The sequence below is a fragment of the Rhinolophus sinicus genome, chromosome 14 (genome assembly GCF_057876585.1).
Source record: "Rhinolophus sinicus isolate RSI-liver-muscle chromosome 14, RSI-T2T, whole genome shotgun sequence".
Taxonomy (NCBI): Eukaryota; Metazoa; Chordata; class Mammalia; order Chiroptera; family Rhinolophidae; genus Rhinolophus; species Rhinolophus sinicus.
This window is the reverse complement of record NC_142514.1, coordinates 13,989,493-14,556,235: the sequence shown is the minus strand read 5'-3', so window position 1 is coordinate 14,556,235 and position 566,743 is coordinate 13,989,493. Positions and strand designations below refer to the sequence as shown.

Here is a 566,743-nt window from a genome sequence, read left to right as displayed (position 1 = left end):
AAGAACGTGGCTTTGAATCGCACACCGAGCTTTGAGTCCTGGCACCATCAGCTAGTTGGATGGTATTGGGAAACTTACTAACTTCTCTGAGCCACAGTTTCCACTTTTGTAAAATGGCAAATCAAGAGCAATCGTACCTCTCGCGAGGGTTTGTTAGGAGGATTCATTGAGCTGGTGCGTATCAAACACATATGGCATCCAGTGGGTGCTCAATGATCAACTTCCTTTTTGCGCATGCTTAGTGAAGCCAAGACTTTCCCTTATGTGGCCACCAGGGGGCGACGAGGGATCACTTACCTAGACAGTTGGGGCTGAGTCCCTTCAGCTTGGAATGAGCTCACAGTGCAGTGCAGTTAGAGTGACATGGGTGCACACGAGCAGGGGGCCCAGCCTGGATGAGGGAGGCACGGGGGGAGACTGGAGCAGCGGTACCTGAGCATCCTGGAAGGCTTAGGAAAGTGTCCCTGGGGGAGGGGACTACAGATACAAAGGTATGAAGGGGAGAGAGTGGAATTGGAAAGGTAGCAAATGGCTCTGAACGATGGGAAGGTGACGATGGAGGGGACAGGGAGATGGATAGAGATGAAGCCAGAGGCCACGTGGACTCGAAAGCCAGACCAAGGGGCTAGGACTTTGTGCTGAGGGCCCCGGGGAGCCGTGGAGGATTTGAAATGAGTGCCATAGAAAGAGAAGTGGGGTCTGCTGGTGGAGACTGGACTGTGTCAGGGCAGGGAGGGGAAGATTAGGGAGACTGTTGGGGACAGAGGGGGGCCTGGAAGGTGTTGGGAGGTCTTAGCATCTGGATGAAGGTCCTGGTGGGATGTGGGGCTGAGGGAGGAATCGAGGAGGCTCTCAGGGGTCCAGCCTGGGTATTTGGTGAATGGGGGTTGTCTTCTCTGATGTAGGAGGATGGGGAGGAAGAACAGGTTTGGGGTCAGTTGGGGGCTATTGGGCTTGGGGGTCGGCACAGAATTAGATTCCAGTGGATCAACCATGCCCTGGCCTTCCCGACAGCTTTGCAGTCACCCTACCTCATTCCCACCACTAGTCCCCACACCCTCCCCAGGACAATGCTGAGTATCCCCCAGAGGTTGCCATGCTTTTCCTGACAGTGCCCTTCTGTGACCCTCAGATGTCTGGGGCCACCCAGGGACTGTGACTCACAACCAAACCCCTGCTCCACCCACCTCAGTTTGGCTCTAGGCTGCCCTGGGCTCAGTGGGTCCCCTCCTAACCCCAGTCCCCTCCCCCGCTCAGCCTCATCCCTGTTTTCTAAACCTCATGCTCTCTCCTCGGTCCTGGTTGTTCAGAACTCTTCTGCCTTAGTCTCTCACCTGTCCCCTCCCAGCCCACCCCAAAGGGGCAGCAGCCACAGTTCAGCACCAAGGTCAAGAGCTTGGCTCTGAGGTCATTCACCGAGCTCTGTGACGTTGACTCTCTGGGCCTCAGTTTCCTCATCTGTATAGTGGGAATGATAATAATCCTGACCTTGGTACTCTGATGTGAGGATTCAGTGAGGTGATACTTCATAAAGTTCTTGGTGAAGCCCTGGCCCATGGTGAGCACCAAAAATAGAGTGTAGGGGGGCGGGCGGTGATGAGCCATGACTAAGGAGCACATCCATAACCCACATCAAAAGGTGTGGGGTCAGCGCTCGGGGTGGAGGATGGAGTCACTGGTGCCGGCCCGACCCAGACCTCTGATGTAGGCTTTGGGATGGATGATTGTCAGTTGCTTCCCTGAGCTTCAGCTCCCTGGTTTTACTGGGTGTGATGACCCTTTTATGAAAGAGCTCGGGCACCCCCACTTGTATCCCTTTACTTTATGATATGCCCCATCCCCCGGCTCTGACCTGCAGCGGAGCCACCGCTCCGGGGTTTGTTGTGGCAGCTTGGTGAGCAGTACCTGCCTTTGCCCAGGTTGTGCCAGTCCCCACTATGGGAAGGGCAGGCCTCTGGCTGGGTTCAGCCCGGGCTCCCCCTTCCTAACCCTTCTCGAGGCTCCAAGGTGGGGCTGGGGGAGGCTGAGGACGAGTCTGGCCTCTGGGATCAAAGTGTCCGGTGCTGTTTCTCTTGTGCCCACGCCAGCTCCATGCTCGCCCTGGGTTCTGAGGTGGGGAGGCGAGCCAGGACACTGCCCCAAGGCTGGAATTAGGGCTTGGGTGGGGGGCACCAGGTTCCGGAAAGTGCTGGACTCTGCTTAGAAATAACTCTGGTGGTGGAAACAGCAGCCAGAGGTTTCTCTCGACGCAGGAGGCAAGAGGCCTCCCGTGAAGGGACTTGGGTGCCAGGCTGACCCGGCATCTCCATCTCCCGGCGTCAGAGCTGGGACCTGTTCCTCCTCGGTAAAATGGGGGCAGCGCCCTACCCATTGCTATGAGGAGGCTGTCGTGGTCTCTAAAGCACCTGGCATAGAACCCATGCCCAATAGGAGGGGTCCTCCCCTGTCTCCCCACTACCACCACCAGCTGGCTTGTCCCTGGACATCCATGGCTTACCCTGGGGCCACTTTGCCAAAGAGACAGCCACAGGCGCAGGCCCACCCAGTACCAGGGGACTGGGACCTGGACGTTCTCTGCTGCTCAGGCCACAGGGGTGCTTAACCAGGGACCCTGGAATGTGGAGGTCCCTCCCTGCACCCGCCCTGCCAAGGGGACAGCCAGGGACGGAGCCTCCTGAAATAACCAGATCTGGTTAGCGAAGCTAATTTTAAAAGCCACTCTGGCTTCCCCATGGGCCCTTCTGGGAAGCCATGAATGTCCCTGTGTTTGCCCCTGGGAGGCAGGGCGAGGGGAGAGCAGCAGGGGTTGGGGAGGACGCCCACCCCTGACCACCAGGGCAGGAGACCCCGAGCTGACTCCCAGGGCCTGTCTGTCCAGAGCTCTGAGCCCCGGGGCCCAGCCTCTGCCCCGATCCACTCATGGCAAGCCCTGGTGGGCACTTGGGACATCAGGTCTCCCTGAAGCAGTTCTGGGCAGGGGTCCCTAAGCTCTCTGTCTCTCTCTGTCTTGGCTCTCTCCTACTGTCTCTATCTGCTCGTTCTCCCTGGCCTTTTATCTCTGTCTGTCTCTCTCTCTCTCAGTCTCTAATACACACAGTCCTTCTCTATAGCTGTGGCTCTGTGCCCCCCTCTCCCTGGGCCCATCATGCAGGAGGCCCAGTAGCATTCTTGACAGTCCTATAGGCTGGACTGCGTATGCCAGATGGGGGAAGGTGTCCACCTGGGAGCTAGGATTGCAGGTTGGGCACGGTGGGGGGAGGACAGAAGTCCTGGGGGCCAACAGGAGCTGCGACTGGGCAGGCAGGGGCCATGTCCAGGCACGACCTGGGCCATCTGGCCAGGCCAGGTGACAGAAGAAATGAGCTCTGGGGTAGGGTTGCCAGATTTAGTAAGTAGAAAACACACGGAGCCCAGTTCAACTTGAATTTCAGATAAACAAGGAATAATTTTTAGTTTAAGTATACCTCATGCAATATTTGGGACACACTTAAACTAAAAATTATTCCTTGTTTATCTGAAATTCAAATTTAACTGGGCATCCTATATTTTATCTGGCAGCCCTGTCAAGGGAGGCTGTGGAGTGAGAGGAGAGGTTTCTCAGGATCGTCAGGTTTTCGAGCCGTGGGAGCCCAAGCCTAGTGGGAATGTCACAGCCATGCCCTGGGGAAACCCAAGTCTGATGGGGGAGGCACAGCTTCTGCCTACAGGGAGCTTTGTTTTCCAAGGTGGGGCAGCCCTCGGGGGCATGGAGGGGCACGTGACACACAGACACCAGTCACCTCCTCAGTGGAACCATAGACATCAGGAAGGAAGGTCTGTGTGTGTTCTCTGCTGAGCCCTAGTGCCAACCCAGGGCCTGGCACATAGTAGGGGCTTCATCAATATTTGTTGAATGAATGAAGAACCTTCCCTACCCGCCCCCCATGGGATGGGGGCCACCTGGCCAGCAGGGGGCTCCACCACCCCACCTCCCAGGCTCCTTGGAGCTGATAGGAGAGTGCCCTGCCCCACCCCAGGCGCCCCCCAAAGTGAGATGCAGAGGGGGAGGAGAGGGGCAAAGGGGATGACGAGGGGAGACCGACCAGCTTCTTCCCTATCCCACCCCACCCCAGACCCCAATCCCAGCTTGGAGTTCCACCTGGGCAAGGTTGCAGGTAGGGGTGAGGTCTGGGCCAGGGTGACCTCTGGCTTTTCTGGTCAGGACTAAGGGGGCGGGGGCAGGCCAAAGAGGTGTTCTCAGTGGTCCTTCTGGGGGAGGGGAGGAGGGCATTTGGACAGCCAGGGGGATTCCTGGGACCCAGAAAGTTGGGGATCCTTACTTTGGGGCAGGTAAGTTGGGCTTTTTCCTGCAGGCTGTTAATCTCAGGAGTCTCCCTGGAGGGGGCAACTGTGGAAAGCCCTGTGGCTCGCCCACCTCTCCCCAAGGGCAGAGTCCCTTTAACAGCCTTTTCATTCATTCATTCACTCTCTTACTCGCTGACTCCCTCACTCAAGTGTCACGGCTCACTGAGATGACCCCGCTCCAGACCTCGTCTAGTCCCAAGAGGAACACACCTGTTCCAGGGCCAGCATTGCCGCTGGCTCCCTGTGTGACCTTGGGTAAGTCACTGACCACTTAGAATCTCAGTTTCCCCTTCTCTGTGGGGTTGGGTGGCCAGATTTAGCAAGTAGAAACACCTGGGACCCAGTCACGCTCGTACAGTGTGTGGGGGGTGTACAAAGGCAGCTCCCTGGCAGGCCCCTGGGAGAATGAGAGAGTATGCCTGCCCACAGTGCATGCTTCAGAAGAGAGAGCCGTCATAATATTATTATTGCTATCAGTATCATTTCAAGGCCCCCGTGGGTTGGGCAGGGAGTGGCCATCTGGCCCCAAGGCCCTGGCTCCATGGCTAGTGTCACACTGAGGCCATTCTGGCAGGTACCACTTCCTCTTGGGGCTTCAGCCATGTCAGCCTCCATCCTTCCATTTCAAGGAATGTCGGCTCCTTCAAGGTGACTCTAGCTTCTAGATGCAGCTCCTTCAGAGAAAAGCAAGATGTGGGCCAGAGCGTGGAGTGGCCCGCAGGAGGCAGGGCTTGGGCCTGCCTCCGCTTTAACCTGCAGCTTGTCCCCTCCTGCTCGAGGCCTCAGTTTCCCCAGTTGTACAGCAAAGGAGCAAGGCTGGACACCCTGCTGTGCCCTGGAAGGGGCCTCTCTATGTCATCCTGTTAGTAACGGTTTAGCTCTGAGCCTATAATCACATCGGCCCTGGGAAGAACTAACACAGCGTTTCTTTAAATTGGGCTCTAATTGCGGCTTTTAGTGGAGTCAGATGCTCCCCCATCTCCCAGCTGGTCTGAATCAGCGAGGTTGTCCCTGCCTGCCCTGCCAGGCCCAGGAATCCCCTGGGATTGTTCTGGCTCCCATGAAGCCAATGATGAGTTGGGGACTGATGTCCCTTGAGGACCTACTGTGTGCCGTGCCCGAGCCAGGCACTTTCCAGGGGACTCCAGGTCATCTCACCACAGCACTGGGAGGCAGGGACTACTGGGGCCATTTTTCAGAAGGGGAAACTGAGGCACGGAAAAGTGAAGTCACTTGCCCAAGGCCCCTCAGCTAGGATATGGCAGAATCCAGATCTGTTTGATTCCAGGGCTTTGTTCAGCCTGAGGCTGAAAGCTGTACCCCACTCCAGCTCAGTCAGACCTCCCCCTTGAGGGGCTCTGAGGGGGTGCCTGGGATCATGTGAGCCTCCCAATCACAGCGTCTTCATCTACACGTGACCACAGCCATTCTGCTCCTTCTCCACTGGTCAAGTATGGAGAATGGGGGGTGGTGTCGGTGGAGGTCAGAGGCAGCGCCCCTCCTGGGGTGTGGCCGGAGGGGGGGTGTTGGGGGAGGCTGCGGTTTATTCTGTTTGTTCTGGAGATCCCAGCCGCTTCCCTGAGGAGACAGCTAGTGGTTCCCAGGCCACAGCCCCTCGGGCGGAGCCAGACCACGGCTGGCCAGCCTGGGAGCACTGCCCGCCGGCCCCGCCAGGCTCCACCAGGCCCTGGCGCTGGGTGGTCTGGGCAGAGGCCAGGGGTGTCGGGGGGGGGGGCTCGATCCTGGCTACAGGGTAAGAGCCATGACTGGAACCAGACTCAAGGCTGCCTAGCCAGGGACCTAGAGGGGTCCTGAAGGCCGAGGATCGGCTGGATGCAGGTGGAGGCAGGCCTGAGGTAACCGCTGCCTTGGGGGGATTCCTGGAGGAAAGACCTTAGCCCCCAGTTCCATCTGAGGGCCTCGAGAAACAACCCCGCCTTCAGGAATGTCACTGTTGGATGGTTTCAACTCAACCACTGAGTTGGTTCGGATAGGAGCCCACCTTAGAGGCTGGTGGAGAGATCAGACAAAGTACCTAGATCCCAGCCCTGCCCTTCTCTGGACCTCAGTTTCCCAATCTGTACAATGGACAGCGGACAGAAATCCATGCTCGACAAGGCCTCTTTCAGCTGGACAGGCTATAGTTGGGAGGTGGCAGCCCGCGCTGGAAGGATCTTAGTTGTTCCCAAATTCATTTTCAGGGGCTTCTCCTTGCCCCCCAGTCTTGTAGCCCCCCTATACCTCAGACAAAGCCCCTTTGTTCCCAGCTCCCAGAGGTGAACACCTGCTGGAGTGGAAAAAGCTCCTATGGGTTTGGGAGTCTGACAGACTCCAGTTCAAAACCTGGCCACTGGCTTTCTTGGGCATGTCACATCTTTCTGCCCCATAGCTTCAGACACCATCATGACCTTCATCTTTCTATCTCCAGCTTGGGCTTCTCCTCTGAACTGCAGACGCCTTTTCTTCCTGATTCCCCACCAGTATGTCCACCTGGAAGTCAGTGGGCATCTCCAAGCTGACGTGATCCAAACAAACCAACTCTATTTTCTCCCTGAATCTCCTCCCCCACATCCATGAACGGCACTTCCATCCACCCAGGTGCTCAGGCCAAACACTTGGGGACATCCCTGATTCTGCTCTGTTCTCTGCTCCCACATTCAGTCCATCAGAAAAGGCCCACTGGCTTCAACTCCCAAACATGTCTGGGATCCAGCTCTTTCTCGCCACCAGTGCACCAAGCGGGTCTTAGCCACCACCACCTCCACCCCAGCAACAGGAAGCCTCCAGACTGCCCTCTATTGGAGTGATATTTCCAAAGCATAACCTGATCCCGTCTCTCCCTGCGTCTAATCTTCCAGTGGCTTCCCCTGACAGAAGATGCGGGCCGCTGTTGTGCTCCATACGATACAGCTCCTGTTCACCCCCGACCCACCCACAGGCCTGTGGGGACAGAGCCCCAGAAAGCAGTTTCCAGGCTCTCGGCCTCACATAGAAAGCTGCTGGCTCAGGTAGTAAATGGCCATCAGCTGTGATTGCATGGCCATCAGCTGTGGCTAGTTGGCCGTCAGCTGTAACCAGTGAGCCATTGGCTACTAATATAACTGCCGTGGCTGCGCTAGCAGAAAAATAGGGGCTAGCAAGAAGATGGTGGCTGAGCTAGCAAGCGCGGGTTGCAGCTAGCACGGCGGATTGTAGCTAGCAAGGAGAGTCCGTCGGTTGGCAGAAAAGCGGACAGTAGGTCGCATGTCCTGTGAACCCAGCTTCCAGTGAGACTATAGTGGTGTGACTCCCCTACCTATGGCTCCATGGGTGTTCCTTTTTGGCCTCACTATATCCTGCATTCTTGTGTGGGGAGTGGGAGCTGAGACCCCGCATGACACCCCGCGTGACAAATGGCGCAGCGAGCAGGGTCTCCCGCACGACAGGCCCCACCTCCTCTGGGCTTCAGACACATCACCTTCTGTCCCTCAAGCCTGTTAAGCTCATTTCCACCTCAGCGTGCACTTGCTTTATTCCTGCTTGGGAAAAATCTTTCCTCCAGCTCTTTGCAAGGCCACCATCTTACTAACTGGTCTCAATGCAACTATCACCTCCTCAGACAGGTCTTTCCCAACCACCAGCTACAGCAGAGCCCTCAGTCACTTTCTTGGTTTTCTTATCTGTAAAATGGGGCCAGCACCAGTGCCCTACCTCTGGTGTTAAGAGGGTGGAAAGACAGTTGGGGAGTGGGGGCTGAAGTGCCAGTACGAGGCAGACACAGTCCTTGTAAGTCCTCCTTTCTCATTGGCACCCACAGTCCCAAGACATGGCTGACCTGAAGTTGGCTGAACCCAGGGTCAGGAGGCTGTGAGATTTTTTTGCTGGAGGGAGAAGCTGGGCTCCTCTGCCCATTATACTGTGTGACTTCAATTTGGTATCTGACCCTCTCTGGGTTACCTTCTTCCTCTGGCCTCCAGAAGCCCAGTCCAGACTGAGTGTGGGGACAGAGCCCCAGAAAGCAGTTTCCAGGCTCTCGGCCTCACATAGAAAGGTGCTGGCTCAGGTAGTAAATGGCCATCAGCTGTGATTGGATGGCCATCAGCTGTGGCTAGTTGGCCGTCAGCTGTAACCAGTGAGCCATTGGCCACTAATATAACTGCTGTGGCTATGCTAGCGGAAAATGGGGGCTAGCAAGAAGATGGTGGCTGAGCTAGCAAGTGCGGATTGCAGAGAGGCGGGTGCCGCCAGCGAGAATATAGTGATATGACTCCCCTACTTATGGCTCCGTCGGTGTTCCTTTTTGGCCTCACCGTGTCCTGCGTTCTTATGTGGGGAGCAGGACCAGAGACCCCGCCAGACTCCCTGCATGACACTGAGCTTTGTCTGGGGAACTGTGGAAAGAGGGTTGTGGCCCAGGAGAGCCCTCAGGAGTGGAGGGCTCAGGGTAGACAAAGGGCCCATCCAGCTTCTCATGCCCTGAGAACAGGCAGCAGCTGTTCACGTCTTGGCCCAGGATTCTGGGAGGAGAGAGGTGAATGATTACATCTCAAACCCCTGATCCTGCCCCAGGGCGCTCCATTTGCCCTGACCCAGCTAACTGTCTGCAGCTGCCATTGTTCCCCAACCAGGTGACCTGAGTGGGCAGGAGACTGATGACAGGGCCCTCAGCCAGAGTGTGGAAGCCCAGGCTGACCCCAGAGACCTGGGAACCAGCCTGCCCTGGTTTGGGCAGGTGGAGGCCACTGGGCGTTCCCACTAAGACAAGGGCACAAGCCCAAGACTAAAGGATCTCCGCCACTGAAGCCCCACCCCAGCCACCTGAACCTTTGTAGAGTTACATTCCTGACTCCATTTTGCTCCTTACCTTGCTCTACGCCAAAGGACACAAAGGCAGGATTAAATCCTGCTCTCGGGAGCTGCACGGCTTTGCTTCAGCTCCTGCCTCCCGCTCCTGTTCGTCATGTGACTTCCCACAAGTTACCACATTTCTCTCCACTTCCATTTCTTCACCTGTGAAACGGGGACAGTAACAGCCCCTGCCCCCTGCGAGGGTTGGGAGGCTAAATGAGTTCAGTGTGTTGTGAGTCACTGGGAACAGTGCCTGGCCCTCGGGGGACCCTGAGAAATGCCCATCGTACCCGCAGCCGGTGTTCCCACTGCCCGAATGATTGTAAGCCTCATGCCAGTGGGCAGGACAGAGAAGTGGCACTGGCTGATGACAAACCTCACCCAGCCTGCCCTCTACTTGGTTGTGGGGGGAGCACGTGTGTGTGCCCCATCCTGAGGTTCTGAGGTTCCAGTAAGGATGGCTGAGGAACAAGAAAAGGGCCTGCTGCTGGCACTGGGATCAAGGCAGCCTCGCCAGGAGGCCGCAGGAAGCCACACAGGAACTTGGGAGCCCAAATCCTCTTCTGAGAACTTAATCCCCACCCCCCATGTCTGGTGCTAGATCTCAGTGGGAGGTCCTGGGTTAGCCACTATGACTAATTATAAACGCAGCTTGGGGCTCTCACTACTCCATCAAGGGCTTCTGTGGCTGATGGATCTGGGTTGTTTTCCTTGGAAAGATTAGCATCCCAGAGGTAAGGCTGGTGGGGGCAAGGAGGGGCATGGACTGGGAGTCAGGCAGACCTGGGTTCAACTTGCCGGGGTTATTTACCAACCACAGAGCCTGGGACAGGTCACTATGCCCTGCCAAGCCTCAACTTTCTCATCTGTAAAATGGGAATGGTATTGCTCAGCTCACAGGATGGTGTAGGAGTATGTGTGGAAAATGTACCCTCACGATGGCAACATCACTGACTTGTCTCAGGTGCTTAGCAGGGTGAGTGGTGCATAGTAGGTGTACTAATCCCTCCTGCCCTCAATCTCAGAGCAGGCAGTTAGCTGACGATTTATCCAGTCATGTGCTGGTCCAGCTTCCTTCTTGCCAAACAGGAGCCAGGACTCTCAGGCACCTACTTGGGGCTTGTTCCCCATCCCAGTCTCCATGGACCCAGCTTCTCCTGCCTTGTCTATTGGAGCAACCTCCTTCCTAGTCTCCCAGCCTCTAGTTCCTCTTCTTGAAGTTGTCCTGAAATTGGCTGCCAAGATGATCTTTCAAAAATGATGCTCATGCCCCAGCTCCAGAACATTCCATGGCTCCCCAGGGTCTTTATGGTCAACTCCCGGTTTCTTGGAATGGCATTAGAGGCCCTTCTGCCCATCTCTCCCCACAGTGATTCCTCCGAATTCCTTTCTGTATCCTCACACCCGGCCCAGTCCCCCTTGCCTTGTCAAGCCCCAGCTCACTCATTGCTGTCTCTGCCTCTGCACCCACTCCATTGTGCCCCCAGCTGGTTAGATGCCCCCCCCCCCTTTGCTTCCCTGGCTCCTTGTTTCGTCACCCACCGGGATAGCATATGGCAGGCTCTGCCACGAGATGTGGGCTTCCTGAGGACCCAGCCTCAGGCCTGTTCACTGTTGTCTCCCACATATGGCACAGTGTACAGCAGGGGCCACAAGCTCCATCTCCACCAGGACCAGGCAAGTGACATCTGTTCCAAGGGGCTTAGTGTAAAAGTCCAGGGAATGCTGGGGACTGTGGCAAACAGGAGAGCTATATGCCAGATGGGCAGCCAACTCTCAGCTATGACTGACCACTGTCTTGCAGAAATATGGGGCAATGCCAGCCACACCTTCCAATTGTTCAAAAAATGCAGAGATCCAAATCATATGCGAAAGTTCCCAATATTTTAAAAGACTGTGAGGATACCCCATCCTCACAGACTGGGAGTACGTGAGTTGGAAGGTGCCCTGAGTATGAGTGAAGCTGAGATAGGACAGCCTGTTGACCAGTCAAGCTTCCCATGCCCCTTTCTTATTATAGAGCGGAGGTTCTCAGCTGGTTGGGGAGCATGACTTTGCCCCCTAGAAATCCAGTTCTCCCAAACATCCTACAATACCCAGGACGGTCTTCACAACAGACAAGTATCCAGTCCCGAGTATCAACAGTGTCCAGGCTGAGAGCCTGCTACAAAGTTCTTGGTGACAAGGAACTGCTTAATCAAAAACTACATTTCCCAGTCTCCTTTGCATCCAAGTGGAATCATATGATTAGTTCTCACCAATGGACTGTGAGTGGAAATGATGTGCCTCACTTCTGGAAAGAACTGGTTTTAAAATGTCTCCTTCCTTTGCATCCCTTCATCAATGTTTGGTCATGTAGAACTTAGGAGATAGAAGGTCAGGTTCGACAGAACACCTGGAACTTAAGAGGCGGGAAGAGCCACAAGGTGGAAAGAGCTTGGATCCCAGTCACCTGGCCAGAGGCACCACCGGAGGTTTGAAATAGAAATGAACTTTCATTGTGTTAAGTTCTGGATTTATCTTTAACACAAGACAGGGTTACTTGAATAAACTGAAGAGGATGTATCAGCTCATTCTCGTGCTTCCTCCCTGAGAAAGCATCTGAGGGCCGTGGAAACCCTTGTGCTGTGGTACTGTCATCCTTAGTTTCTAGTCCCATGGCAGCTGATGCCTGGAGCTGGGACCTCTGCCTCGACCCGTGGCTTCGATTAGGACTCAGAACCCACCAACAGTTACAGTAAAGGGTGATGAGTGACCCGAGGGTACAAGACCCCAGCCTGGGTGAGGAAGGCCTGGGGAAGATTCTGGAACAGTGGGTGCCTGAACATCACTGGCTCTTCTTGAAGGACCCATCGGCCCACAGCCTGGACTCAGGGCGGGAAGAGCTCTTTGTTCCTAGTAGGATCCTAAGTGCTCACTCTACATTCAGGTGTAGGAATGGAACATCAGTGAAGTCAGAGAACTTGCCTGAGTTCATAGAAACAAGAAAGCGATGGAGCAGAGACATGAACCCTCATCTCTCTGACTCACTGCCCGTGCTTTTTAACCCCATCAGTGTATCCAAAGTTTAAGATGCTGTGGGTACCCTGTTTTTATCCTTTGAGCACTTAATGTTCCAGCACATGCCTGAGGGCTTTCTCTCAGCCCTTCCAGGGGCAGGTTGGGAGGGCCAGGGTATTAACCTTCCTGGGAGCATCCCTTAACCAATGAGGGATGAGAGTTGGAAAATAAATCCAGCTCCTTCGCTCCGTGGTGGGATGGCTCTGCGGTGAATCTTCCACCCTGTCTCCGGGAGGCCCATGGTGGGATTGAGCCCTACGTAGTTGCCCATAATGGCAACCTGTTTGATAACACCCCCTTTATCAGCCTCCTTCCCTTTCCTGTCTCACTTCCCGATTCTCTGCCTCCTACTTTCTGGGTTTCTTTTACAAACCACTTGTAAACAAATCCTTCTCAGGTCTGCCTCTGGGAAACCCAGCCTAAGACACAAAGTATGGTTTGCACACCCCAGAGACATGTTGATTCCAGGTGGGACTGGTGAACTTTTTAAAAATGGACTGCTCAAATGTGAATTGAAAGAAGGGGTTAGAAGATAAGAGTACAGAGATATGACAAAAACTGTGAAGATGGTATAAGAATGACACCTGAAAACACAGTTCGCGATGACTTAGCTCTTTGTCCTGGCAAGAAGGTAGGCATGAAGTTTCATGTTTTATTCCAGCATCAGCTTGGCTGTACTTACCTTTTTGCCAGGACTGCTAGGAAGCTCACACAGAAACCTGCTCAGTTGCATTTTCATTCCCGAAGGATGCCCCACTTGACATATGGTTTCTCATCTTTTGGAGTTCATATTTAACTGGTAGTGTGTTATGGGTCATTAGTATTGGCTGCCTCTGAATCTGGTTGGCAGGAGGTTGGAAACACATTATAAATAAAGAGTGTTATTAAGTGGAGGAGCTTTCGAATTGGATGACTCTGGATTCAAACCCCAGCTCCACAACTTGGAGGATCTTGGGCAATCATATCACCTCCAGCACCCTTCATTTCCCCGTCTATAAATGTGGATGGCAGAGGCTTACTTCCTGGTGAGGATTAAATGAGCTGAATCCATGTAAAGCGTCAAGCACAGAGCTTGGCAGATGACAAATGACCAACATTGTTATTGTAATAGGGACTTGCATGCCACTGAGGCAAGAGAAACACAGTCGGGGAAATCTGTATCCCCCCAGTGTCAGGTACCCAGGTACCCAGCACCTAGGCTTAACAGTCAGGAATAGAAAGAGGTCACAATCGCTGAGCTAGGCTGAAGCTCTCTGATGGTAGGCAGCCTGTCAGTGTCATTCGCCATTAAATTCTTCAGACCTAGTACAGGGCCTATCACATACTCAATATTTGTGAGTGAATGAATGAATGAATGAATGAATGAACGAATTAGCAGCGACAGTGGGCCATGGTATGTAGCTCTGTTTGTGGGCTCCCTGCAGCGAGGGTGTCCTGGGGCTCTGGAGGCCTTCCTGCGGTGGGTTTCAGGGCACAGAGGCATTCTTTTTTAATTCTCACAGCACCCTAGAAGTGGGCTGCCTACCATTTTACAGATGAGAAAACGGAGACGCAGAGACACAAAGCAATTCGTCCAAAGTCACCTAGGTAATGAGTGTTCAAGCCCCCAGGCCAGGAGGAGACCCCTTCCTTACCCCCAACCCCACCTCTACTCCTGGGTCCTGAGTCCAATTCTTCCCAGAGAAATGAGCTTATTTCTGTCTTTTCCCCAGTGACCACAAAGACTCAGTTCTGTCCTCAGAAATATTTGGAAAGTTTTATTTAAATGTTTTGTGTTTCCTTTTAACCAACACCAAAAAGAGAATTGTTTTCTTTTTTTGCCGTTCCAAACAGGAGAGTCGTTTCAGAGAGGAGCTGGCATGTGTGTTCGGAGCTGGGAAGCATCTGCCCTGCCAGGCTGCTCTTCCCAGCCCAGGCGACCCTGGGGTTGGACAGGCAGTCCCAGGAGCTGACTTCCTGGGAGCCCTGAGCGGCCTGGGAATGAGTGAGCGAGCAAACCCCTGTCCTGAGGAGAAGGATTTGGCCTCCCCTGCAGGTTGGGACATGAGCTACGGTGGGACCTGGTGGGTTCTAGATGGAAGGAGAGGGGAGTGGGAAGGTCAGACCTGGAATGTTCCATAGAAGCTCCAGAGCCTCCAGGTGTGGAGAAATCTGTTTGCTAGAAAAATAAGATGCTTTGAGAATGTCTGCAGTCTGTGCTCTCTGCCTGCCCAAGAGAAATCTACCCTATTGGCCGAAGGGGCATAGGGGTGGGGGCAGAGGCAGTAGGCCAGGAACTGGTCCGGCCCAAGTAGAGAATTCCAGAGGGAAGCGAGGTGGGCAGCAGACTTTGGTGTCCTGGGTCCCCTTTCTGGCAGCTGCAGAGGCTGTGGAGGCCCTCGCCTCCTTGCCCCATGAGGTGTGGGCTGCCAGGCGATACGCAGCGCTGGGAGAGGGAGGCTGGCCATCTGTCATGGGCTGGTGGGTGCTCAGGCCCTGGGCCCTCAGAACAGGATGCCCAGGGGAAGCAGGGCCAGCAGGAGCAGCAGGGGGCCTGGGGAGGGGCTGCCCGATGAGCTGGCTGAGGCACAGTGGTCGCGGTTGGCACCGATGCAGGCCGCATAAGCCATCACGTGAGGGATATAGTTCTGCTCGTGGACGCCATGCAGCAGGTGTGCCATGGGGCCCTTGGCAAACACAGCCACATCCTCCCCACCGTGGGTCTCGTGGCGCAGGGGCACGGCAGACTGTGCCTGGTAGTTGTTATGAGCTGTGGGCCAGAAGAAACATTTGCTGAGAGCCTACCAGGGGCCTGGCGCTCTACAGAAGCTTTGTCATGCCCCTTCCAGGCTGGTTCAAATGCCCCCATTTTATAGAAGAGAAAACTGAGGCTCAATGTAGGGAAGTCATTTTGCGTAAGGCCACAGGATTCGGGCCTGAATCTGTTCTGACACAGAAGCCTGCACTCTCAACCCCCAGAGGAGAAAATCAGCCTCATCTGGGCTATTTGGATTAGAAAAAGTCAACCGTGGAGAACCTCCTCCCATTGGCTGCACCAATAGACCCCCCAGGGGCCTCTGTGGACATCAAGAACCAATGAACATTCAACAATATGAATTGGATGAACACATTGGGAGGGCTCATACATTGGACTATTATACAGCCAGTAAAAATGACAGTGTAATATAGCAAGTACCTACATGTGCCAGGCTCCATGCTAAGCTCATCAGACCTAGTTAGTCTTTCAGACAACCTTGGGGGGTAGAACCCTTTGGTGGAGGAAACTGAAGCTGAGAAAGGCGAAGTTATGGTGCCCCAAGTCCCAGAGCTACGAAATTGTAGGAGGAGATTCAAATTGGGATTGTTCTGACTGAGTCCTGGCTATTCTGAGATCCCTGGCCCTTGACCACAAGCCTACATTGTGTTCTCAGGCCCATCCCCGAGGGGTGCCCTGTCCCCTCCCAGCCCTGGGGCTTGGCGGTCTTACCGTAGTCCACCATGGAGACATTCTCTCGCTCGCCGCCCACCACCTTGTAGCCAGGCCCATTGCCGTACAGGATGGAAGTGAAAGGCTTCTTGTCTGTGTCGCTTACCATGGGGGCGAGACCTGCACAGGAAGGCGTTGATCCAGGGGTCACATTGGAGCATCAGAGTATACAGTCCCTTTGAAGGGCCCCAGCCCACCTCTATGAACCCACCTTCTAAACCTGATTTACTTCCAACCTACCAACCATCCTCCTCAGTTTTCCCTGTGCCCACATCCCTTCCATCTGTCAGTCCATCCATCCATCCATCCATCCATCCATCCATCCATCCATCCATCCTCTCTCATTCTTCTATCCATCCATTGTCCAGGTAGCTGCCCATCCACTCCTGCACTCACCTCACTCTGTCCCTTCATCCTGCATCCCCCACCAGTCAGTACATTTTCCTCCCTACCCACTTCTCATTGAGTCCCATCCGTGCTGGGCACTGACCTTGCTGGCTCTCCCACCCCATTCCTGCTCCCCGATGGGCAGACAGACCCTCGGGATGCCCAGTGCCCACTCCAATGGAGGCCCACCTACCAAAGATGGAGTTGCCACGGGGGGTGTACCCGCCAAAAGTGAAGACATGGGAGTGGTCAGCAGTGACCACGGTTATGGTGTCTTCCAAGGAGGTCATGGTGCCTGCGTGCCCGATGGCCTGGTCCATCTCCACAGCCTCATGCAGCGCCTGCTTGGCCTTGCCTTCATGGTGCCCGTGGTCAATCCTGCCTCCTTGGGACACCAAGGCAAAGGCCTCAGGTGAGGGGGAGGGAAGGAGTTTGGCAGCCCCGAGCCCGCCACACTGCTGCTGGCTTCCCCTTTCTTTGATGGGGAGCTACCGCGTGCCAGGTACCTACCACACCAGGCTTTTACACAGCCATTCAGCCTTTACAGCAGCTCAGAGAGGGCGAGTTGCTGGGCCAAAGGCTCGTGCATGGAGCATGCAAAGCCAGGATTTAAAGCACATCCACCTGACTGAAAAGCTTGCTCTGCTTCCACCACCCCAAGCTGCTCGTAGGTCCTTGGAGAGGCAGGGAGGGAACCGACATGCCTGAGTGCCCACTAGTGCTAGCCATGACAAGCTGATGTCTTGTTTCCCCTTCACAACAGTCCTGGGCAGAGACGGATACAATCAGCCCCACGTCCAGATGGAGCAAGTGAAGCTGAAACTGGGCAACTAACGTGCCCAAGGTGGAATTTGCTGGGATTTGAATTCAGGTGTGACTCACTCTAAAGCCCTATTTTTACATCTCCACTTTGAATAGTCCACTCTGGGTGTAAAGCACAGTCTGAAAGGGTGGTGAAAGTCCCCAGGGCCTGGGCAGGGCCCACGGCAGGCTTCCAGAAAGGCCTGTGGAAGCTGCATCCCATGCCGCCTCCTGCAGGTGAGCACAAGGGGCTTGGCTTGGAGCCTGGCTTAAAGGTTATAGTTACGGGCTGTGTGACCTGAGGGAAAGCCTCCTGCCTCTGACAAAAAGGTGCTACCTCAGTGGACACTTCCAACTCTGAGGGTCCCAAGCCTGGGCGCCTGGCTGCCCTCCCTTCCCACGAGCCTGAGCCTCACCACTCTGGCCTGGCAAGCTGGCAGGGTGGGTCCTTCCTTTGTTGTGGCTCTGGGAGCAGCTGGCCTGGCGGGCCAGTCCTGGCCCTGCTCACAAAGAGAACGGCTCCCCGGGGAGTCGGTGCTCACCACTGCTGGTTCCTGGCTGGTTCCTCGGCGTCAGAGGCCTGTTCGGGGCCAGGCCGAGACCGAGACCGCCGTGCTTGAATGGGAACCCCGGGGTTTGGCAAGAAAGCAGTCAAGCCGGGCTGGCGGCCACTGGCCTCTGGAGGGCTGAGGGGCCTGAGTGTGTATGGACGTGTGGTGAGAGTATGTGTACAGATGTGTGTGTACATGCAGAACATGGAAGACAATGGCTGTTAGAACTTTGGGAGATTCTGGGAACTTTATCACGCTTCAAACCTCCTATTGTTATTAACTGAGCTGTTGTATAATCATACTAATGGTATTAATAGAAACACTGAGGATGTATTGTCTGCCGAGTCCTGTTCCGAGTACTTTATGCCTCTGAACACAATGGATGCTAATAACCCTTCTCTGAGAGGGGGACTATTTGGGGCCTCGTTTGACAGAAATGTACAGGTAGAGGCTGCACAGCCAGTGGATGGCAGCTTGAGGACAAGAGCCCGAGAATCAGATTCCAGGGCCTCACAACAGTCCTGGGAAACCCCATGAATGTCAGCATATAGCACTGTTGATTCCCGAAGGGTCTGGCTCTCCCAATCTGGGGGACTCCAGGATATCTCAGGCCCTCCCGCAGACCTTCTCTCAGAGATAGGACTCATGAAGCTGACCTTGGCCCCACACAGCCCTAGTAAGAACAGGTGTCTGCCATCCAGCTGCAAGGGCTCCCACAGACCGATGGGCATGTGTAGAGGAGGGTCCTAGGACCCACCAGGCAGCTATTTAGAGTGCAGATGTCTACTGGGGACTGCTGACTTGTTTTTCGGGAGGAGTGAAGCTGAGGGGGCTTCATGCCCCTTGGGAACCAGACCTCAGGGAGAAACTCCCAGAAGGAAGAAGCCTGCCTCCTCTTTCAGGAAGCCTTCCTGGACCAGTAAGCCTGGTGTGCCATCTTCATGCTCAAAGAAGAACATCTTGTTGGGCTGGGATCTTAGCACCATCCACTTCTCCCCCAATCCGCCCCAAAGGAATTTCCCCTGGCATCCCCAAGCTGGACAGTTCTCTCGGAGAGCTGGGTCTCCCTGTCTCCTGACCCCAGGGCTGTTACCCAGAAGCTCCCAGGGAAGTGACCCCATAGCCAGTCCTGGGGTCTTACCTTCCACCAGCAAGAAGAAGCCTTTGGGGTTTTTGCTCAGGATCTTGATGGCCACGTCCACCATTTCGGAGAGTGAAGGGTCAGTCACGTTGTTCCTGTTCAGCTCGTACTGCATGTCCCCCGGCTCAAAGAGACCTGGGGAAGATGAGGATGGGGAGCGCTCACGACCCTGCGAGAAGGACCCCAAGGAACCTGCAGTGTCTCAGGTGCCCCCCACACACAACTTGGGGGCACAGTGGGGGGAAGGAAGCTCCTCTGGATGGCTCTTGCCACGTGTGCCAGGTGCTTTGGGAGCGCTGCCTCTTTTCATCCTTATAGCCACACCATGGAGAGGGGTCCCAGAGGAGACTGAGGCTCAGGGGGTCAGGACTTGCTCTTTGCAGCTGCTAAGTGGGAGTTCTGGGATTTGAGTTCATCAGCCTCCCCTAAGCTTGAAGGGCCCAGGACATAGCACCATGGCCCACAGGCAGAGGAGTGTCTTGGACTCGACAAGGTAGCTTGGAAGTGTGTTTACATGTCATTTCCAGGTCAGGATATGACCTGTGCAGTGAAAGAGCAGAAGATTTAGGGTCACTGTCCCTTCTATTCACCAAGTTCGGTTTTCTCACTTGTGAAATAAGGAGAGGGATCCATTCCTTGCCCATGCCTTAAGATTCCACGTATACCACGTGGGTATTTTTGGTCACGGCCATCGTTCCAGATCACTGGGGCTGCCATGAGTGTGTGTGCAGCCAAACAAGAACGCCAATGAACAGAGTGCTCATGCTGTGCCGCGTGCCACTCTAAGTCCTTTGGAAACAGGTAGGTGCCTCCAAGATGGCGCCCCATAAGCCATGCTGCTTGGAATTCATGCCCTTGTGTGTGTCTCCTCCCACGCTGGCCTGTGTATCCAATAGGATACTGCAGAAATCCAGGCCAGGGCATAAGACACTGCAGTTTCTGCCTTGCACACTCTTGGATTTCTGGGGGGAAGCCAGCAACCATGTTGTGAGGACACTCAAGCAGCTCTACGGAGAGACCCATGTGGCAAGGAACTGAGGCCTGCTATCAACAGCCTGCACCCACTTATTAGCCATCTAAGTGAGCCATCTTGGAAACGCCAGCCCTAGTCAAGCCTCTAGATAACTACGACCTCATGAGAGACCGAGCTAAGCTGCTCCCAAATTCCTGACCCAAAGAAAGTGTGGGAAATAATAAAGGTTTACTCTTCTTTTAAATTTTTAAGTTTTGGGATAATTTGTGATTATCCACACAATGTATTAGCTCATTTAATCCTCATGACAATCCTTAGGTAGGCCCTGTCATCGTGTCCATTTTATAGAAGAGTCATTATTCCTACTTTATAAAAGAGGAAAAGTAAGGCACAGAGAGGAGAAATCACTTGCCCAAGATTGCACAGCTCACAGGTGGCACGAGCTGGACTTGAACCCAGCACTCTGGCTCTAAGATGCACGTGTGGAACTGTCATGCTCCCTGGGTGCACGCACAGCTCTATACAGCCTGTGTGTGGTATGGGGTCTGTGCCACGTGACTCAGGTAAGCAAACGCTGTGTGTATATCTGGGGGATCCTCCAGACGCCCAGCTCTGAGCCCATAGTCTCTAATGACACACCTAGCACTTGGGAGCTGAGCTTCTTGGGAAATGTTTGCAGGAGATTTTTGCCACCACTTGCTGGGCACAACAGCCAATGGGAAAGAAGACCCAGATGTCTGCATGGTGGTGCTCAGGTCTCATTCCACCCAGCCTAGAGTTGCCCTTGGGCCCCCCGCCACCTGCCTGCTCCCCACTCCCTGGGGAGGAGGGGCAACCCCCAGTCAAGACCAGCAGAGACAACCTGGCTGGCTTCTTCCCTGGCCACACAGCAGGGTGGGCTCTAGGTCCCCCTGCTCTGCGGCCTGAGATCTGCGTAAGTCCAGTTCCAGCCAGGGCTCAGACTCGCCTGGGCATGCCTCCGGTGCTTCCCGTTTCTGAGCTTCAGTTTCCCTGTGTGCTCAGTGGGGCTATTCACCCTGCACAGCCAGCAAGTTTCAGGCTGAAACCCTATGAACCAGAACCCCTTCTTCCCCCCTCCCAGGTCCTGGAGCCCGAGGGCAAAGGTCCCTAAGTAGGGGGACAGGCTGGGGGCTAGCCCCCAGGTGCTGGATCACACAGCCCTGGCCCCAGGGCACCCAGCCAGGCATCCTCCACTCCAAGGTCCTGACCCCCTTACCTAAGAGGTAGTCCACGGTGTTGGGGTCGAGGGCCAGGAGTTCGGTGCGGTTCCAGACGTAGTGAGAGTGCTAGGGGCAAAAAAGGGGCAGGCGCAGGTCACACGCGGCCTTGAGTGCTCACTGCGAGGTCTGGGCTGTGTGTTCTGGGGGCCGTGGAGAGCCAGGGAGGAAGAGAAGCCCTAGCTCTGTCCTGGAGACCCCATATAATGGGGCAATAAAGGAAGGGCTGCCCTCCCAGGGCATAGAGGCCACAGGAAGAGGCTGGTTGGCATGCCTGGAGATGGCACCATTCAGGGCCTGGACTGGGGGTCCTGGCACAGCCAGGAATCAGCTGCATGTCCTCAGGGGTCCCTTGCCTTCTCTGGGCAATGGCAATTAGGATCAGTGGTTTTCAACCTTAGGGGCTGTTGTAGGAAGGAGGGTTGGGAAGGCTAAGAAAGTGGGGCTCTGTTCCCCCACTCCCACCCCCTCCTTTGCTTCCCTGAGGTGTGTTATCTCATTTAATCCTCACATCAATCCTACAAAGTAGGTATTATTATTCACATTTGATAGATGAGGACACCGACATATACAGATGATATAGCTATTCAGTGGTAAAGGTAAGACTCTTTCGAACCTACTCTTAAGGCATGATTTTCAAGGAATGGATAGCCTATCTGGGACCTCACAGGGATACCTTGTCCAGTCCGCTGCTACGGGCCCTCTCCCTCCCTCTTGGCATCTAGACTGAGCTCCAGGGTAAGCACCCTCATGGGCAAAAAAGATTAAGCTCTGGCCCCATGTTCCAGGTAGAGAAACTGAGCCTGCGAGGGGTGCTGTCTCTCTGGCTTGGGTGGGGAGGGGCTCTGGCCCAGCCTGAGCTGACTCAGAAGGAATAAAGGTTCCAAGCAGCTCAGTCCCCCCCCACAAACCCTGTGGGGGCCGTTCCCCAGCCCCTGCCCCCACCTCACTCTTGGCCCAGCCCCATCCCACAAGCCCTCCCCCAGGGCCAGTCCTGGAACCCTCAGAAACCCAACTCCAGAGTGACATCAAAGTGGCTGCCAGGCTGCTCCCCACTGTCTTCAGCCCCAACCACAGTCATTTCCAGACCCCAGCTGCCCCAGGCCCAGCGGCCAGCAGCACAGATTTAAAAGGCCCGAGATGCCCCGGGAGCCAGAGTTTGGGTCCTTCCCACGCTCCAGCCTCCCCTCCCCAGCACGTGTCCCCACCATGGCCAAAACCAACTCATTGTAGAGGGGTTCTGCCTCACGCTCTGCTACCTCTGCCTGCAAGATCCCCCCAGTACTGCCTCCTCTACTCTCCCCCGCCCCCCCGTCAGGCCTTCTTAGCCCCTCCCTGTGGTCTGTCCTCTCTGGGTTCCCACAGGTCCTGGGCACCCCGCCATCCAAGTGCACAGTGTTGCATGTTTCTTTGACCATTCAATTCATCCTTTGGACCTCATGACCATCCAGGGACCCTGCACACAGTAGGGGCTCAGGTGGACAGAATGTCATGCAGGCTGTTCCTTGGCTCACCCTCCTCCTTACTGCCTGGCCCTTTCCGTTGCCCTCCCCTAAAGGAAGGAATTGACTGATCACCTACTATGTGCTATTCATGTATCTGCTAGACCATTTGAGCCCTTTAAGGTAAGAATTATGACCCCAGTTTAGAGGAGAAAACAGATTCAGAGGGGGCTCACCAGCGCCACCCCCACTGCAGGCCACCCTGCAGCCATCTGGCCCCTGAACGGGCTACCTTGTGTCTCGGTTTGAAGCTCTTCCAGATGTCAATGAGGTTCAGGCCATCCAGCCTTGTGCCCCGGGCCTTCTCGTCCATGTCATATTCCACGTCGGTTCTATTCTTGGGGAACATGTACTTCCGGCCGCCCCCCATGATCACCTTTTAAAGGGGACAAGAGCCAGCAGTAAGTACCCTGTGGTTCCAAGCCATCCTGAAGCCCCATGGTGCCCACCTGGGGAAGGTGTGGATGCTTCTCTAGCCTGACAAGTCCTGAGTTCGGTCCACCCTGCCCTCCCAGAACTTCCATTTTTCCAGCTTGGAGAGATGACATCATGAGTCTCCCGGGACTGTGGTTGGGCTTCTGGGTGAAATACTGGAGCTACTGATAACCTCCCTTACCTGTCTTTCTAGAAGCCTGACACATAACTCCCGCTTGTGGAAAAATAATACCTTCTATAGAGCGCTGTGCGTCAGGCGTCAAGCATTTCAGACACATTATCTTAATCAACTTTACACCAAGGCCACAGGGAGCCCGTGTCCCTGTCTTCCAAACAAAGAAATGGATGCAGAAATGTGATTTCTTTCCCCCAAGGCCCCACAACCAGTAAGGGGCAGAGCCAGGATTCGAACTCTGGCCCTGCTGTGTCTGCAGAGCCAAGGATGAAGCCTCCAAGAGCCTCCTCTGCCCACAACGAGAGGCAGAGTGACTGCAGGCCAGAGGCCTCCGCCAGGGAGGTCTTGGGGCATCCCAGCTGGGAGCCTGGGCAGACAGCAGGCCAGGGCTCACGTCTGTGTGTCACCGCCAGGCTAATTTTACCCACCGCGCTGCCTGCGCGGGCGGAGGGACGCGGGACTGTTTGTTTTCCTTGGGAGTCCATGTTTGAAGTCCTGACTATTTTTAAAACGCGGCCAAGAGCATAACAGCTGCCGCCCACAGTTACCACCACACCGGTGTCCTCCTGTCACCACAGGCGTCAGCCCAGGCCACCGCCCCTGGCTGACACCTTGGGAGAGCAGAGCCCAGCTGTGGTGGGACCCGGGTCCACTGTCCCCGGGCCCGGCATTTCAAGGCCCCCTTCTCTACCTTCCACTCCATTTTCCTCCTGGGAAGCCAGGTTCTGGGGAGAGTCCAGGCTGGTAGTCGAGGTGGGGAAGGCGCCCCAGGACCAGCCTGGATCGTGGGGAACTGGAGAGGACATGGCTTTGAATCCTGACTCTATGCCTTCTTGACCAAGGGCCTGTCACTTATCCTCTCTGAGCCTCAGTTTCCTTACCTATAAAATGGAAAGAACACCCAGCCACAGGACTGGCACAAGAAGAAATGTAGTTGTGCAGTGCGGTGCTGGCACCCGCCATGGAGGGTGCTCTCACTGGCACGAGGAGCTGGAAATCAAAGTGTTTCCATGAGGGCAAGTTCCTCACTGCCAGCTCCAGCCAGGAGCTCTGGGGGAGGGGCAGGCCGTGAGAGGGCGGAGGAGAAGGGGCCCCGGGTCACTGGCCCCTCGCCCCCCTACACTGTTCCCACAGAACCTGACCCCTTGGCATTTTCAGAGTGGAAATGAAGCCCCCAATCTTCTTGCCTGGAGCCTCCTCATTTCCAGCCCCAGCAGAGACTTCACACGGGCTCATTAAACTCCCAAATAACAGACTTGCTGTTTGGCTTTGGGGTTTGGGTTTGTGTCTTTCTTTCTTTCTGTCTTTTATTTATTTATTTTTTTGTTTTTTTAGCAAAAGATATTTATTTTCAGGGCGGACACCAGGATTTTTGTTTCACGTACAGTCTGGGGGCCGGGGGCTTTAGGATGGTGGTGCTACAGGGCAGATGGGAGAGACAAGGACGAGGAGAAAGTCAAGGGAGCAGAGGCAGGGCTCACCCGGGCCCCACCTCCTCGTTTGCACCCTCACTCATCCCCTAGTGGTCCCTGAGGATGCCCCCAGCCCACCCCACCCCTCACTCCCACTAGAGAAATCTTCCCTTAAGCTCCTGCCCTTCTCTCAGGCTGTTCCTGCCAAATCTCTCTGAAGAGCAGTCCCATAATTATACCCTGTGCTTGTACAACAAATGTTCTCACATCCATGACCTCATCTCGGCCTCCAGTGGCCCTGCGAGGGGGCAGGCGGGGCACTCTGTTCTTGTACAGGTGGGGAAACTGAGGCTCAAGGAGGCAAAGCGACTTGTTGCAGGACACGAGTCAAGTGGAAGCAAAGTCAGGACGGTGGCTTTGCCTCCAATACACGCTGACTAGGAGTGGTCAACAGGGCTGTTTGTCCTGAAAGGGAGGTCCAGTCCACTGCTTGGAAAAGGGAAGTCAGGATTGGTAGAGGAGCCGGGTGGCACTTAGAAATTGGGCGGAATGCACGGGGACAGAGGGTGGGTCTGGGAGCCAGGGAGTTTGTCTGGTGGGGTTAGAAAGAGAGGGAAGGAGTAGGCAGGACCTGGGGGCTTCCTCTGAGCCTCAATGAACCCCCATTCTAGGCTCAGGGGGCTCAAGTCTCCTTGCTCCCTTACCAGACCCTGCAGTAGGTAACAAGAGCCTGGAAAAGAATGAGCCAGAGGTTCTCATTTAAGAAAGGAGAGTGGGGATCCATCTGAACATCTGGTGGACGATCCCTGGGCTGTGTGTACTCAACGGTATACATGAACCTGCTCGGTATTCAAAGCTTGTGTTTCGGGGCTAGGATACGTGGCTCATGCCCACATACTACTCACTTGGTGAGCTCTCACTAGGTGTCAGGCCCTAGGCTAAACTCTACAGGGATTATTTTATTGAGATCTTACAGATCTTTACAACACTTCATAAAGGGCCTGTTAGGTAACACAGTTGGCAAACAGTAGGGCAAAGATTTGAACCCAGGAAGTTTCAAGTTGAGAGCTTGTGCGAACCACTGTCCACACTGCCTTTCCTCTGGGTTTGCTGGTTGAGTACATGAGACAGGCACCTGTCCGTGCATGTGGGAATGTACAGGGCAGGTACTCCCCTCAGGTGGCCACTCTGCCACCCCTACCTCCCTGTGTTGTGAGGGTGTAGCACTAGGTTCCAATTATGGAATGATCCCTAGGCGCCTGGCTCTTGAGGTGTGGTGGAGGCCACATCAGGGTTTATCCCTCAGCGACACCACAGAGAAATCCTACAGAGCCTCCCTGCCCCAACCACAAATCCCCTAATGGGCTGGGCGCCCTCCCAGGTGTGTGGGGAGCCAGGCCAAGCTGCGTCTCCCATGCCTCCTGCACCTCAGGCCTCGGGCCCACCAGAGGCCCTGCCTCATCAGCCTGCCAGTCCCTGTTCTGGCCACATCCCCCAAACTTGCCTCGATGTCCCTGATGTTGTGCATGAGCTGGTAGGCAATGTCCTTGCAGCCCTGGTTCAGAGCCTCCGGGGGCATCTCATTGTCCGAGTACCAGTCCCGGTCAGCAGAGTGGGCGTAGGCGGCACTGGGGGTGGCGTGGTTCACTCGCGTGGTGGTCACGATACCCACAGATTTCCCTGAGGTGTGGGAAAGGAGGGGTTGGCTTTGTCTGGAGGTGGGGTGTCCAAGCTGCCTTCTCCCTCCTCAGCTAAAGCCTGGCCTCCCGTCAGTTCCACTGGCTGCCTGGGCCTCAGTCTCCACCTTAGTCCTAAAGTGGTGATGGTGGCTTCTGAACCCCCAGGCAGCTCAGACACTTTCCTCTGACCCGCCCCCTCCGGTGGGCCCTTGAACTGTGGGCTGGGGTCCTCTCCTCCATGTAGGACACCAAGAACACCATTCCTACAGGAGGCACTCCCTCCCTCCCCTCCCCACCGGGTGCCCTGCAGGGGTCCCTCCTAAGGGCTCTCAGGTGTCAGCCAGTGTCTGTCATCTGTGTCAGCCAGTCTCATACCCTGACTCTGAAGTTTCTGGGGGCATGGGCCAGGCCCTCCCAAGTCCAGGAGAAAGGGAGGAAAAGACATTTACTGAACCCCCATGAGACTGGTGCCGGGCTAGGCCCCTTGCCTTCCTCACACTAAGCCTATGAGGGGGCTATGTTCTCATGCCCATTTTATAGACAAATGAATAGGCTTAAGGAACTGCACCAGGATGCAAACCCACATCAGAGCGGGTTCCTAAACCACCAGCTTGCCCTGTCCTAGATGGGATCCCATGAATATTTCAGACTTCCAGAATACTGGAGCTGGAAGAGCCCCAGAGAACATCTTTTTCTACCCATTGTACAGTTGGAAAGACTGAGGCCCAGATAGGTCACAGAGCTGGGCCCCCTTCCACCCTGCTAACCCCACTCACCAGCGTCCTTGGCCCAGCGGAGGATGGAGGTGACCTCGTTCCCCTGAGTGGTGTTGCAGTAGGAGCGCTGGGTGGCTGCGCTCACCCCCACGGTGCCTTCGTTGGCCTTCACCCCACACAAGTAGGCAGTGGCCGTGCCTGCACTGTCAGGGACCTGAGCATTGGTATTGTATGTCTGCAGGTGGGGAAGGAGGGTCAGGCAATGGCCAGGCCTTGGCTTACCCTGCTGCCCAGCCCACTCCCACTCACACCATGGGGCCTGGGGTATGAAGGAGAAAGAGAGGCCTCCCACATCCTAGGCTGAGCCCTGCTACCCATGTGCCCCACACTCCCCCAAGCCACAGGATCACCTAGCCGCCTGCTTTCTGCTCTCATTCCCCTTGCCCTGGCAGCCAGGGCAGCAAGAAGGGCCAGAAAGGCAACTTTCCAACACATGGAAACATTTGCAGAAAAGTGGGGGCTGGGTCAGCTCAGGCCTTTCTCTGGGTCTGGAGGCTGCAGGAGCCAGCTAAGGGGAGGGGGAGGCAGGTGAGTCCTGGAGAAGGGAGAGAGGGGATTCTTGAAGGAGTGGGCCAGGTGGGCTAGGGGAAGAGGGAAAGTAATGGGGAGGCAGGATCTAGAATGGGGAAATGGGGATGAGGCCCTCCCCACCACCACCAAACCCTTCGGACCTCTAGTAGAGACCCTGAAACTGTCTCCCTTCCCCCCAACCTGAGGCACAGAAAACATTGGAGTCTCTTCTGTTCCCCCAGAGTGTCTAGAGGATCTTTATTACAGAATGCTACCATCAACACCACCGGTAACAATAGCTACCGCTTTACATCAGTAATCTAATTAACTTTCCCGAACCACCTCGGGAGAGAGTGAATACAACAGAACCTCTAGGGGAAGCATATATACTGATGATTCCGTAATTTATATCAAGTACAAAAGAAGGAATATCTCATCTATGGTATTAGAAGTCAGGGTGGGTAGGCAGAGGGCTGGGGAGCAGAGGGGCACTTGGGAAGACCTCTGGCTTCTGTCATGTTCAATTTCTCCACCTGGATGCTGATTATACCAACACGGGCAGTGTGTGAAAATTCAAGCTGTGCCCTTGTGCACTTTTCTCTGTGTATGTTATTCTTCAAAAGATTTTTTTTAAAAAATCAATGAGCTAAAACTCTCCAAGTCGTGGGAAGTAGCTGCAGCTGTTCTCATTTCACATTGGGGCCACAGAGACCCCGGAGGGCTGACCACCTTACCTGGGTCTGTGGTAGCTTGAGAGGTCTAGCAGCCCCCACACCTGCCCTTTCCTGCATGCTGTCTAGCTGAGAAGCGGGAGGCTTGGGCTCGGTGGGATAAGGGCTGGAGCTCACCTTGGAGAGGGCCACGTAGGGGAACTTGTCCATCTCTAGCCTCGTCTCCTCCCCGGGGCTGTGGTGCAGCTGACCCTTCAGGATGCGGGCGGCCGTCACGGTGGAGACGCCCATCCCTGTGGCGGGGAGAGGGAGGCCTCAGTCTCTTGGGCTCCCTGCCACTCCAGTCAGCCTTCTCGGGCACCCATACCTCTCTAGTTTGGTGCCAAGGCAGGCTGAGCAGTGGGCACTATAAGATGTCTCTGTAAATGTGATGGTGCAGCCACTCTCTCTCTTCCCTCCCCATACCTTTGCCTTGCACAGCAGACCTCCTGGGTCCACAGCCTGCCCACCCCCCATCCTCTTAAACATGCTCTCCAGGGTCCCGGGCTCTTCAACACAGCCCCCCTTCACCTCCACCTCGCTCCATGGGCCCCTTTCCAGGTGCCCCATCCTGCCCATCCCTCAGGCCTCACCATCTCCCAGGAACATGATGACATTCTTAGCCACGTTGGTGTTGAGATTCTGAAGCCTCAGGGCGTATTTCAGGGTCTGCTGAGCTTGGTCTCTCCAGTACTTGGGGTCTTTCTCTTTCTCTGTACAGATAGTGAGGGAAAGTTGTTTGGCAAGTGGTAGGGATAGCTTCTCATCCCCAGACTTACAGATACCCCCACTTCTCATGCCCAAGGGCAGGGCACCAGGACTTGGGGAGAAAACAGTAGTTGCCGATCTGATAGCCGTCCTGTGGTTTGTAAACATACACCAATCTGATCTTCCAAACAAGCCTGTGGACCCTGGGTCTTCTCTCCATATTTCAGAATGAAGAAACCAAGGCTCAGAGACACCGAGCGACTCGCCCAAGGACACATAGCCCTGGCAGACACTGGCACAGCTGGGCTTCACGCCAAAGCCGAGGCTCTTTCCTTCCACCCAGTAGAGAGACATTCTGCTAAGGCAGCAAATGAATTGTGCGAGCGCAATTAGGAGGGTAATGTTTAAGCCGTTCAAGGGAACAAACTATTTCCAACTGCAGGGGTCCCCAGACGTAATCAGCCATCAATTATAAACTCTGCTGAGCTTACTCATTAAAGCAGGTTCAGCAGGAACCTGACTTCGTGACAACGTTAACAGCAATGATGGAAAGCAAGACTTGTCTTTTGTTTAAAGACTTGCCTTTTGTTTAACGTACCAAATTTAAAGTAGCCACAGAGAATCCCGTTAGGATAAATTAGTACGTTCTGTATTTCTAATCTTGAGATAAAACGGGAACCAGCAGTGCTCTCTTCTCTCTCTTTTTCTCTCTCCCTCTCTCTTTCCCTTCCTTCTTTCTTGCCCTACGTATCCAGTAGGCAGTCCTCCAAAGGAAAGAACACAGCTGTAGTGTCTGACAGACCTCAGTTAAAGCCCCTACTGTGCCGAGTGTGGACAAGTCACCTCCCTGAGCCTCAGTTTCCTCCCCTTCAAATACGGTTGTTTGTACCTTCCTCTCGGTCTTAGGAGGACTGGATTAGATAAGGCAAGTGACACACCTAGCCCACAGCAGAGGATCGAAATCTCCCCTTTTCTCCCCCTAGTAATTCCATCGCTAGGCCTGGACCCCCTCGTTCTTCTAAGCAAAGGCCCAGGATCCATGTCCAGGGGATCAGGGTCCTTCCCACTGTCTGCTGTACTTGGGCCCCTCAAATCCTCTGTACTTAGGCCCCTCAAATCAGAGTACGGAAGCCTGGAGATGGAAATTCCCTGGCAACTCTCTTTCTATGGCCTCCCATTGCATGGAAGGGAAGGCTGAGGCCAGGAGGGGTGGGAGGGTCTTATCCAAGGCCGCGTTGCATGCCCATGAGCTAAGGACATGATCCTCATTCTTTGGCCCAACGCAGGCCCCGCTGCCTTTCAGGACAGCTGTGGGTGAAGAGCACAGCTCTCCTTTCTCACAAGCACGGTTTCCAGGTAAGTGCCAGGTGCTTGCCATGCAGCAGCAGCTCCTTCACCTCCCACACTCTGCACCCCTCTCCCAAAAGGCCTCACCTTACGTTATCCCACACTCAATTCTTTAACCCTCACCTTCACCCTGGCAGCCCTCAGCAGCACCTGTCTCTTCTGAAGCTGTCTAATTTCAGACCCCACTGGCAGAGTCCCCAGCTGGAGTCTGGACAGCGTCAGCCCTTCCAGCCAGCTGTGTGTCTACAGGCAAGTTCCATGCCTGGGAAAATGGGAGAACATAGCTACCTACTGGCAGTTTTAGGATTAAATGAGATAAAGCCTGGGAAAGTGCCCGGGCCAGTGGTTTTGATCAGGGCTCCCACTGGCTCAGGGCTGGTTCCCATCTCCTTCCTCGTCACACACCACAGTGCCAAGGCTTTGGCCATTCGGGTGCAATCCGGGTGGTGGTGAACTTCCATCCATCCTGACCACCTACAACCTGCCCTCCCCCCAGCCCTGGGCAGACGCCCTTCCCCACACGTCAGCCAGCCCTGTATCTGTTACTTCTTCTCCACAAAACCTCTATTACCAGTTTGCCGAGTTCCCTGCTGTGTTTGCTCCCTGCAGAGCCCTGTCTTTTCCACCAGAGTCATCCCAGGGCCTGTCCCCCAGAATGGCTCAGAGGGTATCAAACTGACTTTATGGTCAGAGAACTGATTTAAGCAATGATGGCTTTGCACAGCTGAGTATCTGGAGGCCATTGTTGCCGGAGACCATTAAATGACACTCACAAATGCTCACGATGTAATGCTATGTAAAGAGTACTTTTCAGTATGTACTATAGGTTTCCATTTATACGAAGTTCAAAAAGACAAAACTCATCTATGGTGGCAGGAGTAGGCCTAGTTACTTCCTTGGGCTTGGGGGTAGGGTGTGGGGTTGGGTGGGAGGGATACAGGAAGCTTTTGGTGTTCCATCACTGGAAATGCTCTTTCTTGATCTGGGTGGTGGGTACATGGATATAAAAATACATAAAAACTCATCAAGCTATATATGTAAGATTTGTGTACTTTAGTGTAAGTTATACCTAATTTTTCTTAAAAAGAAAGAAAACACAATGTACTACCACCCATCAGAATGGTTAAAATGAAACAGATACAAAAAGACTGAGTTGCTGAATATTTGAGATTTTTCATTTTGTCCCTTTTTCATTCTTTCCAGGGACTCAGTTCTAGGATACACACCATCTCTAAGGATACACACCAAAACGCACCACAGCATCGCAAAGGAAAGAATGACCTGGGAATCCAGTAGCTCAGGTTCTATTCCCAGAACTGCTATTGACTCCCTGTGTGACTTGGGAGGGCCAGTCCTTCTCTGTACCCCAATTTTCTAAGAGCCCCCACTCCCTGCCAGACACTATGACTGTCCCGTGTCACCCCCACGACAGTCTTAATTATTATCTCCACTGAACAGATGGAGACATGAAGACTCAGGGAAGGCAAGTGGGGGTGTCCAGCCACATAATGGGTTAAGCCAAGGAGGGCTGCCCTCTCCAACTACAGATACCAAAATACTAAAAACAAACAAACAAAAAACATAAAAAACGGTCCATAGCTTGAAAAAGGAAGAAAAGGGGGAAGGGCTATCCCCAAGATCCAGAAATTAAGAGGGAATTCAAAACCAGAGATAAACAGGAGCTAATGCTGAGGGGCCCTTGGGTTGTCAGACTGGGTACAGGTCTAGGTTGAAACTCATTTAATGTACACATTTGACCTTGGAGCTATGGAAGGGATGGGGAAAGAAAGGCAGTCATGAGAAACGTGAGCTCAACTCCAAATTTGAGCCCGTCTAAGAGGGGTCTGAATTTATAACATAAGAACCTCAAACTGAGAAATTAACATAAAAACGTATCATCTAGAATTAGTCGAAAAATCAAATACAATACTGCACTGTAGAAAGACTTCCATATGAGTCCCCAATATAGAAAACAAAAAACAAAACAAATTCCTATTGAAAATGAGTTTGCAAGCAAAAATTACAAACCGCAAGGAAATGTACTACTGCATGAGTTAGGCAGACAAAACCAACAGAAGGCTTTGCATACCAAGACTTGGAAGAGTTTCTAGAATAAGTTGTATTTCAGATTATTGGAGAGAAGAGAATCCCTAATTAAAGAAAAGGGAAATATAAAAGGGGAAAGAGTGACCTACAACCCTAGCACATTCAGTAGGAGAGCTGGGATTTCCCACCTTGACCATTTGTTTCCAGCTCTTAAAAACTTGGGATGGTTCTATGACCCTGAACACAGACACTACCCTCATTCTATCCCACCTGTACCAAGTCTCGCCATCCCTCCTCCTGTGCCCCCCAATCCTACCTGGCACTAAGGAGGTGGTAAGGCAGGTGCCAATGGCCAGCACTAAGAGTGGTGAAATCATGGTCCACTCCAAGACCTGCTCTCTCTCTGGAGCCCAGAGATGCAATCGACGTTTGTGGACTGGCTGTGGTCAAGCGTTAGCTGATGTTAGCTGATGTTCCAATCCTAGAAATGAAAACGAGAAAAGGAAAAGAAAAAAGACATGTAGGGCACAGCTCCAGAGTTCATTTCTTCATTCCCTTACGTGTTCGTTCATTCATTCATTCATTATTTGTTGAGCACCTACGGGTATTATAGACCAGGTCTGAGGTTAGCCATCGGGATGCAAACGAGGTGGCCCTCCCTCTGGAAGCTTCATCACACAAACGGTTGTAGAAGTATAAATGAGCATGATGCTCCAAAGGCGTTCCTTCCCATTTCCCAAGTGAACTTCCACTTTCAACCCTCTGAAACCCAGAACCCACCAATTTTGGTCTTCCCGTGAAGTGCTTCTCATTGTAGCATGCATCAGAATCTCTTTAATAAGAGAGCTTATTAAAACAGAGTCTACTCCCATCCCCACTCTCGCCCAGAGGCTCTGATTTCGTTTCCAATAAGCACCCAGCAATGCCCCCTCCTGCCTGGTGGACCCCACAGTGAAAAGCACTGATCTACAACATCCGTCTTCAGCCTTTTAATCCCGTATCCCAAGCACATCAGAGACAAAAAAAGAGTTCCCCCTTTTTTAGAGGGATACCTACATTTGCTACATTCTCTTCTAGAGCTTGTGATTTATGGTGAGAAATGTAAAAACTATAGGCGTGACATACAGGAAAAGATTGGCTGGTAAGGGTGGCCATTTCTGGACAGTAATATTACAGATGACTCCGATTATTTTTTCTGCATTTCCCAGATTTTCTTCTGTGTTGAGAGGTTACCTTTATAATTTTTGGAAAATGTTATTTAAAAAAAAAAAAGACTGGAAGGAAATACACCAAAATGTTAACTGTGGCTTTCTCTGGGCAGCAGGACGGTGAATGATTATTTCTTCTTTTTCATTTTTATTTTTTTGAATTTTCCAAATTGACTAAAATGAGCATGTATTAATGGCATAAGAATGTTTTTAAAATGTGGTCATCCTGTTTGGTTCACAAGGGGTAATAATCCCACTGGCAGCAGAGAAATGTACTGCCCCTGCTGTGTATAAATGCTACCGGAAGATGAGGAATTTTAAATGGCAAGAGTTTTACTGGGAAATAATGTTATTATTTCCACCCAAACTGAGATAAAAATGATTATTCCATTTGTTGTGAGTGTGAACCTAAAAATTAAAGGTGAGAGGCAACAAGCATTTATTTGGGATCCAAAAAGAACTGCAATTCTGGGAAGCACTGATTCAGGCAGAAACCCAAGTAATGTAAAGGAGGTGAAGGCAAGGGGTATTTATGAGACAGGGAAGGGAAACAATTACATGAATAGAAGGAAGGAGTTTCTATGAGTGCAGATAAGCTAAGGAAGGAATTTCTCTATAGGTGCAGATAAACTAACACAGTGATGTTAAATCTAAAGAATATCATTAAGGTTCAGTTACAGTATCAATCATAACATTTGCTTTCCTGTTATCTTTGCAAACAGTTGTTTGGATACAAGGCTGCTTTAGGTCCCGTCCAAAGGCTATGTTGCCCAGTTTTAACATTCCAAAGGTTTGAGAACTAAGACATGCAAAGCAGTTCCTCTGGGGTGACAGCTCTGACTCCACGGTGAAGTGGTTCCGTTTATATTATTTTTCGCATGAGAAACAGCAGTGACGGACAACATTCTACTGTTAGAGTCTCATGGTAGATAAGAAACCACTCTACCACCGGAAGTCGTGATCTTGATTCAATCTTAAAAACATATATGCTGCACTCCAGTGCCCAGAGGTGAGGGTTCGCCTGAACCACATCCCACAAAACATCCGGCGTTCACCCGACGTGCCATCCAATTGCACAGCTCTGTGCTTTTCCACCACCTTCTTCATCCACCTGGCTCCTTACAAACCCAGCTTGGCAGTGGGGGAGGGGAGAGTGGGACTCGAAAGGAAATACCCTACACCTAACATCTGTAGCACTTAACTCTGGTGGGATTTCAGATGATTTTTTTTTTTTTTTAAGATTCTACTGTACTTTCCAAACGTTTCTAGAGTAAATCCTAACATCCTAAAAATGTTACTAAATTGACATGTCATATCAATACATTAAAATATTATTCAAAATAGTTTAAAAACTGAAGTCACTTCTTTCAGGACGCCTCCAGGATGATCCCTCGTGACCATCTACTACCTCTGGACTTCATACCATTTCAATCACTGCACAAACCTCCCTATTTTGAAAGTAATAATTCTTTCCTGATCTGTCTCACTCACCACACTGACAGCTTCTAAGAGCAGGGACTTTGCCTTGTTTGTCTGTACTGCAGTGCTTGGCACAGTAAATATTTACATCAGCTGAAAGCTTGGGCTCTAAGGGGGGAGGTGGGAAAAGGGAAGAATCACCCCAAATCCTTCCTCTGCGTGTGTAGAAAAGTCCAGTGTTGGCAAGAGTATCCGTGCACTGCTGGTGGAGTGTCGATTGGTACAACCACTTTGGAAAACTGGCAGCATCTACCAGAGTTGACACCATCCACATGCCCTCCAACCCACTTATCTCCAAGAGAAATGCGCACGTGTTCACCAAAAGCCATGTACCAGTACATTCACGTCAGCCCCGTTCATGATGTTTGTCTTCAACAGGACGGATGAGTACATTGTGTGGGTTCACAAGATGGAAATCCACACAACAATGAGAATGAATGATCGACAGCTCCACACAACAACATGGATGAATCTTGTGAAGGTGAGGTTGAGTGAAGGAAGCAGACCCAAGAATGCATATAGTGTGATTCCAATGATACTAAGTATAAAAACTGGCCAAGGGCAGTAGAAGAGAAGATAAAGTCTACACTGCGGGGTGTGGAGACTAAAGGGGCACAGGGGACTTGTGAGGTTGGTAAAGTTCTGTTGATTGGTCTGGGTGCTGGTTAATTGGGTGGGTTCAGTCTGAAAACCCAACAAACTGTCGGACACTTTTCGGTACGTATGTTATACTTCAACAAAATACAAACACAACTTTCTGGGAGATTATAACAACCTGCAAAGCACACAGACAAAGTGAAAAACGCCTGTGTACCGCACATCCCAGTTTTAAAAGATTGTCATCACGATTTCTCACTAGTAACCTATGACGTTGACAGACAAGGACTTATGATGTCCTTTGTAGATGAGAAAACCAAGGCATTGAAAGGAGATGTGACTTGCCCAAAACTACAAGCAAGAAAGTAGCAACGCAAAACTCTGACGAAGGACTGTTGCTTCCAGAATTAGCAAGGGGGTTACCACTGGTGACCCGCCCAAGGATGAGCCTTCTGATTCCCTAACTGCAGATTGAACATTCCGAAGTTTAACGTGTATAGATTTGTGTCACCTCCCCCACATCAGGATACAGATGGTTCTACCATTCCATAAAAGTCTCTTGTGCTGTCTCTTTGTAGTCACAGAAGCCTGCGTCCAGAATCCTGGCAACCCCAGCTCTGTTCCCTATTACTATGGTTTGATTGGTATTGTGTTTACATATTTGCAATGTTCAGTGTTCCAATCATGACCACAGTGTATCTCTTCATGCATTTAGTTCTTCGTAGTCTTCAACATACAGATTCTGTGTTTTGTTAGATTTATATGGCTGTATTTCACTTTGGGGGGGGCCACTATTATAATATCATTATTATAAATTGTTCATTGCTAGTATATAGAAATACAATTGATTTGTACGTTTTGACCTTGTAGCCTGTGACCTTGCTAAACTCACTTATTACTTCTAGGAGTTTTGCGTTTATGTGTGTGGATTCCTTGCCGTTTTCTATGTAGGCAATCATGTCATTGACAAATAGGGACAATTTAAATTCTTCCTATCTAATCAGTATGCCTTTTATTTCTTTTTCTTGCCTTATTGCACTGGCTAGGACTTATAGCCCCGTGATGAATTGGAGAGGCAAAAGTGAATATCCTGGTCTTGTTCCTGATCTTAGAGTGAAAGTATTCAGTCGTTCAGCATTTGGAGTGGTATTTTCAGGTGTGAGGTAGAGAAGATTTGGTGGGGAAAATAAGAAACATGGTTTTGCACATGTTGAGTTTGAGGTGTCTTTTAGAAATGGAGAGGTCAAGTGGACAGTTGGATATACGCATCTGGCATTTGGGAGAGGGGTCTTGGCTAGAGGTATACGCTTGAGAACCCTGGGCACATAAGTGGCATTTAAAGCCTTGATGAAACTTGGCAAGATCTTCTGGAAATAGAGAATGGGAACATAGACAACTATATGATAAAAGCCCTCAGAAAACCAGGAATTGAAAAGAATTTCTTTAACTTAATGAAGACGTTGTACCAAAAACATACAGAAACCATCATACTTACTGGAGAAACTTTTGGCATATTTTTCTTAACACTGGCTTATAAGAATTTGGGGCAACCTCTCTGTACATAACTACGGAAATGAATTAATAAAGCGTGGTGGTGGCAGTATCTACGTGGCAGTGGTATTAAAATCAGAGTCAAAACAGTAGCAGGGATGGAGCATAAACACACGATTGAGTGAAGGATGCAAAGAATAAAGTGCAGTTCTCTGTATGTAAATGTAAGCCAGACCCACATACAGAACACAGCATAATTTACAAGGACACATACAAATTCAAGGGCTTATTAAACACATTAGCATGAAGACCTTTGGGGAGTGGTGGGATTGGTCATGGGGAGCAGAGAGCAGGGATGAAGGGGAAAATGAATAAATAAAACAAGAACTGAGCTCATGATATTACACCATGCACTGAGAAATATGACTCTTTGCATTTAGGGTCCAAAACAAATAAGTAATGAGGAAAAATAAAAGTGAAGGGTGCCCCAGGAGATCTAAAGGACTCATCCAGCCCTACATGATTATGCTTATTTGTTTATCTCTATTCTCTGTTAGACTGATGCTTTGTGAGAGTGAAGACCATCTTATCCATCTTTGAATCTCTAACCCAGTGCACACGGAAGCAGCTCTGTAAATACTGACTTAAGGAAAGATCCCACGGTAGTGGCTGGAATGTTCTGAATTCTGGCCCCAGGGATGTGGCATTGCGATGGGCTTGTTCTGGAGACTGACAGGTACCTTCTCCCATTGCCTCTACTTGGAAAAGGAGAGGGGGTGGGGATCCAAGAAACCCTTCAGAAGCCATAGTCTCCCTCCTCAACCCCCACCCCCCATTCAAAGGCTGTTCTCTGGCAGCCCTGGGTGATGGGCTCTGTGGGGCCCACTCTGGGGCTGCGGGGCCCCAGCTGCCCACTACCCTCTGCCAATGCTCTACCAGCTCAGAATGGAGCATCCGGGTGCATGCCAAGCCCATCACCCCCACCTCCCAGCCGGATCGTCTCTGCCAGTCTCTCGGTTACGTGCCCTGGTTATTCATGACAAGTGTGCAGAAGCCCTGGCCGGCTCTAGCCCCGGGAGAAGGAGCAGCTATTGGCAGGTCAGGGGAGGGAGCTGAGGGGCTGGGGCTTGGCCCTGAGAACTGAATCAACATCCAGGGGCAGAGGGCACAGGAGCCCAGGGAGTTTGGCAAAAAGCCATCCATGGGCTGGGTCTCAAAAGGTTCAGGACAAACGACAGAATAACAGAACTAATAAAATCACTACCATTTCTTGGGTACTCTTGTACCAGCTCTGTGCTGTTTACATCGGTGAGCTCACTTAATCCTCACAAATGTTGTTAGCCTTGTTTTACAGTTTAGAAACTGAGCAAAGCCTCTCAGCTTATCCACAGCCAAGCGCAATTCAATCCCAGGCTGACTCAACCTCTCTGGGCCTCAGTTTCCCCATCACAGAGAGGGAGAGAGGAGAGGCTAGTCCCCACCCTTTCACCATCCCACAAGAGCAAACAGAAGCCAAAGGAGTTTAGTGCAGGAGAGATGGCAGAGGAGGGAGTCAGACCAGGGTGAGCTCTCCTACCTGAGCGGCCTGGCCAGGCGGCAGGTGAAGAAACACAGCAGGCTCAAGACCATTAACAGGAAGAGGAGGCTGAGGGCTGCTGTGAGGACCATGTCCAGGGCGGGAGACAGGAGGGCCATCTTGGGGCAAACAGGGCTGTTAGGAACGGCCTCCACACCCTGCACACGCCCAGCCACACGAGCCTTGCATGCCTGCTCCAAAGCCCTGGGTCAGTGGCCAGTGACCTGGCTTTGTTCCCAGGTTAATCTTTGGGGATTAGCCCAATAAGCTCCCCTCCCTCAGCCCAGTCCTTCCCCACCTGATGTTTGTTCACTCACCTTTGTTTATTCATTCTTCATTACCAAACATTTACTGAGCGCCTGTTGTGTACCTGGTTCTGTTCCAGGTACTAAGGATTCAGAGGGAACAGGACAGACACAGTCTCTGTCCTCTTGGAAGTTCCTGACCAGCCAGGGTAGAAAAAGCCCCTACTGTGTACCAGCGTTGTGCTGGCACCTTGTGGGATAAAAGAACAGCAGGAAAGGAGCCTCTGGCCTGGGCCACAGTCAGTTTTTCCCCAGCAGCAGCAGCGGCTGCTCCACCCCATTTACAAGCCGAGGAGTCTGAGCCTGCACTGAACCAGCTAGACGGGTGAACACATGTCCTCGAATACAAGGAACTGTCTTTACTGAGTATCAGCTGTATGCCAGGCCCCACATAAGCTAGGTACCGGTATCCCCATTCACAGATGTAGGAAACAGAAGCTCAGAGGTGCGATGGTGGCGTCGGAGTTTGAACCTAGCTCCGCTAGCCTCCACAGCTATAACCCCAGCTCCATCACCTGGGGACTGGGATGATAGCAGCCCTGCAGAGGAGCAAGGAGGCTTCAGTCAAGTCTCCGCCTGGCGTTGGCCCAAAGCCAGTGGTCACCTGAGAGTCAGAAACAGCCTGGAGGTAGCTGAGCTGCCACCTACCTGGAGGGGCCCTTTCTGCTTCTGAAGTGCCCCCTCCCCCTTTTCCCTTCTCTCTTGGGTTCTGACAACACCTCATAAAGTCAGGATGGTGATTATGATTCCCATCTTACAGAAAACTCAGAAACTGAGGCTCAAAGAGGTGAAGCCGCTTCACGCACGCAAATCCTGGAAGCAACCGCAGCTGTGTGCCTGGGAGGCCAGGCCTGTCCCGATCACACTTCCTGCCTCCTGGGACACCTCAGATCCCATTGTACAAAGTACCAAGATTGGAGGAGCTGCTTTTACCCCCTCGGTGCCAAGGGACGTCCCCAGAAAGGCCACACAGGTCACCATGACAATAGGAAAACCAGCCACTTTACTCCATTAAACCTTTTTCTTTCTCAATAATCCCTTCACTTGAATTGAGTCAGCTCCTCACAATGTCCTAGGGATCCAAGGCAGGGTAGGGCTTATTAGCCCCATTGACATCTGGGGAAATTGGGGCTTATCAGTGAAGTCATTCGGTAGCTGTCACATAACAGCAAGCCTGGTCCAAGCCTCAGCTCCAGCACTTCCCAGCTGTGTGATGTTGGGTCAGTTCCTGAACCTCTGAGCCTACCGTCTTATCCATCCAGCACCCATCTCCCATTCTTTCCCATTCAGGAGAGCACCTACGGTGTGCTAAGACTTAGCTGACCTTGTTTTAATCCTCATTAACCACCTGCCCGTATCTAGCTCTCAGGTGGTTAATGAGGATTAAAATAAGGGAGTGGAGAGGAATGGAAGCCCAGGGGGCTGTGATGGAGATGACCCAGGGTCACACAGATAGATGGAAGGTGCTGAGCCAAGCCCTGCACAGGGCCCCACCCAGGGGTCACCCCTGTTCCAGGCTTCTCTGCCACAGGGGTGTTCCCGCACCACCCAGCCCCCGAGCCTGGACACTCTCTAAAGCTCCACCCCCACCCAACCTAATAACTCAGTGAGACCCAAGGAGTGTCACTTTGTGCTTCATAGCCGTCCCTGACAGGGTCAGAGGGGAGTTATTTGTCATTAGGGAACCCCCAGTCTAGAGGTCACAATCCTAGAATGTCTGGGCTGGGGAGGGTCCTTCAAGCAGTTTTCCCCAAATATACCAGACCACAGAAATCACTTGGGGTGATTGTGGACAAAGTCCTATTCCCAAGTGGTTAACTGGGGAGGGGTATAGACTGAGAAGTGCCTGAGGGAACTTTCTGGGGAGATAAAAGCATTCTTTACAATGACTTGGGAGCTAGTTAAAAAGTACATATACTATATGTAAAATTCATCCCGGGGGCCAATAACCCCACCCTGCCTATATCTTTAGGAGTGGTGAAGATCTGATAAGAATTGAGTTAAGGGAGTGTTGGGGTGGGAGAATTTAGTTTAAGGAAGTGACTGTATTCAAATTTTGAAAAAGAAATTGAAGAGACATAACAGCCCCCCAAAGAAATTCGTGTTCCCCCCCTCTCCCAGATCTACTCAGTCAGAATCTCCCAGGCAGACTGGGGAGTCATACTGTGAGTAGATTCACCTGGGAAAGTTCACCTTACATGTTATCCCATTGCCCAGATGGGAAGACTGAGGCCCCAAGAAGAGGAAAGACTTACCCTGGGTCTCCCAGCTCCTACTTCCCAGAGACACACCCAGGGAACAGTCAGAATGGGCCCAAAGCCAGGAGCCAGCTGGGAACCAGTTCTTTGGGCTTTCAGCTGGGCCTTCTTGGCTCTTCTAAGGAGCTGAGGCTGTAGAGAAGCGTGGAGTGCTCCCTGTGCTCTCTGAGGGGAAATGGGATGGGAGTTGGGGGCTCCTGCAAGACCAAATGGGCTGCAGCAGCTGTCCAGGGAGGGAGCACTACCAAAGAGCAGCCCAAGAACGTCTCAGCTACAGGGTCAGAGACAGGGGACATAGAATCCCTCTCTCAGCCAAGCCCAGTGTCTCTGGCAAGCCTTGCTGGCCGGGACTTTATTCATTTACTGTGGGAAGTTATTTATGGCTGCCATGAAGCAGCCTCTGGGTGAAAGGCTCAGGAAGGAATGTGTGGTGGTCAGAGTGGGCTGCAGGTCAGACCCAAGGAGGGACTTCCCCAGGGGGCAGTGGGCCAGTGCTGGTGACAGAGCACAGCTCAGACCTCTAGCTGCTGACAGCACCCCATCCTGGCAGAAAACAGACGTGGGGGTGTCTAAGGAGGCTTGGTGTCAACCTGCTTGCTGCCAAGCCATTGCGTCTTTGGGGCTCTGATGAGACACCAGCTGTCCCCTGAGCACTTTCAGCCTCAAGACTTCTGCACACTGTGTTCTCTGGTGTGGAATGTTCCCTGCTGTCCGCTTGATGAAGTCCTGCCATCCTACCTTGCCCTCAGTTCTGCTGGACTGCCCTGCACCCCAGCCCAGGCGGCAGTTACGGCTCCTCCCGAGCTCCCAGAACACCCCCAGGCAGGTGCTCAGGGTCACCTCCTCACCATGGTGTGAGCTCCTGGAGAGCAGGGATTTTGCTCTGCTGATGGCGGCAGCCCCTCGGCTGGCAGAGCGTGGCGCAGTGCTGGTTGGGTGGGGAATGACCATAGGTGGGCCAAAGGGTGGCGGGGTCGATGGTGAGTGGCTGCAGAGGCTGTTCAGCAGCAGTAAGGCCGAACTCTGGAGCCAGGCCTCCAGGTTCAAATCCTGCCTCTGCCAAGTTCGAGCTGAGCAGCTCAGGGCCAGTGACCCCACACCTCTGTGCCTCAGGCATCTCACCTGCAAAGTGAGAGACTAATAAAAGCCATAGGACGTTGTAGGGATTATATGTGTCAATATATGGAAAGGCTTAAAACAGAGCCCAGGACATGGTCAGTGTTCAATGAACGTCAGCCAGCTGCTATGATTACGTGGCAGGGGAGGATGGGCTGATGAGTAAGCACGGCAGATGAGGGGCTGGAGCTGAGAATGGACAGACCCTTCTCTGCCCACTCATCAGGCAGCCCATCCCCCCTGGACTCCCCAACAGACCTGCTCACCTGGACCCCACAGGGTCTTTCTAGCTCTAAGACTCTAGAAACAAAAAGCTCACCTGCTTGCTGTGCGCCTCCACTTGGTGGGGGTTATTTAATTAAGGGGTAGAGGTCCCAGCTCTTACAGTCAAGGAGGTCTGTTTCCTGAGAGGACCAGATGTGTATGTCTGTTTCTTTCTCTGTCACACACACACACACACACACTTGCATGGGACAAAACAACCCAGCAGGCATTCTGACGTTTTCTTTTCCTCTTGAAGGAGAGAGAGAGGAACATCCAGGGTCAGCCCGGAAGGTTCCATGGAGAGGGTGGGAGGACAGCCCAGCTGGAAGCGTTGAGCTGGAGAGAGAGGCAGGCTGCTACTGACAGGAGGACCCAAATGTGCAAAGGCCAGGAGGCAGGAACACAGGATTTCGAGATCAGGAAGAAAGGCAGCAGCTGACAGCTGGTGACGGAAGACAGAGACGCAGCCTGGACTGACCGTGAAGGGCTTTGCTCCCTGAGCTTGGCCTGGTCAAGAGCAGGCCCTTTGCATGCATGCCCTGTCTCACTTACAGGCCTCATCACCAGCCCATTTTACAGGTGAGGATGTTGACGCTCAGATGGTCTGCCACTTGTCCAAGGCCACACAGCAGAGTTGGAATCGGAAGCCCCAAGGGGCTGGGTTCTGGAGCCAAAGATTTTCCCAGGCTCCCTGGGGTGCCTGGACAATCTTGATACCACAAACTAGCTTTGAGGCCAGAGGACTAAAGCCAGTCAAGATTCAGCTGGTGGGAGGAGAGCTGGCAACAGAGAGGTGGGGGAAGCAGATGGCCCCAGAGACCCGGCTGAGGCCTGGTGTGCCGGGAGCACCCAGGCAGAGGAGGGTTAGGGATGATTGTTCTTTGGGCACACAGGCTTCCACCACCCCATGGAGAGGACATGTTCTGTCCCAGGCTACCTCACTATGGGTCAAGCCTGGAAGCTAAGTGAGGTGGGGGGTGGGGCATGCACTGTATTTCCCTGAGAAATCGGCCACCCCCCCCGCTCCCCATACTCTGGTACTTCACTCAGCACCCCTGCAGCAGGACCCTGTCTGGTACCAGGAGATGTGGCTGTCCCATCCTTGCTCTCACAATCCACAATAAGGAAGGCCCAGAGAGGGTACATGACCTCCCCAGGGTCACACAGCACATCAGTGGCAAGGATAGGTCTCCCCACTAACCAGGATTTGGGGAGCTTTTACTGGAAGCACAAGGCTGTCTGTGAGGCATAGTCTGGATGCTAGTGTCTTGGAATTCTACACATTAATGATTTGGGTCAATTGAAGAGAACATTTCAAACAAACTATTCTAGAAAAATCCTTATTTACACATTTTGTCATTGTATTCTTAATAATAGCAAAACTTTTCATACCCCTTACTATGTGCCAGGCATTGTTCTAAACATTTCACCTATATTAACTCATTTAATCCCCACAACAACCTGAGGTAGGTACTATTAGTCCCATTTTACAAAAACAGAAGCACAGAGAGGTTAAGTAGCTTGCCCAAGGTCACACAGCCAGTAAGTAAATGAGCCAGAATTCAACATTACTTGTGAATGTTCCTGTCTCCCAGAGCCAAGTATAAACTCCTAAAGCAGGCCACCCTGGAAATGAACCACATTTGTTCTCTATGCAGTGTGTATATTATGTATTTGTAGATGAATGGATCACATAATGGATGAGGCAAATGAATTATTTGACTCATACTTACTACACACTCTTCTCAAATGTCGTTTCACTGTATGTGCATCACAGCCCCCTGAGGGAGAGCTTCCCCTTTTCCCTACTTTATAGAAGAGAGGTGAGGTGACCTGCCAAGGTTACACAGTGTGCAAGTGGCCAAGAGTCACATCTAAGAATGACTGAGTTCAAATCCCTGAGCTGCAGAACCACCTGGGACTTGAAGTGGGGAGAGGGGAGGACCTTCAACTCAAGACCTGGCTCCACCCCTGGCCAGACCAGTGACCCGGGCACAACCCCTCCTCCCCTACAGTCCCCTACTTCAGCTGGTCCTCACACAGGACACGGGGCCACCACGGCTCTCCCTACTTTCCGCCCCCAATGCCCCACACGCCCTGGCTGCCCTCCCCCAGGAGGGCCTCCATTGCACAGATAGCCCCACATGGGCTCTGGATTGTGGGGAAATGGGCCATGAACTTGTAACCTACTGGGTAGTTGGACAGCACAAGTAGCATCCCTGGGTGGCGTATGCAGGGATCTTGTAAACGCCCTGCTCACGTCAGAACGGGGAGTATACTGATGTTCCCAGAGATAGCGCTCATTGCAGCTGGGTCCACGGATCAAGGCGTTCCTCACATTCCCAGAGAACCTTCCAGCCGGCAGAGGCTCCTGGCCGCTCTTGTATTTGATGTTCTCAATGACCGTGGAAAGCAGCAGGGCAGGAGCTACGCCCCAACCCCCAGACAAGAAACCGAGGGTGCATAGCTTGGCAGAGCCCCTACGGCTTACTGGCTTCTTCACCTTGGGCAAGTCACTTCACCTTTCTGGGTCTCAGTTTCCTAACATGCCCAATGGGGATAATCACAGTAGGTGCCTGTCACTGTGCTATTGTAAGAAGGAGAGTTCAACAATGAGATAGAGGTTCAGGGTTTGGCACGTAGTAAACACTCAATAAATGTTTGTTAATAGTGACATGGTTCACGTGCATTAGTCTAACCCAGGGGTGCCAACTGCAGCCCACAATCCATTGTTAATTGGCCCGCAGCAAATTCCAAAAATATACTTAGTTTACTTAAATAAACCAGGTGAGGCAATATGTACTCCACCTTGAGTGAGTGGCCTGGCTGTTTGTGTATTTTACCGCATATGGCCCTTGGTGAAAAATGTTGAAAAAAGTTTGGACACCCTTGGTCTAATCCTCACAACACTACGTGGTAGGTGCTAGCATCACAGTTAAGTAACTTGGCCAAGGAGACACAGCTATTAACAGGACATCATGAAGGGGAAAGAGGAGAAACTCTTAATGGAGCACCTACTATGTGCTGGGAGCTTTTTGTTCAGCTTTTCAAGAACCCAGTGAGGTGGGAATTATCAGCCTCGGGTCAGAAGAGAAACCTGAAGCTCAGAAAGCGGAGGTACAGGGTCACCCAGCAACCGCATGGGAGAGCTGGCATCTAGGCCACGCCTGTCTGGCTCCACATCCAGTGTGCTTGCTACCTCCACTGCAGTCATGCATCAACCTCCGTCACGGATGGCAGACCTGATGTCTCGGCTGCCTCAGGTACAGGGAGCCCTGGGTCAGCATGCCGGGTCCCGGCCGTGAGTGCTACTAGACTCATTGTGGTATGCCCGGCTGCGGCCTCCTGCCCAGTCTTCATGTCAGGCTGTTCCCTCCCCCAGACCAGCTCCTCCTGGGCTTTCACGCGATTGTAGCCTCCTCAGGACGTCTCATATCTGGACAGAGCACTTCCTCCATAAAGGGAGCGGCTTCAGTCACATTGGTTCCTACCCTCCCACGTCAGCCCCTCTGGGTTTCTAATTCTGCACAGAGAGGCTGAATACTCAAGGGCTGAGTCCTCATCTGTAAATCAGAGATAATTAACACCATTCTGCCTCCAATATCGGCTTCTTCCGGGGAGGAATTTTGCACACTGTAATGTGCTATGCAGATGTTTCTATGGCTTTCCACTGCTCCCCCTCTGATGACTGGAGTGGATATTTGTGGTCATTTTTGGCCACTCAGAATCCATTCCCCCTTGCTCATAACACTACCAAGTTTCCTTTGGAAAGCGACCGCCCCCCCTTTCAGCCATGTGGTTTGGGTGGGATTGATCCCGCAACAGCAGCCCAGGTGGGTCCTGATTGGCTTAAGCTGGATGTCTGTCTCCATCTGGATGGTGTGTTGTGAGGGTGGCGGGGAGGGCATCATATGGAGCCTGAAGATGAAGCAAACCCTCAAAAGGTGGACTAGACAGATGCAGAGAATCTGAGTCTTTGGTGACATGGTTTGAGCCCCTTGATGCAGGGGGCTCCTTGCATGTCTGAAAGCCTGTCTCTGAACATCACAGTTACATGAGCCAATTAAGTTCCCTTATTGTTCGCCTTGGACTTTGTTACTTGGAACACAGAGTCTCACCTCAGGACTCCAATTCAGCTAGTTTTTCTCAGCCCCTTGCATTGTAAGCAAACACAGCCAGCTCTTGCTACCAAAGAACAAATCTTGCAAACAAGCTAAAGATGGGTTGATCAGTTTCAAGTGCATGGTACAGTAAGAGTCCAGCTGAATACAAGTTAGGTTTTCTTCTTGGAATCTTGTAGAACTGTAGGAGGTCCTTGAGTGGGATTTGCCTAACAGCCCTGCTCCGTGTGGGATTTGGACCCTCCCCTTCCATCAGCCTGTTGTCAGTTGAGTTTAACAACTGTTTGAACACAGGTTCTAATTGCCTACTGTATGCCTGGCCCTGCACTGGGGGCTATAGGTACAAGCTCTGCCTTCTAGGTCCTTCAGTCTAGAGATGATTGGTCATGAGACACATTTTAACTGGGTTTTACACAAAAGCCCTACGAGGTGAATGTACATGGATAATACTTCTGCACCCATTTCAGAGGAGGAAACAGAGCTCAGAGAGGTGAAGTGACTTGCCCAAGGTCCCTCTGCTAGAGGGGCAGGGCCAGGACATGCCCACGGATCTATCTGGTTTCAAACCCAGTGCTTCTTCTTCTAGCCTTTGTGGCCCTGGCCATTTGTCTGAGATGGTCTCTTCTGCTTAGGAGCAGTGTGAGTGGCTTATAAGCTAAAGAAAAGAGGAAAGCCAAGTATCAGGGTTTTCCTGTTTGCCCGTAGGTCTTGGCTCCTTGAGAAGCCCCAGTTTTCAGGCCCATCCAACTTTACTCTCCTACAGGACTCACCTTTTAGAGGCTGTGGGATCAGGTAAGACTCTGAAATTCAGGCCCCAAATGCTTTCATGGAAAGCCGTTGGCACCCCAAATGAGCTGTCCTGGTCTCTCTCGTGCCTCTGCCCTCCATCTCTAGGATGCAGCTGACACTGATTCACCATCCCCCATGCACTAGAGCCTTCCCTGTATGTTATTCAAGCAACATTTGTTCGACCACTGTTTATTGAGCATGTACTATATACACCAGGGACTGTTCTCGGTGCCGAACAAAATAGCCCCATTCCTGCTGGTGGGGAGACAACAAGAAGTAAAATCAATAGGGTGTCAGGAAGGGTAAGTGTAACGGGGGAAAAGAAGGCAGGGAGGAGGATGGGGAGGTGAGGCACTTTATACAGACTTAAATAGACAGGTCAGAGAAGATCTCACCAAAAAGTCATCCCTGTAGCCTTGCAATCATCCCACGCAGCCGGAAATGTAATTCCTAAACTGCAGATAAGGAAACTAAAGTTTCAGGATTAAATCTCAAGTCTGTGCATGTCAATCTAACCAGCTGCGGAACTGAGATTCTGGCACAGGACTGCCTGTCTCCCATGTCGTCTCTCCCTTAACTGTAACAAATGGTACTAGGAGCCCTTCGGCAGATGAGGAAGCTGAGGCTCTGCAAGGCAGTGTCACATGCCCAGACCCACAGGAATACATGGTGGGGCCGGGGTTCAGCCTCTTGGCAAGGCCCTCATCGCTGTCCAGCTTCAGCTCTGAGCTCGTTGAAACTCGATCCTCCTCTTTGCTGACTCTGCGAGCTCCAAAAATCCTCCTCCCTTTCCCAGAGTCCCTTTGGCTCTCACTCCCAGGTCACGTGAGCCCCTAATTGTCCAACCCACCCTTGCTCTGCCTCTTCAATTCACTTCTGGCCCATCACTAAACCCACATCTGCATGAAACCTACGAAAGACATCTTGTGTCTGGCCAAGGGCAGAGAGATCACTGGAGTACACGTGTAAGGGGGCGAGGTAGCTTCTCCCTGAGCTTTCCCAACAGAATTTGTTCAGTAATCCTCAAACCCCCGTCTAATCTTTCTGGACACTGCAGTGTAGTGGAAAGACCTTGGCCATGGAGGAGGTGGTCACAGGTTAAGTCCTGACCATGCAGCTTTGAGAGTGACCTTATGCCTGGGGCTGCAGGTTCCTTATTTGTAAAACAAGACTAGTCATCCTTATCTTGCAAGGTTGTTATAAAGATAAAAGGCAAAGGAGAATGTATCTGTTAAGAGATAAAATTTAATAGACTGTATACTGAGAAAACACTTAGCAGAGCTTGGCAGACAAACATCAAGAATTTGTTGAACTGAGTGGAGAAATCTGTATAATGGTGAACAACCACCAGCAGCCGAACAGCTGCATTCATTGTGTTCCTATACTCTGAGGTAGGCACTCTTAGTGTCAATCGCATTTTACAGAGGAAGGAAAAAAAGCACAGGGAGGTTAAGTCACTGGCCTACAGTCACACAGCAGGCAAGTGGCAGAGCTGGGATTATGAACTCAAACTGTCCAACTCCAAAGTACAAGCTCTTAGGTTAGTAAATTGAGGCTTTGCGAGTTGAAATAACTGCTCACTGGAACACAGTGATTAAATGCAGACCCAGGAGGGGATCATTGCCAGCCCCATTCCAGAACCTTTGTTTTTAACCACCCCACCAGCTGTCAGAGCTAACAGGGAGGTACTCTCAGAATAATCTAGCACTACCCAACAGTCTCATTTTTTTCCCCGAGCAGGAGCCTGAGGTCCAGAGAGGTAGTGTGACTTGCCCAAAGTCACACAGCCAGTTAACTGGAAGACTCAGGACAAGCACCCTGGTTTCCTAACTCTAGAACCTTGTGCCATCACTGAGTATCACACTGACCATTAGGGGCCATCAGGGAAGGAGTCTTGAGAATGCACAAGAATTTTTCCAGCAGAAATGGGGGGAAGACAGTCTGAGTAGAAGGAGCAGCCCATGCCAAGGCCTGGAGGCCATGAAGGTCTCTTTTTAGAGAACAGTGAGCTGTAAGGTGTGTGCAAAGTTTGGGGCAGGGACAGATGATGAGGCTGGTGTTTCATATTGAATATTTCCTTTTTTTTTTTTTTAACACTTTCTTATCGTCTTATGTTGCTACTGTCTTTCCTTATTTCTTTTGCATGTTTCTAATGCTTATTTAAAATTCTTGGTCCATCTCTTCTAATATCCCTGACTCCAGGGGTGTCTTGAATCAGTTTGCTGTCATTGTGCTCTGGCTGATGATGCCGAGCAGGAGGGGAAGGGGCCACACACACTCTGCCCTAAAACTAACAATGAGATGAAGTTAGATGGCTCCTGGACCCTCTTCCTCAAATCAACCCCAGAGTAATCATAGAGCAAAATATCACTACACCTAGGAAATTATGGAGAAAACAGAATCTCCTGGGGAGATAGAAGGAGGTTTTCAATTGGTATGTGTAGGGTAGGAGGGGTGCTGCAGCCAGGAGAAGGGGCAGGACACCGTCTTTAGGGTGGTGGAGAATACAGTAGAAAAGAATATCAAGGCTGATTTCTGCTCTTCCTGCCTCTTTGCATCAAGCCTTGCCCAGCAACCCCCTCTCCCCCCCAACACACACACATGCCCGCTGCCCTGGAACAACCGCTCTCACTTAGACATCGGCAGCCCAGGCAGGTGGCACAGGTGTGTACGGGAATAAATTCAGGGCAGTGCAGCAGGCAACGTGGAATTGCATGAATCAAAAGGGAACGGAAGCGCCTCCGCAGTCACTCTGCGACCCCTTCCCTCCCAGATCTCCAGGCTGGTGGATTCTGACCTGGCAGACAGCCCCTCCCCTGGCTGCTTCTTCCTGGGGTGCTGAAAGTGAGGCCCAATCCGGTGCAGTTCGTTACTTTAGGGTGCGAGGGTGGCGATGCCAAACCCAGTGAGGAGCTGTATGTTTCTAGTGCCTATGGGTCTCCGTTCTGGGACTGTCATCCCCTTGGGCTCATTGGTGCTGACAGAGACTGGGGTAAGGCTTCGATTCTTACCCCAGCACCAGACAGAAGAGCTGAAGCCCCCCAAGAAATGAGCTCCTGGGTTAAATAAGCATTAGAAACACTCAAAAGAAATAAGGAAAGATATTAGCGATACAAAACAGAACAAGAAAGCATTAAAGGACCCAAGTGGAACTACCATATATATATGAAATAACAAACATAATGAGTAGCATGGACAAGGTAGCTAAGGAATGAAACAGGAAACAGGTATATCAGAAAGAGGAACACTTCTGGAGGAAGGAGGGGTGGTCAGGAAGGGTGAAGAAACAGATAAGATGAAAGAAATGGTGAAACAGTTAAAAGTTAAAACATCAACCCCAATTATGCCATTAATTTGGAATGGATTATAAACCTAATTATAAAACCAGAATCATACAGCTTCTAGAAGAAAACAGAAGAGGATATTTTCATGACTTTGGGGTGGGCAAGGAGTCCTAACTTCATAAAAGAAAAAAGTGATAAATTAGACTTCATCAAAATTTAAAATTTCTGCTCATCGAATGATACCATTAAAAAATTGAATGGAAAAGAGCATGCACAGCACATATAGCTGACAAAGGACTTGTATCCAGTAAATAAAGAACTACCAAGTTGACAATAAAATGATTAACACTGCCTCCCTTGCCCCCCTGCACACACAATGGACAAAAGACTTAGCCACTTCAAAAAGAAAACATACAAATGACAAATAGTTCACGGAAAGGAGCTCCACATCATCAGGTAAATGAAAATTAAACAAATTTCACACCCACCGGAATGACTAAAACCAAATCAAAATTACCTGCAAATCAAACATTGTCAAGAATGTAAAAAAATCTATTAGTCACATATGTCACTCAGGGGAGTGTAATATACAGTACAGTAACTTTGGAAAAGAGTTTGGCAGTGTTTTATAAAGTTAAACACACTTATCACATGATCCAGTAATTCTATTCCTAAGTATTTGCTGAAAAGAAATGAAAATATTGCTACACAAAGATTCATACATAAGTGTTTATAGAGCTTTATTTATAATACTCTCAAAGTGGAAACAGTTTAAATGTTCATTAACAGATGAATGAAAACACAATGGTGGTATGTCGATAAAGTGGAAAACTACTTAGCAAAAAAAAAGAAAAAGTGAACTCCTGACGCAACAAATAAAGGTGAATCTCGCAAACATGATGATAAGTGAAAGGAACTGGACATGAAAGAGCACATGCTATATGATTCCATTTATATGAAATTAGAAAAGACCAAATGGTGAAAGAAATCAGAACGATGATTGCCTTTGAGAGGCAAAGTGGGCCAGGAAGGGGTGTGAGGGCACTTGCTGGAGTGATATAAATATTTTTTTAAATCTTGTTTTGGGGTCATGGTTACAAGATAACATACATGAATTGAACACTTAAGATCTGTGCATTTTATTGTCTGAAATTCTACATCAACCAAAAAAGAAAGAGATGGAAGTATAAGTGCCAACATATAGATAAAAGGAGTCCCAGCAGAGGAAAATAAATCAAAGGAGGACATATTTGAAGAAATAATGAAGATAGCCTTGGGACTAAAGAAAAATTAATCTCAATTTGAAAGGGGCCCAAATATATCAAACAGGGCAGATAAGGAAAAATGCGCACTTAAAAGTATTATAGTGAATAGCAAAAGACAACAGACACATTCTAAAAGTCTAGAAAAAAACAGATCATTTACAAAGGAATAAGTATCAAATTGAATTGACCAAAGTACCAAAGGAAAAGAAATTGAACCGAGAATTTTATATCAGCCAACCTGTCATTCAAATGTTAAAGGCTAATAAAAATCACAACATTCAAAAGCTCAGGTTTGTACAAAAAAAGACCTCTCTCCACCCTCTCCCCCCAAAAAACAATTTTGAAGTAACTACTTACATAATAGAAACAAATTCCACAGATGATATTAAAGACATGTGAAGGCTGAGCAAATAACTTTTAGAGTTAAAAAAAAAATTCCAAGATCAAAGAAAAGAATAAGGAGAACATATATCAAAAATAACTCTGAACTAAAAAATCCTGAAGGGCATGTTGATGAAGAATAAGGGCTGAAGGGGAAGAGGGAGATCAAGGGATCTGAGAAAATGCTAATTTTATCTTTGTAGGGAAAAGCTATAGCTAACCATTTTTTAAAGTCATAAACATTAAAAATAAAACAGAAAAATCAAGGTTAATTAAAATGAAAATGTAAGATGATAGAAACAAATTCATGCACATTCTTTTTAGGAACATAAAAACATTTTAAAAATCGGTCACATACCAGGCCATAAAGCAAGTCTCACATTTTAAACAAAAGGTTTTGTTTCACATAGTTCACATTCTCTGACCATGGTACAATTAAGTTAGAAGTTACATTTTTAAAAGGACAATTCCTTATATACTTAGAGATTTAAAATAACTCAATAACTCAGGGATCAAAGAAAAGTCATAGTAGAAATTGAAAATTACTTAGAATCGAATGATAATAAAAACATTACATATCAAAAATTGTGGAAGTTTGCAAAGAAAAGCTAAAAATAAATGAGCTAAGTGTCCAACTTAGGAAGTTAGAAAAAAACAGAACCCCCCCCCCAATAGGAGATTCTATAGAGAAATCAACCAAACAGAAAACAAAGATTCAATTGAGAAGATCAAAGCCACGAGTTGGTCCTTTAAAAAAGTCAATAAACTTGAGGCAAGATTAATCCAATTAATTAATTAGTTAATTAACTAGAGAGAGAAGACACAGTTATTATGGAGATGAGGACTATAATAAGAACATGCTACAAGCAACCTTAAGCCAATAAATTTGAAAATGTAGATTAAATGCACACATTCCTAAAAATATGACTTACCAAAGCTGACCCAAGAAGAAACAAAAAACCTGAATAAAAAAAATTTAAACAGTAATTAAAATCCACAAAGAAAACAACCGGCTGAGTGATGTTACAGGTGAATTGTATCAGATGTCAAGAAACAAACTGTCTCAAGTTTACCTAAATTTTTGCAGCGAACAGTAAGAGAAAATATTACCATCTAATTCCATAAGGCCATTATAATTGCAATACCAAAGCAGAAAAGTACAATTAAAAAAGTGAAAATTAGAGGCATATTTTATTCATGAAAATTGATATAATAATTCCAAACAAGGTATTATCAGACCATGACCAAATATATACATAATGAACAAGTTAGGTTTATCCTAGGAATACAAGGATGGTTTAATATTAGAAAATCTATATATGTAATGACTAAATTAACAGATTAAAAGAGAAAAACCATACAATCATTTTAAGATACCTTTTGAAAACATTTAGTACAATTCAACACAAGTTATTACTTAAAAAACAAACTCTCAATAAGTTATAAATAGAAGAGAGCTTCCTTAACCCAAATAAGCAACTTATTAAAAATCTGAAACATATGTATTCTAAATGGGAAAACTTTAGAACATTCTCTCTACAATAAAAAGATACTTAGTATCACTATTTTTATTTAATATTATACTGGCAGTCTTGGATAGTGCAATAAGATAAGAAAAAAGGTTAAAAGCATAAAGTTTAAAAAACACAAAGAAAACTATCATTATTTGTAACTGATTGTCTACATAGAATTTACAAACAATTGGAAAGAGTTTAGCAAGTTAGCTTGATAAGATCAAAATGGGAAAAAAAAGACTATTGCATTTCTATATATCAGCAACAAAGAGAACTGGAAAATATAAGAAAAAATGGGTATCTAGAAGAGGAAAAAAAATTGAATTGGATCCCTACCTTACACCATACACAAAATCAACTGCACATGGACCAAGGTTTAATGTGAAAACTAGAACTTTAAAATGTTTAGTAGAAACTGTAGGTGAATAGCTTTCTGACCTTGGAGTAAGGCACACTGTCTTTTAAACAAGACCCCAAAACACTAACTATTAAATAAAAGGTTGTTAAATTAGAGTATATTAAATTTTAGAATTTCCACTTCCAAAACTCAGGAATATAAAGAACTGTTACAAATTAATAAGAAAAGGACAAATAGAAAAATGGGCAAAAGACATTCCCAGAAGAGGATTCACACACATACTCATACACTTATTCAATCTTATTGGTAATCAGAGAACAGTAAATCAAGTCTACAATGAGAAATCGTACACTTACGTGGTTGGAAAAAATTAAGAAGTCCAACAATATTGTGTATTGTAGAAGATGCAGAATATCAGGACTTCTTACCTATTACTGGTGGGAGTATAAACTGATACAATCATTGTGGAAACCAGTTTGTTCTTATTTTGTTATCGACTGAAAAAATTTTCATAGACCCCATGACCCAACAATTCCACTTCTAGGAATATGTCAAGAGAAAAATTCCTAAATGCATACATTAGAACGCATGTACATGAATATTCCACACTAGCAAAAACCTGAGAATAACCCAAATGCCATCAACAAGAAATGGAATTAGTAAAAATTGTGGTACAGTTACCCAGTGGAATATTATACAGCAGTAAAAAAGAATTACAACTACGTGCAACAATATGGATGAATCTCAGCAATATAAGAGTGAGTAAAGGGGCAGCTGGTAAGCTCAGTTGGTTCAAGCGCAGTGCTCTTAACAACAAGGTTGATGGTTTGATCCCCACATGGGCCACTGTGAGCTGTGCCTTCCACTACTAGATTGAGACAACTACTGGACTTGGAGTTGATGGGTCCTGAAAAAACACACTTAAATAAATAAAAGTTAAAAAGAAAAAATTGCACAACTTGAATAAAAAAGAAAAAAGGAATGAGTGAAAAAAAGAAAAAATAATAAGTCCCAGGAGATTATGCTGATACCCTTTCATATAGATATATTTTTTCATATATATGATCCACTTATATGATTTTAAATTCTAATCAAAATAGGCACAGGGAATGAGAAACTCCAGATACACATATATGGTACATCTATATGTGATACTAATGTTAATAAAAATATTAATCAAAATCAAAATTAAAAAATATGAATCAAAAAAGGCAAGTGAATGAGAACCCCCAAATTCAGTATAGGGGTTTTACCCCATGTGAAAGGAGGTGGGTAGGAGAGGAATGGAGGAGTCCAGAGGAAAATGTCAATTACTGTCAGTATCCTAGTCTTCTACTGGATGACAGTTCATAGATATTTTAAATTTGTAATAATGGACAAGAGGGCCACTATGGACCAATATGAGATGGCTTGAAACAAGGATCGTGATTAATCCATTTATAGATTGCAGGGTCCAGAAAACAAATGAAAACAAAAATGCTCAGTCAATATTCAGATTTTGCTTGGCAGAGTGTGCTCCATATGTATTACATCTCATTGAATCCTCAGCTAGAAAGCATTAGAGTAGTCCCCCTTTATCTGTGGTCTCATTTCCCAAGGTTTCAGTGGCCTGTCATCTGACCGGGTCATCCCTGTCAGAAAATATTAAATGAAAAATTCCAGAAATAAACACTTCAAAAATTTTAAATCGTGCACGGTTCTGAGGAGTGTGAGGAAATCTCGTGCTGTGCCACTCCGTCCATCCAGGAAGTGAATCACCGCTTTGTCCAGCGTATCCACGCTGTAGACACTACTCGCCCATTGGTCATTAGTAGCCGGGTTATCACATCAACTGTGGAGGTATCACAGTGCTTGTGTTCAAACAACCCTTATTTTACTTAATAATGGCCCCAAAGTGCAAGATTGGTGATGCTAGCAATTAGGATATGCCAAAGGGAAGCCAAGAGGTCCTTCCTTTAAGTAAAAAGGTGAATACAGTACAATAGGATACTCTGAGAGAGAATCTACATCCACTTAACTTTTATTACAGTATATTGTTATAATGGTTCTATTTTATTATTAGTTATTGTTAATCTCTTACTGTGCCTAATTCATAAATTAAACTTCATCAGAGGTTTTTGGTACTATCCACAGTTTCAGACATCCACTGGGGGTCTTGGAATGTATCCCCCATGGGTAGGGGGCACTGCTATAGTACTAGCCTCATTTTATGAGTAAACTGAGGTTCAGTCACTTGGCCAGCCAGGGTCAGTCATAAGGAACCCTGATCTGAATGACCCTTAACCAGGTCCCTGTGTCACTCCGAGCCTTATCTTCCTCCTGTCAAATTGGGCAAGGTATGTAACTTTCTTGGCAATCAGTAAGTGATGAATTAATGTCCGGCTTAACTCAGAAGAGCTATCTATGTAAGCATATTGGAGAGAAACTGGTTGTTTTCTAGATCGAGTCCCACTACCTCCCTTTGTGACCTTGGGAGGCTCACTTTCCCTCTCTGGGCCTCAGCCAACCCATCTATACCTGGAGAAGGCCGGAGTGGCAAGCCCCAAAGCCATTCCTGCTCAAACTGTTTTTGAGGGGCCATCCAACAAACAGGAGGTCACCCTACCCTTACATCTCCTGGCAGGTCCCTGCTCTTCCTTCCAGAGCCAATCAGATGTCGACAAGCCCAGGGTCCTGCCCACCTTTCTGACATCAGCCCTTAGCCCTGCCCCTCACCACGCAGACCTTCCGGGTGCTCTCTTCTCTCAGGGTTTGTGCACTGGCTGTTCTCTTGCCAGGAACACTTGCTTGGCTCACTGCTCATTTTTCAGCTCAAAGACCACGTTCTCGGAGTCCTTCCCCGCCCAGGCCAGAAGCAGCAGCCTGCTCCCCACCCCCACAACACCCTGGTCCCTCACTATTTCACAACCCTGTTTATTTTCTTCACAGTGCCCATCACTGTCTGCAATTTAATGTCTTTATGGTCTGTCTCTTCCAGTACAATGGAGCTCCAGGAGGAGAGACTGTGTGTGTCCTTCCCTGCTGGAACCCCAGCATCTGGAACCACACTCTGCTATAGAAGATGCTCAGAAAACATTTGTGGGAGAAAAAACAAAGATCAGATACCGCCTCCTCTAGAAACGCTTTGCGGTCATTCTGCCCAAGGTGTGATTAAGTGGCCTCCTCTGCTCCCACTGCTCTTGCACTTTCCTTTGCCCTGTGTCACCTGGGACTCTGTATGGGTCTGTTTACACAACCATCTCCCACACACCGGATGCTCTTTGAAAGCAAAAACTAGACCAGAGTCCATCTGTGAATTCCAGCACTAGCCTTGGGCCAGCAGGCAGTTGGGCTAAGGAAATGTTTGTTGGAGGAATGAATGAATGAGTGAATTCATTCCTGCACCCTTCTCTCCCCCTTCCTGACTTTCTCCTTTCTCCACCCTGACAGGTGCTAAGAAACAAGAACCCAAGTGAGCTGACCAGAAAAGCCACTCCAGCAGGAACCTCCTAGAACAGGGGCAGCCCCTTTCTTCTCTCAGCAGGAGCAACTTCCTGGCAGTGAGGGGACGAAGCCCCAAGGCCAGGGTTGCCTCTGTTACAGGAATCATCCGCGTCCTGGCCTGGCAAAGCCAACAGGACAGGCGGCTTCCCCATCTTTTGCCCTCGCTGATTGGACGAGGAGGTTGGCAGGCCTGCCTTGGAGCCCCAGCTAGAGGCCTTGTGCAGCTGAGCTCCGCCTGGCCAGGGGCCACTCAAGAAACACTCGATTATTCAGATCATGTAGCTACAGAGGAAAGGATCCACTCCCACGAAAAGGGGAAGTGAGTCAGGCAGGCCAACCCAGGTACTTGAGTGTTGAAAGAGGAAATTTCAGAGCAAAGTTGTCACATAAGTCAGCGTGCTGAGATTTCCCACCCCAGGAAGACACTGGAAGCCTGAGATAGGAACCCTGGAGGGTCAGGCCCGAGGCCAGAGCCCTGGACTGAGGTTTCTGAGTTAGCAGTGGCTCCAGCCAGGCTACCGTATTTCCCTGAAAATAAGACCTAGCCGGACAATCAGCTCTAATGCATCGTTTGGAGCAAAAATTAATATAAGACCTGGTCTTATGTTAGTATAATATTAAGACTGGATATAATATAATATAATATAATATAATATAATATAATATAATATAATATAATATAATATAATATAATATAATATAATAATATAATACCAAGTCTTATATTAATTTTTTTCCCAAAAGACGCATTAGAGCTGATTGTCCAGCTAGGTCTTATTTTTGGGGAAACAGGGTAATTGCTCTGGCTTTCCCCTGCCCCCCGGTCCTGGAAATACCAGGACTGCCTTGCTGTGTCCCCCACATCCATCTCTCCCTTACCCCAGGAACCGCACAGGGGACAGATAAACTGCACTCCACAGTTCAAGGTGCCAGGGAATGTCACATGAATTCCTGCTTCACTTCCCCTCCCTGAGTTGGGCTTCGGAAAACCATCAGGTTCAAGAAAGTGTACACATCTGGCCTGCAGAGATTTATCTAATATTAAGTGGTTATGGGTCCATACTTTGGAGCCAGGCTCCCCAGGTTCAAATTCCAGCTTAACATTTATGAGCTGCATGACCTTGGGCAAGTCCCTTCCCTTCATGCTTTTACTTACTTGTAAAAACAAGGATTCAGTACCTGCCCTGTGGGAGATTAAGAGGACCAAATGAAAAAGGGCATAGAAAAAACTCACTTAGCAGGCCATACATAGGGATTCAGAAATGACAACTCTTACTATTATTGTTAAACAAATTAAGGTTGTTTGGAAGTAGACCTGGATCTCTGGATCAGCCATCCCCAAGACAGACACATCCTCCCTCACCAGAGCCCAAACCAGTCTGCTTAGCAGATTGGGAGGCAGACGGGAAAGACTCCAGGCTCTGGATTCAAATCCCAGCTCTACCACCCCCACCAGCTCTGTGACCCAGACAAGTTACTTAACCACACTGAGCCCCACTTCTGCCTTCTATCTTCTATAGCTCACAGCCGTACCTCCCTCAGATCTGTCATGGACCTTCCCATCTGGAGGGGTGCTAGTTCCTGTTGCTGTTACCCATGGGCAGTGCCAGAGAATTAGAGAGCTAACACATGTCGAGGCTTCCCCAGACAGGGACAAGGTGACAGATGAGTTTCCCTTCCTAGAAACCTCTGTCTGGGTCCAGCCTCAGGGTGTAATGTGCAAGTTTACCAAATGTGTACTAAGTGCAGACTATGCACCAGGAAACATGATACATACAGATGAGTTACTCTATGTGCAGTCATTGCTATTATTATCAAAGAAATTAAGGTTTGGCACTGAGGATACATCTGTGAATAAAACAGACAAAGAGACTGGTCCAAGGTATGATGTTGGGGGAACTCACACCTGACTAAGGTCCTGAGCTGTCAATAGGGAAACTGGCTTGTCCTGCTACAAACCCCTTAGGAGATGGTGTCATCGGTGGGGAGATGAAGACACCTGTGGAGATCTGGGAATGGCAGCTGGGCTCAGTTTGGGGAGGCTCAGGTAGCAAAGCCAGCAGGACAGAGAGCCTTCACAGGTTTCTCCATGGTAACCAAGACCGAATGGGCTGTGGGAACCCCTGCCAGATATGGCAGCCCTTCACTCCCTCAAGGACATTAAACACTTACTGAATACAGGCACCCGGTTAGACACCGGAATTCACGAATGATTCCCATAGGCTTCTTGGCCTTCAGGAGCTCATGCTCAGAGCCAGGCATGTATGTGGATAATCAGATTACAAAGGGCTCAAGATTTTTGAGCAAGATCTACAACAGCAGCCATGATGCCAGCTGGCATCCCAGGCAGGGAGGACCCTGCAAGGGAGGGAACAGCAGGTGCAAAGGCAAAGATGCAAGAGGCTGGGGACACACTGAGGGAAGACTTTAGCCTGGGATCCTGACCTGAGTTTGAGGGCTGGTTTTGCTATCAATTTGACCTGCGTCTCAAGCACGCCCTGTTGCAAAATGACGATAATACTTTCTTGGGCTGTTTTAAGAAATCAGTGAGTTCATGAAAAAGAAAGGACTTTAAAAACTGAAAAGTATGATAGAAGCCTGGAAACTGAGGTTGGGAGTATTAAAGTGACTCATCCAGGGTTGCATGGCTGATTAAAACAGGAACTAAGATTGGTCCATCTGGGATGGAGGCGCAAACCCACCCCACCTCAGCTGCAATACGCGCGAGTTCGCCTGGGCCATCTGCTCAGCAAGGCCCAGGGAACAGGTAGGACATTGAATTCTCTGGTGCAGGGATTGCCGTTTCTGCATTGTGTGATCTCAGGCCAATTTTCTAACCTGCAAAAATGGAGAAGCCGTTGGCTGTGCTACTCCACGCATACGTGGCAGGCTCTACGTGGAAGAGCACTTTCTACAGGCAAAGGAGTGTGACGGCCACGAATGAGAAATAATGATGGTGAGCTGAGGAAGAGGAAGGCCAGAGTGTGGCAGTCCCCGCACTGAGCAGGGGAGGGGAAGTAGGTTCAAGGTTGGACAGACATGAATTCAAATCTCAGTGGTTCCACCGGTTCACCAGCTGGGGCAAGTCAGGCAAATGACTTCACTTCTCAGTCATTTTCCTCACCTGAAAAATGGGCTGTTATAGGGATTGAAAATATGAATTATATAAAATATTTAGCAGAGTGGCTTGAGGCATCATAAATATTCAGTATATGTTAATAACTCTTATTATTATTGCTACTATTGATACTATTACAGAGGGTGGGGGAAGGGGTGAGCAGAACTCTCCAGGAGGATGTGAAATCAGCCTCTGCCTTTTCACTGTTACTTTAAGCCTGGGTTGTGACCAGCCCCAGAAAGCAGAGCCTCCCTTGAGGACAGAACATGAGCACAGCAGGGGTGAGATCTGACACAGACTAGCTCTGGGTTCCTCCTACTTTCCCAGACAAGGACAAGAAGACTGAGAAGCACGGTGACACTGACCTTGGTTCCACCCTGGGGCTAACCCTTCTCCACCCCTGTCCACACAATAATTAAATCTAATTTAGTTCTGGGATGTCCTTCAATCTGTGTGCCAACTCTAAGTAGTTGATGATGGCTGCCTGGAGGACTGCATTTAGAAGGAATTTGAGGTTGAGAAAGAAAAAGAGCAGTGGTTGATTAGTGATGTCTGACGTGAGTATAGGACAGGGAAGTGGCAGCATGCGTGCCAAGTATTTGCCATACATGAACTAGAAAAGTCCTAAGGCCTAGCGTCATTCACTGTAAGCCATGGTTGTCAGGCAGGGTAATTGAAAGCCAAAAAAGGGAAAGGGACTTGCCCAGGGTCATACAGCTTGAAAAGGCAGGCTGGGATTTAAACCCAGCCCCTCTGGGTTTCTGAGGATGCTTCCTGCTAGGATTATTCTCTTTTTTCTTGACTAGAAGAGGAGGCAACTAGGCTAAGACCCATTGTCTGGGAGAACAGATGCTGCTGCCCAACCAGGAGTGCCTATGCTTGGTCCCCTCCCTCTGAGACCTCCTACCACACATCACTTTGCAAACCCCAGAAACAGACAGTTCCACTGAAAACAAATGTATACAGTGAGGTCCTCTGAGGGTTTGTAGCCAAGCATAAAAATGTGAATCCAGATGCTAATCTGATTGGGCAAGAGAGCATGAGACCTGGATTTGGGTCTCATCTCCACTTTCCAGCTGTGTGACCTTAAGTTACTCAGCTTCTCTGAGTTTCCGTTTCCTCTTCTGTAAAATGGAGTGGATAACAAGTTAAGTACAAAAAGGCCATTCAAAGTGATTAGCTCAGTTCCTGACACAGAGTAAGCCCTTAAATGTTAATGATAAGGATTAGGGCAAAAGGAAAAATTAAAACACAGCGTTTTCACAAAAAATACTCCGGTGATTCATGCAAGGGCTTGAACGAGGTGTTGAGAACCCTGTTTATCTTTGATATGTTGATAGACTGACGCTGAAATATGAATTACTATACTCGATGAATTCAAAATAAATAAGGAACTGGATTCTTCTAAGAAGTTGGATTGTGTCATTCATGTCACAGAGAAGGAAGCAGACTTGAGTGGGGGAATTGGCAATGGTAGGCGACAAATGGTATGTTTCCCACTTCCCAGCTGGGTCACTTTGTGACCGTTTCCTGTAGTGTGGGGATAACAGCACTAGCCACATAGAGCTGCTGTAAAACTAAGCAATTCCAGGTGAGGCACTGAACACCACACCTGGCATGGCAATGCTAGCAGTGGTGTGTGTAGGTGGGAGGGGTAAGCAGAGAAAATAGAGCAACTGTACACGTGCCTAGCAGGAGTGAGGGAGGGGAGCAGGGCTCAGAATCAGCTGAGACACTTTGTACCCAGAATGATGGCAGATGAATAAGTTATTAACTTATATTGTAAGAAGCCGGTAAATCAAAGTGGGGACAGGTGGAGGGAAAAAGACACAAATGACATTGAGAAAGGCCAAGCCTGATACAATCCAGTGACAGCCAACAAAGAGGCCTGGAGGATGAGGACAGAGACCTGGGAACCTCAACCTGAGATCTAAGAGAGTACCCACCCTGTTGTTTTGTAGACGAAGTAAAAGGTAGATCAGACAAAGCACGAGCTTGGCTTAACCAAAAGTCACATGGTAGATCCTTTTAAAGGTTGGATTGATGGTTTTTTCAAATAAAAGCCACCTAAACACTTTTTCAAAGAACATGCAATGTTTGCTGAGCTTTTTCCGGCTGCTGGCAGACCTGGCCAGATGAAGTTCACCCACCTGAATCATGAACTGAGCTCTGGAAGGAGGAAGACGCTTGTATGCATCAAGCTGGGATGAGAACCTCACTACGGGGCTGCCAAGATCTACTCCCAGAAATAATCTCCCAGCCTCCCCTCCCCTCTCCTCGCTTCCGTGGGTCAACACAGGATGACAGAGGCCCCTAGGAGAGGGATTGGAACTCAAGGTGTCTGCCCTCTGAGCCTCAGTCTCCTCACCTGCAAAAGGCAGGGGGTGAAGTCAGTGAGGATGAAAGACAGGCTGAAGGTGCCTGGTGCCCGTCGGGTGCTCACTTCCCACAGGCACATTTCTGAACTCCTCTGCCAGCACCAGGACAAGGGACCTGTGGTTACTATCAGGAATCAGAGCTCCCCTTATTCATTTTGGACCCCCAGAGCACTCTGTGAAGACCTAGAATCTCCCGTCTAGGCAGCTGCCTCCCAAGCCCCAGCATTTAACCAGGAGGGTTCCTGGCCTCCCACGCTGCCCTTGATGTTGGTCACGGCAGTTCAGAGCTCTGTGCTACAGCTGTGGTACCTGCTGTCCTCACCAGGCATTGGCTCCTGGCAAAGGGGATGGAACAGAGTTGTGGGTGTAGAGGGCAAGGTGGTGTTTCTTGTCTGTGAAGTGGGTGAACACCAGAGCACAGGGCTTTGGGGAGCAATGGGGGAGGCGGCAGGTGTCAAGGGAGTTTCTTCCCTGAGGGAGCTGCATAATCTCTAGACTGAAGCACCCAGGGCTGCCTGTCCTCAAGGGGGTAGGCCCAGCTGTCTGAGCCCCGACAGGCTGATGTCACCCCAAAACCTCTAGAGCCCATAGACTCTTCCTGGGGACCACCAAAGCAGGAAGGAAGCTCCCTCCACCTTGCTGACATGTTTCAGAGACACTGCCGGGCCACAGAAGAGAGACGGATGTCCGTGTGTGTGATATTCCTGCCCTGAGCCCCCTGAAGGCTGGCCCACGCCTCCTGCAGTCATTCGGATGAGGTCTGAGCCCCCCTTCCGTGGCCTCACAGCACCTTGCCCAGAAATTGCAAACTCAGAAAGTAGGCAGGTAATGTCAATGAGGCAAGTGGGCTGCATGGGAGAGGATAGGGAGTGGTGGGGACTCTGGTAAAGTGGACGGAGTGAGGGGCTATTTCGCTCCAGCCTTGGTGGCCAGGCTGGCAGGTGGCCCACTGTGGCCATGCCTTCTGATTCTTTCAAGAGAACTAAAATGAAATTCCCTAGTTTAATAACACCAACAACTAAACCAAAGTTTTAAAATCACTGCAGGAGTCAATAATTCATCACACCAGCCCCCTGCTGCTGTAAGAAGGCAGTTTGTCACTGACCTGCCATAACCTAAGCCATAAATAACTGATTGAATTAGACCCATTCCAAGTGTTAGGGAAGTCTCACCCCCCATCCCTGCTCCTCAGGCATCTTGGCTTACAGACAAGGAAGCTGAGATTCAGAGAGGGGAAGTGACTTGCCCAAGAACACACCGCTAGAGTCTCATCAAGTCAAGGACTTCAACTCTGCTTTCCTGAGCTGAAGATTTTTTTCTATCAACCCAAACTATCTGCATCCTCCCTTGAATGATTCTGTATTTTCAAAAATAGGTATACTAAGGATGTACTATGGAAAGGATACACACCCAATTTAAGACAGTGGTTACTTTTGGGAATGTCCTGGAGTTCAGAGCCGGAAGACTGAATTCCCAGTCCAACTCTGCCCTAAGCAGTTGGGTGGCCCTGGGCAAGTCGCTTCCCCTCTGGGACCCTCAGTCTCTGGGGTCTGCAAGGCAGTCAGTTGACAGAGCCAGCTTCTCAATACCTTCCAGCTCTGAAATTCTAGGCATCTATGAGGTCTCCTCTCTGGCCAGTCCTCTGTGGCCTCAGATGAACATAAAATAGTAATAATAATAATGGGGAGGGCGAGTCCACACTAGCCAGGAAGGAACACTACAATTTTTCGTGAAACCTGACTCCTGCTTACTGGAATTCAGAAGGAACGATGGTAATACTGGGGCAGTTTAACCACCATCCTGCAGTTAAACAAAAACACATCTGGTTTAACTTCGCTTTCCTCGTCTCCTCCCCTCACCCCCTACCCTCATCTCAAATTTTACCCCTTAATTTGAGAAGTCAAATTAAATGCAAACAATTGATTTCATGCCACAGTGAGGTTGAGAGTTTCAGCATGGAAAACTTTAAGCATGAAATTTTTCTGGGAGCAATTATGAAATGTTGGGGGGTGGTATGTGGAGGTGGAACAAGATGGAGACTATTCTTGAACATTCTTTAGACGCTGAGCGTCATATTCAAGTTGCTGAGGGCCTACTAGGAACCTAACAGAGAGGTGAAGTGACTTGCCTCAGGTCACACAGCTAGGATTGGAACCCAAGATGCTGACCCCAAAGCCAGCATTTTCCTTGCTGTCTCTAGGCCTTTGTGACCTGAGCAGGGCCGTCCCCCCTGGTCCTTACGGATCACTTGGTCATGGTGAAGGAAAATTCTGATAAAACTAGGACTATTACTAATTTCTCAGTAACAATTACCAACACTGGTTCAACCCAGAGTTGAAAAACGATGAGTATTTATAATCTTGCTGGCCCCTCACAGCAACGCTGCAAAGTACATATTAACCCGTACGATAGGTGATTTCCTCACCTGACGCTCAGAAAAGGGAAATGACTTGTCCAGGATCACACAACAGTGCTGGGTATGAACCTCCAATCTACTGCCCCCAGCTGCCCTCTAAAAGCGAGGACATCTCTCGAAGGAAAAAAAACAAAACAAAAAAATACCACACAGCGTAGCTCCAGCCTGTGCTAGGGAGCTGAGTCAGCATTCCTGCGGCCACGCAGAGATTTCTGAGCACTGGTTCCCAGCCCAGCTTGCTCATTCTCCCTGCAATGTTCTCTTTGAGCTCTGGGGTTTGTATTCATAATTCCAGTTTCTATTTCAAGGTGAGAACTCCCAGTAATGCCGTTGCATCCTACCCCTGGATTAAGAGGCCTCATTCCCAGAGATGGGTACAACACAGAGATCCCTAGACTGGGAATTCTAGACACTCAGGCTCCATCCAGCCCCAGCTCCCAGGTAGCATGTGTGTTCTTGGACAAGTTGCTTCTCCTCTCCAAGACCTATTTCTTCACTTGTAAAGTTAGGACTACATCTAGCTTCTAGGGGATGTCAGGTGTGTAAGCCATAGGTCAGGCAAGGGTTTGAGTTTGGGTTTGCCCTATATCCCAGCTGGGACACATCAAGGCACAAGAACAGGCAGACAGCAGAGGCACTGAGCTGTAGGCGTCACGCCAAGGCGGTGGCTAGGATAGTTGGCATCTGAATGTGGGCAAAGGGGGCAGGCCCCAGGCCACCCTACAGCACAGTCCATCAAGGAATGAGAAAAGCCTAGACGAAGGTGGGTTATGGGTTTCCAGGGTTTAGGAGCAGTGACATAAGCCTAAGCGCTACATTTTCTGCTGAGATTAGAGCTGATGACAGCCAATATTTTCTTAGGCACAGGCACTGCCTGAATACTTTGCCTGCATTAATCTAGACCTCACCACACAGGTACCATTTATTGATCTCCTCAGCCTAAAAGCACAACAGGGGACACAACTCATCCCCAGGTAGACAGCTAGGTGGCCTTCTCTATTAGTGAGGACCAAATGTTGGCCGATCAATTTTACATGTGTTGTTGCATTTTAATCTCCTTCCTTGTGAATTGCTTGATTCCGATTCTAAAATGTAAATTTCAGAGGTGAAAAAAGTTTATTATGCAAACGTCCGAATGCCCACTCCGCGTGAAGAGGGCTTTTGTCTGCTTAATTTACTGCTGTATTCCCAGCACCAAGAACAGGAACACTGTTGGTGCTGTTAAATGAAGATAGCATTTGGCTTCTGGCCTCAGTTCAGTTTTATCCCTCGCAGCAGTCTTATGGGAGAGGCATAGTCCCCATTTTACATGTGGGGCCACAGACACAGACACCCAAGCCTGTATCACCCCAGGAGCTGGGAAACGGGGAAGCTGTGTCCAGGGGTCTCTTCTGCTTAGGGAATTTAGAGGCATGAAGTTCAGGAAGAAAAGCGGAGGCAGAAGGGCAGGGCCAGCGGCAGGGAGTGGAGTGGGTAGGGTGGGGGCAACACAGGTGGAAAGGGCTAAGGGAGAAAGGTTTGAAGAGGGCAAATCTGGAGGGTAGGGGGAGGCAGGACTGAGCCCTGGAAGTGTGAGAAGGAGGAACCAAGCCTCAGCCCCTCAGCTCTTGGGCAGTGGCGTGGAAGTGGGAGGCTAAGATGGTAGGGTTCAGAGTCTGGGTTCAAATCCTGGTCCTACTTTGCTTAGCTTCTTTTCTTTCTTTTTTTCTTTTTTTTTTTTTTTTAAGGAGGGCACAGCTCACATTCACAGTGGCTCATGCCGGGATCCAACCGGCAACCTTGGTGTTATTAGCACCATACTCTAACCAACTGAGCTAACCAGCCACCCCTTAACTTCTTAACTACTTGCTTAAGTCCTCCAAGCCTCACTTTCCGCGTTTGTAAACAATACGATGCACGTGAAGTTTTGGAGACGGTCTGGCACACAGTTGGCACTCAATAAACAGTTGCTGTCATCTTCACTGGGGTGGCAGCCAAGCCCTGCCTCCCTGGGAAGACCCATCCACCTGCAGAGTCTGAGCTCTTCTTAGGACCCAAAGACCCTTCCCCAGCCTGAGAATCGCTCTGTCTTTGGATCTCCAGGATTTCCCTCCTCCCCGCAGCTCCATTATATGTGGAAAAAAGAATCAGAAAGAGACAATGTTGGGGAAGGATGGTTCTTTCCTCAGCTTTCCACCCCGCCCCCCAATTGTTGACCATGCATTTAACCCTTTCTTATCAAGACTGGGCACAGGAACTGGGCAACCCTGCACATGCCGAGATGGGTTGCACGCTCCCTGGGCTTCGAGGGCTCCAAAGATTTGCCCCATGGTTGCTGTACCCACCCCGACTCCCAAACAGACACCGACAGGCCAGATGTTCCCTTTCCCCTCCCCCATTGATTCCAGGACCCGAGAGTTTCCCTCCCTCTACTGCTCCCAGCTCTGGCCCCAACTACTTTAGACCTCCACAGAGACAGACCTGCGTCCTCCCCTGGCGGCTGTAGTGGGAGGCTTGGATGGGCGGCAGGCAGGGGGCTGGGGTTGGCACCATACGGGCTGTTAAGTTATCGGGTACCGGCGGGGGTGGGAGGAGGTGCTTGGACCGAGGGTGGGGGACCCAGGCAGTGGTCCAGGAAGCAGGAGACCCCAGTGCTGCCTCGGCGGTCCCTTAGCTTGCGGGCTCCGCTGGAGCCACGTCCAACCTCCAGCTGGGAGCCTCGGATGCGCGCGAGTACCAGAGCGGGACAAGTGGCTGGAGGTTCGGAATGCGCTACTACGGGCGGTGTAGGAGCGCGGAGGTCGCTGCCCTGCCATTTATATCCCTCGCCGCCCATTCCAGGCGAGTGGAGGATGTGGGGTCCCCAGGAGCCGGGGGAGGCGTCGAATCCTTACCTGCGCAGAGTTCGTGGGTGAGGGTCTGTCCTGGCGCAAGTGACGTGGGGTCGGTACGCTGAGACCGAGGGCACGGGGTGGCGGGAGAGCGATGCTGCCAGGGCCACCTCCCACGCGGGCTTATAAAGGCGACCGCGGGGCCGGAGCGCCGCCGGGCAGCCCTCCCCCACCCCGCCCCCGGCCCGGGCCCCGGCCCTCCCCGCCCCCGCTCCGCCCCCGGCCCGGGCCGGGCCAGCGGGTCTGGCCACGCGGCCAGGGCGCCCCCTGCCGGGCATCGGGGCGCACCCCCTCAGCCCCGGCTCCGCACAGGCCCTGCGTGGGGTTGGGGGTGGGATGGGCTGTCTCTGCTTTTGCGATCAGTCACTCCTGGAGCTCTCCGGCCCCCTCCACCTCCCGGCCTCCCCGGTGCATCCCGCCACCGCTCTCGCCGGGAGCTCGGGCTCTGATTCCGGTCTCTGCGGGTGTTGTCTTTATCTTTGGCTCCAACTTCGTTCTGTGTCTTTCTGGCACCCCTGATCTATTTGCTCCTCTCTGTGTATCTGTCTCTGTGTCTGTCTACCTGTGGTTTTTTTCGTTTTGTATTGTTTTTTGGATTTCTGTCTCTATCCATCACTGTCCACCTGTCTCTGACTCTCTTTCTTGGCCTCTCTCCTTCCCACCCCAGACCAGACCGCTAGCTTCTTCCTCTCTTCCCTGCCCCTGCATTGTCTCCCTGGCTAGGGCTGGAGGAAACCAAGGGAGACCTAGGAGGGGTGGCTTCTGGAGGGGCGCCTCCGCTGGACAGGAGCTATTCCCTCTTTTCCCCTTAGAGAGGAAGGGGTGTCCCAGCTGGAGCATCAGGACATGATTACCGGGTGACCTGGGGAGGGAAATCACACTTCTGGGGCAGTGGAGTCAGCCCAGGTTCAAGACTCCACGCTGGTGTCCTCGGGCAAGTCACTTGACCCCTGTGGACTTGCCTGCCCCTTGACAGGCAGACATCTCCTCTGGCTGCCTCACCACGTGGTAAGAGAGTCACATGAGAGGGTGGTTGAACACTGCACAGGAAACTCAAATTTTAGATAAATGGGGGCGGAAGGAAGAACAGGAGGGGACTGAGGCCAGAGGGGCGGGGTGAAGGTGTCAGTGCCAGCAGAACCAATACCAATCTAGAATTCTTTCTTTCACCTTCTCCATGCCAGCTCAGGGCCACGCATCTCACATCCATTATCTCCCAACAACTCCATTTTACGGAGGAGAAAACAGAGGCCCAGAGAAAGCATGCAGGTGACTTTTCCGTATGATTGGAACCAGAACTGAGGACTGGCACCAAAAACCAAGAATGTCTTTGTATTTATTTTTCTTCCTTTTTGTATTTTTAGCAATTGATACTATTTCTTTATTTACAGGAATGATCTAAAGTTTCCTTTTTGGCATAAGTTTATATTTTTAAAAAGCAAATCAAAACATTGAATAAATATTTATGTGTTTAATGGGTTCAGTTATTATGGCAAAAATCATGGAGGTGGTAAATGAATGAAGTGTAGGAAATACAACACTTTTGCATATAAAATTGTGGGTGAAAGCATCCAGAACTGAGCCCCAAACCTGGGAAGGGCTCTATAATTGCTCACAAATTCCAAGGAAGGGTTTAGGGGTACAGGAGGCTTGAGATGATGTCATCCTCAGTGAGCCAGGAGCAAATCCCCAGGCATAGAAAGCCTGGCTGTCTCAGCCTGGGCAGAGGCCTGGAAGCTGAGCCAGCAGGGAGTCAGTGGGACCCCATTCCACCAATTACAGGCCCCCAATACATGCCCCTGATTTTTGATCTCCCCAAAGCTATGAGGGATGGGCATTTCAGGTTGTGCCACATGGCCAGCATGAGCCCCCTGTGTCTGGGTGATTTTTCTCTAGGTAACGCTCCCCACCCCACCTTGGGATTCCAGGGATTGGTTATCAGCGAGAGGGACTGCTGCCTAGCCAGCCCTGCCACCTTCCTCCCTCACCCCTCACCCTGCTCCTGGGCTCTGCCTTCAAGGAGAATTCAATTGAGGCAGGGGCACCCAGCAGCCAGTGCCACCCCAGCTCCCAGGGTGCCACCCCTCCTGGTGGTGTCAACACAACAGGAAGGAAGCCTGGATCAGAAACCAAGAGCCCTACCTTCCAGCTCTGCCCTAGCTTCCTAGGTGAAATGAGCAAGTCACTTTCCCTGTCTAGGCTCAGATTCTCTCTGGCTGGTTGGACTGGACAATCTCTAAATCCAGCTCAGATTCCAGGATTCCAGGACCACTCAGTTGGTAGAAAGAAGTTCATTGTAGTAAGTTTCTCTGTGTCTGTACTTACTGTACATACTTTGTCTCTGGGGCTCCATTTCCTTATTTTAAAAAATAAGCAAATTGGACTGCTTGACTCCACACTCCCTTTGCTCTAAGAGCTGATGATCTTATTTGATTCTCGTAACAGTTTTGGAAGGTGGACAGAGGAGGCATTTATAATCCCCACTGGAGATGAGGGAACCGAGGGTCAGAGACATTAATTACCTAAAGGTCAGGGTCAGAGCTGGGGCTTTTTCTACTCATTCATTTCTTCCATGTTTATTAAGTACCCCCTGCCTTGAACAATACCTGAAGTTCACCGGGCATTAGAAGCTAAGTTAGAGGTGAGAAGGCCAGGAGCCCTGAAGTTTTAATTCTAACTTCCATGACCCCTTGGGAGTCTCCTGCAGTGAGAAATGCTGAAATGGCAAGCACAGGGGCCTCAGTGGTGAGGGATGGAGGAGTGTCAGGCCCTCAGTGGTGAGGGATGGAGGAGAAAGGACCAAGAAAGAACAAAACTCCAAGGCCTGTAGACAAGGGGCAGCACAGAGCCAGCTCTGACAGGTGAGGGAAATAACAGCCTGAAATGTAGGTAGATACTTCACGATGAGGAGTCTGGAAACCCTTTGTCTGTTTCGACCCCTGGTTTGGAAGGATCATTTTATCTTCCAATAAATGGAAGTCAAAGTTTCAGCTGTTTGACTCCCAGAGCCACTTTCAGCCCCACCTTCAACTCAACGAAACAATGGAAAGGACTAAGAAAACGGAGGCAGTATCCTTACACCAACAATGACACTGCCCAACGTTATCGAACCCCGACACCGTATGAGGCCCTGGTCTAACTGTTTTGTACATATTGACCCATCTAATCCTCACAACAGCCCTACAGAGTAAGTACTTTCATTTCCACTTTACAGATGAGGTAACTGAAGCATATACGAGCTATGATTTGCAGAAATGCCCACCAGCCTGGTGCAAAGCTCTTTACGGTGAGACTGCATTCGCTCCTCTCTGCAACACCGAGAATTCATGGCGTCCTCTCTCTTCAAATGAGGACTCTCTCAGCACAGAGAGGCTTAACAACTGGATTCATTCAACAGCATTTACTGGATGCCTGCTCAGTGCCAGGAATTGTTCTAGGAACTGAGGACACAAGCAAAACAACAAAGATTATCTGTCCTCGTGAAGCTGATGTACTAGTTAGGGCAGACAGATAACAAACAATAAACATTATAAGTACGTAAATTATATAGTAAGTTAGAAGGGAAAGGATAAAGAGCCAGGGCAGATAGAAGGGGGAACAGGAGTGCCAAGGGGGGGGGGCAGTTGTGACATTAACTTGGGTATTCAGGTGAGAAGATGAGATTGGAGTGAAGACTGAGGGCGAGAGAGAGCCTGCCTGAGACCACCCAGAGAGTCAGGGAAGAACCCTGGGCTTTTGAACGGTGCACACATGCCCTCCCAGGAGCAGCTCTACCCCTAAGCCTCATCCCAGCTCTGGCTTCAGCCCCAGTCCTGGGTTCACCCCTCTAATCCTGCCCCAGCCCCTGTCCTAATCCCATCTGGAGCCCAGCCTTCGCTGCAGCCCTCATCTTCTTTGTATTAGTCCTCTCGCTTGATAGAGAAGCTGACCCAACAGCTCCATCCTCAGTCCCAGCCTCTGCCCAGCTGTCAGTCCTGTGCTCAGTACCCTAAGAACTGGCCAGCCCCTGGCCCAGGGGGTGCCCTCCAGCCCCAGCTGCCATTAAAGGAAGCCCTCCTGACAAAGGCCTGGGGACCCCGCCCTGTGAGAAAACCCCATTGTCCAGGGAACAATGTCCCCATTTTGTCCTTTATTTCTAAAGGGATTTGTGGGCAGTCTCCAAGCTCAGAGAGGGAGCATGTTATTTCTTATTCTCAGCCCTGGAGAAGGCTGCAAGCTAAGTGGAAGGGTCAAGGCCTTCTGCTGGGGGCTGGATTCCAGAGGCCAGAGCAGATTCAGGCAGGCCCGGCCTTAGCAGTCCGGTGGCATTTCCAGAATGGAGTCAGGAAAGAAGCCATCCCTAATAAGTAGGAAAAGAGCTTAGCTGTACCTAGGATGGCAGAGAAGATCTCCCCCACACCCCTTCATCCAACACACACACACACAGACACACACACAGGGCTTTCATTATCTCTGATAAAGTCTTCCCGAGGATTCATCCACCCTCCTGCCTGTGTGTCGGCCTGTCCATCCATCTCCCTGTCTTCCATGGATACATGTGAGATGGGCCTTGGAGACGCTCCCCCAGGGGGCTGCACCCCATTAGCATCCCACTTCCTGTTAGATATAAATTTAGGGACCTGAGGATGCTTTAGGGCTCCGGCAATGCTAGATTGATACTAGCCAGATTAGGGATCACTTCAACAATATTCTTAAAGGCTTAGTAGGTGTCTAATCGACTTGCTTCCAATCAAATACACAGAGATCTTGCCACATATTTGTGTTCAGAACATGAGTTGGGGATATCTATCTCCTGACAACCGGCCTTGGGCTCAGTGCCTCCCCTTGCCCTGGTTTCATGGATGTACTTGACCGTGGCATGTCAAAACCATGGCAGGGGTGAAAAGATATCGTTCATTGGCCTCTTGTCCACAGTCCTGCATCTCAGCAGAAACGTGAGAGTAGGAGTTGGGTCTGCTTGTCAGACAAAGAATGTTTAATGAGATATGCTTGGAAGGGACCCGAGGGGTCTTCAATTTTATATCCTGCTTAGTCGCCCATTTCCTGGCCTCTGCTTACACTAAATATAACTTGACATAGGACTCACCATCAACTTGGATTGCAGGCCTCAGGTATAAAGGGCCTCTCTTAGCAAAGCACCAGTTCTTCCCTCTCTCCTTTCAAAGAGGCCCATTTTAAAGGAATCATGTCTCTTTCTTGTAGGAATTTACTGATGACAAAAAGAAATGGCCAACTCTTCCAAAATCCTGAAAATTTCCTACAGGTCTCCTAAAAAGCAGCCTGGCAAGGCACCTGGTTTGAATTCCAATATTCAAAAGACTACGTCATAACTGACTCCTTCACCCGTGGCTATTTCAGAATGGCCACCCTCCCAGCCAGAAGCCCGGAGTCCACCCATGTTCCACCTTTCTCCTCAGCCTCACCAGTTCCGCATCGTAGGATCTATTACTTGCAACATCCCACTTCTGGTCCCAGTTTCGCTATTAGTTAGCAACTTGTAAATAACAGAAAATCCAACTTCGCAAACTGTTTTTAAAAATAATGGAAATTTAAATGGCTCATGACATGGAAAAATCTACCTTCAGGAGAGGCTTTTCCCAGTGGCTCCGTGATGTGATCAGGACCTAGTTTCTCTCTCTTGCTGTTTCTCAGCTCCTCTTCCTCCCTCTTGACCCAGGTAGAGGTTCCCAGGTAACATGTGGAAGTCTATTTCCTCAAATTAAGCACAAGTATTAGAATGGAGTGTCATGGACTAAACCTCCATCATGGGCTCCCTAAGCCAGCCACCACCATGATTGACTTAAGCCAATCTAGGCCCACCAATGGAGACCAGATAGAATCCAACCCACCCAGTCTGTTCCAGAAGAAGAAGAGAGGAGTGGATGCTGTGGAGTCAATTCACAAATATCCTCCTCCCAGTGGCTTTAGGATTTGGGCAAGTACCCACACTCTTGTATTTCCAAGCTTTATGCTGGCCAAAGCACTTTGAAATAAATTATAATAAAAATATTTTATATGTGTAAAGTACAATATGTTTTTAAACATATAATCTACGTTCATGGTAGAAAGTTTAAACGCATAGATACAGAGTAAATTAAAATCTCATCACACAGAGCTATCCCATTGAACACCTTAAGTGTTATATTTATCTTTCCAGATTTCAAAACAAAACAAAAACACTAAAAGAATGAAATGGTAGGATACATATTGAGGGTCTCTGCTTTTCTCAACGCATACACATTTTCCTCAATCACATCCAGGTGTTTAAACCCTCTGGATGCATTATCTCGTTTTCCCCTCTGGGTAGGGGTTATTACGATCTCCATTCTACAGATAATGAAAACGGAGGCTTGGAGATCAAGTTAAGAGCAGGCAGCCAGCACGTGACCCCCCAGCCCAGGCCCTGCAGTCTCCGTGTGGGACAGAGGATGTGTTGTTGCTCGTTTGTAATGTGCCCAGCAAGCGCTTCTGGAAGGTGAGAGAGACACCTCCAGAACAGTCCAGTCCCCTTTCCAGCCTCCTCCTAGGTGGTTCCAGAGGTCTCTTAATATTTACCACCCCAAAGTGCAGTGTCATGGAAACCCAGGGACTCAGGACTCTCCCTCTACCTCTGGGGGTGCTCAGGGCAGGGTGGGCAGAGGGCAAACACTCTACCTCAACTGCCAGCTCCTCTAGTTTTCTGGGTGGGTGCAGGACTCAAGTGCACATGTGACGGGTGGGTTCAGAAGGCCTGAGCCCCCACCTTGCAGCGCTCTAAACCAAAAAAGTTGTAGTAATGGACAGTGGACCAGACTCTGAAGTCAGACCGCCTGGGTTCAAATCTGGCTCCACTAGCTGTGTAAACTTGAGCAAGTGAGCCTATCGGTGCTTTGATTTCTTCAGCTGTGAAATGAGAATCATAATACCTACCCCCTAGAGTTGTTCAGAGGTTTAATAAAATAATCCATATAAACCCCTTGGAAGAGTGTATGGCACAGAATAAACATTCAATAAATATCAGCTATTGCTATTATTATTTCATTATGTATCTGGATTAATAAAAATTCTAGTTTCAGGTAATAGGAAACACTCCTGCTGAACTAACAGCAAAAAGGAATTTATTAAAAGGAGGTTCGTCCATGACAGCCCAGGGCAGGGAGGCGGCCAGGCTCCAGAGAGACTGGAAGCGGAGATTTGATCAGTCACTAATCCAGACCATTTTCTATCTCTAAGTTTCTATTCTCTGCTCCTGCTTTATTTTCCTCTCCCTGCAGACCCACTTTCTCCTCCCAATCTTTGCAGCAGGACGGGGCCTCCCCAGAGCTGCCTGGCCAGTCCAGTGGTCAGGAGAGAGAACTGGATTGGCCTAGCTGGGTTACATGTCCACTCCTTGACCAATCAATTATGGATGGGGATGGGGCCACGCAGCGCTAACATGGCCGCTTCTAAAGAAGAGATTGGCCTATGTAGACTGGAAGCCCAGATGATGAGACTCCATCATTCCATTTCCTGCTGCCGCAAACCAGGTACATGCCTTGATTCTCAACCTGAGAGGACTCACTCTCATCTTTACCACCCTCACTTACTTGAAGGGCCTCCCGCTGTTGTACCCAACACTCTCGGCAGCCCTCACAGGACACCCCTTCACACCCACCCCTCTTGCCACAGCCGATTGGATCCGGTTCAGCCAACCCCTAAACTTGTCTCCTGCTGACACAGTCAGAATCCACAAACTCCACAAACTCTGAGGGGAGGGCAGTTGTTGACCAAGAGAGATTAAAGTTCAGATTCTCCTGGGTACCGGGGCCACGTGGAGCCATGTGGAATCTGAGGAAATTAAGCATGCCAGCCGAGAGAGAGGAGAAGATAGCAGCTGCTCAGAGAAACTGAGGCGAGAGTGAGCTGCAGCCCCAGGACACTGAGCAAGTAGCTCCAGCCTCCGACTCCCCAGTTCCCACATCCAGCACTAGAGGGCGCTGGCCCGTTCCTGCACCTGGGGAGACACCTGGAATTCCTAGTTACAGCCTCACAATCCGTCTCCACTCAAGTTTTTGTTTTGGGTTACCAAAATACCCTACCCAGGAAAATGCACTTCCTTATTTCTCTCTAAAATGAGCCACAAATAATCCAACTTCCTTACTTCTTTAGGAAGAGAAGGCATAACCAACCCACCCTCTCATTTCTGCTACTGAAAGCTCATGGGCCTGTGCACATGTGTCTGCCTAGAGCGATCACCAGAATCACATCCATTTAAGGACACTTTAGAAGCTGGTTGGCAACACAATACCTCCCTTGTCTCGATATCATCTGACTTCCCTCAGGATGGAGGGGACAGAAAGCAACTTGTTCAACATGTCTTGTAGAAGCACCATGGCCACCAGCCCCATAGTGTGGGCACTGCATCCCTGAGGGCAGTAGGGGAGGGTCCCCAGAGTAGGATGGGGGGGCTTCTTCAGGCCTCAGAGCTGGGCTGGTCGTGGCATGTCAAAGCAGGGCTAGAGTAGGACTTGCAAGAAAATATTTGCTCCAAATTACTTAGATACAGAAGCTGTTCAAAGACCAGGCAACCATTCACTGGGAGGGAGGAGGGTTAGGTTAGAATCTGCCATGGATGCCACCTGCCAAGCTCTCTTTCCCACACTATCTCCCCACCAGGCCTACAATCAACCAAGACCTGGCTCCACCCTCTTCTCTCCTCCCATAAATCTTCAACAAATTACATTAAATTACATACTTAAATTACATATGCACTAGTCCCCCCTTTGCAGGAACCACGGGTAACACTGAAATTTTATTTCCTTATTTATAAAATGATAAGGTTGGACAAGGTATGGTCTTGGGCCTCATTCTGCTCTGATGGACTAAAAACGGGGTGTCTCATAGCTACTGTGTGTTATGATAATGGACAGTAAACTGTTTTATTCCTTATTCCTGCACGGTTTATACACCTGTGTTTCCTGATCTCTCCATGTGCTCAACACAGAGCGTCTGTGTGGAGTAAACTCTGACAATTGCTTGCTGAGAATCCAGCTGATGCCGGGGAGACGGGAACGGGTTCCTGACTGGCTGGCTGAAAGGCTGATGTCAGACTGACAGCACACCTGACAGGTGACATGTCAACATTCTGGGCCTGGGCTTACTGGCAGTCCCTGGGCTGGGCCTGGTCATCCTTCCTCCTTACCTCCACCCTCCCGTAGCAACCAGTAGTTAGGCTGAAAAATGTGCCCAGGGCACCACGAAAGTAGAAGAACTCCAGAAATTCAAACAAAAGTTCATTTTGAGGGGCAGCCAGATGGCTCAGTTGGTTAGAGCGCAAGCTCTCAACAACAAGGTTGCCGGTTCAATTCCCGCATGGGATGGTGGGCTGCACCCCCTGCAACTATAGATTGAACACGGCGACTGGACTTGGAGCTGAGCTGCGCCCTCCACAACTAGATTGAAGGACAACAACTTGGAGCTGACGGGCCCCAGAGAAACACATTGTTCCCCAATAAACCCCAATAAAAAATTCTTTTTAAATGTTCATTTTGACAATCTTATTTTGCAATCAGTGAATTTTAAATCTGGAAGCATAAACTAGTTTTAATTTTGGCAGACCTGTTAGATATGTATTTGTGCTTTGATGTTACTTGTATTTCAGAGTACATGGAAAGAGGTTGGTAAGGGGCACGACAGTGCCCAGGCACATCTAAAGGTCTACAGTGGGCCCTGGTGCTGGGAGGCAGGTCCCCAACCTTAGAACTGGTGGCCTCAAGTCATCACCTCTCTCTCTCTCTCCTTCTCTCTCTCTCTCTCTCTCTCTCTCTCTCTCTCTCTCTCTGTCTGTCTCGGTGGGAGGCCGTGCTGTTTTATCACTGTCCTTTAAAATAGCTTAAGACCTTAGCTGCAAAACAACACTCAACTCATCCAATGTCAACTGAATCCAACTGGTTTTGTTTATGTTGATTTTTTCCCCAGGGGATGGGGTGGAAGGGAAGAAACAATTTCTGCAGAAAACAATATCAAGGTTGTTAATTGCTCTTTGATCCCAACTGACCCCAGGCCAAAAGGAACATCTTCTCATCTCTAGGGCATTTTGGAAATAGATGGGATGGGGAATCCACAGACAGTTGCAAGTCTGTGGCACCTGGTGGGGTGTAGTGTGTTTCCTCTTAACTCTAGATAGTTGTTGGCGTGTCCCCGTGCCACCACCTGTACTTGGTTGATATCCTTCTTCAAGAGGAGACACTTTTTCTCTTTTTTAAAAAACTCCAATGGATTTGTTTTAGAATGAAATCTCTGTTGTAAATGGAAAACCAATCTCATTTGCCATAAATAGAAGGTAACCATGACTATAGAGTCAATGAATTCTAGCTGGAATCTGTTCCCTGCCAAAGGCTTTTAGCAAGTGGTAGGGAGGTGTTGAAGATATATTAGCCCAGATCGGTTGAAATAAAATTGAAAAAAGAAAGCCTTCTCGATATGTGATTCAAGGTTAAGACCCATCTGGTACCACCCCAGATAGTTTTCTACTCTGGATTCTGTGAGGCTCTCTCCCTGGGGGAGAGAGATGGGTGGATGTCCTCTGTTACCCACTGAGCACCTAGCCAAATGTCTTACATACATTGAGTGCTCAGTAAATACTTCCTTTATGTTGGGTGCCCTGTGTGCCACAGGAGCCTGCCAGGGCCGAGACAGACCCAGCCGGGGGCCAGCTTCTCCCACAGACCTCTGAGTTGGTGAGGGGTGAGGGGAGAGCCTGTGGATGAGGGTGGGAGCAGAGCTTCACTGCTTTGAACTGCCGCGGGTCCTGGGGTCTTAACCCGCAAGGTGCGACTAGGGTGAAATTGCTCTACTTGCCTCCCCTCAGTCTGACACAGAGGGCTCTGGAGAGCAGGGAGGAGGCAGTTCTCTTCTCTGGGAGAACAACTGCCCAATGCAGTCCATGATTTGGCCCATTGATATTTGTAATTCTAAAAGAACAATCATTTGTTGCCACTTCCCCACGGCCCTCAGCCATGGTTTACTTTCTCCCTATTTTCAGCATTCAGTGCTAATTACCTTTTGGAGCCAATTGCCACATGTTCAAGTAGGATGTCATTATTTTCCCAGCTTGAGAATTTTATCCCCTGCCTACCCAGGAGGGGGAGGTACTTTGGAAATTGAAATTCAACTTTGGCAATTCTGTCAGCATCAATTTCACTTTTTCAAATTCCTGACACCTGGGAGCTTCAGAACAAAGCTTGACCTCTTCTGCTACCTAGATCCTGTCTTAACTGTAGTGGAAAGGGCTCAGGCTGAGGGGTTGGATAGCCACATTGGAATCTTGCCCCTGCCACTTACTGGCTGGGTGCCCTTGAGCAAAAGTACTCCCCTCTCTGATCCTCAAATGGGAATTCATTTCCTCTTCAAATTAATCTAGTAATTAAATCCTCACAATAGGCATAAAGGCCTAACACAGTCCCTAGCACATAGCAGATACTAATAAAATTTCACCTTCCCTTTCCTTTTCGTCCCAGCACCTGGATTTTCCCAGTGGAGGAAGAGACCACTATTCTTAATTTGACCCCTGAATCTGAGGTAGCCAAGAGGTGGACAAGAGTAAGTGGGTAAAGTATCCTCTCCATGGCCCCCAACCTGCAGGTCCTGGGCCAGCCTCGGCAGAGGGTCACTGGTTACTGAGCACCTACTGTGAGCCAGGCACCACCCACTATCAGAAGGGTGGCCGCCACCCAGGATATTTTTGTACTCTCGGGAAATTGTTTCTTGGCTTCATTCTCGCTGGCTCTGCCTTCCATATGAGGTGTGAAATTGCTTCCAGAATGCCCAGACATCAATGCTCCCAGATCTTAAGCAATGGGGTATTTCTAACCACCACCCCCAAACCCCACCACACACATACCAGCTGGAAGTTTCCTCAGGAATAGTAGGTGTTCAGCCCTCCCCACCTCATCCAGCTGTCTGACCATAACCAGTGCTTTTACCTCACAGAACCTTGGCTCTTTCAACTCAAAATGGAGATGTGACAGTACCCAACTCCTCCCCCACCGTAGCCCCGGTTCCCTCTGGAGTTCCTGTCTCACTGGCACTGCCTTTCATCCACGGCTCACACCGGAAATCTGGGACTCCTCCTTGTCTCTCCCCCCGCATGTCTAGACCACCTTCACATCCTGCTTGTTTTACCCAGGAAATCCCTAAATATTTCTAAATTCTGATCACTCCCCTCCATTGCCATCACCACCATCCTGCACCATGGGTCTTCCTTGCTCTTGTGCTAAAGACCTGATTTCTAACCGTGGCTGACTGGGCCTTAGACGGCTGGTCCTCACCATCTTCAGCGCCATCTGGCCCCTTGCTGTAGCTACCTGGGTGTTCTTTTGGTTCCTTGAATGTACCCTGCTCTCTCTTTCCTGCCACAGGGCATTTTCATGTCCTATCTCTTCCGTCTGGAAAGTCTTCCTCTGCTCCCTAACCTTGCCTCATTCTGTCCTATTTACTCAGTTCTCAGCTAACGGGTCACCGCCTCTCAGTTGCCCTCCCTGATCAGAGGCCATAGGAGAGTGAGGGCCTTCATAATACCCTCTCAGAGCACTGGGTATGTCTTCTTACCCTTACTCTAGTATTTGATTAACACCCACCTTCCATGGGTGACCTTCGTGCAGACAGGGACAGGACAGAGGCTATTTCAGTTCACATTGTTTCTCCAGAGCTTAGCACCTGGCCCACAGTAGATGCTCCGTAAGCATTTGTGGAGTGAATAAATGATGGAATGAAGGTTGTTTTGAGAATCAAATAAAGAAGAGAGCGGGGGAAATAAAGAGAGAATTATGTTTAGTAGGTGCCCACATGGTACTAGGTGCTTCAGATATATTACTCTAAATATTTTCATGAATGACTCATTTTACATTTGAGAAAACTGAGACTCAGGGATATTAGGTAACCTGTCCATAGTACACAGTTAACAAGTGGTAGTTAAGATAAGAGCAGGAGTTATTTGGCTCCAATGCTCATAATCTCCCCACTTCCTCAGTCTGCCTCCAGTTAAAAAAAAAAAAGGGGGAAAGGAACGTGTTTTGTAAATTCTTAAGTTGATGTAAATATTAGTCCTTTATGACCATCTCCAGTGCTACTGTTACCACAGTAAAAATAGATGTTGAGGGAGGTAAGGGAGTGGCTGCAAAGAGAAACTTTCAGGGGCAATGAATATGTTCTATACTTTATGTGGGGTGGTAGTAACACAGATGTATATATTCATTGTAATTCATTGAAATGTACACCTAAGATCTGTGAATCGCACCATATGTACATTTTACCTCCAGTTCAAAAACAGCTATAAAGGGCATTACTGGTAAAATTGGAGAAAATTGAATATGTCTGTGTCAGATAATATTATTGTATCAATGCTTACTATTAAATTCTTAGATGTCAAATGTTAACCATAGAGTTACCATGCGACCCAGCAATTCACTCCAAAGTATATACCCAAGAGATTTGAAAGCATATGTCCACTCAAAAACTTGTACGTAAATGTTCATAGCAACATATTCAGAATAGCCCAAAAGAGGAAACACAAATGTCCATCAACTGATGAATGGATGGATAAAATGTGGTTTTAAAAAGTGTATAAAGGACATTAATAAATAATTTTCAAAGAAATAAAATCTCAACCTGAAAAACAATAAAATGTGGTATATGGGATATTCCACATCTAATGGGATATTATTTGGCAATAAAAAGATATAAAGAGATGCAAATCCCTACATTAAAAAATAAGAACGATCTCAACTCAATAATCTAAACTTCCACTTTAAAGAACTAGAAACAGGAGCAAACTAACCCCAAAGTGATCAGAAGGAAGGAAAGAATAAAGACTAAAGTGGAGATAAATGAAGGAGAGAATACAACAACATGAGGGAGGAGAGTCCATGAAACCAAAAGTTGGTCCTTTGGAAAGATCAAGATTTTTGTCAAAAGGCTGATAAAACTTTAGCTATACTGACCAAGGAAAAAAGAGAGGAGACTCACATTGCTAATATCAGAAATAAAAGTAGGGACACTACTACCATCCTTATAGAAGTAAAAAGGATTAGAGGAGAATACTCTGAACAATCGTATGCCCACAAATCAGAGAACATAGATAAAACGGACAAATTCCGAGAAAGACACAAACTGCCATAACTGAATCAAAAAGAAAGAGAAAATCTGAATAGACATGTAACTAGGAAAGAGATCGAATCAGTAAGCAAAATATTTCCAGCAAAGAAAAACCTAGGGCTAGATTGCTTTACTGGTGAATTATATCAACAGTTTAAGGAAGAACTAACACCAATCCTTTCCAAAACTCTTCCAAAAACTAGAGGCGGAGAGAACACTTCCCAACTCATTCTATGAGGCCATCACAACCCTGATATCCAAACCAGACAAAGATATTATAAGAAAACTACAGACCAACATCCCTTGTGAATATACATGCAAAAACCTTCAACAAAATACCAGCAAACCAAATACAAACCAAATACACCATGACCAAATAGGATTTATACTAGGAATACAGGATTTGTTTAACACACAAATCCTGTAACACCATATTAATACAATAAAGGAACAAAACCACATGCTCATCTAAACTGAAAAAAAAAAAAAAAAATTGAAAAGACCCAACATTTTTTCATGATAAAAACACTCAACAAACTAGGAAAATGAGGAAATTTTCCTGAAGCTGACAAAGGGCATCTATGAGAAACCCACAGCTGACATCATACTGGTGATACTTTGCCCCTAAAATCAGGAACAAGACAAAGATGTCTTCTCTCACTACTCCACATTTTACTGGGGGTTCTAGTCACAGCGGTTTGGCAAGAAAAAGGAATAAAAGACATCCATATTGGAAAGGAAGAAGTAAAACTATCTCTATTCTCAAATAATATGATCTTGCATATAGAAATTCCTAAGGAATCCACTAGGAAACTATTAGAACTAATAAATTCAGCAAGGTTGAAGGATACAAAATTGGTAATATATTGTATTTCTCTTCAGAAAGCAATAAACAATCCAAAACTGAAGTGAATAAAATAATTCTATTTACATTATCACCAAAGACACCAAAATACTTGGGAATAAATTTAACCAAGGAGATACAAAACTTATACACTAAAAACTATAAAACATTGTTGAAAGAAATTAAAGAACCCCTAAATACATAGAAAGATATCCCATTTTCATGTCCCATGTTCATGGATTGAAAGACTTAATATTTATAAGATGGCAACACTCCTCAGATTGATCTACAGATTCAACGGATCCCCTATCAAAATTCCAACTGCTATTCTGCAGAAATGGACAAGCTGATCCTAATATTCATATGAACACGAAGGAGACCACAAATAGCCAAAACCATCTTGAAAAAGAAGAACAAAATTTGAGCACTCACAATTCCTGATTTCAAAACTTACATAACTCAAGACAATGTAGTACAGGCCTAGGGACAGACATAAAGATCAATGGAATAGAATTGAGAGTCCAGAAATAAACCCGTAAATCTATGGTCAGTTGATTTTCTACAAGAGTGCCAATCCCATTCAATACGGAAAGCATAGTCTTTTCAACAAATGGTGCTGGGAAACCTGAATATCCATAGGCAAAAGATGACACTTACCACACGACATATACAAAATTAAGTGAAAATGGATCGAAGACCTAAATGGAAGAGCTAAAACTATAAAATTCCTGGAAGAAAACATAGGGGTAAATCTTCATGACCTTGGATTTGGCAATGGATTCTTAGGTATGACCCCAAAAGCACAAGCAACATAAGAAAAGGTAGATAAGTTGGGCTTTATTAACATTAAACACTTATATGCGTCAAAGGACACAATCTAGAAAGTGAAAAGATAGCCCACAGAATGGGAGAAAATATTTGCCAACCATATATCTCATAAAAGTCTTGTATCTAGAATGTAGAAAGAACTCTTACCACAACAAAAAGACAAACAACCCAATATTAAAATGGGTGAAGGACTCGAACAGGTATTGCTCCAAAAAAGATATATATCTATACACACACACACATGCAAATGGCCAATGAGCATATGAAATGATATCTGACACCATTAGTCATTACGGAAGTGCAGATGAAAACCACAGTGACATATTACTTTATAACCACCAGGATGGCTCTAATGAAAAAGAAAATAACCCTCACACATGGCTCGTGGACATGTAAAATAGTGCCGTTGCTGTGTAAAACACTTCGGCAAGTTCCTCAAAAAGTTACACATAGGATCACCATATGACCCAGCAATTCCACTGCTGGGTATGTAACCAAGAGAATTGAAAAATAAATGTTCAAACAAAAATTGTCCATCAGTGCTTATAGCATTATTCACAATAATCACGAAGTGAAAAGAACCCAAATGTACATCAGCTCATGCATGGATAAACAAATGTGGTGTATCCATACAACGGGACAATATTCAATCGTAAAGAATGAAGTACTGATACATGTGACAACATGGGGGAACCGTGAAACCATTATACTAAGGGAAAGGAGCCAGACATAAAAAGCCACGTATTATATGATTCCATTTATGTGAAATGCCCAGGTCAACAAATCTAGAGGAACACACAGCACATTAGTGTTTGCCAGGGGTTGGGGGAATGGGGAATGGGAGTGACTGCGTAATGGTACATAGATGGACCTTAAAAACATATTGTTAAGTGAAAGAAGCCAGTCACAAAGCACTATACATTATATGATTCCATTTGAAAGGCACATCCAGAATAGGCAAATCCATAGCAACATAGAGACAGAAATTAGATTGGTAATTGCCTAGAGCTGGGTTGCAGGTGGGGGGAAATGGGGAGCCACTACTAATGAGTACAGGTTTCTTTTTAGGGTGACAAAAATATTCGAAAATTGATTGTGATGATGCTTCCACAACTCCGTGAATACATTAAATAACATTTAATTATGCACTTTAAATGGGTGAACTATATGGTAGGTGAACTATAGCTCCATAAATGCATTATAAAAAAATTTTTGGGTGTGATATTGGTACCCTGCTTATGTAGGAAAACGTTCTTGTTCTGAAGAAATGTAAACGGAAGTATTTAGGGGTAAAGTGTCATGATGTCTGCAACTTACTTTCAAGTGGTTCGGCAAAAGTCAAAGAATGTATTTACATGGAGATGTGCTGCCCAGTACAGTAACCGCTAGCCTCAGGTAGCTCTTTATGCTTACATTTAAATTAATTAAAAATAAATAAATTAAAAACTCAATTGCTCAGTTACGCCAGCCACATTTTAAGTGCGCAGTAACCACATGTGGTTAGTGGCTACAGTATTGGACAGTGCAAGTCTAAAACATTTCCTTCATCGCACAAATGTCTATTGGCCGGTGCTGATATATACAGAGAGAGAAAGCAAACGTGGTACAATGTTAGCAAATGGTAAATCTTGGTGAAGCATATATGTTTCTTGTATTATTTTTTCAACAGAGGGATAGTAACATGGTAAAGAATTCCCAGTGTGCATTCCAGGGGCCCGAGTCCCATGTGAATCCAGGTTCTTTGGAAACTTCCAGATCCTTGTCTCAACAATCTGTTCTGCTTGTGGACACATTGTTTCCAGGATCCTTTCCCTAAAGGAAGGTACTCACGTAGTATGCAATGCCCTTTGTACCCCTGTTCTTTCACATTTCTTGGAAAGGTATTACAGGGTCGTAGTTTGGAGCTAGACAGACTCAAGTTCCAACTCGATCACTTAATTAGATGTATGACCTTGGACACGTTACTTAACCTCTGAGCCATAGGTCCCGCATCTGTAAAATGAGGTTGTGAACAGTGATTGCCTCTTGCATTACAGAAGGCACTTAGCTTTGATCCTAGCAACAAAGTGTTTATTACAGGCAGCTAAGATTGTTCCAGGGTGAGGGAAAGATGAATTGGCTGATGCTGCAGGTGAAGTCTGTATGGCTTCTCACCTTGAGAAGTTTCTAGTCTAAAACGGAGGTCAGCCAACTGCTTGGGGACCAGGACCCCTGTGTTGACGATGGAGGGCTTAATTTTGCCAACAGCAAAAAAAACCCCCAAAAAACAAGTATAGTGACTATTTAATAAAGTTAAGTATTGCCACTATGCTGGCGTTAAAATGCCCTTAATTTCTGGAAAGATGGAACTAGGTTGCTGGGAGTTGTGGTTTTTTAAATTCTGTATCAGTCCCTGTGTCACTTCTTTTGACACTGAAAGTCTGGGAACCACAGACTCAAAAGACACTTGAGGACAGGGTGATGGGCAGAGACAGCCAAGCCCAGGAATCAATAAATTGAATTCCCTGGGCATGTGAAGGTTTATAACCAGTCAGCAAAGCAGTAGACATTTGCCTGTGGGAGCAAGTTTCTGAGAAGGCATTTGCATCATCTTTTGCTCAATTGCTTAAGCAATTGTTTCCCTAGGATTGGCATTTTCTTCCTGTGCTTGCCTGCTCCATGTAACCCAGATTTGGGACAGAGTAGAGCAAGGGTAAGGTGAGGCTTCACGTAGCAGGAGAGCGGCAAGGTCAAAGGAGAGTAGGCTAGGCTGGGCTGGCCCAAGGGCACTGGATTGCCTTCTTTCAAAGGGATTTTGCAGGATGGCTCAGAATCCTATCTGGCTACCTTCTTGCTTTGTGACCCAGAGCAAATCACTTCACCTCTCTGAGCCTCCATTTTCTCATCTATTAAAATAACACGCCTTCCCAGTGGCAGATAGTTTCTGCTCTTCTGACTATGTTTACATTTCAGACTCAGTTTTCTCAGCTGTGACATGGGCATAAAAACCATACCTGACTCATGGCATGGAGGTGAGGATTAACATTTAGCACAGTTCCTGGTACATAGTAAGTACTCAAACGCTAGCTAATATTGGCCATAAGCTATGACTACAGATCTACCATCCCTTATCTGCCATCTGAAATTCATGAAGCTCTGAAAACTCAATGTGTTTTTATAAGTTTACCCCTAAAACTCATTTGATGGCAAAATGAGTTCAGGATCTGAACTGACGCCAAGCTATTTAGGGTCTTCATGGGATGGCTCACTGATTGTCAACATATGAATGTAGATGATTACTAGGCGTGGCCCCAGAATACGCACCAAATCTGAAAAATTCTGAATTAGGAATCACCTCTGGCCCTGAGAGTTTCAGATTGAGAACTTTGAGCTTAGAGTAGGGGAGATGTGATAGAAGCATAAAATTATAGGACTGTGGTTAAAGTCAGGGCTTGCTGGATACAGGGAGTTGGGGAGACCCTTGGTGCTGCAGGAACCTTTGGGGTAAAGAGAGGGAGGACCAAGTGGAGTGGGTCTTAGTTACAACAGAAACCAACTCTGGCTGATTGAAGCAGCAAGGGAACTGTGGAAAGGGTATTGGGTTCATGCCAGGGTATTGGGAGGTAGAGAACCAGGCTTAAAGGCCTCAGGGCCAAGAAGCCACCAAAATCACCCACTGATCTACTCAGGTAAGAATAGCTGAGCTCCACCACCACAGCCTGCAGTGCCAATCCTGACCCACAACTGACACCAGACGAGGGAGGTCACTTCCAGCCCAGCTGCTGCTACCCACATAGGGCACAGTCTCTCTGTCCTTGCTTCAAATGGAAAATCGGGAGTGGGACCATCTGATTGGCAGAACCATGGTCACATGACCGTGTTCAGGCTGCAAGGAAAACAAATATATGGAGAGTTTTGCTTTAAAAGTGGGAGGCAGTTCTGCCTCCATCACAACTCCTAAGGAAGGGATTTCTCCAGAATAGAAACAAGGATTTAGTTGTCAGGCAGCCAAAACAAATAAGAAGAGGCAAAGGCTCAGTAGCAACTTGTTGCCAGAGGAGGGGTTGCTCCTATCTGGGCCTTAAAGGATGGTCAGATTCAGGTTGGAAGGGGTTGTTGAATGAACTCAAAAAGAGACTGGAGGCGTTGGCTAGAAATAAGTGGTAAAGATTTATTCAAGGGTCCTAGGGTTTGCAAACCAGAAGCACAACTAGGCAATACTCAAAGAGTATTCCAAAGAAGAAAAAAAAGCTAAGGGTTTTTATAGTAAAAAGTACATTCTTGAGAAGAACCAGTCCTGCATTCTTAGCTTCTGGATTTGTCCAAAATAGTAATACTCCAGATGACCAGTGGTCTGGATAATGGGTATCAAGAGGGCTGAATATATGAACATTCTTTCCTTAGTTCTTCAAGGGGTAATCAGAGGTTTGATGTATATCTGCAGGTTTGATGTATACCCAGGTATTAATGCAGGACTAGAAAGTTCAAAAGTTTAAGTTCCCAGGCTAGTTAAAATAAAAATAGAATTGTTTCCTCATACCTCCACATATTTATTTTAGTAATTTAGCAGTTTGACTATAGTGATTCTATTTTGTTTCTTCAACTCTATTCCTTGGTTGATGAAGGGTGGCGGAGTTCCGCCTAAGACAAGGGCCTACGTGTCTGGCTAGAGGGTGCCTACTAGATGACAGTCACTGAGCTAAACACTTTACTCCCATTTAATCCTCACAACTCTAGGCAGCAGGGGAGCTATTATTAGCGCATTTTTCAGACAAGGAACCTGATAATCAAAGAGGTTAGGTCCATTTGTCCAAGATCATACAAGCTAGAAGGGGGCAGAGCTGAGATCTGAATACAGGCAATCTGACACCTAGCCCATAACCCCTACACCAAACAGGAAATAAATATTGCATGCCTACTCCTATCAATTGATAGTGGCTGCCTGGAGTCCTGTTTGAGAAATATTCTGAGGTTGTCTCTGATATATAATGTAAGAAGGGCTATGATCAATTGGAGATGTCTTCTTAACAAATTTGATCTGAAAACTCAAAATTCACATGCTTTTCAGTGAACATGCAACATTTATCAAAATTGACGGTATACTAACTCATAAAAAAAGATTTAACACATTTCAAAAGATTGAAATTATTCAGATTATATTCTCTAACCACAAAGGAACTCAACTACAAAGCGAAATCAAAAATAAAGAAAATCCACAGCTGCCTGGAAATTAAACATTACAGTGGTCAAAGAAGAAATCAACATAGAAATCAGAAAACATTTGAACTGAATGATAATGAAGATACGACATATCAAAACTTGTGGGATGCAGCTAATGCAGTTCTTAGAGGAAAATCTGAAGCCTTAAAACGCATATATTAAAAAAGGAGAAAGGCTAATGGATGATTAGAGTGTCCATCTGAAGAAACTGAAGAAAGAACAGCAAATCAAATACAAGGAGAAAAAAAAGAAAGAAGCAAATAAAGAGAAGAGCAGAAATGCAAATCAACAACACTAAAAGTTGGTTCTTTGAAAGGATGAATAGGTCACTGCTGCCCCACTCTCCGTACTCGCAGACAGACCGGCCATGATGGGCTCACTGTTCAGGGAGATCTTATGGAGTCCCACATCCTCAGCATCACTGGCTGCGACAACATCATCCAGCACCTGAATAATAGCCACAAGAACTGCAAAGAATTCAAAGACTTTTTAAAAGAAAGGGCATTGGCCGGCCCGGTGGCTCAGGCAGTTAGAGCTCTATGCTCCTAACTCCGAAGGCTGCCGGTTCGATAGCGTGTCCTCTCAACCACAAGGTTGCCGGTTTGACTCCCACAAGGGATGGTGGGCTGTGCCCCCTGCAACTAGAAACAGCACCTGGACCTGGAGCTGAGCTGCGCCCTCCACAACTAAGACTGAAAGGACAACAAATTAAAGCTGAACGACACCCTCCACAACTAAGATTAAAAGGACAACTTGACTTGGAAAAAAGGCCTGGAAGTACACAGTGTTTCCCAATAAAGTCCTGTTCCCCTTCCCCAATAAAATCTTTAAAAAAAAATAAAAATTTAGATCCTTATAAAAATAAAAAATAAAAAATAAAAGAAAGGGCATCAATTGAAGAGAAATGTGGCAAAGACCTGCTCAGCCTCTCTAGGAAGAAGCCATGTGGACAGTCTGAGATCAACACCCTAAAGTGGTCCCCTGAAGTCTTCAAGCAGCTCGGGGTCAGTGTGGCACCACGTCATATTCAGCTTGCACAGACTCTTAGAGAAGAGGCCAGGAAGACAGAAGAATTCAGGGAAAAGCAAAAGCTACAACGGAAAAAGACAGAGCTAACCATGGATGCTGCCCCTACACCAAAGAGCTTACAATTCAAGAAAACCATGGATGTAAAGAAGAACTATAAGCAGAAATGCCAAGACAAAGATGACGCAGAGCAGGCTGTCCACTGAAGTGCCACCTGGTAAGCCCACAGCAACAAGAAAAGCTTTCTGTGAAATTGGCAACTTCCAAGACAGCAGCAGAGGGCTCAGACGAGGCATGGATGCTGCACGTCAATATGCTGGATAAGGGCCGAGAAGAGCGGCAGAGCGAGCACATCAGGCCTGCGCTGTGTTTGAGGCTGGAAGAATACGAACAAATAAACGTCTTTGGTTACACGAGAATCAGCTGTCGAAACAATGTGTCACAAGTGATGACATGTATAAACAAGACCGTAAGAGTTTAGAAATGTGCAGCATTGAGAAGGATTTTGAGTACTTTGTGAAGCAACAAAAAACCGGACAGACTCCATCAGCACCCATCATGTCTGAGAATTTCTACTGCGCCCAGAAGAATGCAGCCCCACCAGGAAAGGCTACAGGGCCTAACTTGGCAAGGAGGGAACCGCTCCCAGTTCCCAAAAGTTACCAGATGACCCAGATTATTCTTTGGTTGATCAAACTACGGTTTGATCTACCAGGACTATCAGTGAAAACAAATCTTTTTCTGGCTGGTGCTTCCATGGCATGGAAGGAGGTACTCAGAGAAGCAGAATGTGTACAAACTATGTCAATCGTGAAGACTTTGAAGCAAACACTTGCTGTCATTTTTTTGATATTTTAAAATTATGGTAGACATTTAGTGTAACTTACACTAATGGAGTTCTGTGGTTTCTAAAACAAGTTTACAAATTGCCCCAGATTGAAGAACGATCCTTTCCTAATCGGTTACTAAAATTGTGAATGAATTGTGTTTTCTACTTGATCCAGGACAGTCTCTGGATTTGGAGCCTTGGCACTTGGAGGGTGAAGGTCAAGGACGGCTGCAAAGGAGTCTGCGCCATCACCGTGCACAAGAAGCTCCTTTGGCTTTGCAGCAGCGTGCTATGGCATTTCCACAGTGACACAGGCTCTCAGCGGTGCAAGATTTAAAATGACCTTCCTTTTGGCTGGAAGACTTAGAGGCCTGAGATCATACTTTCTCATTTTACAGATGAGGAAATGAGGCCCAGAGGTGTGAAAGCAATTTCCTCATTGTCATCCCAGCTGATTGGGTACAGACCCAGGACTAGAGTGTGAGTTTATGCCACATCACCATTCTTCTAATCTTTCCTGAAGCTATGATGCTCATGTTGAAATGTAAGATGTCAGATGTTTTTTGCTGGCATCTACTCAATTGGGAAAATGACCAGGGTTGAAATGTCAGATTTATTTTTATATGGCTTACTGGTGTGGACTGAAATACAGAGCAGCGTATTTAAGTTAACCTAAGAAGCATTGATTGTAAAATACGCCATTATTTTCTATACCACTAAGAAAGTTGGGCGGGGGAGAGCTGACAATTAACTTGTGGCTGTTAATGGCTATGCCCATTTGAACTTGAGATGCTAAAGTGTGCAAAACAAACAAACAAACAAAAAAAGTACTTCCTAGGATAAATGAAATATGGTACTTCAACTCTATTCCTGAAGAGAAATTTAGAGTCACAAAGCTAGTCCTTAGTCCTGGGTCTTAGAGAATCTTGCCTTTGCTAGATCCTGGAATCTTTAAAGTGTCAAACTTACCCTTTCACAAAAATTGGGGTCTTCCTTTTGTCACCCACAAAGAGAAGGGAGATTATGTACTTTTTGTACAACATTCACACACCATGTGAAAATGGTTCATTTTAGTTCATGACAAGTTAAAATAGCACTGTCGCAAAAATAAAGTAAAATAAAATAAAATAGCACTGGCACTTATGTTGTAAAATTCTATTACCATGAAGAGCAAATATTTTCCTCTCCTGCTCTGTGAAATAGCTTTCCCAAAACTATGGACAAATTGAAAATGTCCCCTCTTTTAATGTAAGGCACTACTGAAAGTGGCAGCTTCTTGTCACAACAGGAAACTTGCATCAGTTGGATGTCCTTTCGAGAAAGTTTACAAAGGGCCATTGACTTCCCCAAATTGAACAGACTCAGGAAATTTTCCTTCAAACTCAGAACATTGTATTTTTAAGTACTATTTCATTTCTTGTCGGCAATTCCTCAGAGATATCACTTTTCTCTCTGTTAGTGTGATTGATGTAAAAGTGTTTTATGAATTGAAAATATTTTTATTTTATTGCTCTTTCAGTTTGCTATGAAATAAGATAAAGGTTTTTGGTGATTTGGATTTTTTTTTTAAAAGAAAGGATTAATAAAATTGAGTAAGTCATACCTAACACAGGCAAGATGTTGAGACCTATTCTTGGAACCCTCTATCTTTTATATGCTATATGCTCAAAAAAGTATTAAATTGAATTTGAGCAAGGGTAGACAGACACTGAATGTTGAAGGGATGGTGAGTAATTCAGTTAGGTTGGAATTAAAATGCTGTAAGGGAGATGAATTAGTCTGGATTCTGCTGTCAGTGACAGGAGCCCAGATCTAACTGGCTTAAGCAAATGAAAAACTTTGCTTGCATAACTGAAAAGTCCAGGGGGAATTCTGGCTTTAGGCACAGGTGGCCCTAGGTGTTCAAATGGTGCTGGAAAAAAAGCTCTTCATGGTTTTTTTCTCCTCTTCTTTCTGTATTCATGCAATTCTCAGGCAGGTCCTCCAGCCGAGGCTGGAAAGGGCAGTGGGCTCCTTGGGTGGTTTCATGGTGATGGCAGAAGGGCAAGAGGACAAACTGAACAGCACAAGCACATTTTGGGCATCAACATATCTCACTTGTTTACACACTATTGGTCAAAGAAAGTCACATGGCCACGCCCAGAGTCTAGGGATGGGGGAATTCTCTCTGCCCATTCTGAGGTTGTCCATTCTGACAAGGATAGAGGGAAAGATTGGCATTATTACTCAGTCTACACAGATAGTCAGTGTTGGGCTTTCTGGGTCACAGGGTGTATGCGTGTTTCATTGCATTTACATACTTCCAGATTGTTCTCCAGAGTGTCTGCACTACCCATCAGCGATTCACAAGGGTGGGTCTTTCCCTAAATCCTCACCAATGCTCAGAAGTGTCCACCTCTTATTTTTGCCAGCTTGATGGATGAGAAACGGCATTTCTCTGATGTCTTACTTTGTGTTCTCTGATTACGTATGCATTTCCGCATCTCTTCACATCTTGTTAGCTATTTGGATTTGTTTTCTGAGTTGCCTGTTCATAGCCCTTGCTCATTTCCCCTCATGTGTTGGTTCCTTTTCTTGTTGATTTTCATGAGTTCCATGTGTAGTCTAGATATTAATTCTTTGTCAGCTTTAGACATTGAAAACATATTTTATAATTCAGCTTTCCATTTGTTCATTTTGTTTATAAGGTCCTTTACTGAACAGAAATCTTTAATATAATCAAACCTAGCATTTCTTGTCTCATGGCTTGTGCTTTTGGGGTCTAGTTTAAGGGGTACTTTTCCCATCTCTAGATCACAAAGTTATTCTCTTTCACACAACTGGAACCCACATTTGCGGTGGTGAAATTAGGGAGCCTGTTTTGTTTTGTTTCCTGTATAATGATCCCATTTTCCCAACAGCATCTACTAAAAAGCCTTCTCCTTCCTTCTTTGATTTATGGTGCGAGCCCTGTTATATATCAAATCAATCAATCAATCTTTATATTTATGTATCTATCTATATTTATAGATCTGATAAAACAACTTCTCCCATTTAGGTCTTCTTTTACAGATTGACTTAGTTGTGTGGACTTCATTCATCCACATATAATTTAGGACAAGCTTGCTGAGTTTCTCTCAAACAAAACCTATCTAGAATTTTGCGTGGGATCGTGCTGAATTTGTAGATCGATTTGAGAAGAACCACCAAATTTATGATGTTAAGTCAGCCCAACCCCAAGTAGGGAATAGGTGCCTATTTATGGCTTCTTTTATGTCCTTTAATAGCATTTTTAAAATTTTTCACCTTAGGGATCTTTTGCATTCCTTAAATTGATTTCCAAATAGTTTAATGTAAACTTCAGGTTTTTAAAATTTTCGAAACAATCTCAAACACACAAGAGAGTTGCAAGAACAATTCAAACAGGTTTTTTTCCTGAACCATTTGAGTGGAGGTTGCTTACCCTATGCTATGATCACCCCCACATACTTTACTGGGTAACTACAAACAAGGATGGTCTTATATGTAGCCACAATGTAATGGTCAAAGTTGGGAAATAAGCACTGATACATTATTACCATCTCAACTCAGACCTCATTCAAGTTTCAGCCTGTCCCAATAACATTCTTGAAAGCAAAAGGAATCAAGTGTTCAGACCACATCTTGCATTTGGCTATCATGTCTCTTTTTTTTAAATTTATTGGGGTGACAATTGTTAGTAAAATTACATAGATTTCAGGTGCACAATTCTGTATTACATCATCTATAAATCCCATTGTGTGTTCATCACCCAGAGTCAGTTCTCTTCCATCACCATATATTCGATCTCCCTTACCCTCATCTCCCACCCCCCACCCCCCACCCCCCTTACCCTCTGGCAACCACTAAACTATTATCTGTGTCTATGAGTTTCGGTTTCTCATTTGTTTGTCTTGTTCTTTTGTTGTTTTTGGTTTATATACCACATATCAGTGAAATCACATGGTTCTCTGCTTTTTCTGTCTGACTTATTTCGCTCAGCATTACTCTCTCAAGATCCATCCATGTTGTCACAAATGTTCCTATATCATCTTTTCTTACCGCTGAATAGTATTCCATTGTGTATATATACCACAACTTCTTTATCCATTCATCTATCGAAGGACATTTTGGTTGTTTCCATGTCTTGGCCACCGTAAACAAAGCTGCAATGAACATTGGAGCACACGTGTCTTTATCTCTAAATGTTTTCAGATTTTTTGGGTAGATACCCAGGAGAGGGATTGCTGGGTCATATGGCAATTCTATTCGTAATTTTTTGAGGAACCTCCACACTGCCTTCCATAACGGCTGCATATCATGTCTCTTTAATCTCCTTTGGTTTGAAACATTTCCTCAGTCTTTCTTTGACTTACATGACCTTGATACATTTGAAGATCACAGGCAACTTATTTTACAGAATGTCCCTCCATTTAGGTTTGTCTGATAGTTCCTCATGATTAGATTCAGGTTATGTATCTTTGGCAAGAAAATTACAGAAGTGCTTCTGCATTCTTCTCATGGCATCCTATCAGATGGAACACAATTTCAATTTGTCCCATTGCTCACGGAGTTTACTTCGATCACTCAATTAAGGTGGTATCTGCCAGGTTTTGCCATTGTAAAGTTACTCTTTTTCCCTTTATAATTAAAAGTACTTTACGGCACGTTTCTTTAAAATTATGTAAATAGTCTATTTTCATCAAACTTTCAACTTATTTCAATGATTTAGTATTCATGCATTTATTTATAGCAATATGGACTCATGTTTTTTTTTTAAATTTCATTCACTCTATTACTGCTATTATTTGTCTTGCTCTCAAATTGTCCCATTTTTGACTAGTAGGAGCCCTTCCAAGTTGGACGTGACTTTTCGATATGTGCCCATCATTTTTTCAGCACTTGTAACAACATACTCTAGGCTCATTTTTCTACTTTCTCTGCCCCAATCGTGGAGTCAGCCATTCATCCAACAAGACGTGATTCCTTTTGGTGGAGAATGGTATTTAGAAGCCAGGTATTTAGGTGTGCTCATTGCTGCTGGAATATCACTGCTCCACCCCTGGCCCTCTCAGTGGACAGAACTAGAGAATATATGTCATTCTCTTTACCCTGCTTGGGCTCCAATATCTCATGCCAGGCTCCCCCCATGCTGGATGCCCTCCTCACCCCCACTTGGACCCCAACACTCCACATAGGCTGCCCCTCCGCACAGATGTTATCTTGTGCCCCATCTAATGGCTTTAGGACTAAATTGGGGTGGGGGAAGGGAAAAGCAGGAAAAGGAAGAGAAAGCTAATTTCCTAGCTACTTTAGTATTTTATTTTGTTTTGAATTTTCCAGTTGGCTATTGCCAATATGGAAAAATGTAATTAATTTTTATAGGTTAGGTCTTTTACCTGGTAATTATTGCATAGGTCTTTCTGTGTAGATGACTATATAATCTGCAAGTAAAGACAGGTTGACGTCTTATCTTCCAATCCTTACACTTTCGCTTTTCTTTGTAATGTCAGCTAGAACCCCAATGCTAAGTTAAATAGCAGCAGTGATATAAGGCATCTGAATTGTGTCTGATCTTAGAAGTACCTAGAGTTTGTCCATTAAGAATATATTTGCTCTAAATTTTTGGCGTATAATTTTTATCAAACTTTGTAAGTTATTTTCCATTCCTAATTTGTTAAAACTTTTTAAAATCATAAATTGTTGCTGAATTTATGAAAAGTCTTTTGTGTGTTTAAAATAATCGTATGATTATTTTTCTCCTTCAGTCTATAATTAACATGAAAAACTTAATGGATGAATTTTCTGATGGTTAATTCTCCTTTCTTCTCTGTGATAAACCCCACTTGGCCATGATTAAAAGACAAACAAACAAATATAGGATTCAGTTAGCCAATGTGTTTTAGGATTTTCATCTTCACAACCATAGGTGAAACGAACTTGTAATATTTTTTCTTGTCTATTTTTCCAATTTTGAACGTAAGATGAGACCACCTCATAAAATGTGTCAAACAACCCCCCTGTTATTTCTGATCCCCTGCTTTAGAGTTGAGATTGCGGTCCCCAGAGAGAGGGATGGATCTGACCAAGATCACACAGAGAGTGAGTGACATTTTCTGTCCTGGAAAAGATCCCTTTTGGAGGCGTCCCCCAGCCTGAGCTCTGTCAGGCAGAAGTGCTCCAGCCACTGCGTGGTCACCTGCCTTGAATGCTGCCAATCAAGGAAAAGCAGACTGGCGTCTCAGGTTCAAGTCCTTTCTTTGCCGCAAGGTTTTGCTTCTCACATTCTGCACTGGTTTCTTCCTCTGTCCAAGGGGGCGAGGGATCAGGCAACCCTGAGAACTGGTCTGTTCCTGACAATTGAGGCCTTTGTCATTCTCAGACACCCTCCTGGGGTTTTAAGCCAAGCTTCAGGGCACAGATAGAACCTGGTGAAGAATGGAAATACCGGTGGTGGCATCGGCCCCACAGGCAGCCATGGCCTTGTTTGTCATCCGAGTCTTGGCTGTGCTTGCAGCCTTGTGTGGCTCTCCCTGTCTGAGAGAATAGGCTCTGGGTGGTACGTCCACTGAGACAACAGGCAGGGGAGTGAAGGGACCTGGGAGAAGGAGGAGGAAGAAGAGGGTCACTTACCACCGACTGGCAGGAGAGTCGAGCCTGGTGGGGCCCTGGCCCTTCAGAGGCCTCATCTGGACGGAGGAGGATTTGGAACCAGGTGAGGCCAGCTCAGCCTGGCTCCCGCTTCTGAATCCAGGACTCTCCCGAAGGCTGTGCCTGAGGCCCTAACTCTCCCAGGGGCTTGACTGGTTCTCCCCACCCCCTTCCCTTAGGCCCCCTCCAGGTTCCTCTGCCCCTGCTCCCAGCTGCCAACTCTGCTTTCTAACTGCCAGTCTGCAAAGCCCTACCAGCCCACTTCCCTCTCCAACTCCCAACCCCAAATCTCAGCCCGAACTCTGCCGTTTCAGTCCCAGCACGATTCCCTCTCCCTTCCCCCAGACTTACCTCAGCAAGGTTCACTCTTAAGCTGCACCAAGTTCTTCATCTCGTTCTCCCCAGAACTCCCCGGTCACCCAATGCAGGTCTGCTTTGGGCCCAGGGCAATAGCTAGTATTGATCTATTATTCCCCTCTTGACTCATCCAGGCTGCTCTGCCCTCTGCGCATAAAGCTGTCCTGACTATTCCCAGACACACTCCATGAGTCTTCACCAGCTTGCTCCCTGCATCACCTGAGCTGGGGGACCCCGCCCACTGCCCTCCAGCCCCCCTCATTACTCCCTTGGGTACCACAACCTGAAGGCTTGCACCAAGTCCCTCCCTGCGTGGGCATGCTGCCCCCTGCTGGTCAGTCCGTTAAAAACCCGAATCCTTTTCTGGCCCAAGGATGCCAACAGAGCTGCCACCCCCCCTTGTTATGCTCTCGCCACAAGTAGTAAGCATTTAACACGCCTCATCTAATTGAATCTTCACAGCAAACTTAGGAGGTAGGTTCTGTTATTATCCCCATTTTACAGGTTGCAAATTAAGTCACTGAGATGGTAAGCCGCTTAACGAAGGGGTAAAGCCAGTTTTGAACCGAATACAATTAGTAACGAGAATGAGAGCAGCTCATTAACCCAGCTCTCCCTGAGTGCAGAACTGCACTGGGCTCATTGAAGCATCGTGTTCTTAATCCTTCTCTCTCACTCTCAAAACCTGGTATCAAAGCTCTCCATTAGCCCCACACCTCCAACACCCCATCCACACAAATGCAGCCTTCATAGTCCCCTTCCCTCAGCGGGGGACACTCAAACTGCCCACAAATGGTGCAAAACTCCCCACACCTGCAGCCTTCCTCAACTTCTCTCTACTACCCAGCACAGACCAGTCTGCCCCTGTCCTCTGGGTCCTATTCCTTCCTGTCTTCAACTAATTACCCCTCTCTCTCCAGCACATTCCACTCCACCCTCTTAACCAGACCTTTCCCCAAGACATTTAATATGCTTCAGTCTTTCTCATCTTAAAAATATGAGCAAACAACCCCCCCCTTCAGCTCTAGCTACCCTCCTATTTCTCCTCACAGCAAAAGTTCTGTCTACACTCACCTCGCTTCCATCTCCTTCAGCCGAGGCCCTTTTTGCCTTTGGCCCACTGCTCTACCCAGGCATCCCAGGGTCACCTCTCGCTCGATGTTACCAAACCCAGGGGACATTGTTCAGACCCAGGACACATTATTTCTCTCTCAGCAGCACTTGATGCCGTTGGCCACCCTCTCCTTCTGGAAACACTCCCTCGGTGTTGTCTCTAGCTTCTGGGTCTCCTCCTCCTTCTTGGGCCTCTCGGCCCCTTTGGATGGCCCGTTGTAATTTATCTGGCCATTAAATGCTGGCGGTCCTCAACACTTGGCCTCAGATCCTCTTCCCCCTCCGTCCCATTCTCTCTCCCTAGGTAGTTTCCCCAGAAATAAGACCAGGTCTTATATTAATTTTTGCTCCAAAAGACACATTAGGGCTGATGGTCAGGGGAGGTCATGCTGAAAAATCATGCCAGGGCTTATTTTCCAGTTAGGTCTTATTTTTGGAGGAAACACGGTACCCACAGCCCAGGGTATTGCAACTGAGGGCAGTTTGGCCCTCCAAAGGACATTCAACCTTGTCTGGAGACATTTGCGCTTGTCCCAACTAGAGAGGGATGCTACTGACATCTGGTGGGCAGAGGCCGTGGAGGCTGCTAAACATCCTACGATACACAGGACAGTCCCCACGACACAGAACGACCCAGCCTCAGATGTCATAATGCCATAAATAAGGACCTCATTCTAGCCTAGCTTCTCCTCTGGACCTCAGGTCAGTACATCCAACTGCTTGTTCTGCGTCTCCACTTGGGTCTCTGAAACATACCTCACACTGAACCTGTCCACGTTGAACTCATGATGTCAACCTGACCCTCTAACCATCTTCCCCACCTCAGTTACACCCGATTGCATGAGCCACAAACCTGGGAGGCACCCTGGAAACCACCCTCTCCCTCATCTCAATACCCAATCCATCACCAGGTACTGTCCTTTTTCTCTCCTCAACATTTCTCTAACAGCCTCCTCCAGGTACCATCATCTCTGGTCTAGGCTTTCCTAAAAGCCTCCTGTCTGGTCTCCTGGCACTTAGGACTCCCTCTCCAATCTTTTCAGCTCATAACAGCCAGAGTGGTCCACATCAAAATGCAGATCTGATTAGGACATCTTGTTATTTGAAACACTGGTGTCTTCACAATGCTCTTTGGATCAAGACCCAAAACCTTCCACAGCCTGCCAATGTCCTACTGGCGCCCTACTGGCCTCCTGGCATCACCCCCCTCTCTGCACTCCAATTACCATGGCTCTATTTTCCAGTTCTTCAAATACATCGGGCTCCCTCCCACTCCACAGCCTTTGCATATGCTGTTGTGTCTCCTTCCTGCCTCGGCCCCCTTCACCCAGTAAACTTCTCTTCATCCTTTAGGTCTCACCTCAGAGGTCATCTCCTCAGGGAAACCCTACATAGTCCTAGTCTAGGTCAAGTTCTATGATGAACCCTCTCAAAGAGCGATGTCTCTTTCCTACGGGAAACTAATTCAGCTTGTAATTCCTTTGCTCATCCAGGCGATGACTTCACTGTCTATCTTTCAACTCAGTGCCCTCCAGGGCGGGACCGCGTCTGTGCTTATTCACCAGCCCCTACCACAGGCCAGGCACGTAGAGGAGGTCAATACAATCTTTGAAGGATAGAGTGAGTGAGATCTCATCTTTCTATCTGGCCACACCAAGAAGCAGCGTCTGAGTCATCACCTTTTCTTCTCCCCTGGAAAGGCATTTCTTCCATTCCTTCCTTATTAGCAATGGAATCCATGCTCACTGTGGAAAACTCAGAAACGCAAACAAAAGGACCATATAACCCTACTGCACCTATTATGTTGCAAACTCCTTTTTACCCTGAACAATAGGTCGAGGCGCATGTCAGTAGCAACATTTCCATATTGTTTTTCCTGCACAGTGTGCCATCATGGATGCACAGGGTGCAGATTCTTTCCCAACGGGCCGGCTGCATTAGAATCCCTGGGATGCTTTTTGTGTGTATGTGTAAACTTATTTATTTTAAGTGTGTTTTTCAAGGACCCATCAGCTCCAAGTCAATTAGTTGTTTCAATCTAACTGTGGAGGGCGCAACTCACAGTGGCCCATGTGGGGATTGAACCGGTGACCCTGATCTTAAGAACACCATGCTCTAACGAACTTCCCAGGCCACACCCTGGGAAGCTTTTGAAAGTACAAATTTCAAGCTCCACACCAAGGAGGTTCTAATGTGGGAAGATTTAGATGGGTCCTGGGTATTGCCAATTTTTTAACTTCCCCTGGAGATTCTGATGGGCCTGCCAGGAACCACTGATGGAACCAAATCCTCTATTTTGGGCCACAAAGGGAGCATCCAACATTTCGTTACTTCTAGTAGTGCAGCAATGCGAATCCTTATGCCCTCGCAAATGGCCTCACTTATTTCAGAGAGTCGGTTCCTGGGGTGGCCTTGCACATTGGTGAGGCTGCCTGGGCTAGACTGCCAGACTCCTAACTCCGAAGGCTGCTGGTTCGATTCCCACATGGGCCAGTGGGCTCTCAACCACAAGGTTGCCGATTCAACAATTCAAGTCCCACAAAGGATGGTGGGCTCTGCCCCCTGCAACTAAGATTGAACAGCGCACCTTGAGCTGAGCTGCCTCCTGGATGGCTCAGGTGGTTGAAGCGCGGGCTCTCAACCACAAGGTTGCTGGTTCGACTCCCGCAAGGGATGGTTGGCTGCGCCCCCTGCAACTAGCAACGGCAACTGGACCTGGAGCTGAATTGCGCCCTTCACAACTAAGACAGAATGGACAATAACTTGACTTGGAAAAAAGTCCTGGAAGTACACACTGTTCCCCAATAAAGTCCTGTTCCCCTTCCCCAATAAAAAACAAAACAAAAAAAAACCCCTAAGTTAGAGCAAGACTCAATCCAACTCAGGACACTCTGATAACTTCTTGTCATACTTAGGATGAAATCCAAATCTTAGGGGTAGCCCACCAGGCCCCACTGTCTCCCCCTCCCACCAGGCCCCGCATTGTCTGCCCCTCCCACCTGCCCCGCCCACCAGGCCCCACATTGTCTGCCCCGCCCACCTGCCCCCGCCCACCAGGCCCCACATTGTCTGCCCCGCCCACCAGGCCCCACATTGTCTGCCCCGCCCACCAGGCCCCACATTGTCTGCTCCGCCCACCTGTTCTGCCTCACCTCTCTCTGGGCTCTGACAGCCCAGGCCTCCGTGTGACTCCATGAGCGGAGCTTCCCACCTGAATGCCTTCACCCATCTCTGGAACATTCTTCTCACCAATCCTCACTACACCTTGGCTCTCAACTTGAATGCCTTTTTCCAGAGGGGGTTTCCATGACCTAATCTAGGGTAGACTCCTCTCCATCTTCTCGCATGTGCTTCTGTATAACCCTCAGCCACCCTTTGAAACCACGTTTCAGGGTGGGATAACTGACTGGTGTTGGCTTCACTCACTGGAACATAAGCTCCCTGAGAGCAGAGACAGACGTGGCTGTTTGTTCCCTGTGAACTCAGCACTAGCTCAGTGCCTGACACACAGTAGGTTCTCAGTACACAGTCATTCAAGAGGTCAAAGGAGCCAAACTAAAGGTATTATTCTCCTTGTTTTAAAGGGGAGACTGTGGGGACAGCGCCCCAGAGAGCAGTTTCCAGGCTCTCGGCCTCATATGGAGGGGTGCTGGCTCGGGTGCTAGATGGCCGTCAGCTGTGGCTAGTTGGCCGTCAGCTGTAACCATTGAGCCATTGGCCACTAATATAACTGCTGTGGCTACGGAGGGAAGAAAAGCAGAGTCGAGGAGAGTGGAGGAGAGTCGTCGGTCGGCTGGCAGAAAAGCGGACAGCAGGTCGCACTTCGTGTGAACCCAGCCTCCAGTGAGACTGCAGTGGTATGACTCCCCTACCTATTGCTCCGTGGGTGTTCCTTTTGGGCCTAGCCACATCCTGCGTTCTTATGTGGGGAGCGGGAGTAGAGGCCCTGCAGGCCACCCTGCACGACACCTGTGTTCTTGTGCAGGGAGCGGGAGCAGAGACCCTGCATGTCACCCTGCACAACAAAGACCTTTAAACATAAAGGGACTTGCCTGATGTCACCCAGCAAGCGAGTGGAGCTTGGGGATCCCGGCTCTGCAGACCCTGGATACAGTGCTCCCTTATCATCCTGGCGGCTCGTCCTTTAAACTCACCATAACACAGAGAGGAAAGCTATATTCTCCCCATTTCACAGATGGCCCACTGAGGTCACGTGACTTACCCAAAGTCACCGGGTGAACAAAGCAGACTGTAGATTCACACATGGCTTCCTGCATCTGTTCTTCCTACAACAAATTACAGTCCACACATTTTTATTAAGTATCTATTAAGTGCCAGGCACTGCGCTGGGAACGGGAGAAGCAGAGTGAACCAGCAGACATGACCCTGCCCATCACTGTGGGGGGACACAGAGAAAAGCACAGTCATTGTTATGAATTCTGATATCAGCCTCTGAAGCTTGGCAAAGTGTCCTAGGTGTCATCCCTGGCAATCCCTTGTCTCCAGGCATCTGGAAGTTTCTTCTGCTCCCAATCCTTTCCCAGGGCCTCCCTAGCTCGTGGGCTAATGCCTTTCCCTTCCCGGGCCATCCCCTCCACCACATTCACAGGTGCTCACTTCAGATTACCACCAGAGGGCAGTCGTGCTCCATCTCAGATGTTTTTCCCGCTATCCCAGCGTCGACCTGTTTCCAGCAGAATCTCAGGTTTAGGGAGTGTAGTGAAAGGGAGAGAAAAGGACTAAAGGACACCTCAGCCTCCCCAGCTCGGATGTCTTAGGGAATCAGCTCTGTTCAGACTTTCAAAAGATTTTCTCAATTGTTTTTCCTCCCTTGTCTTGTTCCTACTTTATCATTTCCTCATTCAGTCATTCATTCCATAAACTTTTTCTTTTTTAAAATTTTATTGGGGAATGTTGGGAAACAGTGATTCTCCAGGGCCCATCAGCTCCAAGTCATTGTCCTTCAATCTAGTTGTGGAGGGCACAACTCAGCTCTAAGTCCAGTTGCTGTTTTCAATCTTATTTGCAGGGGGCACAACCGACCATCCCATGTGGGAATTGAACCGGCAACCTTGTTGTTAAGAGCCCACGCTCTAATCAACTGAGCCATCTGGCTGCCCCGTTCTATAAACTTTTTAAATAGTTTTATTGAGTTATAATTTATATATCATAAAGTTCATATCTTAGAACAGGGGTGTCCAAACTTTTTTTAACGTGTTTCACCAAGGGCCATATGCGGTAAAATACACAAACAGCCGGGCCACTCACTCAAGGTGAAGTACGTATTGCCTCACCTGGTTTATTTAAGTAAACTAAATATATTTTTGGAACTTTCTGCGGGCCAATTAAAAGTGGATCGCGGGCCGCAGTTTGGACACCCCTGTCTTAGAATGTACAAAACAATTATTTCTACTATATTTACACAGCTTTGCAAACATTACTGTAATTTAATTTCAGAATATTTTCATACCCAAAGAAGCCTTGTACCCATGAGCAATCATTCCCCAGCCCTTTACCCACTGTTCTTTTCTCTCCTCAACCATAGGCAACTACTAATATACTTTCTATCTCTGTAGATTTACCTATTCTGGACATTTAATATAAATGGAATCATAGAATATGTGATCTCTTGTGACTGACTGGCTTCTTTCATTTAGTTGTGTTTTCAGGACTCATCCATGTTATAGCATGTGTCGATCCTTACTCCCTTTTTTTTGCTGAATAATATTCCATTCTATGGATAAACCACACTTTATTAATTAATTGATGGACATTTGTTATTTTTCTACTTTTTTTCTGCTAGGAATAATGCTGCTATGAACATTTGTGTACAAGTTTTTTTAATTGAGATATAATTCACATATCATAAAATTCACCTCTTTAAAGAATACAATTCAGTGATTCTTAGTATATTCACAAACTTGTGCAACCATCAGCACTAATTCTAGAACATTTCATCAACCCCAAAAGTCCTGCTACTCATTAGTGGTCACTCCCCATTCCCCCCTCCCTCTAGCCCCTGGAAACCACTAATCTACTCTGTCTCTATGTATTTGTCTGTCCTGGGCATTTCATGTAAATAAAATCATATACTATGTGTCCTTCTGTATCTGGCTTCTTTTACTTAATATGTGTTTTTAAGGTTTGTCCATGTTATAATATGTATCACTATTTCATTCACTTCGTTTCTTTCTTTCTTTCTTTTTTTTTTTTTTTTGGCTGAATAATATTGCATTGCAATGATATACCACATTTTATTTATATATTTGTCAGCTGGTAGACATTTGGGTTAGTTCCACTGTTTGGAAATTATGAATAGTGCTGCTATGAACATTCATGAGCAAGCTTTTGTGTGGGTATGTTTTCATTTCTCTTGTGTTTAGACCTAGGAGTGGAGAGGCTGGGTCAGATGTTTAATCTTTTGAGAAACTGACAAACACAAAGTGCCTGCACCATTTTATACTCCCACTAGCAGTGTAAAAGAGTTCTAATTTCTCCACATCCTCACCTTTGTAATTATAACCGTTCTAGTGGGTGTGAACGTTAGTTATCGCACTGTTCACGTGATAAACTTTTACTGAGCACCTGCTATATGCCCAGCCCTGTCCTAGGTGCTGGAGATTCAGCAGTGAACAGAACACAGATGGCCCTGCTCTCATGGGGGGTGGGGGGTGGGTAGGGTCAAGACCACAATGAATATTCTGACAAGACCAGTTCAGGCAGTGGTAAGTGTTGTGAAGACTTGGAGCAGAGTAATGGATGGGGGAGGGGCCATCGTGGTGTTGCTGCCTCATCCAGGGGCTCAGGGGAAAAGGCCCCTCTGAGAAGGTGACATTTTGTGATGAGACTTCGCAGGTAAGGGAGCCTCCCTTCTCAACACTGAAGGACAAGCATCCCAAGTAGAGGGAGTGTGGCTGGAGCTAAGTGAGCAAAGCGGGAGGGGAGGAGAGGAAGTGGCAGAGGTGGGAGATCACGCGGGCCTTTGAAGGCTACTGTGAAGGGTCTAGATTTAATCCTGGGCTTGGCTTGGCGAGAAGCCACTACAGTTGTGAGAGCAGACTATTTACACTCTAAATACTGGGAGACTGGTGAGAACACCACTGACACAGTCCAGGGGAAGGATGGTGGAGGCTGGGAGCGGAGGGACTGGGATGGACATGCTTTGGAGGTAGAACAAAATGATTTACTGGTGGGTTGGAGGAAGGATGGAGAAAGGAGAGGCATCGTCTTCTTTCTGGCTCCTCTTATTCAGCAAACATGCAGTGAGGCCTGAATGCACTGATTTCACCCAGCGGACCCACTGGGACCAGGACAGATGTGTCTTCTGCCTTCAGCCTGGAGACTCAGGACACTCCCCACGCAGGAAATGCCAGGGCAGGAGCCAGGCTCCCACAGGCTCCTGTGCCACCCTCCCTAGGTCCTACCCTTGGCACTGGGGGGGTTCAAAAGAAGACCTGCACTCCTGCCCTCTGAGTTCAAGCCTCATGCCAGCCCTGCTCTACCGACTACTGGTCGCCCGGAACACGCTGCCCAATTCGTCTCCCTGAAACTGTGCTCCCACTGGCTCACCCCCTCTCAGAGCCCTTCCGTAGGTCCCTGTGTCCCTAACAGTGTTCCCCAAACTTGAGTAATACATAAACAGTTCCCCCAAAAGGAAAGAGATCCTCCCGGCCAGACAGTGTTGATTTGAATTGTTTTTATTACGTTCTTCCTTAAAACATAAAGCTAGGGACAGAGTCCTTGGGCTCCTGTATAACCATAAAACCAAGTTCCAGATGAAATACAAACACAACTACAACCCAGATAGCATTCAGAGGAGACGCCATTCATTGAATGTGCCAATGATGTCATTTTGAGGAATGAAAAATCACCCCTTGCAATTAGGAGGGTTTTACTGGCTGGGTCAGTCTGTTGTTTTTGTTTGCGTTTTGTTTTTACTTGGAGCTCCTACACTAATGTGAAGGCTGACTCAATTTGCTCACTTATTTCCCCACTTGGGCCAGGATAGACCTCTCATAACGTGGGCACAGAGGCTCGTCACTTGGCCTCCCTTATGTGGACATGTCCATCCTCTGTCTGAAGGACTTTCATGGGCCCCAGCATTCTCACCTTGGGAGGTTCCAGCTCACCCCTTGCCAAGCATACTAAAATGTACGCACACTCCACATCAAATATATATTTTTTTGCAATAAAAAAAGGATTTATTTTTATAATTCTGCACTTGAAATGATTTCAATGAACAGGGTTTGTGTGTGTGGTTTTGGTTGTTGTTGTTATTCCTTTCGAGTCAGAAAAATTCTTTTTTCAGATCTGAAGTATCTCCTAGGCCCTTGGAACTCTCCCAGACCCAAGGGCTGAGCTCATGGCACCAGAAAAGAAATCAGCCAAGCGGAGGCCTGCTTCTTTCTTTCCTCATCAACCCGAGACAATTAAAGTGGGGCAGAAGGCGCCAACCTGACCTTAAGTACAGACCAACATGGGTATGAAAATAGGGTTGGCGGCTCGGGTTATGAGGCCTGGGCCATTCACAGGAGTCAGAATACACTCACACCCATTGTTCCAGATAATCACTGAAATGAAAGTCCCAAATTATGAAAATCATAGGGAAGCCAGATTGCTGGGGACACACCTGAGGCTCCCGAGAGGCCAGAGACCCAGTCTCTGGCCCCATGACCTTCAAGGTCTAGTTGCAGCAACTTGGTCTGGTGCACAAATCGGGCACAGTGTGTGGCCAGCAACCTTTTTCAGAGGTTTTTCTTCCCACCACTGCCCTCGCCAGTACTGAAATGTGCTAGGACCTTCTCCACAGCCAGCTTTTGATTCTACCCAGAATGCCTTCCCTACAGGTTTTTTAAAGACTCTTTCATTGTTTTTAACTGTTTTAAACCATTGCACAAGTAATATATGTTCATGATAGGAGAATCAGAAAATACAGATACAGGAAAATAAAAATAATCAGTAAACTTGTCCCATAGAAATAATCATGACTAACTAATATTTGATACATATATATATTCCTACATATTCTTTAAATTTCAGTTTTCCCCATGCATGTTTATATTAACAAAATGTAATGAGTGTTGTTTTCAAACGAAGTGTTGTAAGCAATAAAACATAGAGAACACGACTGTAACACACACTCGTATTCACAACCAAGTTTTGACAGATCTTAACATTTTTAGCATGTTTACTTCAGCTCTTAAAAGCAAAACAAAACAAAACAAAAACCCTAACAGATATGGTTGGAACCCCCCAGATGCTCCTTTGCAATCCCTTCCCTGTATCCCCACCACCACCAGCGTCAATTTGGGGTTTATCATTCCCCTTCATGTTTTGGATATTGTTCAACTTCAAATGAATGGCAGAGTTCTGCATGTATCCTTCTGCAACTTGCTTTTGGGTTTGACATTGTATTCCAAAGGTGTGTTCACGTGGATTCACGCCACCCGAGTTTGCTTGTCTGTATTGCCACTCACGACTCCATGGAACGGACAGGCCATAGTTCATGTACCCATTCCTGATGGGTCACTGATGGTTGCTTTTGCAAACTGTGCCACAGAACATTCTGGAACAAGTCTTCTTGTGTATGGGAACATGCATTTCTCTGGGATAAATACTCAAGATAGAACTGTTGAGTTGTTGGGCACATACCTTCCTTTTGCTTAATTCAATCACAAACAATTTCCCATGTCAATAAACAGCCTACATCCATATGTTTTTAAGGGCTATGAAGATTCTGCCAAAAATTTCTCCACATAATTACGATAGGCATAATTAGTTTTTATTAAAATCTACTCTGTGAGGGAATATCTTTGCAGCTTTATTTTTGTGCATATCTTTAATTATGTCGGTAGGAGAAATTCCTAAAGGTAGAATTTCTGGATCAAAAGAGATATATGTTTTTAATTCCAACTTCCCCGAGAATTCTTGAGCCAACTGCTCCTTCCACCGGCTTCCACCTCCTACAAGAATGGAAATTTCCCCCAATCTGGCCCACCTGCCTCCTATAAGCACTTACTTATCTCTAGCAATCTTACCTGTCCCTCCACCCTCACCTCTCCTGACTCTTCTCCTTCAGCCAAACTCTGGGCTTTGGACTCCTACCGCCCTTCACAACTCTCCCATGGCGTTCATCACTTTCTCATTTCCTCTACAGCTGTTTTTGTGGGTGATTTATCTTTCCCTCCAGACGTAAATGTTTTCACTTCAGAAACTCTATTTTCTTTGTTGTTATTCTGTCATAATTTATACACCACCAAGTCATAGTTGTAACACCCACAGTAAACTACACACAGAGACTGTTTAAAAAATATATGGAGCCCTGGAAATATTTTATGAAAATATTCTGAGTCCATGAAGTTACTGCATTTCCATTTCATTCCACCCATCCGACATCTGCTGAAAAAGCTCTCTGGGACAGTAGCTGTGTTGGGGCCTGGGGAGCCAGAGGTCACAGGCCCCAGTCCCTGTTCTCCAGGAATTTACGGGCAACCAAATGCTCCTCTGCGCATCCTTTTAGCCAATGCAAAAAGGGACACATGATGCATTGTTTGTGACCCATCATTAAAGACTAAAGGCCATTTCAGCTGGGAAAGACTTTTTACCCTGGTGATAAGTACAAAAGAGATTTGCCACGTAGGTGGTGCTGCCATTGAACTTATGTGTTGGACAATCTCTTTAGCAGCCTTTTAGGAACAGTGCAGAAATGCCCCACTACGTGTGGAGTTAATCCCTTCATAACCTTCCAGGGCAGCATACTACTGAGGGAGTATGATGAAGGCATCATTCAGTAAGGGTCCTTCTGGGGAGAAAGTGTTCTGCTGGTTTTATGTCAACCCCAGAGGAGGGCAGCCGCTGGAGGCCTCACACAGGCTCCCAAGCACTGTGATTAGCATAATATGAGGCTCCCACTGGCGCTTAAGCACAGGCTAATTCAGCCAGCATTCATTTACTCATTCATTTTATTGAGTACTTACTATGTGCCAGGAATTCAGGCTAAATCCCGGTGCTAGATGGGTAAATTTTAAAAGACGTGGTGCCACCTCATACATTGGTGGTAGAAATGTACAATGATGTAGCCACTTGGGAAAATAGTTTGTCAGTTTCTTAAACAACTGAACAAATACTTAGCACACAACCCAGCAATTCCACTCCTAGGTCTCTGGGTATCTTACCTTAGCAAAACAAACAGGTATGTCCACACAAAAATGTGTAGGCAAATGTCCATAGCAGCCTTCTTCTAGAGACAAAAACTGCAAGCAATCAAAACATCGAAATGGTGAATGGATAAAGAAAACATAGGCTATCCACACCATGGAACACTAGCCAGCAATAAAAAGGAACAAACTATTGATAACATGCCACATGGATGAAGCTCCAAGACTTTATGCTAAGTGAGAGAAGCCATACACAGAAGACCACGTCCTGTGTGATTCCATTCATGTGTCATTTCCAGCAAAGGCAAAATTAGAGAGACAGAAAGCAGATCAGTGATTGCCTGGGGATGAGGGTGAAAGCAAATGGGTGTGAGGGATCTTTTGGGAGTGAGGAAAGTCCTACAACTGGACTGCGGTGATGATTGTGCAACTCTGATTTTACACTTCAAAGGAGTGATTTTTGTGGCATGTAAGTTATACCTCAATTAAGAGACATGACAAAAGCAGAAAGACCAGGTCCCTACATGCGTGGGCTTTATAATCTAACTGGGGAGAGAAACAATAGATAAGTAACCAAGAAACAAAATACAGAATTATAAATTCTGACCAATAAAATGAAGGGAATACAGTGAGTACGGTGATGGGAGATAAATAGAAAGAGGAATCTTCTTAGAGATGGTGGCTAGGGACCACCTATCTGAAGAGGTGACATTTGGACTGAGATCGACACGGAAGAGAGATGGGGAGGGCAAGCCAGGGGAGAGCTGTACTTTTACACACATTTTGTAGTGTTTCAAAGAGGTGCGGTGACCTGCCAAGACCCCACAGCCCATGAGTGATGGGGCGGGTGTTTAAAACAAGGTCTGCTTGTGCCTTAAGTTGGCATAAGCCTCCCTGCAAATGTGTTCTTGCAGCCGACGCAAACACCAGTCACACACAAGCTGCCTGGCGTGTCCACACTGGCCTGCCTCTGCCCAGGGTTTGAGGCACAGCAGGTAGTGGAGGTGCCTGGGCACGTGCTAGGCAAGAAGGTGGCTGAGGTGTGGGTGACCTCATGCCGCCCCAATAGGCGCCCCACCCAGGCTCAGGTGACCCAGGGTGCCAGAGGAGCCAGAGGTTCCAAGTGGACCTGCCTGACCTTGCCTTCTCTCTCCCTGCCCCGGACCACAATGCTACTTCCTAGCTGTGTGACTTGGACTTCACTGGGCCTTCTCATCTGCTGGATGAGGACGCTGGAATAGCTCTGCTGGAAAGAGCAGCTCTGGGGTTAGAACCACATCCACTTGGCTCTGAAGCCCTCGTCTTTCCACCGTGCCAGGTTGAGTAGCTTCTCGTAATGGGCCGCACTGAGGTGCTTGTTTAGCATTCTCAGTCCTGTCTGTACATCCAAATGACCTGGGAGCTTTATATATTTTGGAATCCACCCTTAGAGATTTAGGTTTAATTGAACTCAGGTGGGGCCCAGGCACCAGGGAGTTTTAGAAACTCCCTGGATGATTCGAATAGGCTGCCAGGGTGGAGAGTCACTGATTCAACCTCTTCATTTTATAGATGAGGAGCCTGAGGCCCAGAGATTCTGAGTGACTGTCCCCAACCCCAAGGTCCCCTAGCCATTTGCAGCTGCAGTCTCTAATTTCTCCCTCCGAGTGAAAGAGCTGTAGTGAGGGCATATAAGGCCACACTTAACAGCAGGAGCTTTGAAATCCCGTAGAGGTGTGTTCAAGCCTGAATTGCCCCTCATAGGCTGTGTGATGTGGGACAAGTCACTTCACCTCTATGACCCTCAGGCTCTTCAGCTATGAAAACAGGAGTTACGTGAAGGCTAAACAAGACAGTGCAGAGAAGAGGTGCTCATTAAACAGGTCGCCGCATCCCCTAGAAGAGACCAGTGCAGTTTGATAGCCATTTATGGAGCACCCGGTACAGGCTGGTCCCTGTTTCTGGGGCGGCAGAGCTGGGGCCGAGCTGGACTAGACAGAGTGGAAGGTGCTGCATTAGCAGCAGTTCAAGGGGCTGGGCTGTGGAAGCACAGATGCGGAAGTCCTAGTCAGACTTAAGATGTGGCGGGATGTGGGGTGTGGGGGTGGCTGCATCGTGGGCCCATTTCCTACTACCTGGGTTTGGGGAATGAACATTTACTGAAGAACTACTTTATGCTACATCTTTTGCTTTTGTAAACTCACCCACTCGTCAAAACACCCCTTTCAGGGGGGTTGATATCACCCTCATTTTAGAAATGAAGTTCAGAAAAGGAACCTTGCCCAGGCTCCCTCTGCTGAGGCCAGAATCCACTCAAGGAGTCTGAGTCCAGAGTGGAAACTCATCCCATGGTCCCAGCCTTAGTCAGATGAGGTCTTTTGGGGGTCCCGGCCCATCCACTGGCCTGGTTGAAGCCCTGAGTTTTCATCCTTGGCTCTGACTGACTGGGCAGCCCCTGGCGAGTTCCCATTTGAGTCAGTGGAGCTGAGCAGTCTGGTTCTGCAGCTGGCTCAATGCCTTTCTCCTGCCCTCACCTGCACCCACAGCCCCAAGGGTGTAGCTGCACCATTCCAGGGTGCCCAGGAATGGGGAACAGCCACTGGCCTGGGACTGCTAGGCCCAGCCTTCTCCCTGAGGCCAACTTCCCAGGAAAGCTCCCGAGAGCATGAATATTCAAGCCTCAGGATGAAAGCCACTTCCCTGAGTGGCAAGGCCAGGCATGGCTCTACCACCTTCCAGCCCAGCTCACCCACTGCTCTCACTGGCCTAGATTTCGAAGCCTCTGGAACTGTCTTCTTGTCCTCCTGCTCCTTTCCCATGTCTGGGTCTTTGCCGGTACCTGGACCACTCTTCCCTTCTCTCTTGAGCATCCCTGACTTCCCTACCAAGTCGAATACCTCCAGCACCAAGCACCTCTTCCTCGCGTGACTTATCACCGTTGCCAAGTAGGTCTTAACACCCTCTCTCGCCTACCTGACCCACCTTCCCTACCATGGCCTGGTCCTATACCCTATACCGTTCCTCTACCACCTGATTCTTTCTAGCTGTCAACTGACAAATTTCACATTACAAAACATTTTTGTTTATAATCAACATCTCCTCCATTTACGAAAAGGCAGCGAAGTCGCTGCTCAGTGTTAAAACAAACATAAGACATCAATTGGAAAAGAGAGATTGAAAGCCATTAAAAATAGATGGGATGAACTCGGTCAGGCATCTGGATTGAATTAGTTACTGAGGTTTAATGTGTAACTTATCAAAGAGCTTCCCGGCAGCCAAGACAAAAGGGGGAAATATACTGGGTTAGAGGGATTTGGTTCTAGGGTGACTTCGTCCCTTGGAAAAAAACCCATCCTTATTGCTTCGGTTAAGAGGAGCTGTATATAAAAGAGCCACTATTGGCAAGGAAGGCCCTTTCCACTCTCTCCTGTCCCCTCTGGCTGTCTCTCTGTGCTCATCCCAGCTAATTCTCAGGCAATTTTCTGCTTCACTGCTCCAGCCTGGCCTACTTTCTCAGCTATGTTTGTTTCCCTGGCTCTGGGCTCTGCAAAAGTAGCGGGTCTCCCATCAGCAGAGGTGTTGGGCCAGGTGACTCCTGCGGGGGAAACTGCAAAGGAGATTCATAAACCCAAAGATAATTTTTCATGTCTCGCTAAGGTCCAGCCTTCAGGGTCTGTCAATTTGCGTCTGGGTAACGGAGATGCTATCTGGATCCCCACCACAATTCCAGCTCTTATACGGTCCTCCAGAAAAAAACACAGCTGAGTTTGAATCCCAAGGCACAACTTAAAATCCAGGCATTACCCTGGATTAGTGACCATGTCCCACTCACCTTCAAGTTCTTAATGTAGAAAATGGTGGCAATCCTTACAAGGAATTGTGGGGTGGATTCAATGACAGTGCATGACTTTTATTTATGTATATCCCTACCTGATCATAAGCAGGAAGGGATTTGAAGCTGCTTACAAAAACAAACAAACAAACAAACAAACAAAACCAAATAAAACTAAACAACCACATTTACCAGATTAAAATAATAGATGTTATCCCAGCTTCCCCACTTGCTGGCTGTGTGATCTTGGGCAAGTTGCTTCACTTCTCTGAGCCTCAATCACCTCATTTGTAAAATAGGATAATAGTAGTACCTACCACTATTGGGCTACTGCAGAAGTAAATAAATTAATATGAAAGGGTATTTAGCACAATGCCTGGCATAAAGTAGGCAATATATTTTAGTAGTTATTATTATAATGTAGTCCCTTTTTTTGTTTATAGAAAAGTAATCTGGGTAAAGCTGAGCCACCTAGAGGCCAGTCTCAGATCCCTGTTGAATTAGAAAGAAACACTAGTTCCTCCTCCCCTCCAAAATACATTGAAAAGAAATTTAAATATTTATTCAATTCCTTTGAAAATGTTAAAGCAGATTTCATTTATAATCTCAACAATACGTCCTAATTTTCCTTTTCCTGTTTCTTTTTTTACCTTCTCTCCTATCCTCTGCACATAGCACAGCAGCCCCCAATCTGGGTTCTGAGTCCCTCAAATGCTTCCTCAAAGCTCAGCCTGCCCTGGCTCTTACCTCCTTGGCCCTCTTCCCTAGCCACTCCCATTTTTTCTGCCCAGCAACCTCTGCCCTTTCTCTCCTCGCTCCCCCCCCCCCCACTCATTACCCAGATCCACAGGAAAAAGCCAAGCTGAAGCTGCGTGAACTGCAGTTTCCTTCTCAAGGAAGGAAGGGAGGCTATGAACAGGTGAATGTTTTTCCTCTCACAAAACAGATACACACCTCTTAATAGAGCTTAATGCAGAATACATCAAGAAGTTAGCTGTGGTTAATATCCGAGGAGTGGATTATGGGGACTTTTTTCTGTTGTAATCATTTTTGTATTGTTTAGTTTAGTGTTTTACAGTGAGCATGTATTAATTACATTGGAAATCAGAAAATAGATTTAAGTATGGAAATCAGTGCAAAGGGAGAAAACAGTAGAACAAGTAAAGCAAAAGCAGGAACAATGTGAGTATCCAAAATGTATCCCCTTGATCCTATATTTAAATCATGTAAAGTGCCCAGTATGGGGCCCAACACACACTGGATAAATACCAACCATAGTTGGTCAGGACTTAATGAACTTCCATCCCTCACAGAAACTCAAAACTGTCCAATTGAACCAGAGTAGCTGGTAGCCCAAGGGGAAGCAGGTCAGGCTAGGACATGCTGATCTCCAGCCCCACCCCAGGCTACCTCTCTGCAGCGTTGGTCTAATTGGGTGTGACAAGCCCTGCCTGCCCCCTCCTCCACCAGCCTCCTCATGGGCTCCTTCTATGCCTTCCTGACCATATCCTTTTAGACAGGTTGGTGTGCGTGTGTGTGTGTGTGTGTGGGGGGGGGGGGGTCTGTTCCTAGAGAGTTTGGAGATCCCCCCGCCCCCTCCACCCTGGAGCTCTAGACTATAGTTTCAGTTCAGTTATGGAAGAGGAAACAAAATTAAAAAATTAAAAAGCTCTTATAACGCCTCTCATTCTGCCTGCATGTCTGTGGGCTGCCCAATTTGTCCAGGCGCTATTTGACTTGGTATGTGGCACCAGTCTAAAAAAAAATGTATCAGTCAACCACTAAGCCATGAAGGTTCTTTGGGCACCTACTGTATACTAGACATTCCTGAACATCCCTTCTGTACAAGATGATGATGCAGGCAAAGCAATGGAAAACTACCAATAACAACCCTTGCCATTTACTGAAGGCCTGTGAAATGTAAGCCACTCCACAAATCTAGGGGATTCTTCTTGGACCCTGGTGAATTCTGAGGCTGGATCAGCTAGAAACCAAACCTAAACTCAAATGTCAGCTATTTCTGAGGACGGCACTCTCTGTAGCTGGGCCAATCAGAATCCTCGGCCACAGTAATTGGCTGAGGAACAGCTGCATGTCTCAATAAGAGCCAATGAGACTCAATGTGAGAAAGGAAAGTTGTTGAAACTGCTGAGAAAAATGAGTCTCTATTTCCGTCAGGAGTTGCCGAGAGACTCGGATGCATGCCTGGTGCTGCTGGCAGCTATCTTGTGATCATGAGGAGAGAGCCTGGCATTGAAAAGAGGCCAGCAGAGAGGGAAACAAAGAGCATGACATTGAATCCTGGCGACATCAGCTGAGCTCCTCAAGGCAGCCATGCCTAAAGCTAGCTCTAGCCCTGGACGTTCCCACTGTAAGTTGCGTTTTCTGCCAGTTTGAGCCAGGGCAATCCAATGGAGCTATCACTGTGCCCAGAGACCTGAGTATTTGGAGGAAGCCACCCGTCACCACCCCAACGATGGGGCTCTGACAAGGGAAACATGTTCTCTTGCCTCACAACCACCATGCCTCTGTCAGAGAGCACAGTGAGCCCACAAATGCCATCAGAAGCAGCATGAGGCCAGCATAGGAGTGAATCCCTTTAGATAAACTGAGCCTCCTTAGGGAAGTCACTTTCCCTCTCTGAATATTATTTTTTTTCTCACTTGCAATAGTGGGGTGAGAATCATAGTATCTACTGCACAGAATTGTTCCCAGAAGGCTGTTTGGAGGAGGTACGCTCTGAGGATCCCTAAGGCATTGGGGGTTGGAGTCAAAGTTGGCGGCAAACCTTACTTTTCCCCCCTGGATAGTGTAAGACCAGAGACCAGGCACTGCCTCTCCTGGGGCAGCCTGGTGGAATGGAAAAGACTCAGCCACAACATCGGGAGGCTTCAGTTCTAGAACTGGCGCTGTTGTCCATCCAAGGGAGCAGCTTTGGGCAAGCCCCAACCCCCACCAACGGGACCCTTTCAGAAGTGGGAAAGCCACGTGTCTCTCCTCCATTTCCTTCAGAGCCAGAATCAGATCTTGTTCACTGCTGTGCCCCCAATACTCAGTCTGGTTCCTGCCTCGCTGATAGAGTGTTCCAGAATGCCCCTTGAGTGAATAAAATGTCAGGATATGTGACACTCTTTTTCCTTTTTGGAGCACGTTGGAGTGTAACATACAAACACTCAAGAGGTCCTAAGGAGGCTTCACACACTAAGCACAGGCCTGTATCCAGCACCTCCATCCTGAAACAATCTTACCAACACCCAGAAGTCCCCCTGCCGTCCCCGTTCCAGTCATTCCCGCCTCAAAGTTAATAGCCTGACTTCTAACAGCATAGATTAGTTTTGCTTATTTTTAAACTACATAAATGGATCCATGCTTAACATTTTCCAGTGTTTTGCAGCTTACCCAGGGCCCACACGTACCTTAACTCATTAAATCTTCACATCGGTACAGGGAGGTGAGTAGGAATTACAAATCCCATTTTACAGAGGAGAAAACTGAGTCCCAGAGAGGAGAAGGGAATCCCCCACAATGACATTGCTGGCAAGTGGAGAGCTAGGGTAACTGGGTTCCATTTTCATGTCTCCCTGGATCTCAGAATGTCCCTCCAGGCAGCAGGCTGTGATTCCCAGGAAGACATCTGAAGCATGGTCAGGAATCTGAAACCACACCAGGCCTGGGCAGCTGATGGTATAAGTTACCCATTCTCCAGGATGCAGAGAGTGGCTGGGCCAGAGAAGACCTGGGCACCTTCAGGGCATGGCCCCACCCTGCCCTCTCCACCATGCTTCCTGTGTGCTGCACTCAACACGCTTTGTGAATTTCAGCAGGCGACCTCCTCCCTGGTCTTTCCTCCACATTGAAGAATTCCGAGTGCTATTGGATGGAAGGGTAAGAGTTGTTTCCACAGAGCCCCTGCCCTGCCCTCCAGGTTGCCACACACATTGCCCAGGAGCAGATGGCCCCTTGTGGGACCTGGTGCTGGGTGCCTAGATCTTCTCTCTGCAGGACCAGAGTCATCCTGAGCCAGCTCCTGAGCAAGGGCTGCTGCCAGCTGCTCCTATTCCCCTCCTGGCAGCAGGCACCCTCTCTCCTAGAACCCACCAATTCAACTCCCTCTTACCCCTAACCCCTTGACTGGTAGGCAAGCTTCCCAACTCTTTCCTCTGGGCCTCATGAACTCTTTCTTCTACATCCTTCAAGGCCCAAACCCACCTCCTCCAAGATGTCTCTGTCTCTCCTGAACATACACTCATGGCACCCCCCACACTTTAGTTTGTCTTTCTCAGCATAACGTGAATATAGATGACCACAAAGTCACACAAACAAAACACATACACCATGTTTTACTCGCTCTTTCTTGCAAACCGGACGGTATACACAGTGTATGGAGTCACAGCCATGCCCCTCTCCTATGCGCACACCTACATATGCACACACTACAACTTGCAACTACAGGGATTTGGTCTCTACGTGTTTACAACAGGGACACAAAGTCTCCCTCTACCACATCAACATGAATATACAACAGGCCCCAAATGTACAGATCACACATCATACAAATACATCGACATACACCTTTTCTGTGCCCTCCCCCTTCACTCACCTTCTTACATCACCGACATACGGATAGAGACAGTTTCTCCCCTGGACATACAAACGCACAGGCACGGAGAGCCATCGGTCCTTCCCACCCCACCCCACCCTCTTCTTCCTCTCTTCCTCTCTTTCTCTCTCTCTCTCTCTCTCTCTCTCTCTCTCTCTCTCTCTCTCTCTCTCTCTCACACACACACACACACACACACGCACACACACGGAAGTACCCAGTAACAAACCCCAAATATAGTCAGTCTCTGTCTGTCCGTCATACATAAACACACAGGCACGCGGGTTCCATCCCTCCCCCGCTTTTTCTGTCTCCTCCTCTCCTTCTCTCTCTCTCTCTCTCTCCTTCTCTCTCTCTCCTTTTCTCTCTCTCTCTCTCTCTCTCTCTCTCTCTCACACACACACACACACACACACACACACACACACACCCCACAAACGCACACGCAGTTGCAGCGCCTTGGGCCACACTCCCGTGCAGGCGTCGGGCAAGAGACAAAGGTCGCCGAGGCTCCCGACGCTGCGCACCAGACACAGCCGAGCCTCTCCCCGGGCTCCGCCTCTCCCCAAAGCCAGTCTTGACGAGGTCTGGACCCCACACCCCGAAGCCGGAGACCACGCCAGCGCCCGCGCCGCAGGGTCCGCACGCCGCCGGGGCTCCGCTGCGGACGCGCCAAGGGTTAAGCAGCAGGCGGCCGGGAGGGGGTCCGCGGCGGGGAGGAGGCAGGCCTCCGGGTGTGATTGGCTGCGCAGCCCGGGCCCCGCGCCCCGCGATTGGCCCCGCGGCGGGCCCGCCCCCCCGGGACTCGGCGCCGAAGCCGCGCTCGCCCGCGGGGAACCGAGCGCGCCGCCGGGGCTGGACAGCCGCGTAGTCGGAGGAGCGCGGCCGGGAGCGGAGAGCCGGACGGAGCTGTGCGTGTGAGCTATGGTGAGTGCTGCGCCGGCCCAGCCTTGACGGTCCCCGGCAGCAACGCCGGGGTGGGACCCGGGGCTGGCTGGCTCGCGGGGGCTGGGCGCCGGCTGCAGCTCTCGGAAGGCGTGGAGTCGGGGGGCGCGGAGGCAGGGCTTGACTCGCCCGGCAGCGCCACACTCTGCTCCGTCGAGGGTGGCGGCGCCGAACTTGGTTTTGGGCAGCTGAACCCCAAACTGGGTGTGGTGTGGAGAGTTCGGGGTGGCCGAATCGGGTTGGGGACAATTGGTGCGGTTCTGGTCTGGGGCGTCCGGAAGTCCCTGCACCCGACTGGGCTTGGAGACCCTGGTTATCAGGACTGGGTCTGGGGCGGCCGTCGGGGACAGTTCCACAGCGGGATCCTGTTGGACCTGAGTGTCCGGATGCCCGGTCGGTTCGGGACTGAGGCTCCGCCTGGGACATCGTGGGTGGCCGCGCTTAGCCGAGGGCGAGGTCGGGACACTTTGTATGGGACTACCGATCCCGCTATGGCTTAAGGGGGTGAAGAGTGGAGGGGCTGGGCAGCCAGGTTGGTTGCTGTCAGAGACCAAGGGACACTTGGGGACCCTGTGCCCAGCGATCTGGTTTCCTCAGCATCACCCAGTAATGGGTCCTTAAAGGAGGTGCTAGGCAATGGCATCAGGAGAAGGGAGCTGGGGAGGGAGATTTCATGGGGGTTTCTGAAGCCCCAGGGGAGAAACCCATTTGGTCCAGGCTGGGAACTGTTTTAGGGAGGGGGTCGTATCCCTCGAAGCGAAGCCAGACTTTTCAATCACCTCACTAGGATGATCACCTCTCCATCATGGAGGCCAAGGCCACCTGCTTCTCTATTGTTTCTCTCCCCATGGACAGGCCCCTCTGATTCTCTCCTAGACCTGCTCTGTGCTCCCTTACGTGGTTGCCAGTCACCATGCAGCGCCAGAGGAGGGCATGTATGTGCCAGTGATGGTGGCTGCCAGGGATACAGCCACCACTTCTTCTCTGTGACAGTGCTGCCAAGCCTGAGGGGGCCCAGGTGGGGGCAGGACGGGATCCCCCTGTAGACATGAAGAGTCCCCCAGTGACTCCACAGGACCAACTCCTGCTCTGCCCAGAGATAGGATCCTCTTACAACACCCCTTTCCTCTCTCCTCGCCCCACTAGTATTTGCTTCCCCCTCCACCACCACTTGCCTCTCCAGAGTCAGTACTAACAAAATTATGGCTTGACTATATACCCAAAGGTACTTAGAGGCCATCTTGGATCCAACCTACCTCCTTGGTCAGGAACCTCTCCCCTGGAATGCTCTGCTTGGACAGTTTCGGTGGCAGGAACCTCCCTTACTGTGGACCCGCACTTGATTTAAGTTCTCAGAATATGGACAATAGAAGGGGGTGGCTTTGAGGTCATATTATCCACTCTGCCCCCAAGCCCACCTTGAAAAAACGAACTTTTTCCTCCTTAAAAACCACCGAAGAGAGGTCACCTTGCCTTGGTGACACTTTTCAGAGCCTCACAACCTGAGAAGCCACCCAGTCTGTCAGGAAGACATCAAAACAGATTCAGGTTCGAATTCCAGTTTATTTCCCCACAGGGACTTTGGTCAAGTTGCATTCTCACCTCTGAGTATTAGTTTCCTCATCTGTGAAATGAGATAAGTGTTATCTTGCAGGGATGATGTGGGGATGGGGCGAGATAACCCAGTGAGAGTGCTTTGTCCAAATACAGCTCAGTTGTCTTTTCTGTACCGCCTTAAGCTCAAGTTGAGAAGTTCTGCCTGACATCTCACCTATTTGTTAGTCTGGAAGAAGGATTAATGTCTGTCATGTTGTGGGGAGAGGAAAGAGACGGTGGTGCTTACAGAATCAGTCATGTGTTTGTCATTCAACAAAGGTTTATGGACCACTTACAATATGCCAAGCCCTCTACTAGGGAGAAAAAACTGTCATAAACATGTGAAGGAAGCTTCTGCCAGTCCATAGATGTCTGCGTGGACCCTCAGGCCAGGTGGCATATCTTTGGGAAAGCAGAAGTGTCATGCCAGGCCAGGACTCCCTCCTGGCTGGAGAGATGGGAGAAAGCTTCACTAAGCAGGTAGCATCCGAATTGGAATGAACATGGCGGTGGGGAGACCTATGAGAGCAGAGGACCAGAGGTGTGAGAGCTCAGGAAATGCTCTCTGAAAGGCCAGAATGCGGCTTGCCTGGCACCTGGGCATGAGAGAGCCAGGAAAGAGGAGAGAAAGTGGGCAAGGGACGTTGCTGGGTCCAGATAGTCAAAGACTTAGTCTGGCTGTGTAGTAGGAGCTGCGCTGCGGATTGTTGGCCCACCACGTGTGGGTGGGGTAGGGGCTGACGTCAGGCCTCCCCCCACCCCCCCATTTTGGTTTCCCCGAAACACTAGTGCCTGTGCTCATTCCTGAGGTGGGGGTGATTCAGGGCTGCTAAAGTGTTTACGCCTTGGATCTCCTGCTCCATGGGTTTTAAACAAATCCAGCGTTCCCTCCTCTCTGGCGTGGCCAAGTTTCCCCTGGCCCCTGGGTTCCTAACAGGGGCTCGGTTGGAGAGTGTGTGCGCTGTTTCCTGTTGTCCTGGCTGAATCTCCCTGACAGTCCCCAGCTCCCCACCCAGGTCTCTAACCCCTTGGCAGGGAGTCAGCGCTGTTCTTAAAGACCTCAAATGGACCCTCCAGTGCAGGCTTGGGGTGAGGGTTCTGAGGAGGGTTTTTTTTAATTCTATCTCCAGTTGTCCTCATACCACCCAGCAGAAAGCACAGAGAGGTAAAGGAGATTTCCCAGGGTCACACAGCAAGATAGTGTCAGAGCAGCCACAAACCTCTTGGATGTTTGGAGGGTTACCAGGCAGACAGGTTGAGGGGAAGGAGGAGCAAGCCAGTGTTCCCAGTCTGCTGTTGTGGCACCGTGAGGGTGTCCCTTCACATTCCAAGCTAGGGACCGAGCTTAGAGCCATGGCTGAGGGGTGGGAATCATCTTTACTGTAAGTAGCTGAGTTGAGGACAGAGTCCAGTGCCTAGATTTGAATACTGGATGTACCACCTGCATCTGTGTGGCCTTGGATTAGCCATTCCTCCCCTTGGCACTTCCTTTCCTACTAAGTGAGGCAGATTTGCTCCTTTCTCAGGATATCATGAGCATACAATCTAGGATACAGTGTAGAAATGCAGACTGTTAAGAACTTGAGGGGATGTGTGACTTGAAGATGTGAGGCCAGCCACATGCCCCCTGAACCAGTCTGTATGGGCTTCCCAGAGTGCCTTTTCTTCCCGAGCCGGCTGAGCCAGCAGAGCCAGCGTCTGTTCTGGTAACTGGGTTACTCGTGTTTCCTTGCATTGCTACGATGTTTGGTAAACAGGCATATTGTTCACTTTTGTAAAAGAATAAATACATTGTTTCCCAGAAAGAAATGGAGAGACCAGGTCCTGTCAGGGGAGGAACAGGATTTGAGGGGCAAGAAGGTGGCAAGGTGGGTTCGGCAGAGAGTTTCAGGCATTAGCCAATATAACCAGCTTGGCTAAAGTCCACACTTTGATGCCTCCGGTGAGGGAGGAACCATCAGCAACCGTTTATGACTTTTTGTGTTTTCTCTCAATTTTTTCCTTTTAGTTAATTAGGTAAGCACCCCTGCCATAGTCAGAGTGCTTCATTCATTTTCATCCATCCATCCATTCGCTCACCAATATAAGGCTTTAGCGCTGCTATCAGTATGAACGAGACTGATATGTCTCTCTTCCAGTCTGGTGGACAGGCAGATATGGAGCAGGAAATTACAAGCGCAATTGCTGTTACCAAGGAGACGTGCAGGGTGCTATGGAGCGGATAGGGGAACCTGGCCTGAGGATCAGAAAAGGCTCTCTGAGGACATGACATTAAAGCTGTGGCCTAAATAATGAAGGGACCAGGAAGAACATTGGAGGCATAGGGACCACTTCTGTGTAAGATGGGACAAAACATGGTGCGTTCGGGAATTAATTCATCTGGAGGCTCAGAACACAATGCTTGGGAGGTGGCCAGGGGCAGGCACATGCGGGGAAGGTCGTGTTACAGATTTGGGGCTCCGTCCTCAGGGCAGTGGGGTTCAGAGTGAGGGGAGTGACATGGCAGATCTGCATTTTGAGGTGATCACACTGGCTGCTTTGTGGAGAATGGTGGGGGCGGCGAGGCTGGAGGCTGGGAAAACAGGCTGCTAGACTGGCCCTGTGAGAGACGATGGTGGTCGGGACACTAGTCATGGCCCCCTCCTCCCCACACCACACCCCCATCATGCTGCCCAGAATGGGCACGAAGAGAAGAGGAGGCTGTGGCCCCAGAGGTCCCACAAAGCCTTTTTCCCTATGGACACTGACTTCCCTTCCCACATCCTTTCATCATCCTTTTATGCAAATAACCAGCAGGGCTCTGGGCCTCAAGGAACTTGTATCTAGTAAAGGAGAAAGGCCGAGTTCCCAAATGCCTCTGAAACAGGATAGAAAATTGTAAGTACCAACCTAGGGAGGCAGCTCCAGAGTCACCACAGACATGGGTGTGTATCAGGGAAGGCTTCCCAGAAGAGGTGGTATTTGAGCTTCCTAAGGCAACAGTTAGTGGAATGAAATGCTTTCTAGGAGCCAAACTTTGGAGAGATTGAAATAAGGAGATACTCTTTTGTCATTTAAAGAGTTATAGTCTGGGGGGCAAAGTTTAATGCACAACCAAGGCTGATTGTCAGGGAGTGGCACTGGGGGTTCTGCCCTTTGGGGGTTGCCCTGAGGGCAGGGGTGGCTGGGGATATCCACAGGCCTGTCTTGGCTCACTGACAAGCCTTGAAGTGGCTCTTTCCCCACTGGGCTCTTGGGTTTTCTAAAGGGGAGATACAGACAAGGGAACAAGTTTCTGGAGGACATTCAGGAAATTAGCTGAGAGAGGGTCTAACTTCAGGGTCCAGAGACAGGGAGGTGGGCGTGGCTGCTAGATCTTAAAACCATAGAGTGCTTATATTAAAAGGGAATTCATAACCATCTAATTCAAATCCCCCATTTTAAACAGATGGGAAGACTAAGGGGCAAAATGAGCATCTAGCAATTGCCCGGCACTTAAATATAATCCCTTTGCTCTTCACACCAACCCCAAGAAGTAGGTTTATCCCCAGTATAGAGTTGTGAAAGCTGAGGCTCAAAAATCAGAGAATTAGGGAATAGAACTAGGCAGTGGCCTCCTGATTCTTTAATATGTTGGCTTTAGTCCCAAGCTGCCACTCAGTTTAGCAGAACCTGCCTTCCTGGGAAAGGCCCCCCGGGGATGGGGAGGAAACTATTAGGCAGTGGCTAGAGGCCTGGGTTGCTGTTTGGGGCTGGAGGTTGGCCAGACTGAAATACTGATTTTTTCTGTCTTTCATCTTTGCATAGCACTTGACAGTCAAGCCCTTTTCTTTCCTTTCACCAACTGTTCTTAGGTCCCAATGCCAGTTAGTGGCAGAGCTAGGATTTAAACCCAGGCCTGTGACTCTCAACCCAAATTCCCAGCTCCCCAGCTCCTGGCGCTGCATGCAGGCCCTGGCCCAAGTCTCCAGGGGCCCTCTGACTGGATATGTCGCAGGCTTCCTGACCACATGCCCTGGTGAGCAGGAGGAGCAGCCCCTGGTCCAGAAGCCTCCCCTCCCCATCCTGGGAGGGGAAGGCAGGAGGGCAGGCCTGGGGCAACAGCCAGAAGGAGTAGAGTTACAGTGTAAACACCGACATGTCAATATTTACCTCTGCCTGGAACCAGAGCCTCCCGCCTCCCTGCCTGCCTGCCTGCCTCCCACACGCTCCCCATCCAGGTGCACGTGGCCTGCTCTGGTGCTCTGATCTGGTGGTCATTGAATGCAAGGCCGCGGATGGGGATCTAGCTTCCAGCCCAAGCCCTGCCGTTAACATTTCATGTGGCCCTGAGTAAGGCATTCTTCCTTCCTGGACCTCAGTTGTGCCATCTGTAAAATGACATGGCTGGAACAGGCTGATTCAAGGGGCCTTTTCCTGCAATGCCATGTAGGAGCACAAGCATAATTCTCTGGCTCAGAGCTCAGACTGGGAATTGGGCAGACCTGTGTTTGAATCCCAGTGCTCCCACTTCCTCACTGTAGGACTGTGGGCAAGTCCCTTTACCCTTTTGAGCTGTTTTTCTTGTTTATGAAGTGAGATCCTAATGGTACCTGTTTTGGAGGGTCTTTGGTAAGGATTAATGAGCTAACGCTTGACAAAGCTCTTGGCACAAGAACGGAATAAATGGCCGTGGGGGTTATTCCAAATAAACATTTTATGATTCCCTGAATCCAGACCCTGGGTTGCGTCACTTGGGAACTGGAGCCAAGGGTGGGGACTGTAACGTCACCCTCCTGGTACTTGGGGGCCACAGACTGGGCTGGGGGAGTCCGGGGTTTGAGAAAACCCCTTGGTCAATACCACACACACACGCAGACCCACACACAGCTGCCCGGCCTCTGGGGTTCCTTCTTACTGGGCAGAGGTCCAGGGCTGGAATGACCTCACAGATGTGTGGCAGTGAGAGGGGGGAGGGAGCGGGGAGGAGGCGGACAGGAGAGGAAGGACGCATTTCCTAAGCAGCTCTTTCACAGAAGCCCAGACTCCAGGTCATGAGCTCTTCCCTGTCGCTGCCAGAGGAGGGGGTGTGGGGCGGGGACTGGCAACCTCCAGGTGTGGGCAGGGCAGGGAGGTGGGGCAGCCCACGCAGCACAGATGATCCCGGGAGACCAGTGGGCCCAGCTTCAAACCTGGCTCCATCACGTTCTGCTGTGTCACTTTGGATAGTATATCGCCACCTCTCTGAGCTTTGTTTTTCTCATCTCTAATCTGAAGCTATTGGGACCTATTTTGTACAGTAGTTGGAAGAATTTAACTAGGGGCAGTTTCAGAAGAACACACCCAGGGGGTTCCGTGGCTATCAGCCTCTCTTATCAGCATGACAGCATTCTGGTTCTGCTACTCTCTGACCTTCTTGAGAGTAAGACTGTACATTTTTTTAAATTGTGGTGTGGTTTACTTACGTAAGACACACGTGTCTTGTGCAGTTCGGTTTTTACACACCTGTGTAACCACCACCTAGATCAAAAAACAGGGAACATTTCCACCTCCCCAGAGTTCTACGTGCCCCTTCCGGTAACCCCCCTGCCAGGCAGCCACTGGCCTTTTTTCAGTCCCTCTAGTTTTGCCTGGTTTTGAACTTGATTTGCATGGATTCTTGTACTTTTGGCCTGGTTTCCTTTAGCTTCAGTCAACACTGATATTTTTTAGTTCATTCATGTTGCTGCCTGGACCAGTATCTGTGTGCTCCTTTCTTAGGCTGCTGTGCCTCCCACTGGGCTGAGGTGTGTGTCAGTGTCCGTGGATGACATTTGAGTGGATTCCAGTCTGGGCTGCTGTGACACTCGTGTGTCTCTTTGTTGACTTGAGCACCCATTTCTCTCAAGCAGGTACCTAGGAGTGGAGCTGCTGGGTCAGAGGGTCAATGTGTGTTTTAACCTTCAGAGAAACTGCCACAAGGTTCTACACAGACGGTGCTCCGTTTTCAGAGCGTACTGTTCACTTCTTTGCCCACTGGCCCACGCCTAGAAGAGGCTGTTGAGTATTTTTTGAAAGAAGGAGTGTGAGTCCTGTCTTTGCTTTAATGCTTCAGGTCCATTCTGTTAGGCCCTGGCCCTGCCCTCAGGGTCTTGACAGCTCTGGGCAGGTCCTCTACCTAGACCCTGGGCTTTGGGTCTCCCCTGGCATTTGCCAAGGCAGGGAGGAGGTCCTGGCCTTGGAGACCCCAGGTTACAAGGCTGTGAGGCCTTCCCCTCCCTGATCCTGTTTCCCCTTCTGCAGAACATTGGGTGGGGTGATGGTTTCCCTAGTTTCTGGTAGTCTGCCCTCATTTGGGAGCCATTTGCTCTGTGCTTTTCCATCTCCAGGGTGATGCCTGCCTCACAGGTGAGCCCCAGCTCTCCCACATCTCCGAGGAAGGACCATGTGGGAAAGTTAGGAGAGGCTCTTCAGTCTTGGGACCTTCCCCAAGAGCCTCATTGTGCGTCAGTCCTCCAAGGTGAGAACCCTCCAGCCTGGGCCCCTGGCTGTGGGCGCCCGCCCAAGGAGGAGGCCTCACAGAGCTGGCCTTGACATCAGACATTCTGCCACATCCTGGCTCTGTGACCTTGTGCAAGTTACTCCACCTCTCTGAGCACCAGCAGCATCCTCATCTGCAGGGTTGTAAGGATGAAATGAGGTCCTGCCTCATTGTGGGGACGGACGTGGATGGGGCAGCAAAATCCCTGCCCTGGAGGAAATGCATTCTAGGGGAGGAAGCCAGAGACTACACAGGCTAATCAACCAACCAGAAATATGTATCACTTCAGGGAAAGGAAAGAAAATAAAAGAGCGATGTGGTGGAGAGTGGCTGCAAGGCGGGGAGGGAGCTACAAGATGGGCGGGCGAGGAAGGAGGTGACATCTGAGCTGAGACCTGAAGGCTGAGGAGGTGGCAGTTGGGCAAAGATGTGGGAGTGGAGAGATCTGAGCAGAGGACTAGCAAGTGCAAAGGGCCTGAGGCCGGGGTGAGGGATTTGGTAAGAAGGCCAGTGTGGCTGGGTAGAGGGAGGAAGGGGAAAAGGGGCTGGAAGAAGTGAGCATGGAGGGGCCAGGTCGTGCAGGGCCTTGTCAAACATGGGGAAAGTTGGCATTTCATGCTGTTCCCTTGTGAAGGAAGCCACCTCAGGGCTCTAAGTAGGGGGATGCCTGGGATTCGTTTGTTTTAGAAAGGCCCTGGCTGCTGTGTGGAGGATGGACTGTAGGGGGCAGGAGTGAGGCAGGGAGGCCAGTGTCCGGTGAGAGGTGAGTGTGGGCTCCACATATACGAGCATTCACCTGTCCTCAGGGCAAGGAGGCTTATATTACTCCAGGGTCTGGGATTTTAGCAGCTACTTCAGAGGATGGAAGAGAGGGGGACAGAAGACCCCAGATGCTGCAAGACGTCTGGCAGCGGAGTATGGGGGCCTTTGGAGCCAATCAGACTTGTCTCAAAACTTCCGCTTGAACTCAGCCTCCCAGGGTGAGCTCATGAATTGCTCTAAGTGATGTTCCCACCACCCCAAGCCCTGCAACCCAGAGAAATGGGGCCAGAAGGGCACAGAGCCAGAGCCTGCCTTCCCTACTTCCGCATACCCTGTGAGAAGTGAGGGCAGAGGAAGTGATGGCGGAAAGGGGATGCCCAGCCCCTCTGGACTCTGGGCTGCTGCTCCCACCAGCCTGTTCAAGTGAAACCTGTGGTTTTGTGGTTTCTGGGTGTCCCAGGCTGACCTGGGGCAGGAGGCGGCCACCACGATAAGGAGGGTTTTCATCTTTCTGTGCCTGAGTGTCATGTTGAGTGAGTGGTTACTCAGCGTCCTGCTGGGCCTCCGGGCATGGTGGGTGGGGGGGGAGAAGGGGAGGGCACAGGAGTTCACAGGGCCACAGAAGGTCTGAGTGGAAGTGGGTCTTAGATATCATCGAGACAAACTTCCCCATGGGGAGACAAAGGTTCAGAAAGGGAAGGAGACTTGCCTACGGCCACACAGGGAGTTAACAGCTGTACTGAGACCCTGATCTCCAGGACTCCTAATCCAGTGCTCTTTGTGATTAAAATACGGGTATTGGAGTCAGACAGACCTGGGTTCTGGTCCCAGCTCTGCCACTTAGTCCCAGATGGGTCACCTTGGGCCAACGACGATCTCTGAGCCTCGGTTTTGTCTCCGAGAAATGGGATGATAGCAACACCTTTGTCATGGTGTTATGAAGAGTGGTTGAAATGATTCACATATACCTGTAAAGCTCATAGGATGGTGCACATAGTAGGTTCTCAGCAAATGGGAACTGTTATTAACGTTATTACTAATGCAGGTCTGTCCTTGCGAAGACCTGGGAAGAACGGCTGTGGGTCAGCTTTCACTTAACAAACACTGTTTTCTAGTTCTGGTGAATGCAGTTAGGCCTGTCCCACTGCTGCTTGTTTATTTTACTTCCCCATTGTAGTTGTTGGCAGACCCTTCAACAAGGCCCTTAATTAGCACCCCCCCAACACACACACACGCACGCGCACGCACACACACACTCGTGCAAAGCTTAGATGAGCTGGAGATATCCTGCCTGCCTCCAGCCTGAATGGAGGCACACAGGCACTAAATGCAGGCCCAGAATGGAGAACTGGGTTGCTCCCCCACCTTTTATCAGATGCCTACCACACACACACACCGATTCCTCTATGTGCGGTATGGCTTCGGGGTTAAGTGCAGGATCTGTGGGATCAACTTAAACTTGAACCCTGGACCCACCATTTATTTGTTGTAAAGGCCTTTTCAGCCGGTAAACTTTCCTCTCTGAGCCTTTAGTTGCCCATCTGTGAAGTGGGGATAACCACCCCTTCCCTGGGGTGGTTGCAAACATTAAATGAGAGCAGATCTGTTCAGAGCACATGTGGTGCATAGTCAGTGCCCCACTCAAAGAGGTAGGTGTTACTAGTAACAACACTGACGTATGTCCCAAACCCGTTAGGCCTGTTCCTCTTTCCATAGCTGTTCTCAGGAACTTTTGTGACCACCCTAGCCCATCCATCGTGCGTCCCCACCCCAGATTGCCTTGTCTGGGGCACAAGTCACCCTGGACAAACTTTCCCTGTTGTGTCTCCCTGCACTGACATAGATCAAGAGCTTGAGCTCTGGGGCCAGCCTCTCTGGGTTTGAATCCCAGCTCTGCTGTTTACTTGAGCAGCTTTAGGCAAATTCCTAAATTCTTAGCCTCTGATTCTGCGTAAGTAAAATAGGCATAATAATAGTACCAAACTCATAGAGGGGGTTAAACAAGCAATGTGATTCGTGTCAAGTGCTGGGATTTGTGCCTGTCATACAGTCACTGCCTAGTACTAGATTTTACTGCTGCGTTTCCCCGCCAATAAGACTAGCCGGACAATCAGCTCCAGTGTGTCTTTTGGAGCAAAAATTAATATAAGACCTGGTCTTATATTATGTTAGATAAGACCCAGTCTTATATTGTTGTAAAATAAGACCAGGTCTTATATTAATTTTTGCTCCAAAAGACGCATTGGAGCTGATTGTCCGGCTAGGTCTTATTGGCGGGGAAACACGGTACTAGGTGGAGTTCTGCTGGAGCAGAGCCCCTGCCTTTTCACCTCTACATTCCCAGTGCCCAGCAAGGATGGACTTGAAAGGGATTTGGAGTCTCTAGGGAGTAGCACTGAGGATGGGTTAAGTGTTAATCAGGTAAAAGGACAGAGAGAAAAAGATTCTAGGCGAGGGGAATAGCATGTGCAAAGGCCTTGGGGTGGGTGACCTATATAGTACTAGATTTTACTAGTACAATGCAGCTGGACTAGAAAGCAAGGGCAGGAGTGACCCAAGGTGAAGCTGAGGGGTCACTAGGGGCTGGGCCCCATGGGGCCATATAGACTAGGTGAGAGATTTGGACTTCATCCCAAGAGCAGTGGAAAGCTGTGTGTGTGTGTGTGTGTGTGTGTGTGTGTGTGTGCGCGCGCGCGCACGCATGTGTGTATGTATGTTCAATAAACTTTAGGCTTTATTTTCTTCTGCACCAGAAGGCCCCATTTAAGCCCGCAAAGAAAGAAAAGGCAAACATTTATGACTGGCAGGGTGGAGGGTTCACCTGGCCCTGGAAGGGCTCCCAGAAGGGCAATGACATGACTGACTTGGGGTTTATTAAACTCACTCTGGCTGCTGAGTAGAGATGGACATGGGGAGGGGGCGGCAATAGATGTGGCAGATGGTTGTTCAGCCCAGGCCAGTGGCAGTGACGAGGGAGATGGAGGTATTGAAGGGTAGGATTGACAGGGCTTGGTGATTGATTGGGGTGGGGCAGGGGATCCAGTCTACTGCTCTGAACGGTGAGAACAGAGCCTGGAAAAGTGCGCGAGCTGCTGTGGGTCCAGCCCACACCGCTGGTTAGCAGCTGGCACAGGGACCCTGATGCCCAGGGCCTTCAAGCAAAGCTCTGACTCAGGGCCCAGATTCCTGCTAAGTGCTTTTGTAGAATCCTTCTTCCAGGCCTTTTGGTGGCTGCACCCCCTCCCTGCGCCTCCCCACCTAGCTCCCCCACCTCCAGTCCCCCATCTCTCAGCAGAGTCTGGTGACTTCAGGGGAGGAGAGGCTTACAGGCACACATTCTGTCTTTGAAGCATCCAACGAGGGAGGGGCTGCGCCGTGACCTCTAGATTCTTTCCCTGTGACCTCTGGGCCACCAGGGCCTCCCCAGGCTTTGAAGGAGTCCACAGAAGTGGGGCTGGGGCGTGGGGGGCTGGAGCCACTGTGCACAAACAGCCGCTGACTGGGCAAGGGTGCAGAGAGGCCCAAGGATCTGAGGAGATGTCCTGCTGCGGAAAAAAGGGACGCACAGCGCCAAAGCCTGGGCCTCTGCCATGGGGCACTCCCCAGAACTAGGGAGACCCCCCCTCCTCCAAACCTCTTGAACCGGAAACTGGGGGCTACCATTTAAGATTGTCTTTTTCTTCCCCCAGTTAACCCTGCCTGGCAAATAAGACCTGTGAGATAGATACTCAGTTAAATGAATTTCTTGCTGGGTAGGCCTCTCCCCACTTCCCACCCTGGTCTAAGCCATCCCCTCCTGGGATCCAAGGTATCCATTGCTCCTTGTCATGAACCTCATCCCCTCTGTTTCTGACCCCACATTGTCCTTTTTAGGGTTCACGCCACCCCCCACTTTTCTCACCAGGTTCCAGAGCCTGCTCTCCCCTCAGGACCCTTCTCCCTGGAAATTGCCCTTGGACCTTGGACTCTGGCTTGACCTCTCTCTGGGGATGTGGTCCCCTGCTCTCCTGAGACCAGGCACCTCCTCCCCCACCAACGCACCATTCTCCTGGGTACCCCCCACCGCAGATGGAGTCCTTTTCACCCAGACACACAGTAGGCACTCAGGAAATGTGTTCTCTTCCTCTTGCCACACCCTCCGCTTCATGGCCCCTCCTGGGCCTCCTGCGTCTCCCGCATGAATATTTTTGCCTCGGGAGCTGCGTGCTGTGTGGCAAGCAAGCCTGGGAAGCAGTTGTTGTTGGCTGAGAACATTGGGTGGCAGAAAGATCAGGGCTGAGAAGGGGCAGGAAAAACACTCAGTGTTAGTGTCTGGAAATCATTGCACTGGTGGGAAATGGGCATTTAGATTGGAAATGAGATAGGAGGGTGAAACAGCCACTAATGGCTTCACAGAACAGCCTGGAACTCCTTGAGCCTCTGGCTGATGATGGGAGGACAGTCCCAGGACCCCGTGTACTTGTGTAGCTCTTTTTAACACCTGTCCTCACATTCTCTCACCTGCATGCCCCATGGAGCAGGAGGTGGGAACCACAGGTTAGTGAGCACTAACTTTGAGCCAGGCCCTGTGGCAAGCGTCCTGTGCATTGACTCTTTCGAGTCACCTCGAAAGGGACGGGTCCTGTTGTGTCCCCTCTTAACAAACGAGGAAGCTTTGCCTTGCTGAGGCAAGATGGCTCGGCCAAGACCACGCAGCTTCGAGCCAGTACTCAGGCTGACTCCAGAGTCTATTTTTTGCAGGGTCCTGTGGAGGGAGTGTCTGACTTCAGGGTGGAGGGTGGGTGTGTTTGTGGCTCAGAAAGGCAGTCTTGGCCCCCAAGACAGAGGAGGCCAGCAAAGGAGAATGAGAACAAGGTTGCTCTGGAACCCCTCTTGGGGGCTCTCTGGAGGGGAGCAGGTGAGGGGTCAGGCAGCTGGAAGCAAGTTTTGAGCTGCATGAGGAACTGGCACTATTCTGTCCTCTGGGTGCTCACGCCCTTTGGTTGTAACTGTCACTTCTCTCTCCCGGAGGGGAAGTCCTGGAGGGCAGACCCTGGCTGTCCTGGCATACCTGCGCTCAGCAGATGCCCAGTGAAAGAGGAGTAGAGGGAGGGCGCAGCCTCCAGGGCTAAAATCAGGGAGGGTTTGGGATAGAGAACAAACTTTCCTGTGCCAGGTGGATAGTCCTGGTTTATTGTTCATGTTGTCACTAGGGACATCTCTTTGCGTTCAGTGCCAACTAATGGAGACATAGAATTTAATATATAAAACTGCACATTGCAACCAGTTCTGACCCCTATTTGTTGTGCATTATGTTTCTTTAAAGAATAAAACCCAGAACAAAATATAAGTGAGCATTTCTGCTGGCAATCGCTGATCCCTCCTCCATTGAAGAGATTGCTTCATAGGCCCCGTTTTTTTCCTTCTTTGGTGACGTGTGAGTTTTCTTGCTGTCCCCAGGTGGCAGTGAGTCAGCCCCAAAGACCATTCAGGAAAGTCCAAAGGGGTTTTTCTCCATTGGGTTCCATTAGAGCAGTGCTGGGTGACACCCAGTGACACGCTCCAGGGTGGGTAAGGAGAGGCAGGTACATTCCACCAGCCGCTTGTCTCTGCCACCTCTACTTCCATTTGTCCCCTGCCTTCCTGGGGCCCAGAGCCATCTCAGCCAGCACAGGCAGGCGGAGTAGTGACCCACAGGCTCCTTCAGTGTGACTCAGCCCAGCCCTGGCTCTCTCTAGGGAAAATGAGTCATTTCTTCAACCCTGAATGTTTCTCTTTATGTGGAAAGAAGAGAGAAAGGAGTGGGGGTGGGAGAGCCCTCTTTGGCCCCCTCCAGACTTGTTTCTCAGCTATGAAGAGCACTTTGGCCATGGAGAGGATTCCAGGGCGACTGTTGGATGGAGCAGCCAGACCTGGTTAAGTCCTTAGCCGCAGCTCTGACAGCAGTGAGGGTCTCCCGGGACAGAACTGTGCTGGCCTGCGTGGTGGAGCGTCCCTTTAACCAATGCGGATACCCTCCCCTCTTCCTCAGGGGGCGTGCAGGGCCATTCCATCCCTTGACCTCTCTTAAACTCGATCAAGGTAAGAAGGTATGGGGGCAGGGGGCACAGTAGCTGTGGGGACTGAGCCAGGAGAGCAGTTTCCAGGCTCTCGGCCTCACGTGGAAAGGTGCTGGCTCGGGTAGTAGATGGCCATCAGCTGTAACCGGTTAGCCATTAATATAACTGCTGTGGCTACGCTAGGGGGTTGGTTGGTTGGCAAAGAAGCAGATGGCAGATTGCGGTAGCAAGTGGGGTTAGCAAATGCCAATGGTGGATTGCGGATTCTACTTCCTGTGTCTCGCCTGGCCTCCAGTGAGACTGGGGTGCGGGAAGACCCCTTGTTGGGGTACTGTTGGATGTTTGCTTTGTGTCTCCAACCCAGCCGCCAGCGAGAATATGGTGGTATGAGTCCCCTATCTATGGCTCCATTGGTGTTCCTTTTTGGCCTCACCCTGTCCTGCGTTCTTGTGCAGGGAGCGGGAGCAGAGACCCTACATTATAGTAGTGAAGTGCTCCTGAGTCCCTGGAAGATGTCCCCACCCCCCAAGTCCTGATTCCCTGGAAGATGTCCCCACCCCCCAAGTCCTGATTACCTGGAAGATGTCCCCACCCTCCTAAGTTCCCTGTGGCCTTCTTGTCAACCACTTCCAAGAAGCTCGTGCCAGCCCTCTTGATTGGCTATTCTGACAATGTGGAAACCTAGCTTTTCAGCAAGGAAGAGAGGTGTGATGGATTCTATTAATTAGTCATGTCTACCAGGGCCTGGGGACGGGTGCAGGGGGCAGAGAGACTCCTAATCACCTTCCCTAGAGAGGAACTGATGGCCTGGGTTCAGTCTTACGCTCTCCCCCAATTTCCCTGTTATTTTCTAGGCGATCTTAAGTAAATGGGTTTACCTCTTCCAGACTCACTTTTCCCACCTGTAAAACAGGGCAAATAATTACCACCTGTAGCTGTGACAAATGAATGAGGAAAGGTCTGTAAAGCAGGCTCCTTTCCTTTACGTCTTGACTCTGATGTCACCTTCTCCGAGGGGCTTCTGGCCATCCTACTGAAAATTACCCCTCTGCACCCGGATTGATTTTTCTCCTTAGCACTTACCACAATGTGACATACTCCCCATTTTACTTGTTTATTTACTCTGTCTCCTCCCACTCACATAGAAAGATTTCTGCCTGTCTTTGTTCCCTGGGACAGTGCTGGCACATAGTAGGCAGGTAGACATTTGTAAAAAGAATGAATTAAGTGAAAAAAAATGAATGACTGAATGTGGGCTCCTGGCACAGTGCCCAGGCCATTGTGGGGGCCAGGTATGTTTGGGTTCTGTCCTCTCTTCTTCTCTCCAGCTGTGATTTTGGAGGATTCAGTCCTTTCTCCTCCCCACTCCCTTGAGGTCATCTTATCCTCTCTTCCTCTCTTACGGTTTCAAGCTTAATTTTTACATTTGGTTATTTCATACTGGTGCGCGAGCTTGCCCTGGGGATGTCGTGGGGTACTTTATTGCAAAATTAAAAGGTACTATTTTGGGGGCGTCTGCTTAGCTCAGTTGGTTAGAGCGCGGTGCTCTTAACAACAAGGTCGCCGATTCGATCCCCACATGGGCCACTGTGAGCTGTGCCCCCCACAACAAGAGTGAAACAACTACTGTGTTTCCCCCAAAATGAGACCTAGCTGGACCATCAGCTCTAATACATTTTTTTGGAGCAAAAATTAATATAAGACCAGGTCTTATTTTACTATAATATAAGACCCAGTCTAATATAATATAACATAACATAACAACAATACTGGGTCTTACATTAATTTTTGCTTCAAAAGACACATTAGAGCTGATGGTCTGGCTATTTTTGGGGAAACACGGTACTTCACTTGCTGCTGCTGGGTCCTGGAAAAACACACTTAAATAAATAAAAGTTTAAGAGGTAGTGTTTTGGAATAGAATGCAGAATTGGCATGACTTTTTAAGATGAAAACAAATGAGGCCTCAGTGGAGGCTTTTAGCTCTGTCCTCAGACATCCCTGGGTACTGGTTCACTGTCTTGGATCCTTTGGGAAACTTTGAGGAGCCTTGGTTTTGGAAATGACCCCAGTCTAAGTGCCCCAGGGCCTGCCCGCCCTCCTGAGCCCCCATCAGAGATTTCAGTAAACATGCACGTTTCCACCAGGGTACAGATTCAAGCACATCTTGTCCTGTGCCCGGCCCACTCCCCTTCTTGACCACCCCACTCCCAACCCCCCTTCACTCCCCCCACACACACACCACCACCACCATTTCTTTTTCTTAGGAGAGTCAGTCCTGAGACCAGGAATCCTGCAACCGTTTTTTTTGTTTTGTTTGTTTGTTTGTTTTTACATATAAGCATTTTATTTTGGAAAAATTTTAGGTTTACAGAAAAGTTGCATAGATGACCCAGAGTTCTTGTATACCCCTCACCCAGGTTTCCCTAAGGGTGACATAGTACAGGACCATGGGAAATTTGTCAAAACTAAGAGGCCAACATTGGTGTGTTACAGTTAAGCAAACTCCACACTCTATTCAGAGTTCACTAGTTTCCGCTCTAATGTCCTTTTTCTCTTCCACAGTCCCATCCAGGACACCACATTACGTTTAGTCATCGTGTCTCCTTGGCCTCCTCCGGTCTGTGACAGTTTCTCAGGGCAGGTGTTTTGCAAAATGGCCTTCAGTTCGGGTTTGTCCTGAGGCCTGTTTGTGAAGCCTTCCAGTCTCAGCTGCATGTTGGAGTGGTCCCCAAGGCTATCGCCTTTTCCTCTGGCCGTCCTCTCGTTCACTCATTGCTGCCCTGCTCTGGTGAAGGCCAGCTCTGCACCCACCCTCCTACCTCCTAAACCTGCACTTTACCTGTCCTGCTTACCTCCGTCAGCAGCATTCCTGTGCGGAGTTGTCTGAATGGAATTCGAGATGGCACCCAGACTCCTCCTTGACCAGGTTCTGTCAATATTCTGCCTCCCCTGCCACTTCTCTCCACCCCTCGCCCTCGCTGCCCTCTATCAGCTACCCTCCCTCCTGGAGCAAGGCAAAGCCTCTTCCCTGCCCTTCCTGTCTCCAGCCTCGCCCTTCCTCACTGCAGCCTCACCCATCTTCCTGAAACACATGTCTAGCCCTGTCACTGTCCTGCGTAAAACCCTTCCATGGCTCCGCGTTACCCTGGGAGCAAGTCAGACTCAATAGGAATTCTACGGTGTTTTACAATTTAATCCCTGCCCACTTCTCCAGACTCTTCTCTGGCCTTTCCCCACCCTGTCCTCTGTGCTTCAGCCAAACAATCACAATTCCTCCAATACAGCTTGCTCTTCTCACACCCACCCTTTGCAAATGCTAAAAAGTATGTTCATGTTAATACCAGCTAATAATATCGAGGGCCTGGTATGTGCTAAGTGCTTAATCTATATACTTTTATTTATTCTTGTCAGCTATAGGTAACATTAATAGACCCATTTTACAGATGAGGAAATAGAAGGTCAGAGAGGTTAAGTGATTTGCCCAAGATCACACAGCTAGTTAAAGGTAGAGTCAGGATTTGAACGTATGCTTCCTTTTTAAAGAGAAGGCCTGGAAAAGGCAGATGATTTGTCCAAGGCAACAGACCAGGTAAACATCAGAGATGGGATGTGAACAACAGTGCCTTTTCAACTCCACGTGTTGCTTAGAAGGACAGAATCGAGCTCTAGTGGCTAGCAGCTGACATTGGCCTGAGGTTGAGGAAGGATTTTTGTCTCCATAACCCCGAGGCCCTGGGCCTCTTGAAGCCTTGGGTCCGCCACTGTCTCCTCCACCCACCTTTTTGTGTTTGCATGCATGCCCTTTCCCTCGCTTCTTTTCTCTCCCTTCATCACCCTAACCTTGTGCCATTGGACAGGCCCCATCGCAGCCTCAGTTTCAGGGATTCTTTTTATCTTTTGTGGGGTGGAACAATTTAGAGGATCAGGCAACATAACCGTGTGAAGAAAGTGCTAGCTTGAGTCAGGCGTGTCCTACAGGCCCACGAAATGTTTGCTAAATCTGAACCCCCGTGTCTTTCCCACCTTCATTCTCTGATAGTCCCTCTGTCTGTCTCTCCTCTATTCTCTGTCCCTTCTCTATTTTCTGTCCTTGCTTGGCTAGGCATTTAGGCCAACTTCTGGTGCCTGGGGCCAAAATGGCACCACCTCACCATCTCCTATGTGAACAGTTGGCACTGCCATTTTTGTCACAAGGCCTGGGGCTTTAGGGTGGGGTACATGGGAAGAGGAGCCCTGGCACAGCCCCCGCTCATGCCCTCAGCCTGCCCTTTGCACGAGCCAGGTGACAAAGTCTGACTGGGCTCTTGCCCTCAGAGCATCCTTTGGTGTTTCCATAGCAACCGTGTAGCCAGACTCCCTTGGCATCTGCTAGGCAGAGGGCCACCAAATTCTCCACAGGGTGCCTACCGTCATGGGAAGGGAAACATCTGTTAGAAGGCCAGAGGTGGGCAGCACTGACCTGTTCCCAGTCCTTAAAGAGAGGAGCAGTATTCTCCGCTCAGGTGGGGTGTGCGGTTTTCTATTTCATCCACACACTCCTGTCCCCAGTCCATCTCACTAGGAAGCCACCCTATGACTTCTCTCTGAGCTTCACTTTCCTCATCTGTAAAATGGGGATATAATTCTGACCTCAGAAGTTGTCCCAGCTGTGTGCATGAGCCACGTGGGGACAGTGGTCAGGGAGCCTGGGGAAGCCATCCTGGGAACCTCAGAGAGAGGAGGGGTGAGGCAGGACCAGACCAATGAGAGGTGGCCAGGGACCTAACTGTGTTTCATTAGGACTTGGACAGCTCTGCCCCCTCCAATCAGTATGGTTTAAGGAAACATCCTTTCCTCTCTGAGCCTCAGTATTTCCTTCTCTAAAATGAAAATAATTCTTCCTGTGTGACAGGATTGCTAGGAAAATGGAATAAAATATATGTGGCATGCCAAGCCTTGTGCGCCTGGCCCAGGATACAGTAGGTGCTCATTAAATATTGATTCCCTGTGAAAGCACTGACTTACCACAGCTGCACAGGGAAAGGTATTTCCTGTGGTCAGACCTGCCTGACTGGGTCCCCAACAGACCTCCCTTCCTGGGCATGGCTGCCGGGCACCCCCGAGACATGCTCTTCCCCTGGGGAATTGCTCTTGTGTTATTCACACACAGATTTCCCTGGAAAGGCCCAGCCCCACTCTGTAAATGTCCTAGCTCGGCATCTGGCCATCCCCAGAAGGCCCTTATCAGTTTCTGGTTTTTGTTAGGTGGTTTGTATTGTGTCTTATCTCCCCCAGGAGCCAGTGCCGGGATTGTGGTTTCGAGTCAGAGTGACCTGAGTTTGAGTGCCCAGCTCTGCCACTCACTGGCTGTGGGACCTTCACCTCTTGGAACCTCGGTTTCTTCCTCTACAAAATGGGGACAGTAATTCCTGAAGCACAGGGTGGTCATGAAGGTGACACGAGAAAATGGCCCACGGTGCCTGGCACAGGGTAGATGAGGAATTGATAATGGCTCCTCCCCTTTTCTGGACCCGGGGGCCCAGGAGCAGCAGGCTGAGACCCAGGATAAGGGAAGAACGTCACAGACGATCCAGTCACCACCCAGGCTGTGGGCAAGGGTGGCCGCACAGCTGAGCCCCAAGCTGCCAGCAGCTCCCAGTACCTACATGGCCTAGAGAAGGCCAGGACCTCAGGAGGGCTCCCCAGAGTGAAAGGAGGGTGGGAGGGAAGACATGTATGAGGCTGTTACTGGGACATGGGCGGGTGCCGAGGTTAAGAACATAGGCTCTGGATCAGGAACATACTTCCTGCACTTTACAGGGGCTGTGTGACCCCATATAAGTGACTCAACCTCTCTGAGCCTCGGTTTTCCACCTGTGAAATGGGGAATAATGATGTATCACCTCTCCTGGGATGCTGAGACAGTACATGGAAAGTGCTTGGCTCAGTCTGGTCACGAATTCCCTATCATTTATTTTAGGATGTGCTCTCAGGGCCTACTGACTTCCTGGTGAAATTGCTCAATTACCCCTGAAACAGTAATACAAAATTTTAAGAGCTTATTTCCCCAGCACCTTGCATGAGCCAGGCACTGTGCTTCGTGCTTTTATCGCTTACCCCATTTAATTGTCACAGTCCCCTGTGAAATGGGCCCTGTTGTTATCCCCATTTTATAGATGAAGAAACTGAGCCTCCCGGAAGCTGTCCAAGCCCACACAGCTGTAGACTGGCAGAGCCTGGGCCTCACTCACTTTGCCCCTGCCCTGGAGATCGTCATAGACTGGATTAGAGTGTCTTGCCAGGTATCAGCTGGACACAGCAAACCCCAGTATAATCTGTGGGGAGAATCTGTAAACAGAGGATCTGGGGTGGGGTGGAGGTGCCCATGGAAGACCAGTCTGGGAGGCAAGTGGTCTGTGGGAAGCTGGAAGCAGAAGCCATACAATTGTGTGTTTATTCAGCCTGTCCCAGGCAGGCAGGAGGCCCTGACCGGCCAGTGTAAACATCCGGACTGCTTGTTGGCCTGGTGGGGGGCTGAGGCAAGCTGGGGAACCAGCAACTAGGGCTTCTTGGTGCCAGAGGTGCCCTGGTAGACAGACAGGGAGGTGGCATGGAGCCAGCATTCATTGAGCACCTGGTATGTGCCAGGTCATTTATACACATCTTAACACATCATTACAACAAATAGACCTGTTTGTTGACTATTTTATTATTTTTACTTAACTGTTGAGGAAACTGAGCCGTGGGAATTATACAGACCCAGCTCCGTCAAAAGCCCATGGAATTTGATTTGCGGAGAGGGAGAGTTTGTGAAAGCATAACTTAGACAATATTCCTTTACATCTGTCTCTGCTGATCTCACACTTTCCATGCAAAGTCTCTTTCACTTTCTCTCCTGCTGTTAGCTGGAGTCCTTGCTGTAAATTGCTTGCCTGGTTTCCTTTTTAGCATGTCACCATGTGTGGGACCGGCAGGTTGACCCAGCTCAGGGGTTCTGCCTTTGTCACGGACATTTGGTTGCCTCTGGTTATGCAGGCTTGTGGAGTGGGTCTGATAGATTGATAAGATCTTAGATGTCATCCCACCCATTTTACAGATGGAGAAACTGAAGTGCAGAGAGGGGAAATGTCTGCTCAAAAGACTCACAATGGGTGGCTGAGGCAGAAGTGGGGCCCCGGTCTCTGGGAAGGACACCCTACAGTCTAGGCTGACTTTTGTCAACGGGGGTGGGACCGGGTTAGGAAAGGGCAGGGATGAAGTAAACATGTTCCCCAGCTGCATCACAATATGAAGTCAAATGTCACAGCCAGTCCCACTCTCTTCTGCTGCCCTCTCGGAGCTGTGCCCCAGAAGTGCCCTTGGGCCCTGGGGAATGATGACAAATTCCTGTGCTTGTGCCAGCAGAGTGGTTTCATTGGGTTAGGTGGCAGCCTGCCCTGCTCGCACGTCCATCCACTTTCTGTCCCAGGTCTTGCTTGCTCTGCTCTATCCCCACACATTTCTCCTCACCCTGGGTCATCTTTGAGCTCAGCAGAACTACGACTTGGGTTGTGCCAGAGCTGGGAGGACTCGTTTAAATATAACAGCAGCCAGTGCCCGGGCACCTGCAATGTGCCACCTGATGCCCTTGAGGGGCACGATTGAGGTGCAGACCCTGTCTGCAGATATTCCTCCCCACCACTCTGAGAGGGAGGTGGCGGTGGCCCCCGTTGAAGGTTGAGAATATCGAGGTCCGCTCTGAGCCTGGATGGAAACCAGGAGCAGACACCTGGCCTCCACTGTCTCGGCTGCACCTGCGGAAGCCTGTGACCAGCTAAAGTCACTCCAGAGGATTTATTTGGGTACAAGGTGGCTGAGACTGTACCTTGAGAATGAGGAGCAGGGTCTCAGGAGAAACCAAGGAGAATTGGGCAGGGAGGAAGCCCAGCTTTCCTGCCAGCACACTGTAGGGAGGGGTCCCGGGAAGGCCAGGAACAGTCTGAGAAGGGTAGGGGCCATGGAGGGAGTCCAGCCAGCCCAGGCCCATGACTTTATGTATCCTGGTCAAGGGACCACGCTTGCCCAATCCCCAGAGCCCCAGATGTGTCACCAGGTTCACTGAAGGCCAGCCTGGCCTTGGAAGGAGTAAACCCTTTCACCCCATAATCTGAGGCCTGTGGACTGGCCCTTCTCCTCCATCTGCTCTTTTTGAGAGAATCCCCCAACAGGAGCAAGAACAATAGTGGCTGAGATGCTCTAGGCCGCCTTATTGTGTGCCAGCCCCCCGCCTTCCGTGTTCCAAGCCCTACTATGTGCCAGGCCCTTTACAAACACAACCTTGTTTGATTCTCAGAAGAGTCCTGGGAACTGGTGGTGGGTATTTTGACGCCCACTTCACAGAGGAGAAAATTGAGCTCATAGAGCAGCTCATAAAGCACAGGTCTGGCTTTAAACCCAAGTCTGTCTGCCTCCAAAGCCCATGCCTTTTTTGGTGTGTGGCAAAATATTTCAGACATATAAAAAGCATAGAGTTCAGTAAAAACAAACACTAGTGAACCAACCATCCAGCTTAAAAAATAAAACACTCCAAATTCAGTTCAGTCTCCCACACATCCCTTTCTGATCCCGTTCCTTACTCCCTTTCTGGTCCCATTCCCTACCTCCCCTTCTTCCAGAAAAAATTACTTTCTGGAGTGACCACCTTGCTCCTTTTACTAGTTGTTTCTGCCTCTGCAAATGATACAGAGTATTGCTCATAAGTTTTAAAACTTGAAGTAATTGATAGGAGGCTACATGTTTACCTTTACAGCTTGTTTTTCTTTCTTCATGTTGTATCTGAGCTGTATCCAGTTCATTTTTAGTGCTGTGTTGTATTGCACCCCAATGGATCTACCAAGGTTTATCCAGACTGCTAGAGATGGCCATTTAGGTTGTTTCTCATTCTCTATTTAAACGATGCTGTTGGGACTTCCTTGTCCACAGCTCCTGATGATTGCAGGGGAGTTTTCAAGGCGTAGGTATGTTATTTACGTTAAAGAGGAAAGTCGGATAAGCCCACTTTATCATAAGACTCTCCTGAGAGGATTGACCAACAATTTTAGGGGTTCCTTCTCTGAGAGTTAAAAACCTCTTAAGGGTAGGAATGCTTTTCTGTTTGGCTTGCTGCTGTGAACAGCACCAAAAACTGTTAGGCACATAGTAGGTGCACAGGAAGTCGGTGTTGGCTGAATGAGTGGATGTGTGCCCGGCACTGTGGAAGGCACTTGACATTCAATATCTTAATCCACAGTGAGGAGAGTTCCTCCCATCTCACAGCTGAGCTGACTTAAGTCTTTAGAGAGGTCAAATCATGGGCCCAAAGTCCCACAGCCAGTCTCCAAGTTGGCCGATTCCAGAGCCGGAGCTCTTTCTCAAGCCCAGGCCGCTCTAGAGTTGCCTGTGTAGACAGGGAGGGGATTCACAGAGGCCTGGAATACAGGGAAATGGGAGCTGCTTCTAATCCCTAGTTGCCTGGATGCAAATGCTTAGGGCTTTAGCGATTGTCCTGGAGGCTGGTAGAGTGAGGTGGGGCCCACTGGATGGTCACCTTTGGCCTGGAGCCACTATGGAGTTGGGGATGAGTGACATCTCAACTCTGGCTGATCTGTAAGGAAACTACAAAGTTTGGGATCATGCTAGACTCAGGAAGCAGATGCAGTCAGTGAGAGAAACCCACCATGGGGGAGGCAGCCTAACCCAACTGAAACATCATTTGCTTGGGACAAGAGCAGACCTGGGTTCAAATCCCACGTCTGCCACTTATTAGCTGTGAGACTTTAGGTAAGTCTCTCAACCTCTCTGAGCCTTATCATCCCTATCTGTTAAATGGGGATATTGACTCTCTCTTGAAGTTATTGATAGATTTAGAATTGAGTATAACAATCTTAGCATAGTGCCTGGGTAGTAGTTATTACAATGTAGGGAGGGAGGGTATTCTAGAGATACGTACAAATCACTACAGGTGCACACAGATGGGGCAGCTTAGGACACAGAGGACATCGTGGAGGAGATGACATTTGATCTGGGTTCTGAAGGATGAATAGGAGTTCTCCAAGACTGTGGGTTAAGCAACTTCTAAGTGTCCTGTACTAGACTTGATGTTGAGAGGGATATCATAGTGTTACTTGCAACAACAAAAAAAGCAAATGCAAGTTGCTTATAGTTTGATGGAGATACACAATCCTCTGAAGATGGAGCTGACTAAATAGACAAAGAATCAAGACTTGTTGGTGTTGGGGCTCATAGGACCATGTGAAAACTGTGGGCTGAGGCAGTCAGGAAGTCTTCCTGATGGGAAGGGGTGGGTGGGTAGGATTTAAATGAGAAAGGAACACCAGAGGGAGAGGGGCTGCCTGACTTGATTTCCTGGCTGGGCTGGGCTGGGCTGGGCTGGGCTGGGCCAGGAAAGGAGCCTCCCCCGCCTGGCAGGGAATGGGGACAGACTTCATGGGTTCTGGCAGAAGTCCCCCTGTATGCCTGTCACCAAGTCTTGTGCTATCCTCTCCCTTGGAAGAGAAGAAAAGTTCCTAATTGTTAATTGTGCAACTGCAAATTGGCTCCTGAGCTGGGCTGAGTAGGAGCCAAGCCCCAGGGAGGGGAGGAGAAGCCCAGACTGGATGGCCTACAGGGGCCTAGGAGGGGGTCTGGGTATGCCGCTGTGTGAGTGTCCCAAGCAGGGCTCTCCATTCTGTAGGATCCTAAGGGTTGGGTAGTCCGGGGTTTGAATCATCCTCTCGCCAGCTGTGCAACCTCGGACTGGTTGCTTAACCTCTCTGTACCTGTACATCTCTCACGTGGGGTTGCTGTGATGGTTAAATCAGAAAGCACTTAGCACAGGGCCTGGAATGAAGTCATTGCTCAAGAGATCATTTTTGTCGCTACTGCTGTTGTTGCTGTTATTTAGCGGCAGTAGCAGCGCCATCATTGCCACTGCCTCTGACCCAGGCCACACGGTCGCTCAGGTTGAACCCCAGCATCATTCCAGCTGCCCGTGTTATCTCACCATGAGCCAGGACATTTCCGGTGCCATCACAGAGCGTCCAGTGTCACAGCCTATACCCCCGGCAGTGCCCCTCTTAGGAGGAGGTGGAACTTGAATTCCTGTGTATCTTTTCTTGGATTAACTCCTTAATTCTCACCACAGCTCTACAAAGTACGTTCACATGTCCCCATTTTATAGAAGAGGAAATGTGTTCAGAGAGGTGAGGCAACTGTCCCATGGTCACGCAGCAGTAGGTTACAGGGATTCAAGCCTAGGTGTGTTTGCTCCAAAATCCTTGCTCTTCCCAAAGATGGGTGTGGCTTGTTCCCAGGAAATCTGAGCCTGGCACTCTCCCTCCCTTTAGTCACCCCTCCACTCCCTTTTTTTGTCATGTCCCCCTGTCCCTGGTTCTCCACCCTCTCTGGCTCTGTTCTGCGCCTGGGGACCACTCTGGGCCAAGATTGCAGATGGGGCAGCTTGTGTCCTCTTGGGCCAGTATAGCCATCGCTCCCCCACTGTCAGCAGGAATCAAGCGTCTTCTCCCTGCCAGGCATTTCTTCCTGGGCTCCCCCCAGCCCCCCAGACAAGCATGACACTTGTGGTGAGGGGGGTAATGGGGACCAGATGGGAAGCTGAGCCTGGGCTGGGGCTTTGTTAGGGGAACATTCCTGGTCACTTAGGCAACGGCCAGCTCGGTAGCATCTGGATTGGCCGAAGGTCCACCCTGATTGGCTGGGGCTGGACGTGGGGAGTTGTGGCAGGTGGGGATGGGCACTTCATGCTGAGACAGGATTACAGAGTCCTGGAGGGTATAATAGTGGCAGAGGGTGAAAACAGCAGGGGTGGGGGGCTCAGAGTCAGACAGCGCTGGTGTCTAGTCCTGGCGCTGGCACTTGCTGGCACTGTAACCTGAGCAAGTCACTGCCCCCTCTGCAAAATGGAGGCCATGATGGTACTTACCTCACAGACGCGTGAGCAAATCAAATAAACAGCAGTGCCAGTGTTCAGAATGCTTTACATGGTTTTAACTCAATGAATTCTCATAGCCACCCGTGAGAATGGTGCTATTACTATCTCTGTTTTACCGATAAACTGAGGCACAAGGTAGTCACGTTACTTGCCAAGTCAGACAGGGAGTAGGAGGCAGAGCTGGGATTTGAACCCAGGCTGCCTGGGTCCCGGGTCCACCATGCTCCTGCTCCTACCTTGTCCTGCCTGTTCGAGCCGTGTGTGACAGTAGCGAGCAAAGCCTATGTCAGCTGGTAATGCTGCATGTTCTCTTTCCTGCTGGCCCCAGAAGCCTGTGCCATTGGTGGCGTGTGGGACCGGCCTGCTGGGCTTATAAACGGGTGGACGGAGGAGTGGACAGACGTTTTGAACATTCCTGCACACTGGGCAGGGGGAGGCGCAGGGGTTGTGACCCTTCGGGCCCTGAGGTCTGGGCAGCCAGCCAGACCCAGCTGTTGCCCTGAGAGGGCCAGGGAGCCCAATTCTGCAAACAGTAGCTCCCATTCCTTGGGTCCCACCTGTGTGCCGCACGCTTTGTCTACATTCTCTTGTTTAATCATTACAATGACCCAGGTTGCCCAAGATCGTCACATGTGTCCCCGGAAGAAGATAGTTTTGAACACAGGTCCAACTGACTGCAAAGCCAGAGCTCTCTCCCATGGGGGCATGGGTTTGGGGGCCCATCTCCTGCTTCCTGGGGGGTAAGCTACAGTCTCCTGTCAAAGAGTTTTTTACAGGATGATTTTGATGATTGTGGGTCGAGGGAGGAGGTCAGAAGAGCCTAATCTAAGATTCTCCTCCTGGTTGGCCCCTTGAGTGACCCCCTCTATTTCTTGAGGCTCATTTCCCTCATTTGTTGAAAGCAGTTTACGATCGGGGGGGCAGAGCCGAGTGCTGGGGGCCAAGATGACCGGAGCTTTGGCTCTTTTAAGACTTCATGGCCTAGTGGGCAGGACAGCCACATACCCAGTGAGCTCTGGTGGAGGGGTGTGCTGAGTGCCGTGGAAGCACAGAGGAAGGAAAATATGCAGGGCTGGTGTCAGGGCGATGGCATGGACACGTGTCCTGTCGGTCAAGCTGCCCTTTCCCCTCCTGCTAACAGAAGCCCTTTCCTTTGGATACTGCCCCTCTCCCACTCCTCGTGGTATAGTTAGATGCCACAGGCTCTTGCCCTGCCTTTTCATAGGGCACAGGAACCAGACCTGGCCAATCAGAATTCTTCCCTGGGACTTTCTAATTCAACATAGAGTGAGAAAAAGAAGGGCCCCCAAACCCGTGCCCCCATGGGAGAGAGCTCTGGCTTTGCAGTCAGTTGGACCTGTGTTCTTTTCTTTAGGGCTCTCGGCTGCCAGGTGGTAGCCTGGGTCCAGTTCTCCAGGCATGAAGGACATCTAAGCTCAGGAAATGAGAACAAAAGTAACACACTCAGAGAAGTGAGGGATGGGATCGGAGGGAGGGGAGAGAACCCAACAGCATCATCAGAACTCCTGGATCTTCTTTTACCTGAGGCCTGATCTTTCCTCCCTTCCAGGCAGCGCAAGTCAGGGCATTTGCTTTGCTACAAAACCCAGTTAGAGCTGGGTTTCTGTCACTTGCCACCCTGAGGATCCTGTCTGAGGAGTCTTCACAAAGGAGGTAGCATTTGAACGAGCAACAGTGAGATTGTGCCAGGCAGAGGGGGCTGGTGCTAAGGTCATGATCTTGACCTGCTGGGCGGGTGGCAGGTGATGGTGTCTGGGAAGATCTTGAAGGGCCTCATGTGCCATGGAGCAGAGCGTGGATGCATTAACTCACTCATTCATTCATTCATCCATTCATCCATCCATTCACTTAATCAGTTCAGCACTCACTGTATCAGGCGCTATTGTAAGCACTTTACAAAGAACTAATTCCATCCTCCTCACAACCCAATGAGGTAGGCAGTATTATTTCACCACTATACAGGTGAGCAAAATGGAGGCACAGAGAGGTTAAGTAACTTGCTCAAGGTCGCATAGCTGGTAAATGATCGAGCTAGGCTTGGAACCCAAGCAGTCTGGCTCTAGAGATTTATTTTCTTAGTGGTCTATTTACTCTAGTGGTTTATTTTCTTAACCACAGAGTGGGAGTGACCACCCCCTGACTCCAGCCCAGTGTTCTTTCCACGTTACGCCATGTCTTAGGGCCCAGTGGAGATGAGACTGCAGTGCCCATGCCTAAGAGGTGACCCCAGAACCCCAGAATCCTAGTGTGGCCTGGGGATGGGGAAGGGAGGATGCTGTGGGTTCTCTCAGAGGAAGTGGGGGTGCTCTCCTGGCCCAGTTCCAGCCCCAGCTGGCATGAGGCGAGGGCCAGGTTCCTGCCAGGCGTCCTGCTGTTTCTGTGAGCTGTGCTAATCTCCAGAAACAGTGAATGATGGGCTCTGGCTGGGTCCAGCTGAGCCCTCTACAGGAGGTAAGTAACTTTAAGAAGCTCTGGCTTCTAGCCGAGGTGCTAGGGAGTTTTAAACCCGGTCTTGGCAGGGAAGGCCCACAAGGGAGAGGTGCTCCGAGCCCGGGCATTGATGCCTGGGGATATCAGCGTCAGTTCCCCAGCTGCAGTTGGCCCCAGGCTCAAGCACCTCTCCTGTACCAAGGGCTTTTCCGTTGTACTTACAGAGGTAGAGACCATTAGTCCTGGTTTACCAGTGACGAGTTTGAGTCTCAGCCAAGGGTAAGTCACTTGCCCAAGGTCACACATCCATTTTCCTAGGTTGATGTCCCTGCCTCTTCGGCCTTGTCCCTGATCTGAGGGATTTCTGGAACACACTCCAGAGCTCCCGCAGGTCTCCTGGCCCTTCCCACAAGATACCTTTTCTGTTCTTATCCCCAATTCCACAGAATAATGAAAGTGCTGCTTTTTTTTAAAGATTTTATTGGGGAAGAGGAACAGGACTTTATTGGGGAACAGTGTGTACTTCCAGGCCTTTTTTCCAAGTCCAGTTTCAGTCTTAGTTGTGGAGGGCGCAGCTCAGCTCCAGATTCAGTTGCTGTTGCTAATTGTAGGGGGCACAGCCCATCATCCCTTGCGGGAGTCGAGGAATCAAACTGGCAACCTTGTGGTTGAGAGCCCGCACTCCAACCAACTGAGCCATCCAAGGAGCTCAGCGGCAGCTCAGCTCAAGGTGCCGTGTTCAATCTTAGTTGCAGGGGGCGCTGCCCACCATCCCTTGAGGGACTCGAGGAGTTGAACCAGCAACCTTGTGGTTGAGAGCCCTCTGGCCCATGTGGGAATTGAACCGGCAGCCTTCGGAGTTAGGAGCATGGAGCTCTAACCGCCTGAGCCACTGGGCCGGCCCCTGAAAGTGCTTTTCCATTCCTCTAGTGGGGGACCCCAGCAGCCCCTACACAAGTGGCCTCTAGGGCAGGGGCTGGGAACTAAGTGTCTGATTGTGTCCCCATATCTGCGCCCTGGTAGGATATATGAGAAAGGAGGCCAGCCTGTCTTAAGAGCCTCGTAAATGCTTGTGAAACTAAGGTTCTGAAGAAGGAGCTACTTCAGCTGGGGGCAAAGGAAACCCCATTTAGGCTGAGCCTCAGAAGGTTAGCCCTTTGAGCAGAGAAGAGAGCAAGGCTCTCCCCATGGAGGAAACAGCATAAGCAAAGGCCCAGAGGTAGAGAAGTGGAGGCGTGCTCCAGGGGATGGATGGGTGGACGGTTCCCACGAGAGCGGGAGGAGCTGGATTATGGCTCCATGCAGGAGTGGGACAGGCAAGTTTCTAGAGGTGACCCATCTGGACCCTTGGCAGGGGGCGGTCCAGAAAGGATGTGATCCCCTGGGATGTTAGGAAAACAGTAAGCCAGGCTCTTCTCTTCTCTCCTGCCCCAGAAATCTACCCCACAGGGTTGCTCCAGGTGGGCTTAGGCTCCCATATGGGAGGAGGTCTCTCCCCTGGGCCTAGCCACCTTCCACAAAGGCTTATCTGCCCCCTCCTAGGTCCTGTCTGTAGCCCAGTGCCCAGGAGCAGCAGCCCCCACGTGGGCACAGCCACCCCAGCTGGTGTGGTCTCTGGCTGGCGAGAGCTTCCACGTCCAGCCCTTGGCTGTTTTCCTCAGTGGTATGACGAACCCCCGGCTCTTTGCTCTAGAACCAGAGTCCCATTCCTGGCAGGGAGAGTGACCAGAATGGCCCCTGGGGTGTGAGGAAGGGTGTCCTGATGCTCTTGAGCCCCTGACACCCTCACATCCATTCCTGTAATGAGGATGTTTGAACTCTGCCTCGACTGCTCTGCGCCAGCCCCTGCACTCGGCACTTTCCACAGTGTCTCATTTGACCCTCCTGACAACCTCCAGGAAGCCACTGCTGTCCTCATTGTATAGAGTGGGTAACAGAGGCTCTCAGAGGTGATGGGACTCACTCGGTGTCACAGTTACTAACCAGCTGAGCCGCATGTGCCTGACTTCAAAAATCTGTCTTCCCGTCCATGGTGTGGAGAGCCTCACGCCAGCCCCTCAGCATTGCTGTGAAGAACAAAAGCAAATTAAAGGAAGTGAGACAACGCTGGGAGTGGGAAGGCGGGGTGGCCAGTGTGCCGTGGCCCTGGCTGGGAAACATGGCCAGGCGTCCTGAGCAGCGTGCAGTCCAGGAGACAGGGCCCCTCAGTTGTCCTATGCCCAAGTTGGCTGAGTCTTCACCACCGAGCCCCTCGCATTCGTGGCAGAGGCATGCCAGGCTCTGGAAGGAGCACTGGGCCGAGAGTCCGGAGGCCTGGCTTCTGGTCCTGGCTGGGCCCCTGGTTCAGCTTACTTAGGGGACTTCCTGTCTCTGGGCTTCAGTGAATTCATCTGTAAAATGGGGGGGAGGGGAGTCCCTTTGTCTCTCTCTCCTCCAACCACACTGCCCTGCTTCCTGCTCCTTCACCACGGCGCTTGGTCCCACCTCTGCTGCTTTGCTCTCGCTGTTCCCTCTGCCTGAAGTGCCCTTGTAAGCTGACACCTTGTCATTCTGGTTTCACTGTACCTGGCCCCTGCTCACAGAGGCCTTCCTCAGCTCCTCGCCAGGCGTTCTCTACCACTCCGCCTTGTTCTATGTACTTTCTGGTAACACAGATCCCTCTTCAGTAAGACAGGCAGGGTCCTGGGTAGGCTTAGGAACTCCAGACTCAAATTGCCTGAGTTCAAATTCAAAACTCTACCACTCAGAGCTGGATAATCTTGGCTGTAACCTCTCTGTGCCTCAGTTTCCTCACCCATAAAATGGGATCAATAATAATACATGTTGTTTTTGTAAGGATTAAATGCGAAATGCATTACAAAGCACTTAGTGTAGTGCTCAGCGCACAGTAGATGTGAGATGTTATTATTATTATAACGCTTAGCAACGTTGTTTATTGTCTGTCTCCCCTATTAAAATTCAAGCTCCTGGGAGCAAGGACTTTGTCTTGTTCAAGGATGCATATCAATCATGGAACTCATTTCCTGGCACATAGTCAGTACCTAATAAATATTCGCTGAATGAATGAATGGACAGATGAGCAATGACATTCCTGGCTTCTAAGAGGCTCTATATGGCTGGATATGGAGGCTACGAGATGCTGGGAAGATGAATCTGGGCCGGCCGCTGGCTCAGGACCCAGCCAGCCCTCTGGGCTCCCAGCAGCCCCCTCGACGGACCCCTTTCTGGGCTGCCCTGATGGGGGTCCACACCCTGCAGGAAAGAGGAGTCTCTTCGGAGATCAAGGTGGCTCCCTGTCCCAGCCACTCTGACCTGTGACAGCAGTGTCTGATGCGGTTTCCCAGATCAAATTCCAGCAGCCAGGCATGGGGGCTAACGTAGATTTTTCCCTGTGCTCAGCAGCCCTCCCTCCCGAACCCGCAGAGTTGGGCCCTGCCTGCTTTATCTTTACCACCACCCAACTCTGCCCCCCATTTTCAAAAGCTACTCTCACAAACATGCCCCCCAACTGCCCTTCCCACCACTGCCATGCCTTCCTCCTCTTCCAGAAGAATTCAGGTGGCACTGCTGGCTCACCAGTTCTCCTGCAGGCCTTCCCTTGGCCCCTGGGACTCTGAGTACCCCTGAGGACATCAGTTTATGTGCCCAGTCCTGAGAGGCATGGAAAGACTGAAAAGCTGGGGACATTTGCTGGAGGCCCACAGTTGGCGAGGGCCAGAGTTCGGATTCAAACCAGGTTTTACTGTTTGCTGCTTCTACCTTCATTCATCCACTCAGCTCATGTTTACTGAGGACCTACTCTGTGTCAGGTGCTACCCTGATGGGGGACTCAGAAGTTAGCCCAGCTTTATAGCCAGCATGTACACACACCAGTGCTGTCCAAGAGAACTTTCTGTGATAGTGGCAACTTTCTAGATCTGTAGATCTGTACTGTCCATTAACCATGTATGGCTCTTGAGCACTTGAAATATGGCTGGGGCAAATGAGGAATTTAATTTTTTAATTTTAATTGTATTTAATTTTCATTGGAATAGCCCCATGTAGCTAATGGCTAGTGTTGGACGTCACGGATCTGTACAGTTCTTTGAAGGTGAATCATTCACCACCTTAGACTGCAGGTCTCCAACTCCAACGTGAGCAGGGGCGCTGGGGTGACTTCCCAGGGGCACCTATTAGGTTGTGTCTTCTTGCACAATTATCAGTGTATTAAACTTACAGGCATTTCCTTCACACACCCACAAAAAGAGTCACTGTTTTCATTGAAACGTGAGACCCTCCTGACCTCTGTTTTTGTTTTTCACTTTTTGTTTTTCCCCTTATGGAGGTGTAACTTACATAGAATAAAATGCACAGGCCAGAAACAAGCAGTTCAGTGAGTTTTGACGAACACAGACACTGTGTAACCACAGTGGAATCGAGACTGAGGACATTTCCAGAACATTTCCATTCTCCCAGAAAGTTCCCTCAGGCCCCTTTCCAGTAAGTCCTGTGCTGAGATGCAACTGCTGTTTGGATGTCTGTCACCATATATTAGTTGTGCTGAGTTTGAAGCCTCACATCAATCATTCTCCCACTTTTGACTGAGACAAGGCTACAGGAAATATTTCTCTTTTCTCTTTGTTATGAGAAACAGAGCACCCGCCTGATGAAAAGTGGCAGCTGACCCTGGGCCACAGTGAGGAGACAAGGAGGAGTGGGGGTGGGGCAGGGTGGCTGGGGTGCCCTGGGGACTTGAGGCCCGTCCAGAGGGGGGCAGCCACCTTTTAGCTCCAACCGGCTATTGCCAAATCATTTTTTATTTTTTTTTGAAGGAAAGCTCAAAATACTGATTTTGTGTAAAATGTTCTAAATGTGAGCATTTCAAAACCTTTTACAGTACTGCAGGCCAGATAATTCATATCTGGAAGCCAGACTTGAGTTGTGGACTGCCAGTTTGCGAGTTCTGCCTTGGGCCAAACACAGTGTTACTAATCGTAATAGCTGATGTTTGTTGAGTAGTTCCTTTGTTTCAGGTCCTATTCTAAGTGCTCAGTGTTATTAAATCATCTAATCCTCCTAACAGTTTATTAATAATCCATTTTACAGATGAGTAAACTGAGCTATCGAGAGGGATTAAGTGACTTGCCCAAGGTTATAGAGTGAGTACTTGGCTAGGATTTGAACCCTGACAATCTGGTTCTCAAGTCCGTGCTCCTAACCGCTGTATACACTCCCTGTGGAGAGAGGGGATAAGGCTGCCAGGGATGGTTGTGCCATTTGGGGTGCAGCTTTGCCAGCTACCACCCTGAACAAGCAATGAGAGAGTACCTGGGCCCCACCCGCTTGGACTGCCCCGGTATAGGCAGTTTTCATGTCCAGGCACCTTGGCTGTCAGTTGGTCGAGCCCCAAGTTTAGGAAGAGCTGGGAAAGCAGCCAGGGCTGGGGTGCGGTGGGGGGAGAAGGAAGCCTGACTGCTGCTTGATGAGGGTGTCAGGGAGCATTGGGCAAGTGGGGGCAGAAGTAGCAGGAATCTGGCAGGGGGAGAGCCCAGGCCCAGGAGGATGGCATGGTAGAGAAGAGTCAGCCTGCAGGGCCCAGGGCAGCCTAGGCTGCCGCTGCCAGCGGTGCTGGTGGCTGGGGCATCCCCACCCCACTGGTGCTTCGTCCAGACAGGCCTATCACTTGGGGACTGTTGGGTAGGGAAAGATAAGAATCACCTGGCAAAACAAGACTGCCTTTCCATCATCCCCTCCCACCTTGGGCATAAGGGGGGCACGAGGGGAAACTGAGGCCCAGACAGGACCCAAGCCTGGATATCTGGCGCCCACTCCTCCAGTGCTCTTTCTCTTCATCTGATTGCATTCCTCAGGACTAGGAGTTGTGGGGAAAGAGGGTCTGTGGTCCCGGGCAGGGAAATGTTCCAGAGTCTGGCAGGGAGAGGCCAGACCCTCCCCTCCGGCCCTTATCCAATCTGTGTCACCTTGCCAGGCTCTGGTAGGAAGTAAGTACTAAATAAGCATTTGCCATTATTGTTTGTTTCCCAGTTTGATCTTTGCACCCACTTTTGAGATACGTACTCTTATTATCACACATTTTGCCAGTGAGGAGGCCTAGCCTCAGAGAGGCAGACTCGTCACCAGGAAGCTGTTGGCAGGTTTAAATGAGTGACATCTGTAAAGTGCTTAGCACTGTTCTGGTGCACAGCAAAGGGTTATCTGTGGGCCAGAGGAGGGATAAGATGACAGGACTGGGCAAGGAGGACTTCCTGGAGGAGGTAACATGAGGCTCGGCTCTGGGGGGCTCAGCCACTCAGGCTGCTGGTTCCCCCAGGGTCAAGGTTGTTTCCTGAGTAAGACCCAATGCCAGCTGGGCCTCCCCACTCTGAGGATGCCACCTCCTGCCAGTACACCAAATAACGTGGGCTGATCCCCGAGGGCCCTTACAAGCCTTCCAGTAGGCTCCACCCCAGGGGAGCCCTCCTGACCTGGCCCCAGATCCTGTGTATTGCTGAGGGGCAGCCTGGCCTTGGGGTGGTCATGTCACCACTCTGAGCTTCAGTTTCCTCATCTGTCATGGGGACGGTTCTACCTACCATGTAGGATTGTGGCGAAGGCCTGGCATATGATAAGGGCTCAGTAAACAGGCATCACAGAACCTCTAGGAAACAGCTATTGGATTAAATTGGCCTCTGAACAATAAAAGGTCAGACATATCCCCAATCTAGTCCAGGAACGCTTGAGCCACACTTTAGCACAGAACCGAAAAAATCCCAACTACTATGTTTGAACCAACATGTGTTGGAGGGTCAGGAGGAGCCAGCCACTCACCCCTCTTCAGCTACGTCTGCACTAGACGAGAGCACGAGGGAGTAAGTGTGCTTTCAGTTATTGTTCCCCCAAACCCAAGAGCAGCAAACACTTACTGAGCACTTACTGTGTGCCAGGCACTCTGCTAAGCCCTGTATGCCATTCCTTTACACAGGAGGAAACAGGCTTGATAACTAAACCCTGGGCACTCAGCCAGGACACAGTGGAGTTGAGACTTGAACCTACAGAGTCTGGTTCCAAACTCTGCTCTGAGGAAGGGAAAATAATCTACCAGAAATAATCGAAAATATTAGTTTCACAGCTGCAAAGCCTGTACATGCATGTGACTCAGTTTTGTCCTGATGTTACCAGATGAGAATGGTGTAATCGTCCATCCCCATCTTACAGTGGAGGACAGTGAGGCCTGGAGAGGTGACAGAGAGGTGACATGACCTGCCAGAGACCCTGGGGCTGGTCTGGGATTGTGGGACCATCTGCCTGAGACTCCCAAGTCCAGTGCTCTTCCTTCTGCTGCCTCTTGGGGAGACAGTTGTTTAGCTTGAATGGTGACAGCCAGACCCCAGTGAACTTGACCATGGGCATGACCCAGCCTGTCCCATAGCCCCCATGGGCCGACCCCACTGGACGAGCACCATCCCAGCCAGCCCCCATTTCCTGCATCAGCTTCACGTTGGATCGCAGAACTTTAGAGCCGTTAGTTCTGAGAGAAATGTAGACAAGTGATTTTCAAACTCTTCCTAAGAACCCCTAAGGGAACCAGGTTCAGAGTTAGGATACGGGGTCATTGAATGCATAAATGGCAGCCCCACTTATATTTCTTTTGTACTTGGGTTGCCATGTTCAGTTTTTAAAACAAAGGGATATATGGGATTAAAGACATACATGCTTGTGAACCATTATCGAATCCAGCAACAGCCTCTCCATTTTACAGACAGAAAAGCTGATTTCAAAGCCCATGCTTTCCCCAGTAATGATAATAATATTCAGACCTTGTTCTAAATTTTTAAATTAATTTAACTCTCACGACCCTACGCGTGCGAGCCACACTTGTCTCCGTTTTACAAATGAAGACACTGAGGCTCAGATGGGAAAGTGCCTTGGCCAGAGATTAGAATCCAAGGAGCCGATGCCCAGAGATTACAATCCAAGGAGCCGATGCCCAGAGATTAGAATCCAAGGAGCCGAGGCCCAGAGATTACAATCCAAGGAGCCGATGCCCAGAGATTACAATCCAAGGAGCCGATGCCCAGAGATTAGAATCCAAGGAGCCGAGGCCCAGAGATTAGAATCCAAGGAGCCGATGCCCAGAGATTACAATCCAAGGAGCCGAGGCCCAGAGATTACAATCCAAGGAGCCGATGCCCAGAGATTACAATCCAAGGAGCCGAGGCCCAGAGATTACAATCCAAGGAGCCGAGGCCCAGAGATTACAATCCAAGGAGCCGAGGCCCAGAGATTAGAATCCAAGGAGCCGATGCCCAGAGATTACAATCCAAGGAGCCGATGCCCAGAGATTAGAATCCAAGGAGCCGAGGCCCAGAGATTAGAATCCAAGGAGCCGATGCCCAGAGATTACAATCCAAGGAGCGGATGCCCAGAGATTACAATCCAAGGAGCCGATGCCCAGAGATTACAATCCAAGGGGCCGAGGCCCAGAGATTACAATCCAAGGGGCCGATGCCCAGAGATTACAATCCAAGGAGCCGATGCCCAGAGATTAGAATCCAAGGAGCCGATGCCCAGAGATTAGAATCCAAGGAGCGGATGCCCAGAGATTACAATCCAAGGAGCGGATGCCCAGAGATTACAATCCAAGGAGCGGATGCCCAGAGATTACAATCCAAGGAGCCGAGGCCCAGAGATTACAATCCAAGGGGCTGATGCCCAGAGATTACAATCCAAGGAGCCGAGGCCCAGAGATTAGAATCCAAGGAGCCGAGGCCCAGAGATTAGGATCCAAGGAGCCGAGGCCCAGAGATTAGAATCCAAGGGGCCGAGCTCCCAAGTCCACACCGCCAGCCACTATTAGCCTGACAGCCACACCTTCTCTTTGTTTTCTGGAAAGGGGAAGTCACTTGCTGAGGGGTAGGTAGGGTAAGGCAGTGTCACAACTGGGACCAGAATATGGCTCTCCTGCCTTCCTGCCCAAGCCTTAATTACCTCCTACTGTCCAGACACCTCCTGGGCTGGAGGGGGAGATGGGTAGACCTGTGTGAATCCTGGCTGCATGGCCTTGGACAAGTGAATGGACCTCTCTGAGCCTCCTTCCTCACCTTAGGAAAAGGATTATGGGGCCCACATCATGAAGTTATTCTGAAAGTTAAACAGGATTGTCCATATGAGTTAGTGGGCACGGGGCCTGGCATGAACGACGAGGGCCTCAGATACCCTCAGTTCCTGGATCCAAGGAATCTCCAAATCTTCCTGCCCAACCTGCTTCCTCCTCCCTCTTTTCAGCCCTCACCTGACCCTGTGTAACACAAATACTAATTACAACCATTTTCATGAGCTGCTTCCTGCCTGAGCCTAATTACTGGGCAGCTCTGTCATCATTGTCATAAATGTCATTAGTGAGACAGATTAACTCTGTCCTAAGTTTTATGTGATTAGATCAGCAAATTGTTTGGCGCACTCGGTCTCAGCTTAGTACTTACCCAGCCTGGTCGTCCTGCACAGCTGAGGGCCAGCTGCAGGTTTCTGGTCTGTCTCGAAATTGGTGCTCAGAGAAGATCAGAGTAGACAACTCAGGTCGTTTAACCTGGCCGGGAGGCAGTGCCTGAGGTGATAAGAATGGAGCAGGTTGGGGCTGCCATCTTATTTTTTTGTAATGGCAAAACCACAAGTTTGTGGGATAGATGTACCTGGGTTCCCATCCAGGCTTTGTTATTTACCAGATGTACGACTTTGGACAAGTTACCAACCCTCCCTGTATTACAGTTGTTTTACACTATGCAATGGGGAAGAGTCAAGGAGATGAATGTGCCAACAAGTCCCCAGCCTGGCCCCTGGCATGTCATAGGTCCTCCCAGTTTCTCCTTCCCTTCCTGTCTCCATCATTCTTAGTGTGACAGGAAGAATCAGCCCCTTCTGAACCCACCACCCCACACGCTAACATTTACTCAGGGCTGCTTCTCTCTGAGGCACTGGGCTGAGAACTTTGTGTGTCTTATTTAAGCTGTATAAAGACGCTATGGAGTAGGTACCATTGTCATCTTCACTTGATAGATGAGAAAACCAGAGCACAGAATGGAAGTGGAAGGACTTTGTCCAGGTCACACAGCTGCACTTGCCTGCGGTCCCTCTGTTGGGATGGGATGCTAGACGGCCGTGCAGGGTGCTGCTGGGGGAGCAAGGAGGAAGTGTCACAGCAAAGTCCCAGAAGGCTGCTTGGAGGAAGGTGCATCTGAGCTGAAGGTTTGGGGGGGGTGGGGGGGCAGGAGGAGGAGAAAGGCCGCACAGGCAGAGGGCAGTGGATATGCAAAGGCCTGGAAGCAGGAAGCATGTTACGATTTTACTGAGGTTTGAGCATGTGAGGGAGGAGTGGTGAGAGAGAGGCTGGAGAGGGGCCAAGGAGCCAGATTCGGGGGTTGGAAGGAGGGAGTTGAAAGCCAGGCCAAGGCTCATGCTTTCTTCCGCCAGTTCCAAGGAGCCAGCGTTTGAAGAAGGAAAGTGACTGGATCATATCAATTAGTTTAGAAGGCTCTGCTTGGAGCCAGCCGGAGATGAGGGACTGGGAGGGGTGCTAATTGGAGATCACGGGGGTCAGTCAGCAGGCTAATCAGGGAAGGCTTCTGGGGGAAGGGGCGGAGTCAAGCGGCCTGGACAGAAGGGCAGAGATGACAGATGGAGGCTGATAGGCGGGTGGGGTGGAGAGAGGTGTGGTGGGATCTGTGCATGGGGCTCGGGGGTCAATGGGGTGATGAGTGGCCTGTGTCAGGGAGGAAGGGAGAGTGCTGGCCAGGTTTGGGGCTTGGGTGTGGGATGGTCTGCTGAGGCTGTCAGTTGGCAGCACTAGGTAAGACTTTCAACAGTGATAAATCCCCAGGCAAGTGAGTCAACACCAGGCCAAGTGGGTGAGTGTTTTCCAGCTCACTGCATGTGTGGGCGAGTCTCCCACTGCCCGCACATTGAGGGAGCCCAGCCTGGGACTCTGGTCCAGACCAGGGTCATTGACTCATTGGCTGGCAGGGCTGACACCTTCTCTGATGAAGAGCTTAGCAGCCTTGACCTCCCACGTGTGCGTGCACTGTACCCTTGGCCTTCCGTTTTCTCCCTGAGTCTCACCTTTAGGTTTCCCCTCCCCCGAACTCCTGGCCACCTTCCCCCTTTCCATGTTCAGGCCTCCAGCTCCATCTGACTTCTTGGTGACACAAAGTGGAGTTTCCCTCCCCACCCACCTCCACCCCCAGCCCCAGTCATATCGCTTCCAATTTCCCACATCCCAAATGGGGCGACCTATTTTCTCCAAAGGACTGAAGGAGGTCGGCCTAGAGAGCCAGGCCCAAGATGGCACAAGAAAAGAGGAAGGGCCCTGAGAGGGTCTGGAAGATCTGGGGTTGAACCCCCCTCTGCCGCTAACTGGCATGCTGCCTCCTTTCTTGGGCTTTAGTCTCTGCATCTGTAAAATGGGGATCCCAAGGCTTATCCCACCGGGTGATGGTGTTTCTCAGACTTGTTGTTTTCGATGACCCTGAGAAGTACTAGGCAGGTATTTGTAGAATGTCCCTCAATGGGGATTTGTCTGATGTTTTTCTTATGATTAGGCGGGGGCAATGTGCTTTTAGGAGACAAGACCCAGAAGTAAAGGACCATTTATATCACATCGTTTCATGAGTGCATACTCGCTATTGGTAAGTCATGTTGGACTTATCACTGTTGATGTTAACCTTGATCACCTGGGAAGGTGGTGGTTTTTGCCCTGAGTACAGCAGCAAGGCTAGATTAAATGCCAAATGTTGGCTGAACTAAGGCCAAGATTAGGAAATATGGACAAGGGCGGAAGCAAATGGAAAAATATAAAGGAAAAATGTGAAAATCAGGTATGAGGTGGGTGTTGCAGCGTGTCCATCAGGTACTAGTTCACTTGGGAATGGGATGTTATATGCCAGGAAGTTCATGTTTCAGCTCACAACGACCCTTTTTACAGATGAGGAAACTGAAGCCCGCAAGGGGAAATGACATGGTCACATGAACCAGGGAAGCTGGGGTCGGGCTCAGGTCTGTCTTTACTGCCTCAGTCTCCCAGTGTTGAATAAATACCATGAAGCTGTGTTCCCAGCAGAGTGCAGCAGGGAAGGGGTTGTTCCTAATTTACTGTATTCGTGATGGGTGATGACTAAAACACATTCAATAAAACGATATGCAGTAGAAATAGAAAATAAGGATCAGAGAAAATATAAGGTCTGACAATTAAGTTTGCGAACTTAATTGTCCGACCTCATACAATGGAAAATGTGGACAAGGAAAAAGCCCATGGGTGAGTTTCTGATTTGGCTATGAGCTTCCTGGCAGCCAAGGAAAAAAGTGATGTGGGCTGATTCCTATGATTCCTGTTACCAAAAAGCAAAGAAGCAGTTCACTCAGGAACTTTGTGGTAAATTTAAAAAGAAACGAATTACATGGAAATTTCACATGTAAAAGACACTGAGCAACGTAATGGACAATGTAATAGTAGCAATAGATGTCACGTGGTGTCATCTTCAGGAGTGATGGCCATATTTTTACTATCTTGCCCAAAGCCACAGTTGTCCTATTTGAATTTTACTTGATTGTCATCAAGCAACCAAACTCTACCATTTCTTTGTGGAAGTCACAGGTGCCTAATGCCCCAGTGAAAAGCTGGGATACAAATTAACCAGTTACCAGGTTCTGTGCTGGACACAGGCGTGGAGGGCAAAAAGATGACTGTTGTCCCCCCCCTCCTACCTCCACCTCCTCTCCATCCCAGGGATAAAGATGCCTAGATTAAGGCCTGAATGTAATACAGGTGCTACACCAGGGGCCCACCAGCAGGAAGGGCATAATTCCTCTGACTGGGGAGGACAGGGGGGCTTCTTGGAGGAGGAGGTAGGTCAGAGATAGAAAGCAATAGTTGCAGTAGAAAGCTCACAGTCCTGAAAGAGAGGATATCAGCTGCAGGTTCCTTGAGGTTGGGGACCGAGTCCTATGCAGGGCAGCCCCCTCAGCTGGCAGCACAGGACTCGGTGAACTCCTGTTGCGTGCTCAACACCTGCAGAGATAGATCTGGGGTCAGGGTGATGGCCACACCCCTGGATTTTGTTCTTTAGGCAGTGGGGATCAATTGAAAGTTTTTGAGCCTGTGCTTTATGAGAAACTATTGTATAAATAACTGCTAACACTTGCTGTGTGCCCAGCACTGTTATAAGTACTTTATATTAACTCAGTTAAGTATCACAACGGTCCTATGAAGGAGGTGTTATTATTATCATCTCCATTTTGTAGATGAGACAGCTGAGGCACAGAGAGACTGAGTCACTTGCCCAAGGTCACACAGCTGGGAAGTGGCAGAGTGGGGATCTGAACTAAGGTTTGAATCTAGAGCTTTTACCTACTATATCATTGTATCCATTAAATGTAAGTATTTAACATGTAACATGAGTGGTTATTAGATAACACACAAAGACTTAACAGCTAATTAATTAATGGCACTGGAGAGGCAGGAATTGACAGGGCCATTGGCCACAAAGGTCTGCATCCCTAAGGAGCTGAGGCTTAGAAATCAACCATGAAAACAGATTGCGGGTGTGGCCAAGAAGTCCCAGGCCTATGAATTTCACTTCTCCAAAATTCTTTGAAGATCCCCTGCCTTGGGCAAACCAACCACAAGAAGCATCTGAGTAACTAACTCAAGACAAATAGGATCATGCCCAGGTGCCACTGGCCAGAGGCCTTCGTTGTCAGAGCCACGTGAGCGTTAATATTTCTCAGTTCTGTTCACCCCAGGCCTTTGATTTCCACAGGGTGGTGTTTCCAGAGCTGGCACCATCACACCCTCATCTGACTTTCACCACCTTCTCTGTGCAGCTGGAGGACGAGCTGTGGTTCCTCCGGTTTTGGTCTCTGCTAAGCCCTTCTCATTAACACCAGGCCCACATTTCTCCTCCACGGCTCTGTGGGGTGGGGCAGGAGAGGAATGAGTAGATCAAGGCAGAGGCTCCTCACAAAACAGTGGTTGTCCCGCTTTCCTTGAAGCTCGTGGCCAGCTGTGGCCCCCACAGCCACAAATGAGGCAATTAGGGAGATCAGTCGCTGGCCACCCTGCCACCTCAGAGTCCCCAGACTCCACAAGGTCCCCACATAAAAAAGCAGCTCCCCCTTCCTCAGTGATCATGGGACCAGGAGGCAGGACCCAGGTTCTAGGCCCAGTTCTGCCACTTACTAGCTGTATGGCTGGGGTTCTCTGATGGCAGCATCATGAGGTCATTAGGCAAGGAATCACATCTCAGCTCCCTTGCTCTCTAGCCAGCTCACCTGGGGGGGCAAGGGAGGCGAGTCCTCCCTCCTCCCTAATCCTCAGTCTTCTCATCTGTAAAGTGGACGTGCTGATTCCCGCCTCACAGGGCATCGTGGGGTCAGGAGAGATACATTTGGTTCAAGCAGCACATAGTAGGTGTTGGGTCTTCCCCCCACTCCCCTCCACTTGTGTAAAATGGAAGTGATACCTGCTGAGGCTGAGGCTCTAGGTGGGTGGGGATCCAACTAGCCGGTGAATGGAAGGCCCCGCCCCAGCTGTGGGCGGGTACAAAGATAGGGCTGCCATTGTTGTTGCAATGTCACTCACCTGCTGGGCCTACCCTGTCCGTGCTCCCACCTAGTGAGCGGAGCCGGTTAAGCCATTCGCACACCTGAGGTGGGTTCAGTTTCATTTCGGCCCGACGGCAGGCATTTCGGGAAGGGCCCCTCATCTTTTGTGCGCTGAAAAATAAAAGCGCTCCATCTCAGCGGACTTCTGCTTGGGAGGTATGTAGGCTTCCCTCCTCATCCGCCCACAGATAGGCTGCAGTGGGCCTGACCCCGCCTCCCCCGCCTCCCCCGCCTCCCCCGCCATGGGCTTCCAGCCAGAGGAGACCCAGCCCCTGCCTGCAGGGCTCTCCCCTCTAGAGTTCTGTGTGCTTCCGTAGAAGGAAGCATGGGGTTGGGGGCTGTGTGGGGGAAGCACAGAGCAAGGGACCAGACGCCACCTAGGGTCAGGGGAAGATGGTCAGGAGAGCTTCCCAGAAGGGGTGACTTCTGAAATGAGAGGAGGAGGAACCACTGCTTCACTGCACCTGGGCAAGTTACTTCCCCGAGCCTCAGTTTCAGGTTCTGTGAAAGGGTCCAGTCATACCTGCTTCAGAGGGAAGGGCAGGAGGCTTAAATGAGCTGATGGGTGTAAAAGAACTTACAAATAATACCTCACACTCCTCCTAGGTGTCTAAGAAATAGGACCTGCTGTGCCAGGCTGGGGAGATGCTTCTTTGTCAAGGGTCTTTTTCTTGGGTGGTTGACACCTGTTACTTAGTATAACCAAGTGTCTTGGTTTCAGAAAAAGCCCAGCTGTAACCTAGCTTGAAGTGAAGAGGCCTGGGAGCCCTTTCTCTCTCGGGTGGGTAATGGGAACTCCACCCAGTGGGAGGGAGGCAGAAGACTCCAGAATTAAAATTCTGGCCATAGTTCTCTGCCTCCCGGGAGACCTGTGCCCCTTACACCTTTGTCCTAGGGCATTACAAAGCTAGATGCACAAGGATTTAAAGGTACTGCCCCAGAGTAATTGTCACTTCCCTCCACTTGTTCCACCATTCATTTTACCTGTCTTTTGAGCATCTATAGTATGCTAAGTGATGGGCATTCTCTGTGCCAGACAAGGTCCCATCCCTGATAAAGCTCACAATTCGGGGGCCGAGGGGGTGGGCAGAGAGTAGGTAAATGTAAAAGCAAAAAAATATAACAACTGCAGTAAATACTATAAAGGGAAAAATGGGGTGCTGTAATAGAGAATTTGAGGGGTTACTGGGGTAGTCAGGACATTTGAAGAGATGACATTTAAGCTGAGATCGGAAGCAGACGCTGGCCATGGGAAGAGTAGAGATAAGAGAAGTATGTTCCAGATAGAACAGCACTATAAAGGTCTGGGGGGTGGGGAGGAGAAACTTGTAGAATCTGAGGAACAGAGTGAGGGCCAAACAAGTTGGTGTCTAAGTGAGTGGGGGGGGGCACAAGATGAGGATCAGGATGGGCAGGGGCAATGGGGGACTGGTAAAGGGACTGTCCCTGTAGAGGTTTTAAGCAAGGGAGCAGCAAGATCAGAATTTCCTTTTTCAAGGCTCACTGTGGCTGCTGAGAACGCTAAGAGGGCAGGAGTGGAAGCCAGGAGCTGTCCCTGTGGCTGTGACCCTGGAAAGTCACCTCTCCTCTCTGAGTCTGTTGCTTCACACATGTGTGTTGTGAGAATCAAATATGGGAATGAACGGATATGCACTTTGGAAAGTTGGGGGAAAAAATGTATAAATGCAGGGGATTCCAGGTTTCACTAGAAGTGGAGGGTCCTTTGGGGAACTGCTGAGTTAGGGTCTTGGGTGGAAGAGAGAGTGCTGGGCGTCCAGAGTCCCTGCCTGAGCACTCCACATCTTGAGAGAGCCTACTTTTCCAGCCCAGGTCACAGGGCCCCTAAGCGGTCTCAGGGGCTGGGGCGGGGGTGCTGGAGGCTCTTGACTCCAGAGAGGGAAGGGTTACCTGGTCTTTCACCAACTCTGAAGCTGAAGCCAGGGTTTTTGTTTTTGTTTTGCCCTTTCTTCTGCCTCCACCCCCCACTCCGGTTCAAGCTGTTGTTTCTCTGTCTAGTTGTGTAGGACACAGCTCCCTGGCCCATGCTGGTATTATGAGCCTTGCACTCCCCCCCCTGGCTGAGGCAGTTTGTTGCCGGTCCCCAGTTGGCCACTCACGGCAGCTCTCGCCGGCTGCCGGCCGCTCACACTGGCTGCCTGCCATTCAGGGCAGCACATGGCAGCCCAGGGTAGCCCACGGTAGCCCACGGCAGCCCACGGCAGCCCACGGTAGCCCACGGCAGCCCACAGCAGCCCACAGCGGCGCAGGCAGCCCAGCTCCAGGGAGAGCTGTTGTTCATAATCTTAGCTGTAGAGGGCGCTGCTCACTGGCCCATGTGGGAATCCAACTGGCCACCCCAGCGCTAGGAGCCTGGCGCTCCAACCACCTGAGTCATTGGGCGAGCCCTGAAGCCGGGGTTCTTAATACTGTTTCCCCAAAAATAAGATCTAGCCAGACAATCATCTCTAATGCGTCTTTTGGAGCAAAAATTAATATAAGGCCCGGTCTTATTTTACTATAAGACCAGGTATAATATAATATAATACCGGGTCTTATATTAATTTTTGCTGCAGAAGACGCGTTAGAGCTGATTGTCTGGCTAGGTCTTATTTTCGGGGGAAACACGGTATTTTGGGAGGAGAGTCACACCTTTGAGCCTGGAGGCAAGCATGGGATTCCCCTCCAGCCACCCAAATGCACACACACTATTTTTTCATTCTAGGTCAGAGGAGTTCTGGAGTTTTCTGAAATCATTCATGAACTCTGGCTTAAAGATCCCTGAGCTAGAGGAAGGGGGAAATGAGAGGGGAGACACCTGCCTTTTTAATTTTATCTCTTTCCCCCCCTAATCTTTGTAGCTCAAATGGAGGAGACCCCCTTGACACACCTAAGGGCCACTGGAGGGAGGATCCTCTCGAGTGTTGTGGGCCAAACTAAGGGGCACCTTCCTAACGCCTGACTCTTGGTATCTGCCATTGAGGACAACTGAAGGGGGACTTAAGGTTTCCTAGGAGAGGTTCCTGCGAGGCCCCTTCCTGTCCGCTTAGGGGCTGGCCATGGTGGGGCCTCTCCCTCTGGGAAAGGGAAGCCTCTGTCTCCCACACCTTGGGGGGGGGTCTCCCGGTGAAGCCAGGGAGGGAACCGGAGACACGCGCTGATCAGGCCCCACCCGCAAAGGTGGTGTGATAACGGCGGGACCGCAGCCCAGCCCGTCCGGATGAGCCGGGTGCGCTGCGGCCGCAGCAATGGTAGGGACCCAGGCGTCGGGAACCCAGGCGACGCCGGGCGCAGCATGCCGAACGTGTGGCCGCAGTGCTGTCGGCGCTGGGGGTGAGGCAGGGTTGCATAAGCGCAGAGGGGGCGGGGGAGGCGGGACCCCCTCCCTCGCGGCGGGCTGGTTGGTGGGCCGGTCTCGGTGTCCCGGGCGGGGCACCGCAGCGGCGGTGGTGGTGGTAGCTGCGCGCGGGCCGCTTCCCCATTCGGGCGGGCAGAGAGCCATGGAGGCGCTGAGGGAGTCCGTGCTGTGCTTGGCTTTGCAGATGTCGACCTACAAGCGGGCCACGCTGGACGAGGAAGACCTGGTGGACTCGCTCTCCGAGGGTGACGGGTACCCAAACGGCCTGCAGGTAGGAGCCCTGGCCCTCTGTGAGACCCTGGCCGGGGTCGGAAGGCGGGGGAGTACCGGGCATGCGCGCTGGTGCTGCTCCCGCCCCGGCCTCCACCTCCATCCTGCCAGCCCCGGAGGGGTCTGTACCAGCCCGCAGCTCTGGACTGCCCTGTGCTACCCAGGGAAGGAACCTTTCTGGAGCACAAGTGCTGCTGAGGCGCTGAGCTCCCCGACTGGCCTCCCCTCACCAGCCCTGCCCGTACCCACTCCCCAAATCCTCCCGACCACCTGTTCATGGGGCTACAGCCTAGGGGACAGAGTTGAAGCACACACCCTCCCCACCGCTCCACAGCTGAGCTGGTCCAGTTCCCTTTTCACAGAAGAGACAGTCCCTAAGCATTGAGGGACTTGCCCTGGGTTGCACAGCCCATTACTGGCAGAGTCTAAAACTGCCCATATTTAGCACAAAAGCCCTGCTCGCCTGGAGCCTCTTCAGTCCTGGGCATACTGGGTGGTTGGTCACCCTATCTAGTAGGCATTACCCTATTCTTCCTCTTTCCCTGCATTTTCTGGAGGCAGGCAGTCATCCTCTGCCCCCTCTTCCTGCTACTTTTCAGCCTACTCAGAAAGTGCAGTTGTTCTCCTCCCAGGGTCTGCCCCTGGGGGAAACCAATCAGCCCACCACCTCCTGCCTTGTGGCACCACAGTGAGCACTGCTGCTTTCTGCTCTTCTCTCCCTGCGGGACTGAACGGGGACAGTTCTGACCAGGACCTCCACCCGAGTGGGGTTGAAACCCAGGCAGATGGGTAGGCGCGAGTTGGAAGCGCCAAGGACACCCAAGGGGACCCGAGATCTGGCTCCTGAGAAACCAGTATAGAGAGAGGAGCTAGAGCATCTCAGCTCAGGAGGCCTTCTGCCAGGCTGACCAAGGGAGGCATTGGGGAGAATTGGGGCTACCCGGTGAACTGACACCAAACCACAGCTCATCCAGAGGGCAAGTTTATGGTATGTGGAAATTCAGGCTGCCAGACCCAACCCTACTCAGGCACACCTATTTGAAGCTGGAATAATAATACTACTAAGGGGAGATAGCATTGATTGAATCCTTCCAGGCTAATTAAATAGTCCCAGGGAGATCAGAACTCATGACCCCAGTGGTCTGTCCGCTGGCATATGGCACCCTTTCCACTTAACCTTCAGAACCACCCCAGGAGCTGTAGGGGTTACTGCTGTCACAGGTGAGGAAACAGAGGCTCTGAAAGGGGAGACAACTCGCCTCAGGTCACAGAGCTAGAAATCGGGAGTGAACAATGAAACCCAGTCTGTGTAGAACTTCTTCCCTGCGGACCCTTCTTAAGAAGCTAAATCCAACAGGAAATGAGATTTCTGTGGCAGGCACTTTTCCGTTCACAAATCAAAACAGCATCTAATCAGCAATCTTTCTATGTCTCATCTTCCACAAAAGTTTCTAAATATATCCGCACAAAAGCATTTGGAATTCACAACAAAATGCTGTGCCATGCTGTCATCATAACAGCAGCCCACATGGATATAGCCTTTTCAGGTGACCAGGTACCTTCTTCATCCAGCTGAGGCAGCCTGGCAGAGCGGAGGCAGCTCAGTCCCTGAAGCCGGGGGCCCACGTTTGAATTCTGACTCCACTCAGGGTCTTCAGGCGGTCTAGCTGCTTAATCTCTTTAAACCACAATTCCTTCACATGTAAAATGGGAGCTAGAGAAACGGGTGTAATGCATTTTACAGGGCCTCTGTGATTGTTGTTTTTAATGACCTATGAGGTAATGGTCCCCGTGGCCATATTACAGACGAGGAAGCTGAATCTCAGGTGAGGGACATTCCTGTGGTCACAGAGCTGTCATGTTGGTTGGAGTGCAGTGTTGGGGCCATTCCACCAAACGACCAAACTGAGTCCATTGTCCACTTTTTATACAGGAAATGCCACCTTGGGGCACATCTGTGGGTGCCCAGCCTGGCTTGCTTGAGCCGCCACAACTTTCCCAAAGCAGCTGTGAACTAGCCAATGCTTGTTCTAAGAGTCGAGAACCCATCCACTCCTACTTACGAAGCAGAGTTTTCTAGTATTTTTATGTTTTTAATCATTGAGGTTTTTATTCCCAATGTAAAAATTTTACATGCTCATTTGTGGGGGGGAGGGGAGAGTCCAATATGAAAAAAGATTTAAAAAGAAATAGTAATCTAAATGCTCGGAGATAACTACTTTTAGTTTTTCCCATTTGCATGTATATGTTTTTAAACAGATGAGCTCACTCTAAAAACATGATGTTACGTCCTGCTGTTTTCATTTAATGCCACTTCATAAGCATTTTTCTATGTTGTTAAAAACTTCGAAAACATGCTGCCATTAAACATCGTAACACTTCGTGGTACCAATATGTAAAAATATATTTACTCAGTCAGCTATCGTTAGACAATAGGCCCAATAACTGGAACATTATGGGTGACCATCTTTTAGCCTTTTGGATAATTTCCTATGATTTGGTTGCTAGAAACAAAACTGCTTCCTCAATTTTAGGCTTTTGAGAATGGACCTAGTCCCCCAAATCTCCCTCTCTCAGACAGTTATAAAAATTAGCGACTTGATTTTTCAAGACTTGGAAGCCCAGTGGTTCTAGGAACTCCAGTTATCGGTACCAAGACTAGTCAATGAAAATACCCTTCCTTCAGCCAAACTTGTCACCTTTCTTACTGACAAAGTGCAGAATTTAGCTGGAGCAAAGTTCTACCTGCACCTCACCTGAAAGGGCTTTTCTTTTTCTTTGTCTCATATTTTAGGCACAAGTTCATTGCCATTCACCAAAATTAGTCAGTGTGGACTGAGCACAGAATTTAAAGCCAGATAGCTCTAACACGGAGCCCCAGCTTTGCCTCTGATGGGCTCTCAGACCTGAAAGCAACTCACTTAAATAGCTATTTTTTTTTGGGGGGGGGGGTGCAAAATAGGGTTCATATTATTAATCCACCCCTCTGAGCTGTTGCAAAGATTGAAATGAGACAATATAAGTGAAAGCATTTGGCATAGTGCACAGAAAATGGATTTGATTGTTATCGGGATTATCATTGAAACTCACCAAGTGTGATATCTCAGTGATGCCCTCAATAAAATAGCTTTTCTCTTGGAAGCCTGTGCTCTGCTCCGATTGGCTACCTGGTCTCCCCACACCCCAGCACACACTGTTTCAGTGGCTTGAAAGGAAATAGCTAAAGTTACCCCTGGAGCCTAAACCGGGGAGCAGATGACCATGACTGTTTACCAAAATCTTTGAACCGCAATCAGTTACTTCCAAAAATCCATTTTTGTTTCAAGAGAAAGGAAAGCTGAGATATTTAATTCTTAGTAGTGGTTTTATCTTTTTTTTTTTTTTTTTTTTTTTTTTGTCCTCTGACATTCACAGAGTGGTCTTTCCAGGGCAATTTCAGGGACAGTCCCACTCAGTACTTTGCAAAGACCTCTCTGCTTACGAGGAAGTCCTTCCAACTCCATCCACCTGTGAGAGCCTTATGCTCTTGGCCTTAGAGTTGTTCCAGCATCTGAGATGTTCAGACCTGGGACCTCATCCAGCTTCCTCATTTGAAGGACACTGAGGCCCAGAGGCTGCTCAGCGACACATGTGGGATCTTGTTAAAGAAAAGGCTGACTTTTGACTTCTCAGGTTTGCGCCCTTTCTCCTGTGCCATCGACAACTGGGTGTTCCTTCTGGGAAGCAAAAAGAGCTGGAAAGTGCTGCTTCTAAAGACTAGACTTTGATTCCTGTTAACATGCAGGGAGTTCTCTCCCCCACAACAGGTACTTCTTTCAGCTGTCATCAGTCACTGGAAGAGAGTCAGGCCTGGGGACAGCGGGGCAGGTAGGGCTCAGGGAAAAGATGGGGAGGACAAGAGGACATTATAGTTTTCCTCTGAGCTGGTGCCAGTGGCCTCAGCTAGAAGTCCACCATATGGAAACTTCTAGAAGAAACTTCCTCATCTAACACTCTAAGGAGGCAAGGTGCCACGCAGGGCCAAGCTGTCATGGTCTGTCTGCTCTGAAAGGCTGACTCCAAGGCAGGCAGCCCGGTCATCCTGCCAGTCCCCTTGAGGTGTCCAGGCTTTTGGACTGCCGGGGGTGGGCTCCCTGCCAAACCCTTGGCCAGACTGACTCCTGTTTGCTGCTCCACGAAGCTCAGGTCGCTGGGGGACCTGGCAATGGCTCAGGAAGTGCCTCTGCCCTCCCTCCCGACCCCCTGCCTCATCTGAAAAACCAGGCTTTGCCCTCCTCTCCACCGCTTGTGTTGCTGGCTTGTCTCCTGGGCCCCAGGCAGTGGTGGCCCATCCTCGCCTGCAGAACTCGTTCTTGTTATAAGCTTAGGTGAGCCAAGCACTCACTTCTGTAACCGAATATTTATCCCTCATTAGGGCTTTGTTCCCTTGGCTATGGAAACCCTGGGAACTCGGGTTGGACAGCTCAACTGTTTGTCTCGCTCTCTTGTTCCATTTCTCTGGCTCTGTCTATCTCTCTCTTTGTCTGTCTCCCTCTCCACCTCTCTCTTTTGAGGTCATCCTTTTTTTCTGTCTCATTCTCCCTCTTCCTCACACAACAATAAATAGGGTATTAAGCCTACCCAAGAGCTGAGCATTTACAGTAATTCTCAACTCTGTCTGCCAAGCATCAGCTCTGCTCGCTGGCCGATGGTCACCTCTCAGTTACCTCCTACCCTACCAGTCACTGCAAACATGCCCCCATTTCCAAAAGGAACATGAGAACCATTTGTATCCACCTCTTGATGTGACCTGTCATGCTAGATCCTCTGAAGGAGGCAGGGCAGGGTGATGGGGGGGCCTCAGCCCTGTCCATTACACCCAGGAATTGGACAGCCTGTCCTAGAGATGTCTCTTGGTCCCGGAGCAATGCCCCCAGGTGACTGCTCTTGCCCCAGGGGGATGCCTCTGGATTCCTTCCACGCAAGAGGCCCCAGCCGGGCATATGAGTTAAGCAAGAACATTATAAAGGTAAAAAACCTTATATTCAAATTCCATTTCTGCCTAGAACTATGAATTTCTCATTTAATTCTGACTTGATTTTAATTAAATTTTGCGGTGAACACCATCTGTTTGCTTGCCATCAAAACAATGAGGCTCCGCTTGGCTTTGCTCCTGGGTCAGCCTGGCCATTGGGCTGAGGCTGAGATGGGGTTTTCTCACTCTTTTCTCTCCTTCTCCCCGCCCCCCGGCCACTTCCTGTGTTTCTTCTGGAGCTCATACTAGTACCTCTCCATAGGGATGTGTAAGATAGAATGAATAGCATCATCTAGCAGCAAAATAGAATTAACATAATGCCAGGCACATGGAAAACAATCAAATGTTAGCTGCAGTTATTACTGTTTTTTCCTTTCCTCCTTCCCTCGGTTCCTTTCATCATCTCCCTTCCTTTCATTTCTTACTGCTCTCCTGTTCCTGTCCTCAGGTTCGCCACACCACGGTATTGCTCTGTCCACATTAGGTGAGGTTTTCCTGCTTCCCCAAGCCTGAAAGCTGTGCTCCCTGGCTTCCTAGAGCCAGCACCGGGCACAGGTCTCCCTGCCTCTTTACCTTCACCCCCACCCCCCAAGAGCTAAGCCATGATAATGGGGACACCAAGAGGCATAGAGGAGGAGACAGAAAGTGAGACAAATCCAGGGTCAGGACAACAGGAAGAAGAAGAATCAGGGTCAGCCCCAGGCAAGGCAGCACCTGCTCATATCCTTTGGGACCCCTCTGAATACCAGTGCCCAAGGTCACTGCGTGAGAAAATGGATGCCTCAGAAGAGGCATCTTATAAACCTTTCAGTGCTGTGAACATGTTAGCATCAGCCCAGGTTCTCTGTCCCTCCCTGTACCAGGCCCTCCCCGCCCAAAGTGCTAACTTACTGGCAGTAGCATGGGCAGAGTTTTTGTTTCATTTTTAAAAAGGTTCTAAGGAATTTCAGGAAGTGGCCCCCCGCCCTCTACCTGATGCAGCTGCTTCAGTTTCTGAGCCTCCTGGACCTCCATGGAAAATATGACGAGGCCCCAAGTTCCTTTTCTCGGTTTTAGAGCCCTATTTTTCCTCCGTGAAAGGTGTTTGTCTTCCCCTTTCCCTAATGCAGCAATTCCTGGTCATTTCCTGCCCAGTGATGCTCAGAGGCTCCCTGGTACCCTTCCTTCCCCAAGAAATGACCAGCCTTAGATCCCCACGGGCCAGCGTGAGGCTCTTTGGTGACCTGGCTCCTGGGGACAACCACCCCCTCAGGTGTTGGTGGGACACTTCATCTCCCCTGGCGTCTCCTGGCCCATCTCACCCCCTGGCAGACTGTGGGTCTCCCTGCCTCCAAGCCTTGCTCCCTCCACCTTGGCCGTTTCAGAGGGTGTATCTAATCGTGTTACTCCAGTGTGCAGGAGGAAGTCCACATTCTTTAAACTGGCTTACTGATGCCCCTTAGGATCTAGACCTTGTCACTCCCCTTCCTTCCCCATTCACCTGGCTAGCTCCTACTTATTCTTCAAGACCAAGCCCAGGCATCGTCCGCCTCCAGGAAGCCTTCCCTGACTGAACCCATGCCCACCCCAGTCTGTGTTTTTATCTCCCTCCCTGCTGGGCTGTGAACAGCTGAAAATGAGGGAGTCTTTCTTTCGGTATTTCCAACGTGGCCCTGAGTTGGTGCTCCGCTGTTGACCCACGGCCACAATGTGACTGAATTGAGCCCCCCCCCCCAACTTTGGGGGACCCCTCCTGTCCTGTGGCCCGGGCTTTTGCAGGAAGTACCTCTTGAAACAGAGGGGAGCCTCGAGCTGGCCTGGGCTGAGGGCTCTGAGTGCTATTGACTAGCTTGTCCCTCCTTAGCCTGGAGGGCCCTGCCAGGCCCTCCACTTCCTCTCATTGTGCCTCCCTTCCTGTTTAGCTAGACTGTATGGCTGGGGACATTTTTCCTCCCTCTGAGGACCTGCCTGAATGGAGCTATTTCTCCATTGCATCAACCCTGACATCTCCCAAGACTCAAATCTCTGACCCACCAGTGGCTCCAGAATCAACAGACTGGCGTTCGATTTCCAGCTCCACCCATTCAGCTGTGTGAGGAGAGGCAAGGGTCTTACCTGTCTGGACTTTCATGTCCTCATTTGTAAGAGGAGACGTAATAATTACCCTCTTGGGGTTGTGGGGGTTTCAGGAGCTAAGAATAGCCACGCTCCTGGGAAGTGTGAGCTGTGGTGGTGTCGTTCTTATGGTTGTGTCACGCTAGCCTATTGATGCAATGGCCTTGAGGAGAGCCCAGCTGGACGCTCACTGGATGCCTGTAAGGCCAAACATCCTGTTCTTTTTTGAACTTCTTACTGGAGAAACACAGAAAAGCTGGGGTGTTTTGTTTTTTATCTTTCTACCCATATCAGGTGACCCAGAAAAACACCCAAGCCTGGCTGGGTCGAGCTGCTTAACTCCCTGAAGTTGAGGAGCAAATCTGAGTTGCTGAACAGGGTGGTGGTTCCCTTCCTGGATTAGGACCCAATCCGTGGGAACCGGACCACCCCTGAGGCAGGAGGGCGGCCCTGATGTCTCCCCGGGGCCTGGACCTGCCTCGGAGCCCCTTCCTTCTGGGGAGGGGGGGCCCTGGGCTCATGTCCTCTTCACCCCTCTTGCCTCCTTCCCTGCAGGTGAACTTCCGCAGCCCCCGGAGTGGCCAGAGATGCTGGGCTGTGCGAACCCCGGTCGAGAAGCGTCTGGTGATATTGGTGGCACTTCTTGCAGCAGGACTGGTGGCCTGCTTCGTAGCACTGGCTGTACAGTACCGGACAAGTAGGTGCTTCTGTATTGTATCGTGGGCTTGTCTCACCCCTGCCCTTGGCTGTGTCCACTTATGCAAGGGGGCTTCCATGCTCAAGCCCAACTGACCTCCCAAGGCCAAGGAGAGGGCTAGGTCTGGTGGACTTGGGTTGCTGAGATAGCTTGAGACATGGCAGGTGGGTGTGGGTGGTGTCAAGACTGTGGAATCAGAAGGACATGAGTTCAAATCCTTGCCCAGGAACTTATCATCTGTATGACCTTGGAAAAGTCACTTAATTTCCCAGAGCCTGTGTCTTCCCTTCTTTAAATGGGGAAAATGATACCCAGTTTAGGGATGGCTCTGAGGATTAGAAATAATGTATACCTGGTGCCTACTAGGATTTCTTTAACCTTAGCTCCGGTACTGTTGTTGTTAGGATGTGGGCTGGTGAGACATACAGGCTGGCACCATCCACCATCCTTAGTTCGAACCGAATAGCTGTAATGGCTTCCGTTTGCTTAATGCTTTCCATGGACCAAATACCACACCTTTTCTTTACAGATGTAATCTCATTTCCTCCTCACAGCAACCCTATGAGGTGTGGTTACTTTTGGCCCCATTTTATGTATGAGGAAACTGAGGCGGTGAGACTAAGTGACTTACCTGAGGTTACTGTGGGAGAGAGTAGAGAAGCTGGAATACAACCACAGGCTGGTGGGCCCCAGATCTCAGTCTCTGTCTCTTTGTAATCACTGTGCAACCCAGTGTGTGTTAGTCCCTCCAGAAAAGCTATCCTCCCTTGATCCGGCTGAGCTTTTTGTTCCTCTGTAATCTCATTTCTCTGTCCTGTCTTGTGTAGCAATATGTTTGGGTCCCTCTGACTGTACTGAGGCTGGTTCTCTGTGTCTGGCCGAGAGTAGCTGAGTATGTCACAGGGACGTGATGTTCAGTAAGCATTTATGGAACGGGAAAGGGCAGATACAAATGAAAACTGAGGATGGGGAGTCCAGCCAATTCCAAGGTCTCTTATTTCCCTGTGTCTCAGCATCTAGTTTTTCGATGGCAGATGGTCCACCTGGTTGAGCAGCCTCTGGGCGCTTTGCTCAGGGTTCAGCCCCACCCACTTGGTTACCTAGTCACTCACCCCATCAGAACCTTCACAGAATCTGGGAGCAACTACCCTGGCTTCGTTGAGCCTCCCCCACTGTGAAGTTGCTAGCCTGCCTGGATGGCCACGCTGGGCTGGGATGGGGAAAGAGTTTGGGGGCCTGGGGAGAGGTGAGGACTTCATTTGAGCCATCCATACATCCCTCTTATATTAAGCATTCGTTCATTCCTTCATTCATTCCACAAATATTTTATGTGTGCTTATTCTATGTCAGGCACCTAGATGGTGCTTAAGAAATAATTGCTTGGTTATTGAACTGCCTATTTAATGATCTGTAGATGTTTTACCACATGTGTGTGGCCCAGTAGGTGCTTAATGCATATTTGATTAATGAATTAATGATTTCCAGGCTGTAAACCATATGTGCTCAGGTAATGCCCACATGCCACAGGACTGCAAATAGTTTGAAAATTGAATAAATAAATGATTGGACAAAGGAACAAGTAGAGGACAAAGCTGGGAACAGCCTGTTTTTACTAATCACCCTTGTCCTGTAGCCACCATCTTGCCTATGAGGTAAGATCTTGCTTAAATCAGCGTCAGCCCAGGCAGTGTGGACCCTGGCCAGCCTCATCTGCCCAGCTCCTGGCCCTGTGCCTGGAGAGCAGGCGAGACTCCAGCAGCCAGTGTCACCCTGAGACTGCCCTAGGAGTTCCCAAGGTGTTTCTTCACCAGAAATCAGAAGGGACCCCCAAGGGGTGACTCCTAGCGATGGGACCACAGGGTGGGCCCCTAGGCAGGAATCCTGCTTCTGATTGTATCCCATCCTTCTTAGGGCCACAGAAAGGTTTCCCCTGCCGGGACCTGGGTGAAAGGAGCTCTAGGTGGAGCTGGGCCAGGATCAGGTGACCTTGAGCCAACCCATGTGTGTTTGTCAGCTTCCTGGGCCTGTGGGAGCAGAGGCCACCCTGTATATTGACTGACAGTAACCTCATTACCAGTAGCAGGTGCTGGCACTGGCCACATGTGAGCAAACATCAGGCCAGTCAAAGCAAATTCTCTGAGGATTCTGAAAGACCCACCCTGTAAGTTATGTCTGGGCACTTAAATTCATAATTCTCCATCTTCCTACTCCAACCTCCTTTCCAGAAACTTGCAGGTATTTTACAAACAGCAGCAGCAAAACAAATACTAAATTCTCCCAGAAAATATTTGAAGTGTCTTACTCAGTGTCAAGGCCCAGGTACTGTCCAGACAAGTGTCTGGGAATTAGACCTGGTACCTATTCCTGCTTTCTTGAGTGTTCATACACGTCTAAAAGGGAAGAAATATTTTCTGCTTCTGCAGGTGGTGACCAAGTGCTGGACAAAGCTCTTTCATCACTCATTCATTCATTCATTCATTCATTTATTCAACAGACATATGTTGGACAGCTGCCAGGTGCCAAGTACAATGCTGGGCAAAGGAAATATAAAAGCAAGTAACATGCTGGCCCTCCGCGCAAGCTCACAGTCTAGTGGGGGAGGTAGATAGGCAGACGACTCGGACACAGCTCAGTCTGTCTTGGATCGTGGACACCCAGGCGGCCAAGGAGCCCAGAGGGATGAGGATCTGTGAAGGTTTCCCCAAGGAGATGGAGCCTGACTGTTGACCTTGACATTAGATGGGTGTGGGGGGGGGATGGGGCCTGCAAACAATTAACTAACCACATATGCTTGGAGCACCTGCTGCACCAGGAATAGTTGGTAAAGGACCTACAAACCACTAAGCAGTTCATCAAAGCAGTTATTAGTTAAGCACCATGTGGGGACCTTGCCCCATGCCCAGCAGAGTAGGTGCTTAGTGGAGAACTCAAGACTAATTCCTGGGACCGGTTTCTTACTTTGTTTTAAACCCAACTCCCCTTGTGATAACTGCAAATCAATCAATCAGTCTCTCTCTCTCTCTCTCTCTCTCGCTCGCTCGCTCGCTCGCTCACACACACACACACACACACACACACACATTCTTCCTGAGGATCACCCCCTTACGCTATGTCTTCTGGGTATTCCCACCAGCCAGGAATTTGTCAAGCTTTACTTCCTGTAGTTTGTTGTATAAAAACAATAAGTATTCTTTTCCTTTTCCAAGTATGAAGTTTTGTCATAATAGTGAATAGGCATTTTCAAACTACACAGAAATTCTCTTCCCGCAAATCCACCCCCCCATAAAGATTCTGGTACATTCTCCAAATGGGGAGTGAGGCGTGCAGCTCTGCTTCAGATGATCTGATCTAGAGATATTTTAAATGGTTCGTGTCCCCTACCATTTCCTTTCTCTGTTTTCATGCCTATTTTCTCTGTTTCCTTTCTCTATTTTCATGTCTAGTTTCAATAATTTTTTGAGAATTTTTATGAGTTTGTTTGAGCCGAACTGACATATGTTGGGGAGCAAGATCTCAAATGCTCCCTCAATAATTTTTAATTGTTGTATAGTCCTCTCCAAATAAGTAATTACCTCAAAATAAACTCACCCTGATTTGCACTGTTGTGCGGCTCTTCCAAGCCCTTCATCAACCTGCAGGACTGAGCATTTGTCATCAGATGTTAATAAGCCTACAGGTCACCCAGCCCCAGTTGGCACTGTTTCTAAGTGAGGTGAACATTGCCACTCCCAGCCCATGCATTCTTTTCTGTTCTCTAAAGATTGGCCTGGGGACATGGGAGCGTAAGACTCAAAGGAGCTGAGCCCCCATGGCCAGCCATGAGGTCATTTCATCATTGTTGTGAAATTGGTCCTGCTGTTCTTCCTCGTTTCTCGATGGAGAAACTGACACCCAGAGTGATGCGGTCACTTGTGCAAGGCCCACAGCCAGAAGCAGATAGCTGGGATTTGAACCCCTGTCTAAGAAGCCACAGTGCCTGCCCTGCCTCACTTCTTCCTGTACAGGGGGGAGTCTGAACTCACCAGAAGGGCCACAGCAGCCCCCCTGGCCTGACCTGCAAAGAGGTGGTGAGGCAAAGCCGAGACACCCTGGCTGTGGAGTTGCTACAGCAGGATGGTGCTGGGTTCAGTCTTGGCTTTCCTACGCAGCTGTGTGACCTTGTTCCGTCACTTGGCCCAGAGCCTCAGTTTCCTCATCTTTGAAGTGGTCATCACACCTGTATCTGAGGCCTACATGAGATCACGAATGTGTGTGTGAAGTGCCTGGCACAGAGCTGTGTTCAGTCAACCGTCCATACCCTCTTGTCACTGGCACAGCTTGTTAACAGACAGTTTGGCTAGACCTGTGTTCTTGGGCAGCCTGGCTCTCTGGCCTCCATCTCCCGCTGAGTCCGGTTCATCTTGCTGCCGCAGGCGGGGCCACGGCTGAGGCTGCCCATAGTTTGGTTCCTTTGCTAGCGCCCACTGACCAACCGTGAGGCAGGGATCCGGCCTTCTCCTCTGGTCTGTGGACATTCCTCACACCTCTGCCCATGTCCTGTGAAACCCAGCTCAGAAGAAGCTGATTTCCCTGCTCCTTGTTTGGGGGGACTTGTAGGAATTGCAGCCCTCCCCTCTGCCCACCTGCACCAACTACTGTCCGTCTCCTTAGGCCGCCACCTGATGGTGGGGCTGCCCTGCCTCCTGGCAGTGTGGGGCGGTCCTTGCCGGGACCACAGCAGATATAGTGGAAAGAGGGCAGGGTTCAAATCCCATTGGCCATTGAGCAGGGTACTTAGCTTCTCTGTGCCTCAGTTTCCTCGTATATAAAAATGGCTGTTAGCAAAATGATCTGTTAGAGTGGTTTCGTTTTTGGTGGTGGTGGTTTTTTTTGGTTTTTTTTTGAGGATTCAGTGAAGTAATAACTCTCCTGCCTTGTGTTCAGTAGGAATGATTTTTCATAGTTACTTCTATTTCTAAGTCTTTCTTCTTCTTAAGTCCTGGCACTGTATTGTCTGCATCTCCCATTTGGCACGTACTAAATATACTCGGTTTGTGTTTGTAGAAAGAATGACAGATGTTTCTCCTACTGTTGTCTTTTGACTTACATGATGTGTATATCTCCAACTAAATTATAACTCTTGAAGGAAATGACTGTGCCTTTTATATCTCACACACACACACACACACACACACACACACACACACTGCACACAACCTGGAAGATACTTAGTAATTACTTGTTGAACAAATGAATGCATGATGAGTGAATGAATTTGTTGAACATCACGGAATAATAAAAAGTCAGTGAATATTTGTAGAGGGAAGGACTAATTAAGAGAAACATTTTGGTTCCGGGTACTTTTTAAGCCATAGAAAGGATGTTAGGCAGCTAAACAGCAGTTTTATTTTATAAGCCAGGAGATTAGCAGTCTACTGAAATCATTTCTCTGGAGGGGTCTAATGGCCATCCAGTTCCAAGTCTGTTTGGTCAGGACTGGGATGGGGCACCCCAGAGCCCCAGGCCGCCTGCACTGTATTCCTGCAGCCTCTTCCCTGCTTGCCCTCACTGGCTTCTTGTCCTTAACCCCTGCCAGGAACGCCCCCGGTGTGCCTGAGCCAGGCCTGTGTCTCAGTGACCAGCTCCATCTTGAGTTCCATGGACCCCACGGTGGACCCCTGCCAGGACTTCTTCACCTATGCCTGCGGCGGCTGGATCAAAGCCAATCCCGTGCCTGACGGCCACTCACGCTGGGGGACGTTCAGCAACCTCTGGGAACATAACCAAGCCATCATCAAGCATCTCCTCGGTAAGCACCGCCAGGGGGACCAGTGAGTGGGCTGCAGAGGGGCACTGTCAGAGAAACCTTCCTGGCCAGGCCCAGTTAAAGGAGTTGCTGAGTGGAATGGGGAGACCATCGGCTTTGGAGTAGGTGAGCCCGAGTTCGAATGCCTGCCTCCTCACTCGTGTGCTCCTAAGTAAGTTACTTCTCTCTGAGCCTCAGTTTCTTCATCCGGAATGCAGGACTAATGCCCAAACTGCAGAGTTTTGAGAACTAGAGAGCACGATGTATGTGCACACAGTAGGCGCACAAGAACTGGGAGCTGTGGTCTTTGCTTTTGTGGCTTCAAGCTGCGGCTTACTTGTTAATTCATTTTGACTGGGAGTTTTGCAAGTTGTGATCGAAAGGAATCAAGCCTGAGCACACTGGATCGTATTTTAAGGTTGCAAGCAGATAAAAGGTACCACGGTTTATCTGAGAGTTACTGGAGGCAGCAGTTGTTTGGCCTCTGATAACTGGGCTTGCGTGATAAGCCTCTAACCATAGTTTTTCTTTTTGCCCCTTATGAGGCCTTTGGCACCTCTAGTTGACCTTGGTGTTGGTGGTTTTATCCTTAGATTAGCATCCCACGTCTGTCTTGTTTGCAGTTACATCCCTGGAGAATGTTCATTGAATTAACATCTGCCTGTCCAGGTCCTCCTCCACGTGAAATGACAACACTCCGCCATACTGTCACATGTAGAGGTCCTGAGAGGAACCCGTTAGCAGCCGAGATCTTCACCGTCTCTCTGTCCTGCTGACCCCATTCTGGGGCCCTGTATGCTGGGAGAGGTTAGATCATGAAAAGCCAGTCAATTAATCCATTAATGAGAGAACTCAGATTCAAACAATGCTAAGTTTTTTAAAAACCCCTCAAGGTACTCAAAAGTCAGTAAAATAGAAGACACCTAAAAGGGGACAAACCTCCTCATAGGAAAGAGTCTAATTTGACAGTTAGGAATTTCAGGCAACTGTGTCTTTTAGATGAAGGAACTTTCCTTTCTTTCCCACCCCAGAGAGCGAGGCTGCTGCTGGGTGAAACCCACCTACCGTTTCTTCTTGTCCCCCAGCAGCTCGTAGGCAGGGCCCTCAGTAGCACAGCGTCCGCTTGTCGCCCTGTGGACGTGAGCAGGGTGGGGCTAGAGGTGTCTGCCACTCTGTGTGTCAGGGATAGCAAAACCCTTGCCTACTTGACGCTACCCATTGCCTTTGAAAGGGGACACAGCCTTTCATTTCAGAACTAGAAGCTTAAAAGGCAAATACATCTGTGGTAGCCACAATGTCCCCTCCCCAGAGCCTAACGACACAGCCAGGAGCTGGGCAAGGACTACCAGCCAAAGCAGGGAAACAGCCCATGGAGGATAACAAGATGGCACGTGCCTCTGGATTCTGATCCTGCTCTGCCACTTACTGTGTGATCGTGGGTCCATTACATAACCTCTCTGGGCTTCTTCTCGTATCAGCACAATGGGAACTATGCCTCCTCCAGGTTAGGCAACTTAAATGGGAAAGTACATTTAAAATGCTTTGTTTGCCTAGGCCTCGCATACTGTGGTGGGTACTGTTTATGGTGGTGTTACTGTCACTCTTCACCCTGGACCTTTGCACGCACTTTACAGTTTACAGAACTAACTCAGACCATTGGGTGTGATGTGCTAAGGATTACTTGGGTGGTCAGAGAAGGAGTGATTGTTGCTTATTTTATTTCTTATGGAAGCACTGACATGTACCAGATATCAGGGAAGGTGTGGGTGTACCCATAACCTTGCTGGGTTGTTTACTTGTAGTATTTTATTAAAGCCACGGTATAGGCTGCATATGCCCATTTTACAAGTAAGACTCACAAGTATAAAGGAAATGTATTTGCTAGGAAATGGTGGAGTTGGGATTCATTCCCAGGGTTGTGGGGCCTCAAACCTACATTCTTTCTCTGCTGACTCCGCTGAATGAGATTCATCACACAGAGGCCACGGAGCAGCCACAAGTGGTTCCCCAACCTCCTTTCCCCCGTGGCTGCTTGATAGAGCCCTCCGGGCCAGGCAAGACCTGGGCCAGGCCTGATGAACACAGTAACTGGGGTCACCCTCGTGTCACACTGGTTGGGGGCTTCCCCAGAAGGTACATCCTGGGGTCCCCTCCCCCCAGGCTCGCTCCTGGCAACTGGTCTGGAAATGGCCTCTCACCTGTGGGCCTTGATACCTGGAAACCCCTGAAGGGCAGAAGGCAGTTAAGTGGGTGACAAAAAATGCAGGAGCATGGGCCAGTGCATTCTTGGGCTTAAGGCCAGGCTGGTTTCAGCTTCCCCAAGACAAGGAGGTCAGCCAGCAGGCCTCAGGAGGGAGCTGGGGCTAATGGGGATTGGAGCAGGCGGGGAGGGGCCGGGCTGTCCACGCTGGCCTAGGGGGGCTCCCCTACGTGGAAGGAGGAGAACGGACATTCGCGGGCCGGTAAGGACCGTGTCAGCTGGCCAGGCAGAACAACTGTTGCCTCAGCTTGCGTGTAACCTTGGGCAAGCCACTCCTTTCTCTGAAGAGTGAGTTCACCCCAGCCCCCTCAGAGGAAGTCCGGGCAGATGTGTATCCAGTGGGTTGAACTGTGTCAAGTGCCACTGTGGCATGTCCTTGCAGCCTGTTGGCTGGAGGATGGTGACATCAGCTCCATGAGGCACAGATCCCTCACCCAAGAGACACTCGGCTGCCGACCCAGGCTGCCAGCTTGGATTGTCCTCATTGGTTTGGGGAGATAAGAGTATGGCCTCACTTCATCTGGGGAAGGATTGATCACCTCTTAGGCTGGGCCTTGCCTTAGGCTTTCCAGGTTGTGGTTTTAGCACAGAGTATCTCCCCAACCCCTCGCAGTCCTACAAGACTTTTCTCAAACTTGTTCCCTCCGTTATGCCTTTCATGGCTGCCAAAGGGCCTCTCTGGACTTGAGCTACAGTTACCATTTGTGTGCCTGTCATATTTACTATATTTTGTATTGTAAGATTAACGCACGCAAAAAAAATTAATGCCTGCTTGTTGTAACCATTTGAGCAACGCAGTTTCCATAAAGAAAAAAATGAGAGGTTTCCCTTCCTTCTACCGCTAACACCAGTCTCCCTGAGCCATTCCAAGAGCATGAAATTTGTCCATGTCAGTGACTTGGCAATTAATCATGTCACCCTGTGACATCTCTTGTGGTTTGATTTTGATTTGTTTTTCCAGCACTGAACTGTCTCATGTAGTTTCATGTTGCTGTGCACACTGGCAACTCGAGACAAGATCTGCATCTGAGATGCTTTCTATCCAGTGTTGTGTCTGCAGCACTGCTCTTCTGTCATGTTTGGGGACTGCTTACATGGACTTATTGACGAATTGATCTGAGGGTGGGAGTAGGTGTCCAGGGCTTCTTAGGGGCAGCCGGACGGCTTCAGGTCTTCCTCTGGTTTTCTGAGTCAACCTGCAGGCAAGGAAAGGAAAACAGAGAAAGCTTAGGCACATGTCTTGTGAGCTCAGCCACTCACTTGTGTGACCTTGGACAAGTTACCCAATCTCTTGCCTATAAATTGGGCGTGATACTACTAACACCCACTGGTGGAAATTGTTATGACTAGGTGCACACACATATCCACGCCCACACGCGGGGGAAGCAGTTCATTTTCTCAGGCTGAAGAAAGCCTGGGTTCAAATTCCAGCATGCCACATGTTAGCTCTGCCTCCTAGGCAAGTTCCTTTTTCTCCCTGGGCCTCGGTTTGCACCTCAGAGAGTCAGTGTGGTGGTGAAAAGATCTCAGCACAGGGCCTGGCCTGCAGTAGGCACCAGGAAATGGTAATGGTATCATTCTTTTCTTTCTTCTGTAGAAAAAGGCACCTCCTTTATCAGTTCCCCTCTTCCTCTCATAGGATGGGGCTCCTAAGGATTGTGATTGTCTGAGCTGAGTCTGTGGTTTTATCTAAAACAAATGCTGGTCCTGCCCTGATGTGGAGTTGGGCTCCACCCCTCCACCCCCATACTCCTGGCCAAATAGTCTCCCTGCAGCACAGGGGCCACAGAAATCCCAATAACCCCCGTCCCTGCAGCCGCCCAGCTGCCTGGGCGTTTGTTTCCTCCCGGGGAGTGATGTGGGAAAGCCTGTTCCAATATAAACTCCCAAAGGAAGAAGCCGGCTGATTAAATGGTGTGCTGTCTTTCCTCTCTGGGACTTTGGGGAAGTGTTTGAAACTCGGGTCCCTGGAAAGAAGGACCCAGGCAGTCAGGAGGCCCTGTTGTCTGGCCCTGGGCTGCCAGATTATTTCCAGACCACTGGGGCCCTGGAAGTCCCACCATCTCCAAAATGTGGCCCCAGCTCAGTCCTGGGAGCTGTCCTGTTGATTCCTCCGTGCCTGCCGCATAGAACCTTCTTCTGGGAAATGAACCCAGGCAGGGCTGTCCTAAAGGAAACCAAGCTTTTCCTAATGAGAAAACTGTCTGTGGCTGATTTCGCTTTGAAACCAAGACTCCTCCCTCAGTCTGAAATGATTGCTCTTTCTCTGTGGAGCTCTCAGAACGCCCCTGCATTCATTCATGCATTGAACAGTTACATATTGTACACTGACTGTGTACCAGACATCACTAGGTGCTGGGGTTGTGTGAGGAATAAGACAGTCTTTTCTTGTGGAATTGCATTTCAGCAGGGGAGACAAGAAACAAATAAATGAGTATTAGGTGGGTGCAAACGTAACTGCGGTTTTTGCAATTATTTTGAACCTTTTAAGCCACAGTTACTTTTGTACCAACTTAATAAATAAATAATATGGTTGTGAAGAGTCGGACTTTGAAAAAAATAAAGTAGGAGTCAGGGCCCGAGAGGGAGGAGGCGAAGAAGGGATGGGCTTTCAGAGGAGGGGACATTTGAGTAGAAACTTGAATTAAGTGAGAGAACGGACCACATGGATGTGAAGGGAAGAGTGTGGCAGGCTGGAGGAACAGTGGGTGCGGTGGGCCTGGGCCAGGAGGTAGAGGAGCCCCTCACCCCACCCCTGTGCCTGCCACGTAGTGGGTGTTGTGTGAGTGAGAAAGAGAGCAGTTGGGAGAATGGGCTGCAGTGGTCCCTGTGGGCTCTGTGAGCCAGAGGGAGGCAGGTGGAGCAGTGGAGGGGTTTTATGTTCTCACGCTCCTGCCTACCGTCTGCCCCAGCCAGCGGGGGGCAATGGGGGGGGATGAACACTAACATCTGGGGGGCTCCTCACTCCTGTCCCTTCTTGCCCCACCTGCCTCATTTCCTCCCCATGCAAGTGTACAGCAGGCCCGGCCTCGTCACCCTCTGTATCCCAGATACAGTGTCTTTCCTTATCAGACGCAGATACTGAGCTCTGTTCTTTCGCCAACGCTACCGTGTGCCCACCCATCGCCGAGGGAACAGGAACAACCAGCGCACGGACTAGTGGGCAAGGCTGCCCGAGCACAGCCCCCACGTCCACTCCATGCTGAGCTCATCCTGCGAGCTCAGGCTGGGATCCCTGGGCCTCTCTCAAGGTCTCTGGGACATTCTCCTCATAGCATTCATCCCACTGTGTAATCAGAGGCCTTCGTGACTGTCATATGGCTGCTGGCTGTCTCGCCCATCAGGCTGTGGGCCTTACATGAGCAGACGTGTGTCTGTCTTGCCCATGGCACCTCCACACCCAGCTCGGCAGCCACCAAACCATAGAACTTAATAAGATTTGTGGAAAGTTGGAGGTGACGCCAGGGTGCGGAGCTCGGAGGAAGGGATTGTGAATTTGTCGTGGGCAGCTGCTCAGCAAAGGAGAGAGGGAGGCTGGACACTTGCCCTCTCCTCTCGGTGACCGGGGATTATGTGCAGGTGTTGGGGAGAGGGCTGCCCGGAACTGACCCGTAATGAGCACAACCAGGCTGTCCCTGGAGTTTTTCTTTGGGCCTCTTATCTCGGTGGCCTTGGGGCACTGGGGGAGGGAGGTGCCAGGCGCTCCTCGTGGGTCAGAGCACACAGGGTGCACCTCTCCCAGCGATGGCCCTGGCATTTCAAGGTCTTGGCCAGATCCAGATGTGGACAGTGAGAGCTTCCTGGGTCTGCCAAGCAGTGACGATTTGTGCTTTCCCTTCCAAGAGCCTAGCTGCTGAGAGGTGTTGTCATAGAAACAGAGCCCCTGGTGGGGGGGAAGGAACCCCCCCTTTGCTTTTCCTGATGTTCTGCCTCCTGAGTCTGAGTAACAGGGAGAAGTCCCACCTCTCCCCCGTTCTGCCCTCCCCTCCAGGAGGCTCTTCTCGTGCTCCATAGGGTCACGGGGGGACATGCAGGTGTTTCCAGGGCTCCGCAGTGGTAGCGTGAGGTGCCCAGGGCTGTGTGTACCCTCGATAGCCCCTCCTAAGTCAGGCCTCTGGACCTCTGTGGCCGCATATTCCTTCAGACTACCCCACCCCCTCTTCAGGGCTGTCACCCTGACTTCAGGAAGACAGGGGCTGATGCTCTCTGACCAGTGAAAACCATGATGCTGAACTGGGGGGCAGGGGGCGCTCTCTGGAGGAGGGCTGGGAAAGCTGATTAGACCAGTCGGAAAGTTGACCCGTGCCCTTTGCACCAACTGGCTACGCCACATGGATTCCTCCAAACTGCATGTCCTTTTATGCTTCCTTGCTTTTCCTCAGCCTCTCCAGCTCCCCCCAAACCCAGTGCCCTTTCTCCACATTTCTACTGGTTAAAAGCACCCTCACTCTGCGCTCTCCCACCCAAGGGTGTGACTTTTCTCTGGGTTCTAAACTGTTTGCATGAATTAAAGCACTTTGATGTCTGGTCATTTCTTTGCATGTCGGTGGGTGTTCACCATTAGACTTTGAACTCCTTGGGGGTAGGGAGTGGGTCTTATTTATGTCTGTAAAACCTGGTGCCCAGCCCAGTGGCTGGCACCCAGTAGGTGCTCAGTGTTGAGAGACTTCATGAGTGAACCTCTTGGGAAAGATGGCCCCTGAGAGATGCCTGGAAGGCTGAGTGGGAGTTGACAATGTTCCAGGCAGAAGGGCCAGGTGGGCTTTTTCTTGATGTGTTTCCTCATTTGTTATCTGTGTCCTCACACTGGAAAAACAGCTCCGTGGGGACAGGGACGTTGTCTTTTGTGTTCCCCAAGCTCCTATAGAGCCTCACACAGGGTGAGCGTCTGCTCTCTGTTGAGTGGATGCGTGGATGACCTTCTGCCAGAAAAGTCTTCACGGAGGAGGTGGGGTTGGGGGCGGGGTTCTTTGAAGGAAGCAAAGGAAGGAGTTTCAGGGCCCAAGAGAGACGACTGGAAAGTGACTGGAGCTGTGAGGATATAAGACCCATCCAAACCTGTAGAGAATGTGTATGAGTATCTGACCCAAACTGACAACAGTTGCCAGGAAGCAAAATCTCAACCAATTGGAAAAATGCTTTGAAGAACGGCAGTTTTGCAGCTTATTTTATACATTAGACTCAAAAGAGGAGACATGAGGGTTACATGAAATCCATTGGTGGTAGATTAAGGGGGCGGGAGAAAACAGAGCGGAGAAGTCTCTGGGATTGGATAAAAAGTGAAATGGAGAGACACATACTTCTCTTACATTGGTGGGTACAGGATAGTTAATAATTACCATTTACAGCACATAGAGATGATATTCAGGGAACAAGATAATAATGAGGGGTTCTGTGGTCTCTTGCTCTGGTGTGGCGGGCTGTGCCTGCAGGGGTCTAGAAAAGAAGAGGGCTCTGACATTTCAAAGGTATGTTAGACAGGCTCACTTAAGGTAAAGAGTGACCTCTGTCAAGGAAGCTGCGGGCCTAGGACGTGACTACCCACCATGATCTGCAATTACTTAGGAATTTTTATGTTCAGACCATCCTATGTGGTTCCTTTTGGTTTCTGAGTTTGTAGGGCCCACCTTGCTGGCCTCCCCTGAGCTTCTCAGGCTTAGTATGGGGCCCCTTTTTCATCCACACCAGGGGGGATCAAGCTAGACAGAGGAAACTGAGGGGAGCGGGGACCCAGGTGAGATCTGGCGATAAAGGCTCAGGCACAGAAGTCCTGGCACATAGTAGGTTTTTTTGTGACCTGAACGGTAGGAAGTGGTCACCTCCACTGGGTACAGACGGGACCCTGCCCAGTACTTGTGCACATGGAGGAATGTGGCCTTCAGCAGGTGGCAGCAGGTACCTCCAAACCAGGGCACTAAGGACAGGGAAAAGGTGAGAAAGTCTCCCGCGTCTCAGTGTAAGGAACTGAGATGCTGCTTGCTGAGTTTGGGAAGGGACGTGGCAAATGGCCCCCTGAGTCAACTCGAAGTCTGATGAACACACCCAACCCCCCGAGGAAGACGTGGAAAGTAAATTCTTAATGAATGAGGCCTTCAAAGCTTCTGTCCAACTCTAGTCTTTACCATGAGAAAGGCCATGTGGGAGCTGAAAACCAAGCCAGGCCTGCGTCCCATGCACCAGGCGGGGGTATTTGGGCCATGTATTGGCTGGCGGGGAAAGCAGACTATCTTCCTGCCGGATGGCCTGTGCTGCCAATGCAAGGACTTGTCTGCAAACCTGAGCAGTGGGAGGGGAGAAACACAGTATTCTCTTCTTATTTGCAGTCAGCTAAAAGTAGGGAGCACCTCCGGTCTAACAGGCTTTGCCCAGGGGCAGTCGTATACCTGCTCGGACTGAGTTCCTCGTCGCTGCCCTAATAGGCAGAGTCCTAGCTCTGTTTATTGCTGACAACACCAAGGTCTCGAGAAGGAGTCACCCAGGGCCACCTAAAGTGCACATGGGGGCATGTTGCAAACTGCTGTCTCTTGTTCCAGAAAACTCCACAGCCAGTGTGAGTGAAGCAGAAAAGAAGGCCCAAGTATACTACCGGGCATGTATGAATGAAACCAGGATCGAGGAGCTCAAGGCCAAGCCCCTGATGGAGCTGATTGAGAGGGTGAGTTCCCAGGTCTCCTCCTGCCCATGCTACCTGCCTGCCCCTCTGGCTTCCCCAGCTCTCAGTTACCACCAGGGCCTAAACTATTTGCATTAATACACCCAATCCTACCTCACACCTCCCGCTGCCTCGCGCACCTGGTCTGCCGCCGTGTATTCAGGCTGTCTGAGTGAGTGAGTGAGTGTGTGTGTGTGTGTGTGTGTGTGTGTGTGTGTGTACATACGTGTGGTGTACGCACGCATGTATGCGTGCTCATCTCTGTGGGTGGGAATGTCTGTGTGTGTATTTGTGTGGGAATGTGTATTAGCATCTGATGTAAATGTCGCACGTACTCGTATGTGTGTCTGTGCATCTGTGTATGGGACAGCGGCTGTATTTATAGGGAAAATGTCTCTCTGTGCTGCTGCTTCCTTTTTCTCAAAGGGTGTGTTTGTGTGTGAGGAGGGATATGTTCTAGAAGGACCAACAGAAAGTCTTGGACCAGAAGCAGAGCTCTCCCTTTGAGGAGGGTCCCACTGACCTGGGGCCTCCCCGTCCTCCTAAGCCGAAGAACGAGTCTTTCTTCCTGGGGACCTTCTGGTTGGTGTTGGATACACTCTGAGAAGGGCCGCCCAAGGCTGGCCAGGCTGCCTGGCACACACAGAGGGTGGATATGCCCAACTGGGGAAGAAGGCCAAAGAGATTTTTAAAAATCTCAACTCTGAGAGAAACTAAAGTAGACTATAACTTATCAATCTTTTTAAAAATATGGTACCTTTTTATTTCATAGGAACAATTGAATTTATGCTATAATAGGAATTACATTCACGGATTCATCATTCAAAAAGTGAACAGTGTCCCGGAAAAGTCTCCTTCCCATCCCCGTTCCCAGCCACCCAGGGGGCAGCTGCTGTAAGGATTCATGGCCCGCTTGTCTAGGATATGTCATTGCTCTATTTGGGATCTCTGGCTCACTGGTCAGAAACCCCTAATGAAGTTCCATCCCTTTACTTTGCTCTTAAGGCTCAGAGAGGTCAGATGGCTGCCCTAGGGTCACACAGCAAGTCAGCTGCAGAAGCAGAACTTGCAGCCAGGTCTCCGTGCCACCTCCGTCATCCCCTGCCTCTTTCCTCTCCCTCCCACAGCTCGGGGGCTGGAACATCACAGGGCCTTGGGACAAGAACAACTTCCAGGACACCCTGCAGGTGGTCACCTCTCACTACCGCACCTCGCCCTTCTTCTCCGTCTACGTCAGTGCCGACTCTAAGAACTCCAACAGCAATGTGATCCAGGTGAGCTGGCCCGGAACCCCAGGAACAGGAAGGGGCGTGACCTCATGGCCTGTTTGGAGTTTAGCCACTCCTGGGGCTGGGGGAGACTTGCCCTAGGCGGCAAGCATCTGGTTTCTAAGCCTGGGTTATTGCTGGAGGCTCCCAACCATGAGATCTTTACAGGCAAGACGTTTTGAAAGGGCAAGCTGCTTGCTGTCCTGGGGTAGGCTGTAATTGGTTGCTGTGGGCTCCAGGAGTGATGTCAGTCCCTGGGCACAACTGGAGCCACGTCCTGGTCTGCCCTGCTCGCCTCTGGCCTTTGCGGCTCTGCTTGGAATGGCTCTGAGTCCATCTCTTCCTGCCAGAGCCTGCCCCAGACTGAGCATCAGCACACCTGGGAAACCCCAAGCTGAGGTTCGTGAAGGCTGAGTTCCCACCCATGTCTGCCACTTAATCACTGTGTGACCTTGGACAAGTGCCTCAACCTCTCTGAGCTGCGATAACCTTATCAATCAAATGAACTATAATAACATCTGCTCTTGGTCTGTCAAGGTGTGGCCATAAGGCTCTGATAGTGGCTATCGGGAATTGACCCTCTCTGCCTTCCCCACATTTTGCAAGCCCTTTACCGGCCCTCTCTCCTTGAATCCCCTTCCCAGCTCTGAGGGTTAGATGTCATTTTCCCTACTTTCCAGATAAAGAACCTGAGGGTCAAAAAGGTTCAGTAACTTGACCAAGGTTACAACCAACTTGTGAGTGGCTCTTAACCATCTGAGGACATGTTTCATGAAGTACAGATGCTCTGCCGGGCTGCGGAGGTGTTTAAAGAGGAGGGTCACTGACTCCGTATGGCCCTTCTGAAGGGCCCAGAATCTCTGCGGCTGACCACATGAATGGGCAGGAATGCAGCCCCATGTGTCTGTCCCCTCCCCGGATGGGCCCGTTTTAGGGGTGGCCTCAGCCACCAGCTCGTGTTCCTGCTTGGACCTGAGCTGGTCCTCTGTTGCCGTGTGCCAGCTGTCCCCAGGCCGGGTGGAGGCCATGTGGTGTGCAGGTCCCCTCTCACTCCTGCCTTTCTTTCTAGGTGGACCAGTCTGGCCTGGGCTTACCCTCAAGGGACTATTACCTGAACAAAACCGAAAATGAGAAGGTGAGTGGGCCCCTTCAGAGAGAGTGACTCCCACCCCCAACCCACTGCTCTCCATGGTGTGTTCCCTTGGGTGGCCTCTCAGTATTCACACCTGTGCAGGTCTTGGAAGCTAGAGGAACACAAAGGTGTCACTTACCTGATAGGAGAGTCCCTGGCAGGGGAGGGGTGTCATTTGTCCCCATGCTAGAGCGAAGTAGCGATAACAGCCACTACCATTTGTGGGTGCTGGGCCTTTTGTACACATCACCTCTGGCCCTGCAGTTTCCCTGAACATGGTGACCATCTCGAAACTTTTATTTGCCTCATCTGTCACATGGGTATTAATTTTGCCCATTTCAGAGGCGGGAATAAGGCTCAGAGACACTGAGTGACCTGTTCGGGGTCACACAGCCTGTAAGTGGTCAGGCTGAAATTCACATCCAGACCCACTGACTACAAAGCCCACGCCTTTCTGTCCCCCTGGCTGCCTCTCGTGATGTCCCGGGGAGACTTTGCCTGAGGTTCGTCATCTATCCATCCATCATTCCATCCACTTGTACTGAGCAAGCGCCTACTAAGTGCCTGATGTTAGGGAGATGGTGGTGAATAAGGGACCTGATCCCTGCCCCATAGAGCTTAGAGTCTGGTAGGGGAGGCAGAGGTTAATTAACTAACCACCAATTAGAGGCATAATGACAAATTGTGATAAGTGAAGAGTGAGCTGAGAAAGTAAGCTGGGGACCTAATTCAGATCTGGGGGCATGGTAGAGGACGGCAATTCAGAAAAAGTAAGTTCGAGGAACGGAAAGATGGCGCCATTGGTGGCTCTCATGTGACAAACAGGGAGAGGATGACAAACATGAGGGACATCAGGGACCAACCCACGTGGGGACCTGTGGGCTTTGTCCTGAGAGCCACAGGGAGCCGGTGACGTGGTGCATTGCCAAAATCATTCTTGAAGCTGGTTTCTAGCAGGTTCTTGGGCAAAGCACCCAGCCCCCTCGCTCCCTGCACAGGGCCGCGGCTGGCCCTGCCACCCTTATCCAGTGGGCAGTGAGTGGCAGTCACTGACAGATTGGGGGTGCTGGGTCCCACAGGTGCTGACAGGATACCTGAACTACATGGTCCAGCTGGGGAAGCTGCTGGGCGGAGGCGATGAGGACGCCATCCGGCTGCAGATGCAGCAGGTCCTGGACTTCGAGACAGCCCTGGCCAACATCACCATCCCCCAGGAGAAGCGTCGGGACGAGGAGCTCATCTACCACAAAGTGACGGCGGCCGAGCTGCAGGTAACTTGACCTCCCACTGATGTGGAGGCTAGGACCACCACAGGGCTGCAGGATGTAGGGCGCTCGGCTGCGGATTTCCCACCCACTTCATCAGATTCTCAAGACAACACTGAAGTGGGAAGGGTTGTGATACCCAGTTCACAGACGGGAAAACTGACTGAGGCTCAGAGGTAGAGTTACCTGCTGAAGGCCACACAGGCAGTGACTCCAAAGCTAGTCTCCTGCCCTCTGCCAGGCTGCTTTTCTATAACACCAGTTGCCTGGGGAGACTCTGTGCTCATGATGATAATACCTCACATTGACTGGGCATTTCCAATCTCTCGAGCACCAAGCACATCGAGCCTGGTGTCCAGCAAACAGTAAATGTGAGAGGTGGGTTTTGTCATCGCTTCTCCCTTTTCCAAGGCAGGAGGTTAGAAGATGTGCTCAAGGACGAAGTGGCAGGGTTGCTGGGCACTGGACTCAGGCTTGGCTCACGGAAGCTCCGCCTCTGACCAGACCCCCACCGACCTCCTGGAGGGGTAACCAGATCAGGGTCAGACCTGTGATGCTCTCTGTCTTGAGCGTAACCCATCTGAGAAGCCGGTGTCCTCTCCATAGCTCAGCCTTTGCTGCGGGCTGCGCCCTGGTGGCTGCTTGGGACTTACAGGTCGTGTGTGGGCCTGCCAAACTCCTTCCAGTTCAGGGTGTCGGTGTCCAGCCTTATCCCAGGTCCCCGGGGTCACAGAGAAATCAGCAGAGTGGCCGCAGCCAGTCTTCCTGTTTCCTGCCATCTCCCGGGAATGCTTGGCTGGGTCTTGCTCTCCTACTGGGGAGGGTGTCTGGCCCATTTGTGTTGGGACTCCACTAAAATGTCTCCTCCCTTCTTCTCTACCCTCTGACCAGCCAAGTCCTGCCCATGGTGTGAGCCCTGGGCGTGGAGTCAGAAATGAGTTTGGCTCACTTCTTCTCCTTCATGGAAGGACACTGAGATCCCCACCCTTTTCACCTCCTTTCCTCCCTTTGACAAATGTAATATGGGGCCACCTTGGGGCCTTCTTTCCAGGTGAGTGGGGGCCACCAAAGAGAAAACACCCCAAACTCACTGCTGAGTGCTTTGAGCAAAAGAAGCAGGGCAGGGGCGGCCAGTTAGCTCAGTTGGTTAGAGCGCGGTGCTGTTAACAAGGTTGCCGGTTCGATCCCCACATGGACCACTGTGAGCTGCGCCCTCCACAACTAGATTGAAACAACTCCTTGACTTGGAGCTGATGGGTCCTGGAAAAACACACTTAAAAAAATAAAAGTTTAAAAAAAAGAAGCAGCAGCAGCAGGGTAATAGGAGTAGGGTGAGGTCAGGGAAGGTGAGTCTGATGAATGGGTGAGACTGGGTATCCCGGTGGAGGTGCGGCCCCTGCAAAGGCTGCAGAGGAGAACAAGAGAACCTGGCCTCCTTCTGGGTGTCAGCTGCCCTTTCGGTCCCCAGAGACGCTGGCATTGGGGTGAGTGGTGCTGGGTGGGTTGCTAGGGAGATCAGCCCGTGTTGGGCACCATCTGGCACTGTTTTTCTGCTCTGAGGCCAGGAGGTTGAAAGAGGTGCTATTTGTGCAGTGTGGTTTGGCTTGTTCCAGCTGCCCAGTTCTCCGCTCGAGAGGCACCCAGCAGTCCCTGAGCTCCCTTCTCCGCCTCGGTGGCCATGATGCCAACCGACTACCCCGGGCGTGGTGGAGAAGGTACTGTAGCCCTGCTCACATGAGCCCCAGCATGGCTATCAGGTTCTGCCCCCAGGCATTCTGTCACCATTGCTTGTGCTCTGTTCTTCCACACAAGAAAGGAAAGTCCTTTCCTCCCTCCTAGCTGCAGAGCTGCCAACGGAGGGAGGACTTTAGCAGAGGCAGCAGCCTGGAGTGGTGTAAGCCCTGGACGTGGGGTCAGAAGACTGCTCCCGCCCAGACTCGCCACGAGCTGTGTGACCGTGGGCAAGTCACACAACCTCTTCTTTGATCCCTGGTTTCCTTCCTTGTAAAACGGGGCTTTGCACTTTCATTCACACCTGCTGTGCGCCAAGATGAAGAAACAAATGCGAGGCATCCCCTGCTCTCACAAGGAGCAGTGGTTCTTAACTTTAAGTCACAGAGTCCTTTGAGAACAGGTGGAAAACTATGGAGTGTCTCCCAGAAGAAATGAGCATAGGTACATATAGAATAATTATGTCTGACATTTGAAGATGTCCTGGACCCCTGACGCCTGTCTCCTGGATAAGCATCTCTGCTTGGCCTGCTCGTGGGGTTGTGAGATGATGAGATTTCATTGTGTAAACTGATATGTGCAATTCAGGTATATTTTAGTAATCATTATTAGTATTATGCCTTTGTTATTGGTGATCCCGGCCCATGTCTCGTGTCTCCAGCACAAAACCAATTTGATTCATTCCGCCCTTGGACAGAGAATGTCTTGTTGGTCCCTGGTATCTGGAAATTTGGTTTTCTTCCCAGCCTCCAGGTGGTCGGGGAAAGGAGCGCCAGCCTTCACTGTGTGGTTCTAGGCTAGCCCCTCAGAGAGAATCCAGAGCCATGAATCAGACATCCTTCTGTCACTTCTCTGGGGCCCTGGAGACCCTTCCATTCCTTTCTAGGACCTTCTCCACCAAAAGGTGTTTGGGAATGGGCCCCATCCCCTTTAAATTGTCCAACTGAGATAAAGCCTGATAGCATCTTTCTTTTCTCTCCCACTTTGCAAGCCTCCTTGAGCTGATTGGTAGGTGACCAGCAGTACTCTTTGGCTGCGCGTGGGGCAAATAGAGCTCATCGGTGTGCCTCAAAGGATTTGAGTCACAAGTGAAATGTACTAGTCCATTAAAACGGCCACCTCTTTGGGGACGGACCCAGGCACAGATGTTTAAAGTAGACATTCACGAAAGGAATAGAGATTGAAAATGTGAAAATCCTGGTATTCAACACATACCCTGTCTCAGAGTTGTGGGAATTTACCTGCACAGAACACCTGCTGTCCCTAAAGGAACAGGCTTGTGTTAAGTACATAGAGCTTTATCTCCTCCTACTATCTGTACCCTGATCAGAGAGTTCCAGTTGCCTTCAGTTTATGAAGCTCTCATTAATTGTATAAACAATGATGTTTTGCAAATGTGGCCAATTTCCCAGGGGTCTTTGCCAGCAGGTCATGCAGACAGGTGGCTCTAAGTGTTGAGCCCTATTGGACCATCCCACCTAGACAACTTCAAGTTTTGCAGCCACAGAAATGCCCAAGAGGCTCCTGCCAGGAAGAGAGAGCAGAAGGAACACACTAGAGAGAAAGGAAACTCAAGTTTGTGAGCAGGCTGTCCCCAGGGACACAGAGGAGCCAGCCCTGGAGTGGGAGGTAGGGATTGTTGTCCCCATTTCAGAGAAAGGCTAGGTCTTTTCAGTCTAGTCCAGGGCTCTTCCCAGCTCATCTTGCTGTGCCAGGCAGGCAGGCAGACAGGCATGTGCCAGAGCCCACTGGGCACAGCTCTCCCCAGCTCTGTGGCAGGTCTGCAATAGGTCGTGGTGGGAATACAAACCAACTGCCCCATCGAGAGCCCGTTGTCAGACACTTGCCTCTGTCCTTTGAGGCCCTTGTTCCCCAGCAGCTGAGCTGCCCTTTCAAACCAGAGAGACGAGTTTTAGCCCTGCACAGTCACAAGTTAACTATGTGACCTCAGGAAAATCACTTGAGCGCATCTGCAGATTCAGTGTCTGCTAAGCAGAGGCTTTATCTGGCTACCGATCACTGAGACATCGTCAGTATTTACAAACAAGTTATAGATTCAGCTGATGTTATAGTCTAATTTTATATTATGGATTGATCTTACCGTTTGTAAGAAGCCCATTTATAACGCGTCTCTCACTTCCCTCACTTGTCTTGCACTTTTCCCTTTGTCAAGGGAACAGAGGACAGAATTTGGAATCGGACAAGCCCAGGCCCACTCTGGGGAGACCTTGAGCAGTGATTACAATGGCTAATATTGACTGAGTGCTTGCTCAGTGCCTGACAGCATTCTACGTGATTGACATGTAGAGGTATTTGTGCTATAACATGATATGTGTAGTCCTGAAAAGCCTTGCATTCTGTAAATTATAAAAAGTAACCAAAAATGACAAGATTTCTGGGGAAATAGGACTAGAGCAGACCATTCAAAAGTTATGCAACTTTGCTTGGGGACCTTATGCAAAGTGAAATGAACCGGTCACAAAAGGAAACACACTGTATGGTTCCAGTATATGACATAGCTAGAGTAGTCAGATTTATAGGGGCAGAAAATAGAATGGGGCTTGTCTAGGGCTGGGGGAGGGAAGGCTAGGGGGAGTTACTGTTTAATAGGTACAGAGTTTCAGTTTTGCAAGATGAAATCTGTGGAAGGATGGTGGTCATGGCTTCATAACAATGTGAAGGTACTTAGTGCCAGTGAACTGTGCACATAAAAAGGGTTAAGGTGGTAGATTTTAAATGTGTATTTGACCACAATCTTATAAAAAGTCATGTAACTTTGTAATCAAAACACTCACAAAACAATATTTGTAGGCTGCCAGGTGGGAAGTGGAATGGACACTGAGACCCTGCAAACTGACGGGAGTTCTGAGCAGTGGGGTTGCCAGTAGGGTGGGCCCTGCTGGAAGCAGTGAACCTGCTAGAAACTGATAGAAGCTGGGTGTGAGTCCATGGGGAGCCCCCGGCAGGTGTTCATTTTAACTGATCTTAAAATAGAGCTGATGGGCTTCCTGTGGGTGCATCAGCAGAGCTGAGGGCTTTTCCTTTTTTTCCCACCCCCCTTTCTTTTTTGTTCTCCCCTTCTTCCACCCTACCCCACCCCTGCTCCGGTTCAAGCCATTGTTTCCCTGGCCCATGCTAGTATTAGGAACCTGGCTGAGGCAGTCAGTTGTTGGCAGCTCATGGTAGCGCACCTCCAGGGAGAGCTGTTGTTCACAGAGTTAGCTGTAGAGGGCGCAGCTCACTGGCCCATGTGGGAATCGAACCGGAGACTTTGGCATTAGGAGCATGGCACTCCAACCACCTGAGCCACTGGGCTGGCTCCAGCTTTTTCTTTCTTGCTGAAGGTTATCACTCTACACTTGCTTTTCCAGATCCCATACCTGAGAAAAAACACCTGTGCCCCAAAGCAGTTGATGCATGATACCGCTGTCATTCTTGAATTTAGCAGCGTATAGTAAGCCAGTCATGTAGAAGCTAATTGATGTGACGGAAGCGCATGTTGAGTAGAACCGACTGTACTCACACTAACCCTGTGAGGTGGGTATGATGGTGACCTCCACTCTTCAGATGAGCTCTCAAGGCACACGGGTTCGTTGTCTTACTCAAGGCTGCGTAGCTCCTGAGTAAGAGAGCTGGAGCAGGAACCCAGGCAGTTTGGCTCCAGATTCTACACCTATCTACGTTTTACAGGCCCAGCGGGGGCTCAGTTCTTGATCATGGGGATGATAGTCCCTACCTCCTAGGACTGTCATAAGGACCAGTTGGGAAAAGACATGAGTCATGGGAGGGGCTTGACCAACTGTTGCTGCTGCTGCCATGTCTCCTCTATTCCATCCTAGTTCCATTTCAAGTTGGTTTTGGCTCCTTAGACTTCTGTCCACAGCATCTCCAACAAAGGCCTCCAGCCTCGGTTTGTCACCTGCCGAGCACGTTGTTGGGCACCTCCAGCTCTTTGCTTTGTCTGAGGATGGAAGGCACAATGACAGCTTCTTCAGAAGAACGCCCCGGAGACCTGGGCTCTGAGGAGAAATGGCCCAGGCAGAGAGAGTCACGCTGTCCTCTTCCCTTCCAGACCTTGGCCCCTGCCATCAACTGGCTGCCCTTCCTCAACACCATTTTCTACCCTGTGGAGATCAACGAATCTGAGCCAATCGTTGTCTACGACAAGGCGTACCTCGGGCAGGTGTCTACCCTCATCAACAACACCGACAAATGGTAAGGGGCACCCAGCTGCAGGAGGGGTGGGGGCAGGGCGCCCTGGTGACCAGCGCAGGTTCAAATCCCGGCTCCCCCGCCTACCAGCTTTGTAGCCTTGAGCACATGTCCTGCCCTTTCTCAGGTTCGTTATTTGCATCCTTATAATGGGAATATAAACAGCACCTACCATGTAGGGTTATTGTGAGAACTGAGTAAAATACTCGATGCGAAGTGTTTTAACCTAGTGCTTTGACATGGAATGGGACTCAGTAAATACTAGCTCATGTTTTTGGTTAATATGATAATATTTTTAAAAATTTTAAAGACGTGTAGAGATTTTTGAAAACTAAGAATAGAAAAAAATTATAATTATGCAAAAAAACTTGATCTTATGAGGTGTTTGTGAGTGTGCACGTGTGGTGAGAGTAAGTATGGATGTGACAGTGAGAGAGATGGATTTTTTAATATGTGGTTCCTTTTGGCCCCCATCATTGTGACTAGATGTATAGTCTGTTTTTCCCTTGACCTCTATCATAAGCATTTCCCCCATGTCATCCCAAACCCTCTGCAGATCTCATTTTTCATGGCTTTGTAGTATTCCATTGAGTATAAATATTATTTACTCACCCCTTCCACTGTTGTCAGACATTTAGGTTCATTCCAATTTGAGGCTAGCAACAGCATTTATTGAGCATTTGTGGTGTATAAGTCGTTGCACTAGGCACTGAGGGGTTTTCAACAGAACATCCAGGCTCTGCCCTTGGAAGAGCTAACCTTCCATGTGCCTAGAAAGCTTTAAGGAGCCAAACTGGTGCAGGTGTGGCAAGAAGACCTGGGATCAGAAGGCTGTGTCTGAGCACCCCCTAGAGGTCAGCTGGGGAAGTGCTGCATTGCCTCCTGCCTGGGGCACTACTGAGCATGCCTGGTCTCTTGCCACAGCCTGCTGAACAACTACATGATCTGGAACCTGGTGCGGAAGACAAGCACCTTCCTCGATCAGCGCTTTCAGGATGCTGATGAGAAGTTTATGGAAGTCATGTATGGGACCAAGAAGGTAAGCCTGTTTGTTACTGTGCACTCCATACACACACGTGTTGAGCACTTACTATGTGCCAGGCCTTGAGGTGGGGGCTGCTGTGACCACGGTACCCTCCAGAGCTGTGGCACTCGTGAGGGAGGTAGATGATTGGCAGAGAATGAAGAGGGCCACTGAAGGGGTCCGCCCCGGTGTCCCTGAGCGCCTCAGCCAGTCTGGGGTGGACAGAAGCTTCCAGGAGGAGGTGATTACACTTAGTCTTAAAGACTGAAAGGAGTCGTAGCAACTTAACTAATTTACAACAAAAGGTAGTCTCCGTCCTTTCCCCTCCGACTCCTTCTCCATGGTAATGATGATAAACACTTTCCTTATATAACTCCTGTGATCTCCACGTCCCTGGGAGGTAGGTACCATCGTCGTCTCCCTATTACACAGGGACCCCAGGAATACGACTCCTCCCCATAAACATAAAGCCCTTGGTGCAGCACCTGGCTCATAGTAACTGTGGCACAGGTGTTCACTGATGGGCTCCTCCCAGGCTCCAGACCACGTGGTCTCCATCCGCCTTTAAATGCCCCACAGTCTTTCAGAGGTGCCAGGGCTCCAGGGCCCTCCCTTCCTTCCCCCCAGGGGACCCCCTGTTGCTGACCTGCGTGGTCAGCCTTGGCCAGATCCAGGTCCATCCGATGTCCAGCTGGAGGCTTTCCTACTGGGAAAGGGCAGCAGGACTGGGGGAGGGGGAAAACATTCAAGTTGGCACCGGGGTGGGAAAGCGTAAAAGAACTTGGGCGACTAAATTTAGAGAAGGCTGGAGTGCTTTTTTTCTTCCTTCCTTTCTTCTTGCCTGGAAGAAATTTTTTTTTTTTTTAACTTTTGTTTATTTGTGTTTTTTCGGGACCCATCCGCTCCAAGTCAAGTAGTTGTTTCAGTCTAGTTGTGGAGGGCGCAGCTCACAGTGGCCCATGTGGGGATCAAACCAGCAACCTTGTTAAGAGCACCACGCTCTAACCAACTGAGCTAACTGGTTGCCCCCCCCCCAAATTTTTTTAACTTAGGTATAATTTACATGCAATAAAATGTATGCATCAAGTACATAGTTCAATACAAGGTTACCCATGTAACCACCACCCCCTATCAAATAGAGAACATACCCATCACCGGTTTATCCAGTGTCGTCAGAGCAGAAAGTTCCCCTGTACCCCTTTCTCATCGACACCCCCTACCCTACACCAGGTGGGTGTAGATGGATATGGACGGATTTATATGCTAGGTACTTACTCTTTTGTGTCTGGCTTCCTTTGCTCAGCATAAGTCTGTGAAATTCATCCATGTTGTATATATCAGTAGTTCATTCCTTTTTGTTGCCAAGTAGTATGCTGATGTATAAAAATACCACATTTTGTGTACCATCTGCCCGTTGATGGGCATTTGGGTTGTTTTCAGTTGAGGAATCTTATGAAGCAGGCTGCCCAAATCCAGGTGGGTTTTTCCACCTGTTGTTCTGGGGGTTCAGAGCAGTAGCAGGACCCCACTTGTGGTCATACAGACTGTCCGCAGAGGGCTGCTGGGCAGGAGAGCGAGTGGGGCTGTAGGTGCTCTTCCCTGAGCCATGTTTCATGAGGCTGCAGCCCCAGGGGTGCCCATCTGGTGCCCGTCTGGAGACGTCCTGTGGCTGATGGGCTTGCCGGTGAGACCAAGAATAGACAAATGCATAGAGTTCTGCCATGTCGTTATCGCAGGTTCTTTCTCTAGGAGGCTTTAAATGGGGCTGAGATCCTGGCCTTCCAGAAAGGTTTTCTGGTTGCTCAGGGGTAAACAAGGTAACTTCCCAAGGTTCTTTATCACCAGGATTCTTAGCCTTCTCCAGGAGGCAGGGTAAGGTAGCAGTGAGAGTGTGGGGTATGGGGTCAGGCGTGGCAGAATTCTAGTTGCTGGAGGACCCTGGACCAGCTACTTCCTGTGCTGAGTTTCTGTTTCCTCATCTGTCAAGGGCCCACCGTCCCGGCCTCCAGGCTCATTTTGCTGCTTCGATAGGGTGCTATTTGTGAAGTGCCGCGCCTGGCACCTGCATTCAGGAAATAGTAGATGGCAGTGATGAGGATGTCCGTGGTCTCTTGGTCCAGTGCCTAAAATAACTTCCATTGGGTCAGGAAAGGTCTCCCTGAAGTTCTGGAAGGAAGCAAGGGCCCCAGCTGGCGCTACCTCCCAGATGGATGGGTTGGGAAGAAGAAGGACCGGGTCCGAGTAACCCCTCCCACTTGTGTTTCCAGACCTGTCTTCCTCGCTGGAAGTTTTGTGTGAGTGACACAGAAAACAACTTGGGCTTCGCCCTGGGCCCCATGTTTGTCAAAGAGACCTTCGCCGAGGACAGCAAGAACATAGTAAGTGCCTCCCCTGGGACACGGGCCATGACATCACACCAGCAATAGTTCCCCATGAACTTGACAGCCTCCACTCGGTCTGCTCTGGACCTTCCCAGCGCTGGCCCAGGGCTCCGACCTTAGCTTCAAGGTCCTGTTTTCTAAAGCTTTCAATAACGTGAGTCTACGATTGCGTGCCAGGCCTTTTACCTGCATTATCTCATTTACCTCTCACCACAGCCCTGCGGGGTTATTCCAGCTGTCTCCCCCTGCAAGGGTATGAAGGACCTAGCAAGATAATGTTGACAGAGCGGCTCTGGTCTAGAGGGTGACATTCTTTTACTCTGTGGGTGACAGGTTTGTTCTAGATGGGCAGAGAAACACCATAGCGAGGCCCATGAAGACAGCCGGGACTCAGCTCAAATCCAGGATTTATCCCTTCCTGGTTGGGTGACTTGAGACAATATTCTCACCTCACCTGTAACATGGGGGTAGGTGTGTCCATCCCAAAGGGGAAATGACATGAGATATTACACACAAAGAACACCTGACACAAAATAAGCCTTCAATAAAAGGTGGCCGTTATATTGTACAGTTTTTATTACTTGTATTAAATACATAAATATTATCTGCAGTCAAGGTTAGCAGGCAGACTCAGATTTATTCCGTGACTTGCCTGGGAACGGCTGGTACAGAATCTGAGTAGAGTTCTGTCAGCCATCAGCCCCTTGGCTCTTTCTGCTGCACGATTCCATCTTCCCCTGGTCTAGACTCTTCAGCCGTCAGATCTGCCTGTGACATCATTGCCCTTGAGAGTGGCCATTCTGCTCAAGCCTGAGCAGAGCATTTCTGAAACTGCCCCTCAGGACTCGAGTTCTCCAGATTTTAAAGCCCGTTCCATCAAGAGGGAGGAATTCTGTGGTCCATAAGTCTGAGGATGGTTACATATTCTGACCCTGTCTGTAAAGAATTGCAGTGCATGTTATACCTGAAAGGCTCTGAATAGTCCCATAGTAAAGAGACTTTTCCAACATTCCCAAAGCTTGCCCTAAGCGTATTTGACTATGGAACCCTGTTTATGGAAGTGCGGTCTCGTCTTGCAGGACGTTAGTGTTCGGAGGAACAAGGTTCGGGAACGCGGCTGTGCCCCCCCGCCTTCCTTAGCCTAGCACCTGGAAGCCTGGGGCTTTGAGCCAAGACCTGAGTTTAATCTCTGGCCCCGTGTCATCCTCCAGCATGGGGTACCCGTACCTTACTAGTTCAGCTTCTGTCTCCTCAGGCCAGCGAGATAATCCTGGAGATTAAGAAGGCATTTGAGGAAAGCCTGAGCACCCTGAAGTGGATGGATGAAGACACTCGGAAATCAGCCAAGGAGAAGGTGAGGCTCGCCAGGTGTTTGCAGGGGGTGGCTAGGCTTCCTGCACCGAGGGCAGCAGCAGCCACAGACAGAGGAGGGTGGATGAAGGAGAGACTATATCCAGATACTGTCCTGCCTCCCGGAGGTGGACAGTGTGTAGCAGGTGGAGGGACAGCCTGATTGCGTTGATCACTGTCTGAAAACAAACCGCACTGAGTGTGCACGGGAGACGTGCAGGGACCTGTGACATGTCTCACGGAGAGTGAAGCATCTGATGCTGTCTGGTGGGGTGGTGGCCAGGGAAGGCTTCCCTTGGGAAGTGACGCTTAAGGGAGACCCAAAGGATAAGTAGAAATTAGGCAAGAGAAGAGTCTTTCCGAAATAGATGTGAAAGCCCTGACGTGGGAGGAGCCTGGCCCTGTGTCCGCTTGGCCCAGACCCTGAGCCTGGCACCCACAGAGCATTGCTGGGCGCTCACTGTCCTCTGTGTCTCTCCTGTCCAGGCAGATGCAATCTACAACATGATAGGCTACCCCAACTTTATCATGGACCCCAAGGAGCTCGACAAAGTGTTCAACGACGTGAGTGGCTCCCCACCCTCCCCCCGTGCATTTTCAAATGTCTCCAGGGGTCCTCATTTGGGAAAAGACAGAGGCAGGCTGGGTCCAGATGGGACACTGGAGGCATGACTGTCCAGACATGTCGAGATGCTGCGGTGTGGGGTTTGGGGGTGGCTTGGGCACAAGGAAGCCATTCCCTGCTCCTTTTTCTCCTGGGCCAGCCGGAGGCCCCGCCTCCCTGGGAGCCACCAGCGGCAGTCAGTGCCACGCGCCCCACTGGAAGTGGTTTGCTCCATCTCATAAGTGGGACATAGTGGGGGGAAACAGATCCTAGAAGGTGCAGACAGCATTGGAGCCCCTAAAACATCAGGGAGTGGGGTACAGCATGGAGCCCCTCATACCGCCTCCTCTTTCCCAGAGTTGCCTCCTATCCCGTGGTCCTCCCCATCTTCCCAGAGAAACCTAGACTCCTGATTTGGCCTTTGAAATGCTAACGGGAAAGAAGAAGCATAAATCCTAAATGCATGTCGAAGTTTAATTTGGGCAACAAGGGTAGTTGATGGATTCCTGCTTGTTAGAACTTTTGGCAAATTACTCCTTGAAATGGATCGTCCTTCTGCCCTGAAAGATAACATTTTATATCTTTCTGTGATTGAAATTTGTAAATTCAGGCATTTTTACAATTATAATAGCCTCTCATCGTGGTTATAGTTAAAACCTAAGAATATTAAAATTACTTCTAGTACGTGGGACTTATTCTGCAGCCTTTCTCCTTGAGCGTAATTTAAGATGCTCCAGAGTGTCGTAATAGAAGACCAGGGGCTCCTGGAAACAGCCCAGGCAGAACCCGCAGTGCAGAGTCCTGCCCGAAAGGGCCCAGCATTTAACCAGAGCCCTGTCGTAAAGCCAGAAAGCTCTGGAGTGGATCTAAGGGAGAACCTTGTACCTGAAAAGAGCCCAAAGCCTGGGCTGAGTGAGGAGGAATGTGTGCAATAATGCCTGTTCCCTGACGTTTGAGAGAGAGAGCCTAGCTTGATGTATGAAATCTGTACCATCCGGTATGGTAGCTACTGGCCACAGATGGCTAATTAATTAAAACCTAACTAATTTAAATTTAAAAGTCGCACTAGCCACATCTGAAATGCTCAATAGCCACATGTGACCAGAACTTTCTACCATGTCCATCCTCGCAGAAAGTTCTGTTGCACAGCGCTGGAGATCGTTCCTACCTAAGGCCAGGGACATCCCTGCAGCCTGTGACACAGCAGGGTGTTGGGCGGTCCTGGGGGAAGCTCTCAGTGTGTCCTTGAAGGGGAGAGGCTGCCAGGGAGGAGCCCTGAGCATGCAGCCCCATTCTAGCTTCAGACCCGCAGGCCAATCCCTTACCCTGGTGGGACCTCAGTTTCCTCAGTCTTCGAAGGCTTTGCGTTGGAGGGTCGGAGGTGTCTCCCGGCCTGGGCGTGCCCTGATCCTGTGACTTTGCTCTCTCTTGTCCAGTACACGGCAGTTCCGGACCTCTACTTCGAGAACGCCATGCGGTTTTTCAACTTCTCATGGAGGGTCACTGCTGACCAGCTCAGGAAAGCTCCCAACAGAGACCAGTGAGTTCTGGGCCTTGCTGGGAAGGCGCCGGGTCCCAGCATGTGGGGGTGCTCTGGGCTGAGCTTGTCTTTGTGGTGCATGTACCATGTGCCAGATATAACTGTCGTAATTAAGGGCCCTCTGAGAAGTGGGTCATCTCACTTTTCAGAGGAAGAAACCAAGGACCAAGGAAGTGTTGCCCAGCCAGGAGCTGGGATTGGCCGAGTCTGTATGTCCCCCGCACTGGCCTGTTGGCAGAGTAGCCTGGCCTCTGGAACTGAGCAGACCTGGAACCACGTTTCAGCTCCACCACTTCAGCACTTTGAGCTGTGTGCTAGTCAAGTGTGACAACTTCTGGGGAGTGTCTGGCACAGAGGAGGCCCTTAGCTAGGGCTGGTTTCCTCTAATTCCTCAGTAACAGGGAGTGATGGATTCTCAGGGGCATTTTCCCTACAGAGACCGGTGGGGGGGAACTGGATAGGCCCCCAACAGCTGTAGTTCGCAAACCTCACTGCACATCAGAACCCTGTAGGGAATTTTTAAAAAAATACAGCGTCCTGGCTTATACCCTAGACCTCCTAAATCAAAGTCATCTGGAGTGAGACATGGTATCTGTTGTTTTCTTAACAGTCTTAGAAAACTCAGTCCAGTACAAGTTCTCAGACTAAGCTCCCTCCCACCGTGCAAAAACATTTTGCAGAAAAAAATCTTACCAAAAAGGCGAAAGCAACTTCTCTTTGGCTCTTGCGCCCCCTGGTGGACACAGGGGATGTCCATCTCTGTTCCCTCTACATTTCCTGTCTTCAACCAGGTTACCCCTAAATGCGCAAGAGGATGGTCTTTAATCTCTAGAATATGGCACAGGTACTGCCGCAAGGTTCCGAATTTATCTAAAGTCTTTTAATTTAGCTTAAAATTCTTTATTTAAATTGTGTCTCCTACCCATTAATGTATCCATGATTATTTGGATATAAATATGATGTTTTCAATTTATCAATATCTTTCCATGGCGTCAGGCACCCCTTAACACATCTCTGTGGGGCTCACCTGGAGGAAACAGAGTGACTGTATAGGCTTTTGGAGAAAATATGTCTTTTCTGTCTCACTCCACTCCTCACTGGCCCTTCCCCTCCACACCAGAATAATCATCCAGGGGCCAAATGTCTCATTACTGTATACATCAGGGTCCCTTCTGCACTCTTTTTTTTTTTTTAATTTTATTTTATTAAATTTATTAGGGTGACAATTGTTAGTAAAATTACATAGATTTCAGGTGTACAATTCTGTATTACATCATCTATAAATCCCATTGTGTGTTCATCACCCAGAGTCAGTTCTCCTTCCATCACCATATATTCGATCTCCCTTACCCTCATCTCCCACCCCCCACCCCCCACCCCCCTTAACCTTCTGCACTCTTAAGCAACTATTGGATCCCAAGAAGCTTTTTTGTTGATGGAGATTATATCAACTTTTTTGCAAGTTTTATGAAAAAGAACTATTTTATAAGTTTAATGAGAAGAGCGGTATTGTTTTACTTTTTGCAAACTTCTTTAATGTCTGGCCTAATAGGAGACAGGTGGATTCCCATATCTGCTTCTGCATTCAATCTATAGCGTTTATTTTTTTTTAAGATATATGAAGAGAATCTAGCCTCACGTAGATCTGTAGTTGGAGGGGGGGAATATTTTAATAGTCTTTTCTGATGCTACTACACATTGTTCATTGATATTACACCAAAATGCCACAAGTGTTAATTTCTTGAAGGCTAATTGCACTGTGGAATCTGAAACCGTATCCGTGAACTTTTTGTACTTGTTTACACTAAAATCCATCAGTCTGTCTTGCAATTTGTATGGATATTTTACCCATGCATGATTTCATAACATCACGCATTGGTTATTTGGAAAACAATGGTTCACTGAGTTCTACATATCTTCTAAATAGTGACACTGTACAATATCCCCCCAAAAATCCACATTTGTTAACATCACCTCTGACCTCCTAAGAAGTCTTAAAGTATTGGGAAGCTGACAAGTTTGTGGTGGCCAATACAAGTTTTTCAGGATTTTAATTTTTGCTTGAAACTTCTAATTTTTTTTTTTTTTTTTAATTTTATCATTGGTGACAAACGGTGTCAGTTATTTTCCTTGAGGCAAAGAGCTCTCCTTATTCATTTTCATGCAGATGTCTACCAAACCCCAAGTCTGACATACCAATTTGTCAGTCGTCCTTTCAAGTGCAAATGGTGCTCTGGGGGAAAAAAACAGAAGTGCTTACGTGAACTTCCCATGTGGTCAAACAGAATCTTAAAGGTCTCGTACTTGAGGGTCGAGCTTTAATGAAGTTAATGATGATGCTACGTCATCGAGGATGTTCTTAAGTGGAAATGGCCTTTTTTTCCTGGGGAAGAAGTCAGTGACCAGCCATCGGTGCCTTGACTGCTGAGGCTACAGCAGTTCTACCTGCCGTTGCTTCTACACCATCACTGTAAATGTCAACACAGTGGAAAAGACAAATAGCATCTTAATATTGTTATGAAAATAGTTTTGACCTCACAGACCCCCTGAAAGGGACCTGAGGAGCCCCCCGGCCTCCAGGAAGCCACAGACCACACTTTGAGAACTGCTGATAGGTACATTTTGAGTGGAGACTGATGATTTTTCGGTATATAACGGTCCATCATGCTTTCTGTAAGAGCCTCTACTCCATTGTGTGGTGCGACACCACATTTCACCGATCCCTTATTGGTAGACATTTAGGTGTTTTCCAGTTTTCCCCTCTCAAAGACAGGGCTGCTATGAATGTTCTTGTGTGCACTTGGGCCAGGGGTCAAGGGGAAGCCACATTTCTAAGGCTCTTGATACCCTCCAGGTGGGCTGTCCCCACTTGCCTCCCCCGCAGCTGTGCCTGTCTTTTCACGTGTGTGTTGCTTGCAGGTGGAGTATGACCCCTCCCATGGTGAACGCTTACTACTCTCCCACCAAGAATGAAATTGTGTTTCCGGCCGGAATCCTGCAGGCCCCGTTCTACACCCGCTCTTCACCCAAGTACGATGTTGGTGGTGCTGGCGCCCCATCTGCTTCCCCTGCCCCACCGCGGATCCCCAGCCCAGCCCTGTGGCCCACAGATGACCACATGATCAAGACAGTTCTTTGATCTCACTGGCTCAGGCTGTGTGAGACTTACAGGGAAATTGCAGAGGGAAGAACATCGCCCTGGATCTGGAAGCCCCCGCACAGTGGGAATGTGGGGGCGTGTCATGGAGTCAGGAGCCCCGATGGATGGGAATGCCCCTCCATCAGTGTTTTAGAACAGTCCCAGCGGGGGAGTTGGGGAGAGTAAGAGCACCGGCTTGGAAAGGAAATCCACCCAGGCCTGGCTTGGCTGACTGTTGTGTGGCCCTGGGGCAAAGTGATTGCACCATGCCAAGCCTCCGTTTGCTTGCTTACGTAGAGTCGGTTGCTAATGACTAACGCTTTTGAGATGACCAAAGAGGGCAGCGCAGTTCTGTGAAGCTCTAGCACCGTGCTTGGCGGCTAGTGGCACAGGCTGACCACAGCCGTCTCACCCAGCCTTCGACTAGCTTCAGGCGCAGGCTGCAGCCATGTCCCCACAGAGCCCTGTGGGACTCTGCTCCGTCTCCAGGACAGGGAAGCAATGGTCCCTCCCTTCGTGGCGTTACTGTTAACTTCATGTCCTCCCTTCCAGGGCCTTAAATTTTGGTGGCATTGGTGTCGTCGTGGGCCATGAGCTGACTCATGCTTTTGATGATCAAGGTATGGGTTCCTGGGGTCCCCGTCAACTGGGGCTCATCAGCTTCCTGGCCCCACTGCTTCTGCTTTTGCTGCCTTCACATCTGTGGGATTTAGCCTTGGAATAGAAGGATCTGAGTTGAAATCCTGGCCCAGCCAACTGCCAGTTGTACGACCTTTAGCAAGTCCCATCATTTCTCCAAGCCCCTGTTTCCTTGTCTGTAAAATAGGCACGATGATCCCAGCCTGTGATCGTGAGGACTGTCACACTCTCAGTGGAGCATGCTGCTCCTGGAAGGTGTCCAGTTCTCGGGGATGGGTAGTGGGCAGCAGGAGCATATTCCTCTCCACCAATCAGAGGGCTTGAGGTCAGTTCCCTCTTCACCAGCTAACATCCAGAATCCTCCTCAGTGCCGCCTGCCTTTGGGACTCCAAGGCCAAGAAACAGAGGTGGGACCTCGGAGACTGACCTTAGTGCCACCGGCTCCATTGACCCCTCCTGGGCTCAGGGTCAGAGGCCCTTAGCAGCCTTGACAATGAGCCCAGCGCCATTGAAACTGAACATGCCGGTCCTTTGTCTGGCTCATGTTCCTGCGTCCCCCCACCCCCAACCACCTAGTTTGGCTAATTCATCCGGCTCCTTCAGCGCGCAGACCGGCGGCATCTCCCCACTGCTGGTTGGTCAGTCGGTGGGCACAGATGGATGAATCCATTTCTCACTGAGAAGAAAGGTGCCATCAGCAGCATCAGGTTCTAGCTCTGCCTTCTCTTCGCCTTGACCTGACGCTTCCCTCTGACCCTACAGGACGGGAATATGACAAGGACGGGAACCTCCGGCCCTGGTGGAAGAACTCGTCCGTGGAGGCTTTCAAGCGGCAGACCGAGTGCATGGTGGAGCAGTACGGCAACTACAGTGTGAATGGGGAGCCGGTGAACGGCCGCCACACCCTCGGGGAGAACATCGCCGATAACGGGGGCCTGAAGGCAGCCTATCGGGTAAGAGGCCTGCTCCCCACACACCCCGGGCCTGGGTCTGGTCATTACAGACAAGCTGGGGCAAGCTGTGGCCACTCTGGGAGCTTTAGTTTCTTCATCTGTGAAATGGGTGGTCGTGAGGACTGATGGAGAGGGTGTCTGAAAGCACCTAGCACAGAGCTTGGCACACAGGAGGCTTTCTGCTCTGAGTCCCGCCTGACTGAGAGACACAGGAAAGGGCTGGGGCTGGACCTGCCACAGACCTGCCTGTTCTTCCCTTTGCAGGGAAACCACCGCTAGTTAGGCAGCCGTGGGCCCAGGAGGGGAGGGCAGGGACAGTGGCCATGGGCCCAGTCCCGGGTTAAGTCCTGGTTCTAGAGGGAGGTACTTGGCCTCCTTGAGCCTCAACATGCTGTGGCAGGGCGTCCCTACTCCTTGCCTCCCTGGGATGTTAGAAAGATGACACCTCACAATTGGGGTACAGGGCCTGGTCCAGAGTCGCACTCAGAAATGATAGCCAAGTTGGATGGGAGTGAGTGATAGCAGAGGCCACGAGAGAAAAAGAGGAGATGTCAATCACCTACACAGACTTCCTCCTCACTGTGCTAGTCAGAGCGGAAATGCTAAGAGGTGCTGTTTATTGAGGCCTTATCATGTGCTGGGCTCTGTGCTCAGTTCCCCCCAACAACTTTACAGTTAGGTGTCACAGCGCCCATTTTGTAGGTGAGGAAACTGAGCCCAGAAACAGTCGGTAACTTGCCTGAAGTCCGTTCGTCAGTGAACATGTATTGCAAACCTTCCACCCACCATGCACTGTTTTGGGCCCTGGAGTTTCTGTGGCAAGACAGACAGAGGTCCCGCTCTCAGAAAGTCACAATTTTACTGGGCCAGGGAGGAGGTAGAAAGGCCAGACATACTGAAACAAATAAGATAATTTAGGTACTGATAAGATGAACAATATAAAATAGGGCAACGTCATCAAGAAAAGTGGGGCGATGGTTAGGGGAGGCCTTCTGGAGGAGATGAGATATGAATTGAGACGTAAATGAGGACGAGGCAGGGAAAGTTGGGGAAGAAGCACAGAGGCCACAAGACGGACACAAGCCTGGCATGTTCAAGGACAGGAAAAAGGACGGGGCAGGGAGGAGGGAGTGCAGGGCCGAGTAAGGGAGGTAAGGTTGGAGGCGTGGCCAGGACAAGAGCAAGGCGCGGGGGTTTTATTTTGGTTACAGTGACAGTCACTGCAGAGTTTTAAAATGGGGAATGACGTGGTCCAGCTTATCCTTTAGAACAGGGATCAGCAAACCTACAGCCCATTGGCCAAATCCAGCCCTCAGCCAATTTTTGTAAATAAAAACGGGGGATGCAGACATGCCCATCCGTTTCCATGTTGTCTGTGGCTGCTTTCACACGACAAAGTCAGAATTCAGTAGTGGCAACAGACACCATGTGGCCTCCAAAGCTGAAAATATTTACTTTCTGACCCTTCACAGAAAACCTCTGCCAACTCCTGCTTTATAAGGATGACTTAATTCCTGTGTCAGGATGGGATTGGAATTGGACGAGTTGGAGTCAAGAAGCCTAGTTAGAAAGCTATTGTGAGGTTATGCAGGCAACAGATAGGTTGGAGCAATGGGAAGTGTGGAGAGTGGTCAGATATGGGGTGTTTGCTTTGACTAAAAGAGAAGATTCAAAGAGGTCTGGGAGTTGGGCCTGAGCAGCTAGGTCGTTAGAGGTGCCATTTATAGTGATGGGCAAAGAGTGTGTGTGTGTGTGTGTGTGTGTGTGTGTGTGTGTGTGTGTGTGTTTGTGTGTGTAACCGATCGTTCCATCTGTGCCATGTTAAGTTGGAGATGCATCTTGGAGGTCCAGCTGGTGCAGTTGGATATACGAGTCAGGGAAGAACCTGGGGCTGGAAGTATGCATTTGCCAGCCATCGGCAGGGAGACAGTATTTAAAGCCGTAGGGTTGAATGCACGCGCCTTCAGAATGACTACAGATCAAGAAGGCGGCTCCTCCTGCTGGGCCATCAGAGCTGACGCCCAGACGCCCAGAAGCCAGTTCTACCGACAGGGTAGAACTTCCCAAGATCTCCCATACTAGCTCCTCCATTGCCACCCTGCTTCTCCTGTGTGGTGGGAGCCCTGAGCTCTGTTTTCTGTCCTCCCAGGCGTACCAGAACTGGGTAAAGAAGAACGGGGCTGAGCAGACGTTGCCCACCCTCGGTCTTACCAATAACCAGCTCTTCTTCCTGGGCTTTGCGCAGGTGAGTACATTAGGAAAAAGCCAACCTCGGGCACATTCTTCCATGGTGATATTTCAGGAGCGCTGAGAGCCAAAAGGCGAGTTCCCCTCAATTGAGGACTTCCTAGCTCGTTGGGCCATCCGGGAACAGCTATCTTCTGTAGGAAAGCGAGCTTCCTGTCATTAGATTCCTGGAAGGGCCAAGAATGCTAGTAAGAAGGATTCCTGCATCAGGTAGATGAGAGGAAAAGGTGATCGCAGAGGCCCCTTGTGGTTCTGGGGCTGTAGAAATTTCTTCAACTCCCGATACCCCAGCTTGTCCCTTGAGTTGGCCCTCAGCACAGAGCCTTCTGCTGGCGCCCAGAACCCCCAGGCCATTAGGCAGTTTGCTGTGCCCAGGAGGTGAGTGAGCTGGGCCCAATCTGAGATTTTCAAACTGGTTTTGGGGCCAAATCCTTTGTTCCGATGAAATCTAATCATGCACGTGCCCAGGGCAGCGAGTATGTCATGGCGGCAGGAACACAGGTGGAGACCACTGCAGTAGAGCATGCTAGGCTAGGGGACACGTGAGCCCACCGTCTCTCCCTTACCCACTTGGCAGGCCCTTGTGACTCCCAGGGGTCTCATAACCCGGCGGGGGGCTCATTCCTCAGTGGGCGTGGACAGGGCCAGTCCGGCCACCCGCAGTGACCCTGCCCTTTCTTCCGTTGCCCTCACAAAGGTCTGGTGCTCCGTCCGCACGCCTGAGAGCACCCACGAAGGCCTCATCACTGATCCCCACAGCCCCTCCCGCTTCCGGGTCATCGGCTCCGTCTCCAACTCAAAGGAGTTCTCCGAACACTTCCGCTGCCCACCTGGCTCACCCATGAACCCGCAGCACAAGTGTGAAGTCTGGTGAGGGGCAAAGCACCCAAAGCTCAGACCGAGGAGGGGGAGGGGCTGAGGACAAGCCCTCAGGGTGGAGCCAACAAGGCTGCCCCCTCCATCCAGTGCCCAGGATGTCACCCAGCCCCCTTGGCCACCCAGGGCCCCCTACCCTGCACTGGAGAGTTTTCAGCTAGAACTGAGCCTGTGATGTGGGTTCTTAGCATAATCCGAGATTTGATCCCCTGTGAAGACCCTGTCATCCCAGGCACGCGTGTGTCAACTCTAACGGGCATTTGGGTGTCAGGCTGGTTGCTCACCAGGCCTGGGACCCACACCACCAAGGGCAATGGGACACGGCCCCATGCCCACATCCAGCGCCAGATACACCACAAATACCACTGTGTCAAATGCTTTAAAGATATATTTTTGGGGAAACTATTTTTTAAACATTGTGGAATACACTGGAAATCTTCAGGGAAATAATGCATTTAAAACACTTTTTTTTTTTTAAGGGAAGGATTGGTATATTTATTATGTTCTGTTTTTCTAAATAACCTGTGGACAAGGGAAGCCCCACTGATTTACCCCTCTCTCTTCCTTACTCCCTGCAAGGTTGGGCTTCAGCAGTGATCCCCAGGCCAGTGAGCAGGTCCCCCAAGAGAGAGCTGCCTCAGCCCTTGGGATATAGGAGTTCAGCCTCCCTCCATCACCTGGTTCTGTGGTCACCTGGTGCAGAGGACAGGCATGGAGGCCAGGCTGAGGAAAAGGCCAACTCGGGGAGGCCAAGCTCATTGGCCGCCCCTCTTAGAGTGCCTGCCTCTGTCCCCAGAGTCCAACAGTGGGAGCCCCATCAAGACAGGTCTGATCCCCAAAGTTACAGCAGGGGGCTGATGGCTGCAGCAGCGGGATGCTAGGTCAGGGCCTTCAAACCCAGTCTGCGGTTCCCGAGTACCCTGGATCTGGACCTCAGGAGTCCTGTGAGCTTGAGAAACCCCCACTCTGTCCATCAGACATACTCTCCTGTGCCATAGATGTCCTCTTTCTGTCCTTCCTTTTTCGGCTGCCCCATGTCTGTCCCAGGGGCCTGTTGCCTCTCTGCAGCCATGCCCCCACCCCCAGCCACTTTAGGGTCTGCCTTGCCGACCCCTCTTCCCCAGGGGAGGAAGAAGAAAACAGCTCTCATCACCCACAGGGTCCAGATCCTCCCTGAGAACTCCGGTCTCCACAGCCCGGCCTGGACCTGGCTCCCGGGACTGCAGCCATCCCCGCCCTCTCTTCTCTAGTGCCTTATCTGAGGCTGTAACCCTGGGCACACCCCACAGAGACAGCCCCTCACTCCCAGGGCCCCTTGGCTCCTCAGTGAAGCTCCCAAGTGTCCTGACCAGAACCTAAGGCCATACCCCTTATCCCACTACCCACAGCTGCCTCTTAACAGCAATGCGGAAGCACTGGCCTGCGGGTCAGGGGCACCAAGGCCAGGCGTCTGAGGGACCCCTGAACTTTCCCTGGGCTCCATCCACCGTCAGCCCCTTGGGGGTCTACGTACAAGACGGTGTTCGTAGCCAGTTGGAATCTTCTTCTTGGGGAATGTTTTCAGTCATGGGAGGCCACGAGGAGAAGGTTCTCCCAGCCCGGTCAGTCTGGCCTGTGGTGTCAGGGGACCAGGAATGGCAGCCCCTCCCTGAGTGCACAGTTCAGGAGCTCCCCCAAGTGGAGCTAATCATAGTCCCCTCTGGTCATCTGGGGAAGCAGACAACTGGGACTGAGGCCGGAGCAGCCAGTGCCAGCCACGGTTCTGCCATCTGGGCATCTCTGGCCCCCTGGCCAGGCCCCGCTCACACAGGCACTCGCCCTGCCCAGGAAGCCAGATCCCCCATGTCCCAGCGGAGCAAAGCTCAGCCACTGCGTCACCCACCTTCCATTCAGCCCCGGATCTACAGCAGGGGTGTTGGAAGTGGGTTTCTGATGAGGCCCCTGGTCCCCACAAGCAGCAGGCCTGGTAGTTCTTCTGAGGAAAGTCGGACAGGAGCCAGACGAGGAGCTCGAGTCAGGAGCCTGCCATACGCACCTTGCCACATAGAGTCGTCTTTCCCAGCCCTGGTGCCTTCCCTGTGCCTGCTCTCCCCCTACCCCCCTGCTTCCGGCCTTGCCTTTGGGCGGTCAGCAGTCCCTGAGAGTGTCTGTCAGCACCATGGACTGGGACCTTCCAGCCGGAAGCAAGTGTCCTAGGGCTGAGAGTCCAGCCAGAGGGAATGTAGACCGCACTCGCTGCTTCAGGGTGTGCTGTGTGTGGCGGGGGGGCGAGGGAGGGGACGTGGGGCCCAGCCCTGGAGGAATGGAGAGACCCCCTCGCCTTAAGCCCAGGGAGCCAAAAGGTTGGCTCCTCTGCAGGTACATGGACATGGGGTTTAGAGCTGGGAGTCTATTTTTTGTATTATTGTTTTGTGCTACTGTAGTTTTTGGTGTGGCACTATTGTAATTGAAATAAAGTACTTGTACCAAAGGCCATGTGACTGAGTGTGTGTCCTCCCAGGGTAGTGTGTGTCCTGCAGGGCTGTGAGACGGGCCCCTAGCGTCATCAGGACTTGCATCCTGACAATGCCAGAAGGTTGCCCTGCCTATGCCCACCTGGCCACTCTCCCATCATAGGTATGACCGTGTGAATACTCCCTGCCGGTGAGAATGATGATGTCACCACCAGGACCCAAGGTGCCTCTTGGAAAGAATTATTTTTCTATTATCTTGCAGCAAAGGATGTCACATGGGTTTCCAGGCCTCAGATGCTTGGGCAGGGCAGGTGGAAGGAGGGAAATCCAAAGGATCTCTGATACACACTCATGCTTCCTCCTAGGTTTTCATGTGTTCTGTCCTCTGCCTAGAATGCTCTTCCTGACATCTCTGCCTGCTAAACTCCTACCCACCCTTCAATGCCCAGCTCAGCATGACCTCTAGGAAGCCCTTGCTGACCTCCAGTCCAGATCAGGTGGGCTCACACAGGCTTCCCTCTCCTACCAGAGTGCATTAGTACCAGGGCTGCTGTAACAGTGCCGTAAACTTTGCTTGCTTACTCAACAGAAAGGTACTGTCTCCCAGTTCTGGAGGTCTGAGATCAGGGTGCAGGCAGAGTTGTTCCTTCTCAAGGATGTGCAGAAGAACCTATCGCAGTCCCCTCACCTAGCTCCGGGAGGTTTGCTGGCAATTTTGGGCACTTCTTCACTTGTATTAGGTTGGTGCAAAAGTAATTGCGTTTTTTGTAATTATTTTTAACCTTTTAAACCACAATTCCTTTTGTACCCACCTAATAGAAGCATCACCCCAGCTTCTACCTTCATCTTCACATGGCGTCCTCCTTGTGTGTTTGTCTGTCTCTGTCCAAATTTCCACCATCCCTCCCCCCTTTTTTTAATAAAGTCACTGTTCATGTTGGATGAGGGCCCACCCTAATGACCTCATTTTAGCTAATGACATCTACAGTGACCCTATATGATCAGATTCTGAAGTACTGGGGGTTACGACTTCAACATATGAATTTTGAGGAGACACAATTCACCCATAACACACTCTAGGCTATAGAGGTACCTGCACCATCTCCCAACAGCCCAGTGCCTGGCCCAGGACCAGGCACATAGTAGGGCTCAGTGACTGTTGGATAGTGGATAGATGGGTGCAAAGATGGCTGGATGGACGGATAGCCATCCAGCCACGATCAAGGGGACCATCCCAAAACATACCAGTGACAGAGACAGCAAGCCCAGTGGGCTGGGGTGACTAGAGAGGACTTCTGGGAGGGGAGAGATTTGAGCTGAGCCTTAGCTAAAGGGGGAGGATTGGGACTGATACCCAAAGTAGATGGAGTGATGGCCTCCGCAAGCACTTCTTCAAGCGGCAAAACTCACCCTCACCCTGCTTCTGCCTGGCTTTAAGAGGAGTAAGTCATTTCTCTTAGACTCAGCTTCTCTAGCTTTAAAATGGACAATTAGCTCTTTCTTGGTTGTGACCCACGAATATTGGAGAGACGGTGATGATGCTTGAGACAGTGATGCTCTTTGAGCTCCTCGGAACACGCACACTCGTGTGCCTGCTCACAGGTGTGCGAGAGCTCATAGCCCCAGTGTCTCAGCTGGACAGTTCTGCCTCATCCCTCCAACCACTGTTCTCAGAAGAGCAGCCTGTTTATGAAGATCGTGTCACTCCCCTTCACTAGCTCCCCCATAGGACCTGGACCCTGCCCAGCCTGCCTCCCACTAGAGCTCCCACACACACACCTTCTGCTTCCTCTCTGCGTCTGAAACAGTCCAAGCCTTTTCCTGCCTTTCCTTCAGATTGGAATGTTTACCTTGCCAATGAAGGAATGCATGAGTGGTTTTTTTTTTGATGCTTCCATGTATTGCATGCTTACTGTGAATCAGGCTGTGTGCTGTGTCTCCTTGAATGCTCATAGCAACTTTCTAAGAGGTACTTTATCACCCAGATCACAGGGGAATAGTGGTAGAGTTGGGCTCCGAACCCAGGCAGCTAGCAAGGAGCTGCTTTGGAAAACGTGGGAGGCTGCCAAGGAACAGTGATGGCGGGGGATCTCTCTCTCTCTCTCTCTCTCTCTCTCTCTCTCTCTCTCTCTCTCTCTCTCTCTCTCTCTCTCGCTCACACACACACACACACACACACACACACACACACTGAAGGTGCAGAAAGGAGACCATTTTCCCCCCGCAGAGGTGCAGCTTCTCCATTTCCCAATGACCAAGTGAACGGGCTCCTTCCTTTTCCCAGTTCTGAGCCCTGGACCACCCCACTCCCTCTCCTCCTCCCTTCCTTCTTAGCAATAGATCCCCCCCGCCCCACAACTTAACACAGGCCTCCCTCCCCAAGCAGGAATTAAATCCCCAGCCTGGCCTTTTAGGAGTTTACCCTGCAGTTGAGGAAACACTTGCAAGATGCAATTTGAGAACCACTAGAAAATGTGTGCAACCTATAATAATAATTAATCATGTGAGCAAAAATAATTAATCAGCTGAGGCCATCTGTAGGGCTGAGGAACTGGAAGGACGGGATTAGAGAAAGTTCTAAACCTTAAAGAATCTAGTACAATAATAACCCCAATGAGAAATGGACAAGACCTTGACAGAAAACTATAAAACTTGACTGAACATTAAAGAAGACTTGAATAAATGCAGATGAATACACTGATTGTGGATGGAAAGGTTCAATATAATAAAAGATGCCAGTTTTCCCCAAATTAATCTATAATTTCAGTGTACTCTCCACCAAAATTCCAAAGCAATTTTTCAGGAAACTTGATAAGCTGATCCACCTGGAAGAGAAAATGCACAATGGCTAAGACAATTTTGAAAAGGAACAATGCAGGGGGTGAAATATATGGTGATAGAAGGAGAACCGACTCTGGGTGGTGAACACACACTAATATATAGATGATATAGAATTGTACACTTGAAACCTATGTAATTTTACTAACCAATGTCACCCCAAATACATTTAATAAAAATTAAAAAACAATGAGGGAGCTCGCTTTACCAAAATATGTTATAAAGCTATAGTGAATAGTGTGGTATTGGTGTAAGAATAAAGAAATTTAACAACTGGAATAAATTAGAGAGCCAGAAACAGTTCTATGTATATGTGGAAATTCGTACAGGATAAAGGAAGCCCTTTATTTTTTTTATTAGCTTCAGGTGTACAAAACAACATAGTGATTAGACATTTACACATCTCACAAAGTGATAACCCCAGTAAGTCTACTACCCATCTGACACTCTACATAGTTATTACAATATTATTGACTATATTCCCTATGCTGTACTTTATATCCACATGAATATACCTTTTAAAATTATAGTTGACATTCAATATTATTTATACTAGTTTCAGGTGCAGCATAGTGGTTAGACATTTAGATAATTTGTAAAGAGATCCCCCCCATAAGTCTAGTACCCATCTGACGCGATACATAGCTTTTATAATATTATTGACTATATTCCCCATACTGTATTTCACATCCCCGTGACTATTTTTGTAACTACCAGTTTGTACTTTTTAATCCCTCACCTTTCTCACCCAGCCCCCAAATCCCTCCCATCTGGGAACGATCAGTTTGTTCTCTGTATCTATGAGTCTGTCTCTGTTTTGTTTGTTCATTTATTTTGTTCGTTTATAGATTCCACATTAAAGGAAGCCCTTTAAATCACCTGAGAAACAATTAACTGTTTAATAGATGGTGTTAGGGTATCCACTTGGGAAAAAATGACCTAGATCCTACCTCCCTCACACAATTCTCACACAGACTGTTCACAACCATAAATTCCACAATAATTCTAGAGAACTAAACATGAAAAAACAAAGAAGTATTAGATAAAATATAACAGTGTGTTTATAACTTCGGGGAAGCAAAGCCATCTTTAAAGACATATGAAGGGGAAAAAAAACATAAAGGAAAAGACTAATACATTTGGCAACATCAGAACTTAATTCTGGCCCTGCGGTCCAACTGTGAGTGGGTTTGCACGGCGTCTGCAGACCTGGCCATGGCACCATAGCTCTCCTGGGAGCAAGGCGTCTCCCTTCACGGGAGCGCGGAAATCATGGCCTGAGTTCTCATTTGGCATCAACAGCATTTCCTATCAGCATGGCCTAGATCCATCTGAAACCTTTACTCGAGTGCAGAAATATGGACTCACCTTGCTTGTAGCTACTGATCCTAAGCTCATGAAATACCTAAATAACGTGGGGGAAGAACTAAAAGATTGTCTATACAAGTGTTCAGTTTAGAAACTGGTGGCAGTCATCTCAAATATTGAAAGCGGTGAGGTCCTTGAAAGATGGCAATTTGATGTTGAGTGTGACAAGACTGCCAAAGATGACAGCACACCCGGAGAGAATTCTCAGAAAACTGAAATCCGTTCGGTGATCAGACAGATCACAGCTACAGTGATATTCCTGCCACTGTTGGGAGTTTCTTGTTCATTTGATCTTCTGATTTATACAGACAAATCTGAGGGAAGAGTTGGGACCACAGTTCATTTCCAATTCTGAGCAAGTCCGTCCTTGTTCATTCACTACTGCAAGCCACAAAGTAAGTAGCATGGTGGCCTACAAAATCCCTGAAGATGAGATGAGATGAGAACAATCATGTAATTCTCAAATGTGCTTTTCCTGAAACCAAGTCAACTGTAGTTCATGTTTTATTTCATTGGTTAATTTTTAGATGGAGAAAATTTAACATTCTTTACTGAGCTGTGCATAATTGTCCCATTTTTTGGCACCTGTTTGACTTTGCATAGGGTTGACATAATTTTTTGCACACTGTTCAAAAAGAACCAGCAGATTACATCAGCATAGTAATGTCAGTTCCTCTGAATGTGGTAAATGTAGATGGAAAAAACTTTTGCTATAAAGCTAAATGCCTTCTTAAACCTTTTGGTCAGGTAACTTGACTCAGAGTATAGGTAGGGAGATTTTTAAATATGAAACATAGCAAAAGAAGTCTGAATATTCAGAATCTTCGTTTAGGTCCTAAAGTAACTGATAATCCATAAATAACAAAATATTACTATTACGTCCTTTTGCCATTTATTTCATTTGTATAGTTTCCATATTGAAAAAAATCTCCAGTTATTTGGTTTTAATTTATATAACTTACACCTACAAAGCTATCACTGTTTCTACTGTTTAAATTCCTATGATACAGAACTCTTAAAAATGTCTTTGTATTTTATAAAATCAAGCTTTAAATAAAGTTAAATAATAAAGTTAAATATGTATGATTAAAACACATTTAATTCTTTTGTAAAGAAGATACAATAAGTAAAATTAAAGAACAAGTAACAGATTGGGAGAAAAACCATGCAACATAGCTAATGATATAGCATATACTTAAACAACTTGTAAAATAAAAAACCCAGCCAGGTTAAAAAGCAAAATATTTCAACAGACCATCCAGAGAAGAAAAAATACAAAAGACAAAAGAAAACTTTTTGAAAAGATAATCTCACTAGTAATATGTGCAATGCATTTAAAACCCAATGAGATAACATTTTTCAGCCATCATATTGGCAAAAATTATGGCATTTGATACTGAGTGTTGGTTAGGATGTAGGGAACTGGGTACTGTCGCCTGATGTGAGTGCCAACTTGACAGTGTTGATTAAACTGAAAGGGCATTTACCAGGACGTCCAGGTTTGGAGGGCAATGGTGGCTCCCTAATTCCTTATCTGCCCACTTACCCTTCCCTCAAAAGAATGTAAATCAACAAAGAGAGGAAATAAAACCACACATGAGCCTCATATTACCTGAAGTAGAGAAATCATCCAGATTCCAACAGAACTCCCACCACATACAGCTGCAAGCCTATGGGCGCAGAAAGTGACAGAGAGGAGGTTTGAGACATTGAAAACTAGTGGGGGCGTGGCGATCTTAGACGGGCGTGGACAGAATCACTCTCAGAATGCTCATCACCAGATGCCAAAATACTGAACACAGTTGGAGCATAATAGCTACCAGGAGCACCAGCAACAGGGAAGAGTCTGGAAAGAGTGGAAGGGGCAGCATTGGAGAAGCATTGCTTCTTGGGGAGAATCAGTTTTATACAGTAGGGGCGGTGCCCCCCCGCCCCGTCCCTTGTAGATATGGTAATGAAGGGAAAGAAGGGATTAAGAAGGGAAAATTAAGAATCCTAAAAAATAAACGAGAAATAAGAAAAACCAACTTCCGGCTTCCCCTCCCCTTCAGACAATTCATGAGAGGCAACTGGACGAACAGCAGAGGGCGTGCTTGCATGGGGAGTCCTGTGTGTGACTGAACAGGACTAGAAAATGGTAAATCACATGCGTTCAAAACTAGTTAGAAAATAAAAGAATTGCAAATCAGAACATTTCAATTGATAAGAATTCTTTCCCCCAAATAGAGCGTAAAGCTGAAGAAAACTGTAATACAACATTCCAAATTGAATCAAATATCCTCAAATAAGCATTTGGGAATATGGAGAAACACCTCAAATCAGAAATACGAAAACTAACAGAAAAATATTTTTTTTAAAGGAAGAAATGAAATGGAAATTGATCTCAGAGAAAAAAACAAAACAAAATCGTATTACAAATAAAGATTAAACTAAAAGGTGCCCAAGAAAGAATAGGTTCAAATGAAAACTTAATAAAGGACATTGAAGAAAAGCAGGAAAACAACCAAGAGAATGAAAATTGATAAAGAAGTAAAAATGGTCAGAGAGAAAGTGGTTGAAATGGAAGATAGGCAAAGTGCTGACATTTAAAATTGTAATCCAAGAAGACTTCCCAGAAATAAAAGACCTGGACCTATACATCAAAAGGGCTCATACTGGGTAAACTTGACATTGAGTCATCGACTCTAAGATATACCGTGTTTCCTCGAAAATAAGACCTAGCCGGACCATCAGCTCTAATGCATCTTTTGGAGCAAAAATTAATATAAGACCCAGTCTTATTTTACTATAATATAAGACTGGGTCTTATTCAATATAATATAATATAAGACCCAGTCTAATGTAATATAATACAATACAATATAATAAATATAATATAATACAATACCGGGTCTTATATCAATTTTTGCTCCAAAAGACACATTAGAGCTGGTCCTAGTAAAGCTATCAGATTTTTTTTTTAACTTTTATTTATTTTAAGTATGTTTTTCCAGGACCCATCAGCTCCAAGTCAAGTAGTTATTTCAATCTAGTTGTGGAGGGTGCAGCTCACAGTGGCCCATGTGGGGATTGAACCAGCAACCTTTGTGTTATCAGCACCATGCTCTAATCAACTGAGCTAACCAGCCGCCCGTTTTATAATTTTTGATTGAATGTCTCACACTGTGTATAGGACAGTAGAGACTAAATTAAATAGCATTAATTCCTGAAAATGAGCATGTACCTTCTTCTGCTAGACAGTGTAGGGGCTTAAGTCAATCTAGTCAAGTTTGGACTGTTTTGGACTTTGTGGTTGTTATGGTTACCTTCATTGCAACACTGGCTTCCAATTCTTCTAGCATCACCCCAAGCTTAGGATGGGGGCTGGGTAGCTGGAGGGATTTTTTCAGTTCTTCTGCTCCACCCTTCAGCTTTCCATCCCTCCGTTGGGTGGCTGTTGTGTGTTACTTGGTGCTTACTAGCCTAGTGGAAGGCTGGAGGGTGCGTGTTGCGGGGTCTGTTTTCTTGGTCCAGCCTCAGTCTTAGGCAAACTGTATAGCTGGGCTTGGGAGTGGGGCTTTCGCAGTGATCCTGCTCCTCCTCCCCATGGCAGGAAAACTGCTTTGTATTTTCGGCAGATCCTACACGGGAGTTTCCTGCCTTTTCCTCATTGGTAGGAGCATTGTAATGGTACTGGCATTGGATCCTGGTGCAGGATGGTTTCCTGCTCGTCTTTCTTTCCCCAGATGCAGTGAGTCTTGACATGTGCCCTGGGGGTGAGGGTTTCCTGCCCATCTCAGCAGCTTCAGACTTTTGTTCTATAGAGGGGAAGGGAATGGAGAGGTAGAGTTGTCCTACCTGCAGCCACTCCCCTCCTCCAGACCCGTATCTGATGGAGGTTTGTGGAGAAAAACCTGCAAGTGGGTGCAGACTCCTCTTGTGTCTGTAGCTCCCAGGGGTCCTATATTTTCATGCTAGCCCACACATGGCCTGTAGCAATTTTTCCCCCTGAATTTCCTTATATGCTTGGCACATAGTAGATGCACACCACCTATGTATCATGTATTTGGAAGAAATCATTTAACTTTTCTGAGTCTGTTTTCTGCGCCTGTAAAATAGAGCTAATAATTCCCACCTCATACAGAGTTCACATGAGGTTATGGTTATGAACAGCCTTTTGTTATGTGGAGAGCAGCAAACATACGTACAAGGTGATCCATCCCCGAGTCTCTACTTCCTTAATGTGCATAAAACTCAGAGGCAGAGCAGGGTGAGAAGTATCGTTAAGCTAGGCAGAGGAGGGTGGGGATGGTGGGTGGGGTGGGGATAGTGGTGGGAACAGAGGCTGCAAACCAAAAAGGTAAGCCCCAGCTTAGACTGTCTGGGTTTAATCCAGGCTCCTACAGTAAATCCCTGTGTTAGCTGGGACAAGTTGAGTAACCACTTGGAGGCTCATTTTTCTCATCTGTAAAATGGGTTTTGAGATTTGTGAGAATTCAATAATAATTAATACACGGAAAGAGTTCAGAATAGTACCTGGCAATATAGTGCTTAATAAATATCAAGGGGTTTTGTTTGTTTTGTTTTATTAATTCCTTGATTCAAGTAGTATTGAGAACCTACCATGTGCTAGTAATTGTGCTAGATGCTGGGAATATAGCATTGAACAAGACAGGGTTCTTATTGTTAGCTATCAAGAAAGGCAGTCACTGGGGCAGCTGGATGGCTCAGTTGATTGGAGAGGGAGCTCTGAACAACAGTGTTGCTGGTTCGATTCCCACATGTGCCAGTGAGCTGCGCCCTCCACAACTAGATTGAAGGACAACAATTTGGAGCTGAAGCTGATGGTTCCTGGAGAAACACACTGTTCCCCAATATTCCCCAATAAAAAAAATTTAAAAAAAAAGGCAGTCACTGGACAAGAAATTGCAATTGTAAAGAGAACTCTAAACCTGAAAGCTCAGGGGAATATACAAGTGTATCTCTGAGGAAGTAACCTTTGAGCTGAGACTTGAGGAGCAAGCAGGAATTTGCCAGGTGAAGGGCAGGAAGAGTGAGCCAGGTAAAGGGAACAGCATGTGTAAAGGCTGATTTTGGAAGAAGCTTGAACATATGCAAGCAACTGGAAGGCCAGCGGCCATTGGAAGCATCCTTCAGGCCGTAATGAGGCCTGGGCTTTATCTTCAGATCAATGGGAAGCTGTTGGAGAGCATAAGCAGAGGAGTAACGTCATCAGTTTTGGGTTTTTTTAAAGCGGTGCTGCCCGCCTGTGCAGGGAATGGATTGGAGGACGGCTGGAATGGAAGCAGGGAGGTCAGTCAGGAAGCAGAGAAACAAAGAGAGCCTGGCACATGCAAGGTAGCAGGGAGCCTGCACCTGGACCATTTCCAGTTCCTTCCAAAGTATGGAGGGCAAAAACCTGGGCCTAGAGTTCACTATTTCTTGCTAGTTTTAAGATATGACCACCAGATGGCGGAAAACCCTAAAGAGACGCTGGGAATCAGCTTTGAGTCCACCTCCCTGCGACTGAGTCCTGGGACTCAAAGGCAGCCGGAGGTGGTCCCGTCCCTTGCCCAGGTAGATGGCTGCCAGCAGCCAGCCTTCAGTTCCTTCGGTGTTTTGTTAGAAGGCAGTGAATCAACTGATGGAATGGGAGACGGGGAGCCTGAAACGTGAGTTTCAGTCCCTTCCCCATAGCCCCTGACTTGGGTAAGTTACTTCACCTGTTTGAGCCCCTTGTAGCTGGAAGATGGAGCTACCGGTTCCTGCCACTGTTTCTCCTTTTGCTCCTCCATCCGGCCCAGGCCCCGGGCCTCATTTCAGAGAAAGGCTGTGTAACGTAGGAACTCAGACGTAACGTAGGGTGTTTCAGCCACCTAGGTGTAATCCCCATTCCAACCACAGATTAGCTGTGTAACCTTGGTCAAGTGACTTCACCTTTCAGGGCCCCAGTTTCCATCTGTTAAATGGGAACCCTAACATGTCTTGCATGGTTGCAAATTATGAGAATGTCCCTGAGTACTTACACAGTTGCTAGCACAAAATAATTGCTTAATTTTTGTTTATTATTCAGATAGAAATTTGACTCACATTCATTAAAGGCTTACTTAATGAATCTCCAGGACTGGGGCTCTGCTAGTAATTCCTTCTGTGGCTTTTGGCAAGATTCCTTCCCTTTTCTGAGCCACAGTTTCTCCAACAGAAAAATAGGGAGTTAGATTAGGTTGGATACTCAGTAGGAGCCGTTCCAGCCCTGACATTCCAGGCTGCTCCTAGCTCCTTCCCTCCTACCTCCCCTCTTTTCCTTTCTTTCTTCCGTTTATCCATCATTTATTCATTCGTTCAAAAATTACATATTAAGTATCTGCTCTATTCTAGGTCCAGGAAACAAAACAGACCCACATCAAAACAGGTGTGCATCACTGAGAGTCCGTTGGAAGGAAGCATGTTTGTGTTTGTACAAAACCTTCTTTGTCCTCTCTCCCAGCAAGCAATCCTTGCAGGTTATTTCATGTTTGGAACAGGAAAAAAAAAGTGCCAAGAGTTTATTTCTGTGCATGTCTGTGTGGCTGTGTACACATACACATTTATATATAACATTTGCAGCCGAGTTGTCATGGGAACCGTTTTTTGGTGTCTCTGGGCAAGAGGGATGCCTGTGAGTGGCAGAGCTTTTATGGAACACCCCCTGCATGCACTTTTGTGTGGTGCGAAACCCTGCTGGGAGAGTTACCCCAAGAGCCTTTGTTGGCCCTTTTGATCATTGCTGCCTATTTTTCTCATTGATCTTGTCGGATGTGAGTGAATTTCACTGAGGGAACTGAATGTCAAGCTCAGTGACTGGCAGAGTTAAGATCCTCCGGGACATTTGCCAACTCATGGTGTGGATAGGTCAGCTTGGGTTTTTTTTGTCTTTTTAAACCCTTGATTTGGAAATGTTTAAGGCTTTGGGGAAGACTTGGATGAAAAGACAAAAGCAGCCAGGGAATGTATTTTCAGAACGACAGCTGCAGCAGCCACTTTTGAACTTGGTAGGCAGTGCCAGCTCTGGGAGGGGGCAGAATGCCAGCTAGAGGGAGGGAAGGGACTCACTATTTACCAAGCAGCTACTCTGGACCTGGCTCCATCCTGGCTGCTTTGCATACGTTATCTCCTGTAATCGTGGAACCCACCCTGGAAGGCAAACATTGTGGTTCTTAGCGGGAGACTGGGATTAGAGAGAAAAACTGGGCAAGCGAGGAAGTGGCAAAGCTGAAATTCAAACCCAGGTTAGGCCTGGCTCCAGAGCTGGGGCTTTACCTACTACATCATGCCTCTGGACAACTTTCTGGAGCCAGGTTGCCCTCACATCCAGGCCAGGAGTTGGGGTGAGGAGCAGCCGGGAACGGCAGATCCAGTGATGGGCGGCTCTGAGGATGACCAGAGAATCAATGTAAATATTACCTTCACCTGAATACAAGAGCTGGCTCATGTTTTGGTTTCGTGAGGGCTTACTGTGTACCAGGCACCTTTTACTTATCATAAACATCTCTGAGATCGATGCTATATTATCATTACTATATTACAGATATAAAGAGACTGAGGTATACACCCGAAACTAATTTTTAAAAAATAGGAAAAGAGACTGAGGTACAGAGAGGGTAAATGTACCCAAGATCATAGCTAATCAGCCGAGATTTGAACCCTGGCAACCTGGTGCCAGAGCCTGAGCTCTTGACTCCTGTGCTTTGCTGGTCCATGAGTTAGTCCTACATGTGTGCAGTTCTCTGTAACCAAGCCACGTGGGCTCTCCCCTCCTCAAAGAGCTTCAGCTGCATGAGAGGTAAGGGCGAGTTGAAGGGCGAGGGAAGAGGATCCCATTTATTGAGGATCTCCTGTGTGGCCAGGACTGTGCTAGGTCTTTCCACCTCCCAGCTTTACTGGAACATTAGAACTACTACCATCCTCTTCACCCAGAGGAGAGGAAGCAAGGCCCAGACAAGTGAAGTGATTTAACTAAAGTCTCAGAACTGGGATTTGATCCAAGTCCTGCCATTTTCTAAACCCGAAGCCTGTCCTGTGGAAGAGCAGCACTGGGCCCTTCTTCTCCTCCATGTCTCAGTTTTGGTGCCAAAAAGAGGTGTTCAGGTGTTGTCCTAAGAGCAGGGAAGGCCACTCCAGAAACCCTTGTGTAGTGGTGGACTCCAACCTGCCCAATACAGGATGCTCCCCCAAATCTACCAGGATTACACTCAGTAACTCAATCACCATCCAGCCCTCGACTATTTATAAAGCGCCTCCTACGTGCCAGCTGTCTGGGTACTGGGCATACAGCAATGAAGGTGAAAGCCATGGTCCCTGCTCCCGGGAGCTTACTTTCTAGCAAGGAACAGCCATGATACAAGTAAGTAGAAATGTGAGACGTGAAGGAAGCTCTGGGCGTGAATAACAGGGACTTAGTGGACCTGGGTTAACTGATGTGGGTGTTTTACGTTTATTTAAGGGGAACCGTCCTGACACTTTGGCTTGAGAAGGCCAAGAATATAACTTAGATCTTTCGGCCAAAGCTGAAAGCTGGCCAAGCTATGGCATGAAATGAAAGAGGTTTCTATTTTCTTTATGTTCAGAAAGCAAGTTGTAATATTTAACCTCAAGCCATTTTGCTCCACAGAAGAGATAAATAAGCTAATGTTTATTGAGTGCTTACTACATGCCAGGTACTAGGCTATGTAAGCCCCTTATGAATACAGTGTGATAGAATCACGAGGAAATAGTGTCACAGTACTAAAGTAGCAGAAGGTAAGGAACAATTAAATCTATCTGGGGAAGAAGAGTGAAATCAAGGGAAGTTTGTCCCCTAAGGTGATACTTGAGCTGGGTTTTGAAGGATACATAGGAGCTTGCTATGCGGTCCAGGAGCAGCACACCCTCCATGTACAGGGAACAGTGTATGGAAAGACACGGAGACATAAAAGTGCATGGCTGTTCAGGGTGCCCATCTGTGCGGGAAGTAGCAGAAACTGAGGGTGCCGAGGCTGGCAACAGCCAGATGCAATAGGGCTGTAGGTACCTGGCTAAGGATCCTGGACTCTACCCAGTCCCCACTTACCCTGTATAAGGATGAGAACCAAGCATCTTCTTCAACTTTTCTGTTCAAGTGGAAGAAAAGGCATGTAATGAGGGTAACAATAACAACAACAAAACATGATCACCAAATTTGGGAAACTGAAAAATGTTCATCTGCAGAATTAATTCTCAATTGCTGCTATTTTCATTCTCATGCTGGTGGGAAAGGCAGAGCAGAGCAATGTGCCTCAGTCTCTTTCCAGGTGTCTGGAGTGCCGACAGGCCAGGCCAGGCCAGGAAAGGCTGGCAGGCTGGCTCCCACGGAGATCATCAGAGCCAGCCCGGTGCTTGGCACCAGCTGTGGGCATCTGGAAATCCAGCTTCCTCTTCTAGTCATCAGATAGGGGGAAAATCAGAGTCCAGGATTTTCACAAGGCAGCAAACTTGGCAGGATGATTAAATAGCATCAGGCTTGAAAAAGGCCAGGGGAAGACTGGGCCACCCAGGGTAGAAGGATGTGGTTTCCAGATTAAGGATGGGATATGTGGGTGATTGTGTGAAGTCCCTTGGTTTAGAGAGTGCTGGAGCCTGTGAGGCGGGTATTAGAGAACTTGCACTGGGCCAGGCCCAGTGGTAGGCAAGGTTGATCTCAGGAACAGGGCAGCTCAGTAGATTTGATGTGTAGGGGGTTCTGCTAATAAGGCCTGGCATCAGTGAGGTCAAAGGCTGCCTGACCCCCAGGCCCAGCAGCCACCTCGTGAACATGTTGGGTGATGAGTCAGATGAGGGGGAAGGAAGCCCCTGTTATAATTCACCTCCTAAGTGCAGGCAATATTAGTCCTCAGAGCTCCATTGGGGTGTTATGAGGATTAAGTGAGTTATTACATGTAAAGGGCTTTGCCCAATGCCTGGCACATACTGAGTACTCAGTACATGTTGTTTTTATCAGCCAGACGTGCTAATGGTTAGTTTCTGTTTGTTAGTTTATTTAATCCTCATAGTAGCTCTAGGAAGTAGGCACTAATAAGTTTTTTAAAATTTGTTTTTTACAGTTGAGGAAACTGAGGCACAGTGGGGTTATGTAACTTGCTTAAGGACACATAGTTAAAATTGGCCGAGTTGGAAATTTCTGCAAGTCAACAAAATAGAAACAAAAAACAAAAGCAACCCAATTCAAAAATGGGCAATGGACTTGAATAGACATTTCTCTAAAGAGGGTGTCTCATGAACCATTCTCATGAATGGTCAATAAACTCATGAAAAGATGCTTAACATCACTTATCATTAGGGAAATGAAAATCAAAACCACACAATTCAATACCACTTCAAATCCATTAGGGTGGCTACTATTGAAAAAAAAAAAGAAGGAAGGCAAGGAGGGCGGGAGGGAGGAAGAAAGGAAGGAAGAGAAAAAAGGGAGGGGGGAAGAGAGAGAAAGAAAGGACAAGTATTGGTGAGGATGCGGAGAAATCAGAACCTCTGTACGTTGCTGGTGCGGGTGTGATACGTATGGTGCAGCCACTGTGAAAAACAGTATGTAGGCTACTCAAAGTTAAGCCGAGAGTTAGCATATGATGCTGTGACTCCACTTCTAGGTACATCTCCAAAGAATTGAAAGCAGGAACTCGAACAGATATTTGTACACCCATGTTCACAGCAGCATTGTTTACAACAGCCAAAAGGTAGAAACAACTCAAACATGCACTGATAATATGAGTGGATAAACAACATGTGCATACCTGTGCGATGGATTATTATTCAGCCTTGAAAAGGAATTATTTCTGATACATGCCACAAGATGAATGAGCCTTAAAAACATTATGCTAAGTGAAATAAACTTGACACAAAAGTACAAGTATTGTATTATTCCAGTCATACAAAGTACCTAGAGAAATCAAATTCATAGAGACAGAAAGTAGCATGGTGGTTGCCAGGGGCTGGAGGGAGGGGGAGATGGGGACTTGCTGTTTAATGGGCAGAGTTTCAGTTTGGGATGATGAAAAGTTCTGGAGATAAACAGGGGTGATGACTGCACAGCATTGTGAATGCCAGTGAATGTGAATGTCATTTAATGCCACTGAATTTTACACTTCAAAATGTTAAAGTGGTCAATTTCGTGTTGTGCATATCTTACTACAATTTAAAAAACTGCAAAACAAAACAAAACAAAACAAAAACTGGCAGAGTTGGGATTAGGATTCAGGTCTATTTGTCTCCCAGGGCACCCTGGGATGGTTCCCTGGATCTACTTTTCCCTTTCTAGAGAAATGCGGTGCATTTTTGTTCAGAACTGACCAGCAGAGAGAAAAGCAGTGTCTTGATGATGACACCCAGATACACCCAGAAGGAATTAATTCTATTTTGCAAACAGGCATTTGCAAGTGATGTTCAACTTGGAGGACAGGCGAATTCTGCCCAAGTTGGGTCAGAGAATGGAGAGCTAAGGAGTCAGAACATGGTAACTGTGCTCCATCCTTTCCATTCTCCCCTAGGTCCCGTGACCTATGTACCCATAGCATTTATCATTTTGTTAGTCAGTCAACAAACATTTACTGGGCACTCCAATAAGTGTTTTCTTTTTCAACATCACCAAGGAATTCTCAGACACCTGCTGGGTGTCCTACAATTTAACTCAATTCTGACACTGTCTACCTGAAGATAGCATCCGATCCCACAGGTTAAGGGCTCAGTCCTACAAGACTACCTTCTCCTCCGCAGTTGTAAGTCCACGTTGTCACCTGTGCTGGCCAGAGATCAGAGGTTCCCATGACCCTCTTCTTGGGTTCTATTTATTTGCTAGAGAGGCTCACAGAACTCAGAAAAGCACTTTACTTACTAGATCACCAGTTTATTATATCAGGGGATAACTCAGGAGCAGCCAGATGGGAGAGACACACAGAGCAAGGCATGGGGAGAGGGGTGCAGAGCTTCCGTGCTTTCTCCCAGGGCACCATTCTCCCCCGTATTTCCATGTTCACCAACCAGGAAGCTCTGAGAACCGTGTCCTTTTGGGTTTGTATCAAGGCTTCATTACACAGGGATGACTACTCGTTGGCCCGATGATTGAACTCAATCTCTAGCCTCTCTTCCCTTCCTTCCCCTAAGTCAAGGTCAGTGGGTTCCCCTGGCAACCCCCACTCCTAGGTTAAGGGCTTATTAACGTAAGATACGTTTACTCCAACTGAGAACGGAAGAACAGCCATGGGTTCTGAGCAGAGAAGTTACATGATCTTAACTTTTGAATGTAAAATAATTACGGGTAGTATTGAACCTGTAGGTCCAGTTACCTATCTCTCTTCCCCATTATATGTGCTCTCATAGTCCTTTCTAGGGGCCCAACCCAGTGTCTGGCACATAGCTGTCTCTCAATAAATGCTTGTTTAATGATTTCTGAAGCCTGGCTGTCACTCCAGAAGGACGCATGCAGGGGGGAGGAACGGGCAATGCTTGAAATGGGAAAAGACCAGGGGGTGGCATCCTACTTCTTAATAAGATGGTATCAGACAGAGAATCACCTTGGCTTAGCAGTGAAGGGAGGTCATGAGTTTCAGTCCTGGTTCTGCTGTTCACTTGCTGTATGACCTTGAGAGAGAGAACCCTTTCCTATTTCTGGGTTCTAGCCTTAAACCTGGGTGAGTTAATCCCTAAGGGATCTTCAACCCTGAGTAGCATCCATTACAATATTTTTTAAAAATTGTGGTAAAATACAAATAACATAAAACCCATCATCTTAACCATTCTATGATAATATTTTTTTGCTTCCTCTCACCTCCTCGGGAAGCTGGATTCTCTGCAGCCATCAGGCCTGGTGGGGGCTGTGGTCACCTCTAGGAATAGCTGAGAAATGGAAGGTCCCTCTCACTGTGGGCAAAACGCTGGGACCAACTGGTCTAGAAGTGACCGTAACAGCGAATTAGAGAAGCTACAGCTCTGCCCTGGAGCGAATGGGGAAGCCATTAAGCTTTGTTGCGGGGCTTACTATGTCCTAGGCCTCTAGGCCCTGGAGATGCTCTCTACAGACGGGCCCCTTTAAGTCTTGCTTTAATCCTTTAGAGGCAGACCTCCTGCTTTCATTTTGCAAATGGCTCAAAGTTAGGAAACTTGTTGAAGGTTGATCAGCTAGTCTGTAAGGTTAGAATCCAGATCTGTCCTAAAGTTTATAACCTTTGAAAGGAACCAGCACCCTCACATCCAAAAGGCGGAAACAACTCAAATGGGATCTGTGCGCTGGTGCAGCTCTTTACTGAAGAGCGTTAGTGGCTGATTACAATCATGCTTCCAAGTATAGGGAAGGAGGCAAACTATTTCTTTACTTTTTCCACTTGGGCTTCCCTCCTCCAGCCATATCCACTTCCGATGGGTGCCCTGCAGTCTCTCCTTCTTTGGTTTTTCTAACGCTTCCTTTTTATTTTTTTTAACCCTCTTCATCTTCCACGTCTATGTCTACGTCTTAACTGCCTAGAGTCTAAGATCTTGGGCCACTAAGGTCCATGCCCAGCTCTACCTTGCCAGGCCTTGGGGGATGTTGGCTTGTCTCAGAGTGGAGGACCCAATAATCTATAAACCCTCTGTGGCTATCAGAGACGGCTTCTGTTGGCATAACAAGGCGTGTCTTTATGCTAGAATGCCAGTCCCTCCTCCCCCCACCTCCAACCAGGAGGAAAAATGAAGGGGGCAGAGTACTCCAGCTTGTAACAATATTTTCAAAAGTTCAAATTAAAGAAATTCAGGGGTCCCCCAAGCTCAATCTCCAGTTCAGAGAAACAGAGCTGTCACCCCACGTGATCACAGATAAGCAAAGCACCGTCACCCAGTCTTGAGGAGATGTATAAACCAAGTCTCCACTTGTCTGCGGCTCTTCAAATGAAGAGGGAGAGGTAGATTTATTTGGGGGTTAGGGGATGCAGGGCTCTGCTGGAGGCAGCCTGGTGGGCTCTGGGAACAGTGGATGGCTGGTTAAAGATATTGCTCTTCTCTGTGGGCCAGCATTGCCTGCTCCAGGATACTCTCGCCCTTCTCTCTCCTTGCGCAGTGAGGCCCAAGACTTCTCCAAGGTAACATGAAATCCTCTGGCAATTCACAATGATTCTGTCCTTCAGCAAGTTTCACATCCTATTAATTGAGTGCTAGATATCAGGGATATATTAACTGACTAAGTAATGTTCTCCTGTAAGTGAATAATAGCTAAAATGTATACAATAATTACTATGAGCCAGGGACAGGGCTAAGTGCTTTGCATTTGTTGTCTTAATTCTCATGCTAGGAGGTAGAGTCTCCATTTTACAGATGAAGAAACTGAAGCTTGGAGAGTTAAGTGACTTCTCCAAGGTCATACAACTAATAAATGTCAGGGCTGAGACTCAAACTCAGGTAATTTGATTCCAATGGCTGTGCTCTTACTCGTTCAACACTGAGAGTGCCCTGAGAGCTAAGCACCCACTGCGAAGGGGGCGTAGAGGAGAGATACCTAGCTCAGCCTGGGGAGTGGGGAAGGGCTGCCTGGAGGTGAGGTCTGAGCCAAACAGGAGCAGGAATTATTAGCCAATGGGCAAAGGGGACAGAGGATAGTTTGGGGTTACAGGTAGTAGGAGCAGTCTGCATACAGGTCCTAGGGCTAAAAGGACCAAGGTAGCTGCTGCTGTGGATTTGAGGTGGAGCGTGGCAGTATGGAAGCAGAGGCCAGATTCTGAAGAATCTTGAATTTAGACTGGATCCTGTTGGCATGGAGGCTGTCAGCAGGCAAGTTCACAAAATCAGCTCTGCTTGTTGACGGTGGCCGAGGTTGCTTTGTTGAAGGCACATGGCAAATCAGACCTGGAGTCAGATGCCATGGGTTTGAATACTAGTGTTTCTACTTAAAAGTATTACACAAGTATTTGTAACGGGATATAGTAATACCTAAAAAGTTGTTGAGGGGAATGAGTTAACCTCAACACAATGTTTAGCAGAATTGTACACTGGCAAATAAGTAGGGGTGCAATACATCTCAGCTGCTCTGTATGAGAGGGGTGGTGTTGAGCAGGGCCAAGAAAGGGAAGAGCTCTGCCTTTTCGACTTTGCTCCCTATGAGCCACCCTTGATTGCTTCTAGCCAGAGTCTTATCAGGGACTTTTACAGGATTTTGCCCAAGGCCTATCCGTTTTAAGAGAGATAGTGCTCATAAAGTGCTTAGCAAAGAAAGACCAGGCACACAGTAATTGCCAGATGCTTGTACCTATTATTAAGTTAGAAAGTGAAACTAGCTCAGAAAATAACAATTAAGCAATTATCAGTCTGTTATCACCCTAGTGTAAATGAGAAGCCAAATTCTTTTCTGGGAACAGGTTTTAATTGGGATAAGGAAGTCTGAGATCCCAGAGCGTGGAAGGAGAACCCTGGGAACTGAAGGACCACTTGGGATTTTTTCCTGGAGCTGGTCAGAGAAGAGCAGCAAATCCAATCCTAAATCATCAGGTGTTACAAATCCAAAGGGTTTAGGATTCTAGAGTATGAGGAGTTCCTGTCTTCTAGTCTGGAGATGGGGGACGAGGTTTCCTGTGGATACCGCGCCTGAAAGATGCGCTGGGGGGTTGTGGTATCACCCTCTTCCAGATGGCTCCTTTCTCCCCGAGGGAGGAGCATTTGGGGCTCAATTAGGAGAGAATTAATTAATTAAGCACCCACTGTGTGTAGAGCTTTATGTGAATTAAAAAATAAAAATAAAGGAAGTCAGTGTGAAGCAGTATAGCAGGAGTCAGAACTGGACTCTAATTTTGTCTCCGCCAACTATACTCTCCATGTGACCCTGGGAAGGTCTCTTGTCCCTTTGAGCTTTGCTGTTATATGATGGTATTGAGCCTCAGTATCTTCATTTGTAAAATGGGTACTACGTATTTCACAGAACTGTGTGTGATAATGAATACGACGTGCTCAGTGCCTGGTGACCACTATCACCTGATTCCTCCCTGCGGTTCCTTTCCACTCAATGCTCCTGTGCCCGGGACAGGGCCCATGCTGGGGGAGGGTTGGGGGGCGAGGGTGTGGGAGGGTCTTGGTTGGTCCCTTGGTTGGGGAGAAAAGGAGCTTATCCACAAGTGTCACCCTGGCATAGGACACTGGGGAGCTGACCACTGGCTGCTGGTCAAAGTACGCTTCAGTCTTGGGGTCAGTCCTTGGAAGACTGCATCCACAGAACCCTCAGTCAAGGTTGCTGATTAGATAAGGCGGGTCAGATGCGGTCCCAGGCAACTTGGAAGGCGGCAAGGTTCATCCAGATGAAGGGGGAATTCAGATGCAGGCTTGGCTCTGTCCTTTCCTGGCTGGGTGACCTTGGGCCAGTCACTTTTCCTCTCCCAGTCTGTGTGCTGGGGAAATGGCACTCCTCATTTCACTTACCTCTGATTGTACCAGGACGAAATGTCGACATAATGGACGTGGTGAACTGCGAATAAAGGCCAGGGAGGGCTATTTGTTATGCTAATAGGCGCACACTGTCAGTTCCTATCCAGCGGTTTCACTCTGGTTAGGCGGTTCCTTCCACAGTAACCGAGGTTCCTCGCCTAACAGCTCCCGCCCCTGCGGGCAGGGCTCTGCGGACCGCAGGCTCCTGGGCCGTTACCATTGTTCTTCGAGGCTGGGCAGCAGGGGAGGACTCTCGCAGACCAGACCTTGCTTTTGGTCTCTCCCTCCGCCCCGCACCCGCGCGGCAGCGAGCCTCGGAAGCCCCCTAGTCGATCTTTTCCGAGGAAGCGAGTCAGCCCCAGAGCGCTCCCGAACGGCGGCCGAAGACGTCCCCGAGTGTTTCCGAAGAATCCCGACCACTCTCAGTCTCCGGAAAGAGCCGAAAGGGCTTTCCACCCTCGGCCTCCCGAGCCACTCCGAAAAGGCCCGAAGTTTGCCGAGCGGCCGTCCTGCCGGACTGCTGGAGGCGGCCGCAGCGCCATGTTGGATGCTCTGCTCGTTGAGTGAAGAAAATCCGCCGGCATCGCCTGAGCCCCGCTACCGAGAAGGGCGCCGCTTCCCCCGGGGAGGGGGATAAAGACCCCCCGCCGCCGGCCCATGAGGATATTGCCGTGAAAGGTCCGGTCTCTCCGCCTCCTGCCCCCGCCGGGTCCGGCCCCCCCCCCGGGGTCGCGTTGTCACGGAGACCGGCAGCCGGTGGTGCTGGCCCGCGGGGCGGCTGCTGCTGCCGGCGGCGGTGGCGGCGGCGGCGGCGGCGGCGGCGGCGGGCGTGTGTGACCGGCCCCGGCCCCCTCCTCCTCCTCCTCCCAGCCTCCCCCCGACCCCCCGCTCCCGCCGCCTCCCCGGGTCTGCCCCCATCCCGCCCCCCCGCCGCCCCCGGCCCCTGCACCCCGGCGCGCCCGGTCCCGCTCTGGGGGGGTTGGTGGCTTCGCTTTGCCATGAGTTTACCGCAGAAACCGGCTCTGAAATCAGGCTCAGCGGCTGCAGCAGGAACCGGACCCGGCACAGGAGCGGCGGCGGCGGCGGCGGCGGCAGCGGTACCGCCTCCTCACCCGGCGGCAGCAGCGGCGGCGGCGGTAGCGGCCCCTCCTCACCCGAACATCAGGGCCCTCCAGACCCAGGCGCCCCAACAGTATCCTTTTCACCTTCCTGCCGGCCCTTCGGCTCTTCGCGGCAGAGCAGGGGGGCTGTGGCCCCACCGGGGACTCGACTGCTGGCTGCCACAGCCCAGCCGGGAAAAGGGCTGCTCTTCAAGCCCGGCAGCGGGCTTGGCCGGAGCTTTTGGGGTGCCCCGGCGGCAGCACTGCGGGGGTTCCCGGGACCCTCTGCAGTACTATGAAAACTAGCTCCACTCGGCCTTGCTTCTGCAGCCCTTCCCTTGTAGAGCTGGGGGACTCTTCCCCCTTCTCACCTCTCCTCCCTCTAGCCCCCCCAACCCCCCTTTTATTAGGCAAATTTACTGCCGAGTGCCTGGGACCAGCCCTGCGGGGAAGGTTTTCCTCTGATTGTTGTAAGGACTACACCCTCCCCCTGTCTCCCTTCAGCACCTCCTGCAACGGGGCATGGTGGGCCCCTAAGTAGTATTAATACATAATAAACTTTATTGGTAAATTTCCTGTTTGAAACTAATCAGCTCGTTTCTGAGGTAAGTTGGATTTTAAATCTACGGGGAAAAGGGACAGAAATCACTCCCTCTGGCTAATGTTTTTTAGCGGTTGGGGGAGTTGTGATGTGGTTTGTGGTGGAACGCGATCTAAGGAGGAAATGTTACACCGGACGCTTCCCTGTCTTTGACCTTTTTAAAGGAAGAGGAAGTTAACTGACATTACCCATCACCCCCAAAAGTCTCGCTTCTTGAAAGGCTTGTGTTATGTTCCATATTTTTAAGAGCTTTAATGTACTCTTTATAGGCCTGCTGTGTAGAAAGGACCAGGGTTCCTGGAGTAAAGTCTAGTATGGATTATATCTAATTTCATGTTCTTTGCTCGATTGTAGAGGGTTTGGACAGCTTTGATTGAAAAGATTTGGTAAGGAGGTAGTTCAGTCAAAAACTAGCGGGTGAAAGTAAAACTTTGAGTTCATCATGAATTCCAGGGAGATTTAAAAAGGTATTTACCTACCTGAGAATAACATTTCATCATGCACCGCCCCCCCCATCCGCTGTATTTGTGTAAATCAATCAATCGTTGGATGGTAGATGTGTTTTTGTATTTGTGTCATCGTGTGTTTGACTTTTAGAGTGAGGCTGTTTGAGCAAATAAACTTAACTGCTGTGAGTTCCACAGATTATTTCCCAGTGCAGTTTGATTCTTGTCTGTATCGATTACTCTCAGAGGGGAACGGCATCACCCTTCTAGAGTCATTTCAGGTCGTCCTTTTGGTTTCTATCAAGTGTCCTTTTCTCTGTTCTTTAAATATTGTTAGTCCACATTTTTGTCAGTCCAGGCAGTGTGGCTCAGAGTAAAGATAAATTCCATTCCAGTGTGATGTGTGTACTGATTTCACAATGTTTTTACCCTGCATGATTCTGTTCAGTTAAGAATTGTTCACTGATGAGAATGCTTAGTGATAACTTAGTGTTACTTTTGATCAGTATTCCTGTTGTTTTCCTGTGGGGGGGAAAAACGGCTAATTTGCCTACATCATGGTGGCGTTTAGGGCTCCATTTCTTAAACATATCTTCACTTAGTGCTTTGTGAGTTTAAATTCCTTTCTAATTTGTCTTGATTACCTGTACTTGGTTAGGGCTGTACATTTCTAGACAGTGCTGTCAAGTAAATTATTCTTTAGCCGCATCTTTGAGCTGTTTGGGCAATTAAATAAATGAAAGGAAGCCTATAGTATGTGTTCTTGATGTACAAAGTGAGAAGGGCCGTGATGCTGAATACGACAGTGCTTGGTGAATTTGGTGGTGCTATTTGGACACAGAGCTGTGTTTCAAGTATGCTTTTCCTCCATGCATTTCACAAAGGAGGGACTCATAAGAGCTCTGAGTTGATGCAACAGAAAAATTGTGACTGCGTAAGTTAAAGAGGGTAAATTTAAGATGTAACTTCCAATGGAGATAATTTTTAAAGCTATCTGTGGTAATATATGACTCTTGGTTTTATGTGACTTTAAGTTTTTACTTTGCCTCAGGTCATGGAAGCTAAAATTAATTTTCTTCTTGAGGTATTTCACAACCCTGTTATCTTCTGTTTGCTTTACACACTGAAAGGTTACGATGGCTAAAATCTAAATGTTTGTATAGTAAATGAAATACAGTTTACAGAGTTCATTAGAACATACTAGCGGTGAAATATTATCAATGGTAATAGGCATTTTGGTTAAACAGGGATTAATACAGCAATTTTGTGTACCCAGAGGGAGTGTGAGAATTTGTATTTGATGATAGCAGTCTTCTTGTAATAGGTTGATATACATTGAAGCATTGAGACGAGTACAGAGGTGGAGTTGCTCTTTCTGTGGCTTAGTAAAATCTCCAGTTGTGCTTGAATTGAATCAGTAAGTTCAGATAATATTTTAAATTTGTAAAAATACTAGAAGGGGATTCACGTGACAAGGTGTCCTTTATTTGTACTTAGTGTTCAAGTGACAAATCAGAAATGAAGGGAGATGGTAGCGGTAATGACTTTGCATATAAACTGCTTAACTGGCATCAGTATCGCATGGCAGGCCCATAAGGCCATTCAGGTAGAAGCCTTTGACTGCAAAGAGGCAAGGGGTGGGGCCTGGCAGAGGGTGGGCAGGGGTGGGGGCGGTGAAAGAAGGTAAACACTGATATGAAAAGTGCTAATGGCAAGGGAGAAATACTCTTAGAGTTTTCATAGCATGATCCAATATGAATAGTTTATGAAACTGGTCCTTCAGAATACTTGCCTGGAGATATGCTCACCCTAGCTTCCCAACATGAGATTCCAAGAGGCTCTGTTGAGAATGTTAAGAGTGATTCTTAACCTTTCTGGGTAACAAACACTTTGACATTTTGATGAAAGCTTATAGACCCTCTCCGCAGAAAACTCTCCCTGCACAGAAAATCTTGCTTACATTTTCAGGGGGTTTTTGCACCCCCACTCCATAAACAGCCTAACCTTTTAGATGGAAATTGCTTACCCTTCAGATAACTAAAGATTAATGAGTTTGAATTTAGGTGCCCAAGTAGTTCTGACTTAATAGAACAATTTTGCAGTCTGTTATGAATACACAGTGTTCTCTCTATTTATATGGAAAGACTTCAGGGTGTAAATTCTCTCAGGGCTGCTGACACTTCTGGGGAGTCTAGTTACTGTTTTGGGGCAGCCAGTTTGATTAAGAAAATCAGGGCAGTGGGTTCTTTGAAGGAACTAAATTTGGCGAATGCCTGTAGTGACCTAAAAATGATCTGTGTCCTCAGTTATTTTGTTTTAGGTATGGATATATTAAAAACAAATACTCCCCCTTTTTTTTTTGGTATGATAATTTTCTTTTGTATGTTTTCTGTGTTGATTTTCAGTTTTATCTTATTGGCTGAAGCCAAGTAATGTTTGCTTTCTTCTTCTTTGTCTGTTTACCGAAGCTAAATCTGAATATTAATAGTAGTGTCCATTTAATGAGCACCTGTTGTTCTAGGAGCCATACCCGTGTGATTTTATTTAATCCTCACATGAACCCTAATGAGGTGGGTACTACATATATTTTATAGATGAGGAAACTGAAGTGCAGAGAAGTTAAGTAATGTGCCCAAGGTTGTCCATCTAGTGAGTGGTGGTCTGCAGTTCAGACCTTGATATGACTGGCTCCAAAGCCCATGCCTGCCCTTTTTTACTGTGCCATGCTGTACCGTACCAAGTCTGCATGTGGGAATGGGAGGAAGGATACTTTGCTTATTTGATAGCTAGGGGAAGGTCTGTATACAGCTAAGGAGCTCTATGGAGTAATCTAGAATGCAGTGATACTACACCTTGTTTTAATTAGTTCATAGCCACATACCGCTAGGCAAGTATGTTATCTTTACCGCATTGAGCCTTAAAGCATAGGAATAGGTCTGCCTCGTTTGGTTAGTGCATGTTTCTGCTTGTTTAGAAGTTAAGGCCTTCAGCAAAATACCATGATAACTACCAACTAGACCTTTGTAGCTCATGTAGGGACCAGCAGTCTGTCTATTCCTAAGCCCCACCATCAACAACGATGGATCTGCACTCCTCGGAGCACGTCCTCTTCTAGGAAAGAGAAGGCAGCAATGTAACATGGAGATAAAGAAGGAAGAAAGTTTATTCAGGTGCCTGAGTCACGTCGGCTCTTGCCACTGCTACTCCCTCTTCTAGGCTATGCTCTTAAAAGTGAGGTGTTTTCTGTCAAACAGAATTTAAACTGTTGCTTTTCCATGTTGGGTTTCTGGTAAGAATTTTACAGAAAGGTTTACTGCTACAAAATGCTTGAAAACCATGTTTTAAATCATAATAGGATTGCCACATTTTAGCCATTTATATTGAGACTTCAATATAAGTAGCAAGTTTTAAAGTTCATTTGTTCATTTATTCAGCATCTACTGTGTGCCAGACTCAGTGCTAGGTCTAGAGTTGAAAAGCTATGATAAAATCTTTGCCCTCAAAGACGTTGGTCCAGACAGAATACCATGAGGCAAGCACAGTAACAACTCTGCTATAAGAGCCTACTCGGGGGGAGGGAGGAATTGGGGCTTCCTGGAAGAAGTTGACATCTGAGCTAAAGTAGAAGGATGAATGAGAGTTACCTGAGGTGTACGTCGCTTTCTCCTTCCAGCTGACTTTTCTTAATTCCATTGTTGTTGCTGCTGCATAGAACTTTAGTAAATGGGTGTTGTCGTGTTTCAGTTTTTAGTAGGAGCAGAAAAACTAGAGGAGATACCAGCGAATACGGTAATCAAAACAGTTGCTGTAAATTCAGTCATAACCTGAGGAATGGGGCGTATGGGAAGATACATACCAGATCTGATTGGTTCTTTCCTGGTCACTGTCTCATTCATCTTATAATACCCCCCGCCTTTCTGATATTAGACTTCGATTTGGAAAGAGTACCTGCTATCCTTAAAATATAAGTAGGTTTAGCTCGGTGTATTGAGAAGTGTAGCTGATTTGAAGTAAAAAAAAAAAAAAAAAGTCTGATTTGAGTTTGGCTGTTCCATTCTAATATGTATATTTTCTTTCTTTTTTTTTTTTTAAGTGTCCACAACATTTAATTGTTGATTTATGGAGAGAAACTATCCCTTAGCCCAAATACCCGTGTTTCATAGTTCAGGAACACAGATCAGGGACAAACTTCCATGGACATCAACTCAGATTCTTGACACTCCGAAATCGCTTTGCACTCTGAAGGATATCAGCCTTCCTCATCTCCTCAAAGTCTTTCATGGAATCATAATTTCTGTAGAAATCTGCATATGCCTTCTTCCTCGGTTCAGCCACAGCAAACTTATAGAAAGCTGCGACGCCCAGGGAAACAATGATTGATTGCTCCAACAAGAAATCGCAGATGCGTGGCCAGAAGGCCACGCATCTGAGGTTTCACCAAAGCACTGGAAGGCATGGTAGCTATATTTTCCCTTAAAACCAGTGTCCTTCCGGATAGGTATGTTATCTAGAACTAGTCATGTAAACTGTTCTGGGTATCAGTTTTCCCTTCTCTAAAATGAAGGGGTAAGAACAAGTTATTAAGTGACACTCTTGAAGTATAATGGCTTTTGATTCTGAAGATTATGGTTTGATGTCTGTTTTGTTCCTGCAAGTAGATGGGAAGGATTTATAGAGACCTCTTGTTAATGGTTTCTTCCTTTGTCTGATGGTCAGTGACTCTTTTCTGTGGTGACTTATTGATATTAGAAGCATGCTAATTTAACAGTTCATTCAACAAATACATCAGCTTTCTTCTATCTGCCAAGAACTGTTCTAGGTGCTGAGGGACGTTAATATGCTCATATAAGAAACCTTTGGTTTTTGACTTATTAATGTGAGATTCAGCCAGACAGGAATACCTTTATGACTCAGTAGTGAAGACTATAGAATCTGTCATGGGATGGCTTGAGACCATAAAATAAGGTTGCCAAGGTCAGATGTTTGCTTGTTCTAGGTGATGGACGATACAGTTAGTTCATTATGAGATATGAGGGAAAGCGGGTTCTATAGTAAACTGTGATGAGACACCATCTATTTTTACTTTTGGAGCAATACTGTGTGCTAATATAATAGGAAACTAGCTATTTCCTGATTATTAGCCAGGCACATGACTTCAAGCAGGGCATAAACTGTAGCTGAGATTTATATCGATGAAATACCGCAGTATCCCAAGCTACTTCTGAAGTCTCAAATGGTTCCTAGTTCCTTGGCTTGCTGCCAACCAGTTTTGCACTCTCCTGTAGCCTCAGCTGAAATTTGAGATAGTTTAAGCTATTTTAAGTACATTTGAAATTTGTCAGTTTTTATGACCTTTATTAGCTAGTAGTTTTGTACTTTTCCGAGCCCAGTGTGTATGTGTGTGTGTGTTCCCTGACACTTATTTTTTTTAAAATTTTATTTATTTACTTACATTAGTTTCAGATGTACAAAGCAATGTAGTAATTAGACATTTATCGTTTATACCCCTCACAAAGTGATAACCCCCTTCCCCTAATCTACTACCCCTCTGACATCGCACACAGCCATTACATTTCCACTGTCTCTATTCCTTATGCTGTACTCCGCTTATTGTAAATATATATATATATATATATATATATATATATATATATATATATATATATAAAATTGTAGTTGACATTCATTATTGTTCAGCTTCAGCTTCAGGTGTACAGTGCAGTGATCAGGCATCTACATCATCCCTGAGGTGGTCTCCCTAATGAGACAAGTGTCCATCAGATACCCTACAAAATCTTTACAACATTATTGATTACATTCCCCAAATTGACTTTCGTATCCCCATGGCCATCTTGTGGTTACGGACTGTTTTCTAATCCCCTCCAACCCCCCTACCCCACCCCCCATGCCATCTAGAAACCCTCAGTTTTTCCTCTGTCTCTGAGACTGTTTCTGATTAGTTCATTCATTTATTCTTTTATTTAGATTCCACATATAAGAGATCATATGGTATTTGTCTTTCTCTCTCTGACTTATTTCACTTAGCATAGTGTTCTCTAGGTCCATCCATATTGTTGTAAATGGTAAGCGTTCATTCTTTATGGCTGCATAATACTCCATTGTATAAATGTACTCACTCCCTGACGCTTATGAGACATTAAATTTTATCAGTAGAATGTAACCTCCATGAAGGCACAGATTTTTGTCAGTGTTGTTCACTATTGAATTGCCAGCACCTAGAGCAGTGCTTGGCAGATAGTAGCAAGTCTCTAAATATTTGTTGAATGAAACGTTGTTTAAATTATTATCTGGGAATCAGTTTTAAGATAAGTTTTAGGGCTAATATAGAGGGCATTACAGCTCACTTTCAGCGCTCGAGGCTGCCCTAAAATTGTTTTGCACTGATACATAATTGAATTGAAAATAGTTCCATAATTTCCTTTGAGATGGAACAGCATTGACCCAGTTAACAAAGCAATGTAAAGTGGCTGAGTTGCATTTGAAATACAGATACTGATGACTAGGGTTGGTATAAAGGCCAAAGAGGAAAAAACACTTACAGTCAAATGTGACTATTAAAAACTTACGATTATAAGAGTAACACATAATCAAATCAAGAAATTTTAAAAATACGGAAAAGTAAAGTAAAAAAAATCACCCATAATCTTAGTACATAGAGATAACCACTGTTAACATTTTGGTATATTTCTTTCCTGTCGTTTTTTTTTTTCCATGGACTTGAATTTTAATGGACTCAAATTCTGTCCTTTTTTTTTTTAAACATAAGGTCAGATTACATATACAGTTTTGTATCTTGCTTATTTTGTTACTTAACTATCTGCCAACAAAAGCTACTTTTTGAATAGTTTTATTCATCAATTTGGAATGAACTATTTTTGTTTCTTTGGAAAGGTTTTCTTGAAGATATTCTTTCACCTTTGGCTTGTAGCTTAAAAGTTATGACTGCACATTAGAAAGAGAAGAGCTCAAATCTTCATCAGTAAGTCAAACATTTTTGAGTTATTGTGCCTGCAATGTTTTGCGTTATTTGCAACATTAAAACTCGATGTAACTTCGCAGGTTTTTTTTCCTCCTTGACAATTATGTACATTTTTATTTTTTTATTATGCCTTTGAGTCTATCTTCCTCTATATAGTCAAGCAAACTAAATGGGGGAAAAAAAAAAAAAGACTAGTGACCAGGGTAGTATTTGTTCTGAATTGTATGCATGTGTGATATCTCTTTGATTTCTTTAGTTGATTTTCAGGAAGTGTTGATATTATGGGGCGATTGAAAGAAGGAAGAAAAGACCATAAGGGATTCATGTGGAGTTAGGGAAACAGGATTGAAGTATGGAGTCAAACAATTTTGGAATGACAAGGGGGGAAAACTGGGGAAAGTAAATATAGCTAGTTTTGAGCCAGAATACAGTGCTCTTTAAAAATTAAATTTATTGATGTAGCATTGGTTAATATTATAAATTTCGGGTGTACAACATTATAATTTGGTATCTGTATACTCTGTTGCATGCTTGCCACCTGAAGTCTAGTTTCCTTCCGTTGTCATATATTTTCAGAATAAAGTGTTTTTGCGTTGAGAATGGAAAGGACTGAACCTTAGGGTAAGTGAGATGACTCCTTTTTTTGTAGGGCCTAGAAAATAGCATACAAGAAACAGAATTTGAATTGAGAGATGAATGAAAAAATATTAAAATGAGGAGTTTAAGACTATAGTTAGGACTTAGAAGGGTAAAGGTGAGTGGATTGTGGTGAGTGGATCATCAGCATGGACAAATATTTGGGCTTGAAATAAGCCTGGTGGATGCTGGGTTGTAAGGACCTGATCAGTGGGGCTTAGAATGGAGGATTCTTGTGGCAGAATACTCAAGATAACGGATCGAGATTCTAGAGGGCTTTGAATAAATATAAGAGAAGGGAAGGTTAGACTTCTCCTGTGTGATGCTGTGACTTTTTTTAAAAACAGCTTTATTGAGATATAATTCAACCCATTTAAAGTGTACAGTTTATTGTTTTTCAGTATATTCATAGAATTATGCAGTCATTACCACCAATTTTGAACATTTTCATTACTCCCAAAAGAAACCCATTAGGTTCAATTTCCCCCCGGTTCTCTCTACTCTAGAAAGTACTAAACTACGTTCTGCCTCTATATTATCTATACTGGACATTTCATATAAATGGAATAATAAAATATGTGGTCTTTTGTGACTGGTTTCTCTCACTTTGCATAATGTTTTCAAGGTTCAACTATGTTATAGTGTGTTTCAGTTCTACTTTTTTTCTGAATTATTGAATAATATTTCACGTATTACATTTTCTTCAGTCATCAGTTTGTGGACATTTAGGTTGTTTTAGCTTTTGGCTGTTATGAATAACTATGCTATGAACATTTATGCGTGGATGTATGGGTTTTATGAGGTATCTCCCTTTTTAACATTTTGAGGAACTGCCACACTGTTTTCTAAAGTGACTGCCATCATTTTATATTCCTACCAGCATTATATGAGGGTTTCAATGTTTGTCATTAGGTCTTTCTGATTATAGGCTGCCCTAATGAGTATAAAGTGGTATCCCATTGTGGTTTTGATTTGCTTTTCCTTGATGGCTAAAGATGTTGAGCAACTTCTCGAGTGCTTATTGGCCATTTATCTTTTTTTTATTTTTATTGGGGAGCAGTGTGTACTTCCAGGCCTTTTTTCCAAGTCAAGTTGTTGTCCTTCCAGTCTTAGCTGTGGAGGGTGCCATTTAGTTTCAAGTTGTTGTCCTTTCAGTCTTAGTTGTGGAGGGCGCAGCTCAACTCCAGGTCCAGTTGCCGTTGCTAGTTGCAGGGGGCGCAGCCCACCATCCCTTGCGGGAGTCGAGGAATCAAACTGGCAACCTTGTGGTTGAGAGCTGGTGCTCCAACCAACTGAGCCATCCGGGAGGTAGCTCAGTTCAAGGTGCCATGTTCAATCTTAGTTGCAGGGGGCGGAGCCCACCATCCCTTGCGGGACTCACGGAATTGAACTGGCAACCTTGTGGTTGAGAGCCCACTGGCCCATGTGGGAATCGAACCAGCAGCCTTCGGAGTTAGGAGCATGGAGCTCTAACCGCCTGAGCCACCAGGCCAGCCCGGCCATTTATCTTTGGAGAAATGTCTGTTCAAATCCTTTGCCCAGTTTTCAGTTGGGCTGTCTTTCGGTAATTGAGTTATAAGAGTTCTTTATATATTCTGGGTACAAGCCCCGTATCAGATAAAAGATTTGCAGATATTTTCTCCCATTCAGTAGGTTGACTTTTCACTTTCTTTTTTCCCCAAAGTCTTTTCACTTTCTTGATAGTGTCCTTTTAAGCACAAAAGTTTTTAATTTTGATAAAGTCTAATTTATCTATTTATCTTTTGTCACTTGTGTTGCTGTATTGTGTCAAAGAAGGCTCTTTGCCTAATCCAGGATTACAAAGATTTACTCTTTTATTTTCTTCTAAGAGTTTTATAATTTTAGCTCTTAAATTTAGGTCTTTGATCCTATTGAGTTAGTTCTTGTGTATGATATGAAGTAGGGGTCAAAGTTTATCCTTTTGCATGTGGATACCCAGTTGTCTCAGTACTGTTTGTTCAAAAGACTATTCTTTCCTCGTTGAATTATCTTGGCACCTTGTCAAAAATCAGTTGCATTTCTTTTGTTTTTTTATTTATTGGGAAACTGACAGATAAAAACAGTATTTTTGAAGATTTATTTTGTTGAGGTCTGCAAGTTGAAATAAGGAATAAGAAAGATTAGGAGTTGGAATGGCATCATAGAACTATATGGAAGGCTTTATAATCAATCCATTAAGTGGTTGAGATATAGTGAATTATGGTCTATGAATAAATGAACTTTGACCATTTCCACCTTTTGCATAATGCTTAGAAAACAGAACTACTCAAAAGAGATTTTGCCTGCTTCTGTTATTAAGGTAAATTCCTATTAGGCAGTGATAGCTTTGTAAAAAACAGAGTATGGGCATTTGATTATTTTGTCCTGTGAAGAACTGAAATATTGTTAGCAAGTTACAGATTCTTGGGTTATTATATTTCATATAGAATGTTAGTCCTGTCCTAAAGCATTTATATAATTTTCAAGTTAAAATTTGATTGTTTATTTATTAGATTATACCCTCAGGCTATTCTAATATATTATTATAAAGAAACAAAATCAGTAAATACTGGTAAATTCTGTCTAATAGAATTCTTTTTGCTGTTCAGGAAAAGACCACATTAAAGAAGAGGCTTTTTATAACCTTTCAGGTCTAATAAAAAGCAGGGTTTATTTACTTTGGATGAAGATTGTCCCTCACACACACAAAAAATCTCTTTACATGACTTGAGACATTACAGTGTGGGAATGTGGTTGCTGATTTTTTAAGATTATATCTATTTTTTGTTTTATAAGTTATTCATATCTTTAGCTTAGCTCTTGTTAAATATACAAAGGAAGTGAGTCTTCATTAACCTTTGCAGAATTTTAATGACATCAGGTACCTGATTAATCTTGTTGAGTCTTTGAGGCTGTTATATCATATTCAGCTGATACTCCCAATATTACATTGTTGATCTTTTTAAGAAACATTAGAATTTGGAACCAGTCCAACTTCCTGAGGCAACTGTGGTTTCAAAAGCAGATAGCAGAGTACTTGACCTTAGCGTATTACCTTTTATCTTGTGACTGGGTGAGTGTACTTGAATGTGGTACATTTTAGGTAAGTCAGTGATTGCATTCTTGACCTTCTTTAAAAAAATCATAATTAAAAAATCCAAGCATATAAGTACGCATTAGCTTTTTTTCCCTTTACATAGTGTATGTAGGGCATCTCCTGGTCCATGTTTCTGAAACCCTTCCCCAGGGGGGTTTGTTCCCGAGGCTGAGGGAGGCGGGGGTGACTTGGCCTAAGCATTGAGTTTATGCCAACTTAAACTTCTTTAAGGTCTTTAATAACAGTGACCGCTTCGATCTACTAGTGGGGTGATCATAGGCCCCTTTCTTTTGTAATGGTCCTGGTTTGGATGGTAAATTGTATGGTTACTCTAACTGGTAACCATTGTATGGCTTAGAAAGTTAGGAGTCTTTATGCTATTTCTAGATGTGTTACTAACATGCTTTGTGCGGCAGCAAAATATAACCCTTGGTGCAACAATTCATGTTCGATCTTGTAGTTATAAAGGTCTTTGACATTAGCATGTGACATTAGCATGTGAACTAAATAGGAGCAAAGTATTTTGTCAGCCTCCTTTAAAAAAAATTTATTTGAACTAATTTTAGACTTAGAGATAACTTGCCAAAATACAGGAAGTTTCTTTATACCCCTCACTTCTTTCCTCTAATCGTATTAGGATGGTGCAAAAGTAATTGCGGTTTTTGCGTTATTCTTAACGTTTTAAAACGCAGTTACTTTTGCACCAACCTAATAACATCTTCCATAATTGTAGTTCAATGATCAAGAACATGAAATTGACATAGATACAATATTATCAACTAGTAATACTGTGCCAGGATCCCACATTGCATTTAGTTGTTATTTCTCCTTAGTTTCCCTTTCTCGTTAGTTGTGCCTCAGTCTTTCCTGATCTCCCATGACCTCGATGCCTTTGAAGATTATCAATCAGTTAGTTCCTAAAATGCCCCTCAGGTTGGGCTTATTATATGCTTCCTCATGAGCAGTGATTTGATGATGCTGAAGACTCTACAGAAGAAGCTGCTAAGAGAAAAGAACCAAGAAAGCTTACAATCGTTTTAAGCTTCCCAGATTAGGTTCCCACTGAGCTTGATGTAGTTGGAGAAAGTGACATTTAATACTTGACAAGTAGCCTTTTGATTTAAACTCTGAACTCGGCCTAAGTAATTGTTTCTACATTTAAGGAAGATTGGGGACTGAGAAATTCCTTCCTGCTTTTCTTTGCAAGCCTAAAATTAGTCCTGGATGGGCTTTAGTTTGGGTAGTTATATTTAAATCTGTACCTTTACTCATTTTTTATAATAATCACATTTTATAATAAAAATGTTTAAAAATATTTAAATCACTGTATTATCTTGGCTGCTATTGGAGTGCTGGGCAGTTACTATGAAATCATTAGTTTGAACCTACATTTTTAATAAAAGTGTAGCATAATAAACTCAGTGTCACCACCCTTAATTGATAAATTTTAAGCAGAAGAAAAGGAACTGTTGTTTGTTAGCCAGTCTTTGCCTCCTTAGTGTGGACTGACGTATCATTTCTTAGGCTTTGTGAAATAGTGAAAACAGATTGCGGATGATGAATTTATGGACCTAAGGAGTCTGGCTCACAAGTTGGGAACTGCTTCGTTAGTCCACTATTTGTACCAACTGGAAACTGGTGATTTGACAGTTTATGTTATCTGGAATATAGAACAAAGAGTCAGGATACTTTCTCTGTAGGTTCTAAAGAGAAATCTGTTTTCTGTTTTCTTGTGTACGTATTGTAGCTTAATCATTCAGTAGCGGAGCACTGAGGAATTAGAAATAAGACTTAGTCTTTGCCCTCAAGAAGCTTATAGCTCCACTGCAGCAGGAGACATACATAGGAGGGTGAGTAAGCAGAAGTTCCTAAGCACAGGGCCAGTGTGGCAGCTCTGAGGAGGGTCACTTAACTTAGGATGGTGGGTGGGAGAGAATTGGGAGGAATGAGGGGAGAGGCTTCCTGGTGAAGGAGGCCCCTCTAAACTGAATCTGGAAGGATGAATGAATGAGCCATATGAAAGATAGTGGTAGAATAAAGAGTGTTCCAGCCAGGAATCACACACAGAAACTCAGGACAGTGAAAAATGACTTGTTCACCATTGCTAGAGCAACAGTGTGGAGGGGAGAAGTGAACATATAATTAGAGGCCACAGGAAGGGCCTTATAAGCCATGATAAAGAGCTTGGATTTCACCCAGATGGCACTGGGGAGCCATCCTAGCTGTAGGGTGGGGAAGGACATGATCAGCTGGTGCTTTAGAAAGACCCTGCTGAGAGGTTGAGGGAGGAAGGATTGGGTTCTGTATAACTGTAGTAATAATTGAAATCCAAAGTTGATGTGTGAGTTATCATTTTTACCTGGGACTTTAAAAATAGTATATACTTTTCCTAAGGATGCCTTTGTCTACTCTTTTATCTACAATTTCCCAAATTTATTTGTTCAAGAAAACTTGGAGCTACCGTCAGTTTTCATGGTGGTTACCCAACCTGCACGTCAGGATCAATTGGACTTTATATATTTAAAAAAACAGATATAGGTCTGAAGTTTTAGCCTTTTTGATAGCTAGTATATGGTTGGTAGTAGATTCATAGTAGAGAGCTTATAAGTTTATAGCTTATAAGGTGTATTGTCTTGGTACTCAAATAGTGACACACTTAATAGTGAAAGTACCTCCTCACTAAAAATTAGGCATAGTTTGTCATAGTGCTAAGAGGACATACAGACATATATGTATATCTATCTATCTATCTATCTATCTATCTATCTATAATACATGTAGTACACAACTATACAGTTGGCCCTTGAACAACACAGGTTTCAACTGTGTGGGTCTACTTATATGTGGATTTTTTTCAATAAATACTGTAAATATATTTTCTTACAATTTTCTTAATAACATTTTCTTTTCTCTAGCTTACTTTACCATAAGAATAAAGTATATAATACATATAACATGCAAAGTATGTGTTAGTCAACTGTTTTATGTTATCAGTAAGGCTTCTGGTCAGCAGTAGGCTATTAGCAGTAAAGTTTTTGGGGAGAGTCAAAAGTTAAATGTTGATTTCAGTCTGAGCAGGAGTGCTCCTAATCCCCACGTTGTTCAAGGGTTAACTACATACATATTGGGTGTATATATACAGAAGGTGCCAAAAAAGTGTATACACATTTTAAGATAACATCTCTTAAAATGTGTATACATTCTTTTTGGCACCCCCATGTATGTATTTGTACATATTGTGTGTGTGTGTATATATATATATATATATATATATATATATATATGTATGTATATATAGACACATATATATATCTATCTGTCTCGTTAGTTCAGCTAGGAATTTGAAATATTAGGTTAATTTGACTGGAAATAAAAAGGGACATTATTTAGGTGTAATGCCTTCATGAGCAATTGGATATGAAATAGAAAGCAACTACGAGGTGTTTTTCAGTCCAATCCTTCATCGGAAATCATAACTTTGAAAAAGATGTTTGGAGGGGATCCATTTTATGACACAAAGATTCTTAAAGATGAAACACTTTTGGTTCTGGGAAGTGAAGCTGAGTTGAAAATACCCAAAACCAGAACAAGAGAAGGTAATTCCATTAAGTTTCAGGTTGCTTGGTCTCTCTGACTTTCAAAAAAGATTAGCAGTTTTTTCGCTTGTCTTCAGTTCCTTTCGCTGTGCTTTAAATAGTTAACAGCATTGTGTGAGTTTAAAAAAAGCCCTTATTTGTTTTTCTTATTGGAAGCACTTTTTCCTGTGTCTGAACATGTATTAATACAACTTCAGTCGTCTGTGAAGAGACTCGGGTGGTTGCAATCGGAGGTACATTCCTAGTTGCAAGAATGGTTTTTGAATGTTCATGCACTTATGTTAGTTCTGCTTTGAGGAAGGAGATTGTTCACTGTGCTTTAGGTGCTGATAGCTAAGTCCGATGCTTCTTAACCCTTAGCTAAGAGAAATGGGGCTTGCTGACAGTAGGCGGTTTTAGAGGCCTGTGAAACTGGACATGAGCATGTTCAGCAATGTAAACAATGCCAGCTGTCTTTTGCAGGCTTCTCTGTTGTTCAAAGTGTAATGAAACTGCTTCTCACAAATGGCTTCACCTGCTGACTCATCTTTCAGTCCCTAAACAACCATAGTATCCAGCATTATTTAATACTGGGATTGAGAAAAAGAGCCAGTCTTAGAATGTGAGGGTTGGAATGGATCATGGAAATCCTTTAACTCAGCCCTTTCTTGGATGGCCTCAACTGTCAAAAAGAAATGTCACTGTGGCAGATGCCATAGTTGATAGTTATAAGAATCAGTGATACTGCTTTTAGAGTGCCATTAGAATCTTGTAGATGATTGAGGACTTTTTTCTGTCTAAAAATCCTTAGGTGTGTGTTGTAGCTTCCTTCAAAAATAACATTATTCTGAAAGTGGCTGTAAGTGAGTGGTATAGGTGCAGCACACACGTAAAGCCTGCTTGTATAGTGCAGGAGAACTAGGAGAAAAAGAAAAAAGAAAGAATGTCATTGTTAGAGCCAGTTCCTGTCATTGTTTCATTGTTCCTGAAAAATTTCCAATCTAATTAGAAAATAGATAATAGAAAGGAGTGGGGAACATTTAGGAGTCAATTTATTACCAAATATGTAATCTGATTCACCTGATACTGACATTGTGATGAAGGAGGTGTGTATAGATATATGTGAGCTCTTAGAGCAGTGGTTTAGATTTCTTTTTTTTTTAAGATTTTATTGGGGGAGGGGAACAGGACTTTATTGGGGAACACTGTGTACTTCCAGGCCTTTTTTCCAAGTCAAGTTGTTGTCCTTTCAGTCTTAGTTGTGGAGGGTGCAGCTCAGCTCCAGGTCCAGTTGCCGTTGCTAGTTGCAGGGGGCGCAGCCCACCATCCCTTGCGGGACTCGAGGAATTGAACTGGCAACCTTTTGGTTGAGAGCCCACTGGCCCATGTGGGAATTGAACCGGCAGCCTTCGGAGTTAGGAGCATGGAGCTCTAACCGCCTGAGCCACCGGGCCAGCCCAGTGGTTTAGATTTTTGATGCAAAAAAGTCGGTTGCAGAAGTGAAAACTTCCCATAGATTTAAATTCTATAGATCAGAAATTATGCTCTAGGAGCCTGATGCACATGTTCCACGGACAACTCAGTGAAAACCATTAACTTAAAACAGCAGTTCTCAGATATATATATATATATTTTATCTCAGGATTTCTTTACACTATTAAAAATTATTGAGGACCTCAGAGCTTTTGTTATGTAGGCTATCTTTGTTGATATTTACAGTATTAGATATTAAAACAAATTTAAAATTATTCAATTAATTAAAAATAACAATAACAGACCTAGTACATGTTAACAGTTTGAAAATGAAAAATAACTTACCTAAAATAAATGATTGAGAAGAGTGGCATTATTTTATATTTTTGCAGATCTCTAGTGTCTAGCTTAAGGGATGAGAACGAGGCTCATCTGCTTCTTCATTCTTTCTGCTCTACACTTTTTTGTTTGGAGAAAATCTGGTGTCATACAAAGTAGGGAAGGGGAGGAATTTTTTAATGTCTTTCTCAGATAATTGTAGCTATTCTTTATTATTACACCAAAATGTAACAAATGGTGTTTTTTAAAGGTTGTTTTTAACGAAACCACGTCCGTGAACTTTTCATGTACTTAAACCTTTTGATCTGTATTGCACTTTAAAAAAAAAAGAAGTATAATTACTAGTTTTAGGTATGCTACAACAAGATTCAATATTTTTATATATTGGGCAGTGATCACCACAATAAATCTGGTAACATCTGTCACCATACATAGTTGCAGTGTTTTTCTTGTGATGAGAATTTTCAAGATCTCTATTAGAAACGTTTAAATATAGTGTTTCCGCGAAAATAAGATCTAACCGGACAAAGGACAATCAGTTCTACTGCGTCTTTAGGAGCAAAAATTAATGTAAAACCCGGTCTTATTTTACTATAATGTAAGACTAGGTCTTATATAAGACCAGTCATATATTAATTTTTGCTCCAAAAGATGCTTTAGAACTGATTGTCTGGCTACGTCTTATTTTCGGGGAAACAGGGTATGCAGTAGACTTTATAAAATGTAATTACATGCCATGACTTATTTTATAAATAGAAGTTTGTACCTTTTGACCGTCTTCACCCATTTCACTCCCCCTCCATGTATTGCACTTTGAATGGATCTTTTACTCATGCATGATTTTCTAACATGCATCGGTCATTGGGAAAATAATAGTTCACTAAGTTGTGCAGATTTTTCAAATGTTGATATATTTCATTATCCAGTAGTAGTATAAAATTTCATTATAGTGATCTTTACAATACTAGCGATCTTTTAAAGAAAAAGTCTTTGGGAAGTTCTCGAGCTCATGGTGGTAGATCCTGGCTCAACCAACTGTGACTTGTGAAGGCTGGAAGGGTAATTGAAGCTGCATTAGGAACCAGTCTTTGGGTTGGAGAGAAACGGGGTTTCATTTTTATGAAGAAGCTCCACGTTGCAGGCTCTGCAAAGGAAGGAGGCATTTTATCACTCTGCTTCCTTTTCTTAGTGTTAACAGGTTTTGACTAATCCCATCTAAGGGGTACAGAACCAGAAATAGTTGGCCTTTTCAAAATAAATTTGTTAACCCAAAGGAATTTCTGTGCCAGGATGTGTAGGTGTACTTTTGAGTGTAGCTGCTGTAGGTGCTTGGTTCCCTGTCAGTTACAGATCTGGGAGTCTCTAGAACCTCTTCTGAGCCTTTTACTCTCCCCATCCTCCCTCCATTCTGAAGATAGATTTCATAAATGTCGTGTGACAGTCCTGGATGAGTTTCAGTTTTACCTCATGGAATTGCTTTCAGTTCCTCCTCAGGTTCTGCTACTGTCTTTATTTTTTTGAACTGTAGTCTGTTTTACTAAACCAGTGTCGAGGGTGAGACGGAGACTAAAATGAAATCTCTTTTACCTACTGAGGAGGATGAGACAGTTTAATTTAGGATTTTACTTCTTGTGCCCCTAGGCAATGTAACAGAAGCTACTAGGTTGTTCTGTTGCATTTTGTTAATATTCTAAGGGGTTGTTTCAATATATATCCAAGGATTACTTTGAAATCAGCCTTTTTTCCCCTTATACCTTCTGCTTTTACAGAATTGTGTTTTGAAAATCGGTATTAAAATAAAATTCTGATGGTTGTCATGTCATTATTTATAATAGCAACTAGTAATAGGTCTCTGGGCAAATTATGGACTGTATAGATACACTGAAGTACTATATAATGTTTACAAATGTTGCAAAACATTTATTGACAGAAAAAAGTCCACATTCTCTGGGAGCCAGCTAAAAATAGTGTGCGTGATCAATTTTGATTTTAAAAACTATATAGAAAAAGTGCATGGTTATACAACAGTTTTCATAGGGTATCTCTGCTGATGAGAGTGAGTAATCTTTTTTGTTTACATTAACCATGTATCACTTTGATAATCAGAAAAAATAAAGTTATTTCTATTTTGTAAAATGAAACTAAGCTAAAATGTGACTCCCTGCAAGTTCCTCATTCAACAAAGACAGATAAATTTATATTCATTATTTTAAGAGAGTGAAGAGGATTTAAAAATACGTTTGTGGAATTTCAACAGGGAATCAAGGGAGAGAGGGCATTTTTGGGGTTAACTCTAGGGTTAAGTATTTTTGGGTTAAAAATTGTGTTCCCCAAGCATTCTGACTAAATTAATCGTTTTACCATAATATCAGTACTAATGCTGATCTCCCCAAATTTGTTTTCATGACGCCAAGAGAAACAGTTTAAAGTACTTTAAAACAGGTATCTCTTTTTTTTTTTTAAAGCCTTGTTCTTAAGGTTTCAACATTTTTTATGATGTCTGTTATTTGTTACAAAGTTAACTTTTTAAGGTCCTTTGCCATCCAGTCCTGGCTTTCAGCTGGGGCTGCAGCAGGGCTGAGTTAAAAATGGCTGCTGCTGCAGCCCTGGCGGGCATAGCGAGGGCTTGTTTGCTGTGGTTCCCGTGAAGCGGTAGCCGGAGAAAGCTAGGGAGCGAGCCCTGGGTCAGGATCTCCTTAAAGGCTGTGGCCCTGAGAATTGGGCTTTTCTTGGGGAAGAATTACTGTATTGCCGATTCTGCCGTTGGGAGGGAATGCCCCTGTGTAATGGGATTTATAGCCTTAGCAAGAGAACCACCCATTCTCTGCTGGAGTAAGAAATCTTAGCATGTGCTGTCATTGGCAGAGCAGGATTGGCTGTTTCCAGAAAGTAGCAAGGCTTACCTGTCTGTACCCAGTTTGTGACAGAGAAGTATCCAGAATGACAGTGATATCAGGCTTGGTGGATGAATTTAATGAGTGGGTAGCATTTCCCCCAGGGACAGAGTGGGTAGCATATAGTGGAGGATTAAAAAGGCCTGCCCCTGTGTTCAGCTTGTGTGAGGAGTACTGTATCACATCAAAAGTAAGCCTAACACGTTAAGGTGAGAGGTGAGGAGTGGTTTGAGTAGAGAATTGAAGTTGCCGCTTGTGCTGCTCAGGCCACTCCTTAGAGCAGGGGTGTCCAAACTTTTTTCCACGTTTTTTACCAAGGGCCATATGCGGTAAAATACACAAACAGCCGGGCCACTCACTCAAGGTGAAGTACGTATTGCCTCACCTGGTTTATTTAAGTAAACTAAATATATTTTTGCAATTTGCTGCGGGCCAATTAAAAATGGATTGCGGGCCGCAGTTGGCCTGCGGGCCGCAGTTTGGACACACCTGCCCTAGAGGAATGCACTGCCATTTGGATGGGGCATGTTTGTGCCTGAGTTTCTGTCCTGCCTGTGACTAGACATGGTCGCGCTGTAGGAGCTCTAGGATATGCTGCTTAGTAACCAGTAAGATACAGTGTTTCTGGATAGGCAGTAACACACTGCTTCATTCATTTCTCTCTTAATGTGATGAAGAGAAAAATCTTTTCTGCTTAAAAAAAAAAAAAAAAAAAAAAAAAAAGCCTCCTTCCCCAGAAAAGCTGTATGTGATCATTGTAAAAAAAAAAACAAAACAGGAAAAAACGAAAAAAAAAATCACACAGCTCCATCCTCCATTGATAACTATCGTTAGCATTTTTGATATGTTTCCTTGAAGGAAGTTTTGTTTATATATATACATATTTATGTATGCATATGTTGGCATTATGTGTTTATATACTTTTATTTGCATAGCTGCAAATCATACAGTAAATATATTTTTTTCTATTTTAACATTGCTATATTCCCATTTCAATAAACATTGTGATGGCTTTAATGGTTTTATATTACTGTATATGGCTGTACCACAATATACTTAAAACAAATCCTTTATTACTGGATTATTAAGTTAATAATTTTCCAATTAAAAGAAATGCTAAAACTAACATCTTTGTGTATAACGTTTTTCAATATTTCAGATATTTTCTTAATAAAGGAAAAATTACTAGGTTAGCAGGTGTGAACATTAGACTGATTAATGTATATTGCTCTATTTTTACCAGCATTAAATACTCTAGTTTTTCAATTTTTGTTAATTTGATAGGTGAAAATGATATATAATTTTAATTTGATTTCTTTTATTGCTTACAAGATCTAGTTCCCCCCCCCATGTTTATTAGTTTTTATTTCCTATTTTTGGAAATTATCTGTTCATATCCTAGGCTCATGTATTTATTGAGAGCTTAGTTTAGGTTCAAAACTTAGTAAAATACATGTGTTATAAAGAATACAAATTTATAATTTTATACCACCTGTATAAATTTATACTTTTATATTATATATTTAAAAATATTTTTAAAAATATTAAAAACATTTTTTTTTCTCTTTTGCCAAAAACTTCTTAATCTCCACTCCCATCATTAAAGGTTATCACAGTTGACAGTTCAGCTTGTCTATTCTTACAGATCTTTTGGTATGTATTTACAAATAGAGAGAGAGACAAAGAGAGAGAGAAAGAAGAGGGTAAGTGGGTGGGGGGGACAGGGAGAGAGGTGGAGGTGGAGGTTTTTAAGGGGATGGACTCTGGACCTGGACTCTGGTTTTTATCCTGACTGCTGGAAATGTGAAGTATCATCTTTGGGGATTTTGAGTCCCCCATACTCCCAGCTCCCCTGGTTTTTAGTGGCCATATACCTTGGGAAAGCAGTTTAACCTTTTTGTGCCCCAGTGTCCTCATATGTGGAAAGGGATAATTATAGACTGGTGTCTCAGGTTGTTATGAGGATTAAATGAGTCAATACATATAAAGTGCTTAAAATAGAACGTGGCACTTTGTGTTATACAGTAATGTAGTAATAGCTATTACTATTATTGTTATTACATGTATTTTTAAAAAAACACAAGTGGGATTATACTGTACATGCTTAGTGAGCACTTTTTCATGTATCAGATAAATCTTTGCCATGTTAGTATATACAGGCTATTCTGTGGTTGTGCTATCATTTATTTTAACTCTTTTGCTATTGATGGATATTTGTGGACTTCCTAGTTTTTTTAATATTAAAATCTGTAGTGCATATTGTTGTATTGTGTATTTTAATAGGGTAGAGTCCTATGGAATGCTGAATTGAAGAGTATGTAAATAAAAAAGATTGGCAATTTTTTAATATTCAAGAACATTTATTTTTATTGTTAACAGTTTTATGACTAAAATATGGTCTTTAATCCTTTTGTTAGGCACTAATTAGAAATTTAAAAAAATCTTTTTGGTTCCCCACATCATCTCTCTCCTCCAGGGTTGGGTCTTTACTTTCTTAATGTCTGGTGATTAGTAGTTTCCATTCATATTTATGAATGCAGGATGAGGTGGATCAGGAGACTTAGTTGCAGGTTTCCCTACAGTGATTGATAGGCATTTCCAGAATTGAATACGGTCTTCAAGTTTTGTGGGTGAGGCCTGACACCAAGGACAGTTCACTGTATTTGTGCCTTTATTTTCCTTGGAATATTTTTTTATAGGAAAGTATTGATAGTAAAAGTGGAAAATGATAACTATTAAGATAATTTATGTTAACAAATTTACAATGTAGTCAGCTCTTTATATATTCTCATGCTACCCATATTTTGTAGAGTTTCTCTTGTACAGTATAGTCAACTAAGATTTTGGACTTACATCTTATCACAAATAGATATTGTGAAGTGAAAATCCTAAAATTTCTAAAAATAACCGTCTCTTTAGGGAATTTGCTCACTTTTGAAGAATTGAGGTTACTTTTGCATTATAATTATTGCATTTTTAGACTTTCTTGTTGAAATGAAAAACTCCTTGTGATTATTAATTTTTCTCATTCAACTTGTATGACTATTGTCCTCATTTATAGATCATTTTAACATATTATTTTAAAGCTAAAATCACCTTTCTGATTTGTACACCTGTTAAAACCTTATGTTTGCTTTTCATATACTGTATTTCTTTTTTAAGGATTTACAAAAAAACTTATTTAAAAGCAAACTTTTTAAAACTTATTTTAAAAAGTGTGTTTTTCCAGGACTCATCAGCTCCAGGTCAAGTAGTTGTTTCAATCTAGTTGTGGAGGGCGCAGCTCACAGTGGCCCATGTGGGGATTGAACTGGCAACCTTGTTGTTAAGAGAAACACGCTCTAACCAACTGAGCTAACCAGCTGCCCCATATACTGTAATTTTTAACCTTTCAGAATTTTGTGACGTTGGCTAGGTTTTGACATGGAAACCTGTGTGTAACCAAATTTTAGCTATAGTATTGACTACTAAATAACTGAATAGTTTTAGTAAGACTTTATCATCCAACTTGAATATACATTTTCCTCAAGTGACATCACAATATATATTTATAATTTTGTTTCAAATTAATTAAATTTGATAAAATATGAGCTACAAAATACACTGGATACTTTAAGAGATACTGATCACAAACATGTAGAAAGGGCAGAACTTTGGAGCTGAACAACCCTAGGTTCTGGTTCTGTCACTTACAATCATGTGATTTTTGACAATTCTCTCGATCTAACTTTTTTGAGCTTTACTTTCCTTGTCTGTAAGAGTGGTCTGGTGATACCCCACAAGTTGTTCTGAGGATTAAATAAGATCTTCTCTACAAAATGCAAAGGATACTGTCTGGCACATAGTTGGTACTCAAAAAAATTATGCTATTATTAGTCTAGCAAGTAGAAAACAAAAATCGTTTTCTAAAGACTTAAACAATTTAACAGGTTACAGTGCTCACCAGTACTTGTTTAAGCTCTTCTAGTGTTCTGTTGTGTTGATGCCTCTACCCAAGGTTTGCAGTCTGTGAGAAGCTTGTAATTCCAGACTCAGGAAATAAAAAGGTGGTGAGAAAGAAACCTGGCTTGATACAAATGCCTCTTGGTGGGACCCATTCTTTGTCTTCTAATGGCTTGTTTATTATAACCTATTTTGTTTCATCAAAATTGATGGCCTGAGACAGAAATATTTTGCTTTATATTAATTAGACCCAGATGAATCTCAGTTTTGTTTTTAAACTTACCTACTATCCTAGAATAAAATGCTTTTATGTCTTGAGGATTCTGTTTTATTTCATCTATAAAAGTGGTTGAAGCAGGTACTGTAATTGTTGTGAAAAGGGGTGTTATCTGTAAGATTACTCATAGATATTTGGAGCTTTATTTGGAATATCAGAACCATCTCTCAAAACAAGATATTGCTTCATTTTGTTTAGTTGCTATTTTAAAAATACATTGTATGTTCAAGAAATGTTTGGTATAACATTTTATTTATTTTGTGCTAAAAAAACAATAGATGTATCTATTGTACAGAAAACTACATCAGTAAGTGAAATTCCCTGTAGTTTTGTTCCTCTTCAGTTAACCATTTTGATGTCTTTCTCTAGATTATTTTCTATGTTGATTTTAACATTTTTTATTTTAACTAAAATTGGATTACATTGGATATGCTGTTTTACAGTGTTTTTTCCTTAATGTACTGGAACAATTTTCTGTGTCAGTAATAGCTACCTATCCCAATTTTTTTTTTTTAAAGATTTTATTGGGGAAAGGGAACAGGACTTTATTGGGGAACCGGTGTATACTTCCAGGATTTTTTTTAAGTCAAGTTGTTGTCCTTTCAATCTTAGTTGTGGAGGGCGCAGCTGAGCTCCAGGTCCAGTTGCCCTTGTTAGTTGCAGGGAACGCAGCCCACCCATCCCTTGTGGGAGTCGAACTGGCTACCTTGTGGTTGAGAGCCCACTGGCCCATTAATGGGAATCGAACCGGCAGCCTTCGGAGTGAGGAGCATAGAGCTCCAACCGCCTGAGCCATCGGGCCGGCCCCTACATACCCCAATTTTTTGAGGTGACTAGAATTCCTTAGTATGGATGTTCCTTAGCTTATTTTTAATCAATTCCCTCTAATCTATTTGGATTACTGCCATTTTCTGCTATCATGAACCATGCTACAAACATTCTTGTATAAATACTTTTTGTACTTGAGTATGTGTTTCTGGGGATACATTATAGAAGTAGATCAAAAGGTAAGAAGTATGCCGAAGTATGAAGTAGACCAAAAGATATGAACATTAAATGTTAGCTGTTGTGGGTTTTAAATGGTTTGGTTCCTGGTTCCAATTAGGTTTTATTGTGTTTCTTTCTTACCTTTTACTTTACTAAATGTTTTCTAGTTAGCCACTTTGAATCCTTTTTATAACAAAGTAGGAGAAATAAATAGAATGGCATTATTTATAAAAGGGAACCAAGACTTTTACTTTTAAACCACAATTTTCCTATTTGGCCCAGGAAGTAATACATTTAAAATGCTGAATTATATAGCTAACTTAGTCTTTTTAATCCCTTTTTTGTTAACCAAATACTTTTTCCATGTTTTCTGTTTTCAGCGAACTTAATTTAAATTTTATTCTAAAAGAAGGTAAACTTTTAAAAATATATGTAGAAATAGCTACTGGTAAGAAAAGCTTGAGTATATTTTAGCAGGTAGCTAGTGAATACCTGAGTTCTCTCATAAATTGAGTAGAATTTGGTCCTTTGAAATAGTCTATGTAAATTTAGATAAGTAAAATTCGTATTTGTTGAAGTGTGAGCTTATTTGAAAGAATCTAGTTGACTTTGTCCTCCTCTCTACTAATTGTCTTAGCAAGTGTCTGATGTACAAGTCAAGGTGATGAAAGAATCTTGGAATTATTAGGGCAGACTACCCACTGTGAGTCATGTGTTTCTCTGATTTTCTTTTAATGACTGAGCTCCTTGAGGGCAAAAACTGTCTTCTTTATCTAAGGTGACAAATAGCAAATCACTGATAGATTATAAAAAACGGTGATTTTCTTGAAAATGTGTCTTCTTTGTTCCTGACATTTGTTGTTGTGGACTAATAGTAAATATTGAAAATATAAGAAAGTAATGTAGAGTCTGCATGTTGCTTTGTCTTTGAAGTTTATGTCATTAAGCCATAGCTTTTAAAAGTAAATTTTTTTCCCCCCCAAGTCAAGTTATCCTTTCAGTCTTAGTTGTGGAGGGCGCAGCTCAGCTCCAGGTGCAGTTGCCATTGCTAGTTGTAGGGGCTGCAGCCGACCATCCCTTGCGGGGGTCGAACCGGCAACCTTGTGGTTGAGAGCCCATTAGCCCATGTGGGAATCGAACCTGCAGCCTTCGATACCGGAGTTAGGAGCACGGAGCTCCAACCGCCTGAGTCACCGGGCCGGCCCTAAAAGTAAATTTTTTTGAAATCTCACACTTAGTGTAAGAAATTGTAGATAAAACAGGAATGTATAAAATAGAAAATGCACTGTAGTATCTTAAATAAGTATAATTTAATCCTTTTTTTCTTTTGGTAGTAAAAAACCCCATCAAACTTATATCTATACATACAAAAAGGAATTTTTCTTAAATATAAATGGGATTGTATTATTCAAACTCTGTCTCTGTCTGTCTGTCTGTCTCTCTTTGTCTCTGTCTCTCTGTCTATTCTGTAGCTTGCCTTCTTCATTCAGTGTGTCATAGACATCCTTCTATAACATTACACAGAAAGAGAAGCAATTTGGTGAGTAGTTAGAGACCTGATTTGGAGTTGGGCTATTGGAGATGAATCCCACCTTTCTACTTACATAATATGATGTTGGGCAGACTACTTTGCTTCCCTGCATGTTGGTTTTCTATTTTGAAAAAAGGAAATGATAATTGTTCCTAGGATCGTTACTCAGCGTTAACTTGTAATGATTATTCCTCATTTAAAAAAAAATGTGTTCTATTTGCACATTTATTAAAGTAAGCACATTTATTAAACCATTCTTAAATTGATGGGTAGTTAACTGTACTTTAAGGCACCTTATTTTTCCCCTGGATGATTTTAAAGTATTATTGTTTTTTATTTTAGGAATGCTAATGGCTCTTTTTTTGCTCTTAGTTCCTTAGCTGAAGAGCTTAATTGAAGCTTTAGAGCTTTCATAAAATAAGTAATTAACCATCTTTCAGTTCTAGCCCTGAATATGTCTGCCTTTCTCAGATACTGTTTTGTGCAGTTTACAGATTAGTCTCATTTTCAAATGGTAGTCTTTATGTCATCCATTGCTAAAAATGGCTTTCTCTCATTTTTGTCGTTTTATAACCTACTGCATAAATAAATCTGCCCATGCTATTGGGACCTTGAGTTTTAGTGAAAGGAAGAACATTTTATTGTTTCTATTTTGCTATTTTAGTTTATAGCCATCTTTCCAATTGGAAAATCAGTTTGATAGCTATTTTGTCATTGTATTGGTTATGTTTAGAGAACATTACTATGTTTCCCCAAAAATAAGACCTAGTCGGACCATCAGCTCTAATGCGTCTTTTGGAGCAAAAATTAGTGTAAGACCCGGTCTTATTTTACTATATTTTTAATATATTTACTTATTTTATGTATTTTATATATTTACTTATTTTACTATAATATAAGACTGGGTCTTATATAATATTACCCTTGGTGAGAGAAGACAGTGTAAAACAAATTTGGGAGAGTGTGTTTAAGAATGCGAGAAATAATTTTTAGCCATTGAATGAAGCTAGGTAACATTTTCATTAGATTTGAGTGACCCAAGTAAATAATATTTTACTTTTTTTTCTTTAAATTGAAGAAAACTCTGTCCTAAGTAGCATAACTATAGGAACGTGGTAAGGCTGGGATAGTAGTACTCAGTCTTGGCTGCTCGTTGGAATGAGTTTTTCAATTTGAAAAAATACAGAGACACCTTCTGAATCAGATTTCAAAGTTGAAGTTTGAGATAAACAACTAAAGTTAAGACTTTGGCATCGAAAATTGGAATGGTCAATTGTGAGTTAATTAGGTCTTGCATATTACATAAGGGACATTAAATTAGTATTTGCTTAATTGTTTGGACAATACCTTTTGTGAGAGCTTTGAGTTCTAGCATGATGCTTGTTAGATTCGGAGTGTATTTTTTGTTAAGATTCTTGATTTATACTGATTAAGAAATGAATGATTCCTTTACTCCTCAGTGGACCTGTCCTTTAAATTTCTTTTCTAGATTAATACTGTAATAGGGTTTGGCAAGTGACTAGAGGAAGGTACTCTTTCCTTTTGAGATAAATGAGTTTTGGGACCTGGTTAAGTTAAAGTGCAACAGGTACTTGCACCTGACATAGAACTTGGAATATTTTATTTCTAGTATCTAATTCGTATCAAATTGACAAACTAATAATGAGCACTGACAGCCTTTGTCTGTTTTCTTTCCTGTTATGAAGTGCACATTCTTAATTCAGCAAAGTTTATTGTGTGCAGAGCTTTGTGCTAGCCCTGTACAAATGAGTAAGTCATAATTCTGCTCCTTTTCTTACTGAGGATTATTGGGATTATTGTAAGCATGCCTAATATTTTACAAAAGTGATGTGTGGTATAGAAATGAATGTGTTACATATTTTTAATTTTTTTTTTTAAAGATTTTTATTGGGGAAAGGGAACATGACTTTATTGGGGAACAGTGTGTACTTCCAGGCCTTTTTTTTCTATGTCAAGTTGTTGTCCTTTCAGTCTTAGTTGTGGAGGGTGCAGCTCAGCTACAGGTCCAGTTGCCGTTTCTAGTTGCAGGGGGCACAGCCCACCATCCCTTGCGGGAGTCGAACCGGCAACCTTGTGGTTGAGAGGACGCACTCCAACCAACTGAGCCATCCGGGAGCTCAGCAGCAGCTTAGCTCAAGGTGCCATGTTCAATCTTAGTTGCAGGGGGCAGAGCCCACCATCCCTTGCGGGACTCGAGGAATTGAACTGGCAACCTTGTGGTGGAGAGCCCACTGGCCCATGGGGGAATCGAACCGGCAGCCTTCGGAGTTAGGAGCATGGAGCTCTAACCTCCTGAGCCACCGGGCCGGCCCCTGTGTTATATATTCTTTAGTGTGTAATGAAGAGCCTTGATTTTAATCTGAATTTTTTCATTAACTAGCATGTTACTGGATCCTGACCATTGTGGCACTCAGAGGTGTCAAGGACCCAAGCTTCTGTCTTTTTGAGCATGCCCTCTGCTGGTCCAATGACCTTTGTGGTCCAAGAGGGCTCTCTGGCTCTAGCCTGTTAAGTCTGCCTTCTCGTTAGCGGGAAGGGGAGGGGAGAGGACACAGATGCTTCCTCTCTTAAATGGCATTTGCCAGAAGATTCTTATGCCACTTTTATTGAGGAAAGAGAGGAGAAACAGAAATTGGGAGGCAACTAGCAGCCTTTGGCACATGGGATTTTTATGAGGATGTGCCCAGCAGAACGATGGATGAGTAGGTGCTTTATCATTGCTAATTTATAATGTTTTCAAATTCAGTTCTTAGAGTACTTACTATTTGCCTAGTTCTTTGCTCCACTGTTCTCATGCATATATGTACACATAACGCTTTGGAGCTTTAAGAAGAGAGGGTGACAACTGTACCTATTAAGACAATCAACCTCTTTCTTAATTAGCTTTAATATATTTTGGAGTGCACAGATAACTCACGTGAGATAGTTAAACTGCAATTAATTAAAACTAAAACAAAAGAAGTCTGTTACATATTTGCTAGATGTTTGAAAAGGAAAGTAGTGAATGAAGTAGGTTTCTTCATTGGGCTAAATGCTTCTTATACCAGCCCACACACCCACTTGTAAAAGAATTTTAAACAGTATAATTGAGTCATAACTAACAGAATTATATTTTAATAGTATGTTATATTCAACTTTAAGGTATTCAGTAATTCACCAGTAAAATCTTTGTTAGCTCTGTCAAAGGATATTGAAATCCCTGCTAATGAACTCAGAAGATAGTGGAAATGAATGTGGGATGAATCTTAAGAGATTTTCAGCTATTTGCTCCCTGTACCTCCAAGTTCATTACTATAGAATTACTGCTTAATTCTGGTATGTTTGAATTTTTATGTTAATATTTTTGAAATGTAATTTTCCATTATTTAACATCTCTGAGTAGAGATGAATATTGGAATAAATTTCAAGAATAAACATGATGGAAGAGAAAAATATATATAGGAAAAGGATATTTCTGTGGTGCTGACCATTAATTTGTTTTCTTTCTTTTTTTTATCCCCCTTTTTGTATTACTATAAAAGTTATCTCATCATTTTACATAGGGAAAGAAGATTTACCTCTAGACTTGGTATTTTCTGTTTTCACAATGGAGCAGATTTAAAAACTTTCTTGTGTCTTTAGCTATTAGAAATTAGATATATAAAAATCATCCCTACGAAGGAGGGATTTGTGCCCTTTGAAAAACAAAATTTAATATTTGTCTAAGAATTTGAGTCTGTAGACACCTCAAGCTACATAAGTATTACGTCAGAACAATATGTCAGTCTTTTTCTGTTTTATAACATCTTAGGGTTTAGTATTAATTGGATTTGCTTTTGCTCATAGTGAAGTAATAATAAGGGAACTTAAAATTACTCATTTCATTCTATATTTTTATTTATAGTTCATAACAATGAAAATTTCTTAAGTAGAAACACTCTTAGTTTTCATTCAAATAATATTTCAGGATGACGGAAACAAGTGATTTTATTTTTATTAGACAAGTAAATTATTTCCTTTGTTTCACTTTCAGTGTTTATGTTCAAGCCTTGTCATTGGAATTATTTTTCCATTGAAAATAATTAGTAAATATTTCTGCTTTCAGTTTTAGTAACCTGTATTCGTGGTTTAATTGACATCTGTTCTGAATAGTATGAATAAATAGATTCTCACTATGGGAATAAATAACTTACGTGATTGTATTGTGGAAAGAAAAAGGAAACTGCCAGTGAAACATTTAAGTAATATATTAGGGTTTGTAAGGAAAAACTTAGGGTCTCTTACGCAGGTAAAACTTTGATGTCTAACTTACAGTTTCTTGACCTCATACCAGTGCTTATCATTCCTTTTTAAATGTAGGCTATTTTTGATATTTTGGATAATATGCCTTAATTCTGGGAAAAACAGAACTTTCCTGGCTTTCTATGTACCCTTCTTTTTCTTTTCCCTGACCAGCTTGGACTGCTTTTAGCATCGATTCTTCTCCGTGAGGTTATTTTACTTCTCTGTGCTCAGTCTGTTCCTCTGTAAAATTGGTTAAATATTCTAAGGTCCTTTTTGACCTTTTAATTTTTATTAGCCTATGATTAGGGCAGAAATAGTCCCTATCCTTTTTTTCATGTTCCTGGAAATAGGCAACAGCCCTTTTTGTTACTAAAGGCTTTCTTTTAGGGACAGTAGGGAATTATGTGGGGGAAACCTTAGCAATAAAGAATTTATCAGAGAAGTTTGAGGTACCGTGTTTCCCCGAAAATAAGACCTAACTGGAAAATAAGCCCTAGCATGATTTTTCAGGATGACATCCCCTGAACATAAGCCCTAATGCGTGTTTTGGAGCAAAAATTAATATAAGACCTGGTCTTATTTTTGGGGAAACACAGTAGAATTGATCTGAGAGACAGCCTTACAGAAGAACCCCTTTCCTTTGATGTATTGGTTAGTATTGGGATTGGTATACATTTTAAAAAACATTTTTCCCCCAATCTTTTCTCTCTCAGAATAATCCTGTCAGGAAAAAGTATGAGTTAGTCGGCTATTCAGATGCTTCCAGAATCGGGAGACTCCAGCCCAGCAGTGTCCCATAGAACTTGCCTGTGATGATGAAAACATTCTGTGTTTACACTGCCCACTGAGGCCACCGCCAGCCATATGTGGCAATGAACACTTGAAATGTAGCAAGTGTGATTGAGGAACTAAATTGTTACATTTAATTTACATTTAAGTAGCTACAAGTGGCTAGTGGCTGCTAGATTGGACAGAGTAGCTCCAGATTATTCATTCAACCAGCAAATAGTTTTCTGAGCACTCTCTGATATACTCTGCGTTGTGTTAGGTGCCAGTTCCTAGGATCCAACAGTATGGTGAGGGAGGCAGAAAAATGTAATACAGTGTGATAGTTGCTGTATTAAGTAAAAGCACAGGGTTCTCTAGGAGCATAGGTACCAGTTCTTAAATAATCCAGACTGAGGATGGGTCACATTGATGGGTGCTCTTATGTCAAAAGAAGTCTGGCGTCAAATACCTCCTTGTATTCTACACAGGTAGTGAGCTTGAGTTCCTTACTATGTTACATCACCAAGGGATATGGAACCATTTGGCAGTTACTACTTTTAACATGTTGCGTACGGATCACGAGAATCTTCACGAGGGATTTAAACCCCGCCGTACGCAACGTGTTAAGTTTGGGGTTAACACTAGTATTTTTGTGCTTTAACTCTGGACCTTGCATATATTATAGAATTGATGTCTTTGTTTGTGATGAGATTAACTATTTCTCTTGTGAAAATATGTACAATGGAACTGTAAATCATCAAGGCTACAGTTGGGCTAAAGTGGTTACTTTTAAGGGGGGGCAGTTCAGGGCAGTTTCTAAGGCCATGTCTTGCCCTTAAAGAACATTTTGTTTGTGTGATAAAGTACTGGAAAGGAGACTGTCTTGGTTCTGTGGTTCTTGGTCATATATATTGGGGAGATCCTTGGGGTCAAATTTCCAGGGCATTGGGACTTACAGATATGAATATTGAAAAGGAGAGGAACAGTTCTTACAGCTTCTTTAGGACTGACCCTTATCCAAGTTCTAGAGATGAGGGAATGCCTGGTCAGTTCTTAGGGCCTCTGGATGTCAAGATCCATTTATAGTCCCTCTGGTTGGAGCTGTTCAGAACTTGCTCAGCCATGTAATTCTCCTTGGCGTGGGGAGGCGGAGGGCCTTAGGAGTGCTCTCGTTTTACCCTTGCGTGCATTTGTGCATCTTTTGCTTTTAGTCTGGTTCCTGATTTTCCTTTAGGTCACTTTGGAGGAACTCAGGTCAATGTGATTCATGTACCTAATGAATTAATTTTCATGACTTTTCTCTAGACACTGAAGAGGAGCTTTGAGTTTTATCTTCAGGGGACAGATTTTATAAGTATGCACTCAAAGGCAACTCAAATGGTTTGCATTAATCAGTAAATACCTTGTTCTTAAGGATGTTTTGAAGTTTATTTCTATGTAATTCTTAGAAAAAGAGGTTGAGTTTTGATGTTGTATGGTTTTGGTGAACTGGGCTATTTCTGGTGTAATGCAGTGTAGTAGTAGGAGCTATTTTACTGCATATTAATTAATCTAGAAAAGTGGAATTTGTGGTTTTAATTTGTTGGGTTAATGAGTGTCATCAGACCACAAATACATGCCCTAGGTAGTTAGAATTCTGACAGTGTAAATCTTTTCGTTGGCTCTAGGTACTTTTGTTGTAAGTTTCTTTGTGGTAGACATCTTTGCCACAGGCATTTTTGCTGCAAACATTTTTACCACATAACTAATTGGCCATAGGGCAATTTTGCTGCAAAAAGACAAAATCACAAAAAATAAAAGACACATTAAAAACGGCATAACAAAATTAAAAGGACGTTATTGTGAGATACAAAATACTTGAATACATTTAAAATGTGTTTAAGGGAGGCCGGTGATCTCAGTTGGTTAGAGCGTGGTGCTAATAACACCGAGGTTGCCGGTTCAATCCCCGCATGGGGCCACTGCGAGCTGCGCCCTCTTTAAAATAAACAAGCAAACAAATAAATAAATAACGTGTTTAGATTCATGGGAATGCTGCACAAATAACTGGTTTTATTTTGTGGATTGTACCTAAGCACTTGTCTTCGTTCTGTAGGAAATGTGGGTTCAACTCTGGGTTCTCAAAGAGAGCCCTGAGCCTCGTGCTCCTCCCAGTATAGTGTGTTTCACAATAATCCGACTCTAGGAGCAGATCATCCCTATCTGGAAGAAATGCTAACTATTGTAAAACCACCACCACCACGTCTACTTGTTAACTGTGTAGACTATTATGAGGGCTAGCTAAGGTTTCTATCTAATATAAAAGTGGGAGTAACTGGGAGAACTTTGTCAATGGAGAAATGAAACCAAACTGACAACTAGCTTAAATACATCGTCCGCTGAAGGCGGTTGATTCGTCAGTGGAGAAATGAAACCAAACAAAATCCCCAACCAGTTATTTTATCTGTTTTAGGGTAAAATTGTTTTATGGCCCGTAAATCATGTGGCGAAAAGTCTTGTGGCAAAGATGCTGTGGTGAAAATACTGGACATGCTTTTCTTTACCCCTTCATTTTTGATTTTTAAAAAGATTGAATTTGGATTTGGTTACAGAATACTGTAGCTAATATCTTTGGAATTGCAATCAAAGATTCAGATTTAACTAATACTTAGTGAATTCTTTTGTATTTTGTACATTATGTATTCAGTTTTGATTTTTTTTATAGATCATTTGTCTAGTAGAAATATGTGAGCCATTGATGTAATTTTAGAGTTTTTAGTAGCCATGTTAAAAAGTGAAAAGAAACAGGTGAAGTTAATTTTAATAACATACTTACCCCAGTATATCCAAAATATTATCATTTCAAGATGTGATTATTATAACAACTGTTAGATACTATATTTTACATTCTTTGTACTAAACCTTTGCACTCCAGTGTATATTTTCAACTTACAGCGCATTTCACCTTATTCCTCTCTGTCATTGGAGATAACTTACCCAGAATTTGGGATTTATTAATCGTGTGTTTCTTTATATATTCACTACATATTTATATTTGAGTTTTCCAAATCTTTTTAGTTTTGCTTGAGCTGCAGAAGATACTAGAATTATTAAATCAATTGGTGTGTATTTTTTCAACCTGTGAGGTATTTATGAACTTGCAACTTTTTATTTCTGGTTAGAGTTAATTAAGTTTTATTTTGAGAATTAGGAATGTTTAGTTCCTAATTCTGATTAGGAATTAGGAATTAGGAATAAGAGCTGATTTAAGAATCAGTATTTTGAACCCTTCAGATTTTCATCTTCTAAAGGGCAGGGACCAAGATCACTTGAAATTATTTTTTTCAGTGAAGTAAAATTTTTATGGGAGACTTTATTAAATATATTCTGTTCACTGTTAATATGCATAAGCATAGAAGAGGCGAGTGACATTGCAATCCAAGTGGAAATCTAGGAATACAACTCAAGGACTAGGGATAAAGCATATGATGACAGAGATCTTTAAGGATCTAAATTCTGAGATCTCTTATCTATAAATGGAAATAACGGTGCTTATGTTATTAGGATAATGAGGACTAGAGTAGATAAAGTGCCTTGAACCATCCTTGGTGCTTTATTATCAGCATATCAGATATTTTTCAAATCCCAGTGTTTCTGGCCTTTGGGTTGAAATAGCTGTCTGTAAGCCAGTCTTTTTATTAGCTTCTTTTTTAATTGATGGAGAAGTTGGTGATGAGTGGAGTATGTCAACTAGAAACTGCTCCTTTTTGGTTTTTAACACTCTGAAAAGTGGGGCTATTGTAGAAGGTAGGACTGTTCTCTTCTTGATCACTGTGTTCATTTTCCTATGAGTAGCAGTGATACTACTAGTAGCACAGACACTAACCATGAAGAAAGAGGTTTGTACTTGACCTTGGTCTTGTCTGTAAGGTGTACTCTTATTTAGCTCTGGTATATTGTCATTTTTGTTTAATGGGATTTTTTTTCCATCTGAAACAAAAATAATAAATATTCATAATGGAAAAGTTGGAAGCTTTAAAAAAATAAAGAAAGATGAACCATAATTATATACAGAGAGAACCTTTTTTTTTGGATTTAGCATTTTCTGCTAGGTTTATTTCATTCTCTTTTAATTGCGTCAATTCCATAGTATTCTGATAACCTCCTGTTCCATTGAGTGGGACTGTCTTTGGCCATGAACCCAGTCTTTCTCATACGTACCCTATGGAGACTTGTAGAAAAGAGGCCCTGCAAGTGAGTGCAGACTCCCGGTGTGTAGGAACCCAGTTGTGAAACTTTGATGCTAGCCCACATTTAGCTTTTAGGAATTTATTAAATTTTGCAGATTTTTTTTTTTACTTGCTGTATTATGATTACCGCTTTCTCCCAAGTTTAAAGTAAAATTTTCCAATTTTTTTTTTCTCTACTTCAGTCACAGTAAGTTTTAAGCCAAATTTTTGGCTCAAATGCTCTGTTGTGTGCGTTCTGTCTTTGGAGGGCCTTGTCCCTCTTTGGAATTAATTTTGTTAGTAGTTGCCTTGCAACTTCAGCAGTCTCCGATGGGCTCAAGAAAAGTTGTGGTGTTTTAGATTATCTGGCCTTCACCGTGGGTGCCATGTTCTTTGCAGTTTCCTCGATCCTAAGCAGAAACAGAAATCTAATAGTAATCTTTAGTTAATCTATGCTAAACATTCCAAGAAGGATTCAAAATGGTTTACAAAAATACCTGAAGTGATACTAGTTGAAAAAAACTAGATAAGGAAACCAAAGCAAAGGGAAAATAAGGATAGGAACTGAAAACAAACAGGTAGAGCCTGAGCACTATATAGAAATGAATGCCAAAGACCCTGGCTGGTGGTTGGATATGGGTTGTAGATTTGGATCTGAACTTCATCATGGCCAAAGCAAAGTTACGTGATGGACAGTGCTCAGACTTTTAATATGAATTTGTTTCCTTTTAAATGTAGGAAGAAATACTGTTCACTTTTACTGGCAGATCTGGTGGAGTGAATTATAATGTATAAGACAATCTATTTTTTAATAGATACTTATCTTTCTTCACCTATCTCTTTAGTGTATTGTATGTACTTTTCTCACATTCTTTGCTGGAGGAGTTGGGTAATTTCATGCATATTAGTGTCTGATAGGGCAATATAAGGTGCTAGTTACGATGCAAATGGTTTATGAGATAGTTGCTGTTTGAGTCTCAGAGCCCTCAAAACAAGCTATTGACATATTATTGCTAGAAAGCTGGGAGGGCCTTTGCATAGGTGAGGTTAAGCAATGCATTCATTTGTTCATTTGTTCAACAAACATTTACTGCATGCGAGCTATGTCCCAGGCAGTGTATTAGGAGTTGAGGTGAGAGCAGTGAATAAAAATAAGCTCTGTTCTCAGAAAACCTCTATTGTAGCAGCGGTAGAAAACAATACCAAATATGTAAAATCACGGTGATAAGTGCTATGTGGAAAATAATGCAGGATACAGAGAAGTTGTAGAGAATTGTAACTTTACATAGGATGTCAAGGAAGGCTTTTTTTAAGGGGACATTTTAATGAAGTGGTGAAGGAAGTGGAGTTAAGTTGTGGGGATAGCTGCATAACTGTGGATAGAGTGTCTCAGAAGAAACACTGGTGTAAGATCCTTTTTAGGAATATGCTTTGTTAGGCCACAATGAATGCATTTTATGCTTCTTTTAAGGACTGTACAGAAAAATTTAAAAGTCAGCGTACTGAGATTTCAGCCAATCTTGATTGTGACAGCTTGAGAAGATTTTAGAATTCTGAAGACTTTATCCCCACTGTAGGCAGCGAAGCCTTTTTCTCCGTATATTCCTCAGTGAGTTGGCCTTCTGCAGAAGCAGAATAAACCCTACTCTTTAAATTTTCATGGTAGAGTTATCAGATTTCCTGGCTTTCTAGTGTTTGAAGCCATTAATGCCCATATAACAAGCAACAGCACATCTTTTTTAGATAGCAATTTGAATGATTGCCAGATGAAAAACATGTGTTGAAAGCTGTGTAATACACCTTGAATTTGAGGAAGAGATAATATGTGAGATATTTGAGGGACAGAAAACAATGTATTTCCAATCTTTGAATTGATTCCTAGACCATCAGAAAGCTAACTATGTGTACCACAGCTACCACAGCATTTCACAGAAATGCTTTCACTGTATTGTCATTTAATGTATGCTGTTTGTCGTCACTGGAATGGTACTATTGAATAGTATTTCTCTTTTTTTCATGGGACTTTGGTGGCAGAATTTTGCTTGATTATAATATAGGAAAGTTGTTGTTTTGGCAGATAAGCTTGTTTTCTGCTGTTTAAAGTAAAATTGTCCAATTTTTTTTTTCTCTACTTCAGTCACAGTAAGTTTTAAGCCAAATTTTTGGCTCAAATGCTCTGGTCTACTTCAGTTTAGGTACTAAAAGTATCAGTTCCTTTTTTTATTTTTTTAAAGATTTTATTGGGGTAGGGGAACAGGACTTTATTGGGGAACACTGTGTACTTCCAGGACTTTTTGCCAAGTCAAGTTGTTATCCTTTCAATCTTAGTTGTGGAGGGCGCAGCTCAGCTCCAGGTCCAGTTCCCGTTTCTAGTTGCAGGGGGCACAGCCCACCATCCCTTGCGGGAGTGAAACCGGCAACCTTGTGGTTGAGAGGATGCGCTCCAACCAACTGAGCCATCCGGGAGCTCAGCGGCAGCTCAGCTCAAGGTGCCGTGTTCAATCTTAGTTGCAGGGGGCCGAGCCCACCATCCCTTGCGGGACTTGAGGAGTTGAACTGGCAACCTTGTGGGTGAGAGCCCACTGGCCCATGTGGGAATCGAACCGGCAGCCTTCGGAGTTAGGAGCACGAAGCTCCAACCGCCTGAGCCACTAGGCCGGCCCTCAGTTCCTTTTTTTTGATTGACTCCTTTTTCTTCCCCTCAAGTGTCTAGTCTTGTATTATTTAAGTCCACCCCTGTCTCAGAATTGTTGTGGACGAGGGCAGAGAAAAAGAATTGCAGCAGATATTTTGAGCCTAGATAGATGTTTTACAATCTTCAAATATTTTGATAATTGACCATTAAGGGAGAATGATGCGGCTCATGAAAACATCTCATAAGAGTAAAAGGCTGGCCATCAAATGGGACAGCAGTCTCTAGAGGACTTTATTTAATTGGGATTAGATTATATTACTCTTATATTTACATTTATCTTTCCAACTGTGTCATTTTACCTTCCTACATGATTTAGGTTTGTAAATCTCTGGCCCCTAAAATCATCATGATTCAGGTCTTGCCTGAGTCTGAATCTGCAGTTACTTGAAATTTAGCATTGCTCCCAGTATAAGTGTAATTACCCATCATTCAAGTATGTAATGCAAATGGGCAGACAACCCCCAGCCGATGTGTTAAAGGCCCTGCAAAAAAGTTTTCACGCATTTAAATTGAGTTGTTTTCTTACATGAAAGTGTTCAATATTATTGGCCTTGGACTATAGTAATTGAATCACAGCTGAACTTGAATTAGCCCAAATTGAAAAAATTGTATTGTTTGACCTGGCAGGAATTTGTTCTGTATCTGGGTGCTAACTGTTGAAAGTATTGAAACATTAGGAGTGTGAAAGCAAATTAAATAATGGCATGTTTATTTAAAAAGTAGCAAGTTTAACTTTGTAACTCATTTTCCAAGTAATTTATGACATTCCAAAAAATGCCATTGTCCTCTCACCTTGTACTTCATAACTGATAAAAATAAACAGAAAAATAAGCTACATGGTTTGAATTAGTCGTTTTCCCAATATATGGAAGGAGAGAAATTACTTGGCCTCTTAAAAATGTTTACATGATTTTGTTTCATTTTAGTAATTTATTCTTTGGTATAAAGGAGGTTTTATATAACATAGTAGATAAGGTACTACCGTGTTTCCCCGAAAATAAGACCGTGTCTTATATTAATTTTTGCTCCAAAAGGCTCATTAGGGTGTATTTTCAGGGGATGTCTTATTTTTTCATGCACAACAATCTACATTTATTCAAATACAGTCATGTCATCTTCTGAAACATCGTCATAATGTACTAAACGCATCCGTCTGGCTGACGATCTTAACTGGGGCTTATTTTCCAGGAAACATGGTGTATTGAAATCTCATCTAAACTCCTTTATCCTTTCAAATTGAAATACAGCTTTGCTAAACTTCTCTCTAATCCTTAAATTAATTGTTTATAAATACATGAATTTATTCTAGGGGAGAAATAGAGGATGGTGGCCACAGACTTCAGTGGAATTGCAGCTTAGGTGACTTGGATTGAATCTCGGCCATGATTCTCACTAGCTGTGTGACCTTGGGAAGGCCACCTAACCTCTGTTCCTCAGCTCTAATCTGTAAAATAGGTTTAATAATAGCACTTATTTCACAAGTTGTTTTGAGTCTTAAATGACAAGTGCGTGTGCATGCCTAGCATGTAGCCCAGGGAGTGTTCAATAGTGTCTGCTATTATTGTCGTGTTTCATTTTCTCATTCTTCCCCCAGTGCCCTGCCCTGGCTGAGAAGCTCCTTCCTCCAAAGCAGCATTCTCCCTCTCCCTCCCCCTCCCCCTCCCCTCCCCTCCCCTCCCCTCCCCTCCCCTCCCCTCCCCAACCCTCCCCTCCCCAACCCTCCCCTCCCCCCCTCCCCTCTTTCTCCTTACCTTCATCATCCTACTTCATCCCCTGTAGCAGATTGAGGTATAGCAATTAGCCTTTGGTTTCTGCAGTATAGGTGCATGTTCTTTTTGAGATTCAAATTTTAGATTGTGAAACTCCTCCCCCCCCACACCCAGCCCTCTTTTTTATGTTACTCATCTAAATCTTAGCTGGGGCGTTGCAGTAGGACTTTGAAGTGATGGAGTGGTTATGAGTGGTCACTTAAGTATTAGGGAGATCTAGACAATCCTTGGGATAGCCAATAGAACCCTCCTGTTGTTACTCATCTGTACGACAGATTAAAGGTTGGGCCTAATACAGTAGTCCCCCTTTATCTGTGGGGGCGTACATTCTAACACCCCCTAGCAGATGCCCGAAACCGTGGGTACTACCAAACCCTCTGATTATATATACACACTATATTTTTTTCTATGCATACGTACCTATGATAAAGTTTAATTTGTAAATTAGCACAGTAAGAGATTAACAACAATAACTAATAAAATAGAACAATTATTACAATATCCTGTGATAAAATTTATTTGAATGTGGCATTATTAAGCTAAATAAGGGTGCCTTGAATGCCAGCATTGTGGTGCTACAACAGTGCATCTGATAACAGGCGGCTGCCCAGTGGCTGACGGGCCGGGAGCGTATGCCGTGTGGATGCAGTGGACGAGGGAAGGTCTCCATTTGCGTGGGGTGGTCACAATAAGTCATAGACTATGCCAGGTATATTCTGGTCCCTGTGTTTGTGTTTCCTTGACTTAGAATGCCTCTTGGTCTTTTACTTCTCAGACTTAACCTTCCGCTGCAATCCCTTTCAATCCTTTCTCCCTTGGGGGATGGTTCCTGATCATCTCCGGCCACAAATATTTCTTTATTTTCTGAATTCCTACAGAGTCATTGATGTCACTATAGCATTCCTGAAAAAACTTCTTGAATGGTTATGTGTTGTACCCACATATTATTTAACCAAATTGTAAGCTCTGTGAGACTAAGACTATGTATTGCAGTATAATGCCCTGCAGAGATGGGCATTTAATATTCCCTTTTATCCTTTTGTATCCTGGTTACCTAGCAGTATATGCTTTACTCATAATAGGTATTTAGTATTATTAAGCCCTTACAGATTACTATGTGGTTACTTTTGCTAACATTTAGATTAGATATCTATCACAGTTCAATGTGAGATTGAGGTTTGATAGCCTCTACATGGGAAAACCTCTTTTTTCCCCCTAAAATGTAATTAGTTTGAATATTTTGCTTGCAGATTACTTTGTGACTTTGTTCACATCATTTACTTAGGAGAATGTCTGCATCCATCCCTTTTTCCTTTTAAACTTTTGTTTTACGGTTTTTAATTTATTTGGGTATATGAAGATTAAAGCCATAGGATGAAAATGTCATTTACTGAGATGTTGACATACTTTTTAACTGGTTTTATATAAGCTCCAAGAGGGTGGAGACTTTGTGTTGTAAATCTGTCTTCTGTTCCTAAAAACAATGCCTGGCATGAAGCAGGCTGTTAATAAATATTCATTGAATGAATGAATTAGTGAGTGAATGAATGAACAAATCTTACAGAACTGAAAGTATGCTATTCTCAGTAGCTCTGCATTGCATTTCAGCTTTATACAGAGGGTGCCAAAAAATGTATACAGATTTTAAGAAAGGAAAACTATTAAAATTGTAACACTCAGTATATACCGATAACGAAAGATGAATGCAAGTCACGTTTGACTTCTGCAATTACAAGAGGTACTGAAAGTGCTTACCATTAGCATCCAGATGCTTCTGATTACGGCGAACTACTGCTTGGGCAACAGTGACCAAAGTGTCCACTTGTATACAATATTTTGGCACCCCTAGTATAAGCTGAAGAATATCTTACTGTATCTGTTTCTCATTCCTTGGTGTGGGAAGACCAGAGGAGTACTGGGTTTCGACGTATAGAATCCAAAATTCAGATTCTGTCCTCTTTCCTGATGATGTTATTGGTAGGACTAAAGTCAAATAGGGTAGATTGGGATGGAAACTCCAGTGTTGTTGTCAGTTAAAGGGGCTTGACAAACAGCAGAGTCAAAATGGAGGTGGGAGGGAGAAAGCGGTGTTCTGGAACTAGGAATGCTTAGAATGTATGTATATAGGAGTGGGCAGGTGGCAGCTGGTCTGGAGGAGCTTGGAAGCTGAGGTGTGGATGATTTGCATAGACTCTTTCCTGGGCTCCATGACAGACTTGAATGGATCTGTCAAAAGGGTGATATTTTTTACATTAGAGCCACAATTAGAGTATCTACTAAGAAGGAAACACTAATAAAGAAGAATATGTCCCCTTTTATTTTGACCCTAATCTTAGAGTTGTATTGTAGAATTCATCTCATCAGTTTTTCAAATTTTAGTTTCATTTTGGTCTTCTAGCTACATGTGAACTCCCCTTAGACACAAAGTCATTCTTCTAAATGGTTTTTGTATCTTTGAGTTCTAATCTTTGCCAAGTCTTTGTGTATCATGTGTATGAAAGGATGATTATAGTGTTTGTGTTATTCTTCTGGTTTTGGTAGAAATTAATTTTCTTTAAATTTGGTAGACTTTTTTAAAATACCAAATTTTTTCAATAACAGTTGACATGCAATATTAGTTTCAGGTGTACAACATAGTGATTAGACATTTATATAACTTATGAAGTGATCACCCCAATAAATCTAGTGCCCATCTGACCATACATAGTTACTACAGTATTATTGACTATATTCCTTGTGCTGTACTTTACTCCCCATGACTATTTTGTAATTACCAGTTTGTACTTCTTAATCCCTTCTGCTTTTCACCCATATCCCTTACAACCCTCCCATCTGGCAACCATCAAAATATTCTTGGTATCTGTTCGTTTATTTTGTTCTTTAGATTCCACATATAGGTGAAATGGTATAGCATTTGTCTTTCTCGGTCGGACTTACTCCACTCAGCACAATACGCTCTAGGACCATCCATATTGTTGCAGATGGCAAGATTTCATTCTTTTTTTATATGCAATAATCCATTGTTTGTATGTACCACCTCTTTTTCCGTTCATCCAATGATGGACAATCTAGGTTGCTTCCATATCTTGGCTATTGTAAATAATGCTGCAGTGGATATATATATAGATGCACATGTCCCTTCAAAGTAGTGTTTTGGGTTTCTTTGGATAAATACCCAGAAGTGGGATTACCAGGTCCTTCTTTGTCTCTTGTTATAGCCTTTGTTTTAAAGTCTATTTTATCTGGTGTAAATATTGCTACCTGGGCTTTTAATTTCCATTTTCAGGAAATGTCTTTTTCCATCTCTTTTAGTCTGTATGTGTTTTTCAATCTGAAGTGAGTATCTTGTAGAGAGCATATATAAAGTTCTTGTTTTCTTCTCCATTCAGCCACCCTAGGTCTTTTGATTGAAGCATTTAATCCATTTACATTTAAAGTAATTATTGATAGGTATGTAGTTACGCCATTTTATTCATATTTTTGATTTTTTTTTTCTTTTTAAAGAAGTTTCTTTAACATTTCTTGTAATACTGGTTTGGTGATGATGAACTACTTTAGCTTTTTCTTGTTTGGGAAGATCTGTATCTGTCCTTCGATTCTAAATGGTGGCTTTGCTGGGTAGAGTAGGCTTGGCTGTAAATCCTTGCTTTTCATCACTTTGAGTATTTTGTGCCAATCCCTTCTGGCCTGCAAAGTTTCTGTTGAGAAACCAGCTGACAGTCTTATGGGAGCTTCCCTTGTAGGTAACTAACTGCTTTTCTCTTGCTGTTTTTAAATTTCTTTGTCTTTAAACTTTGGCATTTTAGTTATATTGTGTTTTGGTGTGAGCCTCTTTGGGTTCATATTGTTTGGGATTCTGCACTTCCTGGGCTTGTATATCTTTTCCTTTGCCAGATTAGGGAAGTTTTCCATCATTATTTCTTTGAATAGATTTTCAGTACCTTGCTCTCTTCGTCTTGTATCCCTATAATGTGAATGTTGTTATGCTTTATGTTGTCCCAGAAGTCCCTGTTTTTTGGATTCTTTGTTCTTTTTGCTGTTCTGATTGGGTGTTTTCTGCTACTTTATCTTCCAAATTGCTGGTTCGATCCTCTGCTTCATCTAATCTGTTGATTCACTGTAATGTGTTCATTATTTCAGTTACTGTATTCTTCATTTCTGACTACTTCTTTTTCATGTTTTCTATCTCCAGTTTTATTTTCCTACCTCTTTAGTTGAAGTTCTCGCTGAGATCATTGAGCAGCCTTATAGCCAATGTTTTGAACTCTGCATCTGATAGATTGCTTGTCTCCATTTTATTTATTTCTTTTTCTGGAGCTTTCTTCTGTTCTTTAATTTGGGACATGTTTCTTTGTCTCCCTATTCCCCCCCCTGTTTTTTGTTTCTATGTATTAGGGAGGGCTGCTGTGCCTCCTGGTCTTAAGTAGTAGGTGTCTCGTAGAGCCCAGTGGCACAGTCTGCCTGGTCACCTGAATCAGGCACTCCAGGAGTGTCCCTTGTGTGGGTTGTGTATGCATGCTCTCCTGTTGTAGTTGAGCATTAGTTGCTATTGGCATGTCAGTGAGAGGGATTGAACCTCAGGCTGATTGGTTGTGAGGACTGGCCGTAGCTACAGTGGAGGAGCTGTTATGTAGGGGCTGACCCTACGGAGCAGGATTCACTTTAGGAGGGTTCTAGTGCCTGCCCAGTGTGCCCTTTGGGGTGTTGTTTGTGGAGGTGGTTGGGGTTGTTCTCTGGTGTGGTTTAAAGCTGGCCACCAGGTTTGTTGGTTCTGGTGCCTCTTGGGAGGGGCTCTAATGCAGGCCAAGATAAGCCACTGCCTGTGCCCTGTGTCACTTGGTATGAGTTACAAAGTGATCTGCAGAAGGTCACCATTTGTGTTGGACTTGGAGGTGCCTGGGAGAGGATAAGCTGCGAACTGAAGCCGGCTGCTGCTAGTGCCAGGCTTGGGGCTGCTCAGCAAAAGTTAAGGGACACACCGAGGCCAGATGCTGCTTGTTTGGGGTTTGTGAATCTTGGAGAGATTTTTAGGGAAGTCCCCAGCGTGAGCCAAGACAGGCCGTTTGTATTGAAAAGCCACTGAATCGACTTGGGTGGGCCCACAAATTGGGTAGGACAGAGTCTCAGGAAATCATCAGGGCAACACAAATGGTGTTAGCCAGGTTGATGGAGACTCACATATGGCGCCTGCATCTATATGCTGGATGTGGGGAGGGCTCAACAAAGGAGCAGTGGCCTCTGCCAGCACTTCTCTGGGAGGAAGCTACCCCTCCAGTTCTTGTCCTGAAGCCAGATAATTCAGTTCCTCCCTGTTTGTCCCTGGCGCCTTTTGAGCTGCTGCCCCAGCGCTAGAGCTCAGAGTGAGTGAGTCCGTCAGCGAGTAAGTCCGTGTGCAGGCCGTTGAAGAGGAACACCTGGGACTCCAGCTGCCCTCTGTTTCACTCAGCCAGTCTGCACTGGTTTTCATAGCCAGGTGTTATGGGGACTTCTCTCCTCGTCACTGGAACACTGGTCTGGGGAGAATGGCGGGGGGCTGGGACCCCTTGCTCCTGGAGGGGATGGGGGCGGGAAACCTCTGCAGCCTAGATATCCCTTGTGGTTTTTTTTTTTTTTTTGTCTGAGGCTTTTTTTGCCCCATGTGGGGATCGAACTAGCAACCTTGTTGTTAAGAGCGCTGCGCTGTAACCAATTGAGCTGACTGGCTCAATTGTGATTTTTAACCACTACACACGGGTGTGGGATCAACCCATTCACATCCCTGCCCCTCCTATCAGTCTCGGTGTGGCTTTTTCTGTGTGTCTTCAGTTACAGGACTTCTGTTCAACTAGACTTTAGGCGATTCTCAGTGATCGGTGTTCTGTAGTTTAGGTGTAATTTTGATGTGGTTGTGAAAAGCACAGCATTTCTCTAGTCTGCCTTCTTGAGTGGAAGCCCAATTTGATAGGTTTTTGGTGATGCTCTTTGCCTTAAGGAAGTTATTCCTGGATGTGCTGCATGCTAGAGATTGTAGCCTTAGAGGTGTGCAAATGAGCATCGTTCACTTTGAAAGTCAGCGTGGCACTTTGAACTACTGATAACCCGAATCGAGCCAAGTCAGTTCGGGGCATTATTAGGGAAGTGCTATATTCTGTCAGTTTCATTCACAATACGGACTTGAAATCAAACTGTTAATTCTTAGGACTGGGAGGAAATACATTAAATTGTTAGTAGTGATTATCACTGGCTTGTGGTTGAGTGATTTTTAATTTCTTCTTTATAGTCTTGTATTTAAAAAATTTCAATACAGTATGTATTTTATAATGAAGTTATTTTTAAAATATAGTAATGAATACTAGGAAAAATGATTTAATGAGGCAAAGGTAGTTACTGTTACTGTGTGTATATTATGTTAATTTTTAAGAAAATGCGTACATAGAAGAAAGGTCTGGAAGAAAAAAGATAAAAATACTAGGATGACCTAGAGAGATAGAATTGTGGGTAGTTTAAAATTTTTTTATTTTAGAGTTTTGGTAATGTGCTTATAATATGAAATCATGAAAGAATCAGTGGCCACTTTCTTAGACAGCATATTTTGAAGAAGTGGTTTAGTTGACAAATTGACAGCAGTTAGGGAAGCTTAATTAAATGTCACAATTTAAGCCACAGTAGATCTTGCCCATTTTCTATCTGGTTATGAAAGCTATATGCTGTATAGTGTAAGGGAGTAAGAGAAGTTAAGATTGATTGCTACTGCTTCATTGGGTTGTGGACAGATGACGGTGCTATAAACAGTGAGCAGTCAGAAGAGGGAAGTGCTTTAGGGATAAGTAGTAGAGTAGTATAGATTATGGCCATGTTTGAGTAGCGCACGTCTCAGTAAGACATGATTAGCAGACAGACATTTTATCACATACAACAATGGGGTTAAGTTACAGATTTGTGAGTCATATAAAGACGGCAGGCAGGCACACTGAAGCATGTGTAAGTGCTAAGAGCGTTCAGAATTAAAGAATTTTGATATATGAGCACTGAGGGAAGGAACTGCTGCTCACAAATTGTTATTTTCACCAAAATCTTGGTGTATCACAATTGCTGTTAATCGTGACAGCTTCGAGATTGGAAGGCAGTGAACTGGTCTGTAGTGGCTAATGGACACGTGTGTTACAATTAGGATCCGTTGTAAAACAAGCCAAAAACGGTTCCCTTCCTCACTTGTTGGGTTGAGGTGAAAAAGTTGTTTTGTAAGGCTAAATGGAAATGTGAACGTGTGCTCAGGTGGTATTTTTGATGTTTTATGTCAAATATTGGGTCCAAAGCTAAGTTCTCACATTTCTTGAAATTAGCTGTATCATAGCATATGTGTGCATTCATAAATTGAAGAAATGGAATGTATATTTATATGTATAGGTACATTTTTCTATTATGCTTGGTACTCTGTAATTTTGTGTTTGAAATACTACTATAGGAATAAGTTTACATTTATTGTACTACCTGAAAGCTATTTAAGATACTACTACTATTACTGATAGTAATGATAATTGCTACCATTTGTTGAATATCTACTAGGTGCCAGGCTTGTTAAGAATACCATTTTACAGGTTAGAAAACTGAGTTTGGTGGTAGACGTGGAATTCTAGCTCAAGTCTGATTTTGAAGTTCATACTGTTGCTGCTCTCAGACTGAGATGTGTTTTTGGTGATGTGAGTTGTTGACATTCATATTCATTAGCATAGTACAGCCTTCCCCATAGATTAGGATATTCATATTTAAAACTGGTATCTTGAATTTCAGATCTATTAGGATATATTTACTGAAGACTGCATATATGATATATTAGATTTTTGTTTCATCAGGATTTGGAGCACTATTGTTACTTTATGATTTGAACTAATGTTATTTATAAAGGAGTGATTATTGGATTTTAACAGATTTAATAAGATGTAACTGAAAGGAAATGGGGGAATGAAGATAGACTACACTGAGAAGTAATTATAAAGATTAATAGATTATATAATTTGTCAAAGTGACAATATGATTGATCTAGTATGTATATTTTAATTGGCTCCATTATGTGAAATTAAATGCTAAAAATTCTATTTACAGATGGAATATTAGACCAAATAGTTGTTAAAACTTGGTACATTTATTTTATAACTTATCTCTGTCATCTGACAATCTTCATCATTATGTTTTCATAATTGTGAATGACTCATATTTAGAAATTTCGTTTTCCTTTCTTAAACCTGTAGTAAGCTGACATTTTAGGTAATTTTAGAATAATCGCAATGGTTAATTATAGAAGCAATTTTTTAGAGTTGTTAAAAATGATAGTGTATGTATATGTGTAGAAAATTTCTGGAAAGATACACAAGAAACTTGGCAGTGGGTACCTTTAGGAGAAAAAGATTGGATGATGGAAGGTACTACTGTACTATATTAAGATTGTAGTTTACCTTATATCCTTCTGTACTGGTACTTTCGACTTTAGAATTCTGTACCATTTGAATATTTTTTCTTAGCAGTGATCTTAAAAAAGCTAGTTATGGTTAGTAACACAGGACATCTACATATCTAAAGGCTGTGGTTATAGCTGTAGTTTTCTTTGTCCTATTTTCAAAATATACAATACTTTTTATTTACCAAATTTACCCGCTGTCCTTTGTTTTCATTATATCCCATTATTCTCATGGAAATACTGTTTCATTTTAGAAGTCAGTATGGTTTCCAGAAAATTGTTTAGAGGCCCTTTGGGACAAGTAGAAGGTTTATTCATTTGCAAATCATGACCCAATAAAAATGAGGTTGCAAATTGTACATGAATTTGGCTTTTTATTCTCTACAGTCATTATAAAGGAAATTTAGCTCTGTGACCTTCAGTATGTGACTTAATTTCTCTGAGTCTTTTTTTCTCTTTATTTAGTTAGACATCCATTTTTATAAGCTTTGCTCCCAGGACTCTTCCAAATCTCCGGTTTTAAAATTTCATACCCAGTTCAACTCAAAAGATGAATTCATTAATTCTTAACATAGTGTTAAAGCAAAATTTCTAGTTAAATAATATCTATAATAATCTTCAGAACAAGCTTTAATTATGAAAATGCATTTGAAATCTGATTTATGTCGTAAGTGAATTCTGATGTAGGGCTGCATAAAGTCAGCCATATGCGTATATAAGATCTTAGTCATGGAGTGGGATTTTGAAATGAAAATTTCCAGTAATGAAAACATGTTGACTTACTTTCTTTTTCTCTTTCTGTCCCTTTCTTTCTCTCTCTCTCTCTCTCATCAACATTTTAAATCTTAATACTAGAGAATGAGCCTTTTCTTTGTTTAGAATCTCAAGGGAAATGGTATCTCATGCCAACTGTAGCTTCATAGATAATTATACAATGGGTTATCAATCAAATTAAATTAAACGATGACAGCTTCTTTCACTAACTTGCCTTCAGTTGGTTAAGTTGTGGCAGTAAGGAAAATAGTTATGATCCACACACATCCTGAGGACTTACTATATTCAAAGCAAGTATAGTGTACTGAAATGTGCGGTCTGTATTGTGAACCTGTGTTAAACATTGAGCTGCTATATTTTCTTCATTAGAAAATCTCCTTAGGTTACTGGGCCTTTTGAAAAACATTTGAACAAAAAAATGAAATGTCTTTCTTAATTTAAACTTTTCTGATATCGCCTCAAGCAAAGGGGATTGGATTAGCATTGCTGGAGTCCAAATTGGAAGCCAGAAGACTTATTTCCTCTGTAGTTTTCTGAATGGACTGGATTGGAAGGGTCAATGTGAAACAGAAAAGCAATTCTGAATTTTGTTTAATAGTAAAGTGAGATGTAGTGTAAGTGTAAGCAGGGCACATGAGACCTTTTGCTGCTCTGTGTTAATAGACAAAGACCGGGTAGCTGCATGCTTGGAAAGCTTTTCGTGTCCTTGCAATCTTCATCCTTATTGTAGCCAGGCAGCTGAGGAGATATCCCCTAAAGAGGCAGAACTCTCCATCCTCCCTCTTCTCCTGCCTTTTTTTTTTTTTTTTTAAACTATATACTGGGACATTCAATGGCCTTGCATTGACCAGAGAGACAAAGAGAGCTTTCATACTCAGGATTTAGCCATAGCCAGTGTGCTGGGCCTTTGTTAGGGCTTGCACTAGCCTTTTCTCTTTCACCACCCCCAGTCTCATTGTTCATACTTTGCAGCAGCAACAGTATCGTTTTTAGAATTTTATCTCCTTACCTAAAAACAGTTGCAAAAGAAAATGCAATTTCTTTGAATGAGAGATGCAAAGAAAAGCAAAGCTAAATTTCCTTGTGTTTTTTGATAAAGTATGCCCTGTTACAGCTAAGTGCCATAGTGCAAGACTTGATCCTGTTGAAATTATTCTCTGTAATTTAACAAGTAAAGTCAAATGAACTTTATTTCCTTTTCGTATGGCTGTATCCTGTCGAACTCATTGTTGGTGCTTGATATTCATTTATGAAATCCAGACAAGAATCTTTTTCACCAGTGTCAGATGATTTTTAAATTACTTAATGTTTTTATGTTTTGTTGGATAATATGAAGTGGAGAATTTAGATAGTTACATGGATTATTCAAAGAATGTCTTTTGCCTCAGTTAATAGGCAAAAGTGAATTGTGTTGGCCTTTATCCTACATTTTGCTTATGTAGCCAGTAAATCATCAAGATGAAAGCTTTGTTGTATTTGTATTCTTGAGAGAGACTTTGGTGAACCCTAAATGTCTTAATCTGTGTCTTGTGAAAGTTTATGATTTTGTGTTCCCTTATCTGTCAGAAATTTTCCTCCTGGACAAGACATTTGTTAATGTAAACCTAGTGGGTGCCACAGTTTATTACCCTTGACACTACACAGTGTCTCCTAGAAAGCATTTGTGACCATTTTAAGTTCTATTTAATAACCTCAGTATTAAATATACACGGTCATGCACCACATTTCAAGGTCAGTGATGGACCATATACACGGTGGTGGCCCCGTAAGATTATAATGGAACTGAAAAATTCCTATTGCCTAGTGACATTGTAGCTGTCATAATGCCGTAATGCAACCCATTACTTGTTTGTGGTGATGCTGGTATGAACAAACCTACCGGCTGTTGTAGCACATACAATTGTATGATAATTATGTACATAATACTTGATAATATATGACTACATTACTGGTGTATGTATTTACTATACTATACTTCTTATTGTTATTTAAGAGTGTACTCTTTCTACCTATAAAATATAAAAAAGTGCTGTAAAACAGTATGCCGTGTAATGCCAGTAGCAGCCTCATACATCTTGTGTTTACCGCGTCTCTTGATTGCATTGTTTTCTCTTGTGTTTGATTTAATCTTGTGTTGTTTGGTTCATCATGGTCCCTCGGTGTACAAAGTCCACTGCTAATTTTGCCAGTAAGAGGCTATGTTGAGTGATTGACCTGGAAACAAAATTAAAAGTGAATAAGGACTATGAAGGTGGAAAATCAAGTGCCAGTTATTGCTTGTCAGTCAGGCTTGTCTCATTCCACCATAGCTATGATCTTGAAGAACAAGAATAAAAGGAAAACTGTTAAAGGATCTGCTTCATTGACGGCAATGAGACTAACAAAATTTTGAGAAGGGCCTATATCAGACACGGAGAAACTTCTCATTGCCTGGATTGAAGACTAGACACAGAAGCATATCCCTCTCAGCACCATGGTAATGACATCCAAAGCAAAATATTTGTTTGCATGTTGAAAGAAAAGGCTGGACCCGACTTCGATATTGAATTTACTGCTAGCTCTGGGTGGTTTAAATGTTTTAAAAATCATTCATTACATAATGTGTGAGTGAGTGGTGAGTCTGTGAGTGCTGATGTGAAGGCAGCTGAAGAATTTTTGGAAACTCTAGATAAGCTGATTGTGGAGGAAAATTACTTGCCAGAGCAGATATTCAATGCAGAGTAACATCCCTATTCTGGAAATGGATGCCAGAAGGACTTTCATCCATAAGGAGGCCAAGTCAATGACAGGTTTCAAGGCTCTTAAAGACAGGACAACAGTCTTACTGGGGTGCAGTGTTGCAGGCTGCAAATTAAAAACCTTTGTGATTTGGCACAGTGAGAGCCCCAGGGTCTTCAGACATATCAACAAGCACACGCTCAGCGTGTATTACAGGAGCAACAAGAAGCTCCTCTTTCAGGACGCCCTCCTGAGTTGCTATGCCAGTGAAATGGAGAAGTACTGTTTGGAGAATGACATACCTTTCAAGATTTTGCTTATTGTTGATAGTTCTCCTGGACATGCTCCTTTCATTGGTGATCTTCACCCCAATATCAAAGTGGTGTTTCTCTCCCAAACACCTCTTTGGTCAAACCAGTGGATCAAGAAGTTACAGCAGCCTTTAAAGGAGGACCTTTGCTAAGGCCATTGCTGAAACTGAGGAAGACACGAATGCAGTTCTGGAAAGATGACACCATCTCTGGCTGCATCAAGAGTCTTGCTTGTGCTGGGGATGAAGTCACTCATCAGGGAGTGTGTGAATAGCATCTGGAAGAAGACACTCAAGAGGTTTGTCCATGACTTCGAAGGATTTTCCAAGGATGAGGAGGTTGCAAAAGTCAACAGGGCTGTGACAGATGACAAACCCCGTTCACCTGGGTGTGGATGAGGATGGCGTCGAGCTCGGAGAGGGGGTTCCTGAGGAACTGACTCATGAGGAGTTGTTGGAACTGGAACAGGAACACGGAGCTGAGGAAGAGGCAAGAGAAGAGGAAACTAGGAGAACAGAAAGAAGAACCCCCAGGAAATTGACAGTGAGGGCTTAGCAGAAGCTTTTGCAGATCTCAGCCAGCTCCTTAAAAAGTTTGAAAACATGAACCCAACACCAAAAGGTTTTCGTTAATAGAAGAATATTCATGGTGCATTATCTACTTACAAGCAAATCTGTGATGAAAAAAAGAAAGAAAACAAGCAGACCACCATGGACATATTTCTGAAAAGAGTGCTACCTCAGGTGGAGCCTGAGGCAGGTCCTTCAGGAGGTGTTCTAGAAGAAGGCACTGTCATAGGGGATGACAGCTCCATGCGTGTTATTGCCCCTGAAGACCTTCCAGCGGGACAGGACGTGGGGGTGAAGCCCATGATGTTGACCCTGAGTCTGTGTGGGCCTGGGCTAATGTGTGTTTGTGTCTTAGTTTTTAACAGAAAGTTTCAAAAGCACAGAAACTATTTTTACAATAGAAAAAGCTTATAGCATAAGGATATAAGGAAAGACAGTATTTTCGTACAGCCGTACAGTGTGTGTTTTAAGCTAAGTGTTATTACAACAGTCAAAAAGTTTAAAAAAATTTAAAAGGTTATCAAGTGAAAAACTTACATTAAGCTAAGGTTAATTTATCATTGAAAAATGAAATTAAAAACATAAACAGTGTAGCCTAAGTGTGCAGTGTTTATCGAGCCTTCAGCAGTGGACAGAGATGTCCGAGGCCGTCACGGTCACTCCCCACTCACTCACTGACTCCCCCAGAGCAACTGCCGGTCCTGCAGGCTCCGTTCATCTTCAGTGCCCTGCACAGGTGGACCATTTTTTATCTTTTATACTGTATTTTACTGCATCATTTCTCTGTTTAGATACACAAATATCACTTTGTTACAGTTGCAGTAGTGGCATGCTGTACAGGTTTGTAGCCTAGGAGCAGAGGTTACACCACCCAGCCCCGTGTGCAGGGGGCTGGACCACCTCGTCTGTGTAAGTGCGCGCTGTGGTGTTCGCACGCCATGACATCATCGCCTGACAGTGTCTCTCCCTGTCATTAAGTGGTGCATGACAGAAGTATGCTAAATTGTTAGATGCTAAAGCCCTTGGCACGTATTCTGAGAAGGGAATATAACATACAACATAGTGAAAATTTATTCACAGTTATATAAGCTGGTAGATAAATATGGTTGAAATCTGAGGGAAATTTCTGTTATTTTGCCTTGGTTCAGCTGTTTTTGGTACCTTATTTTGACCTTGATACTGGAAAGAAAAATTGCACTTAGAGGTCTTAATATTATTAGTGGTTTGTTATCTATGTTTACGAGGCACTGGATTAAAAGCCTTAAATAAATTCTCTAATTTAAACAGTGTATCAACCCTGAGTAGGTACTGTTACTGTCCTTTTCCAGGTGATGACACATACGCTTAGAGATGTTAATGTAACCCTAACGCCCCCAGAAATCACACAGGTACTAAGTGGAAGAACTGGAGTGCTAACATCAAATTTGTACTCTGATTACTGATGTGAATAAACTGCCCCCTGAATTCAGTGTGTTTAGAACGGTTGTAATAAGCCTCTTTAACATAGTCTGAAGTTAATCTGTTTCAGTTAAGTTCTGGCCTTTAAGTTGAAGTATATTCAAGCTTTTTTGAAACCTAGGTGTTGGCTGGACTTACTGGTTTTAGTTGATCGATTCAAGGGCTTGTGTGGGAATGTGTTTGATTCAACTCAGTTCTTGGACTGTATTGGTGTCACTGGCTCAGTCCGTATTAGTTGCTGTACCCATTTCAGACAGATGTGTCATGAGATGGGTGCTTAGCTACTTAAACCCTGAAACTAAGGAAACGGAAAGGAGGGGTGGGAAAAAGGAAGAACAAGGAGTCTGTGTGTCTAATGGTTTGAGCTACACTGAGTGAGGGTCTTACTGGATGGGCCTAGAGTGTAAGACCCTGATGGTGAGGTGCAGAAGAATTACGTGACATTGGCCGAGGCCCGGATGGGGTGGCTGCAATGGGAAGCAGTAGAGAAGACTGCCATTTCTATGTTTATTTTAGAATTTCTAAACATGGGCTAACGAATGCATTCCAGCGTTTTGATGGCAGTTTCCTCTTTTTCTGCAGAAAGAACATTAATGAATAATTGTATCACTTTTCAAATGCATAGGCAGTTCTCTGTCAGTGTGAATGAAAAGCCCTTTGGATTTTTTTCATGACCTCATGTGATGACCATTTTTGCAGTAATTTAGCATAACTACATTTATAGGATTCTCTGGGGCCGTTACTTGGAGCACTGTGCTTCTGGCCTGCTCACCTAGATTTACTCTGCTGTAGGAATGTGTTCTGATTATTAGCAGTGTTGAAATTCTGTTCCTGGCATCGGGGCCCTGTGAGAGAGAGTAATGTTTTCTTAGGGTAGCATACTATTCAGTCAGAGGTCAGAACTATTTTCAAAATGTTCTAAGATATTTTTTGTCTTTTTCACTTTATTGACATTTTCACTGATGATACCGAATCAATGGTGGGTCAAACTGCTGGCACCTTTGCATGAATCAAGTACCAAACTGTACCAGTAATGACTGTGTTCTTCACCAACATGCATTCTAAACAACAACAGCAAAAGCACCAGTCTTACTTAATATCTTTGATGAAACAGTAAAAATTACTCATTTAATTAAATCTTGACCCTTGAGTATATACACCTTTTTCATATTTGGTGTGATGGAACAGGAGGTGCCCATAAAGCACTTTTGCGTAGTTGTCCAGCAATGGTGAAAACCACCTGTGTGGGTGAGTTTCAAGCAGAACAAGTGGCTTCGTATTTTTTTTTAATGTAACGCTATTCTTACCTGAAAAAATGATAAACTATGATTCTTCAGACTTGGATATTTAGCAGACATATTTTCAGAAATAAATGAGTGTGTCTGTCACTTCAGTGAAAACTGTTGCCAATGATAAAACTACAGGTTTTAAGTAAAAATTAAAATATTGGAAACTTGTATCTACTGTAGGAGTTTGACTGCTTCCCAGTACTTAGTAGACTTTTCGGATGAGATCAGTGGTGGTGTTAACAGATTTGAGTTTTAATATTATACAGTGAAATGTGGCAACATTCGGAAAATCTACATTACTTAATGTACCAGTATTTTTCAGATGTTCAATGCATGATGTAACAAAATCATGCAGAGGTGAAATGTCCATTTAAAATGGAATATAGAACAAATTAAATTTAAGGTAGCTGTGTCTGAAAAGTTAATTGATACGGCCTCAGAGTCCAAATTGCACCTAAGTTTTAAAAACTACCACTTGTCAAGTTTTAGTGGAATAGCAAAAAGTATGCGCAGTTATCAGCAAAGGCTATTAATTTACTCCTTTTTTTGTAACCACAAATCTGTATGAGACCACATTTTCTTTATAGACTTCAAAATAACATGTTACAACAGATTGAATGCAGAAGCACATATAAGATTTAAACTGGTCTTCTATTAAGCTAAACATTAAATAGATTTGCAAAACTGTAAAAACAGTGCCACTGTTTTCCCTAAATTAGAAGGAAAAATTAAGTGGCTTTAAAAAAAAGTTACTATTTAACATAGAATTGGTTTGTTATTGTTATCCTAAAACAACTTAATAGATACAAAAGTTTTTCTGTTTTAATTTCTAATGTAAATATATATGGATACATAATCCATTTAAGCAAAAACTTTTTAGATTCCTCAGTAATTTTTAAGTGTAACGGAGGAGTTCTGAGATCATAAAGAGTAAAAATACTGAATTGGGTCTCAGTAATTAAAGCTATAATTTCTTAGCTCTTGTTCTTTTAATTAGGTAATTCTTTGAAAGGAGAAATAAACTTTTCCTGTTGTAATTTATTAATAATTTAGTTGCTATAATTGAATTATCTGTTAGTCATGGGTATTAGTTTTCACCAGAACCCTACGAAGTATAAGTATTACTATTATTTTTCCCATTTACAGATAAGAAAATTGAGACTTAACTAAATTGCCCAAGACTACACGCAAGTAGTAAGTGTTGGGCAGGATTTGGATCTGGCATCTTAATGTCAGAGTTCACATTCTTAATCACATAAAATGTTTGTCAGAATGGCCTACTTTTCTCTTAGATTTAATGTCAGTTAAAATGAACAATTTTATCTAAGATAATATTTACTTATAAAATATCTTCTCATATATTCTCTCTTGTCTTTCCTCTTTCATAAAGTTTTTCTTTTCTCTACTTTTTCTTTTCTAAGTATAGCATGGACGGCAAAGACATTGGGGACAGAAATAGTATCAGATGAGTGTCTTAGAAAGTGTATATCCTACTTAAATCTTTACAATAATTATGTGAGACAGCTGTTACCATTTGTGAGGAAATTGGTTTGGAGAGGTGAAGTGACTTTCCTAAGTTAGGAAGTAGAGCGATTGAGATTCAAAGTCAGGTCTTAACTTTTCCTAAAAGTGGTTGTTCACTTCCATTCTATCTCCTTTTCCCCAAGCAACATGCGTGAGTGGGTTGGGAAAAAGGGGAGAATCAGCACTTACTTGTTCAGTTCTTTTTTTTTTCTTTACATTTCCTTTTCTCTTCATACCTACAAAGTCTATCTCCTGAACTTGGGTTGTCTTGTTGGCGGTGCCTTTCTTGATTGACTGGGATGTGGTAACTAGCTGGGTAGGTTGGCTGGAAGAGAGGCAGGGCATTTAGGGTTTAGGTGCTTTGATTTGATGTTTGAAGTAATATCTTTACTCTTTTGGGGGATGCTTGGGCTGGCTTGGGTGCCATGTCCTTTTTTCTTGTTTCTACATGAGAATGTGAATCTTTTGGTCATTTAGACCAAGACTTGCTTTGGCAGAGTAATCCCTACCCTAAAAGCCTTTATTAAGACAAAAAAAAGAAGCAAGCATCTTTGGATTCTAGCTAGGTTTGGAATGAATATGCTTATCTGAATTCTCAGCCAGGGATCCTTATTAAAAAAAGTCTTTTGTCTAGTTGGGGAAAGGACATTAACATGTAAGGAATAATGAGGAAGTGTCTGAACAGTGTTCTCGCATATAAGATAGCATTTATTGAACACCTACTATATACATGTTTATTTCATTTAATCCTTACAACAGTTCGTTGAGGTATTATTTCCTGTCTCCTTTTATAAATAATAAATAGGCTAACTGAAATTAAGTGAAAGAAAGCAACATATGATCTCTTATAACCAAGTACGAAAGCCAGGAATTTAATCCAGGTAGTAGTTGGGAGTTGAAAGCATTTAGATTAGTGGAGGGAGAAGGGAAGGCATTCCAGGCAATGGGAGTTGCAAGATAAGTCAGGAGCTAGCATGGTGTTCGTTGTTTAGGAGAGGTTTCATTTTAGGCACTGGAAAATAAAGGTCAAGTTGGCGAGCTCCCAGGTAGTGGTGGTGATCAAATCACAGGATTTGGACTTGGAGGTTAAAAGACAAAAAAACAATAATGATAAAAACACCATTGGGGAGCTGTTTATTGTTCATTGAATAGATTGATCTGATGATATTGTACAGTATGAATTGAAGAGGAAGAGAAAAAGAGCTACTTCATTTTTCTAGTCAGGAAAAATGAGGTAGTTACTGCAAGTAGAAAAGGAAGATCTGAATTGAGGTAGTGGCCATGGCCTTGCTTTGGGAAGGTGCGGATCGTTTCTAGAAAAATTACAAAAGTGGTATCGACAGGAAATTCAATGAATTTATAGGCTAAAATTGCATACCAGCAATAAGCTTAAACATTAGTTAATAATTGACTGCTACGGTGTTGGAGTAGGAGTAGTAGATTGACCCATTTTAGCCAGTAGGAGTTTTTTCTTGGAAAAAAAATGTATAATGTAGTAAGAGTTAATTTCAGAGCTATATAAAATGAAGACTGATTATTACCCTGACCATTTTCTTCAAAATAATGTTTAAGATCTCTCCCTAAATTCTACTGCTTTCTATATATATATATATATATATATATATATATATATATATATATATTTTTTTTTTTTTTTAAGGAGCTTTTTATTTATTTATTTATTTATTTATTTATTTATTTATTTACAGGACTTTATTGGGGAACAATGGTCAAATTGTTGTCCTTTCAATCTTAGTTGTGGGGGGTTCTGTTCAGCTTCAAGTTGTTCTTTCAGTCTTAGTTGTGGAGGGCGCAGCTCAGCTCCAGGTCCAGTTGCCGTTTCTAGTTGCAGGGGGCATAGCCCACCATCCCTTGCGGGAGTCGAATCGGCAACCATGTGGTTGAGAGGACAGGCTCCAACCAACTGAGCCATCCGGGAGCTCAGCGGCAGCTCAGCTCAAGGTGCCGTGTTCAATCTTAGTTGCAGGGGGCAGAGCCCACCATCCCTTGCGGGACTCGAGGAATTGAACTGGCAACCTCGTGGTTGAGAGCCCACTGGCCCATGTGGGAATCGAACCGGCAGCCTTCGGAGTTAGGAGCATGGAGCTCTAACCGCCTGAGCCACCGGCCCTGCTTTCTATATTTTTAAAGTTAAACAGGATCTAATTTTGTACACATTATTCATTGTTGAAAATATATTTCATCACATTAGTATGTATTTTAAATTATACATTGTATAAATTTGCGGCTTATCAAGAAATAACATTGACTTTTAGGTAGAATAATTATATGCGTCTCTACAGAGGTTATTAATAAGAATGTAACTGGTGTGGTATTGTAACAGTTAGAGATTGAGTCATAGGAGAGTGGTTGGGGTGTTTCCTACATAAATGGTGTGCTGGTGATCGTGGGATGGTTGGTGCTGAAGCTACCTAGTCAAAATTAACTTTTAAAAAATCTCTTTGAAAGGCATCATGTCAGGTATCACCATACTGGGTCTCAGTTAAGTCCAGCACAGTCGATTTTTCTCCCCGGTTGTGTTAATTCCCTGCTTGAGCACAGGATAATTCACTGTTATTTAGAAGCCGGGGTGTATAACAAATATGTACCCAACATTAGAGTCCCACTCAGGACTGTGGGAACCAAAGAAATTAGTCGGTTTAGCTCTCAAATCTCATGCTGACTCTGGAGCATATGTTGTGTTCCTTGAGTGGAATGGCGTGTCAGCACTGTTCACATTTCCTTTTCTCTCTCTTTCCCCTCTGCCCTGCACCCGGCATGGTTGAATTTGTGTAAGTTAAATGGAGGAATGATGAGACTATAAATATATACATTAATATATATGTATACACATACACACATCCATACATATTATATTTATTTATATATGATAAGTAACTTGGCAGCTCTACTAATTTCCATGGCATTAATTCTAAAAGGAATGTTTCTTTGTATGTTATATAAACAAGAGTTACTTAAATTTGAACTAAAAAGTAATTTGTCACTTTTGCATAGTCTTAACTATCTTGAGCCCATTTCTTCCTCCTTCCAAATAAGTTGAGCAGTAGCTGTTACGATGAAGTGATACATTTGGGGCAAAGAATATTTCCAGATACTACAGTAGACACTTTATATGTATTAATACAAGTAAAAAGTATTCTTCTGTTTAATTTTATGTTTACCAAGCTTTTGTTAAGCATCATGTAGCTTAGCAATTTAAAATTGTATGTTAAAATGATAATATTTGCAGGTGATAAAAAATTCCAATAGGACAAAAGGCTATATATATATATATATATATATATATATATATATATATATATAGTGAAAAATAAACCTTCTCACCCTCAGTGTCCTAGTTGTCTTAGAGGCAGCCACTTTTGTCACTTTTTTATGTGTTCTTTCAGAGATCTTTTGTGCAGTGCAGTCATATCATGAAACTTTACAACATTTAAAATTTGCAAAACCATCAAATTTATTAAAAAATTTTAGGTATCAAGCATTAGAAGAAATTATTTCCAGTCCTGAAAAAATATAACAGGGATCAATTTTAATGGAGAATCAGGCTATAGATTTTAACTCTGATTTTATGGATTCTGAGTTGTGTAATCTAGGACAAGCTGAATTTCAACTTGTACCTTTATATAGGTAGCATTTTTGAGGCCTATCACATATATAGAATTGTATACAATTTTCTTGTTGTTGTTTTTTAATAGGTAGAGAAACCATATGTACGAGTAACATTCTTAAATAGTTATAGGCAGTAAATCTTGAGCAGCATCTAGATTGTTTTCAAGTTTAGAGGGAGGCCACCTCTATTTTAGCCTGACTTGCAATTGTGTTGGTCTGGAATCTTGATGCAAACAGCTGGGTTATTGAGCAAGATGGAGCAGTGGGGCAGAATAGGAGTAGCTTTTGTGAATTAAATATTCATAATGCGGTGGCATTGTTCAATTTGAATCATTAGGCAAGTTTAGAATTTCTATATACCTATCTAGGCTTGAGTATTAAGTACTCATATATACCAGAACCAACTAGAAGTTACTTTTTATAAAAATATCATTTGATATTTTATGCTATAGTGTGCTATTTGTGGATAAGGAAAAGTTGATCTGTTAAACTCTAGGAATCGGCATTTAGGTGGTATTCTTGGATTTATTTATGTTTATTTAACGCTGCTCATAGAATGCATGTCACATAATAAATGAACTCATTTGACTTGGAAACACTGTCTTTAGAAAGGTAAGAGCAGGTTATTGGCATGTTTTATATTGTATTTCAAATCATTCTTTCCTTTGCTCTTTTTCAGTTTTCCAAGGATTTGTACCTTTCTGATCTTACTGCTCATATTTGTTTTAAAATCTCTTTATAAGCCTGCCATCTTTAAAGAATGACATTTGATTGTTTTAAAAATATTTTTGGAAAACTTACATTTAAACATGTGACACTGGATACGTAGTGATTACACTGATCCGGAATTTATGGAAGAAAGTCATTTGGCTATGCCCATTCTATATAAGAACATAAAATCTGCTGAATAACTTTCTATTTGCTAGTTTTTATTGTTACATGCTTTCCTTTCAGAATTTTATGTTGAAAAGAAATGCTGCTGACTGTTTTAAGGAAGAAAACATCTTTCTGGGAATTGGGTGTGTCTAGAGTGAGATAGGAAACATTACATGGGTCTGCGTGTTAAGAAATTATGTTGAGAGTTGCAGTAGTTGATAGGATTTTTTTCTCTGTTAGGACATTTTTATTGAACATTGAAAGTAAATTATAGTGATGTAAAGTTGTTTTTTTTAAATTAAAATTTATTGGGGTGACAACTGTTAGTAAAGATACATAGATTTCAGGTGTACAATTCTGTATTACATCATCTATAAATCCCATTGTGTGCTCACCACGCAGAGTCAGGTGATGTAAAGTTTGTATTTTTTTTGTTGGTAATTTAACCAAAAGCTAAAGATAACTTAATCCAGTCTTCGGCTTTATGATAGAAAATTGACTTCCATCATCTTATATGTTCATTAAGCATTCCTAGAGGACCTGCTCTCTTGGGTGGTTCTGAGAGGGGTGAGATGCACTTGCAGAGTGCTTTGCAGTTCTTACTGGCTGTGAATTTGCCAGTATATGAAGTGATAAAAATTGTTTCCAGTGTACTTTCACATTAAGATGATGATTACAGAAGGAAGATAATTATATTTTCTAAGTGCTGATGGTTGGTATTTTATATTGCCATTGATATTCATCAGATCATTTTTCTTCAGAGGAAAAATTAGATTTGCTCACAAAATTTTGCATGGGAGGCTTTGGAGATAAGCTTTGCTAATGAAAAGGTATCGATTTCCCCCATAAGTCTCCTTGATAGTTGGCATGGTGGGAACAAGTATTTCCAGTAACCTGATTTTTGGCATGTGACAGATGAATTAATTTGGCTGAGGACACTAGTTGTTCAGATATAAATAGGAAAAAAAGCAGTTTCCTCTATCTGATAGTCTTCCATGTAAACTACTTTGAGCTGAGAACTGTTAAATTCATCTGATAAGCTGCTCAACTTGGGGAGAACAATTACATCAGAATTAACAAGGTTCATAACAGAAATTCTCTGTAAAAGTTCACTCTCCAAAGTGGCAAAGATTAATCAGTATCTTTCAGAATTTTGTCAGATATGGAACAGATTGCATTCTTTTTAGCTTCTCTTTTCATTTTTCACGGTGTCTGTCACATGCTCCCAAAGATCTGCTTTTCCTCACATCGTTCATTCTAGTTTTTCTAAGCTCTGAAGACTGAGTAGGAGAGTTCTTGGAGCTGTCAGGGAATGGTAGGAATCTGGGAGAGGTATCCTCAGTGTCTTGTCACCTGAATAGTCCAGAGAAAGGAGAATCACGATCTTTATGGAAGAGCTGTTTGTAATATTTAAATATTGCCTACTACATGCCAAAAACATCACAAACCTTATTTTGTTAAATCCTTCCAGCATTCCCATAAAGTGTAGATGAGGAGACAGGTTTCCCCCAAGATAATCTAGCTAAATGAGGAAGCTGGGATTAAAATTCTGGTCTTTTACAGCTCTCAGGTCCACATGCTTCCTAGTGTGTCACTGGTGTGTCAGTCCTGAGGGGGCTGCAGCGCAATCTAAGAGGAACCGGAATAGTGCATTTTGCCCGAAAATACATCTTGTGTTCCATTCAGTGACAGATGAAGGCGTTTATTGCCCAGAACATTCAGTGTTCATTACCTGATTTAATAGGAGGTTGGGAGCTCTTGCCCGGAACTTTTTTTTCCAGAAAGATAATATTAGCAGATTGATTCAAAGTGCCAGTCTTAGTTTTAGGCTTTTACTAGTTTGAGAAAGTCAAGTGTTTTGACGTAGACTGGGTGCAGACAGTAAGGAAAAAACAAAAGTGCATACTAGATACGGTAGTGAATAATATTTGAAAAAGTTGTAAAATCTGGCTGAATTATAGCATTTGGAGCTTGGGGAAAAAAGCTCCTTGCAGTGAATTGAGTGGATTTGAATGTGAATTAATCTGCTTCATCATCAAATTATCATTTTAAGAAATTAAGAAAATATATAGCTTATCATTGCTTGTAGTACCTTTGGTTTAATTTAAAGTTTTTACTTTAAAATTTGTTATAGTCTGAAATGGGCCATACACATTTCATTTTAATATTGTGTTAATTTTTAAAATTTTAATCAATTCTTTAAAAGAATTTCTACATGTAAATGCCCCCTCTGCTCCTTACGTTTTCACTGTGGCCATCAGGAAGCGCAGAGCCAAATTAATGGCCTAGCGTTTGTAATATTGTGGGGCATTACAGTCTGTTAGTTTTTGTCATATTTGCTTATTTACTTTCATTTTAACATTCTGAGATATATATATATATATATATATATATATACATATATACATATATACATATATACATATATATATATATATATATATATATATATATATATGATAATGGAAAAACAAACTCCACCATGACTAGAGGTGAAACAAAATAAGAGAAGAAAAGCCTTACACTTTTTAAAAGAAAGATACAAATGTTTAAATTCATTTGTGAATTTACGTTTGTACTTGTATTTAAGCCTTTATGTTCACAAATTCATAATAAAATGAAATATTAAACTTATTTCTTCTGCCCTTCTCCTATTTTTATTCTTCATAAATAATCTGAGTGGTGTTTTAAGCATTCACTGTCATTACTGAATTAACATTTAGCTGTGATTTTTGGCATGTCAGAAATTGCTGTAGTTATTAAAAACCTAGTCTAAGTTTAAATCATATATACACTCGAATTGTTTCAAATAATACCACCAAGTTTTATTAGTGATTATTTCAAGAATCTCACTAGCATCAGTTTATTCACATAGCACTATAACTCTTCTTCCATTTATATCATGGATGAATTTAATTAATGTTTAGAAATTTAAGGTTTGTGTTCTCTGATATTGTATAACAAAGCATTTATAATCTTAAGTGACCAATCTTGTACATAGTGTTGGAGAAAACTCTTATTAGGTTAAATCTATTTGTTGATCTTTTTGGATTCACTCATTCCCGTTATCTCTCTTCTGCTGCTGCTGTCACCCACTGAATTTGTTTTTAGAGTTTGTATTGTTCTAAAATTTCCCCTTGGTTCTTTTTTATAGTTTGTATTTGTCTGCTGAGAATTTCTATCATTCCATTCGCTTCCAATGTGTTACGTCTTATGAGCACAGTTATAATCGTAGCTTCATCATCTGTGCCTGACAGTTCTGACGTGAGTCTTTCCAAGGTTGGCATCTACTGATTACCTTTTCCCTTAAGAATTGGTCACATTTTCCTGGTTCTTTGTATGGCAAGTAATTTTTGATCATGTCCTAGACACTGTCAATGTTACGCTTTATAAATTGTGGATTGTTTTGAGAATGTTTTATAAGCAGGCAGTCAACCTTGTTAGATGTGACTTCAAGTTCTCGAGAATTGGTTACATTTTCTTTTTTTGTATATGTCGAGTAATTTCAGATTGTCCTGAACATATTTAAATGTTTATGTTTTGTAAGTTCTGGGTCCTGTTCTAATCCTGTAAAGAGTAGGGATTAAAAATTAAAAAAAGAAAAAAAACAGTCAAGCCTCAAGGGTTGTCTCTGCTTCTGTCTGGGTGGGGGATGCTCAGTTCTAATATTTAATATGCTGCTTTGAATTGGTCCCGTTTGTGTACAACTTAGAAGTGAGCCTAAGACTTGTGGGCTTCATATAGAGAATTAGGGATCCGCCTCCTTCAGTTTTGTTCTTTGGAATTCCCCCAGTACTCTGGCCAGCAAGGATTCTTTTCTCCATTTCCTCCGGCCAGGAAGAAAGGGTTTCTCTTGGAGGTCTAGCTGCTTGCATTGCTGCTGGTGCATAGTTCTGTGATGGGGCCCCTCCTTCAAGGCAAACGTCTGTAGAGAAAAGAGGATAAAATAGAGAACAAGAACCACAGGGACCCCCGCTCTCCTCCAACACCATGTGAGAATGTTTCACCAAATCTGACTCCTTTCCACAACCCACCCCTTTTTGTTTACTTTTCAGTCCACAGGTACATTCTTTTTTGTATTTGTCTACAGTTTTTAGTTGTAATCAGAAGGGGAGGGCAGACTGTGTGTGGTAGATTTATTCCATCTTGGTTGGATGGAACGCCTACGTTTAAAAAATAAAGCCATTTCCTTTTTGTTGTTTACCGTCATTCTTCAGGCATTTTTCATATAAAGCTAGCAGCTTTCTTTAGTTGCATTTTGGGCCTGAGGATTCAGTTATTATTTTGATTGGTTTTGATTGCATATTTTATAAATTTTCTCAAGCCTATTACATATTTTGATTTGTAAGTTAAAACTTTGTTTATAAGTTTTTAATTTATAAATGAATCTGGGGTGAATATATCTTTTTGAGGTATTGTTTTTATTTTCTTTGGGTAAATACCCAGAAATGGAATTGTTGGGTCATACGGCAGTTCTGTTTTTAATATTTTGAGGAGTCGACATACTGTTTTCCATAGTGGTGGCCCCAATTCACAATCCCACCAACAGTGCACAATGGTTCTCTTTTACCTACATCATTGCCAACATTTATTTGTTGTCTTTTTCATAATAGCCATTCTGACAGATGTGAAGTGATACCTCATTGTGGTTTTGATTTGCATTTCTCTGATGATTAGTGACGTTGAGCATCTTTCTGTGTGTCTGATGACCATCTGTATGTCTTCTTTGGAGAAATGTTCAGGTCCAACTCCCTATCTGTTTATTCAACCTAGTTCTGAGCAACTAATAGTCTATCTGTCTTTATAGCCTATTCTGAACATTTCATAAAAATCGAATCATGTAGTATGTGGTCTTTTGTAACTGACTTTCTTTCACTAAGCATGTTTTCAAGGTTTATCCATGTATTAGTACTTCATTTCTTTTTATTGCTGAATAAAATTTCATTGTATTGATATGCCACATTTTGTATATGCTTCCATTCATCGAGTAATCAACAGTTTCCACCTTTTGGCTATTTTGCATTTTGCTGCATATAGATAAATAGTCATATATAAGTTTTTGCAAGAACATACGTTTTCATTTCTCTTGGGTATATATACCTAGGAGTGAAATTGCTGGGTCATAGTGGTAACTCAGTGTTGAAACTTTTGAGGAACTGTCAGATTTTTTTCAGAGTGGCTATAATATTTCACATTCCCACCAGCCGTGTATGAGGGTCTAGTTTCTCCACATTCTCGCCAACACTGGCTTTTTTCTCATAGCCGTCCTAGTGGATGTGAAGTGGTTTCTATCTCATAGTGGTTTTGATTTGCATTCCCCTGGTGACTAGTTATATTGAGCATATTTTCTTGTACTTTTTGGTCATTTGTGTATCTTCTTTGGAGAAATGTCTATTCAGATCCTTTTCCCATTTAAAAAATTAGGTTGTGTTTTTATTATTGATTTGTAAGGGTTATATATAGATTCTAGATACAAATCCCTTATCAGACATATGATTTGCAAATATTTTTCCCCATTCTGTGGGTTGTCTTTTCACTTTCTTGATTGTATCTTTTGAAGCACAAAGGTTTTTAATTTTGTTGAAGTACAATTTATTTTTTGTTGCTACTTGTGCTTTTGGTATCATATCTGACAATCCATTGCCAACTGAGATCGTACAGATTTAACCTGTTTACTTGTAAAAATTTATAGTTTTAGCCTCTTCATTTAGGTCTTTGATCCATTTTGAGTTAATATTTGTGACATATCCCTTGTGTTAAAGGGAATATATTAATAGCTATTTCCAAAGCAACTGTATTTTATTTATTTTTTTAATTATTTTTTTTTACAAAGGGAGATTAGCCCTTTAATACCTTTGACATTAAAACACACTATAAAGCCTCTATTGTTGAAATTGTTACATAAATAGACCAATGGAATAGAAGAGAAAGTCCAAAAACAAATAAAAATACATCAAAGCAACTATTTTAAATAGCTTCTTTTGAGAAGTCATGTATAGTATCTTTGTGAAACAGGATATTGTTTTGAAATTCTGCTCTTACTATGTTACAATTTATCTTCCTTTTTCATTATCAAAAACGATTTAGAAGTAAGGAGAAAGTGGAGAAGGCATAAATTGACTGACATTACCATATTATTGCCTGCCCTAAAGCTTAAATGCGACACAATGCAGAAAAGATCTTTTTCACTCATTTGTTTTCATTTCCTGCAGTCGGTTACCTGTGTCTTCTCTAAAGCAGTATTTGTGCAATGGGGTTTGTTCTCTTGTTTTCCCTTCCAACGAGGTAATGATAACTTGAGGCTATCCCTTTAAGAAAATTGCTTATGTTGAACATTGGCATAGTAGTAGCTTTTCCTGTAATGGAGTGGGACAAAGTTGAGGATCATTCCGCTGGGAGTTATAAATGGAATGTTAGTGTTTCAGTAAACTGGAGGAAGATTTCTATTGACCTTCACTACTTGCTTTCTAATTGGTCAAAATCTGCCTTTTGAGGAGGTACTTGCCTACAAGTCAAACCCAGGGTCAGATATGATTGTCATAAATCAAAAACTCTCCTGATGAGAGTTCATCATTCATGAAATTTCAGTAAATATCTGTGCTTAAAAAATTATTGGTCCTCCCTTTTCTTCATGGTATAAGTAGAAAACATTCAGATCATTGTGTAGTCGCCTCATAGATCCTGGGTTTCTCTGATGAAATTTGGTTGCTGAAAAGTTTTTATCTGCCTAATTGACATTTAATGTAGAGAGTATGTAGTGAGTATTTTAATGATCAATTTAGAGTATTGTGCTTTAATTTTCAAATTTTAATTTTGAAATTTATCTTGTTAATGTTATATTAGAAAAAGAAAGTGGGGAATTAGAAATTTTTTGCATTTATATTTCTACTTAGTCTTAATTCAGTTATTACATACCATCTGTTTAATCTTGTTAATGATTTTGCTTGTATTTCCTAATGATATAAATCATAGCAATTTGAACCACTGAAGTGTCAAGTGGGTATGCGACTGTATTTCAGTCATGAGATTTAAAAAATAAAAACGTGTTTTGGAGCACTGCACATGCATGTTACACTGCTCATTGAATTAGAATTTTAAGTGGTGCTATGAGAAGCTATTTGCTTTTATCTGGAGCTCAAAGGGAAATAAGCATCCAGTGATTTATGCTGGAGAGACAGATCTTGGTGAGAGCTAGTAATATAATAAGCTTAATGGTCAGTAGAATTAGGAGGAAGTGAGCTGTAGTGTAAGAGCTTTACATGCCTGCCATTTCTTTCAATTCACCTGTTTTTGGAGAAAATGCCTTGCAGTATCTATCTGTTACTGATTTATCTAGGCTTTTTTAGTGGAAAAGGAGATAACCAGTCTAGTTGCAAGTTACTAAAATACTAAGTTATTTTTAAATTGGTATATAATTCATAGTTTTCAAATGTACAGTCCAGTGTGTTTTTCACATATTTATGAAGATGTGCAACCACATCCCCTAAGAATTAAAGGAGAACATTGCTCCATGAAATAAGCTCCTTTGGTTTCCTGCATTACCTGTCTAGTCTATAATAGTGAGTATTCATTTGCCACTGGGAAGACGATGCAGCTTGGGCCAAGAATTTGGGGCTTTTTCGAGTGGCACTGCATTGACGCTTATGAGATGAACTGCTAAGTTAGTTCTGTCCTACAGAGAGGGACAACCATATTTTGACCAGGTGCTTATACTTTTTTTTTTTTTTTTTTTACCACGGTATAAAATATTCTGCCCTTGGACACCTGATGTTATTACAGAACATCTTTCTTACAGAGCACGGTCTTTCGAATACAGAGAGACCTGGCCTGGCCACTTAGCCTTGTTAACTTGGGCCAATGACTTCATTTTGCCGAGCCTCAGTTTAAAGAGTACTATAAAATGGTTCAGTGGAGACAACATGATTGGTTATGCTTGGAGATTCAGGTCTCCTGGCTTCTGTTTTTCAGTTTTCTTTTTATAGGACTATTTTTAAAAAAATAATTACCTTTTATCCAAATGTTCTTTTAAGAAACAGTTAATTTATCAGTCCACAATATTCTGTTGGTAGTTAACAGAGTGAAATAAATGAAATCAACATTCTTTATCTGTAGCCAAGGAAAAAGAATGTTTGTTAGGACTATTGGCCAAATATATGCTTGTCTCTTTAGAAGTCTTGTAATTATAGTAATATTGTTTGCCAATAAAATAACTCATCGAAATCAGGAGCCCTAACCTTCTCTTGTAAGGTTAGGCTCAGCTTTTGGGTCATAGTACTGATAACTCGTTTGAAAACTTGTTCTCACATGGTGAGAATTAGCCTTAGCTGGAAAAAGCTATCGCAGGTAGCTTTGCCGAAGGAAGAGTGGCCTTATGTTTTCCACCATTCATATGACCACAATGCAGAACTATAATTCAAAGAAAGTTTTATTTCAGCCAAGGGTATCTTATTTCTGAAAATTGACAAGCTAATACGAACTACTTTTGTCCTGGAACTTGTTAGGCTTACGTTTTCTACATTGCAGACATATATATAGTTTGGATGAAGCAGTTTTTTATGACATGTTTTAGCTTTTGTTATTTCTCATTGTGGTGTTTTAAATTAGTTCTTTGTGCATAGGGGACGATGGTAACGTATTGTACTGTTGTCTGAGGTTGCCAGTTTAAAGAACTGTCTAGAGACTGGTACAGTGTTATTAATTTTGAATGAGTAAAGCATAGGGTTTTTTGTTCTGTTTTTCCTCTCTCACCTCAGTAAACTGTTGCTACTTAGATATAAAGAATTTCACTTACAATGATTCTTTCCGTCTTCTGCAACTTGTGGTCATTCATATAAAATTATTATTTTCAACTATCACTCTATCTTCCAAACTGCTTCATTGAATTGGGAAAGAACATGATATGAGACATATTAAATATATGTTAGGACGAAGGAAGGATTCTGTCTCATTCTGGGTTTACTACATTTATAGTCACTTTTAAATATACATTTACATCATACAAATCATTTATACTCATTGTAGAAACAGTACATAATATAGTTATGTAATCCTACCATCCAGAGATAATTGCTGTTAAACTTTTGGTGCCAGTCTTTTGGTTGTCATACTTAAAGAAGTAAAAATATCACCTTACCAGGTGGGAGAGCATATTATATCTTTCAATTTTGAAGCTGAATAAAATGATAGTCTTTTATCTTTTAACAGAATATCCTGACAACATACTGAAACATTTTAAACTAAATTATGTGGGAGAGCCTCTTTTGAAAAATGGGGACTCTGGTGGGTGGATATGAGGGAAAGTAGCAGCTAAAATAGAAAAATAAGGAAACAATTGTATTCGCCATTTCTGTGTAGTTAGCAGAACAGACTGAGCCTTTGTCAGCAATTTCCAGGTTGACGAATTAGTCTTATCTTTCTGAATATCCTGCTTATATTTCCTTAGTCTCTTTTTTCTAGAAAGTAAAGGTGGTATGTTCTCATCATAGGCCTAAAGTTGGGAGTCTTGTTGTGTAATTTTATTTGTTTTGAGTTTCCATGGAATGTCTATCATGGGAGTCACTTTGGGAGAGATTGCTCTAATCACATTAGGAAATTTAAAATACTTTGTTTTCCAGTTTCTGTGGAGGAGTTTATAACCCTAGTAACTGGATGCCAAACCTTGGGTCATTGACAAAACTTTGTGATGGTAATTTTCTCTTACTGCTAAAACAATCCATTTTTGAGTTCTCGTGTCCTTAACTCGCTCTTCTAGAATTCCCAGAGGACCTGTGCAGCAGCCTCTCGAGGATCGAATCTTCTCTCCTACTGTCTCGGCAGTGTACAGCACGGTGAGTAACTCAAGTTCGTTTGTCATGTTGTGTATCTGTTTTCGCACTTGAGCCTTTGATGTTACAGGCAGTGTTTGTTTGATTGGCATGTGATAAATTTTTGGCAAAAGATTCAATAAAATCATGAATAGAATTAGGTGTATATAATAAGGTAAATAGGCCCTTAATTTGAGAAGTGGTGATGAAACAAAATTGTGTTAAGATAAAAAGAAGCCAGGCTCACATACCTGGCTTCTTTTTTCTCCTTTCATATAAATATTCACCTCTGCCTTGTATTGTGATTTCTTTTACGACATTAATTTTCTTTTTGGGTATTTTTCTTAAAATTTTACTTTTTTTTAACTTAAATTATTTTATTTTATTTTTTCCCTGTCTGATTACATATAAAAATGTAGAAATTTGGAAAAGAGAATATTGGTTTTAATGGGCGCAAATTTAACTTTTTATGTTAAATGATTGATTCAAATTCATAAATAAAGGCAAATTTAAAAGATGGAAGATAAAGGTAATTAACTAAAAGCATGTTTTAGCTGTCTTACAGTGAATCTGAGAGAACTTAGGAAGAATTTGGGAGCCAGACATATCTTTTTTAATATTTTAGTTCATCATACTGTTTATTTCTAGGAATATGACACGGTCTTTCAAAGAAACTCACAGTATAGTAAGGGAGATGAGTAAATCAGTAATTATAATCTAAGGTTATATGATAAAGCAATGATTATTTTTCTTTTGGGTTATGAATTATTTTTAGAATCTTAAAACGGTTGCAACACTTTCTTCTCAAAAAAAGAGCATATACCCAGTGTTTACATATAATTTCAGAATTTCACAGATGTCCATCAGGCCATTCCTAGGCCCCAGGTTAAGAACCTTTGATTAGATGAATACACAAAAATGACAGTATTTATAATAGCAGAATGACTGTTTTTATTTCAAAATACCCTAGTATTTTTGAGAAAATTTTCTTCCATAGTATTTCATCCATAATCTTAAACTTGAATTTCTATTTACTGTTATGTTTTACTCCTTTCAAACATTTCTCCAAAGAATCTTAATTAAAAAGTTAATCTCTCTAAAGGTTTGTTTTCTTATGCTTAATTAAAAATAAAAATATATTTTTGTAATTAAAAAAAGAACCATGGATTAGAGATCTGAATGTGCTATTATAGGGAAGAGGAAGAAATCCCTTCATTGAGGAAGTAACAGTAAGCCGAAAAGTATAGGACTTCTCTAGGCAAAGAAAAGGCCTTCTAGGAAATGAAGATTTAGAGGCATGGTTAAGAAATGGCCAGTCATCAGTCCAGTGTGGCATGTGTGTTAGATTTTATAGCAGAAGTAGAGATGAGATAGTTGGGTCTTTGAGGTTTTTAGCATTGCCTTAAAGAGTTACAGTTTTATCCTGCAGGTAGTGGGTAAGATGATTATATTTCCTGGTTTGCCCAAAACAAGTCTCAGTTTACACCTCTTGTAGATTAGTTCAACACCCTTTAATAACTTTTTGAACCGCTTTGAACTCTTAAAATGAACCCAGTTTGGGTGATGGGTTATCTGGTCACCCTAGTAATTGGAAATCTTCAGTTTATGTTGAAAAATAACCTTTAATTTTTTTCTGGCACAAACTTTTTCTAGGCCAGAGTTTGCCAGAGTTTGCCTTTTTTTTTTTTTCAACTTTTTTTTTCTCTGTGTTGTCAGCTCTATATAAGATATTTTATTCTAATTTTTTAGTTTATATTATAATATTAGCCTTTTCTATGCTATTCAAAGCGTTTTTTAAAAAATTTTTGTTGGGGAATATTGGGGAACAGTGTGTTTTTCCAGGACCCATCAGCTCTAAGTCAAGTCATTGTTTTCAATCTAGTTGTGGAGGGCGCAGCTCATTGGCTTATGTGGGAATAGAACCGGCGACCTGGGTGTTATGAGCACTGGGCTCTAACCACTGAGCAAACCGCCCCCCAGGCATTTCTTAAATAATAATTGGTTTTACATTGTTTTGTTATAAGAATTTAATATTCACTCAACATTTGACAAATATTTCTTAAGTTTTTAATATGTGTTAGGCATTGTTTTAGGTGTTGGGAATATAGTAGTGAGCAAACCAAACCCTCACTCCTCATGGAGCTTACCTTTTTGTGAGATAGAAATGACAGTAAACAAATACAGATGCAGTATACTATTGGGTAGTAATAAGTGCTTTGATAAGTAGTAAGAGCTTATAACACAGAAAATGAGGCAGAATAAAGGGATCGAAAAGCACTGAATATCCTACTTTAGCTTGGGCTCTCAGGGAAGTTCTGTGTGAAAAAGTGGTATTTAAGTAGAAACCACGAAGTGAGGAAGTGAGTCTTGCAGATTTCGAGGGAAACAGCATTTCTGGTAGAAGGAACAGCAGTGCAAAGGCCCAGAGAGCAACATGCTTAATGTGGTCTTACAACTGCAAGGAGAGCCATGGTGGCTGGAGTATAGAACGGTTGAAGATAGAATTCAGAGAAGTATCTGGAGCATCGGATTATGTGAGGCATTATAGATCATGGTAAAGATTTTGGATTTTAATCTAGATGTGATGGAAAGCCATTGGAAACTTAAGAGCAGTAGATCTGAATTTTCCTTTAAAAGGCCACTGTAGCTACTATAGAGAGAGTAGACCGTTGGGGGCAGGTGGTTGTGGTGGTGAAGTAGAAGCCTGGGGACCTTTGTTAAGAGGTTATTGTAGTAACAGAGGCAAAAAATGATGGTGGCTTTCTCTAAATGGTAGCAATACCGTAAAAGATAGGAGTAGTGGATTTGGTATCTATTTTGAAAGTAGAGTAAATAGAACATGATGATAGCTTGGATGTGGGATATGAGAGAATAAAGAGTAAGGATGATGTCATGGAGGGTGGATTGAGCAACTGAGTGAACATGGTACTGTTTATAGAGATGAACACTGGGTGAGGAACAGGGTTTTCGCTGAGAAAATTAATATATGTAAAGGTTATTTTGGTGAGGACTAAAGCATTAGGTTGTTTCCAGTTTTTCCTATTAGAAATAACTTATTTGAATTTAAAGCCTTTTCTGTATTTTGGATTATTTTTGTAGAATAACTTTCTACAAAGGCAATTACTGAGTTCAAGTATAGGCATGTTGTTAAGATTCTTCATAAATGAGGACGTGTAACTTTGTAAACTTAGTACTTTGGACAGCAGATCATCAAAATCCTGTGAGTGACAATGATGACACAGTGCCTGCTACACAGTTTAAATGAAATATTTTGAATCTAAGATTTTGAATTGATTTTTGAGTTAGACCAAATTTGACTTTTGCTAGTTAAAGCTACCTCCGTGTATGTAGTCCATCAGTCAATTAAAAAAGTGGTGTGTCAGTTATATAATATAGTGTCTAGTCTGGAGAGACAAGGGATTTTAGGCAGTAAAAAAAGCTACCTTAAAATATGATGGTCTCCACTCTTTGATCAGTTGTTTCCATTCTTAGAATTCTAAATCTGTCATACCGTTACAGTGTTGTTGCACACTGACGGAATGGGTAGGAGAGTGGTTGACCAGCTTTGACATTCTCAGTGCCCCTTTGTCTTAGCCCCAAGATTATGTATCAGTCGTTATTCCTCTAGTGTCTAGGTCCATTAGCGTGATTTCTGTGTCATAAAATAAAGGCTAACCCTCATTTCACCTCTTCCTGCCTCAGCATATGGTGCCCATATGTCACTTGAATTGAGTTAGTTAAATTCTTTGAAAGGCAGAAAGACTCCTAGGTAGTCTTAAAAAATTAGGCAATCAAAGATTTTCCTTGTTCATGTCTGATACGCAGGCTTTCTGCCCTGTGTCATCCATTTTGGACAGGCTCTCTGCTGGTAATCAAGGAAGTATCACAAGTAGGACGCAACTTTTAAATGCCTTGTTACACGTTCCGTCCTGGTTTGTATTTATTTGCTTATTTTAGCCTGGTTTATATAAGTTTCTTCTTGGAACATTTATCAGGAATGAGAAGAATACTTTTGTCATTATTCCTCATTAGCCATAATTGCATTAGAGTGATTGATCATATGAACAAAGAATATAGGCAATATTTTGAAACTCTAGTAAGGGCAGTATATACATACTATATGGTAGAGAGGAAATGGCAGAACCAAAGAGGCAGGAGCTAATTTGAAATACATTCACTGAGAACTCTCTCCTGGCGTGCTTCTGAAAAACAAACTAAAATTTAGCATGTATATTTTTTGGTTTATATATTTTATTTAGAGAAATTAGATTTTATGACTTTTAAGCCAGTATTGTTTGTGTAATTGCAGAGGTAAACTTAATAAATTTTTTTTTGGAATAATGACTTTACTACAAGAAGCAGCAGTCTATATTCTGGGGGATTGGATCAGTTTTCCTATTAACTGCTTATGAAAAATTCCTATAAATAAATTATTTAATTTGAATGAATTATTCCTTAATGCCATAACATTTCATGATCCTTTTTAGCTAGCTTATACTTTATAAAGTCTTGTTTTTGTCATTCCAGAGCTCTATGTCATCTAACTAGAAAATCATGCTTTTATGTCTTTTTCAATATGTCAGTGGAGACCCTGCACAGAGACAAAATTTAGCATGTGTTGATCAATATTCCTTAGGCAGTGGTGTCCAGCCCGATGTAAATCTACTTAATTGCCCTGTACTTCAGCATATAATAACAGTCCATTTTTCCCCCAATGGTAAATAACACCAGTTGAACTGATGATTTGTTTATGCTTTATTTTTAAAAGCAGCTTTATTGAGGTATATTTGATATAAAATACATATTGTGCCTATGATTCAAATATATCTAAAGTTCTATTTAAAGTGTATAATTTGGTAAGTTTTAATATATGTATACCTTGAAACCTTGAAACCATGAAAACCTGGCCACAATCAGGAAAATTAACATATGCATCCGTCCAAAAGGTTTCCTCATATCTCTTTGTAACCTTTCTTTCCCACCTTTCCCCACCATTGATTGGTCTGCTTTCTGTCGTTAGGGATGCATTTATGTTTTCTAGACTTTCATATAAAAGTCATAATAGGAAAAGGAATCATGCAGTAGGTACTTTCCCCCCCATCCTTTTTTCACTCAGGTTAATTATTTTGAGATTTATCCATGTTGTTGTTTTATCAATAGTTCCTGGAAGAAAAAGTAAATTTTAAATAAAAATTTATGGCTGTAGTAATCATACGTTCCATATATTAACTTTTCCTCCCCAAACAAGAGTTTTTTTTCGTTAAACACTGTAAATCATGATTATACAATTTGGTAGTTTTCTTTTTAAATACAACTTTGTATTATAAATAATTTCCCATGTTATTTCATAACATTTATAAACATTATATTAACAGTTTAAGTAGCGTGTCAATGAGGCGAACCATAATTTACAGTCAGTAAATTTAGAAACTAGTGTTTGGCTTAAAGATTCTCTCTTATTTTCTATTTTAAATAACTGTGGTATAGACATATACATAGTCATATGTATGTGTGTGGCTATTTTCTTCTCTATTTAAATAAGATGATTTCCTAGGCTGCGATTCCGAAAAGCAGCTTTGCTAGGTTAAAGTATACTTTATAGATACTTACTATTTTGACATTGTCCTCTTAATGGCAGCTGACATTGCTGTTAGCAGTATAGGAGTGTGTCCATTGCATTGTATCTTGATAGCTTCATGTCTTCCCATTTTCCAACATCTTTACTAATTTGATAGGTGAAAAGTGCTATTTCACAATTTACAGAAAAAGAAATGAGTAGAACAAAAATGACTGTAGAACAATGTTTAACATTGATAAAATAATGATGTCATATTTTGTTTATAAAATTAGCAAAGGTTAATTATATGCCCATATTTCAGTTGTAAGAACATAATAAGTAGGAATTTTTTAGGACTTCCTTCTTGACCTTTTCATCTTTTTTCTTGTTTAATATTTTTGAGTTACTAGGTACAGAAAAGGAATGAAATTTTTCTGTTTGCTTTAGCAAAAAGGATTTTTGGTTGTAAAAAGATTGTAGTTTTAAAATTATTATTATTGTCACTTTTCTCCAATAGCATTGCTGAGCGATATTTCACCATACAGTGTTTCCCTGAAAATAAGACCTAGCTGGAAAATTAAGCCCTAGCATGATTTTTCAGGATGACATCCCCTGAACATAAGCCTTAATGCGTCTTTTGGAGCAAACAATATAAGACCTGGTCTTATTTTAGGGAAACACGGTAGTTAGAAATCCCGATTTCTGTTTTTGAAATTTATATAAAAGATGAAAATCACATTTAGATATTTTCTTTTCTTCTTGTGGTAAAATACACATAACAAAATTTACTATTTTAATTTTTAAGTGTACAGTTAGTGGTACTAAATACTTTCACATTGTTGTGCAACTACCATCACAATCCATCTACAGAACTCTTTTTATTTTATAAAACCGAAGCTCTGTACCTATTAAATAACAACTCCTTACTCTCTCTTTCTCCCAGTCCCTGGAAACCACTTTTACATCTGTGGTTTTGACTAAGTAACTCACAAAAGTGGAATCATATAGTATTTGTCCTTTTATGACAGGTTTACATCACTTAGCATAACATTCTCAATCTTACTTGTGTTGTACCATGTATCAGAATTTTCTTCCTTTTTAAAGCTGAACAGTATTCCGTTGTGTGTACATAGTACTATTTGCTTATCTATTCTTCTGTTGATGGACATTTATTTGGGTTGCTTCCACGTTTTAGCTCTTGTGAAAAATGCTGCTATAAACATGGGTATACAAATATTTCTTTGAAATCCTACTTTGATTTCTTCTGGGTATGGACCCGGAAGCGGAATTGCCGTACTGTAGGAAGAGCTCTCTTTGTACTGGGGGCTGAGTACCCTGGAGAGAGCACTAATGGGAGGCATGGCACTGCAGCTGTCCAGTTCCACAGAAACATGCTTGTGGGCACTTGAAATGTGGCTAGTGGAAAGTACAGCTCTAGAGGGTGATAACGTCCAGATCCTGCCAATTTTGTACAGTTCTGATGAGGCATTTGGATTTTATATGACATGCAGAAGGAGCCATGGACAAGATTTAAATTATAAAAATACTTTGATACTTATTATATTAGTGACTGAACTGGAATTTGCAGTTTCCATGAGGGGCAGAATATATAGTGGTTAAAAGCAGCTAAGTGGCTCTAGACTTGGACCAAACGGATGCAACATAGCAGCTTTGTGTGTCGTTGAGCAAGTTCCTTAACTTCTTTGCACCTTAGTTTCCTTTCTCATAAATAAAATGGAGATGAAATGATGCTCATCTCAAAAGGTCGTTATGAAAGTTAAATGAGACAAATCCATTTAAAACTGATGGAGCCTGATAGGTAATCATCATTCAGATATTTAGCAGCAGCTAAAGGAGGAAACTACTAACTGCTCGTATTATTCATTTGAAACAAAATATGAACAAGCTTAATGTGGTGTTCTATAAAATGCTTACGTTTTTCATGTTAATAATGTGGCTTTTAAAACTTCAGTATTTATTGTAAATATTTGTCACAAGGTAATTTTGGAATGTCTAACTTTATTTAAATAAAAAGTAAGCTTTTATTTAATAAACTAATAAGTATATTATAGAAAACTAAGAAAATTAGGGGATAAAAGACAGTATCATTAGCCATGTGTTAAATACTTTCAATGTTTTTTTAATGTTTCCTCATTTTAGTCAGCCACTGCCATATTGTTAGACACATTGCTTTATTTTTAATAATTCCATACAAATTTTTTATTCAAAATAATGTAATTTTAAGTTAGCCAGGTGTTATAATTGTAGATTATTGTCACCTTATTTCAACTAATTTTCAGGTTCTTTAGAGATTCTTTTAATACTTATAATAATAGGTTTAATCTATTATTAATCTCTAGTTTTTTAATTATTACTGTGCTGTCAGGTATCTTTATTGAATGTGAATTACTTTTGATTTTCTAAAACTGCCCCCTTCCCAGTTTTTGAACTGTTCTAACTTAACGTTAATTGACATTTCTGAAACTTAGTAAAAAGGAAGTAGTGTATGTTTTTCATTTTATGTTCATGAGTACATATGTGGCTCTCACAAAAGTAGTAGGTAATACACTTCTTTTCATTAAGAAGTTAACCTTTTAACAATTAATAGTTAAAAAGAATATAGCTTTACCTATACCATGGAATACAGTCATTTAGAAGAAGTACATATGTGTATTGACTTGGAAAGTTTATGATATGTTGATAAGTGAGAGGGAAAACATGTCACAGAACAATTATTGTTGTATGGTTACATTTATTTATAACAGTTTTGCATTTGTAAATGAACAGAAAGGTTTGGAAGAATGCATATCAGACTAATGTTTTAACACTGAGGAATATAGTGGATTTGAGAGCATATGTAGACACTATTACTTTAAAAAAACAACAACAAGAAACATTTATATATTAGCAATTAAGAACAGAAAGTCAGCATCAAACTCTTTTTCCTCAGTCTCTGTGGCAGTCTGATATGTGGATTGGTAGTAATTTTATACTATCATTCAGTAGATGCAAATGATTTTTTATAGTGATCTTAAAATTTTCCCTGAAGATCTAAACATAGTATTGGATTCACAGTAATAAATTGTGGCTTACAATTTTCTATAGAAGTCTTATGTTTGGTTTACCAAATTTTCAATATATAGTAGTGAACTGAGTCGAAGCCTTGTATTACTTTATCATTTTCATCTAGAATTTTAAATTATTTTATTTTTTATTGAGATGTAATTGACATATAATAATATATAATTTTAAGGTGTTCAACATATTGATTTAATACGCATATATTGCAGTATGATTACCACTGTCATGTTAGCTAACACTTTCATCATGTCAAATAATTGTGGGTTTGTTTTTTTTGGGGGGAGAATATTAGATCTAGTCTTTTAGCAGCTTTCAGATATATGATATATGATACAGTATTGTTAACTATAATCACAATGCTGTGCATTAGATTTCCCAGAATTTATCCATTTTCTAACTGCAGGATTGTACCCTTTGATCAACATCTCCCGAAGTTCATTTCCCACCCCCCCAGCCCCTGCTGACCACCATTTTAGTCTCTGTTTCTACTAATTCAGCTGTTTTAGATTCCACTGTATGTATAAGTAATATCATACAATATTTGTCTTTCTCTGTCTGACTTATTTCACTTAGCATAATGCCTTCAAGCTCCATCACAAATGGCAGTATTTCCTTCTTTTTTATGGCTGAATAATATTCCGTGTGTGTGTGTGTGTGTGTGTGTGTGTGTGTGTGTGTGTCTATGTGTCTGTCTGTCTGTCTGTCTCCCTCTCTTTCTCCTTCGCCCTCGCCCTCGCCCTCGCCCTCTTCCTCTCTCTCTCTCTCATATCTTTATCCATCCATCTGTGGGTTGACATTTAGGTTGTTTCCATGTCTTGGTTATTGTGAATAAAGGTGCGATAAACTTGGGAGTGCAGATAACTTTTCGATACCCTGTTTTCATTTCCTTTGCATATAAACCCAGAAGTGGGATTGCTGGATCATATGCTTGGCCGAGTCTAAGCCTTGTATTAATTTGAAAGGTCATCTTGGATTGAATTCTACATAAATGTTTAAGATCCAACATAAAGTATATTTTATCATTTCCTTATCCTTCCTCGGCTCACCTTTTACTAACATTTTCAGTAAACTTTTCTTTTACAAAAACCTAATTTTTACCCATCATTAACATCACCCTCTTTAGACAAATTTCACAATCAACATGAAATATTTATGAAATCTAGATGCTGCTACTACTATTTTTTTGTAAAAATATGTTAATTAGACCCAATCTTTTTCTGTATTGCCTTTCTAAATATATAATCGATTTATTTATCTGTTGTAACAGTCTAAAACATGTTTGAAGTTACTCTTCTGTGGCATTAGAAATAAAACTGAAAAAACCTCTGGCTGCTTGGAGCTTGCTCTCAGGGCTTAAACATTGGAGATATGACAATGTTTAAGTTATTAAGGCTATTGAGACAAACTTAACTCAGTAAATGGCTCAGTAAATGGTGTGTGCAAGGTTTTGTGTCTGATAATACGGGGAAACGATGGTGGACGCTGTGATCCTTGCCCTTAAGAGTTCTCATTTTACTATTCAAGAAGGAAATACATTGTTTTAAGTACATATTGGAAAATGAGGACACATTGAATGACCATATAAACTAGAACAAGTATATATAAATAAATAGTAAGCAGCATTCATGGTGTTGTTATCATGAATTCTCATTAGGCAGAAGTAGTTGGAGGGTTGGAGTGTGATTTTAAGAAGCAGACTAGAGAAAGTCCTCTTCAGAGAAAGAAGTTGACTAGATGAACTCTAGGAAGCCGTAAAAGGCTGATGGGCGGGCAGTTTGGACTGTGTCGCAATGGAAGTGGGGATAAGTGAACATATTCCAGTTCAAGCCTTTGAGGTGGATGATGAGAATACTGCTCCATAGTATAAAGAATCGTGAAATGTATATAAAAACTGACCAAACCTGGTCAGAAGAGTTGACCATGGGGATACTGACAAAATGCTTTGTAGAACATTTTCTTCTTCATCATCAGTAACTCTGAGCACTTACTATGCACCAGGCATTATTTATTATAAGCACTTCACTTGTACTAACTCACTTAGTCCTTATAACAAAGGTGTGAAGTAAGTATAATTATATCCCCTTTATTACGTAATTGTGGAAGCAGATACACAGATGAAGTTATTTTGCTCAAGGTCATCCAGCTACTAAATATAGAGGCTGAATTTGAACTCAGGTGGCTCTTTAACATTTATTGAGTGATTACTGTCTCCCAGGCCTTGTACTAAGTGCTGTACGTGCATTATATTGTTTAATCCTTATGACAGCCTTCATTTGCAAATATGGAAATGGGGCTCAGAGAAGTTACATAATTTGAATACAGGTTTATCTGACTTTAGAGGTCATATGAAGTGTTATTTATTTACTGTGTGTGACGCTGCTTTCTTTTTGTTACACTCTCACAAATAAGGTAAAAAGCAATACTCAGCTTTTTTGGGCTTAGGACTCGTGATCATCTGATGAAAGCTATGGATCTACTTTGCAGCACGGTGAACATACATACTCACATACAGTTTTTCACTACAGTTTTAAGAGAGTTCAAGGATCTTTTGAACCTAGCTGAAGGACCCTCACTGATAAGGTTCCTTGCTCTAGTCTAGACCAAGTTTCCCCTTGCAAGGGTGCTGTGTTGCACTGTGGTCCTGATTCTCAGGGTAGAGAATTGTTACTTTATATGTTGTGTGTTGAATGGACAGAGAGCTTATTAAAATTTTACCTACTCTTCCATCTTGAAGTACCTTTTTTTTTTTTTAGCATTTAATTGTATATTTATATATGTTTTTTTTTTTAATTTATTGGGGTGACAATTGTTAGTAAAATTACATAGATTTCAGGTGTACAATTCTGTATTACATCATCTATAAATCCCATTGTGTGTTCACCACCCAGAGTCAGTTCTCCTTCCATCACCATATATTTGTATATATGTATTTTTTAGCATATAGTCCTTGTTAAAAATTCTGGGTCTGTTTCTCTGCATATCTTGGTATCTGCTGAGTAATGACATTCATGAAAGTTAGGATTCCTTATTAATATTTAATGTGGATTTGCTCATTAAATGTTAAATTAGAAAACTAATTAAAATATTATTTAATTTGTATTTATTTGATTTTATTCCTTCAAAAGAAGGATTAACCTTAACGATATAAAGGGTGTTCTGTTAAATGTCAGCTATAAATGGCTTTTGAATTTCTCAGATAAGAAAATAGTAGAAACAATACGCAAGTTCTTTAAAATTAGAGAACTTTGAAAATGTGTTTCTTTAAACTCTGGGATATTCCTTTCAAAACCATTTTATAAAGTATTATATATACATTGTTAAAAACAAAACAACAGATAGGGACCACTTTAAAATAAAATGAGTTACAGGAAATTGGATTTTCATAAGTAATTATGTGGTAAATGCAGTAGTAATTATTTTAAGATAAAAGAAACAATTATTATTTTGAGACATGGATTTATTAGTGAAGTTGGTGACATGAATAGAATAGGTCATTTTTTACTGTAAGCTTTGATAGACATGGAAACATTTAACTTCCTCTTCATACAGTTTCCTTTTTATCTTTTAAAAGCACTTTCTGGCTGTCAAGGGAATCCTGTTGGCTAGAGATGGGAAGGATTAGGATATTTGTCCATTGTGTCCTTCTGCAGTTGCTTAATTGCCATAGAAAATGCTGAATAGTCAATAGAAAGGTGTTTAGTTTCTTTAGCTGTTGAAAATCCCAAAGAACCTTTGAGTATTTTGTTAATTTTTAGATTTGTAAAATCAGCAGTCTATTTTTATTCTTTATTTGTTCAATAAGCATTTGTATAGTAATTAAAAAAAAAAACTCAGAAAAATTAATTAGGAGCATGTGTCAAGTGTTTATTTCAAACTTTAAAAGGCCAATTCAGAGAGTTTTCTCTTGGTGAAGACATTTATAGAAAAGGAAAGAGGTATAGTAATGAAATATATGACTAAAGATTATTGACAGTCAGCTGGGCTGGGTGGAAAGCTTTTTGGAAGAGGTCTGAATCTCAGTAAAGTCTTTGAAAATTCGTCAAGCGTTTTATCATGAGTTGTTTTTCAGGAGAAACTAATAAATTACATCACAAAAATATTTGATCCAGCCCAGGTTTGGGGGCAGACTTATTTCTTTATGCTGATTATGTGTTGGCCTAGGTTCTTTGGAGAAAAAAGTAGGAGGAGAGAGGGTTCACTTACTGTGTGTGCTTACACTTTGGTTGGAAAGACAAAATGTACTCAAAAATTTGGTGAGGAGTTAAAAGAATTAGAGGGGAGAAAGTTTAACATTTCAGTGGAAATGAAGAAAGCTAAAAGCAAACACTAGTAACACTAAACAAAAGCAAACTCCTCAAACTTTGACAAAGCCGAGACTTTCAGCCCAGCAAAGCCCATGTGCTTAAGGATTTTTTGCCAACTATACCTGTTCATTCAGCAAACATTTTTTTCGAGCATCTACTTGCAAGGCACTTGTTTCTTTTCTTGAAGATGCTTACAACCTAGTGGGAAAGCTGAAAGTGGTGGGTAGTTTAAGTGCAGTGTGGTAAGTGCTGATACAGATGGTCAGGTAATGTCTTGAAATTCTTGCAAGTGTCAGCAGCAGTGTGAAACCCAGCCAGGGAGACAGGGTGTTGAGAAATTTATGTCATGAGGTGAGATTTGGGTTGAATTTCTAAGGATAAGGAGAAGCCGTGCAGGTGAAAAAGATACATGTTTGTGTGGTTGGAAGGATACTGGAGAACTAAGAAAAAAACAACAGAATATTGATTATTGAGTTTTGAAGCTCAATAATTTGAAGCTCAATTTGAGATTAGTAGAAAGTGAATTACAAGAGGATAAATGGCAGCTTCAGGCTGGAATGCTGGTCGTAACCAGAAGTCCACAAACGTAGATGCAGAAAAGTGTACAGACTGCTTAAGGGCTTATTGACACTTCATTAATCTTAAGTATATACTTTTGCATAAAACTTGATGTTCTAATGATGAATTTGACCAAATTTAGGTTACATTTGGTGTACAGTGCTAAAGATTCCCGTCTAAAATAGTTATAAGAGAAAAAATAAGTTTTGTTTATTTAAAGAGATTCATTCCTAACTGTCTGGAAAATCTGGCATTGTCGAGTAAATGATGATTTATTCCCCAGGGATTCCGAGAAACAGGTTGTATCATAACCTAGTATGAGATGCTCACTAAGGGTGATGGGAACGCCGGCTAAAGAAGAAAACAGGATGGACTGGTTGAGTCAAGGAAGTGATTTTTACTTGTATTGGAAAGCAGTCACATTTTAGGGAATGAAGATATTATACACGACTGTGTTCCTTTGTACCGTCATACTCTGCAGTAACAGCACAGCCATGCATCTGCCTTCTCATTTGTGTTGTAATTGGGTGGGCTAGATAAAGCATGTGCAACACGCAGGTGCCGTGCGAGTCGGTGCAAGCTCGTCACTTGTATGTAGGTCAGTGATTCTTAAACTGGAGCTGCGTCAGCATCACTTGGTGGGGCTCACTCCTGAAGTTACCCCGAATCAGTGGGTCTGGGGTGAGGCCTCCAAATGTGCGCTCTGAACACGTCCCCAGGTCCCAGGTGGCGCCGATGCCGCTGGTCCAGGGACCACACTTTGAGAACCACTGCTTTAGGATTAGTGCAGTTCCCGCTTGTCCGTCTGTCCCCCCACCCCTACCCCCGTTTGTACAATCAGTATCAAAGTAGGAAACATTAGAACCCAAACCTGTTTGGCTTACACCTGTATGCCTAACACTAGGATTTTAAGCGAACAGTTTAAATGTTTGTAAACAATTAAATAGTACAATAGCTACCACTTTTGGACTTTTAAAAAATTTACCATCCATTGTGATGCTTTTTATCTCATTTAGTATGTTGAGTGAATCTGCAAGGATCATTCTTGTTTTTTCCTTTGATAGAGGAAGAAGCTGAATATAAGTAATTTGCTTATATGGTTTCTGTGTAGTAGAGCCAGAATTTAAACCCAGGTCTCTGACTGAAAACCCCGTGCTCTTTTATTGTCATTGGGCCTACTTATAAAATAACTCGAATCAGGTTACCCTCTGCTTTTGTTCCTTGTTTCACATTTTTTGTCTGGAAAGTGCTGATTGTTGACTCCTCCTCAGTATGGGGGCACATATCACAACACATGGCTCACGTGACTTGGACCTGTGCCAGAGCAACTGAATATTGTGACTTTGATAATGTAATTTAATTTGTGCTTATTTACAGTTGAATACCAAATTCAAAGTTCTAATACCTTGGAATTTAAAACAATTCACTTACCTTGATCAGTTAGATAAATGTTTCATTAACAACTGAATGAAGATCAGTAGGAAAAAAAACAAATGATAAGTTTAAAGAAATTATTGAGTTGTAAAATGGGAAATGACTAATGCCATGGCAGTTGTTAAATTTATACCAGTCATCTCCCAACTTGCAAACAACCTTGTCGGTGGTGGAAAGCTAAGAGCTTTGACAAGTGGGGCTTTTGAAGATTTAAAAGAGGCTGTGAATGGCACTGACAGAAACCATCCCCTCCGCCCTCAGGTCAGTTGTCTGTTGTTGTTTTTCTGAGAACAACTAATGGTGCACAAAGTATGTATTCCTTGAAAACTGAAGAGTTATTTTCTTATGTTCATGTATATGTGTAAAGGTAGGTTTACTACAATGATTGGAATTAATATTCGTTAACACTCTGTTCCTTTCCCAAGACAGTTGTCCCTCGTTAAGGTTTTTACTACTAAATTGGGAAAGGACCTTGGAATCTTAAGGCACTTCTTTGGGATACTATTAGCAATGAAAGAAGTAAAAGTCTACCGTCTTGGCCTGCTGCCTTTAACACTGTAAGGCAGCCCTGGCCACCCCAGTTGTTTCTGGTGTTCATGAGTTGATACTCTAAATTCTGACCTCCAAATAGCTGTATCAAACATAGCGAGATTTAGTGGAATTACTAATATAACATAATACTAATGCTTAAATGTCTGAGAGGCCCCTTGTCTGCAAGTCCTGTCATAAGTGTTCCTTCCGTTCTGCCCCTGTCCGTAAGGACTGCACGGAGACAAACGGACACTGAGAATCACGGTGACGATTGCTCTGAGTGGCTGCAGGGGCAGAGAGGGTGGAGCTTCTTCAGCTACCTCATTGACTTAAGGAGGATTTTAGAGGCCAACGTGGAAACCTAACTACCAAGTTCCAAGTAGCAGATTTTGTTCACTATAAAATTAATGTGTGCCTGCTAGAAAAAAGTGAAACTCAGAGAAAAGTATAACTGGAAAAAAATGACCCAGGATCTTGCTTATCAAAAGGGCCATGCCATCATTTTGATAGGTTTCTTGCAATTGTTTTGCAGTGCACTTAAAAAAGAAATTGAAATTGTATTACAATTTTATATCTCTCTTTTTAAAAATTATAAGCACCTTCTCATTTAAAACTTCTTTCTATTTATATACATTCAGGATGTAGTTACCCATTCCCCAAGGGGTTATATATTTTTTACTGTTATAATAAATATAATTTTCAAACAGCTGACTCATAGCTATAATTTTTTCCTGAATAATACCAATTAACAGCAACAAAAAAATCAGAAAATAAACTTGTAAAGAGAATGAAAATCAACCATTATCACATTTCCCAGAGAAATACCTGTATGTAGAGAAAATTATTCCAGGTGCTTTTATAATTTAATAGACCCCATATAACTTTAAAAGTTACACATATATAACTTTTAAAAGAACTTTTAGTCATACATGTCTTGCTTATAACTTGCATTTTTGTCTTAGCATATCATGCACATTGTTTCATGTCACCATATAATTATGCATCACTTTAGTGGACCATGACTTGTCTCATTAAATACAGAACTACATCTTCAGTAGATTTTTGGCTATATAGGGAAGACGGCGCTTTTAAGGGTGGAGATGTTTATAAATAACATCTTTATAAATGGAGTATTCCTTTAGCACTGTGGTTTATATAACTGGTCATCTCTTGATGGACCATTGAGTCATTTCTGTATTCTTGCTTTTATACATAATACTGTGATGAACATCCTCGCCTATTGATCTTTGTCATCTTGGTACTTTGTTTATGACGATTCTTAAATAGCTGGTTAAAACTTATCCATCTATTTAATAGAAACAGAGCAATGGAATACTAGCTATGATTTTTAAAAGCAAATAATATAGAATGGCTTATAATAATAATAATAAAAAGAAACAACTCCTTGCCTACTCTTCACCCTCCAGTCTTGCCCTTCAGAGGCAGCTACTTTTAAGTATATTTGCTTTTAGTTCCTCTGGCTTTACCTCTGTAGCGCTAAAAACCTCTATGGTTTTTGTACTGTTGTTTGATTTGTGATTATCCATTGAATCTGCTTTGATGGATGGTGTTTCAGTTCTCTTACCATCCTCCTTTCTCCTATTTCCTCTTAGTATAGTTAGGTCACTGTTCTTGGTCCCCTAACAACTAAGCAAACTTTTAGAGCATATAATTTGGACATTTGATGAAAATCATATTCTAAAAATGAAACAGAACAGTGTTGTTGTGTTTCTGAATCTCATTTCCATTTTTTTTTTTTTTTTTTAACATTTTATTGGGGAAGGGGAACAGGACTTTATTGGGGAACAGTGTGTACTTCCAGGACTTTTTTCCAAGTCAAGTTGTTGTCCTTTCAGTCTTAGTTGTGGAGGGCGCAGCTCAGCTCCAGGTCCAGTGCTGTTGCTAGTTGCAGGGGGCACAGCCCACAATCCCTTGCGGGAGTCGAGGAGTTGAACTGGCAACCTTTTGGTTGAGAGCCCACTGGCCCATGTGGGAATTGAACCGGCAGCCTTTGGAGCTAGAAGCTTGGAGCTCTAACCGCCTGAGCCACCGGGCAGCCCCCAATGTTGGTATTTTTGATGTTGTCCCAGAGATCCCTTAAACTATCCTCGTTGCATGTGTTTTTCTCTTTGCCCTTCTGTTTGGGTGATTACCTTGTCTTCCAGGCTGCTGATTTGTTCTTATGCATCATCTATTCTACTGTTGATTCTCTCTAGTGTCTTTTTCATTTCCGTTATTATATTCTTCGATTCTGACTGGTTCTTTTTTATATTTTTTGTCTCTGTTGAAATTCTCACAGAGTTCATCTACTCTTTTCCCGAGTTCATTGAGCATCTTTATAACTGTTGTTTTGAATTCCTTATCTGGTAGATTGTCTTGTTTCTGTTTCATTTAGTTATTTTTCTGGGGATTTGTCCTGTTCTTTTGTTATGGATACATTCCTTTATCTTCTCATTTTGGCTGCCTCTCTGTTTGTTTTTATGAATCAGGCAAAATAGCCTCCCTTCCCGGGTTTGAAGGTGTGGCTTTGTAGAGGAGCTTCCCTTTCGCTGACTGCTTGTTCCAGGTGTCTTTGGCAGGTTAGCTGGGTCTAGAGGGGTGTGGGCTGTGGCGAGTCCCAGGGGCAAGGTGAGCTAGAGGTGGCCTGGTAAGTGGTTGGAGCTGGAGCTAGAGCAGGCGCCAGCTGCAGTGAGTCCTGGGGACAAGCCACGGGCCTGGAGCTTTGGCTAGAGCTAGAGCAGGAAGTCCTGGGGGCAAGTCTCAGAGCCAGTGTGGGCCTGGGGCAACTGGGACGGCCTTGGCTGGCTGGCTCGAGCACCTTGAACGCTTGCCCAGTGCAGTCAGGGTGGAGGGGAAAATGACAAATGGCGCTCTCTCGTGCTTCTGAGCCTGGAGGGAGTTCTAGCAGTTCCTCACCTGTTTGGCACATGTCGTAGGGCTGGTAAATGGATTTCCTTCCCCTATAGTCTAGGTGCCATTTAAACCACTGTTTTTTTAATTGTGCCCAGGGCGGGTGTGTCTGCACGTGGCTCCACAGTACCCTGTTCCTACTTCAAGCTTCAAGGCATTGTGTTGGGGTGAGGTTCCTGCAATAATGTGTATTCATCTCTGCTACCCATGTCTGTGTGTTCGCTCTCTCGTTTGTCGTGCAGAAGCTGTTCAGTCAGCCCTCAGTTCTTCTTCAATGGAAGTTGCTCTCTGTAGATGTAGATTTGATGTGTTCATGGGAGGAAATGAGTTCAGGGTCTTCCTACATCTCCATCTTTTGCTCTTCCCCAGGAGCTCCCATGTGGCCTCTGAATAAAACAGTCTGAATCTTAGGGAAACCGTTTCTTGTATTTAATCAAAATGTAGAGTTTTAGGTCTGATATCAACTTTGTCTCTTGGGATTTTCTCCGTTGTGCTGTCTGAACCTGGGTTCTAGATCTCTGCAGTAAATCAAATATTGCAATAAAGCGAATCATAGAGATTTTCATTTCCCAGTGCATGTAGAAGTTACGTTTATACTATACTGTATTCTGTTAAGAGTGCAATAGTGTTACATCTAACAAATGTACATAACTTAACTAAAAAACACTTTATTGCTAAAAAATGCTAATCATCATCTGAGTCTTTGGCGAGTTGTAATGTTTTTGCTACTGGAGGGTCCTGCCTCGATGTTAGAGGCTGCTTACAGATCAGGGTGATGGTTGCTGAAGGTTGGGATTAGCTGTGGCAATTTCTTAAAATAAGACACAGTAAAGTTTGCTACATTGATTGACTCTTCCTTTTACGGACGATTTTTCTATGGTATGTGATGCTATTTGATATGATAGTATTTTAACCACAGTACAACTTCTTTCAAAATTGGAGTCAGTCTTCTCAAACTCTGCCACTGCTTTATTAAGTATGTTTATGTAATATTTTAAATCTTTTGTTGTCATTTCAATAGTCTTCACGGCATCTTCATCAAGAATAGATTTCATCCAAGAAACCATTTTCTTTGCTCATCCATCAGAAGCAACTCCTCATCTCTTAAAGTTTTATCATGAGACTATAGCAATTCAGTCACATCTTCAGACTCCACTTCTAATTCTAGTTCTCTTGCTGTTTCCACCACATCTGCGGTTGCTTTCTCCCCTGAAGTCTTGAACCCCTCAAAATCACCTATGAGTGTTGGAATCAACATCTTCCAAACTCCTGTTAATGTTGGTATTTTGATCTTTTCCCATGAATCATAAATGTTCTTAATGGCATCTAGAATAGTGAATCCTTTTAAGAAGATTTCAATTGACTTTACGCAGATCCAGCAGAGGAATCACCATCTATGGCAGCGATAGCCTTATGGAATGTATTTCTTAAATAGTAAGACTTGAATGTCAGAATTACTCTTTGATCCATGGACTGCAAAATGTTGTGTTAGCAGGCATGAAAACAACATTAATCTTTTGTATCTTCATCAGAGCTCTTGGCTGACCAGCTGCATTGTCAATGAACAGTAAAGTTTTGAAAAGAATCTTTTTTTCTGAGCAGTAGGTCTCAATAGTGATATTAAAATACTCAGTAAAGCATGTTATGTATAAACAGATGTGCTATCACCAGACTTTGTTTTTCCATTTATAGAACACAGGCAGTCGATTTAGCATATAGCTCCTCAGGGCCGCTGGATGTTTGTAATGGTAATGACACTGGCTTCTGCTCCAAGTCACCAGCTGCACTGGCCCCTAACAAGGGAGTCAGCCTGTCCTTTGAAGCTGTGACGCTCGTCATTGACTTCTCGCTGGTTATGAAAGTCCTAGAAGACATCTTCTTCCAATATAAGGTTGTTTCTTCTACATTGAAAATCTGTTGTTTGGTGTAGTCACCTCATTAATTGTCTTAGCTTGATCTTCTGGAGAACTTGCTGCAACTTTAACATCAGCACTAGCTGCGCTTTGATGTTATGGAGACATCTTTCCTTAAACCTCATGAATCAACCTCTAATAGCTTCAGACTTTTCTCCGCAGCTTCCTCACCTCTCAGCCTTCATAAAGTTGAATAGAGTTAGGGCCTTGTTCCGGATTAGTATAAGGGAATGTTGTGGCTGGTTTGATGTTATATCCGTATCACTAATACTTTTTCCACGTCAGCTATAAGGCAGTTTTGTTTTCTTCTTCATGTGTTTACTGGGGTAGCACTTCTAATTTTCTTTAAGAACTTTTCCTTTACATTCACAACTTTGGCTGTTTGGTGCAGAGGCCTAGCTTTCGGCCTGTTTTGGCTTTCGATATACCTTCCTCACTAAACATATTCATTTCTAGCTTTTGATTTAAAGTGAGAGAGACATGCGACTCTTCCCTTTGACTTAACACTTAGAGGCCATGGTAGGGTTATTAATTGGCCTAATTTCAATATTGTTGTGTCTCAAGGAATAAGGAGGCCTGAAGAGAGAGAGAGAGAGACAGGAACAGATAGTCGGTGGAGTGAGAACACATACAACAGTTGTTAAGTTCACCTTTTTAAATGGGCATGGTTTGTGATGCCCCAAAACACTGAGAGTAATAACATCACTGATCAATGATAACAAAGCACCGTAACAAATACCAGGGGTGCCAAAAACATGTATACACCTTTTAAGAGATGTTCTCTATGCTCAAGCAGTAGTTTGCAGTAATCAGAAGTGTCTGGATGCTGATGGTCACCACTGTGAGCACCTCTTGTGATTGCAGACGTCAAACGTGACTTGTGTTCATCGTTTGTTATCAGTATGCATTATTACAGTTTTAATACAGTTTTTTCCTTTCTTAAAATGTGTATTTTTTTGGGCACCCTCTGTATAATAATAATGAAAAAGTTTGAAATATTGCAAGAATTACCAAAATGTACAGATACATGAGGTGAGAAAACGTTGGGAAAATGGCACTGATAAACTTGATGGACACAAACCTCCAATTTGTAAAAAACGCAGTATCTGCAAAGTGCAGTAAAATGGAGTGTAATAAAATGGCAGAAAGTACTGGTCTAAAGAGTATATGGGCTCCCTTTTGGAATTAGTGATCATTTCCTTGAAGAATGTTTATTTGAGCATGCAGGAATTTATTATACAGTCAATGAATTGGTCCTCCTTTCACTAGCCAATGATTGTGTTACATTTTCATTTCACTTAATTTGTTCTTGATGGGGGGGTTTCATGATCTCGTAGTTCTGTACTTTTTGCTGATTAGTTTTTGTGGTCATATTAACAAAGCAGATATAAGTGAATTAAAGAACTTTGTTACCTCATGTGTATGCCTCAGCTGATTAAAATCCTTTGATGTTATAACTAACCTAAACTAACCTAAAACTCATTTCTTCTTAATTTAATATTTTTATATTCTAAAAATAGTCGTTGATCTTGCACATATATAATACAAACTCATGTAATCTATGGTTACAGATTTTCTAGATACCAAATTAAATTTTAAAACAATTTATATGTTCTTATAAAGGTCTTCATGAACCAATGTTTAATTTGTGGATAGAAATAGTAATAACTTCCAATTTTTGTGTATCAAGCACTATGTTAGGTATTCTCTCAAGTTTATCTCTAATATTCATTATATCCTTCTAAGACTTCCTTATTTTACAAGTTAGGAAAGTGAAACTCCTAAGTTATTAGCCATAGTAACACACGTATTAAATGATAGAGCTGAAATTACGTATGGTTATGTTTTCTCCTATGATATTTTCAGCACCTCAACTTCTGACATGTGGAAGAATAGAAAAAAAACTAAAGTGAGTAATAACTAAGACAGGAATACTGTTTGCTACTGTGCCAGCAGAGCCAATGAGCTGCAATGCAGGTTAAGTGAGTAGGATAAAACACTTCCTGGTCGGCATGTCTTTTCCTGTGGCCAGATGTGAATCCTCATAGGTTTCCTGTCTATAACTTTAGTTACTGTGATGTAGAAACCGTAAGTCATCTCTGAAGCCCTTGATTAAAGTTATTTTTATTTCTCAAATTGGTTCTTTTAAATTGATTCCTGTGTGAAAATCATCTTTCCCATGACTACCCAGCTTGCTTCCTCAGCTAGCTTCTGTCGCTCTTCTTCTCTCTCTCTCCCTGGTCTTTATTGAGATAAAATTCAAACATCATATAATTCACCCATTTAAAAGGTACAATTCAGTGCGTTTCAGCATAGTCAGAGTTATACAGACGTTACCACAGTCAATTTTAGGACATTTTCATTAACCCAAAAAAGCACCCGTGTGTTCCTTATTAGCCAATCATTTTCCAACTCCCTGGCTCTAGAAACTACCAGCGTGCTTTCTGTCTCTTAACAGATTTGCATTTTCTGGACTTTTCATGTAAATGGAATCATACAATATCTGGTCCTTTGTGCTGACTTGTTTCTCATAGCATAATGTTTTTATTGCTGAATAACATCCATCTAGTGTATGGATGTATCATGTTTTATTTATCTGTGCATCAGTTGATAGATATTTGAGTTGTTTCTATTTTGGGGCTATTACGAATAGTGCTGCTATGAACATTCATATACAATTTTTTTGTGTGGATGTTCTAGCCTGTCTTATCCTCATAAAATATAAATGAGGTATGATTGCATCCCCATTTAAAAATTACAGTGGCTTCATTTTGCTGAGAGTAAAAATTTTAAATATCTTAGCAAGGAATCTGCAGACTTTTACAATTAGGCTACAGTTATACCAGCCTCATTTCTTTACACTTAACTCTCTCCCCCCAACCCTTTCTTGTTTGTAGGATGTGTTTGTAGAACCTTCTTACCTCTGTACCCATTAATTTTCTTTTCAAAATACTGCCTCTAGTTCTTGGTCTGAAATGAAGCTTTTTACTAAATTTTCAAGGTGCAACTCAGATACTACCAGACCTTTCCAAAGTTTCAGACCTTGTTTACTTCTGGTGTTCAGCGATACTTGAAATATATTTTCTATAGCATTTTTCACGTGATTCCATTCCTTTATTTGCATGTGACTTCCTTTCTATCGGAGCTCTTTAAGGACAAAAGCTAGTTTATCTTCAGAGCTTAATACAGTGCCTGACAGAGAGCATTGATGCTTATATGACATTGTGACAGAGGAGGTGAAATTAGGAGTCATATCGAATTGGTTTGTATTATGATCACATCACTGTAGGTTTTTTTTGGGCTATATATCAATTATACCTCAATAAAAAAGAAATTAAGCAACCTAAAAAGAAAATCTATTGTGCCTTCTCTGTGGTGCTAGGTCGATGTTGGTCCTCAGTCTGCTGAAATTGGATTGATTGTCCTTCAGTTATCTGCCTTTGAAACTCTGAGATTCTGACTTTATTTAATTTTACTTTAGGACATGACTGATTTATTCTTTTTTTTTTTTTAAATTACAAGCAGAAATGAGCCATATTGATTCTATAAAGTGAGCATAGTCTTGAGTATGTAACAATTAACATTGACAAAATTGATCCAGAAATAAATTTTAGCTTTGGATTTTGCCCCCCAGTTTATAAATGTCAAACATTTTCATATGTTCATTTGCTTTTTTTCATAATTAACTTAGAGACTACCTGGCACTTTGATAATGACCTACCTCTAAATGTATTCTCTCTAGCTCTGACTCCCCTTTCGAGCTTAGATTCATATATTCAACTGGCTACTTATCACTTCCATTTGGATATCTAAATACGCAGCTAAGACTTTACTTTTTGATTACCCTTTTACCTAAATCTGTTCTCCCTCTAATCCTGTATCTCATAGAAATACCTCCACCCACCTAGTATTTCAAGCCATAAACTTAAAATTTATCTCTGATTTTCATTAAATTATCACTTTTAAATATACTATATAATTTTTAAATTATTATATTATTATTATCTTATTGCTTTGGCTACAGTGTAAACTCCATGAAGACAAGAATTTTAGTCTCTTACTTACTGATATATTTCACACACTTAGAACAGTACATGGCATAATATGTGTTCTCAGTAAATGTATATTAAATGAATGAATCAGTCAATCCTCACTCCTTTCTGTCCTTTTCCTTAAGTTAAATTAATAGCAAGCTCTGTTGGCTTGGCCTCTGAGGTATCACCCAAATTGGTCCAGTTCTTTCATCTTCATTGTTACTACTGTTCTAAGCCACCATCAATTTTGGCCTAGTTTATTGTGACAGTTTCTTAACTAATCTCTCTGCTTCTATTCTTGCATTCTTCAGTTCTTTCATAAAACAACCGAAATAATTTTTGGAAAACATTAGATCTGGTCATGTTCCTGCTGAAAACTTCCAAATAGCTTTCCACTCCACTTAGAATATATCCAGAGCCCTTACCATGCCTACAAGCCCTTCAGTAACACTGCCCCTGCTGCTATCTCTTTAGCCTCATGACGTCACTACCCTCCCCCTTACTGTAACACTTCAGTCACTCCCATTCCTTGACTTTGTCAAGACCTCAAGGTCTTGTACCTGTTGTTTTCTCTGCCATGTAAATCCTTGCCCTAGTTTTTGGCATCACTGCTTAATAAATCACAAACTTAACAGCTTAAAATAGCACCCCTTTGTATCTCACAGTGTCTGTGGGTCTGGGCACTGGGTAGCAGGGTTCTCCTCAGGACCATGCTGAAATTAAGGTGTTGACAAGGGCTGTGATCTCATGAAGGCTTCGGGTTCATTTCCGTGCTCATTGGGATTGTTGGAAGGTTTCAGACTGAGGTCCCTGTTTCCTTGCTGACTGTTGGCTAGAGGTAGTTCTCAGCTCCTAGGGGCCACTGTCAGGTCCTTGCCATGTGGCCCTCTCACAACGTGGAAGTCTGATTCTTCAGAAAGAACAGGAGAACATCTCTCTGATGAGTCACTGTGCTAAAGGGCTCGCTTAATAAATTCAGACCCACCCAGGATAATCTCTCACTTGATTAATTGGAAGTCACCTATCTAATTACCTACTCGAGGAGTGATACTCCATCATATTCACTGGTCCTACCCTTTCTAAGGGGAAGGAATTACACAGGGCGTGTACACTAGGGACAGGAATATTGAGAACTATCTTAGAATTCTGCTTTCAACAGTTCACCCTCTGGCCCCCAAGAATCCACATAAGGTACATTTTTGTTACCTTTTATACCTAAACATATTTAGAGGGCAGGTATATTTTTCTTATTTTTGTTTCATGTTGCTGGTATTGTTACTGATTTGTGGTAGGCAACTTAAATGTTATCCATTGAAAAAGCAGCTAATCTTTTTCTGTCTCTTGTTTCCATTGCCAATTACTAAATATGAAAAGAAGCAATCCTCAGACTTGAACCCAGTGTTAGTGGGATCCGTGGTAGAACACATCTGTTTGCTTGAGTATTTAAGTATTACTTGAATCGTACGACATTGCCTTTTTTTAAATGTCAAAAACATACGAATATCTGGAATTTCCTATAGTTCAACCTAATACATGTAGCTAAGAGTAGAGCAAAGAGGAAAGTCATTTACCTTCTCATTTTCTTGGTGGTGGATGGGGATTGGCAGGAATAATAAATACCAGAGAGAACTTGAAAAATGCCAATGATACTAAATACAGTTTTTTAGTGTCCATGGTAGTGCTCCTTTTTAGTTGGCGAGGCTAGCTTTTTTTTATTTCCTACTATCTGTAAGAAATAAATCTATGTAGATACTGGGAATGAAATGATCTAAAGGAATAACGAGGATGATATGAAAACTAATCAAGGGGAAATCTTTTCTTACCCTTTCAGCTACTGGAGGATCATAGAGTATTGAAATTAGCCAAGTAAGAAAAGTTTTGGAATCTTTCCAATCTCCTCCAAGTTGAACTTGGTTGTTTCCATGTGGGAGTTGCAGCTGTTGGAATGTTTTTAGATGACTTCACTAAATAAACTTTATCTTGGGATAAAATAGTAAGGGATGGATGGCTCTCAGGCATAAGCCATGTTCCCTTTTTACCTTTATATGAATCATTTGTTGCTGAAAACATTAGTATTACTTGGCAGGAATCCAGTTTTCCTTTGTAATGCTTTTAGTAAAGACTCAAATTTACCATGTGTTTTTATGTAGTGTGTTTATTTCATGTATCATAAATATATGCAGTAAATAAAAACATAATGCTTTATGTGTGTATGTGTAACATTTAACATATCTGTATTCAGTTAATGCCACTTCGTCTAGAATCAGTCACGAAAGAATGATCATGTTCAGGAAACTTAATGTTTTCTATATTTTATTATTTGAAAATTGTAGTTTATGTATGATAGCTCTTAATTGGACAAAATATTTAATTAAATCAGGTAATTTAGTGCTAAATAAATAAACTTTATACCTACCGACTAATCTTAGTTTCTATGATCTATATGGTTTACCTTTATATTTTCAAAATATCCTTCAATTTATATTGTCCAGTAACCAAAAAAATATTAATTTTATAGATTATTTTTATATGGAAATCTTGAATGAAAATTCACTAGCTAGGTGAAGCCAAAATTTTAGAGGTTTTCTCTCCTGCAGCATTATTTTTATATTTTTTCTACTCTGTAGAGCAACAATATAATTCATAGCAGTGTAACTAATATTTTACCCCTGGTATTTAGCAGTTTGCTTGTTTTTGTCTTTAATCTTTTTTAGGGGGAGTGGAAGGCATTATAACATATACACGCATAAAACATAAAAGAAGAGTTTAACACATTATTTTAAAGCACAAACTGTGTATTACCTCCCAGGTAAAAACATAAAACATTATGTAGCCTTTCCTGTTCCCAACTTTCTCTCTTCCCATATATGTCTATATGCCTTTTTAAAAAAGTGCCCTGCTTTTATTTATAGTGTTGTCATCCATTTATACTTTTCTTTCTGTTTTTTCTTTTTTTAAAAATTTATTTCTCAATTACAGTTGACATACAATATTATTTTAGTTTCAAGAGTGCAACATAGTTTTGAAACATGTATATACCTTACTAGATGATCACCTGGTAAGTCTAGTATCCATCTCACACCATACATAGTTATTACAGTATCATTGACTGTGTTCCCTATGTTGTACTCTACATCAGCGTGACTATTTTTATAACTGGCAATTTGTACTTCTTAATCCCTTTCACCCTTTTCACCTATCCCCTCAGCCCTCCTCCCATCTGGTGACTCTGTACCTTTGAGTTTGTTTGTTTTGTTTATTTTGTTTTTTAGACTCCACTTATAAGTGAAATCAGGGTATTTGCCTTTCTCTGTCTTATTTCACTTAACATAATACCCTCTAGGTCCATCCATATATTCGCAAATGGCCAGATTTCGTTCTTTTTTATGTCCGAGTAATATTCTGTTGTTTATATGTACCACATCTTTATCCATTCGTTTATTGATAGACACTTAGATTGCTTCCATGTCTTCACTGTAGTAAAAATAGGGGTGCATATATCTTTTTGAATTAGTGTTTTGGATTTCTTCAGATAAATAACAGAAGTGGAATTGCTGGGTCGTCTGGTAGTTCTGTTTTTAATTTTTTGAGGTCTCCCGTACTGTTTTCCATAGTCGCTGCACCAGTTTACAATTCCATAAACAATGCACAAGGGTTCTCTTTTCTCCACATCCTTGCCAACACTTCTTGTTTGTTGATTCAGTGATGATAACCATTCTGACACGTATGAAGTATGAGGGACATCTCCCTGTGGGTTTAATGTGCATTTCCCCGATGATTAGTGATGTTGAGCATCTTTTCATATGTTTATCCTCCTTGGAGAAATGTCTGTTTAGGTCCTGTGCCCACCTTTTTATTCAGATTGTTTGGGGGTTTTTTGGTGTTAAATTGTATGAGTTCTTTATGTTTTCCAGGTAGTAACCTCTTTGTTGGATGTATCATTGGTGCACTTATGCATTTCTGAGCTGATAGAGTCAAGTTTTGCCTGTTGTTGCTCTTTCTTGGGATCATGCTGTGTATCTTCCATGTTACCTTTCACTCAGTAGCCTTTATTAGAGTCATCCAAATTGTGGTGTGTTGTTTTAGTTTTTCATTTGATTTCTTGTGTAGAAAAAAATATTGTTAATCATTTTTCCTGTTAATGAAATGTGTCATTTCCAGTTTGTGGTTATTAAGAACAATAGAGCTATGAACATTTTTGTGCATGTACCTTGGTATATGTACGTGCACATTTTTTTGTTTCTCACAGCTGTATACCTGGGAGTGGAAGAGCTGGGTCATAGGGTATGCCTGTCTTCAAAGTTACTAGCTAATGCCAAATTCTTTCCCGAAGTGTTGTACCAATTTACATTTCCACTAGCAAATGAATGAGAATTCTGGAAGCTCCGCATTATTGCCAATACAAAAATATCCATAAAAAATAAAAAGTTTCTTGGGTGTATTAGTTTTTACACTTAAATTTCACACACACACACACACACACACGCACACACACTCACACACTGCACTCTAAGAAATGGAATAATTTTGCTTAGGATTAATATTATATAAAAGACAAAATCATTTTAGCTTTGGAGCTGATCAAGTAGTTGCCATAATTAACTATTTTATTCCTCTGCTCGCGGCCTCCAAATTGAGATATCTTTTAAATAATGGGACAAATAGTGGGATAAAAGTAACGTCTTTTAAATAATGGGAAATTTTTAATGTAGATATTTTTTCTTTATGTGAATACTTTTTGTCACTACCTTTGAAGGACATACATTACAACTGTATGATCTGGAATGGAATAATTTAGGTAGAGAGAAGAAACTTGAACCAGAAATTAGAAGATTTAATCATCATTAATTTAGGAATAGTTTGAAAGAAGTATTCAAAGTTTTGTGTGACTTTGAGTTTTAAGACATGAAGAGTTGCATATTTAAGTGTCTTGTGGGTCCCCTAAGCCCTGAGCCCCGCACAGCACAGGAGCTCCAGGGACTTGGTGGCAGTAGGTGTCACGTAAGGCTTGGGACCAGATCGCCCCCACAGCTTCATTAGCCCCTGTACCATTTCCTTAGGATTGTTTATGTTAACTACTTATATTTTGTATGATTTCTTGAAGATAGCATGACTTTTTCCCTGGCAAAGATGTTAGGCTTAATAATACACTAAAAGCAAACGTGTGTAATGCAGTGTGACACTGGTAATAGGGAATTTTTGAATGAAATAGAGCACAAGGAAGGTCAGAGATTTATTGTACGTGACGGCATGTTTCTAGGAGGAATTTTTTAGAATAACATGATTCTAATTCTATTGTGTTGATACAGATTTATTTTCTCTGTCTTGCTTTCATTAGTAGGTACGCCCAAGTTTGGGAGGGAGTGCCGTACTAGAATGTACAGTACTCAGGGATTCCTGCAGTTTGGCATAGTCGTACCAGAGCAGCATTCATCCGCTGCACAGCTCTGGGCTATTTGCCTGTGAATGTTGTTTTTCACTGGCACTTGCTTAAAGGAAATTTTTAATGTAGCGGTAGCATAGTACTTTGGCTTTGGCAAGAGGCCTTTTCTCTTTCAAACGTTTGTTTTTTATGGGGTGATACAATACTACTCTTAAAAAGTGCACTCAAGCAGTTTTCAGAGAAAAACGAACCAGATGAACACTAATCTTCATCTGAAATCATCGTAGTCGTTCTTTCAGTCTTTGTCAGAAGAATACAAGAATCATTTTCCATTTCTAAAGAGTGTATTGTTTTCTTTTTTTATTCTGGTTTATTTTACATATTTATTTCTATCGATAGTGGTCCACATCTATATATTTTTTTATGTCTTTAGTCCAATTATGTTACTTTATTTTCCCATTATTTGTTATTTCTACCTTTCTTGCTATCACGTGTAGTACACACATATGTAGACAGATATACATAGAGAAATGTATACACATGTGCATATATATGTGTTTTTTTAACCATAAAAATGAGATTATACTCTATAAGTAACTTGCCCTGTTTTTGGTTGAGGTTTATTGAAGTATAATTTACATAAGTAAAATTCACCTCTTTTAGTGTACAGTTCTGTGAGTTTTGACAAAGACATAGAGACGAGAGTCAAGATACAGAAGTGATGTCACTCCCCAAAATTGCCGTGTGCTTTTGTAGTCATCCTCACCTTCCTGCAATCATGTCTCTCTTTTGTTCCTTTTACAAAGTGTCATATAAATGGCATTGTACAGTATTCCGTTTCAAGTCTGGCTTCTTTGATAAAGCATATTTTTTCTGTAAGGGTTTTGGTTTTAGATTCTGTTTCAAGAATCTTTTATCAAATTGATGAAAATATTCATGTTTATTATTTTTCTAAGAATGTCATTGCTGCAGTATTGACAATTTAAGCCTTTAATTGTGAGGGAACGAATTCAATTTTTAAAACTTAGTCAGTTTAGCTATCTATCTTTATTACATTACTATTTTAATTCTCTTTCTAAATATTGATTTCCTCACAGGTAACACAAGTAGCAAGACAGCCGGGACCCCCGACCCCTTCCCCTTACTCAGCACATGAAATAAACAAGGGGCATCCGAATCTTGCGGCAACGCCCCCGGGACATGCATCGTCCCCTGGACTCTCTCAAGTAAGAAAACTTATTTTTTTTTAATGAATTTCCATGTAAAAGCAGCATTTCTGTTTTTCTAAAGCAAACTTTTAAGCAATAACGTACAACATTACTTGAAGAGTAATTTCTATATTGTCTTTTGTGGTTTTTTTAGACCCACCTCCCATAATGGTGGCTACTAACAATTTTATACATTTCATTTATAGAGCCATTCAAAATGAATTGTCAGTATCATTTAATTTTTGTTGTTTTGGAAATTAGAATGTGATTCTCAAATTTATTAAAAACCACAAAGCACTTGTTTGTTTTTCAGTGCGTAGTCTCTCCTCTTCTCCCTTTTTGGTGGAATGTTGGTGGTTATTTTCTACTTTTGTAAAAAGTATGGTTGTCTTTCCCTCTTGAGTAATTTTAGTGGACTTTTTTGTTTGTTAAATTGGTTTTTGAATTCATAAATAGATTATTGGAATTTGGTAGACTTAAAATGTTGTTGAATTGTTAAAGAGTAGTGAACTCCTTGGTGTATTTGCAGTTAACAGGCACAACAGACATTAAAACACTGTTTTAAGAAGATGTCACTATGGGTACCCTGCGTGTTAAGCCATTTCCCAAGATACTGTTTATCTCATGTTTGCACCAACCCACCATCACATGTTTACATGTTTGTTTGGGCTTCGTTGTTGTTAAGAGAGGGCTAGACTTGTGACGTCTCCTTCTGGAATGTGGAGAAGGTCAAGCCAATAACCTGGACCCCGTGTTATTTGAGATTGTCAGTTATTATACGTAAGAATTGCTCCTTTTAGTAATGTAAATTAATTTGATAACATTTTCAATTTTGGCTTCCATATTTTACACCTTTTAGAGCTTGAATAATAAAAGAGATAAGGAATTACTTATTAAAAATAATGCTGAAAGTTGGTGATTATAGAAGTTAGGGGCTGATTAATGCTAATTTAGACGATAGAATGTTTGGAGAACGAATGTACAGCTTGCCAAACTATTATTGAAATAGCCTTATAGAATGTATAAATTAATTCAGACTTAGTACTATGCTTAAACCTGGTTTAAATCATTCCTATTTAATTTTGAATTTTAAAAGTAAAACATGTCAAAATGAACTCTTAATTGTTTAAAATGAGCTTCTTGGGTTGGTTTTTATGGCACTGAACTGAACCACCTAAGCTATTCATAAGGTGTATTTGTCTGAGTCTAATTAGTAGAGAAAAACTGTGTAGTATTTTGAATAGGGAAAGTTTAATATAGTAAAGGGTTCTTTAGTATAACAAGGAATTGGAGTAATGAGGGTGTGTTAATAGGAAAGAGAACGCTAAAGAATATAGAAATAGCAAATACAAGGAGCAGCTGCTTCTCCCGGGGCTGAGATAGGGTGCCCATGGAACAGCGTCCTCTCTAGGGCTGATAGTGGGGCGTGCACGGCTGTGGCTCACCTGATGGGAGAGAAGTCACTGGAGTGTCATACCAGTGGAACGTGCTAGAAGTCATCCCCCTGGGGCTTGCTGGCACTTCGCCCTGTGGAGTGTTGCAGAAAGGTGGCTTCTTTAGCACCAGTGTCCTTCAGCAAAGAGCTGCTGTAGGGCACAGTGGCTACAGGCTCCTTACAGCATCTGTTGCCATAGACACTTCCAGTAACCTTGGATCTGCTGGAGCGTAGGTCCCTGTGCTAGAGCAGCTTGTGTTGCAACCTGAACTTGCTGCATAGCCTTCTCGTTCAGTTCCTCACTCAAGAGTTGGAACTCCCAGGTTTCTCTGTAGGTAGGTCGAGGTGTAGCCCACTCGGATGTAGTGTATATTGCCTCCCAAATGCAAAAAGGCCTACCAAACCTTGTGCCCCTTTTTTTCATGGTAGTTACTGTTAGGGAAGAGACCTCTACTCCCTCCCCCTTCACTGGGCTGAGATTTTAGACCTTGTTGGATAGGGCGTGATGTGGCTCCCTGACTGGGAGAGAAGTTGCCGTGGTGCCACATCAGTGGAACTTACTAGAAATCCACTCTAGGGTGCCGAAGGAAAGTTCTTCACACAGAGGTTTCTTAAAGGAGACACTCTGCTGCAGAACTGCCTGAGAGGGTACCGGGGGTAGCTGTTGGCCACTGGGTTCTCTGGCCGCTGCACCTTACAGCTGAAGCCTCGCCCTGAAGAAGCTGTGCGTTCTAAGGCAGCCGCGCCCTGGAGAAGCCCGATTCTGTAGAAACCACCTGGACGGCAGGCGGAGCCCGCTGTGCGAGCTCACAGACCCAGGAAGCAAAACGTCCTCCTCCTGCAGTATCTCCACAGTGCCCTCTACTAACAAAGCTTAACTTTGTGCCAGCTGAAATGGAAAAATATTTAAAGAGCCCAGATCCGTTTTCACTGTACAGGCAAACAAGGTGAATTTTGAGCTGAAAGGCAAGCAATCGATAACTGGCACATAAGGCAAAGAGCTTCGTTTTTCATTTCAAATTCTTACCGTTTCAAGTGATTTGACCCAAGCAGTTGGCCCAAAGCACTTAAGTTTTCTGAAAGACAAGGCCCGTTGCAAATGCATAGTTTGCGTTTAAGAAAGGGTGATCTTGCAGTGGTCTCAGTTGTTGAAGCCGCAGATGCCTTTCTGTGGGCCCTTTTATGAGTTGCTCTTAGAAGTGAGAATATATGAATTGCAGGGGGAAGGGTCACCAAATATTATTCTGCTTTCCTTTGTGGTCTGTTTTGCTACCGTTTTGCTTCATCTGATGGTGAACCCAATAAATTGCACATGGTTCTCTCCTCCCCCCGCCCCCCGCACTTGGCCTTTCAGGCAGAGGCAGGCTTACGTAGGTTCATTTGTCTCCTAACATTGTTTTAACATCTGTTGATAGAGCGAAGACATTTTTCTAAATTGATATACGTGAAATAATGGGGAGTTTTCTGGGAAACTCAGTCTATGGAACGCAGAGCCCTCAAAATAGAGGAAAAAGGATTACAGGCTTGGAGTCGAGCAGACTTTGGTTCTGGGGCTTGGTGTGTCACTTTCTGGTTACATGATGTTGGCTTAATTATTTAATATCTCTAGGACTTGGTTTCTTCATCTGCTCTGTAGGGGAGAATTAGAATTTACCACCCTGTTAGAGGGTTGCTACGAAGATTACATGGAATCTTGCCTCAGAACAGGACACTATGTGCTTTCAGTAAGTGGCCTTCATTTTCATGCCTCTCAGACTCGGTTCTCTTCGGGTCTTACGTGTGTGAGTGCATGTGTGCGTCTAACTCGCTGATCTTCTCGTATTAGTGTGAAACTCAGAAGCTCCGCTCGTGATTTTGAGATATCTTCCAGGCATTTGTTTATCCCTGATATGAGGATAAAAGGAGAGGCTAGGCTTGGTCATTTTGTGTTGGCAGTGCTATGGTTTATTCTCGTCCATGGAACTGTTAGATTCAAATCAGCTGAAGATAGAATTAAAGAAACTTCTTTAGCCACATGCCCTTTGCCATGTGATGGTCTCCCCTTTGCCTGTCAATTAGATCTTTTAAGTAGCTACCTATGTCTGTGACTCAGTGTTTGACACTAAGTGAGTCTGTTAGGGTCTAAGGGAAACAGCTAAACGGAAGAAAAGTGAGTTTCATAGATGTGATACATAAAAGAGGGAAATTGTAGAAAATTGCTCCCAGTCGCTTCCTTACATCATCAGTGACAACCTCTTCACCTGTTTCTTTCCCTTCAAGATAGGATTTTACACATGTGTACACACATCCATGTGTACGCATGACACGTTTTAAAGCTGTTGGTGCATTTTCCTTTGTTGCATGATGTCTAAATCGTTGTAGCTCTGCCCTCTGGAGGTTTTACTTAATCAGTCAAAAAGTTCAGATTATTAGACTGTTAGAGATTGATATATTAAAATGACATTTTTAAACTGGTAAATGTCTGAGACACAGTCTTTTTACGTGTGTATTCTTTTCTGATATGGTTGCACCTGAGCAGTCCCTAAACCCAGAATGTCCTCTGGGACTGGTAAAGAATTTGGAATTTAAAAGTATCTTTTGGGGCAGATTTCAAAAGTAAGTAGAGAAATGCAGTCTCCCGAGAGTCCGGAGACCTGGGTTAAGAGTCCCAGCCCTGCCATTACTATTTCCAAGTTCGACCCACTGGGAGTTCCTGTTAAGGATCAGTTTTCTTCTTTGTAAATAAGAGGCTTGAATTTCCTTCAAGAGCTCCGTGGGTTTTGGAAACTATTTCAGAGTAGCCAGTTGTTATTATGAAAAATTTTTGAATTCTATATTTTAGATTTATAATTAGGCAAACTTGGCATTCTCTTTCGTATCTTTTTTAATATAAGAAGTTTGTTATTTGAATTATCTTAAATTACTTAAATTAAGCAAAAGAGAAGTATTTCCTACTTACTGCCTAATTGTTGGCACTGATTATCAGGTTCTTTTTTCTCTTGGCCTCACTGTCTGGATTCCTAAGCCGGGTCCACAGTAATCAGTGAGAAGACAAGCGCAGAATACTGCCAAAGTGCAGTGATCCATGTTTTCTGCCTGCTGTTCCTGGAAATTTCATTTGGTTCTTTTTTCTGAGAGATTAACTCAGTCGTGTCATCTAGTGGGCTGAGGTGGTGATGGTGTGTGATCCACTGGTTAGAGTCTTTATTGTCGTTGGAAATGCTAAGCAAAGGACTTCTTCACTGAGGAATTGTGATTGATCACGATATGTTTTTTAACACCACAGTTTTCATTATTAGTAAAGGATGAGTTTTAGACGACTCATGGTTCCTATTCTCTTTTTGCTTTATCCAACTTCCAGACTTCATTTTCTTCTCAGGGGTCTTGTTTTAACTAAGGAAAAATTCTCAGTGTTTCCTCACAGTTGTTGATTGACCTATTGTTTCAGGCTTTGCAAACTGCTTTTTCTTTATTATTAAGATAAGTAGTGATTTTATTTACCGCATACAAGTTTTTATACTTTTTTGTGATTTTTTTTTTTTTAATTTATTGGGGTGACAATTGTTAGTAAAATTACATAGATTTCAGGTGTACAATTCTGTAATACATCATCTATAAATCCCATTGTGTGTTCACCACCCAGAGTCAGTTCTCCTTCCATCACCATATATTTGATCCTCTTTTTTGTGATTTAAAAAACTTGTTCATTAAGAAAATAAATTCTGAGTTTGACAACTCTGACAACCAACGGTGTTAACCAGGACAAAGTAGAGGAAGCTTTGAAAGTTTTTTCATATTTCAGTGTTGAAATAGATGAGTATTTATTTACTTTCCTTCAACAAAGAAAGCAAAGCAAAATTCGTCATTTTCATACTCCCCGCCTGCCCTGTGGAACACACTGTCTAAGGCAGTCTTTGCGGTGAGTGGTGTTTGGAAGCTGCATTCGGGGCACATGAGAATTTGATGTAGGCTGGGAAACCTGCAGCACTGCCAGCCTTGACTTGGCCCTGTGGGTGCCAGATCCTCTCACTTTGTTTTGTTTTTCATCTAATAGTATGCCCACTTACTTAAAAACTTACACCTTGTTGAAAGTTTCTTCCAACACATATTGTCGTTAAACACTTTACAAATTAACGCGCCTTTATAAATGTCATCAGCATAAAAGTAAGTTACAGGGGCCAAAAAATACCCAGATCATTTATGTGTGTGGTTTCATCTGATACATGCTAAACAATTGGGCTATGCTCTTTCCTCTAATTGTTGAGATTTATTTTAATGTAGTCTTATTTGATTAGAGAATTTCAGCCCTTTTGTCATTGTTTTGTTTTGATTAACAAAAACTGTTGCAACCATATTTATAAAGTAGGACTTCACCAAGTGTTTTCCCTCTAGGTGAATTTCAGCTCTTATGGAGTCTTGTAACTTACCATGAAGTGTGCCTAAAGTAATTCATATGCTTGTTTATGCTGTTCTTTGCATTGCATGAACCAAAAAAAAAAAAAAAGGGTGATTTTTCTTTCAAAATTTCTGTGATTAATTGCTGCAAGAATGATAGTTAAGTGCAGTTATTATTCAGACTTTTCTTACCCTAAAATTCAAGTTTTAGATTTTGTTTGGCAAATCTACAAGACTGGAACCCACATTTTGAAATATCTAAGTTTAGATAGCAAAAAATTTTAAAAAATCAATCCTTTATTCATTCAATACTGTTTTAGAAAGCCGAAGAATCGTGTAAGAACCAATCAGTAAGAACTGATTGTAATTTCACAAGCATTTCTTTTGTCGTCTTTGATGTAGGCTCAGTTTTTTTGTTGACGGTGATGTTCATTTTATTTAAATTCTGTCGGGGTGGGGGTGGGGGAAGGTTTAGGATTTTATCCCTTTTACATTTAGAGTTGTTTCCTGTGGACATATCCTGGGAGCTTCTTCTTGATTTCTCTGGCTATTTACTCACCTGTTTTAATAGATAGTGCAAAACCTCCCAGTGTTTTCCATGTGGAATTTCACACTTCACTGATTCCCATAGTTCTAGAAGAGAAACTCACTTCGGTGCCACCAATCTATTTTTCATCTAGCTGTGACATTCAGACTTTTTAGACTTTTATGTTTCCGAAAATTGCAACTTCAGTTCAGCTACAGAAATTAGCATGTGCTAGTAAATTTTGGGATGAGAAATAATAGAAAAGCTAAGTTTTAAGGAGAATCAGGAAATGGAGCAGTTTGACTATTCAAAGTGCTTGTGATATTTCCTGCAGAAATTTATATTCCATCTGTCTTAGTCCACTTGGGCTGCTGTAACAAAATACCATAGACTGGGTGGCTTGAACAACAGGCATTTTATTTTTGACATTTCTGGATGTTGCAAAGTCCAAGATCAAGGTGCCGGCTGATCTGGTTCCTGTCGAGGGCCTTGGTCTTGGCTTGTAGAGTCCTGCTTCCTGCTATGCCTTCACGGGAAGGAAAGATAAAAAAGACAGACAAGCAAGCTGTCTGGTGTCTCTTATGAAAATACTGGTCCCACCATGAGGGCCCCACTCATATGGCCTCATCTAAACCTAATTGTCTGCTGAAGGCCCCTTGTCCAAATACTATCACATTGGGAGTTACATGACTCCCATGGGAGGGGGTGGAGTGGGGGCACAATTCCTTCCCTAGCAGCACTTACGTGAAGGGAGCTGTGGGGAAGGTGGGCAAGTAGGACTGTGAGAGCAAGGTCAGCAGAGGGGTAAGTCGTCCATAGATTTTGTACTGAGTTAATCAGGTGGATGGGTATATGTGCTTGTTTTGGGTGGGGTTTGTGGGTTTAATTTGCAGGGATCTGGGAAAGTAGAGAGGACAGGCTTTATACAGGACTATTTATATTATCAGGGATTAGATAAGAAAGTTTACTTAAAGCATTTTGCCAACTACAAAGTGTAATGTACAAAAGCTAGCATCTTGATAGAACTAAGAATTGTGAATTTCAGTGACTGAACACTCAATGAAAAGTAGACCACACACACATCGTATAGCTTTGTGGTGATTTTAAATGCTGTCAATGAATAGTGGAGAGGTTAAGTTAGATTTAAAGCAAGTATAATCATATTTAAAGCAAATAGAATCAACTAACTATAAACAATGAATATTATAGATTGATATGTATTTATATATATCTATTGACATATAGATATACAAATTACCATTATGAAAATAAAATGTTATAATTTACTTACCAAATTAACAACCTTTTTTCCTCAGTACATGACATTTATTTACTGTTCTTTTTTTCAAATGTCCAGTCACACTGATAATTAGGTAACAAGAATAGCTAAATCTGATTCTAAACTATTCATAGATTGATGGACCCTTATTTTTTTCCTCTGTGATGAATAATAAACTTGCAGGCTATCTGAATTCTCTTTCTCTCATATGATGTCTTTTCTGTCTGTGTAGTATTTTGTTCCATAGTTACCTAAGTATGTTATATGTAGAGGAAATAAATTATGTTGCCAATATTTTGTTATATTTCAAACGCAAAATAAATCTCCTTTTTATTTCCCTGCCAGTGGTACTCCATTTTCAGGTACAACACTCTTATTCTGTTTATTATTAAAGACTGTTTATTATGTCAAATCTTAATACTCTTGATTGCCATTAAAATTGCCCATCTTCTTTTACTGTTCAATAACAAAATTTTGACCTGTCTGTTTACTACAGTTGACCACATGACAACCGAATTAGTTTGACAGTGTAGCTGTTAAAGTTTTGTCAGGAAAAAACTGAAGCCATACTATATTTCAAATAGAGGGGGATTTACTACATGAATTTGTTGCACTAGCTGATTGATTCTCAAGAGGATGCTGATGTAATCCAGAGATTAATAATTGCAGGAAGCAGCTAACATCCCTAGGGATGAGAGAATGAAAGAGAAACGGTGGTGTTGCCAGAATCTAGGAGCTTGGAGGAGGTTCTTTTAGGATTGATTGTTCCTCAGACTTCTGAGAAGGGAGTTACTGCAGGTTGGTCCTTGGAAGTGCGAACCTCAGTAGGTGAGAGATCGAGGTGAGGCTGGTACTTTGAACACCCAATGTGCATGCCTCAATGCTGCTGGCACCTCTAAATAGCCTTGAGAGGCTGGGAATCTGAATGGAAATGGTGTCTGGAGCCATATGGACAGGAGGGGAAAGCACCCTCCTACTTACAGGGTGGGTTAGAGCTGACAGACAGTAGATAAGAAACTGGCGCAAACAATGGTAAAAAGGATGTATAGTTTCCTTACTAGTAAAGAATAAGGTGGGGCCAGTAAACCCCAATGAATTTAACAACAGCCAGAAAAGGGGATAATAAAAGTAAATGGGATAAAATAGTAGGGCTGTGGAACATGTAGTCACTGTAATGAAAATGAAGTTAAATCCCCTTATTAAATATGACTCAGGAAAATGCTAATAAAAAGAAAGCAGGTATAAGCAACCTTGAGAAGTCAGCATAGAATTCAAGGCAAAAACTATGTATATGAGAGAGAGATAATTCCTACACTATAATGATTTAATTTATACAAGATGTAACATTATAAACTCTTATTTACTTAATAATTGGTTTAGAATACACACACACACACACACACAAACACACACGTATATATGTACATGGGGAGGGCTGCCAAAAAAATGTATACAAGCGGACACTTTCATCAGCATGCTCAAACAGCAGTTTGCCGTAATCAAAAGTGTCCGGACCACTTTGAGAGCCTCTTGTAATTGCAGAAGTCAAACGTGACTTGTAGTCATCTTTTGTTATCAGTATATATTGAGTATTAGAATTTTAGAACAGTTTTCCTTTCTTAAAATATGTATACATTTTTTGGCACCCTCTGTATATGAATGTGTGTGTATCTATCTAGCATATATATAGACATATATATAGATATGTATATCAAATGTAAAAGAAATTGAAATCGACAAATTCATAATTAGTGAGGGAGACCGACACCTCAGAAATGGACAGATCAGTAAATAACCGTATAGATCAGGATAGAAAAACTATGGCCCAAGGGCCAAATCTGGCCCCTTTCCTGTTTTTGGTAAATAAAGTTTTATTGGAACACAGCCATACTAATTTATTTATGAATTCTCCTTTTTTGCTACAACCGAAGAGTTGATTAATTGCTAGAGATTGTGTCGTTTGCAAAGCCTAAAATACTTACTATCTGGACCTTTACAGAACATATTTACCAACCCCTGACATGGACAAGCAAACTCTAAAGACCAGATAATAAGTATTTGGGGTTTTGTAGGCCAGATGGTCTTTTGCATATTCTTCTTTTTTTTCAACCCGTTAAATATATAAATACCTTCCTTAGCTGGTCTTGCAAAAACACATCAAGGACCATAGTTTGCCACCCCTGATATAAATAAATGACAGTAATAGCAAATTAGTTTTTTGTTTGTTTGTTTGTTTTTTAACTGGGGAATGTTGGGGAACAGTGTGTTTCTCCAGGGCCCATCAGCTCCAAGTCGTTGTCCTTCAATCTAGTTGTGAAGGGCGCAGCTCAGCTGCAAGTCCAGTCGCCATTTTCAATCTTTAGTTGTAGGTGGTGCAGCCCACCACCCCATGCAGGAATCGAACCGGCAACCTTGTTGAGAGCTCGCACTCTAACCAACTGAGCCATCCTGCCGCCCCTCTGGAGGCTCAGCTGCAGCTTGTTGTCTTCAATCTAGTTGTGGAGGGTTCAGCTCACTGGCCCATGTGGGAATTGAACTGGCAACCCTGTTCAGAGCTTGCGCTCTAACCAACGGAACCATCTGGCTGCCCTGAAAATTTGTTTTTATATAAATATATAAATTAGCACAATAAAACATACAAGAGAAATTTTGTATATATTCAACCAAGATAAAACTAATTGAGGATATTGATTTGAAAATCATAATTACCAAACTTTAAAAATATAGAGAGAACTTTTTTACTGATTCAACTAAAAGAAAAGATTAAAAAGACTATGGATAATTTGAATGAAATAATTTGTTTTAATAATTTTTTTATCATTCAGCTGTGTGCTTTTCAAATACACAAGGAATATTTACAACACTTGATCATATGTTAGGCTATGGCGAAAAATGTGAAATTCCAATCACATTTATATTTTCCGAATATACTTCTACAGAATTAGAGCTTAACAACAAAATAATAAAATCTAAATTATGTTTAAGCTGAAACTATAGAACATAATTATTGTTTTTTAAAAACGTTCTCAAAGTTATTTGTTTTAGTTGAACATAATTTTACTTTTTTTATAATCTTAAACAATGTAGGAGTAAAAAAAATAAAATCTTACTTTTTTTTTTTTGAAATTTAAAAACCTGCCTCTTGATTTAAAGGTAAAATCAAAACAGAAAATGTTATCTTTAGAAATGAATAACAAACAGCAGTTTGTATCAGAATTTGTGGGATGTAAATCGAGTGTCACTCAGAGGACAAAGTGTAACCTTAAAGGATGTATTAGAAGAAAAGAAAATTTGAAAATAAATGAACCAGTGATCCAACTGGAGGACTGTTAACGTTGTAATATAAAGACTGTAGTTTTAAAAAAGTTCATACCCATACTTAGTGTATTCCTTGTTCTGATGGTGTTGATTTGTAGATACTAGCTATAAGTTGCCATAATGTTTCATCTGTTTCAATACCAGAAATTGAGAGATTTTATATAGTAACTAATTCTCCCTATAATGTTTACAGCTTTGAATTGGCCAATTCCTGTATTCAGTCTTTCAGAATATGCTCCTTTGATAATAACAAACTTAATGGTGTCAAAAAATTTATATGCGTGTGCATAAAATATTTGCATGTCACTAATGATTAGCGATGTTGAGCATCTTTTCATGTACTTATTGGCCATGTGTCTGTTCAAGATCTTTGCCCACTGTTTAATCCGATTTTGTTGTTGAAGTGTAGGAGTTCTTCGTGTATTCTGTATTTTAGTTCCTTATCAGGCAAATGATTTGCAAATACCGTGTTTCCCCCAAAATAATTCCTAGCCAGACCATCAGCTCTAATGCGTCTTTTGGAGCAAAAATTAATATAAGACCGGATATTATATTATATTATATTATATTATATTATATTATATTATACCCGGTCTTATTTTAAAATAAGACCGGATCTTATATTAATTTTTGCTCCAAAAAGACGCATTAGAGCTGATGGTCCGGCTAGGTCGTATTTTCGGGGAAACACAGTATTCTCTTTCATCCAGTCGGTTGCCTTTTCACACTGTCGATAGTGTCATTTGGACAAAAGTTTTCAATTTGTTGAAGTCTAGTTTATCTGTTTTTTTCTCTTGTCTCTGCTTTTGGTGTCATATCCAAGAAACCATTGCCAAATCAGCAGTTATTTCTTCACATTAAATGAAGTATAAACTATTGCATTTCTTCTTAGCTTTTTAAATTTTATACACATGGAGATTTTATCCTTTTAGAAAACAGTAGGAGGTTTAGAGAAAAAAGTCTTGGGTGACCAAGAGGACAATCATGTTTAGATGGAGTGATAGAAATACTTACTAGTATGTGGATAATACCTGCCAATAACAACCCCATCAGAGTGAGAAAAATCACTGAAAGTTCAGCTGCTGTGTTCAAAAAGACACTGCAAAATTCCAGGGGCTGTTAAGGGTTCATGGAATATATCAAGGTTCACATTGGGAGTTAGAGAAGTTGGATGCAGAAGTGATGACTCAGAAGCAGCTGGCTTATTTACATAACCATTTGGCAACATTTAAGAAGGGAAGGATGTAACAGAAGGACTGGAGGCTGGCCAGCATGCAAAGAAAATAAGAATAAAGGACCTAGAAGGCATTACTGTATCTCCTCTGGTTTGGAGAGTGATTGTCTTTTAACTTCAGCGGCTGTGAAATTAGCAAGTATAAAACCAAAAGAGGAGAAAACACTATTGAAGTATGTATTAGAAAACGGGATTATAAAACTTTGTACAATCTGTAGAAAAAGATGAAAGTTATCAAAAAGCTGGATGCATACAAAAGGCATCCTTCACCAAATCTTTGTGTTCTGCTTGGTTTTACTTCGTCCGAAAGTCTTAAGGAATACAGATGTCTTGAAGAGTGACCACTTCTAGAGGGTCTTTGAAAAAGACAATCTCAAAACTAGAAGCTCTAAACGTAGATCTAATGTTGTAGGGAATCAGAATGACAAGTTCTCCTCAAAAATATCAACTCTTGAGCAAGAAAGGGACGGTGGAAGGAAGATATGACCATGGAAACATTTAGAAATAAATTTAAGTGAAAGCTGTCCTTCCTAATATAACTTGAATTATAACAGAGTATGAACTAATGTTTATTGTGCACTCCTGTTATCAGATTACTGTGCTGGAGGATAATGTCTTGGTGGTAGATTACTTGATAGGCTAGAGGTTTTAGAGCATTTGTCAGTTACTTTGCCGTATTTATTTTATCATTATAGTAACGCTACAGATAGATATGATCTTCCCCATTTTGTAGATTGGGAAGGTTGAGTGTGAAAAGTGAAATGATTTGCCTCGGGTACCTTAGGTAGCACTGTTGGTAAGGGACCGAGTCCAGATCCCCAGGTCCCAACTCTTGATACTCTTCTTGCTTTCTCATAATTTCCCATAGTACTTTATTTCAGGTTCATTTGAGAACAAATTAGGCTTTCGTAAATAATTTTGGAGTTACAACCACCCCTTAAACAACATTTTTATGAAACAGTTTGTTTTGATTTTTAAATAATCAACTCAGAACAACTTTGGAGAACATAAATTTGCAAAATTGGGGCTTTATAAAAATTCAACCACACATTTAAACTTCTGGTTCTTAAATGTAGAGCCATATGTCTAAATCTAGAATTCAAGCAATTAGTGGAGGAGGAGGTGGTCTTAACAGAGGAGCAGCAGGACCTAAAGTGAAGATAATAATGTCCATGTGACATGACTGGATAGGAACTCTGGCTGGGAATGTTCTAGATGAGAAGTAGGACGCTAAAGGTAGGGAAATGAAGGGAAGGAAGTAGTAGAGGCGACAGTGGTAACTATCAGGAGAAGGTACAGGAGGTGTGATGAAAAGATCGCAGACACTGACGTTGGAAACAGCCAGCAGTGCAGAGTCCAGAATACCGTTGCTGCTTGGGAATTCACTGAGCCAAGCACTGAATTCTCCTTATAGGCAGATCATGCTTTTAGCCCAGTAGCCTTGGGAGAACTGGTGCTAGGATTGGCGAGAGAATGGGGTTATTATTCTGTGCAGGTAAGAGCTAAGCTTTGAATAGTCTAATTGTTGTGGATACCTAAGTAGCCTGTCAGATGTGTGTATATTGTGAAAGCCATCCTATTATATGAGTCCATCATTGTCTAGTGAAAGGCACACAGTACATAGTTAAGTGTTGAACGAAGTATAAAGAATACAGAAATGGTGGTAAGTTCAGTACAGTGTTTCTCTGATCCGTGTAATGTCGCTGCTCAGAAATGAGAAAATCAGTGGTTTCCAATCCTGCTGCCACTAGAATCTTCTGATGCCTGGGTTCCATTCTTCAGAGATTCTCGTTTAATTGCTAGGGATAGGATGGGGCCCAGATAATTATAATGACAAGAACACCACTGTGGAGCAGAGAATACCTACTGCTGAAAAGAAATTGCTAGGCTTTCTTTGCTGGGAGTGGTTTTCAGTGAAAGGAGCAGAAAGTGTCCCCATTTTTAGGCCACATACACACGTAATGAATTGGGCCATTTCTTAATTTAGAGAAAGTGGCCTTGGTGATTGAGAAGCTGTTTCTATCTAGTGTCTACAACAACTTTTTACGGAAAACATACATCACAGTCCGTGCTTAAATCGTTTTTACAGTACTGATGACATATACCAGTTTATTTTGATGATAGACTCAAATTCTGTCCTGACAGGTGTTGTATAATTGACCTCTCTAATACAAGCAGAGTAAGAGCACGTTGATTGCAGATTGTTTTGGCTTCAATACACTTAAATCTTCCTGGAATTAAAGCTGCAGTACAGTGTTTTCAAATTCTGGAAAATGGCAAGACTTTCATTCATTCCCCCGTATAAGTAGAACAGGCCTGAACCCTAAGAAAGTCCATAAATCTTTGATGGATGAAAATAGCTCTAAGTGAAAATTTCCAAAAGTGTCACTTTGGGGCTATTTGCACAATGCTTTATCTGGTTAAAACAGAAGGGGTTTTCTTTTCCTAGCTGGCACTGTTAACTTTTTTTTGGTATATTTAGTAAAATTTTATTTTACAGGTACAAGCTTAACTAAAAGAAGAGCCAAATACTCTATTGTTACATCCTTAGAGAGCTTATTCTGAGGAAGGTTTATTTTGAGGAAGAGTCTGGGAATCTTTTTCTCAATACTCAAGCTGTTCTGTTGTCATGAATTAAATAATGAAGATTGAATTCGTATGTCTGAAAAGTCTCTTGTCAGGATACCATGGCGGGGATGTAGGTTTCTAAAACCAGTTTAGGTACCATATAGATACAGAATGTATTACCTTTTCTCAGCAGGTGATCTAATTTTCTGTTCGGAGTAGTCCCACAGATAAGCTTTTATATAGAGTCTTGGTGGGGGTTAGGTAAAGAGAAGTACTGTCTCTGAGTAACTGACTTGACATGTGACGGTATTTAAAGAAAGGTAGTATGAAAGATTAAGGCTCCTCATGTCTTTGTACTAAGTTTTCAGTTTACAGAGTATAATGTGCTTTTTTTACCTGTCAAAATGGTCTCATTCTAGAATTCTGCTTATTCTGGTAAATAATTCTAGAGTTGGGTTGCTAGAAAGAGTGGCATGATAAGTACAGCTGTTGAAATGGGTGACGAGTGATACTCGAGTGGACTTCAGTTTGCATAGGGTGATGCTCATTAAAGAACTGTTTTTGAGGTAACAAAAGAGTAAGAATGATTGGATGGTCCTAATGCAAAATGAAACATGGAGTATGACTTAATGAGTGGTTGAATTGCCTAAAACATTCATGTAAAAATGTCCAAAAGCCACAATTAAGTAAGAGCAGTATTTATGTTAGATAACATTTAAAATACAGCCCTTTAATTTTCTAGCAGTCATAGCTCTGGTGTTGAAAAGAGATTCCATTCAGAAATGAGTAACCTCTGTACTGGAGTACTTGAAGAAGCCTCAAGTACAGCTCAACAATTAACTGTGATCAAGTCCCAGAAAGATTTTATCGGTTTAACTTAAAAAAGAGATTGATCATACAGTCTTCCCATATTTTTTCTGAGGCAAAGAACTCCATGCCCACATCCAAACTATAAACTGTGGAAAAGAATTTTCAGTTTGCTACAGTATATAGGCTGCATTCTGGAAAGTGATGTTTCTTTTTAAAAATAGAGACCTGGTTATGAATCCCAGTTTTACCACTCATTAATTATGAGATTTTGGGTAAGTTAAACCTCTCTCCATGTGGAAGTTTTGCCATTTGTTAAATGTGAATATTATCTACATCATAGGGTGGTGTGAGGATTAAATCAAATAACAGATGCTCAGTGTCCCTGGCCGATGCTCAATGCTCGGTGACTGCTCATTGCACGTCCTTTGTTACAATAGCTTTGGAATATTTAACATTTTTTTAAGCTGGGGATTAATTGTTGGGAATAATGAATTTTTTGTCTATTCTGCCATTACATTTCAATGTCGCGTTTCCGGGACATTTTCTAAACTTTTATATCAGTTTAAAACTGTATTCATTATAACTGAGAAACAGACCTTGCTACATAGACATTTATATCATTAAATATTATTGCCTAATATTGTAAACTATTTTATTAGACTGTAACTGTGTTTATTATTATGCCTGATTATTCCCCTGTAAAATTGTCTTTTTAATAAAACCTCACACCTTACGCAAGCTGATATGTACAGTGGTTTAATAATCCCAGGGTAACCAGTTAGAAAGCCATGGAAATGACCTTGATGTTCGCTAGTAACACAGTGAGGCTCATCTTGAACTTTTCCAGAAATTATTCAGCAATGGTAACTGTCAAGCAAACATTACAGTACACAAAAAAACAAAATTCTGTCTACTAGGTACACCTGTTATTTGCTTCTTTGAGAATCAGTCCTCATTGCGTTATGGTGTATTTGGAAAAAAGTCCAAGTTGTAAAACAGGTTATTAGTTTCTAGTGTATGTATGCTGTCCTTTATTTTGTGAGGTGTGTTACGGCCTCTCTCACTGGCTGTTCTCCACCATCTTTTCACTTCTCTTTTTTCCATTTGTTTATTGCTCTGTAGAATCCTGGGCAAAAGAAACTAAATGCGACATCAGATCCATTGGTGTTACTTTTCGTTAGTGGCTCTTTTAATAGAATTCAAGAAGAAAAAATTTGAAATGATGACTTGGCATTTCTGTGAAGTTTATTTATTTTTGCCCTGTCTTGTTATAAATCAGTATCATAAAACATTTGTTTTAACAGTTGAGGTATTTTTTCCTAACTAAAGCAAATAAAACAAGAATTTTTGTGCTTCAAGATAGGAATAGAAGAGGGGGTGGATGCACTATCTATTCATGTTTAGGTAGATTAATTGTACTTTGTTTTAGCTGAAGCTTGATTCAGATTTATCCCAAGTCATCTATTAAAGCCATGCACTGGATTAGACTTCAGTTTATAATGTACATATTTTTAATTTGTTAGATGATCCATGTCGTCAGAAATAAACAATTCTGCTGAAGATTAACTGGTAGTAAGACAAACCTAATGAGAATCTGTCTTGGGGAGACATTGCTATTTTTCATCTTTTGTCTATCATCTTGCTGGCTTTTTCTGAGAATGAAAAATTAAAAGAAACTGAATGTTCTGTTGGAAAAAGCCTGTGCTATACTCCCAGTGTTATGGCTGACAGAAAAAGTTAGAGGTGACGTAAATAATATACAGGCATCCATATGGATTTGTTGTGGTAAATAGGGTTTATGTGGTTGGATTTCTCTTCAAACCTATTTTTAAAGCTGTTTTAATGAATATACTTCCTTTCCTTCTTATCAGATTTTACTGTTAAGATGATCTGTTTGAATAAATAGCAAGATTTTCTTAGAAGGCCATTCTTCTCACACATATTTGGTGCCAGATATTTGTACAGTGCTTACTGTGTGCTAGGTACAAATGGGTTTATTTGGGAAAGGCCACCTCTTAAAGTTTAAGCAGAATAGTTATTTTCTTTGTAAATTGCCAGCTCTCTATTTAAGCCATTTCTTTCTTTCAGACAATTAAGTATTTCAAAATTTATGTGACTGTGTATTCAAAGCTCCAGAATAAGCTTAGTCCTAGAATCAGGAAACTTGCATTTTGCTATTTATTTGCTTAGCTACATACATTTTTATTCCATATTAGTTAGGGTACTTATAGAATCTCTGCTAACATCCTGTTATGGACGTTCTAGAAAGGCCCAGTTAGAAGGGTTCTTCCTTAGCACCCTTTCCTTGGACTCTCTCACCCACCCTCTACCTCCTTACTCTCTGGAAATTTAGGTAATGTTACTTTATTAGAAATCTTTTCAAGTGGATATTATTAGTGTTCTTAATTCTTTACATCTTGGGGGGCAGGCTCAGCATTGTTTTGACCCTTCACTCCTCTCTCTAGGTCTCTGCCCATGACGCATGGGCAACAAGTTCATATACTGCTCTCCTTGTTGCTGGCATCCCTAATTTTCCTGGGCATATTTCCTCATTCTTTGAGGATTTCAGCATTTGGCCCACAGCTTGCTTCTCCACTTTACTCTCTGCTATCTACTGTGCGGACCCCAGCGGACCCGTTTCTGCTCCACCCCAACCATTGCTGTGGGCTCCTGGAGTCAGCCTCCTTGCCTTTTTTCACTTCCCCAGGGCAACTATATACGGACACATACCAGAACCCATATGGACAGAGTTTAGCCTGGCACTGCCCGATGAAATAGTCACTGGAGCCACCTGCTAGTGCAAATCGAGACGTGCGATAAAGCGTAAAATACGCCAGATGTCTGTTTTTATATCGACTACAAGTTGAAATGCGGAGTATATTGGATTAAATGACCTACTCCTTAAAATTAATTTTACCTGTTTATTTTGTCTAACGTGACTGCCAGGAGTTTTAGGATTAATTACGTGGCTTGTATTTCTGTTGCATAGTGCTAGTCTTAATCTGATCTCCACCTAAAACTATTCTGCCTGGCAGTTCTTAGAGTCTGAAATTTCTCTGAGCACAGCCTCTTGTTTCTGCTTTCCCCATGTTCAGTCCTGTGGCACCTGTTCTGTAGCCTACAACCCTTTAATTCTGCGATCCTTTCCTAATTTCAATATGACAGTCTTTCCTGCTCTCATCCCTCTCGTTTAGCCTTGATCCTGTCATTAATCATTATTACTAGTGTCCCTTCTTTCTTCAATTTCTGTGTGTTGTCAGTTCCCATGCCTGAATCAGTCGGACGTAGCAGGTGTTTTCCTCTAGTCTGGCTCCCAGGATGAAGTGTTTGTGCTGTAGAAATTCAAACACCTGTGTTGAAGGACTTTATAAAAAAAATTATGATTTCTTAGTGCCACTACTCTGAGCTATACGAAGCTGTACCTTAGCTGATGGGTATTCCTGTTGGTCATGTTGCACTGACTTCCACTTCCATCCTGCGTTGTGTCTCATCCGCACCAGGTTGGCCACCAATAGCCCCAGAGACTACAGTTCTGTGAGTGGCAGCCCTGCTTCACCGCGTCTAATCCTTCTGCTTACTTCTTAAAAGCACATACTATTTTAAAAATTACTATGAAACATATAATCTTATGAAAAAGTATATAACAAGTTCAGTTTGAAAGAACACAGTAGCACCCCCTTCTCCATAGGGGATACCTACCAAGACTCCCAATGGATGCCTGAAACCACAGGTAGTACCGAACCCTATATATACAAAGTTCTTTTCCTATGTACAGACATACCTTTCCATTTAAAGAAAGCACTTGAAAGCTTCTCTTTGGCATATCCTAATTGTCAGCATCACTGCTTTTGTACTCTGGGGCCATCCGAAGTAAAATAAGGGTGACTTGAGCACAAGCATTGTGATACCTCGACAGTTGACCTCATAACCGAGACAGCAACTGCTAGGTGACTAACGAGCAGTGTATGCAGCCTGGAGACGTTGGACAAAGGGATAATTCGTGTAGACAGGATGGAGCTGTAGGGAGTAGGATGGTATGAGACTTAAAACATGAATTGTTTATTAAACTGTTTATTTCGGAAATTTCCTATTTAATATTTTTGGATCATGGTTGACTGTGGGTAACTGAAACCGTGCAAGTGAAACCAAGCATAAGAAATCAGGTACCAGTATCTTTGAAGCCCTCTGTGCACCTCCTGTATCCCAACCCCTTCCTTTCTCCCTGAGGTAAACATCCTTCCTGAGTTTTATGTTAACCAGTATTGTGTCATCACTTGCTTGTGTTTACCTATGTTTTCATTGATGTTAACAGATTGAGGTTCACACTCTGAATTAGCCATTATTTATGTGACCTTGGGCAAGTGACTTTATTTCCTAATTAAAGTAGATATGTGCCTGGCAGTAAAAATACTCTAACGTAGTTTACATCCTAGTTCTCAGAAACTCCATCTTTATACTTTAAAGATTCATTTTCTTTTGCCTATTTCAAGCATGTTTGTTTCAAACAATTTTTTGTTATTTGGTCGTGTACCCTAGGTGATCTCATCCGCTTGTTGCCAGGACTGATGGTTTTATGCTGCTGGTTCCTAGGTCACTCTCTAATTGGCTGTGCTCTGTACATAGCTCAGTGCAGTTGACCCTTGAACCCCGCACAGTTGATAATCCGAATATAACTTTTGACTCTCCAAAAACTTAACTACTAATAGCTCATTGTTGAAAAAAAACCTTACTGATAACATAAACAATTGATTAACCCGTAGTTTGTATATGTATTATATACTGTATTCTTACAAGAAAGTAAGCTAGAAAGAAGTTATTAAGAAAATCATAAGGAAGAGAAAATGAATTTATAGAATTTATTTTTAAAAAATCCACGTATAAAGGGACCTGTTTAGTTCAAACCTATGTTGTTTGAACTCTATATACTTTTGTACTTGGAGGTTCTTTGACTTGACATGATACAATTGAATTTATCACTTTTTCATACAAAGCAGAGAGAACAGCTAATGCGAAGACATTAAGAGAAAATAAACTTGGTATGTTTGAGGGAAGTAAATAAGGCCTTTGTGGCTGGGGAGTAATAGGATGAGAAGTGAGGTTAGAGAGGTGGCCTGGGGCCCAATCGTTTTTGGCTCTATAAGCATCCTTCACTACCCAGTCCTCAAACCTGGGACCATCTGCTTCCTTACCACGGACATCTCGTTGCTCAGAAAGTCCTACTGTTTCCGTACAGCTTATCTCAAATCTTCCTCCTTTGTCTAGATTCACTGTGGCAGACCAGACCCGTATCTTCATATACCTCGACTAGCAGTAGCTCCCTAACTGGTATCCCTGACACAGATCTCTTCTCCAGGACTTGATATTATTGTACTAGTTCTTTTTATTAAACAAATCCAGTGATCTTGCTGCCCTGTTCAGTATCTCCTGGGCGTCCTTTCGTAGTAAAGTCCTTACTTACCTTGACACATCCTTTTATGCTGGCCCTGACTGAATTTTGAGGCCACACTCTGCCTCACCCCTCTGTGCTGTGACATCACTGCCTTATTCAGGGTTCAGGCAGACATGCCCCACTTTTCCAGGTCTTAGTGCTTCTGCCCTTTTACTCTTTGTTTTCCCTACATATGAGAGGTGCCCCTCTCACGTGGCTGACTGCTTGCTCACCCATCCAGCTCTTGTTGAACCTCTGGAGACTCTGGAAATCTTCTCCCGGAAAGAATTAATCAATTTTTGCTTTGCTTCTTGACATGTTATTCACACTCCTTATAGCACTTTCTATATTCTATTACAGTTGAGTTAGGTAAATTGTAAATCCCTCGAGCACAGGAAATGTGTCTTTTTCAACTTTATTTCCAGCACTTCCAGTTGACACTGAAAAAAAAAATTGTTGAATTGCTGCTTTTTAAATAGTATATGGTTAGAGGTTTTATTTCATTCCAATTTGAGTGAAAAGTTTTGTGTGCCTAATGTTTTCCATTGATGACACTACTAATTAACATCCTCAAACGAAAGAAAATCTAAAAGCCATTTCGCTTTGAGGCCTTGTTATTTGTAGAAGTCAAGGACATAAACTGTGTCATTCAGGGATGTTGGGGGGGGGGGGGGCGGGCGGAGACAGGGTATCCAGGGGGTGGGATGTATTGCTCATGTCCCAAAAAAGCATAAGCTGTATGGATAGTGCAGTGTTAACTGCCTTCACTTCCAGGTCAGCTGTTTTTCTCCAGAGTAGACCTGGCCTAGTTGAGATGAAGTTGGCCAGCCTAGTCATAATCGGTCAGCCCCGTTTGGGCTTCTCTTTGTTTTTTCATTGTCAGGAACATTTGGTGTGTTGGTTGGGCTGAGAGGAGGACCATGTGATGCCTAAAATGAGCTTTATCATAAACTGGTTGGTGTTACTGAGGGAAAGGTTTCAGGGAACTGTAACTTATTAGTGGGAACTTGAGAAGAAGCCAAGTGTTGTGGTGAGACAGAAATTTCCACTGAGTTACTGGGAGCCGGAAGACCATTGGTGGGTGACTCAGCTGTTTTCTAAACCTGTCTCATGTGATTGAGTGTGCATGATGTCTGTTTATTCTCAGCAGAGTAAGTACTGGGGGAGTCACATTACATAGTAGGCATAATGTTTATTTAACCAGCTCGGTGATGATCTAAAAATAGCTTGTAGGGGATTTTTGTTTACTTAAGTACATTTAGGATTATCAGACAGAAAAATCATAATGGAGACCCATTGGCAAGGGCTTTCCCTTATAGATAACTTTGGATATACAGTGGCCCAACACTATTTCACTTCTTTCAATATAAAGATGAAAGCTTTGGTATTTAAATAAACGGTTAGGTAAAGATGATAGCCTTCTAATTATCCAAAAAATAATTCTGCACGGTTACATTTTAGCTTGTATTCTGGGCAGGCCCATCACTGAGGTATTTTATGTACTAAATTTTTACACAGGAACTTTTTTCCTTTTTGTGAGGTTAGCAGATGTTCTTTTGAAATGGAAATGTTAGCGCTGTGTATTTTATGTTAATACTACATTTTGATAGTAATAGTTTTACCCTGATTTTCTTCATTTTTCTCACCTTGTACTCAAGGTTTCTGCCACTGTGTAGCACTGTAATTGAGTCTTTTGTTGTGTGAAAATGTGATCATTATTACCCAGCGTACCTATTTATATGCGTGGCTCTGAAAGAGAAAGCACCTGGAAGCCGGAGTGTATCTGATCCTCATAATCTGCTCATTTGTCTGGGAAGCAGTGAGTCATTCTGATTTATTCTTTTTGACATTTGAGTGTTCTTGCTCTTCGGGGTGCAGCATACCCAGCAAATGAACTTGTCTGAGATTATTTTGAAAGGAAAAGGGAAACGATTCATTAAGAAGAGAGAAATGCCAGAATTCAATTTACAATAATGTTTAATTAAGTGGGAATATTTGATTAAGTAGAATTATATTACTTACAGTGAGTGCTTGATGCTATATTTAAAGTGGGAAATACATACTGTTGTATACTTGATGAAAAAATGACTTGTGCATTAAACAATTATTGCACTGCATTAATTTGTTTCATTCTGTTTCAAAAAAATTTAAGCAAACATGAGAGGATTTAAGTTTTTATTGTTACTATTGCACTCTCAGAATATTTGCTGGGATTCTTTTTTGGCATCCTTTTAGTGGGTATAGTCATTAGGAATTTAATGTACCTGTAATGTCATATTCAGGTGCATACCTTCTAACTCACTGCATGTAAATGGACCTGACTTGAGCACCATTTGAAAGTAATTCCAACAATTGCATTGGCTATATGTGATCCCACACCTGCCCTTACCCCAATAGATAAATAACAAGTTGATCATTTTTTTGTTAATATTATCTGGGCCTGAAAACCTAAGGTTCAGCCATGGCGGTTGGGCATGTTCCAAAGAACAAATAAGAAAGTGACTTCATGTGAACTCAGCTAATTCCACAGGAGATAAATTCAGATTTGGGGAAAGAGAAAGTAGTTCTCTAGATCTTGGCAGATTGGCAGGTTGACCAGATATCCCACTGAACCCTAATTGACATGCAGAGGAATAATTTCTGTTTCCTCTAGTCATTTGTAGTGTTTCTCGATGATCTTTGGGTGAGTGAGTGGGGAGGCTTGTTTTTGTTTTCTGATAGCACCTTTGTTTTGGGAGGTAGGAAAATATGTGTTCTGCATGGGTGTGATTCTCCTTGACACTCTCCTTCCTTGGAAACAAAAGATAAAAACTTGGTTTTCCCCTTTTCTGAAATATATAAGAGGCATTGTGTTTTGTGCAGACTGCTAAATGAGGATTTTAAAATCTGTAGTGGATAATTTTGTATAGCTAGCTACCAGTTATGAGTTTCAAGTGGATTACAGTGCTGTATCAAGTTGTCAGTGTTTAGAAGGGTCTGCATTATCAAGTGGTACTTAAAATCCAGCAACATATAAGAAAGTATATACGTGCAAATATATGTTAGTATGACAACTAATCAATGAAATTGAATAAATGCTGTTGAAACAAAGTTGGTGATCAGACTTGGTGTGAGAGTAATACTGTCTTAATACTTCAATTTTTTAAATTGTAGTAAAATACACATAACATAAAATTTACTGTCTTAACCATTTTTAAATGTACAGTTCAGTGGTGTTAAGTACATCCACATTTTTGTATAGCCATCATTATCATCTATCTCCAGAATGCTTTTCATCTTGTAAAACTGAAACTCTGTACCCATTAAATGATAACTCCCCATTTCCCCTCCCCTGCCTTTTGGCAACAACCATTCTATTTTCTGTCTAAATTTGACTAATCTAGGTACCTCATAAGTGGAATTATACACTATTTGTCTTTTTATGACTGGCACATTTCACTTTGCATAATGTCCTTAATGTTCATTCATGTTGTCGCATGTGTCAGAATTTCCTTACTTTTTGTGACTGAATATAATCCCTTGTATGTATGTACCACATTTTGTTTGTCCAGTCTCATCTGTCAGTGGACACTGATTACGTCTACCTTTTGATTATTGTGACTAATGCTACCATGAACATAGGTGTATAAATATTTATTTGAGATCTTGTTTTCAATTCTTTGGGGTATATATCCACAAGTTGAGTTCATGGACCATATGGCAATTCTGTTTTTAATATTTTGAGGAACTGTCATACTGTGTTTCATAGTGGCTGCACCATTTCACATTCCTACCAGCAATGTACAAGGGTTCCAGTTACTCCACATCCTCACCAACCCTTGTTGTTTTCTGTGTTTCCTTCCTCCCTCACCGCCCTAATGAATGTGAGGTGGTATATCATTGTGGTTTTGATTTGTATTTCCCCAGTGATTGCTGATATTGATCATCTTTTCATGTGCTTATTGGCTGTGTGTGTACCTTCTTTGGAGAAAATATCTATTCAATTCTTTCGCCCATTTTTCAGTTGGGTTTTTTTGTTGTTGAATTGTAGGATTTCTTTATGTATTCTGTATATTCACCCCCTATCAGATACATGGTTTACAAATATTTCCTCCAGTTTTGTTTCTTTTTCACTCTGTTGATTGTGTTCTTTGATGCTTCCAGTTACTGTCTGGTGTCCCTTTTGTTTCACTTTAAGGACTCCCTTTAAAGATTTCTTATAGTGCAAGTCTTGTGATAATGAACTCCCTCAGCTTTTATCTGTCTGGAAATTTCTCCCTCATTTTTGAAGGACAGTTTTGCAGGATATAAAATTCTCATTTGACTGGTTTTCCTCTTTCAAAAGTTTGATTATAACGTGTCTCACTTAGGGTTCATTGAGCTTCTTGTATTTGGATGTCGTTGTCTTTCCACAAATTTGGGATAATTTTAGCCATTATTTTTTCAGAGCAGCTCTCTGTCCCCTTTTCTCTCTCTCCTTCTACTATAGGGCTTTTTTTTTTTTCTATTTTATTTTTTATGGGTCTTTTATGTTCCTTCTTTTTTTATTTTTTTCTTCTTAGTCTTGATAATTTCCAAAGACCTCTCTTCATGGTCACTAATTCTTTTTTCTGCCTGTTAGCATCTGCTGTTAAACTCCTCTAGTGAATTTTTAAAATTCAGTACTGTGTTTTTCAACTCTAGAATTTCTGTTTGAGTCTTTTTTTACAATTTCTGTGTCTTTGTTGATACTCTCATTTTGTTCATGTATTATTTTCTTGATTTTCCTTTAGGTCTTGGTCTCTGTGTTTTCCTTTAGTTTATTGAGCATTTTCAAGAGAGTTATTTTGAAGCCTTTGTCAAGTAACTCCAAAGCCTGTGTTTCTTTAACGTTGGTTTCTAGAGATTTATTTTTTTCCTTTGAATGGGCCATGTTTCCCGTTTCTTTGTATGCCTTGTAATCCATTGATAATTGAGCCTATGTAAAAACAGACACAACTTCCAGTGTTTGCAGACTGGCTCCTTGCATGGGAAGACCGTCACTCATTAGGCCAGTGAGATGGCTTAAGGTCTGGTCTTCTCAGGCATTTTCTGTGCACACGTCTCCCGTAGGCCTGTGTGTATCATTCCCCCCCCCCCCATTTCACTATACACGTGGTTGCTTTAAATTGTTGTAATTTCCCTAAGAGTCTTACCCCTGCTTCTTCTCAAAGCCGTAAATGTCTATTGCATTTCTCTGCCTGTAATCTCCTGCCCCAGGTGCCTGCACGTCTGAAGTCTCTCTGCAGCTCCCATGTAGCTCAGTAGTGCAACTGCTTTAAGTGGGTTCCAACCTGATACCCAAGCTAAGCCACTGTTCTCATCAGTGCTCTGAATGGGGTGAGACAGAAAGCAGTTATCAGGCAGCCCCCAGAGAAGCCAGAATATTGCAAATTAATTTTGCCTTTTTCCTTCTGTCTCGAGGGAGGAATTGGGAATTGGATGGCTTTCTCCAGACTGTCCAATGCCAGGGAGGGATTGGGGCAAGGGCAGGCAGAAACACCACTACATTTCCTATCCTTTTGGATGTGGTTGTGTAGTGCGCAGGAAGACAGTTTTCACAAGATTGAAGGTGCCTGGGTGGGAAATTATTTTAGTTTTACAGTAAAACACAGTACCTGTGGAAATTTGGGAGAGTGAAAAACTGTCCCACAGCCATCAGGAATGGAAAATAGTTTTTTGTGGAAAACTTAAGGATAGGGAAACAAAATAAATCTTTAATACTTTAATAGCAAGAGGAAAAGGAAGATCACTTGCAGCTCTAGTATTAATCTGGGTCAGTGTTCTTTATACTCTTAAATAAAAACTTTTGGGGGTTCTCAATATTTTTACTGTATTCGAAATTAAAACAGGAATTTAAAAATATTAATTTGTTTTAAAATAACCTCATTTTTTATAAACATCCATGATACATTTTTATGAAAAAAAAATTTTGAAACCCCTGCAAAAAAAATGATGAGAAGAATTGTAGTATTTATAGCTCTGCAAATCTCTGTAATATATGTTAGCTAGACTCTTATATCTGCTTTTGCAATCAACCTGTTGTAATACGTTACTGCAATTGAAGTATGTGAAGAAAATAGTCTTATACAGGTACGTAATTGGGGAAAAAGGGAGGCGTATCTTACATCAACCTTTTCAGAAACCTGTGGCTCTTCTTTGATACTATACCAAACTCAGTGAGTGGTAGTTTCTTAAACATTAGTTGCAGTGTGGAATCTGAATTTATATTAGTGAACTTTTAGTACTCTTACATTAAAATCTATTGGTCTATCTTGCACGTGAATTAATTATTTACTGTGTAGGATTTTGTAACTCCACATGTTGGTCATTTGAAAAATACTGCTTCACTGAATAATACAGATCTTTCACATACTTTTTATTATACAATATTTAAAAAATCACATTCTCGTTAGAAAATTCTACACATTGAGAACGTGCCAAGCTTATGGCAACATACACATATTTTCAAAAAGTCTAATATTAATTTCAAAGCTTGAATGTTATCAGTGGTAACACATACTATCGATTTTCCTTGACATGGCAGGCTCACTTTGTTCGTTTTCAGTAAAAGGTCTGCAATGTACCAAAGTCTGCATAAGCATAGTTTTTCATTTCTTCTTTCAAGTAAATGGTGTTACATGAAAAAGCACCTAGTTGAGCTTGTAGCTCAGTCGCATAAATGCTTTTTCTCAATACAACTATCTTACCCCAGTTTGCTGTGGAAGTGCTGTATTTATCTTCTCTCATTTAATATTTGGTCACACAGTAAAGACATGTGCTAAAGCTTCCTTAGTATATGATACCACTTTTATAACATTCTTTATATGACCAGTTATAGAGATGGAAAATAGGTTAGTGGGTAAAGTTGCCTAGACCTCAGCACACACACAAATGTCTGTGCACATAAAACTGATGAAATCTGAATATGGTTGATGGAATGTATCAGTGTTACTTTTCTAGGTTTGATATTGTACTAATATTGTTATATTAGGTTGGTGCAAAAGTAATTGTGGTTTAAAAGTTTAAAAATAATTGCAAAAACTGCAATTACTTTTGTACCTACCTATCATGTTTCCCGGAAAATAACATCTAGCCGTACAATCAGCTCTAATGCGTCTTTTGGAGTAAAAATTAATGTAAGACCCAGTCTTATTTTACTATAAGACCTGGTATAATATCTAATCTAATCTAATCTAATAATAATATAGTATAATATATACTGGGTCTTACATTAATTTTTGCTTCAAAAGACGCATTAGAGTTGATTGTACGGCTAGGTCTTATTTTCGGGGAAACATGGTATAAGATGTTACTATCAGAGGAAACTAGATGAAGAGCATATGGAAACTCTCCATTTTATTTTTTAAACTCCACGGGAATCTATAATTGTTTCAAAATAAAAGTTAACTTTTACTGTCACATAAATGGCATTCATAAGTATAGGTTCTTTTTCATTTTCTTTTTTTTTTAAGTGAGTGCATGATGAGTGTGGGAGTGAAGAATACGAAGCCTACCATTGCCTTGATTTTTAACTGAGATGCTAGTTTTACCCACGTCTTTTCTATCATTAATGCAAATGTCAACACAGGCAAACAATGTCTTAGTATTAATACTATGAAAAGGTTTTACCTCGCAGACCCCCTAGTAAGGCCTCAGGTATCCCCCCAAGGCTCTGCTGTCTATACTTTGAGAATCCATGGAATGAAGCTTCAGGCTTTATTTAGCTGAGGAAACGTAGTACACTAAGACTGCATTATCAGTTTCAGTGAGGTTTACACTTCTCTCTCCAGTGTTTTATATTGTACCCTTGTTTATTAGATATTATTGTATTTCTGTAAAAGTTGACTTACAGGCGTTTGTAACGATATAAAAGGTTCATGTGAGAAGAAGTGAAACTTTGGATTTAACAGCTTTCTACACCTGTCTGTGCTGGGCAGTCTGGTAGCAGCTAGTTGTAGCTGGCTATTTATATTCAAATTCTAAGTGGATATAATGTATATAAAGAAAATTTAAATGGACTCAATGGTTATAGAGTTGCAGTTTTGCAAGATGAAAAAGTTCTGGAGCTCTTTTGCACAATGCATGTAGGTAACGCCACTGTACATTTTAAAATGGTTAACATTGTAAATCTTACGTGTTTTCTACCACAACAAAATTTAATAAATGTATTTAAATAAAATTAAAAATTTATTCTTTTAGTTGCATTAGTTACATTTCAAGTCGGCTCCATGTGGATAATGGCTAACATATTGAACAGTGCAGATATAGAACAGTTATAATCATCGCAGAAATATCTATTTATACTGGTTGTGTAGCGCTCAGGAAGACAGTTCTCAAGAGGTTGAAGATGCCTGGAAGCATTGTGGATGCCAGCATGGTCAAGGTGCTGGTCTAGACTTCCAGGTAATATCTTTGCTTCTCTGGCCAGATTTAAGTGTTATGCAGTTACTTGTCTGCTAGACGAGTTTCTCACTTTTTGTATCCTGTAATAGTTAATACTAAGAATGAAGGAACACACATATGTGCATATGTATGCACACACATATAAAGAAAAATTTTAAAACAAAATTAAGAACTTTTATAAATTGTTAAAATCTATTTTAAAAATAAAGTTATTGGTATAGCTGTAGGTAGTCTTTTTCTTTAGATTATAAAAGGCATTATCAGCTCACAGATGATAGAAATAGATTTGCCTGTAGCACCTTTAGTTTCGTATTTTACGTTCCACCATTTTAAATAAACCTGGAATTCTTTTTGGTACCATGAGTTGAGTGTATCTATCTGCCTTTTTCCCTAAATGATTATCCAGTCATCCCAACACAGTTTATGAAGTAATTGTGTGATTTTTAGACTCACTTGAAACGCTACCAGTACATTTCTGTATATATGTGTGCTTATTTCAGTATTCTCAATGAAATTCATTCCAGATCATTAAATCTTCTTCTGTATCTTTTTAAATGACCGGAAAGGATGATACTGTCTGGCTGAATAAATGTTCCTTACGTCTATATCTGTCTCTTTATTGATTAAATTGTGAACTTCTCGAAGGTTAAAAAAACCAGCAACCACATATTGTCGGCCTCATTTGTGCACATGGCCTACACTGCATGGTGTCTTCTTTGTGTTTGAGTTCAATAAACATTGTTGATTTAATCTTCATTTTGATTTATGAGATGACATTTCATTTGTGTTCCAAAAATATTTAGAACTTTGCAAAGTACAAACCTCCTACTTGCTTTTCTGGTTTGCTTTGCTTTGCTTTTTTTATATCACATGAAGAGGAAGCTGAAGGACAGAGGTTATCTTCATTATGTGTTTATTATAAAAATAATCCACTCTTTTGACTCAGGAAAAAGGAAAAATACAAAAGTGTATGAAATAAGACCTACAAATTATATCCTGTACTCCCCCTTCCAATTCCCATTCTTCCGAAGTAGCCAATGTTAAATTTGCTCTGTGTCTTCCTAAGACATTTTATCTTTATGTTAATGAGATAAACGCATTTTATACTATATGCGTTTATCAGAAAAACTACACAGGTAGGTTGATTTTATAATTAACAGTTCTCCGGTTTGCTTCTACCATTTCATGTTATAGATATCGTTCCATGACAGTGTATGTAGATTTGCTTCCTTCTTTTTAAGATTACATTGTATTCTTAGTTTTGTCTCTCCCTTATAAATGGAAATTGAGAGGGTTTGTGTGTGTGTGTGTGTGTGTGTGTGTGTGTGTGTGTGTGTGTGTGTGTCTGTTATGACTATATCTGTAGGGTAAATTCCTTGAAATGGAATTGTGCAGCCAAAGAGATAAGCTTATTTAAAATTTGTTATTACGTAACAGCTCTTTGAAAGGTTGTGGCAACTTAATTTTTCAGTCAGAGTTGTGTGTGTATGCACACACGTGCCCAATATTGATTGCTCTTAGTCTTTATGGCAGTAGCAGACTTTGTTTTAAGGTGAAGAAAGAGTCTTAAAACAAGGGCAGTAACCTTTCATCTCTGCGTTGCGGTGCTTAGCATAGTGCCGGAAACATAAGAAGAGCGATAGAAATGTTTTCTGTTGTAATTGTTGTTGTTAATTTAAATTCATTGTATTTTATTGGGAAAATTGAAAATCCCTGTAAATTTTTTCACATTTATATTTTGAAAAACACCACATTTGGACCCAAGATGCTATGATTAGCGTGTTCTGTTTTGTAATGGAATTCACCCTCAGATTTCCATCTTTAATTGTCCAAATCACTGTTTTTAAAAGTTCTTATGAACTTAAAGCTTATGTATTAGGTTGGTGCAAAAGTAATTGCGGTTTAAAGGTTAAAAGTAATTGCAAAAACCGCCATTACTTTTGCACCAACTTAATATGTTGCTGAAGGACTGTTGTGATTGGATTGTTTTCGCTGGCATTCTGTTAAGTTTGTCAGTTAACACCATTTGCTAGTAGTTTTTGTTACTATTGTGTTTTTGTCTCCTCAGTTAATAAAAAGGGATCAGTGACTCAAGAGGGTTCATTGAAACATAAAAGTAGTGATGAAAATGAGAATGTGAGCCTGTAACGTTTGTAAACTTGGACAGTGAGCTGGATTGCAGTTTAAATATAAAATACTCCTGTTGTTGGAGAAGTAAGTCTTTGTGGTAACTTGGAAGGTATTAAAAAAGGGAAAGTGCAAACAAAACTATGATGAGTCCCCAGATGATACTTCATTGATCTGTCTCTAGTTCCCTGTGCAGTTGATGTGATGAATGATGAAACACGTTCATAGAATCTTCCCATTCAAGTTTTTGCAATATTTTCAATAAAGTATAATAGTATATTAAGCAAGTTATTAATATATAACCTAATCCTATAAATTTGATTTATCATGTCATGAAATGCAAAGAAGAGATGAAAAGCACACAGGCATTTTGCACAGGTACATTCCTTGCAACAACAGATACAGGTCACATCATTCCTAAGAAATTTCTAAAGCCAGCCACGAAGAATGGAAAAGTGCTCTGAGAGAAAGCTGAGTGGGTCTTGGCAAAATTCCTTTATCAGTGTCCCTATTAAAACCTTATATTGCTAATGGCACAATTGCATACATTGTAAAAGGGGATTCACTTCCGTGTGTGGGTGTCATCAAATATTATGCTTTGCATTTAGATAAAATTGCTTGTGTGTGTACAGAGTATGAATCAGCTCTTGGCACACATACAATTTAAATTACGAGAAGTACTTGATTACTGATTTGTCTGTTTAAAAGAGTAATTCCAAGTTAAAGGAAAATAAATGCTTTGTTTTTTAATGATTTTAATAGCAATGATACAGTCTTAGCGTACCCGCTGTATGTGTGGCTAGGAATGGTGTTATTACTGAATGAAAGAACTTGGGCCTGAATGCTAATTCACAGACCATTTTTTCAGTTAATTGTAAGGGTGTTGCCTTATATGGCTCCAGTGTTGAAGATCTTAGTAGTGAAAATTTTGAATAAGGTCCAAATATAGACATCATGAATATTTTTAGAATCTTGAACGAGAGGGTAAGCTGTCACCTAACTTTTTGAAATAGAGAAAGAGATAGCATTTCTTTATGTTTTTATAAGTGGCACATCTCAACGTTGTGTTTAGTGTCTTGACAGGCAGAAGCTTATGCTTCAACATACCACCAACTAACTGTTGAGAATAAAGTATCAAGATTTCCTGAGACCAAAGAGCCTCACCACTGAGAATAGGACTTGATTAACACTTGATGACTTTAGTTAATTTGATAAAGAATGAAGTTGATGGATGGCTGTATTTTACAACTGTATCCAACATTTTTAATAGAATTTGATGAAGAACTTTTCGAATTTGAATGCGTTCGTAGTTGATATAAAGTCCATTCAGTCACTCCTTTGTAAGTTGAAATAGTCAAACTTCAAGCTTTCCAGAGTTCGAGTGTGATATATACACATAAACTTAGTGTCTGAAGCATTGGTAAAAATAATCTGGGATGAGAAACCTCTGAATTACTTTTGGGTCATATTTGCTCCAATTATTACCTTTTTGATAGAATCAAGATACTTGCTGCAATGTTTTTCATTTTGTGGTCAGAGTTAGTAGAACTGAAGTAAAAAAAAGAATCAATCTAATGTGGAACCTTAATGTTAGTTATGGAGATGGCTGTAAGGTTACCATGTTGAAAGATTGCAAAATATCCTTTGTGTCTAATATGAAACTGTTATGTTTTTCATTAGTTTTGTTTTCATCATTTGAAAATTCCAATGAATCTTTTCAAACATTTGCTTTAAGTTGATGTTTCCAGCTAAATTCTCATTAAATGGTCAACAGATACCAAAAGTTGTGTTTTGTTTTTAAGCAAAGTTAGAATACTTTCTAGACATACTTAGTTACCTTGGGTCAGAAACTTAAAATTTCGGACCCTTGATCTCATTTGTAAAATTGGCTCTGTGGTAACTAAAGGTGATTGTACAGTAATTGACTTCACCTCATCTGATCTTAACAACTGTCTTGTGAGGTAGGTGTGTTATTTCTTTTTCTATTGATGAGAAAGACAATTTACTGGCCCAAGCTAACAACAGTATTGTCAGTTGTTAGGATTTGAAACCAAGTCTTGTGATCCTGTGTCTATTTCTCTTGCTACCATTTTTTTCTTTCCTAAAATCACTAACACATATTAATATGTAGCATTTAACATGAATTCATAATGAAAAGCTTATGTTCCTATTACCAGAAAACTTGTGGTAAGTTAGTATATATTATATTACCACTTATTTCAGGCTTTTATCTGAAGTTCTCACTGATTGTAGATATTTATGGGGTCACATAAAAGGATTAAGCAGTGGAACAGAACAGCAATGCTGTGTAGTTAACTGGGCGAACTCGAATTTGCCTCTGTGATGTCGTCCTCAAGGGCTACCTTTGCTTAGAGGTACTTTGGAAAGCTCACCACAGCAGTAATAAGTTATCTCAGCCATGTTCGGTGTTTTGTGGATGGGCTCTGTATTTCAGACACAGATGAACTGACAGTGAGTGCTCTTTGGATTCATGGTATCAAATAAGTGCACTTAGATACTATACTGGGTTGCAGATGTCTCCTTATCAGGTGGTTGAAGGTAATCCCTAAAAAAATGCTGCACTGATTCTGGATTGCTGGGTATTGTGATAAAGATAAATTTAAAAAATAGAGCTTAAACCACATTAATAAATACTTCTATAAGCTTTTATATAACACTTTGTATTTGAGTTACCATGCCATATTTTTTCAAAATATAATATATTCTTGCCATTCTTTGACAGACCCCTTATCCCTCTGGACAGAATGCAGGTCCAACCACGTTGGTGTACCCTCAAGCCCCTCAGACAATGAATTCACAACCTCAAACCCGTTCTCCGGTAAGTAAGCAGCAGCTTGTTCTAAATAATACTCTCCACCTACAAATTTTTGTTTGTAATAGCTTGGGTTCCTCTGGCTAATACATTCACTTGATTTTGGAAATTTGTCCCAAAGACAACTTATTATTGTTGTTGTTACATTGGTTAGCATTGCATTTTCAGACCCTTTGCCATAGGAATAATTTAAGTTTATTAAGTAAAAGAAGAAATGGAACCTTTTATCTTCCTTTACTATTCTGTAGCATGATTAAAAAAAAAAAAATTCCAGTTGCATTCAAATTCACTTCATTTCAGTTCTTAATTTGTTACTTGTGCTGTTGAAAATTCAGGAGAAGAATAAAGCACAATTATTTTAAAAGTAAATTAAATTTCATTAATTAGACTCTCAAATTCCACTGGTTTGGGAAGTAAGACTTCTGAATTGGTATCACTGGGTCAGTTCTAACCATTTGACAGTGTGGACATACGCATGACATACACGAATGGTGTTTTCATTTCTTCACATGATAGATGAATCGCCATACAAATGTAAATGCTGTCATCCTCTTTGCTCATCTTTACATGGATTGCAATAAGTACTGTAAAGACTAAATTTACTCAAGGTTCATCCTTCTGTTTCACTAAAGTGTACAGTGGCTTCAGCTGTCTATTCCTTAGAACGTCGTTTCCTGCCCTGCATGATTAGTTTTTGCTAGAAGGTGCTTCTGTAACATCTCACCTTGTATCTCGCATCCCTACTTGTACCTCAGCTCCGTTTTCCTCCCAATGTAGGGATCTTCTTTTGGTTCCCCACCCCTGCTTTTTTTGTGTGTAGTACAGGACTATTTCATTACATTAGCTCTTACTCATTTAGTTTTATGCATGAATTTAGAAATGTTGAAATGTATGAAATAGTTGCTCAAAGAACTAGGAGAGCATAGTCTGCACCAGAATGTAATCTCTTTCTTACCCTTTTCCTGTCTTCCTTTTCCCTGTTGCCCTCTTCTCCAATCCCTGTTCTTAGATCCTGGTTCTCCCCAGGGGGTGGAGGAACCATTCTAAAGAGGTGGGGCTTTGGTCCTAGTTGCCTGTTTGCTTGTCTCTTTTTTGTTTTGCTGAAATGGTCACCAAGATGTCTGATGCAAGTTTTGTTCTGAGAGTGATTTGGGGATGTGGACACTTGGCTACTTGGAGTGGGCCTGAGATCTCACCAGATTAATTTAGATAGGCCCTGGTTCTAATCATGAAACATGGAACATTATGGTAAGCTCTCACTGCAAAGAATTCTGTGACCCTCTTTATCCCCAACCCCCTTTTTATAATTGCTGAAAACAAAAATTTGAATTTACATGGTTAGAACTGGCGCAAAACCTGACTGAAGAGCTGCATCTCTAAACCAGTTTTTTTGACAGCCCAGCAGAACAGTGCCAATACATTGCACAGACAACTGGAAGAGGAGGAAGGTTTTGGAACAGACTCCCGTTTACAGGTCCTTGGCTGGAAGAGGCTGGATAAAATACTGCATTGTAAGCAATATAACAAACTGTACTTCTTGCCGGCAATCGTGCCTCTGGCACTCAGTATTTTTGACCACATCCATTTATTGGCTGATGAACAGAAATGCATTGATTGCTTGCTCTCTGAAAGTCTAACCTCGCATGGCAGTTTCTGCCAGGCATAGTGGGGAAAAGAATAAATTGGGTGGGTCTTCTCTATTGGGAATTAGACAGGAGTAATTTGGGGTTTAGATTTTTCTTTATTTTAATCTTGAAGAGGGGTATCCCTTTCAGATAAATTTGCTTTTAAAGGATAAATTTCAGGGCTTCTTTTTCCCTCTTTCCATTTTATAATTGAAAATTGAGGGGGAAATTGTAGTTGTCAGCCATTTTTCTGTGGTCATAAACTCTTCAGATACTATCCTCTATGCAGTTTTTGCCATCCGCTCTGCTAGTGCCCATTCCCACCCCCATTACTAAAAACCACACACATAACATTCCATTCCATACCCCAAAACAAGTGCAAGACTAGCAGACCCCACACTACTCTTGCTGGTTGTTTTGGGTCCAGTTTTCTTTATTTCATCTGTGTTGGTGCTGGGAGGGTGAAGTTTGGGATATGAAGTTTGGCAGGATTGCATTTTCTTTTTACATCCGAGTTGCCATAGTCTAGTGTCATCCATCCCACAGCTATCCCAAGTGGTGAGGAGAGGTAAGCTGTTGCACTAAAGAAGCGACCCTTTCCCTGGCTTTGTGTAGAGCTGCGAAAGCTTACTCCATTCTATTTCTGCATTAATGGGCCATTGGCAATTGCACAGTTTAGGCTTTTCTGTTCCTCCCTGGACAGCTGCCTTTGCAATCCAACTGGCTTCACGTGGCCCCCCCTCCCTCCTTCAGGTTGTCCTCGTGCCTGTATTTCTTGTCGATACTTCTTGGTATCTTTAGTCAAATTCATATTGTTGAAAATCTTGTTTAAAAGTAAAAAAAAAAAAATACTGATAAGTTATTTATCTGTTCCATTGTACTGGAACTCTTTAAACGAGTTTATTTTTAAATAGCCTCCAAAATAGTGAAGCTATTGAATGCTTTCTTGGGAGAGGGGCACAGTTTGGCTTTTGCAATAACCTGGAACCATTGGTTATTTTTATATTTTATGGTACTACATGGCCAAGTTACGTCAGTACGTTGGCCATACCCAGTCACCAACTGTGCACAGAAGAGTGAGGGGAGTGGGTGGGTGGGTGGCATTAACATTGGCCCCAAGCTCACAGAAGGCTGCTTTCCTTAATATCTACAGTCCTCACCATCTTAAAGACCCCTCTTTAAAAAAAAAGAAAAAAGAAACGAAAGTTTCTATTTTTAATATGAGCCAGCAGCGACTACAGTTTGTTCTGTTGCTTACAGTTACCCATAGGATAAAGACTATTGTCATTCCGAATGAAAAACTCAATGGCCAATGGTGACTAGTGCAAAATAGACTAGGGTACTTCCCCACTAACTTAAGTGTTTCTTTTTTTAAATATATGTATAATTTTATAAGGTACTCCTCTTGCTCATAGAAAGTTCTCTTTTGACTGGAACGTTCCAAATATATAAAGTTTCGACTTTCGTTTTAGAGCCTTAGAAATGGGACCTTTCTGTGGAACAGTGATAAGACAGGTACTGCTGGACTCAGGTTAACATGGCCCTTCTCGCCCATTTTCTTCAAAAGTATGAAGAAACATCTCACTTCCACGCCCTACTTTCATACCACATAGGTGGTATTGCCTATTCTTGAAACTTGATGTCCATAGCAGCGGCATGATCTGTTTTCTTTTCGTGATTGGAAATCTGAAATTATAAGACCTCAGTTTCTTTGAAGAGAAAACGTTCTCAGAGAATTACAGCTGCCATTATCATCATCATTCTGAAAAACTATTTTACAGTGGTTAGCAAATGTAACGGATGACCTAACACACCCTAATCCCGTAGGTCACACAGCGCTCATCAGGTTACACTGAATAACTTCAAAATGGGTTAAGGCACTTCTCATTACTTGAACAATAGGTGACACTTGAGCTTCTAAGGTGAATCCTTGATAGAGTTATCTTTAGCCATCTCCTACATTGTGGCATGTGCTTTGCTATAATTTTTTTAATATTTTATATTAAATAATGAAAGTTTGGGAAATAATTTTCACTCTCTCGCAACTATTTTGTAGGTGACTTAAATTCGGAGTATGAGGGATTGTTTCTTAGTTATTCTTCAGTTTAATTCACCTGAAGAGCTGACAGAAGGAAGACTCTATAGGAAATAAAACAACTGAAGAAAGATATTTTAGCTCCTTAAATGTATTAAATAAAAACCCTGTATGGTTTGCATTCAAAACTGTTTTCTCAGTGTTTTCTTTGCACTATTAAAGAGGGTGGTTACCATTTCAATAGTTAATATCTTAGTAGCCAGTACATGACAGTATGCGTCGGAACATTTTTCTCTGTCCCTTTTAGTAAAAATCAGTTTGGAAGCCCAATTTTGCTCTGATGAAGGATTATTTGATCTTAGAGGTTTAGTGTTTAAAATTTTATGAGTGAAAAAGCTTTTCCTTGCATACTAAGTTAGGGAAAGTAAGAGTTGTACTACATATTGTCCCCCTTGAAGTACTCTATGATTTAGCTGAGAAGTCATGCTTTCTTTTGTGTTTATTCTCAGTATCAGATAGCACTCGCTACATGTGTACGGTGTTGTGTTGTGTATAAATAGTAATTGAGAGATTTGACTTAACTCTTTTTTCTTCTTGAGCTTATAATAGTTCCACTTTGATTAATCATGTTAGAGACTGATGTTCTTTACTAGCTGTTTGCTTTGATATGCCTGGTATTAAACTTTAATAGTTAATTGTATTTAAACATAATTATTTATATATTTAGATATATATTTATAGGCTATAAATATATATTTAATGTAATATATAAATACAACTTTGTTCTTTAACTCCAAGAAATAAAGGAAGATACTAAACTTCCATTTCATGTGTTAGATACCCCATTTAAGTAAATTGGAAATCAGTCCTATTACATCCTTTGTTTCCTGTTGGATAGTATTATTACCTCTTGGCTATTTCTTGTAATGTGAAAGCATTTCTCATTCCTTCCAGCTATATCAGTTGCATAAGCACATTTCGTTTGTCTTAATATAACTACTTAGTGTTTCAAAATTTCTTTTATTTTTAGGGTTTTTTATTTTTGTTTTAATATTCCTGTCAGAGAAGCACCATTAGTGTGCTTGACAGCTTAGCTGTTTCTCTCCCAGTTGATAAACAGCAAACTATATCTAGTAGTGGTGTTAACCTGTTGAATCTTAGTACCTGTCTGTCACTGTCCTGCAGCAAAGCTTTGACTGTGTTCTTTTTTTTTTTTCTTGTGGGGTTTTTTTTTTTTCTTTTGGCATATTGTGTGACATTTTGGTTTTTGTTGTGGTGTTTCTGACTCTTTGTGCCTTTCCTTTTGTGTTTGTTTTCCCTCCTTTTCTCAGTTTGCAGCGGGGCCTCGACCTGCCCATCATCAGGTACTGTACCCTTGCCCCTTCACTATCACCCTTAACTAATAGGTGGGGGCTTTAGTAGCTGCTGACTCTTAGAATGCTGCCATTCCATGGAACCACTCAAACTGCTCTCCTCAGTCTGATGTAATTCTGTTCTTTTCGTCCTTCACTATTTCGTAGCATTGTTTTATTAGCAAACCCATTTACTTATGTTTACGGTGCAATTGAAAAATAATGGAGATGATGTATTATAGAAATGTATACTTGAAACCTATGTAATTTTACTAACCATTGTCACCTCAATAAATTTAAAGAAGAAAAATAATGAGTTATTCTTTCCTTCCAAAAAAAATAATTGTTCTGAATTTAGAGAACCTTGAAAAATTTTGAATATCTTAAACCCTCACAGGTTTTGTGGATTAAGTTTAAATTTAACTTAATGGAACAGGCAACATTCTAAGGGTTTTCTGTTAACATTCTGATGTAACTTGTATTGATGTGTATAAAATAGCATTAATATTTCTAAAACCACTTAATCTCAGTTACTAACCTAGACCTAATAACAAATTGATTAACAATAACATACATCCATTTGCTACATAGAATTATCTCTATTCTTAGGATACATAGAAAATAGATACCTTATTGAAATACTTTTAGCCTATTGTTTCTTTTAAATGAAGTAATTGTATAAATTAAAATTTCAAAAAATATATATGCCAACACTAGTTTATTTAGCAGGAATATACTACCCGGGATTGTTTGAGAGAAAGAAAAAGATTCGCAGGGTCGTCCGTCTTCCCCCCCCCCCCCCCACACACACACACACACTCATCCCCCTTCCTGCCCAGCTTTTTATGGAGTGTTCTGAAACATTGTCTCCTGCTGTCATAGAAAGAGCCTAGGCTTTTGAATCTGATCGATCTGGGTTCATATTACCAGCTCTACTGTATAACCAGCTGAGTTATGCGAATATTTTTCTGAGCCTCAGTTTCCTCATATGTAAAATGGGGATAAAGACTCTCTACATTAGAGATGATATACTTAAGTCATCTGACACAAAATAAGCAGCCAATCTGTGGTAGCTATTTTTAATATCGTTCTGTAACATATTGCAGTTTGATAAAATGAGAGAAATGTTACCAGTGTTCACCTTTGGTATCATATCAGAATTCATTTTGCTGAGTAAATGGACAGTGTTGCATTGTCTAACAATGATTTAATACAAGGCTCCATTTCTCAAAATACAGTCTTTCCAATTTAGTTGATGTAAAGCCAAGCAGATTCTGAGGTGCTAAAGATACTTTGCAGGAGAACCCAGAGATGGTTGTGTGAAGTGGATGGCAGTTCTTGGGATTTGATAAAGAAATAAAACTCAGCAGTATTTTTCAGTGTCAAGATATAGTATTGTTATAGTACTTTAAGAGCTTAGACTTTGGTATTAGCTAGGCTTTGGTTTGATTCTTCCTTATTAACTGTGTGTTCTTGGTAAGTTATTTACTGTTCTCCGTCTCAGTTTTCTCATCTGCAACGCGGGGACAGCATTCATTAATACCCATCTCAGAACTGACGTGAAAAGTAAATGAAATAATGCAAATAAAATGATTAGGAGAATGTTTGGCACATACTAATAATTTTAAAAAAGGCAATCCCTTAGGTAAAAAGCTTGATTTTTTATATATATATATATATATAAAATAAATAATAAATATGTAATAAAATATAATAATATATAATTATATATATATATATATATATATATATATATATATATATATATATATATATATATATATATATTTTTTTTTTTTTTTTAATTAAGAGCCGTAGAGGCAAGATTTAAATTTTAGTCAGGGGTCAAGCCAGATACTCCTGACAGAGAAATGTGGGAGCTCTCTGCTCAAGAAGCAGAGCTAAAATAACTATGGATGCAGAATAATGAGTTTGAGCTCCTTGATACAAGGCTAAGTGTTTCCATAACTTGTGTTCAGTAGCAGTGATCCTCAAATAGGGAAGTAGTCACCTTTGGGAAAATCTAAACTTTCATCTAAGCCTAAAGGCTTGCGATACATTTTGTCTTTCCTTAATTCCAATAGCCAAAGAAAATTTTAAGGAATTTTTGTGACAAAAGTTTGATTTCAGTCCTGAAGTCATCTTTCATGTGTAATATAACTAAAAAAAAGTATTGGCAGATTGGTCCTTCATTTAGCTGTAGGGTGATGCTTGTGAAATTATGGCATGTTTCAGCTATAAAAAAATAGAACTATACGTATGTATATTTATTATTTATTCATTAGCAAGAAAGATAATTACTTTCTGACACTAGTTCTTGAGATGCAAATCCAGGGCAAAATAGTCTTCAGGTAGCTGGCTGCTTTTTATTGTGGCATTCTTCCTTTCTAAACACCTGTTAAATATTTTCACTATACCACAGAGAATTAAGAGAAAAGGAAATACCTAATCTTGACTCAGGCAGCAGCAGTAGTTACCTTAGAGAAAGGTGGGGGGAGGGGCATGGGGTTGAAGTGGCACCGCTGACCCCGAAGCAGCTGAACCAGTGTTGTGCGATGGCACTGAGTATATTGTTAGGAAGAGCGTGCAATTCTGTGTCCATGGGTGTAAGGGCCAGTTTGGTTTGTTTCACTATGGAATAGGTTTGGGCATTTTGGGTGGGATAACCAATTAGGAAAAACTGCTCTGTAATTAGTTTATTTAGCAACCTTTGCACTCTAAATGCCAGTAAAATTCCCCCAGTAACAATTAAACTGAACAAAAAACATCTTCATACATTTCCAAATACCCTCCATGGAGATGATACTATTTCCCATTTGAGAATCGCTGGCTGAAGTCTGTATTTACGAGAATCTCCTCATGTCTGAAGTCAGATAGAGACCTAACCTGAGAGATTAACCTAGAAGGAGATGCTCATAATAGGAAACAGGACATTGAGACTTACATAATGAAAGCAACACAGTGGAAAACAAACATTGAGTGGTATATAGAGAGCACATTTTTAAAGAGGAAACATATGTGTCCTGGTATATTTTCGGTTTGTTGTGCTTAAGACTTAAAGTTGAATTGAAGGCACAAATAGATTTTTCATCTATGGTTGTTTGCTGTGGCCAGAAAGAATGAAATCAAGGGTTAGAATGAGAATTAGCTTTGGATAGTAAGAATTTGTGAATAGATTTCTCCTCCCTTTCTCCTTTATTGCATTATTATTCAGCAGTGGCTACCTTTCTGATCACATAGCCTTTTATGCTTTGATTTTTTTTAAATAACATAATTGATGATGGATGATGTTGTCTATCATTGTTTCTAAAAGTCCAATAGTAAATGTATAACTTTTTATGGATTCTTAATGACAACTGGTCCTATGAACGTTGCAAAGAAAAAATATTTTTTAATGTTACATAGGTAAGCTATTTGGAGACAGTTGCTTGTGAAAAGAAAACACCATCATCCAGTTTAGTAACCTAAAACCTATATGTTCTTTTCTTGTTTGTAGAATGAAGTTACCTGAAATGAAACGAAACAAATAAAATTTTGGATATTAAACATTTTTAGTTTAACAAAACCAAGACACTGTTATAGGATGTTTTTCTTGTACTTTGTATTGAGAGGTTGTTTGTATGTAACCAGCCAGGTCTCTCTTGAGTCTCAAGTCAGGGATCCCATGCTCCAACTGGGATTATTTCAGCCACATCTTCCTGGTGCTCTTAGTTTTGGGCTTTTGCAGGGATTCTTTAGGTCAATAAGGATGATCTATTCTTTTTGCATTTTATAAGTTGAAGAGAGCTTTGGATTGGAATAATAGTTTTCATCAAAGGTTAAAGAAGTCCTAAGTAATTTTATATGCAAAACACCCCTTGGCTTTAGAACTATGTCAACTATTTTTACTCTGATGTTTGAAAATCCCAAGGTAATTAGAAACTGAAAGAACAGAACGTACACTCAAAATTAAAAACAAATGACTTGGTATAATGTAGAGTCTGGTTTGTGTTATTAATTTCATATCTTTGGTCATTGAAATTTGTGTAGTTGTGGTTTAAAGTTACTTTATATTCCTGTCCTTATTTGCCTTGGGCTTCACAAGAGAGAGATTGTGTTGGTTATTTTACTATGACTGAGTAGCCTTTGCATTGTGAGAAAGACCAGGAAATTGATATTTAAAAGTGTTCATAGAACAAAAACATTTTGCGTGTGTTGACATGATTTTAGTTCATATACTGTTCATAAGTGCTGAATAATATGCCATATTCAAATAAGTTGGATTTAGTATAAACAAATAATAAGCTTCTTAAAAGTTTACAGTATATGGCATGAAGGAATATGTTACCTGGTAGCAGGTGTTGAAATTGTGCATGTTTTCCTGCTGTAGTTGGGTTCTTTTATGCAAAAATAGTAAAAAAGAAAGAAAAACAGCTGGTTTATGTTTTTTTGTGTTTTTTTTGTTTTTTTCATTATGACCCCTAAAGGTTTCTGTATTCGAAGTTGTGCCGTTACATTTAAAGTCCTAGTTCCTGGTAGAGAAATATTGTATTTCTCGAAGCAGTTTCTTACATTTGGAAAGTAAAATAAATGAAGGCGTAAGGCTTGCCCCTAGGGCCAGACCTAGATCAAGCTTCTATGTAGTCTTATGACCAGAACTCTTAGATTTTTCAGAGCTTGATATAAATCAGTGATGGGCAGGTTTATCTGGTGTCTTAGTCACAAGGAGTTGTAGGGTTGCAGCAGCGGCAGTGAAGAAAATGCAGAGTGGGAGTTGACATAATTGGGATTCAATCTCAGTTTTACTGCAAACTAACCTTGGACCTGAGCTCTGTTATCTGTAGAATGGGTGAAATATGCTCATAAATGACGTAATGTTGAGGTGTTCTAATGGTCGCACCTCTTTCCTGCGAGTATTGTGAGTACTGAAGTACCTGCCCCCCACAGTGCCTGGCATATAATAAGTACTTGGTAAGTGTCAGTTTCCTTTAAGCTGTGAGACAGCCGGCTTTCCCCCCCTTCTCAAGCTATTTTTACCTATGAATGAAGTGTTCTACAAGGATGCTCATTTCCCAGACCCTGCATTATGATTTGACAGAACACCTTCTTGTTCCTGAAAGAATCCTTAGGGGGTTCTTTCCTCCGTTTGACATAATCTTCTAGGGCAATGCTGTTTAATAGAACTTTCTGTGATGATGAAAACGTTCTGTGTTTGTGCGATTCACAACAGTAGCTACTGGCCACGTGTGGCTATTGAGCACTTGAAATGTGCAATGCAGCTGAAGAACTGATTTTTAAATTAAATACTAATTTTAATTTAAGTAACCAAATAGGGCCAGTGGCTGCCATATTGGGCATGCTAGCTCTAGGGCTGATATCTCCTCACTCTTAGTGAAACCTAAATTCTGTGATATTGACCACATGCAGGGGAATATAGAAAGAATTTAGAATGTAATAATGTTCATTATAAATTGTAAGTCAGCAGAATATGTGATTGATCCTTCAGTAATATCCCATTACGTGGACGCTTTACTGTGTGTCCCTTTATAACTTGTCAAAAACTCATAGCACTATTATTTTTCTCAAGAGTACTTTAGAATTTTAAAAGATACTAACCTAAAATATTCTTAATTGCAGATCTTACTGTTTATCCCTCTTGGAGGCTGAACTATAATAGTGCAAAAATCTACGGATTTCAGAAGCATGTTTTAGATAAGGTTTTTATTGCTTTGCAAATTAATAAGTACTCACTAGTTTCTCCCCACAGGGGAAGAACTGATGTGATTGAATAGGATTTTTCTAGTTACTGAAAATGAATAGGTGGTTTTCAAAGAATTTATGATGATTATGTAGGTTTTTAGAGATCTTTGTCTTTTGATGATTTTAGAGAGCAAAGTCATGAGAAATACTGTATTACAATTACCAGCATCTTCAAAGAGCATTTGTTACTGGTGTTATTGTCCAGAAAACTTTGGGTAATGGTATAATTACTACATTTTTGGAATAATTTTCCAAGAGTAATGTTTGCCTTCTGGTTTTAGAGTGTTTCTATGCAAGTCAGCAATTATGAGTACCCTAAGTTCACCTTGTTTTGGAGTTGCCCAAAGTACCATCTCAAATGGGGGCTGTCACCTTCTTCTGCCATTCTCCTGGCGTACTAGTGGACTATTGAAAGATAAAAGACTTAAAACAGATTGAAATCAAATTTGGAGATGCTACTGATGCTATACATGGTTCTTCTCTACCTAGCCCTTTTTAGAGTTTTTATCAGTGACACACCTGTTACATTTGCTGACAGTCATGGAATTTTGACACTGCATGATTTATTCAGCATCCAAAAAAAATCTGTACAATCTGAAATGATGGGTTGAAATGACAAATTTTATAGCACTTACTAGCTACCAGGTACCACTCTAAACACTTTACATATATATCTTAACTTTGCCTCAGAGCAACCTCTAATCAGTTAAATTTTCAAAGTAACAAAATTTACAAGATTCTTTATCTGAGCTTCAAAATAAAGCTGTAAAAGTCCACACAGAAGTGAAGAGCATGATTCAACTGCCAGGTTATGTATGAAGAAGATTTATGGGTTTAATGATTACAATTCAGTACCAATAAGTAGTTAAATGTGGTTGACAAAAGTGCTCCTGTGATTCTTAGTTTCATTAATGGTAACATAGTTGACCAGAATAAGATATATTGCCCTTTCATTCAGCAACAGATATTTATTGAGTGAAGACCAAGTACATTCTGGGCAGACCCCACCTGGATATTTGTGGTTGGTTCTCTATGTAGTGAGACTGAGCAGTGAGAGCAGATTGGGAGAAATGAGTAGGCTTGACAAGGAATTCAACATCTTGGTTGAAAGGACAAGGGATGGAGGGTGTCAATCGGCTTGGAACAAAATATAGACTGGTGTGCAAGTTGGCAGTGATGTCAGTCTTCAGGTCACTTAGAGGTTTGTCACTTACAGAGAAGGATTTGACTTTGATGTGATTTTAGGTATAGATATTGGACCAGAGAGTAGATGACACAGAGAGAAATTTGGAACCAGTATAGAAGGAAAGACTTTTGCAGTGTCAGAACTCCATTTAACAATGAAATGAAACTATGTTTTGAGTTGCTAAAGTTTTATAACCCCAAGAGCATGTCATGTAAGAGATTCAAATTTTAGGTGTATGGTTAGACTAAATGGCCTGTACTGTCCTTCCATCAGAAGAGTTTGATTCTTCATCCCTCAGAGGAAAGGAAAAGGGATTCAGAAGCATTGCAAGCGTTTTTGGGAAGGCCTACTCACGTTCACACATTTTTCAGTAACCTATGATTTGCTGCAGTGCTCACCCGTGGACTGTTAATTTCCTGTACTGCTATTAAATCTAATTCTGTATTTACAATTGAATGGTTAGGGGGTAGAATAAAGAGAATCCATCTGTTTTTATTTCTTTGCATTTCCAGCCTTCCAGCCTTTACACCTTCTCTAATCCTGTAGATATTAGAATCTTGTGTGTGTGTGTGTGGGGGGGGGGGTGGCAAGCTCCAAATAGCCTGTCCTTGTAAAAATCTGTTAAATGTTGTACCAGGGATATAAAGGCATATGAACAAGTTTCAATTAATTTAAGGGAGATAGAGAATTGGAGTCTTGTAGGTAGAAGAAATTTGTTTTCATGAATGATAAACAAATTTTGTGAAGTAACTGGTGTAACATTCTTTTTTTTTTAACCAGGAATCATTTATGGTTGAGGGATGTGCCACCCTCAACCATAGAGTAGCTGAATAGAGGTCTTGTCGCATCCCTTCAGCCTATGAAAAGATTCCTTCTGATTAACTACATTTGTTTGAAAATACAAGGAGTGTTCCATTTCATGAGAAGTAGAATGTGTAACAATTAAAAGTACAGACCTAGAGCCTGACTGTGTTTAAATTACGGATAGGAGGTCTTCAACAAATTACTTAATCTCCCTGTCCCCCAGTTTTCCCCATCTCTCTAATGGGAGTGTTAATAGTACCTCCTTTAGAGGCTTGTTGTGAGGCTAAGTCAATATATATGTAAAGTGTTTAGAGTGATACCTGGGAGCTAGTACGTGCTATAAAAACCGTCACTGTTATTTAATGTGCCTGTATGAATACATTTCAACTGTTTAGCTTCAAAGCTGAACTCTTAGTTTATAGAAAATTATTGCATGTCCACATAACCACAAATACTGTGTTTTACTTGGTCAGCCATATGTTAGTGTTAGGAATATCACTGAAACACCTGTTTGTTTCTCTTTAAAAACCCCTGAAGAAAACAGTCTTATACTATTCAGAAACCTCCTTGAACAAGATGTAACCAGGGTTATTTTGGACAGGCTGGTTAAAAATCCCAGCAGAGCATTGGAAAACAGTGGTAAAATAAGTACTCATATGTAAACTATTAAAATTGTGGGAAAACTTTGCCCATGTCTGTTTTTCTTGCTCTGCCCAAGATAATGGGTTAGCTTCCCCCCTCTCTCTCCCACTGTCAAGCCCATGTGTTTTCCAGGCAGTAAGTACTCTGAAAACATTTGATGACAATATAACCACAGCGGATCATCACCTGTATCCATTTGATACTGTCCTTGTCTTGGCTGCCCTCTAGAACTGATGGAAAGGAGCATAAAGGAGTAATCTTGTTATCTACTGTAATTGTTAACATCTAGTAATTAACGCTCAATGATTTGGGCAGATGAATGACTCTCCTCTCCTTGAGGCCTTAACATTTTTGTGGCCCCTGATATATTACATTATAAAAATGTTTTAAGTTCATTCCTGAAATGTGTTTGCAGCTCACATACATCGATGAATAATAGATTTGATCTGCTGTGTAATTCATAGAAGTGAAGTTTAGTGTAAAGAGTTGACTAGTTCAGTGTTCCTGGTTGCAGAGGACAGAAATTCTTGTGTCTGTTACCAAAACTGTCAGTGAAGAGAACTAGAATACCACTGCTGTCATGTGGCCCAGCCCAGGTTTCTGTGTTTATCAACTTTGCCTCTTGTACTTTCTTTTCATGTCCATCAATTATTCTCTGTGCCTTCCTCATCTGGTTTCCCCATTCACTCCATTCTCCAGCTGTACTTTACTGTCTGTTGCTTTTCTGTGACTTAACCTCTTTAGGGTTTCTTTTCTTTTTCTTTTTTTGCCCGGGGGTGATGAAGGCTGAATGGGGATGAGCCTGGGGCACTGGATGCCAATTCTGGCCATTCCATACAACATGCAAAGTTACATGTGGGTGGGTACCTCCATGCTGGAGTAGGACAGGATAAGACCTGAGCGGACCCAGAGGTCAGAGTTCCACCCTGCCTTTGTTTGGAGCAATAGCAACACTTACGTCTGGAATTGGGAGGCAACTCAGGAGGTTTGGGAGCTAGAGCACATATTTAGACTATTATTACGTTTCCCTATTTTAAAGCTGTAAGTGGCCTCTTATATGCCTTAGAAAAGAGCAAGTTTCCGTCATGAAGAGTTTGATATGTGTGTTGCAAACTTTAAAATGATAAATGGCACTTTCATTATTAATTCTTATCTCCATTAAAGATGGAGAGTGAGTGGATCATAGGGAAGCTAAATAACTGATCACATAATGGCCATCCGTGAGAGCCGAGAGTAGGATCAGTATTCCCTGTCAGTAGTACTTGTGCTGTTAAGCAGACATTTCCTTCCAAGCTGTTCTAACTGTGGCTACTGTTAGAATATTTTGCCACTGGACTTACTTATTTTCAATTAAATGTGATTTGTTTCTTCAATTCCATGTGTTCTTGAATTCTCAAGTGGAGAATGGTCATTCTGATTTTCTAATCTTCCTTTTCCTGTTATTACTAAATGGAAAGATATTTCTGTTGAGCTGCATGCTGCGTCCTACCCCTTCCTACTGATCTATAAGCTTTTCCATTGGCTTTCTTTCTGTTTCCTGCTGCTTTCTTGCTTCATAATTGAAGGGAGGATTCAGACCCATTCAGGTAACAAACTACTGGTTCTGCATGGCCTCTTTATTTCTCTATCCTCTTATTATTATTACAATGAGATCAATTGTTTGCTGCTGAATTCATGGTGGGAATTTAACTTTGGTATATTGTTTCAAGGCCGCTAAGCCTGCAGTGAGAACCACAGATAACCACAAGTACTGATTGCCATTGAAAGATTTGAACTCTGCTCCTTCTAGACCATCCTTAAGCCTGCCTAGCTCCTACATTTTTAGTGCAAACTATTTGAGAAAGCAAAATTGGGTTCATTTTAGTGTGGGGTTGCCACTTTTTTAAAAAGGAAGGCATTTCCCGTCATGAGACAATTAGGATGTGACAACCCTACAGATACTTTTAATTTAACTTGACCCTGGTAGACTGAGATGAAAATTTTTATGTCTAGAGAGATTTCTTGTTTTTCTAAATATTCTGTAAGTGACTTAAATGGTAGTTTTTTAGGGAACTCCTTTGAATTTTTAATAAGTTAATAATGAGCCACCTACTTTATATGAAAGAATCTGTGCTTTTATATAACAATAACTTTTAGAGAGACACCAGCAACCCCTTTTGTTATATCTTACCACACATTTTAAAATTAATAATTACCGTATGGAATTTTTAGTTTAAATTAGCTGAGACTTCATTTTAAAATGAGACTGCCTTCCTGTTTTCAAATGTCTGTCAACATTGATCACAACTTAACCTAGTGTGACTAGCATGGAATGTTTTTTGTGAACCCAGCCGTAGGCAATTTAGTCTCTTCTCATGTATGTTGTATTTCTAATTCAAGTTGATAAAAATCTTTATTAGTGGAAAAAAGGAGAAAGTTCAAGACAGTCAAATTAACTTATTCCCCTTTGTAAAAAAAAAATAACAAATCTTCTTTCTGCCTTGCCCAGTTTTTTCAGAGGCCTCAGATACAGCCTCCTCGAGCTACCATCCCCAACAGCAGCCCTTCCATCCGCCCTGGGGCGCAGACGCCCACGGCAGTGTACCAGGCCAATCAGCACATCATGATGGTGAACCACCTGCCCATGCCCTACCCGGTGCCCCAGGGGCCTCAGTACTGTATCCCGCAGGTAAGGATCTCGGCTGTGGGGACGAACCCCGATTCTCACCGGAGGGGCGGGAGGGTGCATGATGGCACTGGTTTTTTGTGATGTGTGAACTTTTTGGTTGGTTGTAAATCTATCCATTTTGTCATTTTCCATAACACTGTAAAGAGATTTCTACATCTCTCCACTTAAAACTTTCTGAGATGATAACAGAAATTGTTTTTAGGTCCTTGCTTTCTACCCATCCTTCCCGACAACCAACTGCTCTCAAATAGACTCAGTAATTAGGCTGTTCCTGTGATATCATTCAATGTCATTGAAAGCTACCAACCTGAAGTAGTTTTATAACGAGCTATGCACTGGTTTGCTGTGTGGCTCTACCTAAGGCCCACCTTTCTCTTCATGCTCGCTGCATCTTGATGGCAAGCAAGCATTTTGAGGCTTCACCTCGTTGAAATCACATACACACACACACACACTCACTCACTCACTCACACCCCTTCCTTATTCCGTAGTAAATTACCTTCATATTATGTGTAAACGTCTGTAATCTCTCTTCCAGTACCGTCACAGCGGCCCCCCTTATGTTGGGCCCCCACAACAGTATCCAGTTCAGCCGCCGGGACCAGGTCCTTTTTATCCCGGACCAGGACCTGGGGACTTCCCCAATGCTTACGGTAAGCGTGGAAAATGGAGCAGTTTCTGCTAGCTTGTTGAGTGTATTCTATTTTGTTGTTTGGCAGATCATTGTTGTTAGGCAATGAGATTGAGTGGTCTGAAGGATTTATAGATAAAATGTTGCATATAGTTCTGACCTTACAAGGAAAGAATATTACAGAAATCAGTTTAGTTAAGGACACCTGCTGAAGGAGCTGGTAATTCTGTTTTTGAGCCCACATGTTAAGGTTCCGATATCTGCTACCAACTCATCATTACCTAGACTTGATTTTTGCTGATGCTATAAATATACCTTATCTCCCTTCCATGATTTCTTTTTCTCTAAGCATTTACCACCATTTACCAAAACACTTGTTAATGTTTTCCTACTTAGAATATAATGTCCACAAAGGTAGGGAATTTTGTTTTGTTCACTGCTATATCCCTCGCAACTAAAACAGTGAACTGGGTAGGCTGTTGGGATGGGATGACTGAAGAAAACTCAGTATACCTGTGATTCTCTTTCTGCGCTTATTATGATAAGATCTGTGTCATGGGAAGGTTTTGAGGACTAGTCAAATGAAAATGCCTTGAAAAATTACAAGTCTTTTAATGTAGAGAAATAAATACCATGCTTGTACTTGGTGCATGAACCAATACTAAGGAGTAATAAAAATTACTTTGTTCAGCAAATTTCTGCCACATACTAATTACACTTGTTTTACTCCATAGAAAGTGAATTATAAGGGATAAAATCGGCAAATACTAGAAAAATTAAGCTTTAAGATTCAGTAAGCATTGATCTTCCATTACCAGCAAGGACATGTTAAATTTTTAACTTTTTTTTTAAGATGGTAATCTATTATAAACATATATCCACTAACCAGTTTTTTAACATAGTGGCTTAATTAAGAATTTTTACAACAGAATTGATTAATATTAGAATAGCCCAAGAAAGTTTCCCTTACATTTTCAGGTGAAACAGGCAGAGTTAACCAGAGTTACCTGGCTTTGCTTCTTTTAGAAAATGGACAACTTTTCTGTTATCTTGGTTAGTGTTGCTTGTGAAACTGCTGTTTCAAAATGATAGAATAAACTTTTTGAGTTCATTAAATTATCTCATATATATGTTTATTTACTATGGTTTTATTAAGTTATAGTTTTACTAAGAAATATTTGATAGTTTTAGAATAATATATGTTACATATATGTGAGTTTTAAAGTAAAAGAATACATACGCATTACTCAGCTCAGACATTTGCCAGTACATTTGAACTGTTCCTTGTGTACTCCTTGAATTTAGCTTTTAAGTTGCAGTTTTCACACAATTCTAGTGCGTTTGTATTGGTACTTACTCTGAAAACTTAAATCCTTTTTTTAAGTGTAAAGTTGGCTGTTGGTGTTACCTAGAATTTATTGAAAAGAAAAATATAAGATGAGATTATCACACTAAACATGCTAAAACTAATAGTATTTCTCTTTTTAACTCGTTTTGCAAAGTGAATGCAATTGTAACTTCTAATTTACAAAATCATTTTGAAAGGTATCTCACTGAATTCTAGTCCATTGTTTATTTACAGATTATATAAATGACTTTTTGACTCAGAAGTTGTCTTCATTAAAATTCTAAGTCTATGCCATCCCTCTCTATCACTCTTAATACTGCTATTGCAGTATATATAGAAACAATATAGATGAGTTTACTAGTAGGGAAATATTTTGCTGATTTGCGTATACAATATTATAACATATTTTGGCTTTATTTCTATTATGTATAGACTATATTTGTTCATTTTTACAAAACAGTATGTTGAGGTGCAATTGTATCTCAGATATTATTGATTTCTGTTCCCTTTGATAGATATTCTTTCTTCCTCGGGACATTCTTATACAGATCCAATAGCCATCAAATAGATAGTTTATCACCTAGATTAAAACACTATTTCCTTAGCTTCATTAAGATTGGAAAAAGATTTTAAAATAATTTTTCATTATGAAAGTAATCAAGTTAATGATGAAAAATACAAATAATATAGAGTTGAAACAGCCAGTTTTCCTCCCTCCTCACTCCCTAAAGAAATAGTATTTAACAGATTGATACATATTTTTTCATTTATATTTAAACAATTTTTAACACAAATACACACATACTGTTGATAATGTTCTAGAACGTCCTGTTTTTTTTTCATCTCACAATATATTCATGGACATCTTTCCAGTTCACTACCTATAGAATTTCAAGATACATAGTATTTTATTATATTTTAGGAATGAGTCATAATTTGTTAATTCAGTCCTCTACTGATGAAAGTTTACATTATTTTCATTATATGGGCAGACATTTTAATTTTAAAGCTTGTGACTAATTAATATGCTTTTATCCAAATTGAAAGTTCTGATCCAGTAATTCTCATCAATGATAGGTCCTTCAGCGATACCACGCTGGGGCAGCCATCCTGGTCTTAGGGTCTGGAAACCATAAACATTCCTCTTCCTAGTCCCTCTTTTTGGAGTCGCTCCTTCTCTTCTTTCCACACCCAGTTCTTCATTTCCCTCTGACCCTGACGCCTCCCCTTTCCTCTACCACCTCTCCTGTCTTAATCTTGGGTTCAGGTTAACAGCGGTTGTGAGAATGGGATCCTAGGTCTGTGTTCTGGAAAAGAAGTCCTCTTGTCTCGGGCAGAGGACCTTCCTGTGGCTGAACTGGCCAGGAACAAATCTGAGAATTGTTCCTTCTTGCCCTGCTTCTGGGGTTTGTGAGTTGAATGGTTTCTTTCCCCCAGATTTCTAAGTTCTTCATCCTTAGCTTTACACTTTACTCGGCATACTAATAGTTTACTCCTCTGTTTGATTTAAAACTTTAAAACTTGAACAGTGATTCTCTTACCTACATTCTTACCTACACTGAAGCTCAGTAACCAAGACCATAGAATTCTGTTTATAAAGTACAATTCTCGTAGTGTTGTCTACAGTGTTGAGGAGAAATAACTAATGAATAGTATTTGCTCAGTGTGACTTTTCAGTTTTTCTCTCATCAGTGTTTCATCAATATTTGATGCGTGTTATATCAAAAAAACACCTCATGGAGACTGAAATTATTTCCGGGCCAACATTAGGGCGTGATAGCACAAGATGAAAAACATAGGTTAGTGTGGTTAGTGGTGGCAACGATGTTGAGAAAGGAAAAAAATTGAGAATTTACAGTATTAGGAGGTCTCATTCTTCCTTGCTTTACACTAGTATATTTTCCTTTTTTCTCACTCTACCATGTCATTTCCCCCTCCCTCATCATCTTTCCCGTCTTTCCGAGTGTATGTGGCTTGGGCACCTCATTCAGCTCATAAGATCAGAGAGTCATCGTTCCCCATGGTGTGTGGAGGTGGGAAACTTGGCACACAAAACTGATTGTTTTTTTGGTGAGGTATACAGTATTCGGTGATGTGGTTGTATACCAACATTATTGTTCTGGGTATACTATGGGATAAATTATTGTTCTGGGTATACTATGGGATAAATTGATTTTTATGTGCCAACCTGCATATTTAACCACTATGTTTATCTTTGTTCCTGTGGAAAATTCAAGGATTTTGGAAGACCTGCAATGTTTAAGATTTGTGCTCATTATTTTGTGGAATGTAGGTGTTGAGATAGTCTAGTCTCCTTGCCTTTCAGGATCTTATAGTACATTTGGTTGATGTTTATGATTGGGGTTTAACCAATGAGAAGAAATCTAAATATTGACTAGACCAGTAGTTCCCAGATCTTTCAGTACCCTGGGGAATAAAGTAAATATAAAGTAAAATAAAGGAAGAAACACACAGGACTGTTACATTTTTAATTTTACCAATAAGACTTTTAAAGAAAACTGTTTACCTAAGTGTTATTTCATACAGGAAAGCTATTTTAACAACAAAGGAGTAGGACTGAAATAATTTCAAAATAGAAACAATCCTTTCCAAAAATGTCAACTGTGTGTGTGTGTGTGTGTGTGTGTGTGTATTTCATGGTTATTGTATAAATCTTGCCATATATCACCAATACCTTTTGTATAGACTGGGGCTTGGGCGACCACTGATCCAGAATAGGGGTCAGCAGACTTTTTCTATAATGGGCCAGATAGTAAATATCTTAAGCTTTGTAAGCCATATGGTTAGTGTTGCAACTACTCAACTCTACCATCATAGTGGGAACGCAGCCATAGAAATAGATAACTATTAATTATATGTGGATGTCTTCCAAATCTTCCAATAGGACTTTATTTACAAAATAAATAGCATCGGGCTATATTTGGCCCATGGGCTTTAGCTGACAGACCCTTGATCTGGACAAACTTATTTCATTTCATGCATAAGCGGTCCAGAGACAGTAAGTAACTTGCCTAATTGATAAATGGTATGCAAAAGTTATTCATGTTTTTAATAGAATCAAATAAGTGGTTTTATATATACCTAACTGAACAAGAAGTTGGGGTAGTTTAAAAAAGAAAATTGTTTGGTAGAGCAGAGTGCTTTCTCTGCTGGGTTTCACAGGTTACTTAATGTTTTACTAATTGTTTTTAAGTCCACTTTATTGAGATTATCCTATTCTGCTACCGTGTTTCCCTGAAAATAAGACCTAACCGGAAAAAAAGATCTAGCATAATTTTTCAGGATGACATCCCCTGAACATAAGCCCTAATGCTTCTTTTGGAGCAAACCTTAATATAGGACCCAGTCTTATTTTCGGGTAAACACGGTAGGTTTGTTCATTTGGTATTTATTTCATGTGTATTATGTGCCAGCCTTTGTCTCAGTCATGTTGACTCAAAAATGATTTATTAGAAGAATCTGGGGGTTTTTTTTAGGGATGGTTCACCTTTTGGATCTTATTTCACTTAGCTTAAAAAATATGACAAGGTGAACAGATTGTATTGCTTCTCTAGCAGCATTTGAAACCAATTTTAGGCGTTTGTTTTCTGAGTTTTGGAGCTAGTGACATAATAGGGTAGCATAAAGCGCTTATTTGAGCCTTGCCTTGAGAATAGTTTACTCACCACTAGAGGATGAATAGGTATTTTTGTTTTGTTTTTTGTTTTTTGTCTTTTTACGGTGAATTTACTGAAATCCTAATCATGCCCTTTGTTTAGATCTTTTCCAAATCTGATTGTCCATATCTGATTGCTATCTGCAGTTCTGGTACTGCAAATCATACTATTTCCAAGAAATTTCCAATTGAAGATTCTTGTGATGGTGGTGGGGATTTTGTTGGTGATGACAGTGATAATATAATAGCGCTAACACCATTTGACTGTTCACTAAACTACCAAGGATTTTACCTGTATTAACTACCATCATACATATTTCTTTCCTTTTTATTACCGTGACTGAACTATCCATGCTCCCAGCAAAGGCCAATCTCTTACTGTGCACTAGAGCCATTTAAGGCTATTACTCTGGCAGTTCTCTTCTCTTTGCTACCTTATCATCTTTTTTCTCCCTCTGCTGGATTAGACCTATTAGCATACAGGTATACTCTTTAATTCCCATCTTTTAAACAAAAGTGTTTTTGGCTCCTTATTCTTGTCCAGCCTATTTTTCTGCTTCCCATCATAGCAAAACTTTTTTTTTTTTTTAATTTTATTGGGGATTATTGGGGAACAGTGTGTTTCTCCAGGGTCCATCAGCTCCAAGTAGTTGTCCTTCAATCTAGTTGTGGAGGGCAAAGCTCAGCTCCAAGTCCAGTCGCCGTTTTCAATCTTCAGTTGCAGGGGGATCAGCCCACCATCCCATGTGGGAATTGAACCAGCAACCTGTTGTTGAGAGCTCGCGCTCTAACCAACTGAGCCATTTGGCTGCCCCTCCGGAAGCTCAGCGGCAGCTCATTGTCTTCATTCTAGTTGTGGAGGGTGTAGCTCACTGGCCCATGTGGGAATCGAACCGGCAACCCTGTTATTCAGAGCTTGCGCTCTAACCACTGAGCAAGCTGGCTGTCCTGCAAAACTTTTTAAGATAAAGAATTATCTATATCCACTGCCTTCATTCTCTTTTATCACATTCACTTTGAATGCACCTTAGTCAGGGTGCATGCCCCCCAGCAGTACCCAAACAGCTCTTGTCAAGGTCACCAGTGAATTCTGTGTTGCTAAATTGCAGTTGACATACAGCACCATTTACATAGTGAAGCACTCTTCCCATTCTTGAGCAACTTTCTTCATTTCAGCCACTCCCCACGTCTTTTTCATCTTCTTTGCTGGCTTTTCTTCATATCTGTGACCTCTATAATCAAACATAGAGTGCCCAAAATTGAGTCCTTGGGCTTCTTTTCTTTTTGAACTCATTTTCTGAGTTACCCAGTCTCATGGTTTAAATGTTGTCCACATTCTACTAATTCCAAATGGATATCTGTTCCCTGGCTCCAGACTTGTGTCTCTTCCTGCCTAGTTGATATTTCCATTTGAAGATCTAATAAGAATCTCAGACTTTATATGTCCCAAATTGAACTCTTGATTTTTCTGCCCTAAACTGTACTCTTCCTCCAGCTTTTCTCATCTCGGTAAGTAAATAAATAGCATCTCCACTCTTCCACTTGCTAAGAGTTTTCCTTGCCACTTCTTTTTTTCTCACACTCACATTCAATACATCAGCAAATGTGTTGGTTCTACCTTAAAAATATCCAGTTTCTGACTCCTCACCACCTTTTCTCTAAGCACTATGGTCCAATAGTAATTATAATTATAGTCAAAAGTTTTAAAAGTTAAAAAGGATTCATTGAGAATACAAAGGATGGGTGTAAGATAATTTCAGGCAGAAGGGCAATAAAATATGGTCAAAAGGTATGAACAATGTCAAAGAGATTGTCCTCAACCCAGGAATAGGTTGTAGCTAGAGCAAAGGTGTGCAGTTGGAGAATGGTAGAAAATGTAATTAGAAACCTGGAACTGGATTCTGAGTATCTGGACTGTATCTTCAGGCTGCTTATCAACCTTTCGTCCGCCTCAGCAGTAGGATATTTGCCAGGCCTTAATGGTGGCTTTCCATGGCTGTGTTTCTCGTAAGGAGAAGAATTAGACCACTCCTACCCGATAATGATCAGATGTATTCTCCTGCCCCAGACCAAACCCACACACAGAACATACTCACACAAACTCTTGCTGAGAATCACTGTTGCAGGTAAACAGGCCTCCAGATTAGATTTTTTTAAAGCAGTGCTATAGTAGGATTAGTGTTTTAAAAGGTACCTGTGGTGGCAATCAGCAGGGCCTGGTTATTTATTTATTTTCATATTGGATGCTAAAGAAAAGATAGGTGTTTATGAGTATTTGGAAATCATTCCTTGACCACAAAAGTAGCTGTGGAGGGTAGCTAGTGGTGAGAGATTAAGAAGAATGCTTCTTTTTGTTTTTGTTATGTTTTTCAACTGATTGTCCAGTGGCAGTGCTATTAATAGTCTTACAGTGATGGACAAAATAACTGAATGCTTCTTGTTATTCTTTTCTAACTCTGTAGGAACGCCTTTTTACCCAAGTCAGCCGGTGTACCAGTCAGCACCTATCATTGTGCCTACGCAGCAGCAGCCCCCTCCAGCTAAGAGGGAGAAAAAAACAGTAAGAGATCTTCACTAATTTGTCTTATCTTAAAATTGAATGTCCATTCACTTATGAAATAAGTTTGCTCCCAGCTATGATCATTATTCATCTCAGTTCACAAATGAGTGCCATTTTTTATTTTTCCCTTATATCCTCACCACTAGACCTGGAGGCTGTGTATGGGCATATAATTAGAAGTTGCAAGTACCATTTGCTTAATATCTATCACTTTCCAACATGCACTGAGCTGGGTATGCTAAACGACAACATGTCCTGTAGCTTTAGATCTGGGAGGGTTTGGTCTGCTAAGGTCTTCTCCAGTGGGAGGAATTTGAGCTCAGGTCTCACATCCTGACTGTCCTTTAACTCTAGTCCTAGTCAGATCAACACCCAAACAGGAACTGATGGGGAAATTAGCACAAGAAAAAATAAGCAAAGTGTTTAGGACAAGAAAAATCCTTCCTGTGGAATAGACTTATTTTCAGAAACACAAAGCAGAATTTAGAAAATGTATTCTAATTGTTTTTAATAAGTTATAGGGGCTTTGTCTCTGTCTAGTATAAGACAGGCCCAAGAGAATTAGAGTGTAGTCATATAAAATTCACATTGCAGAACATTTTGTAGAGGAGTAGCTTGCAATCTCTTATCCATCAGAACACACAAAAATTGATGATGGTTATAAGACACTCCTCCATTCACAAAGATAGGATAGGTGGGTGTGACATCATAGCAATACCCTTGAAATACTCTCACTTAATAAAAGTTAATGAACTTCAAAACATTGATTCTTTATTATCAGAAACAAATTACTTGTGCACACATCATAGTAAATAGGACATGCCAGTATATCATAACGCTAAAGTTGAGAAACTGCTATGGAAATGTTGACTTGAACACTTTCAGAATGCAGAAAAATTAATAAAGAAGATAATGAAAATAGAGGAAAGTAATGATAGATTTTACTGAAGAACAACAAATGAATTAGAAGCACTACTTAAAACTGTAATAGAAACAAGTTTCCAAACCTGGAAAAATAGCTGGTATTAAAAATCTTACTGAAGAAACTACTTCCAAAAAAGCTTCCTGATCCAGAGAGTTGGTTTTATTAGTGAATTCTTTGAAATTTTCAAGAAGCCAGGTACTCCCAACTCTATTATAGAACCATCTCCACTGACGTCTGTAAACATAAGTAGCCTATAAAAAAATAAAAGTGACAATAGTTTAGTGGTTACCAGAGGGTCAGGGGTGAGGGGGATGGCAGATTAAGGTAAAGGGGATCCGATATATGGTGATGGAAAGAGAACAGACTTTGGGTGGTGAACACACAATGTCATATATGGATGATGTATTACAGAATTGTACACCTGAAATCTTTGTAACTTTACTAACAGTTGTCACCCCAATAAACTTTAATTAAAAAAATAAAATAAATAGAATAAAAAAGGAAGACCATGCACAGTTTTCTTCATCTGGCATCTTTTTCTTATCTGTACATGTTGATGATCCTTCCGTATCAGTACATGTAGGTCTATCTCATTCGTTCTCCTGGCTGTTTGGTATTTAATAATGTAAGGATGTGACCTGATTTTTTAATTACCGTGATATTTGATGTTTGATTGGCCTTTAAGATGTTTCTTTGTCTTTGCTGGAAAAACAATATTGCAGTGACTGTCCTTACATACATATATAAGGTTATCTACAACATGAATTCTGATTAAGTCCTAGGGTATACATATTATTAATTTTGTTGGAGAGCTGTTTAAGGCCTTTAAAACTTTGTGCTACAGAGTAATTTCCGTATTTTAAAACTGTTTTATGAATCTTATGTTAAGCTTTGTAAATAAAATCAGTCAATTTGGCAGTGCTTATAAGACATACGTTAATGCTTTTTGCCTTTATGACCTAGAAATTCAGCCAACTAAATCTCACTTAGCTTGTTATTCTAATTAGTTCATGTCAGAGCTGATGACCTAAATTTCTCTGAATGACCCCGTATAGTTCTATGATTGAAATAAAATCAACTTTGCTATTTGATAGGTTTCCCAGTTTGCACTTTTACTACATTATATGTCCATAATCTACTAGAGAGACACCCCTCTGTAAATATGCCATCTTATTGTAACCTTATAGATAAGAATTCGGGATCCAAACCAGGGAGGTAAAGATATAACAGAGGAGATTATGTCTGGAGGTGGCAGCAGAAATCCTACTCCACCCATAGGGAGACCCACATCCACACCCACTCCTCCTCAGGTAAGACAGAGTGAGCCATGATGGATGGTGGTACGTATTTGTTCACTAACCTCTACTGAACTCTTCTGTTTTCTCTAGCTGCTTTCTGTACTTTCCATGTCTATCAGTTGTCTCATAACCTCGAATATCTAAATGATATTTAAACAGACATTGTTTCTTTTTATAAATTATTACAACTACAATTTTTTTATTGGTGATATTTCTGTTTTTCTTCACCTTCAGAGCATAGCTGCTGCCACTCTTCCTAATGAGCTATTGCATGATACCAAAAGAAGCTGCATTCCTATGTAAACTTCATCATTAAATGAGTATTTTATATTTTCAACATGGAGCCTTAGGAATTAAGTGCTGCACACTACAGTAATGCAAACATTAGGGTTGAGAATTTAAGCATTTTTACTGAACAGTATTGTTTGAGATGATTCCCTGTGTTACTCAGACAGAGCATGCTTAAATGTATTATAGGTATACCTGTTAGGACTACATAAATGAGCTTGAGTGGACGGTGTCTCTCTCCTTTAATTATTTACAAGGGTTATTATGTCAGTTAAGCACCTTTTTGTTTCTCTTGCAGAATGTGATTATCATGATCTTCTAAGAGTTTACTTTCTTGCTTTTAGAAACCAAGGCATTCCAGTGGTAACTGGAGTTTAGTAACTACAAGAGAGAATGGAATTCCCCAAATTTGACAGGATTTTTATTTTCTCACTGGATTACTTTAAATTTTGATAAACCATTCAGAGGAGATGAGTGGTTTTCCAGTCTTCAGAATATCTAAAGTGAGAGCCTAGCATATAAGACAGATAAAACCCAAGTTATTAAGAAGTAAGGGGCTGCTTGCTTCCCCATCTTGTAGCTGGATGGTAAGGTATTCCTCAGAGCCCGGTTTACAGACAAGTGATATGGATGGTCAAATATAGTGGATTTCAGATGATAGTATATTAACTTGATTTTAATGTATAGGTTTAAAAAGTTCTTTAAAATATTTTTAAAAATTGAGATCACAAATACCGTATTTTGCCATGTATAATGCACACTTCTTTGCCCAAATTTGTGAGGGAAAAATAAGGATGCGCGTTATACATGGGTAGTACTAACCCTGTATCTATATAAATGTTTTTAATTCTTTTATTTATGCTTATGAGTTAAAGCGTACCTCTAGAAATCAATAATGATATCCATATGCAAAATAATACCCTTAAGACGAACTTGCAACGACTAAGAGTTCTTGGCCTTCTGTGATGCGTAAATATCGTAAATCTGTTACCGGTACATAAAATTTCTTGTACCTTATATCTGTTCTTGTGTTTTGTAATTATTTGTTACATAAAATATCTTGTACCATACTATATTAAAAGATAAATGCTAAAATTCCTTTACAATACAAAAAAACAGTACCTAAATGTGAACAAATAAAAATTTGAATTAAATTAAAACAAAAGTTTTTTTTTCCCTGAAAGTTTGGGCCAAAAACTTGGGTGCACATTATATACAGGAGGGTATTATACCCATCAAAATATGGTAGATGTCTGTGTTTAGAGCCCCTTGAAAATCTGAATTTGAGTAAGCCTAAAACTTGGGCCTTTAATGTAATGCCGTGTGTCCCTTGTAAATTATGATAGTCTTTGGCTGACATTTATCTCAGTCGTCCATCATCTAGATAGGTATAATAGTGACCATCTAGATATGTGAATTGTAAGGCCATATTAATGATTGTTAATAGAACTTTTCACCATTCCCCATTACTTCTGCAGGGATATACCAAGTCTGGAATGATTAAGGAGGTCTCATATTTAATCTTGTCTCTGGAAGTAAACATGGAGAAGCCACATTTACGCATTTAAATTAATGACTTACGTGCTCTATTAGGGACAAAAATTTAGGATTGATCAGTAGTTAAATTTTAGTCCGCATTTTCCCACAGTAATTAAAATATTGTTACTGTCAAGCCATATGGTTGACAACTTTTTGTTGATATGTGTTTAAATTCTCAACTTGAACATGTGTTAGTGTATCTTTTGCATTTTAATTCCCTGTGGGGTTGGCTTTCTGTGATGTTACCAGGCTTGATCCCACTCTCTTCAGGTTATCCCTCTGTCCTTAGCCATAGAAATCCTTTTGCTATTATCTTTCCTCAGGGACCACAGGCTTGAACACCAGTATATGTATTTGTGTCATCGAAACATATTAAATGTATATTTTTCTTTGATAAAGGCCATTGGTTAATAATTATAATGTGAGTAGTAATTTTGGGGATGTGATATCATGAAGTATCAGTTTATTTTATTAATTTGCATTTCAATCCATGCTTACCAACCTGTTGGCTTTCGAAATACGTGAAATTCATGGAATGAACAAATAGCTTTTTAACAGAGACATACGCACTAGAAATATTTCATTTTCCTCTTAATGAAAAACAGCAGAAGGGTGATGATAGCAACTGACACTTGGCTTCAGTTTTCAGACATTCATAGTGATGCGCGTGGAGTAGAAGACTCATCCCTGCTGAAGGGAGGCGGTCCTCACCAGCTGGTGGTTACAGTATTTACAGTGGGACCCCGGGTTTCAAAAAAAGCTAGAAATCTCTATTTATGGAAAAAAACAAAACTCCAAGTTTTAAATGTTGGCAACTAATTCTGCTAACAGATAGCTCTATGCCTGCTGAAGAAAACCCGTTAGGGTTAGCCTAAAAGCTGCTAGTTTGCCAACTTTGGCCTAATTCTAGATATAGATCATGAACTACATTCTAATTAGTAAGACTGCAGATGAGACAACTCTGTGTCAGAATTTATGACTGAGTAGTAAATACTGGATTGCTTTTGGCCTGATGGCGTACCTGCTTTGAGCCACAGTGCGTATGTTGTAAATAGCAAAGCCTTTCCTTATCAAGGAGGGTATCCCAGTCCCAGGGAGAGAAAGGACACTTACTAAGAAATAACTGGTCCTCCTGGGAGGTGTATACGGAGAATTATGAAAGCACCAAGGTGACCAAGTGGTACAGAGTTTTGCAGCACAGACTCAAATGTATTGGATCACAAAAACCTATTAATGGTGGTATAGGTGATGTTGTACAGGGGAAAGTTTTAAATCTTTGGCTTAGAATCAGACATACCTGGTTTCAGGTCCTAGTTCCACTACTTAATTTGGTGACTTAATATTCCAGAGCCTTAGCTTCCATTTTAAATAATGAGGAAAATAAAACCTATCAGATAGAGTTATTATAAGGATTAAAGGAGACAAAATACTTAAAAAATTGCTTAAGGTCAGGGCATGATGAGCATTCAGTAAATATTACCTGTTACCAATATTACAATTATTGTTATTTTAGGAAGCACAGAGAATGAGTCCAAGGGTCTGAGAGGCTTCACAGTAAAGATGCTATTTAATCTGAGTTCCCAGATTGGTATTTGCAAAATGGAAAGAGAGAGGGGTATTCCAGACAGAGGGGCAGCATGTGCAGAAAGGCACATGGAGATGGCAAAGCTGATGAAAAGAAAACTATTGTCCTTTTAGGTGATAAATTAGGAAGTCAGTTGAAGAAGAGGAAGCCAGTTTGAGAAATATTTAGCAATTGGTTACTAAGTTAGGATTATAAAAAGGGTGACCATATATAATCATTTAAATTGAGGCAGTTTTAGAAATGAATGGGGATGCTATTAATTATTTTGCTGGGATAACAGGCATAAACCATTACTGTACAGGTAAATGGGGATGCATGGTTCCCCTAGGTATAAGAGAGGAAAGGCTCAGAGGGTGACTAAGCTTGGATGCCTGGATTTAACGTGGAGTATGCATGGGGAAGTTTGCAGAGGTGGATAATGAGTTTGAGTCTGGCAAGCAATCAGACCAAGAGCTAAGGAAAGTGCATTGATTGGCTTTATGTGAGAATGGAGAGGAGAAACAGGTTTTTGCCCTGAAGAATAGATTGAATTTGAAATTGTCCTGCTTCCCTAAATTTTAAAATGATCTGTAGAATAGCTCTTGGAGGTTTTATTTCTCAAATATGCAACATGTAAAAAACACATAGCTGCATACATGTGCCCCTTCAGATTATCACAGTACACAGAGGTGCATGGAGGGGCATCTTAGAGTACTAGCACACTTGCTGCTGGTCTCCACACTGTCGCTTAGATTGACGTGGGTCAGAACATCAAGCCCCTGAAGCCCCGTTTTTTATCTATAAAATGAGTATTTGTACTACATAATCTCAGTGTTCCCTATTAAATATCAACATGGGAAAGAAGGGGAAATTTTTGGTACTTTCCCATAGCATCAAACTCTTTCAGCTACATATCTCTGCTGTTGATAGTAATTAGGCACAAGGAATATTTTCTGTATTAAGAAATGTGCTAGATGCCTGGAAGTCAAAGGACCCTGTAGGGTAAAAAGAAAGAAGGCTTCTAAAATTGTCTACTTCCAAAGGCATGGGCTTGTGTATCAACGTCACTTAATTTTTTTTTAAATGAGCTATGTATACCTTTCTATCCCCACTCCCTTTTGTTCTCATTTCTTTTGTGTTTTAAGAATCACTCTTACAGTGAAACAGTTATAACTGGGGAAAGAGTCCTATGCCGTAGTGTGTAGGGACAGAGAAAAGGTTGGAAATTATTGATCGTTGGCACGTCTTAGGAAAGATACAGCCTCTCCTGTCATTTGGGAAAATTACCTAAGTCATCGGGTTATCCAGTTTTCTGAAGAGCTTCTTAAAAACTTGATACCTGGAAACCTTAAATTCTGACCACTTGTTAATTAGTTCATTTCGTAGTTTTAGCAACAATAGTTAACTCAAGTTAGGTCGTATTCATATTATACATAATAGGTAGAATAATAAGTAGATAAGTTCCCGCAGAAAGATTTTGAAGGAGATACCTATGTAATGTTAAACTATCCGATCTTAACTTTCGCAGTGTCACTTTGTCAGCTCAGTGTAGGCACTGCTCAGTGAAGATCATTTTGTGCCTTGAAACATACAGGTATGGTTTTGTTTTACTGAGGTTTGCAGTAAAGATAGTGGTTGTTGAATTAAAACACATTTTTCTTTATCTTTAATAAATAATTTCTCATTAGTAACCTTCTTTGATTTAAAAATGGTACTTTTCAATAATATGGAAAGCCTTGTAGACTTGAAACAGATAACTAAGCTGCGGTGTATTCTCTCAGGTTTTAAAGGAGATGTCTTAATGAACAGATCCTTGCTGGCGAGGGTTAATTTGTTTCTTTGTTTCAAATGAATTTGTACACAGACTGTCAGAGAGTACTACTTAGAACTATAGAGTACAGTTGTTGATTTCATCAGGTCTGTCTCCAACAGGAGTTTGTCCTGAATTTTAGTAAAACCAAGCTTCTCCAGCTTCATTGCCTGTAGGAATTTCCTAAAGGGAACAAATTTGACTTCAGGTCACTTTTGAGATACTTACCTTCTTTTGGAAGCCAGTGGAGCAAGTATGTTTTAAGTTGTTTTGGCATCCCAATGAAGGTCTACTTTATACTATGGTGTACACCTGAAACGAATATAATACTGTGTGTTATAGTATAGCTATAGTTTAATAAAAAATCTTTAAGAAAAGATCCACTTATGAGACACATTAATAACATTAACATTTATTTTGTTTTAAATGATTCTTTGTTTATAATTGAACTATGTTTTTTCATACATCTTCACCAAATTTTGTGAAAGCCTTCGCTGTTAAAGTGGTATGATTTTACCTTAGATACTCTAAATCTGAATCCTAATTATAAAGAAAATGTGACTTGAATTTTTGCATAGGTAGCAAAATTTCTGTCCTTTACCACTTATTACCAGTCAGACATTGAATAATAGTGTTGCAACTTGTAATCATCTAGCAACTATGATTATAGTTATAGGGGATCACACGTATTATAAGAGATCACAAGAAACTCAGATTTTGAAAATTATTTTTCAGAATTAACATGACTTAACTTTTATATGTATAAAAATTACAAATCTTCACTGGAAAATAAGAGTAGTAAAGAAAGAAGTTGTAACCCTAAGTCTTAATACTGAGATTAAATCATTGTTAACTTTTTGGTGAATAACCTTCCAGACATTTTTAAGTACATATATATACACATACACACACACGTATCCATACCTATAATTTAATATATTTTGGTTCATTCATGCCATTTTATAACTACTTTTTTTTTTCATTGATCTTGCAGAACTGTTCATATTTGACTGTAGGTATTATAATTTTTAAGGCTACATAGTATTTCTTCATTTGGAAGTACTCTATCTAATTGATGGGTGTTCCTATTCTTTCCTGTTTGTCAGGAATATTAACAGTGCTGTGAGGAACACCTTTGTGTACCTCTTTTGGGGGTATGGTGTGGTGACCTATCCTCCAGAAATGTGCCGGATCATCTTCCACCAGCAGTAAAAGATAATACCCCTTTCCTTACATTATTGCTTATTTGATAGATTGAAAAATAATCTCATTTAAATTTTATTTATTGGTTTTTGTGGAGTAAAGAATTTTGATGTGTACTGGTTATTTGTGTGTATGTATGAATTATCTGTTCATGTCTTTCATACACATTTCTTTCGAGGTGAGGATTTTTTTCTGGGTTAATGATTAATTCTGATTTATAAGCGTTCTTTACATGTTAAACAAATCCCTTTGACATATTTAACATTTTTTTCTAGCTAGATGATTCTGTTTTAACTTTGTTAATGGTGCCTTATTTACAAAGTTAAAACATATGGAAGTTTTAAAATTTTTATATTCACAAATTCCTGTGTTTTCCTAAATAATTGATGTTTTGGGGCTAATACTTTGAAATAGTTTCCCACCCAAGATAATAAAACTACTCGTATATATATTTTCTTCTAGTACTTGGGCTTGATTTCTTTTTTTTTTTTTTAAAGATTTTTTAACTGGGGGGAAGGGGAACAGGACTTTTTTTTTTTTTTTTTTTTTTTTAATTGGTGAACAGTGTGTACTTCCAGGACTTTTTTCCAAGTTAAGTTGTTGTCCTTTCAATCTTAGCTATGGCGGGTGCTGTTCAGCTTCAAGTTGTCCTTTCAGTCTTAGTCGTGGAGGGCACAGCTCAGCTCCAGGTCCAGTTGCCGTTGCTAGTTGCAGGGGGCACAGCCCACCGTCTCTTGCAGGAGTTGAACCGGCAACCTTGTGGTTGAAAGGATGCGCTCCAACCAACTGAGCCATCCGGGAGCTCAGCGGCAGCTCAGCTCAAGGTGCCGTGTTCAATCTTAGTTGCAGGAGGTGTTGCCCACCATCCCTTGGGGTACTCGGGGAATTGAACTGGTAACCTTGTGGTGGAGAGCCCACTGGCCCATGTGGGAATCATATGGGCAGCCTTCGGAGTTAGGAACATGGAGCTCTAACTGCCTGAGCCACTGGGCCGGCCCGGGCTTGATTATTTTTTATTTATGTGGGAATTATTTTGATGTATACACAGTGAGGTTTGGATCCTGCTTCCTTTTTTTTAACCAAATGACTCAGCTCTTGTTTTAGTATTATTTATTGAATAATCATTGCCTCCTTTTTTTGAGATTTTGTTTTAATTATTTGCCGAATTATATATACCTGGGTCTATTTCTGGACTTTTATATTCTATTACTATACTATCTTTAATACAGTAGTTGTATAATACACTTTAATAGATTAGAGAGAATGCCATCCACATTATCCTTGTTTTTTAGAGTTTTTCTTGTTGTTTCATCACTCTTCCTTCCATTGGAACTTTAAAATCATTTTAAGTCCTTTAGGTTAGCCTGATGGCTTTTATCTTGAGTGTCTGGGTTTCCCTCATCATTTCTGATATCTTGGCAACTGTTCTTTGCCTTCAAGGAAGAGGTTCTCTCTATTGTAGATGTATTTTGTTTTATCAGATTATTGTTTAAAGAAAAAAAAATTGTTTTCATTAATCTGAATGCCTTTAACTTGGGCATACATTCTCTAGTTTGTACCACTGTTCTATTAATTGTTTTACACCCTTTTAGGTCACCTATTGGTTTAAAATGGCACTTGAGTTTCTGAACCTTTCATTACTGTTTCTTCAGGTGTTTGGTATGCTCCCGTTTTCTTTATTTCAGTAAATTATAACACAGTCTACCCCAGTTGCTCAATTGATGAGCTTAGAAGTCGTCTTTTAACTCTTTATCTCATATTCCACAACCATTATATTAGAAGTCCTGTCTGGGTCATCTCACCACCGTCACTGCTACTGTTACCCTCTAAGCCACTTGCATCTCTCCCCTAGACAACAGCAACTCCCCACTCGTCTCCTTGCATCTGGTTTGCCTGTTCTCTATCTGTTCTTTTGAAAATTGTTTTATTGAGGTATAATTGACATATGACATTATATTAGTTTCATGTATACAACATGATGATGTGATATTTGTTTATATTACAAAGTGATCACCATAAGTCTAGTTAACATCCATCAACCATACATAGTTACAAAAATTTTATGAGCAATTTTTAGATCAATTCTCTTAGCAATTTTCAAATACGCAATACAGTACTATTATTAAATGTAGTCAACATACTGTATATTACATCTCCATGACTTACTTTGTAACTGGAGGATTGTACCTTTGGACTTCTTTTGCCCAATTCGCCCACCCCCTGCCTCTGGGAACCACTAATCTGTTCTCTGTATCTATGAGCTTGTTATTTTTTGATTCCACGTATAAGTGAAATCATATGATATTTGTCTTTCTCTGATTTATTTTACTTAGCATAATACCTTAAAATCTACCCATGTTTTCATAAATGACAGGATTTCATTCTTTTTTGTGGCTGAATAAGTTCCCTGTGCGTGTGTGTGTACGTGTACATACATATGTACTACATTTTCTCTCTTTATCCATTCATCTATTGATGGACACTTAGGTTGTTTCCGTAACTTGGCTGTTGTAAATTATGCTACAGTGGACATGGATGCATGTATCTTTTCCAGTTAGTGTTTCCTTCATATAAATACCCAGAAGTGGAATTGCTGGGTCATATGATAGTTCTGTTTTTAATTTTTTGAGGAACCTCCATGTTTTCCATTTTACAGTCCAACCAACAGAGTTCCCTTTTTTCCACATCCTTACAAACAGTTCTCTCTTGCCTTTTTCATGAGAGCCATTCTAAGAAGTGTGAGATAATATCTCATTGTGGTTTTGATTTGCTTTTCCCTGATGTGAGGTTGAGCATCTTATCATGTGCCTGTTGGCTACCTGTATGTCTTCTTTGGAAAAATGTGTTTATGTTCTCTGTCTATGCTTTATAGAACACCTAGAGTGAGTGGCTGTTTTAAAATATAAATCCTGTCACACCCCTTCCCCATGAAAAACTGCCCAATGTCTTTCCACTGGTGACAAAAAATAAGAAAGTCCACACTCAGAATTTTGGAGGTCCTTACGAGGTCGTACCTCGTCTGATTTCTGGCTGGCTGTCTGAGCCCTTCTCCGCCTTCTCTCTTCTCCTGCATAATACTGCATTGCTGCTGTGCTTCTTGCCCTTGGTCCAGCCTTCCAAGCCGCCTCTACCTACCACTCTTGCTCTTACTATGCCTTCTGTCTGGAATCCTCTTCCACATTCCAGCCACGTCTGCCATGTTTCCCCTTTCAGGAGTCTCTTCTAATATCATTTCCTCAGGAATACAGTCTCTGACTACTCCATAGAGTAGCACCTTCACACCCCTTTTCGCTCTGTCCTTTCCCTGCTTTAATTTTATTCACAGCATTAACTTCTGTCTGACAAACGGGGTTATTTTCAGGCTTGTTGTTTGTCTCTACCACTAGAATGTTCGCTCCATGAACGTAAGGAGCCCCATGTCTTTTTCAGCACTGTTCTCCCAGCACCTGGTTGGATGCGTGGTACTTAGGAAGGCAGTCAATAGATGCTTGTTAGCAGTTTAGCCTGTGAAGGGCCTTTCCGTGGAAGAGAGAAGATTCTTGTTTCAGAGCAACCAAGAACGTAGGATAAAGTGGTGAAAACAAAGTAATACTTAGACTTGTCCAAACCTGAGATGTCCAAACCCCCGCTGGAAATACAAGTTCATGTCACTCAAGATTTTTTACACTGGTAGTTTCTTGGGGAAATTGTAGAAAGGAAAAGAAAAACGATCCATTGGTTGATGCCTCCTCTAGTCCTTACATTCTGTGATTCTAGCTTTAGAATTCAGTGCATTTATTGTTACTGTTCCATTATTACTATGATCATTATTTATTGTGCATTGTTACCCTTGTATTAAAGGAGATGTGGATTATGTCGTTCCGTATATTGTTATAGAAAAATGGATCCTTGTCTGAGCTTCAGGTCACATGTCCAACTTTTTGCTTGATCTCTACACTCACTGTCTTCACAGGGAGTTCAATTCAAAACTTGAGTTCATGGTCTTCCTCACCCCCGTCCTTTGACTCCCCAAACCTGATGTTTCAGTGTTCCCTATTTCAGTGACTGGCACACATAAACCAGAAATCTAATCTTTTTACCCCCTCATTGATCCCCTCCCTACCTTATGTAATCAGTTACCAAGTCCTGTCAGTTTTATTCCTATATTAAGTAAAATTCATTCAGTCCCCCCTTTATTACCACCAAAGTTATTTCCCTTTGGCTACTACAGTAACGTTACATATTGTGTTCTTATAACTAGTTCATTCTCCGTGCAGTAGTCAGAAGGCTCTTTTAAAACATAAATCTGATTATGTCCCATTGCTGCTTAAACCTGTCCCTGGGCCTCCCACTGCTGTGGGGACAAAGCCCAAAACCCTTGGTATGGCCTGTACATTTCACACTGAGGTCCCCAGCTCTTCCTGTGTTCCTCTCCCCCTCGCCCCCAAGTTGGCTGATTATGTATTACTCTTCCTTTCAGAGCCTTCCTATGTGCTGTTTCTTTTGCCTGAAATACTTTCTCCTACACTTCCTCCCTTATGCCTCCCACATGCCTGCATTCACATTTTTTGAAATTCACCCTAAATGTTGCTTCCTAAAAAATCCACATACAAAGTCAGAACCCCAGAATACGTTACCTCTGCGTTCTTACTACTCCAGTATAGCATTTATAGCTTTTGTAATTAAATGATTAATTTTATGTTGTATTCTTTTTTTTAAAATGTGAAGCAAAAATAATTATTCATTGAAGCATAATTGACATACAATAATATATTCGTTTCAGGTATACAGCACAATAATTTGCCATTTTCTATATATTGCAAAATGGTCATCACTGCAAGTGTAGTTAATATCCATTACCATACGTAGTTTCAAATTTTTTTTCTTATGATGAGAACCTTTAAGATTTAATCGTAGCAATTTCCAAGTATTGAATAAAGTGTCATTAACTGTAGTCACCTGGTGTGTATTACATCTTTGCAGCTTATAACTGGAAGTTGGTGCCTTTTGACTCCATCACCTATTTTGCCCGCCCCTTACTCCCTCAACCACCGCTCATTCTCTGTCTATGAGCTTGTTTTTGTTTGTTTGCTTTTTATGATTCCTCATGTAAGTGAGATCATATGGTGTTTGTCTTTTTCTGTCTGACTTATTTCACTTAGCGTAATGCCCTCAAGGTCCATCCATGTTGTCACAAATGGCAAGATTTCATTCTTTTATGGCTGAATAATATTCCATTACATGTATATGGTTTATTCTTTACTATGTTTCCATTGATAGAATATCAGCTACGTGGAGCTAAGGATTTTTTTTGTTGTAGTTACCAGTGGGTTCTCAATGTTTTGTATATGGTAAACACCAGGGGTAAACACCCACACATTTCTAATGAATGAATGCGGGAGAATTGTCTCCCACTTACTAAAGAAGCATATTTTGGGTTTTTATTTTTCTGTGTTATTTATTTTTTTACTTCTTAATCTTTATGTTTCTCAATGGGGGCTGTACTTGTTTATCCTCAGGATTCATATATATTAAACATGAGGTATTTGTTACAAGGATTATTTTAAAAGTCATTGAATAAGACTTTGAAAAATCAATTGCAGTCAGCTTTTCCTATCCACAGGTTCCACATCTGCAGATTCAACCAACCATGAGTTCAGAATGTTCAGGAAAAAGTGTTAATTGTTGCTGACACGTGCTATGTGTTTAGGCCTGTGATGGTGTGTCTGTACTGAACATGTACAGACTTTTTTTTCCTCGTCGTTATCCCCTAAACAATATAGTATAACAACTATTTGCATAGCATTTACATTACACTACGTAATTATAAGTGATCTAGAGATGGTTTAAAGTATATAGGATGTGCATAGATTACATGCAAATACTACGTCATTTTATAAAAGGGACTTGAGCATTTCCAGAGTTAGGTATGCATGAGGGCTCCTGGAACCAATCCTCTGTGATACCGAGGGTCAACTGTATACCTAAAATGATGAAATGGGAAGCATTCAAATAGCCTCTTATGACGACAACAAATTCCATCAGCATCTTGCTTATATTTGCATAACTATTTGGAGTCTCTGGCTCTCTCTCAATTATAAGGGGTCAGCACACATTTTCCATAAAAGGCCAGATAGTAAATATTTTTGGCTTTACAGCCATAGTTTCTTTCACCACTGCTCAACTCTGCCATTGTAGCGTGAAAGCACTATATGCAGCATATAAATGATGCCAGTGGCTGTTCAATAAAACTTGACTTATGGACACTAAAATTTTAAGTTTCCTATAGTTTTCATGTTTAAAGAAATACTGTTCATTTTATTTTTTTCCACCAACTATTTTAAAATGTAGAAAGTTCTTAATCTCACGGGCAGTACAAAACCAGGTATGTGGTCCTTGGGCCATGGTTTGCTGACCCGCATCTAACTTCCCTCTTTACTTAAGCAGCTTGTCATACACAAGATTAAAATAGATAGTAAAGGAAGGTGACTCCTTTCTGGTTAGAAACAATGTGGCTGTGTGAGGAGAAATGAATTGAAATTGTACAAAGAAGTATTTAGGACAATACAAGATTTTTGTTGCCTGTTTTACCTATGGGTAAACACTCTGTTTAAAAAAATTAATTCTTGCAGTATTTGGGCTCAAATCTACCATTATCCCTTAAAGTCAGTTCTTTAAATTTAATATATAAATCTTCCAACAGAATAGATTCTCGAGTAGAATTTATAAAGGGAATTCACTTCTTGGATGCTATCAGATATCTAATATCTTCCTATACTTTAAGCTCCATTATCACTGTGGCTGAAAATTGAGAACTTTTTTTTCTTCTGCTATTCAGAGCCTTGATTTTGAAAATTTTAGGATGGAGGCCTTGGCATAAAGTATGAACTATTGCAACAATGTGCAGTTGCCAGACCAACCCTAACCTTTTAACTCTGACTTCCAGGTCATCTTTATTGAATTATTTTATATTTTGCTGCTAATTGCCATTCCAGAATTATTTTTATAAATTGTTATTTCCCCCAATAGTGAAAGTGACAGAAGTGCAGTGATTTTGAAATCCCTTAAAATATCCTCAGCAATATAGATCACGTACCTGAGTTCTCTAGCTACCCAAAAACTTTCTTTCCTGAGAGGGACGAAATTCATACAGCATTGGATGTGATGTTTTGAGTCAAAATAGCCAGTGTTTCTTGATTTTTCTGATGTATCAATTAGATAACATAAACCATGACTGTTTATAGTTATTTCTTTAGAAGAGAAGAGTTGAAATTAGAGCTTTTAATCTAAAATTTGAGATTATCCTAAATTAAAAAGAATCTGAAACAAGAGTATTGGATTACATAGTATGTTACTATGTTACTATCATTTTCTTGATACTGTCAGAGGCTTAGAGAGTGTTAAAGCTGAAAGGATCTTTAGTTCTTTATCATTTTACAGCTGAGGAAACTGAAAAGTAGTTTCCTAGCATTTTGTGGCTGTATGTCCTGGATACTTGGATTTGGAGCTTGGATTTGGAGTTATGATTTAACCATGTTTTGTCATTCTTTTCTTATAAATGCTTTATACATAAAATCTTCCTAGGGCTTTGTTAATTTAAAAATATACCGTTGTCTCTTTAATGTGATTGAAGGTATTTTAATCTTAGATTGAAAAATTCTCTGATCTATGCATATTTATAGGCGTCAGTCGCCTTTTTTACTGTCTTAAACATTTCACCTTATCTATAGATGTCATTTTAATGACCTACTTTTAGCAGTTACCCATTTTTTTTTTTGGTTATTAATTTCCTAGGCAATTGGAGGAGTTAATATTTTCTTCCTTTTAGGTAAATGACATACTTTACAAATTTTTCCTGGGATATGTGAATAACTATTTAATAAATACTAAGTAACAATTTTCCCATTGTTTTGGAGCTATTTTCAGCCATGAACTGAGTCCATGTTTTCATTTATAGCTATGAAGGCTTTTTAATTTTTGAATTTTAGTAATACAATTTTTTTTCCCACTTCAACTAAGGATTCAAAGTAAGAGTAATCGTGGCAGCACTGTTTGTTTATTTGGCCACAATTCAAAGTGAAAACAGTAACTTCATTTTTTATAAATGGAAATATAATTCTAGTAGTGTTCATTTAGAAGTAATTGTGGAACATGAGCACTTTCATCAGCTAATGAACAGGTGAAACAATGGTATTTCTCCCATTCCTACCTTTATAATCTATATATAGTCTGATATAAATTGCATATTGTACATTCTGAAAAGCATTGTTACTTAAATAACATGATAAATGATATGTCTAAACTGATATGTTCCATTTTATAGTCCCAGTTTACAGGAGATTTACTGACTTGAAAATATTTTTTATTAACTCCCACTTTCAAGTGGCCATATCCACCCAGAATCATCCACACCTTAATTTCCCCCTCCCCTCCAAGAAGAACCCCCAAACAAAAACAAAATCAGAATTGTGCGGGGAGCTCTGCTCTGATAACACTGACAGATTCAATACAGGAAACTATAGCTATCCAAAAAATGACCTTAGATCTCCGAGGAGAGACACTGCTTCATTTTGTGGCTTTTGTGTATCCCTCAAATCCACAACAAATATCTGCCTGGAATGTGATGTAGAATGAATGTTCTTGTTCTTTCTTGTGTAATTCTAATTCCCTCTAAGTTGAACAATAGCTGCAATTTTTCAACCTATTCTATCTACTAGGATTTGATGAACATTTTTTATTTCAGTATACTAACTGCGTGAAAAGGAAAGTTTTCTCTAAGCTCTGAAGAGCCAAATACTTTATAGATATCTAAGTCTGTAAAGTTACCATTGTTGACTCAGAATCTAAACACATTTTAAGTTGAAAGTGCCTTTAGAGACTTTGCAAGTTGCATCTCACCTGTGTGATTATATGGACAAATGACAAGGATCACCCTTCACTATTATTTTCTTGAATCAGTAACTAATTTTAAAACCCATCATGTTTTGTTTATCCTGCTTTTGGCAGATGAACTGCTTTGCTAGGTACGTAGTTTATAAGTGAAGTTGACCAAATCCCTTTGGTCTTTGAGTGGGAGGATGTTACTCCCTCTCCGATGTGACATCTGTTGTTGGTTGCAAGTCTGTTCCTCCTTAGATGGAACTCTGGAGAATGCATTGTACTAATGATTGTTGTGCTGTCTTCTCTTGCTGTGGTTAATAGTAATCATCTCTTTTCCTTCCCCTTTCCTGCCGCCTCTTTCCTTTTCTCCCCGTCTTCCCATGTACTTTTTGAATTTATTAAATTGGCCTATATATTTTTTCCTTGCTTTTCTTTTTTTAAATTTTCTTACCCCACTCTGTCTTCCCCACTTGCTTGGGTTCCATGTTGCTAGTTTTTATGTTCGCACGCTCATTATCACCCTGTTTTGTACTTCAAATCCCAGCAGCTGCCCAGCCAGGTCCCCGAGCACAGCCCAGTGGTTTATGGGACTGTGGAGAGCGCTCATCTTGCTGCCAGCACCCCTGTCACTGCAGCTAGCGACCAGAAGCAAGGTTTGTGTATGACTGTTTTCCTCCCTCTTCTCTTTAGTCTCTTTTTTCCTTAATACATTACCCTTAGCATTTAAGAGTAAGAGTGAAAAACATCTGAGGATTATTTAGATGACCCACTTTTAAACAAGTCTTCGAGATGGAAAATCAAAGTGTTCAACATCTAGGAAAGTAAAGTAAAATTTTTCCTACATTTTATTAATGCCTCACTGTCGAGATATATCTATAGATAAAAGCTTAGGTGCCTTAAGCTGTTTTTTGTTTTTTGTGTAACAAGGTTGGGGGGAATAAATCAAAGTGTCTACTGCTTTACAGGAACAACACAGTTTTATTTATATACTCAACATGTTCCTGTGTTTCTTGGTATTTTTAAAAACCTGAAATATTTCTTCTTACAAGGGTGGCTTCTGTGGCCTCAGGTGGAGATAGTACTGAGTTCCAATCCTGACTCCATCATGCAATAGCTATTTGGTCTTGATGAGTCATTATGCTGTGTATCTTAATCTCTTCACTTGCAGAATGGAATAAAGGAGACCTGCCTCACACGGTTGTTGTGGGGACATGGCTAGCACATGAAAAGTGCTTAGTAAATTGTAGCCTTTATTAGTGATGCAGGAATCACTAATCACAAAGGTCTCTACTCCTATTGACTTTGACCGTGAAGTGCCAAATGTGTGTTGAAATAAAGAAATCCTTTTGGGTTATAATAGAAAATGTTAAGGAAAATCTCATGCCAGAAAGTGGGATATCGTAGGCTCTCTTTCCTGTCTGATTGGATTTAGGTTGACTTTAGCTAAAATTGCGAAACAGTTCTCACTAGGCACAGGGGGAAGCAAGTGACTTTCAGCATGCTTTGTTCATGTTTGGTCATTCTGAGAATGAATGGAAATTGTATTTGTTTTCTGTTTTCTTGAATTATTCATTCCTTTAAATCTCTTAATAATCTATGTTAATAGATACACTTTCTAAAAATTATTTTTTAAAAAGCATTTAGGAATTGGCACATAATCAAAGTGGAGGTATTTAATATTGGATTTTTACAGGACGGCAAGTTAATCACACTTATAAAGTTCTAATTTTTAATTTCAGTGTTGTTTGTAGGATACAAAGATGATATAATTGTAATTTTTTCCCTTGCTTATTGAGGAGCTAGTAAATTTGAACAGATACAAGTCCGTCCTATATTGCATTCGTTTTACAAGATAGCTTTAGGCTAAAAGATGGATAACGAATCCTAACCTGGCATGCTTCTAAAAGTTGCCACTGTCAAATACTTCTTTCAGCATTGTTCAGAGTTAGAGACGCATACATGCGGAAAGCTAAATGTTGTACTATTAAAAGTCATTCAGCTTACAGAAGGGTAAATCATAGGTATTGTGGAAGAGCACTTCCTACCCCCAATGATAAAGCAGTTTTGAGTCAAAATTCAGAATGTTTTCAGTCTGAGTAGAGAATAATTTTCAGGGTATTCCCTTCAAAACTTCATGACTTTTGCAGTTATAATCCTTTTGCTGGTTAGAATTACACTAAACATATTGAATACTTACCATGCAAAGAGGCCTTAAAATATATCCTCTATGCAGACTCTCCCTATAGCTGGGCCACAATAAAGAATTCACATATTCCCAGATAATGATAACTCTGACCTGCTAAGAACTTTAGATTATTAGACACCTGCATTTTGTCATATATAGGCCTTGATTTCCAGAAGGAAGAATGCAGAAGTCTTAGTTTCCTCTCGGTTTTTTATGCTTAGTGGAAATTTGAATAATAAAATCAACACTTTAAATTGATGCATGGTATAGATGTAGGTGAATTGGAAAATATTTCAGGTAACCTTGATGAAAAGAAAAACTTTCATTTTAAGTATATTTCATAGAGCTTATAAGAAATTCTTTGGAACTACTGCTGTCTTCCTCTTGGTACCAACGGTCCTCCAGAAAACTCAGTAGTAATTCTAATTTTCTGTTTGTAATTCTACCCATAGCTTGACAGTATATAGAATAGTTCTCAGAGGAGTGTTTCTTTGTTTGTTTTTTAACCAAATGTATGAAATTCAGATAACATTAGATAGGGTTCACCATTTTTCAGAAAAAAATTTTTGTTAAGAAATTTTACATTTTTTTCTTATTGTAGATTTCTTTTGAAATTAAAGTAGGATACAAAATACACTATTTTCAAAGACTGCTATATTACCCCAGAATCAATAGATTGTCTATTCCACCATCAGATTGGTTTTTTTCTCCAATGGAAATGTCATTTCTGAGGGTTTGCACTAGATAACAGAATCCTGTGTTAGCCCCAAAGTCTCCCACCAGCTTAATTCAGCTAAAAACTCCTTTTTCATAAGCCTTTTTCATTTTCTAAATTGGAAGAATGTGAGATTTGAAAATCACTTACAGGTTCCAGCACTTGCTAGTTATATGACCTTATTTCTAAAACTCAGTTTCCCCGTCTGTGAAATAGGAACATAATAGTTTCTACCCCAATAGTGGTTTTAAGAATTAAAGGACACTGTGTACACATGGTATTTGACCCAGTTCCTGGCACATAATAAGTGCTTATTTAATAAATGCTAGCTGCCATTATTAAGCTTCTGGTTTTCTTAGAGTGTTTGGTATGAACAGCTAGAATGGTTACATGAAGACCAAGTTTCTACACAAATAAGCTATGTCCCATTTGTTGGGTAGTTTATAAAGACACAGGAGAAGACCTCAGCTTGGTTTGTAGAGAGAAAGACTGTTGAATGAATTTAAATTTTCAGCTGGTATTAATGGTGGAAAGGCAGGGGGCTTAAATGATTTTTGTTCGATGTTTTTGAGGGCGTGCATTCAGCCTAGTGTATTGAGAATATGGCGTGGATAATTAAATACAAATAAAAGTTATTTTTGCCTTAGTCTTAGTGCCTTTTGAAAGCACTTGGTGTAGAGTAGGTATTCAGTGAATGGTATTCTGTTGTAATTCAATCTTTTATAGCAAAGTAGCTCATTGGGGCTCTTCTGGCATTTAGGACAGGCTCTTCTCTGTCAAATGATACTGTCCCTCAAATTTCAGGATGCTTGGTATTCCTGGTCTCTGCCCATTAGATGACAGCAGCACCCTGTCAGCCGCGTGAGGCTCATGACCACCAAAAGCTCCTGTCTAGGCACTTGGTTCCACGGCGATATGAGAATAAAAGGGAGCGTTTTATTTCTTCCTTCCTTCCTATGTGTCATTCATTATATTGACTACAGATAAAAAGAAAGAAAAACTATCTCATTATCCAGACTTGCTCATATGCATATATGTTAATATTATATATTTTTTTAAGTTACCGAATTAGGTTTATGTTTTACACACAGCTTTGTGCCCTGCTTTTTAAAAAGCATATCTTTTATTATAAACAACTTTCCATGTCCTTAAATGCTCTTTTAAAAGCCTATTTTAAATGATTGGCCAGACCATCATTTCTTTAATAAATCCCCCATTGTTAACATTTCGTCTGTTTCCTTTTTTTTATTTTTTTTTTATTTTTGCGATTATAGTGTTGCCTTAAATATTCCAGACCTCTGTTTGTGCTCATTCTTGGATGATCATTTCCTTAGAAAAAATTCTTAAAAATGGAATTCCCACAAGTTCGTAAAGATGGCCAAATGTTATAAACATTTTTAATGCAGCATATTAGATTTCAAGCCACCATGGCTCTGCAAAGCATAATCTTAATAACAAAAGTTCTTAAAGATATAGAAATCAATGTTCTTTAATTAGATCTACTGTATTATACTTGTCAGCTTTCTGTATTAAAGCTTTAATGAATGAATTAAATGATTTTTATTTCAGAATGAGGAGCTGTTAAAATAATTAACTTTTTTGTTTCAAATTTTCTTCATTAATGTTACATTTTTCTCAAGAGTATACAGAAGTTTCAGTCCTAGATCTCCTTTTGTTTGATTATTTTTAGTGTCAGAAATTTTATTTCCTGAAATTAATAATTGAATCAACCTACTCTCATTAGATTGTTAATGCGAGGATTATTATTTTCTACTGTTTAATTTACTGCATCTAGGTTTCATTCAGTGGTCTTAAAGAGTGTTATTCTGCTGTGCTTTCGCGTAGTGGTATCATGTAATCTGAGTGACCCACGTAGCGGTTACTCCATTGAGTTGGAAATTAGTTACATCAGATATTTTAATAAATATTTACTTATTATGTATATGTCACATATACATATAATAGACATATTTCTTTGAAATATTTTTGTCTCTTTCCCTGGCAACTTAGTCTGAAGGATTTGGCAGTCAGAGTCTATTGATCTTATTTATTTCTCCACTACAGTAAGTAGGCACAATTCAATTTAAGAAGCACCGGCCTTTACTCCCGTAAATTAAAGTGAATTTTAAGGCCAGTAAAAGTTAGTTGCAGTGAATGAATTAACAGATGCTAATATTTACCATCTGTTTATCTGATTAATAGAGCATATTTTCTTTGACATTGTTGACTACAGTTTACTGTGAAGACTCATTTTCAGTGATGCCTAAAGATTTCTGGCAGAGAAAGTAAAGTCTTTTTTGGTTTAGATTGTCTTTTAGTAGTGCTTCAAATTTTTGTTTGCATTTGATGAACATACTCACGAACGTCTGGTTTTCTACTGGAGCCTGTTTATTGTGCTAAGGAAGCACAAGGCTAGAAACCAGTCTAAATTGAATCTCCTTTGGTTTCATCCCCCCAGAGATGAATCAGATATCAGTTTACCTGGAATTTTAAAATATGGAGATTTTCATGAATTAGAGTTCCTTTTTTCTGGTATCTTTATTATGATTATCAATTTATCTCTCTCGCTCTCATTCTTTCTGTGTCTATACACAGGCACACATTTTATATATTATTCTCAAATATTTCAGACATATATGTTGTGTTCTTTTTTATTGAGCTTGATTATTTGAATATTAACTTTATTTTCTCTGTAAAGAAATTGTTTTTTTACAATGAAGACACAAGATAAATTTCCTTTTATTTATTTTTTAATAAATTTTATTGGGGAATATTGGGAAACAGTATGTTTTTCCAGGGCCCATCAGCTCCAAGTAGTTGTCCTTCAGGCTCGTTGTGGAGGGCGCAGCTCAGCTCCAAGTCCAGTCACCGTTTTCAATCTTAGTGGTAGGGGATGCAGCCCACCATCCCACGCAGGAATTGAACCAGCAACCTTGTTGAGAGCTCGTGCTGTAACCAACTGTGCCATCCAGCCACCCTGATAAATTTCTATTTTTATAACTTCAACATTATTTCTGGTTACATGCCTCTTGAAAAGTGAGAGTTAAATTAATTTCTAAATGAATTTTTATGTTCAGGAACTTGATATCACTGATAGATAATAAAGTTCATTGATGATAAATGACACCATGGTATCTTTTTTTAAAACATAGTTTTTGTAATACATGTCCTTTACAAAAGTTCCCCCAAATGTAGAAATTATAGAGGAAAAAATATCAGTGTGTAATAATTTAATCTCCAATTATTTGGCCTTGAACCATCCTGCCACTGTAGTGTATCCTTGGTAGGAAAAATTTCTACGGGGAACAAGATATAGTGGAAATGAAGGTATCTCTACCTTAAAGAAAAATCCCACTCCTATCCCAATAATGGTTTAGCCTCAGTTTTGATAAGCGTTTCCACTATATTCTTGGCATAATCATTTGGTGAAGTGATTCTTTCTCTCCAAAATAAACCTTATATGTATTGGAGACAAAGTAATAGTAGATGTAACTAGAAAAGAAAATATGACAATGCTTTTGAAGTGGCAGATGGCATCTAATATTTTGGTCTCTCTTCTGCTGCTGCCCATGATGTAGGGTAAGAGATTACAAGAATTGGTCCAAAATAATGCAGTGTAATTTCTGATCCTGGAATTACTCTTAAAACTCTTCTTTTTTTTCCCCAGAGGAGAAGCCAAAACCAGATCCAGTGTTAAAGTCTCCTTCCCCAGTGCTTAGGCTAGTCCTTAGTGGAGAGAAGAAGGAACACGTGGGCCCGATGTCTGAGACTGCTGCAGCAGAATCCATACCAGAGCTTCCTCTTCCTCCATCACCGACCGCTGTTTCTCCGATTGCTCGAAGTACGATTGCTTCCCCCATCTCTGCTGCTCTTAGTAGCCAGCCGGTATTCACCACTGCTCTAGATGACAGATGTGAACTCTCCTCCATAAAAGAAGACGCAATTCCTCTTCCCAGCCCAACGTCTTGCAAAGAAACGCCAGATCCTTTGCAGACAGATGTTATTGATGATGATATATGCAAGAAATCTTGTAGTGTAGCACCTAAAGATATTCCACTGATTTCTAGTACTAACCTAATTAATGAAATGAATGGAGTTAGTGAAAAACTACCAGCCACGGAGAGCATTGTGGAATTAGTGAAACAGGAGGTGTTGCCATTGACTCTTGAATTGGAGATTCTGGAAAATCCCCCAGAAGAAATGAAAGTGGAGTGTGTTTCCGCTCCCATTGCCCCTTCCCCAGTTCCTTCCTTTGCTGCATCTCCTCCAACTCCTCCCGCCTCTCCTCCCCCCACACCAGTCACTGTTCCTGCTGCCGCCACTCATGTTAGTACTGCTGGTGCTGCCACCACAGTCCAGAGAGTCTCAGAAGAGGAAGAGAGCGTAAGAACTTGCCTTAGTGAAGATGCAAATGAGATTCAGAACAAAACAGAGGTAGAAGCAGATGGGCAAACAGAAGAGATTGTGGATTCTCAGAACTTAAGTTCAAGGAAGAGCCCTGTCCTAGGTAAGCTGTTCTGCCATTAATTATCATATGCTTGCTGAACGTGAAAAAGAAGAGTCTTTGAGTTATTTTTTAATTGGCTACTTTCCTTGACTTCCAGAAACATCAAATGAATGCTGAAATTCCTAGTCTGATTTCTTCAGTGGTGTGTGTATGTTTTAGTGCAGCCTGCAAAAGAGTTACTCCATTGTCTAAAAATGCAAATGAAATTTCAAATATACAAAATGCCTCCAAGGTATATGTCACTATACATGTGCTTTTTGTTTTTGTTTGTTTAGTTTTTGCCTCATTCATATGAATCAGTTCCTCAGTGGTTAATTTTGTTGCTTTGGGGCTGGAAACCAGTCAAAACCTGCATGGTCCATAGTCCCTAATCCTGTCTTCTCAGAATTTTAAAACCCAGTTAATCCTAATCTTAAAGGAACTCCTCTGTTGGAGACCTCTTTAATCTTGAATTTAGGAAAATAGCAATCACAATATCAGAGGTTTATGACTAGTTCTGAAAAAAAAGTGCCCGCTTTGATGAACTGTCAGTTAAGTTTAATGCTCTTCCACTTTTTCTTTTAAAAGTTTCATTTTCTTCTATAGTTGTCATTATTATTTTATCATAAATATTATCAAAGTATATTCTTCCCAATTCAATATTATTTCTTTTTAATGTAGCATCACCTAGGATCTTGGGAACTAATCATTTTAGTCAAAAGTTACCGGAGACTTATCAACTATTCTAAAGTCAGCAGCCCATGAGAACACGGCTTCTAACGAGGCAGCACAGCCGGTCTTCTGCACCATTGCCCTAAACTGTCCAATTCGCTGTCTGCCTGCCTTGCAGGTTAACTTACGCCATTTGACAGCAGAGTGCTCCCCAGCAGCTGATCTAGAGAGGCACTGGGGAGGAGTTAGTCACCAGGATCCTCGGTGTTTATTGTCTGTTTTGAGCTGCCTGATGGGGAAACTTGACAAATCAAAAACCTGGTCCCTACTTTTAAGAGGTGGCTTTCACATCCATCTCAAGTCTTGAGGCAGTTTCTTCATGAGTATCTGTGGAAGGTTTCTGGTTCCTTAGAACAGTAGAGCATCTACTGCAACGTGGTGAACCAGAGCGGAGAAGCAAACACTGTAAGGCAGTTAGGGCAGGGAGAAATTTATCAGAAATGTTTGTAAATCACCCATTTCTTCAGCAGACTGGCCTTCACTGGCATCACTATTTTGGGAACTTTCTTCCATGGTGGGGTGACGAGTTGGGGCTTTTTTCTCAGTCACTCTGAAAAAGACAATCTTAGGTTTTGGTGTGGCTTAAGGATTTCCCCCAAAGAACACTCGTTTGTTGGAGAACAGTAATTTGTTTAACGCTTCCCTGTTTGGTTTCATTTACCCACGTATGAGTTGTCATTCAACAATTAGTGACATGGTACTTCCAAAAATAGGAGAAGCTATTGAGGACAAATTAAAACAAAACAAAACATCAGAATAAAAGAAAGAAACCCGAAGCATTTGTAGGGACTACAAGTCAAAGATACAAACCAGAACTGAAATACGTAAAGCCAGACTGTGCACCAAAGCCATTACTGCCACTCATCCATGACAGTCATTCTTTTAAGCAGTTTGTCACTTAGGTGGCCTGATACTGCAAGGCAATGCCCAGGGATAAATGGACAGCCAGATTTTGTGCTACATTTTATTCTGAAATGCAGATACTCATAGAATTAGTAATCTAAGTCACCAGCATCTTAGTGAAAGAGTAGAAATTCTTCATTTGTAAACCAGAGGGTAACTAGAAAAGAAAAAACTGTCTTTACATGGTTAGGGATGAGGTAGAGGTTAGTAATGTCGAGAAGTAAAGTGTCTTGTCTTTTTTCTACTTTCATGATTTTTTTAACCTATAAATGTTTTAAAGGAACTAGAAGTTCTGTAATTTCCCTTTATATCTTACAATGTTCAAAATCCAAAGCAAATGAACCTCAAGCACCCATGCAACTCTAGCATTTTTAAAAATTACAAGCTACCAGAAACGTTCCTTACTCTCTCATTTCTGTACAAGTATTTTTAATGTTATTAGCCACAAATGTTAACAATGAAAATTTAAATTATCCTTCTTTTAGATAAATCCACCTGAAGTCATATGCTTAATGGGTACAATCTTATTTGTACTTATTTACTGTACCTTGTTTACTTTGAGAGGTTATTAAATCATAACAGTTTGGTTTAGATGTCAGTCTTTGTTGATTTTGAGAATAGTTCTTACTGCCTCACCTGAGGATGAAACATTTTAAAGCTGGTTTCAGAAACCATTTGCTTTTGACAGGTGTGATGCATAAAAATACACAGTAGTTGGTATAGAGATACTTGTTTAAAGCCGTAATTAAAGTCAGACATTAGGGATGCTATAAAACACTATTATGCCGCTATTCTCGGTCATATTTCTGACTGTAACAAAATGCAGCTTTTCTGGATGTTGTGGTGTTGAAGAGCAAGCCCTATAATGAGAATTGTTTATCTTTACTCTGAAAAGCCTCAAAAATAGGCCAGACTTTTGATTACTTGATTCACACAATCACTGCAGTAATGAAATGTGCAAAAATCTACATTAATTGGATGATTTCTTGAAGTCTTAGAAATTTGTATTATGGTTTCTGTGTATACCCGGTGAGGACGAAAAGAGTTTCAGAACTTACAGAAATACAGTCCCCACTCCTCATCCAGAAATTCATTTTGTACAGTTTCCTGAATGCATATACTGTGTAACGTGAACTTTCCCACTTTTTAAAATAGTGATTTTCCTTATTCTTACCTGTTTGATATAACACTATTATTTGAAATGCTTTTGGCAGAGAGAGGTTTCCAATCTTTCTAGTTTATCTTCTGGCTCATGCTCATAGTGCATTGTTTCTTTGTATGTTTTCTAACTTTGTTTTATGAACTCATCTTCAGCTAAATTTTCCTGGATGTAGGTTTAGGGCAAGTCCTCCCAAAATAGCTTTGTGTTTATTTTATTTACCATGTGTCTTGGGAAAAGCATTGGCTGGAACTTAATCAGAGTTTAATGTCCTAAATCTACTTTCATACCCTAAACCAAGTGTGAAGACATTCCCTGTGGACACTCATTTTCAGGATGACAGCCGTCCCTCTCCACCTACCTGAAACCAAACATCCTTCCATGTCATCACTCTGCATTGGTTCACTAGTTTATTTTGTTCTGTTTTATTGTTTTCGCTACCTTTTCACTGAGGCTGTCATCCTGTTACGAGTCTCAGAGCTGTTTTTGAGAATCTCAGTTCCAAGTCTTCTTTACTTTGCAGGGATCCAGGTTCTCATATCTCTCACGTGGATGTTAAAATGCAAACTCTTTGGTTATGGAGTCTGGCACAGCACCCCACACCCCCAGTCGTGTATGGGATGGTTGTAGAAGGAGCCGCAACTGATCTCGTTTGTGTGGCTTCCAGGAGTTTCCCTTACAGGGTTGTAAGCTCAGCGAAGGTGGAGGGATGGTTCCCAGATTCTCTAGGGTGCGAGATGAGAGATTTATTTCGCAAACGGAGATACGATTATATGTTTTGAGCAATATTAATAAAATACTGATCCATATAGCTAATCAGATTGCTCTTTTCTCTTCTGGCTTCTTTTTACTTTAGAATAAAAGGAGCAGACTTTAATTCAGAAAAAAAATGTTTTAATACTAACCCTTGATTTATTCTCAGTAGTGAGAATGTTGAAAGTACTTTAAATAAAAGAAAATGTAAGTAAGCATAAAACCAGAGAAATGAAAGTCTTTCAGTTTGGGTAGACTAACTGGGAAAAGACTCATTTTTAAAACTGTGATCGGAAGGTCAGCAGCAGGAATAGGGAATTTGAAATTTATTCTTGCCTTTGCTCTCCTTGCACTTCTGAGAAGTATTTGAAACATACCTGGAAGATTTAGTTGCTGGGGCTAAAAATAGATCACCAGTGGTTTGAGTGTCCCACAAGCATAATCCCCCCCCAATGTATATATACCCTTATAATTTAACTTATCATTTTCTCTAGAGAAATAAGTTCTAGAACCTTGGGAACAGGACTTCCCACATGCTCCCCATTTCATGTCATCTATCAAAACCAGCAGAACAATCCTTAAAGCAAGGACTCTTGGTTCCCATTTTCAGAGTCTTGAGTCTTGAGTCATCCTTAGGGATAAGGAAATTAAAATTACTGGTTTTCCCCGCCTTATTTATAAAAATGTTTTCAACAGAGCTGCCTAAAAAGTACATTTCTGCCATGTTATTCCTACTTTCTTATTGCCGTCCACAGTGAAATCTTAGGCGTTCTCTGGAGAATAGTGGTGCTGGGTCAAATTCTGTGTTTCATATGCTGCAAAATGAACCCAGCCACCTGATGGTGGAGCTTCCTAACAGGCTCAGGTGCCAGGCCTTCTGGCAAGCTCCTTGCACAGTCCCTTCTTGCCTCTTCATTTGGTGTACACTTACCCACTGTTTACAGTAGTTCATTTCTTTGCAACATGAGTCCCGAAGTTTCAGTCATTGGATATTAATTAACTTAGTCATGCATATCTCCATGAATAGACATAGATTCTTTGTTCAGAATTTTGCCCTCTTTTCCCCAGACTTAGTAATTAATCTACCTCCACAAGAAACCATTGTACTTACCTGCTTCCAGACAGGGTAATCCAGACAGTTTAGGGGAAAGCTATTCTTTCAGGCAAATGGGAGTTCTTTTCAGGAAAATCTAGTCTTGCTAAAAGCTTTCCCTTTCTCCAGTATCCATCTTGACCTTGCACACAGTGGTTTTGAGAACTGTTTTCAATACCTTTGACAAGATAATTCTCCCTACTAATGCAGACAAATCTCTAAAATGCATTTCCTTCAATATGTTTTTTCTCCATTATCTCGTTCTGTCTTAATAGTACTTGATAATTTAGTCACAATCATAATCAAGTCATCTTTATGTTTAAAAAGCCTTTTCTGCAACATCTCAAGTATAAATTTTATGAATTAAGCAATTATTACTGGGAAATAATTATTCCTATTTTGTGGATAATGAAAATAAGTCACTGAGTAGTAAATTAGGTTTCTTGGGGTCACAGGAGGAATTACAGCCGAAGTCTTCCTTTACCTCACATTCCGTTATTCTTCTTGACGTGCTTTTTTCGACATTGCTATAAAGTTCTTTGAACATTTTCAGGATTTAGGGATTACACATGTATGCATGTGACCCAGGTTCAAAGGGAGATGTGAAAGCCCACCTGTTTCAATCACAAATAGTTAATGAGGATCTACTATGAGTCAAGTCATTTTCTGGGCTCTTGAAATTCCTCAGTGAAGAAGCCAAACATCTCTGCCCTGTTGTATGTTAGAAAGGTTTACGTGCTATCAAAACAATCAAGCAGGGGCAGGAATGCTGGAGGGGGCAGCACATTGTAGTATTTAAATAACATGATCATAGTTTTAGGCCTCAGGAGAAGATGAGGTATGAGCAAAAATGGAGGAGGGTGATTATCTGAGTTACCCTCTTACCAAAATCTGCGATTATTCTCCCATCGCTTTTTCCTTTCGAGAAATAGTGCTGTGCTCCACAAGATGACATCCGTGTTGTAAAATAAAATCCTGTACTCCACCCAGCCCTTCTCACCCTCAGCAGATGGCCTCCTGTCTTTCTTTGTTAGAAAATTGAGTGCACTGAGGTTGCTGTCTTCAGCGTTCTGCCCAAGCAACAAACCTGTCTGTCCAAACTGGCATCAGTCTCTATTGCCGTCTCATACTCGTCATATTCACTGCCTCTCCCAGGACTTATTTCTCATTGTAAATATGCTACAGTTCTCTCGTCCTAAAAACACTCTCTCAATCATATGTGTCCATTTAACTACCATTTAAACGCGCTCTTTCTCTTCTCATCCAAACTTCTCAAGAACTCTACCATTCCTGCTTCTACTGTTTACTCTGTTCAACTAATATAATCTGACTTTTGCTACCAACACACATATAACACTATTGATTGCTCTCTCCTCCTTTTCTGTTTTAGTTAGAATTATTGAGAATAATTTTTATGAAGTAAAATTCACGCTTTTTAGCATTCATTTCTGCAAACTTTGACAGACACATAAAGTCACGTAATCACCACTGTCAAAATATAGAACAGTTCCATCACCCAAAAAATATTCCCTCATATTTGAGTCATGTTCTAATTCTGTTATTATTCAGCATATTCTTCATGGGTGATTTCATCTACTCTAATGGTAAATGGTTCCCGATGGTATGTGCCAATGATTTCTAAATTTTTATCTCCATCCCATTTCTCTTCGGAGCTTTAATCTTATGTTACCAGTTGCCTGCCCAACATTTGCACTTGAAAATCCCAAGTCATCTCAGATTCAACATGTCCAATACCAAATTAATCACCTATTTCCCTAAACCTACTCCTTTGCCTTAGTTAGTGCCACTGGCTTTAATGAAGCTAAAATCCTGAAGCCACTGTTAATGGACTTCTCCCTTGTGTCACTTTTCTTTCACATACTGTCATTTAACAGGGTTCTCTGATTTTACCTGATGTGATTATTGAATTTGTCCCTTCCTCTTTACTTCCTTCTACAGCTACCTTAAAATTATGCTTCTACATGGATGCCTCTCACTTTCCTGGCTCCAGTTTTGTTCCCCTTCAAGTTCATTCTCTACCAAGCAATCATCTCTTTAAAATATAGATCTGGCCTCATCACTCCTCTTTCATGTCTCTGCTTAAACCCTTCAGGGTGATGGGTAGCAGTGGGGGCCATTCACCTTTAAGATAAACTCTCAGCTTCTCACTTTTTGCTACAAGGCCTTGTTACATTTAGTTACAGCAGCAGCCTTCTGAGTATATAAGCATAGGATCTGAATGTAACCTTTCATGTATTTAGTTAAGCTAAACACTAGCAGTAAAGTGTAATGGTCAAGATCAAGGCAACAGAGTCAGATACTCCTGAGTCCCAGCCTTTCCCTTGGTCTGTCTCTCTGACCTTGGGCAAGTTTCTTAACCTCTCTGAGTCCGTTTTCTCATCCAGAAAATGAAGATGATAAGAATATTTACTTGATAAAGTTGTAGTGAAGATGACATGTGATATGTGCAGAGCACTTAGCACAGCGTCTGACACATCTTAACCACACTGTCAGTGTTCAGTATTATTAATACTTCTATTTTCAGCTAGGATTCAGGGCCTAAATCTTCCCTTTGAACTGTACTAATATTACACAGAACAAATGGGTGTCATGATCTCTGCCCTTAGGAATTTATGTTCCAAAGAAGACAAGCTCAAGAAGATACCATCTGAAAAGTTCTTAATTAAATCCTGGACGTGAAGTGGTAGAAAATCCCTTCCAATAGTCCCTATGCTTGTTTAAAGGCTTTTTATACCCGTTCCGTCCCTTCATCTTCACAATGATCAGATGCGTCTCCCGGTGACCTCTGCTTCATGTGGAAGGGGGAAGTTCTGCTTAGAACAGTGAAGTTTACGGAGAGTCTGTACCATTAAAAACTTTAAGACATTCTTTAAAGTACAGGATAGTAATAGCATGATTAATTTCCTGTTTAGGTCAGGAATAGAAAATTAGGAAGAAAACTGAAAGGAATGGGGGAGAAATGAAAAAGGACAGCCCAAAAGTGGAAACAACCCAAATGTTCGTCAGGTGATGAATGGATAAACAAAATGTGGTGATGTGTTTAAAATATGCATATTATTCAGTCATGAAAAGGAATGAAGTACTGATACATGCTACAGCTACGAGGTTCACGGGTGAACCTTGAAAACAGTGTGCTAACTGAAAAAAGTTACAAAAGACGACATATTGTGTGATTCCTTGTATATGAAATGCTCAGAACAGGCAAATCCTTAGGGACAGAAAGTAGATTAGCAGTTGCTAGAGGTTGGGGAGAAAAGTGGGGGGACCGAGTGCCGGTGGTTATGGGGTTTCTTTTGGGGGTGATGAAATGTTCTAAAGTAGGTCGTGATGATCATTGTTGCATAACTGTGAATACGATATAAACGTATTGTATATACACTTTAAAAAGGTGTATTTTATAGTATGTGAATTACATTTCAGTAAAGCTGATATTTAAACAAAATGAATAGAACTGAGTGGATGTGCTAGCAGCATCTATGTAAGAATCTTATCCGGCATGAGCCTAAAAATTTCATGCTAAACACCCTGAAGATAGAAATGATTCACGTTAGGGAAGTTATAGCTTAGAAACTGAGGAAGCAGGTTTCAACGAAAACACCATAATCAAGTGTCGGACATAGAGGAATTTTGGGGTACAGCCAAACCCCATTGTCTTTTGGAGTATTTGATGTCTGAAGTATGTATTATTTTTATTCTATCTTATTATTGTATTGGTAGTTACATCTTCCCTGAGTTGGAGAGGGTCTTCTCAGGGAGATAGTGAGTGAACCACTGTAGTAACCGTTCTGTGGGCGTTGTTCGATGTCACACATACGGAACACCCCACTTGGTTGGGAAAGCAGGATTGTTCTTTGTGGTTGAAACACATAAAGGGTCTGTTTTAAGTGTAATGTTTCTGCATTTCTTCGTATGTAACTTAGTTCTTGGGTATTTTGCCTCAGTTGGGCCACCCTCTCGAAGACCTCCTATAGCTTCTACCCAGGACCTTTCCAGGCCTTTCCTGTCCTTCCAGCTATCCATCCCATTCATTTATTGATCCATCTGTTCAACTCCTTTTTCTTTCTAGTCCGTTTCATGTACTCACATTATTACCTCAGCTACTGCAATTCTGCTTTGAGACTTCTCTTAAAAAATATTTTCAGCACTCATTTCTCAGAAAAGTCCTCCAGAGAAAATACTGTTTTGGGGTGTATCTGGCCATGAGTTACAGACAGAGTTGTTTCAAGGTCTAAGATGCAGGCTCTGAGGTTCGCCTTCAAGGCCCTCTGTTAGTCCTTGTCTGTCTGTCCCTAGGGTTACTTTCCCCCATCCTCCACACCTCTTATAGGTGCTGATTCCCACAGGTAGCCTTGCTGCTGCCTTCTCAACCGAGACCGTATTAAAGAACCTCTTCAAATTTTTAATTTTTTCAATATGACTATCTTCACAAAATTTTCCATTCTGTTAATTGTTTGGTTCTTAACACCTAAATATGTCAATTTAGAATACTTAGAGGGTTTTATTAATATTGATATGTACACATTTTATCGCTCCAGCTCTCTCACACCTTCTTCAAAATTAGAAAATCTGATTCATATTCCCCACAAAGCTTTTATTAAGCATTTGTTGACTCATTTAAGCAAATGAATAGGTTTTTGTTGGTGTTGGTTTGTTCTTGTGTTTTGTTTTGCGGGGGGGTCTGGGGGCATATGACCAGCGCGAATCAAGTGTATTTAAAATAAGCCATACCACCTAGTAGGAAAAATGTCTTGATTTTAATAATAGTAGCTTTCGTCAATTAAGTGCTCACTATCAGACACCGTTCTATTAACTTCTTTAAATCTTACAACGACCCTGTTAATCCTATTTTATAGACGAAATGGAGGCACAGGAGGTAATACTTGATGAAAATGGCAGCCAGCATTCAAACTCATTTCCACAGCCAGTGCTCATAACCAATACTCTATATTGCTTCTTATGATAAACTAAATGTCTTGTAAAATCTTAAACTTCAACAATCAAAATTTAAAATTATTTAAAATAACTCTTGCAATGTAAGATACTCATTTTGTATAGGAGGTGAATGTAATAGTCACATAAAGTAACAGTTGAATAAACAAGTAGATGATGACAGGTTCAAATTTAAATGTTCTCACCTTTGATAGCTAATATGGAACAGCAAAAGCGCAGATGTCATCCTTGGTCCATTAGTTAATACCCAACTTTCTACTGATTCCAGAATCCCTGCATGTAACCTAGGCTGCACCTTAGTACTTAGTGTACCATTTAAAAAATAAAAAGTTATTTATGTGACAGCATTCAGTATTCAGTGAGATACTTGACAACATCTGAAAACCGTTAGGGTTTTTATAACATAATGCTATCATTAATAGTTGTCATTTATTCAACAATTACGAGTCCCAGAGCTGTCATAATTTAAACTAGTAATTATCGTATAAGGAGGTAGTCTCTTTGAAGTGTGATACTGCACATAGTAAGATATTTAATAAATTGCCAAAGGATATTATTAAATTATGTTGTAATCTCTAAAAGCATAGCTTTCCTGAACATGTTGCAAATGGGGTCTACTCTAATTTTAAAACCATGCCAAGATGCAAAATAACACGTATAGTATGAAAAAAATGAAAAAGCTGTATACACATTCATACATATATGATTGCATGGACACCAATATTTTCCAAAAGATAAATGAAAAATACTTAATAATGGTTTTCTCTGGGAATAAGATGAGGAGTAGACTTTCTTACTTTTACGTCATTGTTCTGATATTGTTTTGCCCATGAATATGAAGTAACTTTTGTCATAAATACAACCAAAAACAAGTTTTGTTTTTTTTGCAGTTATGTTTCTTGTTCTAATTCAAATGAGAATTATCCATATATTTGAAAAATGGATATGTTCAGTTTCAAAACGTAGCTACCAGTCTATTTTTGATAACTCCAAATATTCTTCAGGACTCTACAATGCCTCATTTATGATTCACTTCAGTTACTATTATTCAATAAAATAATATAAATGGGAAGAATGGAAGTATTTCTCAGAAATTTATTTTTTGTGTAAATTCCTGATATCATTTGTATCAGGTCAATTTTTCATAAAAATAGAGTGTTTAAAAATTCTACTTGTTTGGATTTAAGCCTAAGTACTATTCAGTTCGTCAGATATTTGAGCAACGGTAGTTGGAATAAACAGATACTGACATTTTCTTCACATTTCAATAATAGACTCTAGATTTTCTCTAAACTTTGAATTTATTTTTAGAAGAACTTAAAATACTTTCTTTTTAAAGAAAGGACAAGTTGTATTATATATATATATATATATATATATATATATATATATATATATTTTTTTTTTTTTTTTTTTTTTTTTTTTTTAATTGGGGAATATTGGGGAACAGTGTGTTTTTCCAGGGCCCATCAGCTCCAAGTTGTCCTTCAATCTAGTTGTGGAGGGTGCAACCCATTGACCCATGTGGGAATCGAATCGGCAACCCTGTTGTTCAGAGCTCGCACTCTAACTAACTGAGCCATCTGGCCACCCATAAAATACTTTTTGAGTACATATTCTGATTCGTAGTTTGGGACACAATGAAGAATATTCAAACTGGGAACTATTGAAAAACCAAGAAATATGGATGGCCTCTTCTTTTTCTGATTTCACTACATTAGCTAGAACCTCCAGTACAATGTTGAATGGGGAAAAAAGGTGCATCCAGTTAGAAAGAAATAAAGTAAAACTGTCTCTGTTCAGAAACAACATGAGTATTTATATAGAAAATCAAAAGGGGGGAAAAAAAGAAAATCCAAAGGAATCTCTACCAAAAAAAGGCTAATAAGATAGTAATTGAATTTTAGCAAGTTTGCAGGATACAAGACCGAAAAAAAGTCTCTTGTATTTCGAGACATTAATGAAAAATCAAAAATTGAAATAAAAACACTATGTACAAAGCATCAAAAAATATCAATTTGAAAAAATTACAAAGACCTGTACATTAAAAACTTCAAAATATTGCTGGAAGAAGACTTGAATGTCAAAATATATCATGTTCATGGTTCAGAAAACTCAATATTGTAAGACGGCAATTCTATCTATAGATTCAACATAAACCCAGTCAAATTCCAACGGGCATTTTTGTAGAAAAAAAGTTAACAGAAAAAGCTGATTCTAAAATAAACATAGAAAACCATAGGACCTACAATAGCCAAAACAATTTTGCAAAAGATTTGGACTTACATTGTCTGATTTATTTATTTATTTATTTTTAAGATTTTATTGGGGAAGGGGAAAAGGACTTTATTGGGGAACAGTGTGTACTTCCAGGACTTTTCCAAGTCAAGTTGTCCTTTCAATCTTAGTTGTGGAGGGCACAGCTGGACCCTGTGGAGGGTCCAGTTACTGTTGTTAGTTGCAGGGGGCGCAGCCCACCATCTCTTGGGGGAGTCAAGGGGTCGAACCGGCAACCTTGTGGTTGCGAGCCCACGCTCCAACCAACTGAGCCATCTGGCCACCCGGGATCTGAGCGGCAGCTCATTGACTTCATTCTGGTTGCAGAGGCCCACATGGGAATCCAATCGGCAGCCCTGTTGCCCAGAGCTCGCTCTCTAACCAACTGAGCCACCCGTCCACCCCAATACTGTCTGATTTTAAGAGTTATTACAAGCCTCAGCAATGACACTGTGGTATTGGCATCAAGAAAGACAGTGGAAGAAAAAAACAGAGAATCTAGAAAAAGACCCATATGTAATATGCAGAACATAGTTTTGGAAAAGGTGCAAAGGAAATTCTCGTACATTGCTGGTGGGGATATAAAATGGTACAAGTACTTGGGGAATGGTTTTCAGTTTCTTAACAAACTAAACATAAACTTACATATAACCCAGCCATTTCACTCCTAGGTGTTTTACTCAAGAGAAATGACAGCATATGTGCATACAAAGATTTGTACACGGATATGCATGGCAGTTTTATCTGTAATATCCCCAAACCGGAAATGACTCAAGTGTTCATCAGTAGGTGAAGAGATGAGGGAGTAAGTGATCACCATTAGGTGTGTGTTATTCCTCATAGTGGTTCCCTCGGGTTGGGATTGCACAGACTCCTCTGCACCGCGCAAAACACTGGTAATGTGGACTCACTGGTGATGGGATTGGAGGTGTTTTGTTTTGTTTTAATTCACGTTTACATATTCAAGACAATGAGCGGTAGTGTGGTATTTGGAGATGAAAAGCATTGAGTAGACAGAAAGATAACTACTTGGAGTCTGTTCTCTAATTGAATTTTATGTTTGTGCTGTAGTGATTGACATTTCCTCATTTGAACTAGATTTACCTTAAATATTAGCAATCTATTTTGATTACAGAAGAAGTGGTGAAAAGCATTTATTGAAATTCAGAAATGCCTAAGACACTGCAGAAAGAGCAGTAAAATATAATACAGAGGCCTGGAAAACATGCTCATTGTCTCACTGGCGTCTTCTTTGTTCTCACTACTGACGGAACTGCATAATGGACTGTCTTCTACTGAGCTTTCGGGAACAAACCGACTTCGAGTTGCTTTGCCATTTTATTTTCCTAATCGCTTGACATACCACGCTGTAGGATAACAGACAGACAGTTCTTCACATGCCACATCCTCTCCTACAAAAACAAAAGACCGAACTTAACCAAAATGAAAATGAAGTTGGAATTCAAACAAGAAAGTGAGGGAACAAGGCAGAGTTGGAGAGGCTGGTATCGTGTTGGGCTTTGGAGTTATATCTGTGTTTTAATTCCAGCTCCAACCTCTACTCTCTCTCGAATTGGAACAATTCAGATAACCTGTCTGTATTTCAGTTTCCTCATCTCTGAAATGGAAATATAATAGTACTTGCCTAACACCAACAGACCAAACCAGTGTTTATTGTTGTAGAGAAATAACCTTGAATTTAATATTGATTCCAGGGTGTTTATTCATTAACAGATTTTCAGTGAGCATCTTCTGTGGGTCAGGTACTGTATTATACACTGAATATACAAAAGAGACCAGTAAAATACAGTCGTTATTTTCAGACTCTACTAACGCATTCTTGTATCCAAGTCTTTGATTGTGTAGAATAGCAAAAGTACATTAAGTGTGTTGGTGGTAAAAGTTTTTAGCACTGCTAGGACAGGAAATGGTGCTGCTGTTGACCAGAAGGTAGAGTCTAAATTTTTAGCTTTCATATATTTCAGAAAGTAGAGAAACCCACAGTCTTAAAGATTGTGAGGCTACTAGTGGTTTCATTCTCATGCCGGTGAATCCATTTAAAAATATTTGGATTTTAAAGTAGTACATTCATAAGTACTTGAGACATCAAAAAAGAAGACTTTTCCTTGCCTTAATTTCAAATTAATTAAAAGGCATATTTTCTTCCCTGTTTTGTTGTTGTTGTTGGTGGTGGTGTTTGTAAAGATAACACATTATACTTAGAGAAAATTCATTATAAAATTATAATAAATAAAATTTTGAATTTTGTCTTGGCAAAAGGAAAATCGAAAGACAATAGTATGTAAAAGATTAATCTATGTGTAGAATACCTGCAGGTTAGAAAAAAAAATGCCAGCAATCTAATAGAAGGTTGAGTAAGGGATAAAAATTAATTCACAGAAAAGAAAGAACAAATAGCCAATAAAAATAGTTCGTGAGTGTGGAAGTACCAGTTTTTAGCTGTTAATTTGGCAAATACTATACCAAGTACCTGTGAGAATGGAGGAAATCCAGCTCTCTTGTTTGTGATAGGAGTGTAAATTACTTGAACATTTTGGCAAAGATGTATGGTGGCAGTATCTGTAACGTGTGTGTGTGAGCACGCGCACGTGCACTGTGTTTGACCAGCTTTTGAAATGAAAGTACCTGTAGATAAAGATTTAAAAGTGTTTTTTGTGGCAAGAAAAAGAGAAAATGTCAGATCTTCTAAGAGGAATGGTACATGTGTATTGTGGAATTTGACAGCTGATGTATGAATGAGATAGATCTGTGTGCTAACCTTGAGGGATTATCATAATAAATTAAGGGGCGACATCATTTTGCAAAATAAGTTGTATAGTATGACCTCATTTCTCTACTTGAAGTAAACCTGTATAATTGATTTTGGTTATTTGTATGAACCATGAAGATACAGCCGACTGTATACCAAGGATTGTGGGTGTTGTTGGCTGCAGCAACTAGAATTTGCTGGTTTGGGGAGAGGGCTATTAGCTTTATATTTGTGGTTTCAGTTGGTATTTTTGTCCTTTTTAAAAAAAAGAAAAGTAAAAGAGGAAAAGCAACGAAAGGAGGAAGAAAAAAACCCTTAGAATCCCACTCTTGGATATGCAGTTTTATATTTCTTTTTATAAATTTTATATACATGCATGCTATTTTAAAGACTAAAAGAACTCATTTTTTAGCAGGTTCATTAGCTATATCGATATGTTTATGTTTTAATTACTTTAGAAATCACCCAAACCACTTGAATACCTTTATTGACATTTAGTTGACATAATTAGAAAAACATAACTGATATAACCAGTAGACAGAAAATTAGTGAAGCTGTAGAAAATTTGAACAGCATAATCATCCAACGTGACCTAACTGACACGTTACGAAACACTCAAAACAGCAGATACACAGGTGCAAATGGCAAATTTGCTAAGATAGACCATAATGTGGGTCATAAAACACGTCTGAATAAATGTCAAAGGATTCAAGACAAAGCAGGTAACGTCTGACCACAATGCAATTAAATTGGAAATCAGAAAAAATTTCTTTTGAAAATATTGGAAAACTAAATAACACACTTCTAAATAACCTATGTCAAAGAAGAAGTCAAAAGGGAAATTAAAAAGTATTTTGAACTGAATGAAAATGAAAACCCAAATCAAACTTTGTGGTTGTATTCATTTCCCATTTTTGCTATAACAAATCACCACAAACTTAGTGGCTTAAAACAGCACAAATTTATTAGCTTACAGTTGGGAGGTCAGAAGGCCAAAATCAGTTTCACTGAACTAAATTAAGATACCAACAGATCTATGTTTTTTCTGGAGGCTCTGTGAGACCGACGATCTATTTCCTTTTTTCCCCCAACTTTCAGAGGCTACCAACATTCCTCAGCTTGGGGTCCCTTCTATCATCTTCACAGCGAGTAGGGTAGCCTCTTCAAACCCGTCTGGTTCTCCTGCTTGCCTCCCACCTTTAAGGATCTTTTGATCATACTAGATGCACCAGGTTAATCCAGGAAAATAGTGTCCCCCATCTCAAGATCTCTTAATTTAATCATGTCTGCAAAATCACTTTTGCCATGTAAGGTAACATATTCACAGGTTCTGGGGATTGGGACATGGACATCTTTAGTGGGGCACATTATTCTGCCTGAGACACTGCTAAGATAGTACTTAGGCAATTTAGACCACTAAATGCCCACACTAGAAAAGAAAAATGGTTTCAAATTATTGACCTCAGTTTCCACCTGAAGAAACTATTAAAAGAACACATTATATATAAAATGAGAAAGGACCGAGATCTAATGTGAATGTCATGACATAGTTGAAAACAGACTATTGTATTACTGAAACTTGCTAAGAAAAAAGAACTTTAATGTTCTAGCCAAGAAAAAAAAAGATAAATATGTGAGGTGATTGATGTGTTAATGAACTAGAAAAGAATCCTTTCACAGAGTATGTGTAAAGCAAATCACTACAGTGTACACTTTAAATGTCTTACAATTTTTTATGTCAGTTACACCTCAATAAAGCTGAAGTTCAAAAAAAAAAAAGCACCTTAAACCCAAAGGAAGTAATATAGTAGTAGGGGAAATAAATGTAATAGAAAATAGAGGGGAAAGATCAGTAAAATCAAATGGGTGGTTATTGAGAACATCAATAAAATTAATAAATCTACATTTTGATTCTTTGATGTTTAATGTTAAAGCTAGGGGTAAAAAATGTTAAATTGCATTATAGATACATGTTTTGGGTACAATTTTAAGTCTAGACTACTCATTTTGTTAAATATACTTTTTTGGTTCCAGTGCTAGGCCCTAGGGAGACTAGCTTATACTATTTAAGTTTCTGTGAAACAGTCATAGAGCACAAAGCCTATTTTTAATATGGGAAGCATAATTACTAAGCCATCCATACATTTCAAATAGCAACACCTGAGAAGATGCTGGAAAAACACCAGTAGATTTACTCTCTAGTGTTTCTTTTGGTTGACATCTCTAAGTGACCCATCTTTATATATTTTTATCACTGTCACTGTTCTTTTCCAGTTCTCTTATATCGCCACTGTAAAAATTTATCCTCCTTTCACCTGGGTTTCTTTGCTCTGCCCCAGTTTCTTAGGTAAATCATCAAAATTTCCAGATTCTCATGAGGATGTGTAGAAAAAGACAAAGAACAAAATAGGATCCCCAGCCTCAAGAAACTGTACAGAATTCTTGAATATGATGTAATCAGAATAATTTAGTGCCAATTTTTAGGATTTCAAAGCCAGAAGGAAAAAAAGTAAAGTAAAATGTGAAAAAATGACAGAAAAGAAGGGATTAAAACTGGGTGCTAAGAGTGGGAACTCTCACAGAAAGTTCTATTATTGGAACATTCTACTCTTTATGTACAACCCTGTGACAATGCACTTGGGTCCTTCTCTTACCACTAATATTCTTTGTTTTTTTTCTTTTTAGTTTCAAGTGTACAAAGCAATGTAATTTTTAGACATTTTCACCCCTGACAAAGTGATAGCCCCCCTCCCCCAATCTACTACCCCTCTGATGTCACATATAGCTGTTACCATTCATTGACACTATTCCCTATGTTGCACTCCACATCCATATATTTAATTATAGTTGACATTCAATATTATTACCATGCAGTGGTCAGACATCTATGTACACAGTCCAAACATAGATCTGGAAGTTCTAGCCTCAGCAGCCAGTCAAAAAAAAAAAAAAAAGGCACCCAAATTGGAAAGGAGGAAGTAAAATTATCATTATATGCAGATGACATGATACTATATATAGAGAATCCCAAAGACTCCACCAAAAACCTATTAGAACTGATAAATGAATTTAGTAAAGTAGCAGGATACAAAATGAATATTCAGAAATCAATTGCATTTGTATACACCAATAACAGACTATCACAAGGAGAAATTAAAAAAACAGTCCCATTTACAGTTGCTTCAAAAACAATAAAATACTTAGGAATAAATTTAACCAAAGAAGTAAAAGACCTGCACTCAGAAAATTATAAGACATTGAAGAGAGAAATTAAAAGACACAAATAAATGGAAACATATACCATGCTCATGGATTGGATGAATTAATATAGTTAAAATGTAAAGTATCTATTCTTAATAAGTCTTCCTGGCCTCTGGACACATTCATCTCAAGTCTTAGAGCTGAGGAGTTCGTGTTATATTCCAAAAGAACAGAGAACTAGAAGGGAGACTTTTTATGATTCAGGGTCTCTTACCTGGGTGCTATGTGGCCATGGGATCTTCAGCTGGTCTCATTTCAGGCACTTGCAGATCACCCCATTCCCGTTTCCAGATTGTTGGGACAAAAAATTGAAATCTTCTCCTAACCCAGAAAATTCTCTCCCCAAATGTCGAAATGAAAGAAAATAATTTTACCATTGAAGAAGCATTAAGACTGCTGTGAGCACCACGGGCAACCCACCAATTAGATTGTGTACCTACCTGACTAGTAAAGAAATAACTAATAAGAAATGATATAGTGAAGAGAAGCAATAGTAAGTTTACAACATGGTATCTTGAGTACAAGTTGTTTTCAGATTTATGTTCCATAGCTAATGGAATACCTTAAGATTGAAAGGTAGCCTCTCATGTTTATGTAAAGACGGACAGGACTAAAAGAAAAAAGAGAAGAATCTAGATAGGGAATATCTTTATGACAGTGATAGCACTAATGTTTGTCATTCTTGTACGTAATATGCAACACTGCTGACATCGGAGTCAGGATTTCAGACCAGACACGATGACTTAACTACTTGGAGAAAGAGTGCATGTTCCATGTCGCGTTTGTACAGAGTAGTTCCTCAGGATGCATTATGCCCTTGTCTCTTACCTGCTCTTGATTCTTCTCCCTGTATCATCTGCCATTTCACATACAGTTTTTCTCAGGATTCTAACTGCCTCCAGCTTCAGGGGAGACTATTTTTCCCAACTTACACGGGTTTACTATAAAACCCAGGACATTTGTGAGTCTTGTATATTAGCCCCTTTTCTCCACATCCAGCGGTTATCTCCTGGGTTGCACAGAGAGAGTTGTTAGCTTTTAATTTGCCAGAGTTCCGACTTGATCCTAATAAAGCCTATATATAAAAAGAAAATGAAAAACAGGGGACTCTTCCACTTACAGGGATGACTTGTCAGGCATCTTACAGATACCCCCCCCCCCCCAAAAAAAAAAAAAATCACTGCAGTGTGCTTTCTTTTCTAAAATGGAATCACTGCCAGTTATAACAGTTGTGAAACGGTACAATTTTCTGGACTATGTATTCCATTCATGGGGTAAGAGTTGAAAATAGAAACATTTCTAACTTGGTGCAATCCTTGACATAAATTCTAAACCTGTGTCAATGAGAAGACAAAGAATCTTCCTAAAACCCAATGATTAAACTTATCTGTGTCCCTAATATTTTTCTGAATTTATACATTAGTCATTTCATGAAAAGAGCTCTGAAGAAAAACATGATTTTTCTGCCAATAATGTAAAAATTTGCAAAAATCTCTAAGTCATAGTATTGCTTTTTTGTTTGCATTTACTTATATTTTAAAGTAGCATAAATTAAATGTGCCTATAGGAGTTGAGTTTTTATGGGGGGTGGGAGAGGCTGCTTTAAGGCATCTCTAAGTTTACATAATTGTGAATCTCATGCAGAGATTGTCAACTTATCCTTTGGTGCTTTAATGCAACACAAGGAGAAAAGAAAGAATCTATGTCTTTGTCTTCGGCATGTCAGCAATACCTTCCACACAGAGCTGCTATTATTTGTTCAGTCAACAAATTTGCCCACCCTGTGTAAGGAACTTTGCTTGGCCCTATGGATGATGCCTTAAAGAATATTTTGCATAGAAGAGTAACCCAGTGAAATCAATTATTTAGAATGGCCATCAGTCAGTCAGTATTGTGTACACGATATGTTAGAGTAAAAATCAGAGGCAGTGAATGAAGAGACCATGTCATAGTTACATCAGTGCAGTAATAAGGGCCTAATCTATGGGGTAGGCGTTGGGAATGGACTGGAAAGGAAAGAACAAATCTGGGGCCATCTCAAATTTAATTCCCTTATTCTAGCTAATTCTGCATTAATGGTCCTTTAAATCGGAGTCAGCATCTCTGTCTCTCGGTGTCCCTTCCTCCCTTCTTACCTCTTCGTTTAGCACACGCCAAGTGTACTGCACATCTCTATCAGTAATGGTAGAATCGAGGGCGTGCAGCGCCATCTCACTAGATACTAGGGGTGTATGTATCTGTGTTCCACTTTTAAAAGGATCGAGTGTCTTCTAAAAAAGGTGCTTTCTCTCAGCTCTTTTTCTAAATGATTGCTGTAAATTAAAACTTTAGCTACTTGAACAGCGTCAGTGACAATTCCTGCTGTGTAAGTAGCTAATTTGTTTAAAAGGCATGCTAAACGTTACATTACCCATGGAAGAAATGTGTTGTCTATAATGTTTTTGGGTTGGGTACATTTGACATATTCTTAAAAAGAAAAGTTTATCTACAGCTTTGGTTTTTCTTGTTTAGAGGCAGGATAAGTTTATATTTGATCCCGAAGAGTCCTCCAGAAAGTGTTCTTCCCCTTTTCCATGATTGGAATTTAGAGCTGAATTCATGCATATATGAAATTTAAAGTGAAATGTACAGATTCCCTCAAATTCTGTAACTCTTAAAAGGGAGTCTGCTATGGAAGCAGAATTAATCAGCGTTTTGGAGAAATGCACATAAAACAGACTGGTTTTCTAAATCAGAAGAGTCATAAAAAATGAGGCCTCTACATGCATACATACATGCATGAATATATATATATATATTCAGTGTAAGACTGTGAAGCAATAGCAGATTTAAACCCACCCACAGTTACCATAATCTGAGATCCATACTTTGAGAAAATGGTTTACCTTGAGCAGGCCACAGGAAGAATGACAGCTGGTCTAATAATGTTTTCTTGTTCACTATAGTCTCTGAGTGGAAGGATGAAAAAAAGATTGAAGTGTATGTAACAAAGGAGTTTTACAGGGTTTTTTGTTTTGTTTTGTTTTGTTTTTATGATGGCACAGTAATTTTAAGAAATTTGTTAGGTGTCTCCTTTTTGATATTCACAAAAATGGTGTATTCCTATTCTACTCAAAAAAGATTTGAGGCTGTCCTGGAGAGATTGGTTGCTTCAGTCTCAATGAATGATTTTATGTTTGTTTCTGTAGGGAATCTGATTAGATGGTACCCTTCAGCTTTGTGTCTATTCACTTTTCATAATGCCTCTATTAAGTGGCTCTTCGTTGACTTTCCCTGCCCATCTGTCTATAATACCTCATTTCTATCTGTTGACTCGTGTTGCCTTCTGTACAATCCTTTTAATATATTTTATTCGCTATTTGATGTTTAAATTGTCTTTAAATTGTACATCCAAGTGTTGAATGATTTTTTTTAGAATTTGTAAGACAAATAAATTTTGAAAAATCCTTTTTTGTAAGCTTAATTTTCTATCTAGAACTTCTGATACAATTGAATAATTTAGTAAAAATTACCTGTTTTCTTTACTTAATTTTCACCCAGCAATATAAAAGGGTAGGCCAACAATATTGTTCTGAAATGAGAACTGAATGTTGTAGAAGTATTACGTAATGAAACCTCAAACTGTCCTTTTATCTAGAAAGCTTTAAAAAACAATCTAGAAGTTAATATTTTGTAGCTTAAAGGAACTTTAGATATTATCTAATATCTACACTTACACTTTCTAGTTGTATATGCAGGGGCCTGAGAGGCATGACTTGCTTAAGACCACACATAGCTGATTAGTAACAGAAGAAGACCCATGTCTAGAATTGGCTGGTAGGCCAGTTTCCTGTCTATATACTCACCACATACTGAATTACACACCTGCGTATGTCCTACCCATCAAATAGGAGGAACCTAGACCACTGGTTGGAAGACTGCATGAGCTGATGTGAACAGTTTATGCCTAAGACATTTACCATTGCAGTCTCTAGGCCACAACTACACAATTATCATCCATCTTTCTCCTCAGTATGGGCGAATCCCTGCTTTGTTCTGCTAAATTCAAATCATTTAGATGTAATATTTCCAGTGGGAAGTAATGGCATCCTGATCTTGCATTTCAGCTCAGACAGCTATAACTGCACCAAAGATGTGGAAGAAACCAAAAGATCGGACCCGAACCACTGAAGAGGTGTTGGAAGCAGAATTGCAGGTAAGGGACCGAGATAAATCTCTTTAGCCCATTTTCAGAACAGTGGTGCCATTTCCTAAGATAAGTGTGGCTTAGACCTCTTTCTTGAGATAACTGTTTTGCAAGTACAAGTTGATATGTTAAGCTCAGAGTCTGATTTTTTTAAAAAGCCCATTTACAGAATTTGAAAAGATTTTTAATAGCATGTTCAATTTCATTGAATTCTTGTCTCTTTCAAAATACCTCTTATGAAATGGCAAAAATAAGTTATTTAATTTTTGGTTAACCCTTAGTCCCCTCAGTTGAATTATTCCTTATATTTACCAGATGGAAAGAACAATCTGGTAAAGAAAGATGGAGACAGTGTTTCAAATACCCATTGACAATGGTGGTAGAAGTCATCAGGTACTATTTAGGGACATTCATTTTGAGTCTGTCATCTTTTAACTGCATCTCAGTAACAGAACTTCGCACATACCATTTGTTTACTTGAACGAAGCCACACCCGATTTTGCTGGGGTCAGAGCACGCCAGGTCCAGACGCTGTGAGGAAGAAACAGGGCGGCTCTAGTCCTAAGGACTGCTCTCCCAAGTTCCTAGTTGCAGTCCCGACGTCCTTAGTGTTACGGACTGAAGCTTATAAATGAAGAGTCATGTAAACGACCTCTGTGGTTTTTTTCTTTTTGATCTCTTCTTACATCTATTCAAATGATTTTTATTTGAATTTTTAAGATGATAACATTAAAATGTAGAAATTATTTTTAAATAACTTTACGTATATTTCCTAAGGCTTTTCTATCTAGTCATAATTCTTACCCTCTCCAAGCAGCTCACAGTGCCCCTTTGTTACTTCTCCCTGTCCTGCATTGCTCTTGCATGATGTTCTGTTGATGTCACAATTAGTCCCATAGCAACCACTAAAATGTTCCATAGGTGTGACTTCATTGTGGTTATTGAGGATAAGAATTGACAGTAAATGATAGAGGTGCAAATAGTTGTGTCTGAACACTCTACTTGTGTCTGAACAAGAAAATGTTGCTTCTACAGAGAATAAAATACCTTCCAAAGGCGCAGGGGAATCACATATATGCCTGGTGTGGCTATAAGAGCTTCATAAACTGGCTATCTTTAGATTCAGCTGCTTTTTATTCATTTTCGTCTATGCTTCGTGTTCCTTTGTCCTGTGGCTAGATTTCTAAGCATTATTGAGTATTAAATGCGTAGACCACCATTCCTGTGCCTTCAGATACTGTTGTTTCCCTGAAAATAAGACCTAGCCGGACCATCAGCTACAATGCGTCTTTTGGAACAAAAATTAATATAAGACCGGGTATTATATTATATTATACCCAGTCTTTATTATATTATGTTATATTATTATTATTATTATTATTATTATTATTATAAAGACCCAGTCTTATATTAAAATAAGACTAGGTCTTATATTAATTTTTGCTCCAAAAAACGCATTAGAGCTGATGATCCGGCTAGGTCTTATTTTGGGGGAAACATGGTATTCACCCTCTTTTTAGGTTGGAGGTTGGCAAACTTTTTCTCTATTGTTTACATAGTAAATAGTTTAGGCCCCTTGGATTGTATGATCCCTGTCACACTTTCTCAGCTCTGCTGCTACAGTCCAAAAGTAGCCATGTGTAAAGAAATCAGTGTGACCATATTTTAATAAAATTTTATTGATGGACATTGAAATTTGAATTTCATATTCACATGTCATCACATAATCTTCAGAGTTTATTTTTTTCAAACATTACAAATGCGTATACCATACTTTGCGCACTATACAAAAACAGATGATAAGCCAGATTTGGCCCATGGGCCATAGTTTGCTAAAAACCTGCTTTAGATTATTACTCTTCGTGAGAACTGTGTTGACTCATTTTGAACCAGTCACTTTTTTCTTACCTTATAGTTTACAAGTATAATAAAAAGGTACTTGGTCACTTGCCCACAGACTTTTCTCAGAACTCTGTCCCTTTTCATAAAACTAAGCATTTATTAGAGTAATTTAATAAATATTGGTTGTCATTGCCTTCATTTTCTTCACTGATCATCAAGCTCTCCTTAGGAAGATTTTTCTCAGCCTTTTAAAGAATGTGTTGCAGGTATCAGCGTGTTTTAGCTATATACTGGGTTGTTATGTCATTGCAAATATTTTATTAAATTCTTTAAATTATAGCCTAGAGAGATAAAATGAAAGATGAGTCCTTTTAAAATTGCTAATCAAAACATCTTAAAATTTGTTTGAAATTTTTAGGATGTTCATTAATCTTTACATGGTTGTCAGTCTGATTTTCTAGCACTTCGGAAACACATGCATTAAGCAGGCAGTTTTGTCAGCTAAATTCTTCTTTCAACAAGTTCCTTTAAAAGGTTTGCCTTGCCAGTCCAGCCAATAACGTGCTGTCTTTTTTCAATCTGGTTTGCTGAGTAAACAATTTAGGAACTGTTAGACATTTACAAACTAGTTAAATAGAGCTTTATCCTGCTAAAAGAAAAATAATCATCATAAATGTTTAATACACTATTTTTGAGGACTCCCTTGAAAAATATTCCTTCTAACAATGTGTCTCAGATACCTTAGTGATTCTCTGTTCTCTGAATCATGGTTTGTTTTTTCATGGAACAAGTTTCTTTATACTGATTTTTCCAGTTAGAAATAACTTTCCAAGAAATACAAGTTAAGTTATCAAACAGAAATGGATCTCTTTGTTGTTTTTTTTAAGGTGTATTAAAGATCTTTTAATGACCTGTCCTTAATTATAAAGTGGTATTACAAGGTCATTATGAGTTAATTTTGACTATATTAGAGTGTAAAATAAGAAAAAGTGTGCCTTTTAATTCATGATTCAAACTTGGTAGATTTGTTTTTTTCTCAAAGTTTAAAAGATGGCTATTTTCTGCCGTATTTTATAAAAAGAAATAATTTTTAGCCTTTATTTTTGTCTTCCTTTTCAGGGAGTTGGGGGTGTGTGTGTGTGTGTGTGTGTGTGTGTGTGTGTGTATGAACTTATTCAATTTTAAAAGCAAGACCTAAAAACCATCTGTTTATATTTATAACATTTTAAAATTCATTGTTTTTCCCCATGATCTGATGTATAGTAGAAGAAAATTTACTAGTATTATACTTGTTATAATCACTTATGTAACAAAGTAGGATTTGTTACATAGTAGGATAAACTTGTTAAAAAAAAACCACAATTTCATGAATCAGCTGGGGCAACCACTTTCTGATGTATATAACATTCTTTTATACAGTCCTCTGTTGAACGATTCAACAGAGCCTGTAATTTTGGCTCTCAGAGTGAATTTGTCAATTGGAATGCCTATTTCCTCTTAAGTGCTTCTTCCAAAGAATTGTTTTCAGAGTACTTGCCCTTTGTGAAAAAGAAATAGACTTAAAGTTCATGGAGAACTTTGCCTTAGTTGTTTTGATGGTTCCTATGGACTAAGGAATCCATGTTTGTTTGATAACTTAAACTGAAATGGTCAGAAGTAATCTGGTGAATAACTTCAATTCTATTTTGCCTTTTAAAAATAGATAGGATGCACCAGAACCCAGATGTTTCCCTAAGGGATTATATTCCAAGCATTTTTCCATATGCAGTTTGAGTAAGGTCACAGCCTTAGAGAATTCTAAGAACCAATATACAAAATAGATTTTTTAACTATAAGTGGCTCCCTTATAATATGAAAAATGATCAGCTTTGTGGGACTTAGATACTTGAAACTATTCATCGAACTCTCCATTTGGTAGCCAGAGCACAGGAAAAAAAAAAAAATATATATATATATATATATAAAATGTAGTGTTTCTTTTTATATTTGCTGAGATTTGGTGGTAAGGGTAGGCGTGCCTGATTTAGATGTCTGACTAGGACTCTTCCACGTACATCAAGTTCCAAGGATTAACAGTTCTTTCCATTCTAACCTTTGGTACATTTAGATTTCATTAGTCATGTTAAAGCATTTCAGTAGCCATTTGAATTGTCTGCTTTATCCCAGGAGATGAAATGAGAAAAGTGTTAAGTCAACTTACTTAACTTACTAGTGCCATATGCTGAACACAAGGCATCCTTGAGTGACATGTCTTCTTTTCTCTGCTTTTGGAGGGGATAGGTGTAAGTCTTCATGTGTATTTACACCAGTGAAAAAAAATAACCTCTGTGTTCACTTATGCTTTAGCCTAAAGCTGAAGAGGAGCTTTCAGGTGACAAAATACTTGAATCCGAACAGGATAAAATGAGCCAAGGGTTTCATCCTGAAAGAGACTCCTCAGACCTAAAAAAAGTGAAAGCTGTGGAAGAGAATGGAGAAGAAGCTGAGCCTGTACGTAATGGTGCTGAGAGTGTTTCTGAGGGTGAAGCAATAGATGCTAATTCAGGCTCCACTGATAGTTCTGGTGAAGGGGTCACATTCCCATTTAAACCAGGTAAGTTTATCCCTGCCTTCCTGTGTACATCTTCCCTTCCCCCCCTTGACTCTGCTGCAACCTTAGAGAAATGTCTCATAGTGAAATACTGGATGGCAGGAAGAGGCTCATCACAGTGTGATATTTGCAGAGTAGATTCATCAGGCGTAAGTTAGTGATTAGCAAATCCAGAGAGTTCTGTGTGGGTGGAAGTGATATCTGATGCTGGTGTCCTGCTTTTACTGGCATTGGAAGTACAGCTGGCTAAGGGAATCAGTCAGCACTAGGCCTGTGGACTTCAACAGAGAACATTTCATTTTATTCATTTTAACCGAAAGGGACATTTCAGATGTGACTGTGTCCCTTGAGCTAGTGTACTCGTCATTTCACAAGCCTGGAACCCAGTTTGTTGAAAGAAAGCCGTCTGTAGACCTGAACTCCAGTACTCAGTCAGAAGTATTGGGTACCTGCAGTGTGGGACGTGCCCTGTGAAATACATGATAAACCCCAGAGGGCCTTTCATCTTGAGACATCATCAAGTGCATTCAACTTCTGTCCCAGTACTGTGGAAACCATGGTTGACTTGGGGTTGTGGAGACATTTGGTGTGGTGGTGAAAGGTATTTCCTGTGATGGAAAGTTTGGGATAGGTGAAAAGTTTTTCTTAGTCTGCCCAATCTGCGTGACTTCTGCATTGAGCTAGGGTTTGAATGTAAACTATCAGACCTCAAGAAATAATCCAGAACCGTATTTTTCAAACTGCTAGTTTAAATCCATTTAATAGATGGTGCAGTCAATTTAGTGAGTTACAACCAACCTTTTTAATAAAGGAGAATAGAGTAAAAAATTTCAGTGCGTTCCATGTAGTAAGGATAGGACTGTTTTGAGAAACTTTTGTTTCATTTATATGTGTATTTATGTTTGTCCTGAATCATGAAGTCATTATATTTCTTACCGTGAGTTGTCGTCACGCATTTCAAAGCCGCTGATTGATACCACCTAATATACTGCACTACCAGTAAACTGCTGTTGATGGACTTAATGAAATTGTAAGATAATACAGTTGTAATTTTTTTTAACCTTGTGACTCAATGTACTGAAATTACCTCTAAAGATCTAGGCTTGTATCATACCACCAACCACTTGTTGCCACCGACCAATCCTTCTTTGGGAAATCGAGATAACTTGTCATTTTTAAGACTTCCGTGAATTACATTTTTATCCTTCCGTTTGGCAAGGAAAATGTGCACGACTGTAGGCCCCAACTACATTGACCAATGAATGCCTTTTGCCGCTGTAGTGTATATACTAGCAGTAATGGCGGTGGGAGTGGAGGGGTGGAGGCAATTTAAAATTTAGATCCCGATAAACTACCTGCCTTTTAATAAAGGTAATAAGAATTTGGTTGAAAACTGCAAAATTCTCACAGACCATCAGTGAGTCTATCACCTGTACATTAAGAACCACTAATATAGAGAGGATCCAGTGTGCTCTCAAGACGTGCGCTGGGGCCTGATTTTGATGAGAGTTTTGCTAATTGAAAGATAAAACTTGTGACTTGGTTTTATTAATAAAAATTTCAGGAAGTTTTCCAACTTTATGTAATGAGAGTAGGATTGTAATGATAGCTATACCAGTAGGAATAGTGGCAAAGCAAGTGTTGCAGCAAAAAACTAATTTTAAATTCTATTGAAGATATTCTCTATGAATTGTGTTCAGTGTCAGAATTTTTGGAGAAAGATATGTGTATTCCCAGTTTAGTTGGCTCAGCAAGCAAGTACTTTGTTTTATTTTCTTCAGATTAAACTGTAGTCGGGAGAGGGGGGAATGCTATGGCTGCTTAGACTTTTCAGAATCTTATGTAAGTTATTTGTTTTTGTGTTTTGTGTCCTTTTACTGGTTTTCCTCCAAAATAACATTTCCAAGTGAACAACCAAAGTACCCTTCTTTTCTATGACACCAAGAATGTTATCAGATTCCATGTTTCTGAGGTATTTATAGGCTTGGTAGTTTCTTTAACTAGGACTCTGTGTGTCCCTGGCCAAAGGCTACTTAATGTGTACAGGAAGTGGCTCTTACACCAACTTAATTCAGATTACTATCCAAAGGTATCCAGCAAGAATGAAAAACCAAATGACAGTTGTAAATTGTTACATGCCATTTTCTGACTGAGCTTAGTGTTTCCTCAGTGTGTGTTTGTGCATGGTGAGACAAATACTGGAATCTGGTTTGTGCTCTTCCCGGATGTACATACAATGACCTTATAGACAGTTGTCTGCCTACATCCCTCTTTCTAGAATCCTGGAAGCCTGCTGATACCGAAGGCAAGAAGCAGTATGACAGGGAGTTTTTATTGGACTTTCAGTTCATGCCAGCCTGCATACAGAAACCAGAGGGCCTCCCCCCCATCAGTGATGTGGTTCTCGACAAGGTAAGCTGCATACTCAGGGAAAAAGACCTCTTTTCGGTGGGAACTGGTTTTTATTACCAATGCAAATATGTGAAGTATGAGCAGTTTTTAGGAATTGTTAGACCAAATGGTATTTGAATTAAAATATATACTGTTTAAGAATTAGACTTTTCCTAAACATGGTTGGGATTTTGAATTCCCCATAGACTACAGTAATATTGGGGTTCGGCCCATATTTGAGTGGTACAGTTTTAAATTTTATTAATTATCTGCTTATTATGGCTATTTCCGAGTGATGTGGTGAAAATTGTGGGTCTGTTGGGCTAATATAGCTAAAGTGATACAGAGCTTTCCCCACTGTTCTAAAATTTCAATATGAAATTAGAAAGGCATTGATGACAGGTTAGAATCCTATTTGGCAGATCAAACTCAGGTAGCGTCAACATTATTCAAATAATGTACATCTCAAAATTTCCCTAATAGATGCTTATAGTGATTGGTCTTTAATTCTGTGCAAGTAAATCAGTACCTTTACCTTTACATCTGATCTTAGTGGTATATACAGAAAATTAGTCCAGTCAGTTTATTTTGTCTGTTTATTAAATTAAAAGGAGTAAAGTCAGATGCTTATCTGCCCAATATTTGTGTAAATCAATGATGAGCCAGTGCTGGTGACTAAGCTTGAAGTATTTTTGTTTTGAAGAGGAACTATTACTCCCTAATCAAATAGAGGGTGACTATTTTATGGAATGAGATCTACCTCTTACTAAGATTTCCAGCAGCTGTTTATCCAGACCTGATTTGTATTATTTTATTCTCTTATAACAACAGATCTACTAAGTACCTAAGAGAAAAGACTTAGCTATCAAGAGATGTGACATCTAAGAGATTTGTATCTAAGTCTTTTCTCTTAGGTACTGAAGTGAGCACAGTTGAGTGATTGGTGGTGCTAATTTGAGGCTACATAAGTACTTCAGAGGGCAAGTGTAATATCCATTGAATTAGATTATCCTCTTAGAAAATATTTCTTCCTGCCTTCCACCTTATCTGTTTCTGACTTCGGCCAATCATTACTTGATTTGTCGCTGAGCTCCTGAGCTTTGCTGAGTCTGTAGTTGTGTTCTATGCCTACACAAAGCAAGATAGCACCGATGAACAAGGTAGACCGAGTGGAATTGTAACTGAGTCATCACCTGAAGCATACCTCTTTTTGATATGTCCACTTAAAACACGTGCTTTTCTAACCGTGAGGCAGCAGCACAGCACAGAGGTGAGCATAGCAGGATTCTTGCAGGCAGGTGCCCTAATGTCTGGGGCGTGCCCTGGAAGGACCCTCAAACTGGGCCCTAGCTGTGGGCTCTCACTACAGCTGCTCCTAACTGTCCAGTGAGCACATTCACTGATTATAGCTTGACCCCCTTGGGAATTTTACGCCTAATCAATCCCGGGGCTCCAGAAAGCCATTGCTGACCAAAGGGCTTGGAGGCCAGCCCAGAAGAAGCCACCAAGGTTCAGATTGGACTTTCACTAGTTCAGGAAGCCCATGCTTACCATTTCAGCTGATAACAGCTTTTCAGTCTAAGTTTTTGTCTGTGTGGCACTGAATGCTCTGGAACATGTGTTAACCTTGCCTTGTTTCTTCACGCAGATCAACCAGCCCAAATTGCCAATGCGCACCCTGGATCCTCGAATTTTGCCTCGAGGACCAGATTTTACGCCAGCCTTTGCAGATTTTGGAAGGCAATCCCCTGGCGGAAGAGGTGTACCTGTAAGTACAAGTTCCCTACAACCCAATTAGTTAGAAACTGTCATAGACTTCATGACATCTTATCTACCAGCAAGAGAGCGGCTTTTATTCATTGTGTCCTCTAACCAAGAAGTAGAAGAAGACTGTTCTTTCCATACTAGTATTAAAGTAAATGAAGAATACACTTGAGTCCTTTTTGCTTGAAAGAAGCTGGTCTTGATTTTTTCCCCCCCGTATTTTTGCAGTTGAAATGATCTGCAAATGGGTTAAAAATAGAGCCAACCTTGAAAAGGATTCCTGTTTTGTTTTGATATATCCTGGCATACTAGAGGTGTCTGATGACTTTCAGCTAATGGTCATCTTTGTCTTTGTTTCTGCAGATTGGCAAAGTGCAGAGCAGGCATGGATTGCCAATTCTGGAACAGAGCAAAGCCTCAGCTTGCGCTCCACTGGCGATGTCGCACCCACCCCTGAAGAGCCTGCCTCTAGGGGTGCGCTGAATTGTGGTTTTTTTTAATGATAGTCTATGGTGTTCTTGTGTTTTGCTTTTATCACTTACTGTAGCTTGTGAAGTCAAAATATGAACAAATGGCACGTACAGAACAGTGCAGTCTTAGTAAACTGCCAATTGCCTCTACCCCCAGTGGCGGGCTCTTCAGCGCTGGAAGTGGCATCGCCATTGGAGTTAGGCTGGGGCACTGCACGGTGCAGGCTGTGGCAGCTCTGCCTACTCTGTGCTGTGTAGACTTGCAGAAAGCACGGGGGGAAGTTGCCAGTGACATAAACACCTCTTTTTTCCATGCTGGAATGGCATAGGGAGCACTTAAGGTTCTGGAGGAGCTTGGGTTTGATGTACCTTTGCAGATCCCCCTGCCAAGCCTTTTATGTATGCTAAAATGTTTTTATACAAGGTGACAGTTTTTATTCCCTCCTCACCTTTTCATTTCTGGAAAGGCAACTTTTGAAACCTGCTTTGAAATAAGACTACACTGTCTAAAGACAGGTATCACTTTGTAGGAATTTGAATTATTTGATTATTTGCCTGCAGTCTGATTGAAAAGATTTAAATGCCCACAGTGTGTTGGAAGCTTTGTAAAATGTACAGAAAATCTCTTTAATGTGAAGCATATTATTTATCGAGGATCAATGTCTTAAAGACCTCTGTGTGTGTAATATTCTGTTCTCACACAGGTTTGAAATTTAACCTTCGTTTTCTCTAAATGCTAAAATAAAATTTTTCGGAAATTTGAATTACCTCACCAGAAAGTCTTTGAAAGCAGCTTTCTAGAAACCATTTTACACTTTATTTTTCAGCATCGTTTTCCTTTTTTGGTGGTTTAAATTTATATTTCTGGTAGTGTTTGTTTTTTGTTTTAGTTTAGTGTTGGTTTATATCTTTGTTTTGCCAAACATTTGAAATTATGTTGATGTCATTTTGAATAATCTCTGGTTAGCAGCATCTGTGGTTATCATATTGCTCAATTTTTAACATATGTCACTTGTAGAGGGGACGAATTGCTGTCTCCTCTTCTGGTGTGTACTGTCACTTTTCATTACCAGGTTGCTGTTGTCTGATAATTAGGTATAGCAAAATGGAAAGACTGTGAATTGAGAATAAATTGTATCTCTTTTAAAATATCGAAGTTTGAAAATGAAAAAAGTAGCTATCACAATATATGTTTGCCCAGTAATCTGTGTGCCTACGTATATCAGATAAATGAGTTATTTGGTGCACTCAAAGTTGTAGCTGGAAATGAGCCATTATCAAGATTTTGTAGTATCACCAAAAACATCAGCTTTAATTATTTAATTCGCTTTTTTTAAATAGCTGTTATGTGCCACAAGCTCATTTTTAAGTGAAGGTTTGATCTATTGCCTTCATGCAAGTAATTATTCTTCCGCTTCTCCCATAGCTAACATTCTCTACTTAATCTGTCCAGTTACTTTGGTCTATTGGTGTAGATACAAATGGAAATTTCACAGGACATACATAGCTAACATGTAAAGGAAAAATCAATGCTGCTTGGAAGAAAACAGCAGGCCTACTCTTCATAATTTCTGGTTCCATACCTCTAGTCATTTTTGCCAGCTTCCAAATTGGTTTATAAATAATTACCACCCAAAGATCTCAATATCTACTACTTATGCTTCCTAGTATGGTTTAAGTAGCCATGACTCCCAGTGTAAACTTTTCTGCAACAAACTTGTTACAAACTATTTCTAATGCATAGCAATTGTTTTAACATGTCATATGCAGTTATGTACAATTTTCAAATACAAAGGTCTTTTGATGGGCAGTAAAGTGTGTATCAGTTGGGAATCACCTAGGTAGTATCATCTCTGTAGCTTGTGAAAAGTCAGATTACTTGGCACTTGCGGTATTTTAACAGTAATCTGTTGGCAGACATCACAGAGAGTACCCCAAGAGAAATGTATTGAGCAAAGGTCTGTGGACCTATGCTAGTAATTTGCCATTCATGTTCGTTTCAGCTAACTTTGAGATTAGCTGAGCTATTATAAAAATGCTAGGGGCAAAGAGGTTTCCTGAGCTCGGGTCATCCTTCCCCCTCTCCTTAAAGGAATACTTGGTTGTCTCTTTTTAAAAATTGTGAGGATGTATATCGGTCCTGTTTTCTTTGGTTATCTAAGTAAACAAAGATGTTTGAGGTTATAGTCTCTGAGATAGGAGCAATATTAAATTCTAAAACAGAGATGGGTATAATTTATTGTTGAATATACTTAAGAAAAATATGAGAGTGGGTAAAAAATTTAAATTTTGAACTCACCTGAAAAAAAAAATGCAGCTCACTAATTAATCAACCCAAAATGTTGATTCTTCATTTACTTTGGAGTCTGAGCTCAATTCCTTTTCTGGCCGTCAGTCAGGCTTGTCTGTCCTTCAAACAAGGAAACCAGGCTTTATTTCTTTTTATATACTCCATAACTTCTAGCACTGGATTCTAGATTTTGTGTGTTTAGTAAATAAGTTATTCATTATATATGGTACAAGTTTTTGTTGTTAATTTAAAAAAAATTTTTTTTATTGGGGAATATTGGGGAACAGTGTGTTTCTCCAGGGCCCATCAGCTCCAAGTTGTTGTCCTTCAATCTAGTTGTGGAGGGTGCAGCTCACTGACCCATGTGAGAATCGAACCAGCAACCTGTTGTTCAGAGCTCACGCTCTAACCAACTGAGCCATCCAGCATCCCTTATATGGTGCAACTTTTGAAGGATACTATAACTTTGACAATTTGTATTAAGTTTTTCACACACACACACAAAAGGACGTGAAATGTTTAAAGATAATTATACCAATCTACATATCACTTTAAAGTTCTTTTGTTCTTTGGTATTGACGATGGTACCTTACCTAGTTTTTAAGGTGCTTTGACATGCCTTGTATTTTACATGCCATTATTCTCTTAGTAACTTTTGTAGGTAGGATAAGCATTTAATATATGAGAAAGCTTAAGTTCACCAGTGAAGAGACCTGCTCCCAGGGACTTGACTCCCAGGTAGCAGATTTGGACTCCAGAGTTATGTCGTCCTCTGTCTGCTGCTCTCCACTGCACCGTGCTCCTTCTAAACATCGATGCTCCAGTGGATTCATTAAGTACAAACAGGAGAACATTAGAGGTTAATTAATTAAGCATGTTCAGCATTGAGATGGACAGCAAATCTGTTGAGGAGCTCAGTATACTTGGATAAATATGTGAACAGTATCTATCTTAATTATATCCAGAGATACAAATATAATTTTTAAATTTGTCTTGGGCACTTGCACATAGGTTATAATTTCAATTTGTTTTATCCTGGACTAACAATTTATGTTACCTTTTTAAAACTTTTTTTCCTATGAAACTCTGTTATCTATTTAGTAGTATTTCTCACATCTCTATGCTGCTCATTTGAAATGCACACATATGAGTTTTGAGGCAAGTGAAGAGACGTGACATAAATCATATGTACTTTGTAGATTCAAATCCCAGGGCATATTCATTGATGTTTGTAGTATTTTTTTGGAAATGGACGTTTTCTGACTTTATTCAAACAGGATGGAAATTATTTTCCCAAGTTATTCATACTGTGGTTCTTATATGATTTTGACATAATTACTTTTCATTACACCCACCAACCTTTGTCCTTAACAAATATTTATGTGCAAATGCACGGATTAAATTAAAATCTTGTGATGTAATGGTTTATTTGGTCTTTGTCCAAACATTGAAAAAGAGATTAACCTATGTGAATTAACACTTGAGTAGAACCTGAATTATAAAAACCAGATAATGCTTGGTTTGCTGCATTTTCTTCATAGAATTGTTTGACTGGGCTACCATATCAAAGTTTCAGTTATAAGTAAATGTTCTTATAGTATTAGGTTGGTGCAAAAGTATTTGCGGTTTAAAAGGTTAAAAATAATTGCAAAAACCACAATTACTTTTGCACCAACCTAATAGCACTGTATGGTTTAGCAGCTGTTCCCTGTTGGTATTTTTCTCCAGTCCAATGAACCTCTTTGAGTTATACCATGCCTGGTACCTCTGGGTTTATCTGACCTTAGTTTTTTTAATGTTTACAAAGTAGTGCTGAGTTCTTAGCTAGATGTACTCACAAGATTGATGTGTATTGCCCCAAAATTCTAACTTTTGATTATGAGACATTCTTGATACTGCCATTTCTTTTAGGGCAGATAGTGAAGTATAAGGGAATAATTCTGAGAAAGAGTGATGTGTAAAGGCTCTTAGGTTTAACAGCTTAGGCCTCAGACCATGTCTCTCTTAGAACCTGTCTTTGTATATAAAGCATGTCATTTAAGTTTCTACTTCCTTTTCTGAAGTTTTATATGAATTCAAAAGGACAGTATTGGGGCATTAAGTGAGATATGATTCTGGTCTGTATGTTTTGTGGGAAGCTTTCTTTCAAAATCTAATGGCAATATGTACTCAGCATTTAGAGAATGATGTATCAGTAAGGTTGACGGCTCTGAATATGCAGCAGATCTGGAAGGAGCAGAACTTACTATCAACCCAAATATTTAATCTTACAAAATTATTTCCCAGCATTTAATGTAGCAACTATTGTGATACACAGAATACAACATTTAACCTACCTCATTATCTTGCAGTAACAATTCTTAATTTCATGACCAGTGTGACATATATTGGTTTTAACAGAATGAATATAGTGGACTTGAGCAAGAACAACAAACTCACAAGGAGAGGAAGACCATTTTTTTCAGGGAGCAATTTAGTTGCATCTCATTTATGATATAAGAAAGACTTAGTGTCTCTGGCTCAGCAAATTTAGAGGAATCTCTTAAGATCTGCAGTAAAGCTGGGTATCTGTGCCATAGAGAATTTTCGTGATAAGGTTGTATTTGCATTTCACCGTGTAAGTTTCAAAACCCAGTTTTTGAAGCAGATTTGTAACTGTGATTATTACCGCCTGTGATTATTCAGGTGACAAGTCCAAAGTCACACAACTAGTAAACAGTCGTTTTAATTAAGGATAGTCCTTTCTTTGTTAGGGACTACAGCTTTATCGAATGTAATTTTCCATCAGTTTATTTCATTTAGGACTTTGGGATATAAAATTTCAGTGGTGGAAAACATTACATTGATGGTGTTCTAAGGCCCCCCTAGACCTCCCCCCGCACCCCCCAAAGAACACACCTACTTTGCATGCTTAGCACCCACCCACCTTTGCGTCTCAGACGTGTTTGGTGTGATCATCAGGCTTGACGTGAGCAGCACAGCAGAAACAGTAGCCTGTAAATGCTCTGTGTAGGTACAATAAAGAATATTCTTGTCCTAGTTGATTGGAACACGGAGACTTCAATCTAACCAGAGAAGAGAGCCCCGGAAGATCATCACGGTCTCTGTAAAGGAAGACGTGCATCTGAAAAAGGCAGAGAACGCCTGGAAGCCCAGCCAGAAACGAGACAGCCAAGCTGAGGATCCCGAAAACATTAAAACCCAGGTGAGAACAGAAGCACATTCTAACATTGTTTTGGAATTATGGGGATACTGTTTTCATTTGTTTTAACTTGTCATTTGCCCTATTAATATAGACTACATAGAGTTCTTAGTTTAAGACTTTGGGTAATTTTGTCCTATTATAAGCATTGTTCTGTAATAAAAACCATCTTGGATACCAAACAACATATATTCTCTTGAAATTGCTTTCTGTGTTTTTCAGAACATATGCTATGTCTCAAGGGTTCATACATCTTAGACCTCTATCATTCAAGCTTAGATCCATATTTGCTTTTATTGAAAATGTGTTTCTAGATTCTCCGTGTTTACTTTGTACTAATCTAGTTAGTACATTGCTTTATGTCTCCTTGTCAGACCTTCATTTCCAATAAGTTAGAATTTAGAAACCTTGTTTTAGAAAATCTTGTTTTAGATCTTTTAGAATAAAATTGAATTTTTATTTGTCCTATCTTAAGAACTCCTTAGGGTAAATTGAGTGAATTCCTTTAATCCACACAAAATTACTTTCTGTGTCAAATAATGTAAAGCCTTTTTCATCTTTTGCTGTACACACAGTACCAGTTCCTTTCCCTGGTTACCTCTACTATCTGGTTGTTTTTGGTTCTGGGCACCATAACTAGAGTCTGTCCTTGAGAACTTCGCACCCATACCAGAGCCGAGCATCACAAATCACACACCGACTTCACTGTCTGAATCCTTATATATCTTTCCTCTCAGCACCAACAATTTAGTGTAGCAGTCAAAAAAGCTCCAGCTCTTGAAACAGAGACAAGTTCTGTTAGACAATTTCTTACTCTCAACTGTAAAATGAAGACACTACCGTGTTTCCCTGAACATAAGCCCTAATGCGTCTTTTGGAGCAAACCTTAATATGAGACCCAGTGTTATTTTCGGGGAAACACGACAGTGTTGCCTACTTCATAGGCCCATTGTGAAGATTAAATGAAGTAATAAGCCCTGGGCATATTCCTGGAGCCCAGGCAGGTCCTCATATGATGATGTTTCAGAGACCAGAGATGTGCCTTATAAATCTTAATTTTGATTCAATACCAACACAGAACCTCATAAACAGAGTCAATAAATACTAACTGAATGAACTAACTGATAAAGTTGTTCAGACAAAGTCAAGACCAAGATGAACTGACCCATCACAAAGCCGTGCTGTCAAACCTATTTGGCTGCTTGCCTTTGTTCATCTCTCTGGTGATTGTCCCAGAAATTTGTCCTTAAGTACATCCTTTTCCAGATTCACTGAAATCAAGTACCTAGTCTTCCCTCCATTTCTTCTCGGTATATATCAGTGTTTCAAATAAAATACCTTCTACATCCCTCCGTCCAATCCTCCTGTGAAATGCGTAATGGTAAGGGGGCCTGGGGACTAAATGACTTGCAAAAGATAGTTAAAATTCCTGCTGAATCATTATCATTGAAGATGTCTTGTTTTAATATTTAAGGCACTTGTGTTAGTGCCTTATTTCATTAGATTCTCACAATACCTATGAAAGAGGGAATAGGTAATATATTGTCTCTTTTTTCCAAACGAGGAAAAATGAAGCTTCAAGAAATTGTTACCCACAGTGTTGCAGTTACTGAATAATCCATTTGTTGTAATTTGTAATCTCTGTACACTGTTAACAGAGTTCTCCCCATTATTGATTTTTATTTCAGAAACATTAGTGTCAACTAGTGGTCATTGGCGTCAATTCAACACCAACAAGAATCCCCAGTTTGGAAAACTTGATTCAGTGCAAACAGCTCAATTGTGATAATAGCATGGCTGTGAGAACAGCACAGCTGTGGAACAGCTCAATAGTGTTACAACTCAATTATGACACAGCATGGCTATGAGGCGGCCCTGGGGCCAAGCCCCTCTCTGGCTAGACAGCTCAGCTGTGCTTCCTCTTGTCCACTTTAGTCTGACAAGATGTCGTTGGTGTTTCATTTTCAGAGTTTCAGCTCCAGCCTGGGAAACACAGTCTTTGGTGCCAGAGAGGGGCTGACTTATATAGACCCAGGTCTCTGCCTCTGGCCCCTGATTGGTCCATCTTCATGCAAATGAGGACTCAAAATCCTTGCAGTGTGATTGGTCCAAAAATCACTGTCCTGATTGGTCAGTGAAGATGCTGATGGCTATATAGCTGCACATCTCCAATTGGATAAGGAAAGCCTCATTCCTATTGCTTGAAATACTATTCTAGGAATTCCTTTATAAGGGCTGGCTTAGATGGCAGGAACACAGTGCAGGCAAACAATTCAGTGCAGGAGGCAGGCGAATTAGTGCAGGCTTCTCCTTGAAGTGCAGATGGTGTTAAAGGTCCCTGTTTAGAAGACACTGTAGGCTCAGCTTTAAGTTTGAGGCCAGTTAACCACTAGGAGTCCTTCTTGATAGGTATCTTCTTTCTCAGGGTCCACATTAGGATAATTATATTGACTTAAGGAACATTAATTAGCTAAGCTTTCTTTAGTGAATATATAAAGCAAATTCAAGTGAGAATTAATAGACTTTTTAGGACCAATACAACCTTCTTTTTCTTGATACTTTATCTCCTAAATAAGGAGCATCTTTGCTTCATTCCTTCTGTTATTTAGAGTTTTTAGTCTACTCTGCATAGTATACCACACATTGACCTATTGCTCCTGCTAATTGTTATTCTGTTTCTTTCGTTTTTGTCAAAACAATTTTATTGTTGCCTCCATTTTGCACTTCCAGGAAATTTGCACTCTGACGTTCGTTCCTACCACTGTATTATAACAAGTTTATGAAAGATCACCAATGGCCTTATTCTTCCTGTATCATACGATTTCATCTTCTCCTTCAGGCAGTTCTAGGAAACCATTGCCTCATGAGGTGTCTAGACTCCTACCACATACTCTGCTGTGGTGGTTCCATTACTGGGGTCCCCTGCTTCATCACTCTTCTCTTGATACAACGTTCCTTCTGCTGCTGCCACACTCTTCTACCTGAAGGACTGATTTTTATCTCTCCACCTTTGCTTTTAACCTATCATTTAAGACTTCATTTTCACTCACAACTAGTGCACAATAGTCCTCTGATCTTTCCTTGTTCTCAATTCCCAATAAAAAATCCTCAACAATTCCTTCTAAAATGTTTTCTCCCCTTTCTTTTCACTTAGCTTTTTTTGTCCGTAATCTGGCCCAATTCTCATTTTCTTCTAAAGACATTCCTTGAGTACCCCATTGCCTCTGACCTCTCTTGTACCTAAACTACCTAATCCAACTCTGGCTCCTAATCCACCTCGTGCTTGCTCTGTCACTGTACTTGTAACTATCTAGCCTCTACAGCTAAATTTCAATGGCCTAGAAGGAAATAATTGTGCCTTGTTCTTCATTTATACCTAATACAGAATTTGTTGTATTCAGAATTTGTTGTGTTCAGTTATAGTGAATAAATGATTGTCAATTAATTTGTTGTTTAATGCTAGAGATTGTTTTTAAATGAGGTATAATGGACATACTAGTTTCAGGTGTGTAACGTATATTCAATGTCTATATATATTGCAAAGTGATCACAGTTTGTCTAGTTAACATTCATCATCATACACACGGTCTGACAATTAAGTTCACAAACTTGCCACCGTGCTCTTACATTGGCAGCACTGTACCAACAGCTCGGTGAGGTTTCATAACCTTGGTATATCAGTGCCTCACAGCTGTGTTCCTGTCGACGTGTGGTGGTGTCTTGCTGAGTGGCATTCATTATTGTTGTTGTGTGTTTTTGTGTGTTGTCGTGAGAATGTCTGAGCTTGAATTAGAACAACAAACAAACATTAAATTTCTTGCTAAACTTGGCAAGAGTGGAAGTGAAATCAGGGACATATTAATCCAAGTTTGTGGAGATAATGCTGTGAAGAAAACGGCAGTGTACAAATGGATTCAACGTTTTTCTGAGTGGAGAGAATGCATCACTGATGAAGAGAAGTGAGGGTGGCCAGTAACGAGCAGAACTGCGATAAACATTGCAAAAATTCATCAAATTGTGTGTCAAAATTGTCGGCTGACTTATGAGAAGCATAGCACCCAAGTAAACATCGACAGAGAAATAGTTAGGGAAATCGTAACTGAAAATCTTGGCATGAGAAAGGTGTGTGCAAAAATGGCCCAAAGGAGCTCACCAATGAACAAACGCAAAGGAGAGTCCAAGTTTGCCAAGACCCTTTGGAAAGGCAAGATGATGTTTTGGGCCATGTTCTCACTGGTGATGAAACATGGGTATACCAATACGACCCTGAAACAAAGCATCAAAGTGCACATTGGAAGTCAGCCAGTTCTCCACAACCAAAAAGTTCTGTCAATCCAAATCAAGAGTCAAAACAATGTTGCTAACTTTTTTTGATATCAGAGGGATTATTCATTATGAATTTGTACCGACCGGACAAGCAGTTAACCAAGTTTACTATTTGGAAGTGCTAAAAAGGCTGCATGAAAAAATTGGACAAAAACGACCTGAACTTTTCACCAACAATTCATGGCTCTTGCATCACAACAATGTACCAGCTCACACGGCACTGTCTGTGAGGGAGCTTTTAGCCAGTAAACAAATAACTGTATCAGAACACCTTCCCTACTCACCTGATCTGGCCCCCAATGACTTCTTTCTTTACCCGAAGATAGAGGAAATATTGAAAGGAAGACATTTTGATGACCTTCGGGACATCAAGCGTAATGCAATGACCGCTCTGATGGCCATTCCAGAAAAAGAGTTCCAAAGTTGCTTTGAAGGGTGGACTAGGCACTGGCATTGGTGCATAGCTTCCCAACGGGAGTACTTTAAAGGTGACCATAGTGATATTCAGCAATGAGGTATGTGGCACTTTTTCTAGGATGAGTTCGTGAACTTAATTGTTAGCCCTCATATGTAGATCACTGGAGAAAACTGACAATAATGAATCTTCTAATACATGAACATGATATAGATCTCCAGTTATTTAGATCCTCCTTCATTTCTTTAATCAGTGATTTATAATTTTCATCATATAACGCCTATGGATATTTCGTTAGGTTCTTAACTAAGTATTTTGTGGTTTTTGATGCTATTGTAAGTGGTGCTTTTTAAAATGAAATTTCTAGTTCATTGCTAATATATAGAAATAAAATTGATATTTGTGTATTGACTTGTATTCTACAACCTTCCTAGACTCAGTTATTAGTTCTAGTATCTCTTTTTATAGACTCTTTATGATTGTCTAGTAGACAACCATGTCATCTGTGAATAGAAAGCTTTATTTCTTATGGGCTGTAGTTCTTTTTCTTTGCTTTATTACCCTCATTAGGACTTCTGTATGATTTTTGAATAGGAATGATGAGAACAGACATTTTTGCCTTGTTCCCAGTCTTGATAGGAAATTATTCACTCCTTCATCATTAAGTAGGATTATAGATGCCCTTTTTCTAGTTGAGAAAGTTCTCTTTTATTTCTAATTTGATTACCCTTTCTAAAACATTATTTTAAAAGACTTCTGCCTAGTATTCTACACTATAATTTTTATTATACCATAATTTAAACAAATTTCTATTTTAGAACTTTTATTTACTAAATATATAAAGGGTTATCGACGGAAGTTATTGTGGCTAAAATCTTTTTTACCTACTCTTTAATATGAATAAATTTCTAAAAGTGGCTCAAAGGGTACATCACAGTTTTAAAGCTTTTAATACACATTGCCACATTGCCCTTAGGGATTTACCGGATGATACTCCCACCCATGAAGTGTGAATATACCTGGTTCCTAGAATTCTCATCCGTAGTGAAAAAAATGGTGGTATTATTTTTTAATGTTTTGAAAAATACATGAATTTAATTATTTCTGTGACTAGTGCACAATCCTTGTTAATAATTTGGGAAGTTGGACTTATAAATTATAAACAGAGTATTAATTCTTAACAGAAAACATCATATTGCCATGGTTACTATAATGCTGTTCTCTTTTTTGTGGCCCTTCTAGGAGCTTTTTAGAAAAGTTCGAAGTATCTTAAATAAATTGACACCACAGATGTTCAACCAACTGATGAAGCAAGTGTCAGGACTTACTGTTGACACAGAGGAGAGGCTGAAAGGCGTCATTGACCTGGTCTTTGAGAAGGCTATTGATGAACCCAGTTTCTCTGTGGCGTACGCAAACATGTGTCGATGTCTAGTAACGGTAAGAAGAGAGGAAGGAGTAAAACCAGAAATCTCCAAGAGGTATATTCTCCCCTCACTACACATTCTTCCCAGAAGTGTTATTGGGGCAACGTAAAGGGGAGAATATATTTTTAGCATTTACTAATATAATATCCTTGTTGTAGAAAAAGAATCTTTCTTTACTAAACTGTATACTTACCTCTAGAGGGGTTATAAAGACCAGAGTGAAATAGGCATCACGTGGTTTCATCCAATATGAGGAAGACTGAGTAAGGTTGAAATTTGTAATGTGAAATTACAGTCATGAGCAACCAATTTTTTCCTGGAGTGTCGTCTTTTAGAAAGAAGCAAATGCTTTCATTCCATTTAATTAAATTCAACATTAAAAATCATGTTCGTTCTAATGCTAACCTCTGAAAATGATAGAATAGTTTGGTCATAAAGGGTTCAAAACTAATCATTTTATCTCTTAGAAACTATTAGATTTATTTCTCTTTACATTGTCCACAGCCATTTAATCTCCACAGCCTGTCAAATGTAGGGCAAGACAGAATGGGAGACCAAAGAGCTTCTGGTTAGTGTTCACTGTCCTCTGTCCTGCAGTCCTAGAACTGCCATGTGCGATCTGTGTTTTCTCTGCCTGTTACTCTTACCAAGGTACTTGTGTCAGATGTTTGTCTTTTAACATTTGAGTCTTTCTTAATTATCATAACTCATTGTCATCATGCCTCGCTATGAAGATGCAAAATTGTATCATTCTACCAATATTTTTGAGTAACTGTGTCGAAGGTAGGTAAGTCTGTGGGGATTTGGAAAAGGTACATCTTCCTTCTTTAAGGAACCCGTAATCCATTTGGAAAAAAAGCGTTAACAAGGAAAAAATCACTAGTAAGTTATTCTGTGATACTGCACTGTGTTAATGCGTGAATGGATGGTTTGGACTGAAAAATCAAGTTGGAAGAAAAAGAAATCACTATGTTGGTGGGAGAGTGACAAACTTTTGTGAAGCAAGTAGAGTCTGAGTTGGGCCTGAGAAGATGGGGACTACAAGTGTAGAGAAGGAACAACTATTCCAGGCAGGTTCAAGTCTGAGGCAGAAAGCTTGGCTTAATGGTTATAAACATTGGTTTTGGAGTCTCACTGTTCTGGGTTTAAAAATGTAACTTTCAAATTTAAATATAAATTCCAACTGCCACTTGATAACTTTATAAGTGTAGAAATAATTACATAACCTCTGTAAGCCTCAGTTTTTGATCTATAAAATAAGATTAATTCATATAATTTAACGTTATTATAATGCAGAAAATTAAAATACATGAGATTGTGTATGTAAAGGTCCTAGCTCAGTATTTAGCCTGTAGTAAGCCCTAAATGATTCAAAATTATATTGGTGGTGGAAAAGATTGTGATGGTCTGAAATGCTGGCTACGGAATGAGGATGATTGTAATAACAGAAGTCATCTATTCAGCATCTGCCAAGTTGCAATATGGATAAGTGCTTTACATGTATCACTGTAATGATTATTATAACCCTGAAAGGTCAATATTATCAGCCCCACTTTATTCAATCAGAACCTGGGACTTGAGAAAGGCTAAATAAGTTGCTCAAGGTCACATAACTAGTGAGTAGTAGTGCTGGAATCCAAATGTAGTTTTCTTTAACGCGATCACTTGCCGTATTGCCTTATAACGTGCCACAGTTATCTGAAAGCAGACTGCGTCTCCATCTCATGCCCCTCATTTTCATTGTGACAGCCAAAACATCCTGTAGTCACTACACAGGACTAGATCCCAGAATTTTTGGCTCATATGTTACTGCTCTTTACTAATTTTGGATTTGCTCCTATAGACAGTAAAGGATTATTAATGTTTTTTAATACTAGAAGAGTGTCCTTGATGAAAATGACCTTTGAAAAGGTCTAGCAGTCATACAAGTTTGATTGGAATAGGAAGGATTTATATAGATAATCCAAGCACTTATAAGACTTTTGTTGTGATCTACAATCCTTTCTAAATTAGATTTGTAAAACTTAATTGGATTATTGTAAGTTACAAAATAATGACCTATTGGAATAAGTCAAACAATTATAGAGGTATACCCAGAAAAAGCTGATACTCTTCACGTGGGCCCCCAGCCAGTTGAGCCTCCCTTCCCTCCAAGGCAATCAATGTGAAATTGATCCTTCCACAGTTTTCTTTATATTCATAAAATCATATGAGCACCTATACATATTTATAAAGACAATTTTGTTTGTTTTGGCATCCCCCTAGGTTATTACAGGTAGATTTTACTCATACTGTTTTAGTAGTTGCATAATATGTATAATATTTCATAATATGTATATACCGTAATTTTTCCTCCCTCATGTTGTTTCTAATCTTAAACAACTTGTTTTTTTCATGGACTTGTTAGGCTAGGGGCACAAAAGTTGTGACCAGGGCCCACCAAAATGAGTGGTGGAAGAGGCTCTGGTAAATCCTCCTGTACTTTAGATTGGGCTTCCCTAAAGGTCTGCATGCTTGGAACAAGGCTGAACCATAAATTGATCTCTTCTCCTAGGGACTAGCTCACCATCCAGTCATCTCAGTCCTTGAATCTGGATTATAACTGACCCTTGAACAATGCAGGGGTTGGGCCCCTGAGCTACTGCACAGTCAAAAATCCACATATAACTTTTGACTTCCAAAAAACTATCAATAGCCTACTGTTGACCAGAAGCCTTACCGATAACATAAACAATCGATGAACACATATGTTGTATGTTATATGTATTGTATACCATATTCTCACAATAAAGTAAACAAGAGAAAAGATAATCATAAGGAACGAAAAAATACGTTTACAGTACCATATTGTATTTATCAGTATCGTAAATTTACATCATTTGTTTACGAGATGAATCATCTGTCAATACCTACATCAATATTGTCATATGTATTACTAACGATAGACATCAAAAAGGAAAAGATAATGTGAAAAAGAAATTCATATTTATTTACAGGTATAAGGATTCATGCATTAATAATGGCAAACTGGTCTATAAGTTGTTTCAAATTGTCATAAATATCCAGAAATTTTCCAATATATTTATTGAAAAAAATCAACATATAAGTGGACCCACATACTTCAAACCTGTGTTGTTCAAGTGTCAATTGTATAGTGATTTCAGAGTGTTAGTGCCCCCTAGGTACATATAAGAAGCAAGCAAAGATCCTTTTTAGAGACTATCATACTAGTCTTCCAATTATTTCAGTGAACACCTTTTCAAATAAAATGTCCAGCACACAATTAGAAATAATTAGGTGCACATGGAGGAAGGACAGCATGAATGAGAACCAGCATCAAACACAAGTCCCACAGGGGCTACAGATACTGACTTTATCAGGCACAGACTATACATGACTATACTTACTACATTCACAGTAATAAAAATAGATTAAAATTTTCAGCAGAGAATAAGAAAGTATAAAAAGAACCAAATAGAAATTCCAGAACTGAATATTGTAATAAAATTAAGAACTTAGTGAATGGGTTGAATAACAGGTGAGACACAGCTGAAGAATTATGAACTAGGAGATAGGTCTGTAGAATTCAGAATGAAGCACAGAGAGACCAAAAGATGAAAATACAAAAAGGAGGGTAAGAAATGGGGAGGATGAAATGAGATCAGTTGCTTTAATTGCAGTCCCAGAAGCAGAGAGGATAGTCTGGAAAAAAGTAATAGTTGAAGAGAATGGCTGAGACATTTTTCAGAACTGCTGAGATGTTAAAGCCACAGATTCAAAAGATTTTCTACAAACCCCAAGCATCAGATGAATTAAAAAATGAAGGAAAGCTTTTAGACTGGTCGTAGTAAAGCTACTTAGAACAAAAGACAGGCAGGGGCAGGGGAAAGATATTAAAATTTCGTCTGCAGTTTTCTTAATAAGGATACAAAAGTCACTAAATGCAAAGAAAATATTAGTAAGTTGGACTACGTTAAAATTCACATAATTTATCAAAATATGTCATTAAGAGGAAAAATGCAAGCTGCGTATTAGAAAAAGATAATTACATCACAGAAATCCAATGAACAGCTTACATCAGATTTAAAAAACAAAATAGAAATCAATAAGAAAATAACTCGGTTTTTTAAATAGACAAGAGACTTACACAACACTTAACCAAAGAGGTTATCCAAATGACCAACACTCATGAAAAGATTAATCAGTTAGATGCAAAATCATGCAGTGACATCAGATTTCTGCATTTACCAGGTATCGACAAATAGGTGAGGCAACAAGAACTCTCAGACACAGCCAGCAGGAATATAAACTGTAACAGCCACCTTGGAAGAGTTCAGCATTATCTATTGAAAAGCTGAAGTTATTTTTCTGATAAACCAGCATTTCCATTCTTATGTATATACTCAACTGATAAACATAAATTTTTTATGTACCAGGAAACATATATAAAAATGTTCGTAGCATTTTCCATAATGGATAAAAATTTGAAACAGTGTCCATCAATAGTAGAATGAATCAACTGTTACTTGTTCATACTAGGACAGTGAACCTGAAGTACAACGATACACACACGATTGAATCTCACAAGAATAAGCTTTAGCAAGAGGCCGGATTCAAAAGAATATTACACTATGTGATTTGTTTATTTAAAGTTCTAAAATGAAACAAAAAATCAACTATGGTGTCTAGGGATGCATATCTAGGTGGTAAAAGGAAGAAAAGCAAGAACATGGTTGTTGCAAAAATACAGGCTAACGGGGTTAACTTTGGAGGCTGGGAGGTGGTAGTGCTTTGGAAAGAGAAGTCAAGTGGGACTCTGGGAGGCTGTCGTCGTCGTTTCTTGACCTGGTACTCCATGGGGGTGTTCATGTGAGTGCTTTGTCATAGTTCATTGAATTGAACCTTAAAAAGTTAAAAAAAAACGAAATAGAGTAGAAAATAAAGTATTCTGGGCACTTGAACTTTAATGTTTAATTTCTTAAAAAGTAAACAATCTAAAGCAAATATGGAAAAATACTAAGATTTAACAAAGTTGGGTGCTGAATACATGAATGTGTGCTTTATGATTTTGTGCTCTATAAGGAAGCAAATGGGGGATAGGGAATGGACTTTTTCCAAGATGGCAGGTCCATGGGCGAGTGTTGACCAAAATTGAAATGGTAGTATGTGTGTCACTAATGCCAGCTTAAGCACGTCTCTTTCCTTTAAGCTTCTGTTGACTATACTGATGTTTCCTATAAAATCAAACAAGAAGGATCTGTTCTGTGCAGCATTTTCCAAACTTTCTAGACCACGGGCACTGCGTTTTGTTTTGTTTTGTTTTTAAGGTCATTATTAGTTTTAGAAATGATATCTCCCAATGAAATGAGAGAAATTGAAGACAGTGAATTAAAAATTAAACTATTACCTGAGAGAGGTGCTCTTTTCCTGTCCGTTGTATTCATTAACTTATTTAAGTGACTTCATTGTCATTATCAAGTATGTTCTACTGAGACTCCCACAGGTTACATTGCAAGGTCTTTGCCTGATTTATAGTTGTAAAAATCTGTAGATCTACGCCACTTGTCATGGATTATCAGTGTTGGTCATTTAAAATAATGGAATCTAGTTAACCACAGTCATACAGTATGGTCGTAAGTACCATGTTTCCCCCAAAATAAGACCTAGCCGGACAGTCATCTCTAATGCGTCCTTTGGAGCAAAAATTAATATAAGACCCAGTCTTATTTTACTGTAATATATAAGACCTGGTCTTATAGTCATAGTAAAGTAAGACTGGGTCTTTATATTAATTTTTGCTCTAAGAGACGCATTAGAGCTGATTGTCCGGCTAGGTCTTATTTTCGGGGAAACATGTAATAGTGATAGTAAAAGTGAGGAGTGGGAATTAGGGTAATATTTTTTGAGATATATGTGCCAAAATGGTTACATCTAACTCGTTTATTCCTCACAATCATTCTGTCATCTTTATTTCACAACTTCCTCTGAAATTTAGGAAATTGCCTAAATTGGGATTTTATATGTATAGAGATTTTGAATAGTAATAGAATCTTAGCTTAAACAATTGCCTAGATCAGTGGTTCTCAGCCAAGGGCAGTTTTGTTCCCCAGGGGACATTGGGGAATGTCTAGAGACATTTTTGGTTATGGCTTGCGGCGTCTTAGTGGGTGAAGGCCCAGGATGCTCTGAACATCCTCCAGTGCCTAGGACAGCCCGCATTACAAAGAAGCACCCTGCTTAAAATGCCAGGAGTGTCTAGGTTGAGAAACCCTGGCCTAGGTTATTGAGATTTTAAGATTTAGGAGAATACTTGTTCTCATTGTTTAGAGCATTGTTTAAATAAACCTTTTTCCTGCCTCTGGGTCATTTCACATGGATCACACACCTCCATTTAAAACCTCTTTCATTACTTTATAGCAATTATCTAGGTGAGAGCTAGAGAATGCCATTATATTGTGTATCCGTTTTCCATGACTTCTTAAATGGTAGGCTTTTAAGGAAAGGAATTCTTTAGATTTACAGAGGAAATGGATGTGATCGCATTGGCTTTCCCAAGTCACTCTGTAAATGCCATAGTTACTACGCACACAGACACATTTATACACACGCACAGCTGCCTGCCTCTTCCAAGCTCTAAGTGAAACCTCTGGCACCTGAGGCATAAGAGCATCATAAGAGATAGTAAACCGTGCCACTTCTTCTAGTTCAACTAGGAATGACTGAGGAGTCCTGCAAAACCTCCTTCACAAATTGTAAAGCTTTTAACTAGAATTCAGTACTTAGCAGGAGGACTTGTAAATTAAGTGGAAAATGGAAAAGAGTAGACGAGAGAAAATGTCCTGTGTCTAAATCTGTACTTCAATAAAATTTTAATTGGATTATTGGTAACATTAAATTGCTATGCTTCTGTTTTAATCATAGTAAATGAAAATCCCCATCTCAGAGCCTCAGTAGAATGTAAGCGTCTAAGGGCGGGGACTTTTTTTCCCCCCACTACTACATTCCTGGTGCCTAGAATGTTTCTGGCACATCGTAGACCCCCGGACAGGTTGTGAGCGGGTAAACTCACAAATGAAAGAAAAACGAACAACGTGAGTTTATTTTATGCCCTAAGACTGCACTTTCATGACTTTTGATCTGTGCTGTGCCAGGCAGGCATGCCTCAGCTATAAAGCGTGGTGCCAAAGGTAGATTTTGGAGCACTCTGTGTCCTCTTATGCCAGACCCAGAACTTACAGTGTTGCCACTTTAAAGCAAGACGTGAAAAGAAGGACAGGACTGACCCTAGGAAGAGACACTAAGAGAACATGGGAGACACAATGAAATCTCATCAGGAATAAAGCCTGGAATTACAGAGATGGAAAGTCGACAACAGCAAGTGGCTGGAGGAGGAGATTTGCATCTCACCTGATGAAAGATGAAACCTGCTTTGAAGAAAAGACTTACCTTTCCTAAGCTGACCACCCCCTTTTGGATCTTGTGGGCGTCCCTCAGGACTACATTCTTCAGATGTCTCTAGTAGAGATGCATTTTGATACATGTGTTCATAGCACATATGAAATAATGTTGATGTTCAATTTTAGCAAATTACCTGCTCAGGTCAGGACATAACCACTGATAGAGGATAGTATGTCATCGTGGACCTGTGAGTTGTAATTGGATAATTGACATCACTGTTTACTTCACATTTTAGAGTTAGCGTGGAGGTGCCACTGGTTTACATTATACTAGTCATTCCAAATACTTTATCTCCGACCAGAACGTGCGTCCGGAGCAACATGGCTGCTGAGCCATGGGTTACCACCAGCATCTTTGTCTTCTGAGATGCATTGAAAATCCTAAGCTTGTCCTTCCATTTCCTAATCTGCTGTTTGACTGCCTTAATGAACACAGTTGACAGCCCTTGGTGATTCTCTGGGAGTTACTCTTTTAGGGGTGAGAAGTATCTACCCTACGTTAACACATGTATCAGCAGTACAGGTCCTGTTGCTTGAAGAACATTCATATCTGAGATTGCTGGCTGACTGGTGGTATGTGGACAGGTCTCATCACAATATGAGATGACGCATTATTCGTTTACAGTGTAATGTGATGTCACCCTGTGTTACTGGGTAAAAATGAAAAGGTAGGTGCTCTCCAGCAACTCTGGCATACCAAGCAGCCTTACTAAAATTCTCCCCCTGATTCCCTCACTCCCTGAGATACTGTCTCCCATGCAACCCATTTGAAACAATATATCTTAGTTTTCATCACAGACTGCTGTTAAATGAAAATTACAGTTGTCTAAAGAGATCTTTTCCTAACTGTTGCACATCACCTTTCATTTTTGCTATTAACCATGATCACGTTTGTAAGTATCTACCTCTACCTTGTCCACTGTTATGGACTAAATGTTTGTGTTACCTCCCCTACTCCCAAATTCATATATTGAAGCCCTGCCTCTCAGTGTGATGGTATTAGGAGTTGGGGGCCTTTGTAAGGGGTATTGGGTTTAGATGAGGCCCTAAGGGTGCAGCCCTGTGTTTATAAGAAGAGGAAGAGACACTAGAGTTTCCCCTCCCCACCACATAAGGACATAAGAGAAGGCAGCTGTCCACAAACCATGAAGAGGGCCCTCACCAGCAACTGAATCTGCTGACACCTTGATCTTGGACTTCTAGCCTCCAGAACTGTGAGAAATAAACATCTCGTTTAAGCCACCGGTCAGTGGTATTTATTACAGCAACTCCAGCAGAGTAAGATACCCACTGTTCATATTCTGTTCTGACTGACCTATTTCATTGGGTCTCTTGACCAGTCAATGCCCAGCAGACAATGTATGCTGACTTAATAATGTCATAATCCTGTTGAATTTATAATCTGTTCAAGAACAAAACAAAATTATCATGCATCACCATCCTCAGAGGGGATGTTCTCACTGGCCTATTTCCACAGCCCTTAGCTTAAACCATCCCCAGAGGACATTTAGGTCATGTTCCAAAACAAGTCTTTAGGGGGTTGTGTAGCTAGACATTCATTGATTTAGAGATATATGTAATCTTGCGGATCTGTGGACATTCTGCTGATTGTTCGGTTTTAATACTTCCGTGGGAATGTATCTAAAAAGCTTATGCACAATCACATGTTCTTTATGTCCTACACATGTGAACTGTCCCATGACCATCATTTTGGTAGAATAGATATTCATTTCTCTTGTTGTGGTTCTCTTCCCTAATTGCTTTGTGAGCTTACTTTGCTTATGTACTTTGTTATCCATGTTATTACAATATAAGTTACTCTTAATTTTTCATCATAAACATGTCAAATACAGCTCTAAGTGTTTACAGCTATATTAGTTCATTGAACTCTATGTGCCAACTCTATTACTTAGACCATCTCATTGAATCCAACAGTCCCAATTAGGAGGTAGATGTTATCCTCTTTTTAGAAACAGGTTTTGTGAGGCTAAGTAACTTGGCCAAAGTCACACGACAGAGCGGGGATTATGACCATTTCAGCAGCTACTTTATAATGTCCCTGAATCTATACTCATGTGGCTGTCTCTTGTTGCAGATGAACAGATTGAGTATCAAGGAGGCAGCTTGCTCACATTTACATAGCTGAGTCCTGATTTTATGACTCAAGATTACAGACCTCTTTCAATTTCAGTGTTTTCAATATTCCAGTTACAGCCTCTTGTCTGTGACTTAACAAAGTGCATCCCCCAAACCTGTTTCATTGGATGGTTAGAGCTGCACTCTTAAGTTAGACACGGAATGTTCCTCCCTTGTTTTGGATGATGACGCTGAGACTTGGGTTAAAAGAACTGCCTTTGTTTATAATCAAGTCAGCAAATCTTTTGATCCTTAACCAAGCTTTCAACAGCCTTTCCTGCATAAAAGGTGTAAAAGGCATCCCTTTTTACATCTTTTGTGTGGAGAAATTCTCCCTTGCCTTATGTCTTTTCTCCTTACGCATATAAACCAAAATGTTTTTTGTTTTGTTTTGTTTTGTTTTTGTATGTAATCTTTCTGACTTGTTTAAAATCTGGTCCCTCTCTCCGTAAGACAGGGGCTTGGATTTTTATTTTGTCATCCACATTCTTCCCGTTTTCTACACAGTAAATCCGTAATGCAGGAAACATCTCTTAGAGATTGTGGCCCAGGTGATTTTGATGTCCTTACTGTTAGTACAGAGGATGCTGGTGAATGGGCCAAGAAGCTGAATAGGACTTTTGGAATGGTTTGCTTTTATCCCTTCGAAGTAGCAAATTGGCTGTAACTGCTGATTTCTAGAACCTTTAGTTTGTCCTGGAACCTAATGTTATGTTGGTGCTCTATTATATGCCATCTTGCTCGTGGATATGCTTCTTGGTTCTCTCTTGCATTGTTGTGTACTCTGGGTCCTAAGCAGTAGAAAATAGTGTCTCCTTTTGGTGTTTGCTTTGGAAATCCTTTACTTTCGCGTAGTGTTTCTTCAAGGCTGATGTAAATGCCTACCATCTTGTGTGACCCTAAGGGAGCCTCACTTGGAAATGATCTGTAGTCGGTTATGTTTCTATGGCCTGAGTTTGGAAATAAGGACATGCTAGCTTTTCTGTGGTTGCCTTAAAAAGTATCTGATGATGTTCCCTTCTTCCTATGTTAATGTTTTCCACTGAAAATAAAGCGCAATGAAGCACTTGGTCCTTGGGTTGATTAGAACTTGTTAAATGATCTTTCATATGTCATAGGGAATATGTTAGAGAGTGTGTTATCAATTCTGGTACAAATATACTATAGCATCATGGTCTCAGTTCTCAAGAAGTTTCTCTGGCCATTCAGCCTTGCTCAGCAGCTGTCAGCCCATTCAGACTGACAACATTAACTCTTTCGTGAGTATAAATACAGTGCATCCTGGTGGTGGTGTGTTTTTTTTGTTTGTTTGTTTTTCTCAAGTTCTCTCATTAAACTCAGGGCAGAGATCATGCATTTCAGAAGTTTGGGAGCCACTTTGTGATTCCAGAAAAAAAACACCATTCTACCATGTTATATAATAGGCATTCAGCCTGGTGCTTGGGAATTTCGTCTGTAAATAGAATATTTCAGTCAATTGAAAAAATAAACATAGTATGTAGATAGCCAAGCTAAGTATTAGCATTACGGTGTCTTGACATGCCCCTGGGGAAAAGATACCTCAAAAATCGTCAAATGTGACCTTGTGCTTTTTTTCTAAAATAAGAATCTCACCTACAACAGTTTTTTTCTGTGGCCATGAAATTCTCTCCTATTTTATGTCATTTCTATGTGTTCCTATCAACCAGAGCACCTACAGTGGTAGTAAGGAAAACAAAAGTAACAGTCCTATAGGGTTAAAAAGTCTAGATAAGTGCAGGGTCATAGTTGTAATAATACTACATGTATTTCAGAGTCAGCTAGAGGCACAACTAGCCGTAAAAAATACAGTGCATTTATGAGAGAAACGTGTCTTTTCTGTATAAAATTTAAGACATCTTACCATTAAAACATGAAATGCCTAAAGCTAAATTGTATCCCTCTTCTAGAATGCTTACCTGTGGTTCAGTCAGCATCATTTTGCAAATAAAGAAATCAATATTTTGAGAAAATAATTGAACGTGTTTAAGTAATCTTTGTGCTTTTGCATTTTCCCATCTGGATGCAGCTGAAAGTACCCATGGCAGACAAGCCTGGTAATACAGTGAATTTCCGGAAGCTACTATTGAACCGTTGCCAGAAGGAGTTTGAAAAAGATAAAGCAGATGATGATGTCTTTGAGAAGAAGCAGAAAGAACTCGAGGCTGCCAGTGCTGTAAGTATTTTCACAGAAAGAGCTTGTGCAGTCTGGGTGTTATCAAATAGAGTTTTCATGAAACTGGCTACGAAATCTCCCTACTCCTTCAGTAGGTACCTGTGGCCTTTTTTTCATGTGGAGATACTATATTGATGTTTAGAGGAATACTTGATTCCTTTTAGTGCTGCACATTAGAGCAACTCAACCTCCTAAGATGGGGATTCAGAACCTAGATTTCACAGAGGTCACTGAGTAACAGAAATCTAGTGAAATGGATATAGACTTTTGAGTCTAGTTCAGTTTTCTGAGAAGTAGGTCTTTCGTTGCAGTCAGATTTTCACGAAAGGGTAAGGATGGACCATGAATCTACGTGTATGGTCTTAGCATCCATTGTGCCGTACAGATTTCATCATCAAGATTCTATTCTTCTTCCTTATATAACAGCCAGAGGAGAGGACGAGGCTTCATGACGAACTGGAAGAAGCTAAGGACAAGGCCCGGCGGAGATCCATCGGTAACATCAAGTTCATCGGGGAACTCTTCAAACTCAAGATGCTGACGGAAGCCATCATGCATGACTGTGTGGTGAAGCTGCTGAAGAACCACGACGAGGAGTCTCTGGAGTGTCTGTGCCGCCTGCTCACCACCATTGGCAAAGACCTGGACTTTGAGAAAGCAAAGGTAAAAGCCCCAAATCCCAGACTCCTCCAGCACGGGCTGTCAGGTATAAAAGAGCCAAGACTGTCAATGGAAGTGCTCCATCTCACGCCAGCCACCGAGGCTGTTGAGTTTTCTCTCTTGCCTTTTTCATCGGCAGAGTTTGGCCATCATGCTCCTTACCACATTTCCATTAGAGTCAAAAATGGAGTAGATCCTAAATTATATAAAAGCCAATCCGTGAGCTGTTCAGATTATTTGTCCCTCGTCCTTTTTCTGCATGGCCGTTTCATAGGTCATTTATATGTATATGCAAATTGTGGGAAGAAATAAGTGGAGAAAAGCTACTGTGGGCCAGGACTGAGGGTGATACAGAAACGAAGAAAACCCAGTCGCCCTCCTAAATTTATGCTCTAATTAATGACACCGCTATCCAACCATAATATAAGAAATCATTAAAAATGTTATAATTCAGACATAATATGGTGCTCTATAAATAAGGGGATGGGAAATTAGAAATGCTTCAAAGGGATGTCAGAAAAGTTTCGTAACATCTGAATCAGCTAGGATTGTTTGGCTATGACAGGAAACCCCAAATATTAGAGATTTGTACAAGACTGAGGTTTATTTCTCATTCATGTACGTAAAGTTCAGAGGTAAGAAGTCTGTGGCTGCCCTCTGGCTCAGAGGTGATCGTAAATCCCAGTCCTCCGGCTTACCGTTGTGTTATTCCCGGGGCATAGCCCTCGTCCTTCGTGTTCTCAGCAGAGAAGGTTGGAAAGGGGCAAAGGACACAGCCACCTCCCTCTTAAGGAAGATTCCAGGGAGCTGCAGTGTGCCATTTCCATTTATATTCTGTTGGCCTGTAATTAGTCACTTGACCACACCAGCTGCCTGGAATATGCATTTATTTTGGGTGTCATGTGCTCAATTAAAAATTCTACCACATTACTTTTTGGGTATAAGTTGTATTCCTAGGCCGCTTAAAAATTCTACAGGGTAAAACTACACTTGAATTCCTCAGCCAGGAACACTAATGATTTTGTTTCTTGTAGCCACGTATGGACCAGTATTTCAATCAGATGGAGAAAATTGTGAAAGAAAGAAAAACCTCATCCAGGATTCGATTCATGCTTCAGGACGTGATAGACCTAAGGCTGGTTAGTAGAAAAATAATAAGCCTACCACTCCAGTCTCTTTGAAGGAATTGGTTTGAGAAGATGTCTTAGTATTTACCTGTGTAAAAATGTAATGCTCTTCCTGTGGGACTCTCAGAACTTGAACTGACAAACTCATGACAGAACTGTGGGAAAGGACAAAAGGCACATATACCTGCCTGTTATGTGTGTCTTCTCTTTACTCTGAGTATCAAACCACATTGCAGTTTTGGAATCAGCCATTCTGAATTCAAACAGTGGTCAATTAAATTTAGTCTTAGGATGCTAAACAATTAGGAAGCCTCATCTTCAAAATGAATACGGTTCACTTCCTTGAGCCTTACGGTTTTAACCTCTAAAACGGGGGTGTTCTTTACCTTGTGGACGTGTTGTAAAGATTTAGTGAGGGAGGTAATTCTGTGAAGTGCCCAGCACATAGACTTTGTTTTCTCCTCTGTCTGTGTTCCCTTCTATTGTGCTTTCTTCCCCTCATTTCTCACACAGGTACAGGTTTTACCTCTCCCACCTCTTTTCTCTCTTATTTTCACTCCTGCAATGAATGTACTTGAGCTGACCCTAAACTAGAGAAAGTGAATACAGATCCCACCTCTCCCCTCCCCTGCAACCAGACCAGATAGCATTGGTGATGGTTTTGATCTTGCTAAGCCCAGATGTGACCTCAGGTTCCTTCTTATTACCAAAGCCACTACCAATTGATCAGAATTTGAATGCTGAGTTACACCTATTTGCCATCCTTGCCTCTAGCTACCAGAATAATGTTAATATAAAAACTTCTCCATGCAGGCCTTTGACCACTCGTACTTATATCAAATGTTGGGGCTGTAGCTGGGCAGGGCAGGTAAGGGAGAAGGGTAATTATAAGGAGACAGCTTGTCTTGTCCCTCACAGAGAGGATAACCGAAGGGCAGGGGGCTGTGGCACTTGGTGTAGATCGCCAGAAAATGCTAGTCATCCTCGGTTTAGAACCCCCGTGGGGTGGTATGAACCGAGGAGCAATGCCTCATACTAAGGCAGGGCCAAAGAATCCTGACCTTTTTTTATTCCTCTCCTCTCTCCGCCTTTCAAATATACAAAATAAATAAATAAATAAATACCCCTGGGCTACTTTTTCTGTCTTTTTATCCATCAGCTATCAGAATGCTTGGTGTACAGTAGTTCAGAGGTGATTTAGAAGAATTGAATTCTTCAGCTCTAATACCCAAACTGTGCATAGTGCTATCTGTAAGACAGTTGAAAACTGCTATAGTACCCCATTTTATAAGTGTTTGATACTTTTTCAGCAGTGAAAAGTATAGAGTCTCAACATTTTTTTAATTTTAATTTTAGTTATCTGACTGTTAACCTTATTTTCTCCTTTTATAGTGTAATTGGGTATCTCGAAGAGCCGATCAAGGGCCTAAAACTATTGAACAGATTCACAAAGAGGCTAAAATAGAAGAACAAGAAGAACAAAGGAAGGTCCAGCAGCTCATGACCAAAGAGAAGAGAAGACCAGGTGAGGGGAGGGGTCCCCTGGGGCGTTAGAGAGCTTAGGAGTCTGAGAGAGAGATATTTAAGAACTCTGTATTTAGGCATTAAGTGAAATCAGAAAGCATAACCCAAAGAATAAAGTGGTGATTGATAAATGAAGAAGTTTCACCTGGAGGCAGGTTAATGTGTAAACGCAGGATGTGCAACAACTAACCATGATTTGACCATTCAAAGCCAATAATCAACAGGACTTTACTGAGTATCTTCTTTGTACTCAGTGTTGGTGAGGGCTGTAAAAAGAAGTGGAAGATAACATTTCCTTCCTTCTGAAAGCTTACAGTTTATCTGGGAAGGAAAAACTAATACAGGGGCCATTTGTCAAGCAAATGGAAGCTATCAAGTGTGAGATGTATTCTCCATTAAGGTTGTAAAATTCAAAGGAAAGGAGAGAGAGAAAGCTGGAAGAAATCTTTATTTGAGGAAGGGGCACTTGAACTGGGCCTTGGTGGAAGATAGATATTTGGAAAGGAAGGGAGAATAGTTTTAGTTATAAAATTAAAATATGTATTATAAAGAGGAATAAACAATCCTGGTTGTAACAAAATTTAAGTGTTCGGATGGAATGGAAAAATGTTTGTCTGGAAGTGTGCAGCCTTGATTTGGTAGGCATTAAGGAGCCACTTGAGCAAAGAAGTAATGTCATGCATGAGGCATGTAAATAAAAAAGTCTGTTGCTCTTTACATGATGAATCAAAGGGGCACACAGAACTCAGAGATCTTGCTGTTGTCAAAATCCTGTGTGGAAGGAGGTGAGACTTGGTAGCAATAAGAATACAAAGGAAGAAACGGGGGGAAAAATGAAAGATGAAATAAAAGGCATTTTACACCTGAGAAAATAGAAAGTCCATTGACTAAGTTTAGGAACATTGGAAGAAGAAACCTTTTTCAGAAGGGAAATGATTGTATTTCTTTTTAGCTTGTTTATTATGGGAGCACAATGGGGCATCCAAATGGGGATGCTCATTCGCCCCCTGCAGTTTTGTGGTGGGGCGGTGACTGAGCCTGAGAGCGTGCACTCTGGAGCCAGACAGTTTAGGTTTGAATTTCAGCTCTCCTGCATCCTACGTGTAAGGCTTTGCCCAAGTCACTTAATCTGTAAAATGGATTTAATAATAGCACTGAGGATTTGTGTGAGGATGAAATGAGGTCATTTCTGTAATGTGTTCAGTGTAGCAACTGGCACATAGTAAATACTCAATAGCCATTAGCTATTATTTATCACAGACACAGTAGATCGCATAGTAACGTTATGAGAGATGAATCCTCCAGGGAAGAAAGTAGACTTCTAAGTTTCACGGAACACCACGCTTCCTCACCTTCCTCACCCTGGTACCTAGCGTGATGCCTTCCAGGCAATGACTTTTATTTGTTATCGAACTCGATTGAGAGGGAAAAGATGAAAGCCTAATTTATGGAGGATGTCCACAGTTGAGTAAAGGAAGGAAAGAGCTATTAGAAAAGTGGCAGATAAAGAACAAGTGGAGAGGAAGGAGTACTAGGATATAAGTGTCATAGAAACAAGGAAGAAGTAAGTCTGTGCGTGATCAGTAATATCAGATAGCACAGAGGAAATGAAGAAGTAAGGATCAGAAAAGTTTTTGGATTGACAGTTTAGTGACCTTTCATTCATTCAGTAAATACTTTTTGAGTTCCTCCCACTTAATAGGAGAGAGAATGTCCCTTCCCCTGTATAGCTTACATCTTACTGGGGAGAAAGACAATAAACAGATACTTAAATAAAATATGTAATTTTGTCAGATAAATTTGTTATATGGAAAAAAATAAAGCAGAGAGGGAGGGATTAGGGAAAGCAAGACTTGGTGGGTAGAGGTTGCAATTTTAAGTAGGGAAGTTGGGGAGCCTATTAAACTTGGTATCGTTTGAGCAAAGACCTGAAGCAAATGATGAAGTTAAGTCATGTGGATATTTGGGGAAAGAGGGTTTTAGGCCAAGAGAATATATAGTTAAGTACAAAGGCCCTGAAACAGCATTTCCAAGGAACAGCAAGGCCGCCAGTGTGGTTGGAGCAAAGGGCATGGGGGTGAATGATAGAAGATGGGGTCTGAGAGGCAGGGGGCCAAATCATTTAGAGCTTGTGGGCCATTTGTAAGGAATCTTTTTTCTCTAAGTAAAACGGACAGATAACAGAAGTGTTTGGAGCAGAGAAGTGGCAGGACCTGACTTATGCGTTACTAGAGTCACACTGGCTGCCATGATATAACATAAGGGTAGAAGCCCAGAAGCCATGGAAGAAGTTTTTGTACTAATTGAGGAAGTGTTACTGTTAGACCGAACTGGTAGCATTGGTGGTAGAAGGGGCTACGTGCTGGATGTATTGTAAAGGTTGAACTGACACAATTTGCTGACAAATTGGGTACAAAGTGTCAGAGAAAAAGGAGTCAGCATTTTCTGCCTGAGCAGCAGAAAGGTTAGAGAAGCAGGTTTTGGAGGAGTGATTGAAGCATACTGTCATTTGACACCATTCAGTGAAATAAATTTTGGAATAAGTAATTTCCATCTGACTTTTCCCAAAGTGTTCTAAATATTAACTCTATAAACAGTCGTTAACTCTTTAAGCACTAGATTTGGCCCTCCCTGGTCTAGCACTTAATCTCTATTTATATCGCTTGGTTTCTTCTAGGTCATTAATGTTTCATGGGAGACCCAATATAAGCAGAGTGCTTCTGCTTGATATTTTCATGCTGTGGCTGTTAAAGAGCCAGTCAGCAATGCTTTCCCAATTTCTTTTGTCTTTTTCCTTGGTTTTGATTGGAGCTGTTGTGTTAACACTCTTTCTCACTCTCTCATTGTCAAACTGACTTGCCACGGATGAGAGACTGGCTCACTCTGTTCTCCCAGCAGGCGTACAGAGAGTGGATGAAGGCGGGTGGAACACCGTTCAGGGGGCCAAGAATAGTCGGGTTCTGGACCCCTCAAAATTCCTGAAAATCACTAAGGTGAGTGTTACATTTAAAACACAACAACAGCCTCAAAACATGACTCTCAAAGTTACTTCTTGCTCATCTAAAATAGCCATATTGCACATTTTATGGGGTGGGTTGTTTTTTTCCCTACAAATCAATATTGATCACTGTATTCTTACATTCTTGTCCTGTCATTAGTCCTTTTTATTTCTATGAGGGTTTACTAGGTTAATCCTTAAAGTTACAAGATGCTTAATATAAGAGATGATAACAAAGAGACTTCAGAAGCTGTAGTCAATTGCAAGCTTTTATACAGTGTATCCTTAGCTCTGGGAAAGAAGCAGCTACCTGTTTAAGTGTAACCATGGAAGAAATTAATGGTTTTCTATGCCCAAGGCTTAAAAGAAATCACAGAGGACCTGCTAGAAACCATTCTGTGATAAATATTTAATATGCTCCGTTTAATTTCCTCTCTTATGGGCAGTAAGAGGAAAGAATTTTCTCCTAGCAGATGTTTTCTGAAGTAGAAGTTGATCACTATAAGTAAGGTGACGAATGTAGAGAAAGCAAAATTGCATTTTATAAAAGTGGAAACTTCTAGAGCCCGGTGCGTTTTGAAAATTATTTGCAAGTCTAGTTTGATCCTTAGTTGTATAAATACACTTTCCATAGTTCTGAAAATTGGCAGCCTGCCAGTAGAGTGCTAAAGACAGTCTAAAGCTAATGTGAAAAAATCCGATGAAAGAAGGTAACTGACAAAAAGAAAAAGACTTTGATAAAATTGGAAGAAGGTGGGCTATATCGTTTGCATCTTTATGGTTTTGTCAAAACTTTGCATCAGGATAGAACATGACTTCTCTGGATCTCTCCTGATGTTAATGATCTAGGATCCTATTCTCTAAGATTCTGGTACGTTCTTCTAGTTGTTTATGTCTCAGAGCAGGTATTCCATTGCTGAATACAACTCGATTTCCATCCATGTTAACTTCCAGCAAGAGAGTTTTAACCAAAATCTTAATATTTAGAGGTTTGGGGGGGACTGGGTAGAAAAGGTGAAAGGATTAAGAAGTGCAAATTGACAGTTGCAAAGTAGTCGTGGGGATGTGAAGTACAGCGTAGGAAATATAGTCAATAATACTGTAATAGCTATGGATGGTGCCAGGGGAGTACTAGACTTATCTGGGGGATCACTTCGTAAGTTATATAAATGTCTAACCACTACGTATGCTGTATACCTAAAACTAATATTACATTGAATGTCAACTGTAACTTAAAAATAAAAAATTTTTGAAAAATCTTGTTTGAAGAATCCCTCCAACTTCAGCCTCAACATCTTTGTAAGTTTTATCAGTACTTAATAACGTTTGTCTATGTTTTTAAATATTGTTTCTGTGAATGGACACTATAAAAAAGAATAGTGCTGGTATTAAACAGACATTTTTTTCTTAATATTTTGAAAAAAGATTTTTTAAATTAATTTTGTCTATATTTAGATAGTTATAGATACTCTACATAAGTGTCCTAGAAAAAGTTCAAAACCATTAAACACATTCATTGTTAACTGGGAGAGAGTCGTGTGAAAGCATGTTACATAGGAAGGCGGTACTGTCAAGAGTGTAGTAATACCTTTGCTGAAAAGAGCTGCGTCACAACTTTTGAGTTGTATGTGTTTTATGATCATTTGTGTGACATTGTAATTCTATTCACTTGTGCTAAAAATGTGCTTGGAGGGTTAAACCTGAAAGACATCAGACACCTTAATTCCCTAACATTCTACTCGTTGTTGTTTTTTATTCCCCTTTGTTGAATATTCCCATTCCACCTCTCCATCACTAGCCCCGCCTAGATTGGGCTTTGCTAAAATGTGAAATCTTTCTGTCTTTTGACCTGTTTTCTCACAATGAAGTGAAGAATTAATGTGTTAATTTTGTAGTATTTGTATATTCCTTTTTTCTTTTGTAAACCACTGGGTATAATTATACAAGAGGAATCATTAGAAACTGCTTACATTTAGCAAACTAGCACACCATCTTAGAGAACCTGAATGCGTTCTCCAGACCGGCCCGTGGTTTCAAACTGTGTTTGGTAGAAGCTGGATTCCAAGGAAGTGCTTCAGGAGCCACAGGAATCCTCTTGAACGTGAACAGCTCTAATTTATGTTTCTCAAATCGGTATTCCAAGCAAAATTTTATTGCTAAAATTGGTTTTACTGCACTGGAAATAACTATTCTTCTAGAATATTTCCTAGAATTGACTGTGGTCACTTATGTTACAGCCCACGATTGATGAGAAAATTCAGCTGGTACCTAAAGCACAGCTGGGCAGCTGGGGGAAAGGCAGCAGTGGTGGAGCAAAGGCAAGCGAGACTGGTAAGCATGGGGTGTCCCCTCTCAGGAATCCGGGTGTGGTCTGTTAGCATCCACCCTGCAGTGCACTCCCACAATCATTTAATAATGACTTTAGGAAAGGATCGGTGGACGAACCATGCCCAAATTTACTGGGGGCCCTTGCCGATGAACAAAAATTAAGGCCTTCTCAATAAGGATCCTTAGGTATTTTAAATATTTCCAAAAAATCTTTGTAGTACAGTTAGGCCATGGAAGACTTAATCTCTTAGGTTCCTTTATTGTGGTGACGCAAATTCAGTCTAATCAGAGAAATTATTGGGACCCCAAACTCAAAGGCAAACTCATTTTGCTGAGATGGAGAATGTTAATACCCAGAGCATTTAATTTCAGGGTGTTGTAAAAAGAATAAAGAATTAAATTGAAATATTTTTCAAAAATCTTTACCTCAAGTCAGATTTTGAGAGATTTGACCTTAGGACCGAAATATTTGGATCATCGCAATCACATTTTCAAAGCTGAAGAAGCCCTCTATAGAAAGAATAAAAACTTCATCGTTAACCTACTTCCCATATTTCTCTTCTACTAAGTAATTTTGACCTTTTTTCTTTAAATTAAAAAAATAATTTGTTCATTTTAAACCACATGCATGATTTTACTTAAATGATAAGATTAAAACATTAGTTACCTTTTTTAAGTGAAATACAGTTGACCCTTAAACAACTTGGGGATTAGCGTGCCCCCCACCCCCACCCCTGTGCAGCCAAAAATCCGTGTGTAACTTTTAAACTCCCCTTAAGTTGTACCTTGGTATCCATGGAGGATTGCATCCAGGCCCCCGCTGTGGACATCAAAGTCCATGGATGCTCAAGTCTCCTCTTCAAATTGGCATAGATCGTTGCATACAGCCAGCCCCCCACATCTGCACATTCCCAACCTCAGATCAAAAGCCATACAGGTGTTCATAAAAAATCCACTTGTAAGTGGACCCACAGTTCAAACCTGTGTTGGTCAAGGGTCAACTATATTTTGTTTCGTTTTTGCTTGCCTCCCTGTTTACCTATTTACCAGTCCCACCCCTGGGCCCTACCTAACATAATTAAATTATGTTTTTAAAGGAGCAAGATCAATTCATTGTAATGAAAAAAAATTTCTAAATTCTTTTTTTATGCAAATTGTTTTTAACACTCTGTTTCTCAGAATATGGTCTGCGGACCAGGAGATTGGCATCGCCTTGTTAGGTGTGTTAGAAATGCCTAGTCTCAGGTCCCACCCCAGGGAGGCAGAGGAATTAGAAACTGCATTTTAGTCATGTGATTTGTATTTTTTTATCAACCCTCAACACCTATAGATGCCTTACGGTCAAGTGCTTCCAGTTTAAATAGATTCTCTGCTTTGCAACCTCCAGCACCCTCAGGGCCTACATCATCCACACCCTTAGAGTTTGATTCCCGACGGACCTTAACCAGGTAAGAAGCCCGCTCTCCATGTTAACTCAAGACTCACCTGCTTATCGCCATATGTGTCTGTCTGTTTCTCTCTCATACACACCCACACAGATTATGATAATTCCTATGGATGGATTCCTTTCATCCTCAAAGTTGATTCCCTTGTTCTTTTCCTCTAATTTTCACATTCTATGATTTCCGAGATCAGAACAAAATTGGGTGGTAGATTTGGGATGGAATGGGAAGGAAAGGTAAGTTATTTGGCAAATATCTAATGATTTGCTCCTAAAGAAAACCAGGCTCACCCCAAAAGTCCTGGAGGCTTGTGTAAGGCTCCCCAAGCTAATGCCTTCAGATGCTCTAGATTCATTTAGCACTCTCGCGTACGGGAGTTAAAAGATAGGACAACCCATCCATACACACCTGTCACACTGTTCTTCAAGTTATGTTGGAGGTTCTTTTATTTTTCACTACTACGCATTCTACTATCTTCCTGCTTTCATTTTTGTAGAAGTCGTATCGTCTAGTGTTCCATTGGCTGGTTTACAGAGAATGGATGAGGACCTGGAGTCTAGTGACATAGTGCCAGAAAACAAAATTTTTGATGATAAGCACTTTTAGAGCTGAAGTTTCCTTAAGCTCTCAAACTTCAGTTTTCTACTATTGTAATGTTTGGCTAGGTAGACTTTCTAAATTATGTTACTATCCCCTTGGCATCTGAAACAGCACAAGACAGCTTTTTAATGACGACTTGGATTGTCATTGAGCACCAATTGTGCTTTTGAGGTGTTTGTGGCTCTTTGCCCTCCCGTAAATTTCCCCTGATGTCTACTTTTTGAGTGTGTATGTTCTTTTACAGCGATTAGACTATTGTCATGCCTCTATGTCTTGCCTCTTCTCTTTCTTTTAATTTGCTGCTGCTCATCTGCCCGGGGTAAGGAACTGTTTGTCCAGCTGGTTAGAATTGTGTAAAAGAAGACTAAATAAGGAAATAGTAAGGTTCGTCCTTAAAATGAATAAAGTGTGTGAGACTTTGGCTATTCAAAAATTATTTCTACTTGGTTCTCAAATATTTTCTATTTATATGGAGTTTCTGAATAAATAAAGTATCATATAGTTTCCAAGATAGTGGTACCACATTCTTTTGGTCTTCTGTTTCCTCTTCACTCATTTAGTTCATACATTCGTCGCGGTCTTTTTTGTTCTTAAAAGATTTTTAAAAACTGAAACAAGGAATTGCCATTGGCATTTAAAATTTTTAAGTAGTATCGCTTTAGCATTTAAGAGAAAAGTTAAGGCTATCTTAATATTCCCTTTAAAGCACTGATTTTACCAGTTTCTGTAAATAATTATACTTTGAAATACAATTGGTGCCTCATACATCTAAAGTTATCTGAAAAATTATTCTACATACTTTAGAAAGTCTTGATTTTTTAAAATAATTTATATACAAAGGGGATTGGGTGGTCTTGCTTTTTAACGGTGTTGTTTTGTTTTGTCTTTTAAGTCGTGGAAGCATGGGCAGGGAGAAGAATGACAAGCCCCTTCCATCTGCAACCGCTCGTCCAAACACTTTCATGAGGGGCAGCAGTAGTAAAGACCTGTTAGACAATCAGAGTCAGGAAGAGCAACGGAGAGAGATGCTAGAGACCGTGAAACAGCTCACCGGAGGCATGGATGTGGACAGGAACAGCACCGAGGCTGACCGAAACAAAACCAGGGAGTCAGGTGAGAGACTCCATATGAACAGATGCACAGAAAGGTGTGGGCCTTGAATTTGGAAGGAAACATATAAAGGAGAACTTTGTGCCTCAGTAGATTTCAGAATCAATACATGATTGCAACACACACTCCAGCACCTTAAAAGTTAAAGGGCATCTTCATAGTTTTATAACATAGTTCTCATTCCCAAGGTATCCCTTTGTTCAACAATTTGTAAATTTTCTTCTTTGTCTATTAAATGTGATGCTAATGAGGTCCTTTTGCTGTATAGTCAGCAATTGGAGTTTCCTGCACGTTCCCTAAGTAACACCCCACTGTACGTTTAGAGCGCTTATCCCTTTGTAGAGCCCCTCAAACCAAAGAGAAAGTATCAAATTGTCTTTTGTTACCTTTGTCTTCCTTGGTAGCCTCTGTGGTTTTCATACATGTTTAGCATGTATATGCTTAGAGGCTAGACTCAGTTAGTGCTTTAAAAAGTGCCTCGTGTATTTAACCTATCTATGTTTCAGTTTCCTCATTTGTAACCTGGAGATAATAAGTATACAGTTACTGTGAAGATTAAATGAGAAGTATATACATGTAACTACTCAGTACATTACCTGATACACACAGACTTTTCCAAAGGTATTAGATGTCATGATAATGACGATAATGACTGTGATGAAAGATAGTTTAAGGATAATTTTTAGCATTTTTTAACTCTTAATCCTGAAGTAATAATGCTAGTTGTTTACAGCATTTTTATAACTTTCAAATTTGTTTCACTATTTAAATTGTGTCTTCTGACTATAGTTTCTAAATGAATTTCAGAAGCAAATTGAAAAATCTTCTCCCAGCTGATATAGACTTCAGATCTTTTAGCTTTAGGGACACTTAGCTTTCTTATCTGTGCTAGATATTTGGGGAACATAACAAGCTAGGGCATGAAAATACCGTGTACGTAGTGAGTAATGTAGCACAGCTGCCCTATGCATGTTTGTCGTCTGGTCGTTTGTTCATTCCCCATGTGCACCATGAGTACCTAGTGAGTTCTGAGCACTTGATCCCTGCTCTCAGCCTTCAGTCTGCTGCTTCGGGAAGACCTTTATCAAATAATTCCACAATAGATTATATATAAGTAGAAACTGAGAAAAACGCTGTGAAGGAAATGGACATGGTTCTGAGAGAGTACTTAACAAAGGAGCTATCTAGAATAGACACAGGGATGTCAGAGAAGGCTTCCCTAAGGGCTGAAGGACAAGTAGGAGTTAAACCAGGTTTGCCAGGAGGACGGGTGTGGGATAGAGAGAAAGAGCATGTTACAGACAGGAGAGGAGCGCAGTGGGCCAAGGGGTGGTAGGCGGAACCATGTAATGTTCAAGTCGTTGCCAAAGGCCCATGTGGCTTGAGGTCTGCACAACTGCAGGCATCACGTGCTTTTCATCATCCAGGTAATAGGAATCAAAATCTAGAAAGACACCAAAAAGCTCTAATTATAAGTTTGTCATATCCCTGTTATCCTTTTAATTATTGTGGCTTATGTAGTTACTTAGTATATATCTATTCTAAAATGTTTCTGTATTCAGCATTTTGTCTGTCTTGCTCTGTCCAATTTGTACCTATTTTGATGCCTTTACTGAAAAAACAATGTAACAACACATAAATATTGTCGACCATGATCCCACGTTTTAAATGATAATTTTTGTCGTTTTCATTTTCTCACTTCTTTTAACCCCGCTAGTAGCGAAACAAGAAATTCCAGCAACATCAGCCCCTGACAAGCCTGCATTGTCAGAAGAGGAGATGGAAAGGAAGTCTAAATCTATCATTGATGAATTTCTACACATTAATGATTTTAAGGTAAATGCATTTTTTTAAAAAAAGCAACAACAACACAGAAAGCCCTGTGACAGACAGTAACGTGGTTCTGGTCTAAATCAGTTGTCACTGGGGACTAATAAGACTTAAAGTGTGTCATCCAGGTCCTATGTAGTTCAGTTTGCACAACCCTGACATGTCTCTGCCAAGTGCTCTCTTTTAAATTGAGACCGTGGTTCATAAGCTCAGGTGGCAGGAAGATAGAATGGGTACCAGTCCATCCCCACTATGGGATAACCAAATTGACGTTGATATTGCTAAGCAAAAAAAAATACATTAGCATTATTAGTCATTTCTGGCTCCCTGTATATTACCTCCCATGATTCTTACAGTCATTTTATCATCATTCTTACATTAACTCTAAAGTATGGCCGACGTTACTTTATTTCATAAGTGGCAAACTGAGGCACAAAGGAGTAAGCACTGTGCCAGGGTCAGACAGCCTGAGTGAAACATTGCAAGATATGGCTTTGCATTTGCATTTGCCCTTCTTTAACCCTGGCCTTCCCTTTGATCTTCATTTTACGATTGGTAGTGCAAAGATAGATATACTGCCTGACTTCGCGAGCCCTATGGTCTAGTGGCCGAGACAGACCATAAACAGTAACTCCACAAATACAGATTTAAATTGTACTTAGAATTAAGTGCCAGTAGACCTAGATAGGGTCTTAGGAGAGGTCATATAATAGGACCTAGCTGAGGGATCTGGAGTTAGCAAAAGCTTGTTAAAAATATTGGTCAGATACATTAAATACTTTTGCTTTGGAATCATATGATTAAAAATCCTTTCAAGTTACTTGTTCTCTTGACAATCTAGTCATTATCTGTTTTCCATACACAAAATCAGCTTGGGAAAAAAAAAATCAGCTTGGGTAGCCATAGCCCAGCCTTCTAAAAACTTCAAGCCTCAAACTGTAAAATTCAGAAGTTGGAAGAAGTTTGATGAAAGACAGTTTGGAGAGAATACTTTGCAGAAGCCCTTGGAAATGCATCAAAAAGAAATAAACAATAACTGGAAAGAGCCAAAGAAGATATTTCATATACCGTGATTTGTTATAAAGTGAGGACTGTTCTTGTAAAATGGCAGCACAGCTTTTTTCATGCATGGAAGTCGGGAAATGTGAGAGACTGACAAGAGAAAGGCGAAGAAAGATGAAGAACAGAGACAACAAGGACAAAAGCAGCGGAGATTGGCTGCAAAAATAATTTGAAGGCTATGCAAAGTCAGTGAGCAACAAATACTTTGAAAGAGGGAAACGATGACACTGTGACGAACTAGCGATATAGGGAGAAAAAGATCTTAGCAATGCTTAAGTGCAATAAGAGGACCCTTTGAAGAATCATTAGCCCGAGTCCAGGCCTGCAGTATGGAAGGGACAGAGTCGGTTAGGACTCGGGATTTCATTTTGTAACGTACACCGCAGCTCTGCTGCAGAGGGGCGATTGGAACCAAGTAATAATGTCGGACACAGTGAGGGCTTGTTATGTGCCAGGTGCTCTTCTGCATAATTTATGTGTATGAGTTCATTTCATTCTCATAACAGTCTCCTGGTGCTAATATTTCTATAATAGCCATTTCTACAGATTAGGAAACTTGAGCTGCAAAGATGCAAAATATCTTGCTCTGGGTTATACTGCTGATAAGTGGCAGACTCAGTATTCAAAGCCAGGCTTCTAGCTTTAGAACATAAACTGTACTTTATCTCACTACCTTTAAGGTATAAGTGTCACACTAAAGACTTACAGTTTTTTCCTAAGATTTTAATAGGTGCTACTATTATTAACAGCAATACAAATTAGTATTTATTCATTTAATTTTGTTGGGGAATATTGGGGAACAGTGTGTTTCTCCAGGGCCCATCAGCTCCAAGTAGTTGTCCTTCAGTCTAGTTGCGGAGGGCGCAGCTCAGCTCCAAGTCCAGTCGCTGTTTTCAGTCTTTAGTTGCAGGAGTCTCAGCCCACCATCCCATGTGGGAATCGAACCGGCAACCCTGTTGTTCAGAGCTCGCGCTCTAACCAACTGAGCCATCCGGCCGCCCCCAAATTAATATTGATTGAGCTTTTGTTTTGTCCTTGGCACTGTGCCCAGTGCTTTTATTCAATCCTCACAGTAACCCTGTGATAGGGAGTCAAGGCAGAGATTGTTACACTCCTGAGAGATTGTTAGACTCCTAAACTCACACAGTTGTAAGTGGCAGAGCCAGGGTTCAAACCTACATTTTTCTGACTTCACCGCCTGTGCTTTTAGCCTTTGTGATATATCTTTACTGAATACCTAAAATGCACCAACCACATTGCAGGGAATACTGCCTGGGTGTATTATAGTGTATCTAGTGAGCGTCATAGTCCGCCGTCGGGAGTCTTTTATGCAGCTTACGTTCTAGTGGGAGATGCAGACAAAGCTGCCCTACAGACAGACATAAATAAGTAAACAATAGCTACAAAAAGAAAAAGAATGTTTCAGTGCAGAGAAGTAAAATTAGGTGATATGATAGCCCGTAGTTGGGCAGTCACAGAGACTTTAGGAGGTATCATCTCAGCTGAGAGCTCAGGAAGAAGCAAACCATGAGAGAATCCGGGAGGAGGGCAAGGTTATGAAGTGCTGTAACAGTACAAGTACATGATGTAGTTAGTTAGTCCTGTATGCAGATTCAGTGAATAAATTCCCATTGAAAGACAATCATTTCAGGTTAAATACTGAAGATCGAATACTTGCATTCCTTACCACTCCCTCCTGGAAAAGCATTATGGTGATGATGATGGTCTTAAAATGAGGCAAAACCCCACGAGGATAAGGAATACATAGCAGCAACATTGTAGAAGCTAGAAATTAATTAGAAGGATAAAAGGTAGTGTATTTAGCAGACTTCAAATGTGTGTGGGGTACAGATGAAGCTGGCAACAGGATTGGTTGGTTAAAAATGTATATGAAAAAGTTTTACATGACAGCTGGCCCAAATGTTTCGAAAATGCTAATTGCATAGAAGGACAAAAGAAAGAGAGAGGACTGATCTAGATTAAAGGAGTTTAAAGAGACAGCATGACATGTAATATTGGGTTTTCAGTTGGTTCCTAGAACAACAAAAAGCTGTATTGGACATTTGGGAACAGTCGTGGAAATTTGAATATGTACTATATATCATTATTTTTTATTGACATTGTATGAAAAATTTTTTAAGTATACGAGTATATAGAGAAAGAAAACTAACAATTGGTGAGTCTAAATTGAAGTGAAGATATGTAGGCATACATTATACTACTCTAAATTCTCTGTAGCTTCAAATTTTTTTAGATAAAAAGTTGACGTGGGGAAGGTATTAAATAAAGTAGCAGAGGGACGATAAAAGAGCGGTGAGACACCTGGATGCGTCTCCTTTCTTTAGTCAGGAGGCTGCCCTTATCACATGCATCTTCCCTTTCACAAGAGCTACTCTCTTCAGAGGTGAAACCAAAGGAGTTTGTACCCAAACAAAGTTGAGATAGCAGAGCTCAGGGAGACACACTGCTGTATTGGTGATTCAGCGACCCTGGCTGCCAGGGTCTTGTTTGTGGCACTTTCTACTGAGTTTGTGGTAAGAGATTTTAAACTTACTTGAACACTCCGGTAAGGCTGTCTGGATTTTTGGTGTAAGCTCTTCTTTGCTGTTTGAACAGGAAGCCATGCAGTGTGTGGAAGAGCTGAGTGCCCAGGGTCTGCTCCACGTGTTTGTGAGAGTGGGAGTGGAGTCCACCCTGGAAAGGAGCCAGATCACCAGGGATCACATGGGCCAGTTACTGGAGCAGCTGGTGCAGTCAGAAAAACTCAGCAAGCAGGACTTTTTCAAAGGGTCAGTATCCTCCCCCGCAGTAGTCGTCACTGACTAGGCTCTGGAGTAGGTAATTTTTAAAACTCAGATCTTTTTTAAGTATTTCGCTTTTTTCATAGATTAAAACTGTGTGCACTATGATATGTTTGTGTGTAATATGTTGATAATAAATTGATTGACATGCTGGCGTTTTGTAGATTGTGCCAAGGCATAAAGGTTTTCTATGTCTTACTCTGAGACCTATATTATGAGGTGAATATAGTAGCAGAGACCCCTTAATGGTGGGGAAACTGAGGCCCTCACCAGCCTATTTACGTGTAAACCCCTCCATGTTCTTTGAGGAAAAACTTTTCTTTGTGAAAAAAAATTCTGGAAAATTGCCTTAAACATAAAAGCCTTACCTTTTCAGTCAACCATGGTTATTAGGACCAGGAAATGCTTGTTTGTCCACATCAGCCGCATAGAAGGATATGAACGCCAAGGTGTTGATGGTTTAGTCTCTTGCAGGTTGGTTTCATCATGGTTCATGTTGATGGCTAGGTGGATGAAGCCCGACTGTCACTGGTGGTGTAGCCTCATGGTCAGGTTCTGACAGTTTTGTGATACACCATCATCACAAATGCACGGATCAAGTTCTTTACGGTACAGCCACAGCCTCTTACCCAGGCTTAGGTTCTGAAATCAGTGTTTACAGCAAAAATTGCATGTGGTAAAAACGGTTGTTTTAGGGGCCCTGTTGTGCAGATGTGTCGGTAGAATCACACCCAGCACTGAAAGGTGCCCGCTCTCTAAGGGCAGCAGAACTAAGGGAGACGTCCTGAGGGCTGAACGTCAGATGCACACCCCCTCCCATACTCACTCAGGGTATATGCTCATTAAGTGGAGCGCTAAGAAGTCTGCACTGTTTAAGTTATTTTTCTCCTTGTAAACCTTTTTTGCCAAGCTCATGTATTCTTGTACATTAAATTTTCATGAGATGAAATGCCACTGTATAGCTTTCAGATACAGTCAACCTCTTAGAATAGTGTAGCCATTAAATGCCAAGATTGAATACACTTACGAATAATTACTTGTTTGAACTTGTAAGGAAAGATGACATTGTCCTCAAGGTTCTGGAAAATGGATGCTTGCCCCCAGGATCATTAAAAGGTGGTCTTTCAGCAATAAGCTCGGTTTCTCTGAATTCAGTGACTGACCAGATTCAGGCCACCTGACCCAGTTCACAAGAAACTTTGGCCAAAGTTTCTGTGGTTGTTGGCCTTTAAGGCCAGAATGGTTTCCCAGTTTTAAGAGAAATCTGTCACTCACTCCAGTAACCAGCAGTGTAAATAGTAAGAGCAAATAAGGGTGTCTGCACCCTCACAAACAAATTGAGGTCTGCCCCTAGCCAACTTGAAACTATAGTTTCAAGCTCCTGGAAACTACATCTGCAGTAACTGTTATATTAGTTTATAAATAACTTGCTTTTTACCCAGATATTATGATATATTCACCAGAAAACTTTGGAAATGGGAATGCTGGATTATTTGCTATTTTCTGTCTCTCCTCATGCTATACACAGAAGTTGGTTTGTATCTGGAATGAAATGTGGTGTAGCTTTACCAGCTTTAATTGAACTTGTGGGGCGCTAGCTTGGTTTCTGGGCTATCTCAGACATTGGTATTTCCCTTTGTTGGTTCCCTTGAGAAAAAAGTGTCACGTCCAGTTGTGGTGTCCACACTTTCATTTGTGGTGGTGCAGTTGCTGCTGCTGGCAATACTACCACAACCTTTAACTTAGACCGAAAATGAGATTAACACTTCTGTGTCTCGGTAACTAGGAACACTATATACTTTATGTATTTTTACTTCCTTCTGAAGTTATAGATAGTACAGTGGCTCCAGGTCTAATCTAACACTAAATTAGACCTAACCAGGCCGTCCTCAGACCAGGACCCCTAGGAAGACCCCTGTTTCTCCCTAAATGGAGAGGCCTTGCAATTTTTTTTAAAGATGGAAACAAAGAATATACCCATGTCTTTATCCACCAAGAGCCTTCTTGTAAATAGATCAGAGTTTTCCAATTATCTCTAAAGCCGAAGTTATAAATCGTTCATACTGTCCAGAGAGGCCAGTTCACTGGAGCCATGGAAATACCCTCTGTCATTTGTCTCTTTAGTCCCACGTGCGAAGATTTGTTTTTACATACCATTGTGGGAGAGCATCTCGGGTTAGCTTCCTTGAATGCTGCTACTGCTTAGATGCCAACTTCTGAGCAGTCATTGAACCTATTTCTAGCTTCCCAAGCCAGCAGGGATTCTGGGAACATTAAAGTAGAAGGCGTCCAGGGTTACTGGGTCCTGATCAACCAACTATTAATCTGCCATTCCTTCTACAGTTCCTTTCAAGGTATGCGCTGCACCTAAATATTATTAATCAGTTAGACTAGACAGAGGCTTCAGATAGGCTCTTTGTGTTGGGTTGTTTATAAATAAAGCCTAGAACCTTTGGAATTTTCCTTAGAAGATGCTATATCAACTCTGAGCATAACAGTTGCCTTATATAAAACATCTCTACAAAGGCAATATCAAACAAACCACCCTTTCGGGAATTTCAAGACTTGAATCTAAATGCTTCATGATGCAAATTAGGTAGGTAGGTAGGTGGCGCATTGTGTACGTACATGGCTCCAGAAGACTTCTTTTTTAAAATTGTCTAGTAAAGGTAGTTGAGTGCAGTTCACTATTAGCCACAGAATTAGAGTCACTTTGAAAGTATAATAAACAAATGAAATTCGAGGTGATAAAAATTGGAGTTGACCATAGACACAAAATCTGTGTCCTTCAGGCAGCTTTATATGTTAGTATTTCACTTTGGGAGATGCTTGTTGGAGAAGTTCTTTCCTCTTCGACTACTTTTTTGGAACTTTTCTTGCCACTTAAAGCATTTCTACCTTGGTAAAAGATCCCATTTAGAGTTTACACAGATAGGCAGAATAAGTTTCAAATGCAGAATTGCAGAGGTGCTAGTTAACAGTGATGACCCTATTTGCTCACATAGGTAAGATCATAGTTTCAATTGTCTTTTTTTGTAGTAATCCTGTGAAGCTCATTCTGCAGTATCAGAAGGATTTTCATTTTCTTTTTATTTCTTCCTCTTACCTATAGTTAGAGTCTTATGATCAGTCATAATAATACTTGACCAATTTGATTTTTAGATGTCTTCACTATCTCTTCTTTGCTTATTCTCCAGAAAATTTCATTTTTATTAAATTATCATAATGCAAATTGTGGAAGATGCTGCCGACAGAACCATTTGCAGCTGTGGTGGATTTTGTCTTTTTAGCAAATTTCGGATCAAACCTTTACTGAGTTAAAAAAAAAAATCCAACTTTTAACCATGTATTCCTTTCTTTAAATTTGAGGAAGGAACCCAATATATAAAATAAATAAAAGTAGAGCTACTGTAGTTGAACTGGGGGGAGGCACGTCTGAAGTCCCACCGGTGGACCCCACCAGCGTGCAGGCCCGTGGGTGTGCTGAGCACTACGTACCAAGAAGCAGGGGTGTGGTACCTCCAGGTCATTCACTCAGCAGCAGAAAATGTGGGTTTTGCAAGGCATTGATATAGGATATGTAGCAGCCCAAAGACTGCTGTGTGTGGGGGAGCTTCTACATACCTAGGATTTTTCTTTTAAAGTCATACAACAGGGTTTAGCAACTATAAACCTGAGAAGAAGAAAACCCAGAAGAAGAGGAGAAGTGGAAAACCAAGGCTAGAGTATGGGTAAGCTTTAGTCATAATATGAGATGAAAGTAACAGTAGATGTACTGCTGAAAGACCAGGGTGGCCTCCGTTATTGTCTCATGTGCTCATTAAACAGCTTCAACTATGCCACTAACCCAAGGAACATGAAATGGCAGTAGAGGGTGATTAACCCAGAAATCCCGGAGTCCATCCAGATGATGGGCCATCAGTACCACATTAACTGAGCTGAAGGTCTGCACGTAGTGAGAGAATAGTCAGGTGTCTGTGGTACTGCAAGTAGATGCCAAGTAATTGCAAGCTGTAAGGTCAGAACGTTGGCCTTACAGATTCATGAAGCCCGGAGTTGGGGGTTGCGGTTGAGGTGCAAATTGTTTTGAAATGGCACCTTCAAAAAGGTGACTCTGCCTTGTAGTGGTACCTCTGTTTAAGTGAAAAAATTTAATGATGTGTAAGCTTCTGAGGTAGGCAAAAAAAGGGGGCATACTCTGGTTAGCAACTGGAACCGCAGTGAAAAAGCACACATTTTTATGTATGCAGAGATCTGAAAAGGATGTGAAAACAAATACCACCTGCCCCGTGGCGCCTTCATTGATTCATTCCTTTCCTTACGATTATATGTTTTCCCTTGTAATTATGTGTATGTCTCCTATAGTTAATTTTACTGTTATCTTTGTATTTTTTAATATGCTATATATTGGACTAATTAACAGTCTTAAATTATGTTTTTATACTTCTAAATGAATAGCCATGATTTTGAGGCTAAATAAAATTGTGCTGATATTTCATATTTGACTTTCCTAAGTTTTATATTCAAATCCCATTTATTTCACTTTACATTGAGAAATATTTCATAGCATGAAAGCCTGAAACCATTAACTTTGCTTTAAAGGTACAAGTTTGTAACATGTCATGATGATGATGATGATAGTAACGTTATCAGACTTTTTTATATCCATCCAGTTGGAGTAGGATTTTTGCCTTTTCTCTTTGTGTCTGGTCTACATTACACCAAGTTTTCAGTTACTGCTTTTAACTGACTCAAAGGATATGATACTCAACTGTGGTGAACTCTTTATAGTGTGGGATTACACTGAGTAGCTGTTCCCCCAGAATTTCACACGGGCTGCCTCGGTTTCATCCTTTAGGTCTTTCGAATGTCACCTCCATACAGAGGTATTTTCTGGCCACCGTCTGTATTGGGATATCCTGGTCCCGTCGTTCATGTTTGTCAGAGTATTGGCCCTATCTGCAGGTGTACTTTGGTTTGTGCTATTCTCTCTTTCTCCTACACGTATACAAGCTCTTTGCGACCAAGAACTCGTTTACCAGTTACTTTATGCCTAGAACAGTACCGAACATAGCAAGTGCTTAATAGGTATTTCTTGACTGACTGATTTTTTGGTCTCTTTATTTAATCTCAGCTTTCGGATTACATTTGTATATGAATTTTTTCCTGTTCTTTTTCAGTTTTTCAGAAACATTGGAATTGGCAGATGACATGGCCATTGATATTCCCCATATTTGGTTGTACCTTGCTGAACTGGTGACTCCCGTGTTAAAAGAAGGCGGAATCTCCATGAGAGAACTTATCATGTATGTTGTGCTTGTTTCTCTTGAGGTGTATCAAGTTAAACTGACGCAGAACTCACCAGCTGGCTTTTTAGCATAGTGCTGTTCCCTGGCGCAGACTGTTGGATGCAGCCTGTGACTCTTTAAGACTTCTAATTTTAGTATAAAAATGTTACATTATACTAGGTCTTCACTGAAGAAATGATGGGGCTATGGTAGCCCTGTGGTCAATGGAGGTCAGCAGTGATTGTAGATACGGCTCCAGAATCACGTAACTGGGAGGTGATTGCTCCTGGAAACTTAATGTTAACCTGAATTTTATGTCTGTCATTGCTCCAGTGTTATAAGAAATGACATTTCCACATAATAGCTTGTCAGACTGTGACACCTGCAGAGCACATGCTCAGATTGTAATAAAAGGAACAGAGGTCTCAGGCATTACTAGATTTGGGCATAAATGGGAAATCATTGCTGCATTGTATAGACTAGTATTTCACAAACACTTTAAAACGTTAGTATTTCCCCAGAAACTGTTCACATAGTCAAACTCTGCACACTGTTGTGTCCTTGTTGTTTGAGATTCACAAAGTGTATTATAGCACATTCAAGATGATGAGAATCCTGTAGTAAAACAAAAGAAATAAAAACTGTTAGCTTTGTTTAATTCAGCATTGCCTCACTTAATTGACTGTAGAATCCTTTTTAAGGAATAATTACTTATACCCTATAGCATACAGTTTAGGAAATACTGATTTAGACTGTGAAAAAATTGATCCCTCTCTGTTTCATCCATATTCTTTAAAAAAAGTTTCCTTTCTTAAAAACACCTAGTAAATAAGCTTCACAACTTCTGTTACATAAGGTTCTTCTCTCTTTTCAGCTTAAAGTGAGGTTTATGTAAATAAACAGATTATTAAGTGAGACATCAAAGCAGTTAAAGAAAAAGGTAAAAACCAGGAATTCTAAAGTCCATTTCCAGCTTCTCCATGAAGTATAAAATGGGCCTGAAGTCTCTGAACTACTTCTGCTGAAAATTACGTAGAGTTTGTACTGGATTTGGCTTGCCCAGTATTATTTAGGTTGCACAGTATCATTTTCTTTGACCCATGTTCTAGAACAGGTAATTTGTTCAGAGGTACTTAATCACTACTCCTATCTTTTACAGAGAATTTAGCAAACCTTTACTTCCTGTTGGAAGAGCTGGGGTCTTGCTGTCTGAAATATTGCACCTTCTATGCAAACAAATGGTGAGTGTTGGAAACTGAGTGTCAGACTCAACAGCGTATTACAAAGGGCAGTGATTTTGATCTTTTTCTATGAATAGCTTAGGTATCACTGTATAAGTAATCATTTACTTTTATTATTTGGAAAAAAGAGTGAGATCTCTGTTTCAACTTAGTTTCTTCCAGAGGTGTGTTTGTCCTCTTTACTAGTATCTCAGGAAAGAACTACCTAATCTCAACTAGATTTAGTATAATTCTAAAGAATCGCAAGATATGTTTTATTTGTGGCTAGTAATTCTATCTTCCCTTGAAACAAAATAGCTACATTATTTATACCTTCTAATAGATTTCAATGAAAATTCCTCTGTTTTCAGAGAAAAGTGGGATTTATAAAATGATTAATTTTATTGTTTCTGGATCATGGGCTAGGTAATCTGATTAAAATAGGTGATAAAAATGATTCTGCAGGATTGTGAATTTCTATTCTTAAAGTTAAATTTATTTTAGATTAATAAATATGCATGATTCTCTGCAAGGCTCTAAGCTAGGATCTAAATCTACAAATATAACTAAACTTTCAAAGAATGTATGGACCGGAGAGTGAGACAGATGAGTCTAAGCCAATAGTTTCAAAAGAATGTGTGTCAGTGCTGTATTAGAGGTCTAAGAGGTTTGCTTTAGGAAAGTGATGGAGCATCACAAAGGTAATGTAACACCTGGGGTGAAAGGTAGCGGAAGGAAACAGAACTCACGCACGAAAATTCTGGAGTGATTTCTGACTTAGTCAAATCAGAGCCACACATACTGAGATGATAGATTTCATTGTTTTATAGGCATTGATTTAAACGAGTTCAACATTTTATTTCTTCCTTGAAATCTACAGAAAGCCTTCTGTATCACATTTTTGTAATAGTTATTCGAAGATAGGTGTACTAAGTAGCCTGGTCTCTAGTTCTCATTGATTATCTATTTGTTATTAATACTCTTTGCTTGCTGGCACTTAAGTTTTTAATTGAACCCTAATTTGTAGATCCAAAATTCCTTCCTCCTCTCCAACCTACTTGACTTTATTTCCTATTTAAAACTCAAATTCTGGGGTGGCCGAATGGCTCAGTTGGTTAGAGCACATGCTCTTAACAGCAAGGTTGGTGGTTCAATTCCCTCATAGGATGGTGGGCTGCGCCCCCTGCAACTAAGATCAAAAACGGCGACTGGACTTGGAGCTGAGCTGTGCCCTCCACAACTAGATTGAAGGACAATGACTTGACTTGAAGCTGATGGGCCCTGGAGAAACACACTGTTCCCCAATAAAGTCCTGGAAATATACACTGTTCCCCTTCCCCAATAAAATATTTTTAAAAACAAACAACAACAACAAACAAACCCAGCTCAAATTCTTGTTAACTTTTATTTATAAAAACTGAAACAAAATTCTCCTATCGCATAAATTCTGCAGTCAGACAGTCTAACTAAGTTCAAATCTTGGCTCTACCAAGTTATCAGCTCTGCCTTGGCAAGCTACTCTATGAAGTAATTAATACATACTCCTTAGACGACAGCTGCAGCCTCACAGCCGGACATTTTACATTATCACTGTGACTATTCAAGCAGTGGACTTGCACCTCCTCATCGGTTTCAGCTGACTGCAGCTCTCCTCTATTTCCTGGGTTCAGCCTTGTGCTTCTTGCCCTTGAAATACTTCTCCTTCCTGGTTCAGGAACAACAGCTCCCTTAGTCACACTCATGGTAGGCAGCACACTTGTGATCTACGAAGAGGGTTCCAGTGAGGCTTGTTGAATGGCTTTCATGGCAGATGCAGATAGCACTAGCTAGGGAAAGAGACGATGTGGAATTTGTAAACTCTGTGCATTGGACTCTTTTTTAGGTGATTATATTCATAAATCCGAAACACCAGCTTGTAGACCCACACATTAGTCATCCAGTAAAAGAAATTATTCAGCCTTAACCAACTGTACTTCAGTCATTCACCACTTTATTTACCTACATTCAGGCAGCTCGGTTTGAATGCTAGGTGTCCTAAGAAATTAACTTTAGATCAGCAAGGAAAACTTTTGGGTTTTTTTTTTGTTTTGTTTTCAGTCTTAACAGTTCTGCATTCTTGACTTCTTTCGCTAATGTAAATGTAAATGGATTTGTCTTATCTCTGTTTTAGAGCCATAAGAAAGTGGGAGCTTTATGGAGGGAGGCTGACCTCAGCTGGAAGGACTTTTTACCAGAAGGGGAAGATGTACATAATTTTCTCTTGGAGCAGGTGAGTAAGAACAAGGCTTATATCTTCTTGTTTGATAGTACATATTTTCAATCCATGGTTGGCAATGTGTGTGTGTGGAGGTTCAATTTAGTTTATATACAGATTTTCGACTTCACGGGTGGTCAGCACCCATAATTCCCATGTTGTTCAACAGTCAACTGTAATTGGTCTCTTTCATAAAGGACGTGAAGATAATTCCATTAATATTTCAGTCATTAAAATTAGATCAAAATAGGAGTCACAGTCAAGATGTCATTTTTAAGGCCATGTTTTAAGTCCACTCCAACGATGCATTCATGAGATGATAGATTTTTTTAAAAAAAGAAAATCTAAAAGACTTAGTCACACTTAGACAACAAGCTATATGTCTCCATGAACTGGAAATGAAATCAATAAATAAAGCAGGGGTTATAGGGCTACAAATACAAGTTTTCTCAGCTCTGGGTCTGAAGGTGGAAACAACCAGAAGTTATTTCTGTGGGGTAATGAGCAGTAGGATGCCCCTTACAAAGTAAAGGATTGGAGGACAGGCTTACTGCATGAAACCGTAGATAAATACCACAGATAAATAAGTGGTAGGAAGTAGACACGGTCTTCAGCCAGAACCTTTGGGAGGCTGTCTACTGACTTAGTAACTGGATCCAGAAATCCACAAGGCAGAAGACCCAGTGGTCGGTGTAATCACGTCAATATAATGCTAACCTAAGAATTCTGAGGGATCAGATAGAGGTAACCGTAAAACAATTAGTTAGACTGGGAAGAGTGACAAGAGAAAGAAAACAAAAAACACCCTCTCAAGTCAAAATCCTAAAACATAGAAGTAAAATCAAAGCTAAGATAGCCAACAAAATCAGCAATAAGGAGGGGGAAAAAATCACTCTTAGGTAAAAGGAAAATCTGAAAATGCCTTTAAAGTAAGTACATTGTGCTGGATAAAAACATTGTATTAGGTTACTATGGATACTGTGGACTTCAGCTTCCTTTTGGTTGTAGTCTAGTTACACTGGGAAGCACTTCTGCCACAACAATAAGAACCTACATAAAGCATAATTTATCTTTCATGGCTGGGCTCATAGAAAGTGGAAGAAATTTCCAAGGAACAAAAAGAATAAGGGGAAAAACTAGCCAAAGATGCAATGTGAAGGGCGTGTTGCCCAATGCCATTATAAATGCTGCCAGAGATCTTGGAAGAGGTTGAAATGTTCCCAGTCCTGGATCCAAGAAGCAAATCAAAATGCCTTTGCAAAACATCCTCAACTTAGGTCCCCTTATTTTCTACAAATTAACGTTACCTAAATGTATGAGTTAACACTTAGAATTCATTTAACATAAAATGAGACAAGTAACCATGAATGAGAGTATAAACACTAGATTTAGATCCCAAAGATTTGAGATAATGGAATTACACTATGTAAAAAATGAGCAAACAAGATGAAACTAGTAAAAATGATGGGATTTTTTTTAAAAAGAGGAAGAAACTAGATAGAATTCTAAGAGATGTTACAAGACATAGGGGATAGAATGAGAATATCTAATGTGTCTAATTGGAGTCCCAGAAGGGAAAATGGAATGAAGGGCAAAGAGGCAGTAGTTGAGAGACTATGGCTGACACTTTTCCAAAACCGATGAAATATGTGAATCTATATAGAAAGCACATGTATACCACAGAGGGTAATTACATGTTAGTGAAACTGCATAATATCAAAGACAAAAGATTTTAAAGCAGCTAGAAATGAAAAGCACATGACCTACACAGGAAAAACGGGCTTTGCAATAACAGCAGTGAAAGCCAGATGATGGTGGAATAATCTTAAAGTGCTGAGAAAATATCAGTTAATCTAGAATTGTTTCTCCAACTAAAAGTAACCTTTAAGAATGAGGGCAATAAATATTTAGAAACTCATTAACACACTTCTAAATAACCCATGAGTCAAACAAGAAATCATAAAAGGCATTCAAAAATATTTTAAACTGAATGAAAATACACCATATGGAGTCCTGGAAGAGAGGGGAGGAAAAAAAATTTTGAAGAAATAATGGCTGAGAACTTCCCAAATTTGATCAGAAATATGAATCTACACATCCAGGAATTAACACTGAGTTCCAAACAGGGTAAACTCAAAGAGATTCACATCAAGATATATTATCATGAAACTGTTGAGAGACAAAGGAAAACAACCTTGCAAGCAGCAAGAGAGGCCATATACAAAGAATCTTCGGTAAGATGAACAGCCAATTTCTCATCAGAAACCCTGGAGGTCAGAAGACACTGGGATGATATATTTAAATGCTAAAATTTGAAAACTTCAACCAAGAATTCTATATCTGGCAAAATTTCCTTTAAAAATAAAGAAATTAAGATACCCTCACATTTAAAAGCTAAATAAGTTTGTTGCCAGTAGACCTGCCCTACAAGAAATGCTTAAATGAGTCCTTCCGGCTGAAACAAGCAGGACATTAGACAGTAACTCAAAGCCATGTAAAAAAATAGAGATCACTGATAAGGGAACTACAGAGTAAATGTAAAAGCAAGTATTATATTTTTGGTTTGTAGCTCCTCTTTTTCTTTCCTATATGATTTGAAAGGCAAATCCATAAAAATAATAATTACAAATATGTGTTAATGGGCATAAAGATGTACTGTGTGAAAATAACAACATAAAGATGGTTTCTCATGTAATTTCCACAGGACCCAGCAATTCCACTTCTAGGTCTATATCCAAGAGAAATATAGCGCCCTGGTTTGAAATCAAATAAACCTGGGTTCAGTTTTCCAGTTTTCTACCACTTAATGTCATTTTAAGAAAATTACTTGATTTCTCTAAGCTTCAGATTCCTCACCTGTGAAATGTTAATAACACCTACATTGTAGAATTTGTATGGGGGTTAAATGAGATAATGTTTAAGAAACACTGAGCACAGAGGGGTAGTCAGTAAATGTGGATGATTTTTGTTAATTAAAAGTTTCAAAAAGCAATTGGAAAAATGAGGTTCCAGAAAACTTGGCCTTTCCGTATCCTGACTTTGGACTCCCTTCTAAAGTGGATGGCATAATGCTCTTTTCCTGGGAACCCTAGGAGCATTCTGCAAGAGGTAGTGATGAGGTAATCCATAGATCGGAAGCCCAACCTTCTAGGTGCCAGGAAATCAGATAACTTATGAGAAACAAATGTCCCTTTCCAGTGGCCAATATAAATTTTACCGCTTACCACTGACTACCTTTGACAGTGTTAAAGGTTTTCATTTTCACAGTATTATGTCGTACTTTATTAATGAGCACTGTACTTCATGTTTATTTTGTTGTTGTTAATTGCTCTCAGACTTAAATTATTTCTGTAGGTTTGGGGTAGCTTAAATATGTGTTCCATGTAAGTGTTCTTACATCTGAGAGTGTTAGAATAAATCTGGAGAATGTTTCAAGGTTATGAAAAAATCAGTTACCTGTTCTTAAAAGAACTTAAGGGCACCCTCTTGTTCTGTGTGTGTATTGAAGTGTGGGGTAGCGTATTTATCAACATTGAGTAAGCAGAATTGCGATATTGAATCGTGTTCCTAAAACTTTATATGAAAGTTTTATTTTAGAAATGCTACATATTTGGTAAAGACAATCAAACCAATAGGATGAAAATTTTTTTTCAGGGAATTAGAGGTAATTTTTTCTTTGTGGATCCAAGGAGGGTATAGGAAATGTCAGAGTTTGTTTAAAGTATTAGAGAAAAACTTACGTTAATAATCTTTAATATTTTGATTTTTACATAGTAAAATTTATAAAGCAAAGCATACCTACATACCTCAATATCTTATACCCTTGAAAATTATTGATAATTTGGATTCTTGATTTTTTTTTTCTATCCATCTAAAGAGTTAAAACAATTATACCTCATTTGTCTCACACTTGGATTCAGAATGGTCAGGAGGTGTTTAAAGGACTCAACAAAACCAAAACTGCAGAGTTTTGACAGCTGCTCTGTGGTTGAATATTGAAATTAAACCATAGGCTGCAGAAAAGGAGTTAAATTGTTCCCTAGCCAGTACTTCTGCCCTGCCTTAGCGCTAGATCACAGCCTAGAGCAAGACTGAAGCTCGGAATGATTTGCAGGGAGGCGTAGCCAGAGAGAGAATTCTCAGGGTTTTGTTTGCTTGGTTGTTTTTAAGGAGAATCAGAAATACGCCATATCAAAATTTGGAGAAATACTCAGAACGATAATGGAATGAGAATCTTTCTGAACTATACATATAAAGTGGCTTCTCGTGATCGCTTTGAACCCATGTAAAACAGAAGATACAGTTGATCGCTTTGCTTTCCTCCCTGGGTGAAAACAATATTGAGTTATATTAACATGTTTAACATTTTATGTTTCAGAAGTTGGACTTTATAGAGTCTGACAGTTCCTGTTCCTCCGAAGCACTTTCAAAGAAAGAACTCTCTGCTGACGAGCTATATAAGCGACTCGAGAAACTCATTATTGAGGACAAAGCAAATGATGAACAGATCTTTGACTGGGTAGAGGTATAACGACTATGTCACCTTCCCTGATGTCTCCGCAAGAAAGATTCTTGAGGGATCTCCTGAATGCACACGTTTACCCTTTCCCTTCATGGGAGTTTTTTAATTTAAATGGAGTTCATTTTCATTCTTAACATGTATGTGTATTTAAAACTCTGAGGCTGTTTTTCTTTTTTTATAAGATTCATAGTCTTTTGTAAAGTCAAGTAAAAATATTCAGAAATAAGTCATTTTTCTGGGTCTCATTAGGTTAGGATGTACCCTACATTTTACCGTTCAAAAATTTACGTTTCTTTCTTTGTGTTCTCACATTTTAAGTACTATCCTAGATGAAATTAATAAGCAATATGTAGTTATTATGAAATGTATTGGCTTACATTTTTATAACATCCCCTTCTGAAAATTTTATACCTTATTTATCTCGTGGACTCTGTTGATCATGTCTGTTTTCAATCTGTTACTGTGTTCCTTTCAATAGTAATTCTTGCTTATGTAGATGTGTTTTATTTGTGCACCTTCTCCATGGGACCACATAATAATCCAAGTTGAAAGAAAGCTGTGGAGGGCTAATCTAGTCAGTCCTCTCCCTCTTGGATAAATCCTTTTTTGTAGTCCTTCTAATAGAGTATTGTTTTCTCTAACCACTCCAAGCGTTGAGAAATAGTGAAGCTTTGATAATTTGGTGTTTCACTTATTTTCATGCCTGTACAAGATAAGTCTGTCATCTCACCTAGTTGGGAATCTTTTAACTAATTGTAATAATCTGTCATTGTATTCCTGTCTCCCTCTTAGGTTCTTTCATTCTTTCTCCACATCTTGTTGTCCAGACCGTGGTCTGATCACTTGTATCCAAACGTAACCTGGATTTTTCAGCATCTCTCACAAAGTGACATGTGCAAACTGAGCATGATCACCAGGCGTGGTCCATCAGAGTTAGATGACGCTATTGCATTTTTTGTTTGGGACTCTGCTTTGGTGGCTCCCCACCCTGAACTCAAATTGCTCTTTCAGTCCTGTGGTGCCCATTCTTTTAGGTTCTGCAGTTTAGCCGTCTCTTTCATCCTAAACTTATGCAATTGCTTTTTGAACCAAAATGGGGTTTTTAAAATTTACTTCGGTTTATGTTCATCTTCTTAAATTAGGCACATTTTTCAGTCTGTCAGAACATTTTAGAATCTGACTTGGTCATAAATTTGTTTGCCATCTTTTTCACTTTGTATTCTTTCATTTTGCTAATAAGCCAGTGGTGTCCTCATCCAGGTTATGGGTAAAATGTGAATAGAGTAAGGCAAAGGACAGAGCAGCAGACTATCAGGACCAGACTGCACCCCCACCTCCATGGATACTTGCAGCTGTTAACCTATATATTATTTCACATCATTCTACTGTCTAGTTCTCCTTTTGATCTTGTCCACAAGGGGATATCCATCATTAGATAATTTGTCAGTTGCCTTACTGAAGTCCAGAGGAGTTGTGCTTATATCCATCTGAGCTACCATATGCTAATCAAATGAGAAAAGGAAAGGTTAGTTTAGCATGACTTGTTTTTCATGTCCTTTTTTAGCCCTCTTAGCATAACCATCTCTTTCCTCGCTAAGACTTATAACTCAATTCATGTTATAGTTTGTGGTACACAATATACCTTCTTCTCTGTTTTAGGTCAGTGTTTGTGTATTTAACATCATTCTCTTTCTTCATGACTTTTCATAGATCGTCTTGGAGCAATTTGGTCTTTTATTTTCGCATGTATTGCAAAATGGTGCTGTTATTACTTCTTCATCCATGTTGGGCTTCATTTCTTTATATCAATATTTATTCTACCTATTCCAGACCAGCAGTTATTCTCCTTAAAGAAAAGACAAAGAGTAACTTTTAGTGAATGTAAAATTATGCCTAATAAAGATGACTTTAACAAAAAGAGTAAGAATACAAAACATGGTAGTAGCTGAGCTCCCAATGCATATAGATGTTTGTTGCTCTGTGGCTTATACCAGTATTCTGTAAATCTGATTTTGCTTATCTATCCCAATTAGCGACCCATGTCCTGTTCTTGCCCGCTTTTGTTAACATCTTTGCTTAATCTCTGTACTTCAAGTGTTCTTGACACTTGTCTTCAGGCCTTTTCTGCTCTTGACTATTAGAATTACAATATTCAGCTTTATTTGGTAAGAGAAATATGCAATTTGTTTATTTAAAACAGAAGAAATAGTTAAATGGTTTACAAGTGGTATTTATTACCTAATTACATATAGCTTATTTGTTTCTTTTTCTCAGACTCTGCTTAAAATCTAGTCCTTTGGGGATTTCAAATGATAGTGTTTGAAATAGCTCGGTTTCACCTGTGTATCAAGTATTGTTGAGCCAAAAAGTAATGGTGTTTTAATTCTCTCATTTATTCTTTAAAAATAATTGTTCAGACTTTGAAGAAGTAATTTCTGGGGCCAGACCAGCCTAGCCAGCTTCAGCCTTAATAAAGTATTTTTTGAAGAGATATAAACCAGCAACGAGCTCTAACACATAAATCATCATGAAATGTTTTATGTGTGGTTTTTGACCCACTCTATCCCCAGCCTTAGTTGTCAGCAGTGGGACCGCATGTTTCTGTTCTGTGGGGAAAGATTGGGAATGAAACCTCTTACTGGAACAGTGCTCTGTGTTCGGCTGTGCTGGTTTCCTACAGAACTGGCCATCTGACTTGTTAACCACTCTTAATTCTGCTCTCAAGAAACTACCAGTTCTTCCTAAGTGATATCTGAAGTTAGATATTCAACCAAGAGAGAGTTCTTAGTTCATCTGTGTCAGTTCTAAAACTCGTAAACATTAAACCAATCTCTAAATATCTTTGGAAGTCTTAGCTTTCTAACACAGAAGTTCACAATGACATCTTTAATTTTTTCCTGGCCAGTCATTTTAAGGCTGACCCTTTCAGAGGAAAATACTGTGCGCTGCTATTAAAAGAAGCTGAAACAAGTCATTAATTCTGTTCACAGGCATAAGGAACATAAACTTTGGAAAGAATTTGAAATACCTGCCTAGAAAATGTCTTCTTTAGTTTGTCGCTTCCTTTTGCTACTCATGTGGTTTAGGACAGTATTTTTTTTTTTTTTCATTTGTGTTTTTACTAAATTTATTGGGGTGACATATACTAATAAAATTGTATAGGTTTCAAGCCTACAGTTCTGTAATACCACCTGTATATTGCATTGTGTGTTCACCACCCTAAGTCAAATCTTCCGTCACCATATATTTGACCCCCAGGACTGTTTTATAGCAAGAAGATATTAAGAGAAGTAAGATCTTAAGAGAAATAAACTAAAAAAATAAATTTGAAGCCCCTTTACTTAACATATCTTTAAATACTTTTTTTTTTTGCCATCCTTAGAAAAGAGTAATGATTTTCTCACCACCACCTGGAGGATTTGTTAGAGACAATGCTTGAGATTAATCTCTAATTCAACATTAAAATTCAGATGAAAAGCAGTATGAATTATATAAATGTCTAACCACTATGCTGTATACCTAAAACTAATATAAAATAATATTGAATGTCAACTATAATTTAAAAAATGATAGTCACAGGAATGTATAGTACAGCGCAGGGAATATACTCAATAATATTCTAATAACTACATATAGTGTCAGGTGGGTAATGGACTTATTGGGGTTTTTACTTTCTCGGGTATATAAATGTCTAATCACTATGTTGTTTTGTACACCTGAAACAAACAAACAAAAAAAGGTGAAAAGTAGTTTTAGCATATCTAAAAATAGTTGCACACGACTGACAAAAGTAGTCTTTAAAATACACTGTGGTTGTGGTATAGTTCTTTCAAATTTGTAGATTTGAATAGATCACCTTAATGTGAGTTATTTATTGAGGAAGAGAAATGTTTTTAAATCGTTGTACTTCCAAATGTACATAGACTGTATAAATGAATGAACAAAGGATAGGCAGCAATAACCTCCTTGAAAACTAAATACTGCTACTTAGGACATTTTTAGGAAAAACTGGCAGTAGCCTAAGTATTTTCCAGCAAATCAGAAGATTAATTTTTGCAAGAAAGTTGGCTGTGACCCCATCTGCCCTTAGTGCCAAATGAGACCTAGTTTAGAAGAAATCATTTCTCTGGTGTGCAAGGGTACCTTTAACTGTTCCATTTCCTTTTGATATCAGGCTAACCTAGATGAAAACCAGATGAGTTCACCTACATTCCTTAGAGCTTTAATGACAGCCGTTTGTAAAGCAGCTATTATAGGTAAGTAACATTTCTGAAAGCAAAACTTAGCATCTGAAATCCTTACTATGTCAAGTACTGATGACATGGGCCTGAGTTTATATTGTCTTTAGAACTTGCCGCACATAGCTCAGTTTCTGTGCAAATTGGTGCCATTTCTGTCTCCAATGCTTGGCTGTCTCTAGCAGGCATCGAATAGCTCTGCTTGCAGGGAGCCCAGATCTGAGCAGCTGCTGATTGCCTGGGGTGATTCTATACTCTGTTGCATGAGACTCCTCTAATTCACATTAAAATATGCGAATTTCCTTTTCATCTCAAATATTCAAAGCCACCTCCTTCTTCCATTCAAGAGTTATCATGAATGGGTTGAATATTCTTAACCTAATATCAATGAAGTACTAATCTCAACAGAAAAGCCATTTTATATAAATACACATGTGAAGGAAAAAAATACCAATTGTTTCTCCTGCTGTATATTGACTTTATATAATAAGACAATTTCATTGACTATTGATGAATTACATAAATGGATAGGATTAGGATTGCTAGAAACCCTAAATATTCCAAGCTGCATGTACTGTTTAACAATATTTAATGAGATCATTAACTTAGCCTCAAATAGAAATCCACATTTCTCTCACTGAAATAGGAACAAAAATCCATCAGCTCAGAAGTTGTTCAACATTTTGGGTCTCTCTTTACCATTTTTCAAAGATAGCTTCAGAATTATAATTGAAGATTTTCTGTCAGATGCATGTTTTTTCACTGTTAGTTCTTTAATGAGGTAAACAAGCTACGTAAAAAAGTCTTCATAAAAAATGTTAAAATCATTTCCGTTATCTATGGAACCATAAGTCTTTGGGACTTTAAAATCAAAATTGGAAAATTTAAAAGCTGCTTTTAAAAACAAGATTTTGTCCTAATGCAAGCTTATTTAAAACCTTATGCTTCTTGGCACTGAGGACGCTTTCCTCAGCCCCTTTTTATTGTGCCTTTCTCCTAAAAGGCCTAGATCAGATGTGGTGGTTGCCACTGCTGGTTAGTCCTCATCTTCCTGTAATAATAAAACAGTTCTAATTCTTTACCCTTCTGAAAAGATTTGCATGAACTATCAATTTAATTTCCTTTTGAATGTTTCTTTTGTAGTTTGGAATGTCATAAAACTGTACCTGCTTCATTATGATTAAAGATAAAGAATTGTGTATGCTACTCTTGAAGGAACCCAGCACTCAAAATACATCCCCCCGCCACGATTTTTTATTATTTCAGAGTGTCCCATTAAGAATTTCAGAACATTTGAATTTCGAAATCTTTGCCTTGTACCCCCTTGCTTCCTCTTTCCTTGTAGTCATATGTGTCTTAATGACTCAGAAATTGAAAATGGCTCTGTGTATTCTTAAATGTGATACTGAGTTCTGTCACCTCTAGCCGACTGTTCTACCTTCCGATTGGACACTGCTGTTATCAAGCAGAGAGTGCCGATCTTACTCAAGTACCTAGACTCGGATACAGAGAAGGAACTGCAAGCACTTTATGCACTACAAGCATCAATAGTAAAACTTGATCAACCTGCCAGTAAGTTGACCTCTTGCTACAGTTAACCCAACCAATGTGAGTGAGATTTATCTAGGCCTGGGCTTCAGAGATGGTTTGATGGGTTTGAACAGTGGATAATAGAACAGTCATTGGCAACAAAAAACTCAGATAACCAACAGCTTTTTAATAAGCCTGAATTTCTTATGGACTTGACTTTTATGAGAACATGTTAACAAGTACACTGGTTTATACTAGATACTGAATCCTCCTTCTAGGGCAGGTCTGTCTAATACAACTTTCTGCGGTGATGGAAATATGTCTGTACCATGCCATGTGGCAACCATGAGCCACACATATCAATTGAGCACTTGAATGTAGCTATTGTGCCTAAGGAACTGAATTTTAAATTTTATTTAATTTAAATGTAAATAGCCACTATGGTTAGTGGCGAGATCCTATTGGACAATGCAGATCTATTACATCTCAGTATTAGCATATGTGATATGTAACTTTTCACCTTTTTTGACACAGGTCTTAATGAAAGAGAACGATAATCTCCAGGCACCCAACAGAGACATTGAGGCATTTTAGACTAGTTTTCAGTTAAGGGTTATGATTCATTCTGGCTAACCAGACAAAGAAGGTAACCTGAACATCTAAGTCTTAACGATGCTGCTAAATTAACTGAATGCTATGAAATCTTGAAAATCCAGTTGAAACTTGTGAAAGTGGATATTACCTGGCTGTTTTAGAGGTACCGTGTTTCCCCAAAAATAAGACCTAACCAGACAATCAGTTCTAATGCGTCTTTTGGAGCAAAAATTAGTATGACTTGGTCTTATTTTACTATAATGTAACATAATATAACATAATACCAGGTATAATATAATACTGGGTCTTACATGAATTTTTGCTCCAAAAGATACATTAGAGCTGATTGTCTGGCTAGGTCTTACTTTCAGGGAAACACGGTAGCGCTGAAATAGTTCTTTTTCAGAATGTTCCTTCTTTGCTAGTGCTGATGAATCCCTCTGGGAGATAAAGGAAAAGATTGAAACAAATAATCCTCAGGGTATGACTGAAGAGACATCTAAGTCTGAATCAGAGAATTAATCTTCTTTGGTTTTCTCTCTCTGGAGACTTTTGAAAGGTCATTTAACATGGCTTCCTTTTTCTAATAGGATGAGGACACTAACTTTTCAAGAGATGGTTAAGTAGTTGTGTAAAATTGATGCTGTGCGCTCAGCCAGTCAAATTAAAGTATCTCCCATAATTATCAGCTTCAGTGATCCCTTGTAAGATGTTTAATTCTAGACTTAACACCAACATAATCATGTTCCCTTGCTTCCATTTCCCCATAGACCAACTGGTGATTTCCATATTAGCTTGACTAATAAAATTGCAAACATAAATCTAAAGAAAAATTGTAATATGGCTCATTCTAAACCTAATATTTATAAACAATTGTTTATTCCACTGCCTCCATCCATTAATATGGTCAACAACCTTCCTCAATGAATTTTAAGAGCCCATAATGAAGAAATTGTTTTAAAAAGAATATATAAGACCCTCTATTGGGGTTTAATATGTCTACTAGCTTTCTCTCTTTTTTGAACAATAATATAAACTAAATTTCCATTGTGAGATCAAAACAGAATGAAAATTGCCCAGATCATCTGGGCATTGAAAACAACAAATGACTGTTGTTTCACTGGCTAAAATCCAGATGAAATAGTTTTTACCCATGTTTTCCATATAAAATATTACTCTTTTCATTTTGAAAACAATATTAGAAATAGGGAAAGTACATCCTGCCTTTTCTTCCCAAAATTTATAAAAAATAATTTTATTGTAAAATTTCAAATAATAGAGAAGTGTATAAAGAAGAAAGTTTAAAAAAATTATTCTTATATTTAATTTTTAAAGTGTTTAGGTTGAGAACTGCATAATGTTAAATAGCTCAGTAATACCAGAAAATAGTTCAAATTGATCAAATTAACAAAAATAAGAAACAGTTTAGACTATTTAAATCTTCTTTTCCTGTTGTTTAGACAAATTGTTTTGCTATTATACTATCAAGAGGGAGTAAACGAGTATTAAGTCGTTATGGGTGCTATTCTCTAGGGGAATTCATGTGTGATCATTCATTGCCTGGAAATATAATCTTTCTAGCTATAGTGCCCCCAAAACTGATGGTTCACTCTCACTGCCTTACAGATTTGCTACGGATGTTTTTTGATTGCCTATATGACGAAGAGGTAATCTCCGAGGATGCCTTCTACAAGTGGGAAAGCAGCAAGGACCCCGCGGAGCAGAATGGGAAGGGTGTGGCGCTCAAATCTGTCACGGCATTCTTCACGTGGCTTCGCGAAGCAGAAGAGGAATCTGAGGATAACTAAAACGTCAAATATACAAAAAGAAACAAAAGAAACAATTTAAGTATTTTTTTAAAAAGTTTCACGTCTTCGCCAATCACAGTGCAGCAAGGCCAATTCTCGCAGAAACCCCCACGTGTGCACGAGTGGGAGAGGGGAAAGAGAAAAACAGGTGATCATGGAGGAAAAAGGTACTGGAAAAAAGTAAACTTCAAACCTGAGGGCGGGAGCACTAAAACCAAAATACATGTATTATTTATAGAAAATATTTTCTGTTTTAATCTTTTCTTTGTAAACGAGGACTCATACTTTAAAAAAAAACAAAAAAAAAACATCTGTTTAGCAAAAAAAAAAAAAGAGTTGAGAACTTTTAATTTATTTTAAGGACTGCAAATGCCAGTGTAATTTTTTAATTTGCAGTTTCTGTAAACAACTTGTATAATAGAAAAGCAGAGAAATAAATTTCCCTCCCCTTCAGATGCACCTCACGTTTGTTTTAAAGCATAGTAGTTAGTCCAGATTTAAGAAGGTTTGGGGTAAACAAGGTAAGAAAGATTTTTCTTTTCTTTGTTTTTCTTTTTTTTTTTTTTTTTTTTTGTTGGCATCAAATCTTTCTGCCTGCCTCTCAGCTTGCTTCAGAAAATAAAAAAATCACAATAGTAATCAAAACATACATAACCTTGGAACAGAAGGAAATGCTGTGGACCAGAGAACTCCAAGAATTGTTTTAAAAAAAAGTGCTACCCTGGAAAAAGTACTCTTAATACTTTTGAAATCTTTAGAGCAACTTTAAGGCTTGTAAATACATAGAACAAATATTTAAAAAAAAAAAAACAAAAAGAAATTGACTCAATACTATTTCTTTTCACTTTCAAAATATAAAGAACAAAATAAAGACAAACATTGCAAGTTTAAAAGAAAGTAAAATGACTTCTCCTTTTGACAGCTGCTACATGTGTGCCCATCTCTGGGAGGTGCTATTTGTTGTATAATCCAAGTCACTGTTGGGGAGAAAGGGGGGAGAGAGAGAGTGTCTGTGGGTGTGTGTGTGACTACAGTTGTAAAAGGCAAGCTACTCTGTGGGGAGGAGGGCACTTGTGCTGGGGTGGGAAAGATTCTCTTAAAATCCAAGGGAAACTTCTTTACAACACCAACTGGAAATGCATTCAGGGTGGGAGCAAACCTAAGGGCAATTTTTTAAATTAATTTTTAAATTAAAAAGTGTTCCACTGTATTATTACAACTAGGGACACTAATTCACTTTGAGACCACCACTACCACTGATTTTAAAATCATCAATTGCCACCAAAGATATCTCCTAAAGAATGAAAGCAGCCAAAGCTGAATTACACTTTTTAAAAAGTGGGCATGGGGTTTAAAACTAAACCAATACCGTGTGTGAAAATCACATTGTTCCCCAACTTCACCTTCACTCAAGATATTCTGGTGAGTATAAAGCCAACTGTGCTTTGGGCCTCTGTTTCTCCTACAGATATTGGAGTGCTGTGCATTTGTTTGTTTGCTTGCTTGTTTGTTTGTTTGTTCTTTTATGAAGTTGCCATCTCTATAGATGGTTTTCCATTTCAGTTGTTTGTAGGCCATCACCCTACAGAATGTATTTATGAAGAAAGCCAAGCTGCTCCCAAAGAGTCTTTGTATTTTGTATTTCGATAACCAAGGGGTTCTTCTGGCTTCCATCTCTGAAGAAATACTCATATTAAGAGACTTGGCAGGGTTTATGATACACAAGAGCAAAATTTTCCATAGCAGTAAAAAGTTTTCTTCAGAGTGTAGTTGAACACAACACAGGATCCCACGGCATGAGCCACAGCGCCCTTTCCACAGTGGTGGAAAGCTGTTCTCAAAGAAGTAAACTGAAAGTCTTGTGACAGGCATGTGACAGACAGCATCTGTCATAAAAGATGGGGCCTGAACAGCTGTTTTGGGGTCTGGCTGCGGGTTCTGCCTGGGATTCCGTAGTTGGAAAAAGCAACCTGATTCTCTGATATGCGGAGTTTTAACAGCAGCCAGAATCAAAGTGCAGAGGATTCTGATCCAGGAATCTCCTGAGTGATACAGTTTCTAGGTGATGGCAGCGCTCACAGGAGATGACTGGTGGGGAGTTTGGGGAAAGCAGGCTGGTGACTGCCTCCTGGAAATCGGTGGCTGTTGTTCGCAGGGGTCTGACCGGGAAGTAGTAGTGATGGCCTGTGCATCAGTACTTTAGATGTGGACAAGTGTAAGGAATGGAGGAAAGAGGATAATATTTTTGGAGAAAAAAAAATCCAACCTTTGAAAAAAGCTTCAAATGTTACTACTTGTAAACACCTGTAGTACAACAACAGAAATAATGTTTGAAATTTCACTATAACATGAAGTGTGATGAAGAGACTACAGAGTTACTTTCGGCTCCCTTGTTGCTTTTTACACTGAATGTTAGGTAGGGTCAGAAGTGGTACCTAAAGACAAAATATGAGCAAAGCCAGAAAATTGATCCCTGCTGATACCAACTGATCTTCAAAACAGTGTCATGACTCTTACGCTCTCTTACTGGGAAAAGGTTTGGTTGCTTGGGGTTTAAAGTAATAGGTGACATGGCTACTAACAACAACGTGCCTGCACTCCTTCAAACTTATAAAAAGCCCTTTCACCCATTTGAACTTTGGGAACAGTTTCATTAAGGTTTAGTTCATTAATTAAGATGCTTCATGCCTGTATTCAAACCAATTAACTTACAGCTATTCAGTAAGTTAAATGAGGGTTTGCTTGTGTAGCAAAAGAATATAATGCCAATTTTCAAACTAAAAATTCATGTTAGACTCGCATAGACCAACAAGCCAGTTCACAGCCACATCATAAACTTGGTTCATTCATCAGATGTTTACTGAGCACCTACTCTGTACTAAGTGCAGGGACTATAACAGTGAACAAAACAATCTCTGCTCTCGGGAAACTCTTCATGAAAAAAGAAAGCTAGAGGTTCACATACTGCGTCAGCCTCCTACCCTACTAAGAAGTGTCCACCCCTCGTTCCCCTGGCAGATTTTTAATTTGGTTTTCATCCTTATATTTCAAAAACGCATTCTAGATTATTTGCAACAATTGAATCCAACAGTTTCTTCTAGAGCCATCCTCCAAACAAGTTATCATTCTGGGGTTTGTGACATAAATTTTTGTTTCAAATGGTTCCATTCAAGGCAAAAGGATTCTAAGCCAGAAAAAATAGCGTTAGGTGGTTTTTTTATTTTTATTATCTAATTCTGTATTTTCATTACTCAATTTTTATTCCTTAAAAAAAAATGTAGGGATCCAGTTTCACTTTTAACTATGCTGTTGGCTCTTATGCATTCCTGTACTCCCTATTTTGTAGAGAGGAACATTTTGCATTACTTTCTTTTTGTTTTTGTTGCTTTTTTCTTATTGAGATATAATTCACATGCTATAAAATTCACCCTTTTGGAGTGTACAGTTCAGTGGTTTTTAGTATATTCACAGTTGTGCAACCATCACCACTAACTAATTTCTAAACATTTTTATCATGCCCAAAAGAAAACCCCATACCCCTTAACCAGTTTCTCCTCATTTTCCACTCTCCTCAGCCCCTGGGAACCACCAATCTTACCTTTTGTTTCCATGGATTTGTGTATTACAGCATTTCATGTAAATGAAATCATACATTGCATTGCTTTTTGTTTTGACCTCCAATCCAACGTTTAGCAAATGATCAAACATCACAGGTGTTTGCAACGTCAGGGACCTGACAGCAGGGCTAGACCCTGATTTTCCCTGTCTTTGATTTAATTTTTGTTCTTTAATTATAACTTGTTTTGCTGTGATGGCAATATGTTTACAACCATCAGCTAATTCTAAACAAGTGAGATTTTTTTTTCTTTTTTTGTCACCCCATGGACTTGATGTGTATGACCTGGGATGCCCAACATCCTAGCTCTCGCAATGAGAGTCTGGTCATTTTGACCTCTCATGTCTCACTACTTGAGTAGTTTTCCTGGGGATTAAATTCCTGCATGAATTAGAGGCTTCTACGGTGTACCCTAGAAAAGTTAACATGTAATTTGAGTAGGAGTCTGAGGTTTTATTTTGTCCTTTTCATTGAGGCACATTTGGACATAGTGACTATTGAGCAGCTTGAGGCTGCTTACTTGTCATGAAAATACGATGGCTCAGTAAAGAATAAAAATGCCTTGAGACAGAATCTCTGCCACTGGTTAGTCCCAGTTCATTAGTCTTACAGGAAATCATCTTCCCCATTCACTAAGCTTAAACTATAGGTCCCCATACCCTCTAGTAGTTTAGGGAGAGATACAGTATGTGCTCACTAGCTTCAAATATATGTCCCTCCCCAGAGGGAAAAATGACAATTTATTAGTGTTGGGACTACAAAAAAAAAAAAGTTTTGTATTACCAATCATGAAATGATTTACATATCAAAGAAATAAGCTACAGAGAATCATGTGTTAAATGTTTTTTTAATAAATGTTTCATTTTGAAATAATTGTAGAGAAAAGTTTCAGATTTAGTACAGAGAGTTCCATGTACGCCTCTCCCAGTTCCCCCTATTATTATTATTAATATCTTACCTGACCGTAAGGCGTTTGTCCAAAGTAGGAAACCAGCATTGGTACATCACTGTTAACTAAACCCCAGACTTGAGGTGCATCTCACTAATGTACTCTTTCTGGTCAAGGATGCGGTCCAGGATAGCATGTTACATGTCATCGTCATGTAGCCTTACTGTCCTCTGGCCTTGGACAGTTTCTTAATCTTTTCTTGTTTGTCATGACCTTGACCGTTTTGAGGCGTACTGGTTAGGTGTTTTGGATAATGTCTCTCAATTTGGGCTTGTCTGGCGTTTTCTCATGATTACACTAGGGTTATGGGTTTGGGGTAAAAATACCATATAAGTGCCCTTCCCAAGTCATCATATCAGGGTACATGATACCCATGTGACATCATTGGTGATATTCACCCTGGGCTACAGGATTAAGCTGGTCTCCGCTCCAAAGTGACTCCCCCCCCCCTTTCTTACTCTAATCTGTTTGGAAGCTAAGTCACTAGGTCCAGCCCACTTTGGGTGAGGGAGGTAGGAGTGGGAGAGACTTAAGCTCCACATGTTTCCTGGAGTGGGGAGTCTCTACAGTAGTCCCCCCTTCTCCTTGGGTGCTATGTTCCAAGACCCTCAGTGGATGCCTGAAACCGAGGATAGTACCGAACCCTCTATATACTATGTTTTCTCCTATACATACATACCTGTGATAACGTTTAATTTATAAATTACGCACAGTAAGATTAACATCAATAGTGAATAATAAAATAGGACAATTATAGCAATGTACAGTAATGAAAGTTATATGAATGTGGTCACTCATTTCCGAGGACCCCTTGCTGAAATCTGTATAGGCTCAATGCTTTCTGGCTCAACACACTCATCAGAACACGTTTTCATCTGCCACCCACAAATGTAATGCTTTTTCCATCTTAACAAAGCACTTTTCATGCATTGGGGCCATAACTTTTGCAGTTTGAGGTGCAACAGTAAAACTAGCGTGAGTTTCTTTTTCTTCACTATTTCATGGATAGAAGATTTGTTCTTACTGTAGATCTTAGCAACCGCAGCATGTGATTTTTTTTTTCCTTATTAAGTCGAGAACTTTGACCTTTTCCCTTAAAGGAAGCACTTTATGGCTTCTCCTTGGCATATCTGAATTGCCAGTATCACTACTCTTGCACTCTGGGGGTCTTATTAATAAAATAAGGGTGACATGAACACAAGCACTGATACCGTGAGAGTCGATCTGGTAACAGCTGGCTACGAAGTGACTAAGGGGCAGGGAGCGTGTACAGCATGGATACAAAGGACAAAGGGAGGAGGAATGTCCCAGCAGGGCAGACGTTTTGGGGTGAGATTTCATGCTACTCAGAACAGTGTGCAATTTAAAACATGAATTTTTCACTTTTTGAATTTTTCATTTTATATGTTTGGACCAAGGTTGACTGGGGGAGGGGTAACTGAAACTGCAGCTAAGGGGGGGTCTGCTGTACTTAAATTATTTGGAATTCTCATTCAAGAAAGATGTCTCTTCTATTTGTTTCTTTATTCAGTCGTGTGTGTGTGTGTGAAGTTATATATATGTATACATACATATATATGTACAGACTCATATATTTATACTTTGAGTTATAATCCAATACCACATTATTTTCTTGCTCAGACTGTTCCAGCTTTTGGCTTGGGAGCTCTTTCAAATGGCTCAAGTGTCCCTTTGACATTCCCTCATCCTTTTCTTTTTAAAGCACTATGACATTACAAGATGCCACAGGCATATCTTGTATTTTTTCTGCCCTAGCCCTAGAATCAATCATTTTTTTTCAAGGAGGCCTGGTTTCCTTTAAGGGAATGGTATTTAGAAACCAAGATTTGAGCACTGGATGAGCTCATTTAATGCTGGGTATCTCTCCTCCTAGATCTGCCAGCATTCTTAACTATTTTTACTGAAGGTGAGATTTTGCCAGGTGAGTAAGCCACTTTCACAGGAACACTATAACTTTTACTAAATATGCTTCATTTATTATAACTCTGACCCCTACAACACTCAGCCCTATTCCAGTCATGCTTTTCTGCTCATCCTGTATAATAAGAAAACAAGATTGGAACTACACCCTCTCTTTCCCCATCATATGAATTGTTTTAACTTTCCCTTAGCTAGCAATATTCAGACAATCTAGGAAGGTACCATACAGCACAGTATTAACTGACGATGGTAGTAATGCCTGTGAGATGCAGCTAAAGTAGTAACTTTGAGGTAAATGCAAAGTCTTAAATGCACTTATTTTGGAAATGAGAAAGAGTTAAACAAATTGAGCCATCAGAGGAATCAAGTGGGGGAGAAACATTACCTAGTAATGTTTTGCTAATTTGTTCTGGTTAGCAAGAGTTCATACAGGAAGAAGTTGTATGCTGTAGTGGAAAAGAGACCTTGACGAGTTAGGAGATTTGTGTTCTAATGCTGATGCTACAGTTCACTGTCATTTGACCATTCCCACTTGTATGGGCCTCCCTATCCTCTAGAAAGGGTTCACTCGTGCCAATCAAATGAGCACATCCAGAATCACTATAAACACTGCTTACCAAGTTTAACAAAGAAGTAAGTCTTGATGATAATAGGATATTCAACTTTTCGAAGAAGACTATCAAGATTCTCTAAGATCTTCAAAGCAAACCACCATCCAACAGTTGAACTTGTACTACCAATAATTTCCTTTCTGACTCTTCTGACATATTTACCTCTTGTTGATAAATTTGTCTTCTGTCCTACCTTAACTGCTTCCTAGGCATAGAGTAATGGTGCTCCATGTTAGGATCACATGAGAGTTTTTAGAAATACAAATCCTGGGACCCCACCCCAGACCAGCGATTTCATAATCTCAGGGGATGAGACCTGGCTTTTTAAGTTCCCTAGGTGATCCTAATATAAGCCAGGGTTGCGACCCCTGTAGAATGGTGAAAATAACCTGATTTACCTTACAGTTTACAGAACAATTTCTATTTTCAGATATTTAAAAAGTATTTCTCACTGCAAGGTGTTGGACGCACAAATATGGAATTACAAATGGCACATATTTTGAAAATATAGTGCTATGAGAGCATATGGTGAGGACCCTGTGTAAACGGGGGGGTTAAGAAATCCTTCCCTCAGGAAGAGAATTTTAAACTGAGAAATCTGAAATAGTTAAGGGGATAGGTTCAAATAGAAGGGATCGTGAGTGCAAAGGCCCTGTGGTAGGGGAATGCATGATGGATTTAAAGAATGAAGAAAGGGTGGCAGAGTATGGTGAGAGTTCATTCTCAAGTACAAAGGTGGGATTAAACATGCCCTATGACAAATTAATTCAGACAAACCTTTTCTGAATAAATGGGTGTAAAGAACTTCTTGCAAGTTGACATACTCTCAATTTTGTAGAATTCATTAGAAACCAATTTAAATTGGGTTTTTTTTTTAAATTCATTCTCAGTCAACAAAAGGATGGCAATACTTTTCATCATTTCCAGTCCCCAAATTTAGCCACACAGTGCACTGGAATAATTTCATCCTGCCTGTGTCCAATGTTCTTTTTCTACTACATTCTACGACCTTAGTCATATTCAGCCCCATACAATTAAATTACCTACCTACAAAATGATAGGAAATCCACGTTTCTTTAATACTCTTTGTATAGTTCAGATTTTTTGTTTTCCCTCACATACACTAGGAAGTCTCAGGCTTAACCTTTGACGGCTAACGGACCTGACTGAGGAGTAGAAGCTTTTAGCTCCCACTTCTATAATAGGATTCGTTAAAGTATTGCAAAACTCCTTTTTTGCACAAGGACTAATGGTTAGTGTCCTTTGCAAGTCACGCATTGCCTCACCTAGAAAGAAGAAAAATTTGTCTTGTTTTTGCTACAAAACCACATGGAACTCCTCTAAAAATACCAGATATTTAAATGCATGTTCTGTCACATCCAATTCTGGCCCTGTTCCTAACGGAGAGGCAAATACTGTGGAGGAAGGGACAGCTATCCTGAATAAGCTTGCTGGTTGGTAGGACTGAATTTCACTCCAGTTTTTTTCTTAAGTATCCTAGACTGAACCAAGAGGAATGTAAAGAGAGACACAAAACTTCTGTTAAATTTGAAATTTGTCGGGCTTTTTTAGTCAAAAAATTGTATGGTGGGAAGAGCAGGGGCATCACTGATAAATCAAAATGTGACTTTTAAAAGTTGAACGAACAATCTTGAATCGATGTATATGGTTCTCAAGAAAGAACTATGCAACACTTTCTAAACTTTGGGCTGAAACTTCACAGCCTTGCTTCAAGTATTTTAAGAATACTCAAAACCAGTGTTTTCTGGTTTTCCCTTTTTGAAAAGATTCCATTTCCTCATCACCATGCAGTTTCACTTTGTTTTGTAAAAGAAAGGATCCTTACTATCACTGTCTTTTTGCAACTTCATTTTCTTTTTTCTTTCTTTTCTTTTTTTATGAAATTGAACAAATGGATTCAATTTCATAATTTTGATTTTTAAAATTCTGTCTTTCCAATTATAGATTTGATTCATGTTTTCCTTTAAATTACTGGGTTCTATGGGGGGGGGGAATCCTCCCCTTTAAACTTAAAGAAATGTTCTCAAATTTCCCAATAACTACAAAGAAAAGATGTCTTACGGTGATCATCTCATTTTGCTGGGAATTCCCAGGTTTAAAAATGAAAGTACTAACTCTCAACCTCCCTACATTAGGTAAACCAGGACAATTGGTCACCCTGCATGTCATTGATCTGACCCTCACACATCTCTGGCCACCATCACAGGCCTGGTTATCCAGCAGGCATCTTCCCACAAATAAGATTTGCCCTTAAAGTCACAAAATAGGAGTGAAGGGGTAAGAATTGTACTGTTGGCAAGTTTGCTTTATGTTACACATTCAAAACAAGATTGGATGATTTTAGTAATCTGACAAATAGAATGCCTTTAGTCTATCTAAAATGCAGTTGTCTTGCCTCTGGTGTTTAAAAAGGGGGAAAGATAGTTCAACACATACAATTCCCAGGACCTGACATGAAAACAAGCTTGACAGCAAATCCTGTTTCCCCTAGAGATGGCAGGACAAATTACCTTAGCTACCTTGGTTCTAGATTCTCTTCCCCACTGAAAGACCACCTGTAATACCATTCCGAAATGTTTTTTATTCCCTTAAGAGGCTGAATTGTAACTCCATCCAATGGGTCAGATGTTTCAAACTAAAGGACAACTGTTGTTTAAAGCCCTTATCTTCAAAATGATAGTAAACTCTTGGCACTAACATTTTTCACACCCCCTCAAATAGCTAGAAATGTTGGCTCCAATTGAATACCACAGAGCTAATGACATCAAGGACAGAGGTTCTTAAACTGAATGGAAAAATTAATGGATTTTAACCAGCATTTTAAAAAAAGAAAAACAACTAGAACATATGAGGGTAAATGCTTTTTTTGTAAAACTTAATTGGTTTGTATATACTGGTCCACAATCCTTTATCCAAAACTACTGGGACCAGACATGTTTCAGATTCAGAATTTTTCAGAATTTAGGAAAAAGTTTTATAGTTTGATGACTGCTGGGCTGAATGGAGTAACATTATTGCCACCAGTGAGCGGAGGAAAATGCAACATTGGCGGAGGAGGATCCAGCCATGTTGCTTATCTCTGAACCAGGGTCTTGGCCTGAGGTAACAATAAGAGGGAAAAAAACATTAAGGGGGTGGTGGTGGAGGAGTCATATTAAATCTTTTCATCAGCTTCCACTTTTTTGCCTGATAGTGTCAGTTCACTGTCTTGCGATCCCTTTCCAAGCTACATGGAGAGCCATTTCCAGTCTTTCTGGCTGGAAACCAGAAAAATCAAAATGACCCCCAATCCTACCAGAGCCACACATTCTTAAGGGATCCAAGCCTTCGCCTGGTTGTTGGGTCCTTCTGCATGAAATCTCAATCCTTCGGGCTGGATTTGTGGGAAGAATACAGATCAGCCTTGCTAGGAACAGGAACCTTCTCTCTTCACCAGGCGATCGAATTATTCTTCAAACCTCTCCTTGTTAACACAGGTGGAATGAGTTACACAGGTAGATAAATCTTACAGTGCAGAACCACGTGACTACTGTGTCATAGCTTTGGTCTGGAACACTCAGAATCTGCAGTTGCTTCAGTTTCCTCTATCCTTAAGCCTATACCTCCAGTCACACATTTTGTTTTTCTATACAGAACAAGACCTTTTAGCCTCACAGACTTATCACTTAGCTTTAAATTTCAGGAATAGCAAAAGAATCTATTGCATTGACAACAAGCCGTGAAGTCTGCAAAGCTCACTGTATACTAAAGTTTCAACAGGGACTTGGCTTCTGAAAAAGTGGATGTTTTTGTTAAAAACTAGAGATGATGCAGTTGCATTATGGGTACTTCTTAACACTTGGTTTTCTAGTTCACAAAACCCTAGCTTTCCTCATGTTTCTGGGGACCCCAAGTCACTCCTGTGGTCCCGGGCAGAACTGTGACATCATCACAGAGTGCAACACATGGACCCCTTTTCTCTCTCCTAGAAGCTCTAGTCAGACACCCAGAGTTTTTACTCTTCTGGTCCCTGACTGTTGAATAGAAAGCTTTAGATTCTCAAGTCTTGAGGTTAAAAGAATGCTTCTCGATGAACAGTTTGAGGCTTGTATGTTAGCTCTCCTTGATACTAGTTTTAGCACTTTGAAAGTGTTACAGAAGAGAGTGAAGCTTAAACCAAAGGAGTGAATGAATGGTGGAGCTTCAACTACCAGTGTGAGAGGTCTCTGAGCAAGAGAGTCCTACTGGTGCTCAGTTGGTAACCTCCATACCCTGGGTAAGAGCCGTCCTGCTCTGAATTGTCAAGATGCGTGTCCTCTCCAGTGCAGAAGGTCAAATAGCCTAACCGTTTAAGTTAGGATACAAAAATCATCACGTAATTGTTTAACAAACACAACTGGGTGATATTTTTACTAAGATAAAGCCAAGTGAGATAAACTATAAAATCATACCACAATGAAGTCGTAACTCAGATGCAACTAGATACGAAAATCAAAAGTGGCCAGTTATTATATTTAGTGGAGGTAAAATGCCTCAACCAATATACATGTACAGTAAAAATTTCAAATCCCTTTAAAAAAGTAGAAAAATTACAGCTTCACACTTCAGTAAGCGGGAGTCTCGTGTATGGTTGCGTGTGTGTGCATACGTTATGGGCACTCGAGAATTCTGTTGCAAGGTTTTCCCTTCTTGGGTGTACATGTTGTGAACAGAATAAAGTGTGTGTGTGTGTGTGTGTGTGTGTGTGTGTGTGTGTGCGCGCGCGCCCTTAAGCAAAAATCTGCAGATGAGAAATCTAGTTGGGTGGTTTCTTGAATGAGACGGGTCTAAAGCCATTTTAGGGAAAAAAGAAAGGTTAGATGTTTTAAGCATATGAATACATAAAAATGGAACAGGGTCTTTAAAAAGGTAGACAAAGGATAGAAATGTTGATAAAAGAAGTTAGCAGGATGACAAAATGGCCAAATGACCAAAACCACTTGTGAACAGGTTGAATATGACACCAGAGGGCCAGGGCATTGGTTATGCCATGGGGCATTTATGACAGTGCTCTCTTCATCAGGGATTTTTGGTGGTGGTGTTTTTAGACAGCTGACTTTGGAACTGATGGAGTGGATGGATAGCTATGGCTGGGGAAGCCGGTGAGACAGCGTAAAGTGCTTAAAAAGTTTCATAAATCTTCAGAATGATTGACACATGTACTTGAGTGTTGGTCACACTGCTGTGAGCTTCGGGTCAAATGCCCCCTTCATCTCCCTCACAAACCACCTACTTTTAAAACATCGAATTTTTCCAAACCTGCTTCGAAAAATCACATTTTTCAATAGTATGTACATTGATTGCCGAAGGACGCTGCTACCAACGTAGTATGACAATTCAAAGGAAATTCCCGCTTTTCTCTTCTAATCCCAGGGTTTCCTTTTTGAGAATGCTCCTTGCGTTTGCAGATGAGGGAGTCAAGGAAGACTGCTTTATAGATTAGAAAAGCAATGCTCCCAGTTCTTTTCCTGAGTCACCACTCTGCCCTGTACTGCCTGGATACTTAATGGGAACGAATCAAGTGAGGTACTGAATTCTCCGCTATCTGGTTTTCCAATTCTACGGTCTTCAAAGACGAGTACCGTAGTTTGTTCTCGTCCTGTAGCTAAACCGAGAAGTAGGAAAGGCCCACCCCCTCTAAAGGCAGACGGATCGCCCCACGAACACCCGGTTAAGACCAGGGACTAAACCAGAGAGTAGGGAACGGGTAAGGAGTGAAGAGTGCCCTTCCGAGGAAAACGAAACCGCACCACCGAAACCAACGGGCGCCACCAGAGCAGTGCCCGGTGAAATGTGCGTGGATGCACAGCTCCCGGCCAGGCAGCCTCCCGTCCCGGAGCGCCCTCTCGCGCTCCCACGGGCCCGGCTGGGGACGCACGTCTCCACTCTCTCCGCTACAGCCCGGGGGGGTGGGGGGGGAGGAGGTCGGGGGGGCGGGACCGGCGTGAGGACGCGCGCACGCGCGGGGCCGCGGACAGGGGGGCGGGGCGGCAGAGCTCGGCAGCTGGGCCTGGAGGACAGCAGCGGCGGAGGCGACGGGTGGCAGCGGGAGTGGCGCCCAGAGGCCGTGCGGGACGCAGGCGCCAGGAAGGAGGAAGGGGAGAGGTAACGGAGGCTGGAATAGGAGGGCTGGGAGTGGGCGCGGGCTCCCCGGACACCGAAGGCGAGTGGCGGAGGCCGCTAGCTCCGGGCGCCGATGCCGCTACCCGAGAGGGGGCGGGGCGCGCTCGGGTCCCGGGAGGTGGCGCCTTTTGTCTGCCTTCCCCGGCCGCTCCGCGCCTCCTTCCTTTCCCTCCTGCGACCTAGCCCCCCCCTGCCCCTCTTGTTGACGTTTTCTCCAGGGCCCTCTGGCGCGCGCTCCCGCCCTTGTTTTGTTTGGACTAGGGGGGAGGAGGGGAGAGGGCTTCCCTGGTCTAGGGCCTTGCGTCCCAGCGCGACTGCGCCAGCGTCCGCCACCGCGCTCCGATTGGCTGAGTGCTTGCGCATGCTCCGAAGCCAGTGGGCCCTGCGGTCCGCCGCGGCCCTCCCCCTCACCCCCTCTGCCGTTTTCCGCGCGGGTTCGAAAGATGCCGGCGGCAGTGACTGGCTGCAGCGGGCCCGCCCCCCGGGTTCTTCGCCTCTGCCGCCGCCATTACGGAGCTCCCAGTGGTGAGTGCGCGGATCGCTGGTGCTCGCAGTCCTCGGCTTGTCGTGTCGCGCGGGCGGGTGCTGCCGGATGGTGGCGTCGGCCTCGGCCGCGTGCATCCCGCCCGGAGCGTGAGCCCGGAGCCGCGCCTCAGCTCCTCGGTGTCTGCCGCCACTGAGCCCTCCCGTCACTTGTCTTGCTGCCTTCATTTTGGCTCCGCTTCCCCCCCGCTTTTTGTTCACGCACCGCAGCGGCGGCTCCCTGCTTCTTTGTCTCTGCTGTCCTGTTCCCCCTGTTCCTCAGCGGTGTGGGCGAGTGTGTCAGAGCTGTTGGCGCTGCTTGAAAAGGCGGCGCCGCCGCTGCTGCTCCGGCTGCGACGTGGGCCTACGCTTTCGTTTTCCTGTATAACATTTCTAGAGCTTGTCACCGCGCTTTAGACGATATGGTTTTAATTAAGTCCTGCTTGTGAATATAAGCGTTTGTAAAGAGATGGAGGCAGGAGTGGTAAAGTGAGAGCTCCAGATTCTGAGTGTTGATACCTAATTGTCCACTGTCTGTGGCTGAGGATGTGTCACTTAACCTTTTTGAGGGCGTGTCCTCACCGGCACAGCGAACTGGACTAGGTGAACTTGACCGCCCCTTCTGCATATAAATTCCTTCAGTTTATTATGCTCACTAATTTTTCATTACATTGAAAAGTGAGAATCCAATGAGAAATACATGAAGGCATGTAGGAATTCACCTACGACATTATGGGCAAGCTGTCTTGTATTAGAATGAAATTCGACTAGTGATTAATTTTCTTTTGGACGGTACTTTAATTTTGTTTAATCTGGCATAAGCATGAAACTATTATGAGCTTTTTAAATGTTATTGCCCCTTTCAAAAGTGTAGTGTATTGTGTTTCAAAGTTGAAGTAATATTTTAAAGGATTTTGGGGGGGGAGGCTTTGTTTTTAAGCTTATTTGGAAGACTGAGGGTGGGAAGCTGATGGAGGAAGTGTCCAGAACTCTTCATGTATAAATGAAAATCCTAACTTTTTTTTTTTTTTTTTTTTTTTTTTTAGTTTCAGGTGCACAAAACAATGTAATAGTTAGACATTTATCATTTATATCCCTCATTCAGTGTCAACCCCCCTCCCCGCGAAAATCCTATCCTAACTCTTTAGCCAGTTAGATTGTGATTATCTTGTGAGGAAGGGCGGTGTAGTGTCCATAGTATCTGTGTCTGTGATAAACACTAATTAAGTATGTACTGATTTATTGAAATGTGAAAGTGAAAAAAAAAAACAAAAAGTTGCCTGTGGTCAAATTACAGGCATGCTTTTTGTGACATTACCCATTAATGAATGGGTATATAGTGAATATAGTGAAATTGAGATTGGAAACAATTTGATGTATTCATTGCATAGCTAATGACTTTATTGTGTATGATGTATTGCATACATGTTATGGTAAAATATGATAGAGTAGTACTTTCCCTAAAATGCTTATTTTTAAGGATATCAAACTGAAATACATTAAGCTCCTTGTTTTTCTTTTGGTTTCTCTTAATGTAGAGAGAGTCAAAAACTGAAATTTTACATTTTTTTTTATTTCCTGCATTAAAACAATTGAACATTTCCCTTGATAAAAGCACATCTTTGTATTGTTAATCTAACATTAAGTTAAAAAAACAAAACAGATTGATGACCACAGGAAGACCACATTAACCACAGGTAAACTCAGATTGTTTTTGGCACATATAGGAGTCCAGGTGAAAACTTAACTAAGTTTCATCTCTTCATTCTGTCATTTAACAAATATTTGTTGAGCACCTATTTTGTGCCTGTATGTTCTTAGGCACCAAGTATGCAGTGAGCCAACTAGACAACTCGATCTCTGCCAGGCAACAAGCGTGGTGGTCTAAAAGTCTGATCATTCAGAAGTGCAGCAGCAAAAGTTAAATTAATAGGTACATGGTGATGTAAAGGCAGTGTGAATTAACCATCCATATAGTTTTGTTAGTTCTGTAATGAAATGAACAGTGAACTTATTAAATAACTCAATAACCAACCTATGATAAAGGAAGTACTATAGACTGAAGCTTTAAATTCTATGACCTTTACTAAGGGAAGTCAGACCTGAGGCAAACATTTCTTAATATTTATCTCAAATAACTTTGGGTTTTATTTTTTATTTTTTATTTTTTTTGGTTTTATTTTTTTAAGAGTTCTTCACATACACTGAATATAGTAATAAGTACTGTACTATCAGATGTCATTGTGCATTCAATTTTTTTCCCAATATTTATCCAGTACCCACTATGTGTCAGACACTTACAGGAGCAGGGAATACAGTGGTGAATTTAAGTCCTAGTTCTTGTACATTCCATTGTGAGAGACACATACTAAACAAGTAAACAGACATATGTTGAATTGCAGGTGCTGTGAGATGCTATAAAGAAACTTGAAGAAGAAGAAGAGGGATGGGAGGACTTTCTGAGAGAGAGTAACATTGAGCAGAAACCTGATTGAAGCGTCTAGGAAAGCAGTGTTCCAGTTTAAGAGAACAGCAAGTGCAAATATTGATACAGGGATGAGCCGAGAACAATTCAAGGGCCAAAGTTGTGATGGCTAGAGCAGTAGGAGGTGAGATTAGTGAAATAAGGGCGTGGGTGGTAATTGGGAGGTTTTAAGCAGAAGAGTGTCAGGATGTGTGTGTGTGTACATGAGCACGCCCACAATCAAGATTAGCAAACCAGTTTATCACACTGTGCTCTTCTGTGCTTGTTACTGAGGTTATTTCAACCAGGGCATACTTAAACTGTCATTCTTGTCCTTAGGTTAATGATGTCTCATGTCTTTATGGACCATGTACCTGTTTTTGCCCTGATTATAGTTAGTCAGTTTTATCACTGTAGCATTAAGAGTAGCTTCCTGTGTCCCCCTCCCTTTTTCAGCCTGTTTAATTTTTAGTAACTAGTGAGTACAGTTGACTGGAAGGTTTTGACACTTTTTTTCAGTATTTTGTTTACAGGGAAAATATTTTGTAGAGATACCCCACGAACAAAGACTCCTCAAGGTTTTGACTTCACAGTAGCATTTTCAACCCAGTTAGTGTGTTATCATGGGTTAAGAAAGATGAATTCATTAGCAATATCACTTTACCAGAATAACTTCATGATGTTTTACTTCTGTATAATGTTCACATATAAAAATATTTGTGTTTTGCTTAGTTTTTTTATTAAGAAAAATATATTACTATCCAAGTGCTGGTTAGTGGATGAATGAACAGATCTATATGTTGAAATTATTCCAAGATAGACTTTTAGGTCTCACAAACCTAAATAATGCCTTTAAACCCAACTTGGTCCTCTTTTCACAGATCAGAAAACAACTTTATTTCCATGTTTTATAATTCTTTGAAGAGAATTGCTGTATGAGAATATTAAATAGTTTTTATATAACAGTTGATATTTTTTAAATATTCATGGATATTCTTAATTTACTCTCGATAATAACTTATAGTGTGTTGTACTATTTTGAATTCTTTCAGCTCCTTTCCTTGCAGCTGATTGACAGTTCACAACTCTGGCATACTCTTGGTGTTTCCATAAAAAGATTTTCCCTGTAAATGTGAAAGCATTCTCTGTCTTTGGATGTTTTGCATTTGTCCCAGTTGTATCTTGGAACTATTACCTGACAAATCGAAAGCTCTTAAATTCCCAGACAGGATTAGAGCTTAAGGTGGACTGCTAGTCAGTCTGCCACATCTTCGTTAATGTTCATTAGTACAGAGACCTAAACAGTTAACGGATCATTTTCTTGCATGTTGGAGGGATTATTATTGCAAAGTGTCATTAAGTCCCAGGTGAGATTTTGGGGGCACAGAGGGTGTTAATGTTCAGGTAAATCTGAGTGACTTCATGGGTTTTATCTTTGAATATTTAATTAGGTTCTTCTGTGCTCATTTTGCTTACATTAAAAATACGACAAATAAGGTGTTAGAAGCATACTTCTGTTCTAGGTGACGCTTTAAATTTGCTTCTCTGGGTCTGGAGGCTTTTAGAATGTTACGTTCTTCAGCAGCATTTGTGCCCCGTGTAAGTGCCTGGTGGTGGCAGGTTGGGGATGGGATGGGACTTGGTTCCTTATGAGCTTTCCTGTCCTTGTTGCCTTTGTTCATGCGGAAGGTGCAACAGCTGCCATGGCTTGTGCATTTGTCTTAGTCGCTGCTTTACATAGTCTATATTTTGATAGAGATTTTATCTTTTTGAATAATAACTGACCATTAAGTCATCTGTCACTTAATTATAAGCATTATAGTTGAATTTTATTCCCTTTGGATGTATATTAAATTTAGATGTTTTAGTTTAGTTTTGTTTCTGTTAATCTTCACACCAGGTCTTTTCTGTGCTTTAGGTTGACTTTTCACCACACTGAAACCATTAGGAAAAATCCTTGTGGTTAACAGCAGAGGCTTCAGAGTGTAACCTGTACTTGGGCCTAGAAATTATTTTAAATGGCGACTGATACGTCTCAAGGTGAACTCGTCCATCCTAAGGCACTGCCACTTATAGTAGGATCTCAGCTGATCCACGTGGACAAGTTAGGTGAGGTAGGGGCTGACACATTCTTGAAGTTCACTCTTGGATCAGTCCCTGACTTCACACTCTGCTGGGTCCTTCATGGTACATGTACCTCCCCACTACTTCAGGGAGTCTGGGTTGTGAATCTGAAAAAATCAAATGTACAGATTTCCTTTTGTCTTCCCTTTCCCCTCAAATTCCTGAGAAAACCTCCAAACTTCTATATTTATTCCAAATTAAGTATTATTATTTACTTCTATTTGAAATTCTTTCTAAAAGAAAATATTTTGAAAAGTACTTCTTAAAAATCATATTTTACTTCAAAAAAACTTGTTAAAAGTAATTTACATCCTGGAGTTGACTTAGAATTCACCATCTTGATACCCAGTTAGACCCCTTGGGAAAGAGAGAAAAGAGAGTTTTTTTATGCATGTGTGATTATGGCCATCTCTTTTCTTAGAAGGTAGAAGATAACGCCATGCCTATTCGACGAGCTGTGAATTCTACCCGGGAAACTCCTCCCAGACCTCCCAAAAGCAAGCTTGCTGAAGGGAAGAAAGGAAAACCAGGTAAAGTAAAGCAGTGGACAACTGAAAAAGGCGAGCGAGAGTTTCTACTCCAATTTGGAGTGTCCCATAAGTTCCCTTGAACTTAATTTTCTTTTTTTCATGGCTAAGTGTTCTGGGGAACATTTAAAGAAAGAAGTGGTACCTGACTATCAGTATGTCATTTCCAGACGATGTGGGCAAAGTAATAGCTTCGTCTTGTCTCTAAAGATTTTGGAAGGTGAAAAGAATCTCATGTTCTTAGAATTAAAACCAGAAAAATTATTGGAGAGAATACGACCAATCAAAGAGTAGCTTCCGGGCGTACTGTGTCATGGGAATGAAGACTCTGGAAGAATGGAGGACTTGGGCCTTCAGGATGGATAGTGGAAGGCTCACTCAGAAATCTTAAGGGAGCAAACGGGTGATCAAATGTTGGTTTATAACTGGTATGGGGGGGCGGGGGGAGGATTGGCCAGACAGAGGTGGGACCATAATGAATTGAGAGAGATGTAGGAACCGTCAGCCTCGAGTACTAGTGCTCTCTTACGGCATATCTAACCACCTCTTCTCCATTTCCGTTTTTCTTTTTTCTTCTCATGACCCTTTTCTTTCTCTCCTTATCCTTTTCCCCTTTCTCCCATGCCTTTTATTTCAGGTTTCCCATGGTTAACACATGGTGCTGTCCCTCTCATGACTGTTAGAGCCAAAAAGTTGCTGACCGGCATAGATTAGAAATTAAAAATGTATGCACCTTTGTTGCCTTTATCCCTTGGTGTACCAGGGATGTAGTCTTTTCAAGCTGAGCTTGGATTTTTGTCTCAGAATCCTCAGATGAATACTGTAAACAATTTGGGTACCCTGGCCTAAGGCATTAGGTGATGTGGGAATCAGCATATTAAAAAATTAATAGGTGCTAGTGAGTTGAAGATTGGTTATTTTGTCCAGCATTGAGATGAGCCACTTGGTGTCCCATCTTGATCTACATTTGTTCAACAGCCATCTGAAGCCACTAAATCACTAGTAACATCAGTTTTTGGAATACATGCCAGAGGGTACAGATATAAGGTATTAGAAAGGTCAGCCAAGAATTTATAGCGAACCGGTAAGTCTCTTCACAAGTTTTATGCTTGTTTTAATCTTCTCTATCCTTTATAGTATCTTGTATGTGAAAATAATTGGACTTCACTCATACTTTCAATTTTATAAATACTACATTTCACACAGAGGCAGACACAATAGTTTAATGAGTTGGAAACAATGTCTTACACTTAATAAACGCTCAGTATCTGTTGAGTGACTGAACCTTTATTAAGCCATCAACTATTAAGCAGTTACGCTTGAGAAGAGAATATAATGTGAAATTAAATTTATAGCTCTATTATTACAGTAAAACCCAAGTAAACCATGCTTAGCTTTTCATCCTCTTTGGAATAAAGCAATATATAAATAAATAAACATGACTAATAGCAAGTTCTTACCCACACAGCCAATTAGGTCAAATCACTGGGACAAGGGGCAGTAAAAGATAACCGTGATAAAAAATATGTCTTGCAATTATCTGTATCACCAGTTGCCATTGTTATAATGAAGTTCTAGCCTTAATACTTTGTGAAACCATTCTAGAAGCAGCAGAGGAGGCCAAAGGAAGATGGAAATCACTCACATAGCAACTGCTGGCCTACAGGCTTCCCCTAAAACATTTTATATAATCCTCATGATAACTCTTTGAGGTAAGGTTACTGATACTGAGCCTTGGAGATGTCAAAGAACGTGCCCTAAGGTATCAAACTAGAAAGTTATAAAGACTGAACTTGAATCCAGATGTATCTAACTCTAAAACCTCAATTTAGGCTAAACATACTCGTCTATGGGAGGATTTTCGATTTACATGCAAGTCTGGTTGAAGAACACAAACCAGGATGAGATTTACAGATGATGGTTGGCCGTCCTGAAATATATGATTTAGAAGTTTAATTTGTTGAGAAACTAGAATTCCTTCAGAACTGTATATATGTGGTTTGATTATAAGAAGGAAGTGGCATTTTTTAATTCTCTTACTTATGTTGAAGGCCACAAAGAAGTCTTCATCATTATGCTTTTAATTAGGTCACATAATTTAAATGACCAGACTCTTCAAACTCCCCCCCCCCATTTTTCTCACGAGTCCTTTCCTTTGAAGTCCCTGCTTAGCCATTTCTTGGGGTTCTGTGTTTTATAGTAGCTGCTCGAAGAGACATGCTGTGAAAAGACACAGACAAGCAACTGCAGGCCTCAGTATTCCTTCTCGCATATTTCTGTTCTGCCCCAGTCATTTCACTTGGAAAATACGTTAATTTTCTATTACTATTCCTTTACTAGGGTTTGTCAAATTATGAAATGGCTAATTTCTTAATTATGAGTCACATTAATATTACAGAGTAGACTAATCAAGGTACTTGATTTGGGGTAAAATGAGTTTCCCTTTCTGTGTAATTTTCTGGTCTCCTTTTCTTACATAGTGGATAAACACCCCCTTGCATAGGCAACTTGAGTAACAAGGAAAGAAAACGCACTTACGGTCATTTATTCATATTAGGATCCATCTGTTAATCAGGACACTCTGTTTAATAAGATACACTTTTACCCTTTTATTGACTCAGGCTCTAATGTATCTACTTGCTGCAATTCTGCTCACCTGATTTTTTAGAACCAGACATAAGTTCAGAGGAATCTGTCTCCACTGTGGAAGAACAAGAGAATGAAACTCCACCTGCCACATCGAGTGAGACAGAGCAGCCAAAGGGGGAACCTGAGAATGAGGAGAAGGAAGAAAACAAGTCTTCTGAGGAAACCAAAAAGGAGTGAGTAATGCCTTCTTGCTATTTATCATTGAAGACTACCCAAAAGGACAGTATACCAGATTCTTGTAAAGTATTGCAATATTGGTTTATGCTAGATATTTGCTGTTTGGTTATAATTTTTAGAATTACCATTTGAAATAGGTTTATTACATAGTTGTATAGCTTATTAAAATTTGTAATAGTTATCAGAACAATGGTTTGAAGAATCCAAAATTCATTCCTTTTGGCTTTGGATGTGTTTTTGTGCTTAGAATTTATTGTGGGAGTCTCTTTGTGTTTTAAGCATTGACATAATTTCAATAAAAAATGAAACATGACTATAAAAATCTGACCTGGGAGACACGTCACTATTTTATTCCTCCTTCTGTGCCAAGAGTGAGTTATCTTTATGTGTGTATGTTAGAAAGCATTAATCTGTATCAAACTATTACTAGAATGACCTAAAAACTCTGTATATGTTTGATGAAGTCTTCAGTTGGAGGGTGACTTTGAGACTCTGAAATCAAAATTTGCTATTGATAATCTGTACGATGTGGTGGCAGTTCTTTTTTTTTCTCCCTTCGTTTTCTCCTTCCTTCCTTCCTTCCTTCCTTCCTTCCTTCCTTCCTTCCTTCCTTCCTTCCTTTGTGGGACAGCTGGTAGCATTCATTTTATTCTTTTCATAATTGTTCAGAACTTACTATTGGTTAGTAATTCCTTTTTAAATAAAAGAATAACTTAGTAATAACTATACCTTGTAGGTGTAATCCTCAGGGAATCCAGTTTCATAGGTATAAGTGTGAAATTTTTATCAGTTTCCCTGTGTTTTATGTTCGTGTAGTGCTATTATTATAATGCCTTAGAATAAAATTTATGTAATGCTTTGTAGCTCACAAAATTGTTTTTATAAACATAATCTAATAATTCCTGTAACAACCTTGTGAAGTGTTTGGTATTATATTACTGTTTTACACCTGAGGAGACTGAGACTCAGGTCGCTTGCTAAGATCATATAGCTAATAAGTGTTGGAGCTAAAATTCAAACCCAAGTTTTCTGACTTCAGATCTTGAGTTCTTTCTACTGTACTAAATTGTACCTGTGGTAGCTGTTACTAAAATACATTTTTAAATTCTCCTTTTATGTACTGGCTCTTTATACCAGTGCTAATTTAATTTATAAGACTCCTTTCTCCTGTACCTAAGAGAAAACACCTCTTTGGTTCCTTTACAGTACCCTATTTTTACAAGAAGTTTTATTTTATAAAATTTTGCTTATTTTTTGTGTCACCTTAGTGTGGAAGTAAATTAAAACATTAATTTTTATCCCTCGTTGGTCTTTTCCTTTTCTGATTTTGTGCCTCTTTCTGGAGAGTTTATCTTGTGTAATAACAATTCTTTGTTTTAAAGTGAGAAAGACCAGTCTAAAGAAAAGGAGAAAAAAGTGAAAAAAACAATACCTTCCTGGGCTACCCTTTCTGCCAGCCAACTAGCCAGGGCCCAGAAACAAACACCGATGGCTTCCTCTCCACGTCCCAAGATGGATGCAATCCTAACTGAGGCCATTAAGGCAAGTTTTTATTTCAAGCATTTCATCTTAGATTTATTCTGTTCGTCTGTTGCTTATTTTGAAAACAGCATACTCCTGTCCATATAGCAGAAGTCTTGCTCTGCTTCCTAAAAGATATTTAAGCAGAAGAAAGCCATTGTGAACTTCATATTTTTATAACATAATTTCATTTGGTGAGCATTGTTAATTTCTTTAATTCAAATTTGCTATTGCAAGTATTTTTAACTTATCTTTAGTTTTGGGGGTTTTCACAGTTCACCAGTTGAATATAGTTTGTATTTGAAGGCTTAACATGTTAATTCATTCAACAAATATTTAAGGGCTAACTTCTCTGTGTCGGGCAACCCTACTAGTGATACAGCATAGAATAAAACAGAGTCCTTGCCCATACGAAAGCTAACTGTGACTCAGGATAACTAAATAGCATTGAGAATTTTTATTTAAAAAAAATATACTATCTTTATGTCCATTTTCAAAGCTGCGTGTCTAATATTGGTAGTGGTTCTCTTTCACACCTGCACTATTAATGTATAAGAAACCCTTTTAGAAACTTGACTACTTTGCTTCGTTACCTCGCCATTCCAAAATACTTGGAAAAATTATCCTCCTTGCATAGCTTTATGACTTGTGCTGTAATCTGTTGACTTTCATTAGCTTATGTGATCATCGGATATATTTTTCTTATTTTAATTTTTAAGGTTATCTTTCCAATCTGACCTTGCCTTTTTTGTGTAAATTTTTCTGGTGAATTTTGTCTTGTTTATTTCACATGACCAGATGATAAGAAGAGTTAAAATAGAAGCTATAAACTCCCTCATTTCAGCGACTGGCTAGGATCTGAGTCAGAATTGGGGAGAGAGAGACAGATCAATTTAACCAAAGGTGGTATACACAGTAGGAAGGAGCAGCCTAATGGTCATTCTCAGAATTTGAGAAGATAGCACTGACACAAAAACTAGAAAAGAGTTTGCCTTCAGCCCTCTCCCTTCACTCTTTCAAGAGTGTTCTTAACTCATTAAGAAAACTTGCTTGGTGTAGCTTGACTATAGTGAAATCTTTGCTTTGTGTCGTCTTTTTTCAAGGATTTCACGTCATGACCTCTCGGCCCAGGTTTGGTGGAGCAGTGTTAACAGTGAGAATGGAGAAGAGACTGAAATTTTAAAATAGTAAAACGGAAAATTTAAGCAGTATAATTAGGCCTACAGAATAGTTTGACTACGATTGTGCAGTACATGTCTATTATGTGTATTCCGTGCAGTGTAACAAATCATGATTTCAGACCACTGATAACCATTTTCTGAATCAAACAAGAATCCTGATGTCTACTTCTATCTCATTGTCAGTGTGGTGGAGCAAGGAATTGTTTTAGCATTAGAGAGTTCCTTTTTGCCTGATTTTCTTTCCTTTTTGTAATATCAGGAGTAAACAGTAGGTTTTAATAGATCAGAGACATGTACTTGAAGTAGGTAGACCCACATGTTAACACAATTTTGTATTGTGTTACACAATCTTTTCTAGTCCATCTATCGATGAGTTATTTTCCTTTATTGCCAAGTGCATAAAATAACGTTCAACCAAGTTTTTATCTAACGAGAAACGGTTAGTGCTGCATTCAGTTTATGGACAATGGCAACACAAAATTGGTGGCGTTACTAGCCCATCAGATAAATAACAGGTGCTATTTAAGTGTGCTTCAGAACTTAAAGCATTTGAAAAGAAATTGCTGTCTTTGTGACATAATGACCTGCTTAAGTCTTCCATGAGCATTAGTCAAATGGAACATAGATAAATGAAATGGAAATAGAAGAGGGCAGTTAAATACCTCATTGTTACCCAGAATTCACCGTAAGACTTTGCCATCTGTAAACCTAGTTTTGTGCCGTTTATTCAGATTATCTTTGCTTATGTTCCTTTCTGACATTCACACAAAGCCTGCAGAGAAATGTTGGTCCTGGTGTGCCAAAACTCGTTCTATAAAATGGGCTGGGTCTGTGATCCAACGTTCTGCTTTCCTCATTTTAATGCTAACGATCTGTCTTCCAAATATAGAACACAGTTAAAATAGAAGGAAGTTCTTCATTAACATACAGAATGTTGTTCACATGTTGTATCTTCCCTTTGGCGTTTTGAACAATTTTAAATGATTGTGGCAGAAATATTGTAATTCTGCATTTTTCCACAGCCATGATGAACTGAAGTTACCTGAAATACTATTTGTTCTTTCCTGCCATTTTATCATCCATTATCAGGTTTACTTCCAAAATAATATATTTTGAAAACATACATCAGCTTCTCTGTGTAATGAAAAACAATTATTTAAAAGTAATGTGTATGGTTTGATAAATCTGTTTTCTAGGCATGCTTCCAGAAGAGTGGTGCATCAGTTGTTGCTATTCGAAAATATATCATCCATAAGTACCCTTCTCTGGAGCTGGAGAGAAGAGGCTACCTCCTTAAACAAGCACTGAAAAGAGAATTGAATAGAGGTGTCATCAAACAGGTATTAAACAGTTGTTGGTAATAAAATAATTCCAACATGCATCAGCTACATAATTCCAAGACATTTAATTTCACATTTAGTAACATTCAGGCTTTTTTGTATCTTTTTGTTAAAAATATGTTAACATGGTAATGAAATGCTTAAGGTTATCCTAGTTTTATAATCTGAGACTAGGTTTCAAAATCACTGGTGCCAGTTACCTTTAATAACTTCTAAAGAGCAGAAGCAGTAAGATAGCTAATGTGTGTGATGATTTTCTGGCTTCTTGTACTTTTAATTGGATTTTCTTTGGAGACGGCTTGTGCTTGTGAGGATGTAGTTGTGATGATGAGAAGTGGGGTTAAGGAATCCTATTATTGCAGCAACAAAAAAGATAATTGCTCTTATGTCAGGTTTGTTAGTTTTAAAGCCGAACTTAGGTGACTAGACTTGTTAACCATTATAAATTAGCTTTGTAAATAGGTTCGCCTTAATAGTATCTAAAACTAGTAAAGCTTGTTAGGAGCCTCAGAGAAGCCTGAGTAAATTGAGACTAGTACTAAAACCCATATTGATTTTAAGCATAAATTTGTGTTACTTTGCATAGTACATCAAAATGTTGCTTAGAATCATGAAAATCTAAAGCTAGGATGGACTTGATCTTTTCTAAACCTTCTTCAGAAGTCCAGAGTGGTGAAGTAACTAGCAAGGTCCCATGCGAGTGGCAAAGACAGTTCAAGTGACCTGGTGCACGGCTTTCCTGGAGTCCTCTTGCCGTTCTTCCACACCTTTCTGCACGGTTTGATTAATACAGAACGCTGGACCACTCAGGCATTTAAACTGTTTAGAAACTTTCAACGAGCATTTAAGTCCACAAGTATATATTGAGTGTCTTCTATGTGCCAGGTGGCTGGGAGTCCATCAGTAGTAGAACAGATTCCTTCTGTGTGGAGCTTATACTCTAGCTTTCTCAGAATGTTGTAAAACTGATATGTAAGTGACCTTTAAAATAATCATTGATTAAAAGATATTATCTAACCAATGTAATTAGAAACAAAGACTTGTCTTCTATCGTAGTATATTTCACACGGTCTATGAGCTGGCTTTGTGGTTTTCTTTATGAAAATATGGTTTGTGATCTACCTATTCTTGCCTCAGGCTGGCCCCCAGTTTGATACTTAAACAACAGTTTATAGGCTGAAAGCATTTCAGCTGGATTGCTATATTCATAGCATGTAGGTTAAACTAGGGTGTGGAGGGCTCAGGTTAATATAAATCAACTCTAAAGTCCTATGAAAGTGCTCTGTAAACTATGGAAATATGTAGTAAGACTTACATACCATCATATACAATGTCTAAAATTACTAGATAACCTTTCCCAAATGCGAGAATAATCTGTAATAGGCAAACTGGGAAGCATTATAACCTGTGAATTTTTGCCAGGGAGCTATCTTCCTTTCAAAGTAGAGGTTTTTCTCATTTTCCCCAAGAGATTGTGTCCCTTTCCTTCTATGGGACTTTTTTTTTTTTTTTTTGGTAAAGCTACTGATACTGTTTTTGTTTTTTGAAGACAGTAGACTGTTTAATCTGATACCACAATAGCATTCTTCTCCAGTGTTGTAGATAGGGAAACAGAAGCTCAGGTTTTACAGGGTTGTCCGATATTGAACAGCTTGCCAGTACCATAAATGGGATCAGTCCCAAGTCTTTTGACTAATCCGTTGGTTGGTTATATTTTCTCTGAAGATTTCAACAGCATTTTACATTAGTTCTTCTATCACTATGCCCTTTAATTTGCTTAGTCTGGTATGAAGTTAAAAATACGACTACCAGAATAATTTAAAGTAAAAATATTGGTTATTGCAACTAAAAATAATTTACTTTAGGTAAAAGGAAAAGGTGCTTCTGGGAGTTTTGTGGTGGTCCAGAAATCAAGAAAAATCCCTCAGAAATCCAGAAACAGAAAGGTAAGACATTCATACCACTGTCTGTGGGCTGTACTACTGTTACTACTACTCAAAATAGCATCTTTGTGCCAGGCATTATGCCAGGTCCCTTCTGCAAAGACTTAGAGAGGTTACAAGTAATTTGCTCGCTATTGCCCAGCTAGTGGGTAGAATGGACTGCACAAATCCAAGCACTCCAGCTCCGGAATGTGTGGACTTAACTGCCCTATGTTAAATTATGGGCAGCTGTATGAATTACCCTACTTTTTGTGAACTATCTTTTAAACTAGAAGAGGCACACAAGTACATTTTTACTCAGACCCCAAAACTATACCCAGAGCTAGTTTTTCTTCTCCTTTTTTGTAAATCCTACCATGCCTCGTCTTCAAGATACATAATTTCATGTATGGAAAGTATTTGTACAATAATAAAGTTAAATAAATATCTAGTATTTCTTCTATGTCGTTAATTGAAATCATGAACATTCTTCTACATCTTTGTTTTTACAACCGAAAATTTTTGTACTTTTTTTTTCCCCATAAAACTGGCAGTTTTTTTTGTTTGTTTGTTTATTTTTATTTTTTTCATGAAACTGGCAGACGCTTTCAAAATGAACTTTTGGGCAGTTCTTTTTGGTGTTGCATGATTTTTTTCGTTGTTTGCTATTCAAGGCTAAGAATGAATTATGATCTTTAAATAAAGTCTACCATTCCTTTTTTTATATGTATTTTTAACTCTCTCAATCTGAAATTTTTCTCTTAAATTGCCACACAAGTAACATTACACCACTGTGGTATGATTTGTTTGAATGTGAAAAGAAGTGATAGTTTTCTATTGGTTAGTTAATTTGGCAATCAACTTAGAAAAGCCCATCAGTTGAATATAGAAGCATTTGAACAGAAATCTCTATATTCTCTAATGATGATAACTTTTGATATTACATTTCAGAACAGGAGCACTGCAGTGGATTCAGAACCACAAGTAAAATTGGAGGATATCCTCCCATTGGCCTTTACACGCCTTTGTGAACCTAAAGAAGCTTCCTACAGTCTCATCAGAAAATATGTGTCTCAGTATTATCCTAAACTTAGAGTGGACATCAGGTATGAGCCGTTGGTCTGGGCTTTAAAGCACAGAGGTCTGTTATCCCGTAGCCCCTTTTTCATGAGGAAGGAGAAAGGTTAAATATTCAATAAGGATTACTTTTAGCTGAGCTAGGAATAAAACTTTTTTTGTGGGTTTTATTTATTTATTTTTTTGGTCCCATTACGTTTTCTTTTTCATATCTCCACATGTAGTTTCTTTTTAACTTTTATGAGACCCTGATAGAGGAACTCTTTTCCTGATGTCAGCTGCTAGAATATTCAGTGTTAAACACTGTCCTCAGCTGCTCATCATTTTTTTCCTTCTAATTTTTTATTGTAAAATAAACATAAAATTTACCATCTTACCCATTTTTAAGTGTACAGTGTTCAGTGGTATTAAATATATTCATAATGTGCTACCATCACCACCATCCATCTCCAGAACTCTTCGTCTTATAAAAGTGTAACTCTGCACCCATTAAGCAAGAACTCCCCATTTTCTCTTTTCCTCCAGTCCCCAGCAACCACCATTCTACTTTCTGTCTCTATGATTTTTGACTACCTCATAAGTGGAATCATAACAGTGTTTGTCCTTTTGTGATTGGCTCATTTCACTTTGCATAATATCTGCAAGGTACATTTCATGTTGTCACATGTGTCAAATTTTCCTTTTTATGGCTGAGTAATATCCCATTGTATATACAAAGGGTGCCAAAAAATGTATACACATTTTAAGAAAGGAAAACTGTATTTAAATTGTAATACTCAATATATACAGATAACAAAAGATATATACAAGTCATGTTTGACTTCTGCAATTACAAGAGGTACTGAAAGTGGTTACCATCAGCATCCAGACACTTCTGATCACGGCAAATTACTGCTTGATCAACATTGACCAAAGTGTTCACCTGTATACATTTTTTGGCACTCCTGGTATATACTATGTTATCCATCAGTCTGTCAACAACCACTTGAATTGCTTCATATTTTAACTACTGTGAATAATGCTGCAGTGAACACTGGTGTACTAATGTTTCTTTTTTGAGACCCTACTGTCAATTCATTTGGGTGTATATTTAGAAGTAGAATTGCTAGATGATATCATTCTATTTTTAACTTTTTGAGGAACCACCATACTGTTTTCCACAGTGGCTATACCATTTTACATTCCCACCAACAGTGCACAAGGGTTGTAATTTGTCTCTATCCTCAACACTTGTTACTTCCTATTTTTTTTGACGTAACAGTAGTAGCCATCCTAATAGATGTAAGGTAGTTGGTACTCGTTATTTTTTATTTAGAGTTATACGTGATAACATAAGAGAATTAAGGCTAATGTAACATTCTACATAGAAATAACATATTTTCATTTAAACATAAAATTTTGAGAGAATTTTGATAGTAATAATTCATTTGTAAAAAAATGCCACCTAAAAACATCTACACTCGTCATTTAGATTGTCACACGCGTTTGTGGATTCATGCAGACATACTAATTTATTTAAATTTTTAATTCACAGAATTTGTGTTTTGAGTGTGTTTGTATGAAATCTTTGTTGTAATGAGTTTGGGGAAAAAAATTTTTTAATCTAGAGTCCTTTATACAGAAGATTTCTCTGTTGAATACACATTGTTCTGATAGAGTTTAATAGCAGTATTTACTTGCATTACTGAGGCATACAATTAGAATTGTTGAGGTTTCAGCCCAGAAGCCACATATTCAGAAGAGGACTTAGTGGTCATCTGAGTGCTCAATTAAAGAGTTAATGAAATAATGCAAAAGAAAAGAAAATCATAGAAGCAGAAAATTTGAAATTAATATCCTGATATTTTGTTTCTTGTGCCCTGAGTATGACTACACAGATACAACTGTGGGTCAGAAATGCATTGTATGATGCATTTGAAGATGGAAACACATTTCACTTTTATCTCTCTTTACTCTCTTTTTGGTGACTGGAGACCATATCCTCCCCCTAGCTTTTTTTCTTTCCTCATGGTTCTACTCTACTTACCTAAGACAGTTGGTTGGTAGTAGTGTAACTTTGCTTCATGTCTGGTCTTTGGAAACATACCTGTTGTCATCTTATGTTGAAACAAAATTTGTCTGATAATAGATGGATTATCAACCCATATATGCTAATAAACCTGAAGACCTTTTCCTATGACCTTATTATAGGAAACTTACGTCCCCTTTATGAAACCATACTGATTTTCTCTATAGTGGAGTCCTGTCATATATGCATTTAACATGAATTTTAGTCATACATACTTAAACTTGGCCAAACAAAAGAACAAGAAAAATAGTTTTAAAGTATCAGTTGTCTATACTTGCTGGCTACAATTTCTCTCATCCTCCTTTCCATTAAACTCACTTTTGTCACACTTCATCCTCATCATTTTACTTGAATTATTTCTTCCTGTCTGTCAGCAATTACTTCCATGTTGCAAATTTCATGTCCTTAACATATTTGCTGGTCGGTCTCTCACTGGCATTTGACACAGTCGATGACTGCCACCTGCTTAAAACACTTTCTTTACTTTCCTTTCAGGACACCGCACCTTCCAGATTCTCCTCCAGCATCACTACCCATTCTTTCTCAGTGTCGTAAGGAGTGCTGATTTCCCATCTCCTGGCTCCTTAATATAAGAGTGCCCAGGGTTAGACCTTAGTCCTCTTGCCTTTTCTATCCACATTCACTGGTAATTCTTTCCACTCTCAAAGCTTTAAATACCACCTATACACTATGTATTCACTGATGGTATAAATCTAGCTTCTACCTCCCTTGTAATGCACAGATGCCTATTTAACATCACCACTTGTATGTCTAACTTAACATGTCCAAAACTAAATTTTTTATTCCGCCCCCCACTCCCCAAAAAAAGCCCGGCACCTTCCATATTTTTTCCATCTCAGTTAATAGTAACATCATTTTTCCAGTTGTTGAGGCCAAAAACCTTGTGCCAGTCTCTTCTGTTTATCCCACACCTACATCTAATCTATAAGCAAATACTTTGGCTCTGTCTTTAAAATATATCCATAGACAGACCTCTTATTACCTCCACTATTACCATTCTCTTCCAAGCCACCATTATTTCTTACCTATATTAGAGCACTAACCTCCTGACTGCTTCCCCTTGAGTCTGTTCTTAAAGGAGCAGTGAGAGTGAGACTTTTTAAAAATGTAAGTTAGATCATATCACCTTCCTATTCAAACCTTCCAGTGGCTTCCCAACCCCCTCCTAAAGCCAGAGTCTTTAAAATAGCCTACAAGGCACTACACTTCCATTGTATCTCTGACTGAAACTCCTACTACTTTTCCTTCCCTCACTGGCCTGAGAGTTCTGCTGATCCCTTTGCCTGGATGGTTTTCCCCCATAATGCATGTTGCTCACGCCTTCATTTCCTTCAAGTTTTTACTCTAATGTTATTTCCACAGGCATGCCTGACTGCCTTACTATTTTTTAAACGTTTGATTTTGGAAATTTTCAAGCATACACATAAATGTAGAGGGAACATAACCATCATGCTAACATTATTTCTAACAAACTAATTCTTTAACACCCAATACCTAAGCCATGTTCACATGTCCCCAGTTGTCTCCAAAATGACATTTTACCATTGGTTTTTTTCCGAGTCAATATCCAAACATGGCCACACGTTGCATTTGATTGATAGGACCACCTAAATTACATTTGCAACATTTCCTTCCTCTCCCAGCATTCAGAATTCTATTACTTGGCCTTGTTTTTTTTTCATAGCACTCATCACATTCTAATATACTACGTATTTTATTTGCTCTTTTTTTTTTTTTAAGAGGGCGCAGCTCACAGTGGCCCTGTGGGGATCAAATCAGCAACCTTGGTGTTATTAGCACCACGCTCTAACCAACTGAGCTAACTGGCCACCTCTATTTGCTCTTTTAAAGAAGTAGCCTGTCTACACCATTAAAATGTCAGATTCCTGAAGGCCAGGATTTTTCATCTGTATTGTTTTCTTCTGTTTTCCCCAGCCTAGCACACAGTAGATGCTTTAAAAATACTAGTTGAATGACTGGATGAATGAATATGGGCACTTCACCTTGCCATTCCACTCAAGGAACACATGCCCTGGAACACGTGAGGTTAAATTAACATGACTTTCTGCTTCCATATACTGGAGGCTGTAACGCACTGTGGCTAAGCAGAAACTTTGGAAGCAGTCCCCTTAGGTTTAAATTCTGATTCTGTCGTTTTCGAGCTTTATATCCCTGAGTAAGTTCTCTGTGTCTCAGTTTCCTCATTGAAAAACAGTATAACTCATAGGGTTGTTAGGAGGGTTGAATCTCTTAGTACCTGGTAAGCACTTAGAACAGTGCCTTTAAATACCACCTTCACGCTACTAATTTACAGATGATAAAAATCTAAGTACGTGTAGTAAGTACTCAACTGCTGTTAGAATTATTAGTCTCTGTTGCCTAGTTCTTAGTTCTCATGATGTGAACATCAGACTGTGCTAAATAGGATTCTACTGTTTAAAGACAAGTGTTTTTTGTTATGTAATATGCAAGTCACTCAGTTTAATAACAATGTTTGCAACCATAGAGAAAAAACTGGGCATATGGGGTTTACACGGAGACTTTGGGTTGGCCTCTTAAGAAGTTCCTTTGGAAACCTGCAAGGATAATTCTGTCATACGGCATTAGAAATCAAATGTAAAAATCTAATCCTTGTGGGTGTAACTTTATACTCTCTTTTTTACTTTTCTCTTTCTACCAACACCAGAAATGAATATAGCCCAAGGTTCAATTTTATGCCTTATACTTGAAACATACTAATTTCTTTGGAGACCTTTTAGATTCTTAACAACTTCAACTCTGAGTAATTATAGGAATCTCTTGATCTTCTTAATTGCACCTGTGCATTTCTAACAGACTGATGTAACTCTCTTACTTAGATTCCTGCCACTCAGAACCCTTGCTGCCATCAATTGCAGTTTGCTCTCCATCCCTGACCTTTGATTCTCTGTACACAGCTTTCATTTTTATTTCTCAGTGAAGACTGACATTCTCCACCGTTGAAAAACATGGCCACCGATAATTGCCCACTATTCCCTGCTTTCTAATTAAATTGGTCTAATTAAAAAAAAAAAAACACACCTTACTATAATAGTAAACAGTACCTTGGATTTGCATAGGGCTTTATAAAACACTTGTTTACATTGTTTCCCATAATTTTCAAAATACACTTAAAATATATATTTCTGCCTTAATTTTGCTGATAAAAATCATACCCAGGGTTATCTGGCTGTTCACTGGTGAAACAAGAACTTTATTTCATCTTTAAATTGCACAACTCTTTTTCCACTGTTGACGGTTGTCTTACATGGAAAGGGCAGGCATTGCATAGTGAGTAAGAATATGCAATCGGGAATCTGACTGCCCAACTTTGTAACCTTGTTTTTCCACTGCCTAGTTGTGTGACCTTGGAGAGCTTTTCTGTGTCACTTCTCCTCTTCAGTAAAGCAATAATAGTACCTATTTATTGGGGTTGTTGTGTTGTCTTGTTTATTCCATACATATAAAGCATTTAGAACAGCACTCGTCACTATAGTGAGAGCAAAATGGTGTAATACAGACTATAGAATTTTTCAGTAAGGGGAGCTGTGCATGGAAGTTAGCAGTAATTTAAAGAAATGAGGCTTGGTTAGGTCTAGAAGAATGTGTGGAATTTCGATGGGATGGTAGAGTGGGAAAAGCATTCTTTGTCTGTAGAAGGGGAAGGAGCTTTGTGAGAATAGGATGGGAAAGGAGCTTCGTGAAAAAATTTCAGAGGCAGGAGTTGGCATTCTTTTTTGCGAACTGAAAGAAGCCTGGATCTAGACTAACAAGGTGTGGGACCATGTCGTGGACAGCTTTGAAGTTAGGTTGAGGCATTTCGACCTGACACGTGTTCCAGTGACTGACATCATCCAAAGGGGGCCTTTGTAAACATGTTAACCTCATAGTCAAGTGCACTACAAAAATAGCAGCACAGAGCCCAGCAGGGAGGGCAGGGTGGCTTGTACTGAGATCTGACAGTGATTAGAGAGAAAGGGCCAATGTGAGAAGCTTTGAAGCAGTTGGTACGGATGTTTTACCTGAAGATAGAATTAGTGATCGAACTCTGAGTAATGGAACTCTTGCCCAGGACAAAGTGTATGCTAATGTAATAGTTAGTGTTGCTGAGAAAACAAAAATGTTAAAAAGGGAACTGATTTAACTGATACTCATTCCTGAAGCATTTGAACCTTGGTTAGGAAGATTCTTTTCAGACCAGTTATTTAATTTGATAAGAGTCAGGGTTTCAATGTTTTGCTTAAGTTACGTGATACCCACATTTATAGAGCAACTAGTAGAAAAATTGTTTGACAGTTAAATTACTCCCTTAATTATGTTCCCAAAGTTCTGTGCACATACTTCAACCCTGACTCATCATTCTCTACCATGATTATTATGTATTCATCATCTCCTAAATTCCTTGAATTTCGTGACCAGATCTATCTATTAGGTTGTTGCAAAAGTAATTGTGGTTTTTGCAATTATTTTTAACCTTTTAAACAGCAAATAATCTTGCACCAACCTAATATTATGTTTATTCCTGCATAACCATAATAAATACACAAAAATACACAGAAAATGTCTGTGGGATGAATGACTTAATTAAAGAGTGTGTGTGTGCACATGTGTATGTTTTGGGTCAGCGCTGGCTTAGAAATGTTTTCATTGGGAGTTTCTTTATTGGGAGTTTCTTTATTTGGAGTGTCAGGGATGTACAAGATTTGATGGTATAGTTCCTACTCTATAGCATCCTGTTTGAACATAGGGGATACCCTCTACTTTTCTTCCCCATGCATATGGATGATATGATTAATAAAACTCTAGTGTCAACTCAGCCTATAATGCTTTGTGGTTAGATAAAAGATTCAGAATTCTTTCTCCAAAAAAAAATATCAAAGCTCAGTAAAGCACCTCGAATGGCAATAAGTTCAGCCCTCATTATTCTGCCCCTCAGTTGGCTGCCCCAACTGATCTTTTCTGTCTACCTAGCAGCTAACCAGTTCCAGAGGGGTCGTATGATATTCTTCTCATTGGGTGCAATCCTAATAATTCTCGAGAGGTGTGGCAAAACACATCACCGAACTTCTGGATTATGTTAACCCTTTCTTCAGATGTCCTGCTGGCCTGCATGTATAGCTTTCTGTTTGATTCTTTCTTGTCCCATACCGCAGTCCCCTTTAAGCCCTAAGTCACCTGGATTGTTTTCTCCCTGCATGTGAGTCCCTAGCCACCATTTAGACCACTGCCCCTTGACAGAACAGCTCTTGCTTCAATACTTTGTTCTTGTTTTTAATGATAATTCAGTTTCTTCTTTCCTACCATTTGGTTTTGATAACCTAATTTAAAAAAAAAAAAAACTACAACCCTCTTAAGACAAAGACAATATGTTAAAACAACTTTCTTTCTCAAGGTATTTTATTAGGCTGACTTTTGTAGATACTGGTTTGTAAAACGTGACTCATTTGTTCTTTGTTAATATGTATATACTTTTTCATTTTAATGTAGAAATTTTGCCTCAGAGAATTCCAGAGTTGATTGGGACTTAAAGATGCCCATTTATTGCTTGATCACACGATTTGTTTTCTGTTGTGGTCTGATGATAATAAATGATAGATTTTTGAAGTGCCTTGGCAATTGGAAAACTGGTTCTGTATGTGCAGGTAATGACTTAGCTTCTTCACTTGAGGTAAAAAGAATTTTACTTGTTAAGGGTGCCAGTAATTTATTACTTTTTGTCCAGTTTAACAAAGTACCACATGTAATAGGAATCAGAACTTTAGTTCAGAGAATCAACTTGTATCAGGGAATTACTTTGTATTTCTTTAAGTCTTTTCTTCATTGATACATTTATCACTATTTTTTTTGTTTTCTCTGCAGGCCTCAGCTTTTGAAGAATGCTCTGCAGAGAGCAGTAGAGAGAGGCCAATTAGAACAAATAACTGGCAAAGGAGCTTCTGGAACATTCCAGGTTAGAGGCCAAAAAGTCTTCGTTGTAAAGAAGTGGTTCTCAAAAGTTTTGGTTTCAGGACTTCCTTATACTCTACAAATTTATTGAGGACCCCAGTATTTATTAATTCATTTTTAAAAACCTACTATATGTTAACATAAATACCATTTTTATGAAAAAAGAAACTGTATTTCCCAAAACAAAACAAAAAAACTAATGAGAAGAGAGGGCACTGTTTATTACATTTTTGCAAAAGTCTTTAATGTCTAGCTTACTAGATAAAAGCTGGTATTTGTTTCTATATATTTTGGGTTATATCTATGAAGAAAATCTATCCAACTCACAGAAATACAGTTAGAAAAATTGAGTATTTTAAGATGATTTTCAAATAGTTGTGGATATTATTCTTTGATACCCAAACTCAACAAATGATTGTTTTTAATAGCTTTATTGAAGTATGATTTATATACTGTAAGTTACACTCACTTTAAGTTAGAATTTATAAGTCAGTGATTTTTAGTAAATTTATAGAATTGTACAACTGTCACCACAATCCAGTTTCATCACCCAGAAAAGAAAAGATCCCTATGCCCATTTGTAGTCCCTGTTCCCATCCCCACCCAACCTACTAATCTACTTTCTCTGTGTGTAGATTTGCATTTTCTACACGTTTCCTAGAGATAGAATTAGACAATATGTGCTCTTTCGTGTCTGGCTTCTTTCACTTAGTAGACGGTTTCTGAGTTATCCGTGTTGCAGCATGAATCAGCATTGTCATTCCTTTTCAGTGCCAAATAGCATTCCATTGTATGGACCTAACACATTTTGTTTATCCATTCACGAGTTGATGAACATTTGGGTTACTTCTACTTTTTAGCTATTACGATTAATGTTGCCTGTAAACATCTACGTCCAAGTCTTTGTGCAGATATAGGTTTTTATTTCTCTTGGTTATGTAACTAGGTGTGTGGACTTGTTGGACTATCTGGTAAATTTGTGTTCTAAGAAACTGTGAAAGTGGCTGCATCATTTTATATTCCTACCAACAATGTATAAGGGTTCCAGTTTCTCCTATGTCTGTGCTAACACTAGTTATAATGTCTTTTATTACGGCCATACTAGTGCTTACAATGTGGTATCTCAGTGTGGTTTTGGTTGGCATTTCCCTAATGACTACTGATGTTGACCATCATTGCATGTGCTTAATGGACATTTGTCTATCTTCTTTGGTAAAATGTCTATTCAAATTATTTGCTTATTTTTATTTACTAGTGCTTTATTTATTTACTTACCTTTTTTTACTTATTTTGCCTATTTTTAAAATTGGGTTGTTTGTCTTTATTTAGAAGAGTTATATAACTAGATAAAAGGTCTTTATCAGATAGATGATTTGCAAGTATTCTCTCATTCTGTGGCCTGTGCTTTCACTTTTTTAATAGTTTCTTTTAAAGCATAAAAGTATGTGTTTTTTATGCAATCCAGTTTATCATTTTTTAAAATTGTTTATGTATTGGTGTTGTATCTAATGAATCATTGCCTAACTTAAGGTCACAAAGATTTACTCCCATCTTTTCTATTAAGAGTTTTATAAGTTTTGCACTTACATTTAGGTGTGTGATTCATTTTGAATTCAGTTTTGTTTATGGTGTGAGGTAAGGGTGTAAATTCATGTTTTAAGATTATTCTCTCCTCATTGGTTTGCCTTGGCACCTTTATCAAAAATCAGTTCACCATAAATATAAGGGTTTATTTCTGGACTCTCATTTCTGTTCCAGTGATCTGTACATGAGTTCTTAGGCCAGGATCACATTGTCTTGGCAACTGTAGCTTTGTAGTTAAGTTTTGAAATTAGGAAATATAAGTCCTCTTTTTCTTTTTCAAAATTACTTTGACTCATCTGGTTTCTGTGCATGTCCATGTGAGTTTTAGGATCCACGTCAATTTTTACAAAAAAACCTGCTGGGATTTTGGTAGAGGTTTCAATGAACCTATGGATTAATTTGAGGAGAATTAATGGAGTTTTGCAATCCACAAACACTGGCTCTTTATTTATTTAAATCTTTAACTTTTCTCAGCAAGGTTTGGTAGATTTCAGTGTTCAGGTCTTATATTTCCTAAGTATTTCCATGCTATTGTGAATGGAATTTTCTTATTTTCATTTTTAAATTGTTCATTAGTAGCCTATAGAAATAAAATTGACTTACCTATTAATCTTGTATTACGCAGCCTTGCTGAACTCATTTACTAGTTCTGGTAGTTTTTTTATGAGTTCCTTACGATGTTTTTGAATTCCCTAGGATTTTTCTACATACAGGATTATGTCATCTGCAAATAAAGGCCATTTTACTTCTTTTCCAATCTGGATGTCTTTTATATATTTTTTCTTTCCTGATGGCACTGGATAGAAGCTCCAGTACATTGATGAGAGCAGACATCCTCGTCTGTTCAGTCTTCATCATTAAGTTAGCTGTGGGTTTTTCCGTAGGTGCCTATTACCAGGTTGAGAAAGTTCCCTTTTTTCACTAGTTGTTGGATTTTTTTATTATGAATAGCTGTTGGATTTATCAGATGCTTTTTCTGTGTTTCTTAAGATGATCATGTCATTTTTGTTCCTTATTTTGTTAGTACGGTGTATTACATTAATTGATTTTGTGGTAGTTCCTTAACAGTTTAATTGCCATGTTGAACCTGAAACCATATCAGTGAACTTCTTGTACTCTGTTACCTTAAAATCGTTTGGTCTGTCTTGAACTTTGAGTAGATCTTTTAACCATGCATAATTTTGAACACAGTCATTTAGAAACAGAATTATGCAGATTTTAAAAATGTTGCCATATTGCATCAAACAATAACAAAAATCACATTCATTAATATCACCCACTGATCTCATCAGAAAGATTAAGTACTAGGAAGTTATCAAGCTCACTATGGTAGATACAAGTTTTCCCAATTTAAATTTTCTCATGAAAAGTTGAATTTTATCATTGGCAGCAAATACTGTTAGCTATTTCCTTGAAGTGACAGACTCACTTAATTCTTTTTCAGGAAAATGTCTACCAGATACCTACGTCTGAATAACAGTTTATCTGTTAGTTGTTCCTTCAAGTAAAAAGAATATTCCATGAAAAATGCAGCTAGTTCAGCTCAGAACTCAAATAATTAGGAGTATTTTTCCTTGAGACGACCATCATATACCTCCATATGCAGCCGACATGCTTTACATGCTTTATGCGTTCTTCCCAATTTCATCCCATAAAATGCCAAAAAGACATGCACTGGGGTTAAGATTCAATGACATGATTGGTACTAACTTCATCAAGGACCTTCCTAAGTGAAACGGCCTTTTTTAAACCAACCACAAGTGCAGAGCAGTAAAGAACATAATTATTAATACAAGGTGTTTGTGCCTCCCCTTGGTCTGTGGGAAGGCAGCACAGTTTTAGCCATCATTGCTTTTCCCCCATCAGTGCAAGTGTCACCTCGGTGAAAATGCAAATCACATCTTAGTTTTATTAAGAAAATAGTTTTAATTTTGCATGTCCTCTGAAAGGGTCTCAGGAACCCCAAGGGGTTTGTGGGCCAATCTTTGAGAATCACTATTGTGGACCATACCCGAGTTGTCCTTTTACCCCAAATTTTTGCTTATTAGTGCTCACCTTTGTTCCCCAGCCTTTTGTCCTAGACATATCCTATGTAATTTTCTGTTGTAACTACATTTTTCAGATTCAGAAAAGGAACGTATTCTTAATTGAAAGCATCTTAATTAATGGAGGGCCTAATAAGTTCACCTGCTTATTGGGGTAGAGCTGTCACTCTCTTTGGGTTAGCTTGGTTGTTGCTATTTTAGATTGAATGGAGGGGTAGATGTCAGCAGAAAATATCCCTAGGAGGGTTGGGACTCCTCAGTTAGATTAAATACCTGATAAGTGGAAATAGAAAGGCCCTAACCTGACAATTTATTGTAAAACATATCTGTGCTGATGCAGGAACTCCGACCCACCTGGTGCAGAGGAGTCTTGTCTTGACCTGCTTTGGGAGAGTGTTGTCTTGATGCTTTTCTCTTCCTCCTTGGAAAACAGCTGAAGAAATCAGGGGAGAAGCCCCTGCTGGGTGGAAGCCTGATGGAATATGCAATCTTGTCTGCCATCGCCGCCATGAATGAGCCGAAGACCTGCTCCACCACTGCTCTGAAGAAGTACGTCCTGGAGAACCACCCAGGGACCAATTCTAACTACCAAAGTAAGGCTCGGAGTTGTGTGCGTGCAGCCGGGGTCAGGGGTTAGGGCCTTTCTCTTGGGGAAAATCCCTAGAGATTTTGCTACCAGTGACAAGCATTAACTATTGACTGGGAAAACTAAGAGGGAACAACTTTACAAATGTACTTGAGTATTTACGAAAAGAAAAACAGACATAATCAAGGTTTATTCTTAATTTACAATGTCTTCTAAAGATCAGAATGTGATTTTACTTTCTGTAAAGTAAAATATTTTTATTGTAATTTCGATGAATCTCTAGGTTCAAAACACCTCCCAAGTACAGTATCTTGCCTAATTCTGAATGTTTACCAAAACATCTAATTTCACCTTGAAACCATGCCAGTGATTTAAAATATTGCTACTTAGGTTATCTCTTATTCACTTAAGCCCTGAAACAGAAAATACTTTTTTTAGTAAAATGTGTTTATCCTGTCAGGTGATGATTTAAGACTAGAAACCTTGCCTTAGCAGCACTGTCACATACAGATTAGTGAGATTGTGTATTTTCTCAGTGAACTATTAGAATAGGCACACTGGTGTAGGGTGAAGAATACGGAAGGTAACTAACAAAATGCAAACTAGAATATATTGTTTTAAATAAAAAGCGAATGTTGAGGTCTTAATACTGACTTTTAACATATATGCAGTATGTATGTTTTAACATTATGAAGGAATGCTTTCTTGTTTTCTTTGTACTTTGAAAACTGGTATTTTTATCGTTCCTTCCTTAAGATATATACTGTGTTTAATTGTGCAAATTGACCCTTATAGACTATTTCGTGATTTTCTGTTTTGGCCAAGTGTTGTAGAAGATGATTATTGGTTTCACTTTCACTGAGACTGCAGCTATTTTTTTGGGCACTGAGTCAGTGTAAAATATATTTTTGATGTGTCTTCATATGAAAGATGAGTATTAGGCCATGATATTGTTGTGGTACCCTCTGCAGATTCATGAGAAATTGGTTCTGTTTATAGATCCTCTCTTGGATGATTACATATTGTTGTACGTACTCGATAGGTGTTTGAATGGAATAATGAGATTTAGTCTTAGGTCAGCTATTAAACATTTATGTGCGCCTGTGGGGCAAGTCACTAAGCACTCGCCTGCTGTTTCCCTTTCTGTGAAATGAGGAATTTGACTCAGTGGTCTCTACAGTCTTTTGCCATTATAATTTAACTCTTGCCAAATGTATGGGCACTTAATAATTGTTCAGTGAATTAATTAACCCCTTTGACCACAGAGGATTCCCTTAGAATATGTCGATTACTGTATATGACAGGACATTAACCTATAACTGATTTTGGTTGAGAGAATTACCAAATTTAAATAGCTAAATAACGTTCTTCGTTTTTTAATTTTTTGTTCAGTGCATTTACTGAAGAAAACGCTGCAGAAATGCGAAAAGAATGGGTGGATGGAACAGATCTCTGGTAAAGGATTCAGTGGTACCTTCCAGCTCTGTTTTCCCTATTACCCCAGGTAAACATTCAGCCCATAATATAACATTACTGGTCATCCTAAATTTAAAATCTGACTCTAGGTTATAGGCTTGACTTAACTTATTTTAACCTTATTACTATTACACAGAACTGGATACACTTGAAAATAAGGGCTACTTAAGGTAGTATTGTTTTTGAGCAAAAGGTTTCCATGGAAAACAGGAATTTTGGCTGTGCTCCTAGAGCTTATCGGTAGCCAGCTGTTCCTGAAATCAAGCACTGAATTCCTCAAGACCCTAGAGCAGTATATGTTTTAATTGTCCAGCACCAACTAGGGACACATTGGCTGCTTCCAGGAATCCTCATCTGCCTTCTTCATACTGTGGAGACGGGCATTTACTTGAAAGCCTGTCTTACACATACCTTAATTATTTATTGAACCAAAACGTGTATTGAATGCCTCCTATGAGCCAAGCACCTTCTAGTAGCCAGGCTGTAGCCTTCTTACACTTCTCATTTCTAGTAAAATGTCATGCATGACATGTACTGCTAAAACCCTATTTTAGCAGGATGGTGCAGCTTTCTTGTTCTTTGTGTACAAGCATAAGTGTTACTTGGTTGAATGCATATTGGCATTTTTCAAACATTAAACTTAATGTCATACACATGCAATGTTATGAATGATTAAAAATCAATTTTATTAGTAGTCACAGTATAGCCACAAGGATATGAAATACAGTTTGGGGAATATAATCAATAATGTTGTAAAGATTTTGTAGGGGGTCAGATGGGCACTTGTTTTATTAGGGAGACCACTTTGTGGACAGTGTAGATGCTTGACCACTGCGCTGTACACCTGAGGCTGAAGCTGAGTAATATTGAATGTCACCTGTAATTAAATATAGATAGATAGATAGATACATAGATAGGTAGGTAGGTAGGTAGGTAGATAGTCACAGGATGTGGAGTACAGCCTAGGGAATAGAGTCAATGGAATTGTAATAGCTACATACGATCTCAGAGGGGTAATAGATTAGGGGGAGGGTTACCACTGTGAGGGGTGTTAATGTCTAACTATTACAGTGTTTTATACACCTGAAACTAAAAAAAATTTAAGTGGAAGAAGGGAGGGAATAAGGTATGATCTGGGACTTTTATACATTTGCCATACTTTGTATGTGTGTTCAAGATAGATTAAATTGTTTCCTGATATTTGTAACTTGACATATTGGGGGAAGCGCGGAGGAGGGGGACGTTCAGGGAAGAGCATCTTGGTTCGCGTTATTTTCCTTCTCCTGTGTGGAACTCCTCTTTTACCTAACCTTTTTCTTTCTTTTCTTTTTTCTGTTTTTTCATAGCCCAGGAGTTTTATTTCCAAAGAAAGAGTTAGATGATTCTAATGATGAGGATGAAGATGAAGATGACTCATCAGAAGAAGACACTGAGGACGAAGAGCCTCCACCTAAGAGAAGGTGTGGACGTGTGACAGAACCTAACTAGCAGTTGCAATGGCAGGAATAGAAGAGGCTGTGAAAAGGGTTTTCATAACTCAGGGTCCTTCTCACCTCCTTTGTGTGATGTTTGAACTTGTCTTAACAATTCAGGGGCTCTGAACTTACGAACGAAGCATATGAGTATGTAGTTTACTCTTCGGTTAATGTCTCTCTCTCTCTCTCTCTCCCCCCCTCCCCCCCACCCCCCTCTCTCTCCCCTTTTCTCTCTCTCCCCCCCTTTCTCCCTCCTTCCATAGTTTGGTTATTCAAAGAAAAATAATTCCCTGTTTTCTTAGGAAAAACATGAAATGGATGTGTAGACGTCCATGAATTGGTTGAATTTTATACAATTTTAGTAAAGCCTCTAGTTAAAAAATAATAAATCACATTTCTGTTCTTAACACAGGGACTTCTACCTATTCTATTTCTTTTTTGGTAAAGGATCTGGTCATCCTGGAAAGTGACTCTTTCAAGTGCTAAGTGACTGTCTTTACTCTTTGGTTCTCACAGGTTGCTGAAGAAAACCCCAGCCAAGTCATCAGGGAAGGCTGCATCCATGAAGCAGAGGGCGTCCAAGCCTGTCCCAAAAGTCCCAGCTGCCCAGAGGGGGAAAGCTAGGCCCCTGCCCAAGAAAGCCCCTCCTAAGGCCAAAACTCCTGCCAAGAAAGCCAGACCCTCCCCCTCAGTTATCAAGAAACCCAGTGGTAGCTCTTCAAAGAAGCCTTCGACCAGTGTGAGAAAGGAGGTGAAATTGCCTGGCAAGGGCAAAGCTACCATGAAGAAATCTTTCAAAGCAAAAAAGTAAATTTTATAGGGAAAAAAGGGTATCATGAGGAAATTTAAAATCTTATTTTCTAAGGTCAGTGTGCATTTGTTTTAGTTATGATGCTTTTAAAATTACATTTTTCCCTCCCCGCTGAACATTGTGGAGAGGGAATATAAATAAACCAGTTTAGTCATTTGTGAGCTTTAGGCACTGCTCTTGGTGCCTGCCCCTGCCTTCCCTCAGTCATTTTAATTTCTGCGATAATTCTGGATTTTCCTGAATTGTGTAATCTATACTTGTCCTGTTTTTTCCCTCCACCCCACCCCCTTTATTTTTAATGGTCAGCCTTGGCTTTTTTTTTCCCCTTCCAGTTTTATCTAAACAGTTGGAAAGATTTTATATTTGTAGAAAGCATGGAGAACAGGATGCTGGTCAGGTGCTGGAAGTGAAAAGGAGGCAGTAGAGCACTGACTGAATTGTAAAGCCTCCTGCCTGGAGACTTCACTTAGCGTTGTGATAAGTAATCTTATTTATAAAACCACTCCACTCACCCTTTTTCTCCAACTATAAATAAAACACAGACGTCTTAGTGTTGGGAATAAGCCAAATACATTATGATCTCATCAAGAGTCCGAAGATACACGACTCCTTTGGGCCACTTTTCACATTGACCATTTCCAGGTATTTTTCACTGGCCCAGGGCATTGCATTCCCTTAACAGCAAGCACAAGTTCTCTCTGCCACTTGTTTTTGACTGAAGGGGAAATACAAGAATATATTGAATTTGTGATTCCTGGTGTCACCTGTGTTAGCAGAAATCAAAACTTATAAAATCTCCTTGATCAAATGTTTAAATATATTTTTTAATATTTAGAGCATGAATTGTTACTTCTTGTTTGCCTTTTTTAATAAGGAAATGTTGGAGAGTTACATCATTGCTAATGTAGGAATGTTAAGTGAAAAAACATACAATTTGCGAAAATAAACTAGATTCCAGAATTATCTGTGGGTTCTTTTCCCCTCCTTTCTTTCCACAGCACTTTTGATAACAAGCAAGTGGCTTCCTTTTTGAGATATTTAAAACAAATGAAAAGAAAAAAGGAAATGAAGCCCAACTACGTAACCTCTTATTTGTATTTGTTTTAGTATTGTGAAATTGTGTTAAATAGTACTGGCTTTCTACTTGAGAAATACTGATTTCTGGTTATCATTTATCCTCCCTGTGGCACTTGACATTTTAATTGTCTTAAACTTTTTGGTGTACACCTTCTGGCTCCTTGAGTGCTGCCAGAAGTAAAAGATGTTCGTTTCATTCATTCCACTTGCATTGTCTCCTGGGATCCTGTCTGCAGCCTCAAGTGTGATTGGGAAATGGACTTGAGAAGACTGGCTTGAATTAAATCCATAATTATGTGTGATCCCATCATGAGTTCGTTAGAATTTGTGTTGCATGGAAGGCAATCTTTCCTGTTACAAATCTTCCTTTTTTATGTACATATATTTTGAAAAATATGAATAAACATGAAATTTTAAAAGCTGCTGAACTGTAGCTTCTATTTAAAAGTTTCTACTATATCCTCAGAAGTAGCTCAGTGTTACCCACACTTTGAATCTTTCCTACTCCTTGTAATAGCCACCATCCATTTCCTTTTTTTTAATTTAATTTTTTTAATGGGGAACCATGTGTTTTTCTAGGGCCCATCAGTTCCAAGTCGTCCTTCAATCTAGTTGTGGAGGGCACAGCTCAGCTCCAAGTCCAGTCACCGTTTTCAATCTTTAGTTGCAGGGGGCACAGCCCACCATCCCATGCAGGAATCAAACCGGCAACCCTGTTGTTCAGAGCTTGCGCTCTAACCACCCGAGCCATCCAGCCACCGTCCCATCCATTTCCTTTTTAAATACAAGCTCTAGTTTATTTGGTTGTTGATTCTTACGTGGATGACAAATAATGTTTCTACAGTGTTTCCCTGAAAGTAAGACCTAGCCGAACCATCAGCTCTAATGCGTCTTTTGGAGCAAAAATTAATGTAAGACCCAATCTTGTTTTACTATAATATAAGACCTGGTTTTATATTAATTTTTGCTCCAAAAGACGCATTAGAGCGGATGGTCTGGCTAGGTCTTAACTTTCGGGGAAACACGGTAGGTATGTTGAGCCTGATTATTTAATGAATTAGGGGTTTAAAAATCATTTTGTATATAATTAAGCTCCTTGTTTTCTAGACCTAGATTCCAGTTTTTCATGTTTAATGTTCAGATATGTTCTTGGACTAGGAAAAAAATACAGCACTGCAAAAGGGTTGATAAACCCTAGAGACCTAATTCTACAAAGTAATTCTAATTTCTGTTATGCTATTTGGCAGGTAATCATTCTTAATAGTATAGGTGTTATAGATACCATGCTAAGAAATCCCTCTTCTGGAATCCAGAGTTGGAGGATTTTGGTTGGTTTCTCTGTTTTACGATTCTGCTTTTACAAAGATGTCCTGAGCAGTCACCTGGTGACCATGTTGTACATCAGGGCTCCATCACAGGGTGAGCAGTTCAGATCAGTCAAGGTCCCTTCCAAGTCTGACATTCTCTTCACAAAGTTCAGGTAAGGACAGAACTGTCCTGGTTCAGCATCATGTATAAGAAAGACAGGAAGACCATGGCAATCCCGTGAAAATATCCACTTGTCAAAGACTCGCTTATGCTGAGATAAAGGAATGTTGGGGTTTTTTCCCTTGCAGGCATTCTAAAGGAGCAGAACACATCATTCTTACTTTCATGTTACGGAACGGATGGTAAACCCTAGAGAGAATCCCAGCAATGTCTAGCGTGGATCAGGGGCTTCAGTAGTGAGCTCAGTTATGGTGTTTCATAAACTAAAACCACCTACACCTCATTTGATGAATGAACGTCAGAAAGTGCTAGGAGAGATTGTCAGCTTCTTAACGTACAAAATGAGGAAGAAGGGATGCCATTGCAGAAAAATGTAGAGACCTTTCCTTAGTGATGTGACAAAAGCATCCTACACAGACCCTGATCTAACCATCTACACGGACTTAACTAAAGGAAGCCTGGCCCAGTATAAATCTTAGAAAACACGTATGTTTCACTTACGTCTATTGGATATTAATGACAGGAAAAGTACATGAAAACGAGAACTAGGTGATACGTTGATGCCTTTAACATTTTTTTCATCTTCCCTCTTTTACAAAATTTTGTCAGCCCTCATCTAGGTTTGTTAATCTATTCTTATACCTACATTAGAGAACCTAAGAAATTATTGTTGCTCAAGCTGCAATCCTCTTGCCATCCTGGTACGTCAGGAGAAAGAGATTCAGCCAACCATATTCAGGAACTATTCGCCAACTAAGAGAAACTTAAATTTTAGGCTTATAGTTAAAATTTCCCATCTTTGGAAGCTGAAAAGTCATGTTACTTCTCTTTGAGTTAAGCAAAAAATTCTGATTTTATCTGAGAGAGAAGAGAAACTCTATTCTTAATCAAAAAAGAACATTTTGAAACTAATCTCCCAGAGGTTCTGATTGACATTACATCCCAGTGTGAAGAGCTGCTTTTGCATTTTGATGGTGGAACAGATGGTCACTCAGCTCTGCAGGCCTGAAGCTGAGGCACCAGACTGTTGAAGTACTCGGCTAAGAAACTACTTGACAGAACTGCCCAGAAGCCATTCAAGACCATTAAACAGTATCCCTCAGCACTGAGTCTTTTTTAAGAAATGAAACTACCTTCTTTAT

The 566,743-nt window shown here is 42.2% G+C and overlaps 4 protein-coding genes and 3 pseudogenes across 68 annotated transcripts; 5 read left to right on the top strand and 2 right to left on the bottom strand.

Annotated features, from left to right (window-relative positions):
* Positions 1-13,968: 13,968 nt before the first annotated feature.
* Positions 13,969-68,522, bottom strand: ALPL (alkaline phosphatase, biomineralization associated). Of its 3 annotated transcripts, XM_088790409.1 has the most exons (13): positions 68,363-68,489; positions 53,155-53,183; positions 32,405-32,569; positions 28,581-28,700; positions 28,126-28,241; positions 26,768-26,942; positions 25,817-25,992; positions 22,523-22,666; positions 20,788-20,857; positions 18,578-18,712; positions 16,278-16,469; positions 15,698-15,817; positions 13,969-14,980 (listed from the first exon to the last, which is right to left on the bottom strand). In XM_088790409.1, the coding sequence occupies exons 3-13, from the start codon at positions 32,463-32,465 to the stop codon at positions 14,715-14,717; spliced, it is 1,575 nt and encodes a 524-aa protein (XP_088646535.1). In that variant the 5' UTR covers positions 32,466-32,569; positions 53,155-53,183; positions 68,363-68,489; the 3' UTR covers positions 13,969-14,714. The 3 variants fall into 3 exon arrangements, with proteins under 3 accessions (XP_088646535.1, XP_088646536.1, XP_088646537.1); XM_088790410.1 differs by lacking the exon at positions 53,155-53,183 and having other exon boundaries at positions 68,363-68,522; XM_088790411.1 differs by lacking the exons at positions 53,155-53,183; positions 68,363-68,489 and adding an exon at positions 38,440-38,645.
* LOC148755425 (proline-serine-threonine phosphatase-interacting protein 2-like) lies at positions 68,321-91,095 on the top strand (annotated as a pseudogene).
* A 28,572-nt stretch (positions 91,096-119,667) lies between these two features.
* On the top strand, positions 119,668-216,691 carry ECE1 (endothelin converting enzyme 1). 5 transcript variants are annotated; one of them, XM_088790405.1, is made up of 19 exons: positions 119,668-119,809; positions 167,273-167,359; positions 175,022-175,163; positions 180,739-180,951; positions 189,742-189,863; positions 190,988-191,134; positions 192,198-192,263; positions 193,340-193,531; positions 199,329-199,471; positions 200,393-200,507; positions 202,760-202,870; positions 204,129-204,227; positions 204,710-204,787; positions 206,264-206,367; positions 209,287-209,397; positions 210,059-210,126; positions 210,908-211,098; positions 213,248-213,343; positions 214,043-216,691. In XM_088790405.1, exons 1-19 carry the CDS (start codon positions 119,807-119,809, stop codon positions 214,217-214,219), a joined length of 2,265 nt encoding a protein of 754 aa, XP_088646531.1. In that variant the 5' UTR covers positions 119,668-119,806; the 3' UTR covers positions 214,220-216,691. The 5 variants fall into 5 exon arrangements, with proteins under 5 accessions (XP_088646531.1, XP_088646532.1, XP_088646530.1 ...); XM_088790406.1 differs by lacking the exon at positions 119,668-119,809 and adding an exon at positions 163,869-163,889; XM_088790404.1 differs by lacking the exon at positions 119,668-119,809 and having other exon boundaries at positions 167,216-167,359.
* Positions 216,692-220,727: 4,036 nt separating this feature from the next.
* On the top strand, positions 220,728-221,601 carry LOC148755423 (mitotic spindle assembly checkpoint protein MAD2A pseudogene; annotated as a pseudogene).
* A 16,185-nt stretch (positions 221,602-237,786) lies between these two features.
* On the top strand, positions 237,787-518,676 carry EIF4G3 (eukaryotic translation initiation factor 4 gamma 3). 50 transcript variants are annotated; one of them, XM_088790388.1, is made up of 38 exons: positions 237,787-237,962; positions 238,317-238,476; positions 310,241-310,316; positions 341,095-341,223; positions 375,451-375,546; positions 376,938-377,051; positions 380,532-380,564; positions 390,489-390,509; positions 391,412-391,591; positions 392,130-392,244; positions 399,709-399,806; positions 401,919-402,041; positions 417,786-417,945; positions 423,860-424,699; positions 446,704-446,792; positions 450,972-451,218; positions 453,494-453,627; positions 455,255-455,374; positions 455,734-455,844; positions 461,171-461,335; positions 467,316-467,513; positions 479,141-479,287; positions 479,714-479,950; positions 480,982-481,086; positions 482,467-482,599; positions 485,494-485,591; positions 487,834-487,927; positions 489,255-489,372; positions 490,859-491,079; positions 492,794-492,912; positions 496,585-496,757; positions 501,950-502,075; positions 503,217-503,298; positions 505,448-505,546; positions 509,910-510,056; positions 514,228-514,309; positions 515,717-515,863; positions 518,042-518,676. In XM_088790388.1, exons 5-38 carry the CDS (start codon positions 375,517-375,519, stop codon positions 518,221-518,223), a joined length of 5,088 nt encoding a protein of 1,695 aa, XP_088646514.1. In that variant the 5' UTR covers positions 237,787-237,962; positions 238,317-238,476; positions 310,241-310,316; positions 341,095-341,223; positions 375,451-375,516; the 3' UTR covers positions 518,224-518,676. The 50 variants fall into 50 exon arrangements, with proteins under 50 accessions (XP_088646514.1, XP_088646515.1, XP_088646516.1 ...); XM_088790389.1 differs by lacking the exon at positions 380,532-380,564 and having other exon boundaries at positions 417,840-417,945; XM_088790362.1 differs by lacking the exon at positions 237,787-237,962 and having other exon boundaries at positions 238,171-238,476; positions 489,312-489,372.
* Positions 243,506-244,682, bottom strand: LOC148755422 (cytochrome c oxidase subunit 6C pseudogene; annotated as a pseudogene).
* Positions 518,677-531,346: 12,670 nt separating the features above from the next.
* Positions 531,347-564,535, top strand: HP1BP3 (heterochromatin protein 1 binding protein 3). 10 transcript variants are annotated; one of them, XM_088790347.1, is made up of 15 exons: positions 531,347-531,484; positions 534,427-534,633; positions 536,012-536,087; positions 536,407-536,602; positions 537,034-537,142; positions 539,808-539,961; positions 541,348-541,507; positions 543,864-544,007; positions 545,873-545,953; positions 546,881-547,035; positions 554,973-555,063; positions 559,122-559,281; positions 560,667-560,778; positions 562,097-562,210; positions 562,742-564,535. In XM_088790347.1, exons 4-15 carry the CDS (start codon positions 536,507-536,509, stop codon positions 563,034-563,036), a joined length of 1,671 nt encoding a protein of 556 aa, XP_088646473.1. In that variant the 5' UTR covers positions 531,347-531,484; positions 534,427-534,633; positions 536,012-536,087; positions 536,407-536,506; the 3' UTR covers positions 563,037-564,535. The 10 variants fall into 10 exon arrangements, with proteins under 10 accessions (XP_088646473.1, XP_088646469.1, XP_088646470.1 ...); XM_088790343.1 differs by lacking the exon at positions 536,012-536,087; XM_088790348.1 differs by lacking the exons at positions 534,427-534,633; positions 536,012-536,087 and adding an exon at positions 531,946-532,027 and having other exon boundaries at positions 531,357-531,484.
* Positions 564,536-566,743: the final 2,208 nt, after the last annotated feature.

Coding starts and splice junctions, on each gene's coding strand:
- ALPL (XM_088790410.1), bottom strand. CDS start 32,465: ATGATTTCACCACTCTTAGTGCTGGCCATTGGCACCTGCCTTACCACC. Junction 28,701..32,404: donor TACCACCTCCTTAGTGCCAG/GTAGGATTGGGG, acceptor CTATCTGTACAG/AGAAAGAGAAAGACCCCAAG. Junction 16,470..18,577: donor CTTCTTCTTGCTGGTGGAAG/GTAAGACCCCAG, acceptor TGGTGTCCCAAG/GAGGCAGGATTGACCACGGG.
- ECE1 (XM_088790404.1), top strand. CDS start 167,231: ATGGAGGCGCTGAGGGAGTCCGTGCTGTGCTTGGCTTTGCAGATGTCG. Junction 167,360..175,021: donor GGTACCCAAACGGCCTGCAG/GTAGGAGCCCTG, acceptor CCTTCCCTGCAG/GTGAACTTCCGCAGCCCCCG. Junction 213,344..214,042: donor TCTTCCTGGGCTTTGCGCAG/GTGAGTACATTA, acceptor GCCCTCACAAAG/GTCTGGTGCTCCGTCCGCAC.
- EIF4G3 (XM_088790353.1), top strand. CDS start 238,283: ATGAGTTTACCGCAGAAACCGGCTCTGAAATCAGGCTCAGCGGCTGCA. Junction 375,547..376,937: donor AACCTCAAACCCGTTCTCCG/GTAAGTAAGCAG, acceptor TTTTTTTGACAG/CCCAGCAGAACAGTGCCAAT. Junction 453,628..455,254: donor GTGATGTGGTTCTCGACAAG/GTAAGCTGCATA, acceptor TTCTTCACGCAG/ATCAACCAGCCCAAATTGCC.
- HP1BP3 (XM_088790344.1), top strand. CDS start 536,507: ATGGCGACTGATACGTCTCAAGGTGAACTCGTCCATCCTAAGGCACTG. Junction 537,143..539,807: donor AGGGAAGAAAGGAAAACCAG/GTAAAGTAAAGC, acceptor CTGATTTTTTAG/AACCAGACATAAGTTCAGAG. Junction 544,008..545,872: donor ATAGAGGTGTCATCAAACAG/GTATTAAACAGT, acceptor AATTTACTTTAG/GTAAAAGGAAAAGGTGCTTC.